Source organism: Mobula hypostoma, chromosome 1 (assembly GCF_963921235.1).
Source record: "Mobula hypostoma chromosome 1, sMobHyp1.1, whole genome shotgun sequence".
Taxonomy (NCBI): domain Eukaryota; kingdom Metazoa; phylum Chordata; class Chondrichthyes; order Myliobatiformes; family Myliobatidae; genus Mobula; species Mobula hypostoma.
In genome coordinates this window covers 222,730,924-223,191,123 of record NC_086097.1, presented here as the reverse complement: position 1 = coordinate 223,191,123, position 460,200 = coordinate 222,730,924, and the positions used below count along the sequence as shown (strand labels likewise).

The window sequence follows — 460,200 nt, the reverse complement described above, 5'->3', positions numbered from 1 at the left end:
TGTTGGCATTCATTTCTAGAGGTATAGAATACAAGAGCAGGGATGTAATGTTGAGGCTCTATAAGGCACTCGTGAGACCACTCTTAGAATATTGTGTGCAGTTTTGGGCTCCTTATTTTAGAAAGGATATACTGACATTGGAGAGGGTTCAGAGAAGATTCATGAGAATGATTCCAGGAATAATAAAGTTACCATGAGGAATGTCTGGTAGCTCTAGGGGCTGTATTCCCTGGAGTTCAGGAGAATGAGGAGGGACTTCATAGAAACATTCTGAATGTTAAAAGGCCTGAACAGATGAGATATGGTAAAGTTATTTCCCATGGCAAGGGATTCTAGGACAAGAGGGCACAACTTCAGGATTGAAGGACGTCCATTTAGAACTGAGATGTGGAGAAATTACTTTAGTCAGAGGGTGGTAAACCTGTGGAATTTGTTGCCACGAGTGGCTGTGGAGGCCAAATATGGTGGAACATCGAATGAAGTAAATCAAAAGCATTTAGTTCTAATAGGAGTAACAAACAACAGGCTGGAAAATCTGCCAGTCTGCTTAAATTCTAGTGTGCCAGATTATTGGAGTTTTGTCATAACATTCAGCTGGTGTCTTGGACCATATTCTTATAAGCTACTTTAGGCAAGTTTCACAATGTGAACCTTCTTCAACACGCAAAGCACAAAACCACATTTTCTACATAGACTAACTTTTGTGCTTTTCAGCCAATGCCAGTTAAATGCCACACACTAATATACAATTTAAACTTCAACTATCTTACCTTATTCTGCAACCACGGAACATACCGGTGTCCACCAAATAGGGGCAAACTAGTGTCATCTTGATCCCATCTTTGTCAGTTGCCTTCAACTCGTGGCTTAAGGATTCATGAAATCCTATTACTCCAAATTTGCTTGCACAGTAATCCTAAATGGCATTAGAATAAAGAAATCAGAACAGTTTGCATCTTATGTATGTTCAACAAAGTGTATGCTTGGTTCACAGCCCAAGTTAATAGCAACCCATGAACTATGGGAGAATTGCTAATAATGCAAATCAGAGTGCAAAAGATCCTTGGCAAATTCTTTGAAAATTCCCAGGCACTGACCGATTAGTCCCTGAGACAAAAGGGTGCAAGTGAAAAAGAAATGCTGTTGCATGGAAGCAGAAAATAGATAAAAATATCAAAGATTTTTATCATAGGCAGTTGGATGAGCCACAATGGGCAAATATTTTTAAAGTGCATTAAATCTTAAGTGTTTTCTTTTATTGCAGAGTTGTGAATCGAATTGATTTAAAAAGGTGAAATTGAACTAAACACTATGCAGCTGCATAAAAACGAGATTCTGCAGTTGCTAGAATTCAGGAGTAAGAAAATGCTGGAAGAACTCAACAGTTGAGGCAGCACCTATGGAAAGGAACAGACAGTAGATCTTTCAGGCCTGAAAAGGAAGGGGAAGAGGGTAGAATAAGGCAGTGGGGGAGGAAGGATGAAGTGAGAATAGGTGGAAAAGGCAAGGGCTGAAGGAGGAATCTGATAGGGGAGAGGGTCACGAAAGAAAGGGATGGCAGAATGACATTGACAGTGAAAGGAGAAGAGGTAAGAGGGCAGAGTGGAAAAGAAAAGGGACAAGGGAAGGGGAAATTACCAGAAGCTTAGAAAAATCTATGTTCATGCCATTAGGTTGGAGGCCAGATAGAATGAGATGTTGCTCCTCCAACCATAGGGTGGCAGTAGAGGAGGCCATGAACTGGCATGTCAGAATGGGAGTGGGGATTGGAATTAAAATTGTTGGACACCAGGAATTCCTGCTTGTTGCAGATGGAGCAAAGGTGCTTGATAAAGCAGTCCTGCAATCTGTCAGGTCTCACCAATGCAGAGGCCACCGCATTAGGAGCAATAGATGCCCCAACAGATTTACAGATGAAGTGTTACCTCAACTGGAAGGAATGTCTAGAGCCCTGAATGGAGGTGATGGAGGTGGTGAATGGGCAGATGTAGCACCTCTTCCACTTGCCAGGATAAATGCCACAGGGGAGATTAGTGGGGAGGGACAAATAGACAAGGAAATTATGCAAGAGTAATCCCTCCAGAAAGGGGAGATAAAGATGTGTTTGCTAGTAGGATTCCATTGCAGATAGTAGAAGCTGTGGATTCCACCCCCCCCCCCAGATTATCATTATAATAATACAGGATAAGGAGAAACACTGCCATGGCATGAAAATTTAATCCAGTATTGAGTATTGTGCAATTTTGCATACCTCGCATGACTTGGGACCCACCAGTAAAAAAAATCTATTTTTTAGGCTGCATTTTCATTCTCCTTGGCACCTTTTCTCCTACCGAATAGCATGTAAAATTTATACTTCATACTAATTTGACATAATTTAGGCTAGTGACAGGGTAGGTGATGGAAGATTACATCATTTAAGGGATTAATAAGACGACAAAAAAGATCTGGAGTGATTAATCTTGATTGATGGAGTGCAGGTGAAATGCCGAGTGAGCTGGTGGGAATGGAAAAGGGACATGGAGTGGGTCACCTGAAATTGGAAAGTCATGTATTAGAATTGGTTGTATTCCAGCCCAGGCAGAGATTCATATGCACCTCCTGCAACCTGACATTTGGTTTGCATGGTGTGGCTCCTGTGTTAGGAAGGCCATGTAGAAATCACCAACCATTTCCACATATGCAACTTGGCCCACTGAATTTTTTTTGCTCCATTACACCAATGTATGTGGTGTGTTCCTTTAGAAGTTGGTTGCAATCTGCTCTCTCTATATTTGTAACACCAAGAGCAAACACTGTATTAATACTAAATTTAAAACCAAATAAAAACAAGAAATTCTGCAGATGCTGGAGGAACTTAGCAAGTCAGGCAGCATCCGTGGAAATGAATAAACATTTGATGTTTTGGGCTGAGACCTTTCATCAAGACTGGAAGAAAGGGGAAAGATGTCAGAATAAGATGGTAGGGTGATGGAGAGGATGAGAAGATGAGCTCGAAGGTGATAGATGAAGCCAGGGGTGGGGGGGGGGCAGGCAAGATGAAGTAAGAGCTAGAGGTGATAAGTGGAAAAGGTAGAGGGCCAGAGAAAAGGGAATCTGATTGGGGAAGAGAGTGGATAATGGGAGAAAGGGAAGGAGTACTGTGTAGGTGAGAGGAGGTAAATGTCCAGAGTGTAGAAATGACAAAAAAAACTACTAGTATTTGGAGAAGTTGATGTTCATGCTATCAGGTTGGAGGCTACTTGGACAGAATACAAGGAGTTGCCTCTCCATCTTGAGAGTGGCCTCATCCTGGCAGAAGATGAGGCCGTGACCTGACGTGTCAGAACACGGATGGGAATGGGGTTGAAATGCTAGCCACTGGAATGTATTGCTTTTTACGGATGGAGTCAAGGTGCTCAACAAATCGGTACAGTGTGACATCACTCTGAAACCTAATATAGTTCGACGAACGTTGCAACTGAACATCTTGTTCAATTTTTCACCATACGAGGGCAACTCACAAATAGCTTGAAACAATTTCTAAGTCCAGATGTCTTACCCAAAGTTTTTAAAAGTTGTGAAAGGGGAACTGATGCAGAAAGATCTAAGGGCAGAGGGCAATGTGTGCACAGAAATCATTAAAATAGCAGGTCAACGAGTGATGAAGCATAGGCAATTCTAGACTCCAAACATGGAATTTGGAGCAAGAAAAAAAGAGCTGCTGGAGGGATTCAGTAGGGTGGAGCATCTGTGGAGAGAAATAAACAGTGGATGTTTTGGGCCAAGACCCTGCAAGGGCCACAGTAGTGTAGAAGTTATTTACAGCTCAGGCCAGAGTACAGATTTCAAACCTGTTGTGCTCCTCATAGAATGTGTAGGTTTTCTCCTGGTCTAAAGACATACCAGATTAATTGGCCATTGTAAATTGTCCCATGATAAAGTTCGGGTTAAATTGGGAGGGGGTGGTCAGGGGTTACTGTCATAGTGGCTCAGAGCTGGAAGGGCCTATTCCACGCTATATCTACAAATAAAATAAATTTATTTCTGTAGATACTGCCAGTTGCATTTTGTATGTTACTCTGGACTTCCAGCATCTGCAGAAGCCCTTATGTTTAGAATCAAGCCAAGTCTTTCTTCCATTGGTACTTGGAAGCTTAGATTCCTCAAGATCCAGCAATAATAGGATTCAAGTTTTCCAACCGCTCGAAAAAATACTAGAATGTAGACAGTTGGACTCAAGATCTTACTTAAACATTTGAAAATGTATTAATACTGTCTTGAAAGTCTCGACCAGAGGATCTGCTCACACACCAGGCCAACGGAGTGAGATACATTTCATATGGAATGATTACACTTCAATATGCAATTTTATCTTCTGGAAAATAAAGCAAATTAAAATATTTCACAAAATAATGTAAAGATGGACAAACCTCAATACCAGCAGTGCTGAACAATCCTAAGGAGCTTGCAACTGTTACAATATGTCCATGATTCATTTCCAGCATCTTGGGAAGAAATGCCTTGGTGGTCTTTAAAAAAAAAAGTCAGAAATTAGTACTGGGCTAGGTATTCCAACATATTAAGCATTGGTACCAGCAAACTTTGAACAGGCAAAACCAAATGCAAAAGCAACAAAAGCAAATAACAATGAGACTACCCCAGATCACAAGTCAGCAGTACTTAAACCACAGTTTCTTATCTACCACTGGGAGGCTAGTTCTGACTTGACACTCAAGATAGCCTTGACAGCTGACAAGGTCCCATCTCAGGTGCACAAATAGTCAATGACCTTGGATAGTTGAAAGTGACTGAAAATTCAATAAACTAAGGCATCAAAAACAAAAGTTGCTTAAAAAAATGTCACTGTCCCTCCTCACAGCAGCCACTCACACATTTCAATAGTATTGCTACACTTCCTGGCACAGACTCAGCAGGGAGATATCCCAGTTTGGTAGCCAGGACATTCACTGCCCATTAGTTTCCTGGGGGAATTCTCTAGTCTAATGCTGGCTGAATAGTAGATATGCTGGCAGACTTTCAGAGAAGCTGACGAATGCCAGAAACCCTGGTACATTGGACAACTTGGCCCCAATTAACTTGCAGACAATGGAAAGGAAACAAGAAATTCTGCAGATCTGGTAATCCAGAACAATACACAAAAAGCTGTTGGAACTCAGCAGGCCAGGCAGTATCTATGGAAATAAATAAACAATCAAAATTAAGCTGAGACAGAAAGGGTGGAAGATGCCAGAATAAAGAGATGGGGGGAGGCAGGGGATGAAGGTCTAGCTGGATGATAGGTAAAGTGAGGTTGGAGGGAAAGACAAAGGGCTGGAGGTAAAAAAAATGATAGGAGAGCAGAGTGGATCACGAATGAAAGGGAAGGAAGAGGGGCACCAGGTAAAGGTAAAGGCAGGTGAAGAGAAGAGTTAGAGGCCAGAGTGGGGAGGGAAGAGGGAGAGATTTAACTGGAAGGAAAAAAAATATCAATGTTCATGCCATCAGATAATGAGGTATTGCTCCTCCACCCTGAGAGAGGCCTCAGCATGGCAAAAGAAGCAGCCATGGACCAACATGTCAAAATGTGAATTGAGATAGGAATTAAAATAGTTGGCTACTGGGAAATTTTCCTCAGTGGATAGACCAGAGGTGCTCAAAATGGCATCCCAATTTACATCAGGTCTCACCAAATGTAAAACAGGCCACATTGGGAGCACTGGAGAGCAAGCAGATGACCCCGAAAGAGTTGGAGGTGAAGTGTTGCCTCACCTGGAAAGATGGTTTGGGCCCCTGAATGGAGGCAAGGGAGGTGGTGAATTGGTATGTGTAGTATTTCATTTGTTTGCTGGATTTTATGGCAGGAGGGAAAGTAGTGGGAAGGGACAAATGGACAAGGGAATCTAAGAGTGATATCTGCACAAAACAGCAAGTGGACAGGTAAAAAATGTATTTGGTGGTTGGATCCCATTGAAGATGGTAGAAGCTGCAGAGGATGATATGTTGAATGAACAGCCTCATGGGGTAATAGGTGAGGACAAGAGGAACTCTATCCCTGTTAAGACAGCAGGAAGATGGGGGGGGGGGGAGCACAGATGTCTGAAAAATTGAGAAGATGCAGCAGCAATGGTGGAGGAAGGGAAACCACATTCTTTGAAGAAAAGGGGCATATGATGTTATGGAAAGGAAAGCCTCATCCTGAGAACAGATGCAGCGGAGCAAAGGAACTTAAAAGGGAATAGTTTTTTTTTTAAAAACAAATACGAGATGGGCAGGAAGAGGTATACTTAAGATAGTCGTAGGAATGGGTAGGTCTATAAAAGAATGCCAGTAGACTTTGTCTCCAGTGATGGAGACAGATTGCAAAAGGAGAGGGAGGTGTCAGAAATAGACCAAGGGAAGGGTGGAAGATGGAGGCAAAGTTGATGAAATTGACAAGAGCAGGCATCCCACCCTGCAAAAAACTCATTTCAGGGAGGTAGCAGCATCAATTTGCAGGAGACTTCTGGGAGAGGTGGGATGTCTGCAATAGATTAGCTCCTTAGCAGCTGGCCAGCTAATTTAAATAACGTTAGCTATGCTAATGAATGAATGAATGACACCTGTTAAACTCACCTCAACATGTCTTTTACAGTCTTAACTCACCATGGGTAATAGAATAGTCACTGTTGCAAACAGTGCAGTGAGCAACACTCATTATTTTGACCCCTATTAGGCAGGGGTACACTTTAGTGTAGTCTGGGGTGATGTACATTTTAAATTTTTTTGGCTCTCTCTCGTGGTTGCTCTCACGCTCTCTTGCTTTTCTCTCGCTTGCTCTCAAAAAAATTGATTTCCGTGATATTGTATATAATTTGCAGGCATCAGGGAGCCACTATTAATATGCGGGAGATTCCCGGAAGTTCCGGGAGAGGTGGGATGTCTGCAAGAGCAGCCATGAAAATAAAATTCTTTTTGCTATAGAACACTCCAAGTTGCCCAAGTGTCAAAATTAAAAGAAAACAAATCAAGAATTTAATTTTATGCACGTAAACTAAGCATCAGCTAGAAATTCTTCTGACAAATCAAACAAGGGATGGGAGCATACATTCTTTCACTGCTCAATATAAGAGATCAGTAAAATTTGTGACTTACAAATTTGTGAAGTCAAAATAAAGGAAACTGGATTGTTTTCCTAGAGAGACTTCTCTGTCCTGCCAGTTGGCATTCATTTTAAGAAAATGATGAGTCATTTTGACTTCAGGCTTCATCTGCCTGTTGCAATACTGGCATACTAAATGAAAGGAGAGTTAATTCCAAGATGAAATTTAAAAATACCATTTTACTGATTTACTATCTTGCTCAAAAAAATTCAGCAGTTGTGGTAAAGAGTTGCCATTTCCCCGTTTGAACGAGAGACAGAGAGACAGAGAGACAGAGAGACAGAGAGACAGAGAGACAGAGAGACAGAGAGACAGAGAGACAGAGAGACAGAGAGACAGAGAGACAGAGAGACAGAGAGACAGAGAGACAGAGAGACAGAGAGACAGAGAGACAGAGAGACAGAGAGACAGAGAGACAGAACTCTCAGGTCAGCAAAAATGCATTAAAAAGCAGAGCTTCATGGAAATTACAGTGTGAACAGTGACCGATTGGAGCCATCAAATTAATTAGCAAGGGCAAACAAAATAAGGCAGGGGCAAGTGGAGTGGCCTTTGTTGGAGCACGCAGTGTTTGAGTGGGGATTTGAGATTTTAGTTCTTCAAGGCTTCAGAAAGGAGAAGCTTGAGTGAGAAGGCAAAAAGCTATAGGTAGACTTGCAGTTAATTTATTGTTTCCTTCTTTACAATTACACAGTTGGAGCAGTGGAAATGCCAGGCAGGATAGCTGAATAATCCTCTTGTGGGATATAGGAAGGTAGGGAGACCTTCAGCGTGGCTGATGACTACACCTATGAAGTGCATCCAGCTACAGCTTCAAACACTCCACATTAAGGTGTTGGAGCTGGAACTGGATGCACTCCAGATCATTCAGGAGGCTGAGGGGACTCAATCAGTACATAGAAGTCCCAATGAGAGAGTGTGCAAAACGATCTCCCATCAGGGAATGAGACAGGGCAGGTGACAGAAGTTTGTGTAGAAGAGCACTTTGCATCTGGTGATAATAATGCTATTAGTTAAGGTAATTATGGAAAAGGACAGGTCTGGTCCTCAGGTGGAGATTCTAAATTGGAGAGAGGCCAATTTTTTTGGTATCAGAAAGGATCTGGCAAGTGTGGATTGGACAGGTTGTTTTCTGGCAAAGGTGTGCTTGATAAGTGGGAGGCCTTAAAAGTGAATTTTGAAAGTACAAAGCTTGTATGTGCCTGTCAGAATAAAAGAAACAGCAGGATTAGGGAACATTGGTTTTCAAGACAGTGAGGCCCTTGTCAAAAAAGAAAAAAAGGTGCATTGTAGGTACAGGTAGGTAAGAACAAACAAGTGAGGTACTTAAGTTTAACAAATGCAAGAGAACACAAAATCGGAAGGGTTAAAAGGCGCAAGGTTGCTCTAGCAGACAAAGTGAAGGAGGACCCCAAGGGCTTCCACAGATATAGGAAGAGCACAAGGACTGCAAGGGACAAAATTGGTTCTCCAGAAGATTAGAATGGTAATCTATGCGTGGAGCCAAAAGATGGGGGGGGTGGGGAACAGAGATCTTAAATGCAATTTTTTGCAACTGTCTTTCTCCTGAGTAAATACGGAGTCTATAGACATGAAGCAAAGCAGCAGTTAGGTTATGGACCCTATACAGGTTACAGGAGATGTTTACTGCCTTGAGGCAAATTAGGGTGGACAAATCCCCAGGGACTGAGAAAGCAGTTCCTCAGATCCTGTGGGCAGCAAGCACAGAAATTACAGCGGCCCCGATTGAGATATTTAAATGATCCTTAGCAACAAGTATCGGAGGATTGGAAGACAGCTAATGTTGCTCTGCTGTTTAAGAAAGGCTCTAAACTAAACCAGGAAGTTATAGGCTGGTGAGCTTGACATCAGCAGTGGGAGAATTAGAAACATAGAAATCCTACAGCACAATACAGGCCCTTCGGCCCACAATGCTGAGCCAAACATGTACTTACTTTAGAAATTACCTAGGCTTACTCATCGCCCTCTATCTTGAGGTCCATATGCCTATTCAGGAGTCTCTTACAAGACCCTATCGTATCCACCACCATCACCGGCAGCATATTCCACGCACACACCACTCTGCATTAAAAAAAACTTATCCCTGACATCTTCTCTGTACCTACTCCGAAGCACCTTAAAACTGTGCCCTCTCGCGTTAGCCATCTCAGCCCTGGGAAAAAGCCTCTGACTATCCACACGATCAATGCCTCTCATCATCTTATAACCGCTCTATCAGGTCACCTGTCATCCTCCACCACTCCAATGAGAAAAAGCCGAGTTCACTCAACCTGTTCTCATAAGGCATGCTCCCCAATCCAGGCAACATCCTTGTAAATCTCCTCTGCACCCTTTCTGTAGTTTCCACATCCTTCCTGTAGTGAGGTGACCAGAACCGAGCACAGTACTCCAAGTGTGGTCTGACCAGGGTCTTGTATACCTGTAACACATTACCTCTCAGCTCCTAAACTCAATTCCATGATTGATGAAGGCCAATACACCGTATGCCTTCTTAACCACAGAGTCAACCTGTGCAGCAGCTTTAAGTGTCCTCTGGACTCGGACCCCAAGATCCCTCTGATCCTCCACACTGGCAAGAGTCTTACCATTAATACTATATTCTGCCATCATATTTGACCAAAATGAACCACCTCACACTTATCTGGGTTGAACTCCATCTGCCACTTCTCAGCCCAATTTTTTGCATCCTGTCAATGTCCCACTGTAACCTCTGTTAGCCTCTTCACACCACCTCCAACCTTTGTGTTATCAACAAATTTACTAACCCATCCCTCCACTTCCTCATGAAGGTCATTTATAAAAATCACGAAGGAAAAGGGGACCGAGAACAGATCTCTGAGAGACACCACTGGTCATCAACCTCCATGCAGAATATGACCCATCTACACCACTCTGCCTTCTGTGGGCAAGCTAATTCTGGATCCACAAAGCAAGGTCCCTTTGGATCCCATGCCTCCTTACTTTCTCAATAAGCCTTGCACAGGGTACCTCGGTAAATGCCTTGCTGAAATCCATATACACTACATATACTGGTCTACCTTCATCACAACCTCAAAATATTCAGTCAGGCTCATAAGGCATGACCGGCTTATGACAAAGCTATGCTGACTATTCCTAATCATATTATGCCTCTCCAAATGTTCATACATCCCCCCTCTCAAGATCTTCTCCTTCAACTTACCAACCACTGAAGTAAGACTCACTGGTCTACAATTTCCTGGGCCATCTCTACTTTTTTGAATAAGGGAACATCTGAAACCCTCCGATCCTCCACAACCTCTCCCGTCCCCATTGATGATACAAAGACCATTGCCAGAGGCTCAGGAATCTCCTCCCTCACCTCCCACAGTAGCCTGGGATACATCTCATCCAGTCCCAGTGACTTTTCGAACTTGATACTTTCCAAAAGCTCCAACACAACCTCTTTCTTAATGTCTATATGCTCAAGCTTTTCAATCCACTATAAATAATCCCTACAATCACCAAGACCCTTTTCCATAGTGAATACTGAAGTATTCATTAAGTACCTCTGCTATCTCCTCCGGTTCCATACACACTTTTCCACTGTCACACTTGATTGGTCCTATTCTCCAACATCTTATCCTCTTGCTCTTCACATACTTGCAGAATGCCTTGGGGTTTTCTTTAATCCTGCTCACCAAGGCCTTCTCATGGCCCCTTCTGGTTCTCCTAATTTCATTCTTAAGCTCCTTCCTGCTAGCCTTCCTTCTAGATCTATTATCTAGTTTTTTTTTTTAAACCTTTTATAAGCTTTTCTTTTCTTCTTGACTAAATGTTCCAACAGCCTTTGTACACCATGGTTCCTGTACCCTACCATCCTTTCCCTGTCTCCCTGGAACGTACCTATGCAGAATGCCACACAAATATCCCCTGAACATTTGCCACATTTCTGCCATACATTTCCCTGAGAACATCTGTTCCCAATTTATGTTTCCAAGTTCCTGCCTGATAGCTTCATATTTCCCCTTACTCCAATTAAATGTTTCCCTAACTTGTCTGTTCATATCCTTCTCCAAAGGAGATAGAATTGTGATCATCTCCAAAATGCTCTCCCACTGAGAGACCCGACACCTGACACGGTTCATTTCCCAGTACCAGATCAAGTACAGCCTCTCCTCTTGCAGGCTTATCTACATATTGTGTCAGGAAACCTTCCTGAACACACCTAACAAACTCCACCCCATCTAAACCCCTTGCTCTCGGGAGTTGCCAATCAGTATTGGGAAAATTAAAATGTCCTACCATGACAACCCTGTTATTACACCTTCCCAAATCTGTCTCCCTATCTGCTCCTCAATGTCCCTTCATAACAAGGGGAATTGAGTATAGGAGCAAAGAGGCCCTGTACAGGGCCCTGGTGAGACCACACCTGGAGTATTGTGTGCTGTTTTGGTCTCCAAATTTGAGGAAGGACATTCTTGCTACTGAGGGAGTTCAGCGTAGGTTCACAAGGTTAATTTCCGGGATGGCAGGACTGTCATATGTTGAAAGATTGGAGTGACTGGGCTTGTATACACTGGAATTTAGAAGAATGAGAGGGGATCCGATTGAAACTCATCTGCTTTGTTCATGATGCTTCTTACATTAAAACAGACACCAGTCTGGGCGTTTCGCTTCTCTGTCACCTGTTTATCTTCCCGCTCGTACTGACTCCAAGCTTTCTCTATATGTGAGCCAACTGCCCCTTCTTCCGTCTCTTCAGTTCAGTTCCCACCCCCCAGCAATTCTAGTATAAATTCTCCCCAACAGCCTTAGCAAAACTCCCTGCCAGGATATTGATCCACCTCCGATTCAAGTGCAACCCATCCTTTTTGTACAGGTCATGCCTGCCCCAAGAGGTCCCAATGATCCAGAAATCTGAACTTATCCTCCAACTCACAATTCCTATACTCACCATCGCGTGGCACAGGCAGCAATGCTGAGATTACCACCTTTGAGGTCCTGCTTATCAGCTTCTTTCCTAACTCCCTGTAGTTTGTTTTCAGGACCTCCTCCCTTTCCCTACCTATGTCATTGGTACCAATATGTACCATGACGTCTGGCTATTCTCCTTCCCACATCAGGATATCGTGGACGCAATCAAAAACATCCCGGACCCCGGCACCTGGGAGGCAAACTACCATCTGTGTTTCTTTCCGTGTCATTTTAAATATTCTAAGGGACGGGATATATGAACATTTGGATAGACAGGAACCGATTAGGAACAGTCAGCATTGCTTTGTGTGATAGATTATGTCAAACCAATCTTAGTTTTGAGGAAGTTAATAGGAAAGTTGATGAGGGCAAGACAGTGAAGGTGATCTACAAAACCACAAGATATAGGAGCAGAATTGGGTCATTTGGCCCATTGAGTCTGCTTCACCATTTCATGGTGATCCAATTCTCCTCAGCCCCAGTCTCCTGCCTTTTCCTCGTGTCTTTTCATACCCTGGGCCAATCAAGAATCTACATGGACTTCAGCAAGGCATTGGACAAGGGTTCACATAGGAGGTTAATCAAGACTGTTCAGTTGCTTGGCATTCATGAGGTAGCAAGTTGGATTAGACACCGGCTTTGCGTGAGAAGCCGGAGAGTGGTAGTAGATTGTTGCCCTTCTGACTGGAGGCCTATGACTAGTGGAGTGTTGTGGGGATTGGTGTTGGGTCCGTCATTGTGTCTCATCTATATCAATGATCTGGACAACAATAGGGTTAACTGGATCAGCAAGCTTGTGGATGGTTCAAAATGGAGCATCATGGACAGCAAGGAAAATTAACAAAGCTTGCAGCAGGACATGGACCGGGGCGGGGGAGGGAAAAATGGCAGCTGGAATTTAATGCAGACAAGTGAGGTGTTGCACTCTGGGAGGACCAAGCACAGCAAATCTTACACAGGGAGTGGTAGGGCACTGAGGAATGCGGTTGAGCAAAGGATTTTGGAATACAGGGTCCATAATTCGTTGAAAATAGTGTCACAGATAGGGTGATAAAGAAAGCTTTTGCCACCATTACCTTCGTAGAGCAAAGTATGGAATACAGGAGTTTGGATATTACATTGAACTTGTACAAGATATTGGTGAGTCCTAATTTGGAGTATCCTGTGCAGTTTTGGTCACCTACCTCCAGGGTAGATTTACAAGGATATTACTAGGGCTCAAAGCATATTTATTATCAAAGAATGTATAAATCATGCACCTTGAAATTTGTCTGCTTACAGGCAGCCACAAAGCAAGAGACCTAAACAACCCAATAAAAGACCAAAACCACAGCGCAGGGAAAGAGGAAAAAAAACAAGCAAACAATAAAAAGCAAGCCAACAACATCCTCAAACCAGAGCGAGTCCCACATCTGCTCCCAAAGCAGTGAAGCAATTATAATGAAAGATTGAATAGGTTAAAGTTTTTAATGCTCTAGAGCATGGAAGATTGAGGGGAGATTTCGCAGTATATAAAATTATGAGGGGTATAGATAGGGTAAATGCAAGCATGATTCCCCACCCCCAGAGGTTGGGTGAGATGACAACTAGAGGTCATGGGCTAAGGGTGAAAGCTGAAATGTTTAAGGGGAAATGAGGGGAAACTTCTTCACTTAGTGGCAAGAGTGTGAAATGAGCGGCAGATGTGATTTTGATTTCAATGTTTAAGGGAAGTTTGGATAGGTACACGGATGGGACAGGTACGGAAAGCTCTGGTCTGGGTGCAAGTCTATGGGACTAGGCAATTTAAATGGTTTGACAGGGACAAACAGGCCAAAGGGTTTGTTTCAGTGCTGTAGTTTTCTACGATTATGATTGAGCTGATTACCTAGAACAGCTTGCGGCTGCTCCAATGAATTAAGTCAGTTTTAGTTTCAGCATTTGCATGTGCCCAAAATGTAAATGGATAGGAATGCTTAGGTTTAAAATTAAAAATGGCACTGCCACAAATGGAAAAGGTCTGGAAAACAAATAAAAAGTCAACTCAGTGAAGATGACTCCTAGGCTTTGATTTGGGGTTATTTACTGCTTACTTCTCATGTTGAAATAGATAGAAGTATTTAAAGTTTACTTCTAAGATCTGTTGCAAATAATCAATGTTAACGATTGCAAAAAAAAACATGTCATTTAAAAATACCATGGTACACAATACTTTAACCTACAAATTATGTTAATGGTTAAAAATGGTAAGGTTAAGTGGTTTCCTTCAGATGGGAAAGCAGTATTCACCTCTGAACACAATTTTCCTCAATCATATCTATTTGTTGTTTAATCACTTACCTAACAAGATCATTGTCATTAAATTACAAGGGGCCATTGAACAGAAAGGACAGGACATGTCAAAACTCATTAAAGGTGAACTCCAACAGCATCTCATAATATTTTCAACAATGATCCATTTACTTATCAATTATACTAAGTTAACACCACATCCAAGGCACACAATCCCAGGGAAATTATTGCAAAACTATTCCAAGATAACTAACCTAACATTTTGGTAGGGTTGTTGGGGATGGGGGGGAAATCTAAGACAATTATGAAAGACATTTAGATACATTTTTCCAAGAGAAAAATGCACTGAATTTTCAGAATTTAAAAGACTCAGTGTCATGAGCCATTATTGCATGACCAAAATTCTAGCTTAAACTAAAAAGCATTAAACAAAATTGGACACCAAATGCTGCTGGCATGTATGATTAGCTAATAGCTTGGCAAGTGCACAAAAATGCTGAGAATTATACCAACAGCACGTGAAGAAAAACAGCTTAAAGTTTGAAATGGCATAAAAACAGGGTGCAGACAGAAGTAACAACCAGAATTTTTTAAAAAACAGTACAATACTAGGTACTTAATTTGTAACCTTGACTAGTTAATGCTGTGTATCTCAATTTACTAATAATGTCAGGAAGTTCAGGACTCCTACAATATAAGAGTCCCAAGCTTCCCAACCATGTTAACTGCAGATCTGCCAATGACTCTCTGCTGTTGAGTCCTCACGGGAACAACAGATTCATGAGAGAAAGCACTTCAAGAAAGCCAAATTTTGAGTTAATTGGGATTAATATAATTTAGTTGACTAGCAATTGTGCATTTAATAGTTTAAAAATCTGAAAGACTGAAATACAAACATTTCAAAAACCCGTTTGGGTGGTGGCTTGGTGAGCCATCAGAGTTTAAAATCTTCACCCATAGCAACTCTGACTTCTTGCAAGACAACCTCAACTTCAAACATGTCATTTTACAACCCCTAGGTGTCAAATTCAACATTTTCAAATCAAGCCTACAAAACAAATCAATTGTTGCCCATTTCCAGCATTCCATTTCATCCCCACCCAAGATCTTGAACATTACAGAGCTTTCAGATATCTATGTCAATACTGACATTAAGCATTACAGTTCTGCACCAATGCTGCCCGATCACCAATTTGTTTTAAGGTTTCACCATCTGTGGTGCAGCTCATTCTGCCTCCACTCCCCTACATCTACTATTTTAGACAAAGGCTCTGTGCTGCAGCGAGGTTGGAGCAGGCCTTCAGGCAGGGTCATGAGAAAATGCACAAGATTCAGAAAGTTGTAGATAATTTGTCACATTTAGCCGGCTATTGAAACAAACATTTATTTTGTTGATGAAAATAAGTATCAGCAACTGTACTGATCTTCTTAAAGCTGAAATAGGAGTGGTTAATGGTGTCTGCAAATACTCCAGCCAACTGGTCCAAACCGAATACAAGGACACAGTCATGGACTCCTGAGCCCACCACTGTAAGGCAGGCTGATCTGATGTGTCATTACCATACGAGTTTAATCTGTCACAGGTACAGAGAGTCAGACCAGGTAGTGTCATTTTACTGACCTTCTGCTCAAAATGTACATGGAAAGCAGAGCTCAAATCAGAGAGGATGCATTGGTTCAGTTTGAGGATAAAGGGGAAGCCTTTTAGGACCGACATTAGGAAAAACTTCTTCACACAGAGTGGTGAATCTGTGGAATTCTCTGCCACAGGAAACAGTTGAGGCCAGTTCACTGGCTATATTAAGAGGGAGTTAGATATGGCCCTTGTGGCTAAAGGGATCAGGGGGTATGGAGGGAAGTCCGGTACAGGGTTCCGAGTTGGATGATCAGCCATGATCATACTAAATGGCGGTGCAGGCTCGAAGGGCCGAATGGCCTACTCCTGCACCTGTTTTCTATGTTTCCATGTTTCCAAAGATACTGCCCAACTTTGCTTCGTAGTCCATAACATTAAAGCCTTGCCACAATCAGAGTCTATGTGATTAGTCTGGGATGAAATCACATATACCTGAACTCAACCTGAAGTACTAAGATACCAAAAAACAAGTAAAATTAAGGCACACTCTGCGCATCCCATGCAAACCACAAATAAACAAAGCAAATAAAGCAAATATTAAGCAATGCACACAAACTGCTGGAGGAACTCAGCAGGTCAGGCAGCATCAATGGCCACTAGTTGACATTTTTGGCCAAGACCCTTCTTCAAGACTGAAATGGAAGTTTGGAGGGTGGGGGGGGGGGGGAAGAGAAAAGAAATGCTAGAATAGAAAGGCAGTGAGGGAGGTGAAGGCAGCTTGTTGGACAGTGATTGCTGAAGTCATGTGGGTGGGAAAGGTTCAAAGCTGGAGAAGTAGTAATTTGATAGGAGAGGAGAGCTATCCCTCCAAGTGTTGATGACCCACTCATAAGGGCTGACTTTCTTCGAGCAAAACTTGCAGTTGTCCCAGAGCTTAAATTGCTGAGTGCCCAAAAGGATCAACTGTGCTTTTGATAGTCATCTCCCATTCATGATAGTGGTCTCAGCTGACCAAATCTGCTAAATTGCTATATTGAGTGGAATAGAGATGTAGAGACCACAACAGCTTCTTTTAAAAAAATAGCAACATTAGGCAATGCTCTCAGATTCAGAGACCCTTCTGCAACCATGAGCACTGTCACAGTGTCAAATCTAGACAACACTATGATAAACAGCAATGAAAATTTGTGATTAGCAGACTGTAGTCAGCCTAAAAAAGGCATTTGAGGCTTAATCATGATTACAAAGAACAATGACTATACATAAAAACACTACAGGCAGCAAGATCCATTATTAACATTTTGCTGTAGTTGTGCGAACCATAGTCAGTGTTCAACTCTTGCATTGTCACAAAGCCCAGAGAATATAAACTACATTGTCACGGTTGAGTCAAAGCATTCCATCATGACACAACAGACATGTTTTCTTGCTCCCTTCAAGGTTGCACTGGCAGATTTGACACAACATTTGACTCAAGAGGCTCAAACCACCAGTCGGCCAACTATTGCTATGCTTGCACAGATGATTGCCAGGCAGGAATAGAGATGGAAGCAATTAGCTGCGAACAGCCATTCTCATGGGATTTCTTAATGCAAGCATAGGGCTTAATAGTACCAAAGTGATCTATCCAACAGCAAATGTGCACCATATCATTTAGTTCCCTAGGAGTCTTAGGTGAGTAGCAAGTTATTTGCCTTTTGCTTGGTGGCAAGGACATCACACATCCTTACATGCAAGTTTGGAGTCCACATTCCCAAACTGCACCCAGTCTTGGTAAACTAGTTTGAAGCTCATCCTTTAATGCAAAGTTATTCATGCCATACCCCACTCCCATCCACCTCTCCCAAGATGAAGCCATCCAATGTGAGTACAGACCATTCTCAGAGAAGATTTGTTTTAGACATGCCTAAGCCAATTTTGTCCACAAATCGGAATGTTGCCATTAAAACTCAACATGGTGACCATACTGCCACACTACTGCACACTAATATGAAAAATGATAACAAATACTACAGGAAAGATGAGAAACAATTATGACAAGTGGAGAGAGGAAACTAGTTCTGCTGTTGGAACAATCAGAGTGTACACTGGGACTTCTGAACTTAATAACATCAGCTCTCATTCTCATATAGGGGTGTCTAAGTTGGGGATTGCCTGTACATTGAAACAGATAAGCCTCACAGAAGCCCAACTAGAAGCAGAGGGAGGGTACTGCTTTAGTCATTAAACCCACAAGGTTCCTGGTCAAGTTGGAAAGTGCCATCTTTCCATACTTCTATATAGCACTTACAGGTCACCTTGTGTTGAAACCTGGCACATAGAAGAAATCAGAGCAAACAATGTTTAGAAATGCAAACACGAGGAAATCTGCAGATGCTGGAATTCCAAGCAACACACATAAAAATTGCTGGTGAACGCAGCAGGCCAGGCAGCATCTATAGGAAGAGGTACAGTCGACGTTTTGGGCCGAGACCCTTCGTCAGTTCCGTTTAGAGATTGAAATTTAATTTAGAAGAAATGCACTTAAGTTTCAAAGAAAATTACATTTTCAAAACTAACCAAAAAAATTTGATGTAGAATGCAAATGTATGCAGTTTGCAAACCATCAGGAATCCTGAGAAATCACAAGGTCTTCCCCCCACCCAAAGTCCTTGAGCAACACCAAACACTTTATCTGTACCATTCAGCTGCCTGACCAGGTTAATACATCGTCAGTTATTCCATAGACATTTAGAAGAGGGTTTATTTCTGGCTGTTGGAACACAGCCAACCATGTAAAACACTTAAAATACTTAATATCACAAGAATTACCATCAATTGATCCAAATCAGCAGGTGGTATTAAGTTTGCATATTATTACATCCCAGTAGGAGGTTAACTCTGTATACCACATGATATAGTCATACTCTAGCTTTGACGTTAACTAAACATCAAGGCAAGGTGATTTTTGGAGCCAAAGTTACACCATCAGGATTCAACTAATCACTTTAACTGATGATATGGCTATATTCCAATGTCATTGTTATGGTAGGACCAGCATGCAATGAAACAAACAAACACACACGATTTAACTGACTGCTTAGGACAAAATATGGTAGATTTTAGCTGCTAGCTTTGAGGCTATGTTCAAACATCAGCAATCATGTGACTGGAGGAAAAAGATTGGTGAAATCCAGCACTGAGATGAGATGTGGTCAAGTTCTTCCACATGGCTTTACAAGTTAACCTGAGGAAACATTGCTAAGTAACACAGATACTCACAAAATGTCAGAGGAACTCAGCATCTACGGAAGAATATAAAGAGTCAATATTTCAGGTCAGGACCCTTTTATCAGGACTCAATGGTTTGAGTTTGCTATTCCAAAGAAGTATAGTATCAATTCCAAAGAAGTAGCATACAAATTAGCCAGAGAAAGTGGCTCACCTGAGGACTGGGAGAAATTCAGAGTTCAGCAGAGGAGGACAAACGGCTTAATTAGGAAGGGGAAAAAAGATTATGAGAGAAAACTGGCAGAGAACATAAAAACGGACTGTAAAAGCTTTTATAGATATGTAAAAAGGAAAAGACTGGTAAAGACAAATGTAGGTCCCCTGCAGACAGAAACAGGTGAATTGATTATGGGGGGCAAGGACATGGCAGACCAATTGAATAATTACTTTGGTTCTGTCTTCACTAAGGAGGACATAAATAATCTTCCAGAAATAGTAAGGGACAGAGGGTCCAGTGAGATGGAGGAACTGAGTGAAATACATGTTAGTAGGGAAGTGGTGTTAGGTAAATTGAAGGGATTGAAGGCAGATAAATCCCCAGGGCCAGATGGTCTGCATCCTAGAGTGCTTAAGGAAGTAGCCCAAGAAATAGTGGATGCATTAGTGATAATTTTTCAAAACTCGTTAGATTCTGGACTAATTCCTGAGGATTGGAGGGTGGCTAATGTAACCCCACTTTTTAAAAAAAAGGAGGGAGAGAAACCGGGGAATTATAGACCGGTTAGCCTAACGTCGGTGGTGGGGAAACTGCTGGAGTCAGTTATCAAGGATGTGATAACAGCACATTTGGAAAGCGGAGAAATGATCGGACAAAGTCAGCATGGATTTGTGAAAGGAAAATCATGTCTGACGAATCTCATAGAATTTTTTGAGGATGTAACTAGTAGAGTGGATAGGGGAGAACCAGTGGATGTGGTATATTTGGATTTTCAAAAGGCTTTTGACAAGGTCCCACACAGGAGATTAGTGTGCAAACTTAAAGCACACGGTATTGGGGGTAAGGTATTGGTGTGGGTGGAGAATTGGTTAGCAGACAGGAAGCAAAGAGTGGGAATAAACAGGACCTTTTCAGAATGGCAGGCGGTGACTAGTGGGGTACCGCAAGGCTCAGTGCTGGGACCCCAGTTGTTTACAATATATATTAATGACTTGGATGAGGGAATTAAATGCAGCATCTCCAAGTTTGCGGATGACACGAAGCTGGGCGGCAGTGTTAGCAGTGAGGAGGATGCTAAGAGGATGCAGGGTGACTTGGATAGGTTGGGTGAGTGGGCAAACTCATGGCAGATGCAATTTAATGTGGATAAATGTGAAGTTATCCACTTTGGTGGCAAAAATAGGAAAACAGATTATTATCTGAATGGTGGCCGATTAGGAAAAGGGGAGGTGCAACGAGACCTGGGTGTCATTATACACCAGTCATTGAAAGTGGGCATGCAGGTACAGCAGGCGGTGAAAAAGGCGAATGGTATGCCGGCATTTATAGCGAGAGGATTCGAGTACAGGAGCAGGGAGGTACTACTGCAGTTGTACAAGGCCTTGGTGAGACCACACCTGGAGTATTGTGTGCAGTTTTGGTCCCCTAATCTGAGGAAAGACATCTTTGCCATAGAGGGAGTACAAAGAAGGTTCACCAGATTGATTCCTGGGATGGCAGGACTTTCATATGAAGAAAGACTGGATGAACTGGGCTTGTACTCGTTGGAATTTAGAAGATTGAGGGGGGATCTGATTGAAACGTACAAGATCCTAAAGGGATGGGACAGGCTAGATGCAGGAAGATTGTTCCCGATGTTGGGGAAGTCCAGAACGAGGGGTCACAGTTTGAGGATAGAGGGGAAGCCTTTTAGGACTGAGATTAGGAAAAACTTCTTCACACAGAGAGTGGTGAATCTGTGGAATTCTCTGCCACAGCAAACTGTTGAGGCCAGTTCATTGGCTATGTTTAAGAGGGGGTTAGATATGGCCCTTGTGGCTACAGGGGTCAAGGGGTATGGAGGGAAGGCTGGGGCGGGGTTCTGAGTTGGATGATCAGCCATGATCATAATAAATGGCGGTGCAGGCTCGAAGGGCCGAATGGCCTACTCCTGCACCTATTTTCTATGTTTCTATACAAATTAATTTAGAATGAACAATGATAACAGATGACAGTGATTAAGACCACTCGAGAGGTGTTCAGAACTAAAACTTAACAAATATTCTGCAAAATTTCAGGCTAACAACTCAGGGTTTGCTATGTAGTGGAATACATTGCTTAGCTTCTTTTTAATTAAAAATCATGAGCTTATAACTACTCAGGCCCCCTCTTCAGACATGTTGTTCTGCTCCAGCACTTCCTCTAGCAAGAGCTCTGCTTTTAATAGTCAAAGCAGCAAACCACAATAAAGGGACCTGGTTGACTAAATACAGCAAAATAAATCCCAACAAGTAGAGCAGCATCCCCTCTTCAGCACAACCACAATATTCTTCACTATGCAGGCATTGCACAGCCCTCACCACCTTTGCTGTTTAAGAAAAAGGGAAGTCTGCAGGTGTTAACTGGTGTGAAATAATGGTAGGAAGATGCTTCCCTCAAAAAGGTAGCATGTTAGACTAAAGCAACATTAAGTTAGTTACAAACACCAAGATGACACAAGTGCTACTTGCTATCCACTGCTAGCTGGACAAACAGAACTGATAGCCTCCGTGACTATGGAGAGCTCAGATTCCACAGATACTCCAAAGTTCACTATTGCAGTCAGAGGGTACAGTTGCAAACATGCTGGCCTGGATTCAAATACTGCCATGTGAGCAGAGCTTCTGAAATCTCAATGGGCATCCATATTCTAGGCCACTAACTCATTATCCAGTTATTCGTCCTAACGTGGAACTGCACTGTCAAGTCTCAATCAAACCAATTGTACAGATATTACTGCAGCCACATGCCATCCTGATTCACATAAAGAACACCCTCAGCCAATTAAGTGGACAATTGAGGAAGTGGAACAAGCAACTCAGCAGAAATTAACTAATGGCACCATGGCAAATGCAACAGCTTCATTGTAATTAGGCAACAAATTCTGGTCAAGTTTAAATAAAGCAAAAAGATTCCATAATACAGGTGTATTGAAACAAAAGAAATATTGTTTAGTATTGATATCCTAGCCTAAGTGTCACATTTATTCATTAAAATTCCTAAACGATGCTCAGTCACAAAAAGAGCCTAAAGGATTCATTATGAAGACTGTCATAGCAAAAACAGAACAATGGGGGCGTGGGAAATAGTGATTTACTGCTCTAATAAAGGCTTTGTTTTTCCACACTTCAGACAAACAGTGACAGTGAATGACATTGACAAGTGAACTATTAGTCAAGTGACAAATCCAAAAATGTGATTTAAGATTAATCAGTGTCATCTTTCCTCAGCCAGTTAAAAACATTTCACATTCCAGAAATGTGTAGACAAAGCAGCCTTTCCATCAAGTTAGCGCTGATAAAGAAATGACAGAGCTTGATTCACAAACTTTATAAGGGAATATAATCAGATGTTTGAGGCATCCACACAATTTGTAAATCTTTTCAATTAAAATTTGTTTTTGGGAGAATAGCTAGTGTATGTGATATGATATGGGTAGCTACAGAAAACAGACATTTCTGGCTTACAGAAAATTGGCATAAGGACTCTTCTCATGAATGGAAGAGTTATGCAAGAGGGACTGTCTCTATTTCAAAATATGTTCAGCAATAGATACAGCTGTAAAGTTGTGTTATCCACTTCCTTCTGCATTAGGTAGTCTGCTGTTCAACAGAATGTGACTAACAACAAATGTGACTATATGTACTAGTTTTAAAATGAGCAAATTCATTTCCACAGAAAAAAAAAATTCTGCACACAAGGCAAAGCCTTCCAGGACTAGGAAGTAGCCAGTTTTCTTACAACGCTGCTAAATGACAGGCAAGAAAGCAGAAGTAAACAAATTACTGAGCAACACAGAAAATGCTGGAGAAATTCAGTAGTTCAAGCAACATTTATGGAAATAAATAACAATCAACACTTTGGGCTGAGACCTTTCATCAGAACTGGAAAGGTGGGGGGGGGGGAAGAGGAGGAGAAGATGCCATGATAAAGAGATGGGAGGGGAGAAGGAGAACAAGCTAGATGGTAATAGTTGAAGCCAGGTGGGGGGGGGCGGGGGGGGGAAAGAGAGGATGAACTAAGCAGCTGAGATGAGAGGTGGAAAAGACAGAGCTGGAGAAAAATGAATCTGGTAGGAGAGAGCAGATCATGGGGAAAAGGGAAGGATGAGGGGAACTAGAGACAGGTGAAAAGGAGTAAGACGCCAGAATGGGAATTGAGGTAAAGGAAAGGAGGGGGGGGGTAGAAAACCACCAGAAGCTAGAGAAATCAATGCTCATGCCATCAAGTTAGAGGTTACTCAGATGGAATACGAGGTTGTTCCCCCAACCTGAGAGTGGTCACTTCATGGCAGAAGAGGGGGCCACAGACCACACATCAGAACAGGATTCGGGATAGTAATCAAAATGGCCACCAGGAAATTGGACTTTTCTGCAGATGGAGCAGAAACATTCAACAAACCAGTCCCCCAATCCACGTCCAGTCTCACCAATTTAGAGCAGACTGCATCAGGTACAGAAGATGACTCCAGATTCACAGGCGAAGAGCTGCTTCATCTGGAAGGACTGTTTGGGGCCCAGAATGGAGGCAAGGAAGGAGGTGAATAGGCAGGTGCAACACTTCTTCATTTGCAGGGATAAGTGTTAGGAGGGGTGAATGGGAAAGGGACTCACAAAGGGAGCAATTCCTCCATGATTCAGCAATACCTCCTTCTGTCTGGGTAGCCTCCCGCCTGATGGCATGAGCATCGATTTCTCCAACTTACAGTGACTCCGACCCCCCCACCCCCATTTCCCACTGATCTCTTGCCTCTTCCCCCTGCCTGTTTCTTGTGCGCCTCCCTCTTTCCTTTTCTCCCATGATCAGCCCTCTTCTATCAGATTACTTTTCCACCCATCACCTTCCAGGTTCTTCTTTATCCCCCTCCTCCACCTGGCTTCACATCATCTTTAGTTTGTCCCTTCCCCCCCCCGCCCCCCCCCACCCACCACCAACCACCTTATTCTGGTATCTTCCCCCTCCTTTCTAGTCCTGATGAAGGGTCTTGGCTTGAAATAATGACTGTTAATTCATTTCCATAGATGCTACCTGACCTGCTCAGTCCCTCCAGTTGCTCTGCATTTCCAGCATCTACAGAATCTCGTACTTTTAACAAATTAGTACAAAGTTGACAAATTTTAACTTGTCGGTTACATCTGCCTAATTGTTGGAGCCAGGCCATTTTCAAGTATGAATAATAGCTTGCGACCAATACAAGTGGGAAAGCGAATTGTGAGGAAGACTGAGCAGATGAAAACAAGGCAGACAATATAATGTGGTAAAGTGAGAACACTGAATTTGAAAAGAAGGTTAAATGGTGCAGTAAGCAAGTAACAGAAAATGCTGAGGATATTTACATCACTTCATTTCTCAACAGATATTAAGTTTCAGATCAATGACTTTTCATCACATATCTTAGAATTCCCTTGTTATTTTCTCTTCTTTCACATTTCCAGAGTTGCAGTTTCCAATATCTCGAAACAAAGAGACCTGGGGGCATGTCTGGGGGGAAAAAAAGCAGACATGCAGGTGCAGCAAGTAAAACAACTCTTATTGCAAGTTGGGGAAATGGAGTCCAGGAGCAAGGAAGCCCAACACTGAAAATGGGGAATCTGCTGGCACCTACTCCACGAAATAAAACTGTGGCTGACAACTACAATTTCTCATTCCTACTTGTCCCTAATAATCTTCCACCCCCTTGCCTTGAATATTCAAAGATACTACTTCATCTTTTGGAGTCCGGAGACTCATGGTCCCTGGGGGGAAAAAGAACTGAACCTATACCAAAATGGTGATGCTTTAACTTTATTGAACATTATCCCACAAAATGCTAAATCCTCTCCATTTACAGCATGTTAAGAACAAACACACAATCACATGGAACCTTTGCACCTGAGCACTAGATACAGGTTTAGCCTGTGCAATCTTCCTTTAAAATAACTTTGACAGCAAACTGTACCGTTATGGTTCCTCCATCCAGAGGTAGTATTGCAAAAAGGTCAGTGGGCTAAGGAGTTTGTTCAATAAAAATTGTTCTAACTTGGCACGTTCTGCTCTAACTCACTGAAAGATGGTTTTAAAAAAAACCAAACTAACTGTTTCTTCCAGTGAAGTGGCTAGATCTAGGGGCCAGGTTAAGGATAAGACACTTATGACTGAAAATAAGTAAGACAATGAACTTTTGCAGTTCTATTTTTAAAGAGAGCTATTGTGGCGACCCACTTTCTGGCACCCACGAACCGGCTCAGGAAACAGTGCGCGCAGGCAGAGGGCCGGCAGCAAAAAGAGCAGGAACGGGAAGGCTTTAAAGCGGGCCGCGAAGTTTGAATAAACCTCTTTCATCGCAACTCTAACTCACCGACTCCGTGTGGTTATTCTAGCGCTGTGTGTAGCACATCGCTACAATTGGTGACCCCGACGGCCCAAACGATATTTGGACCAGAGATGACCGACGCTGCATCTGTTCACGCAGTTTCGTTAAAACCGCCAAGCTTCTGGACGCTGCGACCCCATTTATGGTTCGAACAAGCAGAAGCACAATTCCACATTCGGCAGATAACCTCGGAGTCCACTCGCTACTACTACGTGCTGAGCTCCCTCGACCAGGAGACTGCTGCACAAGTTGAGGAGTTTATACAGTCGCCCCCGGAGGATGGCAAATACACAGCATTCAAAAACCTGCTCATAAGGACTTTCGGACTCTCACGGCGCGAACGAGCACGCCGCTTAATGCACCTGGATGGTTTGGGAGACAGGCCGCCGTCAGCATTAATGAACGAGATGCTGGCCCTGGCTGAAGGACACAAACCCTGCCTCGTGTTTGAGCAGGCGTTCCTAGAGCAACTGCCCGAGGACATATGCCTGCTGCTGTCCGACGCAGATTTCAGCAAACCCCGGGAGGTGGCGGCCCGAGCAGATGTGCTGTGGAATGCCAGGAAAGAGAGAGGGGCATCCGTCGCACAGATCACCAAGCCGCGTGCCCAACGACAGACCAGACCAGGCCCGGCAGCAGACCCTACAAAACCTGGCGACGGGAGTGAGGAGCCCAACGAACAATGGTGTTTCTACCACCAACGGTGGGGCACGGAGGCCCGCCGCTGCAGACCGCCCTGCAAATTCCTGGGAAACACCAAGGCCCAGCCGCTGCCGATCGCTACGGCGGCTGGCCATCAGGACAGCCTCCTGTACGTCTGGGACAAGCAGTCGGGACGCCGCTTTTTGGTCGACACCGGAGCGGAGATCAGCGTCAACGAGTTACGACACCCGCAACAGAGAACTGGGACCCACCCTGAGGGCCGCTAATGGCAGCACAATACGAACCTACGGCACCCGCACGGTGCGGCTACAGTTCAGCTCCAGCCGGTTCACGTGGGACTTCACACTGGCCGCCGTGGCCCAACCACTGCTGGGGGCAGATTTTCTACGAGCCCACAGCCTACTGGTCGACTTGCAAGGGAAGCGATTAGTCCACGCCAAGACTTTTCAAACGTTCTCCCTGGGTGAAGCACAGTTGCCAGCCCCACACCTGGACTCCATCATGCTGTCCGACGATGAATTCACCAGGGTCCTGGCAGATTTCCCATCAGTAGACACCGCAGTTCACGGCAGCCATGCCCAGACACGGAGTACAGCACCACATCCCGACCCAGGGACCACCCCTCCACGCCCGTGCTCGAAGGCTTCCCCTGGACAAGCTCCGACTGGCGAAGGAGGAGTTCAAGAAGATGGAGGAATTAGGGATCATATGACGGTCTGACAGCCCATGGGCCTCCCCCCTTCACATGGTGCCCAAGGCAACGGGGGGCCGGAGACCATGCGGTGACTACCGCAGACTGAACGAGGCTACAATGCCAGACCGCTACCCTGTGCCGCACATTCAAGACTTCGCAGCAAACCTACACGGCGCAAGGATCTTTTCCAAGGTAGACCACGTCCGGGGATACCATCAAATCCCTGTACATCCGGACGACATCCCCAAAACAGCACTCATCACTCCGTTCGGACTTTTCGAATTCCTCCGAATGCCGTTTGGTCTAAAGAATGCCGCACAGACTTTCCAGCGGCTAATGGACGCAGTGGGACGCGACCTGGACTTTGCATACATCTATTTGGACGACATCCTCATAGCCAGCAGTAGTCGGCAGGAGCATCTGTCCCACCTCCGCCAGCTCTACTCCCGCTTGAGTGAATTCGGCCTTACAATCAATCCAGCCAAATGCCAGTTCCGACTCGACACCATCGACTTCCTGGGCCACAGGATTACTAAAGACGGGGCAACCCCGCTGCCCGCCAAGATAGACGCGGTCCGCCACTTCCCCCGACCCAACACAATCAAAGGCTTGCAGTAATTCGTGGGTATGGTGAATTTCTACCACCGTTTCCTCCCCTCAGCAGCCCGAACCATGCGCCCCTTGTTCACTCTAATGTCGGGTAAGGGCAAGGACATTACCTGGAACGAAGAGGCCGCAACCGCTTTCGTTAAAACCAAAGAAGCCTTGGCAAAGGCCGCGATGCTAGTGCACCCCAGAACGGACGTTCCTACTGCCCTCACGGTGGACGCATCCAACACAGCGGTCGGTGGAGTGCTGGAACAACTCATCGAGGGTCGCTGGCAACCCCTGGCGTTCTTCAGCAAACACCTACGACCACCTGAACTCAAATACAGTGCTATCGACCGGGAGCTATTGACACTATACCTGGCAATCCGGCATTTCAGGTACTTCTTAGAAGGTAGGCCCTTCACCGCGTTCACAGACCACAAACCGCTTACCTTTGCGTTCACTAAGGTGTCCGACCCCTGGTCGTCCCGCCAGCAGCGACATCTGTCCTACATCTCCGAGTACACGACGGACATCCGGCATGTCTCTGGAAAGAACAATGTCGTGGCAGACGCACTTTCCAGACCTACCATACAGGCCCTGTCCCAGGGGGTGGACTATGCAGCGCTGGCAGAGGCACAGCAGGCAGACGCTGAGATCCCCAGTTACAGGACTGCAGTCTCCGGTTTGCAGCTCCAAGACCTCCCCATAGGCCCAGGTGAGAGGACCCTACTATGTGACGTAGCTACTGGCCAACCCCGCCCCGTCGTCCCAGCAGCCTGGCGCCGGCGGGTGTTCGAATCCATTCACAACTTAGCGCACCCCTCCATCAGGACAACTGTCCGGCTGGTCTCCAACAGGTTCGTGTGGCATGGACTTCGTAAACAGGTCAGTGAATGGGCCAAAACGTGTATGCAGTGCCAAACGGCCAAGGTGCAGCAGCACACCAAGGCTCCACCGCAGCGGTTCGAACCCACCCGCCGGAGGTTTGACCACATCCATGTGGATATCGTGGGGCCCCTGCCAGTGTCACGAGGAGCGCAGTACCTCCTAACTATGATAAACCGGTTCACCAGATGGCCAGAGGCAGTCCCGCTCAGCGACACCACCTCCGAATCCTGCGCTCGAGCACTGATCGCAACCTGGGTAGCACGCTTTGGGGTACCGGCCCACATTACCTCCGACAGGGGCGCCCAGTTCACCTCCAGCCTGTGGTCAGCTATGGCCAGACTTTTAGGAACACAGCTACACCACACAACTGCCTACCACCCACAGTCGAACAGACTAGTGGAGCGCTTCCACCGTCACCTGAAATCGGCTCTCATGGCCCGCCTGGAGGGGCCTAACTGGGTGGACGAACTTCCCTGGGTCCTGCTCGGAATCCGCACGGCGCCCAAGGAGGATCTGCACACCTCGTCGGCCGAGTTGGTGTACGGTGCGCCCCTGGTCATCCCAGGAGAGTTCATACCAGCCCCAAGGGGGCAAGAGGAAGAACCCACAGCAGTCCTGGACAGACTACGGGAGAGGCTCGGTAACCTGGCCCCCATACCCACTTCACAGCATGGACAGAGCCCGACCTGCGTACCCAAAGACCTGCAGAACTGCAAGTTTCTTTTTGTACGACGGGGCGGACACCGGGCACCGCTACAGCAGCCCTACGAGGGGCCGTTTAAGGTGATCAAGAACAACGGGTCCACGTTCGTGCTAGACATTGGGGGGAGAGAGGAGGTTTTCACGGTGGACCGACTCAAACCGGCCCATGTGGACTTGGCGCAACCGGTCCAGGCTCAGGCACCGCGGCGCAGGGGCAGACCTCTCAAACAGAGGCCGATCCAGACTGTGGACATTGGGGGAGGTATCGCCGGTTCTGGGGGGGGGGGGGGTTATGTGGCAACCCACCTTCTGGCACCCACGAACCGGCTCAGGAAACAGCGCGCGCAGGCAGAGGGCCGGCAGCAAAAAGGGCGGGAACGGGAAGGCTTTAAAGCGGGCCGCGAAGTTTGAATAAACCTCTTTCATCGCAACTCTAACTCACCGACTCCGTGTGGTTATTCTACCGCTGTGTGTAGCACATCGCTACACTATGATCTTTAATGATAAAATCTACTCTAAACACTTTGAACTATTGAGAGAAAGATGTTAGGATAATGGGGATTGGGCAGGACAAGATTGAAAAGGATAAAAATCAGCCATGATCCAATTTAATGGCAGAGTGTACTTGAGCAGTCATCTAGCCTACTCTTGTTGATGATCTTAGTGGCCTCGCAAACTATAGTTAGTGCATCTTACTACCAGGATTAAAGCAATTGATTAAGGATTAATAAATTGCTTTTCTGCACACTTGGTAATTTAACAAAAAATGTATTATAATGTATTATAAAATAATTGATGACCATCAATTACTTAACTCTACATTAGCAATACCACTAAAGGTAACGCTAAATAATAACTCAATTTCTTCAGGAACATCCTGTAGGATTGCAAATCCCATTTAAAAATGTCTTTAAAATTAAACAAAAGAAAAATGTTTGCAATGTAAAATAAATTACTCAAAGTTCACACAAGAACAGCCTTAACAAATTCTTGCATAAATGGTCAACTTATATAGACTAAGGATCCTATCAGCTCTTGGTTCTATTGATATTAATTATGAAAAACACAGAAATGTCAAACTGAGTAACTTCAGAAGGACTGGTGTTTACTAAATGGGCAAAGGACTTGTAATCTTAGAGTTTTTTCTCCTCCCCCTAAACCAGAGAAAGTGCTAGCTAAAATGCCAATCTTTGCTTTAAGGCAAGAAACAAAAACATTTGTTTCAGCTTTTAAGAAAACAGATGAGCATAGCAATCAAGGTATTTTCTTTTAAAATAGGCTGCTGGCCGCAGTCACCTTTCCAGCATATACAGATTTACACTTAATTGTTTTGGTTGCTGATCCCATGTAACCCACACAACAAATGCCAGATTCATTACATAAAGTTATTGACAACAATGCACCCCCTCCCCTTAAGTAAAAAGTGTAGGTGGCAAGGCAGATTTTGCCTCTACTTAAATTGCCCACTAGTGGGATGATCAGAATCACAATAATCACTATTATTTAAGAGGAAAGGAGGGCATGTTCAAAACCCATGAAAAAAATTGAACTAGCCATCATACAATAGATCACAAGTGGTCCAGGAACCCATAGTTCGAAGCCAAAAACTCAGGTGGCTTGTTTTGGAAATGCAAGTGAAATGTGGTAAAATTAAACTCAGGCAATCTCAAGAAACAACAGCCAATTTAAAAACAAAATTCAAAAACCACACACCATCCAAGCCAAAGAAAGGTGCGAATGAAACACGTGCGAGTAGGAATAAAACAGAAACCATTCCATGTATCCCACAAAAGACAGATGTAGCTTGAGGCAAATGCAAATGCTCACAGCTGCACTTTTGATGTGGAGAAAGCAAGTAAATTTCAAAGATTTTATTCAATGTCTCTTCCACTCCCTTTCTGCCTTTCTCTACCTGCATCTCAGGGGAAAGTCATCCATTACAAGCCCACAGCTCTATTAATTATAGATCCATGCAACCACAGGAGTGGAACATCTGCTCTTTCACCTTACCATCCAGAGACCCAAACACTCCTAGGTGACTCAGTGATTCATTTGCACTTCTAATATAGTGTTTAATGTGGCCTCAGAGCACCTGTGCTCAGTCCACAGAAGTGGAGTTTCAGGTTCCTGCCACTTTATGCCAGTACAGGAAGAATACAGGCAAGTTTGATGAACAGCTCGTACAAGCACTGCTTCAGTTACAGTAGAGTGTGGAACGAGCTGCCAACACAAGTAGTGCATGCAATCTCGATTTCAACATTTAGGAGAAGATTGGATAGGTACATGGATGGTAGGGGTATGGAGGACTATGGTCCGGGTACAGGTCAATGGAAGTAGGCAGTTTAAATGGTTCAGCACAGACTAGATAGGCTGAAGGGCCTGTTTCTGTGCAGTATTTTTCTAGTATAGTACAGGAACATGCTCCTAATTATGTTGTTTAGTAATCAATGCCCAACTAATCCCTTCTGCCTACACCATGTCTATATCCTTCTATTTCCTGCACATTCATGTGCCCATCTAAGAGTCACTCGAACACCTCCATTGTATTAGCCTCCAGCACTACCCCAAACAGCACATTCCAGGAACACACCACTTCAGAAACTTACTCAACATCTCTTCTGAATCTCTTGCCTGAAATGCATGCCCTCAGGTATTAGACATTTCAACCCTGGGAAAAAGATACTTGCTGTCCATTCTTTTTAATGTCTCAATCTTTAAAACCAATCAGATCTACCCTCAACTTCCACCACTCCAGAGAAAGCCACCCAGGTCTGTCCAATCTCTCCTTCTAGCACATGCCTTTGACAATGTCCAGGGTGATGGGGGGGGAGGGGGTCCTTAATGATGGATGCCACCTTTTTGAGGCTCTGCCTTTTGAAGGTGTTCTAGATGCTGGGAAGGCTAATGCCCATGATGGGAGCTGGCTCAGTTTACAACTTTCTGCAGTGTTTCTCCTGATCCTGTACAGTGTCCCGTTCCCCCTGCCCCCATACCAAATGGTGATGCAATGACTTAGAAGGCTCTGCACAGTACATCTGTAGAAATTTGAAAATGTCTTTGGTGACATACCAAGTCGACTCAAACTCCTCATGAAATACAGCTACCATCATGTCTTCTTTCAAATTGCATCAATATGGTTTCTATAGGTCAGTGGGACTCGGCAGAAAATGGTTCTGCACAGCCAAGGGCCAAAAGGCCTGTTTCTGTGCTGTAGTTTCTATGGTTTCTATGTTGGGCCCAGGATTGATCCTCAGGGACACTGACATCCAGGAATTTAAACTGCTCACCTTTTCCACTGCTGATCCCTTGATAACGACCTGAGCGTGTTCCCACAACTTCCCCTTTCAGAAGTCCATCATCAATTCCTTGGTCTTACTGATGCTGTTGGCATCCATTACCAAGGTTGTTGTTGCAACCCCACTGAACCATCTGATCTATTTCACTCCTGTATGCCCCATCACCTGACATTCTGCCAACAATAGTTGCGTCATCAGCAAATTTATCAAAGGTGTTTCAGCTGTGGGCCAAGCACACATCCTCGAGGTTAAACAAAATAAACAAAAATGGAATTAATGTACACTTTATGTCTGCTTGGCCAAAACAAGCACATGTATCCATAGGTCACAGAAGCAGGCATGACCAAATTGTCCAACACTTACTTCATTCCCTTACAGCCACATACCTCCATTCAAAAAAACAAAACTGGACATGTCCCAATTTCATGCTCAAGGACATATTCACCAGTCGTGCTAGACTCCATGAGCACCCCAATGGAGTGTTTAAACATCCTGAGTGGTGTCTAAGGGGTACACTCAGTATTTCTATAATTCAGTGAATACCCCAGGTTTTAGGATCTCCTTTTCCAATTGCTCCCAACACATCTTCAGAAGTTTAAACGCAAGCAAATAACAATTCATGGGATGAATGTGGCCTTGAGAGCACGCTGTGAGGAAGACCTTTTCAAATCTTCAAATGTTTTGGGGAAAAAAAACACAATGCACAGCATCATTTCAAATTGCTAATAACACAGATACTTCATTTCCCTTTCTTGCACCAATTAAAAAAGTTTGCTGTTGCCTTTAAGCTGGGGAATGGACTTTCTTTGGATACTAAGCTGATCACAGCTGCAGTGTCATCCCACATTAATGTAATAAGGCAGCTGAAACAACATTTAAACACATTTAACTTTCAGGAGCCACCTGGATTTCATTAGTTTGAATCCTGACAATGATTAGTCCTCCAACAAATACCAACAACCAGTTACATTTTCATTTAAGTTGTAGTTTCAATTGTTTGAATTTCTTTGCTTGCCAACACAGGAGGCTGTACATGTACTGACAATGTACAAAGCAAGACTTTGAAAACTATGGGTCATGCCATCACTGATCCTGCTCCATATATCCATCAAGTTTTTGCAAACCAAAAACTGTTGCTCACACCTTAATGTGGACTAAACCCTATCACTACCATTGGTTGCAGATTTAATGGCCTCTTATCAAACATCAGATTTCAAAAATTTTACTGTGTCCTTTTAAAAGATTTTTCATCTCCAACTCCAGTCCTTTTTTGTCTTTCTCAAAATACATTGACTTAATGTCTTAATTCCTTTTGTTGACATGGCTCAGGAAAGCTTTGCCTAACCAGTTCCATCTCCTTTAACACGCTTGTTAAAATCTTTGACCAAGTTGTTTCTCACTTGCCCTAATCTCTCCCCGTATACAGTGCCTTTAAAAAGTATTCACACCCCCCTTGCAAGTTTTTGTTTTATTGAGTTGCAACATTGAATCAGTGGATTTAATTTGGCTTTTTTGACAGTTGATCAATAGAAAGAGGTGCTTTCTTGTCAAAGAAAATAATGATCTCTACAAAGTGATCTAAATTAATTAGAAATATAAAACAAAATAATTGATTGCACAAGTATTCACTGTTCTTTAATATGATACCAAATTATCACTGGTGCTGCCAATTGGTTTTAGAAGTCACATAACTAGTTAAAATGGAGATCTGGTTTTGGAGACAGGAGTAAAAGTATGTCTGTATCTAGAAGGTCCAACTGCTGGTGAGTCAATATCCTGGCAAAAACTACAGCACCACACAAAAATTCCAAGTATATTGAAAAACAAGTCAGGAGATGGATACAAGAAAATTTCCAACTCACTGAATATCCCTTGGAGTACAGTTAAGTCAATCATCAAGAAATGGAAAGAATATGGCACAGCTGTAGATCTGCCTAGAGCAGGCAGTTCTCAAAAATTGAGTGACCATGCAAGAAGGGGACTAGTGAGGGAGGTCACTGAGAGACCCATGACATCTCTGGAGGAGTTACAAGCTTCAGTGGCTGAGATAGGAGACTGTGCATATAAACAACCGTTGCCCAAGCGTTTCACCAGTCACAGGGTTATGGAGAGTGGCAAAGAGAAAGCAAACATCACACATCGAAAAACGCACCATCCCTACCATGAAGCATGTGGTGGCTACATCATGCTGTGGGGATGCTTCACGGCAAAAGGCTTTGTAAGGCTTGTGAAGGTAGAAGGCAAAATGAATGCAGCAAAATACAGGGAAATCCTGGAGGGAAAACCTGATGCAGCCTGCAAGAGGACTGCAACTTAGATTTGTTTTCCAGCAAGACAATGACCTCAGGCATAAAGCCAAAGCTGCACAGGAATGGCTTAAAAACAAAGTTAATGTCCTGGAGTGGCCAAGTCAGAATCCAGACCTCAATCCAATTGAGAATTGGTGGCTGGACTTGAAAGGGCTGTTCACTCACGATTCTCATGCAAACAGAGCTTGAGCAGTTTCGTAAAGACTGGAGAAAAATGGCAATGTCCAGATGTGCAAAACTGATAAGAGACCCATCCACACAAACTCAAGGCTGTAATTGCTGCGAAAAGATGCATCTACTGACTTGAAGGGGGTGAGTAATTAATTATTTTGCGTTTAGTAACTGTAATAAATTTAGACCAATTTGTAGAAATTTGTTTTCACGTAGACACAAAAGTCTTTTCTGTTGAACAGTCAAAACAAAAAAGCCAAATTAAACCCACTGTGGTTCAATGTTACAAAAACAAAACATGGAAACTTCCAAGGGTGGTGAATACCTTTTATAGGTACTGTAACTCAGTGCGACTTTTTGACAACGCTTTGGGAAGTAGTTGACCATCCTAGAAAATCCTGTATAAACAGAAATAATCTAGGACTAGGTCAGTGGTTTTGTATCTATACAAGTTTGTTTCCAGTGTAAGAATGCTACATGCTCTTTAAAGTCCCAGATGATTAAGTGTTCGACTTAGACAATATGGATTTACAGGATGTGACCTTCTGCCCATACTGATTTAATGATGCAATTCTTTAAACACTTAAATAAAACAAATTGTAATATACACCAATTCCCACCCAAATAGATTAAAAGTTAGCAACTTATGGCTGAATTTGAAGACCTGGTTCAATTCTGCTATGCAGATTCACTGTTCCAAAATATCGTGTGCAAGACTACTGCAAACTTTAAAATGTACTTGACAACCGGGTGACCCGTTGGGGCACCTTTTGAGAGAAAGGTAGTGCAGTGCGGTGTGATGTGCTTTGGAAATTAAAGAACTCAGTGTATTAAAGAAGAAAGATGCATAGCAACACAAATATTGCTCCTCCTCATTTAATAAAAGACACTTTATGACCACATCGCTCGCAATAATTACTCTGTGCCGCATATTCTCGAGTGGATCTTTCCTTTTCTCCTCTGTCTCTTCTTCTCTCCTCCTCTGCCTGTTTTTATCATTCTGGAGACGCGCAGCCCTTTCATCCTTCATCTCTTCTACCATTTGTTTTTTCCCCTCTGATCCTGGAGTCATGCAGCCCTGGCCTGATCGGATTCTTGTTCTCTCCTCCAGCTGTGCCTATTGATGTCATTTTGGAGACGTGCATGCCTGTCCTCCTCTGTCTCGTCTTCTCTCATCTTTTTTGTCCTGACTCTTTGATCCTGGACTCGTGTGGCCCTGACATCATCCGATTGTTGTTCTCTCCCTCTCCTTGCCGCTTCCCGACGACGTTTGGCATAATCTCTTGACCATAATGTCCCCCTTCTCTTTCCACGCAACATAATTAAGCTATCCATATATTTTTATCCTAATGCTTGACAGAAGATAGGAAGCAGTAACACCAAAGCCTCCAAGATGCTGTTGTTTCTTGATGTGGTTGGTGCTCTCCTAAATGGACGTGATAGCCCTGCCCTTTTGCTGTGGTTGGTGTAGCTGCTGTGAGCATCGTGAGGTGCTGCTGAGGCTGGCCGTGTCCATGCGTCGTGGTGTCGCGTCGCGGTCTCCATGGAAGGTGGAAGCGGCTGTGTGAGCATGGTGAGGTGCTGCTGAGGCTGGCCGTGTCCATGCGTCGTGGTGTCGCGTCGCGGTCTCCATGGAAGGTGGAAGCGGCTGTGTGAGCATGGTGAGGTGCTGCTGAGGCTGGCCGTGTCCATGCGTCGTGGTCTCCATGGAAGGTGGAAGCGGCTGTGTGAGCATGGTGAGGTGCTGCTGAGGCTGGCCGTGTCCATGCGTCGTGGTGTCGCGTCGCGGTCTCCATGGAAGGTGGAAGCGGCTGTGTGAGCATGGTGAGGTGCTGCTGAGGCTGGCCATGCGCATGCGTCGTGGTGTCGTGTCCCAATTTCCATGATGGCTGATCGGGTCTCTGGTGAAAGGCAGCCTGTTGATTTTTGGCGAATGAGCAGTTTTATATGAATATATAACCCTGAACTTTGCCTGCATTCTGTAAGTTAGCGCATTTTAATTCGATTTAGCCAAGAAAAGTGCTGCTGTAATGCACCGTTTGCGCTAATTGGCGGTCACAGACAGAGTAGGAGAGTTTTAGTAGTATATAGATGACAAAGCAATCAAAAGAATGGCAAACCAATCTTTTGGAAATGTACAGATTTCAGTTTCAAAAACCATTTTACACCACTTATTATGAATACACCTCACCCCCCCCTCCAAAAACTTGAAATGTGCAACCCTAATCCTCAGCACGACACTGATTGTTTTAGAGGGAACCATGTGGAGTTTTAGTACCATTGCCAATAGGATGCATTACTAAGCAACACTGATGCTGCAGGAAGCACATAGACAAGTTTAAATGGAATTAAGAATCTTTCAACTTTCTCATTTAGTGAAAGTGGTAGGTAAGTTCATTAATTATCACATCCAAAAGCATGCATTCTGCATCCCCACTTCCTGTTGCAATGAGGTGATTAGCTTGGTAGTGTGGCAAGTTTAGTGACTTCATTCATTTCTAGAACTCAAGCCACTATAAATTAAAGTGATCTGACAGCATGGGGATATTAGGAGATAACCCACGTGCAACTTGTGCTGACACATTTAGTATTACATTTTGCAGCAGGAAGGGAGGTTTGTTGAAATGCTCCTTTTTTTGGCAATATAATCCTTTTAAACAAAAGTTGACAACTACCCAAAATTATGATTAGAAGAATGGTCTTTGTGACCATATATTTTAAATGGAACACAAAGCTGGGTGGGACCAGATTGCAAGACATGAGTATATGGAGAATTACTGAACATAGTGAAAATGGACTGTGTACTAATCATTAACAGAACCACTACACAGCTGGCAAGCCCAATTACCCATAGGAACAGTAAGAATGCTTTGCCACCATGGCATTTGCTCCCTGTCACACAGCATCTTGTCAAACAATTCCCCAAAACAAAGTAACCAATTGTAAGATAACTGGGTCAGCTCAGCACATCTCCCTACTTCTAGCATCCATTAGATTTCATCTTGAAAGCGAGGGCTCAGTGCCAAGTACCCTTGTTTACAAGCTGGCAGAATCCAAATCAAAACACTTCTATTCCAGTCCTACAATGCACATTTAAACTGAATACTTACAATATAATACATTATGCACAAGTACCAGAAAGCATGAAAGTTCCATGAACACCTGTGCATGGAATGCAACCTGTGTTGACTATTAAAAAAAAATCAAGTAGCTAATAATCAAGAGCAACAAAAACATTAAAAATGGTTTTATAACTGTATCAGAATCTTTGAAAGTTCTAAATCTTGTTCAAGTTGAAACTACGTCTTCACTACAGGTTTTCCCCGCCACCCGAAAGTAGAGCATTCCTATGAAATGGTTCAGAAGCTGGAATGTCATAAAGTGAGGAAGCAATTGCCACTTATTTACATGGGAAAAATCTGTGAGCGTTCGCAGACCCAAAAAATAACCTACCAAGTCATGCCAAATAACACATAAAACCTAAAATAACAGTAACATATAGTAAAAGCAGGAATGATATGATAAATACACAACCTATATAAAGCAGAAATACTTTTCTGCAATCATTGCCGCACTGTTCTCCGTAGCGAAAATCTCACGCAAGCACCATCGGCAAAAACACTCTCTCCAATAACCTTTAAGCTAGGAAGCTGCCAAATCATACCAAACAACACAAAAATACACAGCCTATATAAAGTAGAAATAATGTATGTACTGTGTAGTATCACTTACTGGAATTGGGAAGACAGCACCGAGCACACTGATGATAGTTTGTTAGGCTGAGTCAGAGGTTTGGGTGGTGCAGTGGCCCCCACCCTCCCAGCCACTGACCGATACATTGCTGTGAAGCATGCAGGGGTACAGTAGTAGCCGGGACACACCCAACACATCTTTAAGAAAAAAGCCAAAATAAACAAGCTAATTAATTAGGTGCCGCCTGGCACGTAAATGTCAGCCCAGATCAGTGGGACATGGAAATGCCTTTCCCTTCGAGCAGAAGATGCCTACAGAAGCCAGCAAATCAATCCTGGCCATCTCCCATGTGCTTCTTCATTTCTACAGGGTGTCCATTAATTGGACATTTGTAACCAAAGGATAATTCATATTTTCAGAAAGAGGATTTTAATATCTGAATCTTCTAGTAACAATTGAAACAAAAATAATTTAACTTTGTACAATCTAGCACAGTTAATTTTAAATGGCTTCAATAGGAAAAAAAAAACAGGAAATTCATATTGCTTATCAACTTCTCCAAAGCAGTACTAAGACACTAGTTCCAGTTAAAGTACCACTGGGTCTGGATAGGTTTGTCTTACTGAGACAGAAAGAGTATGGTAGGGTGAAGGAACCATGGTTGACAAGAAAAGTTGAGCATTTATTCAAGGGGAAAGAGGAAGTATTCTAAAGATTTAGAAAAAATCAGACAGGGCTCTTAAAAGTCATATGGTAGCCAGGAAAGAAAATATAAAGGGACTGAGAGCTAAACGAAGGTCTTGGTGAGTATGATTAAAGGCTGATTTATACTTCTGCATAGTAGCCTATGCCATTGTACTTGTGCGTTGGTGTGTCTGTATCGCTCTGAAATTCACCGCCAAAACGCTAGTTGGCGGAGGGGTTTCTATGCCACTGTGTTGAGTTTCTTCGTGTTGAAACTCAACACAAAGAAACTCAAACTTCAAACAATGGCGACTGAAACTGAAGGAGGGTGAATTTGCTGTGCTTGTCCGGCAACAGAGACATGGACGAAGAAACGCGTTTCAAATATTTTCGGATGCTGGCAGGTTGATTTGACAATTTGGTTCATCGTCTTCAACCATTTATTTCGCATCAGTGTACGCACAGTATACTCAGGGACTGGCAATCATCATTTGAGTTTTAGCTTCAGCTGGAAGTTAACAGGCTGTAGCAGCTAGCTACAAACTGGCATCAAGCACAGGGTCCTCCATAATTTCAGAGATCTGTAAAGCTTTATGAAAAGCATTGCAGCCAGAGTACCTTCCCTGCCCTTCAGTTGCCCAATGGGAAGCTATTGCAGTGTAGGAGGAAATACGATGCTACCAAGCGGACCAATCACAGTTGTTGCGGTCTGCGTTGCTGCGACATGTAGTTACATTTTTGGGGAGGTGTGTGTCAGGCTACGGTGTAGGGTACACCATACCTACAGTGTAGATTTGATGCAGAAGTATACATTGGCCTTAAGGCAATTGCCAAGGCACTCTATATGTACGTGAAAAACAGAAGGACAACTAGAGTGAGGGAAGGACTGGTCAGGTAGAGGAAACATGTGCCTAGGGTTGGAGGTGGTAGGGGAGGTCCTTAATGAATACTTTGCTTCAGTATTCACCATTGAGGGGGACCGGGATGATTCTAAGGACAGCATACAACAGGCTGATATGCTTGAATATGTTGTTGTTAAGAGGATGTGCTTGTGAAAGTTTTGAAAAGCATTAGGATAGACAAGTCGCCAGGGACAGACAAAATATACCTCAGGTTACAACAGGAAGTGAGAAGAGATTGCTGCACCTTCAACTGATTTTTTTCTGTCCTCACTGGCCACAACAGTAGTACCAGATGATTGGAGGGTGGCAAATATTATGTTGTGCTTCAAAAAAAAAGGGAATGGGGATAACTGGGAAACATAGATCAGTGAGTCTTGCTTCAGTTGTTGGTAATTTATTGACGAGAAGATTCTTAGAGACAAGATTTGAGTATTTGGAGAAGCATAGTCTGATTAAGGGTAGACAGCATGGCTGAGTGAATTCTTTGAGGATGTGACAAAGGGCATTGATGAAGGTAAAGCAATGAATGTGGTGTAAATGGATTTTTGTAAGGTGTTTGACAAGGTTCCCATGGTCTCATTCAGAAAGTCAGGAGGCAAGAGATCCAGGGAAACTTGCCTGTGTGGATACAGAATTGGCTTATCCATAGAAGCAGAGGGTGGTAGTAGATGGAGAGTATTCTGCCTGGAGGTAAGTGACCAGTCATGTTTTGTAGGAATCTGTTCTGGCACCCTAGCTCATTGTGATTTTTATAAATAACTTGATAAGTGGAAGGTGGGTTAGTAAATCTACAAATGTTGCAGAGGTTGATGAAGTGGTGCGTAATGTGGAGGGGTGTTGTAGGTTGTAACGGGACATTGACAAGTTTCAGAGATGTGCTGAGAAGTGACAGATGGAGTTCAACCCAGAAAGGTATTAAGTGATTCATTCTGGAAGGTCAAATTTGAAGGCAGAACCAGGGGTTAATGGCAGGTTTCTTAGCAGTATAGAGGAACAGAGGGATCTTGGGGTCCACACCCATCAAGCCCTCAAAGTTGCTGCAGAAGTTGGTAGGGTAGTTAAGGTCTGTGGTGTGTTGGTCTTCATTAGTCAAGGGATTGATTTCAAGAGCTATGTGGTAGTGTTGCAGCACTATAAAACCCTAATTTGGCCACACTTGGAACACTGTTTAGTTCCAATTGTCTCATAATAGAAAGGATGTGGAATCTTTAGGGATGGTGCAGAGCAGATTTACAAGTATGCTCCCTGGACTAGAGGGCATGTCTGAGGAAGACAGGTTGAACAAGATAAGGCTACTTGCTATAGAGAGGATGAGAGGTGACTTGATAGAGGTGTACCAATCAATAACAGGCAATAGATAGCCAGAGACTTTTTCCCAGGGCAGAAATAGCTAATACAATGGGGCATAATTATAAGGTGACTGGAGCAAAGTATGGGGAGGGGGATGCAAGTATGGGGAGACAAGTTCTTTACACAGAGCGTGGAATGCACGGCCTGGGTAGAAATAGAGCAGATACATTTAGAGTAATTAAACCCTTAGATAGGCACATGGATGATAGAAAAATGGAGGGATACATAGAAGGGAAGGGTTGGATTTATCCTAGAGTAGGTTAAAAGATCAGCACATCTTACCGTGCTGTAATGTCCCATGTTCTATTCAACACTACCTACTATCAAAGCTTCTCTACCAACTTTTCTCTAGTGTTGGGTGAGAGACTTGGTACTACAACATGAGCTCACAATCAGTAATAATTCCATGTCACGTTAACCTCATTTATAAAAAAGGTATTCGACCACATCCACATGGCATTCAAAACATGTCAATATAGCAGTCCCACAGTAAAACAAATGTCTTCAACAACTTCAGTCACTATCAATGGATCATTGTGTTTGTCCACAAACATTTATTGCTTTGATTAATAACCTAATTTCAAGATAGACATCTTGACCAATACAAATACCAAAGTGAAGCAATCTTTAATTATATGCTCAAATCTACAAGAGGCATGATTTGATTGAATCCATTAGCTGGGAAACATGTTTCAGCAACTAATTAAGTCATCTTCAATCAGTTGAATTGATTTAAGATGACTCAGTTATGACAATGACCCTGGATTAAAAAGACCTGTAGCAGATCAATGAAAGCAACAAAAGTTCTTGTTGCCAATCCTCGACATTTGCAAAAATAATTTCTGGAATGTTGGCAAACCATTCTGGAATAATAGTATTTCCACTGCCTAAGTACAACAAAGTAAAGCTGAAATAATTAATCCCAAATACAGATCATAACCTGATAAGGGAATATTGAAATCATATTGAAGTCCAAGACAAATTGCAATGAGAGAAGTTTTCATTGCTTCGTGCAAAGCTTATTGGCCCAGATTTTCCGCTGCTATTTCTAAAGAAAATACTTGCAAATGATGCATATCTACACAGCAGAAACTTCATCTGATCCTGATTATCAAGGACTTAACATTTCAAAGCATTTAAAATATCTAAACCAAACTATGACAGATCTCACAAATAGTACATTTGCACTGTAACAAGCTTTCAAACAATAGGGAGTTAAGAGTCCAGTAATCACTTCAGAAGCTGCAACAGGTGTAGGAAGCAGAAACAGCAAAATTTAGAGGGCATCTGGACATGTACTTGTATGAGCAAGGCATTGAGATCTATGGAACTAATATGGACAGGCAAAATAGTTAGTATAGATAGAGTGAACCAAGTGTTTGCTTCCATGCTGTAAACATACGATTCTATAAAAGATTTTAGACCAATATTAATCTACCAAACAGCAGAAAATATTTCTGGTTGAATGTGCAACCTTTCCTGGGAAGAGCCTGCTAGAAGATTGCAGACATTTATAGTGAACAAGGAGGCAAGTGCCACTGTGGTTGTCAGAGGTATCGTGCTTCATTACAAGTAAAATGGATCATGAGCAGATAGTCCAATTTTACTGCACCGTAATAATTTAATTTAGTTGGAAAGCGATTTGCACAAGCCTATTCAGCAAGGACAAAGATTATTGTCTTTACTAAACAATGGGGTGACCCGTTGGGGCACCCTTTGAGGGAAGGGTAGTGCAGTCTGATGTGACCACAAAAAATTTTCAAATTTCCCACTTTCTGCAAATTAATAGATTAGTTTAAAAATGAACAGATGAAAAAGAATCGCCAAATACACTCACACAGGAATTTACACAAGCCAACAGGAAATTGCCTTTAAAACCTATATCCTTGCCGGCAATAAAGCACCAGTTGGAGTAAAAAAATACTAAAATTTATTTTTCCATCGGAAAGTCTGATGTTCATTGGCAGGTAGTAGGCATGAAGGCCAGCAACAGGAATTCTGTAAGAAACCTAGTTCTCAATATTATGAGAATTAATCCTAGCAAGAAGGATCATATACTACCCATTTAAAAATTTACAAAAGACTGGGAATGTTGTAACAAGATCCAAACCTTATGGTATACTTCAAAATCCAGTCATATTTCTGAAGTAAAAAGTACAGAAACTATTTCTATAGTTTCATCTTGAATTTTTACTCAAACAAAAGCAAACCACTGACAAGATTCCTATCTGTTCACAATAGGAACAGTTGCTTGTTTTTTTTTATATTTAAAAAAAAAGCACTAGTATACATGAGAATGGAGTAAAAAAAAAAGGAATTTGTGTTCTTAAATCTATCTAGTATCTATGTATGCTAGCTAGGTTTTTGTTAAACATTACACTTTTAGAAAAGGCATTAAGTATTACAGCTGAATTTAGAGTATTAAAGGGTTCAGTTCAAAGACTAAAGTGAATTACTGTAACTGCAGCATCAAGTGAAAGAAACTGGATGGAAATACCAATGTTATGCATGCAATTTCTGATTACTTAGACAGAAAAGTTCCCTTTTAATATTTAATACTTCGAATGAAATCTTTAAATCATTCATAAGAAAGCATGTTCAGAAGCACTAGTAATTTGGTCCAAATAATTGTACTGTCACCACTATCACAATGACCAACTTCAAGCCAGACTGGTTTCCTTGCATCAAAAGCAATGACCAAACACAAAAGGTGCATTCAAGATAATGGAAAAATCTAGGCTTGAATCTATTCACTCGTGTACTTGAGGAAGCGGAGTGTAGAAAAAAAGGAACAAGTAGAAAATGGGACTTTAGCTAGGAAAACAGAATTTCCCCAGGTAGTACCTTCAATCTAAAACAATTTACACCTTGTGTCCATGGATCCCAAAAAGGGCCTTTTCCCTCACTGCCTCACACATGCTGCTAGGACTGAATGAATACTGAAGTACATGCCCATTCCTCAGTCTCCACATGAAGATTGTTAAATGGAGGCTATGGGCTCTAAGACTGTAAATTCTATCCCTTGACAATGAAGTTGCCTTTTCAAAACAATTTCTTCATCTATTTACTTAGGGCCAGCGTACAGAAGCTAGCACCTTAGTCTTTACCATCCCATTAAACACCATCTTGAAATGGTGACAGTTTTGGTCAATGAACATAATTCTGGTGAATTATTTCCTCATTCCATGTTAAACAGCTACTGAGGAAGAGCAATGACTCTTATGATTAAGTTATTCAAGCTGAAATAAGCCACAAGAACACAAGACATAGGAGCAGAATTAGGCCATTTTGACCCATTGAATTTGCTCCACCATTCCAGCATAGCTGATTTATTATCCCTCTCAATCCCATTCTAATTTCTCCCTGTAACATTTGACACCCTTACTCTGCTTCAGGTTCTAGATTCCCCCATTATAGGAAACATCCTCTCCACATTCGCTCAATTTAGGTTTTTCAATATTCAATGAGACCTCACCCTTCATTCTTCAAATGTTAACCCTCATGTTAACCCTCTTATTCCAAGAACCATCATCACAAAACTTTGACGTATTTTCTTAGAATAGGGTCCAAAACTGCTCATAATACTGCAAGTGCAGTCTGACCAATGCCTCAGTCTCAGCATTATATTATAGTCCTCTTGAAATGAATGCTACCATTGCATTTGCCTTCCTTACCACTGACTCGACCTACAAATTAACCTTTAGGGAATCCAGCACAAGGGCTCCCAAGTCCCTTTGCACCACTGATTTCTGAATTTGCTCCCCACTCTATGCCTTTATTCCTTCTTACAAAGTGCATGGCCATAATCTTCCCTACACTATATACCACCTACCACTTCCTTGTCCATTCCCGCAACCTGTTTAAGTCTTTCTGCAGGCTTATTGCTTCCTCAACACTATCTGCTCCTCCTCAAAGCTATCAATTCCACGATCCAAATAATTGACATGTTAAAAAAATCATCCCAACAGACCTCTGCAGAATATTACTAGTCACCAGTTACCCTGAAAAGGATCCCTTTATTCCCACTCTAACTCCTGCCAGACAGCCAATCTTCTATCCATGTTAATGTCTTTCCAGTAGTAAGATGAGCTCTCATCTTGTTTATCAGTCTCATGTGGTGTCACCTTGTCAAAGGCCTTCTGAAAATCCTAGTGAACATCCATTGACTGTCTGTTCTGCCCAAATACCAGCATTAGTTCTGAAGTAGAAGCTTTCATAAGAACATAAACACAAGAAAAAAGAGCAGGAGCGCTCAATGCGCTGGAGGAACTCAGCGGGTCAGTCAGCATCAGTTGAAAAGATTAGTCAACGTTTCGGGCCGAAACCCTTTGTCAGGACTGAAGGAAGAACTTTGGGAAGGGTTTGAGAATGCAGGTAGTTGAAAAAAGAAGTAATTTTTAAGACAAAGGGGTGGGGGAGGGGAAGCAGGGAGGTGATTGGCAGGAGAACAATAGTAGAAGGAGGCAGAACTAGGAGGGAGGTGATGCAAAATAGGGATAGAGGAAGGGAGGGGGAGAGAATTACCAGAAGTTGGAGAATTCTATGTTCATACCAAGGGGCTGGAGACTACCTAGATGGTATATGAGGTGTTGCTCCTCCAACCTGAGTTAAGCCTCATCATGCCAGTAGAGGCCATGTATGGACATCTGAATGGGAATGGGAAGCAGAGTTGAAGTAGGTGGCTACCGGGAGATCCTGTCTGTTGTGGCGGACGGAGTGGAGGTGCTTGACGAAGCGGTCCCCTGTATAGTTGCAGCATGACCTCCCTGCTCTTGAATTCAATCCCTCTAGCAATGAAGGCCAACATTCCGTTTGATTTCTTAATAACCTGTTGTACCTGCAAGCCAACATTTTGCAATTCATGAACAAGCGCTCCCAAGTCCCTCTGCACAATAGCATGCTGCAATCTTTCACCACTTAAATAATCTGCTCTTCTATTATTCCTTCCAAAGTGGATGATCTCGCATTTACCAACATTGTATTCCATCTGCCAGACCTTTGCCCACTCACTTATCTATATCCCTCTGCAGACTCTCCACGTCCTCTGTACAATTTGCTTTTCCACTCAGTTCAGTGTTATTAGCAAATTTTGCTATGCTACACTCAGCCCCCTCTTCCAAATCATCAATGTAAATGGTAAACAGCTGCAGGCCCAGCACCGACCCCTGCAGCACCCCACTCACCACCGACTGCCAACTGGAGAAACACCCATTTATACCAACTGTGCCTTCTATTGGTTAACCAATCCACTATCCATGCCAATATACTTCCTCCAACTCCATGCATCTGTATCTTATTTATAAGTCTCTTGTGCAGCACTTTATCGAACGCCTTCTGGAAATCCAAGTATACGACATCCACCTGTTCCCCTCTATCCACTGCACTCATTATGTCCTCAAAGAACTCCAGTAAGTTTGTAAAACAGGACCTGCCCTTTCTGAATCCATGCTGTGTCTGTCTAATGGAACCACTCCTTTCTAAATGTTTCGCTATTTCTTCCTAATGACAGCTTCAAGCATTATCCCCACTACAGATGTTGAGCTAACTGGTCTATAGTCACCTGCCTTTTGCCTACATCCTTTAAAAAGTGGCATGACATTTGTTGTCTTCCAATTCGCCAGGACCTGCCCAGAGTCTAGAGAGTTTTGGTAAATGATTACCAATGTGTCTACTATAACCTCCGCCAATTCCCTCAGCACCCTGGGATGCATCTCATCAGGACCGGGGACTTTTCTACCTTCAAGCCCTCTAGTTTGTTCATCACTACATCTTCAGTGACAGTGATTTTATCGAGGTGCTCACCTCCCATTTTGTCTACATCATTCTTTGGCATATTAGATGTGTCTTCCACCATGAAGACAGACACAAAATAGTCATTCAATGCCTCAGCCATTTCCTTATCACCCAATATCAATTTCCCTTTCTCATCTTCCAAGGGACCCATGTTAAATTCAGCCACCCTCTTCCACTTAAGCAAAAATTTTTGCTATCTGTTTTTATATTTTATGCTAATTTACTTTCATACTCTTCCCTTTCCTTTTTTAATTGTTCTGTTGCTTTAAAGTTTTCCCTATCCTCCAGTCTCCCACTACTCTTCGCAACTTTATAAATGAGCTTTTAATTTGATACTATCTTTTATTTTTTTTTTAAAAGAGCTGAGCTAAAAAGCATTTAAAAATTAACACCACTTTTATCAACATTTGATGTATTATTTAACTTGAGGTTGGTTACATACAAACACAAGAGTGTTTAGCTAGAAATGCAACAGATCTCCACCAAATCCACACTTTAACAAGATCCACAATGGATCCTTACAAAATCTTGTTTGAAGCATCAGATAGATACTTCCCAAATATTTAATACTTCTGAAAAATGAAAAATTAAGACACTTCATTAAATTCATATAAAATTATTTCTAAATCTGATTAGTTCCAAGATCCTTTGATCTTCTTTTTGAGATGGTAGAATGATCAAGCAAACTGTGACATTGGATAATCCCCTTAATCTTCTGTAATAAAGAGGCCGTTTGATATTCTGGCTGCAGATTTGAGTCTGTTTATTGTAACTTTCAAAAAGGATGGATTATTGCACAGATCGGCACAACCATCATTAAAGCACAGAATGTTAAACAGACTTTTTCCTGAAGCCAGCGAACAAAATTTTCCAGTTTTTTTTTTAGTCCATTTTTATGAGTAAAACAATAACAGATGGCTCCCATCCAAATCAATAGTATGCCAAGTCCAAGGATTTAAAATCTATCCCTTTATCATCAAGTACATCACAATAAATATTTAGCCCAAAATATCATTCCCCATAGATTGACTAACAATATTTCATGCTTGGTGAGTGATGATTGTGGCAAACAACTTACAATACAGGTTTGATTTTAAAATGTTCTGGGTCCATTTCCTCCACGCCTCTCAAAACTGGGTATAATATCCAAACAAAAGAATTCACCTCCAGACAAACTTTAATATCATTGACACATTTAATGGTATTTCTGGCAGATAGTCAAGATTATGTTAATCAAAACATTCAAGCCTCCCATAAAGTTAGCTGACAACATAAATTTGAGAATTAAAATTAATCTTGCATGCAAGAGTCAGTACCAAATTACAAAAATTGGTAATTAGCCAGGAATGCTCAAGCATAGCTCTTCCATTGCATGAAGTAAAAACTAGTCTAAAATTTGTATTAAATTAGAAAAGAACAATTTTAAATATAAAAGGTATTTCAGTTCAGGCACTGCAAGATGGATACTTACTTTCAAAAGCAAGTTTGGATCTAAATATGATATACAAATACCTAATTACAAGACATCAAGGCCATAGAGTACTAACTTTTGTTTATGGGAATTTATACACACTGGCCACTCTACAATAACAGTTGACCATTTGTCTCTTGCTCCCCCAAATAGCTTCTGTTAGAATGATGGAATGATTTAAACACAGTAGCCCATTGTATCAATGATTGTACTATAAACTTTGATTGATCATCTAATTGGTAAGATTCTACTTTTTCCTTCAGATACAATTAACCATAGGAGAGCATGATGTGGCAATGGAGACTTAGCTATCAAAAATGTTAATTGGAATCAGAGCAGATATTCCACTGGCAGGGCTCAAAGGATGATCACGACTGCTAGAACTAATTTCAACCCCAGGAAATTACTGTAGGAGTTCAGGGCAGTGACAGAGGGTCAATTATCTTCACCTGCTCCTCAAATAACTATCCAACTTTTGTGCATTTCACTTACATGGCAAGCAACAGGCTTTTGCCATTTTCTATATTGAGCCTAAGCCAATAACATTAAATGTTATATTTTGAAAGAGATATGCAATTAGATTCACCTTAAGACTCATGAATCACAAAAATGTAATAATTTGCATACATCAACTAAGATCTGATCCTATTAACTATCTTCTAAATTATACTTGCAGTTTTAAGAATGGATTAAATGGACCAGTGAATGATTAAACAAAATTTGCCCATAAAAAGCCCAGCACAACTTATCAATAAAGAACTTCAATTAGAACAATTTACGAAATTGCTAGCTTTAGCTTACTTTGTGGATTTAGGCCATGGGAGTGCAAAGAAACACCCCACGTGAGAATGTTTGGAACAAGAAAGATGGATCTACATATACTACCTGCCAAAGTGTAAACTAATCTACCATACAGCTAACTTGAAGAATGTTTACGTACACCTTAGATATACGGCAATTATATTTACATGACTACTTTAAAGATCTCTGGATCCTCTAAAGCATTTCCAGTTAACAAAGTACACTTGCAGGATAGCTACTCTAGTAGAAATGCTTACAAGTTGGCAAGCTTGAACCAAAAAGCAAATTGTCTTCATTGAAGACATTAACATAAAATAGCAGTACACAAAGAAGAGGTCCCAGTATGGATCCCTTCAGAACATGCTGAGTCAGACATCAAGCAGTCCTATAAACCAGGGGTCCCCAACCTTTTTTGCACTGCGGACCGGTTGAATATTGACAATATTCTTGCGGACCGCCCGACTGGGGCCGGGGGGGGGGGGGTGGGGGAGGTGTGGAGTGTTCAAGTAGGGTTAAACTCACCTCAGCATCTCTTTTACAGTCAGGGTTGCCAACTTTCTCACTCCCAAATAAGGGAGAAAAGTAACAGTCAAATCCTGACGAAGGGTCCTGGCCCGAAACATCGACTGTACCTCTTCCTATAGATGCTGCCCGGCCTGCTGCGTTCACCAGCATTTTTTCTGCGCGTTGACGGGACACTTGTGTTTACCTCAGGAAAGACTACCATGACCATGAAGCCTTGCACGGGCACCTGTGTGCACACGCATGACTGCGCGTGTGGCGTGCACATGTGCGTACGTGCCGATTTTTCCCCCCCCCCCCCCCAACAAATCGGTTTTGGCTTAATCTTCCCAACTATGCTGTACATATATTATTTCTATTTTATATAAGCTGTGTATTTATCATATCATTCCTGCTTTTACTATACGTTAGTGTTATTTTAGGTTTTACGTATTATTTGGTAGGTTATTTTTTTGGGTCTGGGAACGCTCAAATTTTTCCCCATATAAATTAATGCTTCTTCACTTTATGCCATTTCAACACGAAAAGTTTCATAGGAACGCTCTACCTTAGCGGGGGGAAATACGGGACAAGGGCTGTCCTGTATGGGACAAACCAATTTAGCCCAATATACAGGATGTCCCAGCAATACAGGACAGTTGGCAACCCCATGTTCAAGTTCAACAGTGCGTGACAGGGAATGAGGAAAGGTGCAGCTGACTCATATCGTTTCCTTGCGACCTGGTGGTTGGGGACCGCTGCTATAAAACTACTACCTTCTCTCATATGGGAAAGATAACTCCGAATACAAAACTGCCAAGTCACCATGGATCTTAAACTTCTGCATGAACCTACCATGAGGGATGGTACACTAAGTAGCCCACACATCAGCCAAATTGTGTTGTCTTGTTACAAGATACATAATAAGTACAAGACCTGTACGTAATAGACAATGAATATTGAGAAGAACCCCCACACTGGAAATTGATAATGTTGGATACACAGATCAGGCAACATGCATGGGAAGAGAAAACCTAATACTCCAGATCAACAAACTTTCATCAGAATAAAAATTTTAAAAATAGTTTCAAGTTGGAGAGGGATAGATATGCCAGGGGTGATAGTAGCTCTGGGAATAAGCCATCGACAAAGCCAGCTGCTTAATAGGTTACAAGAGGAAAACCAAAAAAGGGACATGAAAAACAACAATTTGGAGTCTGTAGGAAATGACGTCCGATTGTGCTAAAAAAGAAAATAATCAGCATTACAGATTGATGACAAATAGGCCCAATAAACAGATAAAGTTATCCAAAGTTGTTAAAAGCTGATTCACCCAAATACAAGAGGTGCCATCCTCAGGCTTATTTTGGTTCTTACAGAAATTGCAAAATCTATAATCAAAGGGGATACAGAATGTAATATACTACGTCTGGTGCTCCCAGTGCGGCACTCCATATATTGGTGAGACCCGACGCAGGCTGGGAGACCGTTTCGCTGAACACCTACGCTTTGTCTGCCAGAGAAAGCAGGATCTCCCAGTGGCCACACATTTTAATCCCATGTCCCATTCCCATTCTGACATGTCTATCCACAGCCTCCTCTACTGTAAAGATGAAGGCACACTCAGTTGAAGGAACAACACCTTATATTCTGTCTGGGTAGCCTCCAACCTGATGGCATGAACACTGACTTCTCTAACTTCCGTTAATGCCCATCCTCCCCTTCTTACCCCATCCCTTATTTATTATTTTTTCCTCTGTCCCTCTCACAATCACTCCTTGCCTGCTCTCCATCTTCCTCTGATGCTCCCCTCCCCCTTTCTTTCTCCCTAGGCCTCCCGTCCCATGATCCTCTCCCTTCTCCAGACTTGTATCCCTTTTGCCAATCAACTTTCCAGCTCTTAGCTTTATCCCTCCCCTCCTGTCTTCTATAATTTCGGATCTTCCCCCTCCCACTTTCAAACCTCTTACTATCTCTTTTTTCAGTTAGTCCTGATGGAGGGTCTTGGCCCGAAACTTCGACTGTGCTTCTTCCTATGGATGCTGTCTGGCCTGCTGCGTTCCACCAGCATTTTGTGTGTTGCTTGGATACAGAATTAAATTGACAGTGGTCAGAATTGACAAAGATAGTTGGAAAATCTCTGCAAATTTAATGCAAGTGCTCCACAAGCATTTAAACTAACCGGTCTTTGATTTCTTCAATGTCAGACAACCACATTGCGAACATTGACTGGAAAAGACCTTGTAAGAAAACGTGTAAAGGAATCAGTGCTTCACTTGAAAAGACTGGTCAAATTTGGCAAAGTTGTTCAATACTAGAACATACTCAATATGAACCATTTCTCTGGGCCACAGTGTGCAGCTGTGGGGAACTTCCATGAACCCAAACTATACCCAATGCAAGAAGCAGTTGTCCTCTGGGACTTCCCTTCTATCATCTGAGGGTCCATCTATCTTCTCTAATACCTTTGCTTTCACCCCATCGCCTCCTGAACAAAATTGATTATGTTCAAGGTCAGAGCTCCAAAGTTCAAAGTAGAATGTAGAGTACATATATGTCACCACATACAACTCATTCTTTTTCCTGTGGACAAATCTATAGGACAATAACTAAGCAGGATCAATGAACAATGTGCAAATAAATATAAATAAATACCAATAGATAACAGATAAAGAATCCTTAAAGTGAGATCATTGGTTGTGGGAACAGCACCAATAGAATAAGTAGTTATCCTTTTCTTCTCTCTTCCCGTGAAGAAACTGTTTCTGAACCTGGCGGTGCGAGTCCTGAGGCACCTGTACCTTTTACCTGATGACTGCAGTGAAAAAAAACATGGCCCGGATGGTGAGGATCTTTGATGGAGGATGCTGCTTTTCTATGGCAACGTTTCGTGAAAGTGTTCAATGGTTGGGAGCGCTTTACCCGCAATGTACTGGGCCAAATCCACTAGCTTTTGTAGGATTTTCCACTCAAAGGCATTGGTGTTCCCAAACTGGGCCATAATGCAGATTGTCAGTGCACTCTCAATGACACATCAAGTTTTTCAAGGTTTGTGATGACATTCCAAACCTCTACAGACTTCTGAGGAAGTAGAGGGGCCGTTGAGCTTTCTTTGCTATTACATTTATATGACGTGTCCAGGACAAGTCCTATACAACAATTACTGACCCTCTCCACCTCTGACCATTCGATGCGGGCTGGCTAATCGACCTCTGGTTTCCCTCACCCGAAGATTACAACCAGTTCTTTGGTCTCGCTGAGAGGGGTTATGACAACACGCAGTTAAATTTTCAATCTCCCTCCTGCAAGCTGATTCATCACCACATTGATATGGCCCACAACAGTGGAGCCATCAGGAAATCTGGTGTTGCAACTTTGCTTAGCAACAGTCATAGGTATAAAACGAGTTGAGCAGGGGGCTAAGGACACATCTGTGGTGCAGATGAGCTGATGGAGACTGCAGAGATACTTTCCCCACTCCAAACAGATTGGGGTCTGCAAGTGAGAAAATCCACAATCCAATTGCACAATGTTCACCCCACTGGCTGCAATTCAATGGATCTTTTGTCACTCAATTCACCTTCAACAAGATGTCACCTCTAGATATCTTGCCTCCAAATGTTCAATCTTAATATTTCAGATTCACTCTCCGTATACACGTTTGATGTTTCCAGCAGTTTCGGATTTTTATTTTAGCTGTCTTTAAGTTTTCTTTTTATTTTGAAAAAATGCAGCACTTTAAACAAACTATATTCTGAAAGTCATTGTAAATCACAGCCATTTCAGAAAATTAAATTTTGTATACTGTACTTGGAAGGAATTAATTGTTCCGTCGAGCACAAAGAGTCTGTTATTTATACCTACCACGTTTACTCTTCAGGCAGATTTTTGATAACTTGGTTTACGTCAGTACAACACATTAGAATGTCCACAATAACTTGACACCACAATGTTCATCTCATTGCTGATCTTGAAAATTCATGTCTATCAACACTTCCCCATAAATTTACAGCAGTAGCCTGCTATCCAAGATCAAGAGACTGCATACAGGAATTTAAATTACAGTAGGTTGACATTTTTATTCTCCCTTCCTCAAATATGCAAACATGAGCCAAGTTTCATTTTCATTGGTCAACAGGTTGAATAAATACACTTCCAGCTTCAAGCTCAGTGCAGAGAAGGGCCTCCTACCAATTTCATAACATTTTGTTTAAAACAAGTTCTTTGTATTTCTTACAACAGATGGCTGTATTATTTGTTGCAGTACATTTACATTTCAGTGGCTTGTTATCATATCCAAATGCTGAAGCTTTAGGTGCTGAAAAGAATTACTGTAAAGGAAATTTTGGAATCAAGATTTTATTTTATGAATGTATAGTTGAGGGCAAGGAAAGCAGTAAAAGCAAGTAGTGTAGGAAGATTGAGGTAACCATAAATCAATGTGGGCTGCCTGGCAATAATTACTGCAGCTACAAACTGCAAAATAGGAAGTTACAAATAGGAAGATACCATTATGCTGCAAAAAAAGCCATTTGACAGGGTTGTGGCTAGTTATATGGCACAAAAAACGAGCTCTTCATGCCAAATCATTTATCTACATTACATCCATTGCCTTCAGTGTCTTCTCTATTTAAGCGCCTGACTAAAATTTCTTAACTGCAAGGTATATATCTGACTCTACTACTTCTGCTAGCAAGCTCCAGATACAAACCAATGGAAAAGTTCCTTCAAAGCCCTTTTAAAATTCTTTCCATCCATGTTCTTGCTTTTGTCACCACTAGTAAGTGACAAAAATTCTGATCATCAAATCTAGGTCACACAACCCTCAGTTAACGGTATGGGTCCATGACACGTAGAAGGTCGGGGGCCCTGATCTTGCTTATTTATGCCTCTAATAAAATCAAGACATCCTTTTGCCCATTTTTGAGAGAAGATTAACCCACTTCTGCCCATGTTTAAAACCCAATCAGGCAATACCCCAGTGAATCTCCTTGGCACTTTTGCCTGTACAGCCAGAAATGCACACATTACAAAGCACCAGCTAGGCCACAACTTGTTAAAATAGTAACATGGCATCACAACTTTCACATTTATGCTCAGACCTATAAATGTAGCATGCCATGTCTTCATCACCCCATGTTACCACTTTCAAGGAACTATGGATGCAAGCTCCAAGACTTCTGACAATAGCCAAATCCCTGCATTTGGCGAAAGAACAAAGGGAAAAATGGTGGTAAATACACAATAAGGTTTACTGGAAACCATTCACATTTACCAAAGTTTCTACATCGCTATTTTATTTTCTCCTCTCCCCACATTATACTTTCCCTCCTACTACAATGTGACATTAAAAATTTTCATTATGGCCAACATACCTCCAATCTCCTCCCCTCCCTGATTTAGTTTTCTCCAAGGAAAAGATAACAGATCTTAGCTTTCAGGTTAGGAAATGATGGTGCAGCTACAAGCCAAGACCACTGCAAACAACTGTCAAGTTAAATAGGCAATAAATCATTATGCAGAAACTTCTATCGTCTGATTCTGTCTAAATACACTGGCATGCAAAGGTCTGGGCACCCCTGGTCAAAATTTCTGTTACTGTGAATAGCTAAGTAAAAGATGAACTGATTTCCGAAAGAAAGTTAGAGATGACACATTTCTTTAATATTTTAAGCAAGAAAATTTCAAAAATTAAGAAAGTTTCAAAATAACAAAAAAGGAAAAGGGCCCAAAGCAAAAGTTTGGGCACCCTGCATGGTCAGTACTTAGTAACACCCCCTTTGGCAAGTATCACAGCTTGTAAATGCTTTCTGTAGCCAGCTAAGAGTCTTTCAACTCTTGTTTGGGGGATTTTCGCCCATTCTTCCTTGCAAAAGGCTTCTAGCTCTGAGATTCCTGGGCGGTCTTGCATGCACTGCTCTTGAGGTCAAAAGAGAAGCTAATCGAGAAAATAGTCAGGATTCCCTTTATTATTTGGGACACCATGGCACTTAATTGGGCAGGAGACTGTGCCAAACAGGTTCTATCTAGCATCAATCACGCAAATGGTTCTTAATTAGCATAGGTTATATTTACTTCTGTTCAAAAAGTAGTGAATTTTGTCACAGATAGTAAGCAAGAAATAAGCAGCAACACCATTCTTACTGTGGTTTCAAGCATTCAGGCTTGGCGATGCCAGAAATGGCCAAGAGTGAAATTGAAACAATTTCACTTATTCAAGTTAGGAACTATGAAGAATTAAGGTATTGACAATCATCTTGAATTTGACAATGGAAATGAAGATTTGGAGGATGTAATTTTCAAAAGCAGGGGTTCCCAACCTGGGATCCACAAACCCCTCCCACAGTTAATGGTCAGGTTCAATGGCATAAAACAAGTTGGGAAGCCCAGGTCTAAAGCATTGTATGACGGCAGTCCATTATCCGCATTAGGTGTCTGTGCTGATTTGGTTCATTTACAGTAAATCAAAAGAACGTGGCAGATGAATTCCTCTGATAACTATTAGGAACTAATACATTTGTACAGTGTTGTAGTGCTATTGGCAATGTTCTAGTTTTGTCTGTATTTCATTTAAATAGACAATTTGCTACTCAGTTAAAACAGTAGTTTGCCTTTTAAAAAAAAAATACCTTTGAACTATTTCAATGAAACTTGGGCTAACTGGACCAGCCACTTTAATTCACTGATCCCAATTAAATGTAAGCCACTGTATTTATAATTTGTGTCTTAACAGGAACTAAGCAGAGCTATCAAACTGATTAGATTTCCTTGACATTCATCAATTCAATTTTCTTCCAAATGATACAAAAAAAAAGGGGTGGAATTAAGCCTGTGGAGGATGGGTTAGTCCAATTTATCGAACCCTGCTGCAGCAGCCATGAGATCCAGACCAGAAGGAAGACTAACCAATGAGACCCGATTGTACATTACTACCCCACTGCCACCAACCCCTCACAAACACTTGTATTGCATGAAATTAAGCAACAAGTCCATTTCAGTGAATGACAGACCAGACTCAGACCACTACTCCTACTCCACTCCAATTCAGTCTTTACTTGCTTAACTAAAAAAAAAAATCCTGCTTTGTTAGCTTAAAGAACAAATTATAACTCTAGAAAAAAAAAACTTAAGAGCCCATTTCTACACCAAGTTCAAGTAATCTACCATTTAGAGAAAAATGTTAACATTAAGCCATTACTATCTCATTTAATTTACCAGGAGATGGAAAAGACAATTTACATTTTTAGCAAGAATGGTTGCAGAATTACTTGCAAATAAAGTACAAGAGAATCAGTGCTTCTCAGGATACTTTGTTTAAAGGGCAAAAAGTTTCTCTTCCGTGCAGAAAAGATTTGAGTTCTGGCAATACCCAGAAGGGACTAGGTTATATGGTTAGGACTTTATTCCTTGAAGCATACAAGAGGGGTGCATAAGACCATGAAGGGCATAGACAGGGTGAAGAATGCACAGCCTTTTCACTGGAGTTGGGGAATAAAGGGCAGAGTGTGAGAGCACAAGAGACTTAATGAAAAGGGCAACTCTGACCCACTACCATCAGGCAGGAAGTACCATTGCATTATTCCGACAAGGACAAAGATGAGAAAAAGCTTCTTTCCCCAGGCCATGAAGACTACTGAACTCTCTCCCATCACCCTGATCTCATCACTTATGAAGCACCAGTGACGTTATGCTGTTTACTTTTTAAAAACGTGTCATAAATGTACCTTATGCTAAATGTCAATCTTCTTGAATTAATTACTACTATTACTTTGTGTGTTGTGAGAGTTATGTGCACCTTGATCCACAGGAAGATGGTTTTATCTGGCAGCATCTATGTGTATAGTTGAATGATGATAAACTTAAACATGATCTGGAATGAACTAGAGAAAGTTGTTGAGGCAGGTATGAAAAACAACTTTTAAAAGACACTTGAATAGATACATATACAAGAAAGGTTTACAGATATGGGCCAATCATGTGCCAATGGGACAAGCCTCAACCTGCATCTTGGCTGGCACAGACTGGTTCAGCCAAGCAGATCATTTCCATGGTCTGTGATTCTTAACAAGGGTTTAAAAATCATTTAAAAAAAAATGCCACAGACCAGTACCATTAAGCAAGGAGTCCATGGACCCGAGGTTAGGAATCCCTAATCTGCAAGAGAGAGCAAAATCTCAGAAAAATCAGGGAAGACAATTAGGACTCCAGAGAAATTTCTTCAGAGAGTAGAATTTAACATCACAGGAAGCTGGAAGCCCAGTAGCAGGAATACAACGTGGATGCAGACAGATTTTGATGAAGGGCCATCCAAATGTATGGTATTGGATAGATCAAAGGCCATGATCTTTCTGAATGGCACAGCAGGCTTGAGGATTTGAAAAGTTTACTCATTCTCAAGTTTTCATTCCATTGTTCCTAATCAAAAAAAAATTGGCCAATCCAATTATTGCTGACAGGTATTCAAAACAAAATACACAAAATTGATTCTTGAAGGAAAAAATCCTGAAGAACAGGAAATGAGGCAAAGAATACTGGCTTTTGGCAGCCGTCTCCAGCTCTTTGTCATGAACACAAACATGGGTTTCCGCAAAGACACAGCTTGCCTGTGTCATTGCTGATTCAACCGCCCATGGATTCTGGACAATGGGCAGTTTGGCAGAGTTTATTTCAATGTTAACAATTGTTTTGAAAAGCATCTCCGAACATGAAAGACACTGTATCCACATTATCCAAGAATCTCACTAGTATCTCCCAACCAGAGGTAGGGGATTGGAGTGATTAGGAATCAGATTAGGTAATGTAAGCAAAACAAGAGAACATCTGCAGATACTGGAAATCGGAGCAAAACACTGGAGGAGTTCAACAGGCCAGTCAGCATCTGAAATAAAGTACAGTTGACATTTTGGGTCAAAACCCTTCAGCAGTACTGGACTTTGCCACCAGTTTGGATTGGCAAAAACAGCTCCACGGTCTATCAGCACAGCTGTACCACAAGGCTGTGCTTAGCCCCTCTGCTTTACACTTCTGCTTGACTGTGAGGTCAAGTACAGCTCTGATGCTATATTTAAGTTTGCTGACAACACCAATATCGTTGCCGAATCCAAGGTGATGAATTAGCATATAGAAGGGAGATTGAAAATCTGGTTGAGTAGTGCTACAACAACAACCTCCCACTCAATGTCAGCAAGACCAAGGAGCTGATTATTGACTTCAAGAGTAGGAAACTGGAGGCCCATGAGCCAGTCCTCATCAGGGGAGATCAGAGATGGAGAGGGTCAGCAACTTTTAATTCCTCAGTGTGATCATTTCAGAGGACTGTCTTGGGTCCAGTACACGAATGCCATTATGAAGAAAGCACAGCACCTTAGAAGTTTGCGAAGATGCAGCATGACATGTAAAACTTTGCCCAACTTCTGTAGATGTGCGGTGGCATGTATTAATATACATGTTGCATCACCATCTGTATGGAAACACTTGAATGGAAAATCCAGCTAAAAATAGTCATCACAGATAAAGCCCTCCCCACCTGAACACATCTACACAGAGTGCTGTCGCAGGAAAGTAGCATTCATCATCCAGGCCATGCTCTCTTCTCACTACAGTCATTAGGAAGGTGGTACAGGAACCTCACGACTCACTGCAGCAAGTGCAGGAACAGTTATTAACCTTCAACCACCACTTTCATGAACCAGAAGGGACAACTTCACTTACCCCATCACTGACCTGTTCCCACAACCCATAGACTTGAACTTTCAAGGACTACTCATCTCATGTTCTTGATATTTATTGCTTGCTTATTTATTACGCATATTGCTGAGTCTGTCATCTTTAGATGTTTGTCCATCCTGTTGGGTGCAGTCTTTCACTGATCCTATTGTGTTTCTAGGATTTATGAGTATGCCCTGCAAGAAAATGAACCTCAGTATTGTGTATGATGACATACATGTACTTTGATGATAAAGGAACTTTGAAGGTGGGGTGGAAGCAGCCAAAATTTTCACTCTGTTCTCAATTGCGAGATGAGGTTTTGCATGGGAAAACTGCAGCAGCGCCACTCTGTGGTTAGGCCATGTAGTTGCATGGTTCTAAGCAATCAAGGTTATTCAACTCTAAATAACAGCATCACCTATGTAACAGGTGCTGCAAAATCAGCACTCTTTCCACTTGCTATGTACTTGGATGAAATGAGCTGCATTTTTGCCCAAGGGTTTAACTGTATTCCAATTCCAAAAGTGTTCTACACAATCAACAGAGCAGGCATGCTGGAGAATAGAAGGAAGAGAAATTACTGGGGTCGTGCTTGTATCTCAACCACGCGGTTGCTGGAAGTTCAGGACTAGACTAGCATTTTGGAACCAACAGTATGAAAGTTGTTTTGGCAACTGTTCAAAATGCATCTCTCACCTTGTCATTATTATTCAAATTCACTAAATGATCACGATTGCCATTTTTATAGGGTTATTCTACAGTCTTGGTCTGTACTGTATATATAGAGATAAGTGCCTTTGTGTGGTACTGTAGTAATTTTATTTTTTGAACTGTACTGCTGTTGCTGCTGCAGCAAAAAAATTATGACATGTGAGTGATGATAAATCCAATTCTAACATGGTTCTCTATTGTGGACTGAGAATGGGAAGGGGTCCAGAGAGAGGGGAATCATGATTGGGAAAAGAGGGAGAGGGGAGGGAGTAGGAAGGACCAGAGAGACATTCTGAAATAATCAATAAACCAATTGTTTGGAATCAAGTGACCTTGCCTGGTGTCTCAGGGCTGGATGTGTTTGCATCTGCACCACCACCCACCCCTGCACTCCTCTTCTGCCACCTGTCCTACACGCCTCCTGCAACACACAAACCAGCAAGACTCTTGCACATTACTGCAGATACCATGCACGTTTACAAACTGCAGAAAATGCTGGAAACACTCAGGTCAGACAGCATATGTGGGAAGAGGTATTTCAGGGATGAAGACATTGCAACTAGATGAAACTGAGAAGAAGTTTTCAACTTGAAACGCTTTCCTTTTCCCACAGTTGCAGCATGACCTGCTGAGTTTCTGCAGCATTTTCCTCTGCTTCTCACATCAGATTTCCAGTATTTGCAATTCTGATTTTCAACTATTACATTCTTCAGCTTCAATTCCATGATGTTCCAGTGACAGCAATCTGTTTTAAAAATGCTGAGTTTACTGAACATTAGTTTTAAATAATTAGTAATTAACTTCACACAAGTTAACTCAACGCAAGTCACTCCATTTTTCTTAAGTGTACTTACAATTCTTCAGATTCAGGTTGATAGGAGGGGGAGGAGAAGATGGCAACACGACACAGCACGCACGGCTGCTCCGAAATATTGTATGTGTTAACTAGGGGCCATGCACAATCCTGATTTGATGGAGACAGACGTGAGAAGCACAGAGGAACATCTGGAGAAACTTCTGAAATGCCTGCTTTGCTGCCGCTGCTATTGTGCAATCGAGAATCTCCAGAGGGGAAGGCCCCAAATCCTCGGCTTTGCCTATTGCCAGGGTCGAAGTGCTTGGTGTCGGAGGCTTGAAGTTTCCGGAAGGACTCAAGAGTCGGCTGTGGTCGGGTGCTACCAGGATGCTGCATCGGCAAGTTTACGGCACTGGAAGCTCATGGCAGGAGTTTTTTTTTCCTTCCTTCTACCGACTGTGAGATGATGGGACTTGAGAGACTTCGAGACCTTTTTAAAAAAAAACTGTGCCCATGGTCCGTTCTTCATTAAATTACAGCATTGCTTTGCACTGTTGCAACTATATGCCATAATTATGTGTTTTTTGTTAGTTTTTCCAGTCGGTTTGTCTTGTGTTTCTGTGATATCATTCTGGAGAAACATTGCATCATTTCTTAATGCATGCATTATTAAATGACAATAAAAGGACTGCGTGTCCTCATAATCTAATCTCATCTAATACAGGTATTCCTCCAACCTATGGAACATGCTTACACATCGGCAAATGCAATGCCTTAATAATCATGGATGTCCAACATTAATCCTGCTCCTTAGTTCACTTATTTATTCAGAGATACAGTGCAGAATAGGGCCTTCTGGCTCAATGGGGCATGATGCCAAGCAATCCATCTATTTCACACTAGCCTAATCATGACCAATTAACTTAAAGTCTCTGCAGTGTGGGAGGAAACCAGAGCACCAGGAGGAAACCCCTGTGGTCACAGGGAGAATGTACACACATTTCAATCCAGGCAGTATCAAGGTAAATCTTCTTCGCACCCTCTCTAAAGCTTTTACATCCTTCTACAATGTGGCAACCAGCATTAAACAATATTTCAAGTGTGGTATGATCAGGATTTCTCTTTTTAAGGACACCAACATTACATTGTGGCTCTTGAAGCCAATCTCCAACGAATCAGAATCGGGTTTAATATCACCAGCATATCCCATGAAATTTGTTAACTTTGCGGCAGCAGTGTAATGCAATACATAACAGAGCAAAAAAAACTGAATTATAGTTAATATATATTAAATAGTTAAATTAAATAAGTATTGCAAAGTAAGTAGTGAGGTAGTGTTCATGGGTTCAATGTCCATTCATAAATTGGATGGCAGAGGGGAAGAAGCTGTTCCTGAATCATTAAGTGTGTGCTGTCAGGCTCCTGTTTCAGTGCTGTAATTGTTATATGGTTCTGTACAGTATCTCTTTCCTGATGGTAGCAATGTGAAGAGGGCACATCCTGAGTGATGGGGGTCCTTAATGGACGCTGCTTTTCTGAGGCACTGCTCCTTGAAGATGTTCTGGATACTGTGGAGGCCCATGATGGAGCTGACTAATTTTACAACTCTCCTTCAACTTGCACAGCAACTCTGAAGGGTCTATGGACGTGGACCCCAAGGTCCTTCTGTTCCTGCACACTGGTAAGAATCCTGCCATTCTGTCTTCAAATTTGACTTTCTAAAGTGAATCACTTTTCCAAGCTGAACCCATCTGCCACTTCTCAGCCCTGCTCTGCATCCCATCAACACCCCATTGTAAGCCTCCACAACCTTTCATACTATCCACAACAGCAATTTTCGTGTTATCTGCTAATTTATTAACCAACCCTTCCCATTCTTCATCCAAGTCATTTATAAAAGTCACAAGGAGAAGGGTCCCAGAACAAATCCTTTTGTAGAAATAATGTAGCATTCCGAATCAAGTATTATTGAAAACAAAAACTATTTTGTTTTAAATGAAAAGTGACATGCTATTATAGGACTAAAATCAGCAATTTTCATAATTTCAATTTTCCAATACAATACAGCCTCTTCCTGGATTATGAACAAACATTTTTTTTAAAAATTGAGATACAGTGCATATTCAAGCCACACCACCCAGCAATCCCCCGATTTAATCCAGCGTAACCACAGGACAATTTACAATGACCAATTAACCAAATGACTGGTATGTCTTTGTCCTGTTCGAGGAAACTGAAGCACCCGGAGGAAACACAAGCGATCACAAGGAGAACACACAAACTCCTTACAGACAGTGGCAGGAACTGAACCAGGGTCACTGGTACTGTAAAGCATTGTGAAAACCACTATGCTACCATGCAGTTCCTCATGGACACCCCACAAACAAATGAGCTCCTATTACATTTCAACAAACTTGGTACTCTTCTCATCAGTCTCGTGCTTCTGATACCATTCTTTACAATATTGTGAAGGTATGGTTACCATGTAGTGATTTTTGTTATACATTCCAACTTAATGACAACTAAAAACAGAACATATTTGTGATGTGGGGCCAACCTGTACTGGGTAAATTTACTGGCAGGATTGTTGGAGCATGGCAATTCTAGTTCCAAGTTTTACAATTGTCTTTGACTTTAAAAAGCTCAAAATTCACCCATTAAAAACTCTGCATCAATTCAAAAAGGCCACCTATTTTTCTCAGTTGTGTTGCCATGACAATGTTCTTCATTACACCAGAAGCATTAAATCAATTTCCTATGGAAAATTCTATAGAAAAATGAATTGAATAGTTGAGGTGAAGCAAACTCTGCAAAGGAGACCGTGTTGTTGGTAACCACACAAGAAATGTCATGGGAAAGAAAGATCAAATCTACTGACTGAAACAGGATTTTGAAAAAGGAAACGCTGATTTATTCCTCCCCACCACCAAATGTATTGTCAGAATAAAGTTTAAAAACAAGTAAATGCAATAAGATCTCAGATAATTGGGAAAAACTAACTTAGTCCTTTAGGAAAGTAGCTTTATTGCATGTTTAACGCTTACAGAAGTCATACTTATAGTTTTGTTACCAGATATCAAGTGTCTTGACGAAGGGTCTCGCCCGAATAAAACACCGACTGCATTCTTTTTGGTATGCCCCCATCCCCGGCCTGCTGAGTTCCTCAAGCATTTTGAGTGTGTTTATTAAGTTAGGTTAGTAATCATTTAAAAGTCTAAAGAAAACAAATAAAGCAGTTCAGATGGTTCAAGGGATTAAATGGGTGATTAGTTTGTATTACAACGCGCCATCAAATGCAAAAGCGTTTTCCCCCGACTCAAGTATACAGACAGATCACAGACCATGTTGATAGATTACTTAAATTCAACTACAGCACCAATTAGGGACCCTCAATGAAATAGACAAATTTCAGGATTCACTAGAATTCATATTACTGGTCAGAACATCGATTGCGTTGGCTTACAAATTTGAATCGACTGTAAAACTAAAAGCCATTTAATGCTCATCACTAACATTGCTGGGCAGATGGAGGCAACGAGAGCGTATCTCACCATCTTTCAACAACTCCATATTTCTTTCAAAAATAATTCAAAGCTACAAGGCTTGCCAATTAAGGCACCGTAACATTTAACACGTTTCTAAGCACGTGCGGTCGTTCTTCAAAAAAAACATTTATGATGGAACGCGTGCGTTCATTTACGATGGGTTCCGCAATGTTACCGGCTTATGTTAATGGCTTATTCAATAAAGACAAAAGCATTCATAATGATGAGAAATACAATTGAACCGATTTTGGCACAGCAAGTACAATACCTACATAATGGAAACCTGCGCTATAAGTACTTCAGCGAAAGTAGTATCATTAAATTACTATTAGTGAATTACATACTGATTTTTATACTTACTGATCTGTTTCACTTTTCTTTCCCTTCAAACAGTGTCGATACCAAGCTTCTGGAGTGGATTATTACTGCAATGCAGTGATTTATTTTGCAATCTCGCATGCCTTTGACTAACTACCCCATTCAACGAATCAACGTGACATTATCCACGAAACGTAGCATCTTTGCACCAAAATTAAGAACTGTCGCAATTCAAAATACACCTGGATTAGCAATCACTCCAAATGCAATCCGTAATAGATTTCGCGACAAACTTTGCTCATCAAAAAAAAACAGGCACTTACTCTCGCTTCTACTGTTGTCAATTTTTGGTCTTCAGAAATGAAAACGTACAGGGGTAGAAAAGAAAAAAAAAAGTGGGCAGAACCAATAGTTAAGCAATTCTATTTAATTAATAAAAGGGGTTGCTAACGTTCAGTCTGAAACTTACCCAGAAGTGTGCATGGCAGTTGACCATCATGGTCCTCTCGATAAGTTCATCGGGACATTCAAGAAGATGGTGCCCGGACACTACACCTGCGTTATTGACCAGCACCGTCACGTCGCCGATCTCCCTCCGCACCAAGTCGGCAGTCCTGTAGACGCTACCCCTTTTGCTCACGTCGCAAGTGTAAGTGTGGACCCGCACGCCCAGCTGCCGGACCTTCTCGGCCGTCTCCTCGTTGCTCTCCTGGTTGATGTCCCATAGCACCAGGGTGGCTTTCCTCCGGGCGAACTCCAGCGCGAAGAGCCTGCCGAGCCCGCTGCCCGCTCCCGTAATCAGGCACACCTGATCGCACACGCTCTTCTCCTTGGGCTTGATCACCCATCTGACAGCGGCCAACACGAAAGCCCAGAGCACTTTGAAAGTCACGACGAAAAACTCCGCGACGATATTCATGGCTGACGCCGGGAGGGGACGACAGGCCGGCCCTTCCCCAGGAGGAGCGGCCAGCAGCAGCGGATCCGGGAGCCGGCTGTTGCGCGCTGTCAGAGCCGGGGCCGCACTGCAGACACTCCTCCTCCTCCTCGCCCGACCACCACCACTTAACTCTGAGCATCTTCAGCTCCGCCTCGCCCTTTAAATGCATGGCCCGCTCCCAGGACCCCGCCAACAAGCGTCCACTTCTGTTCTCACCGCTGGCGCCCCATCGTTACACCTGCTTTTCGCATGTCTTATCCTACACGTACAACAGGTTAAAATAATTAACTCGCTCCGCTGAATCACCTGGTGGTGCCTTCATTGGTTCAGGCAGTTACGCAGACAGCTTTCCGAGCGTGGGCTTAAGAGTTCTCGCGCATGCGCGCTTCTCTCCTTTTCCCCGGTAATTGTGGCGACGATGGCGGGCCCAAAGTGAGTGTGGAATCGAGTGAATTTAAATCCGGTTACATCCGTGGTTAAATCGGATCTGTTCGCGTTTTATAGCTATGAGATATTATCAGGCGATGAACAAGTTGTATTTTACAGCTTTTTTTAAAAGTTATGACGGCCTTGGATGCAATGTTCTGGCGATGCAACTCTTGTCTCGATCTCCTGTGTGATCTGAGGCTGGAATAAGTAGTGCTATTCTAATTTACTGTAAAGCTACTCATGTTGTCAACTAAACAAAATAGAACAATGTTTCAAAGCAAACTTGTATACGCTGGTAAGCTCGTTATAGTCTCTTGTTCATTGTCCGCCGTCAGGCTAGGGCCTAGTAGATGAATGTACAATTTGGTCTACTTTAAATTGTTAGTTGCGTTTTGAAATATTAATATCTATGCAAAGGATAGGGTATGCAGATGTACGTAAAATAATGTATCTCTAACGGCTATGTGCATGCTTCCTTTTTTGCCTGTCAGAGAAAAGAAGGTGCCGTCTGTCCCGGAAAGCCTTTTGAAAAAGCGTAAGGCGTACGCAGACATGAAGGCCAAACGTGCTAAGCGTTTGTTATTAGAAAAGAAGGTTTGTGAAACGATTTTTGTCGTGTAGATCAATCTTTGTGTTTTAGTAGTACGTGTTTAATATGTTATTTAGTGTTGTACTGTTCTGGAAACGTTAGTGGTTGTATTGTTAAAATGTATGATACTCTTTCAAGTTATCTTTGATAAGAAAAACTGGGGTTACCTGAGTCTGCAGCATCTTTAGTCTGGCATCTTCCCCCTTCCTCTCCAACCCTGAAGAAGGGCCTCGGCCAGAAACGTCGACTGTTTGTTTATTTCCATAGATACTACCCGACCTGCTGAGTTACTCCAGCATTTTGTGTGTGTTGCTCTGGATTTCTAGCATCTGCAGAATCTCTTGTGTATCTGAAAATTCTGATCTCAAAAGCAATATTTTCTGCATGTGCATAGTTTAACATGCAAGGTCCGTTTTTTGCCATTCATTCATGCGCTCAATTGTTCTTAAATAGAATTGACAAAAATTAGGTGATTTAACTTGTCAAAGTGTGTATGACCCACTAAACTATAAAATGCCCTAGAAAGAATAGTTTATTGTACAATGACTTTCTGGCATACTAAGCCATGATTTAATATTTACCAGACCTGCCTGCCCTTAAGAACTTCCATAATAACTTGTAACACTCTATGATAATTATTAGAAACTCAACACACATATTTGCTAAATTTAGGTCACTGTATGTAGCCTTTTATCTTGTACAGCATGTTCTTGTCCAAGAGCTTTTATAATGGCCTAAAAATGTACCAGTGTTTCAATGGCATGTTCTAGACCCTGATCCTTCCTATCAACTCAATGGGTTTTAGCACACTTATTTTGAAGTTTGTAGTATTCCATTTTAATTTTATTGTGAATTGACATCAGAGAAGCTGCACTATTGGTCTTTGTGGGCAGCTGTCTTTATCAACAGAGAACATCTGTTCGGCAGTAAATTTCAGCTGAGTTTGAAATATTTTTGTAGATTCTTTTAGTGCTCCAATTTAAAGGATTTTTCTGTTAACTTACTTTGTGTTATCATGGTTTCCAGATAAATAGACAGAAGAGAAAACTCATCTACAAGAGAGCTGAGAGTTACCACAAGGAGTACAGGCAAATGTACCGAAGTGAGATTCGACTTGCCAGAATGGCGCGCAAAGCCAAAAATTTCTATGTCCCTGCTGAACCCAAGCTAGCATTTGTGATCCGTATTAGAGGGTGAGTATTGATGGTCAATTACTGAGTGCTGGTGAATAAATTTCGGACTGTTAAATGAAAATGCAAATAAACCATTTTAAATTGGTCACACGTGAAAACGATACGCTTCTTGGTGCTAATTTCTGTTTATGAATTTACAGCATCAATGGTGTTAGCCCTAAAGTTCGCAAGGTGCTTCAGCTCCTACGACTGCGTCAGATCTTCAATGGAGTGTTTGTGAAACTGAATAAGGCTTCAATCAATATGCTCCGTATTGCAGAGCCATACATTGCATGGGGGTATGTGATATATGCTCCGTATTGCAGAGCCATACATTGCATGGGGGTATGTGATTGGATAATAAATAGTCGCAAAAATAAATCTTCATGCTAATAGATGTTCATAGAGTCATGGAAAAGTACCGCCCAGAAATATGCCCTTTGGCCCAGCAAGTCTGTGTCAAGCCATTTACACTGCCTATTCCCATCGACCATAGCCCTCCATCCCTCTACCATCTGTGTACCTATCCAACTTCCCTTAAAAGTTGAAATTGGACGTGCATGCGCCACTTGCGCAGGCAGCTCGTTCCATACACACTCAACCCTCTGAGTGAAGTAGTTTCCCTTCATTTTCTCCTTAAACTTTTCACCTTTCACTGTTCACCCATGATTTCTCATAGAAGTTCCACTAGACCTCCTTAGAAAAAGCCTGCTTGTGTTTGCCCTATTTATACCCCTCATAATTTTGTATACCTCTAACAAATCTGCTCTCAAACCTTCTTCGCTCCAAGGAATAAAGTCTTAACCTATTCAAACTTCCCTTATATCTTGGGTCCAACAGACCTGACATCATCCTTGTAAATTTACTCTGTGCTCTTTCAGCCTTATTCACATCTTTCCTGTGGGTGGGTGACCAAAACCTCACATAATACTCCAAGTTAGGCATCACCAATATCATGTACAACTTCACCTTAACATCCTATCTCCTGTACTCAATACTTTGATTTACAAAGGCAAATATGCCAGAGGCTTTTTTTTATGACCCTATAAACCTGTGATGCCACTTTAAATTATAATGGGCATATATTCCCAGATCCCTTTGTTCTATCACAGTATAAGACCTACCCTGGTGGTCCGGTATTAATTTCCATCTGCCATTTTTTCAGCTCATCCAGCTCCAACTGCAAGTCATAATAGCTTGCTTGCTGTCCACTACACCCCAATGTTGGTGTCATTCACAAATTTACTGATGCAGTTAACCACGTTATCATCCAGATGGAAACTAATACCAACGCAGCACTGATCAATGTGGCACTCCACAATAGTCACAGGCCTCCAGTCAGAGGCAACCATCTACTACCACCTTTCTGGCTTCTTGGAAGCAAATGTCTAAGCCAGTTTACTACATCTTGAATGCCGACCGGCTGAACTGTCTTTTCTAACTGCGTGCAGAGCCTTGTCTGGTACATTGCTGAAGTCCGTGTACACAACATGCACTGCTTTCATTGACTTCCCTGGTAACTTCCTCGAAAAACTACAAAGCCATGCTGACTATCCTTAATGGGTCCATGTCTATCCAAATTCTCATATATCTGGTCCCTGGGAATACCTTGCAATAACTTTCCCACTACTGATGTCAGGCTTACTGGCCTATAGTTTCCTGGTTTGTGTTTAGAGTTTTGCTTAAACAGCAGAACAACATTGGTTATCCTCCAGCACTTCACCTGTTGCTAAGGACAATTTAAATATATCTGCTGGGGACCTGGCAATTTTTGCACTTTCCTCCCATAGGTTCAAGGGAACACCTTGTCAGGATAAATCCCCAGGGCCCCAGGTAAATTATTCACCTCAATTTGCTTCAAGACAGTAAGCACCTCCTCTGTAATCTGTATAGAGTCCATGAAATTGATGCATTTTTCCCTTCTGTAGATTCTTGTCTCCAGGCATGGATCAGCCATTCCGATCTTCCGGAGTGCCAGTTTTGTCCCTTGCAATCCTTTTGCTCTTAATATATCTGTAGAATGCCTTAGGATTCTCCTTCACCTTATCGGCTAAAGCAACCTCATGCCTGCTTTTAGTCCTCCTGGTTTCCTAAGAGTTCTCTTGCATTTCTTGTATTCCGAAAGCTCCTCATTTGTTCCTACCTGCCTATACCTGTAATGGATCTCCTTTTTCTTAACCAGGGCTCAATATCTCTTGAAAACCAAGGTTCCCCCACCTGTTACCTTTTACCTTTTATTCTGACAACCATGTACAAGCTATATACTCTCATAAATTTCACTTTTGAAGGCCTGCCACTTATGTGTACACCTTTGCTGGAAAACAACCAATCCACACTTGTCAGATCCCTTCTAATACCATTAAAGTTTGCCTTTCTGCAATTTAGAATCTCAACCTGAGGACCAGACCTATCTTTTTTCATATTTGAAACTAATCACATTATGGTCTCTAGATGCAAAGTGTTTCCCTACACAAATTTCTGTCACCTGCCCTGTCTCATTCCCTAATTGTGCACACTTGTTGGGACTTCTGTGTACTGATTAAGGAAAATTCCCTGAATGCAATAGACATACTATCCCAACTAGTCATTTTACAATATGGGAGTCCCAGTGAATAACAACCTTGTATTTCTTGCAACCACCTGCAATCTCTACAAATGTTCTTCTAAATCCCTCAGACTGTTGGGTGGTCTGTAATATAGCCAACATTAACGTGGTCATATCTTTCTTATTACTTGGTTCCACTCGTAACTCCTCACTGGACTCTGTCAGAATGAGTGTGAATGTCATTGTTGGATGTGTTCACTTGAAACATTCTAAATTTTTGTTGATAACTAATAATTACTGATACTTCAACGCTGAAGCTCCCAGAGGATCCATTTCCCAGCGGTTTCGTCAGTAAGTTCCCCTGAGTAATTTGGGAATCTTGACTGTTTTAAGTTTAGGCTGTTATGACCTTTGTTTAATTTGCTGGGCTTTTTTAAGAACTGATTCAGAGAATTTCTAAATAAGCTGTACAACTTGGGCTCAGATCCAAGCTGACTGTAAGAATGTCAGCTGATGAGATGCTGTGGAAAATTGTACTTAAACTTGCTAGTAGCAAATTTTAGCTGTAAAATTGTCCTTTGGAAACGTGATAATGTATGTGAAGGGTTGTATTTTGATTTTTGAGGCATGTTAATTCTTGTTCTTTTAATTACTTAGCTATCCAAATCTCAAGTCTGTCCGTGAGTTGATTTACAAACGTGGCTTCGGCAAGATCCGGCATCAGCGCATTGCGCTCACTGACAATTCCTTGATCGAAAAACAGCTGGGTAAGTTTGTAGTTTTAGCTGGATGAATGTGATCTCAGTCATGCAGATTGAACAAACATTTTCTCATGATAATGCTTTATCTTTCTGGTACCTTTACCACCTGATTACTATCTGATTTTGCCCAATCATACAGAAGTGTTTATAACAGGTTCTGAATGAATTAATTTCAAAATTTCTACTGGCATGTGTTGTGAGAAGCTTGGGTTTATTGTCATAGAGAGGGTAACATGGAGGATCTTCAGTGGGGAGTTATTGTAGGGAGTTCGTGTAATTTAAGTGATAGATGAAGGAATAGTGAAGAATGAAATTTAGAATGTTGTCTGACTTAGGGTCGTTAGTGTTTCTGCCATTCTCTTCCTAGGTGACAGTGGATTAGAAAAATGCTGCCAGGGACCCAGTGGTAAAGTGTGGCAATGCTAGAATGAATACTGTATTCAGTCTTGAAATAATAGATATTAAGCTTTAATATCTTTTATTCAAATAGACTGCTTTGTCCTGGGTAGTTTTGAATTGCTTTGGTGTTAATAGAAGTTACATGCAATCTGGGAGACGGAGTGTGCTCCAACAAATTCACAATATCTGGCTTGTAATAGATGTAAACTGCGTCGAGAAGGGATGTTTGTTGTTGTAATGCCTGCCATCTGATCTGCTGTACTCAAGCTGTCATTTGTGATGTGCCAGATATGTTATAAAGGTTAATAATGGTACAGTTCAATGACGAGGATGGGCTGTATGGATTTTGTCACTTATTTGTGTTCTCCACTACTTCTATGTTGGCGTGGGCTCTTCAGTCTAGTTTTGATCTTGGCAATTACTGAAATAGCTTAGGGTCACAAGCTTGACAGACTAGAATGTTTGAATCAAGATTAACAAATTTCTTTCACCTTTTATATGTGGATTATATTTTCATTGATTCATAATGCATATTTTCAAAACAAAATAACCATGATTTGCAATTTATTCACATCTCCATATGGATTGTACACAATTTTTTGCATGCTCGGTTACCAGTTGTTAACTGGCAAAGAATTATGCGTATGGAATTTTTACAACATACACAGAATAGTTACAAATTTCCAGTAATTCTTTGGGAGGATGGTGTAAATCAGTGGTAGCATCTCCCATTATTTTGTGTAAAATCAGGCAGATACCATTATAAAGCAGGCATCAACTGCATGTAGAAAGGCAAATAGTTTTATCATTAAGTTATTTTCAATGTTTTCAGTTGTTTTATGCAAGTTTAATGTGTTATGTATTTTAAAAAGTGATTTCAGTATTTTTATTAGGTTCTGGTTATACTGAATGCCTTGAAAACACGACTACTTTGACAGCCATAAGACCATAATTGGCCAATTCAGCCCATTGGGTCTGCTGCGTCATTTCATCATGGCTGACCCCATATATCTGCCTTCTTGCCATATTCTTTGATGCCCTGACAGATTGGGAAACTGTCAACTTCCATCTTAAATATACCATGGACTTGGCCTCCACTGCTGTCTGTGGCAGAGCATTCCACAGATTCACTACTCTGGCTTTAAAAAAAAGTCCTCCTTACCTCTGTTCTAAAGGGTCACCCCTCAATTTTGAGGCTGTGCCCTCTAGTTCTGGATACCCGCACCATAGGAAACATCCTCACCACATCCACCTTACCTAGTCTAGTCCTTTCAATGTTCAGTAGGTTTCAATAAGATCTCCTTCTCCCACTCCCACCCCCAACATTCTTCTAAATTCCTTGAGTACAGGCCAAAGCTGCCAAATACTTATCATTTGTTAACCCCTTCATTCCTGGAATCATCATTGTAAACCTCTTGTGGACTCCCTCCAATGAGAAGACATCCTTTGAGATATGGGGCCCAAAGCTCTTGATAATACTCCAAAGTGCAGCCTAACTAGTGTCTTTAAAAGGCTCAGAATTATCTCCTTGTTTTTATATTATATTCTCCTTGAAATAAATGCCAATGTTGCATTTGCCTTTTTTTAAACCACAGACTCAACCTGTAAGTTAACGTCCCAAGAGTCTTGCATGTGGACTCCCAAGTCCCTCTGCACTTCTGATGATTGAACTTTCTCCCCATTTAGAAAATATTGTTCCTTTTACCAAAATGCATTATCATATTTCCCAACACTGTATTCCATCTGCCTCTTTTTTTTTGCCCGTTCTTCCAGTTTGTCTAAGTTCAGCTGCAGTTGCATTGCTTCCTCAGCACTACCTACCCTTCCTCCTATCTTTGTATCCAATAAGTTTGAAGGCAGGTCCTTGATAAACAGCTTGCAGCACTGTGTGTCCGACGGAGTGATCAGCAGCACTGGGGCTCCACAGGGGACTGTCTTGTCTCCCTTTCTCTTCACCATTTACACCTCGGACTTCAACTACTGCGCAGAGTCTTGTCATCTTCAGAAGTTTTCGGATGACTCTGCCATAGTTGGATGCATCAGCAAGGGAGATGAGGTTGAGTACAGGGCTACTGTAGGAAACTTTGTCACATGAGCAGAATTATCTGCAGCTTAATGTGAAAAAGACTAAGGAACTGGTGGTAGACCTGAGGAGAGCTAAGGTACTGGTGACCCGTTTCCCTCCGGGGGTCAGTGTGGACATGGTGGAGGATTACAAATACCTGGGGATACGAATTGACAATAAACTGGACTGGTCTAAGAACACTGAGGCTGTCTACAAGAAGGATCAGAGCCGTCTCTATTTCCTGAGGAGACTGAGGTCCTTTAACATCTGCCAGAAGATGCTAAGGATGTTCTACGAGTCTGTGGTGGCCAGTGCTATCATGTTTGCTGTTGTGTGCTGGGGCAGCAGGCTGAGGGTAGCAGACACCAACAGAATCAACAAACTTATTCATAAGGCCAGTGATTTTGTGGGGATGGAACTGGACTCTGTCACGGTGGTGTCTGAAAAGAGGATGCTGTCTAAGTTGTGTGCCATCTTGGTCAATGTCTCCAATCCACTACATAATGTACTGGATGGGCACAGGAGTACATTCAGCTAGAGACTCATTTCTCCGAGATGCAACACAGAGCGTCACAGGAAGTCATTCCTGCCTGTGGCCATCAAACTTTACAACTCCTCCCTTGGAGGGTCAGACACCCTGTGCCGATAGGCTGGTCCTGGATTTGTTTCATAATTTACTGGCATAATTTACATATTTAACTATTTATGGTTCTATTACTATTTATTATTTATGGTGCAACTGTAACGAAAACCAATTTCCCCCTGGGATCAATAAAGTGTGACTATGACTATTTTGAGAGTACTGGTAATACAAGATGGAAAGTCAAATTTTCCTGGAACATGGCAGGTACGTTAAGAGTACTAATGTGCAAAGAGATCTTTTTGAGAGATATTAAGATTAAGGGTGAATATCTGGTACAAGTTACCAGTGGAAGTGGTGGAAGCAGACACTATAGCAACATTTAAAGGGCATTTGGACTGGTACTTACAAGGATATGGACAAATGGGATTAGTGTGGATTGGCATCATGGTCAGTGTGCTGTATTTTATGCAGTTCTGATGGGGAACTGCATCAGTTTTGTGTAGTAATGGCTGCTATGTACCGGGCCATGTTAAAAATAAAATAAATAATTCTGCCATTATACATGCTCCATATGAACTTCCTCTCACTTCCTTGTCTAACATTTTCAGGATATATTTCTGTTCCATTCTCCTTTTGTGGTTATGTCTTCCCCAATACAACAGTGCTATTTGGTGAGCTGATTTTTTTAAAATAGTTTTAACACATCTGGGTAAAGAAGTGGCTTGAGTTCCCCATTAGAACCCTAGCCAGATCTGGTCTTCCACTTTGCTCTCTGCATTCTGTGCTCATGGAACAACTGTGTGGACATTGTCAAATGAAGTGTGGTTGGATGTCTGGCCAGCAGACCAGCAAGTCATCAGAGACCAGAGTTGGTCAAAGAAGCCATGAGTTTGCAAGTCCTTGAGTTCGCTGGAGACTGAAGATGTCCTCCCTTGTGTTTGAAAGACTGTGTCCTTGGCAAGTAGCATCAAAGAGAATCCCAAGGCAAATTTATACATGCAGCAAGAGCAAGAGAACCACTCAAAGATAAAGTGGGAACATTGGGTGCAGAGGGTGTGGGTGGGGTACTTTGAATATTTTACATCAGTATTTACCAAGTTTAAGGATGTGGAGAATAAGGAGATCAGTGTCAAGCACACTGATAAGCTAAAGCATTTCAAGGTAAGGAAGAGGTAGTGTTGGGTCTCTTAAAGAGCATTAAGGTGGACAAGATCCCAGGGCCTGATGGAATTATACCTCAGGTTACTGAGAGAGGAGGTTGCTGTGGCCTTGACCAATACCTTTGTCTCCTCTGGCCACCGGTGAGATTAGAGGTTTGCCAAATTGTTAATGTTCCATTGTTCAAGAAGGGAACCAAGGAAAGTCCTGGAAACTGCAGACCAGTGAGCCTCATGTCAGTGATGGGGCCTAATTAGGGAGAGCCTGCAAGTCATATCTTACCAACTTGATGAAGCTTTTTGTTGAGGTAATGGTGGTGATTGAAGGTAGAACTGGATATTGTGTATGTGGATTTTAGTAGGGTGTTTGGACAAGGTCCCTCAAGGGAGGCTCATCTAACAGATTAGGAGTCATGCGATTGGCCGTTTGGATTCAGAACTGGCTTACCCATAGGAGACTTGGATGTTGGTTGAAGTGACTTATTCCAGCTGAAGGGGTGTGGTTAGTGGTGTTCTATGAGGATCTGTACTGGGACCTCTGCTGTTGGTGTTAGAAATAAATGAACTGGATGAAAATGTAGATGGGTGGCTTACTAAATTTTCAGATGATATGAAGGTTGGTGGTGTGGATAGTGTAGATGACTGGCAATGAGATCTGGATCAGTCACAAATATGGGTGGAGAAATCTCAGATGGAGTTTAACCCAGCCAGGTATGAAGTTTTGCACCTTGGTAGGTCAAATGTAAAGAGACGGTACACTGTTAAGGGCAAGATTCTCAACAACGTTGATGAGCAAAGGGATAGTAAGAGTCCAAGTACATAGCTCCCTGAAAGTGGCTGCACGGGTTATGAACAATGTGACATAGTGGCCATTAGGACCGAGATTAGGAAAAACTTCTTCACACAGAGAGTGGTGAATCTGTGGAATTCTCTGCCACAGCAAACTGTTGAGGCCAGTTCATTGGCTATGTTTAAGAGGGAGTTAGATATGGCCCTTGTGGCTACAGGGGTCAGGGGGTATGGAGGGAAGGCTGGGTTCTGAGTTGGATGATCAGCCATGATCATAATAAATGGCGGTGCAGGCTCGAAGGGCCGAATGGCCTACTCCTGCACCTATTTTCTATGTTTCTATTATTAGTTGAGGCATTGAGTTCAAAAGTCAGGAAGTTGTGTGGCAGTTTTTTTATAACTCTAGGTAGGTCATTCTGGAGGATTGCATACAGTTCTGGTTGCCTCATTATAGGAAGGACGTTGAGGCTTTGGAGAGGGTGCAGAAAAAGTTTTTGTATTAGGGTTGAAATGTGTACCACACGGCATGCATTTAAGGTGAGGGGGTACAATTTCAAAGATGTGAGGGGAAGTATTTTTCTTTAGGGTGGTGGGTGCTTGGAATGTACTTGCCTGGGGTGAAGGTAGAGGCTGGTAGGAAACATTTAGATAGGCACATGAATGGGGGGGGGGGGGTGGAGGTGTATGAATTCTGTAGGCAGAAAAGATCAACTTAGTTGGTCATTTGATTACTAGTTTAATTGTTTCAGTCTCCATTGTGGGCTAGTACTTTATGAGTTTTGTAAGTGTTCTTATTCTTCGGCTTAGGACTGTACAAAAGTAACATTTGGTATCCTGCAAAAAAAATCGAACGGCACAACTTTTTGTAGGAAGGCAATTTTGTTAAGTTACTGTAATGAAACTGCTAGGGAGGAAAAAAATAGTGTAGATGTATTTTGGGCAAAAAAGGGGGAGTTGCTATTATACCTCCAAAAACCTGTGGTCTGGGCTTCTAAGAGTTGAAACTTGTAGCTGTGGTTTCTCAGACTCTTACCGTTTCTGTGCTCAACAGGTTATCAGCTGGCATAACTAACGGTCACATGTTTCACTGTTGGGGTTTCTAATAGGGATTGATTTGAATACTTGGACAAATTGATAATATTTTGATCGTTTTCATTATCCATGAACACAAACCAAGTAGTACACCTGATACTTAAAATGTGTGGTTAGTGTATTGAGTGAGGTCAGACCTTGTATGTTTTACTTACCAGTGTGATTTAAAATAAAACCTTAATGCTTATTTTTCACATTAGTTATCTGAACTAAATGTTTTCTTTCAGTGTGTTCTGAGTACAAATAGTAACAGTATGGCTGTGAATCCAGGATAATCTAAAACCAGAGGGGAGACAGTAGGCTGCAAAATGTGGAGCAATAAAGAAGCATCTGTTGTGGGGAGGGTATTTAGATTTGAGACCCTGCATCAGGGCTGCATTAACAGGTTCCAGTGCGAAACATTGACCATTCCTTACACTGCACAAATACTGCTCGAGTTCATCCCACAGATTTTTTTTATTCTTTAACTTGTTTCAAAGATGGTAATTGGGCTGATGCAATGTCAAAAGCTGGAATCTTTGTGGATGTTTCACAAACACAATTCAAAAACTTCATAAACAATGGTAATTGACAATTTTAAAAGGTTTGAAGTTAAAGCCAAACCACTAAGGATTAATACATTCCAATGCACGTTTATCCCAATTTACTTTTAAAAATTAAATTGTCAGTAATTTGCCTTTTGGTCTTGGAGCCAATTCCCTTGAATATAAAGAAATGGCTGCATCGTGGCAGGGTTCAACCCCCAGATGCCCAGTGTTGGGGAATTGCAGAAAATGAATGTTTGCACTGGGTGCCCAAGGAAGTCCAAACACAGAACCATAAAACAACCCTATAGCCAAAAGGCCTTTTAAACTGTTGCCACACCTATCACCTGAAGCAGGTGTTGGGAAACAGCTTAATTTAGAAATTGGAATACATTTTCAAATAAATTGTTAATAATGAGCCAATTATTTGTATTGCAGGAAGGTGTGGCATCATTTGCATTGAAGATCTGATTCATGAAATCTACACAGTAGGGAAGAACTTCAAGATGGCCAACAATTTCTTGTGGCCCTTCAAACTGTCCTCACCACGTGGTGGCATGAACAAAAAGACAACACACTATGTTGAGGGTGGTGATGCTGGCAACAGAGAAGACCAAATCAACAGAATGATTAGGTGTATGAACTGAGGTATGCTGTGTTTGTGTGGACGTTTAATTGTGCCACTAGTGTTACGGATAGGTAAGAGGACAGTGAAATGTATTTTGTATGTAGAATGTTATAATGTTATTAGCATTAAAATCTTTCTGGAATTTCATGTGGCAGTGAGTACTTAAGATTTTAACCAGTTAGATAGTTTGGCTCTTCAAATCAGGGTGAAAAGATTAGGAATTTGCCTCTTGTATATATTCAGGTATTTTGAATAAAATCTCACTGTTGATGGATATAGATAGTAAATGAATACATTTCAAGTTGACGTCTTCACTTTAATGAATTAATCGTGCCCAATTAATGTCAGCAAAAATCATGTGTAGTGTTCCATAATTGTTTGTAGCAAGTCCACTGGTTACACCTGTTGGACATCTCCCTGGGCTCTATTGCCTTACGTCAATAAAAGGAAGTTGTAGGTGCAGACCTCACCTTGCATGGAGTATACGGAGTACCTGGATTGAAAACCAAGATTTTTGTTCCAGTCACTATTTCTTCTCCAGCCACTAGCTTGGGCACTGAGTTTTGAAGCAATTCTCTTGATACAATCCTTTAGGGATTCATAGCATATGACATCATTTGCATCATCCTCAAACAGTTGGTTTACCTTGAACCAGTTTGTTGCCCACATCTGGAGCAGGTGGAGTATAATAGTTGGTTAAACTTGGCTTGCTCTCCAGAAGAGATGAATAGGTTGGAAGACAGTTAAACGGTTTATGAAGATGCCTGAGCTAAGCAAGAGCAAGTCCCTTGTGATTTGTTAATCTCTGTTGCAAATGAATTTTTGATTTTTTTTAAATCATGCTAAAACAAGTATTTTAGTCAGAGCTTGTAACTAAAGGGTTAGAATTACAGGAGGCTGATCAAGTATCTGCTGGTTTTCTGTGATCAAGTAAACTGAAAGCTCATTTGATTCTTCCCAAAGATCTGGCTATTCTATATTCTAGTTCAGCAGAGAATGCAGACGAATGCATCTTACTGAACTTAAAAATGGGTTGGAGTGGTTGGGTTAACGATTTTAACCCCCCCCCCCACCTAGACTAAAGAAATGCCCATAATATCATTTTTTGCACATGCTGCAATATCATTTGTTTCAGTAGTCCTTTCCCCATTAGTTGTCTTGAGAATTGTTGGTTAGGCCGGAGTATGGAGGAGTCTTGCATCACAATTTTTGTATATTGTTCCATTGTGATTTCTGATTGGCTGAAGATGTTGGTAATGTGAAGCTTATTCTGTTGTGTGTTGCCATAAAGCAATGCTTGATTCAGTATAAAACTAAAACTCATTGGAAAGTTTAGATGGTAGGAAAATGATTGTTGTGCTACATAATAAAGCTGTGTTTGAATCAACTCAAAGCCCCCTTGTTCAAATTGGTATTACAATTAGATTATGCTTATTTTCAATCCATTTCAAAATTTCAGTACATGTGCCATTGAATATTTTGACGCTAGGATTTAGGTTTAGGGGAAAAAAAGCACGCAGAGATTGGATGTGCATTAAAATATAATATGGTATATTAAGATTAATGCATTTGTGGTGCATTAGGCTCAATAAACTTATCTACATTAAAAGACAACTTTTTAAAATTGTAGAATAGACAAAACATTTTGCATATAATGACACTCCAAAGGCAATTGGCAGCACATTCCAATTGTGTCATTTTAAGGGCAATCTGGAAAAGGAGCAGATTATGATGTGTGTGTTTTACTGTATAGGTGAAAATGGCTATACTGGGACTTTCTGGTGACAGCTTGTGCTTTGCCAGATGGGATGATGCCTGCTTTGTGTCTGAAGGCCAGGAAGTATTGTAGAATTTTCTAATTTTGTATCTCTTCCCTTTTAGGTGTCCCACAGATGTCAAATTTCTACCATATCTGTTAAATAAAGAAATTTTATTACAGTGATCTTCTGTGTTGGGCTTTTTTTTCCCCAGTGTTCAAGGTACATTTATGAACAAAATATGTATGCAATATACAACTGAGATTCATCTTCTCCAGACATGAAATAAAACAATAAGCTGTTCAAAGAAAATCAAACCCACGCATAAAAAAAAATTGTGTAAGCGGCAACAGGAATGAATGAACGAAAACAATATCGAAATACAATTAAACTACAGTCACTCACCTTGATGTTTCAATCCTTCTTGATGCTTTAATCAGCGAGAAATGACGTAAATTATGGGTTTGAGCCCTGTCTCTTGGCCTCGAGGCTATGCGCCTCCTGGAACCTTCTTAAGAGCAAAGCACATAGAAACATAGAAAATAGGTGCAGGAGTAGGCCGTTCGGCCCTTCGAGCCTGCACCGCCATTTATTATGATCATGGCTGATCATCCAACTCAGAACCCCGCCCCAGCCTTCCCTCCATACCCCCTGATCCCCGTAGCCACAAGGGCCATATCTAACTCCCTCTTAAATATAGCCAATGAACTGGCCTCAACTGTTTCCTGTGGCAGGCAATTCCACAGATTCACCACTCTCTGTGTGAAGAAGTTTCTCCTAATCTCAGTCCTAAAAGGCTTCCCCTTTATCCTCAAACTGTGACCCCTTGTTCTGGACTTCCCCAACATCGGGAACAATCTTCCTGCATCTAGCCTGTCCAATCCCTTTAGGATTTTATACATTTCAATCAGATCCCCCCTCAATCTTCTAAATTCCAATGAGTACAAGCCCAGTTCATCCAGTCTTTCTTCATATGAAAGTCCTGCCATCCCAGGAATCAATCTGGTGAACCTTTGTACTCCCTCTATGGCAAGGATGTCTTTCCTCAGATTAGGGGACCAAAACTGCACACAATACTCCAGGTGTGGTCTCACCAAGGCCTTGTACAACTGCAGTAGTACCCCTCTGCTCCTGTACTCGAATCCTCTCGCTATAAATGCCAGCATACCATTTGCCTTTTTCACCGCCTGCTGTACCTGCATGCCCACTTTCAATGACTGGTGTATGATGACACCCAGGTCTTGTTGCACCTCCCCTTTTCCTAATCGGCCACCATTCAGATAATCTGTTTTCCTATTTTTGCCACCAAAGTGGATAACTTCACATTTATCCACATTAAATTGCACCTGCCATGAATTTGCCCACTCACCCAACCTATCCAAGTCACCCTGCATCCTCTTAGCATCCTCCTCACAGCTAACACTGCCACCCAGCTTCGTGTCATCCGCAAACTTGGAGATGCTGCATTTAATTCCCTCATCCAAGTCATTAATATATATTGTAAACAACTGGGGTCCCAGCACTGAGCCTTGCGGTACCCCACTAGTCCCTGCCTGCCATTCTGGAAAGGTCCCGTTTATTCCCACTCTTTGCTTCCTGTCTGCTAACCAATTCTCCATCCACATCAATACCTTACCCCCAATACCGTGTGCTTTATGTTTGCACACTATATCTGTGTGGGACCTTGTCAAAAGCCTTTTGAAAATCCAAATATACCACATCCACTGGTTCTCCCCTATCCACTCTACTGGTTACATCCTCAAAAAATTCTATGAGATTCGTCAGACATGATTTTCCTTTCACAAATCCATGCTGACTTTGTCCAATGATTTCACCGCTTTCCAAATGTGCTGTTATCACATCTTTGATAACTGACTCCAGCAGTTTCCCCACCACCGACGTTAGGCTAACCGGTCTATAATTCCCCGGTTTCTCTCTCCCTCCTTTTTTAAAAAGTGGGGTTACATTAGCCACCCTCCAATCCTCAGGAACTAGTCCAGGATCTAACGAGTTTTGAAAAATTATCACTAATGCATCCACTATTTCTTGGGCTACTTCCTTAAGCACTCTCGGATGCAGACCATCTGGCCCTGGGGATTTATCTGCCTTCAATCCCTTCAATTTACCTAACACCACTTCCCTACTAACAAGTATTTCACTCAGTTCCTCCATCTCACTGGACCCTCTGTCCCCTACTATTTCTGGAAGGTTATTTATGTCCTCCTTAGTGAAGACAGAACCAAAGTAATTATTCAATTGGTCTGCCATGTCCTTGCTCCCCATAATCAATTCACCTGTTTCTGTCTGTAGGGGACCTACATTTGTCTTTACCAGTCTTTTCCTTTTTACATATCTATAAAAGCTTTTAGTCAGTTTTTATGTTCCCTGCCAGTTTTCTCTCATAAGTTCTTTTCCCCTTCCTAATTAAGCCCTTTGCCCTCCTCTGCTGAACTCTGAATTTCTCCCAGTCCTCAGGTGAGCCACTTTCTCTGGCTAATTTGTATGCTTCTTTGGAATTGATACTATCCCTAATTTCTCTTGTCGGCCACGGGTGCACTACCTTCCTTGATTTATTCTTTTGCCAAACTGGGATGAACAATTGTTGTAGTTCATCCATGCAACCTTTAAATGCTTGCCATTGCATATCCACTGTCAATCCTTTAAGTGTCATTTGCCAGTCTATCTTAGCTAATTCACCTCTCATACCTTCAAAGTTACCCCTCTAAGTTCAGAACCTTTGTTTCTGAATTAACTATGTCACTCCCCATCTTAATGAAGAATTCCACCATATTATGGTCACTCTTACCCATGGGGCCTCTCACTACAAGATTGCTAATTAACCCTTCCTCATTGCTCAAAACCCAGTCTAGAATAGCCTGCTCCCTAGTTGGTTCCTCGACATGTTGGTTCAAAAAACCATCCCGCATACATTCCAAGAAATCCTCTTCCTCAGCACCTTTACCAATTTGGTTCACCCAATCTACATGTAGATTGAAGTCACCCATTATAACTACTGTTCCTTTATTGCACACATTTCTAATTTCCTGTTTAATACCATCTCCGACCTCACTACTACTGTTAGGTGGCCTGTACACAACTCCCACCAGCGTCTTCTGCCCCTCAGTGTTACGCAGCTCTACCCATATCGATTCCACATCTTCCCGGTTTATGTCCTTCCTTTCTATTGCGTTAATCTCTTCTTTAACCAGCAACGGCACCCCACCTCCCCTTCCTTCATGTCTATCCCTCCTGAATATTGAATATCCCTGAATGTTGAGCTCCCATCCTTGGTCACCCTGGAGCCATGTCTCTGTGATCCCAACTATATCATAATCATTAATAACAATCTGCACTTTCAATTCATCCACCTTATTACGAATGCTCCTTGCATTGACACACAAAGCCTTCAGGCGCTCTTTTACAACTCTCTTAGCCCTTATACAATTATGTTTAAAAGTGGCCCTTTTTAATGCTTGCCCTGGATTTGTCGGCCTGCCACTTTTACTCTTCTCCTTAGTACTTTTTGCTTCTACCCTCACTTTACACATGATCACTCAATCACAGGCCTCCAACATTACTGGAACCATATTTAAAAGAAAACGGTGTAAAAGTAGTGAAAGAAACAATGTATTTTTGCAGATAGGTTTTTAAATATTTAATTTGAATTGATTTAGCTTATTTAACAAGTTTTATTACAAGGATGAAATAAAAACATTGAGATTTAAATTTGGCACATGTTCCTACTAGAAGATTTATGGAAGGAGAAGTACTACTACCTTGATTGTCCTTCGTTATATACTGCAGTATTTTTATGCTAATTTTAATGTTAAACTTGTCATTGTATTTATTGGTTTGTATGAGTCTAAACTAATCAGACCTTTGAGATAAGTGGAGAGTCTTTACAAAGTAATGTCATTCCTCAGAATTCATAGTTCAGAGAACGCTCTCAAATGAAAGCTTATTTTGAATGACTAACAATTGTAATAATTAGTTTAAATAGACTTGAATGCATGGGAATTAACTTTAGTGGAATTTAGACAATTTTTTAGAAAAACAAATACACACAGTTCTCATTTTCTAAATCACCTGATTCATACACTGGACATCTGACCTTGAAGTAATTTGTCTACTAAAATTTTGTTTTTTTTTTCCTTAGTTGCACGTTTCCCTAATGTGTACCTAATTGTTTTTAAATACACACTTCATACCTCATGCTTTTCATAATTTCACTCTTCGCTTAAATAAATACTTGAGACCAGAGCTAACATTACCAGCAATATCTAGCAGATCATGTGAAGATAATATATTTTGCAGTAGTGAAGTTTATGCATGCAAAGATCAGAAATGCTTAATTTATTGAACAATAGAATAAGCTTATGGAACCAACAACCAATGCTCTGGTTGCATTGAAGAACAGTTACCAAATAATCTGCTTTTAACCAGGTGTGCAGCTGAATTGTGATTTGCAAATGCTCAAATTATCTTTCATGTTCCTCTGGCTGAGTTAATTCATTTCTGTAAATTGTGGTTAACAAGAGTGGAGTTATTGAGTATGAGAAAACAAGTTGCTCAGGGAGAGGTTATACTCATACAGTTCAAGCTAGGAGATGACGGGCTATGATAGTGTAGTGATTAGTGTGACGCTATTACAGCGCAACATTCTGGAGTTCAGAGTTCAATTCCAGTGCCATTCTGTAAGGAGTCTGCATGTTCCCTGCGGTATGCATGGGTTTTCCCTGGGTGCTGCAGTTGCCTCCTACGGTCCAAAGACCTACCAGCTAGGTCAATTGGAATATTGTAAATTGTCCTGTGATTAGGTTAGGGTTAATTTGATGTGGCATGGGTTGTAGGGCCTACTTTCCTACTGGGAAACAGGACCGGGTCGAGACAACGGAGACTTTTAGAGGAGAAGAGTTGGGTGGGTAATACCGTTCCGGCTGACCGGAAGTGCGCTGAGAGTGGTAAGCGTAGAGGAGTTTGGTGCTTGCTGTTCTGGCTAACAAGGGATGGTGCAATCCGGGGTATATTACAATCGAGGAATGTGTTTGCAGACTGGATATTGAACCTTTTACTGTTGGACTTCGGCCACATCCCACCGTGATACAACACTTGGCGGCACGGGAGGTCATTCCTGCCTGTGGCCATCGAACGTGCAGCTCCTCCCATGGAGGGTCAGACACCCTGAGCCAGTAGACTGGTCCTGGACTTATTTTCCATCTGGCATAGTTTGCATTTTGGTGTATGATTGTTGGGGTTTTTTGTATTGCTATATTTACGCTCTAGGTTGGTGCGGCTGTAACGAAACCAAATTTCCCTCGGGATTAATAAAGTATATCTATCTATCTATTCATACTGTTATCGCTAAATAAATCTATCGTTGGGCATGTTCATTAAAACACTAGCAATACTGTACCTAACAGTGTAAAGCATTATATAGTTAAGGGCAGATCAGATACAATCCTAATTTATAGTTAGTTTTGCAATTATTTGCAAGTTAGCTGAGGGTGCTGTTTTGATCATGCTATCAAGCAGCATGTAGACTAGTTAACGCTGTTTTTAGTTCGCCACTACCATTTGGCTCCAGGCTAAATTTACAGTCTTTGAGCATGAACAAAAGAATTGTGTTCCAAAAGGTAATGGCAGATACTCAACAGATTTTAGAGTGTCATCTAGGCAAATTCTGGGAAACTGAAGTTAATGGGACAGAGAGCTATACTTAATGGTGGGTTTATCTTGCATAAAGGAAAATGGTTGTACATCAGTCTTCCTAGCTTCAAGATAATGCTTAAGAGTTTCTTCCAGTTTTTTGCACAAACAACTTACAGCTTTTGGTGAATTTCCATTGAACATATAAATTTGATGATGGGATGTTTGCTGATGGAATACAAATTTTATTTGCAACTTTAACAAATGAAATACTAAGACCTAGGTAAGATTCAGGTAAGCTGGTAAGTGGCATGTAATCATCTTCAGTAAGAAAGCATCTAATTACCTACTTAATAATATTCAATGGCATCAACATCCTAAGTATGGTCATTGGCCATTAAGTTAACTAACTGCAAATATTGTCCTACAAAATTCTATCTGAGGCCAAGAAGCTGGCCTTAATTCTAGAAAACCATTCATCTTCAAGACAAGTCAGATGTGACATGGAATATTCTCTACATGGAGTACTGTTCTAACAAAGCCTATACAACACAACCTGCTCATTAGCACCTCATCTGTCATACTAAACATTTCTGCCAAACTCCAGTACTCTGTTTTTCACGCGGGGGGAGAGCCTTCCTTCTTACTCCTAAGAATTTTGCTTTCTACTATGCCAGCTTTGTCAACTACTCCAAAAATGCTGTTACAACAAAAGGTTATTGTATCTGACTCAGCGCCTTTATTTCCTGCAGAGCATCAAGAAAGTTCACCTCTGTCCCAGGATACTGATGGACTTTTACCGCTGTACCATTGAGAGTATACTCACCAACTGCATCTCAGTGTGGTATGGCAATTGTTCCGTATCAGACCGCAAAACACTCCAGCAGGTGGTGAAAACTGCCCAGTAGATTATCGGCACCCAATTGCCCACCATTGAGAATATCTACCATAAACGTAGCCGGGCAGTTCGAAAAGCATTATCAAGGACACATCTCACCCTAACCATGGACTTTTTACTCTCCTCCCATCCGGTAGGCGCTACAGGAGCCTCCACCCGCACCAGCAGGCACAGGAAGAGCTTCTTCCCAGAGGCTGTGACCCTGCTGAACCTCACATCACAGTGCTAAGCAGTATTGCACCCATATTGAACTGTCTCGGTACTTTTATATTTGTATGCTGTAGCACTTGCTTTTTATTCGCAGTTATTTTGTAAATAATACTATTCCTTTGCTCTTTTGGTCAGATGCTAATTGCATTTCATTGGCTTTGTATCTGTACTCGGCACAATGACAATAAAGTTGAATCTAATCTAATCTCATAGGCAGAAAGACAAACTACAATTATGTACTTAGAACTAAAATATCTTTATTAAGTCAAAACAAGCATTGAAGTACTTCTAGATATACATCGACCCCTCTCACTTTAGCACACCTCCCATTCTGCCGATCTACGGCACTGTTCACAACCCGGCCCACTGATGAGCACCCAACACTATTTTATACCTCTCCAATGATTCAGAATGCCACAGTAAGTGGACAAATACATAGTACCAGTTCAAATCACCGAATCAGAACCAATCATCACGTCACCACTCTTCACGCCTCTGTATTCACCTAAGTTTATGTTCCCACAGTAGTATATTCCATTTTCATAGTTGTATTCCCATAGTAGTAATCAAAGCTCCTGCAGCTAGTTCTGTTACGTTCAAGGCCAAAGTGGTGGTTGGATATTCAACAAGCACATACATTCACCCCTTAGAAAGCAACCTGCTTCATTAGCACCTCATTTACCATACCTTCTTACTTACTGCCCATTACACTGTTGGCATTTAGGGCAGCAATGGAGGTCCTCAATCTTTGGCGGTGTTCAGGGCTTCCCTTATCACATCAGTAGCTTCCTCTTGGTTTTCACTACTTCAGTCAAGCAAGTCCTGGGTGGAGACTCAGGAATACCATCCCACTCAGATGTAGAAGGAATCTTCATTGATGTTTCCATAACAACTTTGTTTTACTAGTCAGGGTTATTAGCCGTGAGCTGAACAGCCCAAACCTGGAAGACCGCTATTAGTTTGGTCCCTACCCTTCGACCTATTCGGCATGGGTGACCCTACCAAGAGTCATAGCATAAAGCCCTTATTCCAGCCAACATAGCTTTCCGGGTCATTGAGGCAGACTGGCCTCCACACCGTATGACAAGGTGGTGCTCCTCTTGGAGATGATCACACCAAACATTTCTCTAAATTCTACACTGCATTCCCTAGCAACTAGGGGAAAGAAAAGCAGGTATTTAGTAAGGATGCATTGACAACATGCAGCTCTCATTTGCAAAAAAAAACTACCTTTCTTCACCTTTGCACACCCTAAATCCTCATCCAATAGTGAAAACACATCCGCTTTCAAGCACACTTTGATGTAGGCAATAAATGCTGCTCTTTTCTGATTATTATTGACAATGGGCTTGATTAATCATCTTTCATAGTCATACTTTATCGATCCTGGGGGAAATTGGTTTTCGTTACAGTTGCACCATAAATAATAAATAGTAATAGAACCATAAATAGTTAAATAGTAATATCTAAATTATGCCAGTAAATTATGAAATAAGTCCAGGACCAGCCTATTGGCTCAGGTTGTCTGACCCTCCAGTGGAGGAGTTGTAAAGTTTGATGGCCACAGGCAGGAATGACTTCCTATGACGCTCTGTGCTGCATCTCAGTGGAATGAGTCTCTGGCTGAATGTACTCCTGTGCCCACCCAGTACATTATGTAGTGGATTGGAGACATTGACCTAGATGGCACACAACTTAGACAGCATCCTCTTTTCAGACACCACCGTGACAGAGTCCAGTTCCATCCCCACAAAATCACTGGCCTTATGAATAAGTTTGTTGATTCTGTTGGTGTCTGCTACCCTCAGCCTGCTGCCCCAGCACACAACAGCAAACATGATAGCACCGGCCACCACAGACGCATAGAACATCCTCAGCATTGTCCGGCAGATGTCAAAGGACCTCAGTCTCCTCAGGAAATAGAGACGGCTCTGACCCTTGTAGACAGCCTCAGTGTTCTTTGACCAGACCAGTTTATTGTCAATTCATATCCCCAGGTATTTGTAATCCTCCACCATGTCCACACTGACCCCCTGGACGGAAACAGGGGTCACCGGTAAATTAGCTCTCCTCAGGTCTACCACCAGCTCCTTAGTCTTTTTCACATTAAGCTGCAGATAATTCTGCTCACACCATGTGACAAAGTTTCCTACCGTAGCCCTGTTCTCAGCCTCATCTCCCTTGCTGATGGCAGAACTATGGCAGAGTCATCCGAAAACTTCCGAAGATGACAAGACTGCGTAGTAATTGAAGTCCGAGGTGTAAATGGTGAAGAGAAAGGGAGACTAGACAGTCCCCTGTGGAGCCCCAGTGCTGCTGATCACTCTGTCGGACACACATTTGAATTAAATTCTACAGGTACTGAGGTGTGATTCGAAGTGGATCGTTAGTTCAGGCCTACTGAAACCAATCCAGTAACCTTATTTCTAGTAGTAAACATTGTGCATAATGTAGTATGGCATATGCGGAGAATTCTATAACAGCATAAACATAATTTAAATTATAACAGTAATATTGATGGCATGAAACTTTGGACCGTGTATTTATCTCTTGCAACATCAGCATCTCAATCTTTTTGTAAAAGCAATGTACAATCACAATCTTCTATTTGACCTTACACTAAATTATTCTGCATCCTGTCTCAAAGACTGCCTACTTCTGCTGCTCATGACCTTGCCACAACTTGTTTTTTAAATTGCTGAATAAATTAATTCATGCTTTTGAACTCAATTATCCAATGTCTTTCTGGCAATACTGCTCTATCATCTTCTGAAAGTGAGAGCTTCCAAAATTACGGCCTGCATCGAAACACACTGAGTCTCACAACCAGTACCTCTGGTTTTTTTGATCTCCAAAGACATGGAATGTAATTAGATCAAAAAATCCATTTAATGTGTTGAAGTTCTTCCACTAATTTGTTCTTTTCTCCCCCCCCCCCCATCTCTGTACTTGCTTCAGCATCACAACCATCCACAGATAACCTGTGCGTTGCACGGAGTGACTGAGGAGAACGCAAGTGCAGGATACCGGCATGTTGACTGAGTTAGGGATGCTGGCGTAGACGTGAATGTAGGACAGCAAACCGGAGGAATCTTGACAAGGAGATGGGATCTACAGGGACTATCTTGAAACTAGAGCAGAACTTGGAACTAAACTTAGAACCAACGGTTCTAAGCGGACAAGAGAATTAAGTATCACACAAGAATAGACTGACAAACTGGCTACCAGCGTAGTGACGCCATTGTACTTATTTCACAGCCTCTGATGCAAACCAGGTGTACCATAATTAAGTAAACTCACAGCAATTGGAAATCTAATGGCTGAAATTAGGGCATAATCAGGGAGAAAGGAGTGTTAAAGGGGAACAACCAAACAGAACCATGACACTGATTCCTTGAGTTACAAAATCCTTGCCTGGATGAATGTTTTCTGATAGGAATGTCCAAAAATGTCCCATGGCTACTCTGTGCAGTTTAAAACTGAAGTTATGCAAAAGGAAGACATTCACAAGCAGACTTTGTATTTCAGGACTTGAACAAAATTTCTACATTAAGAAAATGCAGAATTTTAGAAGTATAGAACTGAACTTTAGAACTTATAACAGTGCTTCACAGTACAGGTCCTTTGACCCATGATATTGTGCCAACCCTTTAACCTATTCCAAGATCAATTTAACCCTCCTCTCCCACATAGCCCTCCATTTTTCTTTCATCTATGCGTCTCGGTCTCCTAAATGTCCCTTATGTAACTGCCCCTCCCACCACCTCTGGCAGCACGCTCCATGCACCAACTACTCTTTAAAAAAACTAGCTCTGACATACCCCTTCCCCAATCCTTTCCTCCCAACACCTTAGTTTTGCTCCCTTGTATTAGCCACTTCCACACTGGGGAAAAAGTCTCTGGTTGTCCTCTCGTGCTATGCCTTTTGTACCACTCTATCAAGTCGCCTCATCCTCCTCCCCAAAGAGAAAGGCCCCTGATGGCTTAACCTATCCTCATAAGACATGCTGTCTAATCCAGTCAGCACCCTGGTAAGTCTTCTGCACCCTTTCTAAAGCTTCCACATTCTACATGAGGCGAACAGAATTGAACACAATACTCTCCAAGTGTGGTCTAACCAGCTTTAATTTATAGAGCTGCAACATTAACTCGCAGTTCTTGATCTCAATCCTTGACCAATGAAGGCCAATACACTATAGGCCTTCTTAAAAACCCTATCAATGTGCACGCAACTTTGAGGGAACTATGAACCTCAAGATCCCTCTTCCTCCACATTGCTAAACATTCTGCCATTAACCATGTATTCTGCCTTTTAAGCCAATCTTCCAAAGTGAATTTCCACACAATTTTACAGATTGAACTCCTCTGCCACTTCTCAGTCCAGCTATGCAACCTTTCAATGGCCCATTGCAATCTACGGCAATCTTCTACACTATCCTCAACACCCCCAAACGTTGTGCCATCTCCAAATTTACTAATCCTTCCTCATCCCAATCATTTATAAAAATGACAAAGAACACCACTGCCCTCCACGCAGAATACTATCACCCTGTGCCTTCTGTGGGCAAGCCAATTTTGGATCCACATAGCTCAGTTTCCCTGGACCCCATGCTTCCTGACTATACGAATGGGAAAACTTCTCAAATGCCTTACTAAAATCCATATACACATCCACTGTTTTGCCTTCATCAATACATCCTCAAAGAATTCAGTTAGTTTCGTGAGACACAAAGCCATATTGACTATCCCTATTCGGAATATGCTTCTACAAATGCTCGTAAATCCTGTCTCTTAAAGTTTCCTCTCCAATAGTTTGCCACACGTGACGTGAAACTCACTGGCCTATAATCCCTATCGTTTTCCCTATTACTTTTCTTCAGGCATGCACAGATCAATAAAAAATGCTTAAGTTGTTTTTCTTTAATCGAGGTACTGTAATAATCTTACGGAAGGAACTACTCACAGCAAAGTTTATGTTCTTCGATGTGACGAGTTTCGTAGGTAACTGATTTCCTCTACCCGTTGTACAGTGTTTTTTTAACCAGTGATGATCATGCAGCAAACCAGTGCCCCGAGTTGGTTCATTTAAAAAAATGTCTCTTGTTTTGCCGCGGGGAGTACCTGTCGATCGTTGCTAGGAGACGCAGGTCCCACCATCGGTGTGCCGGCCTTTACCACATCGATGAAGACACTCAGTGCCGAAGAAGACAACAGAAATTGTCAGCTCTTGGAAGAGGCTTCCGGGTACTGGCGACCCTTGCCGTGTCTTGGGGGTCTAGTTCTTCTGCCCCTGCAGGCCGGCCTGGTCTCCGAGCTCGACCCGCAGACGGCATTTCAGTCTTCATGCAGCCAGTAAGCCAACTTATTGCGGGACAGCGACAAAAGATCGCACGGAGAAACGGAAATGTACAAAGTCGAACGGTTGCGAAAGTTAAGAGACAGAGCGGTGATATAGACACCACCAACTCCCTCCACCTGTCACTGGCGTGGGTCGAAGGTTCTTGCTTCTAATATTTACTTCCACCGGGGTCAGGACCAGTGATTTGACATGCCCCCATCTAAGTATTCCCAAACTGGTCGTTCTCTTGACCTTAATTTGCAACTAATTATACTAATAGGTTTTGGCTGATGATTCTCCACACAGTCCTTTCACCCCATTCATACACTAGACATCTGACCTAGAGGCAATTTGTCTAATAAATTTTTGGTTGATTTTTCCCTAGCTGTAGCTGTCTTAAAGGTGTGCCTAGTCTTTGTTTTTTTTAATACACACTTCATACCTCCTGCTTTTCATAATTTCCCTGCGGGATTGAACTCTGAACTGTGACGCCCTTGAACCGCAACAGTGTCATACTAACTGCTATCCTACCGTGGCGCCCCAAAGTCAATATGGAACTGGTCCTAGATCTGGTTCTGAGCAATGAATTTGGTCTCAAAATCTGAGCACACGGAAGCAGGCCAAACAAGGCCTCTAACAAGTGTAGGGAACCTTGGTTTTCAAGAGATATTGAGGCCCTGGTTAAGAGGAAAAAAGAGGTGTACAGCATGTATAGGCAAGTGGGGACAAGTGAGGTGCTTATGGAGTACAAAAAATGCAAGGGAACACTTTAGAAAGAAATCGGAAAGGCTAAAAGAAAGCATGAAGTTGCTCTAGCAGACAAGGTGAAAGAGAGTCTGAGGGGATTCTACAGGTATGTTAAGAGCAAAAGGATTGCTGGGGGCAAAATTGGTCCTCTGGAAGACCAGAATGGTAATCAATGTGTGGAGGCAAAACAGACGGGGGAGATCTTAAATGTGTTCTTTGCATCTGTATTTACTTGGGAGATGAATACAGTCTACAGAAGTGAGGCAAAGCGGCATCAACGTCATGGACCCTGGACAAGATGATATAGCTGTTTGCTACCCTGAGGCATATCAGAGTGGATAAATCCCCAGGGTCTGACAAGCTGTTCCCTCGGACCCTACGGGAGGCAAGTACAGGAATTGTCGGGGCCCTTAACAGAGATATTTGAAACAGCATTAGCGACAGGAAAGGTACCAAAGGCTTGGAGGATACCTCTAAACAGAAACCAGGAAATTACAGGCCGGTGAATCTGACGTCAGTTGTGGGAAAGTTATTGAAAGTGGCTGGATATAAACTGTAAGTATTTGGATAGACATGGACTGATTAAAGATAGTCAGCATGACTCCCTGTGTGGTAGGTCATGTCTAATCAATCTTACAGAATTTTTCTAGGAAGTTACCAGGAAAGTGGATGAAGGTAAGGCAGTGGATGTTGTCTACGTGGACTTTTGAAAGGCATTTGACAAAGTCCCACATAGGTGGTTGTTCAGTCGCTCGACATTCAGGATGAGGTAGTAAATTCGATTGGCCAATGGCTTTGTCGGAGAAGCCAGAGAGTGGTAATAGAGGGTTGCCTCTCTGACTGGAAGCTTGTGACTGGAGTCTGTGCTGGGGCCTCTGTTGTTTATCATCCAGATCATTGATCTAGATGACAATCTGTTAGCTAGATCAACAAATTTGCAGATGACACCAAGATTGGAGGTGTAGTGGACAGTGCTTGTGCTTTCTGCTCTGTTGAGACTTCCAGGTCGGTGACATGTCCTGCCAACGGATGCTCAGGATTGATTTCAGGCTACGTGTATGGAAGGGTTCCAGCATTTTAAGGTGCCGTCTTTACATGGTCCAGGTTTAATTGTCATATAATAGATTGCTAAGGATGACCGCTTTGTACACCTTGAATTTCATGGCTTTTTGGACTTCATACTGGTTCAGTACACGTAAACGCAAGCGCCCGTGGGCTTGATACCCTTGCAAATCCTAGCACTGATGTCTTTGTCGACGGAGCCATCACTGGAAGTAACACTTCTGAGGTATTTGAATTCCTCCACTGTTCTAAACTGTGTACCTTCGATGCAGATGGACGCGGCGGGGTCAGCAGACATCGGACCGGGTTGAATCAGGAACTTCCGTCTATTGTAGGCTGATGGTGAGGCCAAACAGATGAGTGCCTTCTGCAAGCCTATCGACAAGCAGCTGAAGAGCGGCCATAAGGGTACAATCATCAGTGCATTGGGCTTTTCCAATGAGATTACTGATTGTTTTTGTACGGGCCCTCAAGCGACGTAAGTCAAAAAGTGATTCGTCCATCCTGTACATCAGCGGTCCCCAACCACCGTGCCGCAGACCGGTACCGGGCCGCAAAGCATGTGCTACCGGGCCGCGAGGAAATGATATGATTTGGCGATATGAGTTAGCTGCACCTTTCCTCATTCCCTGTCATGGCCGCTGTTGAGCTTGAACACACACGAGGTCATTACGCACGCGTCATCCATGTCAGTGCAGGAAGGAGATCAGCTCCCCGAGCTTGCAAATGACGGCGGGCTGAAAGGTATGTTTGACATAACATCTCTGCCGGTATTCTGGATCAAAGACAAGGCTAAATATCCTGAGACAGCCACGAAAGCACTGAAAACGTTGCTTCTATTTCCAACATATCTCTGCACTGAATGCAATGAAAACTAAATTGCGGAATAGACTGGACATAAGGCACCCCATTCGAGTATCGCTGTCTCCCATCACCCCTCGATAGGACCGTCTTGTTGCAGGGAAACAACCCCAGGGCTCCCACTGATTCAGCGATATTAGTGTGTTGCAATGATTTTATATGTTCATACAGGGAAAATATGTGCTGTGTGTTTAATATCCAAACGTTACTTAAAATGTTATGATGCTATTGACTTATATAACCATATAATAATTACAGCATGGAAACAGGCCATCTCTCCCCTTCTAGTCCATGCCGAACGCTACTCTCACCTAGTCCCACTGACCTGCACTCAGCCCATAACCCTCCATTCCTGTCCTGTCCATATACCTATCCAATTTTTCTTTAAATGATAATATCGAACTTGCCTCTACCACTTCTACTGGAAGCTCGTTCACCACTTACTTCAAGCTCCCCTGTCCTCCCCTGATAATTGACTTTTCACTATATGCATGCGAGGAAAATATGCGCTGTGTGTTTAATATTAAATTCGTTAGATAAACCCTTTTAGAAACGAAATTGAGTGTATTAGCCACTTATCGCCTGTATTGCGTTCGTGATTAACCCCAACACCCCCCCCGAACAGAATCGCCAAAAACGATTTGTAGAAGGAAATGGGCACGTACGCGCATGCACACTGGTTCCCGCGCAAGGCTTCATGGTCATTGGAGTCTTTCTCCGTGTAAACCCACCGTATATGACTGCTACTCTTGTTCGTTGGCAACCCTACCACCACCACCACCACCCCCGCCCCCCACCTGCCGGTCGACTGGTCCGCAAGAATATTGTCAATATGAAACTGGTCCGCAGTGTGTAAAAGGTTGGGGACCCCTACTGTACATATATCCCACGCTGCACGGTACTGAAAGCGTGGTGTAGTGCCCATGTGAGGAACAGATTAAACTGTACTGGTGCCAGTACGCACCCTTGCTTCACGCCACTTGAAACACTGAATGGCATCGAAGTCTCCCCATTCCACAGAACATGTCATTGTGGAAGAGAACGGACGAGATTGAGGAATCAGCGCGGGCACCCGAGTTTTGACAGCACTCGCCATAGGGACTCTCTGTCAACCGTATCGAAGGCTTTGGTTCGATCTACGAAGACGGCAAGTGCGTAGTTGCAAATTTTGTTCAGTACACTTTTCTTGAATCTGACAAATGGTGAAAACCATGTCAACAGTCAAGTCAAATCAAGTCACTTTTTATTGTCATTTCGACCATAACTGCTGATACCATACACAGTAAAAACGAGACACCGTTTTTCAGGACCATGGTGCTACATGAAACGATACAAAAACTACACTGAACTACGTAAAACAACACAAAAACTACACTGGATTACAGACCTACCCAGGACTGCATAAAGTGCACAAAACAGTGCAGGCATTACATAGAACATAGAATAGTACAGCACATTACAGGCCCTTCAGCCCACAATGTTGTGCCGACCCTCAAACCCTGCCTCCCATATAACCCCCCCACTTAAATTCCTCCATATACCTGTCTAGTAGTCTCTTAAACTTCACGAGAGTGTCTGCCTCCACCACTGACTCAGGCAGTGCATTCCACGCACCAACCGCTCTCTGAGTAAAAAACCTTCCTCTATATCCCCCTTGAACTTCCCACCCCTTACCTTAAAGTCATGTCCTCTTGTATTGAGCAGTGGTGCCCTGGGGAAGAGGCGCTGGCTATCCACTCTATCTATTCCTCTTATTATCTTGTACACCTCTATCATGTCTCCTCTTATCCTCCTTCTCTCCAAAGAGTAAAGCCCTAGCTCCCTTAATCTCTGATCATAATGCATACTCTCTAAACCAGGCAGCATCCTGGTAAATCTCCTCTGTACCCTTTCCAATGCTTCCACATCCTTCCTATAGTGAGGCGAGCAGAACTGGACACAGTACTCCAAGTGTGGCCTAACCAGAGTTTTATAGAGCTGCGTCATTACATCACGACTCTTAAACTCTATCCCTCCACTTATGAAAGCTAACACCCCATAAGCTTTCTTAAATACCCTATCCACCTGTGAGGCAACTGTCAGGGATCTGTGGACATGTACCGCCAGATCCCTCTGCTCCTCCACACTACCAAGTAGCCTGACATTTACTTTGTACTCTGCCTTGGAGTTTGTCCTTCCAAAATGTACCATCTCACACTTCTCCGGGTTGAACTCCACCTGCCACTTCTCAGCCCACTTCTGCAACCTATCAATGTCTCTCTGCAATCTTCGACAATCCTCTACACTATCTACAACACCACCAACCTTTGTGTCGTCTGCAAACTTGCCAACCCACCCTTCTACCCCCACATCCAGGTTGTTAATAAAAATCACGAAAAGTAGAGGTCCCAGAACAGATCCTTGTGGGACACCACTAGTCACAATCCTCCAAGCTGAATGTACTCCTCTCACCCTGGATTCCCCAATCCTGAGGAAAAAGACTGTGACAATTGCTCTTATAACTGCCTTTGCAACATCTTTGTGAATCTTTTCTACACCCTCTCTAGTTTAATCACAGCCTTACTATCGCAGGTGGCCAGAACTGCACACTGGATTTCCAGTTGTGCTGTCTACATCATCTTGTACAGCTGTCATGTCAACTATAGATAATGCTCTATCCAATGAAGGCAAGAATGCCATACAACATTTTCACCAGTTTATCTACTTGTGTTGCCACTTTCAGGGAACTCTAGGTTTATATCTCTAAGTCTCTCTGTTCTACAACCCCCTTCCTCCCCCGCCCCCACAACATGGGCCCTGTCATTCAATGTATGCATCCTGCCCTAATTAACCTTACCAAAATGCATCTCTTTGCACTTGTCAGAGTTAAATTTCATCTGCTGCTTCTTTTCCCAATTTCCTAGCTGATCTAGATCCTGTTGTAACTATTAGACTTTCTTCACTGACCATTGGACCACCAATTTTGCTGTCAACTGCAGATTTACTAATCAGGCCATGTGCTCATCCAAATTGTTCATATTTGTGACAAAAACTGGGAATCTCAGTACCAACCCCTGTGGCATGCCACTGGCCACAGGCCAAACTCCACCACTGTTTCCTTCCTCCACTAGCTCACCCTGAATTCCATGTGATCTAACCTTCTGGGACACTATGTGGAACCTTGTCAGAAGAATTGCTAAAGTCCGTGTAGTCCAAATGACACCTTTAACTGATGTACAAAAGGGCAAAAAAGGCCTATGCACAAAACATTCGGGAACACCTATCCAACAAGAGCTGTATAACTCATTTCCTCCTACATTAGGCCACGAACATCAGTCACCCCTGCTATGGACCACCTGGAGGTCCAAGACGCTCTCATTACATGCACGTGCAGTTCAACTCTTTGAGTGATAATGCAGAAAGTTTGAAGTTAATAACTTATCTCCTTCTACTTTAGGCCATAAACTTATCAATCACCCCTGCTATGGACCACTTCTACAAAGACAGGATCCGTATGCTCCACGACCGCTGGACTAAGAATGTGCATGTAGGAGGGGACTATGTTGTGTTACATACCTGTGGGTATCTTGTGACTGTCTTATGAGCATGATATACTGGTCTTGCAGAGGTCACATGATGTAATTTTCCCACCAGTGTGAGGTCACATGATGACCTGTTCTCAACAGGTATATAAAGGGAGACCCCTGGTGTGACGCAGTTTAGTTTTCAGTTCAGTTTTGTGTTAGTTCGTCAGTTACTCCGTATTGCTGCGTATTTGTCTTATGACGCAGTTTTGTTTTAAAACAGAGGTTTACTTTCTATTGTAAGGTAAAAAGGTTGTACCGGCAGTTTCACAAATCACTGCCAGCTTTGTTGGTATATCTTTGATTTACCTTTTCAGTAGTGGAGAGTGAAGACTTTATCAAAGTACGGGACCTGAAGGATTGAGAGAAGTTGGTGTCGTTCAGCAGTTTCATAAAGGATCGACCTTATTGAGTCTTCGGTCAAGAAGTCGTGACCTGCATCTGAGATAACTCCTGCCAAAAGAGCAAGGAAGTTCTTGCAGGTTTCGCTCACCAGAAAAAGGTTAGTTCCTTTTAAGTTATTTATTTCTTTCGTCATGAATCCTTTGGACAGAATCAGCAGAAACGTTGCGTCCATGAAGAAATCCTTCTCCAGAGAAGTCTCTCCTTATTGAGTGTGTAAATCACTTGGACTTTCAAATTTACCACCTTAAGAACTGTTTTCTGATTTACCCTTTTAAGGTTTTCTAAAATTGACTCCTTCTACCTTAGGCCACGAAGTTACCAATCACTCCTCATAGAACACATCAAAAACACCATTCCTGCCACACTGGACACCCATCAATATGCTTACTGACAGACCGCTCCATGACAAATGCCATAGCTTCTGTTATGCATCTGGCCTTGGCACACCTAGAAAACATGGACACTTATGTTAGAATGGTTATTCCTGGATTTCAGTTCAGTAGTCAACATTATTTTCCCACAGATCCTGGAGAACAAACTCCTACTCTTTGGTCTAAATATACCACTATGCAATTGGGTGTTGGACTTCCTAACACAATGTGAAGCTACATGTATATGAAATAATATAAAAGAAGATACCAAAAGTTTTTTTCAGATACATAAAAAGTAAAAGAGAGGCAAGAGGATGAACTCACTAAGTATTTTGCGTCAGTTTTCACTGTGGTAGACACCAGCGTTATGCCAGAAATTTGGTAGTGTTAGGGGGCAGAAGAAAGTATAGTTTCTATTACTAAGGAAAAGGTGCTTGGGAAGCTGAAAGGTCTGAAAGTAGATTAGTCACTGGACCGGATGGACTACACCCCAGGGTTCTGAAAGAGGTAGCTGACGAGATTGTGGAGGCGTTAGTAATAATCTTTCAAGAATCAATGATGCTGGAATCGTTCTGGAAGACTGGAAAATTGCAAATGAAGGGAGGAAGGGAGGCAGAAGAAGGAAAATCTAGTTAGCCTGACTTCAGTGATTGGCAAGATGTTGGAGCCCATTACTAAGGATGAGGTTTTGAGATAGAGGCACATTGTAAAAGAGGCCAAAGTCAGCATGGTTTCCTGAAGAGGAAATCTTGCCTGACAAATCTGTTGGAATTATTTGAGGAGGTAACAGGCAGGATAGACAAAGGAGAGTCAGTGGACATTGTTTACTTAGATTTTTAGGCCTTTCACAAGGTGTCACATATGAGGCTGCTTAACAAAATGTTACAGAAAAAATACTAGCATGGATATAAGATTGACAGGAGGCAAATGGGCATGATTGGGAGCCATTCTTGTTGGCTGCCAATGACTAGTGGTGTTCCACAGGGGTTGGTGTTGGGACCAGTTCTTTTCACATTATTATGCTGATGATTTGAAAGATCGAATTAGTGATTTTGTGGCCAGGTTTTCAGATGATACAAAAATAGGAAGTGGAGCAGCTAACATTGAGAAAGCAGGGAGTCTGCAGAAGGACTCAGACAGATTGTGAGAATGGCCAAAGAAGTGGCAGATGAAATATAGTGCAGGGAAGAGTATGGTCATGCATTTTTGTAGAAAGAATAAAGGTGTAGTCTGGGAAACAAATTCAGAAATCAGAGGTGCAAAGGGACCTGGGAGTCCTTGTGCAGGATTCCCTGAAGGTTAATTTGCAGTTTGAATCAGTGGTAAGGAAGGCAAATGCAATGTTGACATTTATTGTGAGAGGACCTCACTTGAAGTATGTGAGCAGTTTTGTGCCTCTTCTCTAAGAAGGATGTGTTGGCATGGGGGAGTGTTCAGAGGAGGCTCACAAGAATGGTCCTTGGAATGAAAGGATTAATGTATGAGGAGCGTTTGGCTGAATTGAAGAGATTGAGCATTGTCAGTTCAATAATGGACTTACTGATGCACTAAGTGGTTGTTTAGTTCATGGAATCTTTCAAGAAAGCAGTCAGAAATGGCTCCTAACTAAAGCACAACTCACATTTAGAAGAGTAGTTGAAATTGCTGTATCAATGGAAACCTCAGTCAGAGACACAAGGAAGTTGTAGCCATGAATGAAAGTGAGCGTGAACAAAATTGTGATATCTGAACAAAAACCTATCTGGCTGAACAAATTGTGTTACTGTTGTAGCAGGGGCTCACATACACCACAGCAATGCAGATTTAAAGGTGAAACTTGCAGAAAATGCAACAGATTAGGACACATACAAAGAGCATGCCCAGCAGACAAAAATAAATGGACTGCACAAGGAAGAGGGAAAAAAATCAAATTGCATTTTCAAAAGGAGCATTAATCTACGTACTGTTGATGAAAAATCTGATAATGATGAGAGTGACACGGGACTGAGTAGCCTGAAGATTTACAATGTGAAAATTAACAATAGGTAAGCAATATGGTTTACACCAGAAGTGAAAGGCAGATTAATTAAAATTGAATTAAACACTGGCTCAAAATTAGATTGAGTAGCATTTCAAAGATACTGAACTGAAGCCTACAGGTATTGGACTAAGAACTTATACTGGAGAAAAGATGACTCCTGAGGGAATGGCATTTGTAACAGTGAAATACAACCAACAAGCTGCATTGGGCTTACTTGAGGGAAGCACTTCAGCAAAGTGGACTTGGAAGAAAAGTCCAAAGTGTTTCTCACTGTAATAGGCTTATTTTTGGACTAACATCTGCACCTGCATTCTAGCGGAAAGCTGTGGGCCAGGTGCTGCAAAGGTGCCCAGGCTCTCAGTGTTACCTGGATGACATCATTGTTACTGGTGAGGATGACAAGGAACATCTCCAAAATCTCAAGACAGTGTTAAAAAGATTTAAAGGTTATGGGCTCAGAGCATGACACAACAAGTATAAATTCTTTAAACCGAACGTCACTTACTGTGGTCACACCATTGACAGAAAAATATTTCACAAGTGTGCTGAGTAAATTCAAGCAGTGGTGTATGGTCCAGGGCTAAAGGACATGTCACAGTTGTAGTGCCTTTCATGATTTGCCAGTTATCATAACAGGTTCCTGCCAAACCTGGCTACTGTACCCCACCCACTGAACTGATTACTACAACTAGGGAAGAAACAGCAATGGACAAAGCAGTGTGAGGTGGTTTTCAAAAAGGTAAAGGAAATGGTGGTGTCAGATGCTGTAGTCGCACATTATGATCCACATCGTCCAGTGATGCCTCATCATATGGTATAGGTGCAATCATGTCACATGTTATGAGTGATGGTATTGAACGTCCCATAGCCTTTGCATCACCTTCCTTTACTGCTGCAGGGAAAAATTACGCACAGATTGACAGAAAGACCTTGAGTCTGGTTTGGGGTGTAAAACATTTCAACCACTACTTGTATGGGAGGCAGTTTACCCTCGTTATTGACCATCAATCACTGGTGTCCATTTTCTATCCAAAGAAGGGTCTTCCACTAACAGCAGCAGCACAAATGGTGGAGATGAGCTCTGTTTCTTGGAGGACATAAGACTGAATTCAAGAGGATTACTAATCATGGAAATGCTGATGGGTTGTCCTGTTTACCTTTGGAAAAGGAAATATCTGAAAATTTTACAGAAGAGGATGCTCCTGTTGACTTATTTTCCTTAATCAAGGGTCTTCCTATTATGTTAGAGGTGATCTAAAGGGAAACAGAAAAGTCTCCACACCCTCTCATGAATGCATAGTCACCTAAAATGGTTGGAATGTGCAGCAGAAACGCACGTTCCCCCATTTTTACTAGTGCTGGGATGAACTTGCCCTTGATGGGGGTTGCGGTTCGTGGAGATTGAGAGTTGTACCTTTCAAGCTGAAAGGTAAGTGTTGGAGGAGGCACATGTTGGTCATCTAGTCATGGTCAAAATAAAGGCATTGGCTCAAACCTTTGTCTGGTGACCAGGATAGATCAGCTGATCGAGGGCTTGCTGTGCACTGTACAGAATGCCAACAAATGAAGAGTTGGAAATGCCAAGAGCATCTTGAATAATATAGAAGAAAGGCGTCCAGAGCTGTCAAAACCACTTCCTGCATTCCTAGAGTCAACTCCTACAACCACCACGAAGAGGCCCCAGAGCCTGAGATCGTTTCACAGCCACAAGTCTCTCATGTCAGGTTCAGTGAACATCCCCTGCCAACACATTATCCCACAAGATTACGAAAACCTCCACAGTGCTTAAATCTTTAGGCCTTAATGGGGCAATTTAAAATTTACTATGCTGTAGATTGTTGTGTATTTAATATTTAAGTAATATTTGAGTAATATTGTAAATATATTATTTGATTAAGCATTTTGTTTGTTTAAATAATTCATTACAGGTATATGTAAAAGTATGTAAATGGCATACGTTATTACACCACCTCGTCATATGTCCATGCCTCGTTAGAGTATAGAACGAAACTAAGACACTTTATTCTTAGCTCCATGTATTTCTTTTGATTTGTTTTATGCTTTGGAGTTACAAAAGATAACAAGTTCTAAGGCAAGCTTCTTTTGCATAGTGAGTGATAGATGCCCAGATTATGCTTTCAGGGAAACTGGTGGAAGCAGATAAGAAAGCAATGCATAAAAGGAAATTTAAGCAGCACTTGAACAGATAGGAAATGGAGGGATACAGTCCATGTGCAGACAGATTAGATGTGTTTGAAATTGACATCATAGGCTGAAGGGACTATTCCTGTGCTTTGACCTACATTCTATGGAATATAGGAGATGAAACTGGACAAATTAAAATTATTAAAAATGAGGAGTTGGAAACCTTGGGTATGGATGTAAATGATAGATTAAAGAAAGGGAGGTAGGTATCAGATTAAAGTTTAGGCAAGTGTGAAGGGTTTATTTGAGACTAGGTAATCAGAGGTTGAAGACAGGGTATAACCGAGTAGGCCCACTGAAATTGTAAGGTTGCCTTGCTGCCGCTTACACACAGGAGGGGGGAGCTGGGGGGCGGGGGAGACTTTGGTGTTCTCATGTTTATCTGTCGTTCATTCTTTGGGGCACTTCTCTGTTTTCGTGGATGTTTTGCGGAGAAAAAGCATTTCAGGATGTATATTGTATACATTTCTCTGACGTTGAATTGGACCTTGAAATAAAATTCAAATACTAGATGCTTTAAAAGTTTCTTGTTTTGGAGGATGAGCCCAATAAGGAAACAGAATTTTTTGGCAAGACTTCGGATGAGGTAATTTTTTTCTTTAATAAATGTTTATAATGCAGCTGAAGGACTGCAAAGCTATACCAATGAGTAATGTACTGTGAGGGGCTTTAACGTTACTGGCATATAAATAGCATTTGTGATTGTAGCTTATTACAAGGAGTGGGAAAAATAGCAGGGAACTTGAAAAGGGGAAAAATGCTTGTTTTTGTTAGAAATGTTCTAATATGAGGTGCAGCACATGGTATTTCAGCTGCCAGTAACATCAGATACAGCTTTTCTAGTTTTCAAGTTTCTTAAACACATAGTCTTGCTGCTTTTTTGAGGATTTTGCTGCAGTTGTTGCAACTGGCTAGTGTTTTCATTCATTAAAAACTGAATACAGGGACTGAATTATACTAAAAGGTATTGCAATCCTGGAAATGCATTTGGAATTCTACTTTACACTCAAATCTGGTGGAAGCATTTGCCTCATTATGTCTGTTTCTTGGCCACACAAAACAAATTCAGCACTTGACGGTTACTGGCAGATAATATAGTGTGAACTAATGACATCATACATGTGGTATGGTCATCTGGCATTGGTCTTGTTATCCTTCGAACATGGTAACATATAAACTGAACCATATAGAGAAGTAGGTATTTTTGAGATTCTATGATTGTAAATACGTGAGAAGTGAAAACCGGTTGCTCAGATATTAATGCATGCAAGCACAAGGTAGGGAAAAAATCTGCTCTAACATTTTATGATAATAAATTCTTGTCTTAATTTTCTTATCTTGGCTCAGTTAATTAGTTCCATTAAAGGAGCATTCATCAGTCATCCTTACATTGTGAAGAATAAACATCTTGAAACATAGAAACATAGAAAACCTATGGCACGATACAGGCCCTTCATCCCACAAAGCTGTTCCAAACATGTCCTTACCTCAGCCCTCTATTTTTTTAAGCTCTATGTACCTATCCAGGTGTGTCTTAAAAGACCCTATCGTTACCGCCTCTACCACACCGCCGGCAGCCCATTCCATGCACTCACCACTGTCTGCGTAAAAAAACTTACCACTGACATCTCCTCTGTACCTATTTCCAAGCACCTTAAAACTGTGTTCTCTCGTGCTAGCCATTTCAGCCCTGGGAAAAAGCCTCTGACTATCCACACGATCAGTGCCTCTCATCATCTTATACACCTCTATCAGGTCACCTCTCATCCTCTTTTGAAACTTAATCAGTTTCAATTTCAACTCCAGTCTTAATAATGGTAATTTGGACAAAAGTAACTGGAGTTATAAATGTTACTTAATCAGCATCTTTTAGTTTGAGTATTCAGTCCTAGCTTCTTGAGTGGGGGCTCAATTACAAATGAATACTGATGACATTTTTAAAAAATGCAGCATGTGGCACTTGTTCCTTGCAGAAACATCTGGTAACATTCTTTGTGAAATTCAGTGTGTGAATTCCTAAGCACCAGTGACAATAGAGAAAACTGAGCACGCAAAACCTTGCATCTTACTTTAATTTTCTATCTGTCATTACTTTGGATGGCAGAGTTCTGATTCATGCAAATAAGACTGAGAAGTCTGCACCTTTAGATATAGACATAAAGATAATTTTTCTTTTTGAGAGTTGTCGTTAGTACGTTTTTGTTGCTATTATGTCTGACAGTACATGAATTTAAGTGACGAGGATTTGAAAATCCTCATAAATCCTATCCCTAGAATTCTCACCAATAACTTCCCTACCACTGACGTGAGACTCTCCTGTCTATAGAGTTGAGGGGGTGATAGAAACCATAGAAAACTACAGGCCTTTTGGCCCTTCTTGGCTGTGCCAAACCATTTTCTGCCTAGTCCATAGAAACCATAGAAAAGTCCATAGAAACTGTAGAAATGATGTACCTAGTCAAGGCCTTTTAAAATTATGTGTGTGTGTGTGTGTATGTGTGTGTGTGTGTGTGTGTGTGTGTGTGGTGGATAGGCAGTAGTTGGTGGGGTGGGGGGTATTTGGTGTGGGGAGTATCCTATATAGTATATTCAGAGAAGCCATTTCTTCTGGTGAAAAGATCTAGAACAAAGATGAATAGTCAAAATTAGAGTTATGACTTGTACAAGTAACATCAATAATTTTGCACAAGGAGTAACAATTATTTTCAAAAACCCTCGAACTAAAAGCTGATTTGGTTGAATATTCAAGATTATGTTTGGACAATTTATTAGAAAATATTACTTTAACAAATAGTTTTCCATATCTATTAAATAATCAAAATAAATGGAGAAAAGACAATTAAAGTGCACATTTATAGTTTCATTTTGTTTTTTGTTTATGTTGGTCCATGGACATTGCTGGCAAGGCTAAAATTTTTTACCGTTTCCTAACTGCCATTAAGGTGATGGTGAACTGCCATTCTGAATGTCACTGTATTCCTTCTTTGCTTTAATGACCATACTTTTATTATATTTCATTGGATTGGGTCGAGTCCAACAACAAAACGGAGTTCATCACCAATGGCAAATGGAAAAGTCCAGAGTAGACAAATGGTGGTTTCTCTCCTTTTCACTAAAGAAAGTGAGGACTATTTACATATATGAAGCTGTCAATAGCGATTATAATGCAGTTGTAGATGATGACGCACAATGCCTTATATTTGAGCTACTGGCTTTGTTCTGAATCCATTCTATTTGGTAACGTAGAATTGTCACAGAATAAAGTGGAAGGCATCCTTGGTGAAAAGAGGGAGCAGTGGGTCACTGCGGCACAACTGAGCTTTGACCAGTGACCAATCTGCATTTAAGATTGGTTAGCAAGAGCAAATTAAAGGAAGGCGGGGACAAGCACAGTGGCCATCATCTGAGTGGACAGTCAGAGTGGTGATCTTGAAGCTTTATCTCTTTGAGGCTTCAGTGAAGAGAGACTTCATCAGAGAAAGCAAAAATAGAAATGCTCTAGCCAAAGTTTTTTTTTCCTTCCCTTCTTTATATCTGCTCAGTTAGGACAGTAGAGATGCCGGGCAGGATAGTGGAATGCTCCTCTTTTGAGATGTGGGAAGGCAGGGAGACTTCCAGTGTCCCTGATGACTACAACTATGTGGTGCATCCAGCTGTAGCTTCTGACAATCCGCGTTTAGGAGTTGGAGCTGGAAATGGATGAATTTTGGATCATTCGGGAAGCTGAAGGGGTGAAAGATAGGACGTATAGAGAGGTAGTTACACCCAAAGTACAGGAACCTGGGTGTCAGTCAGGAAGGGGAAAGCGGTTAAGGAGCCAATACACAGTACCCCTATGATCATTCCTCTCAACAACAGGTATATCACTTTGGATACTGTTGGGGGGGGGGGGTTGATCTAACAGAGGGATGACACAGCGAGGTCTCCGGCACTGAGTCTGGCTCTGTGACTCAGAAATGAAGGAGGTAGAAAAGGCATGTTGTGGTGATAGGGAATTGGTTAGTCAGGGGAATGGACAGGAGGTTCTGTGGGTGAGAATGAAATTCCCTGATAGTATGTTGCCTCCTGGATGCCAGGGTCTGGGACACCTCGGATCAAGTCCTCATCATTCTTAGGTGGGAGGGTGATTAGATAGAAGTCGTGGTCCACGTAGGTATCAATGACATGGGTAGGACAACTGATGAGGTTCTGCATAGGGAGTTCCGGAAGTCAAATGCTAAGTTAAAGGGCAGGACTTCCATGGTTGTAATCTTAGGATTGCTACTCATGCCACATGCTAGTGAGGCCAGAACTAGGAAGATTATACAGTTTAATATATAGCTTAAGAGTTGGAGTAGGAGAGAGCGCAGAAGATGTTTGGATCATTCGGTTCTCTTACAAGAAAGGTAGGATCTGTACAGAAAGGCTAGTTTGCACTTGAACTGGAGGTGTCTAATATCCTAGCAGGAGAGTTTGTTAATGCTACACGGTGGGGTTTAAACTAGTGTTGTAGGGGGATGGGAACCAGAATGCCAGAACAGTGAGTGGAGAGATTGTGGAGGCTGATGTTGGCAAGACCTCGGACAAAGTTAGGAATCAAAAATTTGAGGATGGTGTGACTAGTGTCCTCAGCCGTGTGTATTTCAATGCAAGAAATATCGCAGGAAAGGCAGATGATAGTGCTGAAGATGAGGCAGCTGGTCTACAAACAGAGGCAATGTGTAGCGAGGAGAGGCTGTAGGTAGGGCAAAATTGCAGTCAACAGACAAAAATTTGAATGCACGCAGTTTACAAAATAAGGTAGCACAGTTGTAGATTGGCATGTTGAAAGAAGATTTTAGCTGGGAGCTTAATGTCCAAGTATACACATTGTATTGAAAGGACAGGCAGGAAGGCAGAGGGGGTGGTGTTGCTCTGTTGGTTAAAAAAATGAATTCATATCTTTAGAAAGAGATGATATAAGTCGGAAGGTGTTGAATCATTGCTAATCATTGCTAAGGAGCTGCAAGTGAAAAAGACCCTGATGGGAGTTGTATACAGACCCCCAAACGGTAGTAAGGATGTGGTCTACAAGTTACAATGGGAGATAAAAAGTGCAGGTAAAAGGCAATGTTACAATAGTCATGGGGGATTTCAATATGCAGGTAGGTTGGGAAAATCAGGTTGGTGCTGGATTCCAGGAGAGAAAATTTTTAGAATGCTTAGGAGATAGCTTTTTAGAGCAGCTTGTGATTGAGCCCACTAAAGGATCAGCTATTCTGGATTTGGTGTTGTACAATGAACTGGAATTAATTAGAGAACTTAAGGTAAAAGAACCCTTAGGAGAAAGTGATCATAATATGATCGAATTCACCCTGAAATTTGCGAAGGAGAAGCTAAGGTCAGATGTATCAGTATTACAGTGGAGTAAAGGGAATTACAGAGGCATGAGAGAGGAGTTGGCTAGAATTGATTGGAGAAGAACACTGACAGGGTTGACAGCAGAGGAGCATTGCTGGAATTTCTGGAAGCAATTCAGAAGGAGTAGGATGTGTGCATCCCAAAAAGGAAGAAATATCCTAAAGGAAAGATGACAGAACCTTGGCTAATAAGAGAAGTTAAAGACAACATGAAAGGGAAAGAGAGGGCAGAAAATAGAACAAAATTAGTGGGAAGTTAGAGGACTGGGAAGCTGTTAAAGACCAACAGAAAGCAACTAAAAAGTCATAAGGAACATAAAGATGGAATATGAAACTAAGCTAGCCAATAATATAAAAGGGATATCAAAGGTATCTTCAGATACATAAAGTGTAAAAGAGAGGCAAGAAAGGCGAGAATGGATATTGGACCACTGGAAAACAATACAGTACTGGAGAGGTAGTCATTGGAGACAACAAAATAATGGATGAACTAAATAAGTATTTTGCATCAGTCTTCTCTGTGGAAGTCACTAGCAGTATGGTGGAAGTTCCAGGTGTCAGGGGGCATAACGTGTGTTAAGTTACCATAACTAAAGCAAAGGTTCTTGGGAAGCTGAAAGGTCTGAAGGTAGATAGGTCATCTGGACTAGATGGTGTACACTCCAGAGTGATTGGGAAGATGTTGGAGTCGATTGGGATGAGGTCTCAGGATATTTGGTGGCACGTGATAAAATCGGCTGTAGTCAGCTTCAGCTTGGCTTCCTCAAGGAAAAATCTTGCCTGACTAATCTGTTGAAATTCTTTACGGAAGTAACAAGCAAAGGAGAATTGGTTGACGTTATGTACTTGGATTTTCAGAAGGCCCTTGACATGGTGCCACACATGAGGCTGCTGAGCAAGCTACGAGCCCATGGTATTACTGGAAAGATTCTAGCATAGATAGGGCAGTGGCTGATTGGCAGGAGGCAAAGTGAGAGAACAAAGAGAGCCTTTTCTGGCTGGCTGCTGGTGAGAAGTGGTTTTCCACAGGGGTCTGTGTTGGGACCAATTCTTTTTACGTTATATGTCAATGATTTGGATGACGGAATTGATGGCTTTGTTGCAACGTTTGCAGATGACATGAGGATAGGTGGAAGGGCAGGTAGTTTTGAGGAAGTAGAGACGCTACAGAGGACTTAGACAGATGAGGAAAATGGGTAAAGAAATTGCAGATAGAATATTGTGTCAGGAAGGGAATGGTCAGGCACTTTGCTGGAAGAAATAAAAGGATTGAATATTTTCTAAATGGAGAGAAAATACAAAAAACTGAGCTGCAAAGGGTCTTGGAAGTCCTTGTGCAGGATTCGCTAAAGGTTAGTTTGTAGGTTGAGTCTGTGGCGAGGAATGCAAACGCAACGTTAGCATTCATTTCAAGAGGACTAGAATACAAAGGGAAGGATGTAATTTTGAAATTACATAAAGCACTGGTGAGGTCTCACTTGGAGTATTGAGAGCAGTTTGGGAGTTCTTATCTTAGAAAGGATGTGCAGAAACTGGAGAGACTTCAAAGGATGTTCATGAAAATGATTCCAGGCTTGTCATATGAAGAGCATTTGGGCCTGTATTCACTAGAATTCAGAAGAATGAGGGGTGACCTAATTGAAACCTATTGATGGTGAAAGGCCTTCAATGTGGAGAGGAGAGTCCAAGACCAGAGGATGCAGCCTCACAATAGAGCGGCGTCCTTTTAGAACAGAAATGAGGAGGAATTTCTTCAGCCAGAGGGTAGTGAATCTGTGGAATTCTTGGCTGCAGGCAGCTGTGGAGGCCAAGTCTTCATGTATAATTGAGGCAGAACTTGATAGATTCTTGATTGGCCAGGGCATGAAAAGATACGGGGAGAAGGCAAGAGACTGGGGCTGAGAGGAAAATTGGATCAGCCGTGGTGGAACAGACTCGATGGACCAAATGACCTAATTCTGTTCCTATGTCTTATCGTCTTTTGGTCTTACAGGTTATTCAAACAAAGGTGTCCAAACATTTTTCTGTAAATTGGCTTCCCCATGCCCACTTATCTCCTTTACATTGGATAGTTGTGGAAAATGTGCAAGATTAAAATGGGATATTGTAGGGTTAGTCTTAATGGGTGCTTGCTGGTCAGTATGGACTGATGGGCTGAAGGGCCTATTTCAGGACTATATGATTCTATGACTCCATTGATTCAGTCTCTCCCCATAACTAAAGTGCTCCAATCTAGGCAATATCCAAGTGAGATGCCTTAAAACCTCAGTATTACATCCTTGATTTTATATTCTAGTCCTCTCAAAATGAATGCTAACATTCCATTTCCCTTCCTTACCACCAACTCAGTCTGCAAGTTAACCTTTTGGGAATCCTGCAGGAGGACTTTGCACCTCGGATTTTTGAATTTTATCTCTGTTTAGAGAACAGTCTATGCTCTTATTCCTTCTACCAAAGGGCATCACCATACACTTCCTGGTACTGTATTCCATCAGCCACTTCGTTGCCCATTCTCCTTCTGCAGCCTCCCTACTTCCCCAACACTACCTGCCCCTCCACCTATCTTCGTATTATCCACAAACACGGCAATTCTGTGATCAAAATCATTGAAATACAACATACAAAGAAGCGGTCCTAATACTGACCCCTGCAGAACACTACTGGTCTCCAGCAGCCAATCAGAAAAGGCTCCCTTTATTCCTAATCTTTGCTTCCTGCCAATTGGCTAATGCTCTATCTATCCTAGTATTTGTTCTGTGTGAACAATATGCAAGACAAGTTTTTCACTGGATCTTGCATGGTACATGAGACAATAGTAAATCAATTCCAATTCCAAGATTCATTTACTTAAGAATTGTATTATATTGTCATTAGCTCCCTCTAGTGGCTTGATGGCATCAAAAAACAAAATCATTTTGCACATTTTTAGTGTGTTTTTAATTTAGTAAATGGTGCTTATAAATTAAGCCAAATGGTATAATTGGTAACAATAAATGAAAATTGATTGGCCTGTTCTAATCAATGACTTAGGGGAGTGAATGCTAAGTCCACAGGTGCTTGTTCATTATAATCTATTAAAGCCAAATACAATATTGGAAAATGCATGGTCATGCACTTTGCTGGCAGAAATAAATATGCAGACTATTTACTAAATGGGGAGAAAATCCAAGAATCTGATGTGCAAAGGGACTTGGGAGTCCTTGTGCAGAACACCCTAAAGGTTAACTTGCAGGTAGAGTCGGTGGTGAGGAAGGCAAATACAATGTTAGCATTAGTTTCAAGAGGTCCAGAACACAAGAGCAGGGATGTGTTGCTGATGCTTTATAAGGCACTGGTGAGGCCTCATCTTGAATTGAAACCAAATGCGCAAAGCATATTTAACTATCGGGTTAGAGACCTGCTTAAGACGTTTCGAATCAAAAGGAAGAGAGGAACCTAAAATAGAACCAAGTGTATAACCCTGAACAGATTGTAATTCCAATGCTACCCATTTAGGAATAAATAGTATGTCCCGGTCAAGTAACCAAAATTTCATATGTCGAATATTAATAGCCCAATAATAAAATCTAAAGTTAGGTAATGCTAAACCTCCATCTCTCTTAGCTTTCTGTAAATGTATTTTACCCAGTCTCGGATTCTTGTTCTGCCAAATAAATGAAGAAATTTTAGAGTCAACTTTATCAAAAAAAGATTTAGGAACGAAAATTGGTAATGCCTGAAACACATATAAAAATTTTGGCAAAAAAAACATCTTAACTGCATTAATACGACCAATCAAAGTTAAATATAAGGGAAACCATTTAGATGAAAGTTGAGTAATATGGTCTATTAATGGTAAAAAGTTAGTCTTAAATAAATCTTTATGTTTACAAGTAATTTTAATCCCAAGATATGAAAAGTAATTATTAATCAATTTAAATGGAAATTTATAATATAAGGGAAGATGTTTATTAATCGGAAAAAGTTCACTCTTACTAAGATTTAATTTATAACCTGAGAAAAGACCAAATTGTGCTAATAACTCTAAAACAGCAGGAATGGATCTCTCAGGATTAGAAATATATAAAAGTAAATCATCAGCATAGAGTGATAATTTATGGGACTTTAATCCCCGAGTTATCCCAGTAATATTTAAAGATTCTCGAATAGCAATTGCAAGAGGTTCTAATGCAATATCAAATAATAGGGGACTAAGAGGACAGCCTTGTCGAGTACCACGAAAGAGAGGAAAAAAAGGTGAGTTTAAGGAGTTAGTACGAACCGAGGCTACAGGGGAGTAATATAACAGTTTAATCCAGGATATAAATTTCAAGCTAAAATTAAACATTTCAAGCACCTTAAATAAATAAGGCCATTCTACTCTATCAAAAGCTTTCTCGGCATCTAAAGAAATAACACACTCAGGAACATTTTGTGAGGGAGTATAAACGATATTTAACAATGTACGAATATTATAAAAAGAGTAACGACCTTTAATAAAACCCGTTTGGTCTTCCGAAATAATAGAAGGAAGTACTTTTTCTAGTCTATTTGCTAATAACTTAGAAAAAACTTTAGAATCAACATTTAATAAAGATATTGGTCTATAAGATGCACATTGAGCAGGGTCTTTATCCTTCTTTAGTATTAAAGAAATTGATGCTCTATTAAAAGATTCCGGAAGTTTACCAAGTTTCAAAGAAGCCTCAAAAACCTTATAGAGCCAAGGAATCAATAAAGAAGCAAAACATTTATAAAATTCAACGGTAAACCCATCAGGGCCAGGAGCTTTCCCCAGATTCATAGAAAAAATAACATTCTTAATCTCATCCATTGTAATGGAAGTATCTAATAAAGAAGACATATCCTGTGAAATCAGAGGGAAGTCTAACTTATCTAAAAAATCATTCATATATTTAGAATCTCGAGGAGACTCTGATTGGTATAAAGAAGAATAAAAATCACAAAAGGTTTGATTAATCCCCACATGATCCAATATCAATCGATCATTTTGGTTATAAATCTGATTGATTTGAGATTTAACATAATTAGATTTCAATTGATTAGCCAGCAGCTTGCCAATTTTATCACTGTGAACATAAAAATCACTTCTTGTTTTCTTTAATTGGTTTACAATCGAGGACGAGAGTAGTAAACTGTGTTCCATTTGAAGTTCAGTTCTTTGTTTGTATAGCTCCTCAGAAGGAGCCATAACATATTTCTTATCAATTTCTTTAATCTTGTCCACAATTACCATCTCCTCCTGCTTCTGTTTCTTCCTCAAAGCAACGGAATACGAAATAATCTGACCCCGAATATAGGCTTTAAAAGTGTCCCAAAGAGTGTTAACCGAAATATCTTCTGTATGGTTAATTGTAAAAAAAAGCTCAATCTGTTCATTCATAAAATTAACAAAGTCCGAGTCCTGAAGCAACAGCGAATTAAAACGCCATTGTCTATTGTTTGGTATATTGGCCATAATTTTAATAGAAAGCTTAAGTGGAGCATGATCCGAAATGGTTATAGAATCATAATCACATTTAATCACTGAAGGAATGAGACGAGAATCAATGAAAAAATAATCAATTCTTGAATAGGAATGATGAACATGTGAAAAGAAGGAAAAATCTTTTTCCTGAGGATGCAGAAAACGCCAAATGTCCGTCGACCCAGAATCAGAAAGGAAAAAATTAATCAAATTTGCAGATTTATTAGGTAAAGTCCGTAAAGGAGCCGAACGGTCCAAAGCTGGAGATAAACAGGTATTAAGATCTCCGCCCCAAATCAATGAAAACTCGTTCAAATTCGGAAACTGATCAAACAATGATTTATAAAATTCCGGACAATCCATATTAGGAGCATAAACATTAACCAAAACTACTTTTTTATTAAATAATAAACCACTAACCAATAAAAATCTACCATTCGGATCAGAGATAATATCCTGTTGTATAAAAGTAACTGAGGAGTCTATAAAAATAGAGACGCCTCGAATCTTAGCATTGGAGTTCGAATGAAATTGTTGTCCCTTCCAAAATTTGAAAAAACGTAGTCTGTCCCCCCTCCGTACATGGGTCTCTTGTAAAAATAAAATTTGTGCTTTAAGTCTCCGGAACACTTTAAAAACTTTTTTCCTTTTAATAGGATGATTAAGACCATTAGTATTCCAGGAGACAAAATTAATAATAGACTCCATAAATCCTAAAGTCAACCCATAACAAGGAGGATTGACAATAGGCGCGACCCACAGACCCGGAGAGGAAACAGAACATACAAAAGATACCGGGGAAAAGGACGTAACCAATACTTCAATAATGTATATAGCCCAAAGAGAAACAAACTAAAACGTGAAGCCCCTCCCACCGCCCCCCACCCCAGGACCCCAAGGCGAAATCTAAAGCAGACCCGCCAGAAAGAAGCAAGCGCTAAAACTACCCCCATGACTTCCGGTATACGCTCCCTAAAAAAAAGGTATAAATATGAAAAGGATCAGCTAATTGTAAAACAGTAAAAAAAATAAGTAAAAAAAAAGTTAGCTCAATTAAAATACACACAGAACAGAACAAAAGCCGGAAAGTATATATTAAAAAAAAACCACAATAAACCTCAAACTCATGAATAGACACAGCAACAAAAAAAATAGGATTATTAACATAAAATGATTATAAAAAGCAAAACAGAATAAAATTTAAAAAAAACTACAAAATTTAAGGCCGCACAGGAAATACGTAAGATGACAAAAGGGAAGTAACCACCCAGAATCCCCTGGGAAAAGAAAGAAATGACGCAGTTAAAAAGAAAGTTTAGCAGCCATATTAAGAAATCGAAAGTAAACTTTTCTGCCCAAATAGGGCACAGAAAAGTTAAAACCAACCAATTCACAGCCTCCGATCAACGGAGAAAATTAAAAAAAGGCAATTAAGATGTTGAAGATGAAAGTTGATCCAGATAACTCTGGGCATCCGATGGAGAATCAAAAAAACGAAGAGCTCCATCTAACATGCGAATCCTTAGACGTGCAGGGTACAGCAGCGCTGGTCTTAAATCCCTCTTATAGAATTCCGACATCACGGATCTGTAACGGACCCGTTGGTCCCAGATTGGTTTACTGAAATCTTCCACGAATCGGAACCTAAGATCCGAAAAATCAATGAAACCTTTAGATCGAGCGAATCGAAACAGTCTCTCCTTGTCTTGAAAGTAATGAAAACGTAAGATAACATGCCTAGGTCTATCTGACCTAGACGAGTATGATGGGATTCTGTGAACACGATCCAGTAGCGGTGGTTGGTCAGGAAATACAGTAGGGAATGCATCTTTTAAAAGTTGGGAGAAATATTTCATAGGGTTGTTAGCTTCCACGGCTTCCCTGACGCCAATCATTCGTAAATTCTGCCGTCGCATTCTAGATTCCAAGTCAGAGTTTTTAAAAGTCAAAAAGTCAAGTTTCTTCTTCATTACATTAATTGTTTCTTCGACTTTCCCCATCTTAAGCTCACTTTGTTGCGCGGATTTTTGAAGACCAGATATAGCCGACTGATGTTCCGCAATACATGTTTGCATCTTATCAATTAAATCGGCAATTTTCTGGAACTTAGTTGAGATTTCCATATGAATCAGGTCTTTAACAGAGCCCATAATTTCTGTACGAATCATCTCCCTAACAGAGGTTGAAATTTCCCTCTGAATTAACTCCGATATAGCTTCCAAAGTCACCGGTGATTCAGTCGGAGGGAGATCCGTAGCTTTCGGTTTAACCGGAGGTTTACCATCCTTGCCGTCTTTCCCGTTCTTAGACATAGCCGATCTCAGTATCATCCAATTGTCAGAGAATTGAGTTTAATTCAAAGTATTGTAAAAATTGATGCCTTAATAGTTAATTAAAGTATAGCTGACCATAGAGAGAAAAAACTCAGAGGTAATGGAGCGAGTCAAGAACGCGACTTCACTCCATGAGCGCTACCGGAAGTCCCGAGGCCTCATCTTGAGTGTTGAGAATAGTTTTGGGTTCCTCATCTAAGAAAAGATGTGCTGGCAGTGGTGAGGGTTCAGAGGAGGTTCACAAGGATGACTCTGGGAATGAAAGGTTTGTTATATGAGGAATGTCTGATGGCTCTGGGTCTGTACTCACTGGAATTTAGAAGTAAGAAGGGGATCTCATTGAAAGGCCTAGACAGAGTAGATGTGGAAAAAATGTTTCCCATGGATGGGAAGTCTTGAACAAGAGAGCACAGACTCAGGATAGAGGGGCGTCCATTCAAAACAGAGATGCAGAGAAAAATCTTTAGCCAGAGGGTGGTGAATTACAGACAGCTCTGAAGGCCAGGTTGTCGGGTGTATTTAAGGCAAAGCTTGATTGGACACTGCATCAAAGGTTACAGGGAGAAGGCTGGGGAGTGGGGCTGAGGAGAAGGATAAAGGATCAGCCATGATTGAATGGCGGAGCAGACTTGATGGGACAAATGGCCTAATTCTGCTCCTATGTCTTATGGTATTATGGTCCCTGTGGCTATTTATTTTGTAATGCCCTTTACCTTCAGTTTTGTCACATTGTAGAAAAAATTGGGATGATTGGCCAAATAGTTTTGCATTGATTAATTTCCAAAGCAAAAAACTCATATTTATACATTGCAAAAATTCTGTATTTTGCTTTTATGATTAATTAAAGACTGACTTTAACATTAGAAAGTCCAGCCTCTGTACAGCTCCATCCTCCATCAGGAAGTCTGTGGGCTCTCCATTTCTTGTTTTAAACAAAGATCCAAGTATTTGCTGAACAGCACTCGTCCTTCTTTCAACAACTCCTCTTTTAATTTCTCTCACTTTCTACAGATAAAAGGGCACACTCATGTCCTCTGGCTACAGGGAACAGCCATTGTTCCAACAAAAAACCATCTGCTGGAGGAAGTTGTTAGGTAGCATTCTTGAGTTATACTGTAGATCTGATCTTCCAATGAGGACCGGCTCAGGGACCTCTGGTTTCCTTTTCCTGAAGTCAATAATTAGCTCCTTGGTCTTGCTGACATTGAGTAAGAGGTTGTTGTTTTAGCACCATTCAGCCAGATTTTAAATCTTCCCCCCATATGCTGGTTGACCTCCTTTGATCCAGCCTGCAACAGTGGTGTCATCAGCAAACTTGAATCTGGCATTGGAGCTGTGCTTAGTCTCACAGTCATAGGTGTAAAGTGAGTAGAGCGGGCAGCTATGCACACACCTTGTAGTACGCCTTTGCTGATGGAGATTGTGGAGGAGATGTTACCAATACAAACTGACTGGAGTCTGTAAGTGAGGAAATTGAGGATCCAATTGCACAAAGAGCTTATTGATTAGTTTTGAGGAGATGCCAAGCTGCAGTCAATAAAGAGCATCCTGATGTATGCTTCTTAACTGTCCAGATGTTCCATGGTTGAATCAGGAACCAATGAGATGGCACTTGCTGTGGACCCATTGCTCTGGTAGGCAAATGGAGCAGATCTAAATCACTTCTCAGGCAGGAGTTGATATATATATGTCATCGCCAACCTCTCAAAGCACTTCATCACTGTGGATAAAAGTGCTACTGGACCATAGTCATTGGGGCAGGTCACCACATTTTTCTTGGGCACTGGCAGAATTGAATTCTGCCTGAAGCAGGTGTGTACCTCAGATTGCTGAAGTGAGAGGTTAAAGATCTCAGTGAACCCTGCAGCCAGTTGATCAGCACAGGTCTTGGGAGCTTGGCCAGGTACCTTGTCTGGGCCGGATGCTTTTCGTTGGTTTGCCCTCCTGAAGGCTGCTTGCACGTCGGCCTCAGAGACTGAAATCACAGGATCATTGTGGGCTGCAGAAGTTCGTGTTGGTTCCTCCATGTTTTAACAGTCAAAGCGGGCATAAAGGTATTGAGCTCATCTGGAAGCAAGACCCTACTGTTGCCTATGTGGCTTAATTTAACTTTATAAGAGGTGATTGTTTTAAGCTATGCCACAACAGTCAAGCACCAATTCAAGTTTAGTCCGGAATTGCCATCACCTGTGAGATGGCTTTCCGGAGATCGTACCTAGATGTCTTGTAGCTTTCTTGGTTGCCAGACTTGATTGTCTCTGATCTGGCTCTCAGCAGATTGCGGATCTCATGTGTCATCGAGGGCTTCTGTTTGGGAAAGACTGGATGATTTTGTGGGGGCACACTCATCTACAACTGTTTCAATGAAGTCCGTGGTAACCATGGCGTATTTACTTGGTTCACAGATGAGTCCTTGAACACAGCCCAGTCCTCTGACTCGAAGCGATCCTGTAGCTGCTCTCTGTCTCCTGAGGTCACTTCTTTGTTGTCCTAATCTCTTGCTGTTGAAATATATACAGAATGCCTTAGGAGTCTCTTTAAACCTACTTGCCAAACATTTTTCATGTCCCCTGCAGGCTTTCCTAATTCCCTTCTCGAGTTCTTTACTGGCTTCTTTATAATCCTCAAGGGCTCTGTTTGACTCTAACTTCCTATGCTTTACATGAGTCATTCTATAATTGGGGGTACATTTCATGTCCATTGATGACAATAATATTTTTTCTAAGTACTTTCTTCAAAAATACCATATTTTACCGATTGAGGGAAAGCATATTACAAAATCAGACCAACGTTTTGTGCACACTATGTTTCATTTAGCTTGAAGTTGTCATGATGTTCCTAAATTGACAGTTTTTGCAATGAGAGGTTGGAGGAACAACACCTTATATGGCATGAACACTGACTTCTCTAACTTCTGCTAATGCCCCTCCTCCCCTTCTTACCCCATCCTCTATTTAATTTATTTATTCATTTATTATTTCCCCCCTTCCTTTTTCCTCTGTCTTTTTCCCTCTCACAATCACTCCTTGCCTGCTCTCCATCTTCCTCTGGTACTCCCCTCTCCCTTTCTTTCTCTCGTGTCTCCAGCTCTGTATCCCTTTTGCCAATCAACTGTCCAGCTCTTATCTTCATCCCTCCCCCTCCTGTCTTCTCCTATCATTTTGGATCTCCCCTCTCCCTCCCACTTTCAAATCTCTTTCTATCTCTTCTTTCAGTTAGTCCTGACAAAGGGTCTCGGCTCGAAATGTCGACTGTACCTCTTCCTAGAGATGCTGCCTGGCCTGATGTGTTCCACCAGCAACTTTGATGTATGTTGCTTGAATTTCCAGCATCTGCAGATTTCCTCGTGGTTGAGTTTTTGCAATGTCCATCTTTCAATTGAGCGGGTCTTGGCCTCAAAATAATGATTAAAAACTATTAAAGTTAGCATTATCTATTTGTTATTCATTTTAAAATTCTAAATACTTTAGAAGAATATGATTTTTTAAATTGAGTTTCACATTTAAATGAAATAAATATCTCAGTTTATTAACGTCTGTAAAAGTTCAGCCAACTATGTTACTAACAGAACAACCCCCTGTAACTAAAAATGGTTTGTCCCAAAACCATGTGACCAGCATCACGGGATGTCATCTCTCTCAGCGGCAGCCATTTTGAACACATTCTGGTGAGTGTCCTCTCAGTTTTTAAAAATACTTTATCTGTAATAGCATATTGTCAAGGAGTATATTAATAGATCGTCACCTCTGTTGGGTACATTGTTATGGTTTACAATTCTTTTATGATTTTAATTCAAATATATGTTGAAATTTGAGGTTAACCTGATGAAGAAAATGACATGTGGCCAGCCATGTGGCCTGCCATTGAAATTATGGGCTAAAAATAGGGAAATTGTTAACTATGTTACCTATCAACAAAGTTACCCAGTAGGGCTAACTCATGAGTAACATAGTTGACGTGACCCTACTGGGTAACGTTGTTCACTGATGATAATGGATCAGTTGCCATAGGTCAGTATATTTTGTCATAGTTTAGGCCTGTATGTGCCAGAGAAGACTGAGGATTAAAGGGATATTTGCCAATGATTTTAAACAGACGTCAGCAGCTGAGAAACAGTGGAGATACAGGGCTCGGCGGGATGCTGATCCTGCAAGAAGGTCAGCATACTTGGTGAAGCAGAGAGAGGCATGGCACAGACTTAGAGCACAAGGCAAGGTCAAATCAGTGACAGAGATGAGTGAGAGACAAAAAAGAAGCAAGAGGGCCTATTGGAGGAAAGCACAGCAAAGAAGCAGAGAAAGAAAGCGCCAGCTTGAGAATATGCCAAGTAGTCTGCCAGTGGTGCCCTCGACTATGTGGATCCACCAGGTAGTCACAGTGGCACCAGGAGAAATCACGTACTGAGATGTAAGCTGCCCTTGCACCGCCAAATAAAGTTTTGAGTGTCAGTGTGACAACACTAATAACTTTAGTTTTGAAGTTCAGCAAAAAACCCCTGCTCTGCCTCAAGCACGCAAGAGCAAGGGTGACGAAATCCACCTTGGTCCTCACTTGATTGACCAGTGGTGTGCTCTGAAATACGATGGTAAAATTTACCCAGGAGTCATTCAGCAAGTCACTGAGACACATGTGCAGGTTAAGTGCATGCACCACACAGGAGTCAACCGTTTCTTCTGGCCACTAAGAGATGATGTGCTGTGGTACCTGTTTGAGGACATTGTGAGGATGCTTCCTCCTCCAAAGCCAGTGACACGTCGCGTCAAAATCGATAAAGATATCTGGTTTAGTTTCTAAAAGGTCCAACTGAATGTTGCAGTTAATACTGCTCTGTTAAATCAAGTCAAGTCAAGTCACTTTTTATTGTCATTTCGACTATAACTGCTGGTACAGTACACAGTAAAAATGAGACACTAAGATTTTCAGTACCATGGTGCTACATGAAACAATACAAAAACTACACTGAACTATGTAAAACAACACAAAAACTACACTAGACTACAGACCTACCCAGGACTGCATAAGGTGCACAAAACAGTGCAGGCATTACAATAAATAATAAACAAGACAATAGGCACAGTAGAGGGTAGTAGGTTGGTGTCAGTCCAGGCTCTGGCTATTTGAGGAGTCTGATGGCTTGGGGGAAGAAACTGTTACATAGTCTGGTCATAGAGCCCGAATGCTTTGGTGCCTTTTGCCAGATGGCAGGAGGGAGAAGAGTTTCTTTGCGGATGCAGCATGTGGTCTAAATGTCTGTAACGGCGGGAAGAGAGACCCCAGTGATCTTCTCAGCTGACCTCACTATCCGCTGCAGGGTCTTGTGATCTGAGATGGTGCAATTTCCGAATCAGGCAGTGATGCAGCTGCTCAGGATGCTCTCAATACAACCTCTGTAGAATGTGGTGAGGATGGAGGGGTGGGAGATGGACTTTTCTGAGCCTTCACAGAAAGTAGAGACGCTGCTGGGCTTTCTTTGCTATGGAGCTGGTGTTGAGGGACCAGGTGAGATTCTCCGCCAGGTGAACACCAAGAAATTTGGTGCTCTTAACGATCTCTGGAGGAGTCATCGATGTTTAGTGGAGAATGGTCATTCCGTGTCCTCCTGAAGTCAGCAAACATCTCTTTTGTTCACATTCAGAGACAGATTGTTGGCTCTGCACCAGTCGGTTAGCCACTGCACCTCCTCTCTGTATGCTGACTCATCATTCTTGCTGATGCGACCCACCATGGTCATGCCATTGGTGAACTTGATGATGTGGTTCAAGCTGTGTGTTGCAGCACAGTTGTGGGTCAGCAGAGTGAATGGCAGTGGACTGAGCACACAGCCAAAACAAATATTGATTTTACTGTACTATTTTTAGGTTAGGCTTCACTTGGACCCCTGCTTCCGCAGTTGTTTGAACCCATTACTTTAAGAAAGCATTACTTGAAAAAACTGTTGTCCTCTATCATTCACCAGTTAGTCAAACCAAAGCTTGTTCCTCTACAACAGGAATTCTGCAGATGCTGGAAATTCAAGCTACACACATCAAAGTTGCTGGTGAATGCAGCAGGCCAAGCAGCATCTCTAGGAAGAGGTACAGTACCTCTTCCCAGAGATGCTGCCTGACTTGTTCCTCTACTACATGTTTTTTGCCTCATGTCTGTCAAATTTCTAAATGTCAATGTAAAATACAGTATATCGACTTTTTAAAATTAATTTTGTTAGTCAACGTTTAATTCTGATTAAGTGTGTAAATTGAAAGCACTTATTTGAACCCTTCTCCAGTTACTGGTCAATAGGAATGTTTTATTCACACTGTATGAAAGCTTGTTCCTCTACTATGTGTTTGTTTTAAGTAAATGAATATGTACTCTGTTCTGTATTCTTTTAATTAATCATCATTGAATTCTGTATCTATGAATTGAAAATTTCAATTGAATGGCACTTCTGCCTTGAAATAAACGCTGTGCTGATGGTTAATAATTGTGTCCAGTCAACTATGTTATTTGTGTCAACTATGTGACTTTCACTGTCAACTATGTTACACCTGATTTTTTAACATTTAAACTAACTAAAATGCTGCTTCTGATATCCCTCAAGGTATATTGTACATCCACACAGGTTGGAGTTTTGCATAACATCTCTTAAAACTATCAAAATGACCTGTAAGGCAGATTTATGATATAAAAAAATACTCCTGACCTTAATGACAGTGCCAAATGTATCACATTTATATCTGCAAAATATTAAATTCTTAAAAAACTTCTTAAAAATCATTGTACATATGGCAGAACAGACACAAGAACTCCTAAAAATGTATGTTGCCTAAAGTAAAGCATTTAGTCAAAGTCTGTAATGGCGTACAGTTTTGTCCATAACATAGTTGACAGACAAACTGGCAAAAATATCCTTTCCCTTAAAATATCAAAGAAGTTGTTATTGCTTAAGCTTTGCAACTAGTGGATATATTACACTGAAGGAATATTTTAACTTAAACCACTGATTGTTTTATCGAGAAAGCACATTACTTTTGTACCTTTTTGTTTATGTGAAATGTATCACCAATTATAGAATGTCCCACATACAGTACTATTCATTTTTCTTCTTGACTAAGTTCATTACTGTTTTGACATCCAAGATTCTCTTACCTTGTTCTTCCTTCTGACTGGAACTTACCTGTCCGCTGCTGTCTGCAGTTGGTCTTTAAACACTCTCTACTTGTCAGATGTGGACTTGCCCAAAAGCAGCTATTCTAATCAACTCTCCCCAGTTCCTGCCTAATGCTCTCGTAATTTGTCCTGCTCCAATTTAATACACCAGCATGGTCTATGCTTATCTTTATTATAGATATCGTAAAACATAAGGAGTTATGGTCACTGTTCTCTAACTGTTCACCCACTGAAAGGTCAGTCACCTGGCCAGGCTCAGACCCAACACCAGGTTCAGTACGGCCCCTCCTCTTGTTGGACTATCTACATATTGATGTAAGAAACCCTCCTGGATGCACCTAATGAATTCTGCCCCATCTAAACCTCTTGCACTAAGAAGGTTCCAATTTATATTAGGCAAGATGAAGTCCCCTATGACAACAACCGGATTATTTTACACCTTTCCTTAATCTGCCTACATATCTGTTTCTCAATGTCCCAGCTACCGGGATGGCTAAAGTACAATCCCATCAGAGTGATTGTACCCTTCCTATTTTTGAGTTCTACCCATGTAGACTCAGTGAATGAGCCCTCCATATGTCCCTCCGAGTGCAGATGTGATATTGTCCCTGATTAACAGTGCGACTCACCATTTCCCCTCTTTTTCCTCCCTTTCTTTTCTAAAGCATTGAAACCCTGGAACATTGAGCACCAATTCCTGCCCTTCTCTCAACCAAGTCCTGCAATGGCCACAACATCATAGTTCCATGTCCTGATCCATGCTCTAATTTCATCGCCTTTACCATAATACTCCTAGCATTAAAATACACCCACTTCAAACTATTCTTCCCATCATATCTATTACTTTTCTCCTGCCTCGTTTTACAGGCCCCGACATCTACTTTCCTCTCCATTCCTCCATTTTCTGACCTGGTGTTCTGGCTCCCACTCTCTCGCCAAACTAGATTAAAGCTTCCCCAGTAGCACCAGCAAACCTCCCGGCCAGGATATTGGTTCCCCTCCAGTTTAGGTGCAGCTCGTCCCTTTTGTACAGATCACCCCTGTCCCAGAAGAGGTTCCAATGATCCAAGAACCTGAGACCCTGTCCTTTGCACCAGCTCCTCAGACACTCATTCATCTGCACTATCATCCTGTTCCTGCCCTGACTGGCACACAGCACTGGGAGTAACCCAGAGATTACTACCTTGGAGGTCCTGCTCTTCAGACTCTTTCCTAACTCCCTAAACTCACTGTGCCGGATCTCTTCCCCCTTTCTACCCATGTCATTGGAGCCAATGTGCACCATGACCTCTGGCTGGTCACCCACTCTGTTGAGAATATTCTGCAGCCATTCTGAGACATCCTGAACCCTAGCACCTGGGAGGCAGCCCACCATCCTGGTGTTTCTTACTGCGTCCCAGAATCTCCTTTCCATCCCACTAAATATCAAGTCCCCAGCACTATCACTATGCCTGACTTTACCCTTCCCTGATGAGCTTCAGTGCTGGCCACCGTGCCACTGGCCTGGCTGCTGCTGTGCCCTGATAGACAATAGACAATAGGTGCAGGAGTAGGCCATTCAGCCCTTCGAGCCATCACCAGCACTGGTATGTCATGCCCCGCAGCAGTGTACTTGTTGTTGAGGAGAATGGCTGCAGAAGAACCCCGCACTGACGGCTTACTCCCCTGCTTCTCCTGGAGGTCACCAATTTTCTGCCTGAAGCCTGCACTCTGGGCGTGATCACCTCAGTAAAAGTTTCATCTGAGGTTTTCAGCCTGTCAGACGTTCTGAGTACATCCATCTTCAGCTCCAGTTGTTACATTGGCATCCAGGTACTGTGTTTGAGGCTTAGTTTTCACTTCCTGCAACCTAAATTAAAACTTGCCGTTTATTTGACGTTATGGAATGGCTGCAACAGTGAGGTCAGCAGGATATTCAGAGTCCAGTGACTGCAAACTTGGAGCATGGACTAGATCTAGCTTGATCTGACTCATTAAGTTATCTAGGCTTAAAAAAAGTAACGATGCTTCATCTCTGTTGTACCTCCAGCTAATGTTTACATGTTGCCAAATTTGGACATTTGCATTCCCCAACTTGTCCTCCATTAAAAGTACTGTAAACCATTCTGTACAAAGAGTTCTATATTAACTATCTCCAGGTCTCATGAAAGGCTTTGGACAGTAACTCTGTTTCTCTTTTCTTAGTTCTTGTACATTGGAACCAATTTAAAAATTTCATATTGTTATATCATTTGCACAGCATGCTTTGTCATGTACAATATACACCCCAACACATGCTGTAATGGAAAATCCACCTAGTTTTCTTTTCAACTTAGTTTATTTTCAGAAGGTGGAAAATTCTGATCTCTGATTCATGTTGAACAATTTCTGGCAATGTCATTGTTTTTGTAGCATGTAAACAAATGTTTATATAAATATTTTTGAAACAATGTACCTGATATCCAGCTGTTGGAAAAACTCCCTCTTTCACTCTTTATTTCCCTTGGGTTGTATTGTATATTGCTGTTATTTATTCATTACTTAAAAATTTTAAATCATTCATGGTCAAAGGGCTGATCATCATCATCATCATCATCATCATTGTCATCATCATCAGGTGCCATGCCCAGTTTGAGCTTTGACTGCCATGGCCCACACACTCCTGTTTCGGGTCAAGTGGATCAATTCATTGGTATTCATTTCCAGTTCTCTGGCTGCTGTCTCCATCATCATTTGTCTTTGTCTTCTTCTTACTTTCTTCCCTTCAATCTTTCCTGTAATTACCATGCATCCTAACTCCTCTTTCCTAATCACATGCCCAATGAAGTTACATTGCCTTTTCATGATCTCATACATTATTTCTCTTTTTGTGTTTGCTCTGTTCATGACATCCTCGTTAGATATTCGTTTCATCCATGATATTCTTTGCATCCTCCTCAAAAACCACACCTCTGCTGCGACAATTCGTTTCCTTATGTTACTAGATATTGTCCAGCATTCTGAGCCATATAACATAACTGGATAAACGTAACATTTCAGTACTCTGAGGCGGGTTTCATGCCTAGTTTAGTATTGGTCAGCATACTCTTCATTCTCGTAAAGGTGACTTTTGCCATCCCTATTCTTCTTTTGATGTCCAAGTCACACCTGCCGTCCGATGTCACCCAGCTTCCAAAGTAGCAAAAGTTCTGTACTTGTTTTATGTCTTCCCCATTTATTCTCAGCCTGCAGATAGGATTCTCCTTCTTTTTGGATATCACCATACATTGTCTTTTTGCAGTTGATAGATAGACCCATTTTTTCACTTTCTTCAACAATTATATCAATTAAGTTTTATAGTTCTTCCTCTGCACTTGCAATTAACACAGTGTCATCCGCATATCTGAAATTATTGATGTTTTCACCACCAACTTTGATTCCCAAGATGTCTCTTATTTTTTGTAATATTGTTTCACTGTACACATTAAACAAATCAGGAGAGAAAACACACCCTTGTCTAACACCTCTCTTGATTTTCGTAAACTGACTCACTTCTCCATCTATTCTTACAGAGGCAGTTTGTTCCCAGTACAGATTTCTGATTAGGCGGAGGTCTTTCAAATCTAGATCTAGAGTTTTCTGTAATATTTCAAATAACTTATTGTGCTTCACTTTATCAAAGGGCTGATAGATATTGGAATTCCTCCTGTCTTATGACTGCTGTGTTTTGGATCTGCACCCACAGAGGCCTGTTTCCTTTCTTTTTCAGTTATTTTCCCCAATGTGAAAAGAAATTACTGAGATGTTAGAGTACCAGCAATGCTCAGACAAATGGAATTTAAGGGTGTAGGGCCAAAAATATGGAACAGTTACAGAAGGCATCTACATGTGGTGCAGCAGAAGTCCATACTTTCAGGGAAGAACAGACATGCATTAGTGAAACATGCCTGTCAAAGAAAGAACATAGAAGAATAGAAAAGAAGTCATTTAACCCCTTGAGCCTGCTCCACCATTAAATATGATCATAGTTGATACACTGTAATTTAACATCATATTCCTGCTCCCTTGTCATACTCTTCTCTACCTGTTCTTTCCTTTATTTTAAGTAACTTCTTATTTTTACTCAAAATGCCATTACAGAGAATATATGTCAATGAATTACATTACTTGGCCCAGGTAGTCTATAGTCACTACTTTTGTACCATAAGACCATAAGACAAAGGAGCAGAAGTCGGCCAATCGTTCCATCGAGTCTGCTCCACCATTTTATCATGAGCTGATCCATTCTCCCATTTAGTCCCACTCCCCGGCCTTTTCACCATAACCTTTGATGCTCTGGCTACTCAGATACCTATCAATCTCTGCCTTAAATACACCCAATGACTTGACCTCCACTGCCGCCCATGGCAACAAATTCCACAGATTCACCACCCTCTGGCTGAAAAAATTTCTTCGCATCTCTGTTCTGAATGGGCGCCCTTCAATCCTTAAGTCATGCCCTCTCGTACTAGACTCCCCCACCATGGGAAACAACTTTGCCACATCCACTCTGTCCATGCCTTTCAATATGCAAAATGTTTCTATGAGGTCCCCCCTCATTCTTCTAAACTCCAAGGAGTACAGTCCAAGACTGGTCAAATGTTCCTCATATTCATAACCCTCTCATTCCCTGACTCATTCTAGTGAATCTTCTCTGAACCCTCTCCAACGTCAGCACATCCTTTCTTAAATAAGGAGCCCAAAACTGCCCACAGTACTCCAAGTGAGGTCTTACCAGTGCCTTCTAGAGCCTCAACATCACATCCCTGCTCCTATACCTATTCCTCTAGAAATGTATGCTAACATTGCATTCGCCTTCTTCACCACCGACTCAACCTGGAGGTTAACCTTAAGGGTATCCTGTACGAGGACTCCCAAGTCCTGTTGCATCTCAGAACTTTGAATTCTCTCCCCATTTAAATAATAGTCTGCCTGTTTATTTCCTCTACCAAAGTGCATAACCATACACTTTCCAACATTGTATTTCATTTGCCACTTCTTTGCCCATTCTCCCAATCTATCCAAGTCTCTCTGCAGACTCTCTGTTTCCTCAGCACTACCGGCCCCTCCACCTATCTTTGTATCATCAGCAAACTTAGCCACAAAGCCATCTATTCCATAATCCGAATTGTTGATGTACAATGTAAGAAGAAGCGGCCCCAACATGGACCCCGTCGAACACCACTGGTAACCGGCAGCCACCCAGAATGGGATCCCTTTATTCCCACTCTCTGTTTCCTGCCAATCAGCCAACACTCTATCCACGTATGTAACTTTCCCGTAATTCCATGGGCTGTTATCTTATTTAGCAGCCTCATGTGTGGCACCTTGTCAAAGGCCTTCTGAAAATCCAAATACGCAACATCCAGTGCATCTCCCTTGTCTAGCTTACTTGTAATTTTCTCAAAAAATTGTAATAGGTTTGTCAGGCAGGATTTTCCTTTGAGGAAACCATGCTGAGTTCTGCCTATCTTGTCATATGCCTCCAGGTACTCTGTAACCTCATCCTTGACAATCGACTCCAACAACTTCCCAACCACCAATGTCAAGCTAACAGGTCTATAATTTCCTCTTTGCTTCCTTGCCCCCTTCTTAAATAGCGAAGTGACATTTGCAATCTTCCAGTCCTCCGGAACCATGCCCGAATCTATTGATTTTTGAAAGATCATTGCTAATGCCTCTGCAATCTCCATAGCTACTTCCCTCAGAACACGAGGGTGCATTCCATCTGGTCCGGGAGATTTATCTACCCTTAGACTCTTCAGCTTCCTGAGTACTTTCTCTGTCGTAATTGTGACTGCGCACACTTCTCTTCCCTGCCACCCTTGAGTGTCCGGTATACTGCTAATGTCTTCCTCAGTGAAGACTGATGCAAAATACTCATTCAGTTCCTCTGCCATCTCCTTATCTCCCATTACAATTTCTCCAGCATCATTTTCTGTCAGTCCTATATCTACTTTCACCTGTCTTTTACTCTGTATATACTTGAAAAAGCTTTTCGTATCCTCTTTGATATTATTTGCTAGCTTCCTTTCATAGTTCATCATTTCCCTCTTAATGACCTTCTTGGTTTCCTTTTGTAAGGTTTTAAAAACTTCCCAATCCTCTGTCTTCCCACTAATTTTTGCTTCCTTGTATGCTCTTTCCTTTGCTTTAACTTTGGCTTTGACTTCTCTTGTCAGCCACGGTTGCATCCTTTTTCCATTGGAAAATGTCTTCTTTTTCGGAATATATCTGTCTTGCACCTTCCTCACTTCTCCCATAAACTCCAGCCAGCGCTGCTCTGCCGTCCTTCCTGCTAGTGTCCCTTTCCAGTCAACTTCGGCCAGTCCCTCTCTCTTGCCACTGTAATTTCCTTTACTCCACTGAAATACTGACACATCGGATTTCAGCTTCTCTTTCTCAAATTTCACAGTGAATTCAATCATGTTATGATCACTGCCTCCTAAGGGTTCCTTCACCTCAATCTCTCTAATCACCTCTGGTTCATTACACAATACCCAATCCAGTACAGCTGATCCCCTAGTGGGCTCAACAACAAACTGTTCTAAAAAGCCATCTCGCAGACATTCTACAAATTCTCTCTCTTGAGATCCAGTGCTGACCTGATTTTCTCAATCCACTCACATGTTAAAATCCCCCACAATTATCATAACACTGCCCTTCTGACAAGCCTTTTCTATTTCCTGTTGTAATTTGTAGTCCACATCACTGCAGCTGTTAGGAGGCCTGTATATAACTGCCATCAGGGTCCTTTTACCCCTGCAATTTCTTAGGTCAACCCATAAAGATTCTGCACCTTCCGATCCGATATCACCTCTTTCTAATGATTTAATATCATTTCTTACCAATAAAGCCATGCCACCCCCTCTGCCTACCTGCCTATCCTTCCGATACATCGTGTATCCTTGGACGTTCAGCTCCCAGAGACATCTTCACCTGTTTTTCTCTCTCCCTCCCTCATCTACTTTTAATTGCATTTTCTTCATTGCATTATACAACTTTCCCCCAAAGTATATCAGTACTACTCCCCTTCCCATTCCCTGTGTGTAAAGAGTTCGACATTCTGAACACAGCCTTTGATGTCTTGGTGATTTGTCTTATTTTTCTGGGATCTACACTTATTCTTGGTGAACTGTACATAATTTCAGAAGTCTTCCATTAAATCAACCCCTCTTCTCTTTCTTCAGGAGCAAAGAAATTGTGCTGTTCCTACATTATTCTTGTAAATATTTCATGTGCTCTTTCCACAAGAAAGCAGCATGCATCACTAAGGAACTCACCACCCAGGCCATTCTCTCTTCTCGCTGCTGCCACAGGGAAAGAGATTCAGGGGCCTTAGGTCCCACACCACCAGCTTTAGTTATTACCCTTCAACCATCAAGTGGATAACTTCACTTTAATCACCTCAATACCAAAATATTCCATAGCCTACAGACTTACTTTCAAGGACTCCACATCTCATATTCTCATCATTATTTATCTATCTGGTAATTCCTCTCCTGTACGCTGGTTCTTCACCCTCTTTGATACAGCCCACAACAGAGGTGTCATCAGCAAACTTGTATATGGTGTTGGAGCTGTACCTAGCCACACAGTCATTGCTGTAAAGTGAGTAAAGCAGAGGGCTAAATGCACACCTCTGTGGTGCTCCTGATGGAGATCATGGAGGAGATGGTTTGGCCAATCTGAACAGACTGGGGTCTACAAAGTGAAGGTAATGCAGGATTCAATTGCACAAGAGAGTTTTGAAGCTCAGGTCTTGGAGTTTACTGATCAGTTTAGAGAGGATGGTGGTGTTAAATGCTGAGCCGTAATCGATAAAGGACATCCTGGTATATGTGTTTTTGCTGTCCAGATGTTCCAGAGTTGTGTGAAGAGCCAACGAGATGGTAGACCTGTTGTTTTGGTAGGCAAATTAGAGCAGATTGAAGTCACCATTCAGGCAGGAGCTGATATGCTTCAACACCAGCCTCTTGAAACACGTCATCATTGTGGATGTAAGTGTCACTGGGTGATAGTCATTTAGACAGATTACCATGCTCTTCCTGGGCACTGGTACGGATCGAAGCCTGCTTGAAGCAGATGGGTACCACACACTGTCGGAGTGAGAGGTTGATGATATTTGTGAACACGCCAGCCAGCTGGTCAGTACGGATCTTTAGTACTCGGCCAAGTACTCCATCTGGACCAGATGTTTTTCATCCGGACTGGAAGCCCGATGTCTCCTGGGAGGAAATTTCGCTTTATACCTGACCATTCTGATGTTCCTGTAACTGTGGCAGGTACTCGTTGATCCATCGTTCCCAAAACAAGTTTGACATGTATTGGACTTGCTTCCATTGAACTCTCCTGGTGGTAAGAATGGTGATGGCTTCAGAAACAGCATGCGGTTGGGTATTAGTGCTTCAAAATCATTGGGATCGGAGGGTGCTTTAGTAATTAGACCACCATTGATAATAGCCTCTACTTCACAAAGGACCATTTGGAAACCTTCTTCATCAAAATTCTGTACCTTAGTGGTAGAATTGCGGACGTTTTGCACAGACCTGATCAATCTTTCCCATGTTTCTCCATGATGTGGAGCAGCCGGAGAGTTAAAAATCCACATAATTTCCTTTTGAAGAAGGGCATCAATGATCTGTGAATGTTTCCACTTCTCAATGGCCTCTCTCAACTCGCGTTCAGCTCCAACAAAGTTTAGATTTAGATTATGAAGACAAGTAGTCCCCTTTTATTGTCATTTAGTAATGCAGGCATTAAGAAATGATGCATTATTTCCTCTGGTGTGATATCACAAAACACAGGACAAACCAGAACTGAAAAAACTGACAAAACCACATAATTATACATATAGTTACAACAGTGCACAATTCCATAACTTGATGAAGAAGTCCGTGAGCACAGTAAAGTTCGAAGTTTCTCAAATGTCCCACATCTCACGCAGACGGGAGAAGGAAGAAAAACTCTCCCTGCCATGCCAACCACAATCCGACTCTGAGTCATCCGAAAACTCGAGCTCTGATCAGCTCTCCGACACCGAGTACTGAGTGCCATCTCTGTCCGAGCGATTCGACTTCTTTCTCGGTTGCCAAAAGCAGGCAAGGCCGGGTATTTTGAGGCCTACCCTCCGAAAGATTCCAGACCACGCAGTAACGACAGCAGCGAACGGGCGTTTCAGAAATTTCTCCAGATGTTCCTCTGTGCTTTCACGTCCATTCTCCATCAAATTGAAATTGTCCATGGCCCCTATTTAACGGATATGATATCATTACCACATTATCAGGGCGCAGATCACTAATCTGTCCTCATCTTCCTTTAAAGTGTCAAAGTGCATTAACAAAGGAATGTGCGTCTAAAGAAGATGTCACTTCATTGTGAACCACACGTATAACTAGACAGGTAAATATAGCCCAATACCTCTTCACTGCATTCCTTCTGCCCTTCACCTCCAAAGGTCCAAAGTAGTCTGCTCCTACATGTGTAGACTGAGGTTCATCTGGAGAGACTCTGTCCAGAGGCAGATCTGCCTGAAGCTGCGTGCAACCATTAAACAAACAACACATTTAGACAGCATTCTTCTATAGCTGTACAGACACTGAGAATCCGGTGTTTTTGGTGCAGCCTGGATAACGTGGTTACGGCCTCTGTGACTCACCTCTTGATGTACGTGCCTCAGCATGAGGTCTGGGATATGAAGCCAAAGGAGATGGTGATGGACTTTTGGAAGACTAGGGCTGCACTGCTTCCTGTTACTGTTGATGGTGAGGACCTACATGTACCTGAAGGTACACTTGGATGACAGACTTGAGAGGAGCACCAACTCAGAGGCCGTGTACAAGAAGGGCCAGCATCACTTTTACTTCCTGAGGAAACTAAGGTCCTTTGGAGTATGCAGGCCTCTCCTCCACATGTTCTACCAGTCTGTTGTCCCCAGTACAATCTTCTATGCAGTGCTGTGTTAGGGCAATGGTATCAATATGGGTGATGCCAACAGGCAAAATAAACTAATTAGAAAGACTGGCTCTGTTGTAGGAGTCAAACTGAACACGCTGGAGGCTGTGGTAAAACAAAGGACCCTACAGAAAACTTTGGCAATTCTGGGCAATGTTTCTCACCCTCTGCATGCCACCTTGACTGAACAGAGGAGCACTTTTAGTAATAGACTTAGATAACTGCGTTGCTCCAAAGAGCGCTATATGAGGTCATTCTTACTCTTGGCCATTAGGCTCTGTAAAAGGTTAACCGATAGCTTTTTGGTGCTGGTGGGGCCAAGGGGCTGGTGCTGACAGGTTTTAATTTAGAAATGTGGTAGGTGGGATTGATTTTCAGGATCATGGGGATCTGCAAGGTGTAAGCCACTGGGTTTACTTTCCTCAGGACCTTGAAGGGTCCAATAAACGTGTGCCAACTTTCTAGACTCGACCTGGAGAGACAAATCCTGTGTGGACAGCCAGACCTGTTGCCCAGGCTGCAAGGCGGGTCCCTGTCTTCTTCCATTGGCCTTGGTTTCCGCCCTCCGGGGAGAGGCCAACAAAAGCTCCCTTGCTCCAGTTCATTTCTGCTTGCAGTGTCGGGATGAGATCTTTGGCCACTGGAATGCCAACCTTGGCCTCCTGCTCAGGGACGACTGCCAGTGAATACCCAAATTGGCAGTTGAATGGTGACATCCTGTGCACCAAATGCTATAAGGTCTTGTGGGTAACCTCTGCCCACATCAAGTGGTCACAGCACTTGTCAGGTCTTTCTGAGGCCAGGTTTCTTGGGGTTCGTTCCAAATCTTGGTGGACCTGCTCTGTCTGGCCGTCGGATTGCGGGTGAAACCCAGAGGGGAGACTTGCTGTTGCCCAAATCAGTTTACAAAATGCCCTCCAGAAAGGTGATGCAAATTGTGGACCATGATCCGTGAGTATGTCCACCAGAAAACCATGGATTCTGAATTTCTGGTCCAGGACAATTTCGGCTGTCTCCACCACAAATGGTAGGTTGTCCAAGGCAATGAATTTGCAGGCCTTTGAAAGTCGATTTACAATTACCCTGATGACAGTCTCCCCCTTGGAAGGCGGAAGGCCCGTGAGAATGTCCATGGAGTTGTGCACCCACGGTCTGTCTGGAATAGGTAGGGGGTGGAGGAGCCCTCGGGGTCAAGTACTGGGCTCCTTGTTCCTGGTGAAGACCTACAAGAGATATTGTTGAATCTCTTTTCCCATTCCGGGTCACCAGTACTTTCTCATGATGAATCTGAGGGTCCTGGCAGTCCCTACGTGGGCAGCCATTCTTGATGAATGTCACCACTGGAGTACCTGTGACCTGACAGAGTTTGGCCAAACAGTCGATCCGGACCACCGTCCTTAGGAGTGTCCCCTTGTGCCTGGGCCTTGCGAACGAGCTCTTCGATTCCACGATGGATTGGCGTCATCACCTTAGCTTGGAGCAAAACGGTGGTAGGCTGCTCCTCTCCTTCGGGTTCGATGAACTGATGAGACAAGGCACCTGGTTTTTGATTCTTTGACCGCAGTTGATAGGTCAGGACAAAGTTAAAATGGTTAAAGAAAAGAGACCACCTGACCTGCCTGGAATTCAATCTCTTGGCCTCCTGGATATAAGCCAGGGTCTTGTGGTCTGTTCAGACAAAAAAAGGGTTCTTGGCCCCTTCAAGCCAGTGATGCATTTCCTCCAATGCCAATTTAACTGTGAGTAGCTTCCAATTCCCGAAGTTGTAGTGGCCCTCTGGTGGGGATAGCCGTCTGGAGAAGAATGTACATGGATGCAGTTTACTGTCCGAAGGTGACCGTTGACGCAACACTGCACCCACTCTGGTGTCTGAGGCGTACACCTTCACAACGAAAGGAAGCTCTGGGTTCAGAGAAACCAAGATGGGAGCTGATGTGAACCACTGTTCAAACTCTGCAAAAGCAGCCTCTGCTTCAGTAGTCCAGACAAAGCGGCCTGTGGGTTTCTTAGTGCCATCAGCAGAGCTGCCACCAAGCTGAAGTTCCTGATAAGCTTCCGATAGAAGTTTGCAAACCCCAGGAACCGTTGGAGTTGTTTGACACGGGATGGTTGTAGCCAGTCTCTGACTGCCTGGGTCTTGATAGGGTCCATCCTGAGATTGCCATTGGAGATAATGAAACCCTAAAAAAAGAAATGGTTGTCATGTGAAATTCAGACTTCTCCAGCTTGACATAAAGTTCATGGTCTAGAATCCTCTTTAAAATGTCCTGGAGGTGAACAACATGCTCCTCCATGGACTTGGAGAAGTGTAGGGAGTTTCTTCTTTTATGTTACTGCGTAGGCAAATTAAAATGGCTTCTTTGTTATGTTAACTGCTGAGAAAGTTCTCCCGCTAGCAGCTTGTTTGGGTTATGTTATTGATAAGAGAGCAAACAAACCAATTGGGATAGATGTTATTCTTTCTAGTGTGTCTGTAAGTTATTGTGATGCGCGGAATTTTGGGCAGAAGGCGCGTTGGAGACCGAGAGAATGGACAAGGTGCTGTGAGCTGGTAAACAGGGTCGGACCCCAAGCAGGAGTCCGAGGTCCAGGGTCTTCGGCGAGGAGAGGATTCGGAGACAGACTCGTGTGGAACGGCTGGTCGACCACCGTGGTTGGTCCCAGGCGGCAGGTCGAGGTGGTCAGAGGGGATCGAATGGTGAAGAGAGGATCGTTACTAGAGCTCCAACTGTTGTGCACGAAGAGATTGAACTTTGATAAGTGTGGCGCCTTTTATTTTCCTTTTATATTCTATCTCTATTAATTATATAGTTCCAGTAATATCTATAAACTGTAATTAATTTAATCGTATATGGTGTATCGTCTGTTATTTGGCAGGGTGGAGTACATCACACAGCATCCACACAAACTTAATTACCCCAGTCTGGTGGGGCTGAGGGCTGTTTCCCTAGACGACAGCGAGTTGAGCGACTCTGAGGCTTGCCGGGGGGCTACAGAAGATTAGGATATCATCTAAGTAGATGAAGGGTAGTTATGGAGAGTATCCTGGAGCATGTTGTTTATAAAGGCCTGAAAAGTGTTGGAGTGTTCGCAAGGCCAAAGGGCAAAACTAAGTACTCGTAGTGCCCTGTTGGTGTATTGAATACAGTCTTCCACTCGTCACCTTCCCTCATACAGACCAGAGTGTACACACTCCGCAGGTTTAGCTTAGTGAATACTCCTGCCCCTTGGAGAATCTCAAAGGCAGTATTCCTGAGTGGAAAGGGGTAACAGTTCTTGACTGGTTATGCAGTTTAATCCTCTGTAATCAATACATGGCTGCAGGCTCCCATCCTCCTTCTGTACGAAGAAGAAGCCTGTGCCGGCTGGTGACGGGGAGGGCTGAATGAATCCCATAGCAAGAGCTTCCTTTATATATTCTCCCATTCCCATTGTCAAGTCAAGTCTAGTCACTTTTTATTGTCATTTCGATCATAACTGCTAGTACAGTACACAGTAAAAATGAGACATTTTTCAGGACCATGGTGCTACATGGAACAATACAAAAACTACACTGAACTACGTAAAACAACACAAAAACTACACTAGACTACAGACCTACCCAGGACTGCATAAAGTGCACAAAACAGTGCAGGCATTACAATAAATAATAAGACAATAATAAACAAACACAATAAACAAGACAATAGGCACAGTAGAGGGCAGTAGGTTGGTGTCAGTCCAGGCTCTGGGTTTTGAGGAGTCTGATGGCTTGGGGGAAGAAACTGTTATATAGTCTGGTCGTGAGAGCCCAAATACTTTGGTGCCTTTAGCCAGATGGCAGGAGGGAGAAGAGTTTGTATGAGGGGTGAGTGGGGTCCTTCATAATGTTGTTTGCTTTACGGATGCAGCGTGTGGTGTAAATGTTTCTAATAGCGGGAAGAGAGACCCCGATGATCTTCTCAGCTGACCTCACTAACCGCTGCAGGGTCTTGCGATCCGAGATGGTGCAATTTCCGAACCAGGCAGTGATGCTCAATACAACCTCTGGTTCTCAATACAACCTCTGTAGAATGTGGTGAGGATGGGGAGTGGGAGATGGACTTTTCTCAGCCTTCGCAGAAAGTAGAGACGCTGCTGGGCTTTCTTTGCTATGGAGCTGGTGTTGAGGGAGCAGGTGAGATTCTCCGCCAGCTGAACACCAAGAAATTTGGTGCTCTTAACGATCTCTACGGAGGAGTTGTCGATGTTCAGCAGAGAGTGGTCACTCCGTGTCCTCCTGAAGTCAACAACCATATCTTTTGTTTTTTTTTACATTCAGAGACAGGTTGTTGGCTCTGCACCAGTCCGTTAGCTGCTGCACCTCCTCTCTGTATGTTGACTCATCGTTCTTGCTGATGAGACCCACCACGGTCGTGTCATCGGCGAACTTGATGATGTGGTTTGAGCTGTGTATTGCTGCAGTCATGGGTCAGCAGAGTGAACAGCAGTGGACTGAGCACACAGCCCTGGGGAGCTCCCGTGCTCAGTGTGATGGTGTTTGAGATGCTGCTTCCGATCCAGACTGACTGAGGTCTCCCAGTCAGGAAGTCTAGGATCCAGTTGCAGAGGGAGGTGTTCAGGCCCAGTAGGCTCAGCTTTCCAATCAATTTCTAAGGAATGATTGTGTTGAATGCTGAACTGAAGTCTATGAACAGCATTCAAACGTACGTGTCTGTTTTGTCCAGGTGGGTGAGGGCCAGGTGGAGGGTGATGGCGATGGTGTCATCTGTTGAACGGTTGGGACGTTATGCAAACTGCAGGGGGTCCAGTGAGGGGGGCAGCAGGGTCCTGATGTGCCTCATGACGAGCCTCTCGAAGCACTTCACGATGGGTGTGAGTGCAACGGGACGGTAGTCGTTGAAGCAGGACACTGAAGACTTCTTCGGCACGGGAACGATGCTGGCGGCCTTGAAGCATCTGGGCCTGAGAATGCATGTAATTGACCACGCGGAGGACAAGTGCTAGGCAGAAGATCTATAGCACAGTCGTGAGGTGGAAGAATTGAGGCCTTTCCTTTGCTGAAGACCTCTTCCAATTCCTTGTAAACAGAAGGAACTTCAGCTGGTCTGGGTGTTGCAGGTTCTTCTGAACCTTCTTCAAGGATAACTCCTGAGGCTTCTTAGGTGGTAGGGGTGGTTCAGCTGACCTCCGAGCCTCCTCCCTAGATTCACTCGTGTCCTCAGTCGACAGCAACGAGGTGTTACAGATGGTCCTTGTGCTCCCGGGAACGGGCTCCATCTGCATTTGGAGATCTTTCCTTTATTCGGGACCCTGAGGCTTTGGGTTACCTTGCACTGAGGTCTGTCCCCCTGCTGGTTGTTGGCCTTGGAAGAGTCTGGGGGCCAGAACCCTCCGCTCTAAACATACCCTCTTAGAATAACTGGAACAAGCAATGATTCTCCCCTCCCTCCAGTTATGCTGGCTCAGCCAAAGGTGCCTGAGGGTCAGGGGTATCAGTGGTGAGTCAGTAATGTAGAAACTAATGTCTTCCACATGATCCCCTGTCCTCATCTGCAACCCCAGTCTGTTGCTGGATCTGCCCGGAACTCAGCAGGCAGCCGCCCAAGACAGTAGTGGACATGGACTGGCTCAACACTTACAGTAGCATATCAAGCTGATGGGTGGTTCTCAAGTTCAGAAAATACCTGCTGCCCCAGAGTCCACAGGAGCCTTCACCTGCCTTGAGTTCTTACCCCAGGTGAGCCCGGCCTTCAGCACGAAACCAGAATCCATAGGATTGGGGGTAGTGGCTGCTACCATCATCATCCTCCTGACACTGGACGGTCTAAGCAGGCGGCTGCAGCTTTGGACATTTGGTCTGTGGGTGACTTGCTTGCCCACTGGATTAGCAGCAGTCTTGCTTCTGACGCAGGAACTTCTCATCAGCGGAGAACATCGTGTAACTGATCTGCATGGGCTTGACAGAGTCCTAATCAGGAAATGGGCTGATCACAGTCCGAGATCCGGAGGGTGAAACCACGATAGGTTGAGACTGAGCTCAGCCTTGACCTCTTCATCCTTGTAATGTAGTTCCTCTTACATTCTGCCAGACGATTATCAACGTGAATGGACTGGTCGATGAGGACCCCTAAGTCTCCTGCTGGCTCTCCCAAGGTGAGTGCATCCATTAGTTCGTCCCAGAGTACGTGGCAGTACAGAGTGGATAAGGCTTCCCCATTCCAGCCTTTCTCTTGGGCCAAAGTTCAGAACTTGATAGCGTAGTCAGCCACTGATTGACTTCCCTGATGCAGCTTCATCAGACCTTCCGACGATCTGTTTACGTCGGCAGGATGATAAGATACCCTTCTCATGGTGGCCATAAATTCTTCTGAATCTGCTCAAGTCTCCGACTTCCATTCCCAAAGTGCAGTGGTCCAGGCGAGGGCTGTCGGGTCAGGGGAAAGATCATGAAGGCCACTTTTCTGCGCTCCGAAGGGAACCAGGATGGCTGGAGTTTGAACACCAATGAGCACTGAGTGAAGAAGCCGAGGCAAGAACCAGGGTCTCCATTGAATCTTTCCGGGGTCAGAAGATGTACTGGCTCCACAGAGCGACTCTGACATCGTCCTTGCTGTAGCTGGTATAAAGCAGCCTGGAGGTTGTGTATCTCCAGTTCTGTCTGGAAATCCTCTCACTGTGGCTGGCCACAGCCGCCAAGAGATTCTGATACCCTGCTGGATCCATGTTGGCTCAATTATATTGTGATGCCAGACCTTGACAAGAATGGCTAGGACCCAAGTGCTGGATTATCCCAGGTTGGAGTCGAGACACGATGCTAGATAGAAATGAGAACTGAGTACTTAACAAGATGCTAGATGATAATCCAAGAGGCGTTTACAACCGAGCACCGAGGCTCCATTCAGGTGCTCTTTAAATACTGAATCCTTGGCACCAAAACATTATTGCCAATTAGTGGGATGGTCCCAAACCCTTAAAGGGGCTGTGCCAGCTATCCATACTCCAGAGAGTTCGAGAGTCTAAACCACGTAAGCTGGCGTCGCGTAACAAATGTAGTTACCCTGTTTCGTTTTGAAGTTTAATTTGATGCTGCACTTTGTCAAATAATGCTTGGATGTCAAGGGCGCTCAATGTCACATCACCTTTGCAATTTAGCTGTTTTATCCATATCTGAGCAAACACTATCTTTGCTATAACCTGCAACTTCTTTGAAATTGGTCTATAATTCGTGGTTGCTAGTTGCTATAATTTGTTGTGCTAGTTTCCACATTAGCAGCTAGATGTCACTGTTGCAGCTGAACTTGAAAAATCTTGCTGGATTAGGTATCGCTGTGAAGTGCTAGTCTTCTGGGTTACAGGACCTTTATCCCTTTTTAAAAATGTATTTATTCACAGGATGTGAATGCCAGCATTGTATATGTTTTTCATGACTATTACCTCTGAACTGAGGAGTCAGAACCTAGAGTCAGATTTAGGCCAAAGTGGGTAAAGAGCAGGTCTTCCTTAAAGAATCATGCATGCCCAATAGTCAATGTTCATTGTTACAAGTTTTTCTTTTCCCCTCATTTTTATATAATTCATTGGATTTGAATTCTTCAGCTGCATCATAGTGAAATCAAATCAAGGTGCTTGGGAAGGTAGTGCAGAATTCTGGCTGCCAATACTGTAATTTAACTATTATGCTATTGTGTCTCCTGTTGTAACCTGCCTGTTCGTGAATTTCTTTATTTCTGGACTGAAGCAAATTGGCTGAAAAGTGGTGTCTGGAGAGGTCAGAAGGAAATTGAGAAAGAAGATCAGTTTGGCTGTTTTAAGTTAATCTAATTTTAAATCTTCAAGCTTGACTGCTTAACTACACGCCGGGTTCGACTGATGTTGGCAATGCAAATATTCTTGAAGCTCAACTCCTGTTAACTACTCTGCCAAGTTATGGCTAGAAGCCGCAGTATTGTGGAACAATTTATTTCATTTGATCTGTTGGTATTGAGACTGCTTTTGTTTGTGTCTATAATCTGTCACTTTTGCTGATTAATTACCACTTAATCAGGTGTTACGGCTTTGGTAGTTTGTCACATCATTTCGATAGACACGGTGCTGCTCCAGTATAATATTTAATATTCTCCATTGAGCTGGAGTTGGTGTTCTTCCATTTGATGTGAATTATAGAACTAAGGATATCATGAAAAACTAGATTACAGTTATTGATGGCCCATAGAATCTGACCGTAAAATGTAGGAGCAGAATTAAGCCATTCAACCCATCCAGTCTGCTCCACCATTCGATCATCACTGATTTACTTTTTTTCCAAGTGCTGTTCCGCCTTCTCCCCATAAGCTTTGATGCCCTTGCTAATCAAGAACCTATAAATCTCTGAAACATAGAAAACCTACAGCACGATACAGGCCCTTCAGCCCACAATGCTGTGCCGAACATGTACTTACCTTAGAAATTACCTAGGGTTACCCATAGCCCTCTATTTTTCTAAGCCCCATGTACCTATCCAAGAGTCTCTTAAAAGACCCTATCGTATCCGCCTCCACCATCGTCACTGAGCCCATTCCACACACTCACCACTCTCTGCGTAGGAAAAAAGAAACTTACCCCTGACGTCACCTTTGTATCTACTTCTGAGCACCTTAAAACTGCGCCCTCTCATGTTAGTCATTTCAGCCCTGGGAAAAAGCTTCTGACTACCCGCACGATCAATGCCTGCTTTAAAAATACCCAAGACTTGGCCTCCACATTGTCTGTGACAATGAATTCCATAGATCCACCAGCTTCTGGCTAAAATAATTCCTCCTCATTTCTGCTCTGAAGGGATGTCCCTGTATTCTGAGGCTGTGCCCTCTAGTTGTAGATTTTCCTTTTAGATGAAACATCCTCTCCATGTCCACTCTATCCAGGCCCTTCAATATTTCTTAGCTTTTAATAAGATGCCTCCCTTCTAAACTCCAGCAAGTACAAGCCCAGAGCCATCAAATTCTCCTCCTATGTTAACCCTTTCATTCCCAGGATTATTCTCGTACACTTCCTCTGGACCCTCTCTAATGCAGCACATCCTCTCTTATATGCAGCCCACTAGGTACATTCTGAATCTTCCAATCATCCTCACTAATAGACAATAGACAATAGGTGCAGGAGTAGGCCATTCGGCCCTTTGAGCCAGCACCACCATTCACTGTGATCATGGCTGATCATCCACAATCAGTATCCAGTACCTGCCTTATCCCCATAACCTTTGATTCCGCTATCTTTAAGAGTTCTATCCATCTCTTTCTTGAAAGCATCCAGAGACTTGGCCACCACAGCTTTCTGGGGCAGAGCATTCCATATATCCACCACTCTCTGGGTGAAAAAGTTTTTCCTCAACTTCGTTCTAAATGGCCTACCCCTTATTCTTAAACTGTGGCCTCTGGTTCTGGACTCATCCGTCAGCGGGAAAATGCTTCCTGCCTCCAGCATGTCCAATCCCTTAATAATCTTATATGTTTCAATAAGATCCCCTCTCAGCCTTCTAAGTTCCAGAGTATACAAGCCCAGTCGCTCCAATCTTTCAACATATGACAGTCCCGCCATCCCGGGGATTAACCTTGTGAACCTACGCTGCACTCCCTCAATAGCAAGAATGTCCTTCCTCAAATAAAGGTAATAAAGCTAATAGAGGTAGTTCCATAGGGTACGAATTTTGAAAATGTTGAACAACTACTTAAAGAGAGAAACTCAAGCTGACAACGACAAGCCTGTCAACTTGGTACTAATAACGGAGAAGTTTGTTGATCTAGTTACCTGCGACTAGATAATATGGTATTTGGGAAAGTTTAAGGCAATAAATGATATAACAAGTTTTTGAAGACAACTTGAGTTTGAGGAAAGTGCTGTTGATGTTGTGTAGGTGGACTTCCAGCTAAAGTTTAACAAAATAGAGATATGGTACCGGAAATGAAATACATGTACAAACGTTTGTAAGATATAAATATCCTTTCACAGTCACAGACATAAACTATTATAGAATCAACCTATCCAAGATTGTTCAATATATTTATTATCTATCATAAAATATCCATGTAGGGTTTTCATCAACAGTTAGCCTGATATTTGATTGTGAAAGCCACCTGGCAAATCTTAAGCTATTTTTAAATAAGCATTGCTGTCCACTGAAAGATTCATTCAAAATTTATTAAACTTGCATGCTTATATAAATTAGCTTTATTTGTCACATGTACATTGAAACATACAGTAAACTGCAGCATTTTGTATCAGCAACCAATTTCATACAATCCAAGGATGTGCTGGGAGCAGCCCACTGGTGTCACCATGGTTCCGGTGCCATCACATCACAGCATGACCACAACTTTCTAACCCTAGCCCACACAGCTCTGGGATGTGGGAGGAAACCAAAGCACTCAGAGGAAACCTATGCAGTTATGGGAAGAGCATACGAACTCCTTACAGACAGTGGTGGTAATTGATCCCCAGTCGCTGGTGCTGTAGAAGTATTATGCACTACGCTTTTTTGCTGCTCAAAAATCACTCAAGTATTTCTTCTTTTATTCACACAGCTCAAAGACACATAATGAACTTGTTATTCAATATCATTTCCATCTAAGGAGAAAAGTAAGTAGGATTTATCTACCATGTCTCATTCTGTAAGAAAGTAATTGATGCAAGACACCACAATGTGTAAATCATTAACTTTACCAAATACATAAACGTCATTCAATAGTTCCATTTAATATCAGGGAATATATATGAAGCACCTTCAATAACTCCAAAAGACTGAGGTTTGGTAAAATACTGAAAGGCTTTTATTCACTGTACAATACGACCTCCACGGTGAGTGTCTGCCCCCGGACTGAGGGGGAGGGGCAAGGCGAAACACCTTTATACAGGAATCTGTGGGAGGAGCCACAGGGGCAGTCAGCAGAGGGACGTGTCCAGACAGTTAACCCAGTTACAACATATATATGGTTTACCACATTATACAATATACAACCTGAAATTCTTACTCTTCACAGACATCTACAAAAGCAGAAGAGTGCCCCAAAGAATAAGTGACAGTAAAAATGTTAGAACTGTAAAGCCCCCTCCTCCCCACTCCCACACCCAGCAGCAGTAAAGCAATGATCCCCCCTCCCCCACTTCAGCAAAAAAAAGCATCAGCACCCTCCACTCACCAAGCAAACAATAGCAAAGCCCCCAAGGACACAGTACAACAAAAACTAATGGTTCACCTGACAATTCGACATACCACAGGTTCTCTCTCTCCCTAATATAATAATAGTGAGAGAGGACACAAGAGAAACACTGATTTACGTGTTAAAGTCTGCCATGTCATTTTCCCCCCAAGTTTTCCGACTTGAGAATCGGCAACAAACTCTCCACTGATGAGAGAGAGAGCATGATCCGAGTACAGAGCCCCTGCAAGGTAATCTGCTGTTACCGATGTTTCGTTTTCTCCTGCGATGCTTCAGTCAGCAGTACCGGCTTAGACTTGGGTCGTTCCCAGAGCCGCAACACCTCAGAATCCCGAAGGCATGCTCATCTTCTAGGCTGTGTCCTTGGGATATTGAAAAACAGTCTGTCAATGAGCCCTGAGAGCGGAAACCAACATCGTAAAGACCGAAGTTTGAGTGCAGCTGTAGGTCAGGTTCTTCGACAGAACCCTATCCACCTTAACAAGGAAAAAGACATTAAAGGTAGAAATTAAACTGTTTCCACGGATGACCTCGAAGAAGTCGCTGTCTAGTGCCATTTAGTAACTTTTTTGCATGTTGCCATTGTTAGAAGAATTTTTAAGTGCATGTATCAATAAATGTACAATGTTTTAAGGTGACATTATACACAAGTATTAGAATGGTGTGATCATAATGCAGTGATATATCTTGATACTGAAATTAGCTTTTGCTCTTCAAGCCACAACATTGTGATTTTGAGTTCTTTATTTAGTGTAAGATGCATTTTTTTTCCAACTAGTGCCTGAAAAGGATTTTTGAATGTTCAGCTTTTTATGTGCTTTGCTACCTTACTTTTATAAGTCCACTAGCATTCCTTCTAAATTACCATTTCAAATACGTAACAAGATTTTGAGAGCATGTGTTGGCACAGAATAATGGAATCATTTGGAATCACAAGAACTTGCTTTTGCTGTGTTATCCATTTCCTAACATTTTTGCTAGGGGCAAATTCTGCACAGAAATTTGGCCAAGTATAATTTGTAACCATTTTTTAGGAAATGGATTGACTGCACTTTCATTTTCTTGCTCAGTCCAATTGTAGTGAGACCTGAGGAAAGCTTATGATTTCCATCTGATAAATGACCATCAGGGCGTCTTGTAGCCAAAGGAGACGCAAAACCCATAATTGTTCAAAAATAGTTTAAGAACAAGTTCAGTTTACAGAGTTTAATGAGCTCGAAGTTCAGCTGGTTTGACCTGAAAACCCGTGATTCAATAATAAATCATAGATTGTGGCAATATAAAGATGACTTAAGTAGACGAGGGACAGCATTTGATTATGAATGATGCATATCCCAAGGAAGGAAAGTATTACAGGTGTGGCAGGAAGTGTTGAGGGCAGTGATGATCTTAGGACAATGTATCAAATACCAGGACAGGCATGTTAAGAGAAGTACCAGCATCTTCTAAGAATTCAGAGTGCTGAACATATTAACCGCTTCTGACTAGTCTAGAAGTACTTAACCTGCTTTCCTCAATTCAAATATATAGAGACCTCTATGACCTTCATTTCTAGGTGCTTTCTTGATACTCCTAGCTCATTGTCAAAACAACTATCCTTGCTTGTTCAGAGTTACAATTTTTGAAATTGGTGCTATGTTAAATGTTCATTTTCTACCAGAAGACCCTTAGCTGCTCTTGGTTTTTTATGGCATTCTGCGCTGAACTGTTCTGCTGTATTTTGAAAACTCTCCTTGCACTGCATTGTAAAGCATTTCTAAAGATGCCCGATAATTTAAAGATTTTCAGTAACATTGTTGGGCACAAATGAAGTGGCATGATAGCGTAGTGGGTAGTGCAATGCTTTACTGTACAGGCAACCCGGGTTCAATTCCCGCTGCCGCCTGCAGGGAATTCGTATGTTCTCCCTGTGACTGCATGGGTTTCCTCTAGGTGCTCTGATTTCCTCCCACAGTCCAAAGACATACCAGTTGGTAGGTTAATTGGTCGTTGTAAATTGTCCCGTGATTAGGCTAGGATTATATCATGGAATTGCTGGGTAGCACTGCTCTAAGTGGCAGAAAGGGCTATTCCACGTTGTATCTCAATAAATAAATAAATCAGTCTTGTATTTGTATCTGCCATGATGCCAAATCCATTTATTTTCTTAAAGCACAGTTAGAAGAGGAACTGTGAAAGCTGGATCAAGCTTGCTAAGGTCTAAATTTGTGAGTGGGCAAGCCCTCTTGCAGTAGTGCTGAAGCTGGATAAAACAGCAAAATTATATCACGATCAAGTGAAATTATGTCATATTGCTTAGAGCATAAGGTAGATGGGCAAAGCAGATAGAGGCCAAAACTTTTGTCAGGTTTTCACTACTGAATTGTTGCAGTCATTATGCACGTGATGGATTCATCCAATGAACTGCCAGTCACATATGCTTCGTTCAGACTTGCCTCCACTTATATAAAAATGCAACAAGTGCGAAAGGGACCTTAACCATAATTTTGGAGTAACCTTGTTATAGGAATCCCTTTCTAAACAGATTTTCACACTGGTTAAGGTCTGTGAGACACTATTTGTTATTTTGACAATGACATCCTCCCAGCTACAAAACTGAACTTTGTTGCTCCCACCACATAATGTATTGAATATTTCACCTTCTAGTAAAACAATATGGTCTTCTAATAAGATAGTATGGTTATTGCTCTATTGTGGCTGCCATAATAGAAAGTGATGATAGAACTGGAGGATCTGGTTTTAATGCTGTGAGTAGAACAGCAGTATAGAAAAAAACAGGTTCATCGGCCCAGCTTGCCTGTGCCAGACTGTTTTAATGCCTAGTCCTATCTACCTGCATCTAGACCATAGCCCACCATACCTCCCTCATCCATGAAGCTACCCAAAGTTATCTTAGATCTTAACACTGAACCGCATCTACTACTTCCATTGGTGGATTGTTCCACCCTCTGAGTAAAGAAGGTTCCCCTCAGATACCTCTTAAATATCTCACCTTTCACCCTAAAGCTGACCTCTAGTTCAAGTCTCACTCAACCTGTGGTGAAAAAGGCTGCCTGAATTCACCCTATTTATACCACTGATGATTTTCTATAGCGCTGTAAGATCTCCCCTTAATCTCCTGCATTCCAAGGAATAAAACCCTAACATATTCAATCCTTACTTGTCACTCGGGTCCCAGGCCACATCAGTGTAAAATTTCTCTGCACTCTTTCAATCTTATTGATATCTTTCCTGTAGGTAGATTTCTAGAACTGTATACAACATTCCAAATTCGGCCTCACCACTGCCTTATACAATTTCAACATAACATTCCAATTCCTGTACTCAATGCCAATGAAGGCCAATGTGCCCAAAGTGCTCTTTGCAACCAATCTACCTGTGATGCCACTTTCAAGGAATTATGGACCTGTGTTCCCAAGTCCATTTGTTCTACCGCACTGTGTGAGCCTTACTTTGGGTTGTCCTGCCAAAAACATAGAAACATAGAAAATAGGTGCAGGAGTAGGCCATTCGGCCTTTCGAGCCTGCACCGCCATTTATTATGATCATGGCTGATCATCCAACTCAGAACCCAGCCTTCCCTCCATACCCCGTGACCCCTGTAGCCACAAGGGCCATATCTAACTTCCTTTTAAACATAGCTAATGAACTGGCCTCAACAGTTTGCTGTGGCAGAGAATTCCACAGATTCACCACTCTCTGTGTGAAGAAGTTTTTCCTAACCTCGGTCCTAAAAGGCTTCCCCTCTATCCTCAAACTGTGACCCCTCGTTCTAGACCTCCCCAACATCGGGAACAATCTTCCCGCATCTAGCCTGTCCAATCCCTTTAGGATCTTATACGTTTCAATCAGATCCCCCCTCAATCTTCTAAATTCCAACGAGTACAAGCCCAGTTCATCCAGTCTTTCTTCATATGAAAGACCTGCCATCCCAGGAATACCTCAGAAAAACAATACCTCACTGCATTAAATTGCATCTGCCATTTTCCAGCCCACTTTCCCAGCTGGTCCAGTTCACTTTGCCAGCTTTGATAGCCTTCCTCGTTGTCCACCATGTGCTCAATCTTAGTGTTAGCTGCAAATTTGCTGATCCAATTGACCATATTATCATCTAAGTAATTAAAAAAGACAATAAACAGCAATGGACCCAGGACTGATCCTTGCAGCACACCACTAAACTTGGGCCTCCACTCAGAGAGACAACTATCTGCTCCCACTCTCTGGCTTCTCCTGCTAAGCTGACATTGAATCCAATTGACTTACTTCATCCTGAATGCCAGGCAACTTAAACTTCTGTACCAACTTCCCATGCAGACTTTGTCAAAGGCCTCGCTAAATCCATGTAGACAATGCCCACTGCCTTCCCTTCACTAACCTTCTTGGTAACTTCCTTGAAAATATCTGTAAGATTGGTTAGACATGACCAAAATTCCATGTTGACTATCTCTTTTCAGGCCTCTGTCTATCCAAATACATATATATCTCCCAATAATCTACTAATGTCAGGCCCATCAATTCCCAGCTTATTCTTGGAATTTTTATTTAATAATGGAACAACATTAGCTATCCTCTAGTCCTCTGGCACCTCACCCACGGTTAAGGAAATTTTAAATATCTCTGTGATATTTTGCATTAACTTTCTACAAGGTCTGACCCTGGAGATTTATCTACCCGAATTGGCCTCAAGACAACAACCACCTCCTCTTCGGTAATACAGCTACTGTTTTGGCTCAGATCTATATAGTCGCTCTGTCCCTTGAGTAAATACAGATGCAAAAAGTTAATTTAATAACTCAACCATCTTTTTCAGCTCCATGCATAGGTCTTCACACTGTTCTTCAAGAGGACCAACTGTGTTCCTTGTTATCGTTTTGCTCTTAATATAGCGATAGAATTCCTTGGGATTCTCTTTCATGTTGTCTACCAGAGAAACCTCAGTCCTCTTTTCACCATCCCGACTTCTCTCTTGATGACGATGGTGATTTCCTGTTTATAGATGATCCTGGCAATCCCTTCTGAGCAGGCCTACAGTAAGTGTACACACGTAGAGCTGACATGAACTTGATGAAGCTGTCAATGAGGGAATTAGGCCTTTCTGGAAGAAGCAGCAAGAACGGTTTGAAATGGGCCAAGAGTCTCTTTGTAAGGGGCTATCCTAAACAAAATTTAATCTCAGCATGTGCAAGAAGTCTATATTAATGGCTGTGAGTCAGGGGTTTGGGGTTTTGAACAGCTATTGTTCAATGAAATTCTAAGTCCTCATACAGATGAGATCGAAAACAAGCGGCTCTAAACGATAGCTCCAATTTGAACCTGTAATGCCAGTATTCAAGAAAGAGGAGAGCCAGAAAGCAGAAACTGTGGCCAGTTAGCTTAGTATCTGGCACCAGTATGCTGCTGAAATCTATAAATTAGGAGGTAATAGGACATTCAGATAATCAGAAGCCGAACTAGAAGAGTCAACTGTCTTATGAAAGGGAGAATCATATTTGACAAATGACTAAAGTTTTTTGTAAATATAACAAACTGTGTGAATAAAGGTACACATAGAAACATAGAAGAACTACAGCACAATATAGGCCCTTCGGCCTGCAATGCTGTGCTGAACATGAACTTACTTTAGAAATTACCTAGAGTTACTCATAGCCCTCTATTTTTCTGAGCTCCATGTACCTATCCAGGAGTCTCTTAAAAGACCCTATCATACCCACCTCCACCACCATCACCGGCAGCCCATTCCATGCACTCACCACTCTCTGCGTAAAAAAAAAACGTACTCCTGACATCTCCTCTGTGCCTACTTCCAAGAATCTTAAAACTCTGCACTCTCATGATAGCCTGGGGAAAAACCTCTGACTATCCACACGATCAATGCCTCTCATCATCTTATACACCTCTATCAGGTCACCTCTCATCCTCCGTTGCTCCAAGGAGAAAAGGCCAAGTTCACTTAACCTATAAGGCGTGCTCCCCAATCCAGGCAACATCCTTGTAAATCCCCTCTGCACACTTTCTATAGTTTCCACATCCTTCCTGCAGTGAGGTGACCAGAACTGAGCACAGTACGCCCAACTGGGGTCTGACCAGGGTTGTATATAGTTGTAACATTACCTCTCTGCTCCTAAACTCAATCTAACGATCAATGAAGGCCAATACACCGTACGCCTTCTTAACCACAGAGTCAACCTGCGCAGCTGCCCTGAGCTGCACCTCAGAACCTAGAGGAATGGTGGACCACTGTTGGACTGGCCTCTACCGTTTGACCTGTTTGACCAAAGAGCTAAAGCACAAGGCTCTGACTCTAGCTTACATAGCTCTCTGGGTCATTGACCTCCAAGCCCTGCAACAAGGTTGTGGTTCTTTTGGAGGATCTGTAGCGTAAAGTACCACATAAAAGGTTACTACACAACATAAGGATGACTGGATAAATGGAATATTTTCAAATTGTCAGTAAGAAAGTAGGAAGACGCTACAGAGATCAATGCTGCATGCTGAGGCCACAATTGCTTGTTGAGGACAGGGCTTGTAGACGTTGTCTGCCTGAACCTTAGCAAGGCCATTGACACGATAGCCTGGTCTAGGAAATTAGATCACAAGGGATCCAAGGTAAACTAGCCAATTGCATATAAGCAACACACATCAAAGTTGCTGGTGTGCCGAAACATCGACTGTACCTCTTCCTAGAGATGCTGCCTGGCCTGCTGCGTTCACCAGCAACTTTGATGTGTGTTGCTTGAATTTCCAGCATCTGCAGAATTCCTGTTGTTCAATTGCATATAAAATTGGTTTGGTGGAAGGAATCATAGGGTGAAGGTGGAACAACACACATCAAAGTTGCTGGTGAACGCAGCAGGCCAGGCAGCATCTCTAGGAAGAGGTACAGTCAATGTTTCGGGCCGAGACCCTTCGTCAGGACTAATTGAAAGAAGAGCTAGTAAGCTAGTAAGGTGAAGGTGGAGAGTGGTTTTTCAGATTGGAGGCCTGTAGCCCGTGGTGTGCCATAGGGATTCTCATTTGAATTATTAATATACATGAGAAAGAAAGGTGACAAGCTATTGGTGATATTTACTGTATACCTTGGAACTTGAAGTTCTCAACTGTCTCCATCTCAGCACAGGGACTTAGACTTCTCCCCACTCCCTGAAGTCAATGAACAGCTGTTCTGTTTTACTGCCATTGAGGTAAAGGTTATTGTTTGATATCATGTCACTAGGCTCTCTGTCTCCTTCCTATACTCTGTCTCATCATTGTTTGGGATCTGGCCTACTACTTTGGGATTATCAACTGCCACATCCATTTTTTTAAAACCTGAAACTCACATGTAAGTCTTGAAACAGTGAGTTGTAGAACTCATTACTCTTCAGTGTTGGTATCTAACTTTACAACTGAATAGCTTTTGCAACATATTCCTTGCAGTACTCAGCTAGCTAGTATTAGGGTATGGAAGCAAGTTTACTTCTCTTCGGAAGTTTTGAATTTGAGATTTTTATAGCATTTTTATAGTAACTTTAAGTAGCCAAATAATTAGGGTTTATGAATTTTGAATTCACATCTTCCCACTGGTAGGAGTTGACTTATACTAAAACATAACAATTTGAAAGTAGAATCCATAACATGTTTTAAAAATGAGAGGATAAATATTTAAGAAGTAAAATAATATAGGGGAAGGAAAAAGGCAAAGAAATGTAACTCGATCAATCCCACTCACTTGTCCTTTTCACATAACCCTGAATTTGTTTCCTTTCAAGTAGACAGAATTGTTTGACATTTATTTGTAAGCTTTAACGGGACTGGAAAAGTATTTGGCCACGTTTGTAGTCTGTTATCTTTAGGCATTAAATTCTTTTGAACTACTGCCAAATTTTATGCATTTCCATTCGCTCCACTGCTAGTGCAAAGCTTAAAACATTTTGAAAGCTAATGCTAATTATTCAAGTGAAGAGACCGTAATAAATTGAGATCACAATGTCCTAAGGCTAAAGAAATTCCTCCTCATAAATGGATGTTCCTCTATTCTGAGGCTGTGCTTCTGGTCCTAGACTGAGCCACTATAGGAAACATGTTCTTCACATCCAACCTATGTAGGCTTTTCAATATTCGATAGGTTTCAATGAGATCCCCCCTCATTCTTCTAAACTCCAGTGAGTACAGGCCCAATGCCATCAAACTCTTCTCATATGCTTGCCCTTTAATTCCTGGAATCATTCTGGTGGACCTCTTCTGGACCCTCTCCAACTCTGTCATTCAAATCTTTGACATATAACACGAAAAGCAGTGGTCCCAACACCGACTCCCGCAGAACACCAGCAGTCACTACAGCCAACCAGAAAAAGGCCCCTTTATTCCCACTCTTTGCTTCCTGCCTGTGTTTAGGGATAGTTCCTTAATACAGTACTTTCTGGAGCCAACCAGAGTGTAGGTTCTACTGAACCCAGTATTGTGCAATGAGATCGCATTCAGTAATGATCTTATCATTAAGGGAACCCTAACCAGCAATGATTATAACATTTTTCAATGTTACATTCAGCTTGATGGAGAAAAGAATAGGGCAAAGTTTAGTATTTTGAACTTAAAAGACAATTATGGAAGCAGAACTAGGTAAAGTGATCTGGCAAATTGGGTTAAGGAATGGATATATACAAATGAAAAAGAAAACATTTTTTTGGAGGACTTGTCATTTGTGAGTTTGAGGAGATTTGGTTTGTCACCTAAAACACTCAAACTTCTACATATGTACCATGGAGAGCATCTGACTGGCTGCCTCACCGTCTGATATGGGCGAGCTACTACACAGGATCAAAGTAAACTGCAGAGAGCTGTAAAATTGGTCAGCTCCATCATGGGTACTAGCCTCTGTAGTATCCAGGACATCTTCAACAAGCGGTGCCTCGAAAAGCAGCTTCAATCATTAAGTACCGCCACCATCCAGGATATGCCCCCTTCTCATTGTTACCATCAGGAAGGAGGTACAGAAGCCTGAAGGCACACACTCAGTAATTCAGGAACAGTTTCTTCCCCTCTGCCATCTAATTTCTAAAAGGACATTGAACCCATGAACACGACCTCACTGCTTTTTAAAAAAATTCTGTTTTTGCATTACTTACTTAACTTTTCTATTTCAATATTTTTATTATTATTATTATATAAATTGCATAAATACAAATAAAAAATTCATAAGGATACAAGTAAGTAATATGAATTACATTACATTTAAATCACAGTAATATGATCAAAGTATCCCATATTCCAAATCAATCATGTCAAAAAAAAGATTGAATTATGAAGTGAAATGAAATAAAATAATTGTATTTTATTTTAAAAATATCTACCCCCACTACCAAAATGAGCTGGTTGGTAAAAAAAAGAGAAGAAAAAAAAAGATACCTTACCATAAAATATTATAATAATAATGGTTTAGATCCATACTTTAATAACAGTTCAAAGATTATGAAAATAACTCAGAAAGGGTCCCCATAACATTAGAAAATCATGTTTAGAATCAGAAATCAAACAACAAATCTTCTCTAGATCAAGGCATAACATAACATCAGATAGCCATTGAACATGAGTGGGCGGGGCAGCCTCCTTCCACTTGAGCAAGATCACCCCCCTGGCCATAAGGGACAAAAAGGCCAATACCCGCAAATTAGATGGCTTCAGTTTTGTTGCACTATCCTCGACAATACCAAGCATGGCAGTCAAAGAATTGGGCTTAAAACTAACATTGAAAAGTACAGAAAAAAGTTTGAAATACATCTTTCCGAAATATTAACTTTTTAATATACATGTATATACCTACTGTAATTCAGTTTTCCGCCCATATTTATCAAGTATTGTATTGTACTGATGCGGCAAAGTTAACAAATTTCACGATGTATGCCAGTGATATTGAATGATTCTGATTCTGAAATATAGAAAAAGGTATAAATATAAAATAATGAGAGTTTCTACAAATATTTAAAAAGTGCTGACAAAGTGAAAATAGATGAGTTTGTGGATTTAATAATAGAAAATGGTAGGTGAATGAAATGGTATTGTGCATTTTTGTTCACTTTGGAGAATACAGGTAACATCCCAAAAGTAGCTATACAATTAAGAATTACAATGGAGGTAGAAACTCAGAAAAGTTACAATCATCAAGGAAGTGGTCCTGAGTAAACTGTGACCTGATACTTCTGATGCTGATGAACCTCATTATAGTGTCCTCGAAGAAGTGACTATATTGATGCATAACTTTCCAAAATTCCCCAAATTTTGAGGAAGTTGCATTAGATTGGAAAATAACAAAAGTTTACAGAGAGCAGGAAACTGCAGTCTAGTTAGCTTGTCATTGGGGAAAATGTTACAAACAATTCTTAAAGACATTAATGGAATTCACTTCAAAAAATTCAAAGTAGTCAGGCAAAGTTGATGTGGTGTTATAATCATATTTAGCTAGTTTATGGAAATTCTTTGAAGAATTAACACACTTTGCATAAAGGGGAACTGGTGGATTTATTATACATAGATTCCCAGAAAAACTTGTATCAGTTCTACTGTTGTGAAATCTGGCTCATGTTTTCCAAGCATCTGAAGTTGCAGAGTTTTAAAGTTTGCTATCTGTGAAATATAAAAGGCAAGAAAACCTGCCCGTTGTGTATTCAGGTGACAGTGGACTCACTGACAGGGAAGCATGGAGTACATGTGTAAAGATCCTCTGCTGTGGAGTAGGTATTCCAAGAAGGACAAGGCTGATGCCGTATACGTGGCGAGCCACCCGAGCATGCAGACTATGGTGGTCATTGGAGCCAAAGGGCAGGGCCCACTGAGCACCATCCAGCAAGTGAACCTGTGGCTGCTGAGGGAAGAGTTAGTTGTTGGTTGTCTAAAGTTCGATGTACAATTTATTATCAAAGTATGTACACAGTGTACAACCCCTCAGACAGCCACGATAAAAAGAAAAACCATGGAACCCGTTCAAAGAAGAACATCAACCCCCCCTTCCCCAATGTGCAAAAACCAAATTGTGCAAACAGCGACAAAAAAAGAGCGACCAGAAACCAGAAACACATCACTGGGTGAACTATGGAGTGCAATCCATCAATGTCTTGTTAATTACCAGGATCAAGCGACACTTCCTGACTGATTTTTGTTCCAGCTTTTTTCACTTATCAGGATGTATTAGTAAGTAAACATGCCTAATAAACCATATTTTTGTTTAAAAATTGAAATATGTGGGCAAACTTTCACAGCAATCTTATTTCTGCATCTCTTAAAAAACTTCCAAAATATAACATCTCCACTGTTTTCTATCATCACCAATTTTTTTAAATGAGCTAAATCCAGGCCATGTTTGAACCATATTTCCTTGAATGCAAGCATATCATTCATTCCTGCAGCAATTTCTAGCTTGATCTCCAAAGCTTTGGAGTAATCCTATTTTTTTTCTGAAATACGTCTCTGTCTGCATCTTTGATTTCTGCATTTTATGCATATTTGCATTTATTCTCATAGAGTCATAGAGCCCTACCATACAGAAACAAGACTCTCAGCCCATTTAATCTGTGCTGACCTGTTTTCTAGTCCCATCTACCCTCACCCAGACCATAGTCCTCCATACCCTTCTCATCTGTGAACCTGTCCAAATATTTCTTATATGTTGCAGTTGAACTCGCATCCATCATTTCCACTGGCAATTTGTTCCACACTCTGAGAGCCTTCACCCGCATCTCCTCTATTTCCCGGATGACCACCCTCACCCTATCTTTCCACCACCTTAACATGGGTGGAGTTCCTCTTCTCTTCATTGACCACCCCATGAACATCTGTATCCAACAAATTATTCTCCACAACATCTGCCATGTTCAGTGGGGTCCTACCACCAAATACATCTTTACCTATTCCACTCTCTGCTTTCCACAGGGTTTGCTCCTTTGGTGATTCATTTGTCCCTTCTCATCGATCTTCCTCCTGGAGTTTATCTCCAAAAGCAGAAGTGCTACACCTGCCCATTCACCTTTACCTCCTCCCTCCCTCACTACCATTCAAGGACGGAAACAGTCCTTCCAGGTGTGACAGCACTTCATCTGTGGGTCTGTCAGGAAAGGATGTTCCCAGTGCGGCCTCCGCTACATCAGTCAGACCTAACATAGATTGGGCGATTGCTCTGTTGAGCACCTTCGTGCTGTCTGCGAAGAACCAGGATTTCCCAGTGGCTAACCATTTTAATTCCAATCCCCATTCTCATTCTGACATGTTGATCCATGGCCTCCTCTACTGCCATGGTAAGGACACTAAAACAACAGGAATTCTGCAGATGCTGGAAATTCAAGCAACACACATCAAAGTTGCTGGTGAATGCAGCAGGCCAGGCAGCATCTCTAGGAAGAGGTACCTGAGTCCTGACGAAGGGTCTCGGCCTGAAACGTCGACTGTACCTCTTCCTAGAGATGCTGCCTGGCCCGCTGCGTTCACCAGCAACTTTGATGTGTGTTACATGGTAAGGACACTGTCAGGTTGGAGGAGCAACACCTCATGTTCTGTCTAGGTAGCTTCAAACCTGACAGCATGAACATTGATTTCTCTAACTTATGGTAATTCCTTCCCTCGCCCCCTCCTCTTTTTCCATTCCACATTCTGGTTCCCCTCTTATCCTTACTTGCCTGTTACCTCCACTCTTCCATCACTTTCTCCCATGATCCACTCTCTTCTCCTTTCAGATTCCTTTTTCTACAGCCCTTTGACTTTTCCACCTATCACCCCCCACCTTCTAACTTCATCCACCCCTCACCTAAGCAACTACCTTCCCCCTCACCTGGCTTCACTTCTCACCTTCTAGTTTATACCCCTTCCCCTCCCCCCCACCTTCTTATTCTGGTTTATTCCACTTTCCTTTCCAGTCTTGACAAAGGAACTCAGCCCAAAACATTGACTTTTTATTCCTTTCCATAAATGCTGCCTACCCTGCTGAGTTCCTCCAGCATTTGGTGTGTTTCTCTGGATTTCCAATATCTGAAGAATATCTTGTATTTACCCCCTCAGGTTGCCCTTAAGTATTTCACCTTTCATCCAGTTCTAGTCACACCCAACCTCAGGGGAGAAAACTTGCATGTATTTATCCTATCCTATCTAGAGAGTGTAGAGGAGATTTACAAGAATGTTGCCCTGGATTGGGGAGCATACCTTTTGAGAATAGGTTGAGTGAACTGGGCCTTTTCTCCTTGGAGCAATGGAGGATGAGAGGTGACCTGATAGAGGTGTATAAGATGATGAGAGGCATTGATCGCGTGGATAGCCAGAGGCTTTTCCCCAGGGCTGAAATGGCTAACATGAGGGGGAATAGTTTTAAGGTGCTTGGAAGTAGGTACAAGGGGGATGTCAGAGGTAAGTTTTTCACACAGAGAGTGGTGGGTGCGTGGAATGCACTGCCAGCGAAGGTGGTAGAGGCAGATACAATAGGCTCTTTTAGGAGACTCCTAGATAGGTACATGGAGCTTAGAAAAGTAGTGGGCTATGCAGTAGGGAAATTCTAGGCAACTTCTAGAGTCGGTTACATGGTCGGCACAACATTGTGGGCCGAAGGTCCTGTAACGTACTGTAGATTTTCTATGTTCTATGTTCTGTATTTCTATATATACTGCCCCTCAGTCTCATACGCTCCAGGAACTTTATTCCTATTCAACCTTTCCCTATGACTCAAGTCTTCAAGTCTTAGCAACATACTTGCAAATTCACTCTGTACTCTCTCAGGCTTATTAGTATCCTTCCTGTAGATCAATACTGCACACCATACTTCAAATACAGCTTCACCAACATCTGAAACAACTTCAACTTAACATCCCACCTAACGCACTCAGTGCTCTGATTTATGAAGGCAAATGTGCCGAAAGCTCTCTTTACGACTCCACCTACCTGTGAAACCACTTTCAAGGAATTATGGATCTATATTCCCCGAATAGCCAATTAAACCAACCAACTCGAACCCTTACAAACCCTTACAGTTAATCCCTCCATGAGACTAATGTTATAGTCTTTATTTAGGTGTAATACATCACCCATGCAAAGATGATTTTTCACTCTGACTTCTGTACTTCCACTATGCATTTACCAGCACCCTTTTTCTATTTCTGGGAAATTCATTACCCTAAAAAATCATTTTCTGAACTCTTTCGGCAAGTGTTTCAGGAGCAAAGAAAATGACTGTTTTTGTTGGCTGATCCATTTTCTCTTGCACATTTATCCATTTTTTCAGGATCTAGGCAGCACTGACAAGACCAGCGTTAATTACCCATCCCTGGCACCTGAAGCCTCAGTGCATTTTTGTGGAATAAATTGCTGATGTGTGACTACAACACATTATGTAGAGGGTACATGCTGCAGCTGCTGAACACCCATGGTGCAAGAAATGGATGTTTGTAGTGGTGTATGTTGCATTAATCAAGTGATCACAGGATATTGATGATGGGGGTCTAGACAATGGTATTGCCTTTGTCAAAGGCATGTATTTAGACTTCAGTTTTTTCTTGGAGCGGGTTATAGGCTGGTACAAAAGTTATTTATCACTCCACGTTTTTGCTTGGAGTAGTCTAGATCTTGTAATATGATAGAGTAGGTAGTTTTATTTGCTGAGGAGTTTTAAATGGAACTGAACATTGCTCGATCATCAGCAAACACCTTCCCCTTTGACTTTACAATGATAGGAGAGATATTACTGAAGCAAAGGAAGATCACTAGTCCAGGACGTTCTCCTGAGGAACTTCTGCAGCAATGTCACACAGCTGGGACAACGACCACAATCACAACAATCTTCCTTGGTGCGAGGTACATTTCTAACTATTGAAGTGTTTTCCACTTCATGCCTATTGATTTCAGTTTCAGGGCTTCTTGATGCACGGTTGGCCAAATGTTTCATTGAAGTCAGGGGCAGTCACTCTCTGCTCACTTCCTGAGACCAGACTCTGATGAGATCAGTTTTACTGTTTTTTTCACTATTCCAAACATCCACATGATGTGCAACATATGATAGTTACCTTTTCCCTTTGTACTGTCCAATGATTTGAATTGTTCCAGGTGAAAGAATAATTTACAAATATTTTGTTCTCTTTAGTTTACTGAACTCAGTTCTTATAATGAGGTCTCTTCTTCACTGCTGTGATGGGGTAAGCAAACAGTTCTGTTTTAATCCACAAGCTTATAGTTGTTTATCATCATTGAATTTCCAGCTTCTCAATCCGATCTCTCTGTCCTGTGTCTTCAACAATATGTTAATGAAGTTCAGTGAAAATTTAAGGAACAGTATCTCATCACACAGGTGTATCAATACAGACCTATATCAACATTTGGCTTATTAATTTAGCATATGTTTTATCCATACCTTCTCTAGACCATTTTTCTCTACTCAACCCATTATCATTTCCTTTTGTGTTACACCAGCCTTGCATTTGTTTCCTAATCTCTTGTGCCTTCTACCTAATCTCAGACCTTCATTCATTTTAAGTACTAAAGTCCGGATATGCTTTCTGATCTTTTCCCACTATCTTCTGAGTAAAGTTGTAAACACTGTTTGTCTTCTTGCAATGGAATAAAGGTACTGGGGATAATCCTTTGCCTGCCTTGTCTCTCTCAGTTGGCTTGCTTTCTTTCTTTGTGTGATATCAGTGCAGTTTTGTTTTGGGAAAGGCAGTATACAATATCAATCTGAACATTGTAAACTAATCCTTGACATTGATTTAACAAACTGCAGCTGTTTAAAGTGCTGCTGCCTCTCAGCCAAATATAACAACCCCCACGCTGCACTGCACAAGGAATACAAATGTTTAAAATTATTAACTTGTACACTTGCAATAAATAAAACAATTACAGTGCTGTATCAATATGTGTGGACACAACCTCAATTGAGGCAATTTTATCAATAATAGAGATAAAAAGGCACATTAATTTCCAACAGAAAAAGAACTAGGCACAGACATGCATGCATACATTCATTAACATAGAAATGTTCATATATGTGAATACACACTTAAACACTGTATATTGAAACACATGTACACACAAATACTGAGCTTCTTTCCAAAAGTAATGAACTGCAGACAATAGAAATCTGAAATAACATAGAAAACGGTGAAGATACTCAATAGATCAAGTAGCATCTGTGGCAACAGAATCAAATGTTTTAGCTCAGAACTGGAAAACTGAGTATTATGTCGGGTCTGAGAACTTGTTCTTAAAATATGCTTTTCTCCAGTAGTTGATAAAAGATTACGCTGGTACCACCATTCACAGTCACTGAGAGATGGCTCTGAAGATGTACGAGGGTGTCCATATTTTTCAGTATCATACAGTATTTTTTTATTGTAGGAGGACAAAGTGATACAGCATGGAGAGGTGGGTAGAGGACCTATGGTTTGCCGATGTTGACGATAAAGTTAATCATTTTATATCCTTCAGTCCATTGTGGCTATAGATGGATAGATTCCTCATTACGATTTGAGAGCAGCTTTAGTCAGTGGGAGGAAGAGATGGAGAAGTACTATGGCAATGACTTTCCCATTAGATACAGCAGGGGCACCCCCTGAAGTTACCATAGCTGGACTTGTCCCTTTCTGGAAAGTGGTTAGAGTTGCATGTTCTTGGAAATCCCCTAGAATATTCTTTTTCCAGATGCCTGCGAACAGATTATAAATTTGTGACTGCTGTTGTTTGCTGATGAATTTCAGTAAAGGTATGCATCTTAGAATTTAGTAGCCCCTATTTGATTTTTCTTTGTTTTCCAAGTGTCAGTTATAGTGAACTGCACTGTGGCCCATAATCTGTGAATACTCCGTCAACTCCATGTCTAGATAGTCCATGAGATGCTGTCTGAGAAGAGCTGCCTCTGTGAGGTCCATGATTGCTTTGACATTGATCTTCTTGCAGAATTGCTTGATGACATTGATGTTTCTAGGTTAGGTTAGTGGATTACACCAGTCCAGCTGTTACTATGGTGAGTCCATTAGTGATTGATAGTTGTCATTGGTATGGACAATATGTACATCTTTACAGTCCCTTGGCTGATGATGTAATCCAGCAGGTGTGACAGCTTGGATCGGTATTGTTATCATGATATTTTGTGTTTGGCCTCTGATGAAATAAAGTGTTCTTTATGAAAAGACCATACCCCAAACATTTTGTAAGAAGAAGGACCCTGTAGGAGTTTGCCTTCCTTGCCAGTCACGTTCATTGTAGGGACGTGTCAGGTTGGTTCTTTATAGAATGCAGGTCAGAGTTGAGTCCTCTTTGATGTCATCTGAAGCTACCATGTTGGACATATGTAGTAATGATAGTAACATGTTGGTTTTGTGTTGTTGAGCCAGAGAATCATGAGGCATTCATCTTTTGAATTGCACTTCAAGAAGCTGTGCACATTTCCCTATTCTACATTCCTCTGTTTTTCCAAGAGTCCTACTGGTGCTTTTGTATGTCCAAGCCTTAGTGTTCCTCCCAAAATATATCATATCACATTTCTCTGCCAAATTATCAATATTGTTCTATAGCCAAAGACTACTCTCCTCTCTATCAAAAACTCTACCAACTGTGGTGTCACCTCTGAACACACTGAAGATACCTCTTACATTCACATCCATGTCATTAATCTGCATTACAAAGAGCAAGAGTGCTAGCACTGATGTTTGGGATACTCCACTGGTTACAGGCTTCCATTTGGAAACACAATTTTCAACCATTACCCTGACTCTTATCACCAAACCAACTTTATATCCAATTATGCAAGTTGACCCAGAAGATCATGTATTCTTACTTTTTGGACCAATCTTTCAAGCAGGATTTTGTCAAAGGCCTGTTGAAGTCCATGTAGGCTAACCTCTTTGACACATTCAGTTACCTCACTAAAATATGGACAATCACTATCACAACAGACCTAAATACCTTTCTATTTCAGTTGCTAACAAGGGAGATGGTAGAACTACTCAAGGATAAAGGAGGGAACTTGGTTGGAGGTAGAGGAGCTGGGTGAGGTTCTAAATGAGTAATTTGCATCTGTATTTAGCAAAGGGAGCTTGTGGAGGAGAGTGAGATCAGTGTGGAGATTGTAATAATGCTAGGAAGGCATTGTGTTGGGTCTCTTAAAGAACATTATAAGATGGATCTGTGCCTAAGAGAGGCAAATGATGAGATTGCTAGAGCCTTGCCCAATATCTTTTGTGTTCTTTCCAGCCACAGAGATGATCACAAAGGACCGAAAATGTCTATCTAATGCTGTTCCTTTGTTCAAGAAAGGAAGTAGGAATAACCCTGAAAACTATAGGTTGGTGGGGTTCTCATCAGCTATTAGTTAGAAGATTTATGAGCATTTGGAAAAGCATGGTTTTGTGCAGGCCAGGTCATGTCCTCCCAACTGAATTGAGTTTTTTGAGGAGACGATAAATGAAAGCAATGAAGGTAGAACAGTGGATGTTGTTTACATGGATTTTCGGAAGTCCTTCTTGGTAGCTCACCTAGAAAATTAATATGCATAGGATCCAGAGAGATTTGGCCTTTTGGGTTGCCCATAGAAGATGGTGGGCAGCGCTCAGTGGGTCTGTTGGCTTGACATTTGTGACTAGTGTGTTCCACAGGGATCTGTACTGTTTGCATCTTTGCTGTTTGTGAAATTATAAAATATAGTTTGCTGATGACACATATTGGTATTGTAATGTAGAAGGTTGCCATAGGATATAGCAGTATGATGGTTAATTCAGATAAAAGCAAAGTAATAGGGGGAGTTTAATCTGGCTATGTGTGAGGTGTTGCACTTTGAGATATTAATGATTAAGGAAAAATACACTGTTAATGGCAGGATCCTTAACAGTATTGACGTAGAGTGATACTGTACTGGGGTCCAAGTTGATAGCGCCCTGAGAGTGACAAGTCAATAGGGTCGTAAAGAAGGCATATGACTTGTCTACTTTATAAGTTGAGGTACTGAGTTCAAGGGTCAGGAAATTATGTTGCAGCTTTATTAAACTTTAATTAAGCCACATCTGAAGTATTGTATTCAATTTTGGTCACTCCATTATAGGAAGAGGCAGCTGTGGAGAGAGTTTGGGCAAGGTTTACCAAGATGTTGCCTAGATTAGAGGGTATGAGGAGAAGTTGGACAAACTAAGATTAATTTCTCTTGAGTGGTAGAGGCTGACCTGATTGAAGTTTATAAAATTATGAAAGACGTTGGTAGAGTAGATAGCTGGTATCTTTTTCCCTAGTCAAAATGCCTGATACTAGAGGGTATATATCCCTGTGGAATATATATTCAAGGTGCGAGGGGGGAAAGTTCAAAGGAGAATTGCAAGCCAAGTGTTTTTTTTTAAAATGCAGAGTGGTGGGTGCTTATGCTGCTAGGGGTGATGGTGGAGGCAGATCTGACAGAAGTATTTAAGAGGTTCTTAGGCACACAAATATGCACAGAATGGAGCAATAGGGACCATGTTCAGGCAGAGTGATCAGGTGTCATTGGCCCATTATGTTATGCTGAACTAATTAAGCTAAAGGGTCTGTTCCTGTGTTGCCCTGTACTATACCACATTCTATAAAAGTTTCCAATTATTAATATTCATGATTTTATATTAACTTTGACACAAAACATAGGCAGTTGATTTCTTTTTAGTAAAACCTGAATTTACTATAGTGCAGATTTCTATTTATCTAATTGGAATCTCATAACTTTATTTAAAATATGGAAAAACAGTACCAAATCCAAATATTACTAATTTACTTATCAACTGTAACATTTTTCCAGTAGAACTTCATCTACCTTGCAGCTACACTATATTCAATAGAGAAACATTAATCAAGTCTGAATGGAAGACATTCCTTGTATCAACAATATTTAGTAGACATCTTATTTTACACAACAGACTCTGGTGAATTATCAAGTGATACACAGTATACAAGTTGAATGGTTGGTAATTCTTACAGCACCAGGTTTAGGACTAGCTACCACAAACAAATGTATAAATACGTTTAATCACATATTAACACTCAAATTAGGCACCAAAATCAAATCTTCAAGTTACTTTGTTATAATACAATATTTAAAATCACTCTTTTTTTTTTCCTTTTTCATAGAGTATTCTTTTGGTAAGGAGTTCTCTTGCTGACATTTCCCACTTTACAGGACTTTTAAAAATGCATATACAGTTTTAGCAATCTGTCTGATCATGATTTGGCGGTCCTTTAATCAGTCTAGAAAATATACTGTCGCATTGTTGCAGGATTTTTGGATCTCCATCTTCGACAATCCTCCCTTGGTCCATAACAAGAATTCTCTCACAATCCATAATAGTTTGTATTCTATGAGCGATAATAAGTGTTGTGCTATTTGTAAATGCAGTAGAAAGAACCTAGAAAAGAAACCAAATACACAGATGTACAATGAATGGTAGTTGTAATACCAAATGTTCTTAAGGTTAACATTGAACATATTGCTTACTTTGATATTAAAAATGTAACAATTCGAAATATTAATGCTGAAAATGTATTCTAACCCCAAATGTCCATTTATAGGAAAATGATTAGCATCTACACACTAGGATGTATAATAGCATAGTATTGCAGAGCCAATAGGACTATAAATTTCTATGGCATTCCATATACTTTAATAAAAATTGAAATGAAATTAAAGAATGCAGTCAATGAATCTGAATATTTTAAATAGTGGGGCCACTACTGGAGTCTGAAATCTAAAAGCACAAAGAAGTACGATATCTGAAATGTTCTGTTACTGGAAACTGAAAGATGGCATGGGAACTCAGTGGTCATCGGTTGACTTTATATGCATTTTTATTTGAAAATGTAGATTATTGATAACGTTTAGAAGAAAACATTTCAATAATTTTACGGGGAACCTTTGAAGGTGCCATTCCAAATTTATGCCAGATTCAAAGGGAATTCTATAACGATTATTTGAGGAATAAGGAGGAAGAAGTAATCAGTTGAGGACAATTCAGGCATATCAAATAGTGTGAAAAGTTGCCATATTAGAACACATGAAAACGGAAAAAGAGTCAATTTTGAAATGTTATCATTCCTGACCTGCCCCAGCAGAAATATATCCATTTATCCTAATTTATCACCTTCCCATTTTGCCTTTCTCTGCCACATAAAAGTCTTATCTTTTATTTCTGTTAGTAGGTCATTAAATGACATGTTAATCATTTATCTTCAGATTTAACCATTGAACTTGCTGAAAATTTCCATCATTAAAAGTAATTCCATTCAAGTATTGTTACCTGAAAACATATCCTTCCTTATATATTCTTCAGAAACTTTACTCTGTTTAAGTCGATGTTAAATAGATGCAAATGCAAAAATATATTTTGCTGATAGAGATCTATTGCACTGCTTTGACTTCTATAAGCTAATTCAGAACTCCTAACATAAAGGAAATAAATCACAGCAGAACACCATGTATGTAAGGCAAAATTTTGCAACAACACTAGTTCAAATATAAAAGCCAGTCAGCATTAGATCACTTGGACTTATGATAATTCATTGTAAGACGCAAATTGTATTCAGAGCATACAGGAAAAAAATCCTCACAGTTTGAAGAGCAGCATCAGTTTCCATGTCAACAGATGCAGTGGCCTCATCCATAATGATAATTTTTGATTTCCTGATCATTGCTCTAGCGATGCAAAAAAGCTGTCTCTGCCCCTGGCTGAAGTTTTCAGTCCCTTCTGCTACAATGGCATTTAGCCCTTCAGGAAGCTCACTGACCTATTGAAATAAAACGTATCATGTGAATTTAAAGTCAGCGATTCAATCAACTGCATATCAAAACAGTCTCTTTAAAATTACTATTGCTCTTAACAATTCATTGCTGATCGATCTTAAGATCTCTGTGACTGACAAAGTTCTACTTAGTCTAGATTGTTAAAAGGAATTAAATATGTTTCCTCTTGAATGTGTAGGTATCAAACTGCATTTTTTTGTTTCTTTCTATTTTGAACACTAATAAGAGTATGAATAGTTCAAAGGACTCGACATTACAGCAATCTTCCACATCTTAGAATGTCATAGTTCTCTGTCTTGTCCTATGCATTTGCAAATGAAAGCTGCCTGTCAGTAAGGGTGGTACCTTCCTATTTGCCTCACACTCAGGTTATCCTCAATCTTTTGATCATCTCATGTTTCCTTTCACCCCTTTGTTCCACCCATCGTCCTCACCTGTTTTCTCTGCTTCTTAAAACTGACTTATTTCTCTCTTTCCTAGTTTTGTTGAAAGATCCAAGGCCTGAAATATTAATTATTGCTCTTTTCACAGATACTACCTGACTTGGCCTTTTCAGCTTTTTCTGTAATATCTACAGTGGCATGCAAAAGTTTGCCTGGTCAAAATTTCTGTTACTGTGAATAGCTAAGATGAACTGATTTCCAAGAGGCATAAAGTTAAAGATGACACATTTCTTTAATATTTTAAGCAAGAAAACTTTTTTTATTTCCATCTTTTACAATTTCAAAATAACAAAAAGGAAAAGGGCCCGAAGCAAAAGTTTGGGCACCCTGCATGTACTTCGTAACACCCCCTTTGTCAAGTATCACAGCTTGTAAACGCTTTTTGTAGCCAGCTAAGAGTCTTCCAATTCTTGTTTGGGGGATTTTCATGCATTCTTCCTTGCAAAAGGCTTCTAGTTCTGAGAGTTTTGGGCCGGCTTGCATGCACTGCTCTTTTGAGGTCTATCCACAGATTCTGGATGATGTTTAAGTCAGGGGACTGTGAGGGCCATGGCAAAACCTTCAGCTTGCGCCTCTTGAGGTAGTCCATTGTGGATTTTGAGGTGTGTTTAGGTTCATTATCCTGTTGTAGAAGCCATCCTTTTTTCATCTTCGGCTTTTTTTTACAGACGGTGTGATGTTTGCTTCCAGAATTTGCTGGTATTTAATTGAATTCATTCTTCCCTCTACCAGTGAAATGTTCCCCGTGCCACTGGCTGCAACACAAGCCCAAAGCATGATCGATCTACCCCTGTGCTTACAGTTGGAGAGGGGTCCTTTTCATGAAATTCTGCACCCTTTTTTCTCCAAACATACCTTTGCTCATTGCGGCCAAAAAGTTCTATCCAAAAGGTTCAAAGGAACATCTAAACAAGCCTGATGCATTTTGGAAACAAATCCTGTGGACTGATGAAGTTAAAATAGGACTTTTTGGCCACAATGAGCAAAGATATGCCTTTTGGAAATAAGTTCAACTTCTACTCACTTAGCTATTCACAGTAACAGAAATTTTGACCGGAGTGCCCAAACTTTTGCATACCATTGTACCTAGATTTCATGGTTGCATATACCAATATCAAGATGATTGTGGATTTCTACAAGTTGTTTTAGTTCTTTCTGACCAGCTCTCCTTTTTCTTGTGATTTTTACCTCTTTCTCGCACCACCAACCTCTTCTACCCCTTCCACTATTTCCCACCTCCTTCACCAACGTGGTATTTTCTATCCTGGCCGAATTCCCTGACTGTCAGCTCCATTCTCAATTCAACACAGTGCTTTCTGATTTAAGATGGGACATTTTTATTATGATCTGTAAACTCTTTAAAGATATATTAATATTTGGACACTACACTATTGTAGAGACATTCACATTGTAATCTTCAAACATTTAAAGAAAACAAGTTAAGTCTATATTAAAATAAACAGTTCATACATAGAAGCTTTGCATTATAGAATTGTGGGAAGAGAGGCATGGTTCATATTGGTTGGACAGATAGGCTTCTTGTTAAAATGCACTGCATATAGAAAAGGCATGGTACATACTAGAAGATGCAGAGGAACTTAAAACACATCACGTACCTTTGATATTGCTCTTTTTTTCATTGAGTATTTACCAGCTAGTAAGTGATATTTAGACAAATGTGGGCATTTCAAAGTAATTCAACCAAGCAAGAATTTGAAGTACATAATTAACATGTTAGCCTTTAGCAGAAAGAGGCTAAAGGAAAAGTGTAGAACTCATTATCAAAGCTATACTGAAAACATTCTGTATGTATGGATTACAGAAATTTTCATTGAACATTTCATTGAGGAAATATTGACTATTGCTCAAGAGCATTGCTTCATCTCTGCAACAGATGTGCTGGTGTAGTGAAGCAAACATTCTTTCTATACGTGCATGTCTTGACAAAGTCAAAACTTCAGACACTGCTATTACCAACTTGCTCAGAACGTCCTCCAGGACCTGTCAAGAGGAAACTGTCTTCTTAATCATAAGAAGTAAAAGTTCCACTGCACTACATAGTAGTTTAGAAATATTTCAGATTCCACACTAAACAGCATTATAAAATTACAGACAAAAGTTGCTTCCTTGGGGGTACAGAGGCTTTAAATTAAAAATGCCAGGCAGTTGTAATCTAACCATTAACGGAAAGGTGCCCAAAGACCTATATTGCTATTGATCTTGAACTTGTTTAAAATATTAAAACTGACTATGTGCAGAATTTGTAAATGCCGATCAGAATGTTCAGTTCTTGAACCAACCTAGAACAGCAACATTATGATCATGTTAATTACTTTGCACCAAAATACCCTTTTTTGTTGTTAAAAACTGCTCAAGTCATGTTTTCTTATGCGTGCTGCATGTATGATGCTATGTGACTGTGATGTTACTGCAAGTTCAATGCCCTGTGCATATGACAATAAACTCTGAATTTAAGCCCTGAATTCTGTGCTTGAAGGACAGTGGTTGTAGCAGAAATCAAAGGTATTGTCGGCACCTTGTAAGTGCTTGCTTTTTTAACTGGTGTACAATGCTCATTTATCTTCAGCTCTGCCAAACCAATGGATTTGAAGATCTAGATCATGGAAGCAGATCTTCAAGAGAGGGTCATTATTATTGACTTAAGGTCCTCACACCTTCCACAACCCCAATTGTGATCTCAGGCATCCCCTTCTTGTTCAAGTTGTCCAAAGTACCATTTGCCCATCTACCCGGATTCTCTCTTCCTGTGATATCCCATCCACCTCTAAATTCTGACTGGTGATCCACATACTGACCTCCATCCCTACATTGCCTTCCTCTACTCCCCATGGTAGCAATCCTTTCCTCACCCTCACCATCTCTGTGCAACACCATTTTATTACATGACTCACTTACCATAGGCTTCAACTGTGTAACTTCCAGTGCTTCCCAGAGTTCTTCATCACTATGTGTTGAGTATGGATCCAAATTAAATCTAGACATTAATCAGAGGTTATAATGCATTTCAGCAAACTGGTAAAAATGGAAAAAATGTAATTCATTTCCTCATGGGTACTCTGATATCTCTTCATTTACTGTATATAATTTACCTGATTGTGCCACTGAACAGAATAGGATCCTGGGGAATTATTGAGATTGATTTCCTTAAGTGGTCCAATGTCACAAAGGAAATATCTATACCATCAACCTTTATACAGCCTGTAAAGACAAGGACCATCAAAATTAATATCCTATATAAACAAGCAAAAACTGGATAAACATTATTTAGAAAGAAATGGAAATAATGGATGGAATTGTAGCTGGGTGATTCTGACAGGGTGCCCAACTAAAACGCTCCAAGCCAAGCTAAAGCACAGAGGAATGATACCCCCCCCAACCCCAACCCAGCATCTTGTTAGCAAATGTGTAGTCACTGAAAAACAAAATAGAGGACCTGAGGGTAAGATTGCTGTATCAGAGGGAAATGAGAGATTGCTGTGCTCTATGTGTAATTGAGACATGGCTTACTCCCAGCATACCAGATACAGCGATTTGACTTCTCGACTCATAGGACAGATCAAACTGCTGATTCGGAAAAGGCAAAAGGTGGAGGTGTATGTTTTATGATAAACCTTCAGTGGTGCTCTGATGCGATGGTTTTGTTGAACTCATGTTCCCCTGACTTTGAACACCTAACGGTCAAATGTCGGCCATTCTATTTATGGAGTTCTCCTCCATAATCCTGACAGTATACATTCCTCCAGTGGCCAACTACAATCAAGCGCTTGAGATACTGCATGATGCCGTCTCCAAACAAGAAACAGTCCACTCTAACGCATTTCAAATCACAGATGGGGACTTCAACCTGGCTTGTTTGAAGAAAACCCTGCTCAATTACCATTAGTATATAACCTATAGCATCAGAGGTTCCAACACACTAGATCACAGTTACACTAAGCTGGGTAATACCTTCCAATCCATGCCCAGACTTCATTTTGGGAAATCTGACAATTTGGCTGTCCTTCTCCTACCTGCAGAGGCCAAAAAGCAAGGATCCAGAGATTATAACAAATAAAAGGAAGTCGCAGGAGGAAGAGGACTGGCTATGGGATTGCGAGTTGGTGGACTGGGCTGTGTTCAAGGACTCAACTGTGGATCTGAATGAATAAACCATAGTTGTCATGGATTTTATTAAAACAGTTATAGACGAGTGTGTCACCACAAAATTATTCAGAGTCTTCCACAACTAGAAGCCCTGGATGAACCATGAGCTGCAATCTGCCGAAGACCAGGTCAGAGGCATTGAAGTCCTGTTACCAAGAAAGTTACAAGCAGTCCAGGTACGATGGGCAAAGTGGCAATTCCAGACTAAACTTGAATCGACAGTTGTGGCAGGGCTTGAATGCTATCACCTCTTACAAAGCAAAATCAAGCAACATGCAGATGAGCTCCATGCCTTCTATGCTTTCTTCGACCGTCAAAACATCGAGGAACTATCCCACAGACTGATGATCTGTGATTTCAGTCTCTGAGGCTGACATGCAAGCACCATTCAAAAGGGTGAACCCACAGAAATCAGCTGGCTCATAGGGGGTACCTGGCCAAGTACTAAAGACCTTTGCTGATCAACTGGCTGGAGTGTTCACCTAAGGTCTTTAATGTCTTGCTTCAGCAGTGAGAGGTACCCACCTTCTGCAAGCAGACTTCACTTGAATCAGTGCCCAAGAAGAACATGGTAACCTACCTCAATGGCTATCATTCAGTAGCACTTATATCCACTGTGATGAAATGTTTTGAGAGGTTAGTGATGAAACATATCAACTCCTGCCTGAGAAGTGGCTTGGATCCACTCCAAGTTACCTACTGGCACAACAAATCCACAGCAGGTGCCATCTCATTGGCTCTTCACTAAATCCTGGAATATCTGGACAGCAAAGATGCATACATCAAGATGCTCTTTATCGATTACATCTTTGCATTCAATACCATCAATACTAATCAATAAACTTCAAATCCTACAATACCTCCTTGTGCAACTGGATCCTTATTTTCCTCACTTGCAGACCCCAGTCACTTCAGATTGGCAACAACATCTCAACAATCTCCTCCCTCAGCACAGGTGAACCACAAGGCTGCGTGCTTAGCCCCCTGCTCTACTCACTTTATACTCATAACTGTGTGGCTCAGTACTGCTCCAGTGCCAAATCCAAGTTTACTGATGACATCACTGTCATAGGCCGAAACAAAGGCGATGATGAATCAGCATATAAGGAGGGAGACTGAAAATCTGGCTGAGTAATGCCATAACAACAACCTCTTACTCAGTAGCAGCAAGACCAAGGAGGTGATTATTGACTTCAGGAGGAGAAAACCAGAGGTCAGAGAGCCAGTCCTCAGAGGATCAGAGGTAGAGTGGGTCAGCAAGTTTAAGTTCCTTGGTGTTATCATTTCGGAGGACCTGTCCTGGCACACAAGTGCAATTACAAAGAAAGCAGTGCCCCCACTTCTTTAGAACTTTATGAAGATTTGGCAGGACATTCAAAACTTTGACAAACTTCTAAAGATGTATGGTGGAGAGTATATCGACTGGCTGCATCACAGCCTGGTAAGGAACCACCTTTGAGTGGAAAATCCTACAAAAAGTAGTGAATACAGCCCAGTCCATCACAGGTAAAGCCCACCATTGAGTATATCTACACAAAGTTTTGTTGCAGAAAAGAAGCATCCACCATCAGAGACCCCCCAGCACACAGGTTAAGCTCTGTTCTCACTGCTGTCATCAGGAAGGTGGTACAGGAGCTTCAGGACTCACACTACCAGGTTCAGGAACAGAAATCACCTCTCAACCATCAGGATCTTGAACCAAATGGGATAACTTCACTCACCCCATCACTGAAATGTTCCCACAACATATGGACTCACTTTCAAGGACTCTTCATCTTATATTCTCGATATTTATTGATTATTTACTATTATTATTTTTTTCTTTTGGTATTTGTGCAGTTTGTTGTCTTTTGCAGACTGGTTGAATGCCCAAGTTGGTGTAGTCTTTCATTGATTCTGTTATGGTTATTTTTCTATTATGGACTTTTTGAGTATGCCCGCAAGAAAATGAATCTCAGGGTTGTGTATGTTGACATATATGTACTTTAAAAATAAATTTACTTTGAACTGGTCCCAGGACAGTCAATTTTGGATTTGCAGGGATTCACTGAAAATCTGGGTACAAGTGTCATCACTTTCCAACCTTGGGTACCATAATCTTAGAAGCAATGAAGTGTGCTTGGGAAGGGGGTTACTGCAAAATACAAATAAAACCTCTTAAGCTATCTCTCAGGGTTTTAATGTGTAATATAATATTTCATAATTTCACAAATATTTTTAAATGACTTCAAGTATCAGACCCATACAAACTCTTACAAAACCTTCATTATGACAAGACCTAAAGCTCTATCCACAGTTAAACTTGACACTAACAACTACTCATCTTTGTGGATTTGCTGATGGGCCCCCTCAGGAATGAAGCGTCATCTAATATAGTCACTTGATTTGGCCCAGGGATGTACAGGCAGCGAGTCAAAACCAGATCAACCTAACCCAATTTCACAGGAGTTTAAAGATGCACAAATACAAGATATGGATTGTTCAATTACTGCAGACATGAACAGGAATCCTAATATTCACTGGTTATTCTGTTCTTTGAAAACTGTTCATAACAGAACATAAACTTCAAATTTATTTAACAGTTTTGATTAAGGAGCACCAATTACCATGTGAAAATCCATGTGAAACCATCATTGACAATCAGTACTTAAGTCAACTTTAAAAAATTAGGATTTTTAGGCACTATCTACCATATACAATGTCATACTGGCTCTCTGAGATAAGGTGAAAAGTTTCCAAAGTCAGTAATATACTAGCAATTTAATTTGCCAACTATAGACAACAGCATAATTTCCTACCTCCTCCTCCATCTTTTTAAATAGCAAGTGGGATATACAATGCTCCAAAACCAATAATTACCCAGTTAAGAGATTTCTGAAGGATAAAAGAGTCTGCAGTTTCCCCACTTATTTCTTTAAGAAAAAATTGGAATAGAAACCATCTAGTCCTAGTGATTTTTCATTATTTATTGCCATTATTTGTAGTTTAGCTAATGTTGATTTTGAGAAGTCACTAGCATGTTCATTATTTCATCATTTTCATTATAGATGGTTGTTCAGTTTTGCAACAATCTCAGTGTTCCTTAAAATAATCTTTTATCTAATGTTGAATACTTCTCAGTTCGTGGTTACGTCACCTGCAAATTTCTGTTTATACTCTTCTTATGTACCCCTATTTATCCAATTGTCCCCAGACACCAGGCCCTATCCTAGTTTTTGTATTTTTGTCAAGTTTGGTTTGCTTTTACATCAGCGTTTACCTCTTTAGATGCCCCTGCTTATTTATTTTAACAATTTAGAGCTCCTGGTTTTAGGAAAATAAATTGCTGTGCAATTATGTTGTTGTTTATTTCCCTGAGTCTATGATTTTTTTTCTATTGAGACTTTGAATACCAATTTTACCTTATCCTAGAATCATGGTAGCTATATTGGTATCCCCCTCCTGTACTGAAATTCATCACATTATGATTACTGTTCAATAAATATACAGGTTTTATATAGCTGTTAACTGAATACTATTCATTGCTTATTACTATTCATTGCTTAGTGCTGGGGTAAAACATTGTTATGGAAAACCATGCAAAGTATTTTACTGACAAAAGTTAATTTAATTATCCAGATTTCTAATGAGTTAAACACTTCATCCTTTTCAAGTGTAATTGGTTCACTTCAAAGCTGCTACCTGATATGAATAATCAAATCCTACCAAAATCTTAAATCTAATTTTACTTTTTACTATTAAAGACAGATTTTCACCATTTATTATGTCTTTCCTTAATCACTGATACCTCCTCTCCCATTTCTTCTCTTGTAGATCTTATGAAGTGGTCTATTTTTATCCAACTCAGATCACCTTACAGTCTTAAAAAAGGCATTTCAAAGTGAGTATGTGACAAAGTCTAAATATATACTGAAATTTATAACATCAACCCACCCCCACTGGAAATATGAAGCATTATAGACAAACTACTGACAGTTTTAAAATTCTGCCTTCTGGTTGCTACAAAACTATTTAACTACTTTCCATGCTTTCTCGAATTCTGTTTGGATGGAAAAATCAAAGTTTTAACAGAGCATTCAGCAGACTTTTCCAAAAGCACAGTTTTGATGAAAGATCACTGATCTGAAATGTTAACACTTTCTCTCTCCATACACAACCTGACTTGCCCACAGTCAAAGTATTTCCTGTATTTTCTGTTTTTATTTGCCAAGTCTTTTCAATTCCTCTGAATATTTTTTGTAGAATATCTATTCTTAAATGCCTTCAGTCACTCTTATTGTCAACCAATTCCAGCAACGATTAAAATATGTCTAAAGAAATGTTTTCCAAAACCTGCTCCAAATTTTTGCATGCAACCTTGACTATGTAGTATATGAAAGTATTGCTCAATATCTCAATCGTGATGAATATCAGAAAAATCTCCCTCATGTTTTCTCTGGAAATAATTTATAATGGCACAGATTCTCAACCAAACAAGTCATGCTCCTCATGGTTCTGTTATGCAATATGACCTTCTGTACCTCTTTCCTTGCCTCTAGCATCTAAATAGCTTTCTCAAGTAACCACATTTATTTATGCAACAATAAAGACCCAACCCCAATGGCAATCCAGCTGCTGCATTAATAGATTCAAGGGAGTATAAAAACACTTTGCTGTGTTGTCATTTACACTGGGAGATTCATGTGAACTACTTTTTAAAAAAATAAATGGTGGAATGCTTCAAACGTTGTAATTTGAGAAATAGACTGGCATGGAGTGTATTTGTAATGAGTAATTTTTATTATTTAGGCTGATATTACTGCAATCACTATATGTGGTCATAGAGTCATAGAAAAGTAGGGCACAGAAACAAGCCCTTTAGTCCATCTAGTCTGTGCCAAACTATTTAAACTGCCTACTCCCATCGACTTGTATTTTATGTCTTTCATTGTACGTCAATTAACATTCAAAAACCTACAGTTCAATAAATGTATAAATTATGCAAATATCTGGATTAATTGGCATAATCTAATTTTTAGTATATTTTTCCCTTTGGTTATTTATACCATGCAAGCTTTCAATTTTTAATCAAGAAAAACAAACCTTCAAAGTTATCAATAACTCTCATCAGAGCTAATGTCAAAGTTGACTTTCCACTTCCAGTTCGGCCACAAATTCCAACTCTTGTTCCAGGGTTAATTTTTAATGTCAGTTTGTGCAGGATAGGGTCAAGCTTCTTATCATATCGTACACTGACCTCATTAAACTCTATCTCTCCATAGTGAGGCCAGTTGGCGAGATTTGAGTCTAAAGGAAAAGCAACACGAAAAAAAAAATCTGGTGAGTAATCCAACATTTTAGATTATGAAGACATGTAGTCCTCTTTTATTGTCATTTAGTAATGCATGCATTAAGAGTTTGGGCATAAGAATTAATATTCCTTTTCCAAAAAAATTATGTAAAATATATAAAATAATTGCAGAACTGCCCAAGCATATTAAAACAGAAAGACATTTCTCCAGTAACACACACTAAATGCTGGAGGAACTCAGCAGGTCAGGCAGCAACAATGGAGAGAAATAAAGAGCCAATGTTTTGGCCTGAGACCCTGCATTGGGACTCTTTTACATTTCTACAGCACCCTTTCATTACTTTAAGATGGCCCAAAATATATTACCAATGTGTTTTACACATAATGCAGTATTTCAGAATTGTAGTCACTGTGATAATGTAAGTAAAGAAACAACCAATCATTGTTGGAATATGTATATAATCATAGCCAAATTTATGATGGTTTTTAGAAAATGCATATAGCAAACCATGCAATTTTAATTATGTGCTTGTGGTGAATAAGAACTATTTAAAGACAGCAAGGGATCTTGAGGTGATGGTGAAATAAAGCCAAGTGTCACTGAAGTACTTGTGAAAAGAAGTGATGCATGTTTTCAAATAATATTGCTGATGGGACAAAATGTAGAAGAAAAGTAAGAGTGCTAAAGATAGACCTTGGCATTGTATTCCCAAAATTCCCAGCTCCATCACTGGCAGCTGGGCATGCAGCTGCTATAACCCTAAGCACTGAAATTCTCTCCAAAGCCATCTCTGCCATTCTCTCTCTCTCTTTCCTCTTTTAAGCAGCTACTTGAAATCTTCCTCTGACCAAGACTCAGGTCAGCCACTCTATATTTCCCTGTGAGGCTCAGTATATCTTTATTGTTTGAAACCACTACTCTGAAGTGCTTTGCGAAGTAATTTGGAAGCACTATATAAGTGGATTTTAGTTAAAAAGCATTTTTAGAAATCATAAACAATATTTCTGAATGAAAATGGCATTGAAATGAAATCAGAGAACACCCATTTCTGCTCCTGATTGCTATTCTATAAATAATCTGCGAAGGTAAACTAACTAAAGAAATTCGTTTTGTGGTAAAAACCTGTGGGTGTACAATCTATTATGTGTAATCAAATTCCCATTTATGTTATTAGCATTTGTGAGCAATTAAGATTACATGCTGTTATTTTTTAAATGAGATGAATAATTATAATTAAAGTGTAATACACCAATGTTCGATGTCAGCCCAAATTCAACTGATCAATCTCAAGGAAAAGTACAATTATATTTGACTAATTTTGTTACATGCTGCTAGGACTATTACGTCAATTCAAATTGTACTGTAAATTTCAGCATACAGACCATTATCAGGTGCATTAACACAATGTGAACAGCATACTCAAGTTTGGATTTTAAGAATTCCTTTTTAAGGAATTCAAGTCAAGCATATACTGTACATCACTTAAACAACAGTAGATTGGATATCAATGCATTAAATAACTTAAAGTTTGAACCTATATCAATTTGTGATTCTTCATGTTCCTGTTCAGATGGAAGGGCGGTGTAATGATTGACTCTTTCTACCGCATTCATTTGCATTTCCATATCAGCAAATTCACGGACGCACCAATTCAAGTAAGAAGACATCTGAGAAAAATAAGAACCATGTAAATAAAAGTAGACAGTGGAACTAATAATTAAAAAATCATTCAGTTTACTTTTGGTATTGCTTGCCATCTTCCTTTTGAAGTACTCAATTATACTCAATTATTTTACTCCTTTGCAATGGTTTTACAATCTCAATATAATTTTCAACGTAGCAGATCATGTTCTTGTTAACCTTTATTCTGGTTATGATAACCTTGAAAATAGATGAGCTAACTCATCACAGATCAGGTATTAGACCCAAATTAAAAACAAAATATACTGAAAACACACAGCAGATCAGGCATCAATTACAGAAGGGGGAGCATTAAAAATAACTTACATTTCAAGTCAAAGAGCATTTATGAGAATTGGGAAAGTGAGCAAATAGGCTAGTTTTAGCTTGCTGAGAGGGTGGAGGAGAGCTGGATAGATCAAAGGAAAAGACCTATCGTCTTAGCAGCAACAATGGGGACAGAATGGAATGTATCCTTGTTGGAAATAATGGTGTATTGTAAGAAGGACAGTGGTGGGAATTTGTGGGCATGTAATAGGTATTAATTATTAAAACACACTTTGAGATGAAAACAGGTAAGTCCAAAAATAGAGGGAAGAAGAAGATGTGAAAGCAAAAGCAAGTTGGAAAGGTACAAAAATAATGACATATTCAAGTTCTCTACAAGTGCAGGAAGAAACATTATTACAATGAACAAAGGGTAGAGGGAGAGTTGTGTAGGACTGAAAAAGGACTGGTCCCCATATCCCACAAGAAAGCTGGCAGAGCTTTCATTTTCCCCATTTCCTCCTACAAGGACTCCATTCTTTTTTCTCAATTCCATCAAGTGCTGTTCTGTTAATAAAGACTTTTCACACAGTTGTTTTGGAGATATTTTCCTTTTGTCTTAACCATGGCTTCCTCTATACAATAGCTGACACATCCCTCAACCACATTTCATCTAATTCCTGCTCTTTGATTTTCAATCCTTCTCCTCCAGCCAGAACAAGGATAAGATTTCCCATTATCCTTTCACCTGTCTAGCCTCTGCACTTAATAGATCATCCTTACACAATTCTAATTATATTCAGAAAAATTCTACCACCAGTCTCTTCTTGCCTCCCGTCCTCTTTCAGCATTCTGAAGGGATTGTTCCCTTTGTATCTTCTTGGTCCATTTTTCTATCTCTACCAATTGCCCATGTCTTCCCATGCAACTGCACGAGATAAAAGAGCTGATCTTTTCCCTCATCCCTTCCCACCATTCAGAGACTCAAAAGGTCCTTCCAAATGAAGCAGAATTTCACTTCTACTTCTTGCAATACAGCATACAGCATTCAATGTTCATGCTATGGTCTTTTAGGTCCTGGGGAAACCAAATACAGACTGGCAGACTGTTTGCAGAATCCCGCTGGAGGTTAAGCTAGAGCTACCTGTCGCCTATCACTTTAATTCTCCTTGTTACACTGCTGATCTGCCTATGGCCTCCTACATTATTCTGACAAAGCACATGATAAGTTTGAGGAATAACAGCTCATTTTCTGCCCAGGCATATTGCAGCCTTTTACAACTCAATTCAACTATTTCAGACACCCCATTTTGCCTGATTATATCAAAGGTGGCCAATTCTGCTGCAAGATTTTGCATCTGTAATATCAAATCATTTTTTTTTTCTCTACACAGGCACTGTCTGATGTTTTGAATATTTTCAGCATTTTTCTAAAAAAAACCAGGAAATGCTGGAAGAACTCTGCCAGTCAAACAGTATCTGTGTAAAGAGAAACCAGTTAAAATTTTGGGTCAGGGAACTTCCCAGCATTTTTATTTTATTTTATCTCAGATTCCATTATCTGAAGTTTCTTGTTTTCCTGCCTTTTTCTGTTGATTTTAACAACAGTTCTGATCTGTATTTCACTGATCTAATGTCTTTTGTTTTGTTTCTCTCCTTCAGTCTTTCTTGTTAATTTATTAACTACACAGCTCCTTAAATGTTGGCCACACCCTTTCAAAGGTATCCTTCCCATGCCCGCCCCATCCTCTCTGCAACATAAAGCTAAGTTGTTTTATAATCTTCCCAGTTTTGACCCGAAATGTTAACAGTTTCTTTACACAGTTGCTGCCTGATCTGCTGTGTGTGTGTTTCTAGCATTTTCTGGTTTATTTCAGACTTCCAATATCTGCAGTTTGTTGATTTTCAATGGATTAAACTTGTATGTGCAATTAGAAAAAATATCTGAGGTGACAATTGTGAAGAGAGGTTGAATGAATACAGTAATACATTAAGAAATGCATGAATTATTTAGGGAATAATTCTGTGATATAAACCTGAAGAGCTTGAGAACAGAAGACAGGTTAGAAAGTTAAATTAGTGAAGTATAAATTTAGAATCAATCTTGGAAAAAAATAATAAGTATCAGGAAAGATCTACCAAGTACCCAAGTAAAGACTAAAGTAATGAACTCAATGTCTGAAGGGTTGTTTTGGTAGATGAGTGGTAAGAAAGATCAAGCAGAACCTGGACAAGATGTAACTGCAAGAACTTACTACATTTGCACAACAAAGTGAAAGATGAGTGTGGAAAGTATGTTAAACTGTTCCTTTTATATTGACAAATTTATAGAATTTAAAAAAAACAATTAAGTTATATTAATCCTTCTGACTTATCTTTGTTATCGGTCCTTAGTGCATCACAGCTTTGCACGTTAAAATATATTCCTTACAGACAAATAGAAGTAGAAAGATCTGTTTGACTCATCTTGTCTGTTGGAAGTTTTGTTTTTTAATGGCAAGGTATTTTTTAAAAGTCAAATGACTTTGTAGCAAAACTATCAGAAATAAATGAAGAATCATTCATAGCATTTATGCATTAACAGCCACTCTAACATCGAGAACATAGTTTTTATGAATTTGCATTTGGCGATTTTACTGTACCTTTAAAGCATATAGAATGGCAAGGCCAACAAGGCCAGCTTGCAGGTAACCCAGTGCTGCTGTCAATAATGAGCAAATTGCTGAAGCAAACACAACACTTGTTCCAATTGTATCCTGAAAAACAGAACTCATATTAACTTGAACTTACTTGTGTATGTTTCAAAATTCAGATAGGAAGGATATTATTCATTATTAACATATCAAACATCTGGCAACTAAAGGTTAAAATTTTAGATTGTCTTCTAATACTATGCTATTAACAACTCCAAATAGATTTTTTCACAAGCACTAAGAAAGAAATAAAGAGATCTTAGATGTCATTAAATATATAGTTAATTTATAAACTAACCAGTCGTATAGCCAGCCACCTGTTCACAGTGTTCAGATATAAAAAAGCAACAGTATTACAATCAATCTTCTCAAGAATTTGTTGAAGGAACTTGTCTTGAAGTTTATACGCCCTGATAGTTGTCAGGCCCCCAAGAGTCTCAGAAAAATGTGCAAATACGGGTGATTTGGTGATGCTGCTCAGTCTCTGAAGTTCCCTTCAATGAAAAAGAACACAATTAATATTCTTTTACAAATTCTGCTGATATTGCAAGTTACATCTAATACAGCTGAAATCAGTCTGCAGGATTGTCTTATATTTTATCAGAAGACAGCGCTAGTTATATTAGATTTCAATTAATTGTCATACAGAGTGGACAGTTCAATAAACCTTTTCCAAAATAAGACTGTGCCACTTTGACAAAATTCTTTTCTTCTGCTCAGTGCTAACTTCATGAACTTAAGTTTGGGGAAAAGTAAAGGTTATCAAAAATATTGAAGATAGATTATTCAGAATTAAAACCACAGAACTTGTTAACATTTTAATATCAGATTCTAAAATGTAGTTTTTTAAAAATATTACCTTTTTGTATATATTCAGGTAAAGGCTGTTTTTACCAGCATTTGTATTTCAGATATTTAGCAGAACAATGTATATTTACAATCTCCAAAGTACACCTTACAATCATCCACATTCATTCTGTTGCCGAAGGTTACCTATTAGTAAGAGTCAGCTTTCTGTTGTAGTATATGTCCATTAGGATCTGATTTGAGATTTTGCTATCATGTTAACACCATGGTAGTTCAAAGATTCAAAGTGCATTTATTATTAAAGAATGTATAAATTATACAACCTTGAGGTTTGTTTGCCTAACAGCAGTTGCAGCCTTAATGCAAGTTCTGAGGGTGAATTTGTGGATGATTTAATTACATTACAAATGCAGGGATACAATAACAAATAACTCAAATAAAAACAAACATGAAGATGTCATGAGTGTCTTTATTCCCAAGAAATGGTAGCATTACATTAAAAATGGTGTACAAATGTTGCAGTACAAGGAAAGTGCCATATGAGGGGTTTAATTCCTCCCCTTTCAAGCATTTTATGTCCCACTTGGCTAAACAAAAATATTGGCATTCAAGATCATACCATTTTTGAGCAGGCTTTTAGCAATTGATAGACATTCCAATTTCAACAAATTAGAAGCATTTTGTGCCTATAAAAGGTTTCAATCCTCATCTAATCATCATACTTCTAAGGATACTGATAAATTAGCAAGCTTATGAATGTTACTGACAGGAAATTTCTTCCAAATAAAGGTGTGAACTCACACAGAAATACTTTGCAGTGCATACATGAACGGAAACAGCTTCCAACAGAATCTAACAATCTCCTGTTAGAACAGACACCAGAAAGCCAATCATGACCAAAAGTGACCGCAAAGCCTTGTAAAAGTATACTTTGTCGCACTAAGGCCATTACATAAATGCAACCTGCTGTGCAGAAATTACCAGCCATCAAAGAGTATAAGAATTATAGTTTTATGAGTACCTATTAGTTTAGAATTCTGGAATTAGTCTTTTTTTTCAAGGGGAAAACACAAGTTTTAATGATTTAATGTTTCAAATTACAAAAGAGAGATTCAGTTGAATAGCCATACAATTTGAGCTGGAGTCAGGAAAACCACAGAACATCAGGAAAATAATAAAGCAGATTGGAACTGTTGCCAGAAGGAACCAAATTTCACAACACTGACTTCAGGAATTATAACCAAGACGTGCATCAAGTATTGTTCATGCATTCCTGTCAAAAGGGGCTGATTACATTTCTGAGAGCTGAAAACAGGTACACAAGATGGTGCACATTGGTGCCATGCTTCTGAATTTATCCAAGACATCGATCGAGCTATATAAAAGCCGAAAGCAATCGGCAACCAGCAGCACCATGCCTCTGGAGGTTACCTACTTATGAACAACTAGACGCAATTTATCCGGTAACAAGTTTCAGTAAACCATAGCAGGTTTATTAGCCTTACTAGAAGGCAATTACAAGCCACCTATTCACAACTAGCAGCCGGCTAGCCACCATCACCAGAACACACAACAGAAACAACTCATTCACCAATAGCAAGTACCAGCTAAATCTCAACTAGTAAACTAGTGTGCAAGAGGAACTTGCGATTAGTCAAGCTCCGTCAGCTGCTTAGCAACTGAAGCTAAAAGCCAACAGGTTGCCACCCTTTCTCTGACAACAATAGCTCGATCTCCAGATTTAGTGAACTGAAGGGCTGTTTAGAGCCAGAAACAGGGACGAGAGATTGGTGCACAATCAGGAGAAGAGGAAATGGAAAATCGTGGTTTCATCTAGTGGGAAGTGCAGATGAAGTCCTGTGTTCTTTCAGGCCATCTGAGAAGGAAATCTCGCTTGAAATCTCATCTGTATGATATTATTTTTCTAAGTGTCATTCTCCCTCAGTCTTGTGCTGATGTACTGACTTGCAGGACTCAACAGTTTCAAATGACATGAATCCCGGACCTTCCTACTCCTATAAAATAAGTCATGGCTAAGTTAACTGAGAGTGGCCCACCTGTCTCCTGATGATGGCAGTGATAGGGGTGAGAAAATGTTACATATGCAAACAATAATCTTGGTCATACTCCTGATTTGAAGTAAGCCATAGAGCTTAGGGAAAAGTTCAATGGAAGTTATCAATGCCTCATGCAATACAAAGGTTGGAAAATATCAGTGTGCATAGTGAGACTTCAGACACAAATGTGATTCGACCTTTCAGTCCAAAGCTGCAGAGATTCTCTGACATCCATTTTTTATCTTAAAGCAGGGATCCCCAACCTTTTTCATGCCATGGACCGACCCCTTTTATTAACCAAGGCGTCCATGGACCTCAGGTTGGGAACTGCTGCCTTAAAGGCTATACCTTTGTGAACATCACCTTCCATCATAGGGAGGAAGGAAATTTGAAGAATACAATAAGAAAAGTTGAAGAGAAAGTTTTTACTTCAAGCTTAGCAGTAAAATTTTATTTATGTAATTACAAAGTGTCAGCCAAGGCATTCTTATTTCAGTTTTGGCTGTGCACAACTCTGTACCGATTTGAGTGCTTTTACAACCATTCAGTGCAGAAGAATGCAATTAGAATAATCAAATTTCACAAAGAATTATGTCCTGATAATAACAGACTACTAAATAATTAAATAATTCATTCTTTCTCATTTTACTTTTTCGTTTCTGTAGAATGTCAGTCCATCTTTGACTAACAGAGCACCATTTCTGTGTATTCACTTCAAAAAAGTACTGCCTGCAAATTAGGATTATTATATTCTTGACTTTGTTTTACAGTCCAAGCTACATAAATAGTCCAGCACTATTTACAGAAAATTCCTGAAATCCCTAGGGGTATAAAATGACTAATCCTTCATTCCAATTTCACAGGCGTGAGCTACAGAACTAAAGGAACATTTGTTATATATATGAATCTTATAACTATCTGATTCTTAGACGTGGACTGCCTTCACTTCATATTATTTGTGCTGATATTCCATGGCCAATTAAAGCAGTGCAGAATATTGCGAAACTGAAATCACAATTAAAAACTGCAGTTAGAAAATAAAGACAGTTCAATTTCAACCAAAAGATAGCCCTTATATTTCTAAAAGTTTACAACATTAGAATACATTCTACAGATACCATACTGTAGATAATAGAATTTCAGAACCTGGATAAATGGTTGCATTTCTAATAAGTTCAATCAAAATGTTGAGCTAAGCCTAATCTCAAATAATAACAAGGCAGCCTACAGAGAAGAAGTCATCACCCTGACACAGTAGTGTCAAGAAAACAACCTCTCCCTCAATGTCGCGAAAATAAAGGAGCTGGTTGTGGACTACAGGAGGCTGACCCCTATTGACATCAATAGATCCGGGGTTGAGAGGGTGAACACTAAGTTCCTCGGCATAAGCATCACCTAGGATCTCACGTGGTCTGTACATACTGGCTGTGTGGTGAAAAGGGCACAACAGCGCCTCTTTCACCTCAGATGGCTGAAGAAGTTTGGTATGGGCCTCCAAATCCTAAGAACTTTCTATAGGGGCACAGTTGAGAGCATCCTGACTGGCTGCATCACTGCCTGGTATTGGAACTGTACTTCCCTCAATCGCAGGACTCTGCAGAGAGTGGTGCCGACAGCCCAGCGCATCTGTAGATGTGAACTTCCCACTATTCAGGACGTTTACAAAGACAGGCATGTAAAAAGAACCCGAAGGATCATTGGCTACCTGAGTCACCCCAACTGCAGCTGCTACAATCCAAGAAATGGTACTGCAGCATAAAAGCCAGGCCCAACAGGCTCCGGGACAGCTTCTTCCACCAGGCAATGAGACTGCTTAATTCATGCTGGCACAACTGTATCTCTATGTTATATTGACTGTCCTGTTGTACATACTATTTATTATAAATTACAAAAAAATTGCACATTTAGACAAAGACGTAATGAAAAGATTTTTACTCCTCACGTACATGAAGGATGTAAGTAATAAAGTCAATTCAATTCATATTGACAATCAGTTAAACTGGAGAACACTTAAAAGAAAATTACCTGGCAGAAGCTCTAAAAAACACTTGAAGAAAATAGTACAGAACAAGTAATGGAACAATTGGAAGAAGGAAAACAGGAGTCACGATCACATTGATCAAAATGGCACTGAAGCACCACATAATGTGTGCCATGAGTTTCTCCAGGCTCATGGGAATCTGATCATCTATGGTCTTGAAATCAGATGAGAACCTGGAAGTAAACAAGGTCTCAATAAGTTGGTGCACAAATGTGTATTTAATAATGCCAGATATAACCTTAAATACAAGTTATTTGTTCTACCATATTACTGTATTTATAGTAGATTCTTTAAAAAAAACCCAGGGAATTTTACAACCTCCATTGAAAGTAAGTAATGAAATTCTTTTTATACAGATGACCAAGCTTTTATCCCAGTGAAGGCAGATACCAGAACAAACGCGGTAATCTGCTAAAATCACTGCATTTATCTCTAAAATAACTTAATGTCACCAACTTCACTTCCTGCATAAATTATTTTGAAGTGAAAAGATTGCATTGAATGTAAGTGAATGACCACTTTGTAAACTTTCTTCTTAACAACAATTAATCCAGGTTGCTTGCAGATATATATCTGGAGCTCTGACACATTTCACATTTCTGGTTAACAATCCATATGAAACTCAGTCTTGCTTTCCACTATAATTACAGCTTCCAAATATTCCAATCTGTTATACTATGCAATAATATTTTAAGAAAAGATTATTACCTGGAAGTGAACTATGTAATTATTGTATTTTTAAAAGATTCATACCTGTTTAGAATTCTTCCAACAGGTGTTGTTTCAAAGAATCTTAATGGGAGGGTTGTAACATTGAGCAGCATGTTTGTGAAGAGACGTCTTGAAGCACGGAAACCTTCATAATGGCAAAATAATAAGGAAACCATTGAATGTGTAAACAAAGTAAAAAAACTATTCTGAAAGACAATAAACACATTATTAGCTAGATTACACTTAATACTTCTATTAGATCCAATTGCTTGTGCAAGAATACACATACCTGAAATGACATGGGTAGAGGAACTGAACAAAACACACAAAATTCCTCCACAAGCCAGTCCAATGTACCCATGGAGGTACTGGCTGAAAACGTCACCTCCTGTATTATTTTCATACTGGGAAAAATAAAACAATGTTGGCTAAGTAAAAATAATTGCATATTCACCAATGGATTTAAATATTAAACCATCCATAACATAACATATAGTGCTAGATCTAGGCTATTAACGTATTTTGGGGAAAGAAGCAAGGAAAAAAAAAATTGAATACAGACCTGAGTTTCAGTTTCTGAATGGTTCCTGAATGCAGATGACCACCGGGCAAGCCAGAAATCAATAGCTACCAGAAAGCTTTGCTTTGCTGTCACTGTGAGAACTAACAAAAATGAAAAGAAAAGACCAATGGAACGGGCATAATGCCAGTATATTTTTATGGATATAGAACCTTCTTCTTTTTCCTCCTCTTGTATTAATTTTCCTTTCAGATTATCATCAGGCCTTTTTTCCATTTTTGATACTTCAGTCACCATTTCAAATTTAGGTTGTTTTTCTTCACAATGGTCATCTGTTAAAATAGAATTTGACTCCTTTTAAATCAAACATGCATAATCACAAACCAGAAAAATAAGCAATTTTTTTTCTGAACTGCACCATGACCTCCTGGAACCCACAATTCCCACAGAGAGGTATGTGATTTCCATTTATTGCCTCCTGGCAGAAGTTCCACTACCTCCAGGCCTTGATTTTTCCAAACCCTCTTCACCTTTAATAAAGTCTCTAAATCTTCACCGTATCCCTTGTGAGTGTCCTTGATCACCTATCACCCCAACTGAATTTCACTTACTCTTCACGTTGAATATTGGGGTAGATTTTCATCATGCCTAAAACAAGCAGAAAGCTGACTGACGCTTTATATGGTCCACCAAATTTCATTTTTAACGGAAACAACAATTTGCGTTGTGTCAAGTATCATTGTTCCAGAGATGACTCTGAACCACATCATGTTAAGTAGAGAACTTGTATCCATTCGCGATTTAAAACATAGAATTTGTAATAATGGCCATGACTGCCTTGTCTCCCTTTCTCTTCACCATTTACACCTCGGACTTCAACTACTGCACAGAGTCTTGTCATCTTCAGAAGTTTTCGGATGACTCTGCCATAGTTGGATGCATCAGCAAGGGAGGTGAGGTTGAGTACAGGGCTACGGTAGGAAACTTTGTCACATGGTGTGAGCAGAATTATCTGCAGCTTAATGTGAAAAAGACTAAGGAACTGGTGGTAGACCTGAGGAGAGCTAAGGTACCAGTGACCCCTGTTTCCATCCAGGGGGTCAGTGTGGACATAGTGAAGGATTACAAATACCTGGGGATACGAATTGACAATAAACTGGACTGGTCTAAGAACACTGAGGCTGTCTACAAGAAGGATCAGAGCCGTCTCTATTTCCTGAGGAGACTGAGGTCCTTTAACATCTGCCAGAAGATGCTAAGGATGTTCTACGAGTCTGTGGTGGCCAGTGCTATCATGTTTGCTGTTGTGTGCTGGGGCAGCAGGCTGAGGGTAGCAGACACCAACAGAATCAACAAACTCATTCGTAAGGCCAGTGATGTTGTGGGGATGGAACTGGACTCTCTGCCGGTGGTGTCTGAAAAGAGGATGCTGTCTAAGTTGCATGCCATCTTGGTCAATGTCTCCCATCCACTACATAATGTACTGGGTGGGCAGAGGAGTACATTCAGCCAGAGACTCATTCCTCCGAGATGCAGCACAAAGCGTCATAGGAAGTCATTCCTGCCTGTGGCCATCAAACTTTACAACTCCTCCCTTGGAGGGTCAGACACCCTGAGCCGATAGGCTGGTCCTGGACTTATTTCATAATTTACTGGCATAATTTACATATTACTATTTATTACTATTTTCTATTACTATTTATTATTTCTATGACTATTACTATTTCTTTTACTATTTATTATTTATGGCGCAACTGTAACAAAAACCAATTCCCCCGGGATCAACAAAGTATGACTATGACTATGACTATGATGAAAGCTCCTACACAGCTCCTCAGACCAAGGGCTATCACGAATGGGCAAAAGATGCTCATCTTGCTAGCAACATCATATCCTGTACATGAATTGATAATAAAAGCTGATCTACAGCTCTTACAGCTGAGTAAGAAATTAGGTAAATCCGCGAATCTGTGGAATGCTCTGCCACAGACAGCTGTGGAGGCCAAGAGCGTGGGTATATTTAAAGTGAAAATTGATAGTTCCCTGATTGGTCAGGACATCAAAGGTTATGGTGAGAAGGCAGGTGTATGGGATTGTGTGGGATCCGGGATCAGCCGTGAGGGAATGGTGCAGCAGGCTCGATGGGCTGAATGGCCTAATTCTGCTATGTCTAATGGTCTTATAGATAAATATGCAATCAACTCCAATTTTCCCTTCTGAAAATTTCTCCAGTCTTGCTGACTCCTACAATCTCTTTCATAAATGCATAAATCCTTTCTTTACTTGCTCCTTTCTGATTTCTTTCTTAAAAGACCTACCTGTTAGTCCACCATTGCATCCTCTCCTAGCAAAATATGGATATTTTAATGTAGACAACACAAAGTATGTGCTGTCTATTCATTATCATGATGCAGGTGTGCCGCCAATGGTATCTGCACGTTTTAGGCAGGTGGCAGATATCATGATCTTCACAGCATGCTAATTGCAGGTAAAATGCCATGAACAAAGGCAACCCTTGAACTTGGCTTTCATAGATTGGATAAAGACCTTTGCTACAGTATATCACCAAGCTCTCTGGTGCATTGTATCAAAACATGGCTGTCCTGTAAAGTACTCACGAATACCAGGTTAATGTCAGGAATTCGATATCCAGGATATGGTTGGCAACGCAAAAGGCTTAATAGCCTCATATGATGTTTAATAAAATACTTGGTATTAATATGCCTGGAACAATGGTCATCAGAATTGATCACTTCAAAGAGATCAGTATAAGGAAAATGCAGTCAATACGTTAACACTCCAGGAACATTGTACCATTAAATTACTATTCTGATGTAGGGATGTCACTTTGCAGAGAGAAATCTGAGATTGGCTCAAAAGGTATACCTAACCAACACCCATGCCATGTTCTCTTTTCACGCTGCCATCAGGAAGAAGGTACAAGACCCGCAGGACCCACAGATTTCAGGAACAGTTATTAGCCCTCAATTATCTGGCTCCTGAACCAGTGGGGATAGCTTCATTCAACTTCACTTGTCCCATCACAGAAATGTTCCCACAACCTATGGACTCACTTTCAAGGACTCTTCACCTCATGCTCTCGATATTTTTTGCTTATTTATTTATTATCATTTCTCTTTCTCATTTTCACATTTCATTGTCCTTTGCACATTGGTGTTTGTCCGTCCTGTTTGGTGTGGTCTTTCATTGATTCTATTGTGTTTCTTGAACTTACTGACCGTAAGAAAATGAATATCAGGGTTGCATATGGTCACATATATTTACTTTGATAATAAATTTATTCTGAACTTTGAAATTTGAATGGTCAAAAGGATAGATAACTAGCTCTTCTTCAGTTTACATGATACATGAATTCAAGTTTTAAGATAGTTTACTGTCATTCTTCCGTACGTGAGTGTAAAGGAGAATGAAATGATTGTTACTCCGGATCTGATGTAGCATAAAAAAAACTAAGTATAAAGAACACAATGAAGAAAAACAAAAAAACCCACAATAAATAAGCATAAATGCAATCCTATAAAAGACAATGTGCAAGTAACTATTTTATGCATAGACTGTATGTTCACAATGTAATGCTACGTATGTAATGGTGGTGGGGTGCGTAGTAAGTTGGGTTAGTGTGTGGAGATTTTGATTAACCTGATGGCTTGTGGGAAGCAACTTCATCGTGCCAGGTTAGTGGTTCATTGAAGACTACAGAGCGTATTTAGATTATCATAAGGCATAAGTCATAAGCTGTGGTACATGCTGTAATCAGCAGCAAAGAGAATACATATTGAGGTCCTGCAGTCAAAACTTCAATTTCCTGGATGATGGGTATGAAGTGTAAGGGGGTTTCGACTTTTATGTTACTGTGGAGGCTAATTAAAATGGCATCTTTGTTATGTTAATCTAGGGAATGCGGCTTTGTTGTGTTAAACGTTGAGAAAGTTTGCGCTAGCAGCTTGTTTTTGCTTTAGAGTTTGATAAGAGAATGCTATTAACCAATTAGGATAGTTGTTATGGTTTTGGTTTATTTGAAGATACTGTATGCGCGGGGTTTTGGGGCAGAAGGCGGGAGAGCGAGACAGAGGATGGACGAGGTGCTGTGAATACGCTAACGGGGTCGGACCCCGAGCGGGACGTTTGGCGAGGAGACGGAGACGGACTCGTGTGGAGCGTCTGGTCGACCACCGTTGTTGGTCCCAGGTGGCCGGTCAAGGTGGTCTGAGGGGGTCGCAAGGTGAAGAAGAAGGTCCTTGAGCTCCAATGGTTTTTGTGCACGAAGAGATTGAACTTTGATAAGTGCGGCGCCTTTTATTTTCCTTTTATATTTTATTCTCTTTTAATTATATAGTTCCAGTAATATCTATAAACTGTAAATCATTTAATTGCATCTGGTGTATTGTCTGTTATTTGGGCGGGGTGGGGTACCTCACACAGCATCCACACAAACGAATTACCCAGTTTGCCAGGGCCGAGGCTGTTTCCCTAGACGACAGCGAGCCGAGCGACCCTGAGGGTGGCCGGGGGGGCTACAGGAGTACTAAAAAACAGGAACTTAAAATATAGTAACCACTTGATTTCTCCCAGTGGCACCCAAGAGTGAGGAAAAGTGGTAATATAGATTAATTTGTGGCTAGAGCAAGGGCTTTAATGTTACTGGGATATTTGGTCTGGTGTCCAATGATAGGGAACAGTTTCCAACTGGACTATTCTGCCTTCCATGACTCAAGTGATCAGCTCTATTAACATGATTGCTAACACCACTTTCAAAAAGCCCTTTGTCACAACTATTATTAAAACTCGTAATTACAAATCTTGGCTTTCCCAAGGTAATAATAATTACTCTTCCTGGGCAATAGCACTTCAAATTCCATATTAACCCCTTCACTTGTTTGCACCTAATGGCCAACTGAAACAAGCATTGACATAGCTCTAAAATGCTGGATATTTGTTCTCAAGACCCAGAATTGCATAAGGTCACAGAGTCCTCAAGAAAAGCTCAGTACTCTTCTACTGCCTAAGCTGTCACCATAAGGGAACATATCATAGGTGACCAATATGTAAGGGAAAGACTTACTACAGCTGGATTGATTGAAAAGCCTTTCAAATTGCAATTTAAGAAGTACTTGAAAGGACTATTGGCAATGCCTTACACAGATAGCTAGTAAACTGAAGCAGAATTTGAATAAGTATTCTAAATTTTGACACTAATAGTTGATCCCTCACGTGCTATAGTTTTTGGTAGTCAGGTTATCATCATCATCGTGACAAAGCTGGAGTATCCTTGGTGGAAAAAGACACAAGACCATTATTTCTATAATCGTCTTGGATAATTCTGGTGCTTGATGTGGATTCCTAAGAGGAGTTTTCTGGAGTAGCAAACTTTAAGCTTATAATGAATGACCATCTAATTTAGACGTTTTGCACCTAAAAGGTAGATGGTGCGAGTCAACTGAGAACAATCTGGAGGCTAGTATTTTCCAGACTCTGCTGCTGCTCTTGAATTGCCTCTCCAGGCTGTTAGACCACACCTCTAGCTGTGCTGCCATGATACAGATGTCCTGATGTCCACAGATTGCCACATAAACATAAGTTTCAAGCTTTGTTTTCAAACATATTAAATTTTGTAATCTGGGCAACAAATTTTCCAATGTTGTCTGGGAAATAAGGAGTGCTTGGTTATGTAGACAGAGGATAGTTTGTGAAAATGTGCTGTGGGTTTTACAAGAAAGGTGAATCTTCACATACCAGATATTACAGAAATGCATTTTATGTTACAAGACAAACCTTTTAAAGTCAGGCTTTTCCACGTTTTTATCAAATCTGGATTTTGTTTAGCAATCTCCTGGTAGGTGCCTTGTATTTCAATCTTCCCATCCAGCATAGCAATTACCTAAAACAAGCCATTCACAGTTCAGAAGATTAAACATTTCAATTCATTCTTTTTGCTGCTGATTTGTTATATTTACACTATTTCATTGAACTAAAAATTTTGTTGAACATAATTTTGATTACATACTGTACACTTCCAAAAATACTAAAAGGAGGAGAGGCAGCGAAACAAACACATTAGGGCTAACAGGTTTTTCCAACATATAAACATGTCAAAGATCCGCGCTGATGCTAAAGCTTCAGTAAAGCTATCTCTTGCTCTTCCGTTTATTTCTAATATATCAGGTTGGGGAGATCTGACAGAGGTTTACAGGATTATGAGAGGCATAGAGTGGACAGAGAGTATCTATTTCCCAGGGTTGAAATGTCTAATATCAGAGGGCATGTATTGAAGATGAGAGGGCATAGGTTCAAGGGGGATGGGAGGGGTAAGTTTTTTATTTAGAATTGTGGATGCCTGGTAAAGCGGTCGAGGCTTTTAAAGGACACTTGGATAGGCGCATGGATCTTAGGTGGACAGAAAGATGGAGGGATATGGACATGGTGCAGGTAGCAGGCATTCGTGTCTGGGTGTTTTGATTTGCTTTTTAGCGAGCTTGGCACAACATTGTGGGCCATAAGGCCTGGTTCTGTGCTGTACTCGTCTATGTTCTTTGTTTTATGTATCCTTTTGTTTGATTCTCTTATCTGCATATCCAGCTTCTCCATGATTCTTGTTTCAATCACTCCTTATGAAGGCATTTAATAATCTTACATTTTTCTTTCTAGCAACACTCAGTCATTTTTGACACAAAACATTATTTTGACAGGGGCAATCCTGAACAAGGGGGCATATTCAATAAAAAAAACACAGCCAGACCTTTTCTGAATTAAATAACTAAAGGATGAAATCTGTAATTTGTTACACTGAGGATGTGGAATCAAATGATTTCTTTTATACAATAGATTAATTACATTTTCTAAGATAAATGTACTAAGAGAGAAGGCACAGAAGAGGATTTAATGTTGAGATACAATCAATAATCTAATTGAGGTTGCAGACAGAATCCAGGGGCTCAACAGTCTGTTCCTTCCCCTATGGAACTTGAAGGCATATAATGCCCAACTAAAGAGCAGTGAAACTGTTTGAGAAGGGTTAATGGGAAAGAGTCATCTAAGGTCTTTAACTCCTTAGGAGGTATTTAAAAGTGGAATAGATTGGGGGTCGATGTGCCTCTTCCGTTTTGTTTTTTTTGTGTGGGAGGAGGGATTTGGGGTATTTATTTGCTGGTTCCATTTTCATTCATTTTTTGTGCGGGGAGGGGTGATTTTGAGAGTTGATGATTGCACTGCCTTTCTTTCTTGGCTTCATGACTATACAGAGAAGAAGAATTTCAAGTTGTATACTTCGATAATAAATCCTTTAGAATTGATAGACACATTCTTTACAGGAGGAATGCTACATTATCTAAATGAATGTTAATGTCTTAAAGGGAAACTCCACAAACTCAATTAAGATATCTTGCTTACATAGTCTGCTTCCTCAACGTATTCCAGTTTGTGTGTTACAACAATGGCAGTTCTGTTTTCTTTCTTTAAAATCCCAATGATCCCTTGATGGAAAACATGGTTTCCTACTTGTGCATCCAAAGCTGATAAGGGGTCATCCAATATTACAATAGGGCACCTAATTTAAATTAAAGGTAGAATAACTCATTGTTGAAAAGGCAATGAAGATATTGAAGTTTCAAAACTTTCAACTGAATTCAAAATTCCAAAGGGTTTATAAAACAATTCTGACTATTTTACTTTAGGATTTAGAAAAGCCTGTGTGGCAAGTACAATAAAATTGTTAAAGCAAATCTTTAGCAAAATGCATGATTGATCGCTGACCACACTTTAAATTGTTATTGTATTGCCCCAAAGTAGAATCAGGAAAGAACAAGATGCAATTTTTTTGATAGATTGATGATTGGTTGGTTGTCCTTCCTTTGATTTTGGATTAATTAACCGTAAAATAAATTCTCAAACTAAATTTGCTATAAAGGCACACTGCCCACGAGATAAATGGCAAATTCAGTGATAAAGCAGTATTCTCTTTGAGTGCAAGATATTTTAAACACATACTAATAACCTGTAAAGTAATTCGTGATTTTTGTATGTTCACTTATCTATCCTGTTCATACTCTTCATAATTTTATACAAAAGCTTGGTTATCACTTAAGTCTCCAGTTTTAATGGAGATGCAACATCAGCATATTACCCTGCCCATTTTCTCTAGTGATTAATGACAGCCTAAACAATTCCAAAATTTTTGTTAAATTCCATATTTCCTATATTTCATATTTTTGCTCTATTTCACTATGCTATAATAAAAGACTTCCTACTGCAACTCAATCTATAATTTCTTATAGAATTAAAAACTAAGAAATTACAATGACTTCCCCTTTAGAGTTTATGGATTCAACTCAATTCCATTGTGTTGCCTTTTTGTTAGGCACCATTATCCTCTATGTCACTACTACATAAAGGGATGATCAGAGCTGTGAAACAGGACAACACATACAAAATTAAGCAATTATTTTATCCAGGTCAATAAAAACGTCTTCATTTGTCATTTAAAATCTACCAGTCTGTTGGTGCAGCCCGTGGAACTATCTCATACAACTATCCAATTTGACTAACTCCTCCTGTTTTATTCCGCTGCCTTGCAAAAGTTTAATTTTTTATTACACATCCAAATTTATTCCTTTTAGAGTCCTTCTTCTTCAGCCCTTTACCCCCTTCACCTATCCCCTCTCAGCTTCTTACTTTATTCCTGTCCCCACCCACCCATCTACCTTCCCCCTCACCTAGTCTCACCTATCACCTGCCTAGCCCTTACTCTCCCCTCCCCCAACTTCTTATCCTGGTTTCACCTTCTTCCATTCCAGCCCTGATGAAAGATCTCAGCACATAACATTTACTGTTTATAACTCTCCATAAATGTTCCTAAAGCCTTTTACTAGCTTTCTCTTCTATTTGCCTTCATCATTATTCTCTCTGCCCTCCACCCTCTCAATGATGTTGCCTTTTGTTCTGGGTAACTTGAAGCATATTTATCTCAGATTTAGCCATTCATTTAAAATATTACTGTAACTGTGTTTCCTTCTATAGTCCTGTATTGCCAGATCCCTTTGTTCTACCACACTCCTCAGTGCCCTACCAGGTGAAAACATTTTTTCCATATCCACCCTATCAATGCCCATCAGGAGCTAATGTTTCAGTAAGTCCCTGCTCAATGTTCTAAACTCCAGTTGATACAGTCTGTTCAGCCAATCCTCATTAAACAATTAACCTTTGCCAAGCAATGGCTGAATAAATGTCTCTAAAAAGTTTCTAACATTTTCCTTGTGACATACATTAAGCTAACTGCCCTGGAGTTTCCATTTTTCAGTTTCCCTTTCCTGAATAAAGGAATTGTATTCGCTATTTTCCAATCTAATCAAAATAATTTTGAAAAAAAAATTAAAACGAATGCATCAACAATTGCACTTTTTTGAGATGAATTCCACCAGGAACCTGGAGATGTGTCAGCTTGAGCTCCATTAGTTTGCTCAGGTCCACTTCCTTGGTGAATATAATTCATATGTTAATAAAGACATCTTTTAATTTGAGTCATAGAAATGTACCAGACAGAAACAGGCCCTTCAGCCCATCGTCCATGCTGAAACCATTTAAATTGCCTACTCCCATCGACCTGCACTGGGATCACAGCCCTCCATATCCCTACCATCCATGTACCTATCCAAACTTCACTTAAATGTTGAAATCGAGCTTGCATGCTCCACTTATGCTGGCAGCTTGTTCCACACTCTCACGACCTTTTGAGTGAAGTTTCTCCTCATGTTCCCTTTAAACTTTTCACCTTTCACTCTTAACCATGACCTCTGGTTGTAGTCCCTTGCAACCTCAGTGGAAAAAGACAGCTTGCATTTACCCTTTCTATACCCCTCATAATTCTGAATACCTCTATCATCACTACAACAGTAACAGCACTAATAAAAAGGTCTGCTTTGTATCAGGTGTGCTTCAGAATCACAAATTTCTTTACTGTCGCACAAAGATTGATATTGCATGCTTGATATAAAATATATATATTGGTGCAATGTGCCCCTGGAAATCACTGTGTTGTCTATAATTTCCAGGAATGGGATGGGTCAGCAGCAGAAGAATTTCAAATGAAACCTTACACCAATTTCTTCATTTTCACTTGCAGTTTTCCTTGTAAATATACTTGGAATTTTACTTTACACTTAGATAATGAGCTTGAGAAATGTGCCCTGAATGCTCAGAATAGCTTTCAGGAATATACCGTGAAGCAACAAGGAGGCAGGCTATGTTAGATTAAATAATGATTGATAAGATAACTGCATTGCTCCGAAGAGCACTATACCAGGTCATTCTTACCCTCGGCCATTAAGCTCTATAATGAGTCTACCTATAGCTGGGGAAGTGATGACCCCGTCCTGTTAGACTGTTGGTGGTAAATTATTTTTTTATTCTTTCTACTTCTCTTCTAATATTTTTTAATCTGTGCACTTGTGATGCTACTCTGACACTGTAATTTCCTTTGGGATCAATAAAGTATCTACCTGTCTATCTATCCAAATCAAGCTTCAATTAATGGTGCATGCATGAATGGTTATCTGATAGTGACATAATAGGATAGGGTTAATGTTTGAAAAGGTTAAATACAAAACTGGTATTTGGTATTAAAAGCAAAACAAGGCTAATTTCAACAAGTTGCATCAAGGTATCAATATGTAACATACCTGTTAGTGGGAAAATAATTGATCAGTGGCAACTGTTCAAAAAGATACAGGACCAGTTCATTCTTCTCAGGAAGGTGGATACATCAAAATTAATACAAGTAGAGTAATGGTAATGATGAAAAAACATTGGTGAAGAGTAATATACTCCTACGTCTATTCCAAGGTTTAAAGGAAATAACTTAATGTTAAACTGTGACCTTCCAAAATTCTCTTCATTAGGGAAAACTTCCTTCATAAGTGGAAAATGTCCATGACACTGCTACTTACGAAATGTGAGATGGGAAACCCCAGAATTATGAACAAGTTAATTAAACATGTGTTGTCAGGAAATTATAAAGAGTTTGCAATTAAGGATAAAAAAAATTACAGAATGTTGAAACGTGCTAAAGCAGCACTGTGTAGGGACTCTATCAGTGTCACAAGAGAACCTTCAACCTTAATATTTTAATTTGCATAAAGCCCAAAGCATCGCATGGAGCAAAACTGACGTTGAACATACAATGATGATCATTGATATTGAAATGTTCGAACCTACTTTGAGAAGTATGGCTGGGATACCAAGGCAATGACCTTACCATGACCAAGCCCTTCAACCCCAAATCTGCCACGTTGTTAGTTGAGAGATGCTTTACTGTTCAAGACCAGTGTCATTCACATTGCTCACAAGCAAAGTGAGGTTTTATAAAACAAAAACAACAGGAATTCTGCAGATGCTGGAAATATATAAAACCATTTGCTTTACTGCAGTAATATATTTCCTTTGTGGAATTTCGTTCTGTTATTGAAATGATAACCTAACCAGAATAGGGAGCTACTTTAGTCTAAAACATTGAAGTCCAACCTCAGGAATTACCTATTAAATATTGATGACAAATCAAGCACGATTTTGCACAATGAAATCACACACTCAGAAATAGTCCTTACATCAAACAGCAACTAAGTGTATCTCCTTATTTCCATCACATTCAGCAAAATATAATGAAGTATCCATACCTCGAATAGAGTGCTCGTGCGACACTAACACGCTGCTTCTGACCACCACTCAGGTTAATACCCTGAGGAGAAAAGAAAGGATATGTAGCTAATAGTCTTAATAACTTTAAACAGAATATATGAAAATACATGGGGCACATAGTGCTGAAATTTAACATACATCAATATCACTATGCAACACGTAGTAAGGAAGATATAACCCATGAATTGATATCACAGGTTGCTGGGTGACTTGCTTTTTCTACTGTTAATCTTTAAGCATCTAGCTAAAGAAGGAAAGCAATACTTCGTAGAATGAATGTAACCAAACACTACATGGTTTAGTTAAATAGGTCAGGGCAGTGCACTGTTAAACTAGCCAATCTTAACCTGGCCATGATGAGTGGGTGCTAAAATTTACTTGAGGTTGGAGTGGAGAAAATTGTTTAATATTTTTGCTGCTGAATCAATTCATTCACAATGTCTTCTCCTCCTGTTCCCACATTGTTACCTCTAGTGACCACCAGGGATACCTTACCACCAATCTTTTTAGTCATTCACCATCTTTATACAGTCACACTGCTATATAAACTATATGTATACGGTTATATATACGGTTTCTAAGCTGTGGAACTCAATACCTAAAACTATAAGGGATGCAGACTCAGATGCACTTTTAATGCCAGATCAAAACCTATTTATTTAACCTTGCTTTAACCAATATCATTTTGTCTTTTATTTTAATGTTTGCACTTTATCTCATTGTATAGCACCTGTTTGTATAAATTGTTCCTTAAATAAATTATTATTATATGCACTCTAATTCGGACACTTAAACTTCAATGATCTTAATTATACTATGACTTACCACTCAAATCCTAAGCTCTCAAATTCCCCTTCTAAACCTTTTCACCTCCTTAGCATTTCTTCCTCCTTTGAGACGTTTCTTGAAGCCTTGCACCTATAAACATCTGCATCAGCAGAATCTCGCATTTAAAAATGACCTATAAACCCTTCAGTGTACTTACTTTCTCACCAATTTCTGTCAGCCGCCCTGCAGGTAAAATGTCAATATCAGGCTGAAGTGCACAGGCTTCAATCACGGCCTGAAAACGCTCTTCATCAAAGCTTTCTCCAAACAAAATGTTCTCTTGTAAAGAAGCATTTCTCAGCCAAGCTGTTTGCGCGGAGTAAGCCATGGGTTGGTTAGCTGATCTCCAGACTATATGACCAGAGACAGGAATCATTTCTCCTAATATGGCAGAAATAAGGGATGATTTTCCACTCCCAACCTGAAATTATCAAAATTTGATGAAAATTAGCTAACAGAGTTTCTTTTCTCTTAATTGTTTCCCCTCTTATTCTAATACTGATGCCAATAATTACTTCTGGAGGACTAGCAGTACCTCAGTCAAATGGCCATTGATCAAAGATCTTACACTTCCAAATGGATGCCAGAGGTGTGCAGATTCTAGCATGTTCTTCCCAATGGATTCAGAGATGAGAACCAGAGTTCATGTATTTACAGCTAGGGAAAAATCCCAACATTAAAAGAAACTGGGGAGAAGGGAAAGGAAGTTCCAATTTGAAGTGGGGTAGATAACTATTCATCATAAATTCTTCAGTGCAACGAATTGAAGGGCTAATTGGGGTAAATGACGAGGGAGCAGAGGGCCAGTGTAAGCTGGATAAGTTAGAGGTGAAATAATGGCTCACTCACTGTAGCATATTAAAGAAAAATACAGTGCTGAAGAATGAGATTGCAGGATCGCGGGGGGTGGTGGGAGAGATATCCAGAGATCCAATTGATTCTTGGGGAGGGTGCAAGGGTAGTTACGTCAGACGTTGCAACTTCAGGTAATTAGGAATAGGGAAATGTGTCTGGTGGTTTTGACAGAGTCAAAGGCTAGACATAACAGTGGGGTCCCAGAGCAGCAAAGTGCTATTGAAATCTAGTCGTCACAATTACGGCACTTCTATCACAGCAAATAACTTCATTTCTGGGTAACATAAACCATCTTGAGGTGGTCATTGTGTTTCATTCCAGGACGACTCATTTTAGTTGCATAGAACTTAAATAAATAGTGTGTGTGGTTGAGTTTCCAGTCAAGTACAACTCTGAAGAAGCAGGGAAATGGGGGAATATGCCTGCTTTATTTGGAGCACATGGTGCCACTCTGAAGAAGAGTGCATAGGCAGGATTGGAAGGGAAGTGAATGTTGTAAGAACACTGATAAAGTATAGCAGGCAAGAGTGCTCTTGTAGAAATTTATTGAAATCCAAGTATTTCACACATATTTGAAAGACATTTATTTAATAGCTAAATGTTAATAATAATCAAAATACATAATTTTAAAAAGAAAAATACTATATTTGTGATTTCTTCATCAAATTCCATTTCAACCCTCTGGAAAGGCACAGTGAACATACAGTTATGACTTTCCCAGTCAAGCTTTCATGTAATATTATTTCCCCCTTATTATTGTAGGTACATGACTAAACAAAAGGTTTTGACTCATCAACGTTTCGAGGTCCCAAGTAACATTAAGTATAGCAAATGGGAAAATGCAGCTTGATACAATAGAAATACAGCTAGCTTTGGGAGGAGGCTAAGATTCATTCTGCATCCCTAACACAAGAAAATCTGCAGATGCTGGAAATCCAAGTATCACACACAAAATGCTGGAGGAGCTCAGCAGGCAGGCAGCGTCTATGGAAAAGAGTAAAAAGTCGCTGTTTCGGGCTGAGACCCATTCTGCATCCGTTTCACCTCTGGCATCCCTGATGCTGATTCCAGGTGCCTAAACTTCAAGTTCTCTACTTATATCTATCACCTTAATTTACAAGATTATTTACCGATGGAATGAAATTTTAGAAGCATTGTTAAATGTACATCCATTTCCACATTGTGCATTCTGTTTACAACCAACTGCAATTTTTTACATTTTTGTCTCTGCTCCAGTTTGAACATTTGCCATAGCTGCCTTCAAAAGCCTGATTAAAAACAACAGTAATGTTGCTTTGATCCATATCCCTTGATAACCACCTAAAACAAAAGTCTATTCCTCATCTCTAAACATATAAACAATCAGAGACAGTCTGGAGACAGAGGAGTCTAGACTTCTATTATTCTGGTATTAGCAAATCGCTTTCAGTTTTACTCCCCTAAACCACCTTCATCTCTACCATCAGGGACCAAAACAAAGCTCAGAGACTCATATTCTCCTCCTGCAATCTCATCTGCTGTATTCATTGCTCTTGATGTTGCTTGGTCTACATCGGCAAGATGAAGCGCCTTCTAGGGGACCAACTTGCAGAACAGCTATGGTCAGTCTGCATTGTCCATCCTGATGTCCCTGGTTGCATGCCATTTCAAATCCCTTCACATTCCTACTCTAGACCTGTCAGTCCTAGCTGGAGTGAGACCAAACACAGTTGATGAACAGCACCTCATATTCCATTAGGTTGTGTACAATCAAATGGCATGAGCACTAAATTTTCTAACTTCAAGTAACCCACACACCCTCTTTTCTCTGCTTCTGCTCCCTCCCCCCGGTGCTTCAAGTTCAAGTTTATACATAACCAGAGTATAAACGCCAAAAAAAATCAGCTTTTTATACTAAGTACCTTACCATTCCACCTGTTTGTATTCCTCCTGATTAAGTGATCTAACATGACCTTCTACAGAAGAAATGCTATTACAATATACAGTACATAATATTCAAAGATCTGTGAGTATATTACCTTACCTTGCCTACAATAACTGTAATTTTACTTTTGAGAATTTTTATTGAGATATCCTGAAGGACAGATCTCTCAGAGTTGCTATTCCATGTAAAGTAGCCACGGTGGATCTCCAGTACACAGTTTGTACTAGGAAAAGGAAAATATTGCATTCAGTTTTTAAGTAAATTTTGGCACATTAAGTAATTTTTGATTACATTCAAACACAACAAATACTAAATGTTTATATGTCTTTTCCTTCATTTTGATTAACCTTGTAATTTTAAAATGAAGAGAGAAACATTCGCAGAGTCATGGAATCACAGAGAGATTCAGTACAGAGACTTCCTTTTGCCTACGGAGTCCACACCAACCTTCAACCACCCACTTTACACTAATATTACAATAACCTCATTTTAAACATTTTACCCATATTCCTAGTCAATGGAATGCCAGAATGAACTCATTTGGTGAAAAGGATGACTGAAATGGTGTGTATTCCATTATATAGTGAGTATAGTACAGGAGAAGGATCAGGTGAATGGGTGGCTAAAGAATTGGTGTAGTTGAATGAAAGGAAATTGAGGGGATTAAAGACCTATAATTCCCCCGGGCTCATTTGTCTGTATCGCCAAGTATGTAAGGAAGCAACCTTAGAAACAGCAGATGCATTGGCATTCAATTCCCAACATTCTTTAGACTTTGGAACAGTTCCAATAGCTTGGAGGGTAGCTAACAAAATCTCTAGTTGTTGTGAACTGAAATACAACAACCAAAAGGGCACTGGAATAAAATGGGATAAGTACTTGTACAGAAAAAGTACTTACAAGAGCCAAAGAATGAAATTAATGAATTACCAAACAACCATCATAACCCTAACACACTGAATAATCTCCGTCCAAACTATATTCTTATCCAATTCTACTGAAAGATGTTTCAAGGCTTGAACCCAAGGGCTGGGACATGATGGATAGTTAAATAATTGAGCTTATTCAAACATTCATGAATAATAGCTGCTCTCGGAAGAGGAAACATTCGCAAAATTCAGATTTTCAACTTTAAAACTATAAATGAGATTAAAGACATAATACAAGCAAAAGCAAATGGATGTTATTTGTCCACAGAGACACACGGAAGGAGGTTTGTGAAATATACTGTATAAAATCACAATGAGGAGGCAACAGCAATATGAGCACAGGCTAATAATTTAACCCTTAAATGTCAACAAGATAAAACTTAAAACATCCTTATAAACTTGTGGTTCTTGGCTTTGGTAAAGACTGACAGATTTATTTTTGGGTTAACAGTTGTGGATGTCTATGCAGGATGGCAGCCCTGCTACTCCAGTGTACTTACTCTGTGGGGGATGGGGGTTGGGGGGCGGGGATAAATCTGTTCTCATGAAGCAGCTGTACTTATATTTTAAAATGTACAGAGAACAAGTCCTCATCTGAATAAATGCTCGAGTTAAATGAATACTCCAATTGTCTGGTAACTGCTGTGCATCGTATTTTCAAAGGAACCTTTGACATTCTGATAGAGTGGGGTTAAAGATCATAAAATGTTTTTTGGTTACTTACACTGGATTCTTCATTCAAATTTCAGGACAGTGAACTATTTAATAAAAAACATCTATAATGCAAGCCAAATGTTTCAATATGCAATGCACTGGATATTAAAATAGCTAAGGAAAGTAACTCCTTTTAAATTAGACTTTATATGAAATAAATTGCAACATATCAACACTAAATACAACTATCTAGTAATGAAAATAACTGTGAATAAGAGTCCATTTTTAAATCAAGCGATTCATTGCACTAAATAAAGGGTATAGAAGAATGCAAAAGGCTAGTGACAACAGTATAAAGCTTGAGGTTTCTATAGTCCATACTAACAAGTTCAATGCAATATTGCAAAGTGTTTCATGTGTAATCATTGGTACAGTCCTACCGCTTAGCAATGATTATACATTTTTAAATACCTTGCAATATTGAACTTGTTAGTATGGACTATAGAAACCTCAAGCTTTATACTGTTGCCAGTAGCCTTTTGCGTTATTCTATATCTTTATGTTTTCTTGTCTCTTCAGTAAACAGACTTCAATATGGTGTAGAGTAGCAAACAATTTCTTCCTATTGGACACTGCAAAGGCTAAATGTCCTTGATGTTGTGCTATAGATCCAAACTACAGAACAATCCATCATATTGTGTATAACAATACCTTCATTTTTCATTTTTTTCCCTCCTTATTGCTTTCTTGGTGCCTTTTGTTGGTTTTTAACAGCTTCCCACTAATTTTTGCTATATTGTATGCTCTCTCTTTTGCTTTTATGCTGTCTTTGACTTTCTTTGTTAGCCAAGGTTGCCTCATCCCCGCCTTTAGAATGCTACTGCTTCTTTGAAATGAACCAAACCTGCATCTTCTGAATTGCCCCCAGAAACTCCAGCCAGTGCTGCTTTGCCATTATACTTGCTACTGTCCCCTTGCATTAAACTTGGGCCAGTTCCTCTCTCATGTCTCTTGTTTCCTTTACTCCACTTTAATACCAATACAAGATGCTCTAAAAAGCCATCTCATAGACATTCTACAAATTCCTTCTCTTGCAATCCAGCAACAAACTAATTTTCCTAAACTATCTTCAAATTGAAATCCCGCATGACCATTGAAACCTTGCCCTTTTTACATGCCTCTTCTATCTCTCGTTGTAACTTGTACCCCACAGCCTGGCTACTGTTCGGAGGCCTGCATATAAATCCAATTTGGGTCTTCTTAACCTTTCAGTTTCTTAACTCTATCCACAATGTCTCTACGTCTTCTGATCCTATATCACTCCTTTCTGAGGATTTCATTTCATTTTTTTCAATCATGACTCAGTGATGCCCATGACATCATACTTGTCAATTTCTTTCTTTCTTTGGCATGTGCCTGCGTGCATGCAAGTCTGCGTGTACGTGTGTGCGCGTCTGTGCATTTGCATGTGTCCGTGATGATGTCTTTTTCATGGCTTTTTTACAAAGCGCGGAGCGAGAGAGTGACTGTGTGGCCACTCCTCACACAGACATTTTCGCAGTATTTTTCCCTTTATTTTACGAGGTCAAGTTGCGATCTCGACACTCAACCTGGCACGGATGGAGAGCGCACTCGGGAGCTGACCGGACTGGTTTCGAACCCGGGAACCTCCGCTCCGGTGTCTGGCGCCGATGTCATTGCGCTACCAGCCGGCCCTACTTGTCAATTTCTAACCACACGACAAGATTATCTTCCACATGCATTCAAATACAATACCTTCAGTCCTGTATTCATAATTCTTTTTCAATTTTGCCTCCATGTTGTCTGATGCTAAATTCTTATCCCTTTCTAAACATTATGTCTTATTCTTTATTCTGGAGACTTCTGTAAGTTGTCCTGCACTCACCTTCCTTTTCACTTTATCCATACTTTTCCAAGTTGAACCCAGCCCCTACTCTGTAGTTTAAAGCCCTATGGAGAGTAGGTTCCCAAAGGATTAGTATGGTAAATGTACAAAGAATTAAATGAATACTAACATTTGTATTTATCTTGTACAATGAAATAGAAGCTAGTACAGTGACATCCTGGAGCTTATCAATATTATGAAGGAGGAGGTGTTGCCTGTCATACAGCACGGATATAGGTCCTTCAGCTCAACAAGTCTATGATGATCACATTGTCCACCTAACTTGTCTCATGTTCCTGTGTTTGGCCCATGTTCCTCCATGTACCGTATCTATCCACGAACTTTTTAAATGATACAATTGTACCTCTCAACCACCGCCTCTGACAGCTGATCCCATCTACTCACAACCCTCTGGTAAAAACGTTGCCTTTCAAGTCTTTCTTAAACCTTACTCCTCTCACCCCAAGTCTCTGCCCCCCTATCTTGGGGGAAAAAATCTGCTTCTATCCATCTTATCCGTGCCCCTCATAACTTAAGACATTTCAATAAGGTCGCCCCTCATTCTCGTATGTTCCAAGGAAATAAAACCCAGCCTGGCCAACTTCTCCTTGTAACTCAGGACCTCTAATCCTGGCAAATCTGCTCTTTTCCCCATTTAACCACATTTTTCCTGTAACAGGGTGACCAGATCTCTACAAAGTAATCCAAGGGTGGCACCGCCAATGATACAATTGTATCCTAATGTGCCAGCTCCTATACTCAGTACTTTGACTAATGAAACCAATGTGTTAAATGACTTTGTCATCACCCTGTCCTAGATCCAGTACATAAGTGCCATTACAACGAAAGTACGGTAGTCCTCTACTTTCTTAAAAGTTTGTGAAGATCAGGCATGTCATCTGAAACTTTAACAAACTTCTTTTGATGGACGTTGGAGAGAATACGGATTGGTTGCATCACAGCCTGCTATGGAAATGCTAATGCCCTTGAACAGAAAAGCCTACAAAAAGAGGCAGACACAGACTAGTCCATCATGGGTAAAGCCCTCCCCACCATTGAGCACATATATAAGAAACACTGTCACAGGAAAAGCAGCATTGATCATCAAGAACCCCACCATTCAGGCCACACTCACTTCTCACTGCTGCCATCGGGAAGGAGGTACAGGAGCCTTAGGACCCACACCACCAGGATCAGGAACAGTTTTTATCCCTCAACCATCAGGCTCTTGAACCAAAGGGGATAACTTCACTCACCCTAACACTGAACTGTTCCCACAACCTATCGACTCACTTTCAAGGACTCTTCATCTTGTTCCTAATACTTATTATTACTTTCTTTTTGTATTTCCACATGGTTTGTTTGTTTGCCCGTCTTGTTGCGTGCGGTTTTTCACTGATCCTATGGTGTTTCTTTGGATCCAGTGTGAATGCCTCTAAGAAAAGGAATCTCAGGATTGTATTTGGTGACATATGTACATGTAGTTTGAAAATAAATTTACTTCAAACTTTGAACCTGTGATGCAGCTTTCAATGAACTATGCACTTGTACCCCTAGATCCCTAGGATAATCATCCATAGCCTCCAAAATCCAATGTATTCTTCTTTCTTCTTCTTGACCTGAGGCCTAATATCTCTCATCAGCCAGATTCCCTAAACTTGTCAGGTTTACCTTTCACCCTAACCGGATGGAACACGCTGTTCTGCGACATGTAAGTCTCCCAATTGCTACTCATTCCTTTTGCTTCAAGCAGGCTCTTAGAATCGACTGTCTTATTCCCTCAAAAATTCAGCTCTGCTCCAGTTTAAAACCCCAACCCATGAACTTGTCCTATTCTTTTCTATCACTATCTTAAAACTAATAAAACTACGGCCACTAGAGTCACTGCCGCTTCAGTTACCTGCCCTGCCTTGTTCCTCAAGTAAAGGTCAAGTGTCCTGAGTAGGGCCCTCTATATAGAAACATAGAAACATAGAAAATAGGTGCAGGAGTAGGCCATTCGGCCCTTCGAGCCTGCACCGCCATTCAGTATGATCATGGCTGATCATCCAACTCAGAACCCTGCACCAGCCTTCCCTCCATACCCCCGATCCCTTTAGCCACAAGGGCCATATCTAACTCCCTCTTAAATATAGCCAATGAACTGGCCTCAACTGTTTCCTGTGGCAGAGAATTCCACAGATTCACCACTCTCTGTGTGAAGAAGTTTTTCCTAATCTCGGTCCTAAAAGGCTTCTCCTTTATCCTCAAACTGTGACCCCTCGTTCTGGACTTCCCCAACATCGGGAACAATCTTCCTGCATCTAGCCTGTCCAATCCCTTTAGGATTTTATACATTTCAATCAGATCCCCCTCAATCTTCTAAATTCCAACGAGTATAAGCCTAGTTCATCCAGTCTTTCATCGTATGAAAGTCCTGCCATCCCAGGAATCAATCCGATGAACCTTATTTGTACTCCCTCTATGGCAAGGATGTCTTTCCTCAGATTAGGGGACCAAAACTGCACACAATACTCCAGGTGTGGTCTCACCAAGGCCTTGTACAACTGCAGTAGTACCTCCCTGCTCCTGTACTCGAGTCCTCTTGCTATAAATGCCAGCATACCATTCGCCTTTTTCACTGCCTGCTGTACCTGCATGCCCACTTTCAATGACTGGTGTATAATGACACCCAGGTCTCATTGCACCTCCCCTTTTCCTAATCGGCCACCATTCAGATAATAATCTGTTTTCCTGTTTTTGCCACCAAAGTGGATAACTTCACATTTATCCACATTAAATTGCATCTGCCATGAATTTGCCCACTCACCTAACCTATCCAAGTCACCCTGCATCCTCTTAGCATCCTCCTCACAGCTAACACTGCCGCCCAGCTTCGTGTCATCCGCAAACTTGGAGATGCTGCATTTAATTCCCTCATCCAAGTCATTAACATATATTGTAAACAACTGGGGTCCCAGCACTGAGCCTTGCGGTACCCCACTAGTCACTGCCTGCCATTCTGAAAAGGTCCCGTTTATTCCCACTCTATATTGACTCAGTAAAACTTCCTGCCCACATTTCACAAATTTCACCTTGTCTGGGCCTTAACACTTTGGGTAGTTTAGTTAATACCAAGGAAATTAAAATCTCCCACTAAAGTAAAGGCATCCGTTAGTCTTGCGAGACCATGGATCTACGCCTGGAAAGTCTTCACTCTCCAGGGCGCAGGCCTGGGCAAGGTTGTAAGGAAGACCAGCAGTTGCCCATGCTGCAAGTCTCCCCTCTCCACGACACCAATGTTGTCCAAGGGAAGGGCATTAGGACCCATACAGCTTGGCACCAGTATTGTCACAGAGCAATGTGTGATTAAGTGCCTTGCTCAAGGACACAACACATGTTGCCTCGGCTGGGGCTCGAACTCACGACCCTCAGGTTGCTAGTCCAATGCCTTAACCACTTGGCCACGTGCCCACACTCCCACTAATGCAACACTATTATTCTTACGATTATGAAGGATGAGCAAATTCTCTAAGTGCAAGCTCCTCAAATTCGCACCTCCTAATGAGGGAGGTCCATTACTCAGCTCCAGTAGAGCAATCCTCCCATTCCAGTTTCTAAGTTCTAACCCTATGGTCTCACTGGACGATCCCCAGGAATACCACTCCATTACTACTGTTTTGTCCATTCCTTATCAAGGTACAGAAAAGATTCAGAAGGACTCTGTCTGGCATGGAGGGTTTGAGTTATGAAGAGAGATTGTGTCGGCTGGGTCTCTTTTCCCTGGGGCAAAGGAGGCCGAAAGAAAACACGATAGAGGCATATAAAATTATGAGAGATGCAGACAGCCAGTGTCTGTTTCTCATGGTATCGGTTTAGTGTGAAAGGGAGGAGGCTTGAGGGGTGATTTTTTTTTTTAAAACACAAGGACTACTTGGTATTTGAAATGAGCTGTCAGGATTGGTGGTGAAGGCAGGAATGGTAATGAAATGTAAGGGACACCCACACAGGTACTTAAAAGAAAAGGGCATAGAGAGATTGAAATTAATCCAGGCATGTGGATTGGTATAGATAGGCATGATGGTCAGCATAGGAGAAGTAAGCTAAAGGACCTGTTTCTATCCTGTATAACTCAATGACAATTTTAAAGTTACTGTATAGCAATGTTGCTAATAGTTGTTAGTTGTAAACAATAAATAACTAACTACAACAAATTTAAATCAATGAATTAGTCTAAAATTTCACCTGCATTTGGGAAGGAGTTCCATATCATTTGGATCACATTCTTCCAGCTTTGTTTCATTGGAGTAATTCATTATAGCATCTGGATGGGATTTGTCTTGGTAGTCCGAAGAGTCATTGCTGTTGAAATGACCAGAAACATCTTTTTCTGTTGGCAGGAGCTGCAAGATTAAAATCAAGTATGATGTTAATAAAAATAAATTATACATTTTTTTGTAAAATTCAGGTCAATAATTCTTCCAAAATTAAATGGAACGAGTGACAAAGTTACTTTATTAAACATAGATTTAAAGTAATTACCCATGGTAACCAGTAAAGACCAAATAAGTCTTTCATAGAGTCTGTTTTACTGTATTTTAATGTTTTATTTAAGTCTTATAAGATCACAAAGCAATGGCATGACCACCTATTATTCAAAGATTTCGACCATTTGATCAAGCAACTAAACTGAAATTGATGACTCAGCATGAAGACAGAATAAAAAGCATTCCCCTTGAACATGCTCTACCATTCAATGAGGCTGTAATTGATCTGTACCCAAATTCCATCCATTGGTCTAGACTTCTTTGTATGGAAAAAAGCTATCAATCTGTTATTTAAAACCATTAATTGTGCTAGCACATATCAATATTTTAAGGGGAATTGAACAAAAAGTTTATTTAAATGTCTTGGTTGAAATGGCCCTTTAAACATTAACGGTGTTTGTTACTAGCTTTCTCCCACCAATAGAAACAGGAAGCATATCTTTACACATACAGTGGAGTTGAGACAGCCTCTTCCCCTATAAACTGTTGAAGTCAGGTTAATTTTTCTCTCTCAACAGTCACTTGATCTGCTGAACTGCTTATGCTATCCTGGTACAAGCTATTAACAGTAACTTTTATTTCCACAGAATTCTGTTAGTCCTTCACAATTCTGTGGATTCCAGTAAATTGGGCTATTGGATAATCAAGACAGTCGCTTATTTGTGACAACTCTTAAAAGAACAAAAATGAATTGAGAAAATTGCTGGGATTCCCTTCGTTTTATGGGACACTTGCGCTTAATTGGGACAGGAGAACTGTTCCTGAACAGTTTCTAACCAGTGTCAGAAGTGTGCATTTGTGCGGCTGTTACACACTACACCGTGCCTAGACCAAACAGTTTTTTAAATAGTGTCAGTTGTGTGTGCTTGTGTTCAGAAAGCAGTAACTTTTGTCACTGATAGTTGACGAGAGTGGGGCATAGGGGTGTATGAGATGTCCAGGGAGGGGTAGCACCTTTGTGAAGGGGTTTGTCTTGTTCATTCCGGGGCAGCTTGTTCACCTCTGATCCCCACCGGACACTCAACTCCCACCTGTAGCTCCAAGTAGCTGTTTGTGTGCAACAACGTCCCCAGTACACCGCTTTGACAGGCGGGCTAAACCAAATGAGGGTAGCCCAGTGAGATAGAGACATGCCTACCCTAGCATGTGAAGTCAGCTCCGGCAGACTGGGCGGATCAGATCCACAGTGAGATCTAATGGCCAGGAAGGCGGCTCTGCAATGCTCCATGTAGAGTGAAGGGAATTATGAGGCACAGAAGTAGTCATGGTCATCCATTGCAACCAAGGAAGACTCTAGTTGTCATGCTTGTATGTATCACTGGACCTAGACATCCGAAGTCAAGAGAATGGGACTTCCAAAGTCCAGAGAGTGGGACTGCCCCAGTGCAATGGTTTTTCTACTTTAAAAACTCTGCAGCACAGGTTTTCTGTCATTGTAGAACACAATGGACAATGACCAGTTGGGGAAAAATAAGCAGTAAGACAATTCAGAACTGTTTTTCTCACTGCAGTTTCAAGCGTTCAGGCTTAGAGATGCCAGGGAACGAAAATGAAGCAACTTCACTATTTCAACAAGTTAGGAACTATGAATAATTTGAAGATATTGGCAATCATCCTGAATGTTACAATGAAAATGAAGATTTGGAGGATGCAATTGTCAAAAGCATTACATTAAGGTAGTCCATTATCTACACTAGGCATCTACACTGATTTTGTACATTTACAGTCAATCAAAAATGTGCTGCAGTGTACATCGATGAATTCCTCCACTGATAACTATTAGGAACTAATACACAGTTTTAAAATACAGTAGTATTACTTATAGTGTTCTAATGAGGGATGTAGTATTACTTATAGTGTTCTAATTTGTAGACAAGTTGAGAATTCCTTTTACTCTTGCAGAAGCTGTTCAACTTGGTGAGTTCCTCCAGCAGATTGTTTGTTGCTCCAGATCCCAGCATCTGTAGTTTTTTGCACCTTCATTAGACATGCCTGCCAAAGGGTTTCGGCCCGAAATGTTGACGGTACTTTTTTCGAAGATGCTGCCTGGCCTGCCGAGTTCCTCCAGCATTTTGTGTGTGTTGTTCAGATTTTCTCTTGTTTGAGACATAGTCTTGCCTATTTACTTAATTTATTACTATCACCACAATATTACCTTCCCATCTACGTTGTCCTCAGCAAATCTGGAAAGGTGATTTTCCATCCCTCATTCAAGTAGTTCATTGGCAGAATGAAAAGTTCCACTAGAGGGCAGATATCCCCATCCTCATTACAATCAAACTGGGTTGAACACTAGTTGTGTTGTAACTTAATAGGCCAGTGCTGGGAAAGAGGAAGAAGCTAGATGACTCCATTCAGCAGTCATTATAGGCTAAAAGGCCTGATTTTATATTGTAAATCATTATATTCTAATGATTCTTATCTGTTACATAATTAATTCTTTCTTGTCTTTTAAAATCTGTAGACTCTAAAGTACAATTACCTAATCTTTTTTTTGTTTAAAAAAGTTAATAAAGCTAAGAAAATGTTATTGACCTGAAATCTTAATTCAGTTTCTGTCTCCATGGATGGTGTCCAATCTGCCATATATTTCCAGCATTTTCAATCTTAATTTAAAATTTCTTACACTCTACCTGAAGTATTTACCTTTTGTAGCATTACTGTACCATCTGCTTCCCACAAATTCACTCTCCTATCGCATTAATTTTATTTACCCTTCCTGTTTTGAGAGGTTGGTGATGAAACATATCAACTCCTGCATGACAAGCCACTTAGATCTGCTCCAATTTGCTGACCGTGGAAACTACAGAAAGGGGGCAGAGGAGATTTACAAAAATGTTGCCTGGATTGGGGAGCATACCTTATAAGAATAGGTTGAGTGAACTCGGCCTTTTCTCCTTGGAGCGACAGAGGATGAGAGGTGACCTGATAGAGATGTATAAGATGATGAGAGAGGCACTGATTGTGTGGATAGTCAGAGGCTTTTTCCCCAGAGCTGAGATGGCTGGCACGAGAGGGCACGGTTTTAAGGTGCTTGGAAGTAGGTACAGAGGGGATGTCAGGGGTAAGTTTTTTTTTGCAGTGAGTGGTGAGTGTGTGGAATGGGCTGCTGGCGACAGTGGTGGAGGCGGAACAATAGGGTCTTTTAAGAGACTCCTGGATGGGTACATGGAGCTTAGAAAAATCGGGGGCTATGGGTAAGTCTAGGTAATTTCTAAGGTAAGGACATGTTCGGCACAGCTTTGTGGGCTGAAGGGCCTGTATGGTGCTGTAGGTTTTCTATGTTTCTATGTTCGCATGACTGGAGCAACAGGTCTACAGCAGATTCCACCTCACTGGTTCTTCATTCAACATCTGGACAGCAAAAATGTATACATCAGGATGCTTTTGATCAACTACAGCTCAGCTTTCAATACCACCATCCCCTCAAAGCTAATCAATAAGCTTCCAGATCTTGGCCTCAATACCTCCTTGCGCAATTGGATGCTCGATTTCTTCAGTTGCAGACACCAGTCAGTTTGGATTGGCAACAACATTTCTTTAACAACAGGGAGCATGATAGAGGAGCCTCAGGACTCACACCACCAGGTTCAGGGTCAATTACTATCCCTCAACCAAAGGAGAAAATGTCACTTGCCCCATCATTGAAATGTTCCCACAACCGATGGACTCCCTTTCAAGGACTCTTCATCTTACGTTCTTGATAATTATTGCTTGTTTCTTTGTTTGTTTGTTTGTTTGTTTATTTATTTGCACAATTTGTTGTCTTTGGCACACTGGTTGAACACTCAAGCTGGTGCGGTCTTTGATTGATACTGTTATGATTATTTTTCTATTGAGTTATTGAGTATGCCTACAAGAAAATGAATTTCAGGGTTGTAAATGGTGACATACATGTATTTTGATCAGAATTTACTTTGAACTTGGAACCTCAATGAAGCTACTGTTTTCATTGAGCTAGTTGAAAATGCCTCATAGAAGGTATAAAAATGGGAAAAGTTCTGAAAGCTGAAATTTCGAATGATATTCCTATTGACTTGGATTCAGGCTTAACCTTATGACAACAAGAAACTTTTACTGAGTCTAACAAAATGAGGTACCGTGCTGGGTGTAATCCAAACTTTAAGGTCAAGTGAATGCTGAAGTGAATGCAGGATGCCTCAAAATAAGCAACAAGTTAAGTTGCTCTTGAGGGGTCCCAGACCCCAGCAGAGGATGCTTTGGTAAAATGGATTTCTAATTTTAAGTTACATTTCAAAACTGCATAGGTCCATGGAGAAGTACAAGTGCAATGAAGAATTAGCACGTTTCATCGCAAATATTGATTTTAAATTCCTAACAAAACTTAATCTTGGTAGCCTTAAACATTTTTGAAATGTGCCTTTTTGATTTGAAATACTGTAAAAAATATATAGAAAATTATGTTGCTCTTTCAGTCAGGGCTGGCAGGTGGCGCAGTGGCATCAGCGCCGGACTTCGGAGCGAAGGCTCCCGAGTTTGAATCCAAGTCGGGCCACCCCTAGGCACGCTTTTCATCCGTGCCGGGTTGAGCTTTGAGCTAGCCACTCGGCCTCTTTAAAAAAAAACTAGGGTCGAGTCAGGAACGTTCATATCGTGACCTGGTTAATCCGAAAGGAGACCAGTCCTGACACTATGTGCCAGACAAGAATAGCTGACTGTCTGGTGCGACACGCTAGGAAGGAAGTCAAGATGATATAGTTTATTTAAAACACAGGAATATTATTATTAACTACTACTTACTTCAACAGGCAAGTATCCATTTTTACCAGATGTATCTGGGGGATTTACGTGGTGTCCTGCATCTTTATTGCCAATGTCAGATCCTGTCATTTGTTTCAATTCCTCAGTGTTAAAAAAAGATGCTATTCGGCGAAAGCTAACAATTCCATTCACGATTGTTTTTGCAACCTGCAATAAAATGGACAGGAATTAGATTGTTTTTAATCTGGTGACTGAATTTGAATTCAGATGGAAAAAAGGAGGAGCATTAATTCTGGAAAATGAGGCATATATGTTGAATAACTTAAATGAATAAACTCAGTAAATCAGTAACATTTAAAAATAATCTACACAGCAAGCTAAAATATGTGGCAATGACAAAATAATCAGTTCAATTAAATTATAGATATTTACACCTAATGCCTAACTGCAATAATCAAACCGATTCTGCTGTTTTCACATCACATTCAATGTTGTTTGTGTGTCAACTGAAGTTAATTTTACATTGTATCATCTACTCACCAATGGCAATATAACTGTAAGCAGAGGCAAAATGTAAATATTTCAAAATGGTTAATGGGTTCATTTATCCAGTTTAAGTAAAAGCCACCTGTTTCTTCAGCATCATGCCGACATCTAAGCTTTACACTGCATTTGCATTGTTGAATGCTGTAGTATTAGTATTATAACTTCATGTCAATAGACAATAGACAATAGGTGCAGGAGTAGGCCATTTGGCCCTTCGAGCCAGCACCACCATTCACTGTGATCATGGCTGATCATCCACAATCAGTATCCAGTTCCTGCCTTATCCCCATAACCTTTGATTCTGCTATCTTTAAGAGCTGTATCCATCCCTTTTTTGAAAGCATCCAGAGACTTGGCCTCCACAGCCTTCTGGGGCAGAGCATTCCATATATCCACCACTCTCTGGGTGAAAAAGTTTTTCCTCAACTCCGTTCTAAATGGCCTATCTCTTATTCTTAAACTGTGGCCTCTGGTTCTGGATTCACCCGTCAGCGGGAACATGCTTTCTGCCTCCAGCGTGTCCAATCCCTTAGTAATCTTATATGTTTCAATAAGATCCCCGCTCAGCCTTCTAAATTCCAGAGTATACAAGCCCAGTCGCTCCAATCTTTCGACATATGACAGTCCCGCCATCCCGGGAATTAACCTTGTGAACCTACGCTGCACTCCCTCAATAGCAAGAATGTCGCATGCTTACTTGCAAAATATTATTTTCTGACTTTGAACAGATCAAAAGAAAGTCACAAAAAATATCCTTACAGTTCAAATATTTCAGTCTGAGATTAAAACATGACTGGAAATAAAACTTAGCTCTCTTTGAAAAGTCCAGTGAAATTATCCTTTGTTACAATTGAACTGTTTCAAGTCTTTCATATTTCCAGTATATCACTGGCTAGGCAACATCATAGATGTGACCAATTTACTAAGTAACAATAAAGCACCATTCTGGTACAAATCTCCAGCTATACATAGTTGTGTCTTAGCAGAAGGACAGCTGCTTGAATTTAACTGAATGCTTTCTGTGGCTTTGATACTTTAGAATCAGAATCAGGTTTATTATCAGGCCTGTGACGTGAAATTTGTTAACTTAGCAGCAGCAGTTCAATGCAATACATAATCTAACAGAGGAAAAAAAAAATAATAATAATAAATAAAATAATAATAATGATAATTAATAAACAAGTAAATCAATTACATATATTGAATAGATTAAAAAACATGCAAAAACAGAAATACAGTATATTAAAAAAAAGTGAGGTAGTGTCCAAAGATTCAAAGTCCATTTAGGAATCAGATGGCAGAGGGGAAGAAGCTGTTCGTGAATCGCTGAGTGTGTGCCTTCAGGCTTCTGTATCTCCTACCTGATGGTAACAGTGAGAAAAGGGCATGCCCTGGGTGCTGGAGGTCCTTAATAATGGACGCTGCCTTTCTGAGACACTGCTCCTTAAAGATGTCCTGGGTACTTTGTAGGCTAGTGCCCAAGATGGAGCTGACCAGATTTACAATGTTCTGCAGCTTCTTTCAGTCCTGTGCAGTAGCCCCTCCATACCAGACAATGATGCAGCCTGTCAGAATGCTCTCCATGGTACAACTATAGAAGTTTTTGAGTGTATTTGTTGACATACCAAATCTCTTCAAACTCCTAATAAATTATTGCTGCTGTCTTGCCTTCTTTATAACTACATCGATATGTTGGGACCAGGTTAAATCCTCAGAGATCTTGACACCCAGGAACTTGAAACTGCTCACTCTCTCCACTTCTGATCCCTCTATGAGGATTGGTATGTGTTCCTTCATCTTACCCTTCCTGAAGTCCACAATCAGCTCTTTTGTCTCACTGACGTTGAGTGCCAGGTTGTTGCTGCAGCACTATTCCACTAGTTGACATACCTCACTCCTGTACGTCCTCTCGTCACCACCTGAGATTCTACCAACAATGGTTGTATCAGCAGCAAATTTATAGGTGGTATTTGAGCTATGCCTAGCCGCATAGTCATGTGTATATAGAGAGTAGAGCAGTGGGTTAAGCACACATCCCTGGGGTCACTGAGAAGGATATGTTATCACCAATCCGCAGAGATTGTGGTCTTCTGGTTAGGAAGTCGAGGTCCAATTGCAGAGGGAGGTACAGAGACACAAGTTCTGCAACTTTTCAATCAGGATTGTGGGAATGATGGTATTAAATGCTGAGCTATAGTCGATGAACTGCATCCTGATATAGGGTGTTTGTGTTGTCCAGGTGGTCTAAAGCCATGTGGAGAGCCATTGAGATTGCGTCTGCCGTTGACCTATTGTGGCGATAGGCAAATTGCAATGGGTTCAGGTCCTTGCTGAGGCAGGAGTTCAGTCTAGTCATGACCAACCTTTCAAAGCCTCTGACATTTACGTGCCAGGCGGCACCTAATTAATTAGCTTGTTTATTTCGGCTTTTTTCTTAAAGATGCGTTGGGTGCGTTCCGGCTACTGCTGCATTCTTCGTGGCCTGGTATCGGTCCGCAGCCCGGAGGTTGGGAACCACTGCCTTAGAACATAGAAAACCTACAGCTCAGTACAGGACATTCGGCTCACAATGTTGTGCTGACAATGTAACCTACTCTAAACGCAGCTTAGAATTTCCCTACCGCATAGCCCTCTATTTTTCTAAGCTCAATGTACCTATATAAGAATCTCTTAAAAGACCCTATTGTATCCGCCTCCATCGTCGCTGGCAGTGCATTCCATGCAACTAAGACTTTTATTTTGGTTATTGACTACGTTGGAGTCAATTGTTAAGGATGAGGATTCAGGGTACTAGGAGGCACATGAAAAAGTAGGCCCAAGGAAGCACAGTTTCCTTAAGGGAAAATGTTGTCTGACAAAACTGTTGGAATTATTTGAGGAAATAATAAGCAGGATAGACAAAGGAGAATCAGTGGATGCTGCGTACTTGGATTTTCAGAAGGCTTTTGACAAGGCACTGCACATGAGGCTTGTTTAAGATAAGAGCCCGTGGTATTACAGGAAAGATACTAGCATGGATAGAGCATTGGCTGATCGACAGGAGGCACAGAATGGGAAGAAAGGGAGTCCTTTCTGAGCCAGTGACTAATGGAGTTCTACAGGGGTCAGTGCTAGGACCACTTCTTTTTACATTATACGTCAATGATTTGGATGATGGAATTGATGGCTTTGTGGCCAAGTTTGCAGATGATATGAGGATAGGTGGAGGACCATTAGTGTTGAGGAAGCAGGGAGGTTGCAGAAGGACTTAAGGTAGATTATAAGTATGATGAACAACAGGATGCAATGAACCCAACTGATCTTAGAAAATAATTCTCATTTACCTCTATGCTTATTCCCATACAAGACCATAAGACATTGGAATGGAATTAGGGATTTTGGCCCATTGAGCCCAAACTAATTTAATGCCATTTGCTATTTCCTTTACATTCCTTTCTTATTTTGATTAATCTCTTGCATGTTAATTTGGATTGTTTAAAAGTCCATTTGCACCATATCTAAACCATTGCCTGTTAACTGCCCTATTACTCTTATATTCTATGCCCTGATTAAAAGAAAATCAGACGTTTTTTTATGATTTTACCTATCAGATCTTATTTTTCAAAGGTTTATGTACTTAGTCTGCATATTTCTGCACCAATTTGCACTTTCTTTCTACAGTATCAGTCTCAGCATTAGTCCAGAATTTCCTGTTCCATGGAAGTTTTTGTATGCGTATGCTGACAATTTTTAGATTTTGCTCTCTTATCATCGGATCATTGTTTAGCTAGTACCTTAATTAATCTAAAACCGGGTATTTACTATTCTCAGGACCATGTGAATGGCATTTTTTTTCGTTTCACATTTTTGGTGTCCTGATTATTAATCATGTTTCAAAATTTTATGAATTTAGTCTATTTACATGATCTATTCCTTTATCTTAAAAAAAAATTTCAGAAGCTCTATACCAAAACTATACCAATACCAGAAACCAAGGGCAAAGCTCTATTTCCATGTGTGATAGGCTGAGCAGTTACTGACTGCAATATTTATTCGCGATATGATGGTGTGGGCAAAAATGTGGAAATCAGATCCAGGATCAAAGAATCAGCTGTATCATTTCCCAAGATCACTGAAGCACAAAACAAGGCAATGCAAATCTTTAGAAAAAAGGAAGTGAGAACATTTCTCACAAAAAGGAAAAGGAAAAATAATTCTGGTATTATTTCAGTCCTGTGGAATATGTTAAAATGCCTGATGTTTAAAATGTGAAAATGAATTATTGCACTCTAAAGGTGATTAATCGAGTAATTCTACACAGATTTTCAATGTCATATATTCAAAGTTCAGCATTAAATAAGTTTACAGGTATAGTATTGAAAAAAGTCAAATTAAAAAATTCTATGATTTTAGACTGTTCCTAAAATTTGAGATTTTAGATGTATTCTAGGATAACATCCTTGACTTCCAATTACTTCTCTATAAAATCCACAATCAAATATTTAACATGGAGTAAATCTACACACCTTACATAAAACACAGAGAAAAGGAACGCAACTTACAAATTAAAAAGTTGATGAATTGCCTCATTATTTTGCAGTATCACAAAGCAGCGGAGAAACTGCTCACATCCTGCTCAGAAAGAGCTCGATTGCTGGACTGTTAAAATTGAAATAAAGTTGTTTTTCATAACCCTATTATATAACTACACTGAAGTTTCACAAGGTAAAAATGCCCTCAGTCTGATATACAATTTCATCATTTCAACCAAAAAGAGATCTGCCTTTCACTCTCTTGGCACAGGTCCATCCATCCAAGCCATTCTCTTCTAGGTGACTAGATGACTATTCTCCTTTAATTAATTTAGAAATGAGCATCAGTTGTTTAATTATTCATAAAATATGATTGTTGTTTCCACTTGATACAAAATGTGCCACTGGATAGCAGAAACCTTTGGACCCTTGGCCAATTTTAATCTCCTCCAATCCAAATGAGAATCACTGAAATATCCTACATGAAAATGAGAAAAAATGTACTTGAACTTCTATGCAAGTTTATTGACACATAGAAGTCTATGACAAGTGAGTCAGATGCTAGCTCTGCCACAGAACTCACAACTAACATCAGGTGCACTACACATCGAGCTCCTCAGATTTTATAGGGTTCTTGTGGAAAAGCAAGTACACACTTAATGCTTTAATTACTATTTTAACTATTTTTTTATGTAAGTTACTTAAGTCTGCCTACCTTTCAAATATCTACATTAGAGACATACAAAACTGTTCAAAAGGCTGGGGGCCTTCAGGACAGGGCTTCAACATACTGGCTGAAGTTTATTCATCACTAAGGCCTTGCCAGGATTGGAAAATTGAAGTCAATTGAACTTATGCTGTCATGTTGAGTCAACAAAGGCTGCAAAGAATGTGTCCAGAATGACTCCAGATGTTGAAATGATTTGCTTCCTGACTACTTCACACAACAGTTCTAAAGTATAATTTCAACAAGAATGGACAGCTTTTAGAATCGTCCTTTATAACACACAATAAAACTCCAATAATCCATTACTGAAATGTATGGCATCTGGCTGAACAGGTAATGTTTGAAAAATCCCTTTCTACTCACTGGAGCACTGTTCCCATACTCTCCTTTGGCTCACCAAGACCCTTGTTCCTGCACTCCCTTTCAACTAATCAAGGTCCTGTTTCCTGTACTCCTTTTCAGCTTGGTAGGATGCTGTTTTCCACACTCCCTTTAACCTGACCAGGGCCCCATTTCTAATACTCCCTTTTAGCATAATGGTTTCACTGGAAAATTCACTGCAATCCTGTGACACAGATGTATATACAGTGTATATCATCTCAAACAAGTGAATTAAAACTGGCATATTAAAACTATGGGTAACACACACAAAATGCTTGAGGAACTCAGCAGGTTGGGCAGCATCTATGGAAAGGAATAGTGTTGAGATTCCGAGCCAAAACGATTGATGAAGGGCTTCGGCCTGAAACGGTGACTGTTTATTCCCTTCCATGGATGCTGCCTGACCTGCTAATTTCCTTTAGTACTTTGTGTGTCTTCCTCTGGATTTTCAGCATCTGCACAATCTCTTGTGTTTACTCTTAGAACTATGAGTACTCCTCAAAAGTATTCTTTGAATGACTGAGGCTGTGAATTATTCTTTATAAATGCAAGTCTCTTAAATTACCTGTATAAAATAATTTAAGCAATTTTGATAGTGGAAAACTCAATCCAATAATTTAGACAACATCAAAGTTGCTGGTGAACGCAGCAGGCCAGGCAGCATCTCTAGGAAGAGGTACAGTCGACGTTTCAGGCCGAGACCCGAAGGTCTGAAGCGTCGACTGTACCTCTTCCTAGAGATGCTGCCTGGCCTGCAGTGTCCACCAGCAACTTTGATGTGTGTTGCTTGAATTTCCAGCATCTGCAGAATTCCTGTTGTTTCCAATAATTTAGATTTCTGTTCAATGAAATGATAGATCTAGCTGTCACAGAGAATCTCAACTCAATATCAAACTTGGAATAGATGTGAACTGTCACACAAACAGCTTTTATAGTACCGAAATTGAACTTGTACTTACAGAAGCAGCACTATGGTTGGTACCACCAGCATAAGACAAGATTAAGACCACAATTCCAGTGTTTTTTTTTGATGGGAGTCATTGATTGGAGTACTGCACAGACAGAACAGAAGTGTTCCTGCGCAGGTCCGGCAATCAGCTTTAGAAACCCAGTCTCTATAAAAGAGAAGTACCGCCTAGCGGATGAGGGAGCGGTCTGAGGCAGAGTAGCAAGGCTTTGGCTCAACAAGGCTTCGGCGAGAACAGGCAGAGACAAGGAAAGTAGGTGAGTTCAATCCTTATTTCTTACTTAACTCTTGAGAGAATAGGGGAAATGTCTGCAGAGCTAGTGTTCTGAGTGTCAGAAATGGTACTTCCAGGAGACTTCCAGCCTCTCCAATGGCCACATCTGCACCAGGTGCATCGAGATGCAGCTCCTTAGAGTCTGTGTTAGGGAACTGGAGCTGCAGCTCCATGACCTACAATCTGTTAGGGAGTGAAGGAGTGATAGACAGGAGTTATAGGGTGGTAGTCACCCCAAGGCTAAAGGAGACAGAGAAATGGGTGACTGTCAGGAGAGGACTGGAGAACATCAGACTGCGGACAGCACCCCTGTGGCTGTCCCGCTCAGCAATAAGTATTCCATTTTGCGTTCTGCTGGGGAGGGGGAAGCAATAGCGGCTGTGCCTCTGGCACAGAGTCTGGCCCTGTGGCTCAGAAAGGTAGGGAACTGACCAGGATGGCAGCAGTGATAGGGGACTCTATAGTTAGGGGGTCAGTTAGGCAATTTCGTGGATGCGAAAAGGAAACATGGATGGCAGTTTGCCTCCCAGGTGCCAGGGTCTGAGATGTTTCTGGATGCGTCCACAATATCCTGAAACGGGAGGGTGAGCAGCCAGAAGTCATGATACATATTGGTACCAATGACACAGGTAGAAAAGGGAGGAGGTTCTGAAAAAAGAACACAGGGAGTTAGGAAGGAAGTTGAGAAGCAGGACCTCGTGGGTAGTAATCTGAGGATTGATGCCTGTGCCACGCGACAGTGAGGATAGGAATAGAAGAGGTGGCAGATAAATGCGTGGCTGAAGAATTGGAGCAGGGGGCAAGGATTCAGATAACTGGATAATTGCGACCTCTTCTGGGGCAGGTAGGACTTGTACAAAAGGGATGGGTTGCACTTGAATCCGAGGGGGACCAATATTCTTGCAGGCAGGTTTACTAGACCTGTTAGGAGTAGTTTAAAATAATATGGCAGGAGGATGGGAACCAGTATGACAGAGCTGAGGATGAGACAGCAAGTTTACAAGTAGATGATGTATGTGACAGGAATGTAAGGAAGGATAAGCCAATGATTGGGTACAAATGCAGAGAGAGCTAAGAGTTAAATTGTACCACAGAGGCAAAATTCAAAAGGGCGAAGAATGCAAGACTGAAGGTGTAGCATTCGGAATAAGGTGGATGAACTTGTGGCGCAATTAGAGATTGGTCGATATGATGTTGTGGGCATCGCTGAGTCATGGCCTAAGGAAGGCCATAGTTGGGAGCTTAACATCAAAGGATACACTTTGTATCGAAAGGACATGCAGGAAGGCATAGGCTGTGGTGTGGCTCTGTTGGTAAGAGATGGAATTATATCTTTAGATGACAGTTGAAAATGACGCTGGTGAGGTAGTAATGGGGGACAAAGAAATGGCAGAGAACTTAATGCGTACTCTGTATCTGTCTTCACTGTAGAAGACACTTGCAGTGTGCCAGAGGTCTGTGAGTGTCAGGGAGCAGGAATGAGTGCCATTGTTATCACAAAAGAAAAGGTGATAGGGAAACACAAACGTGACTTAAGGTGGATAAGTCACTTGGACCAGATGGATTACATCCCAGAGTCCTGAGAGAGGTTGCTGAAGAGAAAACTGATGCATTGGTCATGATCTTTCAAGAAAGACTGGAAAATTGCAAATATCATTCCACTATTTAAGAAGGGAGGAAAGCATAAGGAAGGAAATTATAGGCCAGTTAGCCTAACCTCAGTGGTTGGGAAAGCGTTGTCATCAATTATTAAGGATGAGGTTTCGGGGTACTTGGAGACTAATGATAAAATAAGTCAGTCAGCATGGTTTCTGTAAAGGAAATCTTGCCTGACAAATCTGTTAGAGTTCTTCGACAAAGAAACAAGTAGGGTGAATAAAGGAGAGGCAGTGAATGTCATTTACTTAGATTTTTAGAAGGCATTTGATAAGGTTCCACACGAGGCTGCTTAACAAAACAAAATGCTATGGCATTACAGGAAAGATACTGGCATGGATAGAGGAATAGCTGACAGACAGGAGGCAGCGAGTGGGAATAAAAGGGGCCTTTTCTGGTTGGCTACCGGTAACTAGTGGTGTTCCTCAGGGAGGTTCACGAGGATGATTCCAGGAATGAAGGGGTTAACATATGAGGGTGTTTGGCAGCTTTGGGCCTGTCCTCACTGGAATTCAGAAGAATGTGCGGGGATCTCATTGAAACTGAATGTTGAAAGGATTAGATAGGGTGGATGTGGAGAGGATGTTTCCTGTGGTGGGGGTATCCAGATCTAGAGGACACAGCCTCAAAATTGAGGAGCAACCTTTTAGTACAGAGGTAAGCAAGAATTTTTTTCCGCCAGAGTGTAGTGAATCTGTGGAATACTCTGCCACAGACTGCGGTGGGGGCCAAGTCCATGCATATATTTAAGGCAGAAGCTGATTGTTTCCTATCAGTCAGGGCATCAAAGGATATGGCAAGAAGGCAGGTGTATGGGATTGATTGAGATCTGGAATCAGCCATGATGGAATGGCGGAGCAGACTTGATGGGCTGAATGGCCTAATTCTGCTCCTATGTCTTATGGTCTTATATTGGATTCTAAAATTCAGCCAGATTGCCAGTAGCAAACTGTCACTGACACAAAACTTCACTCAGAGGACAGGCAGAGAGGAAAAATAAACTAGTGCACAGGTCTGCATATTCTAGAGCAGCCTGTAATAGTCATTTTGAAAATTGATGGGTGGCTGATTTCAAGCAACGGAGATTATCAAAAGTTTCAGTTTCAAAAATACTGCTACTTTGAAAGCTGCTTATTTTTAGATTACAAAGCAATTTCACAAAACCATGTTAAAACTCCCGCTACATTCTCTCTACTACACAGAAAAACACTTTATTTATAAAATTCCTTACATGCCAGGCAGTTTATACAACAAATTAAAACCAAGGCACTGACAAACAGCGTAATTCATTTAATTCTAAATAGATAAGTGCTAGGTAGAGTGTTATTCAATCCAACCTAATTTAGAGTATGCTATTACAATGTTAATACTCCAATTTAGCAAAAAACTGACAGATTATCGATTGGGCTGCTGTGGAAGTTGTGGTAAGGCAAAGGTTAAAGATAACATCCAGGCAAGAATAGCCTAGGGCTGATGTGGTCAAGTGAGACTGCCAGAGACACCTCTGGTTCCTACAAACGAGACAGGCGGGGGCGGGGGCAAGCGGCAAGCTGACTTCTGTTATGTTCACTCAAGTCAGTCGAGTGAGGCCTCTGTACTTTTACACAATCCGGGGTGCCAGACGAGATAAGAATAATGGAAGGATGTGAAACACACTCAACAACTACGGGACAAATGCTTTACTAACCTCAAAATACCTTGAAGTTGCATTTGACTTTTAACTTTTGAATTTTATTATGAATAGTAATGGATCTTGTGGGTAAGAAATTCAAACACATACAATTTACCAGATGGTCAGTAACTGTAACTGATAAGTCAATTCTGCAGAAAAATAGCAGTTTGCTGTTTAGACTTCAGAATGGTGTGGGTGACAGGAACCATCCCGTCCTCCTTGTACACAAGTAAAATAAAAACTTGTTTGAGTTGTAAGAGTCTCGTGTTCTGGGCCTAGTTATTTTATTATTGGCGACAACACTATCACAGGGGTGGGAAGGAAACATAGGGGTGACACGACAGTGTAGCGGTTAGTATAATGTATTACGATGCCAGTGACCTGGGTTCAATTCCTGCTGCTGTCTGTAAGGAATTTGTACATTCTCCCCGTGATTGCATGTTTCCTCCGGGTGCCCCGGTTTCCTCCGACATTCCAAAAATGTACGGGGCAGTAGATGAATTGGTCACATGGATGTAATTGTCGGCAGGGGCCTGTTGTATCTCCAAATAAGAAAGGAAATGATCCACGTAGGCCATGAAAAGAACTATATACAGACATGGGATTAACTGAATGTTCTTAAATCTTCATTTCGCTCTCAAACCTGGCTAGGAAAATTTACACTGAAGGAGTTAAAATTAAATTGAACAAATATGTGGATCATAGAAATCACATTACATTTAAAGTAATGGTAATGTTTTCACTTAAGTTAGATACTGTGGATTCAAGTCTCTCTCCAGGACCAAAGGATCTAGATGTGCCAGACTCCATTGCTATGCTGACAGAACGCTGGAATCCCATTATCGGGACAATAAACTTAGGTAACTTTTCTTCGATCGAGACTCTCAGAGCATGTTATTTAGAGAGAATCAGGGAAAATTCTGGTTTAATTTAAAAAGAAAATGCCTGAACTCTTCAGCTGGTGAGGCAGTATTAGTGAAAAAGGAAGAATAGACATTTCAGGACAATGGCTTTTTATCAGAATTAATATGCTTTGCCAAATAGGTCATAGTCTCACTTGATAACTTGGCTGCTCTCCATACAGATGCAGTCTGACCTGCTGAATATTTATTGTGTTATTATATTTCAGGTTTCCAGCATTCGCAGTAGTTTTGTTTTAAATTTTAGGTGCCAGCAATCATTTCTTGCTTTGCTTCCGGTTGAAGTATACAATTAGCCTGCTATATTTTGAGCAAATTACAGCAGTTCTTCAAAACTTATTGAGTTAAAGTATTTTGGTGTTGAAGTTATTGACCTATAATTGTTTCTAATTCCCCAACACTTCATATTTAAAATCCTCATCTTCAGGGTTAAATTCCTGCATAAAGAATTAAATTACAATTTCTTGGACACCCACACCATTTGGGATCCTGCTAAAACATTGCCCAGTGGCACCCACTTCACCCCTACCAAGCCTAACCCCACCAAAAATGTTCTCAAGCATAAAACAATAAAATGCATGATGAAATAATCATAAGGAATGCATTCAAAAGAAATAGTCATACAATTTTAAAATTCTTTCATGGACATTGGCAGAGCTGACAAAAGCTGCATTTATCGGCCATATCCACGGTACTGAACAGCCTTTATGAATGGCTGCAGTGTGAACTCCCTCAGAAAGGAAACTATACATATATATTTTTTTTCCATCAGAATTTGTAAAGGATTAGCAATAAAGAGCTACAAAGTATTTGACGGCATTGTCGACAACACCTTCAATTACCTTGCAGATGATTAAGAGTAAGTTAACGAGATGGAAGATGGTTAGAATGAGTTGTCCTAATTTTGCAGTTGTGCTATTTAGTCATAATCACACTTTATTAATCCCGGGGGAAATTGGTTTTCGTTACAGTTGCTCCATAAATAATAAATAGTAATAGAACCATAAATAGTTAAATAGTAATATGTAAATTATGCCAGTAAATTATGAAATAAGTCCAGGACCAGCCTATTGGCTCAGGATGTCTGACCCTCCAAGGGAGGAGTTGTAAAGTTTGATGGCCACAGGCAGGAATGACTTCCTATGACGCTCTGTGTTGCATCTTGGTGGAATGAGTCTCTGGCTGAATGTACTCCTGTGCCCATCCAGTACATTATGCAGTGGATGGGAGACATTGACCAAGATGGCATGCAACTTAGACAGCATCCTCTTTGACATTAGTGCTGCAGGTACACTGTAAAAGCTTGTCTCGAGATTCTACTATTTCTGTAAATTAGATGCTGAGCAACTTGGAAAAGTTGCTGTTGCTGTTGCTTTTTCCCTCTTAAGTTGCAAAGGTAATAGTTTTAGAAGTGTTTTTAGACCTTGGAAAGCTACTGCTTTGCAGCATACACATTGCATGTTGACTCTTGGGCTTATTTATCAAACAGCCATCTTGACCACCACTCATCCAGGCAAACAGACAATATTCCATTAAACTCCATAAATTCTTCCTTTTATATTGGGGAAGTCTAGGACCAGAGGGCGCAGAATACAAGGAAGTCTCTTTAGAACAGAGATGACGAGGAATTTCTTTGGCCATAGGGTGATGAATCTGTGAAATTTGAATTTGAAACTTTTTGAACTCTTTGCCACCGACAGCTATGGAGACCAAATTATTGGGTATACTTAAAGCTGAGGTTGATGGTCTCTTGATTAGTAACAGCATCAAATCTTACAGGGAGAAAAGAGGAAAATGGAGTTGAATGGAGTTGAATCAGCCATGATGGAATGGTGCAGCAAACTGAAAGACCCAGTTCTGCTCCTGTATCTCTTTTGTCTGTGTCCTAGAAAAGGCTTTAGGAAGTTGAGAGCACAAGATAGCATACTTTTCATCTGCTCTAATGATTGGCCCCATTTTAAAACTGAAGACCTGCACATCAAAACTAACTGTACTTCTACCCACACTGTTCCAGTGCAGTTAAAACACTGTCTCTATCCAAAAATGTGGAGAATTGTCCTATTACACCCAGTTCACAAAAAGCAGAGTAAAATCACAAAGATGCTATATGATTGTTATATCCAGCCCATAGAAGGTCTTATCCTCTGGTCTCGACATTAAATGGCTTTATCATCATCGAGTTCCCCACTATATCCTCAGGAATCATTATTGATCAGAAGCTGCGTTAGCTACATGAAAGACACATAATGTGAGTACATCCAAGAACGGGTTTCCTGTGTGAGTGACTCACCCTCTGACACTCCAGATACCACATACAAGGCATCAATCAGGAGTATGATGAAATACCAGCTTAGATGAGTGAAGTTCCAACAGCTCTCAAACAGCCTGATGCAAGAAGGCAACACCTCTCATCAAAGATCCCCACCACCAAGACCATGCCATCTTCTCCCAGCAGGAGGTACTGAAGCCTAAGGTCCCACACCACCAGGTTCAAGAATAGCTACTTCACTTGAACCAGCTGGCAAAACCCTAATCACTGTAGTTTAGCAAAACTATGACTACTTCAACCTCTGCAATGAAATGAGTTCTTTCTGTCCTATTCCTGTCCTATTCCTGTTTTCTTGTAAAAATTGTGCATAATGTTTTTCTTGTGAATGCTGCAACATACCTGTTATGCTGTTGCAAGTTAAGTAAGTTATGCATATGACCACAGAATTCTACTTTGACTTTGACCCGCCCAACTTGGAAAAAATAACTACTGATGCGACACTTTCTCACTAGAGAACAACAGAAGGAACATTGGTCTTGCAAATGGGATTTTCAAATCCGGGAACAGCATGAAAGGCTGGGAGCACAAGGATCAACACTCACAAGGAGAAGCATTGAGTTTAGGAACTCAGAAAGCAAAGGGAATGTACAAGTCTGAATAATTATCACTTTGGGCCTGTTAGGATTAGACAAATTTAGAAGTCAAGAGACAATGTAAAACAACCTGAAACATACAGGAGGTCCATAAAGTAGAGAATGAGAAAGGGTGACAAAACAATCCAGAGGATCATTGGAGAAACTTGCCTTAGTAAATGAACAGCAACATTTCAACTACTTTAGGATGAAATGTACTGAAGAGATCCTTGCACAATCTTATTAATGAGAAGTCAGACAGAAATGTGTAAAGAGATGGGTAACACATGGATTGTGAATTGTGGATTGCCATATTCCTGGACCATTTGCTTGTTCTAATTTTATAGAAAGAGGTTTTTGTGTTCATATGCATGTAAGAATATATTAACCAGGAGCTGGGGAAGACCACTCTGCCCCTCAAGCTTGCTAAGCCATTCAGTGAGATTATGGCTGATTTTACTGCATCCCCACTAATCTCCATAACCTTTTACCCCACTTACCAAACATCAGCCTACCTCTGCCTTAAAATATGAATGTGAAAATGTTTTAATTCATCTGTTTTAAATAAGTAACCCCTTTCTTCTAAACAGTGACTCTCAGTTCTAGATTCACTCATCAGAGGAAACACACTCTGTGCATTCACCCTCTACGTGAGTCATTCAACTCCTCTCTTACTTTTAAATACTGACAAATGCAAACCTAACCTGTCCAAACTTCTCTCAAAAGGTAACCAACCCATACTAGGAATTAGTCATGTAAAATTCTTTTGAGCTGTTTCCAATACACTATTATCCTTTGTTAATTTAGAAGATCAGTACTATACACAGAATACCAGGAGCTGTCTCATCAGCATCCTCCTTATTTTTACATTCGGTTCTCCTAGCAATGAACACTTACATTCTGTTAACGTTCTCAATCATTTGACGTAGCCATGTCATAATTTTTTTTACAAGTCATGAATTAGGAAACTCAAGTCTCTCTGATTGGCAGAGCTCTGCAATCTCTCATTATTTATAAATGTTCATTTTATTTTTCCAGGCAGAATGGATAATTCTATATCTCACACGATGCAGGCAATCCCTATGAAACAGCAAGGTCAAGTTCCTAGAAAACAGCCTCTAACATGACTTTCTGTCATGTCAACACACTTCTCCTATTGAATCCCATGTAATAACTAGAGATGCATTCTTACCGGATGTTTTTCTCTCATATTAAGCTATTTTATTATTGATGACAAGGTGAGCCAGTGCCATTATTTAACAGCTGAGGCCAGCATTAACTTTGAGGGTGATGGATTGGATTTGTGCGAAAGAAACAAATTTAGTCACATTTTTGTTGTAGTCACTCAGTACAGCGAGGCATTAAGATTTGGATGGACGTCACAATCTCATTTGGGAAGGCAGTCATAGCCAAGTTCCTCCTTTGCCTTGCCCTCTCCAATCCCAAGGACTTGTGAACAGCTGTCCCAGTCTTCACATGCAAGGCACATCCGATATACAAGGCTTGTGGATTTGGAAAGCATTTATGAACTGGGGTTATATGGAAGAGGGATGGGATTTAATGATCAGGGTTCATGGGTTAAAGATCGATGAGAGAAGGAGTTTAATTGAGGGGCGCTTGAATTAAAGCACATGAACTTAATACAACCGGAGTAAAGGCCGAGAGATTTTTTTAAAGGAGCTGGTCATGACTACTGTGCGATCCTACAATACATCAAGACTCTCATCCCCAATCTGCTGATTTTCCCTGATATTTTCTGTTTCAATTTCAGATTTCTAGCATCTGCACTTCGTTCTTGATTTTCACCACTGATGCCTACTCTGCTCCAGGCCACTGTTACATCCTACAACCTGACCCACAATAACCTCTGAAGTGCCATCCCATTAAATGGTTTCTGGAAATCTCGCCTCCACCGTGTTATTTTTTAAAAAAAACTCCAATAAATCAGTCAAAAATAATTACCATTTCACATGACCATGTTAATTTTGCCCAAATTATCTTGAAATTTTCTGCATGCTATGCAATAATGTGTTTAATAATAATGGCTTCTAATATTCTTCCAGTGAGATATGTTAAGATAATTGTTCGTAGTTTCCTGCTTTCTATCTTGCTTCATTTTTGATAAAGGAATTCTGTTCAGAGCTTTTCATTCCATTGGCACTTTTTCCAAAATCAGGAAGTCATGGCCCAGGAAATGTCAATCGACAGCTCCAGCAATTTGCTTTCTACCACTTCCAAAGAGATTAGAATTTTCCTGAGCTCCCCCCAGCTTTATTCCTGCAATATAACTTGTATCCAGTACATTCTTTAAAGTAACTTACAGATTTAGAAATGATAATGTGCATTTTTATTTTTACTTTTTATTATCTCTCTCTCTTTAGATCAAATCTTTCTATCTCTTTATTGCATTATATACCAATGTAATAGAGTAAACAAATTCAAGCCGTCTCAGTCTTTAATGTTTCGCTCCTTTAATCAATCCACTTTTTTTGGATTACACAGTTTGTTGTTTAAGAGTCCAATGATTCATCTAATCCGAGATCCCAATTTTCATTCTTGCTTTTCTTTTCCACACCAGCTCCCAACCCAACTCAACATTCCCCAATTCATTACTCATTTAAAACTTGTTACGCCTCTAGCTTGAGAGACACAAGGGACTGCATACTCTGCAATTTACTCACCTAACCTCACCTCATATTCCACCTGGGTGTTCTAAAAAAACAATGGTATAAACAAATTTTAGGTAACCCTCCCTTCCAGTAGGTTGTTTCCCACTTTTTACCTTTTCCCCTTTTCTCTTTCCTTGCAATCCTTCTCCAGTCCTCCTAATTTTGTCCTCTTACTCTCAAACCACAAGCCCCTTCTCCCATCTTTGTCCACCTCCCCCAACTGGTTCAATCTACCCACTTCACACACTGTTCACCCCCCAGTTCCCCATTCACCACACCTTGCTCCAGCCGCCTCACAATTTTTCGCCCCTCTGTCTGCCAAAATTCACCTGCCACTGTCTCCCCCACCACTCCCCTTTCCTACCTGGTGCAACCCACCTGCAATACTCTGAAACTACTAATCACCTTGGACTTCTGACTCATCACCCCCTTTCTCTTTATACTGGCCACCTCAGAATTCCAGTCTCTTTTCCCAAAAACATCACCTATTTCTTTCCTCCCATAGATGCTGTTTGACTTGCTGATTTCCTGCACCTTAAACTTGTTCTAGTTCTGATAAAATATCTGATCTTTGCTTGTTTTTCTACAGATCCTGGAAATCTGCTGACCATTTCCAGTATTTTGTTTTCATTTAAAGCTAACACAGAATTTTACTTTTGTCTCAGATAAATGATAAATAACAGATTCACTAGAATGGCATAGCGGTTAAAATACAATAGAAGACAACTTCATTTCAGTTGCTGTTATCCCAAGCTTGAAAGTTTGAGAGATGATGAAACTCACCAGGCTATTTAATAAAGTACAGTACAAACAGAAAAAAAGAACTTCATTGAAGAAATCTTTAACAGTACAAAAACATAATAATTAGAACACAGAACATACAAAATCTACAGCACATTACAGGCCCTTCGGCCCACAATGTTATGCCGACTATGTAACCTATTCTAGAAGCTGTCTAGAATTTCTCTACCACATAGCCCTCTATTTTTCTAATCTCCACGTACCTATCTACGAGTCTCATAAAAGACCCTATTGTATCCACCTGTACCACCTTCATTAGCAATGCATTTCATGCACCCACCACTCTCTATGTGAAAAACTTACTTCTGACGTCCCCTTTATACCACTTCCAAGCACCTTAAAACTATGCCCCCCATGTTAGCCATTTCAGCCCTGGGAAAAAAGCCTCTGGCTATCCATACGATCAATGCCCTTCATCGTCTTATACACCTCTGTCAGGTCACCTCTCATCCTCCGTCGCTCCAAGGAGAAAAGGCCAAAATCACTCAACCTATTCTCATAAGGCATGCTCTCCAATCCAGGCAATATCTTTGTAAATCTCCTCTGCATTCACTCTATAGTATCCACAATTAGTATTAAGTCACCCTATTTCAGGATGAAATTAAACAATGAGCAGTAGTAGTCAGAAATTCCAAAAAAAACTTGCATCTTTGATCAATTCAAATTTTCAAGGCAAGTATTGATTTTTTTTAATGGATGCCAATTTGGAAGAAGGAATAAGAACAAGATAAATTAAATTGATTCATGACCAGTCATGAACTAAGTTGTGAAAAGAGCTCAGTGATGTGAGTGAACATTCACAAAATGCCGGGGGAACTCCACAGGTCAGGGGCCACCTGTGGAGGGAAATGAACAGTTGATATTTCAGTCCAAGACCATTCATCAGGACATGATAAAGAACCCAAGCACGAAATGTTGACTGTTCATTTCCCTCCATAGACGCTGCCTGACCATCTGAGTTCCTCCAGCACTTTGTGTATGTTGCTGCAGATTTCCAGCATTTGCAGTCTCTCATGTCAATGATGTGAATGGCCTTTTGCTCTTTCATGCATGAAGGGTCCATTTTAATGTTTCCTTCATAGTTGAATGATCCAATCTGACAATGGACAAAGTATTGAGCCACTCCACTGTAAATGATTCTTAGTGCACAGATGTAAATATTTATTATTACTGGCCAGGGATACAGATCCCCTGCCAGTTTTAAAAACCTCTTTGAAACTTATTGATACTTTATTTGTCTCAGCAAGCACTCCACACAGCAGACCAAATCACAAATTATTTCAATCTCGTCTCTCTAAAGTCTTGTGTTATATGTACTTAGCAAAGTAGTATTGAACTTACCATAGGGAACAAAATGAGTGGAGAATTAAATTTATCAAAAAGTGCGAGTGCTGAAAAAGCCACATTGGCAGTCAATGGCGATCCACTCAAACTAGAGTAGATACTGAAAGTCTAAACACAGAAAGGGAAAGAAAAAAAAAATCAATAATAACAAAGGTCCCCTGCATTGCTTACAACATGAGTCAGCCTACAGGTTAGTTGGATTTACTTAAGTAGATATTTTGTGCTGCATATATCTTCTGAAGTATGTACAAATTGCATTTGAAAAAAAAGTGATAGCAATTTGTGCAGTTCAAAATATATACATAAATAAATCCAACTAATTTTGAAATACAACAAGTTTTAAAACGTTAACATTTTAAAATGCAGCAAGTTAGACTTTTGGAAAATAAATAACATCTGTCATTTTTAAGATTTGCATTGAAGCTAATTAAATTTGACCTTTTTAAAATACTATAACAGGGACTTTTTGCTATTAAAGTAGAAACTGCCTGAATTAAATTTCTCTGCACACACCATGAGCAGAGATAAATGATACAGCTAATGAAACAATGACCAAACTAAATTTATCGTTGTGTTTATTGAAGACTGAGCTAAAATTAATTATAGCAAAACAATAATAGTTCTTTCATAACATTGGCATGCCACTACATCCCAATTGTTAAAAATATCATAAAGTTCAAAAGGAAATGACAGATGGTAATGCACTTCAAATAGGCCCAAAAGGCACATTATAACTGAACATCAGCTCAAGCTATGACTGGATTTTTTTTCAGGTCATACCACAGTTTCTTTTTACTCTCTGCAAAACTTGCTGCTATGACATATAATCAAACTGACAACCGAAAGTGCAGCGGTAAAATTTTTGTTAATTCCAGACATTAACTGAATGGAAATGAATTTAACCTTTAACTCAGATTTTCAAATTAATGCCCACAATATCATGAGATTTTAATCATCACTAAAAATTTTGGACTTTGAAATAAAATGCTCTTGACATAATTGAATGCTCTTGTTAAACAACAATGGGGAAAAAAGGCAAATTCTCTGTCAGCCAAATTCGTATATTTATATTACTTCGAGATGTAGATCAGAAATGTGAACATTTCCAATCTTCACATTAATAAAAATAGATAAAAGTTCACCATGTTAGCCACCACCTGAGAGATAAAGGAAAATTGAATATTTGATATACAACCTTCATCAGAACTCAAATCTCAATTTAGTTTCTGATAAACTTGACAATTTAACTCAGCTTTTCTTTGTCAGATCTTGATTAATATGCCACATATTTTCAGCACATCTGTTACAAATGTCCGGTTTATGGACACCAGCAAGATGGATGGGGTAGGTCGGGGTTTGCTAGCTGCTGCATTTCTGTATTTCCATTTCTATTACACCCTCTCCCAAAGGGTAACAACTGGGGGATGGTGTCAAGCCAAGTTAAGATGGGACAATAGCTCACTCACTGATTCACAGGCAGCCGTTCATCTCACAACTGCTTGCTCTCTCATCACAGGAGTTCTATGATCCTCTCCCACACACTGTTTTTGTTCATAGCTGACTTACTTTCAGGTTATGAACAATTGCCCGGAAAGGGAAGAATGCAATTCGATATCAAGGCAAGATCATGGCAACTTTTGTAAAATGCAGTTAGAACTGCCATCAAAACATCTTGCTTACAAAATATATGCATTGCCATCTCCTGATAACCGCACAATATAATTAACTTTAGCAATTCTAAGTGGTTTGAGGGAAGAGTAGGGAATGATATAAATAAACATAGCTTCACTCTCCAGAGTGAACTATCATTGCAAGTTATTGCAGACCTATAAACTATTGCAGTTTAGGTTTTTGTATTATTCTGTTATCTCAATTAAGACAGACAAAAAGATTAAATCAAAATGGTGAATGATATACATCTACCTACCACTACTGTTGCTAAAACAGGTGTCACTTGGGTGAGGAATACTGCAAAGACAATTTGTAATAAAATAAATTATCCAAAGTAGTAGAGACAACAGAAAGCTTTATAAAGGACAGAGTTACAAAAGAAAACTGCTCAAGAGCTTTAATAACTTCAATTATACAGTGTTAAACATCAGCATTCACACTGCTCAAGCTTTGGAATAAGTTATTAGCAGAAATTAAAAAGTATCTGGCAACTAAACAATTAGATATTATGATAGTTTCAATTAAAGTCTCAGAAAGAAGCTTTGCTATTACTATCAAGTTATATTTTAAAACATTTAGTTGTATGAAAACACTGTATTTTACCAAAACATCCTCTGTCGATTATGTTGAAAACTATCAAATACTGCAATTTTCTCACTTCACCACCTAATCCTATGCTTTCCATCTGCTTATTCCAGAACATACTGTATTTCAGGTTCTATGCATTCATTGTGTAAATCTCTTGTACAATGGATGAATGTATAAATCTTAATCCCTTTTGTAATTTTTAATATGACAATGAGAATCTAATTTCTTAAAGCTGTTTCAAATCAAACTGATTATTATCTAGTTTCTTTAATGTGTTTCTAGGGTAATTATCTTGATTCAATTTTATCTTTGCTGAAGCTGACTCTAAGAATCATCATGGAATCATCTGGCAGCCAGATGGGTCATTCACCAATATATTTGTGTTTTGCTAATGAAACCCCAAATTAATTCCATTTACTCAGAGCACTCACCAGTCCTGTAACATGCTCTAATTCAAGTATTTATTACATTTTCTGAAAAGAACTAATGCTTTTGTCTTTAAAATAAAGGCTACTCGAACAATATGTAAAGTTAATGTAAAATGTTGTTCCTCATTCAGTAAGGATTTTAAATTCACGTCTTCCTGTTACAATTTGCTTTACATTTAACATAGCAAAATTTCCAAAGTGGAGTTATTAAACAAAAACTTGCAACAAGCCTTGCGGGGAAATATTAGAGAGCATGGCCTAAAGTTCAGACAGAGTTAGGTTTTGTGGGGCATCTTAAAGGGGGCAAAATATTTCTACATGAATTTTAAAGTTTAATGTCTTCACCTCAAGGCAGTCACCAACGGTGAATTGATCAATAAGCCAAATTTTTAGGTCCTCCAAATTCAAAGGATTACAAAACTGCAAGGGGATTAGAAAAAGCAATTAAAGGCCCAGATAGCAAAGTTTTGAATGGCTTCAGTAAAGGAGAATAGAATGAACAAAATAACTAGCCAGAATGCACTGAAATAGTCAAGCCTGGAGCTCAATAAATTATTGCTAAAAGCTTCAGCAATAGAGATGATCTGAGCTCCAAAGGCCAACTGAACACTAAATATGACACCAAGGCTATCTTAGTTTCAGACAAGTATTAGGAAGAAGGATCTAGTCAGTGGCTAGGATACTAACTTTTTGTTAAAGAACAAAGTTTACGATAAAGATTGACATCAAAGGCTTTAATCTCTCCAATATGTAAGAAAATCTCTGTTCGTTCAATGCCGCATGTCAGATCTGAAAATTCAGTGATAGTGGAACAGTTCAAGAGAACTGCTAGTGAAGTAGGACTACAGGTTGGAGCATACATGTGGAAACTGATGCGATGTTTCAGGACAATGTTGCAGAGAGACAGCATCTGGATAAGAGGAAAGTGGCTAAAGACATATCTTTAAAGGACACAGGAGGTAATACTTTGATAATAAGTGTAACTTTTGAACTTTGAACTATGATCTGGAAGAGGAACCACTGTTGGTGACATGGTTTACAGCTACATAGACCAGAATTAAAATAGCTGCGTCGAGCTATAGATGAAGGAATCAGTTTTTATTACACCACTTTCCATCATTTAGGAAACAGCAAGTTCTTTCAAGTGAAACAGCAATTCACTTGCACCTCTCCTGATCTAATTTATTACACTCAGTGCTCACAATGTGGTCTCCTCTGTGACAGAGAAACAAACTCAGAATGTCTGGATGCTTTACAGACCAACTTCATTCTGTTCAGGGATGGCCGCAAGCTTCCAGTTGCCGGTGACTTTTATTCACTAATCCACCTTGACCTGTCTGTTTGTGACCTTATGTATTATTCCAATGAATCACAATGTAAGCTTGAGGAACAGCACCCTATCTTCCATCTGGTCACCTTGCAGGCTTCAGGACACAAATTTGAATTGAACAGTATCAGGTAACTCGCTTTCTCTGTATCAACATTGACCAATTCTGTTGTACAGTTATCTATCTGTAAAATTTCCTTCCTTTTCCTTATTTGACAACTGCTGTCGCATCTGCTGGGCATTTCTAATATTCTTTTGTTTTCGATTATCTGCAGCAGCTCCAACCTATATTTCACGGCTTCAACATGTTGCCTTATTCATTTCCAACCTTTTCAACTACCCACCATTAATAGATAAAAATAAGACCAGACAATTCAATGCTTTTACATTAAAACGACCACTTAAGCATTTTTAAAATCAATGCAGATCAACAGGTTCAACTACAGACAAAGTGTGGTCCGAATATCTACAAATGCAATCAGCTAACCGCTAGAAAGCAGTGAACCCACTGAAACAATAATCCTCACAAGCTACTTATCAGAACTAAATTAAATTCTTGTCTTTTGTGTTATGGTGCCTTTGATTCACAGGCACTTCATTGTAAAGGGAAAGAACATAAAACAAAACATACGTATTTTAGAATAGCCAATGAAATTTGTAACCCCTTTTACCTGCCATATCCTTGCTCTCCCGACGTGGAACATCTAATGATTAAGCGGTGACCATTCTACTTACCAAGAGAATTCTCCTCCGTGATCCTGAAAGCAGTTTACATAACGCCAAAGGCTGACGTTAGGCAGACACTCAAGGCACTGAGTACCAGCATCAACAACCAAGAAACAGCCTATCCTGATGCCTTTCAAATCATTGTTGGGGACTTCACTCAGGCTTGTTGGAAGAAATATCAGCTGAATTCTCATCAACATATCACCACCAACACCAGGGGTCCCAACAGATTGAACCACTGCTATACTATGATTAAGAATGCCTACCATTCCATTTTTAGACTGCATTTTGGGAAATCTGATCACTTGGCTGTGCTCCTCCTAACTGCATACAGGCAGCGGCGAAGGTTCAAAGCTCCGGAGATGAGGACAGCAAAGAGGCGGTTGCAGGAGGCAAAGGAGCAACGATAGGATTTCACTGAGTCGGTGGAATGGGCTATGTTCAAGGACTCAGAGGATCTGAGTGAATATACCATAGTTGTCATGGACCTTATAAAAACAGTTGTAGACGAGTGTCACTCAGAGTCTTCCCAAACCAAAAGCCCTGGTGGATCCTTGAGATCCACAATCTGCTGAGGCCCAGATTAGTTGCATTCAGGTCTGGCGACCAAGTAAAATACAAGAGGTCCAGGTATGATCTCTGGAAAGCCACCTCATGTGCTAAGTGGCAATTCTGAACCAAACTTGAATCACTGAAGGATGCTCGGCAGCTGTGGCAGGGCTTGAATGTTATCCCCTCCACAAAGTAAACGCAAGCGACAGAGACGAAAACAAGGCTTCGCTCCCAGATGAGCTCAATGCCTTCTATGCTCACTTTGACCATCGAAGCATGGAGGAACTGCAGCCGTCAAAGACCCTGTGATTTCAGTCATTGAGGCTGACGTAAGAGCATCCTTCGGGAGGGTGAACCCAGAGAAAGCATCCAGCCCAGATGTGACACCCGGCTGAGTACCATAGATCTGTACTGATCAACTGGCTGGAGAGTTCACCGATAATTTGAACCTCTCAATTCAGTAGTCTGAAGTACCTACTTGCTTCAAACAGGCTTCAATAACACCCATAAAGAACCTGGCAATCTGCCTCAATGACAATCATCCAGTAGCACTCACGTCCACCGTGATGAAGTGCTTTGAGGGGTTAGTGATGAAACATATCAACTCCTGCTTGAGAAGTGACTTGGATACACCCCAGTTTGTCTCCTGTCACAACAGATCAACAGCAGATGCCATTTTAATGGCATGTCGCCCAACACTCGAACATCTGGACTGTGAAGATGCATACCTCACAATGCTCTTCATTGACTACATCTCGGCATTCAATACTATTTGCCAGGGCCGGGGTCGAAACGCTCGGTGCTCAGTGCTCAGTGCTCGGTGTCGGAGAGCTGGTCGGAGGCTCGGAGTTTTAGGACGACTTCGGAGTTGGACTGTGGTCGGATGCTTCCGGGATGCTGCATCGGCAAGTTGGCAATGCTGGAGGTTTACCGTCCGCGTGAGATGATGGGACTTTCGAGAGACTTTGAGACGTTACCGTGCCATGGTCTGTTCTTATCAAATTACGGTATTACTTTGCATTGTTGTAACTATATGTTATAATTATGTGGTTTTGTTAGTTTTTAAGTCGGTGTCTCATGTGTTTTCGTGATATCATTCTGGAAAAACATTTTTATCATTTCTTAATGAATGCTTTACTAAATGACAATAAAAGAGGACTGCGTGTCCTCATAATCATAATAATATCATTCCCTCAAAACTAATTAATAAGCTTCAAGACCTAAGCCTCAATACCTCCTTGTGTAAGTGGATCCTCAATTTCCTCACTTGAAGACCCATAAGACAAAGGAGCAGAAGTCGGCCATTCAGCCCATCGAGTCTGCTCCGCCATTTTATCATCAGCTGCTCCATTCTCCCATTTAGTCCCATTCCCTTGCCTTCTCACCATAACCTTTGATGCCCTGGCTACTCAGATACCTATCAATCTCTGCCTTAAATACACCCAATGACTTGGCCTCCACGGCTGCCTGTGGAAACAAATTCCATAGATTCACCACCCTCTGGCGAAAAAAATTTCTTCGCATTTCTGTTCTGAATGGGTGCCCTTCAATCCTTAAGTCATGCCCTCTCATACTAGACTCCGCCATCATGGGAAACAACTTTGCCACATCCACTTTGTCCATGCCTTTCAACATTCAAAATGTTTCTATGAGGTCTCCCCTCATTCTTCTAAACTCCAAGGAATACAGCCCAAGAGCGGACAAATGTTCCTCTCATTCCCGGAATCATTCTAGTGAATCTTCTCTGTACCCTCTCCAACGTCAGCACATCCTTTCTTAAATAATTTACATACTATTATTTAATTATTTATGGTTTTTATATTGCTATATCTATACTCTATTCTTGGTTGGTGCAACTGCAACGAAACCCAATTTCCCTCGGGATCAATAAAGTATGACTATGACTATAAGGAGACCAAAACTGCCCACAGTACTCCAAGTGAGGTCTCACCAGCGCCTTATAGAGCCTCAACATCACATCCCTGCTCCTATACTCTATTCCTCTAGAAATGAATGCCAACATTGCATTCGCCTTCTTCACCACCGACTCAACCTGGAGGTTAACCTTAAGGGTATCCTGTACGAGGACTACCAAGTCCCATTGCATCTCAGAACTTTGAATTCTTTCCCCACTTAAATAATAGTCTGCCCATTTATTTCTTCTGCCAAAGTGCATAACCATACACTTTCCAACATTGTATTTCATTTGCCACTTCTTTGCCCATTCTTCCAATCTATCCAAGTGTCTCTGCAGACTCTCCGTTTCCTCAGCACTACCAGCCCCTCCACTTACATAGAACATAGAATAGTACAGCACAGTACAGGCCCTTTGTTGTGCCGACCCTCAAACCCTGCATCCCATATAAGGCCCCACCTTAGATTCCTCCATATACCTGTCTAGTAGTCTCTTAAACTTTACTAGGTACCTGCCTCCACCACTGACTCAGGCAGTGCGTTCCACGCACCAACCACTCTCTGAGTAAAAAAACCTTCCTCTAATATCCCCCTTGAACTTCCCACCCCTTACCTTAAAGCCATGTCCTCTTGTATTGAGCAGTGGTGCCCTGGGGAAGAGGCACTGGCTATCCACTCTATCTATTCCTCTTATTATCTTGTACACCTCTATCATGTCTCCTCTCATCCTCCTTCTCTCCGAAGAGTAAAGCCCTAGCTCCCTTAATCTCTGATCATAATGCATACTTTCTAAACCAGGCAGCATCCTGGTAAATCTCCTCTGTACCCTTTCCAATGCTTCTACATCCTTCCTATAGTGAGGTGACCAGAACTGGACACAATACTCCAAGTGTGGCCTGACCAGAGTTTTATAGAGCTGCATCATTACATCGCGACTCTTAAACTCTATCCCTCGACTTATGAAAGCTAACACCCCATAAGCTTTCTTAACTACCCTATCCAACTGTGAGGCAACTTTCAGGGATCTGTTGACATGTACCCCGAGATCCCTCTGCTCCTCCACACTACCAAGTATCCTGCCATTTACTTTGTACTCTGCCTTGGAGTTTGTCCTTCCAAAGTGTACCACCTCACACTTCTCCGGGTTGAACTCCATCTGCCACTTCTCAGCCCACTTCTGCATCCTATGCAATCTCTTTCTGAATAAGCCTACCGTGTGGAACCTTGTCAAATGCCTTACTAAAATCCATATAGATCACATCCACTGCACTACCCTCATCTATATGCCTGGTCACCTCCTCAAAGAACTCTATCAGGCTTGTTAGACACGATCTGCCCTTCACAAAGCCATGCTGACTGTCCCTGATCAGACCATGATTCTCTAAATGCCTATAGATCCTATCTCTAAGAATCTTTTCCAACAGCTTTCCCACCACAGACGTAAGGCTCACTGGTCTATAATTACCCGGATTATCCCTACTACCTTTTTTGAACAAGGGAACAACATTCGCCTCCCTCCAATCCTCCGGTACCATTCTCGTGGACAACGAGGACATAAAGATCCTAGCCAGAGGCTCAGCAATCTCTTCTCTCGCCTCATGGAGCAGCCTGGGGAATATTCCGTCAGGCCCCGGGGACTTATCTGTCCTAATGTATTTTAACAACTCCAACACCTCCTCTCCCTTAATACCAACATGCTCCAGAACATCAACCTCACTCATATTGTCCTCACCATCATCAAGTTCCCTCTCATTGGTGAATACCGAAGAGAAGTATTCATTGAGGACCTCGCTCACTTCCACAGCCTCCAGGCACATCTTCCCACCTTTATCTCTAATCGGTCCTACCTTCACTCCTGTCATCCTTTTTTTCTTCACATAATTGAAGGATGCCTTGGGGTTTTCCTTTACCCTACTCACCAAGGCCTTCTCATGCCCCCTTCTTGCTCTTCTCAGCCCCTTCTTAAGCTCCTTTCTTGCTTCCCTATATTCCTCAATAGACCCATCTGATCCTTGCTTCCTAAACCTCATGTATGCTGCCTTCTTCCACCTGACTAGATTTTCCAACTCACTTGTCACCCATGGTTCCTTCACCCTACCATTCTTTATCTTCCTCACTGGGACAAATTTATCCCTTACATCCCGCAAGAGATCTCTAAACATCGACCACATGTCCATAGTACATTTCCCTGCTAAAACATCATCCCAATCCGCACCCGCAAGTTCTAGCCTTATAGCCTCATAATTTGCCTTTCCCCAATTAAAAATTTTCCTGTCCTCTTTGATTCTATCCTTTTCCAGGATATTTATAAAGGCCAGGGAGCGATGGCCACTGTCCCCCAGATGCTCACCCACTGAGAGATCTGTGACCTGACCCGGTTCATTACCTAGTACTAGATCTAGTATGGCATTCCCCCTGGTCGGCCTGTCCACATACTGTGACAGCAATCCATCCTGGACACACTTAACAAATTCTGCCCCATCTAAACCCTTGGAACTAATCAGGTGCCAATCAATATTAGGGAAGTTAAAGTCACCCATGATAACAACCCTGTTTATTTTGCAACTTTCCAAAATCTACCCCCCAATCTGCTCCTCTGTATCTCTGCTGCTACCAGGGGGCCTACAGAATACCCCCAGTAGAGTAACTGCTCCCTTCCTGTTCCTGACTTCCACCCATATTGACTCAAAAAAGGATCCTGCTACATTACCCACCCTTTCTGTAGCTGTAATAGTATCCCTGACCAGTAATGCCACCCCTCCTCCCCTTTTTCTGCCCTCTCTATCCCTTTTAAAGCACTGAAATCCAGGAATATTGAGAATCCATTCCTGCCCTGGTGCCAGCCAAGATACCTATCTTTGTATCATCAGCAAACTTAGCCACAAAGCCATCTATTCCATAATCCAAATCGCTGATGTACAATGTAAAAAGAAGCGGCCCCAACACGGACCCCTGTGGAACACGACTGGTAACCGGCAGCCAACCAGAATAGGATCCCTTTATTCCCACTCTTTGTTTCCTGCCAATCAGCCAATGCTCTATCCACGTAAGTAACTTTCCTGTAATTCCACGGGCTCTTATTTTGTTAAGTAGCCTCATGTGTGGCACCTTGTCAAAGGCCTTCTGAAAATACAAATATACAACATCCACTGCATCTCCCTTGTCTAGCCTACTTGTAATTTCCTCAAAAAATTGTAATAGGTTTGTCAGGCAGGATTTGCCTTTAAGGAATCCATGCTGAGTTCTGCCTATCTGGTCATATGCCTCCAGGTACTCTGTAATCTCATCCTTGACAATCGACTCCAACAACTTCCCAACCACCGATGTCAAGCTAACAGGTCCATAATTTCCTTTTTGCTTCTTTTCCCTTTTTCCTTGCCCCCTTCTTAAATAGCGAAGTGACATTTGCAATCTTCCAGTCCTCCGGAACCATGCCAGAATCTATTGACTTTTGAAAGATCATTGCTAATGCCTCCGCCATCTCCACAGCTACTTCCTTCAGAACACAAGGGTGCATTCCATCTGGTCTGGGAGATTTATCTACCTTTAGACTATTCAGCTTCCTGAGTACTTTCTCTGTCGTAATTGTGACTGTGCACACTTCTCTTCCCTGCCACCCTTGAGTGTCCAGTATACTGCTAATGTCTTCCTCAGTGAAGACTGATGCAAAATACTCGTTCAGTTTCTCCGCCATCCCCTTATCTCCCATTACAATTTCTCCAGCATCATTTTCTATCGGTCCTATATCTACTCTCACCTGTCTTTTACTCTTCATATACTTGAAAAAGCTTTTAGTATCCTCTTTGATATTATTTGCTAGCTTCCTTTCATAGTTAATCTTTTCCCTCTTAATGACCTTCTTAGTTTCCTTCTGTAAGCTTTTAAAAACTTCCCAATCCTCTGTCTTCCCACTAATTTTTGCTTCCTTGTATGCCCTCTCCTTTGCTTTAACAGTTTGGATTGGCAACAAAATCTCCTCCACAATCTTCATCAGCACTGGTGCACCACAAGACTGTGTGCTTAGCCCTCCTACTCTACTCGCTTTATACAGTACTTACGATTGTAAGGTTATGCACAGCTCTGATGCCATAATTAGGTTTAGCTGATGACACCTCTGTTGTTGGCCAGATCAAAGGTTGTGATGAATCAGCTTATAGGAAGGAGAATGAAAATCTGGCTAAGTGGTGTCACAACAACAACCTTTCAGAATGACCAAGGAAATGATTATTGATTTCAGGAGAATGATACCGCAGGTCCATGAGCCGATATTCATCGGGGGATCAAAGGTGGAGAGGGTCAGCAACTTTAAATTCCTCAGTGTTATAATTAGGACCATAAGACCATAAGGTATATATAGGAACAGAATTAGGCCATTTGGCCCATCGTGTCTGCTCTGCAATTTCGTCTTGGCTGATCCAATTTTCCTCACAGCCTCAATCTCCTACCTTCACCCCGTATCCCATCATGCCCTGACCAATGAACAATCTATCAACTTCTGCCTTAAATATATATAAAGACTTGGGCTCCACAGCTGCTGGTGGCAAAGAATTCCACAGATTCTCCACATCTGAATAAAGAAATTGCTCCTCATCTCAGTTCTAAAAGGACGCCTCTCTACTGAGGCTGTGTCCTCTGGTTTAAGACTCTCCCACCACAGGAAACATCATCTCCACATCCATTCTATCAAGGCCTTTCACCACTCGATAGGTTTCAATGAGGTCAGCCCACATTTTTCTGAATTCTAGTGAACATAAGCCCAGAGCCATCAAATGCTCTTCATATGACAAGCCATTCAATCTTAGAGTAATTTTTGTGAATCTATTTTGAACCCTCTGCAGTTTCAGCATTTCCTTTCTAAGATAAAAGGGCCCCAAATCTAGCTCACAATAGTCTAAGTGAGCCCTCACCAGTACTTTATGAAGTATCAACATTATATCCTTGCTTTTATATTCTAGTCCTCTTGAATTGAATGCCAACATTGTATTTGCCTTCCTCATCAAAGCAGACTCAGCCTGCAAATTAACCTTTAGGAAATTCTGCACAAGGACTCCCAAGTCCCTTTGCACCCAGTGTTTTGTATTTTCTCTCCATTTAGAAAATGTCAACCATTTCATTTTTTCCACCAAAGTGCATGACCATACATTTCCCAACACTGTATTCCACCTGCCATTTCTTTGCCCATTCTGCTAATCTGTCTAAGTCCTTCTGTAGCCTCTCTACTTCCTCAAAACTACCTGCTCTCCAGCTATCTTCATATCATCTACAAATTTTGCAACAAAGCCATCAATTCCATCATCCAAATCATTGACATATAACGTAAAAAGAATCGGTCCCAATACAGACCCCTGAGGAAGAGCACTAGTCACTAGCAGCCAACCAGGAAAGGCTCCCTTCATTTCCACTCTTTGCCTTCTGTCAGTCAGCCGCTGCTTTATCCGTGCTAGAGTCTTTCCTGTAATACCATGGGCTCCTAGCTTGTTAAGCAGCCTCATGTGTGGTACCTTGTCAAAGGCCTTCTGAAAATCCAAGTACACAACATCAACCAATTCTCCTTTGTCTATCCTGCTCATTATTTCTTCAAAGAATTCCAACAGATTTGTCAGGCAAGATTTTCCCTTGAGGAAATCATGCCAATTATGGCCTATTTTATCATATGCCTCCAAGTACCCTGAGATCTCAACCTTAATAGTTGACTCCAACATTTTCCCAACCTCAGAAGTCAGATTAACTGGTCTATAGTTTTTTTTCCTTCTGCCTCTCTTCCTTCTTGAAGAGTGGAGTGATATTTGCAATTTTCCTGTCTTCTGGAACCATTCCAGAATCTAGCGAATCTTGAAAGATCATTACTAATGCCTCCGTGATTTCTTCAGCCACCTCCTTCAGGACTCTGGGGTGTATACCATCTGGTACTGGTGACTTATCTACCTACAGACTCTTCAGTTTCTTAAGAACCTTCTCTCTAGTTATGGTAACTTCACACACTTCATGCCCCTGATACCTGGAACTTCCACCATACCGTTAATGCCTTCCACAGTGAAGACTGATACAAAATACATGTTCAGAATACATCCACCATTTGCTTGTCCCCCCTACTATCTCTCCAACATAGTTTTCCAGTGGTCTGATATCCACACTCACCTCTTCTTTTTTACACTTGATGTGTCTGAAGAAACTTTTGGTATCCTCTTTAATATTACTAACTAGCTTACTTCCGTATTCCATTTTCACCTTCCTAAAGCATCCCAATCCTCTACCTTCCCATTAATTTTTGCTCTATTATCTGCGCTCTCTTTAGCTTTTATGTTGACTTTGACTTCTGTTGTTAGGCACGGTTGTGTGATCCTTCCTTTATAATACCTCTTCCTCTTTGGGATGTATATATCCTGTGCCTTCCAAATTGCTTACAGAAATTCCAGCCATTGTTGCTCTGTCATCATTCCTGCCAGTGTTGTTTTCCTATTAATTTTAACCAACTCCTCTCTCATGCCTCTGTAATTCCCTTATCCACTGTAATACTCATACATCTGACTTCGGCTTCTCCTTCTCAGTCTCAGGGTGAACTCGATCATATATGATGACTTTCCCCTAAGGGTTAAGCTCTCTTATCAATTCTGGTTGACTGCACAACACCCAGTCCAGAATAGCTGATCTTCTTGTGGGCTCAACCACCTTATAGGCACCCTAGAAATTCCCCCTTCAATAATCTAGCACCAACATGATTTTCCCAATCTACCTGCATATTGCAATCTACTGCAATCTCCCATGACTATCGTAACTTTGCCCTTTTGGAATGCATTTTCTACTTCCCATTTGTAGGCCGCATCCTTACTACTGTTTGTGGGTCTGTATACAACTTTCATCAGTGTCTTTGTACCCCTGCAGTTCCTTAGCTCTAGCCACAATGATCCAACACATTCTGACCCTTTGACACCCCGTTCTAATGACTTGATCTCATTTTTTTTTTGCCAACAGAGCAACGCCACCCCCCTGCCTTCCTGCCTACCCTTTCGATACAATGCGTATCCTTGGACATTAAACTCCCAGCTGTAATCTTTCCATCATGATTCATTGGTGCCTACGACATCATACCTACCAACCTGCAACAGTGCTGCAAGTTCATCCAACTTATTCTGAGGATAAGTGCTGGGTTCAGCACGTAAGTGCAATTGTGAAGAAAGCACGGCAGCAACTCTACTTTCTCAGAGGTTTGTGAAGATTCAGAATGTCACTTGAAACTTATATAAGCTTCTATAGACGTGTGGTGAACAGTATACTCTATTGACTGGTTGCATAATGGGCTGGTAAGGAAACATCAATGCCCTTGACAAAAAAATAGTGGATACAGCACCACCATTGAGCACATCCACACTGATCGCTGTCGCAGGAAAGCAGCATCCATGACCAAGGACCCTCACCTCCCTGGGCCATGCTCTCTTCTCACTGCTACTGTCAGGAAGGATGTACAGGGTCCTCAGAACCCACACCCCCAAGTTCAGGAACAGTTATTATCCTGCAACTATCAGGCTCTTGAACTAGAGGGGATAACCGCTCAATTTCACTCACCTCATCACTGAACTGTTCCCATAACCAATGGACTCACTTCCAAGGACTTTTCATCTCATATCCTCAATATTTATTACTTATTTATTATAATAATTTTTTTTCTTTTTGTATTGGCACAGTTTGTCATCTTTTGCACACCGGTTGTTTGCCTGTCCTGTTGGATATGGTCTTTCATTTTCATATTGTGTTTCTTGTATTTACTTGTGAATGCCCGCAAGAAAATAAATCTCAGGGCTGTATAAGTACTGTAATATATATGTACATTGATAATCAATTCACTTTGAACTTTGTAAAACGAGACATTTTGAGCAGATTTGGATTCACGTTACCACAATTTTACAATAATTATCATTGATAAATATAACTCACATGTCACAATGACGTAAACAGCTCCTTTCAGCATGTATTTCAGCTCCTTCTCCCTTGCCATCTCAATGGCCTTGGTAAAGACCCCCTCCCAAGAGTAAAGCTTCAAAAGCTGGAAGATAATTACAATGTAGATTCAGTACGAACACCAATTTAATTACTTTGAACTGTTTACTTACATGTTCTAGTAGAAAGGCATTGACTGCAAGGGCAATGGGTAAAAAAATAAAACTTGAGTGGCTGCATTTGGAACAGAATAATAAATAAAACTCATAACATCTGTTCTAGAGGCCATGCAAATACTAGACACATTTCTCAAGAATTGTAATCTATCACTCTACATTAAAATATTTGCTAAGAGCAAGCCAGCTGTTCATTCTAGACACTCCATATTCCACAAAGCACAATAGAGTTAACCTTAATACCTAACTGGCAGACATGGCAAGTAGTCTCAATTATAGCTTTAAAAGAAATAGAAATGTATCAAATTTATCCTTGCTGTTAAATCCTCTTCACTTGCAGTTTAAAACTGCAGTGATTAAAAAACTCATACTAGTAATTGGACAACCAGATAGAACCAGTTGATTAAAGTAAGATCTGATGCAAAGATCTGAATCTTTGAACTTTAAATATGTGGTCTGACATACTGTCAAAGGGTAGCATGTTTTAGCATGATATCCCATGAGCGCATTGTCTGGGGAGTACGGACTTTGATGATAGGGGATAAAGCTGAAGGTGAGAGAATTAAATAAGTAATTTAAGACAGGCAGTGCAGGTGAAGTATGAACCTGTAGTATGTGGGAGTTGATGGAAACCATACTGATCTGTGGGAAACAAATTTACAAAATGGATGAGCTAACTAACCATAGCGCTGTCATAACGAAGGGTCTCAGCCCGAAACGTCGACTGCACCTCTTCCTAGAGATGCTGCCTGGCCTGCTGCGGTCACCAGCAACTTTGATGTGTGTTGCTTGTCATATTAGAGTCTGTTTAAGTTGGGAGAGTGAAAAAGAATGCAGCATCAATCGATGATGTTGCAGTGAAAGTGGAAGGGGTATGAATAACTCTTGCTTCTGCAGTGTGAGGTTCCCACTTCTTCAAAGAGTCATCTATTGAACCAGCACCGAAGAAGAGTGTGGTAACCTGCACCGAACGTTATCGTCTGATAGCACATACATAAATGGTAATGAAGTGTTTTGAGAGATTGGTTATGGTGTAAATCAACTCCTTCCTCAGAGATGACCTGGACCTGCTCCAATTTGCCTATTGCCACAACAAGTCAACAGCAGATGCGATTTTTCTAGCACCTAGCTGTGCTCCAGACCATCTGGACAACAGGAACTCATACGTCAAACTGCTGCTCATCAACTACAGATTAGCATTCAACATAATCATCCCATCCAAATTCATCATCTAGCTTCTGTACCCAGGCCTTTGCACCTCTCTGCAACTGGATACTTGAATTCCTTATGGGCAGACCTCAGTTAGTGAGGATTGGTAACAATATTTCCTCCTTGGTCATCATCACAGGTACACCTCAAGGTTGCGTGCTTGGACCCTGCCCTACTCTCTATAAACACATGACTGTGTGGCTAAGCGCAGCTCCAATGTTACCTTCAAGTTCACCAGTGACACTGCAATTGTTGGACAAATCACAGGTGGTGACGAGTTAGCATACTAGAGCCAGATAGGACATTGAGTTGAGCAGTGCCACAACACCAAACTCTAGCTCAAAGAAGGCAAAACTAAAGATCTGACTGTTGATTTCAGGACAGGGAAGGAAGGTTTACATAGGGGGGATATGCACCCATTTACATAGGGGGAAACTGACAGTGGTGAGAGTGAGCAACTTTAACTTCCTGAGTGTTAACACATCAAATGATCTGTCCTGGACCCAAGCACATAGATGCAATCATTAGAAAAGTGTGCCCGCATCTTTGCTTAGGAGTTTAAAGAGGTTTGGGTTGTTATAGAACACTCTAACAAACTTCTGCAGATTGATAAGGAAAGAGAAAGGGAAAAAAAAACAAGAGACGTAACAAAAGATTGCAAGAGGCTCTACAGATGCACAAACAAGAAAAGACTAGCTGAAGCTAATGAGCAACACTTACAGACTGTGACAAGAAAAATTTTATTGAGGAACAAGGAAATAACAGGGAAATTAATCAAATATATAGGAGAAATCTTCAGGAAGTAATGGAGGGCTCCAGGTCCAAAATAAATGAGATCAAAGAAATAAATATTATCTATCTAAAAGCAGTTAGATATCTGCGAACTGTCTGGTTGTCACCTTCTGAAATTCCTTAGATTCTAGAATGGTTCCCACAAAATCGAAGATTGAAAATAACGTGGTAACATACAGTACTATGCAAAAATCTTGGTCACATACATATAGCTATGGTGCCTAGGACTTTTGCACTTTTCTATAGTAATTTTATGTATTACACTGTAATGTTGCTGCCGAAAAAAAAATGAATTTCATGACACATGCGATTGATGGTAAACCTGATTCTGATATGGTCTCTATTGTGGACTGAAAGTGGGAAGGGGGCAGGGAGAGTGGGATCATGGTTGGGAAAAGGGGAAGGGAGAGGGGATGGAGCAGGAAGCATTAGAGAGACATTCTGTAATGATCAATAAACCAATAGTTAGAAATCAGGTTACCTTGCTTGGCGTCTCAGGGCTGGGTATGTCTGCACCTGTGCCACTCCTGCCCCTGGCACTTCTTCTCTGCCACTTGTCCCACAACCCTCCCGCAGTGCTCCGCCCTCACCATTCCAACATCTTTTGCTCCCACCAGATTTAGTAATTCGATCTCCATTCTACATTGACAAATACAGTACTGTACTGGATTTATGAATGGGATATCATGTCCTGAGGAATTTTGCTGTCGTAAACAAGGTGGATATGGGCAGACCAGTTTATATCCTATATTAGGAGCTTCAGAAGGTTTTCAATAAGTTCCCACACAAGAAACTCAAATAAAATTAGAGAATTGGTATTGGGAGTAAATACAAGCCGAAGATGAGTATTGGTTAATGGAAATATAGTATGAATAAAGTGGTAATTTTCCAGTTGTGAGGCTATAGCCAAAGTGGTTCCACAGAGATTGGGGCTGAGACCCAGGTTGTGCTGGATTGTGCTGCTGCAGCAAGAAAAGTATTTATACCATATACATTGTGACGGGGTCCTGAATTACCCCTATGAACTGTGCTCAATGACCCCTATTAACTGTGCTTTTGAAAAAAGAGAGAGAGTTATTTAACATCGATATCTTGTTTTGAAAGAGAGAGAGAGAGAGACAAAGACTAACTGTTGGACTGTCACTTTAAGGCACGAGAAAGAACTGGTTAACTTTTGGATTTCTGCTGAGTTGGAGAGAGAGATGGCACCGAGCAGCTCGACAGTTGCTATGGTGACCGAAGACAGGCTTTTGATACTTTTCAAGGACAGTTCGCCCGCTTGTGCATTTCTTCACAGAGAGAGGAAGGAGGAGTTATTTGAATGACAGTTGATGGTCAGCACGGGAAGATAAAATAGGAGGTCAGATGACAGACCTCAGGCACATGTTCTGGACACTAAATGAGCATTGTTGTGCCCACAGGAAAGTGGGTTTTGGAGGATTGATCAGGCGGATCGATCCATCACTCTTGCAGTGAAAAGAGGAAAGGGTTGACTGGTGGGGAGTTGTCCATGTGTCCACCCTCGCCTGGGGGATAGCTCCACCACAGAAAACCGGTCCCCTTTGTTAAAGTCACAGTCGGTGACTTTTAAAGGATTTCGGAGGACAACGAGAAGATCGACGGCGTCAGCTCACCTGAAGACTCAAATCTCTCCCTCTCTCTCTCTCCATCACTACCCAATTCAATACCACAAATCGAACTGAACTGAACTTTACTCATCATCATAAGACTGTATCTTTTTACCCCTAGACTTAAAGAAGCTTGGTTTTTCATACATATATATTCCACACTTACTTTTATGTAATCATTGCTAACCTGTTTGATTTATCTACATTTATATTACTGTATTGTGTAGTTACTAATAAATATTATTAGTTTATAGCAATACTGGACTCCAAAGTGTTTTCCATCTCTGCTGGTCCTTTATTCCCGTCACGGGGTTCGTGCCAAAATGTACAACTTGAACTTAAACTTATGGATCCCTTTAAAATCTTAGACATCTAGACACCTCTACCATGCCAATCCAATTTATCTTTCTGCTGCAAGATCTCTTCCTCTAGCTTCGTTTCAAGTGAACATTCTCCTTAAGTAACAAGATTCAATTAAGTTTTCCTTATTGCCTCTTTCTTGACTTCTGCTGTAGCCAAACTTTCATTTGGTTACCCTTTTGACACCAACCTCTCAAAGCTTCTCACAATTCTGATAACTTGGCCAGTACCTTGCTAATTTCTGCTACTGACATCATTATTGAGAGTTACTTTAACAAACCTTAGTTTATTTTACACATTCACAATTTGAAACACAACACTTGGAAACATGAAAGCACCTGGCATTTTAAACTCTGGAGGTGGAAATTTCAGTCTTCATCTCTACAGCCAAATTTTCGTGTAAGTTACAAGATTCTGATCCAACAAGATGTTTTACACGTTTAAAATAAAACTGGAATAAATAATAAATAATATTCTGCTTTAATCCCTCTTGAATACATGGTCACAGAAAAGTGATGCTGTGAACCAAGTAGATGATTGCATTGCATCATGTACATTACATCTCTTGCCGATTAGTGAACGAAAGCCAATATATTGTAAATAGTGATAAAATAGCTTTGTGGATCATACCAAAATAGATATTTACAAATATGAGGTTAAATGCAAATAATTCAGCAGGTGCAATTTTCAAAGATAGATCCTAAAGGGACACACACAAAACGCTGGAGGAACTCAGCAGGCTGGGCAGCAACAATGGAAAAGAGTACTGTCGATGTGTCAGACAGAGACCAAAACTGAGATGCTGCCTGGCCTGCTGAGTTCCTCCAGCATTCTGTGTGCGTGGCTTGGATTTCCAGCATCTGCAGATTGTCTCTTGTTCTTAAAAGGACACACTATAATGCAAGTATATTCTTCCATCTCTGGAGGATGTTTACCTCTGAATGATGCTACAATAAAAAGAAGTGAGGGAGTATTCTCCGAAAGACCTCAATAGTTTGCCTGCAGGATTCATACTGTTTGTACAATATGGTCCTCCAATGGTGGAGCCAGGTTTTGGCAGCTGTCACAGACCTCTGGCATTTCACACTCCCTATCATTCAAGGCAAGATCTGGCTTGACCGCTTCCAAACTCCATCTTTATTGCCAAATACTAAAGTCACATGAATGTAACCTTTGAATGCATGGACATTGGGGAAGGTTGCAAAGCAGGCAAACAGTTTTGCTTAGATCATAAGACCATAAGGTATAGGAGCAGGAGGCTGCCATTCGGCCCATCGAGTCTGCTCCGCCATTCAATCATGGGCTGATCCAAATTCTTCCAGTCATCCCCACTCCCCTGCCTTCTCCCCATACCCTGTGATGCCCTGGCTAATCAAGAACCTATCTAGCTCTGCCTTAAATGCACCCAATGACTTGGCCTCCACAGCTGCTTATGGCAACAAGTTCCACTGATTTACCACCCTCTGACTAAAGTAATTTCTCCACATCTCTCTTCTAAGTGGACATCTTTCAATCCTGAGGTTGTGCTCTCTTGTCCTAGACTCCCCTACCATGGGAAATAACTTTGCCATATCTAATCTCTTTAGGCCTTTTAACATGAGGAGGTGGTGGAAGCAGGGACTCTCATGACACTTAAAAAACATGTAGAAAAGTACCTCAATTGTCAAAGCATAGAAGGCTGTGTACCTAAAGTGGATAAATAGGATTAGAAAGGTCATGGTGGGCCAGAGGGCTGCTTCTGTGCAATATGACTCAGGGAACAGAAAACCTTCAGATGTGGCAGAGATCAGAAGCAGAGGCCTGGAATGATTCTGAGAATAAGAAGTTGAGAACGACCACGATCTGCTTTTCACAGGCATGGCAGTCAAGGCACAGATATTGTGGTATTTGAGGTTAAAGGAAGTCGGAGTTTTGTGAGGGAATAAAGAATGAGTGATGGCCTTTTAAATACTATTATTTCAAAGTGTTAGTAAACCTGACTGGTCCACAAGTAAATAAAGACAGCCATTGTCCAAACAAGCGAGAATGAAGATCCCAATATAGATTAATTCTGGGTGCTAGGCCAACACTATTTGGAGGAGTATTACACCCAACAAAGGTGCTAGGATACACATACACTACTGACGGGTTGGGAGTTAAATATCATCACTGATTTTTTTTATCCGTAAAAATGAGCACATTTTGCTTTATTCCTCTCAAGCCAATTTTCAATTTACGGATCTTCTTTCAATTAGTCCTGACGAAGGGTCTCGGCCTGAAACGTCGACTGTACCTCTTCCTAGAGATGCTGCCTGGCCTGCTGCGTTCACCAGCAAATTTGATGTGTGTTGCCTGAATTTCCAGCATTTGCAGAATTCCTGTTGTTTGCGTTTTTCAATTTACGGCACGCTTTCAGGTGTTGTGCAACTGACTTCTTAGCACGTTAAGTCCAAAAGCAATGAGAGAAGTCAAACTGATTTCTCGTTAGCAGTAAAGCTTCATTATAACTATATCCAATCATTTTTTAAAAATTGAGATGCAGAGCAGAATAGGCCCTTCCAGCCCTTCAAACCACACCATCCAGCAATCCCCAGATTTAATCCTAGCCTAATCACAGGACAATTTACAAAGACCAATTAACCTACCAACTGGTACGTCTTTGGACTGTGGGAGGAAACCGGAGCACCTGGAGGAAACCCACAAGGTCATGGGGAGAACATACAAACTCTTTACAGGCAGCGGTGGGAATTGAACCTGGGTGGCCTGTACTGCTAACCACTACGTTACCATGCAGCATTATGCTACAGATTTAATTTCAATTAAGGTAAAGCCTTGAAGTCATGAGCTGAATTTTCTTTGAAATCAGCCACCACGCAACCTCTCAACCATGGAACAGACGTGATTAGCCAAGACTCAGAAGATTTAAGCTTCTTAGACTGTTTTGCAGAGAATAGTTTTGATCTAGTTCTCACTGGGACTGAGGGGAATGCTACCATGGTCACAATAATTAAGGATATTATTATTTGACTGAGAAATTGTCGGGGGAGTAACCTAATAAGCAGTATTCAAAGAAACGTACTGCTCTGTGTCTTAAATTGATTTTTGGTATTAGAGCTGCTGGAAAGCTCCTCAATTCGGCAGAACAAAATCCAAGTTATTTGCAATCACAGTGATAAAGTCACTGAGTCATATTGCACAGAAGCAGCCCTTGGGTCCACCATCACCTATGTAATCCTATTTATCCACATTAGGTACACAGCCTCCTATGCCTTGACAATTGAAGTACTTGTCTACATGTTTCTTAACTGTCCTGAGAGTCCCTGTCTACACCACCTCCTCAAGTAATGTTTCCCAGACTCCAACCAGCTCTTGTGCAAAATAGTTCCCTTCAGATCTCTTCCAAACGTCTACCTCTCACCTTAAACCTGACTACATATTCCATATTCAAATAACTGATCCAGGTGGTCCGTTAAGCTAATATTCAAGTCAGAATGAAATGGCATCTTTGTACGACAGTAAAGTAAACCGGATTCTTTTAACATCAGAATTGGTGAATTGAATTCTCCAGGATAATATTTTTATGTGTATTGTTTCTCCAAGTTAAAAAAAGAATGCAGAATTGGATTTGATTAACCTTGAGTAGCAGTTGTTACCTTTATGTTCTGCAGCATTTCATGGGATTTCTTGATCCTGTCATCTGAACACTTCATTGTTTCTTGTTGAATAGAAATAAATTTTTTCGCGATGAAGTACTGCAGAGGGGTGAGCAGGATAATGATAGAGACTCCTATCAAAGCACTGTACCCCAGTTGTAGATAGAGTAGCAGAATTGTCAGTATAACCTGAAATCAAGATACAAGTAATACATTAAATAGAAAATTAATTAAATAGTATATAAATAGTAAATGGTTTATGCAATTGTAATTGAAATACAGGCTTTAAAATCCAGTCCATATTCACAGTGCGTTCTTTCAGGAAGGCAAATAGTATTGTCAACGATGCCTGTCATTCTGGCCACTTCTTTTTTATCTTCTGCCTTCTGGGAGAAGACGCAAGAGTTTGATAGCCTGAATGATTAGACTCAAGAACAGCTTCTTCTGTGCTGTTAAGACTTAACTTCTGAACAAGTCACCTCTTTCATATCCCCTTCTGAGTAGTGCCGCAACAATCTCGGAATGATTAATTCTACATCACTCAGTTATTCTGCTCTTGTCACTTCAGCATTTTTTTTGTACTACTTCACATTGCACCACCATCTTTCTACCATTCTGTTGATTTATACTTGCTGTATTTATTATTTACTATCTATACCGTGTGCTCAAGAGAGCAAGGGAATCTCATCATACACTCGTGTATATGACAAATAAACTTGTCTGAATCTGAAATTCCCTCTCCTTTTTTTCTTTAAATACCTGGTGATTGTTAGCAGTCATAGCATTCATTGTCCATCTCCAATTACCCCTGAAAAGATGGGCCTAAGAATTCTTCTTGAATTGATGCAGTTTATGGGATTATGGTACATCCAAAGTAGCATTGGTAAGGGAACTCCAGTATTTTGACAAACCCACAATAATACCATTCAAAGTAAAAATGATATGCAAATTTGGGGAATGTGGTTAGCTGTGCCAAAAATAAACACCATATTGGTGACTTAATGGATGATCAACATTGCCCTTTATTATTCCCTGTGACATTTGAATATTTCGACTGTTGTTGCAGAACTTCAGCTCTTTCTATACTAGTGGATTTTTTGCAACAGTTGGTTACTTATTAATTTTCTTCAATACCCCTGACAAAATATGCAAAGTTTGCTATTTTGTCACAAAATTGATCAATTCTGGAAATTTCCAGGAAAATTCAAGGTTTCAAAATGTATGCTTTATAATCTTCAGACACTACCACTGAGATTGCTTCAGCAAATTGAGGCTTTTCAATTAAAAATGGGAATCTCAAGTTATTGAGATTAACTTGAACTCATCAGTAGTTAGTGTTTTACTTCTCAACTTTTCATGAGAGAAGTGTGAAGAAATTGATGGATAGTTATTAGTAACAAAAGGCTTACGTTTCTCCAGTAAAATGTCTGCAGTTCTATCTGAACTGTTGGCATTCCCTATGTAACTGTTAGGAAGCTTGGAACTCCCTATAAGTATACACGAATGTGGATGTTTCAAACTCCCCTGGAAGATTTAGCTAATTACATTTCTATTCTGACACTTGATGGTGAAAAGTCAAGTTCCTGCAGCTTCCCAGACATTGCACTCCCTTAATACATTTCAGTGACTCTTATTAAATTGATATAATGATATAAACTGATTTAACTCAATGTATTTAATTTTTGAAAATGTTCTAATTGGTTTTACTTTAATTCTGTTGACAATGTTTTTATAATAATGATTTTTTAATGTGTTTTTGTTTTCAAAACCATTTTGAAAAAACATTTAAAATATTTTGACAGTTAATATGCATGAATATATGACTTACTTTGATGACTGTCAAAGTATTTGTGGGCAAGGCTTATCATTAAAGAGAGGAGTATTGCCTTTTCAAAAAAAAACAGGTCATTGATGGGTTCTACTTTCAGTAAAAATTACTTATCGCAATAAAAATTGCTCATTTCAATTTCCATAGCAACTACAACAAAATGAGTTTCAAAGGAAACCCACTTGTAAATGACTAATGGAGCTGAATTGATTGTTTATCTGTCACTAGGAACATAATCCCACAGACTCCCAATATGCATCACAATATGGTTCAAATCTTTTTGTAGGTACTTTCCTTTTTGAAAAAAAAATTTTTTTGTAAGTACAGAAATGCACTTTCCGAAAGTACATTTAGTAGGGCACAGACGTACAGGTTTATTTTTATTTCAGTTGCAAATATTATTAAATCAGATGTTTTAGACATGATTTAGCAGAACTATTATAGTATAAAAGTAAGGCCATATTTCTAAATAAAATTTCTTCAATAATAATTTTATTTCTATGGTCCATATCCTCATAGTAGTCATAGTCATATTTTATTGATCCCGGGGGAAACTGGTTTTCATTACAGTTGCACCATAAATAATTAAATAGTAATAAAACCATAAATAGTTAAATAGTAATATGTAAATTATACCAGGAAATAAGTCCAGGACCAGCCTATTGGCTCAGGGTGTCTGACCCTCCAAGGGAGGAGTTGTAAAGTTTGATGGCCACAGACAGGAATGACTTCCTATGACGCTCTGTGTTGCATCTCGGTGGAATGAGTCTCTGGCTGAATGTACTCCTGTGCCCAACCAGTACATTATGTAGTGGATGGGAGACATTGTCCAAGATGGCATGCAACTTGGACAGCATCCTCTTTTCAGACACCACCGTCAGAGAGTCCAGTTCCATCCCCACAACATCACTGGCCTTACGAATGAGTTTGTTGATTCTGTTGGTGTCTGCTACCCTGTGTGTGGTTCCAGCATGTTTAAGGGGAGACAGCTGCAATTTTTCCAAATTATTTATGCATGATCTAGTATTCTAGTAACCCCAATGAGGAAAGGCCAGCTTGTCATACTTTTCCTACAAAAATCAATCTGCTTATTTAGCTTTCTATAAATTTGACATACCTGTATTGGAATTGAAATGATATAGAATCCTAAAAAAGCCACCATCATTATTTGGTAAGTATCCACTGACATGTAATTGATAATCTGGCCCGTCGTCAGATGATCTCCATTGAAGACCCACACTGGCAGTGACAATGCTTTCAAATAAATCATGGCCTAGAAAAATAATATGGAAATACATTCATATTTCTGATTTTTAAAAATGTATTCACTTCGTAGCATGGGGCTCTTGCTGACTGATTTATTGCTTATTACTAACTGCCCTTAAGGAGGTGGGGATGAGCTTTAGTTTTAAAGTAGTGGAGTTCTTCAGCTAGAAGTAGACTCAGTGTTGTTAGTTAGCAAATTCCAGGTTTTAACTTAGTGAACATGAAGGACCAGTGATATATCGCTAAGTCAGGATGGTGTGTGACTGAGAGGGGAATCTGCAGGTGTTCGTAGCCCTTGTGCATTTTGATGGTGGAAGATGAGTGGATGGGAAGCACTGTCATTGTAGGTGAGGTAATTTTTTTTTAAAGTGTGAAGTTTCTGTGTGAAATATAAACACGACTTAATCAAAGACATGAAGAATACCAATGAGAGCAGCACATTGGTGACAACATATGGTGGGGGTCAACGTCTGAAAACTTAGTAAGGCCTAGCAAAGTGGAAAGCAGATGTACTGCTGAATTTAATGTTAAAATAATTAAACTCTTTCACTGCCTGACAATCAGTCAAAAAGAAAACTTGCAGGCTGTCAGAGAAGAAAGATAGCCCTAAAAGGCAGCAGCTGAAGTTTATGGCACATGGCAATTCAGAACATTGGAGCTGGTACGTGTGAATAGAAGAGAGCGGCAAAGCCCAATCTGTAACAAATCGCACAGGCCTCAGGGCAGAAACCTGTCTTGAGTTTTGGGATTGGGAGTTGAGAAAAGACAATGGACAGTGGAAGATGTTTGGAAGATGTTTGGAAACTGTGGCAAGGCTAGAACGACAGACAATAGTTAATGGAGAGGGTTGGGGTAACAAATTTACTGGGAGAGGCTGGGGTGGGGATGCACACCAGTTTCTTCTGCTTGAAGTAGTTCTGGAATAATCATTAAACTACTAGAATTATAAGTGCTTACAGCACATCCCTTTAGTTGTTGTATTTCCCAGTCCCTGAAAAACTTTTATCCTGTCTGTTTGCTGAAATTTTGTGCACCCAACCTTGCTCAGCTAGTTAATCTCTTACTTTTGTTTCCCCACCCTTCCTCATTCCTCCATGAGAAAGAAACAGAACAAGGGATAAGAAGAGGGGAGATTGAAGTTCTAATACAAATTCTCATAAATGGTCACCAAGCTGAAACATCAGCTCTGCATTTCTCTCTACACCTATTAAATACCTCCCACATTTTCCCCTTTTATTTTATATTAAGGGGAAAGGGACTGGGATATTGACACTTGGTTGAGCACTTCAGAACTATCCAAAGACCCTGCTGATCTCAAACAATTTCATCACATTAAATCATAGCATTAAATCACATATAGCTATAAACTTTAAGAACAGCCAACAAATAATCTACAGGGGTAACTCAGTAAATCTAGTGGTATCTGTGGGAGAAAAGAAATTGCTGATCCTTTGAGTTGATGTAGGGTTTCAACCCAAAATGTTGACCATTTCTTTCTCCATCAGCTGCTCAACTGGCTAAGTTCCTCCAACAGATTATTTGTTCCTCCAAATTCCAGCATCTGTATTTTCCTGTGTGTCTGTTAAAGAAAGGTTACCTTTTGCTTAAAACACAGAAGTGACCACTGGTCTGGCAGATAGAGTTCAATCTGGAGAAGATGGTGGCGCGACGACAGTGCGCGCGGCCACTCCGGTGATGAATATCTGTTATCTGTCAAGTAGGGGACCGTGCACAATCCTGATTTGATGGAGACAGTGGAACATCTGGAAAACTTCTGAAATGACTGCTTTGCTACTGCTGCTACTGTGTGGTAACCGGAATCTCCGGAGCTGAAGGCCCCGAAATCCTCGGCTTTGCGTGTTTCAGTGGCCGGGGAGAGGTCAAAGGCGCTCGGCAGAGGATGGCGCCCGGGAGGCTGTATCGGAGGGGCTGCTCGGAAGCTCGGAGTTTTTGGATGGATGGACTCAGGGTCGGCTGGGGTCAGCTGCTTCCAAGGCATCGGCAAGTTGATGGTGCCTGGAGGTTTATGGCAGGGAGTTTCTCCCTTTTGCCGCCTGCTATCGGGGACTCGGGAGTCGATTGACTTGGGTCTTTGAGAACTTTTTTTTACTGTGCCTATGGTCTGTTCTTTATCAAATTATGGTATTGCTTCGCACTGCTGTAACTATATGTTATAATTATGTGGTTCTGTCAGTGTTAGTCTTTGGTCTGTCTTGTTTTCTGTGATATCATTTCTTAATGCATGTATGCATTTCTAAATGACAATAAAAGAGGACTGAGTGTTCTCATAATCTAAAAAGTGTGAAGTGTTTCACGTTGAATTTGAAGGCAGAAAATGGGGTTAATGGCAGGATTCTTAGCAGTGTGGAAGAACAGAGAGATCATGGGGTCCACATCCACAGATCTCTCAAAGCTGCTGCACAAGTTGACAGGGTTGTTGAGAATGCAAATGGAGTGTTGACCTTCACTAGACGGTAGTTTGAGTTCAAGAGCCACAAGGCAATGTTGCAGCTCTGTAAAACCCTGGTTAGACCACATTTGGAATATTTTGTTCAGTTCTGGTCACCTCATTATAGAAAGGATGTGGAAATTGTAAAGAGGATGCAGAGCAGGTTTACTAGGATCTGGCTGGATCAGAGAGCATGTCTTATGAGGACAGGTTGAGCAAGCTGGGGGTTTTCCTCTTTGAAGCGAAGGAGGGCAAGGAGTGACTTGATAGAGGTGTACAGGATGGCAAGAGACCTACATCTAGCAGACAGACACCAGAAAGGGCTAAAATGAAGGGCACAATATTTTAGGGTAATTGGAGGGAAGTATAGGGGGAATGTCAGAGTTATGTTTTTTTTTAAAACATGGAGAGTGGTAGGTGCATAGAACATACTGGCAGATGTGGTGCTGGTGGAGGCAGATATATTAGGAACATTTAAGAAACCCTTAGATTGGCACATGGATGATGGAAAAATGGAGGGCTACGTGGGAGGGAAGGGCTAGACTGATCTAAACATCAGTACAACATGGTTGGCTAAAGAGCCTATTCTGTGATGTAATATTCTATGTCCTAATATCAAAGTCCAAGGGAAAAAAGTCAACACTTAGAGGAGGAAGGAGAAAATTCATTGAGGGGAGAATAGAATAAACTGAAAGAATCTTACCTGCAGACCAGATTTTATACGTATTCCATCTCGAATAACAATGTAGAAAGCTGTCTGTTGGCAGAGGTGACGAAAGAGCACTGCGCACAGCATCAAGAATGCCAAAATGTAGCCATTATTGGTAAATTCCCAGAAACTCACAAAATGTACTCCCTAAGTAAAATTAGGATATAGAACATTATTATAATTTATTAAATTTGCCCATTACCTCCACAAACAGATACATTTAGTTGAGCATGTAGATTTTCTGTTTTACATTCAGCTTTTAGATCGTCATAGAAACATAGAAAATAAGTGCAGGAGTAGGCCATTCGGCCCTTCGAGCCTGCACCGCCATTCAGTATGATCATGGCTGATCATCCAATTCAGAACCCTGTACCAGCCTTCTCTCCATACCCCCTGATCCCTTTAGCCACAAGGGCCATATCTAACTCCCTCTTAAATATAGCCAATGAACTGGCCTCAACTGTTTCCTGTGGCAGAGAATTCCACAGATTCACCACTCTCTGTGTGAAGAAGTTTTTCCTAATCTTGGTCCTAAAAGGCTTCCCCTTTATCCTCAAACTGTGACCCCTCGTTCTGGACTTCCCCAACATTGGGAACAATCTTCCTGCATCTAGCCTGTCCCATCCCTTTAGGATTTTATACGTTTCAATCAGATCCCCCCTCAATCTTCTAAATTCCAACGAGTATAAGCCTAGTTCATCCAGTCTTTCATCATATGAAAGTCCTGCCATCCCAGGAATCAATCTGGTGAACATTCCTCTATGGCAAGGATGTCTTTCCTCAGATTAGGGGACCAAAACTGCACACAATACTCCAGGTGTGGTCTCACCAAGGCCTTGTACAACTGAAGTAGTACCTCCCTGCTCCTGTACTTGAATCCTCTTGCTATGAATGCCAGCATACCATTCGCCTTTTTCACCGCCTGCTGTACCTGCATACCCACTTTCAATGACTGGTGTATAATGACACCCAGGTCTCGTTGCACCTCCCCTTTTCCTAATTGGCCACCATTCAAATAATAATCTGTTTTCCTGCTTTTGCCACCAAAGTGGATAACCTCACATTTATCCACATTAAATTGCATCTGCCATGAATTTGCCCACTCACCTAACCTATCCAAGTCACCCTGCATCGTCTTAGCATCCTCCTCACAGCTAACACTGCCACCCAGCTTCGTGTCATCCGCAAACTTGGAGATGCTGCATTTAATTCTCTCATCCAAGTCATTAATATATATTGTAAACAACTGGGGTCCCAGCACTGAGCCTTGCGGTACCCCACTAGTCACTGCCTGCCATTCTGAAAAGGTCCCATTTATTCCCACTCTTTGCTTCCTGTCTGCCAACCAATTCTCTATCCACATCAATACCTTACCCCCAATACCGTGTGCTTTAAGTTTGCACACTAATCTCCTGTGTGGGACTTTGTCAAAAGCCTTTGAAGACCCCATTGATGGCGTTTCAGTAATTTCCAAAGCCTTTGATAACCAGAGCTTCTTAAAACACAGTTGAAGTAAATTTCCAATATAGATACAGCACTGGCATTTATCCAACAATTTGGATAATTGTCTACAACAGGAATTCTGCAGATGCTGGAAATTCAAGCAACACACATCAAAGCTGCTGGTGAACGCAGCAGGCCAGGCAGCATCTCTAGGAAGAGGTACAGTCGACGTTTCAAGCTTTCTTCTAAATTCCAGTGAGTACAGACCCAAAGCTGCCAAATGCTCCTCATATGTCAACCCCTTCATTCCCAGAATCATCCTTGTGTACCTCCTCCGGACTCTCTCCAATGACAACACATCTTTTCTGAGATATGGGACCCAAAACTGTTGTCAATACTCCAAGTGTGGCCTGACCAGTGTCATACAAAAGCTCAGCATTATCTCCTTGCTTTTATATTCTATTCCCCTTGTAAGAATTGTCCCATGATGAGATGAGGGTTGGATCAGGGGTTGCTGAGGTGGTGAGGCTCCAAGGGCCGGAAGGGCCTACTCCATGAATAAAAAATAAAAACAATCAGCACACAGCTTTCATAAATGATACTCAAATTCCCATCAGCTTTGCCTTATTGTCTAAAGTTAGATGTGTAGGTCTTTAGACCTCTTTTGGCTCATTTGGCAAGCATTTGTCCACCAAATATTTTTGCAGAGCCAGTAGAGGAAAAATTCACAGAATTTGTTTGAACTAAATTACTTAACATTAGAAGTGTTGCTGGACTTACTGGAGATCACTGCACCATTTTCTATCATAAACTGGGACTACAGTGATAAACTGGGGCTATGCCTGTAGTATACCTACAGTAGTGCCAGTTCACGGAGATCTTCCTGTCACAAAGTAAACTAGAAAATGTTCCTGCTGGCTTCCTCTAAAAGCAGCAGCAAGAAGACTAGTAGCTAAGGAAAAAAAGCAAACTACTAGAGGAACTCGACAGGTCTGACAGCATTTGTGGAGGCAAAGGGAAAGTCTATATTTTGCAGTTGAGATTTTGCATCAGGACTCAAGAGTGTGAAGTAAAGGGAAGTTAGCCAGCATGAAGAAGCAAGAGGGAGGATTGAAGGAAGAGTTGGCCTAGGAGTGACAAGTGGATGCAGGTCAAGAGGGTCAATGGGCAGATCCAGGCAAGTGAGGGAGGGAACGTGGAGACGGCAACAGAGGCAGGGAAGGTATGGTGGAGGCCACAAAGTTTTGGTGTCTGATCAGAAAGAAGGATGATGAGTGAAAGCTGTCTGAGTTGATAGTTCCTCCTGTAGTTTTTTTTATTCACTCTAGATAATAGCATCTGTGGTTTCCTGTCTTTAGAAAACTAGTAATTCCTCGTCACTTCATTGCCCATAATCTTGAGTAACTGTCGACAACAGATAAAATGCAGCTGCAACCCCAAACCCTTTAAGAAAGAAAAGCTAGCTTTAGCGAGTGAGCACAGTTTTAAATTGACAGCTTGTCAAGATGAGATGTCAATGAAAAGCATCCTTGCATTTGGCAATACAGACAGTTTATCTAAATTAAGAGAGATTTGAGATCACCTTTGTGGCCAGGTTAGATGCACAATTCTAGCAGAGCTGACTGAACACAAAAAAATTACTGAAAAATACCAAAATGCATTTTTTTTTAAGGTTTCTCCAGGAAGGCCAGAACATCCTCCCACAAACTCTTGGGCCTCCTTCTCTCAACCACAGCGTTAACAACTAGAATTATCAACCTGGGTAGCAGCTTCTTCCCACAGGCTGTTAAACTTCTTAACACTCTGCTGCTACCCAGCACACATGTACACCCTCTTTGAATACCCTGTCATTCCCCTCCTCTCCCCTTGCAACTCAATGACACACTCATCCTGCACTGGTCACTTTCAATCTTTTATTGCTGCTGCTGCTTCATATACTACTGCTGGGGTTTATTATAATAGTACCAGTAACATTATACTCTCTCACATTAACATGCACCTTGCACTTTATGTCAATCTGTCAATCTCCAGGCCATGCCATTCAGGGAATTATTATTAGTATTATTTTTTGGCTGTATGTGCTGGATCGTAACTATATGTACGGAGTGTTTTATTCTAAAGGGAGAGGGCAAACAGGTGGAGGTTGTGGTACATAATGTACCATTGACATAGGTTGGAAAAGGGAGGAGGTCCTAAAGAGAGAATATAGGGAGCTAGGCAGAAAGCTGAAAGCAGGACCTCCAGGGTAGTAATCTCTGGATTGCTGCCTGTGCCACGTGCCAGTGAGGGTAAATAGGATGATCTGGCAGACGACTGTATAGCTGAAGAATTGGTGCAAAGGACACACACAAAATACTGGAGGAACTCAGCAGGCCAGGCAGCATCTATGGAAAAGAGTACAGATGGCATCTCAACCCGAGACGCTGACTGTACTCTTTTCCATAGGTGCTGCCTGGCCTGCTAACTTCCTCCAATCAACATTTTGTGTGTGCTGTGTGGATGTGGGGAGGATGCTTCCAATAGTGAGGGAGTCTAGGATCAGAGGGCACAGCCTCAGAATTGAGACGATTTAGAGGATGCAAGTTTTCTTTTATTAGCCGGAGGGTGGTAAATCTGTGGAATTCATTGCCACAGACAGTTGTGCAGGCCAGTTCACTGGGTATACCTAAGGCGGAGGTTGATAGGTTCTTGATTAATCAGGGCATCAAAGGTTATGGGGAGAAGGCAGGAGAATGCAGTTGAGAGGGTTAGTAAATCAGTCATGACGGAATGACTGAGCAGACTAGATGCACCAAATAGCCTAATTCTGCCCCGATATTTTTGGTCTAATGGTTTTGCACCTTGGCCCCAGAGGAACAATGTTCCATTTAGATGTATAAATGTGTATAGATGAATGGAAATAAACTTGAAACTCAACTTCAAATTGATCTTATTGGCAGTAAGTCTCCAGCATTTGAGAAGATGATAACAAATATAGCTATTGCGAACATGTTCCATTGTTAGTTATTTATTTTCTGAAGGGTAATTGATTTTGATTTCTGTAGTTTCTGTGGTTTCTTTTAATAATTTTTGCATTTTAACTCTCCATCTCAAAATTGCACATTAGCAATTTATGTAAAGGATATTTCTTGGTACAATTCCTGAGTAATCATATATTTCTATATCAATTTCGTTCTTTGCTATGTATAATTAAAGTACTATCCGGAAAGCGACCGAGTAAGAAAGGTTTGTAATATTCAGTGACATGCCCGTGAAACATTTCACATTGCAGTTAGCTCACACAGCTAGATTTAGTGCTCTGTGGAACCAGCTTAGAAAAACAAACTATACCTTCTCCAATTCTTTTGGCTCTGCATCCACAAATCTGAGAATGCCATCAATGCAGAAAGGTTCAGCTAATCCTGCTAGATCACCTATAATCTTCAAAAATCCTGCTATTAGGAAAGGCATTGCAAAAGCTTTAGAAATAACTTTTACTAGATCTCTTGAATCTGCTGTTCTTGAGGATGTATTTTCCTAAAATACAATATAAAATATATTAAAATTCAAATATCATCCTTCAAACAGAATAATTAACTAGATGTGCAGATACCATGAAAACTTGCTTACCTTCTCCTTATCATAATTCAATTTTAACAAATCAAAATTTTTCTGTGCAGTTTCATCCTAAAGAGAAAATACTGATATAAGAATAGTGACTTTAACCGTGCCAGCACCATGATTACTCATCCCAGGAAAAGAGTCTGCTAACCTAGTCACAAGGGTGGAGATGGAACGCATGTACACTTAGAGTTGTGAGAGGAAATAGGCATTAAATGGGCAAAGTTTTCAAGTAAATGAAAAGAAAAATATTGTTCTGTGAAATGCCAAAATTCACAAAAAATTTTTTTGAACTAATAACAGCGATACAAAATGATGGACTGAATAAAACATTGATCTAAGATTTTTATAGATTATGATCATTTGCAAATTAAATTAGTGACAAATGTGGTGCAATTAGTATAACTGTTCAATGCGTATTATAGATTATGCAGCCCAATACAATCACCATTAAATATCTGCCTCCATTTACCCAAAATTATTTCCATTCACTCAGAAGAGTTAACATGAAAGAAAAAGTTTAATCACTGGTGCTTTACCAAAAACATTAACCTGAAAAATGCTGGAAACACTTATCATATCGGATATAATTTGTGGAAGAAAGCAGAGCTAAAACTTTGAGGTCTTCTACCTGCAACAATAACTCTGTTGCTCTTTTCACAGATGTTGCCTGACCAGATGTTTCAGTAGCCCAATCAGTGGCGGAAGCAGTGCACAGCGAGGCGGTTTCTCTCGGGTCTCTCACAGGTCGGCGGCGCTTGTTTAAAAAGTGAGCTTCGTGGGCGTACGGTGTCATTCCGGCAGCCCAATCAGTGGCAGGAGCAGCGCACAGAGAGGGGGTTTCTTACTGTGTCAGGGGTACTGTGTAGGTTAAATGGCCATTCATGCTGAATGTTGGAGTCGTGGGAGACACATCTTTTTTAGTATACAGTATTTATTTCTTTGCACTTTTAAAAATCTATTCAATATGCGTATACTGTACTTGATTTACTTATTTATTTATTTTTTCCTCTCTTCTATATTATGTATTGCATTGAACTGCCGCTGCTAAGTTAACAAATTTCATGTCATATGCTGGTGATAATAAACCTGACTCTGATTCTGAAAATGTTACACCTCAATGCACGGAGTATAAGAAATAAAATGGATGAAGTTGTTGCACTTCTAACCGATTGTCGGGTATGATATTGTGGCCACCACTGAATCATGGCTGAAGGATGGTTGTAGTTGAGAGCTGAATGTCTAAGGTTACACCTTGTATTGGAGGAGGAATAGGAAGGTAGGCAGAGGGGGTTGTGTGGCTCTGCTGGTAAAGAATGGCATCAAATCAGTAGAAAGATGTGACATAGCATCAGAAGAAGTTGAATCCTTGAGTTGAGTTAAGAAACTGCAAGGGTAAAAGGACCCTGGTGGCAGTTATATACAGGCCTCCAAACAGCAGCTGAGACATGGACTATAGATTACAAAAGGAAATAGAAAAGATGTGTCAAAAGAGCAATGCTATGATAGTCATTGAGAGATTTCAACATGCAAGTAGATTGGGAAAATCAGGTTGGTAATGGATCTCAAGAGAGCAAATTTGTTGAATACAAATGAGATGGCTTTTCAGAGCAGTTTGTCGTTAAGCCTACTTGAAGATCAGCTATACTGGATCGGATGTTACACAATGAACTGGAGGCGATTAGAGAGCTTAAGGTAAAGGAACCCTTAGGCAGTGATCACAATATGATTGAGTTCAACTTGAAATTTGATAGGGAGAAAGGAAAGTATGACGTAGCAGTATTTCGGTGGAGTAAAGGAAATTTACAGTGGTGTGAGAGAGGAGTTGGCCAAAGTAAATTGGAAGGAGATGCTGGCAAGGATGACAGCAGAGTAGCAGTGGCATGTGTTTCTGGGAAAAATAAGGGAGGTGCAGGATAGATGTATTTCAAAAACAAGGAAATACGCAAATTGGAAAATAGTACAACCGTGGTTGACAAGCGAAGCCAAAGCTAACGTAAAAGCAAAAGAGAGGGCATACAACAAAGCAAAAATTAGCGGGAAGACAGAGAATTGGGAAGCTTTTAAAAACCGACTAAAAGAATCATTAGGATGGAAAGGATGGAATATGAAAGCAAGCCAGCAATCAATATTGAGGTAGATAGAAAAAGCTTTTTCAAGTATATAAAAAAATAAAAGAGAGATGATAATGGATATAGGTGACAAAGGACAAGATAGGACAAAGACAGCATTGTTTCTTTAAGGGCAATATTATAATAGTCATTTTAGTCACTTTCTGTAGGTTTTTAAAAGCTTCCCAATCTTCTATCTTCCCGCTAATTTTTGCTTTGTTGTATGCTTCCTTTGGTTTTACATTAACCTTGACTTCCCTTGTCAGCCACGGATGTACTATTTTCCAATTTAAGTATATCCTGATGAACCTGTTGGAATTTTTTGACGAGATTACAAGTAGGATAGATAAAGGGGATGCACTGGATGTTGTATATATGGACTTTCAGAAGGTCCTTGACAAGGTGTCACACATAAGGCTGCTTACCAAGTTAAGACTCCATGGCATTACAGGAACGGAGGCAACGGGTGGGAATGAAAGGATCCTTTTTTGGTTGGCTGCCAGTGACTAGTGGTGTTCTGCAGGGGTCCGTGTTGGGACCACTTTTTTTTATGCTGTATATCAATGATTTAGCTGATGAAATAGATGACCTTGTTGCCAAGTTTGCAGATGATACAAACATTGGTGGAGGGGCAGATTGTGTTACGGAAACAGGTAGGCTGCAGAAGGACTTGAAACAGATTTGGAGAATGGGCAGGAAAGTGGCAATTGAAATACAATGTTGGAAAATGCATGGTCATACACTTTGGTAGAAGAAATATATGTGCAGAACATTTTATGAATGGGAAGAAAAATCCAAAAATCCGATGCAAAGGGACTTGGGAGTCCTTGTGCAGAACACCCTTAAGGTTAACTTGCAGGCTGAGTCGGTGGTGAGGAAGGCAAATGCAATGTTAGCATTCATTTCAAGGTATCTAGAATACAAGACCAGGGATGTGATGCTGAGGCTTTAGAAGGCACTGATGAGGCCTCACCTTGAGTATTGTGAATAGATTTGGGATCCTCATCTAAGAAATGATATGCTGGCATTGGAGAGGGTCCAGAGGATGTCAACAAATTTGATTCTGGAAATGAAAGCGTTATCATATAGGGAGTGTTTGATGGCACTGGACCTGTACTCATTGGAATTTAGAAGGATGGGGGGGGGGGGTGGGATCTCATTATCTCATTGAAACCTTTCAAAGTTGAAAGGCCTAGACAGAGTAGATGTGGAAAGGATGTTTTCCATGGTGGCGGAGTCTAGAACAACAGGGCACAGCCTCAGGATAGAGGGGTGTCCATTTAAAACAGAGATGTAGAGAAATTTCTTAAGCCAAAGGGTGGTGAAACTGTAGAATTTGTTACCAGAGGCAGTTGTGGAGGCCAGGTCGTTGGGTGTATTTAAGGCAGAACCTGATAGGTTCTTGATTGGACACGGTTACGGGGGACTCAAAGGTTACGGGGAGAAGGCTGGGAAGTGGGGCTAAGAAGGGAAAAGAAGAATCAGCCATGATTGAATGGTGGAGCAGACTCAATGGGCCAAATGGCCTAATTCTGCTCCTATTTCTTATGGTCTTATGGTCAAATGCTTCCAATACTTTCCGTTTTTGCTTGATTTCTAGCACTTACATTTTAAAAAAAATTTTCTAGTCAGCTTCCATCTTGGACAATGCTAATCTTTCCAAAAGTATAGCTATGGCACTACATTTGACTTTACCACTGGGTTAGAATTGAAAAAATGCAGCCAGATCTTTCCAAAGTACAGTGGATTCCGGCTAATTGAGCTATCGGTTAATCGGGACAGCCACTTATATGGGACAACTCTTGAAGAACAGAACAAATCCAGAAAATTACCGGGATTCCTTTCATTTACTTGGGACACTATGCTGCTTAGTGAGGGCAGGAAACTTGCTGATCAAGGTCTAACTGGCATTAGTTGCGCACACTAGAATGGCCATTTGATGGTTAAAAACGAAATGTTTTTAAATAGCATCAGTTACCTGTGTTTGTATTCAAAAAGCAGTGATTTTTGTCACTGATAGTCAGCGAGAAATAAGCCGTAGGAAAATTCCGAACTGTTTTCAAGCATTCAGGCGTGCACATGCCAAAAACAACTGGGAGTGAAATTTAAATAATTTCACTACTTAAACAAGTTCAGAAATATGAAGAATTTGAAGGTATCTATTAACAATCATCTTGAAAGTTACAAAGAAAATGAAAATTTGAAGGATGCAATCATCAAAAGTATTGTATGAAGGCAGTCCATTATCTGCACTAAGGGTCTGCACTGATTTTGTTCATTGCGTACACTCGATGAATTCCTCCATTGATAACTATTAGGAACTAATACACAGTTTTATAGTACTGTAGTACTATTGGTAGTGTTCTAATTTATTCTGATTTCATTTAAATGCATAATTTGTTACTTAGTTTTTCCTTTTTATACCTTTTTCATTATTTCCATGAAAATTCGGCTAATTGGAGCATCCGCTTAATTGGGTCAAGATGTCCTAATGTGTCTCAATTAACCAGAATACACTATACTCAACCATAATTACAGTTCTAAACTATGTCTGATATATTATTTCTTCTTAGGTTGTTTCACCTTATACAAAGAGCACACAATTTCGATTTTATATTCTGTACAAATTTTATGAGATGCATATATTCTAACAAGGAAGGTGAAAAATCAAAATCAACCTGAGGGAGTTTTCCTAGAACTTCCATCTTGATTGGTTCCCGATAACCACTTATTAATAGCCATGAAATCCACCTAAGGAAATAAACAGATGGTTCATTTGCAGTGAGTGCAAACCTGTTAGCCAATTCCTATCAAGAAAGCTTTCACAAACATTCTAATCACTGGTTACTTGGCTGTTGGTGATGCCGGATGCCAATGGAATTGTACACACATTAAAAATAAAAGTTAGAACTGCTATCAAATGTCCTACAGTATATAGAAACATAGAAAATAGGAGCAGGAGTAGGCCATTCAGCCCTTCGAGCCTGCACCGCCATTTATTATGATCATGGCTGATCATCCAACTCAGAACCCCGCCCCAGCCTTCCCTCCATATCCCCTGATCCCCGTAGCCACAAGGGTCATATCTAACTCCCTCTTAAATATAGCCAATGAACTGGCCTCAACTGTTTCCTGTGGCAGAGAATTCCACAGATTCACCACTCTCTGTGTGAAGAAGTTTTTCCTAATCTCGGTCCTAAAAGGCTTCCCCTTTATCCTCAAACTGTGACACCTTGTTCTGGATTTCCCCAACATCGGGAACAATCTTCCTGCATCTAGCCTGTCCAATCCCTTTAGGATCTTATACGTTTCAATCAGATCCCCCCTCAATCTTCTAAATTCCAACGAGTACAAGCCCAGTTCATCCAGTCTTTCTTCATATGAAAGTCCTGCCATCCCAGGAATCAATCTGGTGAACCTTCTTTGTACTCCCTCTATGGCAAAGATGTCTTTCCTCAGATTAGGGGACCAAAACTGCACACAATACTCCAGGTGTGGTCTCACCAAGGCCTTGTACAACTGCAGTAGTACCTCCCTGCTCCTGTACTCAAATCCTCTCGCTATAAATGCCAGCATACCATTCGCCTTTTTCACCGCCTGCTGTACCTGCATGCCCACTTTCAATGACTGGTGTATAATGACACCCAGGTCTCGTTGCACCTCCCCTTTTCCTAATCGGTCACCATTCAGATAATAATCTGTTTTCCTATTTTTACTACCAAAGTGGATAACTTCACATTTATCCACATTAAATTGCATCTGCCATGAACTTGCCCACTCACCCAACCTATCCAAGTCACTCTGCATCCTCTTAGCATCCTCCTCACAGCTAACACTGCCACCCAGCTTCGTGTCATCCGCAAACTTGGAGATGCTGCATTTAATTCCCTCATCCAAGTCATTAATATATATTGTAAACAACTGGGGTCCCAGCACTGAGCCTTGCGGTACCCCACTAGTCACCGCCTGCCATTCTGAAAAGGTCCCGTTTATTCCCACTCTTTGCTTCCTGCCTGCTAACCAATTCTCCATCCACATCAATACCTTACCCCCAATACCGAGTGCCTTAAGTTTGCACACTAATCTCCTGTGTGGGTCCTTGTCAAAAGCCTTTTGAAAATCCAAATATACCACATCCACTGGTTCTCCCCTATCCACTCTACTAGTTACATCCTCAAAAAATTCTATGAGATTCGTCATACATGATTTTCCTTTCACAAATCCATGCTGACTTTGTCCAATGATTTCACCGCTTTCCAAATGTGCTGTTATCACATCTTTGATAACTGACTCCAGCAGTTTCCCCACCACCGACGTTAGGCTAACCGGTCTATAATTCCCTGGTTTCTCTCTCCCTCCTTTTTTAAAAAGTGGGGTTACATTAGCCACCCTCCAATCCTCAGGAACTAGTCCAGCATCTAACGAGTTTTGAAAAATTATCACTAATGCATCCACTATTTCTTGGGCTACTTCCTTAAGCACTCTAGAATGCAGACCATCTGGCCCTGGGGATTTATCTGCCTTCAATCCCTTCAATTTACTTAACACCACTTCCCTACTAACATGTATTTCCCTCAGTTCCTCCATCTCACTGGACCCTCTGTCCCCTACTATTTCTGGAAGATTACTTATGTCCTCCTTAGTGAAGACAGAACCAAAGTAATTATTCAATTGGTCTGCCATGTCCTTGCTCCCCATAATCAATTCACCTGTTTCTGTCGGTAGGGGACCTACATTTGTCTTTACCAGTCTTTTCCTTTTTACATATCTATAAAAGCTTTTACAGTCAGTTTTTATGTTCCCTGCCAGTTTTCTCTCATAATCTTTTTTCCCCTTCCTAATTAAGCCCTTTGTCCTCCTCTGCTGAACTCTGAATTTCTCCCAGTCCTCAGGTGAGCCACTTTCTCTGGCTAATTTGTATGCTTCTTCTTCTTTGGAATTGATACTATCCCTAATTTCTCTTGTCAGCCACGGGTGCACTACCTTCCTTGATTTATTCTTTTGCCAAACTGGGATGAACAATTGTTGTAGTTCATCCATGCAACCTTTAAATGCTTGCCATTGCATATCCACTGTCAATCCTTTAAGTGTCATTTGCCAGTCTATCTTAGCTAATTCACCTCTCATACCTTCAAAGTTACCCCTCTTTAAGTTCAGAACCTTTGTTTCTGAATTAACTATGTCACTCTCCATCTTAATGAAGAATTCCACCATATTATTGTCACTCTTACCCAAGGGGCCTCTCACGACAAGATTGCTAATTAACCCTTCCTCATTGCTCAAAACCCAGTCCAGAATAGCCTGCTCTCTAGTTGGTTCCTCGACATGTTGGTTCAAAAAACCATCCTGCATACATTCCAAGAAATCCTCTTCCTCAGCACCTTTACCAATTTGGTTCACCCAATCTACATGTAGATTGAAGTCACCCATTATAACTGCTGTTCCTTTATTGCACACATTTCTAATTTCCTGTTTAATACCATCTCCGACCTCACTACTACTGTTAGGTGGCCTGTACACAACTCCCACCAGCGTCTTCTGCGTCTTAGTGTTACGCAGCTCTACCCATATTGATTCCACATCTTCCTGGCTTATGTCCTTCCTTTCTATTGCGTTAATCTCTTCTATCTCTTCTTTAACCAGCAACGCCACCCCACCTCCCCTTCCTTCATGTCTATCCCTCCTGAATATTGAATATCCCTGAACGTTGAGCTCCCATCCTTGGTCACCCTGGGGCCATGTCTCTGTGATCCCAACTATATCATAATCATTAATAACAATCGGCACTTTCAATTCATCCACCTTATTACGAATGCTCCTTGCATTGACACACAAAGCCTTCAGGCGCTCTTTTACAACTCTCTTAGCCCTTATACAATTATGTTGAAAAGTGGCCCTTTTTAATGCTTGCCCTGGATTTGTCGGCCTGCCACTTTTACTTTTCTCCTTAGTACTTTTTGCTTCTACCCCCACTTTACACCCCTCTGTCTCTCTGCACTGGTTCCCATCCCCCTGTTGTGAACTAACCTCCTCACGCCTAGCCTCTTTAATTTGATTCCCACCCCCCAACCATTCTAGTTTAAAGTCACCTCAGTAGCCCTCGCTAATCTCCCTGCCAGGATATTGGTCCCCCTAGGATTCAAGTGTAACCCGTCCTTTTTGTACAGGTCACGCCTGTGCCAAAAGAGGTCCCAATGATCCAAAAACTTGAATCCCTGCCTCCTGCTCCAATCCCTCAGCCACACATTTATCCTCCACCTCATCGCATTCCTACTCTCACTATCGTGTGGCCGAGGCAGTAATCCCGAGATTACTACCTTTGCGGTCCTTTTTCTCAACTCCCTTCCTAGCTCCCTATATTCTCCTTTCAGGACCTCATCCCTTTTCCTACCTATGTCATTGGTACCTATATGTACCACGACCTCTGGCTCCTCACCCTCCCACTTCAGGATATCTTGGACACGATCAGAAATATCCCGGACCCTGGCACCAGGGAGGCAAACTACCATCCGGGTCTCTGGACTGCGTCCACAGAATCGCCTATCTGACCCTCTTACTATCGAGTCCCCTATCACAACTGCCCTCCTCTTCCTTGCCCTACCCTTCTGAGCTACAGGGCCAAACTCTGTGCCGGAGGCACGGCCACTGTCGCTTCCCCCGGGAAGGCTGTCCCCCCCAACAGTACTGAAACAGGAGTACCTATTGTTAAGGGGCACAGCCACCGGGGTACTCCCTATTACCTGACTCTTCCCCTTCCCCCTCCTAACCGTGACCCACTTGTCTGCCTCCCGTGGCCCCGGCGTGACCACCTGCCTGCAACTTCTCTCTATTAACTCCTCACTCTCCCTGACCAGACAAAGGTCATCGAGCTGCAGCTCCAGTTCCGTAATGCGGTCCCTTAGGAGCTGCATCTCGATGCACTTGGCGCAGATGTAGACGTCTGGGAGGCTTGGAGACTCCAGGGCCTCCCACATCCGACACCGAGAACAGCAAACTGCCCTCACACTCATACTGCCCCTCTCCTCAAATAACAACAGAAAATGAATGCCAAACCTTCCTCGCCTCGCCCACTTCCGCCTAAGCCCGTTGAGCCGAAGCCCTTAAGCCTTCACTCTGCTCCCGGCTCACTCCGCCGCCCGCAAACTACGCTGCCCGCTCTATGAGGCTCTGTTCCTTTTAAATCTGCCGTGCTGCACTGCCCGACGTCACACGCCTGCGCAGTCCCGCCTCTCAGAACACCATTGGAGAAAAAAAAATAACGAAAATTTCAAAAATGTCTTTCTCAGCACTCCCGCTCAGACTCTCAGACTCCTTCTTCGAATATTAAAGATTACTCCTACAATGCATTGAAAACATTTACACTACAGCATCAGTCTTGTTATATTGGCTTGAATTTATAATCTTAGACTGCAAAGACTTGACTTTGTGCAATGATCAAGTTTGGTGTTACACAATAATTCTACAACAGAGAAAATAATTAACTAGATTCTGATGTCTGCTTCTGAATAAGAATACTGTCTTGAGATCTGATAACATCATACACAAAGTGGCTTACCGAAATGTCACTGTTAGCCAGTAAACTGGTTGTGGTTTGGATATCTTGGTTCGAAAAGTAATCAGAGTTTCTACTCACCATCACTATTCCATATAGCACATATGGAGGAATGGGCTTATCTAAAATACCTTTCTAAGTCAAATAGCTACTTTCATTTAGTTTTATTCAAATATAGGGAGCATATGGGCAAAACACTAAGAGATACATCTTCACAATTGGCATGGAATAACACAATCAACTGAGCAAGAAAACAACCTATAGTTAAAGTTCTATATATGAAAACATAAGGGAATACAGGTCCATAATTCAATGACAGTGGCGTCACAGGTAGATATGGTCGCAAAGAGAGCTCTTGGCACATTGGCCTTCACAAATCAAAGTATTGCGTACAGGAGATGGGATGTTATGTTAAAGATGACCAAGACATAGGTGAGGCCAAATTTAGAGATTGTGTGCAGTTTTGGTCACTGACGTACGAGAAAGATGTAAATTAGGTTGAAAGAGTACAGAAAAAATTTACAAGGATGTTGCTGGTGTTGGATCTGGAGGACCTGAGTTGTTAGGAAAGATTAAATAGGTTTGGATTTTATTCCTTGGAATGTGAAAGACTGAGTGGAGATTTCATTGAGGTATACAGAACTATGAGGGGTACATATAAGGTAAATGCAAGCATGCTTTTTCCACTGAGGCTGGGTGGGACTTCAAATACAGGTGATGGGTTAAGGGAGAAAGGTGAAAAGTTTAAGGGAAACATGAGGGAAGTTTCTTTACTCATGAGGTCATGACAGTGTGGTATGAGCTGCCAGTGCAGGTGGTGCATAGGAGCACAATTTCAAAATTTAGGAGAAGTTTGGATCGGCACATGGATGGTAGGGTAGTTGTAATGGTAGGGGTAGGGAGGCAGGTCGATGGGAGTAAGCAGTTTAAATAGTTCAGCATGGGCTAGATGGGTCAAAGGGCCTGTTTCTATGCTGTACTTTCCAAGAACTCTATGACTCTAATTGTACAATAATATTTTTAAAATAGTAGACAACAAAATTTAGCATTTTTCTCTTACGTGTAGGTGATCTGTGACAAAATATTGACGTAAGGCTGATGAAATTTTTTTTCTGGGTCTTGTAGTTCTAAGGGTGGGATATCTCTGGAATACCCTGGACCATAATACCCCTAAAAGAAAGAAATTATACCAATTAACTCATTCTGCTACTTCTTAAGATTTCAAAACAATTGCCATCTTTCAATAGTACATAAAATAGATATAAAACTCTTTGCAACAGTAAACTTGGTAAATCTGAATACTCACAAAATACAATGTAGTGACGTGCTGTCACTTCAAAAGATCAACATGGAAGAAGTGCAGCTACTTAAATACATTTTAGAGAATAAAATAGTAGATTGCCAACAAATGCTATGCACTCATAACACTTTGTTTTCAATGCCTATTAATGAAAACTCAGCTTTTAAGTATTTAGTACTATAATCAAGGCAATAGCTAATCGATTAAATAGCTGTTATATTAATTGTGGTGGAAAATCGAAATTCATTAAAGGTTCATTGTACTCAGAGCAAATTCTAACCCCAACAACAACATGCCTCAGTCCCTTCAAAACTTCAACTATGGTAAACAATAGTTGTATTCTTCTTATTCCCACACAAGCAAAACTGCAGGCTGTCAATCTTGTGGTAATTTAAATTACATAAAGAGGTATAATGGCTCACAGTGAAAAATATAATAGAACAGATCACATGAACATAATTTGCCTTTTATAAAGTCATGCACTTTTTCTTTGAAATTATATTACAAGACATACCTTTTTAAAAAATATGCTGAGTTCCAGAATGACAAAGAGTCCATAGATTGAAGCCAAGGTACAGTCGAGGAGAAAAGTCAGATCACTGGTGATAAACCTCTGGGAATACATCTGATAAGCCTTCAACACACTAATGCTACAGGCAGCAGGCCAGTGAAATATAAAAAGCACCAAAAACATAGGTGCATTTGCATTTTCCGCAACATCATAGTAAACTATAGAAAGGATACATGAGACAAGTTGTGCCGCATCAGGTACATAAATAAATGGTCTGTCCAACTTCGAATACAACTGTGATAAAATGCCATCTGCCACAGCACAGGCTGATATAAAAATGTAGAAAAATGTTAATATCCATCGCACATTGTGCCATTGGAAATGAATCCAGCCTCTCAAACCTGTAGGGAATGTTGCAGGGGAACGTTGTCTGCACTTAATCACAACAACACCAATTACAGAACAGAACACAAATGTCAGATGTACAAGAAGGTTTACACCTTCACTGAAACAAACGTCTTTAATATGAGATTCCTCAGTTGGTTGAGAAGTATAGTTTTTGTGGGCAAGTCCACAAAATATAATAAAAGCATTTTCCATCTCAATTACTTCTTTTTGGTATTCATTCAATGCAAATGCAGCTTGTATTCTTTTATTTTCAAGTCACCTGTAAAAGAAAAATAAAGTAATTAATCAACTGAACAAAATACCTGTATTGCATTTCATTGAAAAATTTTCAAAGTAGCACGAGCATTTACTGCTAGAGGAAGGTACGCTGTACTGGTCATGTATTTTCTTTAATGAAACCATTCACTTGGTTTCTCAGTCATTTGTTATCTCAATGTGTAATCTGAGGTTAGCAGAACATCCTTATAATGCTCAGCATCATAGTTAATGAGGTCACTTCATGCACACTTGTCACTCAACAAAACAATTTTAAAACAGGAACTGAGTCAGCTTTCAATTGCGTCACTCACTTTGAGTTCTTAGCAGGGAAACAATGGTAGATGTGGTCTTTCTCAATAACTGAAATGAAATATGATTCTAATAAGATTTTAGAATCAGGGATGTTCTTCATCCAGAAAAAGCACATGAGAATTTTTAATGAAGAAAAAACCTCTGTACCTTTGGAACCTTCTTCACTGACAAATAATGTGAACAGAAATTGGATAGAAAGATCGAAATCAACAGCTTAAAACTAATCCTTTTGCCTAACATTTTTGTTTTGCATTGAGGATTAAAAGTGTCTGCGTCACTGATTAATGTGCTGTATTACTTTCTGAGGGGGCCAAGCAAAATCTTCTCCAGTGTTAATAAGTTCCTCAGATTGCGCAACAGTTATATTTCTTACCACAGCTTATGCAATGAGCTAAAGTGGCCTGCATTAACAAATGCTAACATTTTTCACAAATTGTGCAATATAATCTGATTGAATCTAGTAATGGAAACATTTTAATTTATATTGCCTTATTCTGAAGATGTCCAAAATGCTTCACAAATAATTTATTGACTACAACTGATTCATACATATTAAGGAGCATATTAAGGTCCATTGCGCCTAGTCCCATCTCCAGCCGTCTCGACTCTTGTCTTGCCACTGGATCCAGATGGGAATTGGGAAGAGAGAGCGAAGCTGATGCTGTGCGACTTCCCCTCACTTAAATCTAAATCATGCGCTAGTCTCGACACCATCAATGGTGTCAAGGTTTTCATCAACGACGACGATGGACGAACATATTAAGAATGAACAAACAGAAAATGAAATAAATAATTAATGTTTTTAATAGTACCATTTTATGAAGAATTTATCAAGAACATATACAGGAATAATATTCCTTCTTTGAATGCTATCATGAAAAATTTAGCTTCGTAACTATAGCAAATGCTCTCAGAGACGATTGGCTACATGTTGCTGTTAAAATGTCAGTAGTGCTAATGTTACCAATCCTTATTTATGCAAATAATGCACAACTTCAAGCAAATGGCAAAAAAGATGCTGCCAAAAATGTAATGATCAAAAAAATGCCCCAATACTAAATGCACTGAATAAAATGAAGTTGCTCTGCTGTACAATATAAAGTAACTAAACCAGCAGAGGAAGTTAACTTGTTCATTTCATTCTTAGCATCCTTTAAGACATCATGAAAATTAATTCCTGCTCATCAGCTGGAAAGTTTATTAATGCAAATTCTTATTTTATTTACTTTGCTTTTTGTGTTTTCCCCTCTTTACTTCTTTACAATTCTTTACCAGAATCTGCATGAGTCATCAATTCTTATTATGCTTTTTCTTTAACCCACATATTGTTCATTTCAAAATCCTTCTGTTGCTTCCGGTATTACTTGGCTGCTGTTCTGTTCACTTAAGCCCCGGGCATTCAATGCAGTAATCTCACCAATATCAACCTACCAATCAAGAAGTTTAAACATCTAAAAATTCAGGATAGATACAATGCAAGGATATACCCCTTCAGTGAATAATGAAATGCTTCTTTACTAAAGCAGAAAACCTGTTATTACATAATTCCTGCAGTACTTCTCCAATGTGTCACTTTAAAATAAGTAATGTAAAACTGAAGTACAGGCAATCCCCACATTATAGTTGCCTGGGTTAAGGAAATTCACCATTACAGAATTCAAAAATCACAATACAAAATTTTGAGATACAGTATAAAATTAGCTCTAAAATAAATCATGTGAAACATAGAAACATAGAAAATAGGTGCAGGAGTAGGCCATTCGGCCCTTCGAGCCTGCACCGCCATTCAGTATGATCATGGCTGATCATCCAACTCAGAACCCTGCACCAGCCTTCTCTCCATACCCCCTGATCCCTTTAGCCACAAGGGCCATATCTAACTCCCTCTTAAATATAGCCAATGAACTGGCCTCAACTGTTTCCTGTGGCAGAGAATACCACAGATTCACCACTCTCTGTGTGAAGAAGTTTTTCCTAATCTCGGTCCTAAAAGGCTTCCCCTTTATCCTCAAACTGTGACCCCTCGTTCTGGACTTCCCCAACATCGGGAACAATCTTCCTGCATCTAGCCTGTCCAATCCCTTTAGGATTTTATACGTTTCAATCAGATCCCCCCTCAATCTTCTAAATTCCAACGAGTACAAGCCTAGTTCATCCAGTCTTTCATCATATGAAAGTCCTGCCATCCCAGGAATCAATCTGGTGAACCTTCTTTGTACTCCCTCTATGGCAAGGATGTCTTTCCTCAGATTAGGGGACCAAAACTGCACACAATACTCCAGGTGTGGTCTCACCAAGGCCTTGTACAACTGTAGTAGTACCTCCCTGCTCCTGTACTCGAATCCTCTTGCTATGAATGCCAGCATACCATTCGCCTTTTTCACCGCCTGCTGTACCTGCATGCCCACTTTCAATGACTGGTGTATAATGACACCCAGGTCTCGTTGCACCTCCCCTTTTCCTAATCGGCCACCATTCAGATAATAATCTGTTTTCCTGTTTTTGCCACCAAAGTGGATAACTTCACATTTATCCACATTAAATTGCATCTGCCATGAACTTGCCCACTCACCTAACCTATCCAAGTCACCCTGCATCCTCTTAGCATCCTCCTCACAGCTAACACTGCCACCCAGCTTTGTGTCATCTGCAAACTTGGAGATGCTGCATTTAATTCCCTCATCCAAGTCATTAATATATATTGTAAACAACTGGGGTCCCAGCACTGAGCCTTGCGGTACCCCACTAGTCACTGCCTGCCATTCTGAAAAGGTCCCATTTATTCCCACTCTTTGCTTCCTGTCTGCCAACCAATTCTCTATCCACATCAATACCTTACCCCCAATACCGTGTGCTTTAAGTTTGCACACTAATCTCCTGTGTGGGACCTTGTCAAAAGCCTTTTGAAAATCCAAATATACCACATTCACTGGTTCTCCCCTATCCACTCTACTAGTTATATCCTCAAAAAATTCTATGAGATTCGTCAGACATGATTTTCCTTTCACAAATCCATGCTGACTTTGTCCAATGATTTCACTGCTTTCCAAATGTGCTGTTATCACATCTTTGATAACTGACTCTAGCAGTTTCCCCATCACTGATGTTAGGCTAACTGGTCTATAATTCCCTGGTTTCTCTCTCCCTCCTTTTTTAAAAAGTGGGGTTACATTAGCCACCCTCCAATTCTCAGGAAATAGTCCAGAATTTAAAGAGTTTTGAAAAATTATCACTAATGCATCCACTATTTCTTGGGCTACTTCCTTAAGCACTCTGGGATGCAGACCATCTGGCTCTGGGGATTTATCTGCCTTTAATCCCTTCAATTTACCTAACACCACTTCCCTACTAACATGTATTTCCCCCAGTTCCTCCATCTCACTGGACCCTCTGTCCCCTACTATTTCCGGAAGATTATTTATGTCCTCCTTAGTGAAGACAGAACCAAAGTAATTATTCAATTGGTCTGCCATGTCCTTGCTCCCCATAATCAATTCACCTGTTTCTGTCTGTAGGGGACCTACATTTGTCTTAACCAATCTTTTTCTTTTCACATATCTATAAAAGCTTTTACAGTCAGTTTTTAATTTCCCTGCCAGTTTTCTCTCATAATCTTTTTTCCCCTTCCTAATTAAGCCCTTTGTCCTCCTCTGCTGAACTCTAAATTTCTCCCAGTCCTCAGGTGAGCCACTTTTTCTGGCTAGTTTGTATGCTTCTTCTTTGGAATTGATACTATCTCTAATTTCCCTTGTCAGCCACGGGTGCACTACCTTCCTTAATTTATTCTTTTGCCAAACTGGGATGAACAATTGTTGTAGTTCATCCATGCGATCTTTAAATGCTTGCCATTGCATATCCACCGTCAGCCCTTTAAGTGTCATTTGCCAGTCTATCTTAGCTAATTCATGTCTCATACCTTAAAAGTTACCCTTCTTTAAGTTCAGAACCTTTGTTTCTGAATTAACTATGTCACTCTCCATCTTAATGAAGAATTCCACCATATTATGGTCACTCTTACCCAAGGGGCCTCTCACGACAAGATTGCTAATTAACCCTTCCTCATTGTTCAATACCTGGTCTAGAATAGCCTGCTCTCTAGTTGGTTCCTCGACATGTTGGTTCAAAAAACCATCCCGCATACATTACAAGAAATCCTCTTCCTCAGCACCCTTAACAATTTGGTTCACCCAATCCACATGTAGATTGAAGTCAACCATTATAACTGCTGTTCCTTTATTGCACACATTTCTAATTTCATGTTTAATACCATCCCCAACCTCACTACTACTGTTAGGTGGCCTGTACACAACTCCCACCAGCGTTTTCTGCCCCTTAATGTTATGCAGCTCTACCCATATTGATTCCACATCCTCCCGGCGAATGTCCTTCCTTTCTATTGCGTTAATCTCCTCTCTAACCAGCAACGCCACCCCACCTCCTTTTCTTTCATGTCTATCCCTCCTGAATATTGAATATCCCTGAATGTTGAGCTCCCATCCTTGGTCACCCTGGAGCCATGTCTCTGTGATCCCAACTACATAATATTCATTAATAACAATCTGCACTTTTAATTCATTCACCTTGTTACGAATGCTCCTTGCATTGACACACAAAACCTTTAGGCGCGCTTTTACAACTCTCTTAGCCCTTATACAATTATATTGAAAAGTGGCCCTTTTCTGCAAATTTTCTGCAAAACACTGCAAATTTACTTTGTATATCTCCTGTTTTTTTTGACATGTGTGTAGAGGATGTCAAATGCTTAGAAAGAGGTGACATTGGATCAGAATATGTAGAATCCTTGTGGGTAGAGTTAAGACATTGCAAGGGTAAAGACACCCAGATGGGAGTTATATACAGGCCTTCAAAAGGTAGCTAGGATGTGGGATACAAATTGCACTGGGAGATAGAAAAGTCATGTAAAAATGGCAAAGTTGCAATAGGCATGGGGACTTCACTAAGCAAGGAGATGAGGAAAGTCAGGTTGGTTGTAGATCCCAAAACAGGGAATTTGTAGAATGCCTGCAAGATGGCTTTTTAGAACAACTTGTGTCTGAGCCCACTAGGGAAAGGGCAATTTTGTATTGGGTGTTGTGCAGTGAACCAGATTTGATTAGGGAGCTGAAGGTAATGGGACCCTTAGGAGACAGTGATCATAATATGATAGAATTCACTCTGCAGTTTGAGAGGGAGAGGCTAAAGACAGACAGAACATTTATACAGTGGAGTAAAGAGAATCACAGAGATATGAGAGAGGAACTAGCGAAAGTTGATCGGAAAGGAATATGAGCAGGGATTACAGCAAAACAGCAATGGCTGGAGTTTCTGGGAGCAACTTGGAAAACACAGGATAGACACATTCCAAAGATTAAGTTTTCTAACAGGAGGATGAGGGAACAATGGTTGACAAGGGAGGTCAAAGGCAGCAGAAAAGGAAAAGGGAGGGCATATAATATAACAAAAATTAGTGGGAAGTTAGAGAATTGGGAAGCTTTAAAAACCAACAGAGGGCAACTAAAACAAAACCATAAGGAAAGAAAAGACGAAATATTAAGGTAAGCTAGCCAACAATATAAAAGAGGATACAAAAAGCTTTTCAGATATATAGAGTAAAAGAGAGATGGGATTGGAAAATGATGCTGGAGTGGTTATAATGGGGACAAAAATATGGTGTACAAACTTAGTAAGTACTGTGCATCAGTCTTCCCTGTGGAATACACTAGCACAATGGTAGAAATTCGGGAGTGTCTGGGGGCAGAGGTGAGTGTACTTGCTGTTACCAAGGAGCAGGTACTTGAGGTGCTAAAAAGTCTGAAGGTAGTTAAGTCACCTAGACCAGATGAACTATGCCCCAGAGTACTGAAAAAGGTAGCAAAGTGATTGCTGAGGCACTAGCAGTGATCTTTCAAGAATCACTAAATTCTGGAATGATTCAGGAAGACTGGAAATTGCAAATGTCACTCCACTTTTTCGGAAGGGAGGGTGGCAGAAGAAAGGAAATTATTGGCCAGTTAGCCTGACGTCAGTGTATGGGAAGCTGTTGGAGCCCATTATTAAGAATGAGATTTCAGGGTACTTGGAGGCACATGATAAAATTGGCCAAAGTCAGCATGGTTTCCTTAAGGGAAAATCTTGTCTGACAATTCTATTGGAATTCTTTGAAGAAATAACAGGATAGACAATTGAGAGTCAGGTGATGTTGTTTTACTTGGCTTTGAAGAAGGCCTTGACAAGATGCAGCACACGAGGCTGCTTAACCAGATAAGAGCCATTGTAGTACAGGGGAGATACTAGCATGGACAGAAGATTGGCTGAACTGGCAGGAAGCAAAGAATGGGAATAAAGGGGGCCTTTTCTAGTTGGCTGCTGGTGACTAGTGGTGTTCCACAGGGAGAAGTGTTGCAGCCTTTTCTTTTCATGTTATATACCAATCATTTGGATGACAGAATAGATGGCTTTGTGGCCAAGTTTGTGGAATAGTGCCGCAGCAACAACCTGGCACTCAACATGAGTAAAACAAAAGAGCTGATTGTGGACTTCAGGAAGGGTGAAACTAAGGAACACATACCAATCCTCATAGAGGGATCAGAAGTGGAGAGAGTGAGCAGCTTCAAGTTCCTGGGTATCAAGATCTCTGAGGATCTAACCTGGTCCCAACATAGTGATGTAGTCATAAAGAAGGCAAGACAGTGGCTATATTAGGAGTTTGAAGAGATTTGGCATGTCAACAAATACACTCAAAAACTTATATGGTTGTACCGTGGAGAGCATTCTGACAGGCTGCATCACTATCTGGTATGCAGGGGCTACTGCACAGGACTGATAGAAGCTGCAGAAGGTTGTAAATCTAGTCAGCTCCATCTTGGGCACTAGCCTACAAAGTATCCAGGACATCTTTAGGGAGCGGTATCTCAGAAAGGCAGTGTCCATTATTAAAGACCTCCAGTACCCAGGGCATGCCCTTTTCTCACTGTTACCATCAGGTAGGAGGTACAGAAGCCTGAAGGCACACACTCAGTGATTCAGGAACAGCTTCTTCCCCTCTGTCATCCGATTCCTAAATGGCCATTGAAGCTTTGGACACTATCTCACTTTTTTTAAATATACAGTATTTCTGTTTTTGCACATTTTTTAAATAATCTATTCAATATACTTACTGGAGTTACTTGTTAATTTATTATGTTTCATTTTATTTATTATTTTTTTTCTCTCTCTGTTAGATTACATATTGCTATGTAGCTGCTGCAAAGTTAACAAATTTCACGTCACATGCCGGTGATAATAAACCTGATTCTAATTCTGATTCTGACATTACAAAGATAGGTGGAGGGGCAGGTGGTGTTGAGGAAGCAGGAAGTCTGCAGAAGGACTTAGGCAGATTAAGAGACCGGCAAAGAAGTGGCAGATGGAATACAGTGCAAGGATGTGTATGGTCATACACTTTGGTGGAGGGCATAAAGGCATTGACTATTTTCTAAATGGGGAGAAACTTTAAAAGTCAGATGTGCAAAGGGACTTGGGAGTTCTCGTGCAGAATTCCTGAAAGGTTAACTTGCAGATTGAATCACGGTAAGGAAGGCAGATGCGAAGTTTGCCCTAATTTTGAGAGGACAAGAATATAACAGCAAGGGTGTAAGCTGTGGCTTTATTCGACATTGGTCAGACCACACTCGAAGCATTGTGAACAGCTTTAGGCCCCTTATCTAAGAAAGGATGTGCTGACATTGGAGAGGGTTCAGAGGAGGTTCACGGGCTCTGGGCCTGTACTCACTGGAGTTCAGAAGAATGGGGGCGAGGTGTGAATCTCATTGTAACCTATCAAAGAAAAAGTGAATGTGGATTGGATGTTTTGTATAATGGGGGAGTCTAGGACCAGGAGGTACAGCCTGAAAATGGAGGAACACCCATTTAGAAAAGAGATGAGGGGGGAATTTCTTTAGTCAGAGGGTAGTGAATCAGTGGAATTCATTGCTACAGACAGCTATGAAGGTCAAATTATTGGGTACATTTAAAGTGGAGGTTGGTAGGTTCTTGATTAGTCAGGGTGTGAAATGTTACAGAGAGAAGGCAGGAGAATGGGGAGAGAGTGATAATAAACCAGCCATGATGGATTGGCAGAACAGACTCGATGGGCTGAATGGCCCAATACTCTGATGTGGCTTCACATTATGGAAAATCATGATAAAGCCCTTGTTCTTGGAACGATTTTCTAACTCATCACAGAATCCCACTGAAGGCGAGATTCTGATGCCTTTACAGACATACTGTTCAGTTCATCCCCACAACTGCTCTGCTTTCTCCTCTAGTCCTTTCTCTAATGTTGCCATTTGTTCTTACAATATGGTGGCCCTTGCAGGGAAAACAGGATGAACAGAAAGTGAAGCCACCATGGCAGGATATATGTGCAATCTGAGATTAGTACAGAGAGGCAGCAGAATGGTGGGAGAAAGGAAAATGAAGAATAAAGGGAGAAGGGATATGGAAGATAGAGTTCAGGAAGGAGTACACGGATAGACTGATTCAGGTCAGTATTAAGGAGGAGGAGGTGTTAGATGTTATGATAAACACAAGGATTAACAAATCCCCAGGTCTGCATGAGATCTATCCCAGGTGCTATGAGAAGCAAAGGGTGAGGCCCTAACTGAAACTTCTACATCTTCTGAGCTACGTCTTACTGTTCCCTTATACAAGAAGCACAGCAGAGTTAAACCAGGAACTACAGGACAGTGAGCCTTATGTCAGCAGTAAGGAAATTATAAAATAGTTATAAAATGTTAATGGATTGGATTTATGTTCATTTGGAAAGGCATAGTTTGATCAGGTATATTAAGTATGGCATTGTGTGGGGTAAGATCCTACCTCACTCATTTAATCGTCTTTTGAGGAGGTAACCCAAGAAAATTGATGAAGGCAGGACAGAAGATGTCGTCTATATGGAGTTTAGTAGAAGAATAGCGTATAGCCTTGGTCGACAGTGGCTATATTTTATTAGGAATTTGAGGAGATTCGTTATGTCAACAAAAACACTTGCACATTTCTACAGATAAGAAAGCGGAGCTTAGGAGGGTTAATGGTGCCTAACGGCGACTCCTTTGTTTGCACCTTTGGAAACAGCTCTATTTCCATCTTTCATATCTCTATTTTCCCCTTTCAAGGTTCTTTCGAAGACCCTGACCTGGAGTTATATGCTGACTACGGTTCTTTGCAGGAACAGGACCCACTCTTGGGGTTTCACAACCAACCATTGTTATTCGGCACACTAAAGGCTCGAATTCAGAAGCCTAGGATCTCGGGGCTCTGGAGACAAGAGGATTGAGGGTCAGTGACGTGACAGGAGATCCGTGTGTCGTCAGGGGAATTGGAATATCTGCAGTTGTGTGCCCAGTTTTTTGGGTACGGTGCTCAAAAAAAGTAACGTGGTGGACTTCCAACATCAGGAACCCAGCGAATTGTTTGTTATGTCTCCCCGCTCGCCGGGAAAATGGGGACACCTCTTTTTCCCTAATTAGGGAGAGAGAGAACCTGTGGTATGTTGAATACCGGGTGAAAGGGAAAGTCTTTGGGGTAACTGCAAGTCTATGTCGTTGCTGTTGCTTTGCTCGTGCTTGAGTGCCTGGTGGTGGTGCCGATGCTTTTTTTGCCAGTGAGGGGAGGGGGAATTGTTGCTCGCTGCTGCTTATGGGCGGGAGGGGGGAGCTGAGGGGGGACTTTGGGGTTCTAACATTTAACTGCTGTTCATTCTTTGGAGCACACCTCTGTTTTTGTGGATGGTTGCGAAGAAAAAGCATTTCAGGATGTATACTGTATACATTTCTCTGACATTAAATTGTATTTTTGAACCTTTGCGATGTACCATGGAGTGCATTCTAACTGGCTGCACTGTCATCTAGTATGGGGAGGGGTAGCTTCTGCACAGGATTGAAGTAAGTTGCAGAGAGTTATAAACTTAGTCAGCTCCATCATGGTCACTAGCCTCCATAGTATCCAGGACACCTTCAAGGAACGTTGCCTCAAAAAGGCGGCACCAATTATTAAGGACCCCCATCACCTAGGTCATGCCTTGTTGTCATTGTTACCATCAGGAAGTAGGTACAGAAGCCTGAAGGCACACACTCAATGAGTCAGGAACAGTTTCTTACCCCTCTACCATCGGTTTTCTAAAGTACAGTTCCAACACGATATTCAAGTTTGCTGATGACATCATTGTATCAAAGATACAGCCACAACAAACAGGAGGGAGATTGAAAATTTGGCTCAGTGATGTCATAACAACAACCTCCCACTCAATGTCAGCAGGACTAAGGAATTGATAGTAGACTTCAAGGGAGGGAGACCAGAGGTCCATGAGCCAGTCCTCATTGAAGGATCAGTAACTTCAAATTCCTGGGCGTTACTGTCTCCAAGGAGCTGTCCTGGATCCATCATATAAATTTAATTGCCTAAGAAAGCACACCAGTGCCTCTATTTCCTTAGGAGACTGCAGAGATTCAGCAGATCACCAAAAAACCTTGACAACCTTCTATAGGTGTGTAGTGGAAAGTGTATTGGCCTGGTGTGGGAACACCAATGCCTTTGAATGGAAAATCCTACAAAAGGTAGTGGATTCAGCCCAGCACATCATGGTCAAAGCCCTCCCAGCCACTGAGCAGATCTACATGAAATGTTGTCATTGGAAAGCAGCATCCATTTTCAAAGATCCTCACCACCCAGCTCATGCTCTTTTCTCACTGCTGCCATCGGGTAGAAGATACAAGTACCTCAGAACTCACAATGCCAGGTTCAAGAACAGTTACTATCAACTATCAGGCTCTTGAACAAAAGGGGATAACTATACTCATCTATTGAGATGTTCCCACAACCAATGATTTCACTTTAAGGATTCTTTATCTTGTTTTTTCATACTCTTGTTATTTATTGGTACAGTATTAATTTATACTTGCACAGTTTGTTGTCTTCTATGCTCTTGTTCTTTCATTGTTCCTGTTTACAGTTACTATTCTATAGATTTTGAGTTGAGTAGGCCCAAGCATCTAAAGTCTAGAAGAATGAGAGGAGGCCTCACTAAAATGTAGAGATGTCTTAAAATGGCCTGACAAGCCAGGTGCAAAGATGTTTTCTCTGCTGACAACTCTAGGATCAGGAGGCACAATTTCACAATGAGGGGTGTTAACTGTTTTTGGCTGAAATGTGAAAAAATGTCTTCACTATGGTGTTAGTGAACATTTGGAATTCTTTACCCAACAAACCTCTGATGCCTCAGTCCTTATGTTCATTCAAAACACAGATTGCTAGATTTCTGAACATTAAGATATTAAAGGATTTGGGAACATTACAGAAAAATAGTGCAGAGGTGAAAGGTCAGCCATGATCACAATAAAGGGCAAAGTGGACTCCAAGGGCCAGATGGCCTTCTGCTTATGTTCTTCTGCTTCAACTTCAAGACATGGCCAAACTGATTATAACCTACGTTTGTACATTCCGACCTAGCTCCCAGTGACCTGCACCTCTTTACTTATCCAAAAATCCGTCAATGTTATCTTAAAACTATTCAAAAATTACATTTATAAGACCCTTTGATGATGAGAGTTCCAAAGACTCATGCCCTCAAAAATGGGTGCCATTTTACTTTTAATCAGTGACCCATACATAGTTCTATTTTCTCCCACAAGGAAGCCTCCTTCCCACATCTATCCTGTAACTATCCCCGAGTATCTTATATGCTTAAATCAAGTTGCCCCTCGCTCTTTCAGATTCCCAGCCTATTCAATCATAATAGTCACCAATAGGTGGCACGGTGAGGCAGTGGTTAATACCCTGTGGAGGGTAATCTAAATGTTCATGTATTTGGTGAAAAATCAAGTTGGAGTCATTGCTGCTCCTCATCACTGAGCAGAAGGCAGGAAAGAGGTGCTCCACCTCTTCGAGCACTTATTTATAATTTAGTGAGAGGTTTTAACAAATATTAAATGTGTGGTTTGTGATTCATTCCTGAAAATGCCTATTGTTAGATGAATATTTACAGTTTGTCAGTGTCAACAATGCAATAAATTCAGAACTGTAATTTATTTAAATATTTATCTTGCTGGGATCTTCTGCATGTGTCTCTGAATCTCCTTTTCACATTCTCTTCCTCTCTTTTATCACATATATCAAAAAATATTTAGGTGAAAACCCGAAGCGTTACTACATTTCTTTTAAAGGAGCTGAATTCTGAAAGAGTAAGTACATTTAACTATACTTAGTTATATAGTCCGACAAATTTCCATCAAAACATAGCATTGGACTTATAAATACATAAAAGTTTTCCACTGTATCACAGTAATTAATCTAGATTTCTGCCCATGACTACTGAAATTAGTTACAACTGCCCACTCAAGGTTTATCCTCTAATAATCTTTCACTGCAGACTCAGAGGTTAAAGTTCACATCTAGTACTTCCACATAGAAAAACTACAGCACAGAAACAGGCCTTTTGGCCCTTCTTGCCTGTGCCGAACCATTTTCTGCCTAGTCCCACTGGCCTGCACAGGGACCATATCCCTCCATACACCTCCCATCCATGTATCTGTCCAATTTATTCTTAAATGTTAAAAAAGAACCCGCATTTACCACCTCGTCTGGCAGCTCATTCCACACTCCCACCACTCTCTGTGTGAAGAAGCCCCCCCTAATGTTCCCTTTAAACTTTTCCCCCCTCACCCTTAACCCATGTCCTCTGGTTTTTTTCTCCCCTTGCCTTAGTGGAAAAAGCCTGCTTGCATTCACTCTATCTATACCCATCATAATTTTATATACCTTTATCAAATCTCCCCTCATTCTTCTACGCTCCAGGGAATAAAGTCCTAACCTATTCAACCTTTCTCTGTAACTGAGTTTCTCAAGTCCCGGCAACATCCTTGTAAACCTTCTCTGCACTCTTTCAACCTTATTAATATCCTTCTTGTAATTTGGTGACCAAAACTGAACACAATACTCCAGATTCAGCCTCACCAATGCCTTATACAACCTCATCATAACACTCCAGCTCTTATACTTAATACTTTGATTAATAAAGGCCAATGTACCAAAAGCTCTCTTTATGACCCTATCTACCTATGATGCCACTTTTAGGGAATTTTGTATCTGTATTCCCAGATCCCTCTGTTCTACTGCACTCCTCAGTGCCTTACCATTAACCCTGTATGTTCTACCTTGCTTTGTCCTTCCAAAGTGCAATACCTCACAGTTGTCTGTATTAAACTCCATCTGCCATTTTTCAGCCCATTTTTCCAGCTGGTCCAAATCCCTCCGCAAGCTTTGAAAACCTTCCTCACTGTCCGCTACACCTCCAATCTTTGTATCATCAGCAAATTTGCTGATCCAATTTACCACATTATCATCCAGATCATTGATATAGATGACAAATAACAATGGACCCAGCACTGATCCCTGTGGCACACCACTAGTCACAGGCCTCCACTCTGAGAAGCAATCCTCTACAACCACTCTTTAGCTTCTTCCATTGAGCCAATGTCTAATCCAATTTACCACCCCTCCATGTATACCTAGCGACTGAATTTTCCTAACTAACCTCCCATGCGGGACCTTGTCAAAGGCCTTACTGAAGTCCATGTAGACAACATCCACTGCCTTCCCTTCATCCACTTTCCTGGTAACCTCCTCGAAAAACTCCAATAGATTGGTCAAACATGACCTACCACGCACAAAGCCATATTGACTCTCCCTAATAAGTCCCTGTCTATCCAAATGCTTGTAGATTCTGTCTCTTAGTACTCCCTCCAATAACTTACCCACTACCGACGTCAAACTTACCGGCCTATAATTTCCTGGATTACTTTTCAATCCTTTTTTAAACAGAACAACATGAGCCACTCTCCAATCCTCCGGCACCTCACTCGTAGACACCGACATTTTAAATATATCTGCCAGGGCCCCTGCAATTTCAACACTAGTCTCCTTCAAGGTCTGAGGGAATACCCTGTCAGGTCTTGGGGATTTATCTGCTTTAATTTGCCTCAAGATAGCAAGCACCTCCTCCTTTTCAATCTGTACAGTTTCCATGATCTCACTACTTGTTTCCCTTAATTCCATAGACTTCATGCCAGTTTCCTTAGTAAATACAGACGCAAAAAACCCATTTAAGATCTCCCCTACTTGTTTTGGTTCCGCACATAGCCGACCACTCTGATCTTCAAGAGGACCAATTTTATCCCTTACAATCTTTTTACTGTTAATATACCTATAAAAGCTCTTTGGATTATCCTTCACTTTGACTGCCAAGGCAACCTCATGTCTTCTTTTAGCCCTCCTGATTTCCTTCTTAAGTATTTTCTTGCACTTTTTATACTCCTCAAGCACCTTATTTACTCCCTGTTTCCTATACATGTCATACAACTCTCTTCTTCTTTACCAGAGTTGCAATATCCCTTGAGAACCAAGGTTCCTTATTCCTATTCACTTTGGCTTTAATCCTGACAGGAACATACAAGCTCTGCACTCTCAAAATTTCTCCTTTGAAGGCTTCCCACTTACCGATCACATCCTTGCCAGAGAACAACCTGTCCCAATCCACGCTTTTTAGATCCTTTCTCATTTCTTCAAATTTGGCCTTCTTCCAGTTTAGAATCTCAACCCTAGGACCAGATCTATCTTTATCCATGATCAAGTTGAAACTAATGGTGTTATGATCACTGGAACCAAAGTGCTCCCCTACACACACTTCCGTCACTTGTTCTAACTCGTTTCCTAACAGGAGATCTAATATCGCAGTCCCTCTAGTTGGTACCTCTATATATTGATTTAGAAAACTTTCCTGATGGTGTAAAAATGAACCACAAACACTTTAGACTTAGGGACAGTATAAAATGCTTAATTTTTTTAACAAGCAGTATTGAAATTTATTAGCGATAGGAATTCAATATTAACATAATGAGCAATTTAGTAAAGGAGATTCAGAAAGCCAATTGTTAAAACAGGGCTAGAATAATAACAATTGTTAAGATCAAATGATTTGTGGTTTTGCAAGATTTGCAAAGTCATTTCAGCACAAAAGTGAGTAAGAGGAATCAATGGATAATGCCACAATACTATGGTAAAAAGATGTGGCATGGCAAAGGATTGGAGGACAGTGATAGAGGAGGAACTGAGTAGGATCTAATAGCAGTTATGGAGTAAAACTTGATGGTGGAAGAGGAGGTGATCAGTGATTTTAAAAGGATGTTGGTTCGACTTCTAAGGGAAATAAACTTGCAGGCCTATAAGAATATAGAAAATGGGATTAACTGAATTGTTGTATAGACATCTGGCATAGGCTTGATGGGCTGAATGGCCACCTTCAGTATTGTAATGACTGATTCTATGCCTAATAATTAGAAATAATTAGCAATCTTTGAGTAATGAATGTTCTGAGAACAGTGATCATAATGTGGCAGAACTTTATATTCACTTAAATACTAGATGAAGAGCAAGCTGGAAAATCAGATTAGAAAGGTATGACAGCAGATGAGCAGTAGTGGATACAAAGAAATATTTCATAGTTGTTAATGAATTTACAGTATATTGAGAAGTGAAGATTACATGAGAAAAGATGCATCTGTTGCTAAAGTTAAGAATAGCATAACAATAGAAGTTTTATAATACTGTAAAGAGTAATTATAGGCCTGAGGATTTGGAGAAATTTAGAAAAATAAAATATCGAGTAAGATAAAAACAAATTTCTGCCCAGAAGCTATCAAGAAATAGAAACAGATTATAAAAAGGAAGAAGGTAGCAAAAATTTGGGTTCATTTGAAGCCAAGTCAGATTTATTTGTGAGAAAGAAGGATGTGGTAGATTCATTATATCCTCTTTTGCAATAAAGCATAACGCATAATGAAAACTTACTAAAATAGCAGGTAATCAAAAAGGGCAAAATAAATGACCACATTGAAACAATTAAATTTACGTGAGCAAAGTATTAAAAAATTAATGGTCAAGATTGGTATAGATTTTGTCTTGTTGAGTGGAAGTCCTATCCTCTTGAATATTTCAATGAATGAGCTGACAATAGTTGGATGTTTGGCCCCTGAGCATTTGAAAACTGGAAAGTCATCTCCATATAGCAGCATAGAGGAGTTAGAATGCAGGGTAATTATGGGAAAGATTGAAGGGAAGAAAGCAAGAGGAAGGCAAAAACAAATGATGATGGAGACAACAGGAATTCTGCAGATGCTGGAAATTCAAGCAACACACATCAAAGTTGCTGGTGAACGCAGCAGGCCAGGCAGCATCTGTAGGAAGAGGTGCAGTCGACGTTTCAGGCCGAGACCCTTCGTCAGGACTAACTGAAGGAAGAGTGAGTAAGGGATTTGAAAGTTGGAGGGGGAGGGGGAGGGGTTAGATGCAAAATAATAGGAGAAGACAGGAAGGGGTGGGATAGAGCCAAGAGCTGGACAGGTGATAGGCAAAAGGGGATACGAGAGGATCATGGGACAGGAGGTCCGGGAAGAAAGACAAGGGGGGGGGGACCCAGAGGATGGGCAAGAGGTATATTCAGAGGGACAGAGGGAGAAAAAGGAGAGTGAGAGAAAGAATGTGTGCATAAAAATAAGTAACAGATGGGATACGAGGGGGAGGTGGGGCCTTAGCAGAAGTTAGAGAAGTCGATGTTCATGCCATCAGGTTGGAGGCTACCCAGACGGAATATAAGGTGTTGTTCCTCCAACCTGAGTGTGGCTTTATCTTTACAGTAGAGGAGGCCGTGGATAGACATGTCAGAATGGGAATGGGATGTGGAATTAAAATGAGTGGCCACTGGGAGATCCTGCTTTCTCTGGCAGACAGAGCGTAGATGTTCAGCAAAGCGGTCTCCCAGTCTGCGTCGGGTCCTCTTGCCCATCCTCTGGGTCCCCCCCGCCTTGTCTTTCTTCCCGGACCTCCTGTCCCATGATCCTCTCGTATCCCCTTTTGCCTATCACCTGTCCAGCTCTTGGCTCCATCCCTCCCCCTCCTGTCTTCTCCTATCATTTTGGATCTCCCCCTCCCCCTCCAACTTTCAAATCCCTTACTCACTCTTCCTTCAGTTAGTCCTGACGAAGGGTCTCAGCCTGAAACGTCGACTGTACCTCTTCCTACAGATGCTGCCTGGCCTGCTGTGTTCACCAGCAACTTTGATGTGTGTTGCTTGATGATGGAGACAGCAGCTAGAGAACTGGAAATGAATACATAGAAACATAGAAAATAGGTGCAGGAGTAGGCCATTTGGCCCTTCGAACCTGCACCGCCATTCAGTATGATCATGACTGATCATCCAACTCAGAAACCTGTACCTGCCTTCTCTCCATACCCTCTGACCCCTTTAGCCACAAGGGCCATATCTAACTCCCTCTTAAATATAGCCAATGAACTGGCCTCAACTGTTTCCTGTGACAGAGAATTCCACAGATTCACCACTCTCTGTGTGAAGAAGTTTTTCCTCATCTCGGTCCTAAAAGGCTTCCCTTTATCCTCAGACTGTGATCCCTTGTTCTGGACTTCCCCAACATCGGGAACAATCTTCCTGCATCTAGCCTGTCCAATCCCTCTAGAGTTTTATACGTTTCAATCAGATCCAATACCAATGAATTGATCTACTTGACCCGAAACAGGAGTGTGTGGGCCATGGCAGTCAAAGCTCAAACTGGGCACGGCACCTGATGATGATGATGATAGCAGCCTGATAATTGAGGCTTAGTTCTGGGGTGCAGTTGCAACCTCAAGGCATTGGAACACTACCACCATGCTGCAATGCAAAATCCTTCCAATTCACTGGAAGAAAATGTGAAGCAACAGGATGCCTGACCGGCTCCCAAGAAGTTGTTTTATCATGGGAAGAGATTACCAAGTTGTCCAAGGAGGAAGATGATGAGGGAAAATGTAGAAGGGCAAAGCATCTCGCTATTGCTATTCTGGAAACACAATACTAAAATCATATGTAGCAAAGGCAAATGTAATGTTGATTTTCATATAATTGAATATGAGAGTGAAGGAATCTAGCTGTAACTGTGCAGGGTTTCGGTGCAGTCACGCTTGGAGTTTCCTGTACAGTTAAAGTTTCCATACTTAAAGTTAGGATATATTTGTAGTACGTTGATTCTCAGGGTGAGAGTGTTGACTTACAAGATTGGGAAGAATGGCACTGCAATCTCTGGAGATTAGAAGGACAAAGTTGTCACACTAAAACACAGGTTTCTGAGTGGACCCTGATAAGGTAGGTGCTTTCTCTGGCGGGGGTTAACCTAGAACAAGTGAGCAGAGTTTCAGAATAAAAGATCAAGAATTTCTGTGAGATGCAGAGACCTGTGAACTTTTGGAAGTCTCTTTCTTTCAGACAGTTGTCAGTATTGAGGCATTGTGCATGCGGTGGTCACCTTACTAGGTACATCTGTAAAAATTTAATCAGCCAATCATGTGCCAGCAACTCAATGCATAAAAACATACAGACATGGTTAAGAGGTTCGGTGTTGTTCAGACCAGCAGAATGGGTAAGAAATGTGGTCTAAGTGACTTTGGTTTTGGATCGATTGTAGGTGCTAGATGGGGTGGTTTGACTATTTCAGAAATTGTTGATCTCCTGGGATTTTCATGCACAACAGCTTCTGGATGTAGGGGTTCCTAACCTGGGGTCCACAGACCCCTCGGTTAATGATAGGGGACCATGGCATAAAAAAAAGATTGGGAACCCTTGCTCTAGAGTCTACAGAGAATGGTGCAAAAAGCAAAATGGATCCATCGAGCAGCAGAGAGTTCAGAAGAGAATGGCCAGACTGGTTCAAGCTGATAGGAAGGTGACAGTAACTCAAACAACCATGCATGACAACAGTGGAGTGCAGAGGAGCATTTCTGAAAGCACAACACATCGAACCTTGAAGTGGGTGGGCTAGCAGAAGACCTAATAGGAGGTCCTAATAAAGTGGGCACTGAGTGTATATTCAAGACTAAAATGGATTTTTTGGACAATAAGGAGAATAAAGAGTTATGAGGATCATGCCAGGAAATAGTACTGAGACCAAAGAATATAGCAGCTCTAGTGTTATTGAAGAGGCTGGGTATCTGGGCGCGGGCCAGGACCTCATTGTTGGTGACTCAGTCAGTCCACGTGATGTCCAGGTTTGTCTCAGGCTGCGAAGGTGGAAGGCGTTGAGACGCTGCTCTTGTCTGTAGTACAGGCTCCAGGTCTCGCTGCCGTAAAGCAGTGTGCTGAGGACCATGTACATCGCATGTCAGATGGGAGGATCCCGAAAGACCTGCTGTATGGGGAACTGGCCTCCGGCAAGAGAGCACAAGGGCGGCCCCATCTTCGTTTCAAAGACGTTTGCAAGAGAGACATGAAGTCACTGAAAATAAACGCCGAGAGGTGGGACGACATCGCAAGCGATTGCTCTCACTGGAGGCTGGAACTACGCGGTGGTCTAAAAAGAGAAGAGAAGCCGAGTCTTGCTGCCGAAGAAAAGAGCACTCGTCGGAAAAACAGCGCCGAGACAACACTGGAGGACAGCGCTTTCAAGTGCAGTCGATGCAGCCAAGACTGTCACTCCTGTGTGGGCCTCTACAGCCACAATAGACGCTGCTCTAACACAGACTGAAGCAAGACTTTCCATGCGCAGATCCATGGTCTCGCGAGACTAACGGATGCCACCACCACCACAGTGTTATTGAAAGACTGGCCTAGCTGAGGGAATACACTATTACTTACGTTAAGACCTGAAAGAATAGTCTTCCAAATGTGCAGCCTTGTCAGTGGCAATAAAGTTGATGACATCTGTAACTCATAAACACAAGAGATTCTGAAGATGCTGCAAATCTTGAGGAATACACACATACAGAGTCAGAATCAGAAACAGGTTTAATATCACCGGCGTATGTCATGAAATTTGTTAACTTTACGGCAACAGTACAATGAAATAAATGAAAAATAAATACAGAGAAAAAATCGAATTACATTAAGTATTTATATCTATTAAATAGTTAGGTTAAAACAAATGGTCAAAAAAGACAGAAATAAAACAGTAGTGAGGTAGTGTTGATGGGTTCAATCTCTGTTCAGAAATCGGATGGCAGAGGGGAAGAAGCTGTTCCTGGATCACCGGGAGTATGACTTCTGTACCTCCTTCCTGACGATAACAACGAGAAGAGGGCACGCCCTGGGTGGTGGGGATCCTTAATGATGGACGCTGCCTTCCTAAGGCACTGCTCCTTGAAGAGGTCTTGGATATTACGGAGGCTGGTACCCATGATGGAGGTGACTAACTTCACAAGTTTCTGCAACTTACTTTGATCTTATGCAGTACCTGCACTCCCCCACCCCGCCCCCTGCCATACCAGATGGTAATGGAGCCAGTCAGAATGCTCTCCACAGTACATTTGTAGATGTTTGAGTGTTTTTATTAACAAATCAAATCTCCACAAACTTGCTTTCTTTAAAGCTACATCAATATGCTGCATCCAGGTTAGGTCCTCGGAGATACTTATACCCAGGAACTTGAAATTGCTCACTTTTGCCACTTCTGCTGAAGTGCTGGAGGCACAATTATAAATTCCTATTGTACAGTTTCTTCCAGTCAGATACTAAAGTCTACAATCATAGAAGTCAAGCAATTCACATTCTACATATACAGTACTATCTAATGGTGAACTTATATAAATACAAAGGGACAAAGGGGTTGATACAGGGTTGGGAGGTGTTGAATCATTATGGATAGAGCTAAGGAATTGCAAGGGTAAAAAGACTCTGATGGGAGCTGTATACACACCCCCAAACACTAGTAAGGCTGGAGCCTACAAAGTACAATGGGAGATAAAGTGCCTACAAGATGGCTTCTTAGAGCAGCTCTTGGTGGAGCCCACTAGAGGACCTGGATTGGGTGTTGTGCAATAAACCAGAATTGATTAGCAAGCTTCAGGTAAAAGAACCCTAAGGGGTAAGTGATCATAATATGATCAACTTCACCCTGAAATCTGAGAAGGAGAAGCTAAAGTCAGATGTATCAGCATTACAATGGAGTAAAGGGAATTACAGAGGCATCAGAGAGGAGCTGGCCAGAACTGACTGGAAAAGAACACTGGAGGGGATGGCGGCAGAACACCCCAAAAAAGAAATAATATTCTAAAGACAAGATAACACAACCATGGCTAACAAGAGAAGTCAAAGCTAACATAAAAGCCAAAGAGAGGGCATATGATAGAGCAAAGATTAGTGGGAAGTTAGAGGATTGGGCGGTTTTTAAATAGCAACAGAAGGCAACTATAAAAGCCATTAAGGTAAAGATGGAATACAAAAGTAAGCTAGCCAATAATATTAACGAGGATACCGAAAGATTACTTCAGATACATAAAGTGTAAGAAGAGAGCTAGAGTAGATTTCGACCACCGGAATACAATGCTGGAGAGAGACAACAAAATAGCAGATGAACTGAATAAGTATTTTGCATCAGTCTTCACTGTGGAAGACACAAGCAGTAGATTGGAAATTCCAGGTATCAGGAAGCATGAAGTATGTGAAATTACCATATGTTCTTGGGAAACTGAAAGTCACCTGGACCAAACGGGATACACACCAGAGTTCTGAAAGAGGTGGCTGATTGTGGAGGCATTAGCAATGATCTTTCAAGAATCACTAGATTAGAATCACTAGATTCTGGAATGGTTTAGAAGACTGGAAAATTCCAAATGTCACTCCACTCTTCAAGAAGGGAGAGAGGCGGAAGAAAGGAAATTATAGGCCAGCTAGTCTGACCTCTGTGATTGGGAAGATATTGGAGTTGATTGTTAAGGATGTGCTTTCGGGGTACTTGAAGGCACATGATAAAATAGGCAATAATCAGCATGGATACCTCAAGGGAAAAATCTTGCCTGACAAATCTGTTGAAATTCTTTGAAGACGTAATAAGAAGGATACACAAAGGAGAATCTGTTGATGTATTGTACTTGGATTTTCAGAAGACCTTTGACAAGGTGCCACATATGAGGTTGCTTAACAAGTTAAGAACCCGTGATATTACAGGAAAGACTTAGCATGGATAAAGCAGTGGCTGATAGGCAGGAGACAAAGAGGGAGAATAAAGGGAGCCTTTTCTGCCTGGCTGCCAGTGACTAGTGTTCCAAAGGGGTCTGTGTTGGGACCGATACTTTTATGTTATATATCAATGATTTGGATGATAGAATTGATGGCTTTTTGTAAAGTTTGCAGATGATATGAAGATATGTGGAGGGGAAGATAATTTTGAGGAAGTAGAGGGGCTACAGGAGAACTTAGACAAAATTAGGATAATGGACAAAGAAATGGCAGATGGAATAAAGTGGAATACAATATGGTCATCCACTTTGGTAGAAGAAATTAAATGGTTGCCTATTTTCTAAATGGAGAGAAAATACAAAAAAAACTGAAATACACCATGGGAACTTGGGAGACCTTGTGCAGGATTCTATAGAGGTTAACTTGCAGGTTGAGTCTTTAGTGAGGAAGGCAAATACAATGTTAGACTTCATTCCAAGAGGACTAGAATATAAAAGCAAGGATGTAACGTTGAAACTTTACAAAGCACTGGTGAGGCCTCACTTGAGTATTGTGAGCAGGTTTGGGCCTCTTATCTTGGAAAGGATGTGCTGAAACTGGAGAGGGTTCAAAGGAGGTTCACGAAAATGATTCCAGAATTGAATGGCTTGTCATATGAAGAGCATCTGAAGGCTCTGGACTTGTGTTCACTAGAATTCAGATGAATGAGGGGTGACCTAATTGAAGCCTATCAAATGGTGAAAGGCTTGACAGAGTGGATGTGGAGATGATGTTTCCCATGGTGGGAGAGTCTAAGACCAGAGGACACAGTCGCAGAATTCTTCGCTGCAGGTAGTTGTGAAGGCCAAAGTCTTTATGTATATTTAAGGCAGAGGTTGATAGATTCTTGATTCATCAGGGCATGAAGGGATACGGAGAGAAGGCAGGAAACTGGGGCTGAGAGGAAAATTGGATCAGCCCTGAGAAAATGGCAGAGTAGACTCAATGGGCTAAATGGCCTAATTTTAAGAGAAAATTGAGCTTATAAAAGAATTAACATCCACAGAATTGCTGCTTCCATAAAGGAAGGAATGTTGTTTGCATTTATTATTCAAAGACTTCAGATGAAGCCACAGTAGTGTCATGGTTAGCACGATGCTATTACAGGTTGGGGCATTCTGCAGTTCAGAGTTCAATTCCAGCACTGTTCTGTAAATAATCTGCATGTCCTCCCCATGGAATCCTTGGGATTTCCCTGTGTGCTCTCGTTTCCTACCAAAGTCCAGTGACATGCCAGGTAGGTTAACTGGTCATTGTAAATTGTCCCATGATTAGGTTAGGGTTAATTGGGTTTGCCAGGGGTTGCTGGCACCTAACACTGCGCTGTATCATTAAATAAATAAAAAAGTCAGACATTTTAACAACAAGTGAGGTAATTATTTACTAAAAATGCTATCTTATTGTAAAGGGCAACTTTGAATGTTATTTCAACATATAAAAGGTTTATGATGCTTTTTCCTTTCAACATTCAGCAACATTTATACAGAGTAAACACAGTCAATACAGAAAACCTAATTTCACAATGTTCTTCAACTGAACAAATTTTTTAGGGACTTTCCCAAACTCAATCTACCCTAAGGAAGAAACAAGATCTCCGATATAATTTCCCCATTGTTAATAATGCAGCTTCCTTACAGTAATTTCTACAAGTTAGCTCCAATAAGTTACAGTAAATGACAAATGGAATCGACGAGCAGAAACATGCCCATACATAGCTTTATTAATTAGTATTGCTTATAAACGAGAAGCTATTCATTCAGGATTGGGTAATTCATATTTATTTTACCGCCAATCCACATGATTTAAATATATCCCCCCCCCCCCAAAAGATTAGAGGTGCCACAGCAGTTAGCATGATGCAATTACAGTTTGGGGCACTGGAGTCGGAGTTCAATTCTGACGTCATCTGTAAGAAGTCTGCACATCCTCCCCGTGGAATGTATGAATTTCTCCAGGTGCTCTGTTTTCCTCCCACAGATATACCGATTTGTAGGTTAATTGGTCATTGTAGATTGTCCCGTGATTAGGCAAGGGTTAAATCGGGGATTGCCAGGTGGTGTGGCTTGAATGGCCGGAAGGGCCCATTCTGTGCTGTATCTCTAAATCAATATATTAAAAGAATAACCAAGAATTCTCGACCCTGGCTCAAAAAGATCTGTTTTCTCAGAAAATCCATTCTGAAACTCACAATGCTCAGTAATCATCATCTCTTGGAAAACAAGAACAGGAAATTATAACCCATATATCACTGGCCTTTCAAGTGAAAAATTACTGGGTTTCTTATGAAACTTTACCAACATACTTATTCGTTTAAGCTTATTATCACTAGCACATGTACAAAGTTCTTGTTAATTTCACTGCTGGTTACATTTGTTACCAAATCCAAAACTGCAAATGATACAGGATGGCATTAATTTAATTTAGGTTTGTAGAAGTTTCACAAATTAATAACTTAATCATGGATAGCTCTCTTCCATATCTTTACAAAAGGCATTTTATCTGGCACGTATATATTTCAAGAAGATCTATTTAGAAAGGACATTGGAGATACTGTTACTGGGAATATATCACCTGTGTTACAACTAACAGGGTAATATCTAATAACACTCTTCAGTAATTTGTATTCAAGTTACTGAAACCAAAGAGTTTTAAAGAGTCTAAAAACTTGATCAGTGCATTCAGACTGATTTAATCACTTCTATTTCAAAATCTCCCGGAATCCTGCCAAAATGACCATCTTGACACTATGGCCTGCATCTCATAGGTATTTACAACCATCGGGTAGTATGAGGTTGTCTAGAGGGATAGCCCTCACATCCCCCACAATAGTATCTAAATTTGTATACTTATTATGGAGGAGGACGCCCACAGGTATACTCTGCACTGGTTATTCATTTTCCCTCCTTCTCCTGATAGTCACCCAGTTACCTGTCTTCTGCAAGATAGGGGTGACTACATCCCTGTAGTTTCCATCTATCACCTCTTCATTCTCCTGTATGAGTCGAACGTCATCAGGCTGCAGCTCCAATTCTTTAATTTGTTCTGAGAAACTGCAGCTTGATGCACCTGGTGCAGATGTTTTTATCTGGGAGAATGGACGCCTCCCAGACTTCCCACATCCACAGCACAGAACACTGCCCCTGGAGCCAGTCTCACTAAACTACTATTTCCTAACCGATGAGGAATGAACAATAAGGGCACAGAGAGAAAGAGAATCTTACAAGACAATCTACCTCACCCAAGCCTAATCAGTCAAAGTCAAAGGGTTGTAGATTTTAATAGTGAAAAGTAAAGAGAAAATAACTTACAAGTTGATCTGTTTAAAAATGACTCAAATACTGTTACATTGGAGAAAACAAAAACATCATTGCTCATTCTCTTGGTTTTGTAGAATACTGCAAAAATAACAGGAAAGTTTATGGTGCATGCTATTTATATGCAAATAATAAATTTCATGTAAACAGTAGATATGCAGTAAAATATAAAAATTTGTTAATACTGAGAAAGTAAGGAGGCATGGGATCCAAGGGGACATTGCTTTGTGGATCCAGAACTGGCTTGCCCACAGAAGGCAAAGAATGGTTGTAGATGGGTCATATTCTGCATCAGGGATCTCAGGTGCCTCAGGGATCTGTTCTGGGACCCTCACTCTTCGTGATTTTATAAATGACGTGGATGAGGAAGTCGAGGGTTGGCTAGTAAGTTCGCTGATGACACAAAGGTTGGAGGTGTTGTGGATAGTGTGGAGGGCTGTCAGAGGTTACAGCCGGACATTGATAGGATGCAAGACTGGGCTGAGAAGTGGCAGATGGATTCAACCCAGATAAGTGTGAAATGGTTCATTTTGGTAGGTCCCCAAGTATGATGGCAGAATATACTATTAATGGTAAGACTCTTGGCAGTGTGGAGGATCAGAGGGATCTTGGGGTCCGAGTCCACAGAATGCTCAAAGCAGCTGCGCGGGTTGACTCTGTGGTTAAGAAGGCATATGATTTATTGGCCTTCATTAACTGTGGAATTGAATTTAGCAGCCGAGAGGTAATGTTGCAGCTATATAGGACCCTGGTCAGACCCCACTTGGAGTACTGTGCTCAGTTCTGGTCGCCTCACTACAGGAAAGATGTAGAAGCCATAGAAAGGGTGCAGAGAAGATTTACAAGGATGTTGCCTGGATTGGGGAGCATGCCTTATGAAAACAGGTTGAATGAACTTGGCCTTTTCTCCTTGGAGCGATGGAGGATGAGAGGTGACCTGATAGAGGTGTATAAGATAATGAGAGGCAATGATCGTGCGGATAGTCAGAGGCTTTTTCCCAGGGCTGAAATGGTTGCCACAAGAAGACACAGGTTTAAGGTGCTGGGGAGTAGGTAGAGAGGAGATGTCAGGGGTAAGGTCTTTACTCAGAAAGTGCGTGGAATGGGCTGCCGGCAACGGTGGTGGAGGCGGATACGATAGGGTCTTTTAAGAGACTTTTGGATAGGTACATGGAGCTTAGAAAAATAGAGAGCTATGGGTAAGCCTAGTAATTTCTAAGGTAGGTACATGTTCAGCACAACTTTGTGGGCCGAAGCACCTGTATTGTGCTGTAGGTTTTCTATGTTTCTTTTTTCCAAGAAAATGCGTGGTCCTTTGGAAATACTGTTCATTGCTTAAACTAATACTTAGAAATATTAAAACTATGTTCTGTACAAGAGCTGAAGACATACAGAGGACCCAAAAGGATTAGAGTCATAGAATTATTGAACACTACAGCACAGAAACAGGCCATTCAGCCCATCTAGTCCATGTCAAACCATTAATATGCCCAGCTCCATCGATCTGCACCCAGACCAGACCCCTCCCATCCATGTACCTATCCACATTTCTCTTAAAACATTGAAATCGAGCCCACATCCAGGACTTGCGCTGGCAGCGAGCTCCACACTCTCACCACTTTCTGAGTGAAAAAGTTCCCCCTCATGTTCCTCTTAAACATTTCACCTGTCACCTTCAACACATGACCTCTAGTTCTAGTCTCACTCAACCTCAGTAGAAAAAGCATGCTTTCATTTACCCTCGCTCTACCTTTCATATTTTGTATATGTCTATCAAATCTCCCCTCAATCTTCTACATTCTAGGAATAACAACCTAACCTATACAACTTTTCCCTCTAACTCGGGTCCTGAAGTCGTGGCAACAACCTTGTAAATTTTCTCTGCACTCATTCAATCTTATTTACATCTTTCCTGTAATATCACAGCTCCTGTACTCAATACATTGATTTATGAGACCAATGTGCCAAAAGCTTTCTTTGCGACCCTATCTACCTGTGACACCATTTCCAAGTAATTATGGATCTGTATTCCCAGATGCCTCTGTTCTATTACACTCCTCAGTGCCCTACCGTTCACTGTGCAATACCTACCCCGGTTGATCCTCCTAAAGAGTAACACCTCACACTTGGGTGCATTAAATTCCAAGTGTCATTTTTCGATCCCATTTTATCAACTATCTCTATCTACTACATGACCAGACTTGGCATCATCCATAAATTTGCTGATCCAGTTTACCACATTATCATCCATATAGTTGATATAAATTACTGGCAACATCGGGCCCCAGCACCGATCCTTGCGGCACACCACTGGTCACAGGCCTTCAGTCAGAGAGAAAAACATCTACAATCATTTCCTGGCTTCTGCGAAGCATATGTCTAACCCAATTTACTATCTTAACTTGAATGTCAGGCAACTGAATTTTCTTGACCAACCTTCCATTTGGGGCCTTGTCAGAGGCCTCGCTGAAGCCCATTTTGTCCCTTGCTATCTTTTTGCTCTTAACGTATCTGTAGAAGTCCTTAGGACTCCCTTCACCATGACTACTGGAGCAAATTCATGTCTTCTTTTTGTCCTCCTCATTTCCTTCCTAAGTGTTCTCTTGCATTTCTTATACTCAAGTACCTCATTTGGGCCTGTCTGTCTATACCTGCTATTCACCTCCTTCTTCTTAAAAACCAATATCTCTCAAAAACCAAGGTTCCCTAAATCTGTTATCCTTGCATTTTATTCTGACAGAAACATACAAATTCTGTACCCTCAAAATTCACTTTTGAAGGCCTCCTATGTATCAAGTACATCTTTGCCAGAAAAAAAAACTGTCCCAGATTTTTTTAGACACGTAGGGATATTACCTGTTCACACTTCCCAGATCCTTTCCGATACCATCAAAATTGGTCATTCTGCAATTTAGAATCTCAACCTGAGGACCAGACCTATGCTTTACGATCATTAAAGGCAAAGGATTCCCCTGTGCAAACTTCTGTCACCTGCCCTGTCTCATTCCCCAACAGGAGATCTAGTATCACACTCCCTCTAGTTGATACTTTTATGTACTGGTTAAGGAAACTATCCTGAACACATTTGACAAACTCTTTTCTATCCAGCGCTTTTACAGTCAATATACCAAATCCATCTACCATCAAAAACTTATGTTTCTGCAATATCTCTATAAAATTGCTCCTCTAAATCGTGTGGACTGTTGGGTAGTCTATAATATAATCCCATTAAAATTGTCATACCTTCCGTATCCCTCAGTTGTATCCATAAAGCCTCACTAGACGAGCTCTTCAGTCTGCCCCGACTGAGCACCGTTGTGGCATTTTCCCTGAAGTAACACTGCCCCTCCCTCTTTAATCCCCCTCACTCTGTCACATCTAAAACAGCAGAACCCTGGAACACAGAGCTGCCAGTCCTGCTCCTCCTGCAACCAAGTCTCACTGAAGGCTACAATGCCATAACTCCACGTGGTAATACATGGCCTAAACTCATCCACTTTCCTACAATACTGCTTGCACTGCTCAGAACATTAGCCCCACACGTTTGAACTTTCGATTCCTGACTTTGTAGGAAGCTTAACAACATCCTTCTCTACAATCATTCCGCTATCTGTTCTGGCGTTCTGGTTCCCATCTTCCTGCGGCAACTCCAGTTTAAATCCCCCGCACTAGCAAACCTTCCTGTATGGATATTAGTCCTCCTCCAGTTCAGGTCCTTCTGTACAGGTCCCACTGGAAGAGAGCCCAATGATCCAAAAATCTGAAGCCCTCCCTCCTGCACCATCTCCTTAGCCACGTGTTAAACTGTATGATCTAGCACCTGAGAACACATCCCTAGAGGTCCTGCCCTTTAATTTAGCACCAACTCCCTGAGCTCACATTGCAGAACCTCGGCACCCTGTGTACCCATGTCATTGGTGCCAATGTGGGCCAGAAGCTCCAGCTGCTCACCCTCCCAGTTACGAATGCTGTCGACTCAGACAGAGATGTCCCTGACCCTGGCATCTGGGAGGCAACAATCTCTTTCTTGTCTACAGATCCTCCTTTCTGTTCCGCTAACCAATGAATTCTCTATCACTACAGCTCCCCTCATCTCCCCACTTCTCTTCTGAACTGTAGAGCCAGACTCAGTGCCAGGGTCCTGACTGCTGTGGCTTTCCTCTGCTAGGTCAAACCCCCAACAGTATCCAAAGCTGTATTCAGTTGTTGAGGGGAACAGCCACAGTGGTACTGGCTTCCCATCTCCTTTCTCCCTCCTGATGGTTACCCAGTTAACTATCACAAATCTGCAGATGCTGGAAATCTCAGCAACACACACAAAATACTGGAGGAACTCAGCAGGCCTGGCAACACGTATGGGAAAAAGTACAGCCGATGTTTCGGGTAGAGATCTTTCGGAAGGACTGCTGAGGCCAAAATTGAAGATTTTAAGGCTAATCGAGTTTACAAGCATACAGAAACATCAACTTAAGTGCCGGGCTGAATCAGAAAGGTTGGGTACAGGCCAAATCAAGGTGGTGGGATCCAGGTCCCAGAGCCAATCGAAGCGACAGAATCCGATGTTTGGACAATGATTGAGGCACTGGGCCAGATTGAGAAGGTCAGGGTGTTAGGGCCCAAGGCGAAGGACAGGCTAGTTTGGCTTGCTGATCTGCTCTGAACTAAGGGTCTGGAGATGGACTCTTTGTAGACTTCAGTTCAGAATGCTGTTTACTTGCTTTTATTGCTTGCATGATTTTTTTCCCTTTGCACATTGGGTATTTGATGGTCTTTTTTTAAAAAAATGGGTTCTTTGGGGTTTCCTTGTTTCACGGCTGCCTGTCAGGAGATGACTCTCAAGGTTGTATGCGTACTTTGATAATCAATGCATTTTGAACTTTGAAGTGACCAATGTGGACCAGAAGCTCTAGCTTCTGTGCCTAATTTGCACTCTAAGTTGGTGGACCAGTGAATGAGGGAGGCCAGTCAGGAATGTTCTTTGATTCCTATTTTACATCATTCATTTTATGTAGTACCTTTACATTCCTGAATCTATTTCAATGTTCAGGTCTGGAGTATTCAACCTGTCAACAATGTCCAAAGGCACATGTTGCCTCTTAAAGTAACAAAAAACATTTTAAATTGCTATGCAGGATCAAGCTAAAGTGTGATAAAAGCTTGGGTGAGCAGATGTAATGAGTCAAGAATGGAGTATGAGAGAGGAGTTGGCCAAAGTAAATTGGAAGGAGTTGCTGGCAGGGATGTCAGCACAGCAGCAATGGCGTGTGTTTCTGGTAAAAACGAGGAAGGTGCAGGACATGTGTATTCAAAAAATGAAGAAATACTCAAGTGGTAAAATAGTACAACCATGGCTGCCAAGGGAAGTCAAAGCTATTGCAAAAACACAAGAAAGGACATAGAGTAAAGCAAAACTTAGTGGGAAGATAGAGGATTGGAATGTTTTTAAAAACCTACAGAGAGCACCGAAAATAATAATTAGAAGGGAAAAGATGAAATATGAAAGCAAGCTAGCAAACAATATCAAAATGGATAGTAGAAGTTTTTTCAAGTATGTTAAAAATAAAAGAGAAATGAGAGTGGATATAGGAACGCTAGAAAATGAAGCAGGAGAAATAATAACAGGGGACACGGAGATGGCTGTGAACTAAATGAGTATTTTGCATCAGTCTTCACTGTGGAAGACACTAGCAGTATGCCTGACGTTATAGTGTGTGAAGGACGAGAAATGTGTGCAGTTACTGTTACAAGAGAGGAGGTGCTCAAAAAGCTGAAAGACCTAAAGGTACACAAGTCACTTGGACCAGAGGAACTGCACCCTAGGGTTCTGAAAGAGGGAGTATTAGAGATTGTGGGAGTGTTAGAAATTACCTTTCAAAAATCATTGGACTCTGGCATGGTGCCAGAGGACTGGAAAATTGCAAATGTCACTCCACTCTTTAAGAAAGGAGGAAGGCAGCAGAAAGGAAATTATAGAACAGTTGGTCTGATTTCAGTGGCTAGGAAGATGTTAAGAGTCAAATGTTAAGGATGAGGTAATGGAGTACTTGGTGACACAGGACAAGATAGTACAAAGTCAGCACGGTTTACTTCAGGGAAAATCCTGCTTGACGAACCTGTTGGAATACTTTGAGGAGATTACAAGTAGGATAGATTAAAGGGGATGCAGTGGATATTGTATATTTGGACTTTCAGAAGGCCTTTGACAAGGTGCCACACATAAGGCTGCTTACCAAGTTAAGAGCCCATGGTATTACAGGAAAGCTACTAACATGGTTAGAGCATTGGCTGATTGGTAGGAGGCAGCGAGTGGGAATAAAAGGATCCTTTTCTGGTTGGCTGCCAGTGACTCTTGGTGTTCTGCAGGGGTCGGTGTCGGGACCACTTCTTTTTATGCTGTATATAAATGGTTTAGATGATGGAATAGAGGTCTTTGTTGCCAAGTTTGCAGATGATATAAAGATTGGTGGAGGGACAGGTAATGTTGAGGAAACGGATAGTAAGCAGAAGGCCTTAGACCGATTAGGAGAATGGGCAAGAAAGTGGCAAATGAAATACAATGTTGGAAAATGCATGGTCATGCACTTTGGTAGTAGAAATAAACGTGCGGACTATTTTCTAAACGGGAAGAAAATCCAAAAATCTGAGATGCAAAGGGACTCGGAAGTTCTTGTGCAGAACACCCTAAAAGGTTAACTTGCAGGTTGAGCCAGTGGTGAGGAAGGCAAATGCCATGTTAGCATTCATTTCAAGAGGTCTAGAATACAAGAGCAGGGATGTGATGCTGAGGCTTTATAAGGCACTGGTGAGGTCTCACCTTGAGTATTGTGAACAGTTTTGGACCCCTCATCTTAGATAAAGATGTGCTGGCATTGGAGAGATTCCAGAGGTGGTTCACAAGGATGATTCCAGGAATGTAAGGGTTATCATACACAGAACATTTGATGGCTCTGGGTCTGTACTCACTGGAATTCAGAAAGATGAGGGGGGATCTCATTGAAACCTTTCAAATGTTGAAAGGCCTAGACAGAGTAGATGTACAAACGTGTAGAAAGGATGTTTCCCATGGGAGGAGAGTCTAGGACAAGAGGGCACAGCCTCAGGATAGAGGGGCGTCCATTCAAAACAGAAATGCGGAGAAATTTCTTTAGCCAAAGGGTGGTGAATTTGTGGAATTTGTTGCCACGTGCAGATATGGAGGCCAGGTCGTTGGGTGTACTTAAGGCAGAGATTGATAGGTTCTTGATTGGACATGGCATCAAAGGTTACAGGGAGAAGGCTGGGAACTGGGGTTGAGGAGGAGGGAAAAAAAGGTTCAGCCATGATTGAATGGTGGAGCAGACTTGATGGGCCAGATGCCCTAATTCTGCTCCTATGTCTTATCGAGTCAGAATTCAGAAAAAAAGGTTGTTTTCAAAATGATATGGACATGAGATCTAAAAATTAATTTGGGGTGAAATATGGCAATAAGCTTGTCTGTAGACAAGTTCAGTTCTCCAGGGAGTGGGGGGTCTGTGGTGGGAATCAACAATGAAGGTTTAGGTCTTTCAAAGTGGAAGAAATTCCTGCTCATCCAGTAATGAAGTTTGTGCATTGGAAAATCAGTATGGCAATTTAGAGATGGGGTGCACGTGAAGGAACTGATGCCACATCTTCAAATGATGCTGGTAACAGACAGCAGGCGCTTAATAAATAGAGCTGTGTTGTTCAGGGAGCTGAAGTGTAACAGAAAAAAAAGGTCTTAAGGAAACAGATGAAATACATGTTCACGAACAGCAGACATTGCAGCTGCTCAACGGCAATAAAAAGAGAGATGGTAATCAATCGGGCAATTCCATAGTTCCTTGAAAGTGGTGGCACTGGAGAACAGGGTAGGATATGATTGCCTTCATAGGCTGAGACATTAAGAATACAACATATTCAAAGGTTCGAGCCTTCCTTCAAAGGTTGAAAGAAATAGCAAAACATTTAGAAAGGAGTGGTTCCATTAGACAGACGCAGCATGGATTCAGAAAGGGCAGGTCCTGTTTTACAAACTTACTGGAGTTCTTTGAGGACATAATGAGTACAGTGCATAGGGGGGAAACAGTTGGATGCCGTATACTTGGATTTCCAGAAGGCGTTCGATAAGGTGCTACACAAGAGACTTATAAATAAGATACGGATGCATGGAGTCGGAGGAAGTGTATTGGCATGGATAGTGGATTGGTTAACCAATAGAAGGCAGGGAGTTAGTATAAATGGGTGTTTCTCCGGTTGGCAGTCAGTGGTGAGTGGGGTGCCGCAGGGGTCGGTGCTGGGCCTGCAGCTGTTTACCATTTACATTATTGATTTGGAAGAGGGAACTGAGTGTGGCATAGCAAAATTTGCTGATAACACTGAACTGAGTGGAAAAGCAAATTGTACAGAGGATGTGGAGAGTCTGCAGAGGGATAGAGATACGTTAAGTGAGTGGGCTAAGGTCTGGCAGATGGAATACAACGTTGGTAAATGCGAGATCATCCACTTTGGAAGGAATAATAGAAGAGCAGATTATTATTTAAATGGTGAAAGATTGCAACATGCTGTTGTGGAGAGAGACTTGGGAGTGCTTGTTCATGAATCGCAAAAAGTTGGCTTGCAGGTTATTAAGAAGGCAAACGGAATGTTGGTCTCCATTGCTAGAGGGATTGAATTCAAGAGCAGGGAGGTCATGCTGCAACTGTACAGGGTACTGGTGAGGCTGCACCTGGAGTACTGTGGGCAGTTCTGGTCTCCATACTTGAGGAAAGATATACTGGCTTTGGAGGCAGTGCAGAGGAGGTTCAACAGGTTGACTCCAGGGATGAAGGGGTTAACCTCTGAGGAGCGATTGAGTCACCTGGAACTGTACTCCCTGGAGTTCAGAAGAATGAGAGGGGATCTTATATAAACATACAAAATTTTGAAAGGGTTAGATAAGATAGAGGTAGGAAAGTTGTTTCCATCAGTAGGTGAGACTAGAACTAGGGGACATTGCCTCAAGATTCAGGGGAGAAGATTTAGGACAGAGATGAGGAGAAACTGTTTTTCCCAGAGAGTGGTGAATCTGTGGAATTCTCTGCCCAGGGAAGCAGTTGAGGCTTCTTCACTAAATAGATAGATTTTTACATAGTAGGGGAATTAAGGGTTATGGGGAAAAGGCAGGTAGGTGGAGCTGAGTTTACGGACAGATCAGCCATGATCTTATTGAATGGCGGAGCAGGCTTGATGGGCCGAATGGCCTACTCCTGCTCCTATTTCTTGTGTTCTTATGTTGGGTATACTACTTCTGTAGTTTCCCCTGTATTGAATCTGCTTGTTACATTCGTAATATTTTTAAGGACATGATAAACAGTTTTCTGATAAACAATGGATAGAAAGATTACTGAAGGTAGATAGGAATATACAGATGAGGTCATAATCAGATTAGCCATTATCTTATTGAATGAGGAATAGAGTAGCCTATTTCTGCTCCGAATACAACCAGAGGGGAAGAAATCATTTGGAATTCTTTGCTGATGAGGATTGTGTAGGCCCAGTCATTGAGTATATTCGAAACAACAATTGGAAATATACACCGAATGGTGCCAGAAATAGGCTAACAATATTATGAAGGGTCCCACCCACCTTGCTTATGGACAGTTTGTCTCACTCCAATCAGGGAAGAAGTTATGCAGCATCCATTCCAGGAGTACTAGACTTGAAAACAATTACCTCCCCCAAGTCGTCAGACTGATCGATGCCTCTACCCATTAACCCACCCCACCATTCCCACCATCACCACATACACATCACCTAGTGTCACTTTATGTACATAAATCATTATATAACCATTACTTGTACATTGTGTTTTATAGGATTGCTTTATTTTATTATGTTCTTTATGCCTATTGTGTTTTTTTCAAATGCTGCATCAGATCCAGAATAACAATCATTTTCTTCTCCTTTGCACTTTTGTACTGAAGAATGGCAATAAACAATCTTGAATCTTGGCCAGAATTTTGAACATTGATCAAAGGATTTCGGGTTAGTACAGAAAGTGATGCTGAGGTAAAACATCAGCCATGCCCTTAATGAATGATGCAAGAAACACGAGAGGTCAAATGACCTATTTCATGTTATGTTCTTATTTGGGAGTGGGTGAATATGGTGATAACAGGATCTTAATTTACCCTGCTTTTGTAGATAGAGCATCTCTCCATTTTTTTCCAATGCATTGTTAGATATATTCTAATTGCCATCCATTCCTCAGATTTATCCTGGACTCAGTTCTTAGAAATGCATCCTCAGGGGACCCAATCATTATTATTTTTTGCCCCAGCTATGAATCATCTCCAGAAACTATAAATCAAAAAGCAAACACTAATAATGGAAATCTGAAATAAAAGCAGAAAATGCAGTCAAGCACTGGGAGTCAGGCAGCATGTTTGTATTTAAAAGGGTTCAGAATTAATGTTCCAGGTTGAAGAGCCTTCATCCAGAAATTCAGCAGCGTTTTGTTTACAGCTAGCCAGCATTATTTGGCCTTAATTTCCCACCCACTACATTACTATTTCAGACTTGTACTGTATTATCTGCTCACAATGCAGTCTCCTCTACAGAGGACAGGTCAAATATAGAAAGGATAACTGTCTTGCAAAACATTTCCGCTCTTTGCTTCCAATCGTCTGTCGTTCACAAACTGGCCCACCATGGATGTTGCAATGAAGTATGACACATACTTGAAGAATGGTGACTCATCTTTCAGCTGAACACATTATGATTTCTAGAAATCAACACAGCTCAATAATTTCAAGTAAAAATTGCACTCCTTTCATTTACACCTCTAAAAAAATATTTTGTTTCTGTAATTGTTACTTTCTTTAAACTTACACTATCCTTTCTGCCAATTACAGATATCCCACCCTGCAAAAACTCATCTCAGGGAGGTAGCACCTCCGCCCCCCCCCCCGCAACCCCATATCCACCCCGTAAGCCGACCTCCAAGAGTGTATGTAATACTTTGTTTAGTGATTTTGTCTAATCTGTAAACCAAGTTCATTATATGCAGAAAATGTGACATTAAAAATGTACTTATATTATATTATAATGTTTATTCTACTGCAACTTTAAGCAAGTCTACAGGGAGTTTGGCCTCATCACGTAGAACATCAATAGAGTAGCTCCTTAGCAGCTAGCCAGCTAGTTTAAATAATGTTAGCTATGCTAATAAATGAATGACACCTGTTAAACTCACCTCAACATGCCTTTTACATTTTAACCCACCAAAGGCACCTGAAAAGTCACTGTTGCAAACAGTGCAGCGAGCAACACCGTCATTATTTTGAGGTCGACTGTAAAGCCCGCCCACAGAGAAAACTGATAGGTCTGCTTAGCACGAAGAGAGACCAATCAGGATGCTCGCTCTCGCTCTCCCTCTCCCTCTCAAAAAAAATCGATTTCCAGGATATTGTATATAATTTTTGGGCATCAGGGAGCCGCTATCAATATGCGGGAGACTCCAAGAACTTCCGGGAGAAGTGGGATGTCTGCAATTAATTTCTTTTGCATTCTGCACTATGACAATTACCCCATTTTGTTCTCTCACCCACCCTCTCACCACACCCTAAAGGAATCAGCCTGAACACAGCAAGCATCTGTATCGATGGTATTCGAAACAAGTTTTTCACTACCTCAGCACATGTGACTAGTTCACCAAACTTTCAGGTTTGATATCTCAGAAGCACAGAACTTTATGACAAACCGAAAATTCGTTTTAGCAACGCTGATTGAAGGATACAAATCGGCCATAACACCTGGAATTTAAAATAGCTATGAGTGCAGCTGTCTTATCTAAAAGATGGTATATTCCAGAGCACGACACACCATTACCAGTGGCTGTGTCTATCCTTTCTCTGGAGTAGGGTTCAGTGTTCTAGATAATATAATGTCCCACGGTGGGGTGGGGGGTTGGTAGGGAATGGCTGGATTACTTTGCAGCAAGGCAGAATTAAAACAGTTGACAGATTCTGAAGACCGATCACTACAATTGTAAGAAAACATTTGTAAGACATCTTGTCATTAATGCAGAAGAGTTTGCTTGGCTACAATGTTACTTTTGTTTATTTTTTTAGATGCCAAGCCCTTTAGTCCTTATGGGCTAATTTTACATATTTCTTAGACATTTTATTATTATGACTTGTATTCTCCTTCCCCTATAGCTGTGGCTGACAGACAAAGTAGTACAAAGATCAGAAACACTTCCTATACAAAACAATCCTGCCTATTACTGGTAAGACTCACGAGTTACATGAAATATTCACATTCAAGCCTTGTAAATCATTAAATTCACAGTTCTTGTAAACTAATAGATAAATATTGCAAAACTATCCTGGAAGGAATTTTACCCTATTACACTGTATTAAGCAAGACCAAAATGAAAACACTTTCAAGTTCACAACCTATTGTAAAAGCTTTATATATCTGCACAAAACACATTCTCTTGCTTTGCATTTTAAAGATTTATACCAAAATAATGTCATAAATCACCTTTAACTTAAATATATTAATTTATCTCCCAACTTTGACATAGGAAAAGAAATAGGCCATTTGGCCCATCGAGTCCTCTCTGGATCATGGCTGATCCATTTTCCTCTCAACACCATTCTCCTGCCTTCTACCAATAACCTTTCAAACCCTGACTAATCAAGAACCTATCAATTTCCACCTTAAATGCACCCAGAGACCTGACTTCCACAGCCACCTGTGGCAACAAACTCCACAGATTCACCACCCTCTAGCTAAAGAAATTCCTCCGCAACTCTGTTCTAAATGGATGCCCCTCTATTTTGAGGCTGTGCCCTCTGGTCCTAGACTCCCCCAACAAAGGAAACATCCTTTTTACATCCACTTATCTAGGCCTTTCAACATTCGACAGGTTTCAATGAGACCCCCTCCCATTCTTCTAAATTTCAGCGAGTACGGGCCCAGAGCCTTCAATCGCTGCTCATATGATAACCCTTTCATTCCCGGAATCATTCTCATGAACCTCTCTGAACCTTCTCCAATGTCAGGGTATCCTTTCTTAAATAAAGGGCCCAAAACTGCTCAGAATACTCCAAGTGAGACCTCTCCAGTGCCTTATATAGCCTTAGCATTGCATCCTTGCTTTTATATTCAAGTCCTCTTGAAATGAATGCTAACATTGCAATCGTCTTCCTCACCACTGATTCAACCTGCAAAATATCCATCAGGGAATCCTGCAAGAGGACTCCCAAATCCTTTTGTACCTGGGATTTCTGAATTTTCTCCCCATATAGAAAATAGTCTGTGCTTTTATTCTTTCTACCCAAGTGCACAACCATACACTTCCTGTCACTGTATTCCATCTGCCACTTCTTTACCCATTCTCATAATCTAAGCCTCTCTGCTTCCTCAACACTACCTGCCCTTCCACCCATCTTCATATCATTCACAAACTTGGCCACAAAGCCATCAATTTCGTAATCCAAATCATTGACGTATAATGTAAAAAGAATCGGTCCCACCAACACAGACTCCTGTGGACCACTGGCAGCTAACCAGAAAAGGCCCCTTCATTCCCTGCTGCTTTTCGGCCAATGCTCTATGCTAGTATCTTTCCTATAATACCCTAGGCCTCATGTCACCTTGTCAAAGGCCTTCAGAAAATCCAAGTACACAACATCCACTGATTCTCCTTTGCCTATCCTGCTTGTTATTTCTTCAAAGATTCCAACAGATTTAGAACATAGACATAGACTAGTACAGCACGGTACAGGCCCTTCGGCCCACAATGTTGTGCCGACCCTCAAACCCTGCCTTCCATATAAGCCCCCACCTTAGATTCCTCCATATACCTGTCTAGTAGTCTCTTAAACTTCACTAGTGTATCTGCCTCTACCACTGACTCAGGCAGAGCATTCCACGCACCAACCACCCTCTGAGTAAAAAACCTTCCACTAATATCCCCCTTGAACTTCCCACCCCTTACCTTAAAGCCATGTCCTCTTGTATTGAGCAGTGGTGCCCTGGGGAAGAGGCACTGGCTATCCACTCTATCTATTCCTCTTATTATCTTGTACACCTCTATCATGTCTCCTCTCATCCTCCTTCTCTCCAAAGAGTAAAGCCCTAGCTCTCTTAATCTCTGATCATAATGCATACTCTCTAAACTAGGCAGCATCCTGGTAAATCTCCTCTGTACCCTTTCCAATGCTTCCACATCCTTCCTATAGTGAGGTGACCAGAACTGGACACAATACTCCAAGTGTGGCCTAACCAGAGTTTTATAGAGCTGCATCATTACATTGTGACTCTTAAACTCTATCCCTCGACTTATGAAAGCTAACACCCCATAAGGTTTCTTAACTACCCTATCCACCTGTGAGGCAACTTTCAGGGATCTGTGGACATGTACCCCGAGATCCCTCTGCTCCTCCACACTAACAAGTATCCTGCCATTTACTTTGTACTCTGCCTTGGAGTTTGTCCTTCCAAAGTGTACCACCTCACACTTCTCCGGGTTGAACTCCATCTGCCACTTCTCAGCCCACTTCTACATCCTATCAATGTCTCTCTGCAATCTTTGACAATCCTCTACACTATCTACAACACCACCAACCTTTGTGTCGTCTGCAAACTTCCAACCACCCTTCTACCCCCACATCCAGGTCGTTAATAAAAATCACGAAAAGTAGAGGTCCCAGAACAGATCCTTGTGGGACACCACTAGTCACAATCCTCCAATCTGAATGAACTCCCTCCACCACCACCCTCTGCCTTCTGCAGGCAAGCCAATTCTGAATCCACCTGGCCAAATTTCCCTGGATCCTATGCCTTCTAACTTTCTGAATAAGCCTACCGTGTGGAACCTTGTCAAATGCCTTACTAAAATCCATATAGATCACATCCACTGCACTACCCTCATCTATATGCTTGATCACCTCCTCAAAGAACTCTATCAGGCTTGTTAGACACGATCTGCCCTTCACAAAGCCATGCTGCCTGTCCCTGATCAGACCATGATTCTCTAAATGCCTATAGATCCTATCTCTAAGAATCTTTTCCAACAGCTTTCCCACCACAGACGTAAGGCTTACTGGTCTATAATTACCTGGACTATCCCTACTACCTTTTTTGAACAAGGGAACAACATTCGCCTCCCTCCAATCCTCCGGTACCATTCCCGTGGACAACAAGGACATAAAGATCCTAGCCAGAGGCTCAGCAATCTCTTCTCTTGCAGCCTGGGGAATATTCCATCAGGCCCCGGGGACTTATCTGTCCTAATGTATTTTAACAACTCCAACATCTCCTCTCCCTTAATATCAGCATGCTCCAGAACATCACCCTCACTCATATTGTCCTCACCTTCATCAAGTTCCCTCTCATTGGTGAATACCGAAGAGAAGTATTCATTGAGGACCTCGCTCACTTCCACAGCCTCCAGGCACATCTTCCCACCTATATCTCTAATCGGTCCTACCTTCACTTCTGTCATCCTTTTTTTCTTCACATAATTGAAGAATGCCTTAGGGTTTTCCTTTACCCTACTTGCCAAGGCCTTCTCATGCCCCCTTCTTTCTCTTCTCAGCCCCTTCTTAAGCTCCTTTCTTGCTTCCCTATATTCCTCAATAGACCTATCTGATCCTTGCTTCCTAAACCTCATGTATGCTGCCTTCTTCCTCCTGACTAGATTTTCCACCTCACTTGTCTCCCATGGTTCCTTCACTCTACCATTCTTTATCTTCCTCACCGGGACAAATTTATCCCTTGCATCCCGCAAGAGATCTCTAAACATCGACCACATGTTCATAGTACATTTCCCTGCAAAAACATCATCCCAATTCACATCCGCAAGTTCTAGCCTCATAGCCTCATAATTTGCCTTTCCTCAATTAAAAATTTTCCTGTCCTCTTTGACTCTATCCTTTTCTATGATAATTATAAAGGCCAGGGAGCGGTGGTCACTGTCCCCCAGATGTTCACCCACTGAGAGATCTGTGACCTGACCCGGTTCATTACCTAGTACTAGATCTAGTATGGCATTCCCCCTGGTCGGCCTGTCCACATACTGTGACAGGAATCCATCCTGGACACACTTAACAAATTCTGCCCCATCTAAACCCTTGGAACTAATCAGGTGCCAATCAATATTAGGGAAGTTAAAGTCACCCATGATAACAACCCTGTTATTTTTGCACCTTTCCAAAATCTGCCTCCCAATCTGCTCCTCTGTATCTCTGCTGCTACCAGGGGGGCCTATAGAATACCCCCAGTAGAGTAACTGCTCCCTTCCTGTTCCTGACTTCCACCCATATTGACTCAAAAGAGGATCCTGCTACATTACCCACCCTTTCTGTAGCTGTAATAGTATCCCTGACCAGTAATGCCACCCCTCCTCCCCTTTTTCTGCCCTCCCTATCCCTTTTAAAGCACTGAAATCCAGGAATATTGAGAATCCATTCCTGCCCTGGTGCCAGCCAAGTCTCTGTAATGGCCACTACATCATAATTCCATGTATGTATCCAAGCTCTCAGTTCATCACCTTTGTTCCTGATGCTTCTTGCATTGAGATACATACATTTCAGCCCTTCTACCTTACTGTTTTTACACTGTTTATTCTGCTTCTCTTTCCTCAAAGCCTCTCTGTATGTTAGATCTGGCTTTACTCCATGCACTTCTTTCCATTTGTCAGGGAAGATTTTCCCTTAAGGAAACCTTGCTGACTATGGCCTATTTTATCACATGCCCGCAAGTACCCCGAAACAACATCCGTAGCAATTGACCACAACATCCTCCCAACCACTGAGGTCAGGCTAACTGGCTTACAATTTCTTTTCTTCTGCCTCCCTCCCTTCCTGAAAAGCGGAGTGACATTTGCAATTATCCATTCCCCCGGAACAGCGTAATCTGCAACTAGATAATTTATTTGGAGATACAGCACAGAACAAGCCCCTCCAGCCCAACAAGTTGTACTGTCCAGTAATCAATCTATTTAACCCTAGCCTATTCACAGGACAATTTACAATGACCAATTTACCTACTAAACAATACGCCTTTGGACTGTGGGAGGAAACCAGAGCACCTGGAGGAAACCCACACGGTCACAGAGGGAATGTACAAACTCCTCACAGCCAGAGTCTATCTATTTCTAACATGGTATTACATTTGTTCTCAGCAGCCTAGTGTGAAAAGGGGGAAGAAAACCCACATCAATAGATGTTCATATGCTTCAGGAAAGCCAGCAATAGGGAATCTGATTTCCTGTTCAGGCAGACAAAGTGTGAATGCTAAAATAAACAATTAGATAAAGATCACATAAGTTGTGCCTGGATGGTTACCAAGAATCTTCAAGATATATTCTTATTGTACCAAACGATAAAAAAAGGAGAGAATATACTTGCTTACCCGAGGGAAACACTATTGTTCTATCTTGTACAATAACTAACAAATATCACAAAACTAGCAATACATGCATATGTTAAGAGGTAATTCATTAAACTGATTACTGTAGGAAAGAGCAGCTGACAGGTAACTCTGATTTTATTTGTTGTTAGTTCTATTTTTCAATTAAGTTCGGAGTTTCTCATGTTTCAGTTCACCAGGGCTGAGAAGTCATACTTACAGAAATCACAGCTGGCAAATTCCATTAAATGGCTGAGTGGCCCCAAAGAAACAAAATCTTTTCATTGTACAGGACTAAAATCAAAGTAGCCAGCATGCTGAGTTTCTTCCAAAGCACCCACTTCTGAATCCTCAAAGCATCTTTTCAAAGTAGACACATTTTCACTATTGAGGACCATCTTAAAATCAAATTATGGTGGTGGACTAAATGATATATATGCACTTAAAACACAAAACAAATCATACTGGCAAGGTCTAAGGTCTAAGTCCTAAGGCAATTTGAATAAAGATATTCCTGTCACACTTACCGAGCTCTCCTAATTAAACTAGATGCTTCGGATTCCTCCAAATCATGTTTGGACCTGACATTGCAGATGGTGCAATTGTTTGTGAAACACACACTCAATTCTGGAGAAACTCAATAAGTCAGACAGCAGCCATGGAGGAGTATAAAGAACATTATAGGGATGACACCCTTCAAAGCCCCCAACATCCAATGCTTATTCCCTTCCATAGATGCTGCCTGACTTGCTGAGTTCCTCCAGCATTTTGCCTGTGTTGCTCAAGATTTCCAGCATCTACAGAGTCTCCTGTGTTTACAATTGCCCATACAGTGTTTTTCAGTGTCAATAAGTGGTCTACAAGACTGAAGCTACTGGTGTACTTGAAGTTAATAAAAACAGAAAGTCCAAGGCTGCTACTACTACTACTACTACTACTAATAATAATAATAATAATAATATAGATTTACAGTACCTATTGACACACAGCTGAAACTTCCACTTTGTTGTACAATTGGCAATGTGAGTGCAAATATGGTGAAGAAAAAACTTGCCTGAGTTCCCCTCTTGATCCGTTAACAGATTACTTTATATCTATGCCCCCCTGATTTTGATACCACTGCTGGGGGAAATAGGTCCTTCTTATATTGTTCATCTAGGTCTCTCATAATTTACGTACCTCAGTTAAGTCTGCCCTCAGCTTCCTCTGTTCCAAAATACAAGGGAACAAAAAGCAAAACAGCAGAATATTAAGCAGCATAAAGAAAATGACTTTGGCATGTGCATTCAGAGATCCTTAAAACTGGAAGTTCAAGTCAATAAAATGTTTACAAAAGCTTATGGGACCTTATCCAATTATTTCTCAGAACTATAGTTTTCCAGTCTTGACAAGGTATTGAAAATTTCCTCTGAATTTTATCCAGCGCAATCATGTATTTCCTATAATGCAATGACTGGAACTGTGGGCAAAAGTTGAGCTGTGGTCGAACTAATGTTGTATGCGCTCTGGGTAGTTTCTCTTTTCTGCTATCCCATGCCTTGGCTAATAAAAGATAGCATCTCAGAAATATCTGTAACTACTTCTGCTGAATTTCCTTGTAACTCCCCAAATGCTTCACACTGCTCTAGATTAAACCCCACTTGCACTTTTTGCTCAATTAACCAGACCTTCTGCAATCTAAACTTTCCCCACAGTACACCAAACAAATGACCTTTTTGTATCATCTGAAAACATCTTCATTAGGCTCCCTGCATTTAAGTCTGTAGAGTTGAAATACTGTATGTTAAGTAAAGTAACACCCATAAAACGCTGGAGGAAGTCGAGAGGTCAGGAAGCATCTATGGAAAAAGGTAAACAGCTGATGTTTTGGACCGAGACCCTCCTTCGGTACTGAGAAGGAAGGCGGAAAATGCCAGAATAATAAGGTGGGAGTGGGGAGGGGGAAAAGGGCTAGGTGGAAGGTGATTGGTGAAGCCAGGTCTGTGGGAAAGGTCAAGGGCTGGAGAAGAGAAAGAATCTGATAGGAGATTGAGAGTAGACAATAGGAGAAAAGGAAAGAGGAGAGGACCCAGTAATAGGCAGGTGAGTGGGAAAGGTCATGATTTTGTATGCTTGAAGCATGTTGTCAACCAGCTGCATGTAGTTTGGTGTTCTGTAGATGCAAAGGACATTTTTAACAATATCCTTGAATGCCTTCCATGCAATTTTTTTCTGATCCCACTCGAAGTTCTTCAAATTGCCTGTTATTGATGACCTGTTTGACTTGTGGACCAACAAAAATGCCTTCCTTAATCTTGGTATCAGTTATTCTGGGAAACATCTGTCTCAAATATCAAAATCCTTCACAGAAAATTTTGTGCCTGTTGACAGCAGATCCCATCCTTGCAGTCTTGAACCTAGTAATTTTGCTTTTTGCCTTTGACAAACCCAAGTCTTTGACTAGGTTATTTAACTCAGATGAGGCTCACATGACATAGAAGGTTAAAAATCTCTGTCAGCATTGTTTTCCATTCCTGGCTCAGGCATCATGACACCTTCATCTGCCTCCTTCAGACTCCATATCCTGTTTTCCTGTAACCTGCCCTGCCATGCAGCATCCGCCCTGCCTAAGCATGGCCAGGCAGGGCTGGACAAGATAGAGAACTTTTCAGCTTACATTGTGAATTGAATTAATAAATATATAGGTGATTTAAAAAATTACACGGTGATTTTCATGATCAGCAGACAAAAATTGATAAAGTACACCCAAAAGTATTCAGGAAGCAAAATCTTTAACTTGATTGGTGTTTTCATTCAGCAGATCTGTCCTGGGACAAGCACGTAAGTGCCATTATAAAGAAGGCATGGCAACGCCTCTACCTTCTTAGAAGTCTTCGCAGACTCAGTACGTCAGCTAAAACTTTTGAGAAACTTCTAGAGCTGCAGAGTTATTACCAGAATAGATTGTCAAAGCCATTTGACAAGATGCTTCACTGTCAGCAACAAACATTCTGCAGAAGGAACTCAGCAAGCCAATCAGCATCTGCTGGGGGGGGTGGGGGGAATGGTGGTGGACGGGAAGAGGGGAAGAAATTATCAACATTTATGATTGAAACCCTGAATCAGGTTTTAATTTGAAATATCGACAATTCCTTTATTTCAGGACTATGAGCTGAAGCAGGGGCAAACTAGTAGAAATCCCATGCCAGTGTATGCCTCAGTAGATTAATTTATGGCTTGGAGTTCATCCTCCAAAAGTGTGCATATGCAGGCATCATTTGCCATGTTGTAGCCTGATCAACTTCTAGAGTGAAGGATAAATGGTTTCTCACTAGTGATGTAGATCATCTCCATTACCTTGCAGGAGGGAAATTCATTGGAGGTGACATACAACAATACCTTGAGAAAACTTGAGAAATGTATAGGGGTACTGACATAACCTTGCTTGATAGAAGTCTGCACCAAGCTTAGATGAGTGGTTATGATCACGGCTGGAATTATTCTTCTTGGAGCTATGCAACAGTGGAGTCCTTATCCATTGCACCTCCAGATGAAAGAAACCACACCACCCTTTCCGGTCACTGAGATGGATGTGGTTGAGGAGGACACTGGAGATGACATTTGAAATTTGAAAAATATTTTCCACTGTCAGCCTCTCTTAACTGACAGAGTCAAAAATTTTGCAAGAGCCAAAATTAAAACATCATTCACAATGGTTGATGTTGGGGTTACTTCTCTTGGAGTTTATAAAACAGTGAAGTCCTTATCTATTGTTCCTCCAATGAAAGAATCCACACCACAGTTTGTGGTAACTGGGATGGATGCAGTTGAGGAGGACACTAGGGATGACATTTCTTGCAGGCCTGGGCAAGGTTGTATGGAAGACCAGCAGTTGCCCATGCTTCATTAGGACAGTGTCGTCGCAGCGCAATGTGTGATTAAGTGCCTTGCTCAAGGACACAACACGTTCCCTCAGCTGGGGCTCGAACTCATGACCTTCAGGTAGCTAGTCCAATGCCTTAACCACTTGGCCACGTGCTTCCCACAACTATACTACTGGGTAGGTGAAGTGTCCATTTTAAATTGTGTGTGTGTGTGTGTGTGTGTGTGTGTGTGTATGTATAAGTAACAGAGATGATAAGGATATTGGTAGATTTTATTGGGGAATTAATGGGGTAATGGAAACATTCTCACAACTGACAGGCAGGCCTCCTTCTGTGTCATAAGGAGATTTGGAATATAGACTGTTTTGCTTATCAATTGAAATCTAAACCTTACGATTTTTTAATTTCGTCAAAACCAGCACTGAAGCTAGACCAGTGTTGCAGATATTCACCGCCAACCACAATAATTAATTGTTTAGGCAAAGAGAATCTTTATTAATTAAGAAATACCTTTATTGGTTAAATTAACAAGAAGCACTCAATTCATACAAGACTAAATATCTGTGCACACATTCACTAGATCTCTCTGACTCTCCATGAACAGTTAAAGAATGGGAAAGGTAAAGCCCAGGAACAGGAATTTATGCTGGCCAGGAGTTCCTCCTGATCCTGACACAATCTTCATGTTTCTGATGATGAGTTTATTTAAAGTCATATGCACAAATTCGTGCATGCACAATTGCAACGAAAAACTTGCAGCAGCATCACAGGCACATAGCGTCATATGCAAGTTGTATTCACAGGAAAAAAGTAAATTAAGCTTATATTTTCTTTACAAGAAAACACAGTTAGAAGGGTCTTGGCCTGAAATATCCACCATTCAATTCACTCCATATATGCTGCCTGACCTGCTCAGATCCCCCAGCATTCTGTGTGCGTTACTAAAAAAAAAAGTCCACTTTAATGCAAAGTAGTCAAAGTGGTCATAGTCATGCTAACTATAGTGATTAGAATTTTGCCATTTGGTTCAGTAACTGAATGGTTGAAGGGAAGTCGCCGTTCTTGAACCTGGTGGTGTGGGATTTCAGACTTCTGTATCTCTTGCCCGACAGTAGCTACAAGATGATGGCAAGGCTCAGGTGGTGGGGATCTTTGATGATAGATGTTGCCTTCTTGTTGCTGACATCTCCTGTAGGTACGACCAATAGTGGAGAGGGATGTACCCATGATGCACTGGGCACAGTCCACCACTCTCAGCATGTTCTTACATTCCTGCACATTCGAATTGCAATAATAAACCACATACAACCTCCGTGATGGTTGATTTTCAGAGTTTTCGCTATTCCCCACCTGAAATTCTTATCCTTTTTAAAATCAGATAGAACTGTCGTGTTTCAATTTCACAGGCTAGTCAGATGGGCCAGAGCCTATGTCCAGCTTCTCATTAGATCTGGCCCACTTTATTGCTCTTCCACCAGAATTATGCCAAATGTCACTTTCTTTGTTCTCCCCAAGTGAAGCCAGTTCAAACCAGTTTAACCAGGTCAGCCAAATGCTGGGCTAAGTTTACTTCAGGTCACTGGCAGTTCTTTTCAAAAGCCTGTCATTTTTATTTTACCAAAAAAAAGCAGCCTGTTATTTGGAAATGATCTCCAGGTTTAGCAGATTAGCTGGACTTTGTTTCTGGTTTTCCTTTGCATTTTTTTTGAGGAATAGAGAGCATGTCGGTAGGGTTAGTATTTTGCTCTGGGTGTCGGATGTGGGAATCCTGGGAACCTTCCAGTCTCCCAGATGGCTACATCTACGCCAGGTGCACCGAGATGCAGCTCCTGAGAGACCGTGTTAGGGATCTGGAGCTGCGGCTCGATGACCTACAGCCCATTAGGGAGAGTGAACAGGATATGAAGAGAGGTTACAGGGAATTAGTCACCCCGAGGCTGCCGGAGTTAGAAAAGTGGGTGACGGTCAGGGAAGCGAAGGGAAGAGCTACAGATAGTACAGAGCACCCCTGTGGCCACCTGCCTCAGTAATCATTATCTGGTTTCGGATGTGGTTGAAATGATGACTTGACAGAGGACGACCACAGCGATTGGGTCTCTGGCACTGAGCCTGGTTCTGTGGTGCAGAAGGCAGAGAAGGAGATGAGGAATGCAGTAGGCACAGGGGATTCCACAGTGAGGGGAACAGACAGGAGGTTCTGTCAGCCTGATAGAGATACCCGCATGGTGTGTTGCCTCCCAGGTGCCAGGGTACAGGATGTCTCGGACCGGGTACAGAGTATTCTGAAGGGAGAGGGTGAACAGCCAGAAGTCTTAGTACATGTTGGTACCAATGACATAGGTAGAAAAAGGGAGGAGGTCCTGAAGAGAGAATTCAGGAAGTTAAGTAGGAAGCTGAAAGCAGGACCTCCAGGGTAGTAATCTCAGGATTGCTGCCTATGCCACGTGCTAGCGAGTGTAAGAGTAGCATTATCAGGCATATTAATGTGTGGCTGAGAGACTGGTGTAGGGGGCAGGGTTTCAGATTCCTGGATCATTGGGGCCTCTTCTGGGGGAGGTACGACCTGTACAAAAAGGACGGGTTACACCTGAACCCAAGGGATCCAATATCGTCGTGGGCACATTTAATAGAGCTGTTAGGGAGGGTTTAAACTAATTTGGCAGGGGATTGACAACTGGAGTGATAGGGTTGAGGAAGGGGAAAACAGAAAAAAATCAAAGGTAGCGTGCAACAGAGATTAGAGAAAGAACAGGCAGGGGATGAGACATAATCACAGCCAGTGGCATGAGTTAAACGGCAATAGAGGTGTGGTGCAGTTAAAACAGAAAGCAACAAATACTGGACTGAGAGTGTTGTATTTGAATGCATGCAGAATAAGGAATAAAATAGACGACCTTGAAATTTCCAGATAAGAAGAAATTTTCAAAGGGAAGAAGGACACTACCGTGGCTGACAAGTGAAGTCAGAGCCAAAGTAAAAGCAAAAGTGATGGCATACAAGGAAGCCAGAGCTAGTGGGAAGATAGAGGATTGGGAAGTTTTTAAAAATTTGCAGAAGGAAACTAAGAAGGTCATTAGGAAGGAAAAGATGAATTATGAAAGGAAGCTGGCAACTAATATCAAAGAAGATACTAAAAGCATTTTTAAGTATAAAGGGTAAAAGAGAGTCGAGGGTAGATTTAGGACTAATACAAAATGACGCTGGAGATATTGTAATGAGAGATGCAGAGATGGCAGGAGAACTGAATGTGTATTTTGCATCAGTCTTCACAGTGGAAGACGTCTGCAGTATACCATATATTCAAGAGTGTCTGGGAAATGAAGTTTGTGCAGTGAAAATTATGACTGAGAAGGTGCTCAGGAAGCTTAATGGTCTGAGGGTGGATAAATCTCCTGAACCTGATGGAATGCACCCTCGGTTCTGAAGAAAGTAGCTGGAGAGATTGTGGAGGCATTAACAATGATCTTTTAAGAATCAATACATTTTGGCATTGTATTCCATTACAAATGTTACTTCACTATTTAAGAAGGGTGGGAGGCAGCAGGAAGGAAACTATAGACCTGTTAGCCTGACATCAGTGGTTGGGAAGTTGTTGGAATCGATTGTTGGGGATGAGATTACAGAGTACCTGGAGGCACATAAGAAGATAGGCCAAAACCAGCATGGTTTCCTGAAAGGAAAATCCTGCCTGACAAACCTACTGCAATTCTTTGAGGAAATTACAAGCAGAGTAGACAAAGGAGATGCAGTAGACATGGTATACTTGAATTTTCAGAAGGCATTTGACTAGATGCCACATATGAGGCTGCTTAGCAAGATAAGAGCCCATGGAATTACAGGGACGTTACTAGCGTGGGTGGAGCATTGACTGGTCGGCAGAAAACAGAGAGAGGGAATAAAGGGATCCTATTCTGGCTGGCTGCCAGTGGAGTTCCACAGGGGTCGGTGTTGGGACCGCTGCTTTTTACGATGTATGTCAATGATTTGGACTACGGTATTAATGGATTTGTGGCTAAATTTGCCAATGATACAAAGATAGGTGGAGGAGTGCCTGCAGAGAGATGTAGATAGTTTAGGGAAATGGGCAAAGAAGTGGCAAATTAAATACAATGTTGGAAAGTGTATGGTCATGCACTTTGGTGGAAGAAATAAATGGGCAGACTATTATTTAGATGGGGAGAGAATCAAAACGCAGAGATGCAAAGGGACTTGGGAGTCCTTGTACACGATACCCTAAAGGTTAACCTCTAGGTTGAGTCAGTTGTGAAGAAAGCGAATGCAATGTTGGCATTCATTTCTAGAGATATAGAATGTAAGAGCAGGGATGTGATGTTGAGGCTCTATAAGGCTCTCGTGAGACCACACTCGGAGTATTGTGTGCAGTTTTGGGCTCCTTATTTTTTAGAAGGATGTACTGACATTGGAGAGGGTTCAGAGAAGATTCACAAGAGAGATTCCAGGAATGAAAGGGTTACTGTATGAGGAACATCTGGCAGCTCTTGGGCTGTATTCTCTGGAGCTCAGGAGAATGAGGGGAGATCTCACAGAAACATTCCAAATGTTAAAAGGCCTGAACAGATTAGATATGGCAAAGTTATTTCCCATGGTAGGGGATTCTAGGACAAGAGGGCACAACTTCAGGATTGAAGGACATCCATTTAGAACTGAGATGCGGAGAAATCACTTTAGTCAGAGGGTGGTAATTCTGTGGAAATTGTTGCCATGTGTGGCTGTGGATGCCAAGTCATTGGGTGTATTTAAAGCAGAGATAGATAGGTTCTTGATTAGCCAGGGCATCAAAGGGTATGGAGAGAAGGCAGGGGAGTGGGGATGACTAGAAGAATTGGATCAGCCCGTGATTGAATGCCAGAGCAGACTCGATGGGCCAAATGAACTACTTCTACTCCTATATCTTATGGTCTTATTATTGGCTAGGTACTCATCATGTCCACTTTCAGGAGCTCTGATTAAGCTTTCTCTGAGCAAGGACCAGTTCACAATAGTTCACAAAATGGTGGCTGCAAAAACATTCTCACATTTGGCACTTCCTGTTCCTTTTATGATGTGGCAAAAACTTTGGTTTGTCTTCTTCCACTGTCCTTGGCTCATTCCGGCCAAGACCCTATCCACATTGACTCAGGCCTCGGGGGCTGGCGTCGGGCAAATATCACTTCTGTAATATAGCGGTTATTAGGTTGGTTATGAGTCACTGTATAAAATTGATTTTCTTGAAGCACCTTTTTTGTTGTCATTATTGGCCCCTAGAGATAAAAAAAGTGGATTAGGCTACAATCAGTAGAGGGTTGCTTTTCGTACTGCAGACTCATGACCATTGGTGTGTAGGGGAATCAGTGCTTTGTTTAGCATCTATATTAATGATTCAGATGGGATTGTAGACATGGTTAGTAAATTTAAGGGTGGCATCATAGAACATGGAATGGTACAGCTCAGTATAGGCTCCTTAGCCCACAATATTCTGCAACTTCTTTAACCTACACTGACCAATCTAGCCCTTCCCTCCCACAGAGCCTTCCATTCTAAAGGTGAGGTGAAGATTTTCTAAGATTACAAAAGAACTTAGATGGCAAACATGAGGAAATCTGCAGATGCTGGAATTTCAAGCAACACACATAAAAGTTGTTGGTGAACGCAGCAGGCCAGGCAGCAGGCCAGACAGCATCTATAGGGAGAGGTACAGTCGACGTTTTGGGCCGAGACCCTAGTCCCGACGAAGGGTCTCGGCCTGAAACGTCGACTGTACCGCTTCCTATAGATGCTGCCTGGCCTGCTGTGTTCACCAGCAACTTTTATGTGTGTTGCTTCAAAGAACTTAGAGCAACTGGGAAAGTGGGCCATACTCAAGGAGGTGGAGCGGAGTAATGATGGCACGAAATGGCAATTCCTTTGCTTGCATCTTCTGAAGCAGCTCTATTTCCATCTTTAACATCTTTATTTTTCCCTTTCAGGGTTCTTTTGAAGATCCTGACTTGGAGTTACACACTGACTTCGATCCTTTGCGGGAATAGGACCTGCTCTCAGGGTTTCATAATTGGACTTTGTTCAGCACACCAAGGGCTCGGCCTAAGAGTCCAGCTCGGACTTGGAAGCCTAGGATGTCGGGGCTCTTGGGACGGGTGGATCAAGGGTCAATGTCACGGCAGGAGACCCGTGTGTCGTCGGGGGAGTCAAAACATCTATAGCTGTGCACCTGGAGACCCAAGGTCATTGAGATATTCAGGCACAGAGCTCGAAAAAAGCGGACTTTTAACATCATTAACCAGCGAGTTCTTTGTTATGCCTCCCTGCTAGCTGGGAAAACGGAGACACCTCCTTCTCCCTTATTAGGGAGAGAGAGAACCTGTGATATGTTGTATACTGGGTGAAAGGGAAAGTCTTTGGGGTAACTGCAAGTCTGTGTCTTTGCTGTTGCTTTGCTCGTGCTTGAGTGCTCGGTGGCGGGTGCCAATGCTTTTTTTTGCCGGTGGCGGGAGGGGGGAGATTGTTGCTGCTGCTTACACAAGGGAGGGAGGGGAACTGGTGGGGGGACTTTGGGGTTCTAACATTTAACTGTCATTCATTCTTTGGGGCACTTCTCTGTTTTCGTGGATGTTCGCGAAGAAAAAGCATTTCAGGATGTATATTGTATACATTTCTCTGACATTAAATTGGACCTTTGAACGGTAAACGGTTTAACACAGGCAAGTACAGAGAGTTGCATTTTGTGAGATTACAGCAGGGCAGCACTTACACTCTAAACAGTAGGGTCTTGGAGAATGTTGTAAGATAGAAGGACCTAGGGGTACAAGTACATAGTTGCATGAGAGTCAGGATACAGACAGACGGGTTGGTAAAGAAGGCATTTGCCACACTTAACTGCATTGGTCAGGGCACTGAGTAGAAGAGCTGGCATGTCACATTACAGCTGTACAAGCACTGGTGAGCTTGCACTTTGAATGTTGTGTGCAGGTTTATTTAATTTTAATTTTAATTTTATTTTATTTAGAGAGATAAAGTGCGGCAACAGGCCCTTCTGGCCCAACAAGACAGTGCTACCCAATTAAATCCCTGTGATATGGGACTGCTGGAAAATGATGCTGGAGAGGTGGTAATGGTTACAAGGAAATGGGAGACGAACTGAATAAGTATTTTGCATCAGTCTTCAATGTGGAAGATACTAGCAGAACAATGGAAGTTGAAGGGCGTCAGTGGACAGAATCGAGTGAAGTTGCCATTCCTAGCAAAAAGGTGCTTGGGAAACTGAAACTGACTGGAGAAGACAGCCTCAGAAGAGAGGGGCATCTTTTTACAATGGAGATGAGGAGAAATTTCTTTAGCCAGAGAGTGGTGAATCTGTGAAATTCATTGCGAAGGCTGCTGTGGAGACCAAGTATTTATTTATATTTAAGGCAGAGGTTGATAGATTCTTGATAGGTCAGCGTCGACAAGGTATTGGAAGAAGACAGGAGATTGAGACTGAGAGGAAAAGTGGATCAGCCATGATAAAATGGTGGAGCAGGCTCGATGGGCCAAGTTGTCTAATTCTGCTCCTATATCTTTTGGTCTTATGGCCTTGATAGAGCATCTTTCCTGTGGTGGGGAAGTCTTGGACCAGAGGACACAGCCTCAGAATAGAGAGATGTGCATTTAGAACAGACAGAGAGTGGCAAATCTGGAATTCGTTACCAGGGGTGGCAGTGGAGGCCAAGTAATCGGGTATATTTAAGGCAGAAGTTGATAGATTCTTGATAAGTCAGGACATAAAGGGATATGGGGAGAAGGTAGAAGACTGGGCTGAGGGGGAAATGGATCAGCCATGATGAAATGGCAGAGAAGTCTCAATGGGCCAAATGGCCTAATTCTCTTCCTATCTTATGGTTTCTCCTTGCCAATCATATCACATCAGAGGAATCTGTATATTAGTATTCTTCAATTCATGTCAGCTAGAAGGTTCAGTTTGCAATGTATGCCAAAACAATTGCCACAAGTCCACAGACATCAAAATTCCACTCAAAAGGACTCCTCCACTTTTTCTTCCTTTGTAAAAAAAAATTAAACAGGACACTTGTGTACTGCAGTCAATCGAAAGCACGAAAAAGCTGCATATTTTAATATCTACATAGAAAGTATTTGAAATATTACACATTAATGTTCTGTTTAGTTATCTCCTGGGCAACAGTTCTACCATAGGCTACATTGATGATTAAATTGACGATGGACCAAACCCAGTGAAGGGAAAAAAAAAGCGCCAGTGCGAAGCTTATTTAATTATCTTGAAGCTAATGAGTTTTTTTAATGGAATTTAATGAAAATAGATTTTGTCATTTCGCCAAAATATGACCTGTCAATTCATTTTCATTTGTTCATACTTACCATTTCCAAAGACTAATTTTTACTTAAGTTATCAGCAGAAGGTTAAAGAAAATGTATTTATGCCGCAACGGCTTCGCGGCTGGTCCCACCTCCTTCCAGATCAGCTGGAGTACATAAACGGCATTAAACATATTTGGAGAACATCCAGCCAATTTCTGCTTAAACACAGACTCCGTGCAGTGAGATACTGCAGGAGTGCATTTACGCGAAGATCTCGGTATGAATTCACAAACCCGCAGCTTGTCTTTTACTTTGCAAGGTTTTACCCTGCCGGATAAATAACATTCAACCACACTGGCAGGTCTGCTCAGTTCGCAAAATGTGACATTTGTGCTATTTTTAAAGCCACGGGCAGGGGAAATTTATTGCAAATTAAAAAAAAACTTATAGCATACTTCAAAGAATCTGGTGGACACACTTACCCTCTGCAGAGCCCACTCCTTATTTGGCAGTAGGCCCGATAGTCCTCGGACTTGCCGCGGAGGGACAGCTGCTCGCCCCTCAGCACCAGACGCTTTACCTGGCCACAGCCCGCCAGTCGAGCAAGGGCTCAGCAGTTACCGTCAGGGCGAGCACCAAATAAACCGCCCCTGAGCAAGAGTTAGCTAATGACGACCCCCGCCGCCCAAGTCGGTCACCCCTCCGGGCGGACAAGCAAACCGCATCCGCTCCTGTTAAACACGGGTATATTTTTACACACACGCAGTGGGCTTGGCTGTGAATACCGCAGAGGTTTTTCTAGTACAGAAAAATCAGTTTTACAGTAATTCACCTGCTCCTATTCCTCGGTGAGTGGCTCGCCGCCGGATAATAACCGTCCCCGTTATTTTATTCTTAGGGAATCGGGTTTATTTTTTGGAACAAAATTATATTCACGTTTACTGTCTGATGATTAGTAAAACTTGCAGTAGTTTACCACAACCCGGATATTTTGGTATGTTTATTAAATTCCACTCTAGAAATGGGAATGTCATTATTTTTCGAAAGCATTTTCCTTTTATATGAACGTTAAGAACAGATCTCATGATTTCATATTTTATTCACAGTTCGTTCTTTTAAAATAAAATGTTTACAGGAAAAATATCTTATTGTGGATTACATTCACGCCTAACTAGAAGAAACCAATTTATAAACTGGAGTTCGAAAGGTTCGAAGTCACTGTTATGTAAATCGGCTTAATACTAAAACATAGTCCTGATCAGAGTTTATGCAGACAACCGAAGGCACCACAATTATTGTTAAAGCAATGCCTTACCAACTTGTTCTGTTTATCACAATAAACAGAAAACATTAGTTTTCAATAAAATTACTATTGTTATTTGCCATAAAAGAATTAAATAAAGAAACTTGCGGGTTGGTGGGGAGGAGACAGTCGGGACATTCTGCGCACCACGGTTTTCTGAGAGACTTTGGAGTGTGTATTTGTAGTCTCTTGGCAAAGGCCAATAAAAAGAAGTTTGGTTTAGTGGAGCGGCCTCAATGTGAGTAGGCTAGTGTGGAGAGTGGAGAGTTCAGCCTTCGGCCCGTAGAGGCTTCGGCAAGGAGAGGTGGTGGTAGATTTTTTTTTCCATTTAATTTTTCTTTCTTCCTTATTATACAGTTAGATCCGTGGGGATGTCAGGCAGGATAGTGGAATGCTGGATATGGGAAGGCAGGGAGGCCTCTAGTGTTCCTGACACAAAGTGCATCCAGTAGCTGTCATAAGGTGGTGGCTGGGAACGGACCCAAGTGCAAGACACAGACACTGAAGTACCAGGGACAGGACTAGCATACAGGCTGAGGGCAAGGACATGGACACGAAAACCAGGAACCCGGAACAGGACTGGACAAGAGAGCCAGGAGCCCGGGCTTGGACTCTGAGCCAGAGACTGGACAAGGACCCAGTACCTGGGTCTTGCCTCTGGCTCAGACCCCAGAACTAGGCAAGGACGAGGCTTGGCAGGCAGGCAGGACGAGGCTGGAGTCTTCAGGCTTGAGGCTAGAGGCGAAGCTTGGCAGGAGGCTAGAGTCTTCAGGCTTGAGGCTAGAGATGAGGCTTGGCAGGAGGCAGGAGGCTAGAGTCTTCAGGCTTGAGGCTAGAGGCGAAGCTTGGCAGGAGACAGGAGGATAGAGTCTTCAGGCTAGAGGCTAGAGGCGAAGCTTGGCAGGAGACAGGAGGCTAGAGTCTTCAGGCTTGAGGCTAGAGGCGAAGCTTGGCAGGAGGCAGGAGGCTAGAGTCTTCAGGCTTCAGGCTAGAGGCGAAGCTTGGCAGGAGGCAGGAGGCTAGAGTCTTCAGGCTTGAGGCTAGAGGCGAAGCTTGGCAGGAGGCAGGAGTCTTCAGGCTTGAGGCTAGGCAGGAGGCAGGAGGCTAGAGTCTTCAGGCTTGAGGCTAGAAGTGAGGCTTGGCAGGAGGCAGGAGGCTAGAGTCTTCAGGTTTGAGGCTAGAGGCGAAGCTTGGCAGGAGGCAGGAGGTTAGAGTCTTCAGGCTTGAGGCTAGAGGCGAAGCTTGGCAGGAGGCAGGAGTCTTCAGGCTTGAGGCTAGGCAGGAGGATGGAGGCTAGAGTCTTCAGGCTTGAGGCTAGAAGCGAGGCTTGACAGGAGGCAGGAGGCTAGAGTCTTCAGGCTTGAGGCTAGAGGCTAAGCTTGGCAGGAGGCAGGAGGCTAGAGTCTTCAGGCTTGAGGCTAGAGGCAAAGCTTGGCAGGAGGCAGGAGTCTTCAGGCTTGAGGCTAGACAGGAGGCAGGAGGCTAGAGTCTTCAGGCTTGAGGCTAGAGGCGAAGCTTGGCAGGAGGCAGGAGGCTAGAGTCTTCAGGCTTGAGGCTAGAGGCGAAGCTTGGCAGGAGGCTAGAGGCTGGAGTCTTCAGGCTTGAGGCTAGAGATGAAGCTTGGCAGGAGGCTAGAGTCTTCAGGCTTGAGGCTAGAGGCGAAGCTTGGCAGGAGGTAGGAGTCTTCAGGCTCGAGGCTAGGCAGGAGGCTGGAGGCTAGAGTCTTCAGGCTTGAGGCTAGAGGTGAGGCTTGGCAGGAGGCAGGAGGCTAGAGTCTTCAGGCTTGAGGCTAGAGGCGAAGCTTGGCAGGAGGCAGGAGGCTAGAGTCTTCAGGCTTGAGGCTAGAGACGAAGCTTGGCAGGAGGCAGGAGGCTAGAGTCTTCAGGCTTGAGGCTAGAGGCGAAGCTTGGCAGGAGGCAGGAGTCTTCAGGCTTGAGGCTAGGCAGGAGGCAGGAGGCTAGAGTCTTCAGGCTTGAGGCTAGAAGCGAGGCTTGGCAGGAGGCAGGAGGCTAGAGTCTTCAGGCTTGAGGCTAGAGGCGAAGCTTGGCAGGGGACAGGAGTCTTCAGGCTTGAGGCTAGGCAGGAGGCAGGAGGCTAGAGTCTTCAGGCTTGAGGCTAGAGGCGAAGCTTGGCAGGAGGCAGGAGGCTAGAGTCTTCAGGCTTGAGGCTAGAGGCGAAGCTTGGCAGGAGGCTAGAATCTTCAGGCTTGAGGCTGGAGACGAAGCTTGGCAGGAGGCAGGAGGCTAGAGTCTTCAGGCTTGAGGCTAGAGGCGAAGCTTGGCAGGAGGCAGGAGTCTTCAGGCTTGAGGCTAGGGGCGAAGCTTGACAGGAGGCAGGAGTCTTCAGGCTTGAGGCTAGGCAGGAGGCTGGAGTCTTCAGGCTTGAGGCTAGGCAGGCTCCTCCTGGGCAGGGCACGGTTCACCTGGGCAAGGCGCGGATCACCGCCCAACGGAGGCATGGGACAGGAAGGGACAGAGCCAACCGCAGGTAACGGCAAGACGGCCTGGCTTACCCGACGGAGGCAAGGGACAGGAAGGGACAGAACCAACCGCAGGTAACGGCAAGACAGCCTGGCTTAACCTGGGCGGAGGAAAGAGACAGGAAGGGAGCTAGGTACAGGGTGGCTCCAGGACAAGACTGCAGGCGAGATGAGGCGAGAGTTATCACCAAGACAAGGCAAGGCTTCTGGTAAAGCAAGGCGAGACGAGAACTTCAGCCGAGGCGAGAGTTACCAGCAAGACAAGGCAGGGCTTCAGGCAAGGAAACAGAAGGCAGATGAAGGGATACAAGGAGTAGGGACAAGAACAATCCAGCAGCCACGCGCTGGTCTCTGAAGGTATTTATGCAGCCAGCCCCAACGAGCATCAGCTGGCTCAATAAGAGCTCAACAAGAACAGAAGCAGGATAGACAGGAAAACCTGGAGCAAGGGTCGATGGACCGGACCGTGAACTGGAATACGGACTTCACGGACCGGACCATGACAGTAGCAGCTTCTTTCAGAGCGTGTTAAGGAATTGGAACTGGAGCTGGGTGAACTCTGGATCATTCGTGAGGCTGAGGGGTTGATTGATGGACGATGCAGGAAGGCAGTTACACCCAAGGTGCAATACGCAGGTAACTTAGGGTGGATAAATCCCTAGGGCCTGACAAGGTGTTCCTGCATGACCTGTGGGAGGCAAGTGCAGAAATTACAGCAACCCTACCAGAGATATTTAAAATGTCCTTAGCATAAGTGAGGTATAAGACATAGCAGAATTAGGCCATTTGGCCCATCAAGTATCCTGCCATTTCATCTGGTTAATTTATTACCCCTCTCAAACTCATTTGTCTGACTTCTCCCCATAACATTTGACACCCTGACTATTCAAGAGCCTATCAACCTTCACTTTAAAAATACTCAATGACTTGGCCTTGCAGCCATCTGTGGCAATGAATTAGACAGATTCACTGCCCGCTGGCAAAAGAAATTCCTCCTGTTCTCTGTTCTAAATGGATGTTCCTCTATTCTGAGGCTGTGTCCTCTGGACACCTCTATACCCCCCACTATAGGAAACATCCACTCAAGTGTATTGAGGCCTTTCAATGTTCAATAGGTGTCAGTGAGAACACCAGCATTCTTATAAACTCCAGCAAGTACAGGCCTAGAGCCATCAAGCCCGCCTCATACTTTTAACCCTTTCATTCCCAGAATAATTTTTGTGAACCAGCTCTGGAGACTCTCCAATGCTAGTAGAGATGCAAATACAGAAGGTGCCAGAGGATTGGAGGGTAGCTATTGTTGTTCTGTTGGTTAAGAAAGGCTCTAAGAATAAGCCAGGAAATTATAGGTCAGTGAGCCTGACATCAGTAGTGAGTAAGTTATTGGAAGGTATTCTAAGGGACTGGATCTGTAAGTATCCGGATATGCAGGAAATAATTAGAGATAGTCAACATGACTTTGTGGTAGATTATGTCCAACCATCTTAGAGGTTTTTTTGTGAAGGCAAGGCAGTGGATGTTGTCTGCGTGGACTTTAGCAAGGTTCTTGCAAAGGTCCTGCGTGGGACATTGGTCACGAAGGTTCAGCCACTTGGCATTCAAGATGAGGTAGTAAATAGGATTTGGTGTTGGCTTTGAGGGAGAAGCCAGAGAGTGGTAATAGATGGTTGCCTCTCTGGATGCCTGTGACTGGGGGGCGGGGGGGGGGGGAGTGCCGCAGGGACTGTTGCTGGGTTTGATGTTGCTTGTCATCTATATCAATGGTCTGAATAATAATGTGGTTAACTGGATCAATAAATTTGTGGGTGACACTAAAATTCTGATGTAGTGGACAGCAAGGAAGACTATCAAGGCTTGCAACAAGATCTGGACAATCTGGAAAAATGGGCTAAAATGGTAAATGGGATTTAATACAGACAAGTGTGAGCTGTTGCACTTTGGGAGGACCAACCAGGGTGCGTAGGTCTCACACAGTGAGTGTTGGGGCACTGAGGAATGTTGAAGAACAGAGGTATCTGGGAATATACATATATCCATAATTCCTTGAAAGTGGCATCAAAGGTAGATAGAGTCATAAAGAATGCTTTTGATGCATTGGCCTTCATAAATCGATATACTGAGTACAGAAGTTGGGATGTTTTGTTGAAATTGTATAAGATGTTGGGGAGGCCTAATTTGGAGTGTTGTGTGCAACTTTGGTCAGCTACCTACAGGAAAGATGTAAGTAAGATTGAAAGAGTAGAGAGAAAATTTAAAAGGATGTTGCCAGGACTTGAGAACATGATTTATAGGGAAAGGTTAAGTAGGTGAGGACTATATTTCCTAGAGCGTAAAAGAATGAGAGGAGATTTGATAGAGGTATACAAAATTATGAGGGGTAAATGCAAGCAGGCTTTTTCCACTGAGGTTGTGTGAGACTAGAACTGGAGATCATAGGTTAAGGGTGAAAGGTGAAATGTTTAGGGGGAACATTCTTCATTCAGATGATGCTAATGGTGTGGGTGTGGAAGTGGAGAATGCGGGTTTGATTTCAACATTTAAGAGAAATTTTGGATAGGTACGTGGACTGGAGGGGTATGGAGGACTATGGTCTGGGTGGAGATCATTGCAACCAGGCAGATTAATAGCTTGGCAGAGACTAAGTGGGCCGACAGGCGTGTTTATGTGCTGTAGTGTTCTATGATTCTGTAACTCTGGGTGAAAATAACCAATGCACTGAACAATTGTTACAAATAGCAGTATATGCACAAATAGTAGAATCTGCAATCCTGTGTCTTGTTTAATGAAGTTGCATATTAATCATTGCAACACACACAAGATGCTGGAGGAACTCAGCAGGCCAGGCAGCATCTATGGAGAAGAGTACAGTCGACACCGAACCGAGACCCATTGTCTTCTTGATTAATTGTTGCAGGTTGTTGAAGTGGTAAAATACCTTTAACATTGAAATCATAATTAAATTGTGGTTATTCCTACCTGTCTCATTAAAGGAAAATGAGCCTATGTTCTGTTTTGTTCTTTGTGGCAAAGGATAGAACAGACTCCAGGATTTTCATTTGTAGACGTTTCAAACAGTGAAGCTTCTCTATCCTTTGTAATGTTATCACCAACTTTCAGAAGGATTTAGTGTCTTTTTATTGCCGTGCTGTTTTCTGCAGACACATGGGTCACTGACAATTATAACCTTTTTATCAGTCTTCGTCTACTTTTTCTGTACAAGAACGTACAGGAGCCTTAGAATCCATACCGCCAGGTTCAGGAACAGTTATTACCCCTCAACCATCAGGCTTTTGAACCAGAGGGAATAACTTCACTTAACTTCACTTTCCCATCGCTGAACTGTTCCCACTGAACTGGACTCACTTTCAAGGATTCTTCATCTCATGTTTTTAATATTTATTATTCTTTCTTTCTTTTTTTGTACAGTATTAGCACAGTTTGTTTATTTTTTGCACATTGGTTGTTTGTCCTTTTGGGCACAGTCTTTCATTGATTCTATTTTGTTTCTTGTGCTTACTATGATTTGCCACAATAACATGAATTTCAGCGTTGTATATGGTGACGTATATGCACTTTGATTTACTTTGAAGTTTGAAATTTAGTCTTTCTACCACAAGAGATTTAGGCTTGGATAAATTACAAAACCCTTCAACTGAATGTGGGAAATTGAATCCATCTCAAATTCCCACTGCAAACCTTGCCAATAATGACAACACTCCCATCCGCCAGATCACTACGTCTGAATTGAACTTTAGTGTGTTATTAGTTGGCTGAGCTTTAAACCATATTTCTGACGTGGTTAGCTTTTCAAGTTCCACATTTCCATTCTCAGCAGCTACTCTTTCCCCTATAGCTACCTTAATTACATCCAGATTTAACTTTGTTGATAAATTCTCCATCTCCATGAGTCATGATCTACAAGTCAAATCTACTCCATAAATATCATGCTTTGCATATTCCGAATCAGAATCAGGTTTAATATCACCAGCATATGACATGAAATTTGTTGTTTTGCAGCAGTAGTATGTTGCAATACGTAGTAATAAAAACTATAAATTACAATAAGGAATATATATAAAAATATAATTAGTACAAAAAGAGAGGGAAAGTAGAGCCGTAGTGCTCATGGGTTCATTGTCCTTTCAGAAACCTGATGGCTGAGGGGAAGAAGCTGTTCCTGAAACATTGAGTGAGTATTTTTAGGCTCCTGTACCTCCTCCTTGATGGTAGCAATGAGAAGAGGGATGTCCAGGGTGATGGGAATCCCTAATAATGGAAACTGCCTTTTTGAGATATCGCCTTTTGAAGGTGTCCTGGGTGTTGAGGAGGCTAGTGCCCATGGTGAAGCTAGTGAGTTTACAGCTTTCTGCAGCTTTTTTTTGATCCTGTGCATACCAGATGGTGATATGCCCTCCACAGTACATCTATGGGAAGTTGTGAGTGTCTTTGATGGCATACCAATTCTTCTCAAACTCCTAATGAAATATAGCTTCTGTTATGGCTTTTTGTTATTACATCAATATGTTGAGCCCAGAATAGATTCTCAGAGATTTTGACACCGAGGGTCCTGAATCTGCTCACCCTTTCCACTTCTGATTCCTTGATAAGGACCAGTGTGTGTTCCCTCAACTTTCCCTTCCTGAAGTCCACAATCAATTCCTTGGTCTTACTGATGTTGAGTGCAAGGTTGTTACTGCAACGCCACTCAACTAGCTGTTCTTTCTTGCTCCTGTATGCCTCCTCATCACCATCAGCAAATTTATAGTTGGCGTGCCTAGTCTCATGGTAATGGGTGCACAGAGAGTAAATCCTTCAGGTGTGCTAGTGTTGATTATCAGAGAGAAAGATGTGTTATTTCCAATCTGCATAGTCTGTGGTTTCTCAGTGAGTAAGTCAAGGATCCGGATGCAGAGGGGGGTACAGAGGCCAGGTTTTGGAGTGTTTTGATCAGAATGGAGGGTATGATTGTGTCGAACACTGAGCGGTAGTCAAGAAACAGCAGCCTGATGTAAGTATTACTATTGAAGATTCGTACTCAGCAGGCCCACTGTATTGCCTGAACAAATTTTAATTTCTCCAACAAACTGAATTTCAAATCTCTGTTCGATGAGGAGAATCCATGTTCAAGGTAGAATCAAACTGAATAGAAAATTACAAAATAGATCTGAGAAAGCAAATCAAAAACCAGAACTGATTGGCATTTCTTCTTGTTTTTTAAGTTGTACCATGGGATTGAGAATGACGTGGGTCCTTTCCAGTTTTGTGTGTTTCAAGATGATTGATGAAGCCAATACAGGAACCACAGACTCCCATGCTGACATAGGCAAGTGAATAATTTGAGAGAAAATATCACTATTTCATCATGACTGCTGGGCTGCCTATGCATGAGCTTCCAATTCTCAATACGGTCTCAAATGTTCCTCCTTTGTTTGGAACAGTCGTGGGCCGGTGGGAATGCTGTACTTCTTTCAATGATGCTTTGAAAAGGTCTTTGAACCTTCTGCTTTGCCATTCTGATAATCTTGCCTTGTGATTGCCTCAGAATAAGGTGTCTTTTTAGGAAGACTGGCCCCAGGCACACAAAAGATGTGGCCTGCTCAGTGGAGCCCTGTACACATCCCCAATAGAGAGGGCGAGGACGCTGACATTGGTTCACCTAGCCTTCCAGATTTACCTTTGTTTACCCTTCCAGTGATTGAGAGGATTTTGCGGAGACACTGTTTATGGTACTTTTCGAGTGCTTTGAGGTGCCTGTTCAGTTCAGTTCAGTCCTCATTTATTGTCATTTAGAAATGCATGCATTAAAATATGCTACAACGTTCCTCCAGAATGATATCACAAGAAAATACAGGACAAACCAAGACTAAAACTGACAAAACCACATAATTATAACATATAGTTATAACAGTGCAAAACAATACCATAATTTGATAAGCAGCAGACCAAAAAAGTCTCAAAGTCCCGATAGACTCATCATGCCATGCAGGCGCAGGCTGTAACTAATCCAGCTAACATGCTGGATTGGCAGAAGGGAGATTGGCAGCTTATTGAAAGCTATTAATAAACAAATATTTTACACAGTGATTGTGAGAACATTACAAAAGCAACAGTAAATGGATAATTTTAGAATATTGGAAGGTTTAACTATATTTAAGAGGAATTAAAAAAGTGGTACTTAAAGTGGCTAAATTATCTAGTCTAGATTGAGTTCTTTCCAAGTTATTATGGAAAGTAAGAATAGAAATGGTTATACCTAATTATTATGTCTTATTTAGGTCCAGGACTGGTACCAGAAAACTCCAAGGAAACGTGTTTACATGCTGGCTTAAAAAGTGTGAGAGGAATAATCCTGGATATCTTTAGGCCAGTCAACTGAACATAATGTGGAAGCTTTTAGAAAAACAATCCAGGAGAAATTAACAATGAATTCGACAAGCATGAATAAATAAAGCAGAGCTAGCAAAATTTGTTAAGGGAAAATCATACTTGACCAAAAGAGAGGTTGGATGACATCAGTCAGTTGATGTCTACAAATGGATTTTAATGGATTATTTGAGTGTGTTGTAATAAACTTGTTAGTAAAATTGATAATGAAACAGCTGAGACAATGAACCAACAAATGACTTAAGTATATTAAAAAAGGAGGGCATGGCTTATGTCCTTTAAACTAGTGAATAGTATATAGCAGTGTTCTTCAAAAATCACTGCTCTTTGGACTTGAGGATGCAAAGCACAATTTTGAAATCTGTGGATGATACACAATCTTGAAGCATCACAAACAGTCAGATGTACAATAATAGACCTCAAAGTAACATACACAGCCCAGTGAAATGATGGAGACATAATGGATGGAACTTAGTGAGGTACATTTGAGGTAATACATTTTATTTAAAACGAATGAAGAGAGACAATGCAAGCTATGTGGTGGAACTTTAAAGGCTACAAGTACAAAGAACTGGTGGTGTGAGTCTACTAACCTTCAAAGATAAGGAGAACAGTGTGGGCTGGCGGGTCCTGCTCATGGGCCAGATCAGCCCAAATACTGGGGCAATGTAATCACAAATCCAGGTGTGAGGGAGAGCATTCTCCTCACCTCCACTCATACAATCAAGATTGCTGTGTGCCCACCTACCATTCTACAGTAATCACTGCAGAATAATGATAGAAATTAAGGTTGGACAGCACCTGGTTCCCAAGTGGAACCTCAAAATAGGTAGCCTCCAACATGAAGGCATGAACATCAGTTTATCTAACTTTCAGTAATTTACCCCCTTCCCCCTTCTCTCTTTTTCCATTTCCCATTCTGGCTCTCGTCTTACCTCTTCTCTTTTCCTCCCCTGCCTATCACCTCCCTCTGATGCCCCTCCTCTCCTTATCAGCCCTTTACCTTTTCCGCCTATCATCTGCCTGCCTCTCATTTCTTCCCCCCCCCGCCCACCTACCTTCCTTCTCACCGACTACTTATCACCTTCTACATTGTACTCCTTCCCGTCCTCCTACCACCTTATTCTGGCTTCTTCCCCTTTCCTTTCCAGTCCTGATGAAGGGTTTAGCCTGAAATGTCCACTGTGTATTCCTTTCATTAGCTGCTGCCTGACCTGCTGAGTTCCTCCAGCAATTTGAGTGTGTCATTATTTGACGTAAACTGTTCATTACAAATATTACAAGTGTTGACCAGGAATGGGAATTGGAATTAAAATGTTTGGCCACTGGGAAGTCCTGCTTATGGCAGATGGTCAGAGTTAAAACGCACAAAACCATCTATTCTGATCTTTCAGAGCTAGTCCGACTTTCCTACACTTGGCCCATTTTTCTCCTTTCCTATCCACATATCTGTCCACGTGCCCTTTAAATATTGTAATTGTACCCACCTCCATTAATCTCACGATTTCAGAGCAGTTAGGACAGACAATAAATACCAGCCTCGCCAACAGCAAAAGGGAAAGGTCTACAAATGCTAAATGAATAAGTCTAATTAATGCTGCAAGGCCAAGTGGGATTAAAACAAAGGATTCTCTTTCACAGACACAAACAATTGGCTAAATAGCATCCTGCTGTTCTGTACATTTTGCTATGATCTGAAGAACTGCTACAGCTACCTCCAGCAGAATATGAGAATAGCTTGAGTGAACTTGGCCTTTTTTCCTTGGAGTGACGGAGGATGAGAGGTGACCTGATAGAAGTCCGTAAGATGATGAGAGACATTGATCGTGTGGATAGTCAGAGGCTTTTTCCCAGAGCTGAAATGGTTAATGCTAGAGGGCACAGTTTTAAGGTGCTTGGAAGTAGGTACAGAGGAGATGTCGGGGTATTGACTGAAGGGCCTGTATTGTGCTGTAGGTTTTCTATGTTTCTATGTTTATATCATTTAAGTTAACTTCGCCAAAAAATAAATGTGCCATTTATTCTGCAAATTCGTGTTATTAATGAAAGATTAATAATACTTTTCCACAATGTCATTTGTTTTGTATATAGTTTAGTAGCATGTTGTTTTTTCTGAAGGTGGTTCTGCAAGTTTAAGTAGAGCCTAATGATACAGTATTTGTGGTACAGTACCTTGGCTAAATGCCATGCTGTAGCACCTTCTAGTGGTTTGAAACAGTATTTCAAGATACTTGCATGACCTCTATCTCTGGTTGCAGCCTGGACCTAGATCACAAACACATCCAAGCTGAGACCTTCCTTGCTGCAGTTGGGTTCCTGGGCTCCCCTTCACCTACTTCTACTCTCCAACTCCGGGTCTCTCAGTCTTCACCATCACCTCTTGTGTCCTCAGAGCTTCCATCTTCCTCCCAACCCACCTTCCCTGACACCTCAACCCTCCCCCCTCTGCTGGTGCCACCTATTCTCTTCCCCGCTCTGATCCCAGCTCTAATCCTTGTCATGCCTTCACCATTCCCTCCGACCTTCCCTTCTCTGACCTGTCCTCTGCGAGGGACTTGCCTTTGTCCCCCTTCACCCAGACCTCAGCGAGTTCCGAGCTCGCCATGACGCCGAGCTCCTCTTCTGTCACCTCCAACTCCGAGCCCACTTCTCTGTCAAGGATTCCACACCCCGCACTGATGATCCCTTCTCCCATCTCCAACCTTCTTCCTTTTCTTCGACACCCATTACGGTTCTCTGCCTGCTCTGGATCTTCTCTTCTCAAATTGCCTACGAGTCATCAACCATCTCAACTTCAGTACCCCTCTCTCCTCCTGAGCCTTACCCCCTCTGAATGCACTGCCCTCCACTCTGGCCAATTTTACCATCAAACCCACAGGCTGTGTTGTGTGACGGGCTGACCTCTACGCTGCTGAGGCCAGGCAACGACTCTCAGACACCTCCTGCGAGTTATCTGACAATTGTTGGTATCTACCCATCAAGGAGGACCCCACTCCACACCATCCCGAATCTTCCTCTGACACCATCCCTGACCTCATCCACTCTGGAGAACACCCAGCTATTGCCACCAATCTCATTGTTCCCTTACCCCACACTGCTTGCTTCTACCTCCTTCCCAAGATCCACAAACCTTGTCCAGGTAGGCCCGTTACATCTCTGTCTATTCCTGCCCCATTGGATTTGTGTCCTCATACCTCAACTCCATTCTACCGCCCTTGGGTCAGTCCCCGCCCACCTAATCCGCGACACTTCTCATGCTCTGATCTCCTCACTCACTTTCAATTCTCTGGCCCTAACAGCCTCATTTTCATCCTATACACTTCTATCCCCCATTAAGAGGGCCTTAAAGCTCTCCACTTCTTTCTCAACTAATCCCCTTCCACCGCCACCCTCCTCCATCTGGCAGAACTGGTCCTCACCCTCACCAATTTTTCCTTCAGTTCCTCCCACTTTCTCTAGACTCGAGGAGTAGCCATGAGTGCCTGCATGGGCCCCAGCTATACCTGCCTTTTCGTTGGCTATGTAGAACAGTCCGTGTCCAAGCCTTCTCCGGTAAGGCTCCCCAACTCTTCTTCTGCTACATTGACAACTGCATTGGTCATGATTCATGCACCCATGCTGAGCTTGTTAATTTCATCAACTTTGCCTCTTCCTTCCATCGTGTCCTTAAATTCACTTGGTCTACTTTCTGATACCACCCTCCCCCTTCTTTTTCTCTGTGTCTCCATCTCTTGAGACAAGCTGTCAGCTGACATCTTTTATAAACCTACCTGTTCCGACAATTATCTTGACTATATCTCTTCCCACCCTGTCTTCTGTAAAAACGCTATTCCCTTTCTCAGTCCCTTTGCCTCTGCCACATCTGTTCTCAGGGCGAGACTTTCCTTTCCAGGACATCAGAAATCACATTCTTCAAAGAATGCGGTTTCCCTTCCTCCATCATTGATGCTGCTCTTACCTGCATCTCCTCCATTTCATGAGCATGTGTGCTCACTCCATCTTCCCAGTGTCTTAACAGTGAGAGAGTTCCTCATGTCCTTACCTACCACCCCGTGAGCCTCCAGATCCAACACATCATTCGCCTCTACTTCCACCATCTCCAAAGGGATCCTACCACCAAACATATCTTTATCTCCCCCTGCTTTCTGCAAGGATATCTCCCTCCATGATTCTCTTGATCATTCGTCCATCCCTACTAATCTGACCCCCCCCCCCAACACTTATCCCTGCAGGCGGCCAAAATGACACACCTGCCCATTCACCTCCTCCGTCACCTCCATTCAAGGCCCCACACAGTCCTTCCAGGTGAGGCAGCACTGCATCTGCACGTCTGCTGGGGTCATCTATTGTGTCTGACGCTCCCAGTGTGGTCCCTGGTTACAATAGTGAGACCCATCGTAAATTGGGGGACCGTCTTGTTGAGCACCTCCACTCCATTTGCCAAAAGCAGAATTTCTCAATGGCCAAACATTTTAATTCTCATTCCAATTTCCATTCTGACATGTTGTCCATGGCCACCTCTTGTGCCACGATGAGGCCACCCTCAGGGTGGAAAAGCAACACCTTATATTCCTTTTGGGCAGCCTGCAACCTGATTGCAGGCATATCGATTTCTCCTTGAACTTCCCCTACTGTCTTCTTTTATTCCCCACCCTAGCCTCTTGTCTCTCCTCACCTGCCTATTACCTTCCCTGGGTCCCCTCCTCCTTCTCTATCTCTTGTAGTTCACTCTTCTCTCCTATCAGATTCCTTCCTCTCCAACCCTTTACCTTTCCTACCTACCTGCCTTCACCTATTACCTTCTAACTATCCTCCTTCCTCTTCCCCTCATCTTTTTATTCTGGTGTCTTCTGCTTCATTTCCAGTCCTGAAGAAGGGTTTCAGTCTGAAATGTTGATTGTCTATTCATTTCTATAGCGCGTGGCCAAGTGGTTAAGGCATCGGTCTAGTGATCTGAAGGTCTCTTGTTCAAGCCTCAGCTGAGGTAGCATATTGTGTCCTTGAGCAAGGCACTTAACCACACATTGCTCTGCGACGACACCGGTGCCAAGCTCTATGGGTCCTAATGCCCTTCCCTTGGACAACATCGGTGGCGTGGAGAGGGGAGACTTGCAGCGTGGGCAACTGCCGGTCTCACGAGACTAACGGATGCCTATATACTGTTATTCCATAGATGCTGCCTAACCTGCTGAGTCCCTCCAGTGCTTTGTGTGTGTTTCATGATATTACGTTTACTTCTTTGTGTGAATTTGGAACCCAGGATTTGACTGCTATTTTTTGGTAGACTCTTTCAGTAAGAACGTGAAGTCCAATACCTGCTGATCCAGTTGAACAGAAAACTGTCAAGATGCCGGACATCTTTCTTTCTTTGAATGAATAACTGGCTTTTAAATTTTCAATTTTTTTCCTCCACGGTCGTTACAATGTGTCTTTTTATTTGCACTTGGTACATTGGAATGTAAATTACTTTTGGTTATACTGATACAATTTTATGCTCGTTTTCAACAAGGTTTTCAGGACATTCCAAAACACTGCGCAACTAATAAGAAACCTTTCATATTATTACAGTGCAGGACACACACAATGAATCTATATACAACAAGCTCCTACAAACAGCAATAGCTAAACCCTTTATTCAGAATAAACTTTTAACTGAGTGATCACAATAAGTATATGACAGCAGGATGAAAAGGATGACTCAACATCCATGACTCAGCATTGGATCTTTTTCATTCACTTTAGAGTGCAAAGTTGAGTACCTGAAGATCTCTAAATCTACATTTTCAGTTTGAGTACTACTGCACTCAAATTTTAGTGATATGATTAACATGGTATGTTAATGACGGGATTATCTTTTTCCCAATGAGATTGATTGGGATGAAAATATTGACCAGAATATGAGGACCACTCTTTCATGGAATGCATGGAATCTTTAATTCCATTTAGGGGCACAAGCTTTGACATTAGTGTCAATACATTATTCCCTCAGTCCTGCATTAGAGTGTCAGTCTCGATATTTTTAAGCTTCACAACCCACAGCCTACCAACTCGTACTCACAAGTCATGTTTTTTTATATAACAGGCATTTGCTGTTGTAACATCACAAGTGTTAAACTTGTGACTAAAGGACATTCAAGACCCCCAGCCATGAGGTCTGGGTCACTGAGCCAGTAGTTAAAAGGCAGTTCAGAGGAACCACAAATTTTCCCTCTTTTGGAGCAAAAGTCTATGTTTCATCAGCACTATGATGGATTGAATTGCTTTATTATTGAGCTACAGTGAAACGTTTTTGTTCAGCATGTCATACATCATCCTAGATCATGCTATAAATAATGACATCAAAGTAGTAAAAAGAAAAACAGAATGTACAATATAGTTTTGGAGTTATAGAGAGTGCAACGCAGATAGAAAAATAAAGTACAAAGGCCACAATGATGTAGATTGGGATTTTACGAGTTCTAACGTTCAACTTATAGTGTATGAAAGGTCTGTTCATGAGTCTGATAACAACATGTAAAAGTTGTCCTCGATTCTGGTAGTATATGCTCTTATACTTTCATATCTTCTGCCTGACAGGACATGGGGAGAATAGAGTGACAGGATGAGACGGGCCTTTGATTATGTTGGCTTCTTTCCTGAGGCAATGGGAAGTATTGCAGATGGAGTCGATGGTGGGTGGAGGGAGACTGGTTTTTAGGAGCTGTGCTACATTCAAAATTCTCTGCAAATTTGTTTTGGTCTTGAGCAGAACAGTTGCCGTATCAAGCTGCAATGCATCTGGATAGCATACCCTGCATCTATAAAAACTGGTGAGGGTCATCAGGCCCATGCTGAATTTCATTAGTTTATGAAGCCGAGGCATTGGTGTGCATTCTTGACTGTAGCAACCAGGCGGTTAGACCAGGGCAAATTGTTGGTGATATTTACACCTCGGAACTTGAAACTCTTAACCATCTCCAATACTGATACAAATGAAGGCATATCTCCATCCCACTTCTTGAAGTCAATGACCAATGTTATGTTTTGTAACTCCAAACATTAGAACTAATTGAAAGAAAAACAAGGGAGGATATTGGCGAGCTTCTGATCAGTGTCAGTGTAGCATGTTCTGCTGACATTGCTCAGAGTACATTACTTAGAATCTGCACAAGCCTTTCCAACTCCGGTCAAGCCATTCGTAGCTGGGTGGTACTGCTTTATTCCATCATTTTCACGAGTGACTGAAAGTGTTCCGCAATGAACTGTGGTCCATTGTCACTAGGTGTTCTGGGACACCAGACCTCGAGAAGGGGCATTCAACACATCAAAGGTGTACAAGGCTGTCGTGGAGGCTATTGGGAACACCTCTGGCACTTTGTAACATTATGGACATCAAAAAACAAGTATGTAATGTATTGCTTTCTAGTCATCGTATACAGTATATACACACATACAGTACTGTGCAAAGGTTTTAGGCACATATATATATATATATATATATATATATATATATATATAGCTTGTGTGTCTAAGACCTTTGCACAGTACTGTATTTGTCGATGTGGAGCAGAGAGTGAGATTGTAGATCTCCGAGGAGTGCAGGATGTTGGGAATAGTGAGGGTAGAGTGCCATGGGAAGCGTGTAAGACAGGTGGCAGCAAAGGAGTGCCGGGTGCAGGGGGTGGCATGGGTGCAGATACACCCAGCCCTGAGACACCCGGCAAGGTCACTTGCCTCCAAAATTTTTTTAATGACAGTCCCGTACAGTGCAATGCATAATATTAGTACAGTATTGCGCAGAAGCCTTAGGCACCCCAGCCCAGAACATGTGCCTAAGACTTTTGCACAGTACTGCATATACACAGTATATGATAAAATACAACTTCTATATAGACATCCCCAGCATATTAAATTTTTAATTGTCCCATTCAGGCCTAAAGATTTAATCACTGAGGAGGATTCTTATTCTTGTGAGATAATGTCTTTCCTGATGGGGGAGAGGGGGGTCACTCTGCCAGGGCAATGCAGACCATTCCCATGGATATAGCGGTGCTGTTCTTTGGCATCTTCTGGATGTGTTGGCTTCCTGAACAGTGCATGGCAAGCTTCTTGATCTGCTGATCTATCTCAGGCCATCAGACAAAGTTTCTTTTCATTTTGACCATGCCTAGATGATTGGCATGTAGCTCCTCCAACAATTTAGCTCTCAGCTTGAATGGTAGAACAGCTCTCAATCTCCACATAAGACAACTTCAGTCAAGGGCAAGTTCATCCCGACTCTGGTAAATATGGGGGAACTGGGATTTCTGCTGCACAGTTCAGCCATTTTGGGTTGCCATTCAGACCTGGGACTGTGGCATCTTTTCTGATTTCCCTTTGGATGATCTCTGCAGTACTAGGAAGACTTTTGATTTACATTAGGGAGAGAACATCAAGAGGAGTGTTCCCTTCTGTAAATTTTTCAGCAATTTCCTTTTCCAAGGGTAAACGGGATAAGCCATTAGCATTTCCATGATCAGTTGTCCTCTTGAATTGACCATGTAATTGTGTTATCCAAGAGGCAGAGCCCATCTCTGCATTTGTGCTGATGCTGTTAGTGGAACACCATTCTGTGAATTGAAAATGGACACCAGTGGTTGATGATCAGTAATGAGCGTCAATTCTCCCCCATACAAGTACGGTTGAAATGTTTTACACCCTAAACAAGACAAAGGCTTGTCTGTGAATCTGGGCATTAGTTTTTCTTTGTAGCAGTAAGGGAACATGATGTAAAGGCATTCACTTTCATCACTTGTAACATGTGACATAACTTGACCTATAGTATAAGACGACGCATCACAGGCAAGCTTCAGTGGACGATGTAGATCATAATGTGTAAGTACAGTGTTGGACGTCACCATTTCCTTTACTTTTCTGAAAGCCACCTCGCACTGCTTTGCATCATGCTTTGAGCCCATAATCTTCTAATCTTTTAATCGCTGTCTTGAGATTTTGGAGATGTTCCTTGTCATCCATGCCGGTCATGATGATGTCATCCAGATAACACTGAGAGCCTGGACAACTTTGCAGCACCTGGTCCATAGCTTTCTGCTAGAGTGCAGGTGCTACTCCAAAAATAAGCCTATCATAGTGATAAAGACCTTTGTAAGTTTTTATGGTGAGAAACACTTTGAAATCTTCTTCCATCACCATCTGTGGTAGGGCTCAACTAAGTCCACTTTGCTGAAGTGTTTCTCTCCAGAAATATTTGTAAAGAATATCCTCTGTGCTGGGCAGACAGTATTGATCTGCTTTCTGTATTGGGTTGACGGTGACCATAAAAGTACCACAAATCCTGACAGACTCATTCTTCTTGGCTACCGGGACCACTGGTGTTGCTTCATTTAACCTTGGTAAGTATTCCTTCAGCCTCCGTGCAATCTAGCTCACTGGCTGCTTTATCATGGATGGTTTAAGGAACCGGATGAGCTTTGCAAAACTGAGGTGTGGCATTTTCATTTGACACTAGTTAATGCTTGATATGTTTAAGTTTTCACATGCCATCTGTGAACACTACAGTGGCACCATCCAGAACCTTTCTAAATTTGCTTTCATTTGACTCTATTGTAAGGGATGCAGCATGCAAATGGTGGTTGGATCTCTAACTAAGTTGTGGTTGTTTCAGTCAATCACGTACCCACAATGCTGGCCCTCCTGTTTTTACCACGTACAAGCCCAATGTGGCTTGTTGACAGTTGTATTTCACTGTTACAAATGTCATTCCCATAGGAATGATCTTTTCTAATGTACAAGTTGGATAGTTGAAGGCTTCAGTTCAGTATCTTTGAAATGCCATTCAAACTCATTTTGTGGAATGAGCCAATGCCAATTCCATTTTAATTAATTTACCATTCACCTCTGGTGTAAGCCATATTGCTTGTCTGTTGTTAGTTTTCCCACTGTAAATCTCAAGGCAACCTAGTCCATGGCCACTCTCATCATTATCAGATTTTTCATCGACAACACATAGATTAGAGCTTTTTTGAAACTGCAACTTGACTTTTTATCTATTTCTCTTACCTGTGCAGTTAATTTATTTTTGTCTGCTCAACATGTTTTTTTGTATGTTAGGGCTTTACTCTTTGGAGAGGAGGAGGATGAGAGGAGACATGATAGAGGTGTACAAGATAATATGAGGAATAGATAGAGTGGATAGCCAGCGCCCCTTCCCCAGGGCACCACTGCTCAATACAAGAGGACATGGCTTTAAGGTAAGGGGTGGGAAGTTCAAGGGGGATATTAGAGGAAAGTTTTTTACTCAGAGAGTGATTGATGCGTGGAATGCACTGCCTGAGTCAGTGGTGGAGGCAGATACACTAGTGAAGTTTAAGAGACTACTAGACAGGTATATGGAGGAATCTAAGGTGGGGGCTTATATGGGAGGCAGAGTTTGAGGGTCGGCACAACATTGTGGGCCGAAGGGCCTGTACTGTGCTGTACTATTCTATGTTATGTGTCCTACTTTGTTGCATTTTCTGCAAGTTTCACCTTTAAACCTGCATTGGTCTGGTCTATGTGAGTCCCTACCACAATAGTAAAACAATTTGTTCAACCAGGCCAGTTTCTGTTTAAACGTATGCTGAAATGGACTCCCCTTCTGTTTGATTCTGCTTATGAAACCTAAAGAGTTCGACAATGGTTTCAGATATAAATGTTCCTCCATTACTTTTTCAATGTGAACAAATCTCATTTCAGCTGGTTAGGTTGGAGCGTTTAGACTTCTAAGCAAACTGAAAGCATTTAAATCCAATGCACTCAGCAAAATTGATACTCACTTCTTGTTGGCTATTTCATTTGCTACAAAATACTGCTCAATTCATCTTGTATACAGCAACCAGTTATCATTTGTGCAATTGAACATGTCTGTCTTCCTGATGTAGCCAGCCAGTTCTGCTCTTTATTTAAATTCTTGGATCATTATCAGGTACTCACTGTTTATGGACCTGCGTATTTTTCTGTTTTCTGTCTTTTTTTAAACTCTTAACATTTCTGTGTTTTCTTTTTAACCTGAACATTTTGCTATGCTTTTTTAAATCCTGAATGTCTCACCGTACTTCAACAGGTAGGTAGTCATCTCGGGTTCATTTAAAAATTCCTCATTGCCACTGTATGCTTTGTAACTCCTAAAAATAAAATCTAATTGGAAGGATAACAAGAGAGCCGGGAATGTGGGTTTAACTTTGTTAATACTTTAACCAAGCCATGCACGCATGATATGGTGGTGTAATGGCGTATGCCATTTACGTACTTTTACATATAACCCGCAATGCATTATGTAACCAACAAAGAATGCTTAATCAAACAATACATTTACAATATTACTCAAATGTTGCTAAAATATTAAGTATTTATTTTTCTGACATTAAGAGAAAGATTGTTCTCTTGACACCATGCTAGTCGATTCTCTATTTCCATCTTCCACCAAGAGCATAAGAATGGCTTATATTACTGTTTTGCTTCTCAGAGTGCTAACTCAACGGCAGGAATGAAAATTTTGCCTCATCCCAGCACACCACACCATGGGCTGTACAAATTATAGTTCATTACAACTCTGCTATATACAGTGTAGGGGAGAGTCATCAGTAAACCAGCTTGAGCACTGTGACATTGACCTGTAATTCACATTTCCTTATCCTTTTATACCTTGTATAATTTCTGACTAAGTAGGGAGTTGCATTTGGGGAGACAAGAACAGACAAGATTTATCTAGCCAATTAAGGATATTCAGAAGGATATCACATATCATGTTGATATGTAACCTTTTGTGGCTAATTTATAATTGCACTCTCAAAGCACTGGCATTTTAAAGTACATGTTCTGAAACTGGAATGGTAGAAAGTACCAGTTGTTAAAAACAGACATTTTTGGAGTAAGGGACTTACAGTTTGATATCACATTGCAAAATGACTGAGGCAGAATTATCTATCAGTTGTATTAAATATCTAAGTTAAAGTAACAAATATACACTTTGAATCTCTAAAATAATGCAGTACAACATTTAAAGGGAGTCAGAGGTTTTTTGTATAGAAGAAATTTGCCAATTTATATAGTGTTTCTGCAATTGCTTATATAAGCAATTCATTTTGCTCTCTATATATTTTTTCAACATACTAAGGGGTGTGTTGTATCTGTGTGAGACAGGGAGAGAGATTGATTAAGCAATTTTATCTGAGTGGCCTTTATCTGTTTGCATTTTGAGTTTGTATATTTAAGAGAGAAGATACAGCCTTCTGCAGCTTACATGGGAATTATTTCTAAATGTTGATAAGCTCCAATACATGTTACAAAATCTGTATATCAGTCATAGTTTTGCTGGAGAGCAATTCTTTCAGCCTGTTTAAATCAATGATGTAGACCCCCGTTTCATTTTGAAGTACAAACTGAAGACTGCCCTGAAACTGCAATGGAAGTTACACAACCAGTTTGAGAAAAAGCCTGAATCCATTCTCTGGTAACCAAGCACTGAATTATATGTCAAATAAACAATAAATTCACAGAGTAGTATATATTATATTTCAGTGCATTTGGCAATTGAAGAGAAGATGTTTGAAAGGAGAGTTTGGAAATTAATATGGGGCTTTCATCTGTTTCAAACAAAGAGGTGAGAATTGATGAAAACATTCAATTTCAAGCAACTGCCTGTTTAAGGATTAACAAACCTGACTGCAAATCAGATATTTTGCTAACTGTGCTAGACATTTATATTTCTATTCTTTGTAACTTATATTAAACATTTTTTGGGGAGCACATGCTTTGGAGAAGAGTGAACTTCACGAAGTCCATGTTTGGCCTTTTGTTTCACCATTTCATTTTTATATAAAAGATGATAAATAATTTCCAATATACTAATGACTCCAAATAGCTGATCAGATGAAAGTTGGGGAGTGAAGGGAAGCTCTGTAACTGGTAATGTTTAGCCAGCTTCATGATCATTATGAAGCAATATTTAGCTGATCTAACACTTCAAGTACTGAGCTTGTGAGACAGCATTGATTATTCGAAACTATTTTAAAGTGCCCTTCAAATACATTTGCAAGCACATGCTTTTATGAGTGATTTAATATGCCTAGTTCATGATGTTATCATCACAACTCCTCAGTTAATGAACCAGTTAATGCCCACTTGTAACTTAACCTGGATAATAATCAGGCTGAATGACAACTTTCATATATTGTATGAGAAAGGGAAAACTAAATCTTGAAGGGATCTGAAGACTGCAGTCCAACACAAAACTGAAGTTCACATGGTGGGTGGGAAGAGCTCAGGAGATTCACTGATATCTAGAACATACATAGATTGTTTACATCTGTTAAGATTAGGAGCAGCCCAACCACCCAAGTTCTCACACTGCTAGGAGCCATGAATGGAAGTAAACACATTGAGTTTAGTGAGGCAGTTGTCAACAGCTAGGAGAAGCACTTTGTAAAAATCTCTTCAACCAGGGTTTCAGCTGTGACTGAAGATTCACAGCCCCATAAAATAAATGGGTGTCACTGAGTTTGATGAGAGGTTGAAAGGGCCATCCAACAGCTGAAAAGCAACAAGACTGTTATAACAGATAAAATGCCTGCTGTATTATCAAACCATGGCAAAGAATTATTTCTGGCAGGAATTATCTCCCCCATTTGGGAAGGGATGAGAGGAGAGAAAGTCTCAGATACCCAGTCATCATGAATAACCTGGAAATATTCAGTATGTCAGGCTACATCTGTGGAAGGATAAAGAAAGATGATGGATATTTCCAGCATTTTCTCTTTATTTCAGATTTCCAAAATCTGCTGTCTTTTTGTTTCTCATGTAATCAGGTAATTGCAAATGTTTTCAAAAAAAAGGAGATAAGCTTGAAGACCTGAGTTCTAAGGAAAGATTAGGACTTTATTCCTTGGAATGTAGAAGGTTGAGAGGATACGTAACAGAGATATACAACATTATGAGGGGTATTCAAGCAGGCTCTTTCCACTGAGGTTGTGTGGGGCTGCAACTAGTGGTCATGGGTTAATGGTGAAAGGTAAAAAGTTCATGGGGAACATAGGGGGGAAACTTCTCAGAGGGTCATGAGAGTGTGGAAAGAGCTGCCAGCACAAGTGGTGCATATGAACTCAATTTCAATGTTTAAGGGAAGTTTGGATAGGTTCATGATGGTAGGGGTATGGAGGGCTATGGTCCCTGTGCAGGTTGTGGGAGTAGGCAGCTTAAATGGTTCAGCACAGACTAGAATAGCTTGTCACTGTACGGTACTTTTCTGACTCTATGGCTCAATAAATATGGAAGCATTCCCCTGGTATCTACCACTGGGAAAGGTATTAGAGTCATGCACTACAAAAAAACTGCAATTCACCCACACCAGCCAAGTTGCCTAATTGAGCTCATCCCATTTTTCGGTGTTTGCCCATATCTCTCTAAACTTTCCAATCCACGCAACTTCCCAAATGCCTTTTAAAGTTCATAATTGAACCTGCCTCTACCACTTCCTCTGGCAGCTCACTCCATGTACTTTCCACTCTGTGAAAAATTACCCCTCAAGTCCCTTTTAAGGTTTTCCTCCTTCACTGGAAACCTGTGGCCTCTAGTTTTGGACTTCCTTACCCCAGGGAAAAGACTTATGCTCCTCATGATTTTATAACCTCTATAAGGTTACCTTTCAGCTTCCTACGTTGTAGGGAGACAAAGTCCTAGCCTAACCAACCTCTTTTTTTGCAGCCTCCAGCTTACTGACATCTTCTCTCAAGCAGGAATCCTTCCTACAGCAGGTAATACAAGAATCTTAAGACCATAAGACGTAGGAGCAGAATTAGACCAACTCACCCATTGAGTCTGCTCCGCCATTCAATCATGGCTGATCCTTTTTTCCATCTCCTCCTCAACCCCAGTTCCCGGCCTTAGAACATAGAATAGTACAGCACATTACAGGCCCTTCGGCCCACAATATTGTGCCGACCCTCAAACCCTGCCTCCCTTATAACCCCCCACCTTAAATTCCTCCATATGCCTTTCTAGTAGTCTCTTAAACTTCACGAGTGTACCTGCCTCCACCACTGACTCAGGCAGTGTATTCCACCCACCAACCACTGAGTAAAAAAACCTTCCTGTAATATCCCCCTTGAACTTCCCACCCCTTGCCTTAAAGCCATGTCCTCTTGAATTGAGCAGTGGTGCCCTGGGGAAGAGGCACTGGCTATCCACTCTATCTATTCCTCTTATTATCTTGTACACCTCCATCATGTCTCCTCTCATCTCCTTCTCTCCAAAGAGTAAAGCCCTAGCTCCCTTAATCTCTGATCCTAATGCATACTCTCTGAACCAGGCAGCATCCTGGTAAATCTCCTCTGTACCCTTTCCAATACTTCCACATCCTTCCTATAGTGAGGCAACCAGAACTGGACACAGTACTCCAATTGTGGCCTAACCAGAGTTTTACAGAGCTGCATCATTACATCGCGACTCTTAAACTATCCCTCGACTTATGAAATCTAACACACCATAAGCTTTCTTAACTACCCTATCTACCTGTGAGGCAACTCTCAGGGATTTGTGGACATGTACCCCCAGATCCCTCTGCTCCTCCACACTACCAAGTATCCTGCCATTTACTTTGAACTCTGCCTTGGAGTTTGTCCTTCCAAAGTGTACCACCTCACACTTCTCCAGGTTGAACTCCATCTGCCATTTCTCAGCCCACTTCTGCATCCTATCAATGTCTCTCTGCAATCTTTGACGATGCTCTACACTATCTACAACACCACCAACCTTTGTGTCGTCTGCAAACTTGCCAACCCACCCTTCTACCCCCACATCCAAGTCGTTAATAAAAATCACGAAAAGTAGAGGTCCCAGAACAGATCCTTGTGGGACACCACTAGTCACAATCCTCCAGTCTGAATGTACTCCCTCCACCACGACCCTCTGCCTTCTGCAGGCAAGCCAATTCTGAATCCACCTGGCCAAACTTCCCTGGATCCCATGCCTTCTAACTTTCTGAATAAGCCTACTGTGTGGAGCCTTGTCAAATGCCTTACTAAAATCCATATGGATCACATCCACTGCACTACCCTCATCTATATGCTTGGTCACCTCCTCAAAGAACTCTATCAGGCTTGTTAGACATGATCTGCCCTTCACAAAGCCATGCTGACTGTCCCTGATCAGACCATCATCCTCTAAATGCCCATAGATCCTATCTCTAAGAATCTTTTCCAACAGCTTTCCCACCACAGACGTAAGGCTCACTGGTCTATAATTACCCGGACTATCCCTACCACCTTTTTTGAACAATGGGACAACATTTGCCTCCCTCCAATCTTCTGATACCATGCCCGTGGAGAATGAGGACATAAAGATCCTAGCCAGAGGCTCAGCAATTTCTTCCCTCGCCTCATGGAGCAGCCTGGGGAATATTCCGTCAGGCCCCGGGGTCTTATCCATCCTAATGTATTTTAACAACTCCAACACCTCCTCTCCCTTAATATCAACATGCTCCAGAACATCAACCTCACTCATTGTCCTCACCATCAAGTTCCCTCTCATTGGTGAATACCGAAGATAAGTATTCATTGAGGACCTCGCTCACTTCCACAGCCTTCAGGCACATCTTCCCACCTTTATCTCTAATCAGTCCTACCTTCACTCCTGTCATCCTTTTGTTCTTCACATAATTGAAGAATGCCTTGGGGTTTTCCGTTACCCTACTCGCCAAGGCCTTCTCATGCCCCCTTCTTTCTCTTCTCAGCCCCTTCTTAAGCTCCTTTCTTGCTTCCCTATATTCCTCAATAGATCCATCTGATCCTTGCTCCCTAAACCTCATGTATGCTGCCTTCTTCCACCTGACTAGATTTTCCACCTCACTTGTCACCCATGGTTCCTTCACCCTACCATTCTTTATCTTCCTCACCAGGACAAATTTATCCCTAGCGTCCTGCAAGAGATCTCTAAATATTGACCACATGTCCATAGTACATTTTCCTGCAAAAACATCATCCCAATTCACACCCGCAAGGTCAAGCCTTATAGCCTCATAATTTGCCCTTCTCCCTGTAACCTTTGATGCCATGTCCAATCAAGAACTTATCAATTTCTTCCTTAAATTCTCCAAACGACCTGACCTCCACAGTTGCAGGTGGCAACAAATTCCACAGATTCACCACCCTTTGGCAAAAGAAATTTTTCTGCATCTGTTTTGAAAGGGCACCCCTCTATCCTGAGGCTGTGCCCTCTTGTCCTAGACACTCCCACCATGGGAAATATCCTTTCCACATCTACTCTGTCTAGGCCTTTCAACATTTGAAATGTTTCAATGAGATCCCCCCCTTATCCTTCTGAATTCCAGTGAGTACAGACCCAGAGCCATCAAATGTCCCTTGTATGATAACCCTTTTATTCCTGGAATCATCCCTGTTAACCTCCTCTCGACCCTCTCCGATGCCAGCACATCTTTTCTAAGATTAGGGGCCCAAACCTGTTCAGAATACTCAAGGTGAGGCCTTAGCATCACATCCTTCCTCTTGTATTCCAGACCTTTTGAAACAAATGCTAACATGGCATTCACCTTCCTTACTACTGAATCAATCTGAAAGTTAACCTTCAGGATGGTCTGCACAAGGACCCCCAAGTCCTTCTGCATCTCAGATTCCTGGATTTTCTCCCTGTTTAGAAAATAGTCCGAACATTTATTTCTACTACCAAAGTGCATGACCATGCATTTTCCAACATTGTATTTCATTTGCCACTTTCTTGCCCATTCTCCTAATCTGTCCAAGTCCTTCTGCATCCTACCTGTTTCCTCAACACTATCTGCCCTCAACCAATCTTCGTACCATCTGCAAACTTGGCAGCAAAGCCATCTATTCCATCATCTATATCATTTGTATACAGCATAAAAAGAAGTGGTCCCAACACCAACCCCTGCAGAGCACCAATAGTCACTGGCAGCCAACGAGAAAAGGATCATTTCATTCCCACTCACTGCCTCCAACCAATTAGCCAATGCTTAACCATGTTAGTAGCTATCCTGTAATACCATGGGCTCTTAACTTGGTAAGTAGCCTCATGTGTGGCACCTTGTCAAAGGCACAGTAAATCTCTTAAATTTGTAGAAAACAACATCAACCACTGTAGCTGAACTTTCTTGACCTCAGAAAAGCCTTCAATTTTTGCAAACAAGAGGAACTACTGTATAAAGGATCCTTCCAAATTTGGCGGTCCTCCAAAAAATTGCAACTATCTTCGCATCTGTTCACCAATCCACCATAATCCCAATTCTATCAGAGGCAAAGCTAAGTTATTGCACCAAACCTTTTCTTAAACTTCCCAAGTGCACTGCTTTAGCTCACCTTCAGGAAGAATCCACTTGGAATGGAGTTGTTAACAGGATGACAAGTAAATGTTCAATCTTCTTCTCCAGAACCAAAATCACCCCTCCTTCCCTCTCTGAGTTAGTTGACGCATGTGTGCGTACACAGAGGCCAACCTCCAAATCATTCTAGATTCCTTTATTGAAGTATCTTGTATATTTTTGTAATTTATTTCCCATATTTCCGTGCAACATAGAAGGATGCCTTTCAGTTCTTGGACTCTATGTTGGTTCTCAGCAAATCTCTCAATCCATTCACCCACTTATTTCTTTGTGATATCTTCTCTGTGTATGGCAGAGGATGGTCCTGAACACCAGGAAGATAAAAAAGTATTCACTAATTTGTTCTTGCTGCACTACCCCTTGACAGTCAAGATGCATGACAATATCCCCTCACATGTCTTGAGTCATCTGAGTGAGAATGGAGATTGGTGATGAAATTCACCACTGTATCCATAAAGCTAGCTGTATTTGCCACATGTGCATCGAAACATGCAGTGAAATGTGCTGTTTTACATCAAATAAAATTAACGAGGATTGTGCTGGCAGCGTGCAAATGTCACCATGCTTCCTGTGCCAACATAGCATGCCCACAGCTTATTAATTCTCACTATAAAACTGGAGCACCCAGAGGAAACCCATGTGGTCATGGGGAGAACATACAAGCTCTTCTAGACAGCGGTAAGAATCGTACCTGATCTTACAGCCCACGCTCAACTTTTGGATGCATGAGTAAAAATGTGCTCAATGACCCAACGCCGAGCACATGCTTTACAAAGAAGCAGTAATTGTCACAATGGGGTGCTGGGAATGGACCCTAATGCAAGACACAGATGCTGAAGTACAAGGAACAGGACTTGACTAGAGTAGGGACATGACAGGATTAAGACCAGGAGCAGGGACAAGAATGCAGACTTGGGCTAGGGAAAGCAGGACCAGGATTAGAAACCATGGACTCGGAGACAAGGCTTCGACTCCAACCCCGAGACTGGACAAGGACCCAGAAACTGGGTCTTGCCTCGGGCTCAGACTCCAGAACCAGGCAAGGACATGACATGGCTTCAGGACAGGACTTGGCTGGGGTCTAGAGGCCTGAGCTTGGAGACAGGCTGGGGTCTTTGCTCTTGAGGCTTGAGGCTGGGGCCTTGGTTCTCCGAGCTTGGCTTGGGATCCTCGAGCCTTGGGTTCTCCGAGCTTGGCTTGGGATCCTCGAGCCTTGGGTTCTCCGAGCTTGGCTTGGGATCCTCGAGCCTTGGGTTCTCCGCGCTTGGCTTGGGATCCTCGAGCCTTGGGTTCTCCGAGCTTGGCTTGGGATCCTCGAGCCTTGGGTTCTCCGAGCTTGGCTTGGGATCCTCGAGCCTTGGGTTCTCCGAGCTTGGCTTGGGATCCTCGAGCCTTGGGTTCTCCGAGCTTGGCTTGGGATCCTCGAGCCTTGGGTTCTCCGAGCTTGGCTTGGGATCCTCAAGCCTTTTATTCTCCGAGCTTGGCTTGGGATCCTCAAGCCTTGGGTTCTCCGAGCTTGGCTTGGGATCCTCGAGCCTTGGGTTCTCCGAGCTTGGCTTGGGATCCTCGAGCCTTGGGTTCTCTGAGCTTGGCTTGGGATCCTTGAGCCTTGGGTTCTCCGAGCTTCTCCTGGGCAGGATGCAGAACTCCTGGGAAGGACACAGAACTTCACCCCACAGAGGCAAGGACAGGGAGGGATGGACCCAACCGCAGGGTAACAACAAATGGCCTGCTTACCCGACAGAGGCAAGGGACTTGTAATCAGCCTGGTTTACCCAATGGAGGCAAGGGACAGGAGGGGGCAGAACCAACCACAGGGTAACAGCAATCAGCCTGGCTTACCTGACTGAGGCAAGGGACAGGAAAGGAGCTCAATCCAGGGTGGCTCTGAGTCTCAGGGCAGCCAGCAACCTTGGCTGGCTACAGAAACAGCCAAATCCATACCACAATGACTACTCCAACAAGCGGCAACAAGGCTCCATGAAGCAGTGGTCCTCCAACCAGGCCTAGAGATCACAAATGGTTTCACTAGCCTTCCATCAGCAGGTTACTCCAAGGGGGACTGACAAGACAAACCAGCCACCCACACTCAACCTCAAACTACTTATATTCCAAGCCCCAAGATGGGAATCAGGTGTCTATGCTTAACTCAATCAAAACAAGGGACAGCTAGAAGATTTGGAGTCCTGAGTCCACGGACCGGACTGTGAACTGGAATGCGGACTTCATGGACCAGACCATGACAGTAATTTCTTGTGTGCTTCACTCACATGGACAACTTACAAAGGTAGCTTAAAGTACTGGGGAGGTCCTAACAATGTTGCCTCTGTAAAATCTTCCAAATGTCACATTGGTGGGGGGGGGGCATTGGGAGCAGGGGTGGACCCAAATGCAAGACACATCTTGTGAGGTTAATTAAATTTAGTTTATTGTTCGATACCAGGAGAGCAAGGCAGGAGCAGGAATAGCGAACTAGACAAGGACTCAGGACTACGACTAGGCTGGGACTAAGGGACTGGGCTAGGACTCGGAATCGGATCCCAAAACTAGAGGCGACATGAAGAGGCTACCGTATGGACTCTGAGCCAGAGACCAGGCAAGGACCCAGTACCTGGGTCTTGCCTCGGGCTCAGACTCCAGAACCAGGCATGGACATGACATGGGCTAGGGAGAGGAGGAACAGGGAAAAAACAGAGCCTCGGTCTCAGGAGAGCAGGTACATGGAACCATGGACACATACACAGAACAGAGTCAGGACCCTTCCTTGGGTACAGGACATAGGGCCAGGACTCACACACAGAACAGAGAGCCAGGACACCAGACAGTACCTATCTAGCTCTGGCAATAGAACTAGACCAGGGTGCAGGCAAGGGCTGCAGACGAGGGCTAGAGGCAAGAGGGGCAGAGAAGGGATTCAGACAGGGGAGTAGGACAGGAATCACAGACCACCAGGACTGGGACTTGACTCAGAACTTGGATGCCCCCAGAGCCAGGACTTGACTTGGAGCCTCCGGGTAGTGGCGAGCTCTCGACTCAGCCTGGGAACAGTAGACAACGGTTCTTGATTCCCTCTGGCAGGTTAACTGATGGACCCACCTCGGTGAGGAAACTTTGCAGGCTCGCTTTGGCGAGGTAACTTGACAGGGTTGCTTCGATAAGGAAAGGCGAATTACCGGCACTCGCTTCGGGCGGAGACTAGGCTTGCTCTGGCCAGATGACATTGGCACGCTGTACCTTTGGTGACTTTGCAGACACTCCCGCACCGACGGTTGAAAGCCGGAGACTATAAACTACCGGTTCAGCCGGGAGTAAATTGCCTTCAATCAGCAAGGCCGAGGGACACGGGAAAACAGGGAACCAAAGGGAAACAGGAAGTCAACGGTCCGGATCGCAACATAAACAAAATAAATTTAAAGGGACCCCGATCCAGACCATGACACCAAATCCACTGAGACAATAGGTGAACCAATGTCACACCCCCTCAAAAAAAAATTTTTCTCCAAATCGATGCTCTTATTACCTTCACTAGGTTCCGATGTCCTTTCCACATTGTCTGTCTGACAACAGACTCTAAACTCCTTCCACTGTATTTAGCCTCCATATGATCTCTAAGGGAGTTCACATGAATGCTAACAGTATTCTGCAATCCAAAAATGGTGCCCTTTCTTTCAGTCCATGTCTCATCTGAGGCAGTATCTGTGGATTCCGTACAGGACACATTGGCGTCTCATAACATAAAGGACTAGAGGGAGCGAATTGTCAAAGACGAGAGTATTTATGTAACATTAGTGCCAGGTAAATGACCATCTCTAACGAGAGTGTTAACACATTTCCTAGTACAGATTGAGTGCCCCTTGTCCAAAACGTTTGGGGCTGGAAGTGTTTTGGTTTTTGGATGATGTAATGAGATAGCTTGGATCACCATCATTTCCAACTCTGAGTTTATGTGCTACCAGTAAGCAGTCTTATATTTAGTCACTGGTTTTATAAATGGTTATAGAGGCACAAGAGAGTGTGCAGAGAAGATTTATAAAGATCATACCAGAAAAGTGAAGAGACTGGTCTTTTTTTTGACAGAAGAAGGTTGAGGAGTAATCTTACAGAGGTGCTGGCTTCGTCATGATAGCTTGGACTAGAACATAACAAGGATAATGTAGTTGAAAGTGGGGACTAGAGTAGTTGCGGAGGAGAATGAAGAACATGACTGAAGAGAAGTAATATGCCATAATCATAAGTAAAATTACTAGCTGTCATGTTGCACATAAATTGGAACTCCATATCTGATGAGACTAAACAACTAGTCATCAGTGCATAAATATTTGATTAGAGCATTTATACAAAATCCCTGCTTTATAATTTACTGCTAACCATGTCTGGCTTTGCAGGATGAAGATTATAAAATCTCTTGTATAACTTTTTGCAGCTGATTCTCAATGCACCTGATTTTGCATTGGGGGTTTTGATGCAGCTTTCTGGCACGAGTAAGTTTCACTAAATAAGGAAATTCATCTCATTTTGCACTTGGTCAAGTTCAGGCTAAGTTCTGCCTACAAGTTTCCACCAATTACAAAGAACTCCTTAATGCATTATTTTAAAGCTGATTGCTATAGTTAAAACTGCATTTATTTCAGAAGAATTTCAAGATGATTTGCCTGGATTTCTGCTTTTTATCTCTTCACATAATTGTTCTATTTGTAGCACTGCTTATTGATTTCAAAATAATAAACATCTTAAGCAGTACGAGTATACCTAAAAAGAAGAGGGCATTCTTCTTATCAACTCTTGTACTGCTTGGAATAAAATGGAAAATCCATTTCTTTGTATATTATTTGCAGCATTAAAGGCTTTGCTAACACTCTCTACTTCCTTTGCAGGTCTTGTGCATGCATTAAATGTATGGTTCAGATGGTAGTGCTTCTGTGTGTGTAAAGTTGGAAGCTCATCTTTTTTTCCAGAGATTTGATCATAAAAACTTGTCTGACTTGGATTATGTGATCACATTGCTATTTACAAATAGCATGTTTCTTGCATTATAACTACTACTACTACTACGTCGACTCAGGCCTAGGGGGCCGGTGTCGGGCAATGCCTTACAAGGCGCAAAACGAAAGACTGTGTGGCCCGCCATTCCTCTTTATAAGGTATGGCATTAAAAAAAGTACTTTGGTGTAAAGTGCTTCTGGATGTTCTGTGATTGTGATAGGGGTGTATGTCTTCTTAGTTTCTTCTTATACACCTCTTCCTCAATGTGTAATCAGTGATGGTTGCCCACCATAACCTGACTTCCTGTTGTCAAGTATTGCAGCAATTAGTTTTCATATAGCCACATCCTTCCAGGCATCTGCTAGTCATGAAGGCCAGTCTGCTGTTTATTTCCCAGAAAGCAAAAGATTCAGCACACTTCATAATGCGACGGAGATATCAATGCACAAAATAATTGTTTGGTGGTGAGCTGTTCGAGAGCTCACAGAATGAGTTATGAGATACCAATGGCTTTGCAGCAATATAGTAGGGTAATTGAATGAGAAAGAATCTCATTTCTTTAATATAAATGCATTTTCTATCACAAGATTGTCATCCATGATGTTTAAATCCATTTTACAAAAAATTCTAATTATCTTCATTAAGTTGTATTGCCTTTGATTCAATAGCAGATTGATGGTGTTATGCTGCCCATTGCCTATATGCCCTACACCTGGTGTATTATTTAAGGGTCCCATGAAAGGGAAATGTATTCTCCTTCTATCCACCTGCTCATCTCTGTTCACCTGCAGGACTGTTTTGCCCCTAGCCTGCCCCTTATTTCCTTATTACCAACCTCGTTCACATTGCAACATCATCATTTTTGGAGTCTGGTCTCTTTTGGAACTTTTAAAATACCAACTCTGTCTCTTCCTAAGTGCAGCTTAATGTTCTGAGTATTTGCAGCATTTCCGTTTGTATTTCGGATTTCCACCATGTGTAGTCGGAGGACCTAAATAATTTTCTTAAAAGCACATTTAATGTTTTTCCGACTCTCATACACAGTTGAATACAACGGATATGGTTGGCAGCTTTTTGCTAACTATGCAAAATAGTGCATGAATAATAATGTCAGTTTAATATTAATGTTCATTTATAGATGTAATTGATAATTAGTTCTGCCAACAAATAGTTACCAGTTTTTGTATGAGATAGGCAAGTAATAATATATTCCTGTGTTGTCTTTAAAGATCCCACTGGTAAAAAGAAATTAGTTAACTAGAGATAGCGGAGCCAGCCCCCGTACTCAGTTGGCTCTTTTAACATGGATTGGAGCCAACTGTTAAATTCCTTCGGCTGTTTCAAATGGCACTCAAAACGCAGTCGGGTTGGCCGCTCCGCGTCAGTCGACTGAACATTGTGAGTGATCGTTCTTGCTGGCATCTTTGAAAACAAGTCACAACAAATCACCATACAATATTCTTCCAATTTCAGCCTCCGACCAAGGGTTATCGTTCTCGGCGGGGCTATATTTTGTTTTGTAAAATTAGAAAAGTTTAACTTTTCTCATATTTAGAATTTAATTACTTAACGCGGTTTTCCCGAAGTCATATTTCCAAAACAGAAAGGAACAAGTTTGGTAGCATTAATCTGAAAGCACCTTTAAAAAAATAAGAGCTCTCTTCTGGATTAAAAAAAAGAATATTATCTTTGATGGAACTATTTTCTTTTTGACTGAAACCCACGTCAGTAATACAAGAGTTGACACGCTGTGCAGTTTTTCACTGTGGACGCCAATTGCCCCACTTACTGCGGGAACAGCACTGTATTACAATGTGGAGTAAACAACTCATTTTTCTACTTCTGGAACTGGTGTGGCTTTTGGATGTTACTGAAGCAGGGTGCTCCGAATCGCAAAAATGCTGCAAAGGCAGGGACCATGGGTGCAGCAGCTCAGGTTGGAGAATGGATCGAGTTTACGGGACTTGCTACTGCGACGAAGCGTGTAAAAGCATTGGCGATTGCTGTTACGATTACACCCTGACCTGTCCAGGTAAAAGGGAATTCAGCAGGGCTGGGCGTTCCGCAAACCGTGAATCGCGTTTCGTGAGCCTTTATCTGAAAGGGATCATTGTTTCCTGATTTAGATTTAGGCATGTGAATAATGTTGATTCGTCCGCTTATTGGAAAACAGCAAAGATATCGAAAAAAAATAGAAAGAAACGCAGGGTTTTTGTAATTACTTAAACTTAATATATCGAGATTGAGATACTTTTCTGCTTCTGATGTTTGCACGTAACTTATTTTGGAAGTGTGACAATGTCTGTTTATTGCCATTTAATTTAAAGCAGATACTTAATTTGAGTGAATTCAAAAAGATTTGTCCAGTTTTATTTTAGGCGAGGCGGAAAGAACACTCAGTTTTAATGTAACGTTAGAAATGCATTTCCATATTGCACTTCATTTCGTGCAAAAGGAGTTTAACTAAACTTCTTGCGGAGAATATAGTTTTGCCACTTGTCCGCTACATTCGTCACTAGATTGTGAGTCCAGCTCCACTAACCCATTTATTTGTACACATAACCACTTTTCTAATCTCATACTGACAATAAAACGATTACAAATCCGTACCTATAAATGGAAATAATTTATAATCCATGAATTTACTTGGAGTAGTTATCTTGATTTTTAAAAATCATTTATCAAACTTTCATATAAATGATTGAAACTCTTTATTATGTACCTTCTGTACCTAATAAAGTGGCTACTGAGGTGTTTGTTTCTTCATCTGCTGTAGCCCGTCTGCCTCAAGGTGTGCCTTTAGCACACCACTGTTGGTTGGGGTCAGTTATTATCCAAGATTGATTAAGTAGTTTTCAGGATTCAATTTAAAAGTGATATCCAAAGTTATAGTTTTGCAACAGTCTGGACAGCCGTTCATCTATAATGACCTCTTTAGTTCAATTTTGAGTTTAATGTTCAAATTTAAGCTCACAAGCCTGGAGATGCCCAGGATTGAACCTAGGACCTCAGCAGATTCAGGTTTATGGGTGTCAACATATCAACATCTTGGGCTAAACATCAGAGAATCAGGTTCATTATCACTGACACATGTCAGAAACCTGTTAATTTGTCACAGCGGTACTGTGCCAAGACATTAAAAATTACTATAAGTTACAATAAAAATAAATAAATAGGGCACAAGAGGAATAGTGAGGTAGTGTTTATGAACCTTTCAAAAATCCGATGGCAGAGGGGAAGAAGCTGTTCCTAAAATGCTGAGTGTGTGCCTGTAAGGTCCTGTACCTTCTCAGTGAGAAGGGGGCATATTCCAGATGGTAGGGATCCTTAATGATAGATGCATTTTCCTTGAGACACTGCCTTTTGAAGATGTTCTTGATGGAGGGGAGGTTTGTGTGTGTGATGGAGCTGGCTGGGTCTACAGCCTCTTCCGTTCCTGTGTGTTGGAGCCTCCAAACCAGGTGGTTTTGCAGTCAGAGTGCTCTGCACTGTACATCTGTAAAACTTTGCCAGTCTTTGGTGACATACCAAATCTCTTCAAGTGCCTAATGAAGCTTAGCTGCCAGTGTTCCTTCTTCATGATTGCATCGATATGTTGCACCCAGGATGGATCTTCAGACATGCTGGCACCCAGGAACCCATATTGGATGCAAGATGCAAGTAGCTTTGGAACGTCACCAAAGATTCTTGCAACTTTCTCCAAATGTGTGGTGAAGAGCTCTCATCAGCAATGTCAGGACCCATGTGCAGAGGGAAGACATCCTCCAAAATAAAGACAGCAACCAAAGTTTATAGTGAGCAGCCTGCCCATTCCTTCTTGCATCTGTGGATGGGAATCCATTCACTGGAAGTTCAACTGAAGGAGACCATAAATATTGTAGATGCAAGAGGAGGTCCGTGGCTGGGTACACTGCGGGAGTGACTCATCATTGACATTTTGAAGCCTTATCACCATCAATGAAGCTTATGAGAAGCATAATGGAATACTTGAAGAAGTATTGTGGCAGCCTGACCTCTATCTTGTGGCCACTCTCGGACACCTCCTCTTACTTGCCCCTTGACAGGGATCCTACTCCAGAACATTAGGCCATTGTCTCCTACACCATCACTAGCCTCATCAGTCTGTAGATCTCCCATCCACTGCCACCAAACCCACAGTTCCCTTACCCCGCCCTGCTTGTTTTTGCCTCCCTTCTTCCCTTCAGTTCCCTTCTTCCCTGCCCAAGAACTACAAACCAGACTGTTTGGGCAGGCCCATTATTTTTGCCTACTCCTGTCCCACTGAACTCATGTCTACATACCTCGACTCTATTCTTGCTTCAGTCTCTTCCCACCTACATCCACGGCACTTCACATACTCTCAATCTCCTCAACAACTTTCAATTTCCTGGCCCTTACCACCTCATTTTCACCATGGATGTCTAGTCCCTATAAACATCTATCCCCCATCAAGAAGGCCTTAAAGCTCTCCGCTTCCTACTCAACAAGGGACCCACCCAGTTCCCCTCCACCACCACCCCCCTCCATCTGGCAGAACTGATCCTCACACTCAACAATTTCTCCTTTGGCTCTTCCCATGCGTTCCTAACCCAAGTGGTAGCCACGGGCACCTGCATGCCTGCCTTTTTGTTGGCTACATTGAAGAGTCCATGTTCCAAGCCTTGATAATTGCATCTGTGCCGCTTCATGTGGCCTCCTCTTCATTGGTGAGACCTGACATAAATTAGGGGACTGCTTCGTTAAACACCTCCATTTCCATCTGCCAAAAGTAGAACTTCTCAGTGGCCAACCATTTTAATTCCTGTCCCCATTCTCTTTCTGACATGTCGGTCCGTGGCCCCCTCTTCTACCATATTGTTACCTGTTCTCATGAGTATCTCATGAACATGATGTAATTGTCTTGTGATATTGGCATGATGTAATTGTCTCATGATATTAGTATGATGTAGTGGCTGTGATAGTGGGATGATGTGATGTCACGTGATGGCGTGTTCCAATTGGTATAAAAGGGGGACCGCAGTTTGTTGCATAGTTGTTTTGCTGGGTAGTCACAGTTGGTGGTTACGTAATCGAGGAAAGAGAGAGAGAGCGAGAGTGAAGAGTTTGCCAGCTTCGTACGAACCTGAGAAATCAACGGCGTTCTGTGTGCCTTGAATGTGACTGATATTTGGTATGGTCCATACGGGTATTGTGGCACACACTTTTGGTTAACCCCTGCATGGTCTCGGGTGTTGTGTGTTGACCACCTCCTGCGAAAGGTCAGTTACTGTGAGAAATCTTATTCTTCATGATCTCTTCGGACAAGGCATTTCTCGGCTGGGATCTGCGTCAGCAGTTTCGTCTTTTCTTCATCGCTGGTTCGGGAAGTCTGTCCTCTCATTTATTTCATAAATCACTTGGACTCTTTGAACTACCACCTTAAGACTGTGCTTGAATAAGATCTATTAAGAATTGTCTCTAAGTTCGACTGTTTGATAAGTATAGACACATAACACAGTTAACTTCCATTTAAGTTAGTGGTTTGTTTACTTTTCTATGTTTTTGAGTAGAGGTTAATAAATTCCGTTGTTTATTTGTAAAAATCCAACTCAGTTTCATATCTATTGCTGCTGATGCGTAACAATATGCTGTGGTCTACAGATTATAACGTGATATTGAAAATGCATGCCAAAAGAGAAATGTTACAATAGTCACGGGGGATTTCAATATGCAGGTAGATTTGGAAGATCAGATTGGTGCTGGATCCCTAGAGGGGGAATCTCTAGAATATCTGTGAGGAGGCTTTTCAAAGCAGCTCATGGTTGAGCCCACTAAGCCATAGTCAGCAAGGATTGGCAGGTATGATGTTGTGGCCATCAATGAGACCTGGCTAAAGGATACATGTCTCTGGGAGCTGAATGTCCATGGATACACGGTGTATCGGAAGGATAGGAAGGTAGGCAGAGGGGGAGGCGTGGCTTTATTGGTAAGAAATGATATTAAATCATTAGAAAGAGGTGATATAGGATCGGAAGGTGCAGAATCTTTATGGGTTGAGCTAAGGAATAGCAGGGGTAAAAGGACCCTGATGGCAGTTATTTATAGGCCTCCAAACAGCTGCAGGGATGTGGACTACAAATTACAACTGGAAATAGAAAAGGCTTGTCAGAAGTGCAGTGTTATGATAATTGTGGGGGATTTTAACATGCGAGTAGATTGGGAAAATCAGGTCGGCACTGGATCTCAAGAGAGAGAATTTGTAGAATGTCTGCGAGATGGCCTTTTAGAACAGCTTGTTGTTGAGCCCACTAGGGGATCGGCTGTACTGGATTGGGCATTGTGTAATGAACCGGAGGTGATTAGAGAGATTGAGGTGAAGGAACCCTTAGGAGACAGTGATCATAACATGATTGAGTTCACTGTGAAATTTGAAAAAGAGAAGCTGAAATCTGATGTGTCAGTATTTCAGTGGAGTAAGGGAAATTACAGTGGCGTGAGAGAGGAACTGGCCAAAGTTGACTGGAAGGGGACACTGGCAGGAAGGACAGCAGAGCAGCAGTGGCTGGAGTTTATGCGAGAAATGAGGAAGGTGCAAGACAGGTATATTCCAAAAAAGAAGAAATTTTCAAGTGGAAAAAGGATGCAACCGTGGTTGACAAGAGAAGTCAAAGCCAAAGTTAAAGCTAAGGAGAGGGCATACAAGGAAGCAAAAATTAGTGGGAAGACAGAGGATTGGGAAGTTTTTAAAACCTTACAAAAGGAAACCAAGAAGGTCATTAAGAGGGAAAAGATTAACTATGAAAGGAAGCTAGCAAATAATATCAAAGAGGATACTAAAAGCTTTTTCAAGTATATAAAGAGTAAAAGACAGGTGAGAGTAGATATAGGACCGATAGAAAATGATGCTGGAGAAATTGTAATGGGAGATAAGGAGATGGCAGAGGAACTGAACAAGTATTTTGCATCAGTCTTCACTGAGGAAGACATCAGCAGTATACCGGACACTCAAGGGTGGCAGGGAAGAGAAGTGTGCGCAGTCACAATTACGACAGAGAAAGTACTCAGGAAGCTGAATAGTCTAAAGGTAGATAAATCTCCTGGACCAGATGGAATGCACCCTCATGTTCTGAAGGAAGTAGCTGTGGAGATTGTGGAGGTATTAGCAATGATCTTTCAAAAGTCGATAGATCCTGGCATGGTTCCGGAGGACTGGAAGATTGCAAATGTCACTCCGCTATTTAAGAAGGGGGCAAGGAAGCAAAAAGGAAATTATAGACCTGTTAGCTTGACGTCGGTGGTTGGGAAGTTGATGGAGTTGATTGTCAAGGATGAGGTTACAGAGTACCTGGAGGCATATGACAAGATAGGCAGAACTCAGCATGGATTCCTTAAAGGAAAGTCCTGCCTGACAAACCTATTACAATTTTTTGAGGAAATTACCAGTAGGCTAGACAAGGGAGATGCACTGGATGTTGTATATTTGGATTTCCAGAAGGCCTTTGACAAGGTGCCACACATGAGGCTACTTAACAAGATAAGAGCCCATGGAATTACGGGAAAGTTACATACGTGGATAGAGCATTGGCTGATTGGCAGGAAACAGAGAGTGGGAATAAAGGGATCCTATTCTGGTTGGCTGCCGGTTACCAGTGGTGTTCCGCACGGGTCGGTGTTGGGGCCGCTTCTTTCTACATTGTACATCAACGATTTGGATTATGGAATAGATGGCTTTGTGGCTAAATTTGCTGACGATACAAAGATAGGTGAAGGGGCCGGGAGTGCTGAGGAAACGGAGAGTCTGCAGAGAGACTTGGATAGATTGGAAGAATGGGCAGAGAAGTGGCAAATGAAGTACAATGTTGGAAAGTGTATGGTTATGCACTTTGGCAGAAAAAATAAACGGGCAGACTATTATTTAAATGGGGAAAGAATTAAAAGTTCTGAGATGCAACGGGACTTGGGAGTCCTAGTACAGGATACCCTTAAAGTTAACCTCCAGGTTGAGTCGGTGGTGAAGAAGGCGAATGCAATGTTGGCATTCATTTCTAGAGGAATAGAGTATAGGAGCAGGGATGTGATGTTGAGGCTCTATAAGGCGCTGGTGAGACCTCACTTGGAGTACTGCGGGCAGTTTTGGTCTCCTTATTTAAGAAAGGGTGTGCTGACGTTGGAGAGGGTACAGAGAAGATTCACTAGAATGATTCCAGGAATGAGAAGGTTAACATATGAGGAACGTTTTTCTGCTCTTGGACTGTATTCCTTGGAGTTTAGAAGAATGAGGGGAGACCTCATAGAAACTTTTCGAATGTTGAAAGGCATGGACAGAGTGGATGTGGCAAAGTTGTTTCCCATGATGGGGGAGTCTAGTACGAGAGGGCATGACTTAAGAATTGAAGGGTGCCCATTCAGAACAGAAATACGAAGAAATTTTTTTAGTCAGAGGGCGGTGAATCTATGGAATTTGTTGCCATGGGCAGCAGTGGAGGCCAAGTCATTGGGTGTATTTAAGGCAGAGATTGATAGGTATCTGAGTAGCCAGGGCATCAAAGGTTATGGTGAGAAGGTGGGGGAATGGGACTAAATGGGAGAATGGATCAGCTCATGATAAAATGGCTGAGCAGACTTGATGGGCCGAATGGCCGACTTCTGCTCCTTTGTCTTGTGGTCTTGTGGATTCCTCAAGGGAAAATCTTGCCTGACAAATCTGTTGAAATTCTTTGAAGAAAAAACAAGCAGGATAAACAAAAGGGGATTGCTGATGTTGTATACTGTATTTGGATTTTCAGAAGGCCTTTGACGAAGTGTCACACATGAGACTGCTTAACAAGCTTCGAGGCCATGATATTACAAGAGAGCTTTGTGTCAATGATTTGGATGTCGGAACTGATGGCTTTGTTGCAAAGTTTGCAGTGATAGAAGAGGGCGGGTATTTTTAAGGAAGTAGAGAGACTACAGAAGGACTTAGTCAGATTAGGAGAATGGGCAAAGAAGTGGTAGATGGAATACAGAGTCGAGAAGTGTACGGTCATGCACTTTGGTAGAAGAAATAAAAGGATAAATGGAGATAAATTTCAAAAATCTGAGGTGCAAAGGGCATTGAGGCTCCTTCTGCAGGATTCCCTAAAGGTTAATTTGCAAGTTGAGTCTGTGGCGAGGAAGACAAATGTGATGTTAGCATTCATTTCAAGAGGACTAGAATATAAAAGCAAGGATGTAATGATGAGGCTTTATAAAGCACTGGTGAAGCCTCACTTTGAGTATTGTGAGCAGTCTTGGGCCCCTTATCTTAGAAATGATGTGCTGACATTGGAGAGGGTTCAAAAGAGGTTCATGAAAATGATTTCAGGATTGAACGGCTTGTCATATGAAGAGTGTTTGATGGCTCTGGGCCTGTATTCACTAGAATTAAGAAGAATGAAGAATGACCTAATTGAAACCTTTTGAATGGTGAAAGGCCTCGATAAAGGATGTTTCCTGTGATTGGAGAGTCTAGGACCAGAGGACACAGCCTCAGAAGAGAGGTGCATCCTTTTAGAATGGAGGTGAGGAAGAATTTCTTTAGCCAGAGAGTGGTGAAACTGTGGAATTCGTTGCTACAGGCTGCTGTGGAGGCCAAGTCTTTATGAATATTTAAGGCAGAGGTTGACAGATTCTTGTCTGGTCAAGGCATGAAGGGATATGGGGAGAAGGCAGGAGACTGGGGCTGCGAGGAATAATAGTTCAGCCATGGGCCAAATGGCCTAAATTATGCTTCTATATCTTACGGTCTTACGATCTTATGATGAAGACACTCTCAGGGTGGAGGAGCAATATGTGGTAAACCATGTATATATGTTGTAACTCGGTTACCTGTCTGGACACACCCCTCTGCTGACTGCCCCTGTGGCTCCTCCCACAGAGTCCTGTATAAAGGTGTTCGCCTTGCCCCTCCCCCTCAGTCGGGGGGCGGACACTCACTGTGGAGGTCGTATTGTACAGCGAATAAAAGCCTTTCAGTATTTTACCAAACCTCAGTCTTTTGGAGTAATTGAAGGTGCTTCACAATACCAATTATTCCCTCTAATGATGGCATGACCATCGATTTCAGCTTGCGGTAACTTTTTTCCCTTTTTTTCTTTTCCCCTCCTCCTTCCCTCTTCTTCTATTCCCCACACTGGCCTCATACCTCTTCTCCTCACCTGCCTATCACCTTCTCCTTCTTCCCCTTCTTTGATCGTCCACTCCCCTCTCTTATCAGAATCCTTTTTCTCAGCCCTTTACCTTTCCCATCCACCCGGCCTCTCCCATCACCTTCTAGCTTTCCTCCTCTCTTCCACCCACCTTTTTATTCTGGTGTCTTCCCCCATCCTTTCCAGTCCCGATGAAGGGTCTTAACCTGAAACGCCGACTGTTTATTCATTTTCATAGATGCTGTCTGGCCTGCTGAGTTCCTCCAGCATTTTGTGTGTGTTACTCTGGATTTCCAGCACAGGTAGAAAACTCTGTGTTTGCAATAGAAGACTCTCCACTTGTTTGGATTTGTGCAGCTCCAACAAGACCCAGGAAGATCAACACCAGATTGGGATAATGTGGTGTGTTTCACTGGAATCACTCCATGTCCATGTCCCTCTACTGGCAGGGTTGCAGCGTAGGAACACTGACCGTGCAGATTTTTGCCTTGGCTTCTTACACAGTACCTTCTGAACAGCAACCCAGAAGGACAAGGACTGCAGGTATATAGAACAGAAGATCTTTATTGTCATTGTTGTGGAGCAATGAAACACAGTCTAGCAGCTCAACGTTTTGCAGCATGACAAAGAATATATACATAAAATAAACTCTAAAACCTCAGGAGTGCAGTCCAAAATTAATAATATATGGATGGGGGGGGGGGGGTGGGTAGTGTGATGCATTTAGCTGCCGCCGTCTTAGGAGGGAAGCAGGAGAAGGGAAGGGGGTGTTATACATTTCACTGCTTGTGGGTAGAAGCTGTTAAGGAGTCTCTTTGTTTTCATCCTTAATGCTCTGTACCTCTTCCCAGAAGGTAGAGGGGAAAACAGGTGATGTCCAGGATGAGTAGGATCCTTTGAAATACAAGTAGCCTTCTTTTGAAGTCTGCCAGTATAGATGTCTCTGAGGGAGGGTAATGCTGTGCCAATAACCCGCTCTGCTGCTATGAGAAGGTCATCAGCTGAAAGTTCCCTTCCAAGTTTCAAACCATCCGTATAAATAACTGTTTCTTTACTGTTTTGAATCCTGAAATTGACAAACCTGTGAGTATCATCGCTTCATGAATTGCAGTCTTTTAAAAGTTGACTGATGATCTTTTTTCCAAGGGAAATTAGGAATAGTGAATAAATGCTGCCCTGTTAGAGATGTCTTCCTCCATAAATCTATTACAAATTAACAGAAATATGTAAAAAAAAATGAAAATGTGACTCAAATTTGGCATCAACCTCCTTTAACCATCCCTTTTTCTAAAGCTCTAACTCATTTTTCTCTGATAGGACTGAACACTGAAATTCGTTTATAATTTCCTCTGGGCACTATCTGCCCAGTGCTTGTTATTTTGTAAGTTTTAATTTTTATTTATGTTCAGTTACACATTGGGACTTGGGTCTTAGAACATTCCAAATAAAAAATAATTGCAGTCCATTAATACATTATATACCACCTTATTTGATTCACTGGTAACATGAGAGGTTTTTACTTTAAGTTGGACTGCTAAACCAGACTGGGTACTTAGTATGCATGTATACATTTCCACAAATTTGGCCTGGGTCTTCCATGCAGACGATATATGTGCAGTGGAGCAAATATTATGTAATGCACATGTTGTTATATTACACTGTGTGTAATATTCCCATGCATTTACATTCTGAACCAGACTTTCACTGCAGAAACGAAGCCTGTTTCAACTTTAGTTAAAAGAGGCTGCACCCTTCAAAATATGTTGCTATCATTTTCCAGGCTCTTTGTAGTTTGCTACTAATACTTACAAAATGCTGGGGGCACTCAGCATGTCAGACAGCACCATGGAAATGAATAAACAGTTGGTATCTCTGCCCGGAACGTCAAATGTTCATTCATTTCTATAGATGCTGCCCGGCCTGCTGAGATGCCCCAGCATTTTGTGTGTGTTGCTTTGGTTTCCTGCATATGCAGACTTTCTCATGTTTATGATTTACTCCTAATACTTCTCACTTCCCTTACAATTCCCTATGTCCTCATAATTGTAATCCTCATGTTCAGCTAAGATTCCTGAAAACTGATCAGGTATCATACTAAGTAACACCTACAAAATGCTGGAGGAACTCCGGTATCCTCCTGACTACCTGACCCCTGATAATGCGTCTCCCCAAACCTTAACCAAACTATCTTCTGGAGAAGTATAAATTGATATGGTAATTCTTTTTCTGGATCCCCACATTCTGCTTGTCCTGCTTACTATTTATAACATTTTCTGCTTCGATTTTCATTCAGCCCGACCGAATTTTCCAGAATTGATGTTATTTGTTAGTTAACAAGTTGTATTTTACTAGAAACGATCAAGATGATTTCAGGCAACACACACAAAATGCTGGAGGAACTCAGCAAGCCAGGCAGCATCTATGGAAAAAAAAGGGACAGTCAGGATTTCTACGAGAAACGTCAACTGTACTCTTTTCCATAGATGCTGCCCGGCCTGCTCAGTTCCTCCAGCATTTTGTGTGTGTTGCTTGGATTTCCAGCATCTGCAGATTTTCTCTTGTTTGTAAGATGATTTCAAAGACCTTTGTTATTATGATAGATACATTTATTAAATTATAATTTGCATGTATAGCTTTTGAGTTTTCAAATATACTACATGAATCAATTCCAATCTCTAAAATCTCCCGATTTAAAAAATCTTAAAGATCAATTGTCTTCTTGTTTCTGAAACATGACAAGCCTATCATTTGAGTTACCGCCTCGTGAACCCAGGTGAAGAATTATGCGTCTTTTCCAACAGATTTTAATAGGCAGATTGGTGGGAGTGTTACATTTTGGATCACTTAGCAACAATCATTTGTGGAGCAGTTGGTCATATCCACCATGGCCTATGCAGGTTCTGCTGAACTGAAGCCAAGATAATTTCATAGAGAACTTTTTGTTTCTTGTATTGGAGCGACTTCAGAGTGTATGTTGCTTGCAGTCTCCAAGAATGGCCTGCATGACTTCAAACATTTTGGAAGAGTTTTATGATAATTAAGATGCAACTTAAACTTTGTTGTGTTGTTTCTAAAAGTTGGAAGTTTCACAATAAATTTATTATCAAAGCACATTTATTTTACTATGTACTACCTAGAAATTCAGTTTTCTGTGAGCATTACATGAAATAAAAGAAATACTATGAAAAACTACACATAAGCAGACACGTTCCAAGTTCCTGTTTTAAGAGTAAAGAATATTTTGCGTTATAATCCTTAACTGAAGACTTCAATTTCAGAAAAATATTTTTTTCTGATAGAAATATTAAGAAACATTTAGTCATTATGTGCCATGTCATATGATATGGGTGATCATGGTCTATCATCTACCTTTAATCTGAGAAGTTCTAATAAGTTCTTCAAAACTTTTGTCTGTCCATCCCTTGATGTAACTCATGACAGTCAACTGCAAACACCTTGCACAATTCTGATTTGATGGAGACAGACGTGAGAAGCAGAGGAACATCTGCAGAAATTTCTGAAATGCCCGGTTCGCTGCCGCTGCTACTGTGCAATCGAAAATCCCCGGCTTTGCCTGCTGCTGGCGACCGAGGCTGAGGTCGAAGCATTCAGCAGAGATGGTGCTCGGTACTCAGTGTCGGAGGGCTGATCAGAGCTCAAAGTTCTCAGACGACTCAAGAGTCGGACTGTGGTTGGGCATGGGAGAGTTTTCTTCCTTCTCCCATCTGCGTGAGATGTGGGACTTTCGAGAGACTCTGAACTTTTTTACTTTGCCATGGCCTGTTCTTCATCAAGTTATGGTATTGTTGCACTGTTGTAACTATATGTTATAATTATGTGGTTTTTGTTAGTTTTTCAGTCTTGGTCTGTTCTGTGTTTCTGTGATATCACACAGGAGGAATATTGTATCATTTCTTAATGCATGCATTACTAAATGACAATAAAAGAGGACTGCGTGTCCTCATAATCTAATAATTAAAAAACATGTAGTAGGGGAACAATCTTTAAAAACAAACACTCAGCAGGTCTGGCAACATCTCTGCAAAAAAAAATTGAACGAGAACATCTTCCAGATGTGTTTCATTTGTCACCAGATAATTTCATCAATAGTTTATCACCATGATAAGCCTTTCCTCATTCTATCAGTTATGTTTCTTGTACCTTATCCAGCCTTCCTTCATGGCATCAGAAATTTGGAATTTAATATTTTCTCTTTCACAGATATGAAATGTTATCCATGCTTCTCTTTCCACAGATAATGCCTGATCTGCAGAATGTTCCCAGCATTTTCTGATTTGCTTTAAACCTCAAGCAAATCCAGTTAGTGAAACATCATAGAAATATTTTAATATTCTATGAGAAGGATATCACAACCAAAAACAGATGGAAACTGAGAAAAAAATCCTCAATATTTAACTAACACAACTCAACATTGCATTGATTAGTTTGCAATTCTCTCATTCAAATAGACAATGGAAATTGGAAATCTAAATACAACTTACTCATATACAGTAGATATTGACTTGAGACTAAGTTAGAATGCTACCTCTTCATTACTGCATTCTCCACACCACTTTAATGTTTTAAAGATTGTCCTATCAACTCTTCACTTGATGCATTGGCATTTTCCATAGCCCCACCTACACTGGTACTCAGAAGCTCATTTTTTTTCTTCCTAATGTGATTTAACCACTTCACTCAAAGAATCCAGTAACATAGAACATAGAAATCTACAGCAAATTACAGGCTGTTCAGCCCACAATGTTGTACCAGTCATGTAACCTGCACTAGAAACTGCCTAGAATTTCCCCAGCACATAGCCCTCTATTTTTCTAAGTTCCATGTACCTAGTCTCTTAAAATACCCTATTGTATCCGCTTCTACCACCTTCTCTGGCAGTCCATTCCACGCACCCACCATTCCCAGTGTGAAAAACTTACCTTTTGCACCTACTTCCAAGCATCTTAAAACTATGCTCCCTCGCGTTAGCTATTTCAGCCCAGGGAGAAAAAAATGCCTCTGGCTATCCGCACGATCAATGCCTCTCATCATCTTATACACCTTTATCAGGTCATCTCTCATCCTCCGTCGCTCCAAGGAGAAAAGGTCAAGTTCACTCAATCTATTCTCATAAGACACGCTCTCCAATCCAGGCAACACCTTTGTAAATCTCCTTTGCACTCTTTCTATAGTATCCATATCCTTTGTGTAGTGATGTGAAGAGAACTGAACATGGTACTCCAAGTGGGGTAAGGTCTCATATAGCTGTAACATTACCTCATGACTCTTGAACTCAATGACATGGTTGATGAAGGTCAACACACCATACATCTTAACAACACTGTCAACCTGCACAGCATCCTTGAGTGTCCTATGGACACGGATCCCAAGATCTCTCTGATCCTCCACACTGCCAAGAATCTTACCATTAATATTATGTTCTGTTTTCAAATTTGACCTACCAAAATTAACCACTTCATACTTATCTGGGTTGAACTCCATCTGCCACTTCTCAGCCCAATTCTGCATCCTATCGATGTCGCGTTGTAACCTTTGACAACCCTTCAGACTATCTACAACACCCCCAATTTTTGTGTCATTAGCAAAATTACTAACCAACCCTTCTACTTCCTTATCCAGGTCATTTATAAAAATCACAAAGAGGAGGTGTCCCAGAACAGATCCCTGTGGGAGCACCACTGGTTACTGTCCTCTCTTTGCCTTCTGTGGGCAAGCCAATTCTGGATCCACAGAGCAAGGTCTCCTTGGATCCCATGCCTCATTACTTTCTGAATGAGCCTCACATGGGGAACCTTATCAAATGCCTTACCGAAATCCATATGCACTACATCCACTGGTCTACCTTCATCAATCTGTTTTGTTACATCCTCAAAGAATTCAATCAGGTTTGTAAGGCATGACCTGTCCTTGACAAAGCCATGCTGATTATCCCTAATCAGATTATGTCTCTCCAAATGCTCATAAATCCTGCCTCTCGGGATCTTCTCCAACAACTTGCCCATCACTGAAGTAAGACTTACTAGTCTATAATTTCCTGGGTTACCTCTACTCCCTTTTTTGAACAAGGGAACAATGTTTGCAACCATAGAAACCATAGCAACCATAGAAACCATAGAAGCCATAGAAACTACAGCACAGAAACAGGCCTTTTGGCCCTTCTTGGCTGTGCCGAAACATTTTTTGCCTAGTCCCACTGACCTGCACACGGACCATATCCCTCCATACACCTCCCATCCATGTATCTGTACAATTTATTCTTAAATATTACAAAAGAACCCACATTTACCTCCTCGTCTGGCAGCTCATTCCATACTCCCACCACTCTCTGTGTGAAGAAGCCCCCCCTAATGTTCCCTTTAAACTTTTCCCCCCTCACCCTTAACCCATGTCCTCTGGTTTTTTTCTCCCCTTGCCTCAGTGGAAAAAGCCTGCTTGCATTCACTCTATCTATACCCATCATAATTTTATATACCTCTATCAAATCTCCCCTCATTCTTCTACGCTCCAGGGAATAAAGTCCTAACCTATTCAACCTTTCTCTGTAACTGAGTTTCTCAAGTCCTGGCAACATCCTTGTAAACCTTCAATGCACTCTTTCAACCTTATTTATATCCTTCCTGTAATTTGGTGACCAAAACTGAACACAATACTCCAGATTCGGCCTCACCAATGCCTTATACAACCTCATTATAACATTCCAGCTCTTATACTCAATACTTTGATTAATAAAGGCCAATGTACCAAAAGCTCTCTTTACGACCCTATCTACCTGTGACGACACTTTTAGGGAATTTTGTATCTGTATTCCCAGATCCCTCTGTTCCACTGCACTCCTCAGTACCTTACCATTAACCCTGTATGTTCTATGTTGGTTTGTTTGAGGGAGTTAGATATGGCCCTTGTGGCTACGGGAATCAGGGGGTATGGAGGGAAGGCTGGGGCGGGGTTCTGAGTTGGATGATCAGCCATGATCATAATAAATGGCGGTGCAGGCTCGAAGGGCCGAATGGCCTACTCCTGCACCTATTTTCTATGTTTCTATGTTTCTATGTCCTTCCAACGTGCAATACCTCACACTTGTCAGTATTAAACTCCATCTGCCATTTTTCAGCCCATTTTTCCAGCTGGTCCAAGTCCCTCTGCAGGCTCTGAAAACCTTCCTCACTGTCTATTACACCTCCAATCTTTGTATCATCAGCAAACTTGCTGATCCAATTTACCACATCATCCAGATCATTGATATAGATGACAAATAACAGTGGACCCAGCACTGATCCCTGTGGCACACCACTAGTCACAGGCCTCCACTCAGAGAAGCAATTCTCTACCACCACGCTCTGGCTTCTTCCATCGAGCCAATGTCTAATCCAATTTACCACCTCTCCATGTATACCTAGCGACTGAATTTTCCTAACTAACCTCCCATGCGGGACCTTGTCAAAGGCCTTACTGAAGTCCATGTAGACAATATCCACTGCCTTCCCTTCATCCACTTTCCTGGTAACCTCCTCGAAAAACTCCAATAGATTGGTCAAACATGACCTACCACGCACAAAGCCATGTTGACTCTCCCTAATAAGTCCCTGTCTATCCAAATGCTTGTAGATTCTGTCTCTTAGTACTCCCTCCAATAACTTACCTACTACTGACGTCAAACTCACCGGCCTATAATTTCCCGGATTACTTTTTGATCCTTTTTTAAACAACGGAACAACATGAGCCACTCTCCAATCCTCCGGCACTTCACCCATAGACAGCGACATTTTAAATATTTCTGCCAGGGCCCCCGCAATTTCAACACTAGTCTCCTTCAAGGTCTGAGGGAACACTCTGTCAGGTCCCGGGGATTTATCCACTTTAATTTTCCTCAAGACAGCAAGCACCTCCTCCTTTTCAATCTGTACAGTTTCCATGGTCTCACTACTTGATTCCCTCAATTCCATAGACTTCATGCCAGTTTCCTTAGTAAATACAGATGCAAAAAACCTATTTAAGATCTCCCCCATTTCCTTTGGTTCCGCACACAGCCGACCACTCTGATCTTCAAGAGGGCCAATTTTATTCCTTACAATCCTTTTGCTCTTAATATACTTGTAAAAGCTCTTTGGATTATCCTTCACTTTGATTGCCAAGGCAACCTCATGTCTTCTTTTAGCCCTCCTGATTTCTTTCTTAAGTATTTTCTTGCACTTCTTATACTCCTCAAGCACCTGATTTTCTCCCTGTTTCCTATACATTTCATACAACTCCCTCTTCTTCTTTATCAGAGTTGCAATATCCCTTGAGAACCAAGGTTCCTTATTCCTATTCAATTTGCCTTTAATCCTGACAGGAATATACAAACTCTGCACTTCCAATCCTCTGGTACTTCTCCCTATTGATGATGCAAAGATCATTGCCAGAGGCTTAGCAATCTCCACCCTCACTTCCCACAGTAGCCTGTGGTATATCTCATCTGGACCTGGCGATTTATCTAACTTTATACTTTTCAAAAGCTCCAGCACAGCCTCTTTCTTAATGTCTATACACTCAAGTATTTCAGTCCGCTGTAAGTCATCCCCACAATTGCCAAGGTCCTTTTCACTAATGAATTCTGAAGCAAAGTATTCATTAAGTACCTCCGCTACCTCCTCCAACTCCATGCACACGTTTCCACTCTCACTCCTGATTGGTCCTATTCTCACATGGCTCATCCTCTTGCTCTTCACATACTTGTAGAATGCCTTGGGGTTTTCCTCAATTCTGCTCACCAAGACCTTCTCATGGCCCCTTCTAGCTCACCTAATTTCATTCTTGAGCTCACTCCTGGCACCGTTGTAATTTTCTGGAGCTCTAACAGTACCTAGTTTCTTGAACATTTTGTAACCTTGGTTCTTTTACCCTACCATCCTTTCCCTGCCTCAATGGAACATACCTATGCAGAGCGCCATGTAAGTCTTCCCCGAACATTTGCTATATTTTTGCCGTGTATTTCCCTGAAAACATCTGCTCCCAATTTATGTTCCCAAGTTCCTGCCTAATCGCATCATATTTCCCCCCAACCCTAATTAAATGTTTTCCCAAATTGTCTGCTCCTATCCCTCTCCAGTGCCATGGTAAATGAGATAGGGTTGTGATCACTACCCACAAAATGCTGTCCTACCCAGAGACCTGACACCTGAGCAGATTCATTTCCCAATACCAGATCAAGTACAGCCTCTGCTGCAGTTGGCTTATCTACATATTGCCCCAGGAAACCTTCCTGAACACACCTAACAAACTCCATCCCATCTAAGCCCCTTGCTCTAAGGAGATGCTAGTCAATATTAGGGAAGTTAAAATCATCCATCACACCAAACCTATTATAATTGCACCATTCCAGAATCTGCCTCCCTATCTGCCACTTGGGGAGGGGGAGGGGGAACGGGAGGGAATGTCGACTCAGACCATGAGAGGCCTGTGTCGGGCATTTTCATGCCTTACAAAGCGCAGATTGGAAGTCTGTGTGGGGCGCCACTCCTCACACAGACACTAGAGCAATGTGTGGTTAAGTGCCTTGCTCAAGGACATAAACACACTGCCGCAGCTGAGGCTTGAACTAGTGACCTTCAGATCACTAGACGAATGCCTTAACCACTTGGCCACGTGCCCCTTGGTGTCTCCGTTACTATCCATAAAAAACACCCAGTAGAGTTATTGCCCCCTTCCTGCTTCTGACTTCCACCCACACAGACTCAGTAGACCATCCCTCCATGACTTCCTGTTTTTCTGCAGCCGCGATACTATCCCTGATTAGCAGTGCCACTCCACCACCTCTTTTGCTTCCCTCCTTGTCCTTTTTGAAACATCTAAAGCTCGGCACACTCACCAGCTATTTCTGCCCCTGAGACACCCAAGTCTCTGTAATGGCCACAACATCATAGTTCCGCGTATTGAATCACACTCTAAGATCATTGGCCTTGTTTATGATACTCCTTGCATTAAAATAGACACATCTCAAGCTATCTCACTGAGTGCTTCTTTGTTCTATCATCTGCCTCATAAACTCCCTACAAATGCACCAAATGCCCCGTCCTCTGCCTCTTCACTTTGGTTCCCATCCCCCTGCAAATCTAGCTTAAATCCTCCCCAACAGCATTGGCAAACCTCCCTCTCAGGATATTGGTTCCCCTCCAGTTCAAGTGCAACCTATCCCACTTGTACAGGTCACTCCTTCCCCAGAAATGGTTCTGATGATCCAAGAACTTGAAACCCTGCTCCCCGCACCATCTCCACAGCCACTCATTCATCTGCATTACCTTCCTGTCCTGACATTTCTGACCTTCCTTAACTCGTGGCACCGGGAGTAATCCGGAGATTACCACCTTGGAGGTCCTGCTCGTAAGCCTCCTTGCTAACTCCCTAAACTAACTGCGCAGGACCTCTACCCCTCTCCTGCCTATGTCATTGATCCCAACATGAGCCACGACTTCTGGCTGCTCCCCCTCCCCCTGAAAGAACATTCTGCAACTGCTCAGAGACATTAGAGCTGTTGGGTTGATTCTCAAATACAGTTTCCTTGCCTTTAGATTATGAATAGCTTACATTAGAAATTAGAAAGACATACCAGATATGTCAGTTCAGACATGTTTGTCCATGATCTCCTCTTGTGCCACCCTCAGGTAGAGGAGTTACACCTTATATTCTGTCCGGATAGTCTCCAAACAAATGGCATGAATATTACTTACTGCTTCTGGTTAAAAAATTTCTCCCCTTCCCCCTTCTTCTATTCCCCACTTTGTCCTCTTATCTCTTCTCACCTGCCTATCACTTTCCCCTGTGTCCCCTCCTCATTCCTTTCTCCTGTGGTCCAGTCTCCTCTCCAGCCCTGTACCTTTCTCATCCACTTGGCTTCACCTATCATCTTCTAGCTATCCTCCTTCCCCTCCCACCTCCTTTTTGTTCTGGTATCTTCCTCCTTCTTTTCCAGTCCTGAAGAAGTGTCTTGTCCTGAAATGTCGACTGTTTATTCGCTTCCATAGATACTGCCTGACCTGCTGAGTTCCTCCAGCATTTTGTGTGTGTGGCTTTGGATTTCCTGCATCTGCAGAATTTCTGATATTTAAGATTCAAACCCTTTATGTTTGGATAGAATATTCTTTGTCTATGACCTTAATATGAAGATTGGTGAAAACACTTACTTCCTAGCAAAATTAGACATGAAGGATTGTAATTATAGTTAATAAAAATTTCACATTTCTGTTTCATGATGCTTGGTTCATTTCCTACAATTTTCCATTATTTGTTCTGATCAATAGTTTCATTGTCGGCATAAATGATTGTATTTTTTCTATAAACATCAGTGAAATAAAATACCCAAGTGTGATATAACATGAAAGCAACAAGCTTTAATTAAGGAAAATCCACAGGAGTTTGTGCATAAAGCAAACCTACCAGCTACTGGTGTCAGTATAGAGCAGATGTTTTATAAAGACTTTTCAAGGAGTACAACAATTCAATAAATGTACTGTGAACTTCAGCTACTGGATAGCTCATAGTTATAAAATTGACGGTGGAATTCTAAATTACCAATGATATATTATTTACTATTTTCTTTCATAGTGTGATAGACTCTCTGACGGTGGTGTCTGAAAAGAGGATGCTGTCTAAGTTGCATGCCATCTTGGACAATGTCTCCCATCCACTACATAATGTACTGGGTGGGCGCAGGAGTACATTCAGCCAGAGACTCATTCCACCGAGATGCAACGCTGAGCATCATAGGAAGTCATTCCTGCCTGTGGCCATCAAACTTTACAACTCCTCTCTTGGAGGGTCAGACACCCTGAGCCAATAGTCTGGTCGTGGACTTATTTCCATCTGGCATAATTTACATATTATTATTTAATTACTTATGGCTTTATATTGCTATATTTATACTCTATTCTTGGTTGGTGCAACTGCAACGAAACCCAGTTTCCCTCGGGATCAATGAAGTATGACTATGACTATGAAGATTTGATAAGCAGTAATAAGCGTTGCATTTCGATGACTTTTATTTTCTAGTAATCATGATGGAAAATTTACTGACCATTTTTCTTTAGAGTTGCGAAGTAAGAAAATAATTCTGTCTCTGGAGAAGTTTGGCAAGTTTATTTATAGTGTATGCTGCACGTTATTAAATGTTCATGCTGCTGCTAACCAGCGCTGGATCCCTTCCTAATTCCCTCTGAAATCCACATGAAACCAGGTTTATATCTTAAAACATACTTAATATTTCAGGATGATGATTCTCCGATTAAGATGATTCTGAGGAAGGATCTTTAACCTGAAATGTCAAAAAATACCAGAAATCTCTCTTTTTCCACGGAGGCTGCCTGACTTGCTGAGTGTTTACAGCTTTTTCTGTTTTCAAGAGTAAGAAACATATATGTTGAAGATAACCCGCTGTGATATTTAGCCACCCACCCATCTACTTCTGAGTAATTATAGAAATAAAACATTTGTGATGCCAATGAGTAAAGTGTAATTATTCCTTACAAACGACCACTCACCTGAAAGACTGAAGTTGCTCTCAAAATAACAGCGCCTCTGCTGAAGGTTTAAGTTGACATCACCTGGTGTGTGGCAGTATAAAGTTTAACAGAGGGAGAAGTTCCAGGGTTGAAATCAGTCTCGTTATAAACAGTTTTACACTACATTCTAAAGTCCTTACTGCAGAAGAGTAACAACAATCTAGGGTAACATTTAGAACTTTACTCTGTTCCCTTGATTCCAGCTCGTCCATGTGTCGTGAGTGAATGGAGCCAGTGGAGTGGCTGCGCTGAGCAATGCGTGCCCAGTGTCCGGATTCGGCAGCGCCACGTCGAACAGGAGCCTCAGAATAATGGAGACCCCTGTCCTACTCTGGAAGAGCGAGCAGGCTGCCTGGAGTACATGGATTACCAGGGCATCCGCTGTGGACAGTCTCATGGTACTGATCTGAAAGTGTTCCTATCGATATTTACAACCCTTATTTGAATTCATCCCCTCTTAGTGAGGAATTCTTTTTAAACTCTTCAAGTTGTCTTTTTTTTGTTTGCTAAATTGAAGCATAGCAGTATTAGGGTAAGAAAACAACCTTTCCTGTACTCCCCGTGTTATGATCTGTCACTCTTAAATGTGTTCATTCATATTTTAATAATAGAAATATGTTCAGTGTATAATGAGCCTCATAATTTATTTTAAAAACATGCTAAATTGTAACAATCTATTTTTTCATTTTTACACCAATTATTCTATGTCTTCCAGTCATCTGGCAACTGATGCTAAACTTTGTCCACTGCATGAAGAAGAATGCATGATCTCATCACATGGGATGCTTAGAGTTGGCAGAGACAAGACAGCATTGTTCCATTAGTCAGGGTTGGATTTGTATCTGGATCTCCACTGTGAAAGGATAGTGGTTTAACCCAGTGTGATGCGACATAATTATTTTCTTTGGAATGTGATTGTCACATCTAATCCTGAGAACAATTATTACTGCATAGGCTCTTTCTATTATAACTTTGCATAAATGAGCATGAAGCTGTAATGTTACCATGAATAATGTTTGGCGAACAGATATTCATTTGAATACATGAAGATAGATATTAATATTCAGAGAACTGACGATAGTCACAAAAGATAACCGTCTTCTTCAATGCTATCGCATTCCAGAATACAGAATTAGCCACCGTGATGATAACATAGGTTTTATAAGAACTATGACTGAATGTTAGTATTAAGTTCTTCATGATGAATAAAGAGTTTCCATTTTATGATGCCTTTTACGTCCTATAATCTTCTCGATCAGAGAATTAATTTTGAAACATGATAATGTAGGAAAATGAAGCAGCTATAATAATGAGTGAAAAAATATATCTGTGATCAGCTGATAAACCTATCAGACTATATTTGGCATTATCTTATCCTACTCAATATTTTGTTTTACTGCCCTAGAACCTGCTTTTATAAGCACCGCAGAATACAATAATGGGAGAAAACAGCACACTTTGTTTGGGGATGAAAAGATGCCTGGGTAAGTAACAATTAATACCAGGTTGATCATCTGAACAGACTTGACTGCATATCAGCGGCATACTATGTAATATACAGTATGTCTTCATGTTCTTAATCTGAATAGTTGTTAAAATCTGCACTAAATGGGTTAAAATTAGAAGCAATATTTGTAATTTGGACTGTGAATATTAAAGTGCTTTTTTGACCAGAAGTTTCTTCTTCAAACTTTAACATTTCTCTTTTTTGTTAGCAGTTTCAGTTGCTGTGGATTTTCAGCATTTTTTTTTAACTTTAAATCCTTATTTTTAATAAAAAAGAACAGATAAATAGAAGGACCAGGGATTAATGCAAGTATAGAGAAGCGTAAGGCTTGCTAATACAGTAAATGCACAACAACTGAGTTAAAAAAAAAAGTCAGGGAGGGACACAGAAAAAGCAAGATTCATTTATGGCTCTGTACGAAGAAATTCCTTCATCATTAGAGTGACTGGAATCTGCCAATAATATAGCCAGACTCTTGTAGATAAAAAAAAGGCTTGTATTAAACTTTGAAAAGAGCAAATTCAGGTTTTTACTATGTTGTTTTCCTCGGGATTTTCCTCTAGCACTTTGTTAACTTGACCATGACAGTGAAAGTAAATAGTGAAGATGGGCCAGAAGATACATTTTTCAACAAGTCAGGTCTGCCTCCCGGCAACAGCCAGTTTATGGCATTGTGCCAGTGGAGGCCCCTGCTGCTGCATCATCCCTTTCTTCTGAGCAACTTATGGTAAAGAGGGCATGGACAAAATGGGAACCAGTAAATACTTTAGCAAACTTTTTAAACGTGATTACCAAATGTTCTTTGGAAGCACAGTGATCTGATGGGACGCAATTGGAAGATCTTTCAGTTAAGCTGGCTAACTTGTGGGCTACCAATTTATTGATTGCTATTCTCCATTTCCATTTTCATCAAATTCCAACATAAGCCCTATTTATGGAAAACATGTCACTTTGTCAGGAACATTGTTACAAACAATCCACAGGGTTTATCTCTGACTTTAGTAGAAAGGAAAATAAGTGATTTTAACTTGGGTGATTCATTGGGTTTGTAAAGAGAGGGTCAACCCTAAAGAACCTGATAGAAATTTTAGAAAAGGTACACAAAATAGTGACAGGGAAACATCTTTGGATGTTAATTACATGGATTCATAAGATAATTGATAAAGTCACTTGGAAGAAAGTGGTATGGATATCAGTAAATAGAAGGAAGGGGTTTTCTATTTTGGACCTAAGTACTTTCTAACTGATGAAATATCAGAAACAGTGGAAACTGTTTCTGTGCTGTATGAATCTGTGAATGGAGTTCCAAAGATATCTGAGCCAAATGAGCTCTTGTTGTCAAGGGTGAAAGTTGATATATACATTACATTGCAGTTCTCTTTACCTGGCAGAGTATATAAGACAATCGAAGATGAAATAGAGCAGGGAGAGCCCTAGAGGCAGGAGCAAGCATTTCTATTAATGAAGTCAATAGGGGTGGTAAATTGACTCCATTTGAATTGTTGGTAAATAGCAACGTTCTACTGAGTGGCACTTAAGAGGAAAGAAGAAAAGGAACTTGCATTTGAGTGTTCCCTTTTACAATTTTGCGTCTTCATTTAGAGATCTGCAGTCAATGAAATATTTTTTGAAGCCTGCTTGTTGCTTTAAAGTAGGTAAATTGCATGCATATTCTAACATACATGGTTGCTCTTATACCTGTGGATAGTGTAAGCAAGTGGCTGTGTATGGTTGTGAGATATTGAAGATTTTTGTACAGACACAGCGGAAGCAAATGTCACAGGGGAAGTCCTATGGACTTTTGTGAAGAAGTAATGGAGAAGGACACTGTGAGGAAGTTTGATGATGGGGCATCCCTAGACTTAAGCATTGGAATAGTGATGGACGTGGTGTAAAGGGCTGGAGAGGAGATAATGGGGACAGTTACAGAAAATACACAGTCCAGAATCTGGAGTGGTCTCAGATGACACCTTAAGTTGGGAGTTTGGATGGAGGGAGCAGGAGTGTTGACTGCACTTCCATGGGGTAGTGCACTGGTGTTCAAATCTGGAGCAAGCTTTTAATATAAGAACTCAAATAAATCCCTCTGCTGAACCCTGCTGACACAATGTCCATATTTTGAAATTCTGTGCATATTCATATGCCTGTCTGAGAGCTTGTTAAGAATCTCTATTGTATTTGCCTCCACTATCACCCCTGGGAGAGTATTCCAGACACCCACCACTCTCTGTGTAAAAAAAACTTGCCCGGCACATCTCCTGGAACATTACCCTCTCTTCTTAAATGCATGCCCTCTGGTATTAGGCATTTTGACCCTGAGGAAAAGATACCAACTGTATCTCCGTGCCCCTTAATCTCATAAACTTCTATCAGGTCTCCCCTCAACCTCTGCCACTCCAGGGAAGACAACCCAAGTTTGACAAACCTCTCGTTATGGCATATTCTCTTGAATCCAGGAAGCATCCTAGTGAGACTCTTCGGCACCCTCTCTAAAGCCTTGGCATCCTTCCTACAACAGGCTACCAGAACTGAATGCAATGCTCCAGACGCAGTCTATCTAAAGCAGCAACAGAATTTCCAGAGGAACATTCTTTCGTTTGGCGGTCTACATGTGTATGGTTGAATGACAAAAACTGATGGTGAACTTGAACTTGAATTCTTCTGCACGCCACTGTTGTAACGTGTGGGGTTATTTGAGTTACTGTTGCCTTCCTGTCAGCTTGAACCAGTCTGGCCATTCTCTTCTGATCTCCCTCATTAACAAGACATTTTTTGCTCACAGAACTGTCACTCATTGTATTTCTTTGTTTTTCGCACCATTCTGTGTAAATCCTGGAGATTGTTGTGCATGAAAATCCCAGGAGATTAGCAGTTTCTGAGATGCTCAACCCCCACTTCCCCCATCTGACACCAACAATCATTCTATGGTTAAAATCACACTGAACATATTTCTTCCCCATTCTGATGTTTGGTTAGAACAACAACTGACCCTCTGTACCATGTCTACATGCTTTAATGCATTGAGTTGCAGCCACATAATTGACTGATTAGGTCCTTATGTTAATAAAATGGCCACTGTTGCCATGTACTATGGTCACGTTACATGAGTTGTTTGCGATATATTGGCCATGGAACAACTTCACTACAGATCTACAAGAATTTTAGCAAGTCTTTAAATGTTAGATTATGAGCACTTGTAACCTGGGCTTCAATGCATTGTAGAAAACTAAGAGGTAATCTGTTTAGATTTTCTTCGGTGCTTTGGGAGGAATTACTAGAGTGCATGAGGAATACTTTGATTATAACCTAATCAGTGAGAGGCTGGAAACAAACTCAGATCCAGACCATTCAGGGAAAAGTTAGAAAAGACTTCTTAATAGAAATGGACAACCGTAGAACACTCTTCCAAAATGTACAGTAAGTACCAGGTCAATCAATAATCTTCTGAGAACCAGTTTTTTGGACATAGCCGAGAACGTGAAGGGATATGGTGCAGGGCTCAGTGCATGGAGTTTGGATGTAGATCAGCCACCATCTCAATGAATACCAGACAGGCTCCAGGTTAAATTTACCCGTGTTTGTAATTTCCTAATTCTTATGTTATCAATCAGATATTGTGCGGAGTTTGTGATTGAGTCGCTGTCCTTCCACTGCACTGTAGAGAATCGTCCATTCGCCAGGTGGATGCAGTATCTCCGAGAAGGTTACACTGTTTGTGTAACATGTCAGCCACCAGCCCTGAATTCACACAACCACCGTTGTCATGGTGATGAGGCAACTATTAATGGGTAATTATAAACTCATTCAATTTTGTTATATGAACATTAAGTATAGTAGAGTACATTAATTTTAAAAATAATACTTATTGTTTTGCAGTTTATAATTCTTTTCTATTATTGAACAAAATCACCCATTACCAATTTTGAATTGATTAGATTTGTTGGACATAATTATAAAAGACAAATCAGAAACAGTGGATAAGTTAGGACATTTGCTATATAATATACACTTTTTCTAAGATCATACCTTATGCATGGTATGCTCCACACACAACACTTTCCTCACTGTACCTATCAGTGAAACTACTTAATTGGTAAGCCTCTTCATAGTTTCCTATAGAAAAATTCAGAAAGGCTTTGAAAACCATATCTTCCAGGCTTGCATCCTGTCAAAAATGATCAAATACTTTTTCTTTTCTGTGGTTATCTCCAAAATTAGTAAACATTGAAAAAGTAAAAACGATGACCTATGAGATTGAAAATTGAAAGATTAAAATTTTAAAACTTTTAAAATATCACTTAAATATGAAAAATTGAAACTATTACATTTATTTAAAGTAACGTACAGTGCCTTGTAAAATTATTCAGTCCATAACCCTTTGTTCACATAAATAAGTATTAAACCAGGGATTTTGATCAATTTAACTGAGAATTATTATTTGTGAATCACATGCTCTTTTTTTCCACAGGAGAGCCAAAAACAGGGAAAATAGTGAAGCATGAAAATTAGAATTTCAGTGTCAGCAGTTCAAAAGTATTCATCCTCCTTTGCTCAGTACATAGTTGACCCACCTCTTGCAGTGGTTACAGCCAGTAGTCTTTTTGGATAAGTCTCCATTAGCTTTGCACTTTGTGATGAAGCAAGGATTGCCCTGATGGCATGACCATTGATTTTTCGAACATCCAGTAATTCCCCCACTCCTCCCTGTCCTCTTCTATCAGATTCCCCCTTTTATCTCTTTCACCAATCGGATTTCCAGTTCTTCATTTCATACCTCCCCGTCTCCCGGTTTCACCTATCACCTACCACCTTGTACTTCTTCCTCCCCTCCCCCACTTCTTACTCTGACTTCTCATCTCTTTTTCCAGTCCTGGCCTGAAATGTCGACTATTTACTCTTTTCCACAGATGCTGCCTGGCCTGCTGAGTTCCTCCAGCATTTTGTGTGTGTTACCTTGATTTCCAGCATTTGCAAATTTTCTTTTGTTTGTGATTTTATCCATGCTGGTATTTTTCCGGTAATACCATGGGCTCTTATCTGGTTAAGCAGCCTCATGTGTGACATCTTGTTAAAAGTCTTCTGAAAATCCAAGTAAACAACATTTACTGACTCTCCTTTATTGATCATGCCTGTTATTTCCTCACAGAATTCAGATAGATTTATCAAGCAAATCTTCTAGAGGAAACCATGCTGACATTGGCTTGGTTTGTCACGTGCCTCCAAGGACTCTGAAATGTCATGTTTAATAATGGACTCCAACCTCTTCCCGATCAGTGATGTTAAGCTAACTGGCCTATAATTTCTTTTCTTCTGCCTTCTAAAAGACTGGAGTGACATTTGCAATTTTCCAGTCCTCAGGAACCATTCCAGAATCTAGTGACTCTTGAAAGATCTTACTAATGCCTCCACAATCTCTTCAGCTACCTCTTTCAAAACTCTGGCGTGTAGTCCATCCAGTCCAGGTGACTTATCTATCTTCAGACCTTCCGGCTTCCCAAGCGCCTTCTCCTTTGTTAACAATGACACTGACCTCTGCCCCCGACACATACTGCTTGTGTCATCCACAGTGAAAACTAACGCAAAATTCTTATTAAATCTGGTTCATTACACAACACCAAATCAAAAATTGCTTTTTCTCTAGTGTGCACAACCAGCAGCTGCTCTAAAAAGCTATTTTGTAGGGATTCTACAAATTTCTTCTCTTGGAATCCAGCACCAACCTGATTTTCCCAATCTACCTGCATAATGAAATCCCCTATGACAATCACAACACTGCCCTTTTTACATGCTTTTTCTTTCTGCCGTTGTAGTTTGCACCCCACATCATGGCTACTATTTGGAAGCCTTTATATAACTCCCTACAGGGTCGTTTTACACTTGTAGTTTCTTAACTGTACCACAAGAAAGTTGTTTACCATTGCAGTATAAAATGGCACAATTCAATATGCTACAAACACGAGAAGACTGGAAATCCAATGCAATACACACAACATGCTGGAGGAACTCAGCAGGTCAAGCAGCTCTTATGGAGAGAAAGAAACAGTCGTGTTTTAGGCTGAGACCTTTCTTCAGCACAACTCAATATGCTGTCATCATCATCATCATCATCATCGTCATCATCATCATCGTCATCAGGTGCCGTGCCCAGTTTGAGCTTTGACTGCCATGGCCCACACACTCCTGTTTCGGGTCAAGTGGATCAATTCATTGGTATTCATTTCCAGTTCTCTGGCTGCTGTCTCCATCATCATTTGTCTTTGTCTTCCTCTTGCTTTCTTTCCTTCAATCTTTCCCATAATTACTGTGCATTCTAACTCCTCTTTCCTAATCCCATGTCCAATGAAGTCACGTTGCCTTTTCATGATCTCATACGTTATTTCTCTTTTTGTGTTTGCTCTGTTCATGACATCCTCATTAGATATTCGTTTCATCCATGATATTCTTTGCATCCTCCTCAAAAACCATATCTCTGCTGCTTCAATTCGTTTCCTCATGTTACTAGATATTGTCCAACATTCTGAGCCATATAACATAACTGGATAAATGTAACATTTCAGTACTCTGAGGCGGGTTGTCATGCCTAGTTTAGTATTGGTCAGTACACTCTTCATTCTCATAAAAGTGTCTTTTGCCATCCCTATTCTTCTTTTGATGTCCAAGTCGCACCTGCCATCTGATGTCACCCAGCTTCCTAAGTAGCAAAAGTTCTGTACTTGTTTTATGTCTTCCCCATTTATTCTCGGCCTGCAGATAGGATTCTCCTTCTTTTTGGATATTACCGTACATTCTGTCTTTTTGCAATTGATAGATAGACCCATTTTTGCACTTTCTTCAACAACTATATCAATTAAGTTTTATAGTTCTTCCTCTGCACTTGCAATTAACACAGTGTCATCTGCATATCTGAAATTACTGATGTTTTCACCGCCAACTTTGATTCCCAAGATGTCTCTTATTTTTTGTAATATTGTTTCACTATACACATTAAACAAATCAGGGGAGAAAACACACCCTTGTCTAATGCCTCTCTTGATTTTCGTAAAGTGATACTTCTCCACCAGTTCTTACAGCGGTAGTTTGTTCCCAATACAGATTTCTGATTAGGCGGAGGTCTTTCGAATCTAGATCTAGAGTTTCCTGTAATATTTCGAATAACTTATTGTGCTTCACTTTATCAAATGCTTTTGTGTAGTCGATAAAATAAACAAACAAATCTTTTTGCACTTGAATAGCTCATTCTGATAGCCTCCTTAACATCAATATTGCGTTTCTTGTACCTTCGTCTTTCACAAAACCACATTGTTATTTACCTATCTCAGCTTGTATCTTACTTTTAGCTCTTGTCAACAAAATTCTTAGAAGTATCTTGGTGATATGACTCATTAATCTTATGGTCCTATGTAATTCACATTCTATTGCTCCAGGTTTCTTAGGAAGAGTGATAAATACTGTTTTTTTCCATCTCTTTTGGTATTATTCCAGTCTCATAAATGTCATTGATTAAATCAGTAAGTTTTTCAATTCCATAATATGCTATATTGTGCTTGAAATGCAGGCCAATTTTGCAAAATGTAATTATTTGCTACATTATGGGTTTTGTCACTAGTAAATTGATTTCAGTTTCAAATGACTTCAGAAGCTTAAATTTATTTGGATTTAACTAGTTAGATCATTGATCTACCATGAATACTTGAGAGTATTGTCCTTTTGAGGTGTTCATAGTAATTCAATAATCTCATTAGCTAAATCCTGATCAATTTAAACTCAATGATTGTTTAGTTAAATTTACTTTAGATGGCAAATCAATTGCGTAGTAAGTTGTAAAATATTTAAATGATCTGAATTTGTGTTGGTATATTATGCAAACAATACTTAAACCCTATGAATGTTTCAGATATTCTTTACAGATGCTAATAAAGCATGATGTACATTTCCAATATTTCCTGTTCAATAAAAATTTTAAAAACTGCAGATGTTGGAAAACTAAAATTAAAAAAACAGAAAATGTTTCAAACACTCAGCAGGTGAAGCAGCCTGTGTAGAAATAGAAACAGGGTTAATGTTTCGGGTTGGAGATCTTTCATCTGAGCACGAGCACCACGTTTCTTTCTGCAAATGCTGCCTAACCCGCTGTTTCCAAAATATCCTGTTTATTTTCATTTGAGTGTGTGATGACATTGGGTTTGCTGACTGCAAAGTTCTAAACTCAGACAAAGACCTTAAGCCCTATCAGAAATAAATAGCCATGAGTATTCTCACTAATGGAGATTATACTGTAACTACCCAATCTTTTATTCTCTTATATTCTCCACAGAGAGTTTAGCTGCCAATACCCACTATTTGAGCAGTGAGTCCCCTCTCCCTACCAAGCAGAAGATACTTCCAGCTACCAAAGTAGCTAAACATAGTTCATTTATTTTCAGTGATACACATTTAAATCCATACACCACTCTTAAAACTCAGAAGACTTATACCTTAAACATTCCCAAATCACAAACCGTTTCTAAAACACAAAACATTTGAAAAACACAATGCATTTCTTAAACATAAATGACAAAGAATAAAACATTTCCAAAACACAGATAAAATTCCTATAAACTAAAAAGATATACCATGATGCAGACAAATAAATCGTTTGTCACAGAAACTGAAGCTGGAAGCATGGATTTTAATTCGTCCATGTTTCTCTCATGTTCTTGATGTTCTTTACCCCATTCCTAATAAGCCAGAACTGTTCTCTATATTTATATCCTTTTTCTATCACTTGAGTGAGTTCACACACATATGCTATTTCCTCAGATATTGTTTTAGCACAAATGGACTAAAAGCATTTTTTGGAGACATAGACCTCAACTAAGACTATAAATACTGTGAAACCTACTTCCATGAGTACATAAACCCTTCAGCTATAACATCAGTTATTGATATACCAAATGATACTAACATCTGTTCTGCAAGCTTCTACAAACTAAGCAAATTAAGAGTCAACCCAGATTTAAAAAATTACCGTTGTATTTATGTAACGCTCTGGGAAAGGGTTCACTGCTAATGTAATGATTTCTCTGTAGCTGCAGTGTTTGAGTTATGTCTAGAGATAACGGGGGCTTTAGAATGTGTGCTGGCCAATGAGTGGAGGTGTATTTTCTTTCTTATGTACCCAAGAGAAGGGAATTCACAGGCTTTTGGGTTCAGAAGATGGAGAGAGAAGATGCCAGAATGGGGAAGCCGTAGACTGCAGGACTGAGCAGACTTGGAATGGGGTCGGGAGTCGACAATGCCCGGGGAAAATCGATGAAGAATGACCAGATGGGAAATCAATGAGTTCCAACATATGCATTAGACTGTTTCATTAAAATTGGCCCTTTTTCTTTTTGTTTTCTTTGCTAACCCTATAGTCAAATTAAGAATTATAAAGCTCAATCGCTTAATTGCATATTGTATATTGTTTGTTATTTCATGGTACTGATTTGTAACAGGGGAACACATCATGTAGCATCCACCCAAACAAGATTTCTCAAGTTTGGCCAGGCCGGAGGCTGTCCTCCTCTAGATTGACAAGAGTTGGCCAAACCTGAGGGTTACATACATTTATTTTATTTCTTACATCCAAGGGAGTAAAAATCTTTATGTTGAGTCTCTGTCATAATGTGCAAGCAATAAAGAAGGGAAATGTGGGAGAATATTGCCCAATATATATACAGTCAGATACACAATCAGATCACTGTGTATTGATAAATCTGATGGCCTGGTGAAAGAAGCTGTCCCAGAGCCTGTTGGTCCTGGACTTAATGCTGTGGTAACATTTGTCAGACTGTAGCAGCTGAAACAGTTTGTGGTTGGGTTGGTTGGAATACCTGATGATCCTCTGGGCCCTTTTTACACACTGCTGCTGTAAGTGTACTTTCTACAAAGTGAAACCCAATAGCATGAATGGCAGCCATGCTTCACTACAAGATGAACTCTGGGACAGTGAGACCACACCCATAACAAGTGAGGTTGTGATATTCAACATTAGGAATGCTTTATTGGCCTTCATTGGCATAAAAGGCAGCCATATTACATCTGTATTTCTATTTCTACAGTTTGCTACATACATTTGTAAGATTTTTGTCTGTTGTATTTGTATTTTTGGCAGGACTCGTATATCACAGTGGCAAGCAGTGGGTAATTCTCGGTGCAGAGGAACGTGGAAAAGAGTGAATGGGGGACTGCAGTGCTCATGCCCTGGTGTCCACAGTTTTATTTTTATTTGAGTAATTATTATTTTAGAAACATTCTGCACAAGGTTATCAATTTATGATTATGTTTACTGTACATCGGAAAAAACATCATTTTACTTTGAAGATCACATTTCACAAATATTATCGTCAAACAGGATTGCATCATTCTGAATGTGAATTAAGGTCTTTAAAAATATTAGTTTGAATTGTTAATGTTCTGAAAACACGGTTGGTGATCATTTGTGAAGGTTATCATACATACTTAGATTCAAAACTTGAAGTTCTTTGTGACCATCTCCCACAATATGGTTGTATTTTTAGGGGCTTATTTAAAAATTAGTAGCATAATTTTCTCCAGTTTAGAATTAATTCTAATCACTACGAACACATTAAGTGATTTGTCTTTTCAGGACTAAATCATATTCTGGCCAATTAGATTTAAAAAAAGCTCAGATAGATTAGATAGAAGAATATCTTAAACACTTCAGTGCAACACTTTGACAGTGACTTAAACATCTTACTTAGGATGCCATAACATCAGAGTGTAGATTGCAGAAATGATGGGGGGCATGGTCGGTGGGGTCCTAAGCAAATTCTGTGGATTTGTTATTGTGAATTCTGCATTGCATCTGGACTGGCTTTATTTGGCCAAGGTGCAAATAAATAGGAAAACAATTGTGCTAATTCTTCAGGCAAGTCAGTGCATTTTTATAAGGACAAAGTCAAATGTGTGTTTTGGGATTTTAGCCCAGTATCAATTCATAACAGCATTTAAGAGTGCTAGTAAAAGGGCACTCTTACATTGGGTCTTCCATGGACATAAGGTATTCCAGATTGTCGATAGCCACTGAGAACCAGTAGTTGATGACATAAGCCATCTTGGCCATCCATGGTTTCAGTATTTTCATATTAGACATCCGGATCATACGACCTGCCAGAGAGCTCTAGATCACCATGCAGCATCGGCCAATGACATTTGTATTTGTAGCACTCATGACTGACTATCTTTATGGAAGCAGAAATCCAGTGTGTGGTATGACCTCAGCAAAATCTGAAAAGTGCACATCCACTCATAGATAGAATGATGTCAACTAATAAGTGTGTGTAAGTTTTATGGCAAATTTAAAATGAAGTTCATTTTAAGAATTGGTTATGGAGAAGTTTACATCTGCAACAAAGGATTATTAAAATTTAGGGAAAATCAAAAAATAGGCATTCTAATGGTGGAAGAAAACCAGAATGTTTTTCCTAATTCTTATCAATTATTAAAATATGGACATTAGTAATAAACAACTACAAAACTGTGCAGGTTTACTGTTGTTGGAAATGTGTATAATGAGAGAATGCATCTAAATATTGCTAATAACCTTTAAAGTAGAAACTCACAAGCTTCATGCATGAGTATGTTTTTGACACTGAAATGACATCTTTTTCAATTTGGCATTGCACAAAATATAATTATAATGTACATTTGTCATCATGGAAATATACCAGCTAAACTTTGCAAATAACTGTTAAAAACATTGTTGCATCTATTGAAGGTGAGATATGGACTCATTTTATTTACCTGATTTATCTGATGGATGGATAATTGAGAACTGGGGTAGCAGTAGTTATTACAAATCAGAATATTGAGTAATGACCAAGAATAAAGCTAATGGTCTCTTTATTTGGGGGAGGGGGGCACAGATTTAGAGTAGAAGGGGAAAAAATTAAAAGGAACTTGAGGGACAACTTTTTCTACTACAGAATGAGCCATCAGACGGAGTGGTTGAGGCAGGTACAATATTGTCATTTAAGAAGCACTTGAAAAGATACATGGAGAGGAGGAGCCTGGAGGAATATATGGGATGAACGCAGGAAATTAGAACTAGCTCGTGGACAATATGGTCACTGTGGATGCATTGAGCCACCAGGCCTATATCCGTGCTGTATTGCTGTGACTTTCACCATGAACACTTACGCAACATATTTCACCTATCTGTCATTTCTTTGTTTACTGTTCTTATTTCACCAGCGTTGATGTATAGAGGCCTAAAATTTATCTCACCAGCCCTCTTCCTATTTATGTATCTAATAACTTGTACTTCTATGCAAGTTTTCTCCCAAAATTAACTTTCATCCTTCTTATAAACTTATTAAATCTTTTGCTGGTAGATTCTAAAAATTCCCAATCCTCTTGCCTTGGCTCTTGTCTACCCTATCTCTCATGATAATTAAAGTTGCCTTCAAACATAGCTCTCCATTAATGCTCTGAGCTGCTGAGGCATCACACTTTGGAGTATACTGACTACATAGAATATTAAAGATGACAGCACAGTAAAGGCCCTTTGGCCCTTGATGTTATGCTGATCGTTTAACTTACTCGAAAGATCAATGTAACCCTTCCCTCCTACGTAACCCTAACTTTTTTTTCTGTCATCCATATGCCTAGGAATTTCTTGTGCCCCTAATGAATCTGCATCTGCCACCATCTGAAGCAGATTGCTCCATGCACTTGCCACTTTGTGTAAAAAAGAAACTTACTTTTGGTATCACCGCCACCCCCCCCCCCCGCCATGCATTCCACCAATCACCTTAAAATTATGCTCTCGGATTAGCCATTTCTGCCCTGACTAAGTTTCTGGCTATCCCTGCAATCCATACCATTTATCCATCCATATCTTCTTTCCCCTGCCGTTCATGATTTCAGCCCTATCCATTGCCTTTATATCACAACTTAGAAGGTATCAGAGCAGTACTATGATTGACAATGTCATCACTTCTCTCTGTCCTTGTTCTTTTGTAAGTATATAATCTGGGTACTTGATAACTAATACTGTTGTTTCTGTAACACCCAAAGTTATATGGTATCCTATTTTCACCCTATTAGGTGGCAGGACAAATTTAAAACTATTTCCTTAATTTTCCATGATAGATATTATTGAAGTGCAGTGCCTAAATATTCACAAATTACTCTAGTCAGGCCTAATAAATAACTTGTAAACATTTAGCACAACATGCTTGATCCATTGCTTACAAAAAAAAAATCAAAAAGTTTGTTCATAGACATTTCTCACCGTCAACTTCAATTCTACTCGTTTTTGTAAGTTAAATTGTCCTTTTCCCATTGCTGCTGTTTCCACCTCTCATCAGTATTCTCTGGCCTCATCCCCACTTTAAGCAAACATTTAAAATTTCAGATATAAACATAAATACTGAAATGTGCTGTAATAAGAGACAAACACTACATTTTGATATCATTGACAAATAAAGTTTATTCACATACTTTACATATTGGAAATAATACACACATAGGTACCAGAGTATTTTTATGAAATCAAAATTTTAAAGGAGATTTTCCCCCTTTAAGCTATTGGCTAATTCATGTAATGGCTGTCACCATCTGAAGGGAGATGACTATCTTAATACATGGACAAAATAACTGCAGGGTACACACTGGTCTTGTAAAAGTAGGGAACTTACCTTACAATATATAGACAATACTACAAATAACATCTAAATCCCAATATGGGATATGCATAATGTTGAAAATCACCCTGGATTTAGTTCCCAAGTATTAGCAAACTCCAAATTTTCATCTTTCAGCCATTGCGAATGTCATTTTTTTTTGTAGAAGTGGGCATAGTTTTTCTTCCAATTAGGAAATTTATTTATTTATTTGATGCAGTGCAGAAAAGGCTCTTCTAGCCCTTTGAGTAGCCACCCCCAGTTTAATCTGAGCTGGTTACACACAGCCAGAGACTACTGTCTAGGCTACATGTTCCTCCAAATCAGATTTGAAAAGCTTTAAAACCTGTCCAACAAGCAGAGGCAAGACCGTGCACCCCCCCCGCCCCCAAAAGTATTGACATTAGGATTTAAATTGTGATTGTAGAACAAATGCAATTGAATAAAAGTACATGGGTGAGAACAGCAAATTAGTTACAATGACATAGTGATATTCCTTATAAATTTTATCACATACAATGTATTTTTTTTAGAATATATTATTGAATTTCCACAGTGTGTGTACATGCTGGTAATGCAATAACACTTAATTGTAATAGATATGAATTTTACATTTTAACTCTTACTTTACAAGATCAAATAGGAAATGCAGTTCACAAAGTTGGCCAACTGACACTCATGTAAAGGTCTGAATGCTCCAAGTTCAAACAACATGTACAAGTTACTCCCCATTTACTTGCTGCTTACTCAACTTCCATATTTGTTCTGCTTTGATTGTTCTCAGTAACATACAGGTAGAATAGAGGTGTTAATGTTGACACCGGGCAGACCTGGAATGCTCGAAATGTAGCAAAGCTTCCCTCATAATCTACTACACACAACAGAATGCATTGTCAAGCGTGCAGTTATCTGCAGTCTTCATACTTCACAAGGAAGGCACCTCACCACAAAAAGCAAAGTGATTTATGTATACACAGACAGAATTATGTGCTCAAATAGATGGTAAATTTTAGTGATCTGACAAATGCATCAAAGTTGTCTTCAAGGTTTACCACAAGAATATGGACTTCTTCAAACTTAACGATGCAGAGGCAAAATGGGTTGGTCTCCACCTGGCATATATTAAATAAAAAGCTATAAAGATCACCAATCCATCCCTTCACCGCAATGGTGGGTACCAACTATGGAATTTTTGATGCTACTAGTTCTCAGCTCTCTTCATCAGAGTGGACCATATGAAGCTTTTTCATTGTTCTCCATCTGTCCTTTAGCATGACACTAGTACGACTGTCGAACTCGTAGTGCTCCAAAATTTTGGTCCAATTTCCAAGCCCAAATTTTCTTACTCCTTCTTTTAGTTTCGTATCTTCTTCCCATAGCCAAGGCTTTAAAATAAAGATGTCTTTAAATACAATTTTGAAATGCAGTTCTTTACAGACATGAAAGTCAACCTTAAAAAATTTATGTTATATCGACTGGGAAGAGATTAGGCACAGGGAAATAAAATAAAGAAGAGTAAAGAAATAACTGCATGTGACCAGTAGTTTTAATTTTGACATACCCCATATAATAACTGCCAAGCCTGCAGAGCTATTTTCTATACAAAACTTACCGTAGATACTTACTATAGAGTCAGACAGGATGGGAACAGCCCTTTAGCCATGGCAGGTATACAGACCATTAAGCACACATTTTATACTCATCTTCTTTACTCCCATCAACCCCTCTCTTTCCCACTTCCCAGATTCACCATTTGTTGTTCTTCGGGCAATTTCAGCTGTCAATTAACTTATCAACCTGCACATCTTTTGGGATATAGGAGGAAACCAGAGCATCAGGAGAAAATCCACGCAGCTAGAGAGAGAAAATGCCAACTCCAAAATATTACAAGTTTGCATTTTGCACTTCACCTTTTACTTCCAGCTTTTTAAAAAAGTATGAGGTTTCCTTATATAGTGCCTTGAAAAAAGTATTCAGCCCCCACAATTATTTTCACATTTTACTGTCTCATTTTCTAACTGAAAATACGATATTTTTGACCTGATTGACAAAACACTGTGCATCATGTCAAATCAAAATAAAAGTTCCGAAACCTGTCAACAATTTACTACAAATTAAAAACCAAAATGATGAGGCTGAAAAAAAATATTCAACCCCTTTGTAATTACTACGCTAACTTTCCTCAGGTAAAATACTGTATATTACCTTATCAGTTCACCAAATTTGTTGATGTGGATCATCAGAATAAATACTCCTCTCTTCAAGGTTCAACAGTAGAGTAGATTTTCAAAAGACCAAACCAAAATGAAGACAAAGGAGCATTCAAGGCAAGTCAGTGAAATGATAATAGAGACCCACAAACCTGGAGTACAAGACCATCTCAAAGGCACTGAACATAACTCAGAGCTCAGTGCAGTCCATCCTGAACTTGTGGAAAAAATATAAAATCACAGTCACTATGCCAAAGAGAGGCTGCTGTGACACCACGTCACTCTGAGTGAGCAGCAGAAAACCATGGCTGCAACTGGAGATGAAGTTCATGGCTCCACAGTCTCCAAGGCCTTGCACAAAAAGGGTACTAATGGAAGTGGCAACGAAGCAGCTCTGGCTTAAAAAAATATCCTTGCCCAGACAGAATTTTCAACGCGTCACTTAGAAGATACAGTAAAGATCTGGAAGGTCCTGTGGAAGATGAGACTAAAGTGGAACTTTTTGGCCTCAACATTAAGGAGTACATATGGCACAGTATTAGATTTATGCATCCGCCAGGCAACACCATCCCTACTGTAAAGTATGGTGGAGTTAGCGTCATGCTATGGGGATGCTTTTCAGCTGCAGGGACTGGAAATCTGGACAGGACGGATGGGAGAATAAATGCTGCTAAATACAGAGGGATCCTGGATAAAAACCAGCTAATCTCTGCCAGAAAACATAAACCAGGGAGGAAATTCATCTTTCAGCAGGACAACAACCCCGAAGCAGTGATAAAGCAACTATGTGGTAGCTTCAAATGAAGAAAGTTGACGTCCTTGAGTAGCCCAGTCAGAGACTTGACCTTAACCCAACTGAACATCTCTGGCAAGACCACAAGTTTGCTGTCTACTGCTACTCTATAATTAACTAGGCTCAGCTTGAGCAATTTTGTAAGGAGCAATGGGCAATCTTTTTCCATCACATTGTGTAAAATAGATACTTATCCAAAAATACTACTGGCTGTAATAGGTGCAAGAGGTGGTTAAACTAAGTACTGAGTAAAGGTGGATGAATACCTTTGAACTGCTGACATTTCCGGTTTTGATTTCTTAGTTTTTCATGTGGCTGAAAACTTTTACAAAGCACTGTAAAGGTTCTGAGATAACAAGCTGCAATATTCAAGATAAAGAGATTGGGCAAAACAAAAGCAAGCATTTATGTTTTCTGCTGTGAAAATTGGAAATATTAGGACAAATAAAAATTGGAAAATTTGAGCAGCACCTTGCAGAACTTTTGCACACAGAGAGTTACCAAAGGATGATCCTCAAAGATTCTTACTTAGCTGAAGAGAATTAGATAGGAATATTTAAGTTAATTTCTATCAAGTTTGGCTCTTTGTACCTCTTCATCAATTTTTTCAGAAAATTTTTATTAGAAAAGTTTATTAATTTACAATTCTTATTTCTATTGCAATTGCCCTTCTGGACCACTGTACCCTTGGTGCTGTAAAGTGTTATTAATGTTGTAGAAATCAATAATTTATAATGACTAAATATACCTTTGCCATGAGTCTTCTAGTATCATGTCAGAATTTTTTTGTGCAAAGGAAGGAGGGACCATAGGTTAGTGGCTATTGATTTTTTTGTCCAAGGGAGGAAGGTGATTAGTGATGTTTCTCTTCAGAACTCAATTCTAGGATCTTTGCTCATTTCATACATGGAGTGAGTGAGTGAGTGTGTGTAGTGAATATGATATCAAATAAAAATGGAACGTGGAGATAACAAATCTTCAGGTAAGTGTAGAAGTGTTTAAAGTTTGGGCAGATAAACAACACGAAAATACAAAGCAATAACTGAGGAATTAATAAACATCATAATATAAATAGAAATACAAGGATAGACTTACAGTAGCAAGGAACTGGGATTCAAATATACAAATGTCTTCAAAAGATAGGATGACTAATTGATAAAGATGCACAAAAATCCTAGTGTTTTATAAAAGGGGCATAAAATATACATAAAAAAAGATAATTTATAATGATTAAGCCCCCCCCCCCCCCGTTAGGTTGTCATGCCTGGTCTTTGGTACTTGGCATGAATAACCAGGCCTAGATCAAGGAAGAAGAAAATCATTAAAGTAAAACCAGGGACGAAGCTTTACACAAGAAAAGAGGATCTATCTGCAGAGGAGAAATTAAAGAGTAATCTAATAAAGATATCTACAGTTATGAATAACATGTAGTTGTGCCTTGATCACCAACTCACAGGCCAAAGAGTAGTGAAGTTATATTTATTCTGCATTAATAAGAGGGAGAAATAAAATATACCTGAAATAGTATAAAAAAGGGAAGAATCTATATCAACTCTGAAGCCAGAAAAAATGTTGCAAAGAAAAAATTAAAAAATTCTAAGGGACATAGCATTAAGTGAATTGGTCCAGATGCAAAGAAGATAATGATTTTCTCTGAAGCGTTGCTGCTAATTGTTTTCAAATTTAGCTGGTTAAACGTAAAAGACTCGAGAGGTAATTTCTGCCTGGCAGGTTTCAGAGACAGGCAAATAATTTGACAAATTATCAGCATTGGAGTCATGAAACGTGGTAGCACTGGGATGCAACCACTACTGGTGCCAGAGTATTGGCGGATCCTGACACTGAGGCTTCAAAAGATATTCTCAAATAAGAAATACAGGAGACCATATGGGAAATGCAAGTGCAGGAGAAGATGCTGGTACAGACAATTCTCTAGCCACAACTGCATAGGCTGATATAAAACTAAGCAAGAGCAGTCTCAGTTAGCTTAACAAAGAGGGGATACGTTGGAAGTGGCATGTACAGTTAAGTATGTCAAAAATAAAGGAGGAAACAAGAAAAGAAGCAAGGAGACATTTCTATCCCTCAGTAATACATTAAGGTTTTGGTAATGTATTACCAAAATGTCTCAAGCTAATCTTTTTGCAGTGTTCTCATCCATTAATATGCAAAGATCTATTTAATTAGTTAATGAGGGAGCATCTACAATACTTACAGAAGAAAACTGCAGAGATTCAGGATCACTTGAAGAAATTCTGAAAATGTAACCTCAAGTTTTATTCTCTACAGGTAAGTGCATACCCACAGAGCAACCATCTAATCAAACTCCTTCAGAATTTTAAATGTTTTATTTGTTCTTCTGAACTCAGGGAAAATTAGATTAGGTCTACCTGTTCACTCCTCAGCATCACCTTAACAACGCTTTAATTATTGCCTCAGCAGAGTAGGGGCCCAATTAGAGGAAGTTAAATGCATTGGAGGAATGGCGGTTCCAGGCTGAGAGGAATGGGTGATAATGGAGGAACGACAATTTTTTTCTTGGAATAGATTTGAAGGGAAAGTTATAAATTCTTGAGGAGTGGAAACAGTCAATGAGCTTGAGGTTAACATGAAGACCTGGAGAGGAAACTGCAGGTGGTGAGAATAGGGTTGAGAGAGCAAACGAGGGCTTTCATCCATGCACAGACAGGGCATATCAAGAACAGAGAAAGCTATTTATTTCAGCAAGCCAAGTCACATTTCAATTCAACAATAAGCACCAGTAGGATTAGGCCATTTTCATATTGCCTGTTTATTCATTATTCTACTAACAAAGGAGTTAAGCTGGGCTCCATAACTTAACGTCAGAAATATAACACTCAACTAGTAACTCGCAAGGCATGGTCTAGTAAAATATTGCTCTGAGAACAAACACCTTACTGTGTAAGCTTTGGGCAGGACATCACATGCAGTTTTGGGTCAATAACATTTGCTTTTGTTCTTAAAAATATCTAGTGAAATAAAAAACTATGAAATATTATGATGCACAAGCTATTCAAACAAAAGAAGCACTTGAGCATAGATAAAAAGGATTTTAGTTGGAAAAATAACAAATTACATTTGAAATCACAACTTTTCCTAATAATTCAACTGGAATAACTTTAAACATAATTGACACAAAATTATACATGCACTGGATGAAGACAATGAGACATTTAATCACAGACTATTATGGAAAAAATCCAACATTAAACTAACATAGGACAAATACCACACTTTGTTGACACGTAATCGCACAAACCTTCAGATTAATGTTGAAAAAGAACATGCCACAGCCTTCTAAAATTTCATGTGCATACTGTGTTTAATTCCAGTCAGATTTTACTGATTACGACAGATTTTCTACAAATAATCTCCTAAAGCTATGCATATTTAAATATGTGGCACATTTCAGATATAAACCTCTTTTTAATTTTACCTCCAAATAGTAGTGTTCTAAAAAAAGCTATTTGGATAGTTGAATATTACAACTGCAACTTATAAAGACAGTAGTGACATAGGTGACAACAAAGCTTCACTCCCAGATGAGCTCAATGCCCTCTATGCTCAGTTTCACCATCAAAGCATGAAGGAACTCCCACGCCCACTATGACCCTGTGATTTCAGTCTCTGAGGAAAGCAGGACAACATTCTTCAGCAGGGTGAACCTAAGGAAAGCATCTGGCCCAGATGGAGTACCTGGCTGATTACTAAAGACCTGTGCTGGACAACTGGCTGAAGTATTCACCGATATCTTTAACCTCTCACTTCTGCAATTTAAGGTGCCCGCCTGTTTCGAGCATGCTTTAATTATACTGGTGCCCAAGAAGAAAATGGTAACTTGCCTTAATGACTATCATCATTAGCATCACTGTGATGTAGTGCTTTGAGAGGTTGGTGATGAAGCACTTCAACTCTCGACTGAGAAGTAACTTGGATCTGCTCTAGTTTACCTACTGTCATAACAGGTCCACAGCAAATGCTATTTCACTGGGTCTTCACTCATCCCTGGAACATCTGGACAACAAAGATGCTCTTTATCAAACGCAGCTTCAATACTATCATCCCCTCAATACTAATCATTAAGCATCAAGAACTTGGAATCAATACCTCCTTGTGAAATTGAATCCTCGATTTCCTCACTTGTACACTCCAGTAAGTTCGAATTGATTATAACATCTCCTAGACAATCTCCATTGGCACAGGTGTACCACACGGCTGAGTGTTTGGGCCCCTGCTCTACTTGCTTTATACTATGACAGTGAGGCTAATCACAGCTCCAACGCCATACTAAAGTTTGCTGACAACACCGCTGTCATTGGCTGAATCAAAGGTGGTGATGAATCAGCAAATGGGAAGGAGACTGAAAATCTGGCTGAGTGGCGCCACGACAACCTCTTACTCAATGTCAGCAAGACCAAGGAGCTGATTATTAACTTTAGGAGGACGAAACTAGAGGTCTATTAGCCAGTCCTCATCAGGAGATCAGAGGTGGTGAGGGTCAGCAAATTTCTCAATGTTATCAATTTCAGAGAGGCTCTGTCCTGAGCTCAGCATGCAAGTGCATCAACGAAGAAAGCACGGCAGCTCTACTTCCTCAGATGTTTGCAAAGATTCGGTATGACATCTAAAACTTTGATAAACTTCTACAGATGTGTGGCGACTGGTTGCATCATGGCCGGGTATGGAAACACCAATGCCCCTGAACAGAAAGTCCTACAAAAAGTGGTGGATATGGCCCAGTCCATCACAGGTAAACTATCTCCACCACTGAGCACATGTATATGGAACTGAACTGAATTGAATTGACTTTATTTCTTACATCCTTCACATATATGAGGAGTAAGAATCTTTACGTTACGTTTCCGTCTAAATGTGCAATGTGCAATCATTGTAATTTATAATAGATAGAACAGTCAATGTAATAGAAAGTACACTCAAATCAGCGTGAGTTCATCAGTCTGAAGGACTGGTGAAGAAGCCGTCCTGGAGCCTGTTGGTCCTGGCTTTTATGCTGCAGTATTGCCTCCCAGATGGTAACAGCTGGAATAGATTGTGGTTGGGATGGCTTGGGTCCCCAGTGATCCTACAGGATCTTTTTACACACCTGTCCTCGTAAATGTCCTGAATCATGGGAAGTTCACAGCTACAGATACGCTGGGCTGTCCGCACCACTCTCTGCAGAGTCCTGCGATTACGGGAGCTTCAGTTCCCATACCAGGCAGTGGTGCAGCCAGTCAGGATGCTCTCAATTGGGCCCCTGTACAAAGTTCTTAGGATTTGGGAGCCCGTACCAAACTTCCGCAACCGTCTGAGGTGAACGAGGCACTGTTGTGCCTTTTTCACCACACAACTGGCGTCTGCAGAACACGCAAGGTCCTCGGTGTTGTGGATGCCGAGGAGGAACTTGAAGCTGTGAAGTAGCATCCACCATCATGGATCTCCACCACCCAGGACATGCTCCCTTCTTGCTGCTGCCATCAAGAAAAAGGTACAGAAGCCTCAGGATCCACAGCACCACGCTCAGGAAAAGTTATCACTCCTTAACTATCATCGGGGATAACTTCACTCGCACATCACACAACCGTTCCCACAACCTATGGACTCTTCATCAGATGTTCTCGGTTATTTATTTATGATCATTATTTTTTGTATTTGCACAGCTTATTTTTTGCACATTGTGTTGTTGGACTTACTGAGTAGGCCTGCAAGAAAACGAATCTCAGGGCTGCACACAGTGACGTATGTACTTTGATAATAAATTTATTTTACTTAAATAATCTTTCTCTCCTTCAAAACAACTCCAATACTGCTCTTAAGAGGAAGAGTGTTTGCTCTAATAGTTTTAATGATACAAATTTAGCTTCATACAGCATAGATATTTTTAAAGTTACTTACTCTTCTCTTCCTTGGAACATCCGAATTAATTGACATACTTTTCTTTTTAATTTTCACCAGATGACCAGTACTCGTGATTCTCTTCTCTGTAATAGAAAGAACTGTTAATGTTTGAAAGGACTTTACTTTTCCGCACACATGATTTCAGTGGATATTTGCAATGCCAATTCTAACACAAACACCGCAGTTTCTGTATGCTAAGATGCTTCAACAGTGTTGTGATTTGGCCACCTGTGTATTTTATGCATTTCAAGCTTAGTTCAACTGTTCATTTCCTGTGTTTCAGCAATCTTCACCATTTCCATGGTGAGGTGATCTGTATCAGTATTGCTGTAGCTATTACATGTCACAAACAGAATAAATAGACTCTCGCACATCCTCTGCTAAGAGATGATTAACATCTGCTTCGTTTTCCTTTCAGTGGCAAGATAGAAATCAGGAAAGTCCTGAATGGAAAATTGAGAGTGCCATGCAGCCTGGTCTAAATCCTACACAGTACAGATCAGTGAAACTGAAATCCTACTTCATTTGTGCAAGAAACTGAGTGTCACATTCCTTAAGACAAAGTGACCTCAGTCTTGTACATTTTGATTTGCCAGCTTTGAAAAGATGTATTAAATCGTAGTCTTTGTCTACTTTAATATGAAAATGCAAAAGCCCCTTGAAGCTGTTTTTAAAAAGTTCACTCGACAGCCAGCCTGTTGTCAATCAATACCACAAAACAGAATAACTAATCCCTCATTTTATTGCTATTTACAGCACCCTACAATCACAGGAGTAGAACATGAAGGCAGCATCCTTCATTCTTACTCTTTTACAGAGTATTTAAACCTTCTGGGCCACAGGCACAATTTACAGCATTTACAGTAAAACTCCTGATTTCCATCATCTGACTGAACAGCTGCCAAGTGGCCCAATTACTTTCTACAGGGTAAGCAAGAAAAAATGTAACTGCAAGATAGTAATTCTAGTTTAATAAGGTTTGGACATGCATTTTGGAAGCTTGGATAAAAGGCCTACTGACAAAAGCTATTTTCCTAAGAGAACAAATAAAAATAGAACACAATGATATGAAGTTAGTCAATAATGTCCAGAAAAGATCATAAAGTATACCCTGTGGAACATCATTCAATAAATCCTTTTATTAGCCATGATATGCAGAATACCAACTGGTCATAACTTGTGATACTCATTTTGCAAATTTATTCCTCTCTGTCAGAAGTTATTTCTATAAACTTTGCAGATCTACACCAGGGATTCTATTCAAATTGTAAGATACAGTTAGAAATAGAAGTAGCAGCAATTATTGGGGTAATCAGATTAATAAATATCAAAATTGATCAAGGCACGTTGATTAACATACCCTTCCAAGATGATTTTCTTTTCCTCAAGAAATCTTCAGTTGATTCAAATTTTAATGGTTTCAGCTCTTTGTGATGAGAAAAACTGTAAAGTCGCTTTTTGGATCTGCAATAAAATGTCCTTCATATTATAACTTTAGTGTAAAGTAACAGTTACCTTTACTAAGTTTGAGGAAAGAAGGCCAAAGCAGCAAACACATCAATAATAAAGCAAAACCTAGCCAGGGACAGATTATAAAACCATAAATTAACTGGGATTAATTTAGTAACTGTTATCAAAAACAATTGTTTTAAAAGTGATTATTAACGTAAGAAAAATTTTATATCATCAAGAACAAAGCAAAAAGCAAGGCACTAATGAACAAATAATGTTAATTTCTCATGTACTACAGTAATGGGAAAGTGAAATGGATAAATGCCACTTTAACCCCATGTGTTTTCTTTAAAAGGAGCAATCTAAAAGCAGTAAACCTTAAACATACCCAGATTACAATTTAAAACTCTGTTTGTCACATTAATTTTCTTTTCAAATATTATTATTATGCAAAATTAACACGAGTACATCGAAGTAAGCAACACTTACAATGTCTCAAGAAAAAAAACATTATTTTAAAGATTGAAAAATTTTTGGTGATAATAAAACAAAACCCTGCTAAGCAAGAAAAAGTGGGGAAAAACCCCCATTAATTTTTTGGTCCCAGTGCTTCAGTGAGAATGCACAATTTTCAAGTCTATTTAACATGTCCGAATAGAAAATACAATACAAAAAAAATCATACAATCATAACAAACCTTTTCATATTAGATTCTGTGTTATTCAACTCTTCATCAATGTCTTGCAATAAATCCCCACTGCAGCAAACAAAGAGAGTGGGTTATAAGGAAACTCTCAAATAATTTGAAAAACATTCAATGAAAAAGGGCTTCCCCCCCAGCCAAACTGTACTTATTGACACAGTACAGGATTCGTGCCCTCATCCACATTTTATTACAGCCCCAGTATTTATGCAATGCACAACCAGAAACTAACATGATTGTAGCAGAAAGCTATATTTCCTAACCCTGGCTACTATCTAGTTATTTGTTTCAAAAGGGCAGAAGTTAATTTAAAACTTATGCTCATGATTTCAATTTTGATGACAAGCTGATTAAGTTTCAGCCCTTCTGCCAATGGGAACAATGCCTCCTTATAAAATAAAACCTTAAGTTGGATTCTTCAAAAATTTCAATTTTCCCATCTACCTAAAACGTTATCAAAAATTGCCAAGCCAATTTTGGGACCAAGGGTATTGATGAAGGGTTATTTTTGTGATTGGATGGCTGTGACCAGCGGTGCTCCACAGGAACTGGAACTTGGTACCCCTGCTATTTATAACGATTTGGATGATCAGTAAATTTACTGATGACATGAAGACTGATGGAGTTGTTGACATGTGGATTGCAGTCTTAGGCTGTTGATATGAAACAGACTGGAAAATGGCAGATGGGAATTGATGCAGTATTCTGGAAGGATTAAGGCGGCTAACATATGCACCATGAATAGTGCTAGGGAGCACTGCAGAACCGAAGGATGTTTAAACTTCCTTAAAGGTTGCGGTGCAGGAAGATAAAATGCTTAAGGCGGTCGACTGGTTACTGGACAGTGAATAGAAAGGCACAGAGATTTATACTCCAAATTTATGAGACATTGATAAGATCTCAGCTTGAACACCTTGTACAGTTCTGATCACCGTGCTATAGGAAGGATGCGATATTGCTGGAGAGGTTGCAGAGGGCATTCACCAGAATACTGTATGGGACGGAACTTTTCCAGACTGTAAAGTTTAGGTTTGCTTTCCCTGGAGCAGAGATATTAAAAAGGTACATGATTGAGGTATAGAATCATGAAGGGTATACATAGAATAGACTGCGGGAAACCTTTACCCTTATACCTTTATCACGAAGAGAGTGCTAGTAACTCAAATACACTGCCTAAAGAGGGGTGGTCAAAACAGTTACTGACATTTAAGTCTGGACAAGCAGTTGAATTGCTAAAGAATAAAAAGCTATTGCAAATGCCAAGAGATGAGATTAAAATGGGTGGGTGCTCAGTGGTCAGCATGCATATGTACAACTAAAATGTCCTAATTCTATGTTACATACTGTAACTTGTCACAACCAAGATCTTCATCTCTAACACAATGGTGTAAAATAGTGCATTTTATCACAGTTCAAAGTGAATTTATTACTAAAGTACATATATGTCACTACATACAACTCTGAAATTCATTTTCTTGCAATCACAGTAAAAACAAGAAACACAATAGAATCAATGAAAGACTATATCCAACAGGGTGAACAACCAATGTTCTAAAAAAAACAAACTATGAAAATATAAAAAGAGAAAAAATAAATAATAATGATAAATACATAAGCAATAAAGAATACAAGATGAAGAGTCTTATGATGGTGCTGTTGATGCCCAGCGACTACTTACTGGTGGCAAAATACAAAAGAATGAAAACTATTAAACATCTTATTAATAACGATCACCGCCAACAATCATAGTCATACTTTATTGATCCCAGGGGAAATTGGTTTTTGTTACAGTTGCACTATAAATAATAAATAGTAATAGAACCATAAATAGTTAAATAGTAATATGTAAATTATGCCAGTAAACCAGCCTATCGGCTCAGGGTGTCTGACCCTCCAAGGGAGGAGTGGTAAAGTTTGATGGCCACAGGCAGGAATGACTTCCTATGACGCTCTGCGCTGCATCTCAATGGTGAGACAAGTGCTGGCAGAGGCACAGGTGAGGCATGCTTAAGGCAGGTGGAGGCATGGCGGAGGCAGAGGTGGCAGGAGCAAGGGAAGTCCTGGTGTTTGATTGATTTAAATGCCGGGCCGAATTAGAAAGGTTGGATATGGCCGAGTTGTGGCAGCAGGGTCCAGGCTCTGCTCTATGATATTTACCCAGCTGAAGCGAGGTTGAATGCTCTGCCTCAGAAGGCAGTGGAGGCCAATTCTCTAGATTCTTTCAAAAAAGAGTTAGATAGAGCTCTTAAAGATAGCGGAGTGAAGGGATATGGGGAGAAGGCAGGAAAAGGGTACTGATTGTGGATGATCAGCCATGATCACAGTGAATGGTGTTGCTGGCTCGAAGGGCTGAATGGCCTACTCCTGCACCTATTGTCTATTATTGTTGTGGCCTGCTCTGGCTTCAGTGATTCCTAGCTTCAAGTCTGTGGTCTCATGACATTTACTTGGTTTGGTGATGAACTGAGGCTCCAGCTACAGAGCTGCCTGGCTTTGTGTCTTTCGTAAAATTTCAGCTCTGAATGCTAATTGTTTAATGTATTGTTGGCACGATTTGTGTTCCCACCCCCACCCCTCTGTGCAATTGAGGTTTGATGGTCTTTTTAAATGGGTTCTTTTGGGGTTCTTTGTTTTGTAGTTGCCTATAAGGTTGTATAATGGATATACATACTTCGATAATAAATGTACTTTGAACTTTGAAGAGTCCTTGAAAATGAGCCCAGTTCAGTGGAGACCGTTCACTGACGGGGTGGGTGAAGTTGAGTTTATTCCTTGATTCAACAGCTTGATGGTTGAGGGGTAATAACCATTCCAGCCTAGGATGTGGTGACCTAAACTAAACAGATTTCTTTAGCTTTCCACATAACCACCTTACATTTGTACTTTTGTCTCCAAATTATTAACCTTTGTGAAGTCAACAACAGTTATGAAGACCAATGATTTACTTGTAAATGATTTGAATAGGTGTACAGAGAATCATTTAAAAATGCTCAGATGAGACAGATCTTGGGAATGTGATAAAGCAGTGAAGATAGTAATGACGGGCATCTAGGATGTAGACATGTGGTTGAATAGGGCAGACTAGCAACAAATACTTTGTCAATCTAAGCTGTCACATTCAAGGACTTAGATACATCTTTCTTCATTCCTACTCAACTTTTAAAAACACCCATCACAGGATATTACTAGCAAAATGCACCAGTCACTGATTTGTCAGAAAATTCTACATTTTTCATATCTTATTTCACCTTTACCCTTTTACAAGGATGCAGCTTTTGCACCGCTGTGGAACAACCCCAGTATTTAAGGAGTATCGTAAGATTACAGCCATCAGTACGCTTATTAGAATACAAGAACAGTACAGCACTGCATGGGTCTTTTGGCCCACAATGTTCTGCCTTCCTTCTAACCTAATCAAATCTAATCCAATCCTTCCCTCATAAAGAACCCACAACTCTTCATTTTCTTTCATCAAGGCGCTTATCTAAAAAGGCTTTAATATGTCCCTGATGTATTAGTGTCCACCACCATCCCCTGTGGTGCATTTAAAGTACTTACCACCCTCTGTGTAAAAAAAAAAATCTTACCTCTGACACCCTCCCTAAACTTTTCTCTACTCACCTTAAAAGGATGTCCACTGGTATTTAGCAATTGTCATCGTGGGGAAAAGGCAGTGACTGTCCACTCTATGCCTCTAATGATCTTATACACTTCTCATTTTCCTTCAATAAGCCCTAGTCTGCTCAACCTTTCCTTAAAGTCTTTTAAAGGAAGCTGGTAAATCTCCTCTCCACCCTCTAATGCTTCCACATCTTTCCTATAATGAGGCAACCAGAACTGAACACAAAACTCCAAGTGTGGTCTAACCAGAGTTTTATAGGGCTGTGACACTACCTCACAGCCTTTGAACTCAATCCCCTTACTAGCAAAGGCCAACACATTTCTTAACCAGTTTGCAAGTGATCTAAGGACTTGGAATCCAAGATCCTTCTGTTGCTGCACACAGCTAAGAATTCTGCCATTAACCATATATTCTGCCTTCAAGTTTGACATTCCAAAGTGAATCACTTCACACTTTTCCAGACTGAATTTCATTTGCTAAGTTTCCGCCCAGCTCGGCATCCTGTCAATGCTCTACTGTAACCTATAACAACCCTCTACACCAGCCTTTTTGCCCTGGAGGAACCCTTGAAATAATTTTTAGGTCTCAGGGTTATACAACCCTGTATAAAAATTATTAGTTCTGCAGCCCACGGTGCTTGGAAGCAGGTACAGAGATGTCAGGGGTAAGTTTTTTTTAAAAAAGAGTGGTGAGTGCGTGGAATGGGCTGCTGGTGACAGTGGTGGAGGCGGATATGATAGGGTCTTTTGAGAGACTCCTGGACAGGTACAGGATCCTCGGCTTCCTCCGCAAGAACCCTGGCGGCGGCATCCACCACATTTGCCTGGAGGTGGACCACATGGCCGCCGTCCTTCAGCAGCTGTGGGCCCAGCAGGTGCGTACCCTGATGCCGCCTCTTGGTGAGGCCGAGGCCGGGGCCCGGCCCCGGGCCGCCTGCCGCCACCGCACTGTCGGCGGCCTGCAGCCAGTGCGAGGCAGCGGTGGGCAGAGGGGGTGAGGCCCGAGGCCTGGAGCTGGCCTGCCGCTCATCACGACCGCTGCCTGGTACGGCCAGCGCGACGGCGAGCTGCGAGCCCACTTCCATAGGCCAGTAACCAAGGTGATCATCCCAAAGGCGGAGCAGGCGGGAGAGGAGACATCTCCCAACGGCTGCAAAGGCAGATGAGGATGCCCAACAATGGGTAGGGAGGCTTGCGAGCACGCTGCAAGAACTGCCGTAGACCCACAACACTCAGGGCTTGTCTACCTAGCGTATGAAGCCTGGATTCGGCGGACTGCGCGGAAGAAATCATCACTGGTTCAACGGGTAGAAAGGCGATTCTCAGCAATGCGTCATGGAGCAATATGAGGGCACACAGAACACTGCTGGCCATCCACTGCATCCTGACTTATCTCCAGCCGTCTCGACTATGTCTTGCCACTGGGTCCAGATAGGCCGGGACGAGAGAGTGAGGCTGACGACCTGCGCAACTCTCCCTCACTTTAATACAAGTCAAGCGCAAGTCATGACTTCAACCCAACACGCAACCTAAAGTCCCGTGGCGATGGGGGAGTGGCGAAGCAGCAGGTACGGATACACTGGAAGCTGTAGTCACAAACCTGCACACAGGCGGCCCAGGGCATAGGGTCGCTCTCTACTGGACTGAAGCAGCAGTTGAGTTCAGCAGCCCCCTGGGTGTCTGAGCAGCCCTCTTTAGGATCGCTCTGCTCACCTCCATGGAGGAAGGGGCTGGAAAAGGTGCCTCAAACATAGTCTGCTTCACTTCACCCTGGCCAGCTTACCGCGGCTGGTGGGGATCCCTCATAGCGGTCGACCTACAACAGTGAAGAAGCAAGTGATGGTGCTCAACCTTGGCACATGGAACGTGAGAACTCTGCGAGATAACGTCAAGGCACAGATCAGAGAGAAGAACTGCACTGGTTGCAAAAGAGCTAGCTGGCTACAACGTGGACATAGCAGCTCTCAGCGAAACACCCCCAGCAGACAAGGGCCAGCTGACAGAACGTAGTGGTGGATACACGTTCTTCTGGAGCGGTCGCAGCAGCGCTGAACGACGAGAAGCAGGTGTGGGATTTGCCATCAATTCTAACCTCGCCCGTAAACTCACCAAGCACCCAGAGAGTGTCAACAACCGCCTGATGACACTTCAGCTCCCACTTCCAAACAAGAAGAGTGCTACGCTGATTAGTGCCTACGCTCCCACCATGACCAACCCAGATGACATTAAAGACAAGTTCTATGAAGAACTCGATGCGCTCATCTCAGCAATCCCACAGTCAGAGAAGCTCATCATTCTCGGGGACTTCAATGCCAGAGTAGGGACAGACTACCAAACCTGGGAGGGGATCATTGGAAGACACGGCACTGGCAAGTGTAACAACAACGGTCTTCTGCTCCTCAAGACATGTGCCACACACGACCTTGTCATCACCAACACCCTGTTCCACCTACCCACCCGTAAGAAGACGTCATGGATGCACCCACGCTCGAAGCACTGGCATCTGATTGACTACATCATCACCAGGAAGAGGGACAGGATGGATGTCAGAGTGACCAGAGCCATGTGTGGTGCCGACTGCTGGACCGATCACCGCCTCATTGTGTCCAAGTTCAGGCTTCACATTCTGCCCATGAGAAGACCCCAAGGGCAGAAGACTGCAAAAAGGCTGAATGTCTCCAAGCTGAAAAGCAGCAGGGTTGCAGAAGAACTCGTCGATGACCTTGAAGGCAGACTGCCAGACACACCACAGGATGACAGGACCAGCGTTGAGGAACAGTGGACGGCCTTCAGAGACGCTGTCTACACTACCGCCCTCGAACATCTCGGACCAGCAACCCGAAGAAACCAAGACTGGTTCGATGAGAATGATGAAGAAATACAGGCACTACTAACGGAGAAACATCAACATTACAGAGCGCATCAGAACGACCCCACGTCGCTAGCCAAGAAAGATGCCTGTACCAACGCAAGAAGAAAGGTGCAGAAAAAACTTCGCGAGATGCAGGACAGCTGGTTCAGCAAGAAGGCCGATGAAGTCCAGGGCTATGCAGACAACCACGACATAAAGCGCTTCTACGATGTGCTTAAGGCTATATACGGACCCCAGTCCTCCGGCTCCTCACCCCTCCTCAACGCAGATGAGACGCAGCTGCTGACAGAAGGAGCAGATTCAGGATCGGTGGGCTGAGCACTTTAACAACGTCCTTAACCACCCTGCCAACATCAACGACGAGGCCATTGCCCGCCTGCCCCAGGTAGAGATCAACAAGAACCTCGACACCCTCCCCACAGTAGATGAAGTCAGGAAGGCAGTGAAGCAACTCTCCTGTGGCAAAGCGCCAGGACCCGATGCAATCCCTGCTGAGGTATACAAAGCAGGAGGCCCTGTCCTGATGCAAAAGCTGACTGTTCTCTTCCAGTCCATGTGGAAAAAGGGACAGGTCCCGCAACAGCTGAAAGATGCCAGCATAGTCCACATCTACAAGAGGAAAGGCAACCGCCAGTCTTGCGACAACCACCGAGGCATCTCCCTCTTGTCCATTGCGGGGAAGATTCTGGCCCGCGTCCTGCTCAACTGCCTTCTCCAACATCTTGAGCAAGGTCTGCTCCCAGAAAGTCAGTGCGGCTTCCGTGCTGAACGTGGGACCGCGGACATGATTTTTGCTGCGCGCCAACTCCAGGAAAAATGCCAGGAGCAACACAGCGACCTCTTCGTGACCTTTGTTGATCTAACCAAGGCTTTCGATACGGTCAGCAGAGAAGACTTGTGGAAGATCATGGAGAAGTTTGGCTGCCCCAGCAAGTTCATCACAATCGTCCGGCAGTTCCACGACGGTATGATGGTGAAAGTTCTGGATGACGGCGACGAGTCGGAGGCCTTCCCAGTGAGAAATGGCATCAAACAAGGCTGCGTTCTTGCCCCGACTCTGTTCAGTATGGTATTCTCTGCCATGCTGACAGATGCCTTCCGTAACTACGAAGAAGGAATCCACGTCAGATACAGGACTGACGGCAGGTTGTTCAACCTTAGGCGCCTGCAGGAAGTTACAAAGGTGCCAGAGACTGTCATCAGAGACTTGTTGTTTGCTGATGACTGCGCACTCAACGCCAGCACAGAGCAGGAGATGCAGCGTGAAATGAACTGCTTCTCACAAGCCTGCGACAACTTCGGTCTTACTATCAGCACCAAAAAGACTGAAGTTATGTACCAGCCTGCCCCAGGAAAGCCATACCAGGAGCCGCGCATCACGGTGAGGGGCCAGAACCTCCAGGCAGCCGACAACTTCACCTACCTGGGCAGCATACTCTCTCGCGCAGTGAATGTAGACGCTGAGGTCAACAACAGGATTGCCAAAGCCAGCGCCACCTTTGGGAGACTCTGTGAGAACGTCTGGGAGCGGAGAGGACTCAGCCTTACCACCAAGCTGAAGGTCTACTGTGCAGTGGTCCTTACCATCTTCCTTTACGCCAGCGAGACCTGGACTGTCTACAGCAGACATGCCAAACAGCTCAACCACTTTCACCTGGGCTGTCTCCGCAGACTCCTCCACATCAGGTGGCAGGACAAAGTCCCCGACACGGAAATCCTGGAACGAGCTGGGCTCTGCAGCGCCTACACCCTCCTGCTGAAAGCCCAAGCCAGGTGGGCTGGACATGTGGTCAGAATGCCAGACAGCTGATTGCCTAAGCAGCTGCTGTACGGAGAACTGTGTCAGGGCAAGCGCTCAGTCGGGGGGCAGAAGAAACGTTACAAAGACTGCCTCAAAGTGTCCCTCAAATGCTTGGGTGTCGACATCAACACGTGGGAGACGCTTGCCCTCGACCGTCCAGCTTGGCGCTGCAAGATCACCACAGGAGCCCGTGTTGCTGAAGTCCGGCGCATCATTGAGGCGCAACGAAAGCGTGCTGTGTGCAAGACCCGAGCAGCATCCACTGCCACGACAGCACCCACCCACTTGTGTCCCACATGTGGGCGAGCCTTCAGGGCCCGGATTGGCCTCATCAGTCACCTCCGGACCCACAGCCACCAATCTCCCATTTGACTTTGAAGCCATGGTCATCTTCGACTACGAAGGATGAACAACAAGAACAAGGACAGGTACATGGAGCTCACAAAAATAGAGGGTATAGGTAACCCTAGGTAATTTTTAAGATAAGGACATGTTCGGCACAGCTTCGTGGGCCGAAGGGCCTGTATCGTGCTGTAGGTTTCCTATGCTTCTATAACAAATGGCTGTTTAATATTTGTTCTGAAGTTCAGCTTCACTACAGCACAGATCATCTTGGAGTTGAGAGGGATCAGTACAGTGAGAAAGATGGAAAATGGTGCTGGTAATCGTGTAGCATTGCTTGAGACGAATCTGCATTGAGAGTAGGGTCTTTTAAGGATCTTACATCACAGAGAAGATCATATGGTTGATGCTATTCCCTGCATTACTCTTGAATTTCACTTCATGCAAACTCTGTGTGCTTTTTGGGCACAGTAATTTGGGGGAAGCTGGTGATGACTTTCCCTTTGGCAGTTAACACAACTGGATCTACCACTTGAAGATAGGTGTGATTACTTCTGCTTGTCATGGGAGATGAGACTGCAATGCCTGTAGGTGAGTTGCCAAAGAGCAACATACTGAATGAAGGGAAGGTAGCCAAAGTTGGATACTTATTCTCAAGGTGATGATCCAACATTGGAAAGGGAAGCCATCTACAAACGATCTGATTGTAGATCGTAGCTAAATACAGAATCAAACAAAGGAAGCTCCACTGAATAGGCAAGAAGGAATTGTTGGAAGAGAAAGTTCGGGCAAATATGACAGATAGATAAATGCAACACAATCACAATTAGAGAGCATATTCCTGTTTCAGTAAGATCATGTCTATTTCAGTGAGGAAGGATGGAAACCAGCTTGGAAACCTGGTGTGGGAAGTGACAAAAAGATCAGTGAAGAACTTAATGCTGCAGATTAAGTGGTAGCTTGAAAAGAGTGAGGGTATGGGGCAGTTCTTTCTAAGGGAAAACAATACAGCATCAAGATAAAGAAATAATACCCAAATATAGTTGAGGTATATTAACAGCTAGGAAGGCCAATTAAGCATTTAGAAATTAGGAAACAATACTGTGTGGCAGACCAGTTGAATTTGGAAAAGGCATGGGAAAAAAAAAGAGAAACACACCAAACGCAATAATAAACTACTTAGTTATCACAGAATAAAGCCAATTTAATTCTCTATTTTTCTTAAACAAAGTTACCATTTGTCATCCTGATGATCATGATTACTCTCATCTCCAGAACTGCTCATGTCTGCATCTCCATTTTTTTGGGACTCCACTACTTTATGTGCTGCCTGTAAATAGATTATAACTGAAGTCCATTATCATTGTCTGCCAAAAAACAGCTTTCCCCATTTTCCTACTTTCAAACATTCACTTTTAAATGACCACACAGGCAATCAGTGGCATGTGAAATGTCTGGTCTTTTACTGCATGTTTTAAGGTATCAACAGTCAACTTAAATGTTATTGATAAATATTTGAGCTTTTTAAAGACACCCAAGGTGTCTTCTTTCTAAAGGTTAAGAAAATTTCTAGTCAATACATTTTATCATGCCATCCATTAGGGATATTGAGTGAAGTCATTTCTATTTGTTGAGAATGCAATAAATCTATGAATTGATGATGCTCATGTTTCAATTGTCACATTAATGATCAATGTTGGATCTGGGCTAAAATATTGGAGCACAAAGAAATATTGTGAGAGCTGAACCATGATTATTAATGGAGAAGCAGTGACTTTGTAGTCACTGACTACAGAAGACTAAGTCAAGACCTACAGCGTTGGTGGAATATTAGTAAAATTTTAAGTGCAGTACCAACCAGCAAATAATTTGTACATCAGCTTTTATCTTGGCTTACGAAAGGATACGAGTTCGTAAATCATGTGTAATAGGGTCAAAACTAAGGAACACAGAATACACTAAAACTTTGATAAGCTACTATGCAACCATTTAGAAATCCTGATGGTTTAGCATCTGACTCAGGAGGGCGATTGTTGGTACACTCCTTCCAGCATCCCCTTCTTACTTACTGAGTTTACTGGGAAGTTTATTACACTATAACATCTGAAAATCTATGAATCAAGTATCTTGGAGTAATAATAGGAATATCATCTAACAGTCTGCAAAACCTGTTGAGGATTATCAAAGTTTTCCTGTAATTAGTATGTTATGAATATTTTTTCTACATAACTTAGGAGAAGATATGACTAATGTGCCTTTCAAGTGCACAAACAAATATTCCCATTGACTGGCCAATTCCTTCTCTAAATTATTAATTAAGGTAGAGAGACTTGGAGGTCACAGACATGTAATCAAGACTTTAATACATTCTAGGCTTATGCAAAGATGGCCTTCGGTAGCATAAAATCAATGATCTCGAATTAGTGAGACAAAAGGAGGAAACAAGTAACTGAACGATGCGATTACACTTACTTGATACAGGAAGTTTGAGTTTTTCTCACTTAGCATTCTACCTGCAAGAGATTCAGCACACTCAAACAAGCGTTTGTTGCTAAAATTATTAAGGAATTTATGATATGGATCTTTTTTGGTGATAATCACAGAAAGCTTCCTTTTCAAGGCCTGGAAAACAGAATAATATACAAGAAAGCAAAACAATCAATAAAGCTACACAGAAAGTAGTAATGAAAACTAACTTTTCCTTCAAAATGATTGTCAGTGAATCTGCTATTAAAAATGTGGCTTTTGTCATGGCATTTTTAAACACAAGATATCAGAAACACAAATCACCGGATCTAATTCATGGGTGATATTTTCTGGAAACTGCCGTTCTAGAACTTCAGTAGCTTTCTTGAAGTCTCCATTCAGCATGCAGACTGCCACACACTGAAAAACAAAAGGTTATGCAAACAAGTAAGAGAGCTGGTGGGAGAAATGTGCAAGATATACAGCAAATGGAAAACAAATCAACTGAGGAAACAAGGGATTAACTCTTATGAAGTGAGAGATAATTAGAAAATAATGCAAGTTTATGAGAATGAAGCTCTGTACAAGATTGTGTGCAAGTTAGAACAATTTAATACAGCTTGAGCTTAAGCAACTTCACAAAACATCATGAACAGCTGTTTAATGTGTATCATAATTACCATACGTTTTCCTATATAGCAAGGACACCCAAGGTGGGCATCTGTGCATGCACAAAAACCACAATAACTATTTACTCCTTTGATTCAATATTTGAGTTTAATGTTTTTAAACTTGGCCTTTTACTGTACATTCTATAGACATCTCCACTGAAAATGTTTCTCTTTACGTGTTAATAACAATAAAGTTACATTTCAACAGCATAATAAGATTATCAGTTAAGTTTCTTAAAGAACATCTTTCATAATATCATTGAGTAAGGTACTAACCTGTATTTGAAGTAGTAGCTTCAAATCTGCATATAGCTCATCTTTCTGTATCTCATTATTGTCCATCATTTCAATCAAAATCATTAACGCAGATTCCAATGGGGTTATACTTTCATCTTTATCAAACTGGACATCTGAAGTGTAAAATTAAAAGAAGTCAATTAAAATATGCTAATCAATTAGTAACATGGGCGTGTTTATCAATAGTTATTCACAAAGATTTCACCAATTCAAATCAGATAGTACAGAAAAAATACAAAAGCTGGCACATGCAGGATTATGCTGGTACCCAATTAGAAAAATTTCCATAGTATTGAAGGTTATCCTCATTAGTAATTATACAATTTTAAATTCACTTTCGTTCTTTAAAGATGTTACATGATATCACAATAGATTTCCCAGTGAACTAGTCAGGTTTAAGGGGAGCGCAGGATGCAGTGCCTCAGCTATGGAAGAGGAACGTAAGAAGCCAGACCCCTGGTGATGGAACGAAGCATAACAAATACTGAGTGATCAGTGGTTCCTAATGGTTGGAACCTTATTATATTACTAATATAGTAGAAGTGTTCAATCACTTGAGTTCAAGTATGATATTTCTCCTAAGCGGTTGTCTATTGCTGGGTCCTCAGGTGGCTGTAGAAGCAAAGGCAAGAGTAAGTGGTGAATGTGGTTAGTGGTTGGTGTTTCCGGTTGTTCAGTCTCTCCTTTTGCAGCTGCTGCTTATTCTCTGTCGTACAGAAGAGATCATGCTCATGTAGTGCAGCTCCCTCTTGGAACAGATTTTCTCCAGGTGTACTTCAGTGCATTGTCTTCCCAGTTTTTAGATACAGTGGCACGCAAAAGTTTGGGCACCCCAGTCAAAATTTCTGTTACTGTGAATAGCTAAGCAAGTAAAAGATGACCTGATTTCCAAAAGCCATTAAGTTAAAGATGACACATTTCTTTAATATTTTAAGCAAGATTATTTTTTTATTTCCATCTTTTACAGTTTCAAAATAACAAAAAAGGAAATGGGCCCGAAGCAAAAGTTTGGGCACCCTGCATGGTCAGTAACACACATAAAAGTTGCTGGTGAATGCAGCAGGCCAGGCAGCATCTCTAGGAAGAGGTGCAGTCGACGTTTCAGGCCGAGACCCTTCGTCAGGACTCAGGTGTACTGCATGGTCAGTAGTTAGTAACATCCCCTTTGGCACGCTTGTAAATGCTTTCTGTAGACAGGTAAGAGCCTTCCAATTCTTGTTTGGGGAATTTTCACCCATTCTTCCTTGCAAAAGGCTTCTAGTTCTGTGAGATTCTTGGGCCGTCTTGCATGCACTGCTCTTTTGGGGTCTATCCACAGATTTTCGATGATGTTTACATCAGGGCACTTTGAGGGCCATGGCAAAATCTTTAGCTTGTGTATCTTGAGGTAGTCCATTGTGGATTTTGAGGTGTGTTTAGGATCATTATCCTGTTGTAGAAGCCATCCTCTTTTCATCTTTAGCTTTTTGTTTTACAGACAGTGTGATGTTTGCTTCTAGAATTTGCTGGCATGTAATTGAATTTATTCTTCCCTCGACCAGTGAAATGTTCCCCGTGCCACTGGCTGCAACACAAGCCTAAAGCATGATCAATCCACCCCCATGCTTAACAGTTGGAGAGGTGTCCTTTTCATGAAATTCTGCACCCTTGTTTCTCCAAATATACCTTTGCTCATTGTGGCCAGAAAGTTATATTTCAACTTCATCAGTCCACAGGACTTGTTTCCAAAATGCATCAGGCTCGTTTAGATGTTCCTTTGCAAACTTCTGATGCTGAATTTTGTGGTGAGGACGCAGGAAAGGTTTTCTTCTAATGACTCTTCCATGAAGGTCATTTTTGTGCAGGTGTCGCTGCACAGTAGAACAGTGCACCACCACTCCAGAGTCCGCTAAATCTTCCTGAAGGTCTTTTGCAGTCAAACGGGGGTTTTGATTTGCCTTTCTAGCAGTCCTATGAGAAGTTCGCTCAGAAAGTTTTCTTGGTCTTCCAGACCTCAACTTGACCTCCACCGTTCCTGTTAACTGCCATTTCTTAATTACATTACGAACTGAGGAAGCAGCTACCTGAAAATGCTTTACTATCTTCTTATAGCCTTCTCCTGCTTTGTGGGCATCATTCATTTTAATTTTCAGTGCTAGGCAGCTGCTTAGAGGAATCCATGGCTGCTGATTGTTGGGACAAGGTTTGAGGAGTCAGGGTATTTATAAAGCTTTGAAATCTGCATCACCTGGCCTTTCCTAACAATGACTGTGAACAAGCCATAGCCCTAACAAGCTAATCAAGGTCTGAGACCTTGGTAAAAGTTATCTGAGAGCTCAAATCTCTTGGGGTGCCCAAACTTTTGCATGGTGCGTCTTTCCTTTTTCTCCCCACTCTGAAGTTGTACAAAACAAAAAATTATACACTAATCTATTTAAAATGTTGAAAAGAATGTTTCATCTTTAACTTTATGACTTTTGGAGATCAGTTCATCTTCTACTCTAACTATTCACACTAACAGAAATTTTGACCAGGGGTGCCCAAACTTTTGCATGCCACTGTATAATGCTGAATTTCTTCATGCAGATTTTGATGTTAACTTTGAAGCGCTTCCCTTGCCTGCCAGTGGCTTGCTGACCTCCCTTCAACTGGGAGTAAAGGATCTGTTTGGGAAGACACTAGTTAGGCATCCAGATGACATGATCTAAACACTGGAGTTGATGCTGCTTAATTGTTGGAGATGCTGTTCATGTTGGCCTTCGCCAGGAGGTGTTAGTGTATTTGTCCTTCCAGCTGATGCTCAAAATCTTTCGTAAGGCTCTTTGGTGGTATTGTTCCAGGGCTTTCAGGTACCAACTGTAGGTGGTCCATGTTTCAGCTCCATACAGGATTGGAAGACACCCATTAGGTCCATGCAGGTTTCAATAACCTTGGACATCTCCAAAGTGCCCATTGCGCAACTTCCTACTCCGGCCTCGACCTCCAGACTGGGTCGTCATGTGCTGCCACTGGAACCCCCCATCTCCCCTTGCCTCACCGCCACTCTGCAATCCCACCTCTCTCAGGTCCCACCACCAGCTCAGGTCCTCAAAAACTCCATCTTCCTCTCACCCCACCATCCCTCAACACCTTAAACCTCCTTTTCCCTCAGACACTAGCAACCCCTTCCCCCCTCCGATCCCAGCTCTCATCTGTGCTGTGCTTTCAACATCCCCTCCAACCATTCCCTTTCTGAGGCAGAACATGTAAGGGCATCACCTGTGTCCCCCTGCGCCCACACCTTAGCGAGTTCCGCACCTGCCACGACACAGAGATTTTCCTCCGCCACCTCCATCTCTGAGCCTATTTCTTTGGCAAGGGCTCTCCACCCCACATCAATGACCTCTTCTCCCATCTTCAACCCTTCTCCTCTTCCTGGACACCGCCCTGGTCTTCTGCCTGCTCTGGACCTTTTCATTGCTAATTGCTGATGGGACATTAACCGTTTAAACTTCAACACTCCTCTCTCCTATTTCAACCTCACTTCTTCCGAATGCTCTGCTCTCCACTCCCTCCGCAGCAATCCTAACCTTACCATCAAACCCGCATATAAAAGAGGTCTGGTGTACTGACCTCAACCTTGCTGAAGCTCAGACACCTCCTCTTACTTACCCCTCCAACAGGACCCTACTAAGGAATACTAGGCCATTGTCTCCCACACCATCAGCAACCTTTTTGGCTCTGGGGATCTCCCATCCACCGCCACCAACCTCATAGTTCCCACCCCCTACACCTCCTGTTTCTACCTCCTACCCAAGATCTACAAACCTGCTTGTCCAGGTAGACTCATTGTTTCAACTTGTTCCTGCCCCTACTGAACTCATATCGGCATACCTTTTATCCTCCCAGTTCAGTCCCTTCCTACCTACATCCATGACACTTCACAGGCTCTGGATCTTTTCAATGATTTCAGGTTCCCTGGAGCCCATCATCTCATCTTTACTATGGATGTCTAGTCCCTATACACCTCCATCGCCCACCAGTAAGGCCTCAAAGCTCTCCGTTTTTTCTGGACACCAGACCTAACCAGTTCTCCTCCACCACCTCTCTCCTCGGCCTAGCAGAACTTGTCCTCACTCTAAATGATTTCTCCTTTGGCTCCTCCTACTTCCTTCAAACAAAACGGGTAGCCATGGGCACTCGCATGGGTCCCAGCTATGCCTGCCTGTTTGCCAGCTACATGGAATAGTCTATATTCCAAACCTACACTGGTGACCGTCCTGCACTTTTCCTACGCTACATCGATGACTACATTGGTGCTACTTCCTGCACCCATGCTGAACTCGTCAACTTCATCAACTTTGACCTCAACTTCCACCCTGACTCAAATTTACCTGGTCCATTTCCAACACCTCCCTCCCTTTTTTCCATCTCACTGTCTCTATCTTTGGAAACAGCTTTTCTACCAATGCTTATTATAAACCCATGGACTCTCAGATACCTGGACTATATCTCTTCCCACCCTGTTACTTGTAAAAACGCCCTCCCCTTCTCTCAATTCCTCCATTTCCACCGCATCTGCTCTTAGGATGAGGTTTATCATTCCAGAACGTGGGAGATGTCCTCCTTTTTCAAATAAAAAAAAAGGGGGCACCCCTTCTTCCACCATCAACGCTGCCCTCAACAGCATCTCTTCCATTTTACGCACATCTGCTCTTACCCTATCCTCCCGCCACCCTACTAGGGATAGGGTTCCTCTTGTCCTCATCTACCACCCCATCAGCCTCTGCGTCCAGCACATAATTCTCCAAAACTTCCGCCACCTCCAATGGGATCCCAACATCAAGCACATTTCCCCCCACTCCCCCAACTTTCTGCTTTCCGCAGGGATTATTCCCTATGCAACTCCCTTGTCCATTCATTCCCTCCCTACTGATCTCCTTCCTGGTACTTACCCTTGCAAGCGGAACAAATGGTACACCTGCCCCTACACATTCTCCCTCACTACCACACAGGGCCCTAAACAGTCTTTCCAGGTGAGGCAACACTTCACCCGTGAGTCTGTTGGGGTCACATTCTGTGTTCGGTGCTCCTGGTGTGGCCTCCTGAATATCGGTGAGACCCGATGTAGATTGGGAAACCGCTTCACTGAGCACCTACACTCCATCTCCCAGAAAAGCAGTATCTCCCAGTTGCCACCTATTTTAAATTCACTTCCCATTCCGATATGTCCATCCTTAGCCTCCTCCACTGTCGTGATGTTACCACACTTATGTTTTCCCCGTTTGGGTAGCCTCCAAGCTGATGGTATGAGCATTGATTTCTCAAACTTCTGATAATGACCCCCAACCCCCCCCTCACCATTTCCCATCCCCTTTTCCCCTCTCTCACCGTATCTCTTTGCCCTTCAATCACCTCCCTCTGATGCATCTCCCCCTTTTTTCTTTCTTCCACTGCCTTCTGTTTCTGTCACCATACAAAACTTCCCAGCTCTCTACTTCATCCTTTCCCCTCCAGGCTTCACCTATCACCTTGTTTCTCACTCCCCTCCTCCCACCTCTTAAATCTACTCCTCAGCATTTTTCTCCAGTCCTGCCGAAGGGTTTCAACCCAAAAGCACTTTGTGTGTATTGCTTGGATTTCCAGCATCTGCAGATTTTCTCGTTTTGAATTTAGGAAGGATGACTGCTCTATAGATCAAAAGATTTTTTTTGGGCCCGCAGGTTGCCATCTTCAAAGGCTCTTGAGTAGGCTCCACTAGCACTACTCAGGTAGTGGTTGATTTCTGAGTCGATGTCTGCTTTTGAAGAGAGAATGCTGCCAGGGTACGGAAAAGATCTACATTTTCAAGGACAATATCGTCAACTTTTATGGAGAGCTGGATAAATGGCCAGTTATATTGGAAACAAGACCCAGGGCCTTACAGTGTTTTGAAAAATTGTTCAGCCTCGCAACTATTTTCACATTTTACTGTCTCATCTTCTAAGGTTAAAATATATTTTCACCAGATTGATTCCTGGGATGGCAGGACTTTCATATGATGAAAGACTGGATCAACTAGGCTTATACTCTTCGGACTTTAGAAGATTGAGGGGGGATCTGATTGAAACGTATAAAATTCTAAAGGGATTGGACAGGCTAGATGCAGGAAGATTGTTCCCGATATTGGGGAAGTCCAGAACGAGGGGTCACAGTTTGAGGATAAAGGGGAAGCCTTTTAGGACCGAGATGAGGAAAAACTTCTTCACACAGAGAGTGGTGAATCTGTGGAATTCTCTGCCACAGGAAGCAGTTGAGGCCAGTTCATTGGTTATATTTAAGAGGGAGTTAGATATGGCCCTTGTGGCTAAAGGGATCAGGGGGTATGGAGAGAAGGCAGGTACAGGGTTCTGAGTTGGATGATCAGCCATGATCGTACTGAATGGCAGTGCAGGCTCGAAGGGCCGAATGGCCTACTCCTGCACCTATTTTCTATGATTCTATATTGAGTTAGGATTTTTGAGCTAATTTACAAAATACTGTGCACCATGTCAAATCAAAAGAGCAATTCCAAAACCTGTCAATAATTTACTAAAAATTAAAACCAAAACTGTTAAGGATAATCAAGGACACAACCCACCCAGCCAACACACTTTTTGTCCCTCTTCCCTCCGGGAGAAGGCTGAGGAGCTTGAACACTCATACGGCCAGATTTGGGAACAGCTTCTTTCCAACTGTGATAAGACTGCTGAACAGATCCTGACCTGGATCTGGGCCGTACCCTCCAAATATCCGGACCTGCCTCTCGTTTTTTTTTGCACTACCTTACTTTCTATTTTCTATTTATGATTTATAATTTAAATTTTTAATATTTACTATCGATTTGTACTCCAGGGAGTGCGAAGCGCAGAATCAAATATCGCTGCGATGATTGTACGCTCTAGTATCAATTGTTTGGCGACAATAAAGTATAAAGTACATACTGAAGTACTCATCCCCTTTATAATTACTACAGTAACTTTCCTCAGGAGCAATATATCACCTTACCAGTTCACCCAATTTGGATCACCTGTTTTCAATGAATTCTTAAGAATAAATACTCCTTCTCTGTGAGGTCCAACAGTTTGGTAGATTTTCAACAAACCACACCAAAATGAAGACAAAAGAACATTCAAGACAAGTCAGGAAAATGATAATAGAGAACACAAATCTAGGGAAGGATACAAGACCATCTCAAATTTAACTTATCTCAAAAGCACTGAACATACCATGGAGATCAATACAATCCACTGTGAAAAAGTGGAAAAAATATGAAACAGCCACACTACCTAGGTTAGCTGCCCCTCTAAACTTAGTCACTGGAGAAGAATGGCATTTGTTAGAGAGACTACTGTGATGCCAGTTACTCTGACTTCTGCAGCTCACTCAATGGTTGCAACTGGAGATGAAGTTCACGGCTCCATAATCCCTAAGGCCTTACACATACAGGGTATTTATGGAAAAACGGCAAGGAAGCAGCCTTGGCTTAAAAAAAAGCACATCCATACCCATAAAGACTTTGCAAAGTGTCACTTAGAAGATACTGTAAAGATGTGGAAGAAGGTCTTGTGGTTGAATGAGAGTAAAGTGGAACTTTTTGGCCTCAATACTAAGCTTGTGGTATAAATCTAATACTGTGCTTCAGTCAGGTAACACCATCCCTACTCTAAAGTATGGTGGAGGGAGCATCATGCTTTGGGGAAGCTTTTCAGCAGCAGGGACTGGAAATCTGGTATGGATTGATGGGAAGATGAATGTTACTAAATACAGAGAGATACTGCCAGCCTCTGTCAGAAAGCTTAAACTGGCGAGGAAATTGTCTTTCAGCAAGACAATGAACCAAACAAAACACACTGCCAGAACAACTATGTGGTAGTTTCAAATGAAGAAAATTGATATAATTTTGTAACCCAGTAACCCAGTCACAGTCCTGACCTTAACTTGACCGAACACCTCTGGCAAGACATCAAGGTTGCTGTCCACCGCTGCTCCCTAACTAACCTGGCAAGGAAAAATATGCAAATCTTGCTTCATCAAGTTGTGAAAATCTAACTGTTTTTTGGGTTATCTGTGAAAAAAAGGAGCACGATTCATAAATAAAATTCTCAGTTAAATTGACCAAATTCCTGGTTGCAATACTCAGCCCATTTTTCCAGCTGGTCCAGAACTTGCTGTATGCTCTAATAGTCTTCCTCGCTGTCCCCTACACTCCCAGTCTTGGTGCTGTTCGGAAATTTACTGATCCAGTTTACCACATTATCACCCAGATCGTTGATATAGATGACAACAACAGACGCAGCAACGATCCTTGCGCCACTCCACTACTCACAGGCCTCCGGTCAGGGGGGCAGCTAACTACAACTTTGTGGCTTCTCCCACAAAGCTAATGTCTAATTCAATTTACTGCCTCATCTTGAAAGCCAAGCAACTTGACAAACCTCCTATGTGGGACCTTGTCATGTGACTTGCCAAGGTCCATGTGGGCAACATCCACTGCCATCAACTTTCCCAGTAACTTCCTCGAAAAACCCTAAGATTGGTTAGACGCGACCTACCAGACACAAAGTCACTCTGACCATCCTTATTCAGTCCATGGCTATCCGAACACTCCTGCCCCTGGTGCCTTAAAACATCTTCCAATAAATTTCGAACTACTAATATCAGGATCACCTGTTTGTAGTTTCCTGGTTTACTTTTAGAGCCTTTCTTAAAGAGCGGAACAACATTAGCTTTCCTCCAGTCCTCTGGTACTCCACCCGTCTCTAGGGATGATTTAAGTATCTCTGCTAGGCCCCTGCAATTTCCGCACTCACCTCTCACAGGATCAGAGCGGACACCTTGTCAGGCCCTAGGGATTTATCAACCCTAATTTGCCTTAAGAAAGCAAACACCTCTTCCTCTGTAATCTGTATTAGGTTCATAACCTCGCTGCTGCTTTGCCTCACCTCTACAGACATTATGCCCATAACCTGAGTAAATACAGATATAAAGAATCTACTTAAGGTCTCTCCTATCTCTATTGGCTCCATGCATAGATTACCACTCTTCTAGAGGTCCCTGGCAATCCTTTTGCTCTTATCCCTTAGGATTCTCCTTCACCTTGTCTACTAGGGCAACCTCCTACTTTCTTTTAGCCTTCCTGATTTCTTTAAGTGCTCTCCTGCATTTCTTATATTCCTCAAGTACCTCACAATAGTTCCTACCAGCTATGCACCTTTTTTTCGTAACTAGGGCCTCAATATCTCTTGAAAATCAAGGTTCCCTACACCTGTTGTCTTTACCTTTTGTTCTGATAGGCATATATAAGCTTGTTACTCTCAAAATTTCACTTTTGAAGACTAAGCCCACCTTTTCCAGAAAACAGTTTGTCCCAATCCACAACTTACCAGATGTTTTCTGAAACCATCAAAATTGGCCTTCCCCCAATTTAGAATCTCAACCTACAGACCAGCCCTATCTTTTACCATATCTACTTAGAAACTAATGGCACTATGATCACTAGATACAAAGTGTTCCCCTACACAAACTTCTGTCACCTGCCTTATCTCGTTCCCTAATAACAGATCAAGCATTGCACACTCCCTAATTGGAGCTTCTAGGTACTGTTTATGAAACTTTCCTGAACACATTTGACAAACTCTATCCCATCTAGTCTTTTTACAGTATAGGATTCCCAGTCAGTATGTGGAAAGTTAAGAACACCTACAACAATTTTATGTTTCTTACAATAGTCTGCGATCTCTCTACAAATTTGTTCCTCTAAGTTCCTCAGACTGTTGTGTAATCTATAATATAGCCCCAATATCGTGTTTGTACCTTTCTTATTCCTCAGTTCCATCCATAAAGCCTCACTAGGTGAGTTTTCCAGTCTGCCCTGACTGAGCACTGCTGTGACATTTTCCCTGACCAATAATGCCACCCCTCTCCCTTTAATCCTTCCTGGTCTGTCATGCCCAAAACAATGAAACTCTGGAACATTGAGCTGCCAGTCCTGCCCTTCCTGCAACCAAGTCTCACTAATGGCTACACTATCATGATTTAATGTGTTGATTCATGCACTAAAATATACGCAGCTCAGGACATTAGATGCACCAGGCTCAGCTTTCAGATTCCCGACTTTGTCTGCAGCTTAACATCTGTCTCCACAACCTCTCCACTATCTGTTTTGGCAGCCTGTTTCCCAGCCCCCGCAGCTCTAGTTTAAATTCTTCCACCCGCCCCCACTGTGCAACACAAGCAAACATTCCCACTAGGATATTAGTCCCCCTTCAGTTCAGGTGCTAACTGTCTCTTCTGTATAGGTCCCACCTTCCCTGGAAGAGAGGCCGTTCTTCCAAAAATCTAATGCCCTCCCTCCTACTACAACTTCTTAGCCACGTGTTAAACTGTATGATCTTCCTGTTTCTAGCCTCACCAGCACATGGCACAGGTAGCAATCCTGAGATCACAACCCTGTCCTTTAACTTAGCATCGAACACCCTGAGCTCGCTTTGCAGACCTCGTTGCTCCTCCACTGCAATGACACCAACTATGTCATTGGTACCTACATGGACCAAAGCCTTTGGCTGCTCACCCTCCCACCTAAGAATGCTGAGGACATGACCCGAGATGTCCTGAAACCTGGCAACCGGGAGGCAACATACCATCGGGAATCTTTTTTTTATATAATTTTTATTGAGTTTTCAAAGTGAATACATGAGAAGATAATAGTTACCCTCACCCCTCCCCTTAACCCCTCCCCCCAATATATACCCCTACCTAAAAAGAAAAGAAAGAAAGAAAGAAGAAAAAAAAGAGAAGAACCGCCTGGATATTGGAAGGTTTCCACATGCTCCATGGGATTCAGAATAAATTTAGTATATTTATTAGTTACTTTCCCCAAGGGACCAAGATCTTTATCATTGGAGCAATTAAATATGCCATCCTATCTTTTGTAAATAAGGGTGCCAAATATTCAAAAATGTTTCGTATTTATCTCTTAAATTATAAGTAATTTTTTCGAGTGGAATAGAACTAGCCATTTCATTGCTCCAACCATTCATACTTAGATACAAATCAGATTTCCAAGTAACTGCTATAGCTTTCTTAGCTACTGCCAGTGCAATTTTTATGAATTCTTTCTGATATTTATTCAATTTGAGTTTCGGTTTTATTCCTTCAATATCACCTAATAGAAGTAATACAGGGTTATGCGGAAATTGAGTTCCAGTAATTTGTTCCAATAAGACTCTTAAATTTATCCAAAAAGGTTGAATTTTAGAACAAGACCAAGTAGAATGTAAGAAAGTACCAATTTCTTGATTACACCGAAAACATTTATCAGATAAATTTGAATTTAATCTATTTTTTGTGGTGTAATATATAATTGGTGTAAAAAATTATATTGTACTAATCTAAGTCGAACCTTTATTGTATTTGTCATACTGTCAAGACACAGCCTTGACCAATTTCTTTCAATATTAATATTCAGATCCGTTTCCCATTTTTGCTTTGACTTATGGATTCCTTGTTTAATTGTCTGTTTTTGAATCAAATTATACATATAAGAAATAAATTTTTTAATTTTCCCTTTCTGAATTAAAATTTCAATTTCATTAGATTTTGGCAAAAACATTGTTTGACCCAGTTTGCCTTTTAAGTAAGCCCTTAATTGAAGGTAACAAAAGAAAGTATTATTTGATATTTTATATTTATTCTTTAGTTGTTCAAATGACAACAATATACCTCATTCATAACAGTCTCCTATAGATCTAATCCCTTTTTGGTACCAATTATATAAAAGTTGATTATCCATTGTAAAAGGAATAAGTCTGTTTTGGAACAAAGGTCTCCTTGCTAATAAAGATTTCTGTATTTCATTACCAACATTCATCTTATTCCATAGATCAATCGAATGTTTTAATATAGGAGATTCTTTCTTTTCCCGTATCCATTTGGATTCCCATTTATATATAAATCTTCAGGTATATTTTCTCCTATCTTATCTAATTCTATTCTAATCCATGTCGGTTTTCGATCACCGAAGAAGGATGCAATAAATCTAAGTTGATTTGCTCTATAATAATTCTTAAAGTTTGGAGGTTGTAACCCTCCTAACTCAAATTTACATGTCAATTTTTCCAATGATATTCTTGACATCTTACCTTTCCAGAGAAATTTTCTCACACATTTATTTAACTCTTGAAAAAATTTCTGTGGCAATTGTATTGGTAATGTTTGAAACAAATACTGTAATCTAGGAAATATATTCATTTTTACAACATTGACTCTACCCATTAATGTTACTGGTAGTATCATCCATTTGTCAAGATCTTCTTGAATTTTTTTCAATAGCGGTAAATAATTAAATTTATATAAATTGTTTACATCATTATCAAGTCTTATACCTAAATACTTTATACCATTTACCCGCCATCTAAATTGGGTTGCTAATCGACATTGGCTATAGTCTCCTTTAATAAGAGGTAAAATTTCACTTTTATCCCAATTTATTTTATACCCTGATACTTTCCCATATTCATCCAATCTAGAAGATAATTTATGTAACGAATGTTGTGGGTTTGTTAAGTAAATCAAAACATCATCAGCAAAAAGATTAATTTTATATTCCTCCTGATTAACTCTAAAACCCATAATATCTGGATCAATTCTAATTAGTTCTGCTAATGGTTCTATCGCCAGTACAAATAAAGCAGGTGATAATGGACAACCTTGTCTAGTTGACCTTTTTAATTGGAATGGTGTTGAAATTTGAGTGTTTGCCACTACTTTAGCATTAGGGTTAGTATTTAAAGTTTTAATCCAGTTTATAAAAGATGTTGCTAACCCATATTTTTCTAATACTCTAAATAAAAAATCCCATTCCAATCTATCAAATGCTTTTTCTGCATCCAAGGCTACTACTATACTCTTCTCGTCCCTTTTTTGTGCCAAATGAATTATACTGAGTAGCCGAGTTACATTATCTGCCAATTGTCTATTTTTAATAAATCCTGTTTGATCCATATGTATTAATTTTGGTAAATATTTAGATAATCTATTCAATAAAATTTTTACTATTATTTTATAATCCCTGTTCAATAAAGAAATAGGCCTATATGATGTTGGTTTTAAAGGATTTCTGTCTTTTTTTGGCAATACTATTACAATCGCTGTTGAAAAAGATTCTGGGAGTTTATGTATTTTTTCTGCTTGACGTATTAACTCCTTAAAGGGAGGAAATAATAAATCTTTAAACTTTCTATAAAATTCAGGTGGAAAACCATCTTCTCCTGGAGATTTATTACTTTGGAGTGATGCTAAAGTTTCTTCAACCTCTGTTCTTCTGAATTCAATTTTGGAAGAGTTACTTGTGATAAAAACCTTTCTATCTCATTAACATCATTTTGTGATTCTGATTGATATAATTCAGAATAAAAACTTTTGAAGGTTTCATTATTTTCTAAAGGTTTATAAGTAATTTTACTTGCACTTGTTCTAATTGCATTTATCGTTTTGGAAACTTATTCTGTTTTCAACTGCCAAGCAAGAATTTTTTGTGCTCTCTCACCTAACTCATAATACCTTTGCTTAGTTCTTATGATTGCTTTTTCCATTCTGTATGTCTGAAGCGTATTATATTGTAACTTCTTATGGACAAGTTGCCTTTGTTTTTCTTCTGACATATGTCTTTGAGATTCTTTTTCTAATTTTGTAATCTCTTTTTCCAATTGATTTAGTTTTGCCATATATTCTTTCTTAATTTTAGATGTGAATCTTGTTCTCGTCTACAGAACATCCTTTCTGTTCCACTAACTATGAATTCCCTATCACCACAGCTCACCTCCTTCCCCCTCTCTCCTCTGAGCCACAGAGCCAGGCTCAATGCCAGAGACATGACTGCTGTGACTTTCCTCTGCTAGGTCATCTTCACCCAACAGTACCCACAGTGGTATACCTGTTGTTGAGGGGAATGGCCACAGGTACTCTGCACTTAACTGGTTTCCCCTTCCTGCTGTCACCCAGTCTCCTGTGTCCTGCAACTTGGGTATAACTACCCCTCTATATGGCCAATCTATTACCCACTCAGCCTACCGAATGATCCTGAGTTCATCTAGCTCCAGCTCCGACACCTTAATGCAGAGTGTTAGAAACTGCAGCTGGGCCCACTTCTTGCAGGTGTGGTCTCCCTGCCTTCCCACATTCTGCAAGAGGAGCATTTCACTTCCCTGCCTGGCATCCCTACTGTTCTAACTATACAAATATAAAGGAGGAAAACAATAAATAAACTGGAAAAAAGAATCTACTTACAGCTTTTTTACCGTCTCCCCATGCAAGCCTCTCCTCGCTGAAGCCTGAAAGAGCTAAAGCCTTAAATAACACTGTCCACTCCAACAACGGCTGTTCTGTTTGCCCCTACCTTATTTAATTTGTTCTTGCCAATCAAGCCTGATTGCTGATTGGCCACCGCTCAAAACACCAAAGTGCTGCAAAACAATGCCCAATGTACTCAATTGGTGAACCTGAGTGAGCCCCGTCTTCTCATGCTTCCGATCACTGAGTGGCCGCGGTTCTAAATACTGATGTGGCAAAGTCGATTCCCATGATGGGGGAGTCTAGTACGAGAGGGCATGACTTAAGGATTGAAGGGCGCCCATTCAGAACAGGAACGCAAAGTAATTTTTTTAGCCCAAGGGTGGTGAATCTATGGAATTTGTTGCCACGGGTGGCAGTGGAGGCCAAGTCATTGGGTGTAATTAAGGCAGAGATTGATAGGTATCTGAGTAGCCATGGCATCAAAGGTTATGGTGAGGTGGGGGAGTGGGACTAAATGGGAGAACGGATCAGCACATGATAAAATGGCAGAGCAGACTCGATAGGCCGAATGGCCGACTTCTGCTCCTTTGTCTTATGGTCTTAAATATTTATTAATATCATTTCTTTCTTTTTGCATTTGCACACTGGTTGAACACAAACTGGTATGGTCTTTCAGTGATTCTGTTACAGTTATTATTCTATGGATTTATTGAGTAAATCCACACTAGACAATGAATCTCAAGAGTTGTATATGGTGACTTAGATGTACTTTGATAACATGTTTACTTTGAACTATTCTTTCTTCTTGTGTTTACAGATGCTTGTTTTTTGCACACTGGTTGTCCACCCTGTTGATGTGGACTTCATTGATTTATTATGGTTATTGGATTCATTGAGTATACCCACAAGAAAATTAATCTGTGTTGGATATGGTGACATGGAGACTTTGATAAAAAATTTACTTCGAACTTCAATCTGAAGTTTTATCGGTGACCTCAGTTTCCTTCCTTAAAAAATCTGGAAATATCTATAGCTTGTCTCATTACTATCTTTGTTAATATGCTGTCTGATGTTAGCTCTAGTGTAATGTTGTAGAACGGGGCAAAGATGTCACCAAACTGAACAGCTAATTACAATGAACTCACACAGATTGATAGCCAGAAGTTAAAAAGATACATTAACACGTATACTAATGAAGAACTGCACAACTTCTGTTGCCACACACACAAGTGGGCAGATGAAGGCAAATACAGACAGATCTGAAATTACACAATTTTGAGTTACATCGATTCATGTTTACATACCTTGTTATATCACCAACATTTCAAGCTGCACAGTACTCTAATTTACATTTAATGGTACACTGGCAGCTGGCTGCCACTGTACACTTCTGTACCAGGAACAATGTGTGAATTCCTGTCCTTCTCTATCAAGCCCAGGCTTGGACACAAGGAGCTACATGTGAACACTGGTTTTAGCAGATAGCCTGGGACCAGCACGTGTTGTACAGCATGGTGATTTGGAGTTTAGAACCACACGCAGGAGGTAGCCACTGACTAGCAGTGGCTGCTCCATGAACCTAGAGATGGTCTGGATACTGTGGAGTCTTTCCCCATCTCCTATTGGAGATCATAGAAGTCATTTTCTTTACATGGCTCCACAGCTTTCCCCTGTCTGGAGATTTCTCTATGGCAGGGAGCCCCAATCTTTTATTATGCCATGGGCCAAGACCATTAAGCAAGGGATCAGTGGACCCCAGGCTGGGAACTCCTGCTCTGTGGTAATCTCAGTGGCAGTGACCTCGACCTCCATTCAACCTGTTAGCATAGGTCAGGGAAAGCTGCATGGCCAGACAGGAACTTCTATCAGAACCAACAGGAACCAGAATCAGGTTTAACATCACTGGCATGTGTCATGAAATTGTTAAGCAGCATATTGTAATAAATAAACTGTAATTTACAGTAAGTAATTAAATAAGGAGTGAAAAAGGAGAAACAAGTAGCGAGGTAGTGTTCAAGGGTTCAATGTCCGTTCAGAAATCAGACGGCAGAGGGGGAAGAAGCTGTTCCTGAATCATTGAGCGTGTGTACCTCCTTCCTGATGGCAACAATGAGAAAAGGTCATGTTCTGGCTGATGGGGGTCCTTAGTGAAGATTACTTTTTTTTTGAGGCATCACTCCTTGAAGGTGTCTTGGATACTGGAGAGACTAGTGCCAATGATGCAGCTGACTGAGTTTGCAACTTTCTGCAGCTTGTCTCGATCCTGTGCAGTGCCCCCTGCCCCCACACCAGGCGTTGAAGCAACCAGTTAGAATGCTCTCCATGGTACAACTGTAGAAATTTGCAAGTCTCTTTGGCGACATACCAAATCTCTTCAAACTCTTAATGAAATATAGCCGCTGTCCTGCCTTCTTTGTAGCTGCATCAACATGTTGGGCCCAGGATAGATCAAAGTGCAAAAAGTTCAAAGTAAAACTTATTATCAGAGCGTCACCACATACAACCCTGAGATTATTTTTCTGTGGGCATATTTAGAAAATCTATGGAAGAGTAACTTTAAACAGGATCGATGAACAACAGATTGCAGAAATGTAAATATAAATAAATAGCAATAAATGACGAGAGCATGAAATAACAAGAAAACAAGAATCCTTAAAGTGAGACTATTGGCTATGGGAACACCAGAAAAAGAATGAGTGTAGTTATCCCCTTTTGTTCAAGAGCCTGATGGTTGAGGGGTAGGAACTTGTTCTTGAATCTGGTGGTGCAAGTCCTTCTACCTGATGGCAGTAGTGATAAAACAGCACAGCCTGGGTGGTGAGGATTTTTGATGATGGTTGCTGCTTTACCAGGGCACTGTTTCATGTAGATGTGCTCAATGGTTGGGAGGGCTTTACCCGTGATGTACTGGGCTGACCTTCTGTAGGATGCTCAAAGGCATTGGTGTTCCCATGCCAGGCTGTACTGCAGCCAGTCAGCACACTTTCCACCTCACATCTATAGGAGTTTGCCAAGGTTTTTGATGACATGTCAAATCTCTGCAGACTCCTGAGGAAGTAGAGACGCTGCCATGCTTTCTTTGCAATTACATTTATATGATGTGTCCATGACAGGTCCTCTGAGATAGTGACACCCAGGAACAAAGTTACTGACCCACTCCACCTCTGATCCTCTGATGAATACTGGCTCACAGACCTCTGGTTTTCCTCTCCTAAAGTCTACAATCACCTCCCTGGTTTTGCTGACACTGAGTGAGAGTTTGTTGTTATGATACCACTCAGCCAAACTTTCCATCTCCCTCCTGTATACTGATTCACCACCACCTTTGATACGGCCCACAACGACGATGCCATCAGCAAGCTTCTATATGGTGTTGGAGCCGTACTGAGCCGCACAGCCATAGGTGTAAAGCGTCAATATCCTTAGAGATGTTGGCACCCAGGAACCTGAAAATGCTCACCCATCCATTTCTGATCACTCAATGAGTACTGGTGTGTGTTCCGTCATCTTACCCCTTCTGAATCCACGATCAGTTCTTTGGTGTCACTAATACTGAATGCAAGGTTGTTGCTGTGGCACTAGCTGATCTATCTCGCTTCTGTACACCTTGTCAACATCTGAAATTCTGCCGGCAATAGTTGTATCATCAGCAAATTTATAGATGGCATTTGTGCTGTCCCTAGCCTCACAATCATGGGGGTAGAGAGTAGAGCAGTGGACTAAGCACACATCCCTGAGGTGCACCAGCGTTGATCACTAGCGAGGTAGAGATGTTATTTCCCATCCCCACAGACTGTGGGATGGCACAGTAAGGAGAAACGAGGGGGGTCTGCATGATCTGGTTATACACAGAGCAGTTGCTGATAAGAACATACAAATAATTATCTCGTCTATTTAAATCTTGAATTGAGGTGGAAAATAAACCAACAATAAAAATATAGTTACCAAGATTATTTCCTTCCACAATTCGAGATAGGATTTGGCAGACATGCAGCTTCTTTGCCTGTTTGGACTTTATAATGGAAGGCTGCTGAACAAAACCTAAAAGAAAAGAAATTGTCAGTACTACTGTTACTAAGTTCATAAAAATATCCTATTAATTAGAAAAACTCTTCTCCCTCCCCCCCCCACCAAACAACACATTTGAAATAATGAAATTGAAAATGCATTATGTCATGCCTTGCCAGGTCCTCCAAGAAGAAATAACAAACAGACCAAAATCACAAAATGGTCATATAGCAGTGAAGAGATTTGTCAGGCAAAGAAGCTATTTGAAATTAAGTGGTCAAACAATTTACACAAAAGGTGAAAGAGTCAGGAATGAGGTAGAAGGGAGGGAAACAATGTGCAACATGCATGGTTAAAGACATTACCCAAGGGAGAAAGAGATTCTCCTGGTTACCAGTCCAGGAGACACGCAAACAGATGCCATAATAGTTGCACCAGAGAATATAAAGACAATGAAAGATGAAAGCCCAGAGTGCAAGTTGCATAAAGGAAAACAATTATTGATGAATTTGGCCTTTTCCCCACTCTTCCTTTTAACCTTGCCAATCAGACCTTGGCCAATATCTTGATTAACTCTAATACTCTTCCTCTATGGAAGGAGTTCGACTCACCACAGAATACAACATGATTATTACTTAATCACTACATGCTTCAGTATTTATTGGTATGCATTAGGGTCCAAATGGGATTCTAATTCCATTTTTGCTATAATCCCACACATAATATGAAGCAACCTAAAGCACAGCATAACTTATTAGCTTCACGTGTCCCAGTGATAATAAAATGAACCAGGATTGAAACTTTCCAGGACTGATACAGCACTCTGCTCCACAACCTTGAGTTAGGGTGCAAGTCCTGCAAGGTGCTACCTTCAAATTTGCTTAGAGATACAAAATACTGAAGGTGCTGGAATCCAGAGGAAAAAAAGAGAGTTGCTGGAAGAATTCAGCAGTTCAAGCAGCATCTGAGGGAAATAGACTGTCAATGTTTTGAGTCAAGACCATTCATCTGGAATGTAGTGTAGAGGGGAAAAGGATGTGTAGGCACAGGAGACTGTAGAAACTAGATTCTTCATAGGAAATTTATTCTCAAAGTACATATATCACCTTACAGCCTTGAGATTCATTTACTTGTAGGCATTTGCAGCATTCAAGAAACACAATACAATCAACGAAAAACTGCACCCAACAGGAAGGGCAAACAATCGATGTGCACAAAAGACAGCAAACTGTACAAGTACAAAAAGAAAAACACAGAAATAATAGTGATAATAGATATTGAGAACACGAGGTGAGTCTTTGAAAGTGAGTCCATAGCTTACAGCAACAATTCAATGATGGAGGTGAGTAAAATTGTCTCCTCTGGTTCAAGAGCCTGATGATTGAGTGAAAATGACAGTCCTGAACCTGGTGGTGTGGATACAGAGGCTTTAGTACCTTTGTCCTGATGGCAGCAGTATTAACAGAGCATAGCCTGCAAGATGAGGGTCCTTGATGATGGATGCTGCTTCCCTGCGACAGTGCTCCAGGTCGATATGCTGGGAGGGCTTTACCCAGAGGGGTATCCATTACTTTTTGTATAATTTTCCATATGCAGGCCATGATGCAACCAATCACAATACTCTCCACCGTATATCAATAGGAGTCTGTCAAAGGTTTAGATGTTTGCTAACTTCTAAGGAAGTAGAGGCGGCGCTGCTTTCTTCCTAATTCAATTTACGTGCTGGCCCCAGAACAGGTCCTCTGAAATGATAATATCGAGGAATTTAAATTTGCTGAACCTTTCTACACCTGATTCCTTGATTAAGACTGGCTCAGGGAGCTTTTGTTTCCCTCCCCTGAAGTCAATACTAGAGATTGGTCTCGATGATATTGAGTGAGAGAAGTTGTTGTGGCATCACTCAGACAGATTTTCAATCGTCGTCCTAAATTCTGATGACAGTGGTGTCGTCAACAAACTTAAATACGGCATTGGAACTGTGCTTAGCCTCAGTCTAAAGTATAAAGCGAGAAGAGCAGGGTGCATCTGTGATGACCGAGATTGTGGAAGAAATGTTGTTGCCAATCCGAACTGACTGGAGTCTCCAAGTGAGGAATCGAGGATTCAATTGCGTAAGGAGGTATTTAAGCCAAGGTCTTGAAGCTTATTGATTAGTTTTGGGGTAATGATAGTATTGAATCTGGTGGAGAAATAACGGAAGAACAAGGTAGATTGAGGGGGAAGGAGATGTTGGCGTTTCAGGTTGAGAATCTCCATTGGGACAGAGGAAATGATAAGTCATGTGCTTTAAATTCAATTAAATACAAATAATCATCGAGAGTCGTGTTTACTGACCATTCATGGTGTCCCTTATCATTCGGAACTCCTCGATCATTCCTGCCCCGAAATAGCGGTAGAGACTGTAACACATAAAATCCACGATCCAGCCGCTTGCCACCTCCATCACTTGAGAAAAGTCACGACTGAGAGGCAAACTGTTCTGCACCGAATTCCGCCCCTTGCTCCTGTTGCACGCCGCCATTTTCACTCTTGGCTGTATGCAAAATAAGCACGGCGTGCCCCGACCAAAATAGTTCCGCCGTCCGCCGAGCCCCGACCAAAATAGTTCCGCCGTCCGACGTTGTCCACCAAAATAGGTCCCGAGGTCGGCGGTTGTGGAGTCCGGGTACATCTAATACAGCCTTTTTTATGCCATGGACCCTATCATTAACCCCATGTTGGGAACCCCTGATAAATTTAATCTTCCTCTCACCCCACTTTCCCTGAACACCCCAACCCTCCTCTCACATTTGACACTGCCAGTCCTTTTCTGCCCTCTGATCCCAGCTCTCATCTGTGCCGGGCCTTCACCATCCCCTCTGACCTTCCCCTCTCTGAGGCAGAACGTTCTGCCTCAGTAAGGGCTTCACCTTTGTCCCCCTTCGCCCACACCTCAGTGAGTTTCACACCCGACATGATGCTGAGCTCTTCCTCCGCCACCGACTCCGAGCCTACTTCTTTGCCAAGGACTCTTCATCCCCGAACCGATGACCCCTTCTCCCATCTTCAACCCTCCGCCTCTTCCTGGACACTTCACCTGCTCTGCATCTTTTCATTGCTAACAGCCGACAAGACATCAGCTGTCTCGACTTCACCACTCCTCTCTCCAATTCCAATCTCACTCCTTCCAAATGCACTGCTCTCCGCTCTCTCTGCACTAATCCTAACCTCACCATCAGCCCCGCAGCTAAGGGGGGTGCTGTAGTAGTCTTGTGGGCTGACCTCTACCTTGCTGAGTCCCGGCGACAACTGTCCTTCACCTCCTCGTACTTACCCCTCGAACAGGACTCCACTAAGGAGCACCAGGCCATTGTCTCCCACACCATCACTGACCTTATTAACTTTGGGGATCTCCCATCCTCTGCCACCAACCTTATAGTTCTCATACCCCGCACCTCCCATTTTTACCTCTTACCCAAGATCCACAAACCTGCCTGTCCAGGTAGACCCATTGTCTCTACTTGTTCCTGCCCCACTGAACTTATATCTGCATACCTTGATTCAGTTTTATCCCTCTTGGTTCAGTCCCTTCCTACCTACATCTGCGACACTTCATGCACTTGATCTTTTCAATGATTTCAAGTTCCCTAGTCCAGATCACCTTACAAACGTATTTTCACTATGGTGTCCAGTCCCTATACACCTCATCCCCCAACAGGAAAGTCTAGGTCTCAAAGTTCTCTGTTTCTTTCTGGACACCAAGCCCAACCAGTTCCCCTCCGCCACCACTCTCCTCTGTTTGTCAGAACTCGTCCTCACTCTTAATAATTACTCCTTAGGTTCCTCCCACTTCCTTCAAACAAAAGGTGCAGCCATGGTCCTGCTGAAAGGTCTCAGCCCAAAACGTTGACTGTACTCTTTTCCATGGATGCTGCCTGGCCTGCAGAGTTCCTCCAGCATTTTGTGTGTGTTGCTTGGATTTTCAGCATCTGCAAATTTCGCTTCTTTTTGTATCCATGGGTACTCACATGGGTCCCAGCCTTGCCTGCCTGTTTGTTGGCTGCGTGGAACAGTCTATGTTCCAAGCCTACACTGGTATCACTCCCAAACTTTTCCAATGCTACATCGACGACAGCATTGGTGCTGCTTCCTGCTCCCACGCGGCCTCGTCGACTTCATCAACTTTGCCTCCAATTTTCCTCAAATTTACCTGCTCCATTTCTGACACCTCCCTCTCCTTCTTGATCTCTCTGTCTCTATGTCTGGAGACAGTTTATCTACTGATGTTTATTGTAAACCCACTGATTCTCACAGCTACTTGAACTATATCTCTTCCCACCCTGTTACTTCGCCATCCCCTTCTCTCAATTCCTCCGTCTCCACCATGTCTGCTCTCAGAGTGATGCTTTTCATTCCAGAACAAAGACCACTGCAACTTTCCCTTCCACAACACTTACAAAGCATTCTTCTGTCCACTGTTTGGGAAGTCTGACCACTTCTCCATCCTATTTCTGCCTGTGTACAGGCAGAAACTGAAACAAGAGACAGCCATAGTTAAAACTGTCCATTGTTGGTCTGACCAATCAGTCTCCATGCTACTGCCTTGATGATGTCAACTGGAATGTCTTTCATGATGAGGATGCCTCCAAGTTCATGGAAGGGATCACAAGTTTTATTTGGAAGTGCATTGAGGATGTTGTCCCCCAAAAATTTATCAGGGTCTATGCAAACCAGAAACCCTGGATCAGCAGATCCATGCGAGCTGCACTCACCACGCGAGACAGAGCTTTCATTGCCGGTAACCACCAGGAAGTCAAAAAATGCAGCTATGATCCATGCAAAGTCATCAAGGCAGCGGAACGACAATACAGGGACAAGATCCAGACACAACTCCCCACCAACAACACACGCAGCTTATGGCAAGGTCTGCACACCATCGCAGTATTCAAAGATAAATGCAGTGGTGCTGCCAAAATCGCTGCCTCTCTCCCAGATGACCTAAACCTTTTTTACACTTGGTTCAATGTCGCCAATACTGACCCCCCGAGAAGAGCTGCTGACGCGACCTGCACCTGGGTCATCTCTGAGGCTGAAGTATGCAGGAGTTTCTAACGAGTGAACAGCCCATGGCTGCGGGTCCAGACAGCATCCAGGGCGGGTAATCAGAGTGGGCGCAGCACAACTGGCTGGTGTGTTTGCAGACATTTTTAATCTCTCCCTCTCTCAGTGTAGTGCTCTCCTGCTTCAAATTATCCATCATTGTCCCTGTACCAAAAAAGACCAAGGTAACATGTCAGGATGAATGGCATCCTATCGCACTCACCTCAATAATAAGAGCTAGTAATAAGAAAGGGAAACAGTACCACAGCATAAAAGCCAGGACCAACAGGCTCCAGGATAGCTTCTTCCACCAGGCCATCAGACTGATCAATTCACGCTGACACAATTGTATTTCTAAGCTATATTGACTGTTGTGTTGTATACCTTACTGTACATACTGTTTATTACAGATTACTATAATTTGCACAGAGATGTAACGTAAAGATTTTGCCCTTCACATATGTGAAGGATGTAAAAAATAAAGTCAATTCAATTCAAACCGCATCTCTTCCATTTTGCACATGTCTGTCCTCACCCCATCTTCCTGCCACCCTACCAGGGATAGAGTAGGGTTCCTCTTGTCCTCACCTACCACCCTACCAGCCTCCACATCCAACAGATTATTCTCCAAGACCTGTCCCTTCACACTGATCTCCCTCCTGGTAATCAAACTTGCAGGTGGAACAAGTGTTACACCTCCTCCCTCACTACTATTCAGGGCCTCAAACAGTCCTTCCAGGTAAGGCGATACTTCATCTGTGAGTCTTTTGGGGTTATCTGCGACATCCGGTTCTTCCGGTGTTGCCTCTTTCATGTCAGTGAGACCCGACACAGATTGGGAGATCACTTTGCCGAGCACCTACACTCCGTCCTCCACAAAAAATGGGATCTCCCTGTGGCCACCCATTTCAATTCTACTTCCCATTCCCTTTCAGAGATGTCAGTCCATGGCCTCCTCTACTGTCATGATGAGGCTACACTCAGGTTGGAGGAACAACACCTTATATTCCATCTGGGCAGTCTCCAACCTGATGGCGTGAACATTGATTTCTCAAATTTTCAGTAATACCCTCTCTCCTTCACCACTCCCCATTCCTATCTCCCTTTCTCACCTTTTCTCCTTACCTGCCTAACACCTGCTCCTGGTGCTCCTCCTGCCTTTCCTTTCTTCCATGGCCTTCTGTCCTCTCCTATCAGATTCCCATTTCTCCAGCCCTATATCTCTTTCACCAATCAACTTCCCAGCTCTTTACTTTACCGCTCAAGGTTGAAGGTTGTTCAGCCCCCAGGCCTGCTTTGCTCTTCCGTGAAAATATGGCTATCTGCTAGGGTTACATGCAATAATGACCACATAGTCTGTTGTCTGTTGTGCCTCTACAAGCACAACACATTGTCTTTAGTTAAATTCTGGGGCATGTATTTCAAATTCATATCCTAAGGAAACAGATTATCTTCGCTTAATGCAGCAACAAGCACTATTTTTAATAGGATTGTACCTAGCCATCTTCAATAGGATTTCTCCACCAAGCACATATTTCCCTGCTCCCCTCCCACTCTCCACTTTCCGCAAGGTTCGCTGGCAATGTGACTCCCTTGTCCACTCATCCCCCTCCACCGATCTCCCTCCGGTAGTTATCCTTGCAAGCAGAACAAGTGCCACACTTGACCCCACACCTCCTCCCTCACTATCATTCAGGGCCCCGAACAGACCTTCCAGGTTTTCATCTGCGAGTCTGTCGGGGTCAAACACTGTATACGGCACTCCCAGAGAGGCCTCCTGTGTATTGGTGAGAAATGACGTAGATTGGGAGACCGTCCCATTGAGCACCTTCACTCCATCTGCCACAAAATGCGGGGTCTCCCGGTGGCCACCCGTTTCAACTTCATTTCCCACTTTGATTCTGACATGTCAGTCCACGCCCTCCTCTTCTGCCACAATGCAGCCACACTCAGATTGGAAGACTAACACCTTATGTTCCGTCTGGGTAGCTTCCAACCTAATGGCATGAAGATTGATTTCTTCAACTCCCGGTAATGACCTCCCCAACTTTCCCCATTCTCCATTCACATTTCCCTCTCTCACCTTATCTCCTTACCTGTCCATCACCTCCCTCTGGTGCTCCTCCCCTTTTCTTTCTTCCATGGTCTTCCTCTCCCATTAGATTCCTTCTTCTCCAGCCCTGCATCTCTTTCACCAATCAACGTCCCAGCTCTAAACTTCATCCCCTCCCCCTCTCCCAGGTTCACCTATCACCTGCCACTTTGTACTTCTTTCTCCTCTCCCCCCACATTCTTATTCCTACTTTTCCCCTTCCTTTCCTGTTGAAGGGTCTCGGTCCAAAGAGTTGACCATACTCTTTTCCATAGATTGCTGCCTGGCCTGCTGAGGTCCTCCTCTTGTGCGTGATGCTTTGCAAAATCTGCAGATTTTCTCATGTTTGTGTATCTGGCCTATTCATCAATGTAAGCTGTTTGTAGTGTTAAGTAGAACTGAAATAATGACACTGATTTACTGAGTCTGCTGCAAATTCCCCAAGTTTCTCACTCCAAAGTAAGTTTCAAAGAGATTGATGATGAGCTGTTGGTGGTCACCGTTAACCTGATCCTCTCTGCAGGACAAATAGCATTCTGGGACAGATCTAGTATTGGATCCTGTTAGGCTAGAAGTATTTCTTATTTCCACTTCCTTTGCTTCTTCGGATGCTGTTTTCTTCATCCCTTCACCAAAGCATTCTCATCTCAAAATATTTTACAGTGAAGATTAATACAATCAATATCTGTTCCGGTTACACTTTTTTATCTGGCAGCAATGCTGGAAGCTTTGGGACTATATTAGTCAATGTGGAACTTATGAAGTTGGCAGGAAGTAGTAGGCTTTGCTGCCTTTGACTTTGGCATGAAAGTGACACAGCAACATAAAAAAGCAAGCAGGAGCAGGCTGCCTAAACCAACAGATTAGATGAATCAGGCTGAGTCTATGGCCTCTTTTGACCCTGTTACTGGCGCTTCCATTCCAGGTGGTGACCCAACCAGTAGGAATGCTCTCCACAATAATCTGTAGAGATTTGCTGGAGTCCTTGGTGACATATCTTTCTTTCTTTTTAAATTTTTTTATTGAATAAGTATACAAAAAGGTAAGCCATATAGGCACTAATACACTGTTAGAATATAATAAAATAACAGGAGGTATTAATACAAAAAAAATGATACAAACAATGTAATTTAAACATAACATACTAAGGTAACATAATAGTATACTAATTTTTATATATATATATATATATATCAATAGAGAAAAGGAAAAAAAAAACCCCAAAAAAACCACCGTGCAACTAACTAAAAGCAAAGCAAAGCAATGGGCTAACTTGGAACCAAACAGAGTTAAAAAACTTAAAATCACGTCCTCAATCCCGACCTCCATTAAAAACAGTAAAAAAAAAACAAGAAGGGTATATAAATATGGAGCAAAAAAAGAGGAGAAAAAAAATTACATTAAATGAAAATATTGAATAAAAGATCTCCAGGTCTGTTCAAATTTAAGTGAGGAATCATAAAGATTGCTTCTAATTTTCTCCAAATTCAAGCATAATATCGTCTGAGAAAACCAAAAAAAGGTAGTTGGAGCATTAAGCTCTTTCCAATGTTGTAAGATACATCTTTTCGCCATTAAAGTAAGAAATGCAATCATTCTACGGGCTGAAGGAGAAAGATTACTGGAAATTTTAGATAATCCAAAGATAGCAGTAATAGGGTGAGGAGAGATATCCATATTCAATACCTTGGAGATAATATTAAAAATGTCTCTCCAAAAAGTTTCCAGAGTAGGACAAGACCAAAACATATGAGTTAAAGAGGCTATCTGCCCCGAACATCTATCACAAAAAGGATTAATATGAGAATAAAAGCAAGCTAATTTATCTTTGGACATATGTGCTCTATGAACAACTTTAAATTGAATTAGGGAATGTTTAGCACAGATAGAGGAAGTATTGACTAATTGTAAAATCTGCCCCCCAGTCATCCATGGAAATGATAGACCCCAATTCTTGTTCCCAATCTACCCTAATCTTATCAAATGGAGCTTTCCTAAGTTTCATAATAATATTATAAATCATAGCCGATGCACCTTTCTGACATGGATTAAGGTTAATTATAGTATCTAAAATGTATGTAGGAGGAAGCATTGGAAAAGAAGAAAGTATAGTACTTAGGAAATTTCTAACTTGTAGATATCTAAAAAAATGTATTCTTGATAAATTATATTTATTAGATAATTGTTCAAAAGACATAAGGGAACCATCTAAAAATAAATCCAAAAACCGTGAAATACCCTTAGTCTTCCAAATTTGAAAAGCATGATCCATAAAAGAGGGAGGAAAAAATATGTTACCTAAGATAGGAATCGCTAGCCCAAATTGGTTAAGATCAAAAAATTTTCTGAATTGAAACCAAATACGTAAGGTATATTTAACTATCGGGTTAGATACCTGTTTGAGGTGTTTCAAATCAAAAGGAAGAGAGGAACCTAAAATAGAGCCAAGTGTATAGCCCTGAACAGATTGTAATTCCAATGCTACCCATTTAGGAATGGATAGTATATCCTGGTCAAGTAACCAAAATTTCATATGTCGAATATTAATTGCCCAATAATAGAATCTAAAGTTAGGTAATGCTAAACCTCCATCTCTCTTAGCTTTCTGTAAATGTATTTTACCCAGTCTTGGGTTTTTATTCTGCCAAATAAATGAAGAAATTTTTGAGTCAACTTTATCAAAAAAAGATTTTGGAACAAAGATTGGTAATGCCTGAAATATATATAGAAATTTTGGCAAAAAAAACATTTTAACTGCATTAATACGACCAATATAAATTAAATATAAAGGAAACCATTTAGATGAAAGTTGAATAATATGGTCAATTAAGGGTAAAAAGTTAATCTTAAATAAATCTTTGTATTTACAAGTAATTTTAATCCCAAGATATGAAAAATAATTACTAATCAATTTAAATGGAAAGTTATGATATAAGGGAAGTTGTTTATTAATCGGGAAAAGTTCACTCTTACTAAGATTTAATTTATAACCTGAAAAGAGACTAAATTGTGCTAATAACTCTAAAACAGCAGGGATGGATTTTTGAGGATTAGAAATATATAAAAGTAAGTCATCAGCATAGAGTGATATTTTATGGGACTTTAAGCCCCGAGTTATCCCGGTAATATTTGGAGATTCTCGAATGGCAATTGCAAGAGGTTCTAATGCAATATCAAATAATAAAGGACTAAGAGGACAACTTTGTCAAG

General features: G+C 41.3%; 6 protein-coding genes across 17 annotated transcripts in view; 3 read left to right on the top strand and 3 right to left on the bottom strand.

Moving 5' to 3' along the window:
• The window catches only part of rdh10a (retinol dehydrogenase 10a), a 79,526-nt gene extending 13,115 nt beyond the window's left edge, over window positions 1-66,411 (bottom strand). The window contains exons 1-3 of the mRNA XM_063065096.1: window positions 65,778-66,411; window positions 4,413-4,511; window positions 771-916 (exon numbers count right to left, since the gene is read on the bottom strand). Of these exons, the coding sequence (XP_062921166.1) occupies window positions 771-916; window positions 4,413-4,511; window positions 65,778-66,227 (695 nt within the window). The 5' untranslated portion in view covers window positions 66,228-66,411. The remainder of the gene's footprint in view (window positions 1-770; window positions 917-4,412; window positions 4,512-65,777) is intronic.
• A 213-nt stretch (window positions 66,412-66,624) lies between these two features.
• rpl7 (ribosomal protein L7) lies at window positions 66,625-80,923 on the top strand. The gene is made up of 7 exons (XM_063065102.1): window positions 66,625-66,680; window positions 67,169-67,271; window positions 68,293-68,459; window positions 68,600-68,737; window positions 71,641-71,750; window positions 78,792-79,001; window positions 80,863-80,923. Exons 1-6 carry the CDS (start codon window positions 66,667-66,669, stop codon window positions 78,998-79,000), a joined length of 741 nt encoding a protein of 246 aa, XP_062921172.1. The 5' UTR covers window positions 66,625-66,666; the 3' UTR covers window position 79,001; window positions 80,863-80,923.
• A 36,536-nt stretch (window positions 80,924-117,459) lies between these two features.
• LOC134355284 (uncharacterized) lies at window positions 117,460-178,914 on the top strand. Of its 8 annotated transcripts, none has more exons than XM_063065088.1 (8): window positions 117,460-117,507; window positions 120,811-120,909; window positions 144,881-144,935; window positions 145,669-146,017; window positions 160,195-160,315; window positions 175,682-175,748; window positions 177,130-177,187; window positions 178,730-178,914. In XM_063065088.1, the coding sequence occupies exons 2-6, from the start codon at window positions 120,869-120,871 to the stop codon at window positions 175,731-175,733; spliced, it is 618 nt and encodes a 205-aa protein (XP_062921158.1). In that variant the 5' UTR covers window positions 117,460-117,507; window positions 120,811-120,868; the 3' UTR covers window positions 175,734-175,748; window positions 177,130-177,187; window positions 178,730-178,914. The 8 variants fall into 8 exon arrangements, 2 of the variants coding, with proteins under 2 accessions (XP_062921158.1, XP_062921157.1); XM_063065087.1 differs by lacking the exon at window positions 117,460-117,507 and adding an exon at window positions 160,602-160,653 and having other exon boundaries at window positions 120,723-120,909; window positions 178,730-178,913; XR_010020047.1 differs by lacking the exons at window positions 117,460-117,507; window positions 145,669-146,017 and adding an exon at window positions 160,602-160,653 and having other exon boundaries at window positions 120,853-120,909; window positions 160,195-160,308; window positions 178,730-178,911.
• Window positions 161,384-337,716, bottom strand: LOC134355254 (ATP-binding cassette sub-family C member 9-like). 5 transcript variants are annotated; one of them, XM_063065081.1, is made up of 33 exons: window positions 318,656-318,738; window positions 317,592-318,184; window positions 282,589-282,737; window positions 281,065-281,728; window positions 280,311-280,420; window positions 274,377-274,449; window positions 269,597-269,653; window positions 269,318-269,503; window positions 264,539-264,691; window positions 261,238-261,393; window positions 258,293-258,481; window positions 250,493-250,601; window positions 237,282-237,322; window positions 235,352-235,462; window positions 216,025-216,192; window positions 210,962-211,119; window positions 203,348-203,471; window positions 200,627-200,890; window positions 199,620-199,681; window positions 195,343-195,499; window positions 193,729-193,834; window positions 187,978-188,267; window positions 187,705-187,819; window positions 187,458-187,560; window positions 186,689-186,877; window positions 182,098-182,293; window positions 181,749-181,862; window positions 178,694-178,826; window positions 176,951-177,184; window positions 170,815-170,923; window positions 170,621-170,699; window positions 167,069-167,245; window positions 161,384-165,870 (listed from the first exon to the last, which is right to left on the bottom strand). In XM_063065081.1, exons 4-33 carry the CDS (start codon window positions 281,659-281,661, stop codon window positions 165,670-165,672), a joined length of 4,761 nt encoding a protein of 1,586 aa, XP_062921151.1. In that variant the 5' UTR covers window positions 281,662-281,728; window positions 282,589-282,737; window positions 317,592-318,184; window positions 318,656-318,738; the 3' UTR covers window positions 161,384-165,669. The 5 variants fall into 5 exon arrangements, with proteins under 5 accessions (XP_062921151.1, XP_062921122.1, XP_062921128.1 ...); XM_063065052.1 differs by lacking the exons at window positions 161,384-165,870; window positions 167,069-167,245; window positions 170,621-170,699; ... (1 more) ...; window positions 176,951-177,184; window positions 178,694-178,826 and having other exon boundaries at window positions 181,559-181,862; window positions 318,002-318,184; XM_063065058.1 differs by lacking the exons at window positions 161,384-165,870; window positions 167,069-167,245; window positions 170,621-170,699; ... (2 more) ...; window positions 178,694-178,826; window positions 282,589-282,737 and having other exon boundaries at window positions 181,559-181,862; window positions 318,002-318,184.
• Window positions 337,717-371,980: 34,264 nt separating this feature from the next.
• Window positions 371,981-406,423, top strand: LOC134343362 (somatomedin-B and thrombospondin type-1 domain-containing protein). Its single transcript, XM_063042065.1, has 5 exons — window positions 371,981-372,546; window positions 393,420-393,614; window positions 394,622-394,700; window positions 398,335-398,511; window positions 404,859-406,423. The coding sequence occupies exons 1-5, from the start codon at window positions 372,327-372,329 to the stop codon at window positions 404,974-404,976; spliced, it is 789 nt and encodes a 262-aa protein (XP_062898135.1). The 5' UTR covers window positions 371,981-372,326; the 3' UTR covers window positions 404,977-406,423.
• Window positions 406,424-408,192: 1,769 nt separating this feature from the next.
• terf1 (telomeric repeat binding factor (NIMA-interacting) 1) lies at window positions 408,193-452,345 on the bottom strand. The gene is made up of 10 exons (XM_063065042.1): window positions 452,154-452,345; window positions 449,757-449,852; window positions 431,520-431,653; window positions 430,897-430,992; window positions 430,579-430,728; window positions 429,342-429,436; window positions 419,465-419,524; window positions 418,676-418,779; window positions 417,313-417,398; window positions 408,193-409,778 (listed from the first exon to the last, which is right to left on the bottom strand). Exons 1-10 carry the CDS (start codon window positions 452,338-452,340, stop codon window positions 409,602-409,604), a joined length of 1,185 nt encoding a protein of 394 aa, XP_062921112.1. The 5' UTR covers window positions 452,341-452,345; the 3' UTR covers window positions 408,193-409,601.
• Between the last annotated feature and the right edge of the window lie 7,855 nt (window positions 452,346-460,200).

Coding starts and splice junctions, on each gene's coding strand:
- rpl7 (XM_063065102.1), top strand. Junction 67,272..68,292: donor GTTTGTTATTAGAAAAGAAG/GTTTGTGAAACG, acceptor CATGGTTTCCAG/ATAAATAGACAGAAGAGAAA. Junction 71,751..78,791: donor CTTGATCGAAAAACAGCTGG/GTAAGTTTGTAG, acceptor TTTGTATTGCAG/GAAGGTGTGGCATCATTTGC.
- LOC134355284 (XM_063065087.1), top strand. CDS start 120,869: ATGTCATCTCTCTCAGCGGCAGCCATTTTGAACACATTCTG. Junction 120,910..144,880: donor GCCATTTTGAACACATTCTG/GTGAGTGTCCTC, acceptor TTATTCACACAG/CTCAAAGACACATAATGAAC. Junction 146,018..160,194: donor CAAGGAAAAAGACATTAAAG/GTAGAAATTAAA, acceptor TTACAATGATAG/GAGAGATATTACTGAAGCAA.
- LOC134355254 (XM_063065081.1), bottom strand. CDS start 281,661: ATGGAAAATGCTTTTATTATATTTTGTGGACTTGCCCACAAAAACTAT. Junction 237,323..250,492: donor TGTTTACGTCATTGTGACAT/GTGAGTTATATT, acceptor TTGTCTTTGCAG/TATTCCTCACCCAAGTGACA. Junction 216,193..235,351: donor CACTCATTTTGTTCCCTATG/GTAAGTTCAATA, acceptor ATTTTATTGCAG/GTTGCAAAAACAATCGTGAA.
- LOC134343362 (XM_063042065.1), top strand. CDS start 372,327: ATGTGGAGTAAACAACTCATTTTTCTACTTCTGGAACTGGTGTGGCTT. Junction 372,547..393,419: donor TTACACCCTGACCTGTCCAG/GTAAAAGGGAAT, acceptor CCTTGATTCCAG/CTCGTCCATGTGTCGTGAGT. Junction 393,615..394,621: donor CCGCTGTGGACAGTCTCATG/GTACTGATCTGA, acceptor TTACTGCCCTAG/AACCTGCTTTTATAAGCACC.
- terf1 (XM_063065042.1), bottom strand. CDS start 452,340: ATGGCGGCGTGCAACAGGAGCAAGGGGCGGAATTCGGTGCAGAACAGT. Junction 431,654..449,756: donor TGTGGAAGGAAATAATCTTG/GTAACTATATTT, acceptor TTTACACTTCAG/ATGTCCAGTTTGATAAAGAT. Junction 418,780..419,464: donor ACAGAATCTAATATGAAAAG/GTTTGTTATGAT, acceptor ATTTTATTGCAG/ATCCAAAAAGCGACTTTACA.